Source organism: Hemitrygon akajei, chromosome 1 (genome assembly GCF_048418815.1).
Source record: "Hemitrygon akajei chromosome 1, sHemAka1.3, whole genome shotgun sequence".
Lineage (NCBI taxonomy): Eukaryota > Metazoa > Chordata > Chondrichthyes > Myliobatiformes > Dasyatidae > Hemitrygon > Hemitrygon akajei.
Genome location: NC_133124.1, coordinates 211535807 through 212112522, shown reverse-complemented (window position 1 = coordinate 212112522; position 576716 = coordinate 211535807). Strand labels below are relative to the sequence as shown.

Below are 576716 nucleotides of genomic sequence, written 5' to 3'. Positions count from 1 at the left end.
GACACGCTAGAAATCCTGCGACAGCGTTTAATAGCGACAGCCGGTGGTGGGGTTCGTGTGCGTCTTTTCCTTGCCTGGGATTGGCGACCTCACCACGAAAGAACGGCTTAGTTACAGGGGAGGCCACAAGTGAGCGTCCATTCCCCAACGAGACTCTGACGAATCGAACTCCTAAAGGTTGGAAAACCCCTCCGGGTAACTGTTTCATTTAATCTCTATCTCTCTCTCTTTAACAAAGTGCACCAACGCGACACCACAAAAGACGGCAGCTGGTGGAACTGCAGTGACCGCAAGAGACTTTCAGATATACAGCGGACAATATATACATTACCCCTAGACAACGATAGAGTTTATTTCTTATTGGTTATTACTATACCTGCGCTTTAGATTGAGTATTGACGACTTATGGTATCTGAATGTTTGTATTAACCTTACTTTTGTGCCCCTTTATAAATAAAAACGTTTGAAAATGGTAACATCAGACTTCAGCGGACCTCTCTATCTTTGCTGGTAAGTGATCCAGTTACGGGATACGTAACAATGTGGGAGCCTCGTCTCGAGATTTGAAACCAAAATTGGGAGGGCAGTGAATTGGGTTTGTAAGTCAAAATAAATAAATAAATAAATAAATTTGGATCTGGTACGCGGGTAGCCAGACGGGAAACCAGCAAAGATGGACGTGGATGAATTTATGAAAAACCCGACTGTAGAGGCGCTAGAGGCAGCCACCAAATCAGACTTGTTAAATTTGGCGAAGGGATTGGACCTCGCAGAAGTGAGGTCGTCCATGAAAAAGCGGGAGGTGCGAGGGGCCATAACTCGGTACTACATTGGGAAGAAAGTGTTCGAAGCTGAGGTCTTGGAAAATATCCCTGAAAAAGTACCAGCGAATGGAATGGATCAGCTAGAGTTGGAGAAATTAAGGTTGGAACATGAATTTAAAATGAAGCAGCTGGAAGCGGCTGAGAGAGAGAAAGAACAGGCTGAGAGAGAGAAAGAAAGGGCTGAGAAAGAAAGGGAGCAACATGAATTTAAAATGAAGCAGCTGGAAGCGGCTGAGAGAGAGAAAGAACGGGCTGAGAGAGAGAAAGAAAGGGACCAGGAGCTCCAACTAAAGGAGTTAGAGGTGGAAAAAGAGTGGGACCAAGCTGAAAAGCAAAGACAGCATGAAATTCAGCTAAAAGAGCTAGAAGTAGCCGAGAACGAGCTGAAAAGCAAAGAGAGTATGAGGAGAGACGAGAACAGAGGGAACATGACTTGGAGATGGAGAAGTTAAAGAAAGAGCAAAGAGATCTAGGGTTAGAACGAGAGGAGAGGTTTAATGTTAGTCGGGAGTTGAGGGTGGTACCTCCATTCGAAGAGTCGGATGTTGATAGTTATTTCTTGCTTTTTGAAAAGGTGGCAGTAAATCAAAAGTGGCCCAAAGAGCAGTGGGTGGCGTTGTTACAAAGTGTGTTAAAGGGGAAGGCACAATGAGCATATGCGGACTTGGCCATCGAGGAAGGGGAAGCGGAGAATTATGCCAAAGTAAAAGAGGCCATTCTCCAGAGTTATGAGCTAGTACCGGAAGTGTATAGACAAAGGTTCAGAAATTTATGGAAAGGGTGGAATCAAACGTATACCGAGCTAGCCTATGAAAAGGGTGTGCTCTTGGACCGTTGGTGCACCGCGGAACAGGTGGACGGGGATTATGGGCGTATCAGGGAGTTATTTCTGATTGAGGAATTAAAAGGGTGTGTTCCGGAGGAGATCCGGATGTATTTGAATGAGAAGGCGAATAAGTCCATCTCAGAAATTGCTAGGTTCGCAGATGAATATGCCCTAACCCACAGGATAAAGATTTCCTCGCCAAAAGGTTACCCGAGAGACTGTCGGAACAGTAGGGAAAGTCCGCTGGCTGAGGCAGAGGTCCCGCCGGGAGCTAGTGGTAAGGTTGAGGGGGAAAGGCCAGGCGGCCCGAGATTTCCGGGCTTGACCTGTTTTAATTGTGGGAAGGGAGGACATATTGCATCCAGGTGCTTTGCTCCGAGAAAGGAGCCAGAAAAAGGGAGAGCAGCGGTCCCTATCGGGTGTGCCGTGGTAATCAGTAAATCGACGAGAGAGCCCCGGGTAGACAGAGTACGAGAAGGGTCAGAGACCTGGCTGTCACCCGGAACCGTGTCCGTGAAGGGGGGAGACCCACCCATTCCCGTCTGAATCTGGCGAGACACCGGGGCAGAGCTGTCGTTGATCCGCCGTGAGATACTAGATTTCGGTCGGAGAAGGGGAATGGTCGCCGTGAAGGGGATAGGTACAAGAATAGAAATGGTGCCCCTACATCAGGTAATTATGGATTGTGAGCTGGTATCTGGACCCGTCGAAATAGGGGTGCCATCAGAATTCCCGAGAACTGACGCGGACGTCCTCCTCGGAAATGATTTAGCCGGGGGGCAGGTTTGGACACGGCTCAAACAGCCTGTGAGGATTGCAGCCCCGCCCCTCGCATCTCCAGTCTGTACCACAGGTGCGAGCATTCGCAGTCTGTCGAGAAAGGCAGCTGAGAAAGCGAGCAGTTTAAATCTGGCCAGTATTGATTTGGCCGAGACGGTCCTACCGACCCTGTACCACGGGGGTTCTGAGGGTGGTAAACCGAAGAGTAGTAAAGTGAAAGGGGTTAAGGGAGAGGAGCGAGATCTGCCCTTAGCGAAGAGAAAGGTCCTAGAGGTAGGAAATAAAGAGGAGAAATGGAACCAACTGTTAAAAGGTCCAGAGTTGGACATGGATGATCTGTCGGGGGTGGCAGCCCTGTTTGAAGAAGTTGAGAGTTATCAAGGTGTTCCCGAGAATGAGATGAAGGCAGTCCTAGATGAAAAGGATGCCATTACCTTGGAGAGGTCTGCTGGATTGGCAGACGAGGTTGTTTCAGCCCGCGGGGTTGAGTTTACTCCGGAAGGGAGTTGCCCAGAGAGGAATTGGGAGGATCAGGGGAAGTTAGAATTTGAAAAGGGTACGGGTATTGAAAGCCTGGAAGAGGCAGATGTCCCGTTTGAGTGTGTCCAAGATGTGGATGCACGTGGTACTGAACCTAGTAATGGAGCTCAGAAAAGACTCGATTTGTAGTTCCCAAATCGAATGAAGAAAATTTAAAGTTTAGATTGGTGTCAGAAGAAGCAACCAAGCTACAGAAATGAGGGCTTGGTAACGGTGCCTGTGCATCGATTACAGGTGGATTTGAAATGTAAAGGTGCCCCACACACTGTTGTTATTGAAGAGAGCGCTGTGAAAAGGCCGAAATTTAAATGCGGCCCGAGGGAAAGGTTCGAACTGAAACCCATCAGCCTGCATGGTCTTGACGAAAGGGTTAGCTACCTGTGTAACATTAAAGATTTGGGTGGAAATTCCCACGATGATTTAAGTTTGGGACACGGTGGTGAGAGAATAACCCTTATGGAATGGAAAGGTGGGAGAGTACCTCGCCGAATTACCCAGGTCCCCCACGTAGGAACTCACCGAAAAAGAGGTGACAGCTAATGGGGGCGCCATTTTTAAATAGAAAAACTGGCTGTATGGGATTTTGACAAAGCATATGAATAACAAAGACAACCCCCTTGGAACCCTGCCTGTTGAAATCTGATGCTACCAGCCTTTAGTCAGGGACAAGATGTTACCATATTAAAGGAAGTGACACTGTAATCATTAACTGTTTAGACGTTGAAAAATGTATGACGGTACAGCTCTGTAGTTAAAAGAAAAGCTTTTGTACTATGTTAAATCCTAAAACTCTGTAAGATTCTGTACCACTCCGTTTTAACCGCTGGTAAAAACGTTTTTAAGAGGGGAGGTGTTATGATCCCAGCCCCCTCCTTTGTGAGAATCGCCAGAGCCCTAATGAAGGGGGGGGTCAATGACCCAAGAGAAGAGAAAGATACGTGCGGTGTCCCTCGTTTCACGGCGAGGCAAAGCTGGTGACTGTGGTCATTGTCTCGTGGAGACACCTTTGTGAATTGGGAACTGTACTACGTGTATACCCTCAGGGCAACGTGGGTGGAGAGACGGAGAGAGATTGCATTATCCCAACCTGATTGATATCTGAGACCCCGTGAGTTCAGATAAAAGAGGGGTTGTAAAGACGGCCCCCCAGATGCACCAGAAGACACGCTAGAAATCCTGCGACAGCGTTTAATAGCGACAGCCGGTGGTGGGGTTCGTGTGCGTCTTTTCCTTGCCTGGGATTGGCGACCTCACCACGAAAGAACGGCTTAGTTACAGGGGAGGCCACAAGTGAGCGTCCATTCCCCAACGAGACTCTGACGAATCGAACTCCTAAAGGTTGGAAAACCCCGCCGGGTAACTGTTTCATTTAATCTCTATCTCTCTCTCTTTAACAAAGTGCACCAACGCGACACCACAAAAGACGGCAGCTGGTGGAACTGCAGTGACCGCAAGAGACTTTCAGATATACAGCGGACAATATATACATTACCCCTAGACAACGATAGAGTTTATTTCTTATTGGTTATTACTATACCTGCGCTTTAGATTGAGTATTGACGACTTATGGTATCTGAATGTTTGTATTAACCTTACTTTTGTGCCCCTTTATAAATAAAAACGTTTAAAAATAGTACCATCAGACTTCAGCGGACCTCTCTATCTTTGCTGGTAAGTGATCCAGTTATGGGATACATAACATTTGTTATTTGGAATTTATTATTTTGTGGCATTACAATGCAGACCTGAAATTTCTATATGTTACAAAAAAAATTCTATAGCTTACAAAAAATATTAGTGCAGGCATCTATTATTCTTCTTTTAAAAAAGGGCAAAGACCCAACAGAGTGTTCCTCGTACAGGCCGATCTCTCTGCTCAATGTTGATGTAAAGATCTTAGCTAAAGTGTTGGCTCATAGATTAGAAACCGTTATTCCCTCCATTATCTCTGATGGCCAAACAGGCTTTATTAAAAACCGTCTCCCTTTTTTTAACATTCGGCGTCTATTTAATATTTTATACTCAGTTCCAACTGGGACTCCTGAATGTGTTATCTCCCTTGATGCGGAGAAAGCATTTGATCGTATAGAGTGGAACTACCTTTTTGCAGTCTTAGAAAAATTTGACCTCGGCCAAAGTTTCATCTCTTGGATGAAGCTGTACCTGTGTCCTACTGCTTCTGTTCTAACTAATTTTCAGAAATCCCAAGTATTTAATCTCAAACGTGGCACCCGTCAGGGATGCCCCTTAAGTCCCTTTCTCTTTGATTTGGCTATAGAACCTCTCGCGATAGCATTTCAAAATTGTCCTGAATTGACCGGGATTTGGAGAAGGGGTGTTGAGCATAAAGTTTCTCTCTATGCTGATGACTTATTACTCTTTCTCTCAAATCCATCTACATCCTTACCTCTAATGCTTTCACTTCTTGACCAGTTCAGCCAGATCTCTGGCTATAAACTCAACTTACATAAGAGTGAACTTTTCCCAATTAATAAAGAAGCACAAGAACTAATATTTCGTGATCTCCCTTTTAAAGTAGTCCATAATCAATTTACTTATCTTGGAATTACAGTCACAAGGAAGTTTAAAGATCTCTTTCGTGAAAACTTTGTCAAACTTTCATATGCTATAAAACAGAGTCTGGTACAATGGTCACCTCTATCTATGTCCTTGGTAGGTCGTATTAATGTTGTTAAAATGTATGTTCTCCCCAAATTTTTATACTTATTTCAATCTATCCCAATTTTTATTCCTAAATCTTTTTTTGATTCCTTAGACTCTATTATTTTGTCATATCTGTGGCAGAATAAGCATTCTAGAATTAATAAAATCCACCTCTAAAAATCTAAAAAAGAGGGTGGCATGGCTTTACCTAACTTTCGCTTATATTACTGGGCAGCTAATATACGTTGTGCTGCCTTCTGGTCTTTCTTCCACGGTCAACCCAAGTGCCCTAACTGGGTGGCAATGGAGTTGAGCTCCACTAAAGAATTATCTATATCTGCACTTCTTGGCTCTGCACTCCCTAGCAGTCTGCCCAGATCAATAGCTAATCCTCTGGTTAGACACACTTTGCGTATATGGGCTCAGTTCAGGAAATGCTATGGTTTCCAGGGGTTTTCCGTTTCTAGCCCTGTCGCACATAATCACCTTTTTTTACCTACTACGTACGATTCAGCATTCCATGTTTGGTACAGGAAGGGCATTAGACATTTTGAAGATCTCTTCATTGATAATCACTTCGCTTCTTTTCAGCAGCTCTCCGTTAAGTTCAACCTGCCTAACGCTCACTTTTTCAGATATCTCCAAATCCGACACTTTACTGCTCCTTTAATTCCTAACTTTCCTGAAATGCCTGCGAAAAATGCTATGGACCTATTTCTTTCCATTAATCCACTAGGTAAAGGTTTAATATCAATTATCCGAGATAAACTAGCAGCCTTACGACGGGCCCCTGTGGATAAAATTAAAATGGCCTGGGAGCAGGATTTAAATATCTCCTTATCCAAGGAGAGCTGGGACTCAGTTCTCAAATCGGTTAACTCAACCTCCCTTTGTGCTCGCCATTGCCTTTTACAGTTTAAGATTGTTCATAGAGCCCATATGTCTAAATCTAAACTATCTCGATTCTACCCTGGCATTAGTCCGCTCTGTGATAAATGCAAGAGGGGCGTGGCCTCTCTCATCCATATGTACTGGTTCTGTCCTAGCTTGGAGAAATTCTGGAAAGATGTCTTCACTACATTATCGGGTATTCTGAATCAGCACCTAGAACCTAACCCCTTAATTGCTCTGTTCGGTTTTTGGGGCGAGGCAGATTTATGTCTGGGTCCAACCAAATGCCGAATACTATCCTTTGCCTCTCTCCTGGCGAGACGCTTGATCCTCCTTAGATGGAGAGATGTTGCCCCGCCCACTCATGCGCAATGGCTTAACGACTTTATGGCCTGCTTGGACCTCGAAAAAATTCATTATTCAGTTCTTAATTCGGACCTAAAGTTCCATAAGGTCTGGGGACCTTTTATCGAGTACTTTCATAACCTTCCTCTTGACTAGAGTTTTTTTTTTCTTATTTTTTTTCTCTTCTTTTCAGTCCCTTGCTTTCAGCTCCCTTTTTTTTCTGGTAGTAGGCATTATTATCCTCTGTTGCTAAGTGTACTCACAGTCTGGGAGTTTGACTGTCCGGATTTATACTCTTTATATTGTGTGGTGGTTGGTCTGGAGTTGTTGTTGTTTTTTTCTTGTGTTGTGGGGCTTGGGGAGGACACTAAGCTCACTTGTCTTTAATTTAGGTGCTTTTTTGTTAAATTCTCTTCCTTTGTAGCATATTGTTATTGTATGCTTAATCTTGCACTGTATTAATGCTCCTAATTGGGATTTGGGGTTTTTAATTTTGTAAAATGTTTTGAAAAACTAATAAAAAAATTAAATTAAAAAAAATATTAGTGCAGAAAATCATTAAATGTGATGTCAGAGGTGAAGTTATTCCTGAAATGGGTGTGGATCTTCAGGCTCCAGAATCTGGTGGTAGTAATGAGAAGAAATGCACTCCACGGATGGTGACGGTCCTTGGTGATAGGTCAAACATGAGGAAATCTGCAAATGCTGGAAATTCAAACAACACACACAAAATGCTGGTGGAACACAGCAGGCCAGGCAGCATCTATAGGGAAAAGCACTGTCGACGTTTCGGGCTGAGACCCTTCGTCGGGATTAACTGAAAGGAAAGATACTAAGAGATTTGAAAGTAGGAGGGGGAAATGCAAAATGATAGAAGACCGGAGGGGGTGGGATAAAGCTAAGAGCTGGAAAGGTGATTGGCAAAAGTGATACAGAGCTGGAGAAGGGAAAGGATGATGCATTCTTGAGGCACTGTATTGAAAAACACTGTGTAAACCTTGGTTAGGCCACTGGTGAGGACTTGTGTGCAGTTCCCTTCACTGCACTAGAAGAAAGTGAAAATTAAAACATAAAATCTGCAGAGGTGCAGGAATTAAAAACAGAAAATGTTGGAGAAACTCGACAGTTTAGGTGCCACCTATGTAAAGGGAAAGTTGATATTTAGATCAATTACCTTCCAGTGGAATTGGAAAGAGAAAATGAAAAAACAACTTCAGCTAGTGACACAAGAGAAGGCAGATGCTAGAATCTGGAACAACAAACTATCTGCTGGAGGAATGCAGGAGATCAAACATTAGTGTGCAGGGAGGGTTTTGTTGGGAGAACGTACATATATACAGTACATTCAAATTCATTTTCCTGTGGGCATACTCAGCAAATCTATAGAAAAGTAACTATAACAGGATCAATGAAAGATCAACCGGAGTGCAGAAGACAGCAAACTGTGCAAATGCAAATATAGATAGCAATAATTAACGGGAACATGAGATAAAGAGTCCTAGAAAGTGAGATTGTTGGTTGTGGGAACATTTTAATGATGGGACACGTGAAGTTGAGTGTCGTTCAAGAATCTGATGGTTGAGGGGTAGTAACTTTTCTTGAACCTGGTGATGCTAGACCTGAGGCTCTTGTTCTTTCTACCTGATGGCAGCAATGAGAGAAGACAGCATGACCTGGGCGGTGGGGGTCTCTGATGATGGATGCTGCTTTCCTACAAGTATTTCATGTACATGTGCTCAATGGTTGGGAGGGCTTTACCCATGATGTAATGGGCCAAATCCACTGCTTTTCATAATTTTCCATTCGAAGGCATTGGCGTTTCTATACCAGGCCGCGATGCAGCCAGTCAATATGCTCTTCAATACACATCTTTAGAAATTTAGACCATAAGAGTTAAGAGCAGAATTAGGCCATCTGGCCGATCAAGTCTGCTCTGCCACTCAATCATGGCTGATCTTTTTATTCTTCTCAACCCCAGTTCCCGGCCTTCTCCCCTAATCTTTGATGCCATGGCCAATCAAGAATCTATCAATCTCTGCCTTAAACACACCTAATGATCTGGCCTCTACAGCTGCATGTGGCAACAAATTCCACAAATTCACCCGGGTGCCCCTCTATCCTGGGGCTGTGCGCTCTTGTCCTAGACTCTCCCACAATGGGAAACATCCTTTCCACATCTACAGTGTAGGTCTTTCAACATTCAGAAGGTTTCAATGAGATTCCCCACCCCTCATTTTTCCCCATAAGAAAATGTCTAGAATTTATTATCTGGTCTCAGTAAATTGAATACGTCAGATTGGTGTCCACGAGCCAAAATTTGTCTCTTTTCATCTGGCCTTCTTCCCCAGATTTTTGCTTGCTTCCCACTCTGAAAATCGTTAATCACCCTCTTACGTAGATACACTGGTCAGCTGGATGGGAACTGGGAATGAATCCACATCACAAGCATCAACAATGAGGGCAGATAAAGGTCGAGACTGAAGCTTAGAGGAAACATCACCCACTCTTTTGTCATGCTTCCTCATTCCCACAGCAAGTGAACCGTGCTTGGCTAAGGCTATTCTGAAAAATGAGCAATCCTGCTCCATTTTCACACACTTCTCCATGGGCAGGCTGACCTACCTCTTTCCCACAGTTAAAGCACGCGCTGCCTGCCGCCCCTCCTCTCCACAGCTATAGCACACCCTTGGTCGCCCACAGTCCCGCCTGGAATGCCCCTCCAGAGGGGGGGGTCCCTACTCTCCTGGGGGTTTTCAGTCCTCCACCCAGCCACCACTATTGGGGACGCATAGGGACTTCGGGACTCAGCTATGATTCCGGCTTCCTTCAACTTGCACAAGTGCTGCCGCACATCCTCAACATCTACTGGGGCCAGCCGTCGGGATCTCTCTCGGAACGGGGTGTCCTCCATCACTCAGATGGTGTGGCGAGTGCTTTTGGAGCAGCCCACATCAAACTCGCCCCGAGAAAAAACAGCTTCCATCTTCAGCATCTTCTCCACTAGCCTGCGTTTCCACTCCGGCGACACAGGGGAATCCCCGAAGTTAAAGGCTTCAGCGATCAGCTCCCTTCGATGCTCCAACCCCTCCCCGTTAGGGGTCCTCACTGGTGTGCTAGACATTATCTGGAACAGATGTGCCAGCAGCATTCCCCTCTTAAAGGTGATTTCTCTTGCCATAGTGTCCCTGACACTTATAGCTATACGCCTCGCATGTACCACCCCTGGTCTCTGCACTTCGGGCCTCACCAGCGCCCCCGCCGGAAATCGTGTCTCCCCTTCAAGATCGTCCGGGGCGTCTACTAACAGGGCTTCGCCCGTCGGCACTCCGGGGAATCTGGGGTCCCCATCACGAGTGCTACCTCCCCTGGTCGGATTACCTTGGGCCTCGCCTGTGTACACCACACCGTCCCGCGTTTACACTCCGGGTCAGCCCTTGGGAGGCAACCCCTTCTTTGAACACCGCTCGAAACACTGGATGCACCGAGAGGGTCTCCAGAAAATGTTCCCCCCCTTTCTGCCAGGAGCCGTCGCACAACGGGGGAGTTAGTCCCCACCAGGAGGGCAGAACCACCGGTTTCCACCGGGTCAGGACACACCAACACCAACGTCTCAATAGCTTCAGACACTCCCACATCGCCCTCCAGAGAACTCTAATCTCACCGATAGGTACCCATTGTAAGGATAATCACCCTCGCTCACACCCCAAATCTGCAGGGCATCAAATGGGGTTACGGGCAAATGCTTTAGATATTGGTTGTAGAACAACCGGTACAATAACGTCACCTGCGATCCCGTATCAAGAACGGCTTTCGCGTAAACTCCCTCTATCCGTAGACACACACTGGCACGGGGTCCTACCAGCCCATCCGGAATAGAGGTGTGGGCACCCGGTGGTCCCCTGGCTGATCTCTCATCCAAGTACTAACCAGGCCTGAGCCTGCTTAGCTTCCGAGATCAGACGTTTTCAGGCTAGTATGGCCGTAGGCCCAAGCCCCTTTTCCGCCCCAACGCTCTCTCTTCCTCCCGCACCTCTCTAATCAGTTGCCCGAACGATGGAGGGGGGCCTTTCCCATCGGGGGATAGCCACACAACAGCTGAGTCAAAGGGTGACACAGTTTGGCGTATCCTTTCACGAATCGGCGGTAATACCCACAGAACCCCAAAAATGAGCGCAGAGCGCTCACTTTCTGGGGTCTCGGCCAGGTGGTCACGGCCTCTATCTTGGTTGGATCAGTAGCCACTCCCTTTTGCGAAATGATATGGCCAATGTAGCTAACCGACGACTTGCAGAACTGGCATTTGTCCAGGGAAAGCTTCAGCCCTTCTTCATTAAGCCGGCTTAACACCTTCAACAGCCTCTCCTCATCTAGTCTGGCTGGAGTCACTTAGAAATCAGGTGAGAAATGAGCCAGCAGACACCAGTTAGCTGCTAACTCTGGGAACATTATGGCTGAGCCCAGTGTTGACTTACAACATATAAAACATTTTTGCAGATGCAGTTTCTTTCATGCCCGCATTTACACAATCATGGGTACAGACTCACAAGAATTTAAGTTTAATTGCTTTTGAAATGACATGTCAATCTCACACAGAAACACACAGTCTGCATATACACACACTTATCCTGAATGTGTTTTGTGGTTATTGAGTTAGCCAAGGGCGTTTGACCTGCTTCTCCCACCTCGGCATTCACACGTCTGTACATTTATCTGCCCTTACAGATTTGTCATTATATGGGCTATTTCTCTCCCAACCACCCCCCTTCTCTCTCTCTCTACCTCTCCCTATCTCTCTTCATCTCCCCCCTGTCTCTACCTCTCTCACACACTCACATTTCCTCCCTCCCTTTTTCTTTCATGCACACAAATTTGTCAGTTTTAGATGTCATGCCAAATCTCTGCATCTTCTAAGGTCCAGGACAGGTCCTCTGAAAAACTAACACCCGGAATTTAAAGTTGCTAACCCTCCTCATCTCTGGTCCTCCGATGAGTGCTGGGTCATGGACCTCTGGTTTCCCTCTCAAGTCTATAATCAGTTCCACTTGTTGATGTTTCAGGTGGAGACCATGTAATACACTTTCTCAGTTTGCAACAGAACAGGCCTGTTTGTGCTGTGGTTTTCTATGACTAATAGATTCTGCAAATGCTGGAACTCCAGAGTGTTATGATCCCAGCCCCCTCCTTTCTGAGAATTGCCAGAGCCCTAGTGAAGGGAGGGGTCAATGACCCAAGAGAAGAGAGAGATACGTGCGGTGTCTCTCGTTTCACGGCGAGGCAAAGCTGGTGACTGTGGTCATTGTCTCGTGGAGACAACTTTGTGAATTGGGGACTGTACTACGTGTATACCCTCAGGGCAACGTGGGTGGAGAGATGGAGAGAGATTGCATCATCCCAACCTGATTGACATCTGAGACCCCGTGAGTTCAGATAAAAGAGGGGTTGTAAAGACGGCCCCCCAGACGCACCAGAAGACACGCTAGAAATCCTGCGACAGCGTTTAATAGCGACAGCCGGTGGTGGGGTTCGTGTGCATCTTTTCCTTGCCTGGGATTGGTGACCTCACCACGAAAGAACGGCTTAGTTACAGGGGAGGCCACAAGTGAGCGTCCATTCCCCAACGAGACTCCAACGAATCGAACTCCTAAAGGTTGGAAAACCCCGCCGGGTAACTGTTTCATTTAATCTCTATCTCTCTCTCTTTATCAAAGTGCACCAATGCGACACCATAAAAGACGGCAGCTGGTGGAACTACAGTGACCGCAAGAGACTTTCAGATATACAGCGGACAATATATACATTACCCCTAGACAACGATGGAGTTTATTTCTTATTGGTTATTACTCTACCTGCGCTTTAGATTGAGTATTGACGACTTATGGTATCTGAATGTTTGTATTAACCTTACTTTTGTGCCCCTTTATAAATAAAAACGTTTGAAAATGGTACCATCAGACTTCAGCGGACCTCTCTATCTTTGCTGGTAAGTGATCCAGTTACGGGATACATAACAACGTGGGAGCCTCGTCTCGAGATTTGAAACCAAAATTGGGAGGGCAGTGAATTGGGTTTGTAAGTCAAATAAATAAATAAATAAATTTGGATCTGGTACGCGGGTAGCCAGACGGGAAACCAGCAAAGATGGACGTGGATGAATTTATGAAAAACCCGACTGTAGAGGCGCTAGAGGCAGCCACCAAATCAGACTTGTTAAATTTGGCGAAGGGATTGGACCTCGCAGAAGTGAGGCCGTCCATGAAAAAGCTGGAGGTGCGAGGGGCCATAACTCAGTATTACATGGGGAAGAACGTGTTCAAAGCTGAGGTCTTGGAAAATATCCCTGAAAAAGTACCAGCGAGTGGAATGGATCAGCTAGAGTTGGAGAAATTAAGGTTGGAACATGAATTTAAAATGAAGCAGCTGGAAGCGGCTGAGAGAGAGAAAGAATGGGCGCTGAGAGAGAAAGAAAGGGACCAGGAGCTCCAACTAAAGGAGTTAGAGGTGGAAAAAGAGCGGGACCAAGCTGAAAAGCAAAGACAGCATGAAATTCAGCTAAAAGAGCTAGAAGTAGCCGAGAACGAGAGGGAACGAGCCAAGAACGAGCTGAAAAGCAAAGAGTATGAGGAGAGACGAGAACAGAGGGAACATGACTTGGAGATGGAGAAGTTAAAGAAAGAACAAAGAGATCTAGGGTTAGAACGAGAGGAGAGGTTTAATGTTAGTCGTGAGTTGAGGGTAGTACCTCCATTCGAAGAGTCGGATGTTGATAGTTATTTCTTGCTTTTTGAAAAGGTGGCAGTAAATCAAAAGTGGCCCAAAGAGCAGTGGGTGGCATTGTTACAAAGTGTGTTAAAGGGGAAGGCACAACGAGCATATGCGGCCTTGGCCGTCGAGGAAGGGGAAGCGGAGAATTATGCCAAAGTAAAAGAGGCCATTCTCCGGAGTTACGAGCTAGTACCGGAAGCGTATAGACAAAGGTTCAGAAATTTACGGAAAGGGTGGAATCAAACGTATACCGAGCTAGCCTATGAAAAGGGTGTGCTCTTGGACCGTTGGTGCACCGCGAAACAGGTGGACGGGGATTACGGACGTATCGGAGTTATTTCTGATTGAGGAATTAAAAGGGTGTGTTCCGGAGGAGATCCGGATGTATTTGAATGAGAAGCCGGATAAGTCCATCTCAGAAATTGCTAGGTTCGCAGATGAATATGCCCTAACCCACAGGATAAAGATTTCCTTGCCAAAAGGTTACCCGAGAGACTGTCGGAACAGTAGGGAAAGTCCGCCGGCTGAGGCAGAGGTCCCGCCGGGAGCTAGTGGTAAGGTTGAGGGGGAAAGGCCAGACGGCCCGAGATTTCCGGGCTTGACCTGTTTTAATTGTGGGAAGGGAGGACATATTGCATCCAGGTGCTTTGCTCCGAGAAAGGAGCCAGAAAAAGGGAGAGCAGCGGTCCCTGTCGGGTGTGCCGTGGTAATCAGTAAATCGACGAGAGAGCCCCGGGTAGAGAGTACGAGAAGGGTCAGAGACTTGGCTGTCACCCAGAACCGTGTCCGTGAAGGGGGGAGACCCACCCATTCCCGTCCGAATCTGGCGAGACACCGGGGCAGAGCTGTCGTTGATCCGCCGTGAGATACTAGATTTTGGTCGGAGAAGGGGAATGATCGCCGTGAAGAGGATAGGTACAAGAATAGAAATGGTGCCCCTACATCAGGTAATTATGGATTGTGAGCTGGTATCTGGACCCGTCGAAATAGGGGTGCCATCAGAATTCCCGAGAACTGACGCGGACGTCCTCCTCGGAAATGATTTAGCCGGGGGACAGGTTTGGACACGGCTCAAACAGCCTGTGAGGATTGCAGCCCCGCCCCTCGCATCTCCAGTCTGTACCACAGGCGCGAGCATTCGCAGCCTGTCGAGAAAGGCAGCTGAGAAAGCGAGCAGTTTAAATCTGGCCAGTGTTGATTTGGCCGAGACGGTCCTACCGACCCTGTACCACGAGGGTTCTGAGGGTGGTAAACCAAAGAGTAGTAAAGTGAAAGGGGTTAAGGGAGAGGAGCGAGATCTGCCCTTAGCGAAGAGAAAGGTCCTAGAGGTAGGAAATAAAGAGGAGAAATGGAACCAACTGTTAAAAGGTCCAGAGTTGGACATGGATGATCTGTCGGGGGTGGCAGCCCTGTTTGAAGAAGTTGAGAGTTATCAAGGTGTTCCCGAGAATGAGATGAAGGCAGTCCTAGATGAAAAGGATGCCATTACCTTGGAGAGGTCTGCTGGGTTGGCAGACGAGGTTGTTTCAGCCCACGGGGTTGAGTTTACTCCGGAAGGGAGTTGCCCAGAGAGGAACTGGGAGGATCAGGGGAAGTTAGAATTTGAAAAGGGTATGGGTATTGAAAGCCTGGAAGAGGCAGATGTCCCGTTTGAGTGTGTCCAAGATGTGGATGCACGTGGTACTGAACCTAGTAATGGAGCTCAGAAAAGGTCTGAGGTATTTGATTCAGTTGAAAAGGAATGCAGTCCCTGTGGGTCAGATGGACTGGGTTCAGTGAAGACAGGGTTAACCCTGGTAATTGGGGGAAGGGAGGGTTCCCAGGTGTTGGTACACGAAGGGGTAGTGAACCTTAAAGTGGAACTCGACCATGGGGGGATAAACATTATTATTGAAGGGAACGGGAAGTTTGTAGTTCCCAAATTGAATGAAGAAAATTTAAAGTTTAGATTGGTGTCAGAAGAAGCAACCAAGCTACAGAAACGAGGGCATCAATTACAGGTGGATTTGGAATGTAAAGGTGCCCCACACACTGTTGTTATTGAAGAGAGCGCTGTGAAAAGGCTGAGATTTAAATGCGGCCTGAGGGAAAGGTTTGAACTGAAACCCATCAGCCTGCATGGTCTTGACGAAAGGGTTAGCTACCTGTGTAACATTAAAGATTTGGGTGGAAATTCCCACGATGATTTAAGTTTGGGACACGGTGGTGAGAGAATAACCCTTATGGAATAGAAAGGCGGGAGAGTGCCCCTTTATAAATAAAAACGTTTAAAAATGGTACCATCAGACTTCAGCGGACCTCTCTATCTTTGCTGGTAAGTGATCCAGTTACGGGATACGTAACAGTACTTTTGTCAGTTAAATAAAGGTTCACTTGAATTAACATATCACAGATTTTTGTTTTTATTGTATTTTGGAAAATATCCCAACTTTTCTGGAAATGGGGTTTTTATATATATATATACACACACACACACACACACACAGCCCTGGTGTCATTGCATCAGGAAAATGATATACATCTGGTACCCCTTTGCAATATTTGCATTGGGAATAATGCAAGCCAAATTTCACCAGATTGATTCCTGGAGTGAGAGGTATGTAAGAAAATCACTTACAGGAATATCTAAAATGGCCAGCACGGTAGCATAGAGGTTAAGACAATGCTTTACAGTACCAGCAACACAGGTTCAATTCTCACCACTGCCAGTAAGGAGTTTGCACATTTTCCCTGTGACCGCATGGGTTTGCTCTCATAGGCCAAATTCATACCGGTTGATAAGTAAATTGCCCTGCGATTAGGCTAGGGTTAAATCGGGAGGGGGAGGTTTGCTGGGCAGTGCGGCTCCTGCATCTCAACAAATAAATAAGATGGTGACTGAGGATTGACAAAGCAGATTCTGGGGATGAGGTTTCCCCTTGGGTGGCATGACTGGTTCTCGTCTCAAAATTGGCCATCAGCAATTCAAAACAGATGAGAAATGTCTTCTTCAGACCACAAGTCTTTAAAAGAGGGCTGTGGAGGTCACTGAGAATATTGAATAAGGGATATGGAATTGGGCATGATGTGTATTAATATTTTCCAATACATCTCTCTTAGCTGCAGTAAAGGAACATAATTGACTTGGTGCGCGACCTCAGGGCCTGGATGGACTAACAGCAAACACCAGGAGCAGCCAAAAGCTCAGTTACTGGAAGGAGACCATTAGACAATGCAGAACCTAGTAGTGGCCTGATAATGCAGAATTCATTTCTTGCAATACAATTAGCACTTTTGATTCATAAACTGGGAGCTGGCCATATGCTGAGGATGGGATTCCCAGGAATGAGCATTGCTATCACTGAGTGCTGCTCTGGCTGGAACCTAAACGAAATCCTGCAATGATTCACCCATTGCTCAGTGTGAAGAGGCTGCCTGGGAAAACTGATGCTGGAGATGTAGTAGTCTTTGTGGTGTGAGGGATCTAAACTATTGCTGGTGACTACTTTACATGTTGAAATGGCTGGATTCTACAACCACTTTCTCCACTATTCAGTTCTACTTATTCAATTTAGAGATACAGTGTGGAGCAGGCCCTACCAGCCCAACAAGCCCCACTGCTGAGCAGCTCTATTTTAAAACTAGCTTAATCCTAGGACATTTTACAATGAACAATTAACCTATTAAACAGTATGACTTTGGACTGTGGGAGGAAACCAGAGCACCTGTGGAAACCCACATGGTAATGGGAAAAATGTACCAATTCCCTACAGCTGGTGCTGGAATTGAACTCCAAAGTTTTGAGCCGTGATAGCATCATACTAACTGCTACGCCACCAGTCTCCACCTCTGGCTACACAGCTCACCATGCCCCAATTTCTTTTTGGTAAGAAGTCAGATGTGATCACTGGCAATTGGGAATATGCAGTTAAACAGGAGGAGGAAATTAGTTTCCACCTCATCTGTCCTTTTGAATTTCCCACCAAGCCTCCTCCTCCTGTGCTGGATCCCTCTAGCCCTCAATTCATTGATCTTTTAATTAACAGCCTTCCAGGTATCAGAATTCGAGATTCACCAGCCTCTAAAGTCGTTATACAAACTATATTTCATGGTTCTCCCACCAAGGGTTGATCTTCAGGCATTTACACATTATACCTCCTTGGGATCTTAAAGGTTTCAATAATCTCTCATTCTTATAAGCTCTAAGAAGGCATCCAATTTTACAATAGGACAATTCTGATCCCCTAGTACTCCAGGAGCAACCATCACCACGTACATTTATTATAATAGTTTAAGCTCAAACACCATAGCAAAAGCATTTAAATGGGCGGTAAAGCTTGAGAGTGTTGATATATGGAGCAAAATTTCAAAGTTATAAAGTGATTGTTGTGGCTTTAATATATTCAGAACAGCCCTGGTCATAATGGTAACTAGAACAGGCTCAAAAGGATAAATAACCCATTGCCACCACCATTTAAAAATTAGTCCCTTAAGAAACCCTTAGGTTCCTCTATTTACTACTGCCAAATCAATCCCCAAATCCAAAATCACTTCCATGAGTGAATCTCCAAAATTTGCAAGCCCCCCTCCCCAAAGCAAGCACTAAATTTGTGCAGATAGTGTTGCCACACAAGCTGTGCCAGTTTCACCATGACAAAGTGCAGAAGATTCCCTGTGCAAACTTTTGCGTAGAACCATAACCAGTTCACTAGAGCAATTTTCCTTTTCACACCATGAACAGACATTGGCTATGCCAGAGTTCTGAAATTACACTTTATTATATTTACCATTAGAAATGTACAGTAAGTAATCTTTCACAGATGTTTGACAAAATGTGCACATTTCAGAAACTGCACATTGAAGTGCCAAAGGCAATGAATTTTACTTGTCAAACAATAGTAACCCAAAAAAGCACCTCTTGTAGAAAGGTACAAATATACAGTTCTCTTTTTAAAACTACATTGCTAACAATCAAAAAATGAATCAGGTTAAAATTCCAAGTGAACCAGACACATTAAAAAATTAACATAGCAACTGTTGGTAAAAACATTTGCTGAAATCCAAATGCTAAACACTGAAGAGTCCACTGAAACAACTGGATGGGTGACAGCTCATATCTCAACACCTGCTCAATTTGAACATTAGAGCATTCAAGGAAGTCACAACTGAATGAAAGCCCTGCAATGGAATGGGCCAGGAGCTGCCCCATCTCAACCCAACTGAGTACCATGACTGCATGACTAGAGGATAATGGAGACAAAAAGTAAACAGGATGACAAGAAAAAAAACCAAACTGAACATGGAACAATACCGGCCAATACAGTAAAAAATAAACTTCCAAAAAAAAAGTCATGTTTACTAAATGCTCATTATTGCAGCATTACAACACTGAGCAGATTAAACATTACAGTGGTTGAGCTTCTGGTGACTGCATGTAAAAAGACCACTGAACCTCACCACATATCAAATGGTACCAAAGTGTAAGATTGTATACAATCACACAACTTGCTCCATTTGAATTTTTAAATGATCCAAGTTGGATTTAAAGTAACAAAGCAAGTTCAAAAGAAGCTTTGCACTAGATGTTTACTTTGATTTGCCACATTTACTCAAGTCAAAATTTCAAAAATTTCTCCCTTTCACTATCAGGTCAAATACCCGATGCTTCAAATTATGTTACCCAATATTGGGCAATATTTCAAGATTTTTACACCAAAACCTGTAAAAAAATAAAAAGAACTGCAAAGTAGCTCTATTAGTAAAAATATTACTGCTTGGAAGAAAACAGTGCTGCTGCATTGGTCATTCATTATGTGGCAGTCCTAGGGTTCTTGAAGCTTCTGATTCATAGCCCAACCACTTAACAGTTTACATTCTCCATCCAGCCATGTTTGCGTCCACGTTACCCATTCCCATGGTCTGATTGCTGGAATATCCTCCTGCCACAGCACCATAGCCTGTAATTTAAACAGCAAATCTTGTTTTAAAAATATCAATTTCTTTGTCCATAATTGTCATACTTGTTCAGCTTGATTCACATAATGCCTGCAAAAGTACAGGGGTTATGAAATGTTCTGAAGTTAATTGTTTCATCCCTATTTAAGGTTTTATTAAAACTGGCAGCCAATAACTCCCCAAAGCAACCTTCAAGTCAGAACTTCACTTACCATATCCACGTGCATTTGCAGAATTTCCATAGCCCGCATAATTATTTCCCATGTTGCCATAGCTATTTCCCATACCCTGATCATTATGCCCATAGCCTCCTTGATTACCTGTCAGAAATAACAAGAAAAATACACCTGATTATCCTCACCCTATCTTCAGTAAAGAGCAATCACCATTTAGCTGCTGATATGCACACCATTTAAACAGCAATGTCCCTGCATAAAGTTATTCTATTTGTGAGTACAATTAACAAATGCAAAAAATATCAAGTATTAGCTTTCTCTACTGAAGTCTTTCAGCATACCATAAAACACAGGAACAGAATTAGGCCATTCAGTCCACCAAGTGTACTCCACCATGACTGACTTATTTTCCCGTGTATAGTCTAACATAGTGGTCACCAACCTTTTTAAGCCCAAGATCCCCTACCTCAGCCTCAGTGAAAGGCAAGATCGACCTACTAAATCATTTACTTCCAACTTGAGGCCCTTTATTTGGGCTAATTGTATTTTAATTACATAAGATACTTTTGTCAAATTCTCAAATTAATTCAAGAAAACACTAACTAGCATATCAAACAGGCCATAATAGCATCCAGCTCATCCAATAATGCCTTGCTGAAGTGCTTTTGCTCGAATCAGGTTTATCAGTTTGACCACCAGTGTCATTACATGAGAAAAGTCCACGACCTTCCCAGCCAAGGTCTGCTGATGAATCACACGGTGATAATCCAGGAAGTCGGGAAAATCAGGATCATTATGGCACAGTGCTATAAAAAACCAACGTGCACACCGCTCATAGTAATTGCCACCAGTTTATGAATGGGGATGTCATTTTCACAGACTTTTTAAAAAACTCATTGTAAATATCCTCACCTCTTGTTCTTATTGGAGTATAAAAGTTGCATTGTTTGCTGTGTAACCAAACTATGTAGTCAGCTTTGTGTTTGCTATTTGCTATGCATGTATCCAATTTAGTAGGAGAATGAAATCTTAAGAATGTGGAAGACAATGGTGTGTTAATGAGAGGTAGCTAAGAGATGTAGATTATAATGGTGTGTTAATGAGGTAGCTAAGAGATGTAGATTAAGTTAATGGGTAGAAACAATAGTGGCTGATGTACTTGTGATAAGCAACTGTAGACCGATATGCTAATGTAACTAAACCAGGAGATTGCTATAAAAAATGCTGTGTACAAGGATCGGTGGGCAATCAGCGACTAGCTCAATGACTGTCTCAGCTTTGATTTGCAAATTAAAGTTTAACCCTTCTTGAAGAATCTTCTGCGTCTCCTGGTCGTTTGTGGGCACGAGAAACCACGACATTCTCTCCTTTAAGTGCAAAAAAGTGAGCAAGTCCTCTGCTGTAAAATCCTGGAAAGCCATTCTGACAAATACACTAAGCTGAGCTGTTTGCATTACATCCAGGGATTCATTGAACTGTCGTGAAAAATATTCACAGAGACAAGTCCTTTAACACTTGTTGATCCACGTCCTCTGACCAGCATGTTTGATGGGCCTTCAACCCTGATTTCAGCTCCTCAACTTTCCTGGTATTGGTAAACTGTTACTGAGACACTAGTATAAGTTTCAGAGGTAAGCAAGCTAATGACACCACTGTTTTTGTTTCCCATTTCTTTTACATTTGGGGAATGCTGGAATTTAAAGGGGGAGAAGTGTTGTAATGTGAGCATTATAAAGTTAAGTTAATACCAATTAGGATCGTGGCAATTTAGCAATACTCCTGCTATGAAAAGCTGTTTGTTAAGAGAAATTGTTTCCAGGGTTGCGGAGTTTTCCTTAATGGGCTTTTCTGCCCGGTGTGCATTAGTGAAAACCTCTGTATGTGAATATCGTTCTATCGTCCTAGATAAAGTTGTTCCTTTTGGGCATGAAGATGTTGAGTGGTCCTTTTCCAAAGTAGAAGGTACTACATATTTCCATCAAAAGGTTTATCAGGCATAATGTATTTGTGTGTCTGGTTATTTATTTATTTCAGGATCTACTGGGAAAGTCTCAAAGATCAACCGGTCGGCGACCACTAGTCTAACATATGCTGTTGCATACAACACTGGACCCCTCCTTCTTGTCTCTTTGGAAACCAGTCATTGTAGCATTTTTCAAACCTGGTTTAAGTTAAACATGACAAACTAACTTTCTTAAACACCTCTACAACCAGTAAACCTTTAAAATGTATTGACCTTTCAATACATTTCAAGTTTACCACCTTTTATTTACATTGCCTCACGTCTTAATAAGCTGGTAAGGAAGGCGGGCTCTGTCGTGAGCAAAGTACTGGAGAGTTTAACATCGGTAGCTGAACGAAGGGCGCTGAGTAGGCTACGGTCAATTATGGAAAACTCTGAACATCCTCTACATAGCACCATCCAGAGACAGAGAAGCAGTTTCAGCGACAGATTACTATCGATGCAATGCTCCTCAGACAGGATGAAGAGGTCAATACTCCCCAATGCCATTAGGCTTTACAATTCAACCGCCAGGACTTAAGAACTTTTGAAAAGCTATTATTAATGCTTTTTGAGATAGTGATTTAGATGCATATCATATTTTTTTACTGAGTTAAGTATTGTATGTAATTAGTTTTGCTACAACAAGTGTATGGGACATTGGAAAAAAAGTTGAATTTCCCCATGGGGATGAATAAAGTATCTATCTATCTATCTATTTCACCACCTTTCAAGTTTACCAAGTGGCTCAGCACCTGGATCTCATTGTCCCTTTAAACTCATTGGTTTCAGTGTAAATTTATTCTACTGTAACAGCAGTATACAAGGGTAATATCAAAGTTTAGAAAATCTACCAACAGAGCACAACCCTGAGGGTGCTGGATTACTGTCTTTTACTTTTGTACTTTTACTGTCTGTCCTCTTAAAATTGACACCCTCAATTACTGAGATTGGTAATTTTACTTCAAAAATTTAATTTTTATTAGAAAGAATTAATTTGAAAACTATGACAGAAATCATTTAAGTTAAAAAGGAAGCTTGAGGACAATAATACCATTTTAATAGTCGACATTTCAGGCTGAGGCCATTCTTCAAGATCTGATGAAAGTTCTTGGCCCGAAATATCATTGTTTACTCCCTTTTATAGGCACTGCCTGCCTGACCTGTTGAGCTTCTCCAGCATTGTGTGTGGATTTCCAGCATCTGCAAAAACTCACGTTTATATTGGCCATGTCAATGAAATATACTTTAGCTATCATTTGTCATCTAAAGATTTAAGTATATTTGGTTAAAACCAGTAAAATAACTGTCCCATTCAAATCTGTGCCCAACAAATTCTAATGCTTTTCAAATTTTTTTGCGTGTTCCTGTGCTTGAAACCTGAAGGTATAGCAAGCACTGTGCCAGTTTACCACCCAGTGAAAAGAACTGACTGCCTCTAAATAATGTTAATAAGCTGACAATTTGAGAAAGTTGGCAGTGATCTCCAGACATCCATTTACTAATGTGCTAGTTGTCAGGACCACTTATCTAATGGACAGTTATTGAAAACCTTCACGTTTTACCAAATTAAGTTAAATGATGAAGTTAGAAATCAAGTCAAAACTGATAATCACCTCCATATTGATCCATACCCATATCACCCATTCTATGTGCTCCATAGCCACCAAAGCCACTTCCCATATTGGCAGTGGAGTCGAGGAAAAGCTCAATATATCGATGCTCTGAAAAAAAACAATAAATAATGCACAATTTCTCCTTACACAGCAGTTTCAGTATGAACAATGTAGTCAAAATTAATTAGCACAAATTTGAATATTAACATCTTACAATAGAGTATTAGAAAAGTTGCAGTGGACCAAATGCACAAAATAGAAACTAAAACTGAATCTACAAGGTACAGATTTTACAACCAAAGAACCTAAAATCAGATATGCAGCACTAGTCTAATTTTCATTAATAAACCTTAGATGACAGGTTATATAGATTAAAGGCTGCTGCTCCTCAAGATAGTATGTCCAAGTTGATGTTGATCACATTTAAGCACAATATACCTTTGATAATGTTTGATCAGATATGCACTTACAGAACTAGACAAATTACTCACGCATATGTGCTTTGTCTTTAGACATGGCTGCAACAGCATCTTCATGAGTAGCAAACTCAACATCAGCTTCTCCAGTCAGGCGCCCATCTGAGCCATATTCAAAGTTGATCTTTACAGGAATCAGTGGTGAAAAGAACTATTGGGAAATAGAAGTGATAATTGTCAACAAGTAATGGTTACTCCCACCCACGACAGAATATAATATAAATGGCGAGACTCTTGACGGTGTGGAGGATCTGAGCGATCTTGTTGACAGGACATTCAAAACTGCTGCACAGGTTGACAGTGTTAAGGCAGTGTATGATGTTTTGGCATTCATCAACTGTGGGATTGAGTTCAAGAGCTGTGAGGTAATGTTACAGTTCTTTAAGACCTTGGTCAGACCCCACTTGGAGTACTGTGTTCAGTTCTGGTCACCTCACAAGAAAGGTGTGGATACTATAAAGAGTGCAGAGAAGATTTACAAGGATGTTGCCTGGTTTGGAGGGCGTACCTTATGAGAATAATTTGAATGTACTTGGCCTTTTCTCCTTGGAGCAACAAAGGATGAGAATTGACCTGATCAAGGTGCATAAGAGGGGCATTGATAGTGTGGATAGCCAGAGTCTTTTTCCCAGGGCTGAAATGGTTAACATGAGGGGGCATAGCTTAAGGTGCTTGGAAACAGGTACCGAGGGGATGTCAAGGAAAAGTTTTTCACCAAGATAGTGGTGGGTGCGTGGAATGCACTGCCAGCAGCAGTGGTGGAAGCGGATACAATAGAGTCTGTTAAGAGCCTCTTAGATACGTACATGGAGCTTAGAAAAATAGAGGGCTATGCTCCAGGGAAATTCTAAGTAGTCTCCAGAATAGGTTACATGGTTGGCACAACATTATGGGCCGAAGGGCCTGTAATGTGCTGTAAATTTCAATGTTCTAAGTCAGTGATCCCCAACCACTGTTCTAAGTTAAAGGAGATCATTCTTACCATCAATGCTCAAGGAACTGGTGCCACCACCACTCCAAAGCACGTGCTGCCAGGCTGCATTGTTTCCCTGTGACCCAGTAGCACATGCTTTGCAGCTCTGGTGATTGGGGACCACTATTCTAAGTTAAAGGAAATCATTCTTATCACCAGTGCTCAAGGAACTGCCAGTTAACATTCTTAGCCAAGCATAAAACAATACAATACTTCAAAACTCAGCTTAAGAGCTGACCAATTTACATATCAGTGCTAGAGTCATGTTCTGGGTTGTGGTTGCTTGACATGACAAGGGCTTCCACCAAAATTCAGCTTGAGTTGTTTCAGATGAAAACTTAGTTTTAGTGCTTCTTTTCTACTTTTTTTGTTTAAAAAAGTCACAGGTGTATCTATTTGGGAAATAAAACACTCAGATAACAAAGGTAATGAGACTCTTCCTAATCATTTCAAATTTAGGTTAAATTTAGTGAGGAATACAATTCTCAAAATTCCACTTACATCAGCAACATCACTTTCTGTAGCTCTAAATGGTAATCCTCTCATGTGTACATAATGACCTGCACCATTCTGATAAAGTGGGCTAGCATCTCCTGCTCCACCATAACCACGGTTACCCATCCCTGTAAATTTTCAACATTAATAGAAACATGAGGGACTAAACTCAGGATGTAAAGCAAACAAATTTAACATATAATGCAACAAATTAAAAGTACAAATCAAATAATCAATTATACCCATGCAGGTCTCCAGAGAGGAGCATTTCCGTCATGCTACAGGGCCTGTACTGTGTTAATACTGTTTTAAATTTCTTTAAGACCCTTAGAGTAATGAACTAATTTATTCTTTGAAAGAACTTTTCATAAAGCCCAAAATTTAATAAAACAATGCAAGTTTCACTTTGGGCTAATCTAGTATGATGCAACTAGTAGAGCTGCTGCCATCGCATCACCCCCAGCTCCAGCAATCCTAACTTCCAGTGCCCTTTCTCATTCACTGCTTTGCTTTCACAATGCAAGGGCAAGCCAGTTGGTAGGTTCTTTGGCCAGTTGTAAATTGCCACTCTTATGGAGTAGTTGAAGATGGAGAATAACACAGGATTATAAATAATGGCTAGTGTGGGCTAAAAGACCTATTCCCATCTCATGATATATGTATAACTCCATATTCATATAACTTTATATAACTATATGCTTCAATGTACCTACTGGGGAAAAAAGCCAAACTGAGTTTCATACCTCTATCCATCATTCCAACTCCTCTCATATTGTGTCCAAATCCATCACGTCCATAACCATATCCATAAGCATAACCATCATTATAACCATAGTCCTCGAAATTGCCATAACCTAGAATAAAAGCTACATTTTACAATATGACCTAAAAATAAGTTGTGGAACTAAAAGTCCTTTAAGATATTACTGAAAACCTGTGAGTGGTGAAGACCCAATTAGAGAGCATCTTGTTTGCCTAGACATAAACAGCACATGAATTCTAGAGGCACAAGCTAACAGGAGTAAATTCACACAAAATGAAACTCAAGCTGATTGATAATTAACACAGCATTAATTTGTAACATACTAAATAAAAAAAATCACTTACCACCACCATATACAGAGCTCCGCCGTGTACGGTCATACATGTCTCCTCTCATCGGACCTGGACCACCATAGCCACTTCTTCCACCCATTGGTCTGTCATAGGGCCCTGGACGTTGTCCCATAAACCTTCTTGGAGGATCCTGATAAGTTCGAATCTCCCCTCTACTGCTTCTGAAGATTTCAATATACCTGAACAGCCACAATTAATATTATTAGCTTGGGGTTATGACATCTTAAAAACTGAGTTACAATGTTAATGGCACGACTGTGGATTTCTCTGGTGAAAAGAATCACAAAACTCCCATTGTTCATTTTTGGCTACGTTGCCCTAGCCCACTTTTAAATTGACAATAAATCACAACTACAAAATATTCTCAACGTGCACACTTAACATTAGAAAAAAAAATCTTGTCCCCAATTCAAGTGGATAGTCCTTGTCATTCTTCATTACAGAAACCATCTAGAATGTCGTACCAACATGGTTCAAGATAAAGTATACTTGACTCCCAGTTTGTGGCATTACTATATTTTCAGATTGTGTGTGATAAACTAATGACACTTAGCATTAGTTAACAGAAGTTATGAAATTTTTTAAAAGGTGCTCATCATTTACAACATTCAAGTGGAAATAAGAGATCTTGGAACATTCAAGATCAGTAACAGACTTGTTAATTAGATGGAAAGTGAAAACATGGTTAACTTTTCACCAGAGCAATCAATCTACTTTGTCTTAGCATGGTTAATATTTATATTGAATAAATACAATAGCCATAAAAATAGCTGATTTCCTTTAACAATAAATCTATTAGATTAAATGTCTGACTTGTTATAACACATTGGAACCAAGGGAGTGAATAGCTAAATTGAAAATTAGAGGTGGATTTAAGAGGCACGTGTGCTCTTAAAGACAGAAGAAGAAATCCACTCAAGGTTAATGAAAGTCACACAAGTGAAGGCCATTAAGCACTCTTCACCACTTAATATGATTATGGCTGCTCTGATGATTGTCCACTAGTGGTCGCCAACCCGTCAATTGCGTTCAACTAGTCGATCTTTGAGACTTTCCCAGTAGATCCCGAAAAAAAAAAAAAAATACACAAATACTGTTGAGAGATTGCTTCCAGGTTGCAGGGTTTTAGTTCCATTCTTTCTGCCCAGTGCGCATGCGTGTAGTGCACAGAGTGTACTTCAGTGGTCCCCAACCACTGGGCTGCGAGGAAACAATAGAGTCAGCTGCACCTTTCCTCATTCCATCACGCTCACTGTTGAACTTGAACCCATGCGAGGTCATCAGTTGCCTAAACGCAGAGACACCCTTGCGCTAGGGATCAATGGTTGGCCTCGAGCGGCCGGCGGTAAGTGCTGTCGCTACTGGCCTGGAGCGCTGCCTCTAAACCGATTTAACACACCAAATGTTCGTGGGGAATCCAGTGCTAAAATATTCGCAGACGACCTAATTAGTGTTTCGTAGGTATCAAAGCAGCTACCTCGCTGCAATCTACTGAAACAAACTTTTGTCGGCTGATAGATCCTATTGGGGGGTGGGGGGTGGGCACGCGTCCTGTTGCACTCCTCGCTTGGTCGCTCTCTCTCTCCAGATTGCGACCGCCGCGGCCCCGACATGGGGACCTCTGGCCTTGACCTTGTCCTCTCACCCAACCCACGACCAACCGCATCTGGCCAAGGTGGCAGGCGGGTGGGAAGCTGGAGTTTGGGCCCAGAGGCTGTCTAATGAGGCAATGAAGCCCTCAAAACTGCTTCAGCACCTTGACTCCAAGCACCCTGCACTTAAGAGACAAACCCATTGAGTTTTTTCAGCAGAATAAACGTGAGCAGCGCGGGACAGAAGCTAAGTGCTGAGAGCCGCGAAAACTAAATTGCAGAATAGACTGGACAGAAGGAATCTGCTTCGAGTATCACTGTATTCCAGTCTTGTTTAAACCCCCCCCCCAATCAGCCGGTCTGCAAGAATATTGTCAATATTAAACCAGTCTGTGGTGCAAAAAAAGGGTGGGCACCCCTGGTGTTTATACATTATTTCTACTTCTGGGTTGCAGGGTTTTACTTATGGTCTTTTCTGCCGCGGTGTGCATGCGTGTAACTAATTGATCTGGGGTCGATCTTGCCTTTTACTAAGGTAGAGGTAAGGGATCTTGGGCTTAAAAAGGTTGGTGACCACTATTGTCCACTTTACTAACCAACCCCAACAATCTTTAGTTCTGTGGTTCAACAAACTCTTGTTTTTGAATGTCTGTCTATAAACTGTTGGAAGCATTTCCCAAAGAATTTGTCGGCTTAGTGGTCCTTCCACCCCACCCCAAGACCATTCCAGCAAACCCTACATTGCCTCCTTGAGGTATTATCTTTATACCTATTGTGCTATGGCACCCAGAAATAACAAGACCACCTTGCATTCTTCTAAATGTGAGTGTACAGGCCAAGTTTACAGTTTTCCTCCTAAGACAACACCCTTTGTCTTGTGAATCAACCGAAATGAACCATCTTTTCCACTAAGTTCAAGGTAACTGCACCTGCAAGGACATAAAAGCTCACTGGCAATGCTTCCCTACTTTTGTTCTATATGGCCCTTGTGATAGACATTTCATGAATAAACAAGATGCACTTAAAACCAAAGAGAGCAAGTATATTCTCCAATGGTATTGTAGCCAATTTCAAATTGCAAGTCAGAAATCTGGGAGCAATTCATCAGCTGGACATTCAGAAAAAGTTGAAGTCAATTGATCTTAAGTTAAAAGGTCAGCATAACATCATGGGCTGAAGGGCCTGTACTGTGCTGAAATGCTCCATGTTCTAACACTACTCTCCATAGATGCATTGCAATATCAGCTACACTCAAACTGACGGTTGCAGGAAAGGCTGTTGTGTTGTTTCTAATAAGCCTCAACTGTTCAGAGTTCTACTCAAATTTTAAAAATCATTATGAAAATTTCACGTCCCTCTCTAAAAATATGAATGTTAATGTTGTGACCAATTTAGTTTGGCCACAAACAAACCAGGCCTAGCAACACAAATGTGATGAGACTCCCAAGTTGTGTTAAGCACCAAGTCAGACATTTTGCTTCAAACAAAGCTTAGTGCAAGGTTGCGAAGTACACATAAGGAAATGTGATGAATTTCATCAATTGGGCATTAGCACCGACGCTTAAGTACAAATTCAAAAACTGATTTCAATCCAATGAAACATTGCATTCTCCAGTTGAACTGAATGCAAATCAACAAGCTGTCTAGTCATCACCTTCCCATAGGTTAAATGATGACTAAAGCCTGCAGTGCTGTGCGTTTCATGCACTAAAATGAGAAAACAGAAGTTTTGCAATGTCATAATGGTTTGTAAATGTTACAAAAAATGTAATTTTATGTAATTTAGTTAATCCAAATGTAACAAAATTATTTAAAAATCAAATCAAATTTAAACCATCGAAATTTTAGTGTTCATATCTATGATAATCCTAAACTGTAGAGCCCTCTGGATCTCTGAAATTATACAAGTTTAATATTGAAAATTAAAAATACACAAGTATAAATTCTGGCAGATTACATTTACCATTAACTTTCAACTCTGAGGGACCTACAGTTTAGGACATCTTTACACAATTCAGAAAAATCAGTTGAGTCCCACTGTTTTCCAAAGGCATGTGGGTGGTTTCACTATTTTCTCTTCAAGAATGAATGAATTCTGTAACCTGAACAAGTGGGCTTAAAGACATATCAGCCACCCTTCCGTCCATCCCCACCTGTGCCCTATTCTTTCCTTGTGTTTCCCCAGTGCTTTTTCAGCTATCTCCTTTGATGCAAACTGCACGAAGGCTTCCCCCGTGCTTCTCCCCTGGTAGTCCACCGGCAATGTTATCCCATTTGGCACGATTTCCAACCCTTCAACCCAAGGACAAATACCCCACAAGGGGAACAATATTAAAAATTGAAACATTCCTACTCTTATACACATACTACAGCATATCAAATGGCGAGTACGGATATCAGAATTGACTAAAGAGGCAAGAGGCAGTATAATGCTGTTTAAATAAAGCAAAGATAAATACAGGATTCCAATTAAAAACAGGCATGCACAGAATGTGGATGTTTAATCTTACCCCAATAGAACATGGGACATGGTTTAATTTATATGCCTGCAAAGACACCGTCCTTGCAATACTCCAGCTGACTTTTAACATTACATTAACAAATGTTTGAGTAACCTAAACAACAAATAAAAGTTCATAAAAGAGGTGATTAATGTGTATTAAAAAAATAGGAAGAAAGAATACATCAAGTCCAGTATTTGTGTCACACTGCTACCAAGGCAATGGCATTCAGCTTGCACTGCAGCAGACTACTCTGCTGCTGGATGAAGTTCAAGGATTTCAATACGGTGAACGAATAGTAAATCAGGGTCGCGTGAGACGGAGTGAAACCTAAGTGGAGTTTCTGTACTCCTGCTCATAGTTGATTTTGGATTAAACAAAATCATTAACTAGACAATTTTATCTGGTTGTGAGCAATCAAATTCCAGTATTAGAGATTTGAAACTAGCTCACAATGACACCAATAGGTCAATGATACCCAACTGGAATGGACCTCAGAAATTAAACCATCACACATTAATTCCATACCGAGTAACTGAATTTTTTAATCATTTCAAAATTAAAGGCATCAAGGTTTGCTTCTTAGGGTTGTACAATAAACCCAATCCAGATCCATTTGCTTTACATAATCAGCATCATACAGATAGTGAATGCATTTACCAAGCAAACTGTGTCAAGATAAATTTAGCATGGTCTTTAAATACAAGTGTTCATTTATACTGTCAGCTGCAAGTTACTGAATGTGAAGAAACAAGAAGGATTAAACAAGCTACCAGCTCAATAATCATGTGACTTGACTACTGCCCCAACCATATTTACTTGCTCATCTAACTGATTTGCCTAGCATTTATTTAGGATTAAAATAATTTCAGTAAAATGTTTAACTGAACTAAACCACCCAACATCTTAAAATAACTGCATGGCAGCTTGTAGAAGCAATCAATCGCCTGCTGAGTCACCCAGCCCCAAAAAGCCAATTTGTCATTACCGGTCTCCGTTAAATCACCACTTCTATGCCACAATTCCTACTCTTACCACCCAGTTATCTATCTCTATGGTACTGCAAGTAGCGCTTTGCTATATCACACTGGTTGAAAATATTTACTGATCGTTTTGCACCTGAAATGTAACCACATGAGTAAAGAACCACCGACATGAAACTTAACTCACAATGGTTGGCACTTTCAGGAGGAGGAGGGGGAAAGAACAAAAGCTTTGCAACACTCCTGGAAGAACTTAGATAGTCCACCAGTTGTCAAAAATGTCTGACTAATACTACTTTTTGTTATTACTTCAGTCTGTTCATCCCGTAAAAATTCTTCACAGACAGTAACTGAGACATCAGCAGCAAAGTAAAATGTTACATTCTTTTCGAAAGGATAAGTTGTAAACCAAGAATCTAAGCTAAGAGAGAACCACTGTATAATCATCCCTTTTGAGCTTCCCCACTTTGGCACAAGCTTGAAGGGTTGAGGGAACATTCAATGCATCTCTGTAGCAGACAGCTAGAAGTGCATTATCCCAGTTTACATTTCCTCTGTTCAGAGTAAGTGCCCAACATTTGGTAGACACTTGCCCTACACTGGCAAAGCTGGGTTTGTAAATGCTCAGGACTGCAGACACACAACTGCATCTACTATCCTTCAGTGCAACTCTTTAGATTTCAAATTTTAGCACTACTGTACTGCCTGTACCAAGTGACCCAAACCTTAACTGGACTAACACTTGAGAAGGAATAGTTTAGAATAACAGCACCATGTTCAAATTATGGCTTGCATTGTAGTATTAATTCTAAACTACCAATGTTTATCAATATATAAAGTGGTACAAGCCTGAATTTGTTGGATGTAGTTGGTAAAGTGAAGTATAGAATTCTGCCCTGCAAAATACATTTAGGCAATGCTGTTGAAAAATTAACATAATGGGCATAGTTTTCTAAAGTATTCCTTCAATTAATATTAAGACACTATTGGCTCACAATACTGGACTCAAGGATTGATATTTCAGAAATCAGAACATCTTTAAATGGAGGCATGGAAAAGCAATGATTCAATTTTGTGATATTGGCCCCAATTACACCAAAGAAACTAAGTTACCATTTAGGCAATGAATCAAACCTATACTTCCAAAAATAACTTAATACTCCACTGTAAAATACAAATGTGCCTTAGAAACATGGTCCAATACTTCTTGCTGGAACTAAGCTAACTTGTGGGCTTTGTTCTACTATACATCCCAAATCTTGTTCTTTAGCCCACACATTTATGCCAATAGCATAAAACGTTGCCAAGACAACAAAAAGTGTCTTCTTTGTAAATCACTGCAATAAATTGTGAATTTTAGGAATCCTATTCAAATAAAAACCCTTGTGCCCAATATTATGTGCCACACTATGGAGTAAAGATGATAATGCTTCACTATCCCATCCCACCCCCCCTCCAAAACTGATACAACACTGAATAAGCCTTGTACATCTACACCAAACATTGATAATTATTGCACAGCTTATGAATAGCCATTTATGAACATTCCCAATCCTTTCCCATTAAAAAATCTGCTTTAACATTATGACATTTAAACCCCATGTCCAAACATACTGCGTTCCAATACTGGAGGAAATAAACAATAAGTACCTGTAAAAAACTGTAAAATTTCCTCTTTGCTGCATCCAAATGGTAAGCCTCTAAGGCGTACAGTTCCATCACTTGTTGATTCTGTCTGACATGGGTTAACGTGCTTTAGCACCCAGTCCATTTCGGTGGCTTTAGTCTCAAAGACTGCAAATACAAATTGAAATACTGAAATCTAAACAAATTATTCTTTGCAATGACAAGAACTATGTCTGAATCAACGATCCAAGCATTCCCATTTTAGTGTACATTACATTTGTCTAACAGACAGCAAATACATTTAGCATAGAAAATAAATCCTTACAAGTTTAAAATCTATCAAATATTTATGCATGATTTATAATGCTAAGATTCATCTGACAATGTTCAAACATTGATTTTTATCTATATTGAACAGCTCAAGACTAAAATCTATACTTGGAATTTTCCATTTCACCAACAATCCTTTCCTGCACCTGTGCCAAACAAGTTCAATGGGATCAAGTAAATATCACACTCCATCTACAGACAACTTTTATTACTCATCCCACCACCAGTGCAAAAGCTAATTCTATTGACATGTACACCCAAACTTGAATTGAACCTTACTTAATTTATGATTTCAATACCAGCTGCTTAAATGATCGAAACATTTGAATATTTTATTATAGAGGTGAGCAAGGGGCTAGCTAAAATCTAGGTTCTCTGAAGGTTAAATACAGATTGTATAATCATTCATAAGCCCTCCTCCCCACTAGACTCTGCAATAGGCATTTCCATTTTCAATTCTTTTGCAATGTATTGCAAATTAACTAATTATTCAATAAGCGTTCAGAACGTATGCCAAATCCTGAGGTACTCACAGGCCACAGTTGCAGTTGTTTTAACAGAAACATCTCAGGTTTCCAGCTGGGTCACTAATGTATGCAAGTACATGTATCATTTTCCTTTGTAATTAAATTCCATTACATATTCCCCCATATTTAAACAGCAGATAAATAGTATGATGCCTTTTTATAACAGCCAGCACCTCATCCACAATCACAAGGCACCAGTTACACAAACATGCGGAAATAGGAGATCTAGGCCTCATATGGAGCCAGTGATCATTAATGGAGAATGTGTGGAGCAGGTTAAGACCTACAAGTATCTGGGAGTACAGTTAGACGAGAAGCTAGACTGGACTGCCAACACAGATGCCTTGTGCAGGAAGGCACAGAGTCGACTGTACTTCCTTAGAAGGTTGGCATCATTCAACGTCTGTAGTGAGATGCTGAAGATGTTCTATAGGTCAGTTGTGGAGAGCGCCCTCTTCTTTGTGGTGGCGTGTTGGGGAGGAAGCATTAAGAAGAGGGACGCCTCACGTCTTAATAAGCTGGTAAGGAAGGCGGGCTCTGTCGTGGGCAAAGTACTGGAGAGTTTAACATCGGTAGCTGAGCGAAGGGCGCTGAGTAGGCTACGGTCAATTATGGATAACTCTGAACATCCTCTACATAGCACCATCCAGAGACAGAGAAGCAGTTTCAGCGACAGGTTACTATCGATGCAATGCTCCTCAGACAGGATGAAGAGGTCAATACTCCCCAATGCCATTAGGCTTTACAATTCTACCGCCAGGACTTAAGAACTTTTTAAAAGCTATTATTAATGCTTTTTGAGATAGTGATTTAGATGCATATAATAGTTTTTTACTGAGTTAAGTTTTGTATGTAATTAGTTATGCTACAACAAGTGTATGGGACATTGGAAAAAAAGTTGAATTTCCCCATGGGGATGAATAAAGTATCTATCTATCTATCTATCTAAAAAGAGAACATTAGATTAAAACAACAGGGTTTAAACAACATAGAAGCCTGTCGTCTAAATTAATCTTGATATATATGGACAATCATTCCACCGCGCCCCCCCCCCACGCAAAAAAAATTCTCCCAGCAGAATGAAAGGCATTGAGGCTAGAAATGGAGACATTATTCATCTAGCAGCCCCTTGGGCTGGAAAAGGTAAAGAAAGGAGGGGCAAGAGCTATCTTAAAGTAAGTTTTGGATTCAAACTAAATATGCAGAAACCACTGTAGGTCAAAGAGTATAGAAGGATGAACTGGATCTAGTGAAAGTTAGGAAAACGTCATGGAATTTAGAAAATGGGAGAACAGTCAGATCATTGAAATAAACAATAGTCCCACAGCACTCAAGTATTTACTGATGTGTCAAAACAGAAATATTGTTTCACTCATTACTTCATTAAGCACAAGGAATTCAGTAAATGAAACACTTGAGCTTAGGCTTTGGCAAGCCTTCAACTTAAGATAAGCTTACCTTCAATGTATCTATGCCCCATGCTTTCTCGATCTTTTGCAAGGGCACATTTTATATCATCCTTAGATTCTAGCTGAATGTAAGCTTCTCCACTTGGACGGCCTTCTCTCAAATAAGTGAAATGTATCCCAGCAGTTCCATTCAATATTTTGCAATCTGTAAACAATGAATTACAGGCTTGTGATTTTAGGAAAAGGCAACATGGAAACAAGATAAAACATCAAATAGCATTTGGAGTAAAAAAAATCAAAAGCAAAGGTCATTATGGAAATTCTGAATCTACACAAATATTGGTTATTAACCAGCCTGCTGGCCTCTAATACTGAATATAGTCATAATATACAACCAAAGGTTGCAGATAGTTGTAAAACGGAGAAAAATAAGACCACAAAACATAGGAGCAGAATTAGGCCATTCAGCCCAAGTCTGTTCTGCCATCCCATAATGGCTGACTTATTACTCCCTTCAACCCCATTCTCCTGCCTTCTCTCCAGAACCTTTGATGCCCTTGCTAAACAAGAACCCATTAACATCCTCCTTAAATATACCCAATAACTTGGCATCCACAGTTGTCTGTGGCAATGAATTGCACAGATTCATTAACCTCTAGCTAAAGAAATTCCTCATCACCACTACTCTAAGATATGTATTTCTATTCAGAAGCTGTGCCTTTAGGTCCTAGACTCCTCCACTACAGGAAACATCCTCTCTACGTCTACTCGATCCAGGCTTTTCAACATTCAACAGGTTTCAATGAGGACCCCCCTCCCCCCCCCAACAATTCTTACAGAATGCCAGCGAGTACAGGCTCAGAGCCATCAAATGCTCCTCATCCCCAGGTTCATTTCATGAACTTCCTCTGGATGGCAGCATACCCTTTCTTAGATATGGGACCAAAAGTGCTCACAATACTCCAAGTACACGCTGACCAATGCCTTATGAAGCCCAAAGTTTTACATCCTTGCTTTTATATTCTACTTTTCCCAAAATGAGTGCTAACATTGCATTTGCTTTCCTTACTATCGACTCAACCTGCAAGTTTATCTTCAGGGAATCTTGCATAAGAACTCCCAAGTCCTTCTGCACCTTTGACTGTCTCCGATTAGAAAACTGTCTACGCCTTTGTTCGTTCTACCAAAGTGCACAACCATATACTTCCCTATGCTATTGTTACGAATGTGGAGCAACTCTGATGGGCCGAAGGGTGCAAAGTCGCCCCCTCCTTTTTGAGAATCGCAAGATCGCTATTATTTCGGGTCTGATACCCAGGAAATGAGAGAGATACACATCATGTCAGTAATGAGAGAGAGACGCAGGATAACAGAAAAGGCAGTTGTTATAGACAACGCAGAATACACAAGGTAGTGGAATGTCTCCTAACAAAAGCGGAATGGAACCAGTGATTACTATTGTCTCTTGGAGAAGGAATTGTGTATTGAGTACTGCACTATTCATTGAAACCCCTCAGGGGACAGCCAGAGTGGTCTGGTTGAGGGATTGCATCATCCCAACCTGATTGACATCTGAGACCCCGTGAGCAAGGATAAAAGTCGGGTCTGGGGAACACCCCTCAGATGCACCAAGAGAAACGCTAGAAATCCAGTGACAGCGTTTTATAGCGAAAGCCGGTGAGAGCTCGTGTGTGTCCTCCCTTGCGTGGGTGGCGGGCTCATCACGGAAGAACGGTTTAGCTAAAGGAGAGGTCATACTTGAACGGCCACAACAACGTGACACCAACGGATCGAAATTATAAAGGAAGATTGGCAAAAACAATAGCGGTAACTGTTCCCATTCTTCTATCTCTCTCTCCAACAATGGCAACACAGCGACAAACAAACACCGCAGCCTGTGTGAACTGAAACAAACTTTATATTTCCATCGGACAATTCATTATCCCCTAGACAACGATAGAGCTTATTTCTTATTGATTATTATTATACCCGCACTTTTAGGTTTAGCATTGATGACATATATTATCTGTATATTTGCATTGATATTATTTTTTGTGTATTTTTACTAATAAATACTGTTAAAAATAGTATCACCAGACTCCAACGGACATCTCTATCTTTGCTGGTAAGTAACCCAGTTACGGGGTTCGTAACACTATATTCTATCAGCCACTTCTTTGCCCATTCTCCCAATCTGTCCGAACTTCTGCAGACTCCCAACTTCCTCAACACTATTTGCCCCTCCACCTTTGTATCATGCACAAACCTGACCACAAAGCCATCAATTCAATCTCTCATCATTGAGATGTGAAAAGCAGCAGCCCCAACAACTATCCCTGCAGAACTGCACTAGTCACTCACAGTCAACCAAAAAAAGGCCCCCTTTATTCCCACCCTTTCCCTCCTGCCAGTCAACCAACCTTCTATCCATCTCTTTCCTACAATACAATGGGCTCTGATCTTCTAAGGCAGTCTCACGTGCAGCATCTTGTCAAAGGCCTTCTGAAGATCCAAGAAATCAACATCCACTGACTCTCTCCTTTGTCTATCCTGCCTGTTATTTCCTCAAAGAATTCCAACAGATTTGTCAGGCAAGGTCTAAGGAAACGATGCTGACTTTCTGTCTCTAAGTAACCTCACTGTGTGCATACATCTACTGATACTTCTGGACACATCATCAGTGATGTTCCTGGAATCATCGGGTGTTTCAGCATCATACACCCTTCTCCAGGTGACCCAGCTGGGGCTGATCAGACCCCAGCTTGTGTCCAGATGGCTAGCTACACATGACTCCATGGCTCCCCCCTCTTGAGCCACAGCCATCTTGAGACCCTCTCTGCCGCATCGGTGGTACTGCAGATGGCTCTCCTCTTCCTCTCTCCCTCGATGACCAAACTGCTGTAGGCTCTGGCTAAGGAAGAGCCAAAACTTAATCCTTAATATTGGACTCCAACATCTTCCCAACCATTGAAATCAAACTAACTGACCTAAAATTTCCTTTCTTCTACATCTCTCCCTTTTTAAAGAGTGGAGTGACATTTGTAATTTTCCAGTCCACCAGAACCATTTCAATTATAATTACTGGCAAGTACGATTGGAAAAAAAGTCGATGGAAAAAAAATCAACTTGTAAGATAGGAGAAAATGGTTGGGCTACATAGAAATAAAGAGTGAGAATGGACTTGTTGAGAATGCAGAGCATCAGGTGTTTGACAGGCCATAAGGCCTCATCCAGTATTGGTCCAAAATCTCAGTATTACTGTCCAAATATATATTAAACATCCAATTAAAATTTTTGAGCAAACTTCAGATTCCAAAATTTCAATTGCTGAACTGTTAAGAATAAATTCACAAAACCTGAAAAGAATCGCAACACTTCATCTGCAGTGCAGGACCATGGAAGCCCACGAATTCTGACAATGTAATCTTCTTCCATTTGAATGCACGATTCTGATCAATTAAGAAACGTCTGGAGAAAAAAGGTTAAGTTATCAGGTCTGTAGCTGCACAATGTTTCTAAAAATCAAGATATTAAAAACTTTTTAAAAATGGCTTTAAAAATAGCCCTTTTCCAAAACAGTGTTCAAAGTTGAAAGTAATTTTTATTGCAACACACACAAAGCACTGGAGGAACTCAGGTCAAGACAGCATCAGACCAAAAGCATTCTTCAGGACTAAGAAAGGAGGAAGATGCCAGAATAAAAAGCTGGTGGGGAAGGGGAAGAGACTAGCTGGAAGATGATAGGTGAAGGCAGGTGAGTGGGGAAGGTCAAGGACTGAAGAATTTTATTATCAAAGTACCTGTGATTTACAACTCTGTGATTTATTTCCTGGTGGGAATACTTTAAAAAAAATCTATAGGAACAATTGAAATGCAAATAAAAACTCTGGAGAACCAAAGGCATTATAAACTGTCAAACTGAACAAGAAGATAACAACTTAATAGAATTTAAAAGAATCCATAAACACCTCGTGGCCTGACAAATAACACAAAATTTTAAGATGGCAAATGTTTACCAAGGTAAAAAGTTTGGGCCAAGATTAAACTGCTTTACTTCAGTTCCAGATTGTGCTGCAGAAACACAATTTTAATGCGTACAGCCAGTGTCTTAATATTTTTGATTTTAAAAAGGACTTCCATGCATGAGGAAGAATTTTTAAATGTAATGAAAATTCTAATTTAAAATTATGATTCTAAGTCCTAATGCGATCGCACAGATCTGCACATACAGAGCAACCAAATTCCTGGAACGAGTAAGGAAAGTGCGCCCAAGAGTTAGTTCCTATATTCATTCACAAGAACTAGGGTCGAATTAACTAACTTAGTCTAGAATCGCTAGACAGTTCCAAAGAACAACAAACGTGGGGGAAAAAATCGTCATCAGGTACTATCCCCAGAATCCGAGTCTCGGGTTTTAAATACATTCAAAAGTGGATTTGTAGATATTCCAGTGGAAAAGAGATTTAGAGTTAGCCAAATCGAGTTAAATATAATGGAGGGCCCAAACTACAGATCACTTGCAGGGCTAACACTGAAATCAAGTTTTAAAACAATCCTAAACACAGAACACGAACCAACCTGAATCTGTCCAATTGACTACGGACGATGACAGGCAGCGAAATAGTGGGGGAAACAGCTTTTAACGTGAGGGGTGATGCCACCCAGAATTAAAGATCGGATAGTTGTGATGCAACAGTAAGCGTTGCGGGGAAACGCAACAGCCTCAAGAAGTGGGAAAGCAGCCAAGTACTTATGTGTCATCATATAGAACCCTGAGATTCATTTATCTGTGGGAATATTCCGCAGATCTATAGAACAGCAATTATAACAGGATCAATGAGAGATCAGAGAGCACAAGACAACACAGTCCAAATGCAAACTTTAAATAAATAACATTAAATTACTGCTGCGGGTAACCAAACCGTGCCGCTTTTCTAGCTGGCGCCCTGGGGAAATGGCTGGACGCGGGAGGGGGAAAACTCGTCGAGGGAGCGAACCGTCCATTACACGGTGGCGCACCGCAAAATGGCGGCCGCGCCTCACAACACAGCGTCCGGGCCCTCGCCACATCCACGCCCCCCCCAGCCAGCCAGCCACCCACTCACCACCCTTCGCTCAGCCCGACCTTAACTTCAGCTGCTTTCTCTCCCTCCCCTCAGAATAAAAAACATGCTCGCCCCACCGCTTCGCGTCAGAAAAACAAACAACGGCCGGCCTGAAGCAGACAATTGAGAGAAAAGCTGAAAACAACACCCTACCTTTAGCGCGCAGCTCAACGTTTGCCCCACGCGCACAGCGTTCTTGCGTCATTACGTCGGAATGAACCCCTGTGCCGTAGTCAGTTACGGTTATTATTACGTTTTATTTATATATACATAAGACATATTCGGACTTTTATTTTAACTACATCTTTAGCTTAATATCTTTAGGCAAAGCTTTTGAAACAATTTACAATTTTCTTCCCAAATATTCTCTTCATCAAAACAGTCGCCACAGAGCACGCCTGATTGGGGAGCACGTTTTTGACGTTTCATGTCAAAGTGTCAATCAACAGATCTGTTTTTGCTTTAACCACTTGACAACTGTTTTTTAAAAAAAATTTCACTCCATTCTTGAAAAGGGAAAAAAAAGCACGCGGTAATAAACTCTCGTTCTGGGATTCTTGAGGGGAAAAAAGTATTTTTCTAAACCGGCTCCTTCTCCACCTCTTGCTATTGGCTAAAAGGACACCCCGCCCATTAGCTGCAGGGTATGCAGCTTCTGATTGGGTGCGTCGGGTGTCATTAAAAAGCCTTGATTTGCATAATAACTCGCTGTGGCAAGTTTCGCGAGATTCCGTGGCCTGTGGTGGGAGAGTTGGTCAAGTTTTTTTTGTTTCTGACGGGGAGGTTTTGCAGTTGACGCTTAAAGCTGCTTTTGGTCTCCTTAAAGTGGTTCGGATTGGAATGTCTGTGCCAGATATATTTTAACCCGTCTTTTCTGGTGATTTTGAGTGGCACAAACTAGAAGAAAATGAGCTTCCTTTTGTAAGTATCTGTAGGCAGCTGTGACTCAGGCTGGCTCCTCCATTCTTCCTGTTCCGCTGCAGAACTGTGGTAACTTTGGGCCTGTATCTCTCTCTCTGTCTTTCTCTTCTCGGGGTTTCTCTCTCCTTGCTGCCCTGAGTGAGGCTGCATCTCCTTCTGAGCGCCATACACCGGTTAATATCCTAATCTGTTGCTGCATTTGTCCCTTTGTTGATTAAACACTGTTTTACCTGGTAAAACTGAACTGGACTTCCCTATTTAAAACAAAAAAAACCTTGAGTTTTGGAGCTCTGTTCTACCTGATTCTAATTTCACTTCCCTTGACACCAATATTCATAGTTTGTGTTAATCGCAAATCTAAATTTATCTTTAAGTTTTGAACTCTGATGTCTCGGGTCCCAGTTTCCACTTCTCATGTTCAACAAATATTACTGATACTTTTTTTTATGTCCAGAAAATACACTTTGATTTTGACTTTTGGTATTCTGATCCCAATTTCACTTCTCAAGTTGAAGAAATGCTATTTACAGTTTGTTTTCAAGGGCGTTCGTTTAGCAATCTATGGTCGCAGTCTTATAGATAACAATTTGAAATGTATTTTGTTTCTATTTCAATTTTGCTGAAGATGGGAGAGCTACTTAGGAAGTATCACATTTGGTTTCTTCATTTATATTCTTATATTATGTGCATATTGATGATGTGTTTGTTAAGAGTTCACCCCCAAAATAATGTGGTTTCCAGCTGCAAGTGTCCATTTCTGCTTCGTACTGTATTAATACACTTCAAAATAAGTTGCCTTGGGTTTCAATCTTTGTTCTCTGCCATTTCTCCTTCCTGAAATTTACTCATCTTTGACTTTGATGTCCTTTGCCTATTACTAATATTTTGTCTGTTTGCATTTTCCTGAGACCAAGAGACTTCGGTACAGCATTCAGCCCATTGTGTCTGCTCCACCTTTCTATCGTGGCTGATTTATTATCCCTTTCAACCCCATTCTCCTGTGCCTACTCCCCATATCTTTTGACATCCTTACTTGTCAAGGACCTCCACTTTAAATTTACCCCAGTGACTTGGCCTCCATAGCTGTCTGTGGCAATGATTTCCACAGATTCACCCCTTCCCAGTTGTGAGTAGGTGATATGTGTGATTATAAAAATAATATTAAGTGCCTGGATTAGAGAGTCTGAATCATTAGGATAAGATGGACAAACTTGCATTGATTTCCCTGGAGCATCTGAAACTGAGAGGAGACCTAATACAATTTGAAAAATGAGTGAAATAGATGGACAATCAGAATCTTTACCTCAGGGTAGAAATGTCAAATGTCGGAGGGCAATGATTTAAGATGAGGGGGACGAGCAGGGCAAGTTTTTCTAAAACACAGTGGTGTTCAAGAGGCTGATGAGCAGGTTGGAGGAATGTGGATCATATACAGATTGATTTGGCATTGTGGTCGGCACAGACATTGTGGGCCGAAGGGCCTGTTCCGCACAGTTCTATGTTTGATGCTAATGAAGGGCAGATGATTCCATGCGGTACTTAGAATTGTAAATCCTAGCAAATATCTGTTAAAGTTTATAATAACAATTTTGAGATCCTGTTGAATCTAGAACTCAATTTTTTTTGGAATGTCAGAGTTTTGTTTAATGTATGTTTTTGTAGAGAAATACAACTGAGGTCTGGAAAATGGCTGACTCTGAATTATCTAGTATATGCCCAGTCCACTTTGTCATGACGACTCCTGACGATGAGAAATGCCTGAAACAACAGGCATGTTTTGAAGAAAAATGGGATACCCACTTTAAAGATATTGTGCTAAGCAGAGGATTATTTTTTCTGGTTTTGCAGAATGCTGTAGGCCACAGTTAACCCAGTTCAAATGAAGTCTCTTAAGCTGTAGTCTGCTGTCCTGTGGTTGAAGTTCATGCTTGACTATTTTTAAGCGTAGGGGATGTCAATGTGCGTATAACAACCACAGGGTTTTGGCAAACAGGAGATGAAGATGCTGGTGATATACACAATCAGTGGCCACTGAGTGTATGTTCATGGTCTTCTGCTGTTGTAGCCCATCCACTTCAAGGTTCGATGTGTTGTGCATTCAGAGATGCTCTTCTGCACACTGTTGTAATACGTGGTTATATGAGTTCTAGTCGCCATCCTGTCAGCTTGCACCAGTCTGGCCATTCTCTGACTTCTCTCATTGACGAGATGTCTTCGCTCACAGATCTGCTGTTCATTGGATGTTGTTTTTTGCATCAGTCTCTGTAAACTTTGGACTTGTGTGTAGAAAATCCCACAAGAGCAGCACTTTCTGGGGTACTTAAACTGGCATCTTCCTTCACATCAGTTGCAATGTGTTTGGACAAAAAATAGTGAGGTAGTGTTCATGGGTTTGAATTTTTATATATATTTTTATTGCAGGCCTTTCGAGCCATGCCACTCATCAATCCCAGATTTAACCCAACCCAATCATGGGATAATTTGCAATGACCAATGACCCTACCAACCAGTACGTCCTTGGGCTGTGGGAGGAAAGCTACGCAGTCATGGGGTACAAACTTCTCACAGACAGTGGTGGGAATTGACCGCAGGCCACTGGTACTGTAAAGTGTTGTGCTGCCCATGGTCCGTTCTGAAATCTGATGGCGGAGGGAAAGAAGCTATTCGAAATGTTGAGTGTGTGTCTTCAGGGGCCTACTTCTCTCTGATGATAGAAATGAGAAGAACACATGTCACAATTGGTTAGAGTCCTTAATGATGGATGCCACCTATTTGAGGAATTGTCTTTTGAAAGTTTTCTCAGTGGTAGGGAGTCTAGTGCCGATGATGGAAGATACTCAAGAATAATTGGATGGAGGTGATTTTCTGGGGAGCTGCAGCAGGAATTTGATATTGTTCACTTGTCAGTAAAAATCACCATTCCACTTCTGATCATTGATGATACTTGGGTTACCCTGAAGAAATGTTCTGAAGCAGAGACCCCTCACCTTCCCCCCCCCCCCCCCCCCACCACCACAACAACCTTACTTCTACAAAGCATTTCAGTAGCCAGTAAAGATTTTTTTCATAATTCTTTTTAACAAGGGCTCCCTGGTGCCACATTTGATATCAGGGACAGTGTAATAAGTTTAAGTTACTCAGGTTGTTAGGGTTAAGTTACTTGTGTTTTGAACATAATGTTTAATTTGCACTACATTCTAACTGATTTCAGGTATTTCAATTAATAAATGAAGTCAATATAGGGAGAGACTCTTGTTATTGAAATTCTTTAAATTATGCTGGGAATAATTAATTATGTCAGAGGACCTATCATTCACATCAACTTCAGGACTGACTAATTTACTGTCTCTGTTTTTCCTGTGTGTGTTGCTTTGATTTCTGGCATCTGCAGATTTTCTCGTCATCGTTTCTGTTTGGCTTTCTGGGTTGGGAATGAGATTTTATTTTCATTTTCCACGGCACATCATACATTATTTGTGTGTTCAGGAGTTACTGGATAGCAGGAACAGGACCCTGCTGTAGTTACGGTAGTTTCTTTTTCTGAGTTCTGATGGCCCCCTTCCACTGCTGCCTGTCTGAACTTGTACTCATTCCAAGCCGCTTCATTGACTCAGTTCATTCTTGCTAAAGGGGTTTTATTTGGTGAATGATGTGGTTTCAGCCTAATCCTATTCTTTCTAGGCTGTTCATGGTAAGGGTTTCCAGACTGGGGTCCACAGACCCCTCGGTTAATGGTAGGACTGCATGGCATTTTAAACAAGGCTGGGAGCCCCTGCTCTATGGATTTCTCCTGTGCATTGGTGGCCCTACTTGTGCTCTTTGCCTGCTCTCACCCTGTCTCCAAGCTGTAAGAAAATTGCTTCCAACCTCCAGCATTTCTTTTTTTCCTATTGTCTATACCTGATTATTAATCAAATTAACTGTGAGTCTCGAGACAGTCTCTTTGACTGGTTTGCCCTTTTAGTTTTCCAGTAAAGATTCTGGTTTGTTCATCTCAGGCACATCAATATGCCATAAATGCTGATTCTCTACTGGTAGTTGTGCATACTCAGTGGCCACTTTATTAGGTACAATAGAGGAACCCAGTGTGGTCTTCAGTTACAGTACCAATCTGCTTTGAGGTTTGACTTGCTGTGTATTCAAGGACACGCTATTGCACACCACTGTTGTAATGCATGGTTATTTGACTTACTGTTGCCTTCCTGTCAGTTTGAACCTGTCTGGCCATTCTCCTGACCCCTCTCATGTGTTTTTGCCCACAGAACTGCTGCTCACAGGATGTTTTTTTTCTCGCACCATTCTCTGTAATCTTTAGAAACTTGTGTGTGAAAGTTCAAGGACGTCAGTTTCTAAGATGTTCAAAACCACCCTGTCTGTCATCAACCTTCATTCCATTGTCAAAATCACTTAGATCACACTTCTTCCCTATTCTGATGTTTGGTCTGAACAACAACTGAACCTCTTGACTATGTCTGCTTGCTTTTATGCACTGAGTTGCTGCCACATGAATGGCTAATTAGATATTTGCATTAACAAGCAGTTGTACCTAATAAAGTGAACACTGAGTGTCTTATTCTTTGCTCAACTTGTCTGAGTACATTTTCTGGACTATAGCTCTTGTCCATTTTCTTCCTCTTCAGAACAAATCGATTTGTCTTTGCTTTCCATCCCCACTGCGCTCTGCTGTTTTGCTTCCTCTAGCATGGTGCTTGGTGAGCTGTTTTACCCTTTGCCCTTCCTTTTCCATTCTTTAAAGGTGATTATTTCCCTTGATCTCTGCTTCCATTGAAGTCTTCTGTTCCTGGGCATCATTGTATACTAGGAAAGGGGCTGTGCAACACAACCCTTGCCACTTGCCTTTCTACTGTCCAAGGTGCCTAACTTTTCTCCCCGGGGGGTGGAGGGGGGGACAGTCATTTGTTTGCACTACTTTCACTTTGTATCCAATATTTGCTGATCACAATGCTTTCTTCTCCACGTTTGAGATTGTGGAACTGCTCCATTGACTTGTACAGTAAGTGTGACTGAAGGTTCTGTTATCCGTGACTTTTAATTCTACATGTATCCATTAAAACCTATCGTCAGCAGTTTTTTACTTGCACCTTCTTGTAGATTAGGGTTTCCAACCTGGGGTCCATGGGTCCCTCGGTTAATGTAGGGGTCCATGGCGTTTTTAAAAGTTGGGAACCCCCTGCTGTAAATCTATCCTCACATTCCTTGCCTCAGTACTATCCACTTCCACATTGAACATTGTCCCTCTTGTTGTTGATTTATTTAGAGCAGGGTTCCCAACATATTTTATGCCATAGACCAATACCATTAATCGAGGGGGTCCATGGATCACAAGTTGAGAACCCCTGATTTGGAGATGCAGCATAGTAACAAGCCCACCTTGCCCTGTTCCGCCTACGTAACCGATTAACCACTAACCTGCACAAAATGCTGGTGTAACACAGCAGGCCAGGCAGCATCTATAGGGAGAAGTGCTGTCGACATTTTGGGCCGAGACCCTTCGTCAGGACTGCACCAGCATTTTGTGTGTGTTGTTTGAATTTCCAGCATCTGTAGATTTCCTCGTGTAACCACTAAGCTGAATGTCTTTGGCCCATGGGAGGAAATGGGAGCACCCTGAGGAAACCCTTGCGATCACGAGCAGTATGTATAAATTCCTCACTGACAGTGTGGAATTAATCTTGAGTCACTGGCATTGCAGCAGCATTCTAAACATGCTACACAAAATTAAAGTGTGTGACATCCCTCTTCTGTTTCTTCAGTCTTTGTACGAGGGGTGATTGATAAGTTCGTGGCCTGGGGTAGAAGGAGTCAATTTTAGAAAACCTAGCACATTTATTTTTCAACACAGTCCACTCCTACATTTACACACTTAGTCCAGCGGTCATGGAGCACACGGATCTTGGACCTCCAGAAAGTGTCCACAGCAGGGGTGATTGATAAGTTTGTGGCCTAAGGTAGAAAGAGATGTGTTGTACAGCTCTCGTTACATGCACATGCAGTTCAACTCTTTGAGTGATTAAGCAGAAAGTTTGAACTTAATAACTCATCTTCTAACTTAGGCCACGAACTTATCAATCACCCCTGCTGTGGACACTAAGTCCAAGATCCGTATGCTCCACGACCACTGGACTAAGTGTGTAACTGTAGAAGTGGACTATGTTGAAAAATAAATGTGCTAGGTTTTCTGAGTTTGACTCTTTCTACTGTAGGCCACAAACTTATCAATCACCTCTCGTATCTGCTTGAATCCAGTTAAATCTCTAACTCTCCCCAATTCTGTTGAAAGTGTATCAACTGATCTATGAATTCCTGGCTTTTAATTCCAAGTTCTCAGCATCTCTAGCACTGAATTCTCTACTTTTATCTCTTTTTACTTGCACCAATTACCTTGCTCTAATTGCCATTAGAAAATTCATTACTTAGTTGCCTTTTGCATTATTTTTAATCTTGCACATTTAGCAAAGGAAGGGCTATAATAGGAAAATGATGATGGCATCGCGGTTGCAAGCTTCTTTCTCTGCAAACAAACTTGCTGTGTATCCTCCTGTAGTCCTTGGTTGTTTCTTCATTACAGTTGATTTGCAAGAGTTGTTCTGCAGTTCCTGCTTCTTCCAGGCCTTTAAGCAACATAGTTTAATGTAATTTGAGGGGCCAACTGAAGACAGTTGTAAAGTTTACGTCATCCACGTTATAAAACATAGAACAATTGGTCACATGGGTGTGATTGGGTGGTGCAGGACGGAAGGGCTTGTTACCATGCTATATCTCTAAATAAATAAATAGAGGTTGTGCTGACCTTTTAATCTAAGATCAATCTAACCCTTCCCTCCTACATAAACAGAAAAATCTAAGATTATTTATTTAGAGATTCAACATGTTAACAGGCTCTTACATCCTGCACTGCCCAGTTATGTCCATGTGACTACCGTAGATTCCGGACTACAGAGCGCACCTGATTTTTAGCCGCTGGCACTAATTTTAGAAATAAAATCATTTTTTTAAATGTAAAGGCCGCACCGGATTTTAGGCCGCAGGTGTCCCACGTTGTAATATGAGATATTTACACAGAAAGATATTACACGTGAGGATTTTTTTAACTTTTAATTAAATCCATATGGTAACAAAAACAAATACATATTGCAAATGCTTTTTTTCGAACCGTGCCCGTACGCGGCTACTTTTAAATATACGTTGCGTATACTTCTTTACTGAACAACATTCCAATATCTCCTAACGACTGGTAAAAAATATATATACTGCAGCCTACCAGGAAAAGTTATTGATACCTTTAACTTAAAAGCAGATTTCGCTCGGATCCAAAGCCGCTCGCGGAATCCGCTCCCCCCTCCTTTCCGTTTCATCGCAAACGGCATTTAAAAGCAGAGTTCGCTCGGATCCAAAGCCGCTCGCGGAATCCGCTCCCCCCTCCTTTCCGTTTCATCGCAAACGGCATTTAAAAGCAGATTTCGCTCAGATCCAAAGCCGCTCCGCCGCTCGACCCCCTCCGTCCCGTTTCATCGCAAACGGCATTTTCCCACAAGACGCCGCGAAACCGGGTGTGTCGTCATAGCATCCCGCGATGTAGTACAGAAAACAAATATAGTTAAAACTAAGAGGGTAGGTAGCACAATGCTTCGAGTGTTTTCCATGTTGATGAGGGTGAGTACAAATGACTGATTTACAATAATTTAATTGTGAAAGTGCGCTTGATTTATCGTACAATTTCATTGGACCTCTGTGAACTACTCATCAATTTTATTGGTCTACTGTTACGAGGCAAAATGTTTACGAGGCGGCATGAAAAAAACTTTGCATTAGCCGCTCCGGATTATTGGCCGCAAAGTTCAAAGCTGTTCAAAATGTGGGAAAAAAGTAGCGGCTTAAAATCCGGAATCTACGGTAATTATTTTGTGTTCTGTGAAATGGATGATCAAGCTGTCAACAGATGGGGTCTCAAGTTGCATTAGAATACATAACTCTCCGTTTTATTTATCATTCATGTGCTTCAGAGTTTCCGCCTCTGCCACCACCCCTGGCAGCATGTTCCACACACCCATCACTTTTTTTTTAAAGAAAAGGTGCATCTGACATGAAGAAAGTTGCTCTCTGACACCTTATTCCCCCCCCCCCCCACCCCATAATTTCCTCCAATCACCTTTAAAATTGTGCTTTAGTGGATTTGCAGAGTGGTATGTTGCTGCCTATATCAGCAAGTCGTATAAGGGTTGTCGAACTGCATCTATTGAAAGTTTTTTTTCACTCCTTCTGCTTTTTGGAAATGCTATTATTTTTAATCAAGTTTTAAAATAGCTTTCGTAGCGCAATCTACGCACAGTTGTAGCAGTACTGCTTATTACAGGATGCCACCATCATTAAGTATGGTTTGTAGCCTTGTATCATCATGAATTTTCTGGCACATTTCTTAAACAAATCTTCATTCTTTTTCTAACAAGTTTGCATAGTGTTAAGGTTTGTCCTGCTGAAGGCCAAGACTCGGAGCTCACCAAGCCACGTGAACTGAACCAGTGAGGGTAAAAAAAGACACTATTATCAAAGCCCTTTTCTGAAGTGGTGTTCAACTTAATAAATCCCAGTGCAATTTCTGGCTCACGGCAGAAGTACTGGATGTCTTCAGTTTCTGATACTTTGGGTAGCAATTAAAGCTAGGGTGGTGTGGCAGGTAGTGCTGCTGACTATGTACTGTCTGTGATTGTGTGTTATCCCACCACTACCGGGGCTGTGGTTTCTATCCTTGTCCCACAGACACAGGTTAAATGACTACTGTAAATTGCCCCTAGTGTGAGCAAGTGACAAAACAGAGTTGATGGTCATGGGAGAGGGGATTAATTGTAAGGCAACAGGGAGCTGGGAATGGAACTAATGCGATTGCATTGCTAGAAGCTGATATGGATCCAGTGGGCAGAACGGCCTCCCACAGTGACATAAGTCAATATTGTACATGCACTGTGAAGAATTATGAAAGACGTATTGTTCAAGAACCTCAAACTCAAAGTAAATTTATTATCAAAGTGCATATATATCACTATATGCTACCTTGATATTCATTTTTTTGCAGGCATTAACAGTAGAACAAAAATACAATAGAATTAATGAAAAACTATACACATCTGACAAACAACCAATATGCAGAATGAAACAATGTGCAAGTACTCAAAAAAAAAACTGGGAACAAGTGTTGTATGGTCCTTGAAAGTGAGTCCATGGGTTGTGGTGAGTGAAGTTATCACCCATCAGGTTCAGGAGCCTGATGGGTGAAGTGTAATAACTGTACTTGAACCTGGTGGTGTGGGACCTAAAGTTCCTGTACCTCAGGCGTTCCTAGCCTTTTTATGCAATGGACCAATGCCATTAAGAATGTGGTCTGTGGACTCCAAGTTGGGGCTCCTGCTGTACTTTATTCCCGATGACAGCGGCGAGAAGACCCTGGATGGTGGTTTCTTGATGATGGGGGCTGTTTTCTTGTGGCAGAACTCCTTGTGGTTAAGCTCAATGGTGGTTTCTTTTTTATACTAATTTATTAACTTTAATAATTTTTCATTATACTTTTGAGTGATCTAAAATAACGAGTTGTAAAGCCAAATCTTTTCAGGGTAAAAACAAACTTTTAATTGAAAGCTCAAAGGCTTAGGAGATCACATATGCTGATAGAGGTGCCCTTAAGACCCAGGACTGTTTTGCTTTGATTGTAAGCGTGCTGTAGCTGGTGTCTGTCACAGTGCATCCATAAGCACTGATCACAGATTGTACACCTGCCTTCTTGAAGGGTTGGGGGTGGTGAGGATCTTAGAGATTAGCCTGCTGAATCTTATTTGCACCTCCTCCAGGAAGCATTTAAAATGGAGGTAGATAAGTACTTAATAATCAGGAGATGGAATGGTATAGAGAAATTTCCAGAAGGTGTTGATGCCAGCATAGATTAGACAAGATCTAATGTTCCTCTGTTCTTATTATGTGTTCGAGGGACCACATAAGACTGGGAATCATAGAGCACTACAGCATAAAACCAGACCTTTGGCCCACGTAATCAGTGCTGAACTATTATTCTGCCTCGTTGTATCAACGTGTACCTAGATCAAAGCCTCCATACCCCTCCCATCCATGTACTTATCCAAACTTCTCTTAAACGTTGCATCAAACCGGTATCCACCACCACTTCTGGCAGCTCGTTCCACACTCTAGTTGAAGCTCCTCATGTTTCCCTTAAACATTTCGCCTTAACCCATAATCTCTAGTGCTAGTCTCACCCAGCCTCAGTAAAAAAAAAGCCTTAAAGTCAATAGAGATTTTTAATTTAAAAAATCTGAGCAGGCCAATTTGCCTTTTGAGCCTCCTCTGCCATTCATAGCAGATCTTAAACCTCAGTACTATTTTCCTGCATTTCCCTGGTTTGCTTGGTCCCCTCGGTATAAACACATCTTCCAATCTCAAATTCCAATGAACACCAACAGCATCCGTAGCCCATGAGGTAGAGAATTCTAAGATTCATACCTACCAAGTGAAGAAATTTCTTTTCATCTCAGTCCTAAATGACTTCCTTCTTATGAAATTGTTTCCCCTAGTCCTGGACTCTTCTGCAAAGGAAACATCTCTGCCCCCAGTCTGTCAAGCATTATAAGAATTTTGTTTTGATAAGGTCTCTTCTCATTCTACTGAATTTTAAAGGACCTCATCCCAGTATACTTGATCACATCTCATCCAACAAACCCTGGAACCTACATTCCGCAAGTTTACCTGGGCGCTGTCCCACCGAGGCCCTGTACACTTTCAATGTCTTTCTTACTCCTGTATTCAAATCTTCTCTTGATGGCAACATATCTTTCACCTTGCCAGTCACTTGCCCTACCTCCATCTTGGCCTTAAGTTACGTGCAAGGGCATATATAGTCTCTTTGAATGTTGTCCCAATTACTTGGTGTTCAAAACTTTTCTATTCTGTTGTGTGCACTAAGGTCAATGACTTGTGTTTTTCCACCGTGTATTCCACCTGACATATCCTTATGCAATCACCCAGCTTTTCCCCATTAACAAACTTGAAAAGCCTGTGTAATTTGTACACTTCAGCTAGATTATGGATGGTGAATAGCTTGAGCCCAAGCACTGATCATTGAAATATTCCACCCTTCCTACCTGAGCAAGTTGCATTCATTCCCGTTCTTTGCTTTCTGTCTGATAAGCATTTTCAGTTAATGGCTCTGTTATCCCCCATTTCATGCGCTTTAAACTTCTTGACTAGCTTCCTCTCTGGGACTTCATCAAAAATTTCTGAAAATCTAAATACAACACATCCACTGGTTTTCCCCTTATCTATTCCACCAGTCATATCCTCATAGGTCCATTTGATTAGTCAAATGCAAATTTCATTTTGACTTTGCTCATTGCAACTAATCTTACTGAGATGTTATAGATTATAGAAAACCGGACAGTACAGCACAGTTAGTTTTGATACAAAGATGAATGGAGGGGCAGATAAGCTGAAGAAGGAGAATGAGTAAGAGAAGTGGCACTGTTGGGAAGTGTATGGTCATGCACTTTGATAGAAGGAATAAAAGCAGACTGTTTTCTAACCAGAGAGAGAATTCATCAATCTGAGGTGAAAAAAGACTTGAGAGCACTCATGCAGGGTTCCCTAAAGGTTACTTTGCAGAAAGTTGGTGGTGAAGGTGGAGGCGAATAGCTTCTTGATTAGTCAGGACTTGAAAGGTTACTGGGAGAAAAGGAGGGAGAATGGGGTTGAGAGGGTGGTGGGTCAGTCATGATGAAATGGCATAGCAGACTTGCTGGGCCAAATGGCCTAATTCTGCTCCTATGTCTAATGGTCTTGTACAAGCCTTTGACTCATGATGTTTTGCTGATCTTCTAATTGCTCTTAGAGTAGGTTTAATCTTTCCCTTCTACATTGCCCTCCATTTTTCTTTCATCCATGTGCCTATCCAAGAATCTCTTAAATCTACCTGATGCATCTGCCTCTACCACCACCCCAGCAGCAAGTTCCACAAAAATAAAGAAAGAAAAACCTACCAATGACATCCCACCCTCACATACGTTCCGCTAATCACCTTAAAATTATCTCTCTCCCCCCCCCCCCCGTATTAGCAATTTCTGCTCTGGGATAAAATGTTATAGTATAATACAGACAAACTCATTGATGGCAAACACGGAGTCCACCTGAGCTAATCCTGTGTGGCCCATATTCTTTTATCCATCTAATGATCTAAATCTCTTTGATATGTTATTACTGTGCATGCTTCAACCACTTCCTCTGGCAGTTTGTTCCATATCACACAGTCCTCTGTGTGAAGGAGTTGCAACTCTGGTCCATTTTAAATCTTCTCTCCCCCTCCCCCCCCCCCCCCCCCCCCCCACCACTTTAAACCTATTGAACTTTTGGTTCCCTTTCCCTCAATAAAAGGCAGTGTGACTCTGAATGCACATAGTCAGAGAACAATACATCATGGAAACAGGCCTTTCCTGTTCTGTACTTGTTTCCCTGTCCCTGGGGAGAAAATCCGTTTGCATTCACTCTATCTCTGCCCCCTCACAATTTTATAAACCCCTATAAGGTCACCCTTGGTCTCCTACTGCACTCCAAGGAATAAAGTCCTAGCCTGCCCATCTCCCGATAACCCATTGCCTTGAGTCCTGCCAACATTTTTGTAAATATTCATGGCAGCGTTTTTCATCTTTCCTCTAACCGGGTGATCAAAACTGTAATAGGTGTTATGTTATTACACCCTTTGTTGTGGATTCCAACTTTTTGCCTACTTTGACTAGTTTAGAGCCTAGAACAATACAGCACAGGAACAGACCTTTCAGCCCACAATGTTGTGCCAAATTAGCTAAAAAGTAAATCCAAAAATGAATCCCCATATCCCTCCATCTTCCTCATTCCTATTCCTATCTAAATGTCTCTTTTAAGCCTCTAATGTATTTGCTTCTACCACCATAGCAGGCAGTACATTCCAGGTAGCCACCAGTCAGTGTAAAAGAAACACACTTGCCTCTCATGTTCCCTTTGAGCCTCTCACCTTCAATGCATGCCCTTTGGTATTAGACATTTCTACCCTGGGGGAAAAAAGATACTCCCTTCCTACTCTCTCATTGCCTCTCATAATCTTGTAAATCTCTTATCAGGTCTCCCTTCAGCCTTAAATGCCCCCTAAACCTTTTATTGCCTCTGTGTGTGCCTGTATCTCTTTTTCTTAAATAGTGGGGTTATAATTATCACCTTCCATTTCTAAGGAACATATTATGAAATCTACAGAACTTTGGAAGATAATAACCAGAACATTGACTAAGTCAAAAGCCATTCCTTTCAAAACTTTGGGATGTAAACTATAGGGACCTTTGGCTAGAGTTAGAATTTCTAGGGATTACAGTTTGGGTCATTTCTTAATTCCACCAGTTTCTCATACTTGCCAGACCCTTAATCGAAGACCTCTGAGGACTGACATAAAATTTTACTTCCTTGAAGTGGTCTTCATTTGATCTCGCTAATCTCTTGCTTTTTGTGTAAAGTTTTCAGTCTGCTTTTATACTTTTTGCCACTATTTTGTCTTTTATCAATTTTTTTGTTCTTTTCTCGATTCTAAAATATTCCCATTCATCAACCGTGTTGTGTTTTTTTTTAGCAATTTTTGCAATTTAAAACACTGGTTTTAAAGTGTGGCATGTGGCCAAGTGGTTAAGGCATTGGACTAGCAATCTGAAGGTTGTGAGTTCGAGCCCTAGCTGAGGCAGAGTGTTGTGTCCTTCAGCAAGGCACTTAACCACACATTGCTCCAGTCCACCCGGCTGAAAATGGGTACCAGCAAAATGCTAATACAGTGGCGTCCTATCGGGGGGTGGGGGGAAGTCTCGTACTCTCAGTCGCTTCACGCCATGGAAACCGGCATAAGCACCATCCTGGTGAGCCTATAAGGCTCGGGACAGACTTTAACTGGTTTTAATACTTTGAATTTCTTTATTTAGTCATTGATGAATTGTTTCTCCCATTTGTGTTTTTTTTTGTCTTCGTATATATACATAAACAATTTTTGCATTGTTTCTTAACTGCCTGTCCACCATCACACTTTCCAATGTAGCTTGCCACTCAACTAGGGCCAAGGCTCTTCTCTTCCTTCATATTTGCCTTTGTTTATATTTGAACAGAATTTTATAGGAGCTCCTTTGAGAGTGTCCTGACAAGTTGCATCTCCATCTGGTATGGGCGCAGCAGGGCATCGGACCAGAAGTCCCTACAAAGGACTGTGAGGATCATAGTGGTCTCCTTACCTTCCATCGGGGATATTTATCAGGAGTGCTACTTATGCAGGACCCTTAGTATTATCAAGGTGCCTCCCTTCCATTCAGCATCTTCAGGAGAATCTGCATAAAAGCAAGAATGATCAGGATGGAAAACACTTTATTCCCTCAAGTCATCTAAACCTTACAATATTAAATTTATGCTCTTTATTTTGTTTACTTATGTGAAACTCACCTTTATCCTTGCTTTCCTCGGTTATTGTGTTTTATGTGTACTATTGTGCTTTTCACCCTGGTTCCGAGAAATGTCATTTGACGGTATGTATACATGTATATAATTCAATGACAATAAACTTGATTGTAGTGGAACCAGATGTTTTCAAATTCTACCACCTCTTTTCACTGCGTGAGAGCAAACGTACAATGCTAGCACGTGAGTGCCATTACAAAGAAGTCAATGCAGTGCTTTTGCTTTGTTGGAAATTTGTGCAGATTTGCATGGCCTCCAAAACATTAGCAAACTTCAATAGATGCAGTGGAGAATATCCTGACTGGTTGCATCATGGACTGGTCTGGAAATACCAATGCCCTTGAACAGAAAAGCTGACAAAGTAGTTGATAGCCCATTCCATCACTGATAAAGCCCCCTCCTCCAATAACGCACATCTACAAGGAGCACTGCCACAAAAAAGCAGCCGCCATCATCAAAGTCCCCCACTATACAGGCCATACTGTCTTCTCACTACTACCATCAGATAGAAGGTACATGACCTTGGGTCCCACACCAACAGGTTCAGGAACAGTTATTACCCTTCAAACATCAGGCTGCTGAACCATCATGGATAACCTCACCTCAACCTCTGGACTGATACCATAACCTGTGGACTCCACAACTTACTATTATTATTTTGTTTGTATTAGCACAATTTGTCACTTTTGCACATTGGTTGTTTGTCTGTGTGTAGTTTATTATTGATTCTATTGTATTTCTTTGGTCTACCATGAATGCCTGCAAGAAAATGAATCTTGGGATAGTACAATGGTGATGCGCGTACTTTGATAATAAATTTACTTTAAACTTTGAAGGCTGCTTTCAATGAACCCTTTTTCAAAGTGCGAAATGAGATCTTTTTCCCTAGGGGTCAGAGATTGAGGTGGAGGTTATTGTGAGTTTATGGGACTGGGGGTATATTCAACACGGTGGAGTTCAAAGAGGATGATGAAGTTCAGTTAAATTGAAGGAATAGGCTTCAAGCAGATATGTCTGGTTTTTTTTGCTCTCTATTTTGAATGTGCTGTGTATGTTTTGCACCATGACCCGAGAGGAACACTGTTTCGTTCAGCTGTGTTTGTGTATGGTTGAATTTGAACTTGAATTTGATCTGAATTTGAGGATGCTGGATTGGTGCTTGGTCAGGGGCAGTCTCCTATCAAATAAAGTAAACTGCGGAAGTATCAGAGCTATGAATATGCCTAGTGATTGTAGCTACTAGGAGCAATGTGGCCTAATGTTCCAGTATTGTAATGCACAGGTGACTGATTCTGAGAAGGCCTTGTTGATGGCTATCTTGTGAATGGAAATACTGCATCAAATTTCTGGAGTGGCTGGCTTCCTCCTGAAAGTGGTTGCAATTACACCACCCTCTAGAACAGGGGTTCCCAAACTTTGTTTTAAATGCTGTGGACCACACCGTTAACCCAGGGATCCCAGGTTGGGAACTTCTTCTCTAACGTAAGATTCTGCCGATGCTGGGAATCCAGACTAACACACACAGAATGCCAGAGGAACTCAGCAGGTCAGGCAACATCTATGGAGAGGAATAAAGAGCCAAATTTTCGCGGAGAGATCCTTCATCGGGACTGAAACGTCAACTCTTTATTTCTCTCCATAGATGCTGTCCAACCTGGTGAGTTCCGGCAGTATTTTCTGTGTATTGCCCTCTAGCAACAAGTATTTTAACACATTTTTCACTGTTTCCAAGTCCTTCACTCTTTCCTTCTTTCCTTCTGCTTCCCATTGGGCAACTTTCCTATCCATCTCCTGCATCAGGAATAACTTGTTCCAATTTCATTTCAGTGGGAATCGAAGTAATAGAACTTTCAAACCGAAAAAGAACATTCCAGAAGGTTCTCACCAGTATGAGTTGCTAAAGCACGCTGAAGCAACCCTGGGCAGTGGTAATCTTCGGCAGGCTGTTATGTTACCAGAAGGCGAGGATCTTAATGAATGGATTGCTGTCAATAGTAAGTTTGGCAAGTTTGTATTTTTTTTCTGTCTCCAACTCATCTACAGTAACATTACCTAGCTTGTGTGCCTAATTCTTTTGTACAGTAGTATATGTAACTGTACCATTGCAGATTATCTTCTCAGCTGCCAAGGCCCTAAGCTTTGGAATACTCTGCTGCCTGTATAATATTTAATGATATTGTCATGTTAGAGGCAATTGCAAGGCTACAGGAGAGTGGGACTGATGGGATTGTTCTGCTGGAAGCTGGTATGGATCCAGTGGGCAGAATGGCCTCCAGTGCCATAAGTTAAGATTGCAAATACAGTCTGAAGAAATGTGAACAAAGTATTGTTCATTTCTTTCTACATTATGAACTTTAATTTTTTTTGGCTTGTTCTTGAGTGTGCCCCAAATTACGAGTTGAAAACCCAGCTCTTTCCGGGATATTTTTTTTTATATAAGTGTACGGTTATTTGAAACATCGTGGGCTTAACCAGTTCACCTTTGCTGAGAGAATGGTTTAAAGACCCAGGACTGGTATGCTTTGATTGTAAGCCTGATATAGCTCTGGAATACTGTGCTGCCTGCACAGTATAATATTTCCGAAATGTGGACTGAGTGCCCAATGATTGATCAAGTATTCCTGATCAATTCTGGGGCAAATTCTGGATACAGTGTTTTAAAGACACTTGTACTTGTTTTCCTGGAAGAGCCCTTCTGCCCATCTTGTCCATGCAGACCATCTGTACTAAACACATTTACCACCATTTACTTGATTCATGGCCTTCTCTCCTAGCTTTCTGGGTGGCTTTGATTTTTTTCCCTCTGAGTGTTTGTACAACTTGTATTGAAATGTCTTGTTGAAACAAAGTGGAATATGGTTCTATCTTAAACTGGGCTTCCAAATTGTATTCCTTTTGGGCTTGTATCACTGAAAGCACCAAAAGTGTTACAGAAATGAGTGTTTTTCTTTTCCCCCCTCCGTTTTTGAGGGATTGGTGGGGGTGTAGAGGAGATTTGCCGGGATGCTGCCTGGTTTAGAGAGTATGGATTATGATCAGAGATTAAGGCTTTGCTCTTTGGAGAGAAGGAGGATGAGAGGAGACATGATAGAGGTGTACAAGATATTAAGAGGAATAGACAGAGTTGACAGCCAGTGCCTCTTCCCCAGGGCACCACTGCTCGGTACAAGAGGACATGGCTTTAAGGTAAGGGAGGGAAGTTCAAGGGGGATATTAGAGGAGGGTTTTTCGCTCAGAGAGTGGTTGGTGCATGGAATGCACTGCCTGAGTCAGTGGTGGAGGCAGATACACTAGTGAAGTTTAAGAGACTACTAGACAGGTATATGGAGGAATTTAGGGTGGAGGTTGTATGGGAGGCAGGGTTTGGGGGTCGGCGTGACATTGTGGGCCGAAGGGCCTGTGGTGTGCTGTACTGTTCTATGTTGTTCTATGTTTCTTTGTTCCCTTCCCCTTTGCTCCTCTGCCCGATGGTACAATAGTGTAGTAGTTAGCACTTTTCAACACCAGCAATTGGAAGGTTTGCGTTTGATTCCTGCTACCGTCTGTAAGGAGTTCGTACATTCTCCCTGTGATTGCGTTTCTTTCCTCCAGATTCTCTGGTTTTCTCCCACATCGCACAGAGATACGGGTCAGAGTTGGTAGGTTGTGGGCATTCTATGTTGGTGCTGGATGAATGGCAACACTTGTGGCTTCCCCCAGCACATCAATGATCCAAACAGTTGATTTCACTGTATGCTTCAATGTACAAGTGACAAATAAAGTTAATTTTATCTTAATCTTAATTTATAAAGCTAATCTTTCACTTTCATTCCCCCACAAAATAAAATACTGAATTATTTTGAAAGTATAAAATTGACATGTCTTGGAATTAGATGGTTAGTTTGCCAAACATGAGATTTAATTTTGGTGTTTAGATCCTTGTTACTTTAGGTAAAGTTTTATAACAATATGGGGAGCAGTTCCTGTGGTTGTTTTAAGCTGGAGGCTGCTGTTAACAGTACATTTCAAGTATTAGTTTAGTGACCTGAGGGTTAGTTATAGAAATGACATTGTTATTTCTTTTCAGCTGTGGACTTCTTCAACCAAATCAACATGTTATATGGAACAATAACAGAGTTTTGTACGGAGCAAAGCTGCGCTGTTATGTCAGCAGGACCAAGGTAGGCTGAAATGCTGTATATTTTACTATAAAAATTTTTATGAAGTTGCTGAATGACAAGACAAATGACCTAATGGGGAAATATTAAAAGATGTAAGTAAATTTATTAGTAAGGCGCATAGTATACATTACCATATGTTACCTTGAGAATCATTTTCTTGCAAGCTTTTACAGAAAAAAAGAGATAAATGTTCAAAATACGTTTATTATTAAAGTATGTATACTATACACATCCTTGAGATTCATCTCCTTACAATAGAACCCATTTTAAACAAACACACAATGAGCAGGGGTAAAAAAGCAAATCATGCAAACAATAAAAGTAAGCAAATAACATTCAGAACTGAAGTTTACGAAAGTGAGTCCACAACCACTAAGTCAGTTATCACTGCAGCCGATTCAGGAGCCCATTAATTGCAGGCCACAGCCTCAGTTCAGCGCAGAGACAAGTAAACCTTGTGGAGTAGTGAGCTGAAAATCAGCCCATCTCTCGCCTCCGGCCCCGACACCCTGACCTTCTCAATCTGGCCCAGCGTTTAAATCGGCCAAAGCTCGGGTCCTTTCTTGCTCTTGGTCCCAGGCCCTGCTGCTTTGATATGCCCTTGGGCCTAGGGCCTGTTGCCTCAATTTAGCCAGTATCTGAACTTTTCAATTCAGCCTGGTGCTTAAATCAGTCAAACCTCAAATTTTTTTCCTCTGACTCAGGCATGGGTTCTACTGCATCGAATTGCCTCCGAGTGCACTCCAACAATGGTCAAGCATTGGCTTATTCCCCTGCTGTCTCAATTCAGACTGTACACGCTATGCTACAACTGTCCTGCACCTTTGAGATTTCAGCTCACACCGCAGAAATGCCAGGTCATACAGGCAGTTCAAAAGTTTAACTCTGGAAGGGTAGTTACAGGCAATTGATTGCAGTGATCGAAGTACTATAGAGTCTGTGGAAAAACCACACAAAAGACTAGCAAGCCAATGTGCAAAAGAAACCAAATTGAGCAAGTTAAAAGAAAAATAATTAAAACTGAGAACATGAGTTGTCAGAGTCAAGTGATTCTGTAGGTTGTAGAATCAGTTCAGAGTTGTGGTCAGTGAAGTTGTCCACACTGAGGAGCCTGAGGGTTGAAGGGTAATGTGTATTCCTGAATCTGGTGTGTGGGACTTCAGGCTTTTGTAGCTCCTAACAAACAGTAGCAAGAAGAAAGCATGTACTGGATGATGGGAATCTTTGATCAATGCTACTTTCTTGTGGCAGCATTCCGTGTAAATATACTCAGTGCTGGGGAGTTTTGCATTGATGGACTGGGTTGTATCTATCACTTTCAGTAGTCTTTTCCAGTCCTGGGCGTTGGTGCTTCCATGCCAGGCTGTGATGCAACCAGTTAAGATGCTGTGCAACTATCGAGTTGGCATGCCAAATTGAGTTTGCAGTAAATGTTTTCCTGGAGTCAATGTAGTATAATTTCACTCGATGTTTGGTATGAGGGATTGAACTGTGAGGAATGTTAGTGTCATTGTTCTAAACTTGAGGAAATGTGACCAGTAAGCAATTTTATGGAAGCCTGGGGGATTTTGAATGCTGTGACGGGATGTGTGCAGAAAGCAACACGCGTGATGTTGGGTGAACTTGGCAAGCCGAGCAGCGTCTATGGAAAAGAGGATGGTCGACACTTCAGGCTGAGACCCTTTCGCAGGAGGAAAAGAGATGAGGAGTCAGAGTTAGGAGGTGGAGGGAGGGGAGGGAGAAACACAAGGTGATTGGTGAAACTGGTAATGGGGAATGGTAAAGAGTTGGGATGTTGACTGGTGAAAGGCATACAGTTCTGGAGAACAGAAAGCCCTGGAAGAAAGAAAAGGGAGGAGGAGCACCAGAGGGAGGCGGTGGGCAGGCAAGGAGATAAAGGGAGTGGGGAATGATGAAGAGGGAGGGGGCATTACTGGAAATTTAAGAAATTGGTGTTTGTTCATGTGCGGCGAGTCTGTTCCTTTCTAGCTGGAGAGTTCAGAGCTGAAAGGTCCTGATCTCCAGCTAAGAGGTTGGCCCTACAGATTGGGGCAGCACGGTAGCATAACCCTATTACAGTGCCATCAGCCCAGATTCATTTCCCAGTACTGTTTGTACGTCACCACATGGGTTTCCTTGGGGTGCTCTGGTTTCCTCCCACAGTTAGACGAGAAGCTAGACTGGACTGCCAACACAGATGCCTTGTGCAGGAAGGCACAGAGTCGACTGTACTTCCTTAGAAGGTTGGCGTCATTCAATGTCTGTAGTGAGATGCTGAAGATGTTCTATAGGTCAGTTGTGGAGAGCGCCCTCTTCTTTGTGGTGGCGTGTTGGGGAGGAAGCATTAAGAAGAGGGACGCCTCACGTCTTAATAAGCTGGTAAGGAAGGCGGGCTCTGTTGTGGGCAAAGTACTGGAGAGTTTAACATCGGTAGCTGAGCGAAGGGCGCTAAGTAGGCTACGGTCAATTATGGAAAACTCTGAACATCCTCTACATAGCACCATCCAGAGACAGAGAAGCAGTTTCAGCGACAGGTTACTGTCGATGCAATGCTCCTCAGACAGGATGAAGAGGTCAATACTCCCCAATGCCATTAGGCTTTACAATTCAACCGCCAGGACTTAAGAACTTTTTAAAAGCTATTATTAATGCTTTTTGAGATAGTGATTTAGATGCATATCATATTTTTACTGAGTTAAGTATTGTATGTAATTAGTTTTGCTACAACAAGTGTATGGGACATTGGAAAAAAGTTGAATTTCCCCATGGGGATGAATAAAGTATCTATCTATCTATCATTCCAAAGACACATGGGTCATCAGATGTAATAGTGTGGCACAGGTTCATTGGGCAGGAAAGTCCTCTTACTGTGCAGTTTGTCTAACTATAAATAAAGCACCAAAAAGCAGAAAACTTTATTTAGAGAATTGTTTGGAGTTTACTGTTTGAGAGCTGTGGCTGCTGGATTTCTGAATAATAAAAAAGGCAAAAATCAATACAATTCATTTGTTGTAGAAGTCACAGTGATCTTGAAGGTCTTGGATTAATTTGTTTGTTATTTGCAGTATCGTATGATGTAGGTGATCATTGTCTTTCCATGACCATGATTTTTCTATGGAAGTGGTTTGCCGTTGTCTCTTTCTGGGCAGTGTCTTTACAAGACAGGTGACCCCAGCCATTATCAATACTCTTGGTATCAGTGGTCGTATAACCAGGACTTGTGATGTGCACCAACTGCTCTTACGACCATCCACCACCAGCTTCCATGGCTTCACATGACCCTGATCAGAGGTGGGAAGTTGTGCTAAGCAGGTGCTACACCTTGTAGGGTGACCTACAAGCTAGCAGAGGGAAGGAGTGCCTTGCACTTTGGTAGAAATGTATCTCCGCCCCACCACCTGGTCTAGGATTAGCCTCAATACAATATAGCTGAGTGACCTGGAAGTGTGCGCTCAGTAAACAGTTTATTAGATGCCACCTATCAATAGTAAAGTGACCACTGAATGGATGTTTGTGGTCTCCTGCTGCAGTAGTTCATACACTCGAAGGTTCGATGTGTAGTGCATTCAGAGATGCTCTTTTGCAAGCCACTGTTGTAACGTAGTTATTTTTGAGTTGCTGTTGGCTTCCTGTCAGCTTGAACCAGTCTAGCAATTTTCCTGTGATGTTTCTCATTTATAAAGCATTTTTATCCACAGAACTGCCTCTCACTGGATTTTTTTTTTGCCTTCGTCACCATTCTCTGTACACTCCAGAAACTGCGGATCTCCTGGGATTTTCATGCACAACAGTTTCTGAGACACCAACAATCAATCCACATTCAAAGTCACTTAGATCACATTTCTTCCTCATTCTGATTTTTAGTCTGAACAACTGAACCTCTTGACCATGTCTGCATGGTTTTATGCATTGAGTTGCAGCCACACAATTTGACTGACTAGATATTTGCATTAATGAGCAGGTGTACATGTGGCTGTTGACTCTATTTTCTCTTGTGCTTACAGATATCTTTAGGAAACCCACAATTAAATGTGGGTAGAAATAATTGAAACGTTAAAGATTGATATTTCATTAGTTTTGAAAGGCTATTTAAAAAGAAAGTGCTAGAAATGCTTAGCTGAACGAGTAGCAGTCATTGAGAGAGAAACAGAGTTAACATTTCTGGTCAGTGATCCTTCAGCAGTTCTGAAATTCAGACACTTCACCGATGTTGCCTGACCTGTTGAGCATTCTTTACACTTTGCTCCAAGTTTCCAGCCTCTCCAGTTTCCTTTTTTTTGCTCTTTTATTCTGGTTGGTTTGTCATCAATGCATATAGGGCAGAAACTGCTCGGTGGTAATCAAGGGAACTACTAACAAAGTTTATTCTTGCATCTGAACTGAATTTGGAGTAATGAACACTAAAATTCTAAAGCAAGGAGTATTTTCTCCTTCAAATTTGATACTACAAGTTCCAATCCTAATTCAAAGTTTGAAGCCAATTTATTATCCATGTACTTGGTCATCCTGTGGTTCATTTTCTTGCAGAGATAGTCAATAAATCTAATAACTATAATAGCACCAATGGAAGAACGTACCAATAGGACAGATAACCAGTGTGCAAATACAAATAGAAATAATAGTAAATCAATAAGCAATAAATTATTCAGGACATGAGATGAAGAGTCCTTGAAAGTGAATTCATAGGTTGTGGGAACAATGTAGTGATATGGCAATGTAGCACTAGTATCCCCTTTTGGTTCAAGAGCCTGATGGTTGAGAGGTAGTAACTGTTCCTGAACCTGGTGGTGAGTCCTGAGGCTCCTGTACCACCTTCATGATGGCATCAGCGACAAGAGAGCATGACTTAGTTGGGGGGTTTTCTAATGATGGATGCTGCTTTTCTGCAACAGTGTTCCATGTAGATGTGCTCAATGGTGGGGAGGGTTTTGCCGGTGATGGACTGGGCCTTATCTATTACTTTTTGTAGGATTTTCAGTTCAAATGCATTGGTGTTTTTCTAGCAGGCTGTAATGCAGTCAGTCAATATACTCTCCACCACATACTTATAGAAGTTTGTCAAAGTTTTAAATGTTATGCCAAATCTTTACAAACCCTTAAGGGAGTAGAGGCGCTGCTGTGCTTTCTTCATAATTGCACTGAAATGACTTATCCATGCTCTTTACCTTTTTAAAAAAAATAACTTTGTCACATTTACATCAAAAATGTATAATTAAGTGCATTCACAAAGAAGAAAATCTGCAGATGCTGGAAATCCAAGCAACATGCAAAATGCTGGAGGAACTCAGCAGGCCAGGCAGCAACTATGGAAAAGAGTCGACATTTCGAGTAGAGACTGTTCATCAGGACTGGAGAGAAAAAGATGGAGTCAGAGTTAAAAGTGCGTTATTGTTTGAGAGGTGCTGGGCGCATCCCCAAGTGTAGCCATGCTGCTGGTGCCAGTATAGCATGCTCACGACTTACTAGCACTAACCTATACATCTTTTTGAAATGTGGGAGAAAACCCATGCAGTCACAGGAAGAACATACAAATTCCTTACAGACGGCGGTGAAAATTGAATCCCAATCTTTTGATTGCTGCTCCTATATTAGTGTCCCGCTAAACACCATGCTACCATGCTCTATCCACTGAATCACACCAGTAACATTCACAATGGCACAAATAAAATGTCAGTGTACGTCTTTTGAATTGTTGCCGAGTTTCCCTGCATGTAGGGATAACTGTAACTAATTTGGGAACTTGCATGTCCAGCTGTTTTAATTCTTGCTTTTGAATCAGTCTGAAACTATGGGTTCCACTGCTTTGTATGTGTGTGACATTCAACAGAAATAGGATGGCAGAGCAATTGATAGTTTTGGGTCAATGTATTGATTTGCTTTCTCTTGCCAACTCTGCTCTCTTTCCCCTTGTGCTAGTTGTTAAACTGTATTCAATTGGATTACGGCACTTTGGTTGTTTCACAATATTCTTCCCTTATCCTGTCGCTTCTGTACGATCAAATACTTTGGGGCCTGAGGCATGGGAAGGCGTGCCTTTGGGTTGAGAGGGTCTGAGATCAAAAGAGATGTGCTGAGCAAGTTTGTTTTTTTTACACAACTCCTGCAAGAGTGGGAGATCAGGGAGACTACCGGTGTCCCTGGTGACTTCACCTGTAGGAAGTCCACCCAGCTGAGTGAGGCTCCTGACTAACCACGTGAAGGAGCTGGCCACACTTAAGATCTTCTGTGACACTGAGAGCATCATAGACAAGAGTTTTATTAAGGTGGTCACAATACCATACCATCCAAGTCATACTCTCTTCTTGCTGGTGTCATTAGGAAGGGCGTATAGGAGCCTTGGGTTTCACACCACTACATTCAGGAGCAGTTATTACCCAAAAACCATTAGGCTCTTGAACCAACATTGATAACTTCACTCACCTCAGCTCTGAACTGATTCCACAGCCTTTGGATTCACTCTTCAGGATTCTACAACTCATGTTCTCAGTATTATTTATTTACTGTAAAATTTAATTTGCGCAGTTTCTTCTTTTGCACATTGGTTGTTCGTCAGTTTGTGTGTAATTTTCATTGATTCTGTTGTGTTTTTGTTCTAGTGTGAATGCTTGTAAGAAAATTAGTCTAGTGTAGTATATAGTCTCATATACGTACTTTGATAATAAAATTACTTCGAAAAGTGCAGGCTGCACATAGTTAGGGACCAGCAGTATGGGGAAGACAGTGCAGGATTCTCTGGGATGGGGTGCTGATCTTTCAGGGTACAACAACAGCCAGATCAGTGACACTGTGGCTGGCTCCAAGGCTCTGTAGGGAAGAGTAAGGTCAGGCAGAACAATAGGGATGTGATACTCAATAGTTAAGGAAACACACAGGAGTACTGTGACTGCAAAAGACGTTAGGATAGTCTGTTGCCTTCTAGGTGCCAGGGCTGAGGATATCTCAGAGTAGCGTAGAACATTTTGAAGAGGGAGGGTGAGGAGTAAGAGTTCGTGGTGCACATTGATACCAATGACATTGGTAGAAAGGAAGAGGGCTAGAATAGTGAATGTAAGGACTTAGGCTGGAAAAGCAGTCTCAAAGGTAGTAGTTGCAAGAATAGAACAGATGAACATGTGGCTGAGAAACTGATGTAGAGGGCAGAGTTGCAGATTCCTGGATCATAAGAACCTCTTCTGGGGCAAGAGTGACCAGAAGAATAGGTTGCACCTTAACCAATACCCTGGTTAGGTTCAATCATGCTGCTCAGGAGGGTTTAAATTAGTTCGGCCGGGGAGTGGGAAACAGCACAAGAACATAAGGAAATGGGAACAGGAGTAAGACATCTGGCCTGTTGAGCCTGCTCTACCATTCAATAAGATCATAGCTGATTTGGCCGTGGACTCATCTCCGCCTACCTGCCTTTCCCCCATAACCTTTAATTCCCCTACTGTGCAAAAATCTGCCCAATCTTGTCTTAAGTATAATTACTGAGGCGGCCTCCACTGCTTCATTGGGCAGAGAATGCCACAGATTCACCCCTCTGGGAAAAGCAGTTCCTCCTTATTTCCATTCTAAATCTACTCCCCTAAGTCTTGAGGCTATGTCCCCTAGTTCTAGTCTGATCCACCAGTGGAAACAACTTTCCTGCCTGTATCTTATCTATCCCTTTCATAATTTAGTATGTTACTAGAAGATCTCCTCTCATTCTTCTGAATTCCAGCAAGTACAGTCCCAGGCGACTCAATCTCTCCTCATAGTCTAACCCCCCTCATCTCTGAAATGAACCCAGTGAACCTCCTGTGCACCACCTCAAAGCAGTTATATCCTTCCTCCAGTAAGGAGATCAGAAATTCATGCAGTTCTCCAGGTGTGGCCTCACCAGTACCCCACATAGTTGTAGCATAACCTCCTCTTAAATTCAATCCCTCTAGCAATGAAGGCCAGCATTCTATTCGCTTTATTGAATAGCAGCATGTTGCAATTTTTACCATTTAAATAATTCGTTTTTTTCTTCCACATTTACCAACATTGTACTCCATCTACCAGACCTTTATTCACTGACTTAACCTGTCTATCTCTGTAGACTCTCCGTATCTTCTGCACAATTTGCTTTTCCATTCAATTTAGTATTATCAGCAAGCTGAGATACATGACACTCGGTCCCCTCCTCCAGATCATTAACATGTATCGTGAACAGTTGTGGGCCCAGCACCAACTCCTGTGGCAAACTGCTCACCTCTGGTTGCCAGTGTGTTATTTTCCACACACATTAAATTATAGCAACTTCTCTTTATTAAGGCAGAGAATATCTTGAACACATTTTGAACACAAACAGCAAGTCCAGTTTTTGCTGTAATGACTTTCAGAAGTCAGCCAGCTAAATCTCCATCCTCACAAGCTTCCAGGTCCAGCAGGTGGGTTCTCTGCAAAAATCGAGCCTAGAACCACATTGGATCTCTCTACAGTGTCAACCATGTTTCAGCATTCAGGATATGCAGGGAGTTTTAGGATGGATTGTTGACAGGGTTGTGACAGTGACAGCTAATTTGAAAGAGTAATACCTGAAGACAGCACGTTGGGCCCAGGAATCGCCTGCTCCCCAGTTTGTCAGCGTTCAACTGAGTAAACAGGAAGTGACCTTCCCAGATGTGGATCAAGGTGAGAGATGAAATGAAGCTTTGGGGAGCATTCCAGTGAAGTTGGCCATGTGGATGAGTTTGAAAAAGGAAGTAGTAGAATGAATGGTTTCTGTAACGGAAGTTGAGGTACATTTTTTTTAATAGAGGAGCATGTCTGGCTCAGTTGGTGGGGAGGATGTTTAAAGGAGGGGTTTTCTGCTTCATAATAAAATTGAGTTAGTTAAGTAGAAATGAAACAGGTGTACAGCAGGTAATACTGCTGCACCACTGCTCATCTCCTCACTAACTTTCAGTTCCCTTGTTCTGACCACCTCATTTTCACCGTGGATGTCCAGTGCCTATACTAGGTTCCCAACCTGCAGTCCACAAACCTCTCGGTTAGTGGTCAAGGTCCATGGCATACAAAAGGTTGGGAACCCCTGCTATACACTTTATCTCCCATCGAGAAGGCCTTAAAGCTGCCCACTTCCTTCTCAATAAAAGAATCAACTAGTTTCTCTCCACTGCCACCCTCCTCTGACTGGTAGAACTGGTCTTCACCTTTTTCCTTCGGCTCCTCCCACTTTCTCCAGATTTGAAGGGTAGCCATGGGCCCCGGCTATGCTTGCTTTTTGGTGGCTACGTAGAACAGTTCATGTTCCAAGCCTTCCCCGGTAGTGTTCTGATGACTACATTGGTGCTGCTTCATGCACCCATGCTGAGCTCGTTAGTTTCACCAACCTTGCCTCCAACTTCTAACCCGCTCTTAAATTCACTTGGTCCATTTCTGACACTTCCCTCCGCTTCTCGATTGCTCTGTTTCCATCTCTGAAGACAAACTGTTGGCTGATATCTTTTATAAACCACCTGATTCCCATGGTTATCTTGATTATAACTCTTCCCACCCTATCTCCTGTAAAATGCTATTTTTTTTCTCTGCTGTATCTGTTCCCGGGATATGGCTTTCCTTTCCAGGACGTCAGAGATATCCTACAAAGAGCAGGGTTTCTCTTCTATCACCATTGATGCTGCATTACCCGCGTCTCTTCCATTTGCCGAATGTCCCAATCAGTGATGGAGCTCCTCTTGTTCTCCACAATTTCACCATCTCCAAAGGAGTCTTGCCAACAAACATATCTTTACCTCTTTTTTTTTCCCCTCCCCCTCCCCCCCCCCCCCCCCCCTTACTTTGTGCAGGGATCACTCCCTCTATGATTCCCTTGTCCACTCGTCCCTCCCTACTAATCTCTCTCCTGGCGCTCATCTCCACAAGCAGCCAAAGTGCTACACCTGCCATGCATCTCCTCCCTCACCTTTTATTCAGTGCCTCAAACAGTCCTTCCAGTTGAAACAACACTTCACCTGCGGTTCTGCTGGGATTGACTGTTGTGTCCTGTGCTCCCGATGCGGCCTCTACATTGGTAAGACCCTTCGTAAATTGAGGGAAACCTTCATCGAGTACCTCCACTCCATCTGCCAAAAGTAGAACTTCCTGGTGGCCAATTTAGTTTCAATTCCCATCCTGTCACGTTGATTCATGGTCTCATCTTGTGCCACGATGAGGCTACCGTCAGGATGGAGGAACAGCACCTTGTATTCTGTCTGAGTAGCTTCCAACCCGATGGCATGAATATTGATTTCTCCTTCTCAGCTAGAGGGAATTCCCTACCCTCAGCTTCTCCTGTTCCCCACTCTGGCCTCTTAACTCTTACCTGCCCCTGGGTTCTCTTCCCCCCTCCCCAACCTCTTCCCTTTCTCCTATGGTCCACTCTCCTCTATCACTCTATCAGATTCCTTCCTCTCTTGCCCCATTACCTTTTCTACTCACCTGGTTTCACCTATAACCTGCTAGCTATCCTCCTTTACTTCCTCCTCCCTTTTTATTCTGACACCTTCCCCCTTCCTTTCCAGTCCTGAAGTAGGGTCTCTGCCTGAAGCGTTGACTGTTTAAGCATTTCCACAAATGCAACTTGACCTGCGGCGTTCCAGCATTTTGTGTGTACAGCATCAGTGACCCAGGTTTGGTCCTGACCTGAGTTCCTAAGGTGCTTGGGTTGCTAAAGATGCCCTGCTTGGTAGGGTAATTATTTGCTGTAAATCATCCCTCATGCAGGTAGTTGTTAGAATAATTGGTGTAGAATTGATGGGATTGTATTGAGAGCTGGAGTGGAATCAATTGGCTTCCTTCCATGTTGTTAGAAAATATAACAACATTTAAAATGGACTCGCAGTTCTAGCTAACTAATTATAGGTTACATCCTAAAAGTTAAACAGTTATTGTTATTTCGCTGCTAATGCATTGTTTTGCTTCCTTCCATTTCTGCCATTAAGATACGAATACCACTGGGCTGATGGCACAAACATTAAAAAGCCAATCAAGTGTTCTGCTCCAAAGTATATTGATTACCTTATGACATGGGTACAGGACCAGCTTGATGACGAGACCCTATTTCCTTCAAAAATAGGTAAGCCATTTTGATATCTGCTTTGGAATTTAATGGCGTGTATTGTAAATAAGATTATAACCTATTGTAGAACCTAAAATACTACAAGTACTCATTAGATCATACATTCTGTGGAGAGCGCGGTCACTTTTTTAATTGGATTTCTTTGTTTTGTGGTCTCCTGTAAGGGGACTGTAGCAGTTTCTTGAAAACAAACCAAAACCACTGAGCGGCAAAGCTGGGGTACTTGACAAATCAAAGAAGCTACATTCAATCATTTATTACGAAACCAGCAAATATGAACGATCTTGAAGCAATAAAAAAACTAATGAAACTAAATGAGCAATGTTACAGTCTGACTTGCAGTGTTAGCATTTGAATAGCATAACTAAGTGTTCTGATAGCATTCCAATGATTTCCCCATTAGCAGTCCACAAAAAAATCATTCTCTGTGGCTAAATCACTGTCCACTAGACTAAGCTAAACACTAATAAAATGAGAATATATAACTATCTTATTTGCTTCTACCACACCTCAACCCACGTGACAGATCACCTGTATAATGCACTTCAAACTACAATAGACAGAAAATGATACATGGCTCCTACAGAGATGAATCTCAAGGTTGTGTATAGTATACATACTTTGATAATAAATAAACTTTCAACTTTGAATTAACTAATAGTTTGGATTAGTGAATTGGGAAATAGTATTAAAATAATTACTAATACCAAGATGCAGAGAAAGTGGAGAGAGGAAGAGGACTGGAAGGCAACCGACATTGAATGACAGGAAGTGATATAGGAATTGGGAATAATGCATGTGTGGAATAATTGCATTAATTATTATACACGTGCTGTAATTGGAATAGGTAGAAGAGGTCAAGGCGTGAAGAGGAAGAAATCTTAACAGGATCTTAGTGGTGGTGGGGGCAGGTTTGGCAGGTTTTTAAAAACTCTTGGATAGGTGTGTGAATATGCAGAGAGGAGCATTTATGGACCATGTGAAGGCATGAAGGGATTGGGTGTCATTATTATTAGTTCAGAACAGTAGTAGGGTTCATCTGCTTTGTGTTGCAGCAGATCGAAACATAAGTTCAAAGTACATTTATTAAAGTATGTATACATTGTACAACTCTGAGATTAACCCCTTACGGGTAGTTGCTAAACAAAGAAACCCATGAGAACCCTTTTTTTTTTTTAAAAAAAGCCATCTTAAACATTTAATATGGAGAGAGAAGAAAACCAAATCATGCAAACATTAAAAGTAAGCATATGGCATTCATGACAAAAGTGAGTCCATAGACGTGAAGCCTGGATCAGGCCCCAGCTCAGCGCAAAGCCAATTAAGTGTTGCAGAGCCCTCAGATACAGCCCAAAACAGCCGGAGTAAGCCACAGCCTCCGCTCTCCACTGAGCGGAGTGAGCTCCATGGAGCTCAGAGCAGGCCACAGCATCAGCCTCGGTTCAGTGCTGAGCTGGGTAAACATTATGGAACAGCGAGCGGAACTCCCACCCCCAGCACCCTTCGTGTTCTACTCGTCTGGTCAAGCGTTTAAATTGTCCAAACTTCAGGTCATTCCTTGCACTAGGATCCAGGCCCTGTCGCGTCAGTATGCTCTGGGCTTGGCCCCCAGCTGCCACGTTGCAGCAACCTTGTGACTCAGCAGACTTCAAGAATTTTAGTTAAATCAGCATTAACATACTTTTGTTTCTAGCATTTGTATTTTCTTCTAAAGTAATTTACAGAGTGATTTCATCTCCCATTCTCACCATTGAGCCCAGCAAAAGAATGTGAGGTGCTGATTCCAGGACCTCTGGTGTGTGTTTATAGATCCTATGCCAGCTGCAAGCTCATTTGAATGTAAAATGTGCAGCAGTGAAGAGGAAATGTTAGCATATATTTAAAAAAAACTATTGAGTGATTTAGTTTTTATTGCTCAGTACTAGGACAGAAGCAAGGCTTTGCAGTCTCAAGGTTTCCTTGCTGATTCTGTGGGTATGACTTCCTCTAGCCCATCCATGTGCAACTCTGTAGGACCTGACAGAATGGGAATAGGATAGTCACGAACAACAGCTTTGTCGTTGCACATTTAGTAAGAAAAATGCAAATTTCAGTAAAATGTAACCCAGTATCTGCTTCTGTCTGCATTGATGCCAACTGACATGCTGGGTATTTTCAACTTTCTAATTACTTAAGCCCATTACCCCTAACGGGGGATAGGCTGCGACAGCAACCCGCCAGAGTACTCCATCTTAGGCCAGTCCTTCAAGTTGTCTGCAGGTCTAGCCCATCCTCAAAGATCCTTCCTCTCCCAGGGATGAGGTCTTCAGAGCTTCCTTGAGCTTTTGTGTAGCTCTTGGATTTTATGGGATGGGGTTGCTAGCTCCATACCCAACCCTCCTCCTTTAACAGCTGGGCTTGGGACTGTCCATGACAGAGTTAGCTTTTTAGTACCTGCCATGTTTCGCTCTAGATTTTAGCTGTTTAAAAGGTTGTTCTTGAGTTCTTTCTTTCTTTTTCAATCTTTTTATTAGTATTAAAAATATTATGAACAAAATACAGTTAATATATTAATAAAGGGATTACAAACATACAAATTCCCATTACATATGAAGGAATACATAAGCAATGAATACAGTATAAATAAGTTTTCCCAAAACATGAACCATATAGTATATATATGAACAAGGTAAATCTAGATATTTCATAATATATAATATATAAAAAAAAAAGAAAAAAGAAAAAAAAAATATATGCAAAGTTACTAACCTAATCTAATATCTAAGGAAAAAAAAGAAAGCAAAAAAAGAAAAAAAAACTAAAGAAAAAGAGAGAAAAAAAGGGCTGTTTATAGTATCTCACAAGAATACATAAACATCAATGTCGTCAACTCCGATCCTCTCAACATACATACAATTAAAGCTGAAAAAACCAATAAGCTTGGCAGAGGGCCATATTACATCATATGAAAATATTGAATAAATGGTCTCCATATCTTTTCAAATTTAATAGAAGTATCAAATACAGCACTTCTAATTTTTTCTAAATTTAGACATAACATAGTTTGAGAAAGCCAATGAAATACCGTGGGAGGATTAATTTCCTTCCAATTCAACAAAATAGATCTTCTAGCCATCAAAGTGAGAAAAGCAATCATTCGACAGGCGGAAGGAGATAAATGGAGTGAGTCCATCATCGGTAAACCAAAAATTGCGGTAATAGGATGGGGTTGTAAATCGATGTTCAGTACCGCAGAGATAATATCAAAAATATCTTTCCAATATTTTTTCAAAAGCGGACATGACCAAAACATATGAGTTAAAGACGCGATTTCTAATTGACATCTGTCACAAATAGGGTTTATATAAGAATAAAAATGAGCTAATTTATCCTTGGACATATGGGCCCTATGTACAACCTTAAATTGTATTAATGAATGTTTGGCACATATAGATGATGTATTAACTAATTGAAGAATTCTATCCCAATTCTCAATAGGAATAATAAGATTGAGCTCTCTTTCCCAATCATTTTTGGTCTTATCAAAGGGCACTGAACGTATCTTCATAATTATATTATAAAGTTTTGATATAAGCCCTTTTTGAAAAGGGTTTAATTCAAACAAACTCTCCAAAATATCTGAAGACACAAAATTTGGAAACGTAGGAAGTACCGTACTTAAAAAATGCCTAACCTGTAAGTATCTAAAAAAATGAAATCTAGGCAAATTATATTTATTAGATAATTGCTCAAAAGACATAAAACAGTTGTCCAAAAATAAGTCGGAAAATCTTAATAAACCCTTAGTTTTCCAAGCCGAAAAAGCTTGATCTATAATTGAGGGGTGGAAAAAACAATTAGATACAATAGGACTATTTAAAACGAATTGAGTCAACCCGAAAAATTTCCGAAATTGAAACCATATACGTAAGGTATATTTAACTATCGGGTTGTCAATTCGTTTCGGCAATTTAGAAAGAGCAAAAGGGAGAGATGTCCCTAAAATAGAACCCAGAGCATAACCTGATACCGATTTAGTTTCCAAACTCACCCAATGAGGGCCAAAAGGACCATCCCATTCTTTCAACCAACATAACAAATATCTAATATTAACTGCCCAATAATAAAATCTGAAGTTGGGTAATGCCAACCCACCTTCCTTCTTTGTCTTCTGTAAGTATGTTTTACCTAACCTGGGATTTTTATTCTGCCATATATATGAGGAAATTTTTGAATCCTTTTTAATCCTACCTATCAGAGATAAAGATAATGGTGACCACTTAGTAAACAAGCCTTTAATCTGATCAGTTAAGGGTAGAAAATTAAACCTAAATAATTCTTTATGGTTTTTTGTGATTTTAATCCCTAAGTAAGTAAAAGAATCATTAACTAATTTAAAAGGTAAATTACCATAGCTTGGGACCTGTCTATTCAAAGGAAACAATTCACTCTTATTAAGATTTAACTTATACCCAGAAAACTCACTAAATTGAGCCAACAATGATAAGACTGCTGGAATAGATTTCTCAGGGTTAGAGATGAATAATAATAAATCGTCTGCATATAAAGATACCTTATGAATATCTGTTCCACGATTAATACCCAAAATATCCTGTGATTCTCTGATGGCAATTGCCAAAGGTTCTAAAGCGATGTTAAATAGTAATGGACTAAGAGGACAACCTTGTCTAGTGCCCCGAAATAAACGAAAAAATGGAGATCTTTGATTATTAGTAAACACCGAGGCTACTGGAGTTTGATAAATCAGTTTAATCCAAGAAATAAAGGTCGGACTGAAATTAAACTTCTCCAGCACATAAAATAAGTAAGGCCATTCAACTCTATCAAATGCTTTCTCCGCATCTAATGAAATAACACATTCTGAAGTTCTATGTGAAGGAGTATAAACAATATTCAGTAATCTCCTAACATTGAAAAAAGAATAGCGATTTTTAATAAAACCGGTTTGGTCTTCCGAAATAATTTGGGGTAATACCTTCTCCAACCTGGAAGCCAGTAACTTGGAAAAGATCTTAGAATCCACATTCAATAAAGATATTGGTCTATAAGATGCACAGTCAGTAGGGTCTTTATCTTTCTTCAGTATTAAGGAAATGGAAGCTCTATAAAAAGATTGTGGCAAATTCCCCAATCTAATTGCTTCTTCAAAAACCTTGCATAGCCAAGGAGAGAGAGTAGCAGAAAAACATTTAAAAAATTCTACTGTATACCCATCTGGACCTGGTGCTTTCCCAGAATTCATTGAGGAAATAACCCCTTTAATTTCCGCATCTGTGAACGGAGTATCTAATACTGAAAGATCATCGGATGATAATTTTGGAAAATTCAATTTCCCAAGAAAATCACACATGGTATTATGATCCTGAGGGAATTCAGATTGATACAGGGAGGTATAAAAGTCTTGAAAAGACTTATTTATCTCATCGTGGTTAACTGTCAAATCCCCATTCTGCTGACGAACCTTAGTGATTTGACGTTTAACCCAAACATTCTTCAGCTGACTAGCTAACAGTTTTCCCGATTTATCACTATGTATATAGAAATCAGATCTGGTTTTCATTAATTGATTTTCAATCGGAGATGTAAGTAATAAACTATGTTCCATTTGGAGTTCAACCCTCTGTTTGTAAAGCTCCCTACTAGGAGTAGTCGAATATTTCTTGTCAATCTCTTTAATTTTATCAGCCAATAAAAGAGTTTCCTTCTTAATGCGTTTTCTCAGACCAACAGAGTAAGAGATAATCTGTCCACGTATATACGCTTTAAAGGTGTCCCAAAGTATTCCGCAAGAAATATCTTCCGTGGAATTAGTTGAAAAGAAGAAATCGATCTGCTCCTTCATAAATTTAATAAAGTCCGGCTCTTGCAACAAGGTAGAGTCAAATCGCCATTGTCTAGCACTTAAAGCTGTATCCGTAAAATTAATAGAAAGTTTTAATGGAGCATGGTCAGAAATAGCTATAATATCATAATTACAACCAATTACCGATGGAATAAAACAAGAGTCAATAAAAAAAATAATCAATTCTTGAATAGGAGTGATAAACATGTGAGAAAAAAGAAAACTCCTTATCATTAGGATGACGAAATCTCCAGATATCAAAAACTCCATTATCAGTCAAAAAGGAGTTAATACAAGTGGCCGACTTATTGGGTAAAGTCTGAATAGATGTAGATTTGTCCATCAAAGGATTTGGACAACAATTAAAGTCACCACCCATTATTAACTTATATTCATTTAAATTAGGTAAAGAAGTAAATAAGGACTTAAAAAAAAGTCAGGACAATCCACATTTGGAGCATAAACATTAACCATAGCAACCTTTTTATTACAAAGTAAACCCGTAATTAACAAAAATCTGCCATTCGGATCCGAAAGGATATCATGTTGAACAAATGCAATAGAGGAGTCAATAAAAATTGAAACTCCCTTAACTTTGGCATTCGAATTCGAATGATACTGTTGACCCCGCCAAGACCTAAAAAAGCGATATTTGTCGTCCTTCCTCACATGAGATTCTTGTACAAAAATGATATGAGCATTAAGTCTTTGGAATACTTTGAAAATCTTCTTTCGTTTAATCGGATGGTTTAAACCATTAGTATTCCAAGACACAAAGTTAATGGTTTGAGCCATGGTTCTAAAGTCATCCCTTTGGTATAGAAAGGGTTAACCATATTATAAACTCATGCACCCGGAAGAGGAACAAAAATAAAGAGCGGACCCGGAAGTGACGACATCGTAGACATATTTGTAGTTCAAGAACAGCCCGAGTGAAAAAACTAAAACAACTTGATAAAAGAAAAATAAAAAAGAAAAATAGACCAACCCCCACCCCCACATGAAAAAGAAAAAAAGCCAAAATATGGCTAGAAAAAGGAAAAAATGAGACTAATTCTACCCCCATATCAGCGGCAGACCACTCCGTATTTAAAGGATATATGAAAAAAAACCACCCCAACTTTAAGAATTATGATCGCAATACTAAAATCTGCGCTTCTTAATATGCTTAGTTGTAAAAAAAAAGAATATAATCACTAAAAGTTTATAGATCGGGTTATAACCCAAACAAATCAAGAAGTATTTAAACTATGATAAGCGATGCATTATAGGAAGAAGACGAAAAAAGAAACAATAATGCCATCTTAAACAAAACCAAGAATATTTTGCAAAAAACTACCATCTTGATAATAAAAAAAAAATTCCCTTCGAAAGGTTAAAAATATACCTTCAAGGGAACAAAAATAGTAGTCAAAAATATAGTATAGTGGTTAAAGTGTATGAGACAGAGTGATTAATATAACGAAAGCACACTTTAACTTAAATATGAAGTATAGGATAACCCTACACCAATAGCCAGAGACTAACCCTGGTTTAAGGAATCGAAAACCATCTTTCACGATCAGAATCACTCATTTAATGGAGAGTAGTGTCTATATCAGTAGGGAAGTTCTCCTCCAAATACTTTTTCGCTTCAAAAGTAGAAAGAAAAACCTGGCGAGGAGCGTTCGGCGGGGAGATCCTGAGCTTCGCCGGGTATAAGAGCGCAGGTTTTAGATTTTTCTCATAACATTCAGACATCAGAGGTTTAAAAAGAAGCCTTTTTTTCATAATTTCAGGACTAAAATCTTCCACCAAACGGAAATAGTAATTTTGAAATTTAATCATCCCAGCCCTCCGAGCCTCACGAATGAGTTGTTCTTTGTCGTGTACGTAGTGAAACCGGACAATTACCACCGGGGGTTTGGCTGAAGCACTCGATGAACGACTCCAAATTCTATGTGCTCGGTCAAGTACCGGGGGGTTCTCTGGAAAAACCGACGGAAACGCATCTTTTAAAAGTTGAGCAAAATATTTCGAAGGATCGCCTTTTTCTATGCCATCTGGGAGACCAAGTATGCGTAGGTTCTGTCTTCTGGACCGATTCTCCAAATCGACACTCTTGGCTTTAAGTGTTTCCACCAGTTTAATGGTCGAAATTAAATCCTGTTGCAATTTTTCAATTGTCAAATCTCGTTTCCGAGCTTCTTCTTGCAGAGACGCAATAAGAACTTGTTGCTGGTTAATTACTGAATCCGTCTTAACCATATAATCTTGAAAAGCCTTTATATCTTGTTTAAAAGCTTGATGTTGTTCATCAAATTTTCTATCCAAAACCTCCATAAGCAGTTCATAAGTTAACTCAGTGCGTTGCGGTTGAGCTTGCTTCTTTCCATTACCGTTCGGGTTACGCCCCGGTTCTCGTCCTTTGGATCTAAGAGCCATTTCTGTTTGCATATCTTCAAGAATTCACAATGAAATCTTAACGATAAGCCCGAGAAAGTAGCAAGAATCTTTTGGTGTAGGTAACAATAAGTTGAATAAGGGTGATCAAAGGTTAAAAAAAGTAAAGGTTATGGAGCGGATCTGAAACAGTACTCACTCCATGAGCGTCTCCCGCTGACCGTTCTTGAGTTCTGATGTCTCCTGAAATTGAAAATTTGCTTTTTTAAAAAAATGATTTCAAAAAAATGAGTCTAAAGGCTGTAAACTTTTTGATGGATTTTTGACTTGTTTTGTTTATTAATTTCAGGTGTACCCTTTCCTAAAAACTTCATGTCTGTGGCCAAGACCATTCTGAAACGGCTGTTCAGGGTCTATGCTCACATTTACCACCAGCATTTTGACTCTGTGATGCAGCTGCAGGAAGAGGCTCACCTCAACACCTCCTTCAAGCACTTCATCTTTTTTGTTCAGGTAAGATATTCTCTGTCGCTTGCAGGCACTTGGCAAAGCTACTTAAAGTTTTGCAATTTATTAATCTTTTTAAACCTCATTGATCTTTACATAGATGTACTTGGAGCCTAACTTCATCAGTGACACAAAAATATATTTTTGATTGAAGAACAATGTATGATTTCATTGTCCCGTACTTTTAGACACCTGGATTCTTTAGTCATAGTCATGGAGCCTTTCAGCACAAACGTCTTTGGCCATCTGGTATGTGCTGAACTATTATTCTGCCTAGTCCCATTGTCCCATGGTATGGATCCCATTGGCCATCCATACCTCTCATATATGTGCTTATGCAAATCCTCCTCCAATGTTGAATTCAAGCCTGTATCCACCACTTCCGCTGACAGCTCATTTCAAAGTTCAAAGTAAATTTATTATCAAATCAGGTATATGTCACCATATACTACCCTGAGATTAATTTTCTTGCAGACATTTGCAGGAAAATGAACTACAATAAATTTATGAAAAACTATACATAAAAATACTGACAAACATCCAGAGTGCAAAAATGAGCCAATTGTGCAAAGATATATATTTTTTAAAGTTGTTGAGTCCTTGAAAATGAGTCCATAGGTTGTGGAATCAGTTCAGAGTTGAGTGAAGTTGTGTATGCTGGTTCAGGAGCCTGATGTTGCAGAACTTTTTTTGAACCTGGTTCAAGAAAACTGGGTATTCCTTTCCCTCTTATGTTTATCGGAAATTTGTCAGTCTCCTTCTTTGAGTTTTTATACAATTTTTTTTTTGAAGGGAAGTGTCGTTGGCAACACTCCCAAGACACCACGTGTTATTCAAAGTTAACGATACTCATTATGTTGAGTGTCGTTTTAGTTTCCAATTATCTGGCATAATGTACAATTGCCATCTTGCTTGAGAAATGAGAAGTGGCATTTCCACTTTAGTGAATCCAAGAAAGGTCACAGAATTAAAGTAAAGCTGAAAAAGTTTAATCACCCTAACAGGTTTCTGTCCCCTTGAGGAGGTGCATCGTACTTTTACATTAAATTAACTGAGTTAAAGGAGCACTTAGAATTAATTAGTGGCTACGTCCTTTAAAAGCAAGACATTTATTTTGCAGTGTACAGCAGAACATAGCCAGAATTTCCAGATCTTAATTCACTTGCTGTTCATCTATCAATACTTTGGTCGTCTTAAAGGTGCATGCAATACTTCGGTAACACAGGAATGTGGTTTAGATGGTCGGGTTCCTGCTGCTGAACACCCTGTTGTTTGAGGCCTCTGTCAGTCAGGATCAATCACGGATAGGTATCGAGATGCACAAGCCTGGGCAGTGTGGCATGGAGAACAAGCTCCCCCTCTGATAAACCCAAAGGAACAGCGGAGACCAATACAGTTTAGAACCAGCAGCATCGCAGGAGTCGGCAGTCAGCGTTGAATTCAACGTAAACCTGCCTTAGGGACTTAAGCTCTGGATTTTTCCCTTGAGATTTACTCCTGAAGCGTTCCCCATGAGTGGGCTCGGCTGCACGGCAGCAGAGGTTTGAGATCAGAGTTTTTATTCTCTTAGGTGAGCTGACAAGCCCCATCTGCCCAAAGTAACTGGTTTTAAGGCGCCAGTAACCAGCCAATGCCCATTCTCCTGTCAGTAGAAATGCTTCTGCCAGGCTTGGTAGCTAAGCCACATGTGAAGGCCAGGAGTTGGACTTGGTTGTTGGAGGCTATTTGAGGTGCACACTATTGGGAGTATTTGATGGTAGTGGGAGCTTGTCCCCATTACCTGCCCCCAGCTATAACAACCTTAAGGAACCACAAAACCCTGTGCTTGAACATAATAAGGGAGCACCATGGAAGTTCTGTTTTAATTGGGGTGGACCGTTAAAGTAGCAGTTAGCATAATGCTATAGCAGTGCCAGCGTCCCAGGTTCAATTCCCGCTGCTATCTGTAAGGAGTTTGTATGTTCTCCCTGTGTCCTCATCGTTTCCTCTGGGTGCTCTGGTTTCCTCCCACATTACAAAGACATGCAGGTTAGTAGAGTAGAGCTACCAGGACTTGATGTTTCAATCCCAGTGATAAAGTCGGCACTCAATGTTGGCAGTGGCTTGGAGTGGTGACGAGGAGGGTAGCTACGTCATCGGGGTCATCAGGTGGGCACCCTCCTTCTTTGACGTTTTGTTGATAAGCCCACAACATCTCCAGAGGGCTCAACAGTGCCACCTGGCGTCCCAGATACATCCCCCCCCCCCTCAGTTCCGTACCCTCCTGACTTCATCTTGCAGCCCAGTTGTTGTCTTTCCTTTTAATCCAAATCCAATTGCTGCTTTCCTCTGCTGCATTTGACAAGAACTTGATTGCTTGTTGGAAGGAGACACCCCTCACCCCCACCTTCAATAGACTGGTCGTAGATGTAACAACAAGTCCCCTGCATCCCACTTCTACAGGGAAAATCTTGGTCTTCCAGCCGTTCTGAGCAGTTTCAGTTGCCAGTTCAGAGTACTTGGTCTTTTTCCCCTCATAAGTTTCTTCAACGCCATCTTCCCATGGTACTGCCAATTCCTTTTAAATCTTTTTATTAATTTTTAAGCAAACATAAATGAAACATGAATACAGAGAGCTTGAGAGTACATAGTTAATAGTTTAAATAGGCATTCAAATATATGATGATCAATATATATATAACCTCCCAAACTCATAGTATTTATGAACAAAAGAAATAAAAAAACAAACCCCCCCCCCCCCCCAAAAAAAGGGAAAAAAAACACTAACCAACATGGGCCATTGCATAATGTCAGATATATACAGTAGTGCCAATAACTCCGAACCTCCATCCAAATAATTAAGGATAATAAAAGTGAGGTTTAGGAAAAGACAATTTAACTCATATGAAAATGTTGAATAAATGGTCTCCAAATTTCTTCAAATTTAACTGAAGGATCAAAAACAACACTTCTAATTTTTTCTAAGCTCAAATAAGAGATAGTTTGAGAAAACCACTGAAATATAGTTGGAGGATTAATTTCTTTCCAATTCAATAGAATAGATCTTCTAGCCATTAATGTAACAAATGCAATCATCCGTTGAGATGAGGAGGATTAACGACTATTATCCGCCATTGGTAAACCGAAAATTGCAGTAATAGGATGCGGTTGGAAATTGATATTCAGAACTTTTGAAATAATACTGAAAATATCTTTCCAATAATTTTGCAAACAAGGGCAAGACCAAAACATGTGGGTCAATGAAGCTACTTCAGAATGCCATCTGTCACAGGTTGGATTAACATGAGAGTAAAATCGAGCAAGTTTATCCTTGGACATGTGAGCCCTATGTACAACCTTAAATTGTATTAGGGCATGTTTAGCACAAATAGAAGAGGAATTGACTAATTGTAAAATTTTCTCCCACTGCTCAGTGGGTATAAGACAATGAAGTTCTTTTTCCCATTCTTTCTTAATTTTTTCTGATACTTCTGACTGTATTTTCATGATCATGTTATAAATGACAGCTACTAAACCCTTTTGACAAGGATTCAGAGCTAAAATTCTTTCCGTAATGTCCAATGGACATAGTTTCGGAAAAGACTGTAACTCATTATACAAAAAATTTCTAACTTGCAAATATCTAAAAGAATGAGTTTTAGGTAAATTATATTTATTAGATAGCTGTTCAAAGGACATAAGGCTATCATCCAAAAACAGATCACGAAAACATGTTATACCTTTTGTTTTCCATAAAAGAAAAGCTTGATCCATAAAAGAGGGCCGAAAAAAAAGTTAAATATTATGGGGCTTGATAAAATGAACTTATTCAAACCAAAAAATTTACGAAATTGAAACCAAATTTGCAATGTATATTTGACTATAGGATTAGTTGTTTGTTTATTCAATTTAGATAAAGAAAAAGGAAGTGAAAATCCTAAAATTGAAAACAATGAAAAGTCTTGTACAGATTTACATTCCAAATTTACCCATTGTGGGCAAGCTGCTATAGTCGATTCTTGTGTCCAAAATATTAAATATCGTATATTAACTGCCCAATAGTAAAATCTCCTTCTTAGGCTTCTGTAAATATTTTTTGCCTAGTCTAGGATTTTTATTCTGCCACAGATAAGAAGATATTTTGGAGTCAATAATATCAAAAAAAGATTTAGGAATAAAAATTGGTAATGCTTGAAATAAGTATAAGAATTTGGGTAATACCATCATCTTAGTAGCATTAATTCGACCAACCAATGACAAAGATAATGGAGACCACCTGGTAGCAAGTTGCTTAATTTGGTCAATTAAAGGTAAAAAATTAACTTTAAATAAATCTTTGTTTTTTAGTAATTTTAATACCCAAATAAGTAAAATAATCTGCAACAACTTTAAATGGTACATGTTTATAAATTGGAACTTGCATATTTAATGGAAATAATTCGCTCTTATTAAAATTCAGTTTATAACCAGAAAAGTTACTAAACTGAGCAAGCAAGGACGAAATAGCAGGAATAGATCTCTCAGGGTCGGATATGTATAGTAACAAATCATCAGCATATAATGATAACTTATACGTCCCCTCCCCACGAGTAATACCCAAAATATTAGGTGATTCACGAATGGCTATAGCCAAAGGTTCCAAAGCAATGTCAAATAGTAAAGGACTTAAAGGACAGCCTTGCCTTGTACCACGGAATAACTGAAAAAAAATCTTTGATTATTGGTAAAGACCGAAGCCAAGGGTTTATATTATATTAATTTAATCCATGATATAAATTTTGAACTAAAATTAAAATGCTGCAATGTATTAAATAAATATGGCCATTCAACTCTATCAAATGCTTTTTCAGCATCTAAGGAAATGACACATTCTGGTAATCTGGGTGAAGGAGTATAAATAATATTAATTAATTTTCTAATGTTAAAAGATGAATAGCAGTTTTTAATAAATCCAGTCTGATCTTCAGAAATAATTCGAGGTAATATATTTTCTAATCTAGTAGCCAAAATTTTACTAAAAATCTTAAAATCCGTATTCAGCAAGGATATAGGCCGATAGGATGCACATTCAATAGGGTCTATCTTTTTTAAGAATTAAAGAAATAGAGGCTTCATAAAAAGATTGTGGCAATTTGCCTATAATTAACGCATCTTTAAAAATTTTACAAAGCCAAGGAGGAAGTATAGAGGAAAAGGATTTTTAAAATTCTGCAGTATAACCATCCGGACCAGGAGCTTTATCGGAATTCATTGAAAAAATAGCCTTTTTTATTTCATTTTCTGTAATAGGTGTATCTAGGAATACACTATCCTCTACTGTTAATTTTGGAATATTCAATTTTTAAAAAAATTCACCTATTATAGAAGAATCCTCAACAAATTCTGATTGATATAAGGAATTATAAAAATCTTGAAAGGCTTTATTTATCTCTTTATGGTCGATCGTTAGAGTGCCATCTTGTTTACGAATCCTAGTAATCTGTCGTTTAACCGAAGCAATTGTCAATTGATTAGCCAATAATTTACCAGACTTATCTCCATGTACATAAAACTGGGTTCTAGATTTAATTAACTGATTTTCAATCGAAGAGGATAATAACAAACTATGCTCCATTTGAAGTTCCACTCTTTCTTTATAAAGTTCTTTGCTGGGGGTCACTGAATAAATCTTATCAATTGCTTTGATTTTATCAACCAATGTTAATATTTTAGAATTAGTTCGTTTCCTAACTCCAGCAGAGTATGAAATACTCTGTCCACGAATAAATGCTTTAAAAATATCCCATAAAATTCCACTAGAGATCTCTGCTGTAGAATTTGTTGAGAAAAACAAATCAATTTGTTGTTTAATAAAATTAACAAAGTCTAAGTCCTGCAATAAAATAGAATTAAACCTCCAAGAATTAGCATTAATAGATGAATCCATTATCTTAATAGATAGCTTCAAAGGTGCATGGTCAGAAATGGTAATAGAGTCATATTTACAATCGATAACATCTGTAAGTAAATGGTGATCAATGAAAAAGTAATCAATTCTTGAATAATTATGATAAACATGAGAAAAGTATGAAAACTCTTTGTCATTGGGGTGTGAAAAATGCCAAATTTCAAAAATTGCTGAATTAGTCATAAAGGAATTAATAAGGGAGGCCGATTTATTCGGAAGAGCTTGGGTGGGCTTAGATCTATCCATCGAAGGGTTTAAACAACAGTTAAAATCCCCACCCATTATCAGCATGTACTGATTCAAATTGGGAAAGGATGTAAATAGACACTTAAAAAATTCAGGACAATCAGTGTTTGGAGCATAAACATTAACTAAAACAACTTCTGGATTAAAAAGTAGACCAGTAATAAGCAAAAATCTACCTTATGGGTCTGAAATTGTTTCATGGTGTATAAAGGAGGTTGAAGAATCTATAAAAATGGAAACGCCTCTTACTTTGGCTTGAGAATTCGAGTGATACTGTTGACCTTTCCAAAACCTAAAACAGCGTTGACTATCCACCTTCCTTACATGAGTCTCTTGTACAAAGATAACATTAGCATTCATTCTATGGACTACTTTGAATATTTTTTTCCATTTGATCGGATGATTTAAACCATTAGTATTCCAAGAAACAAAATTAATAGTCCTATCCATATTGACAATATTTATTACAATTAACACATAAGGTTTAAAAAAAAAAGATGAACTCATGAATCCGGAAGAGGGAAGTAAGTTCAAGGAGGAACCAGAAGTCATGACACTGCAACCATTTTTGTAGTTTCATATGAGCCCATGAAGTAAAACTAAGCATAAAGCAAGCAAAAAGAAAACTCCCCCTCCCTCCACCCTCAAAACCCCAGGAAAAAAGCCAAAAAGAGGCAAGCAAGCAATCTAACACTAAAATTACCCCCATGTCTCAAGATGGCAACTCAAACAAAAAAACAGTTGAATAAAAGATACAAACCACCCATATTATAAGAAAGGGTTGGTATAACAAAAATTAAAATATAAAATTAGTATTATATATATATATATATAAAACAAAAGGATTTAAAAAAAATTAAAACGATAAAACCCATAAATGGATAATATTGTATTAGTGTTTTAAAAGAAAGTCCTTAAACTTATTCAGACACATCAAAATGGATGTGACGTTCCAAGCACTAAGGTCTTTCGGGAAGAAGAAATGACATTTTATTTTTTTAAAAAATCTTAATATTTAAACGTTAAAAATATAAAAAAGTGTATACGAACTTAAAAAAAACCCTAATGAATTACTTTCAAAACTAACAGATTAATAATATGAAAAGAACAAACTCAGAATAAACCAAAAACGGACTTTTACCGTGTATAAGAAATACGTATAAGCCATCACGTAAAAAAGACATCATTTTATAAAAGATCCAAATCTATAAACTAATTATTACATTAGTCAACCCGTAGAAACAATAAAATGTTATTCTTCAAGGAATCTTTGAGCATCCGCTGGAGATTTGAACAGTCGATAAGTTCCATCTTTGAGAGTAACTCTCAAATGCGCTGTAAATAACAGCGCTTGCTTGTAGCCTTCCTGATGAATTTCCGACATAACTGATTTAAAAGTCATTCTTGCCCTTAAAACTTCGGGACTGTAGTCTTCCAGAATACGAGCAGCTTCTTCAAGAACTAAAATACTTGTTGTTTTTGTGAATCCAGTGTAAGTGCTTGAAGTTTTGCGTCAAATGTCTTTAAAATTTCATCGAACGTAGAAAGCTTTGCAGTTAATTTACTCTCCAGTTTTCCAAGTCTGTTGTCCATAAGATTCGCAATTGCTTCTAAAGTTATTGGTTCTTTCGTCTGTTTTGATTTCTTTGGTCTAGACATTTCAGCGAGTTGAAAATGATTCAAACAGTTGGAAAAAAAAATTTCATACGTTTAAACCCCTTTAGAATAGGTTAGTGTATTGAGAATTCAAGCTGTATTTAATATCTTTTCCTTACCTTACAAATAATCCTTGGGGTAGAAGTACAGAGGTGGGGATTACATGTTCATCTAATAATTCTCAATTTTTCTCCCATATTTCAGGAATTTAATCTGATTGACAGGAAAGAACTTGCTCCTCTTCAAGATCTAATTGAAAAACTTGGATCGAAAGACAGATGATTTCTCTCTTCTATTTTCCACATCAGCGTGATCTTAGTGCTTCTTTTTCTACCTTCAAGATCCCCATTTCTCTGCACATACACAGTATGACGTGTGATCATTGTGAGCATGCTCTGTGGAAAAATCCATAGTCTCTATTGTTGTTGAGTAGTACTATGATTTTTTTTGTGAATAACTTCAAAAATGCACGTTCAAAAGTTGTTGATTCTAGCCATACGTCACTGTTTTAGGGACCTTGCCTTTCAATGATATTTGAAAGGTTCAAGGTACACAAATATTGTATTTCATAAATGATATTGCAGTATTAGCTCTCTGCCCTTGGAAGCAATGAGTACATGCATACTCTGCATTTATCAAAATCAGACAGTGAAGCAAAGATATTTGGGAGAAGAGATTAATGCTGCATTAAATTTAATTAATTTGAATTCTTGGCTGATGGATTTGTAGTCTAGGTTTCCTGGTTGCACCTACCTCCAATTTTTTTTATATATACATATTAATTAGAGGGAAGATGGAAAACTAATGATTCTTGACCTAGAGCTAGAAACAAACTGGAACTTGTGCAGTTTGAATGTATGTTTTAAATGAGTTGGTTGGCAGTGTGACTGCGGGTTGCTCATGCTGCAAATAGGCAAGTTAATTGTAGACTAGTTAATTGTACACAGTCTCTAAATGTACTGTTTGAGTTTAAAAGACAGTAAATGGTTTTGTACTTTTATGTCCGTGTACACTTACTTCATGTTATGTGTTTGATTGGCCATTTTGAGTCACGTTTTTAGATGGTGAACCCTGTTAACATAAAGCCCTCGCTTTCTTACATGACTTTTTTTTTAAAACAGCTTAATCTTTGTTGTTCCGATTTGATCAATGCATCACCTTATGCAAGTTATTGGTTTGAAATTGATAGCAGATGTGTCTTTTGTTCAGTGAACAGTGTCACAATTTAATACAATACCACCTTGTTGAAGGCAAAGCACCACTAGTTAATCTCCCCACCTTCCCAAAGGAAAAAAAAGAACCCTATGGGTTATAGTGTTGAACTGTTAACCCACTGCCTACAATCAGCTGATGGCTGTATTGATCCACCTTGCTGTCTAAGCTTTCTTGCTGCTTTAGTTTATGGTGGCACATACTCCGGCTGATGAGGGTTTCCGGTCACCACTTTGTTTGGCTGTCTCGTATCTGCCGTCTTGGATTTCTAACACAGAGCATGTACAGTTGCATATTGTGAACACTGTGTTGCCTTTACTTCTAATGTTATTAGATGCACTTTGGGGACTGTGCCCAGTTGCCTTAACTAGACTACTTTTTTTCCCAAAACTTGGTTAGTCATGCTTTACTGTTGAAAGAAATGTTTTTAAAAGTTTTTACACATTGAGGTGAATAAAGGCAACTTTGCAGCATGTTGTAACTTTTTACTTGTGATTGCATTGTAGCAAATAGTTTTGGGGGAAAAGGGGAATAAAAAAAAACTAGCAATAATTAGCTTAAGATAAATGGCATTTTTTTATTCTAAGTAACATAGACTACTGAAAATGGCCACTTGTCAGATGTAAGGATCTTCATATTTTGCAGCAGACTCATAAGTAATTCTCTTGTGTGAGCAAGGGGGAAGTTTTTTGTTTTTTTGTTGTTTTGTGCAATGTTAAGCCTAGTGAAGGGGGAGGGGGAGGCAAGGAAATTTTTGGGATGAAATGTTTATCAGCCTGTTAATGTCAAGAAGCCTTTGACAGCTATCATGCATTTTCCTGGCAGATCCTCTTAATTGCATTCCCTGGATTATAAATGTTGATCAGATATCGTATTCATATTTTCACAAGGTAGATCTCCAGTTTGCATTTATCTCCACTATAGAGGGCTGTAATGATGCTCTTAAACAGCAGTTCCCAACCTTTTTTATGCCATGGACCAATACCATTAAGCAAGGGGTCCATGCACCCCTGGTTGGGAACCCCTGATCTAAAATAAGGGTAAGATTGGCACAGAATTTTGGCCAATCTGAAACAGAGTTGACTGCTACCAGAAGATAAAACCAGGATTGATGTTGGCAATGATGCTCTTGCAGTGAAGTAACCCAGAAATGCCTTTCAGGAGTAGTGACTGACTTCTCCAGGACTTCTGGTACAAGTCGGATTGATCTCGAGGAGAAAGCACATGTGGGAAAGTTGAACTGCTAACTTCAGAAACTGGGAACCAGTATCAGTTTTCATAGCACAGTGGATTCCTGTTAATTAGGACACATTGGGACTAGTACATTGTGGCCAATTAAATGGCTGCTACAATTAGCTGAAGTTTCATGGAAATAGTTAAAGGTATATATTTTTTTAAAAAGACGAACTGCCATATAACTGAGAAACAGTTGCTTTTAAACGAAATACAGAACAAATTAGCACACTACCAATACTTACTACAGTACTATAAAATTGTGTATTAGTTTTAAATTGTTAATGACAGGATTTCAGACAGTGTACACTGCAGTGTTCTTTTGATTGCCTGTGAATGAACAAAATCAAATCTTTTCTTGGCTCTGGAAAATTTTTTAAAGTCAAAATAGAAAACAAAACGATTGAAAATCGCTGGTTTTTGAATCGGCGCCCATCAGCCCAAATGGATAACATAACCCAAGCACATGCTACTGACGCTATTTTTAAAACTTCACATGGTGTAGCGTCTATTGGCAACACAAGTGCAGACGACTGATGCTAGTTAGAAACTGTTAGGCAACAGTCTCCTGTCCCAATTAAGTGGCATAATTAATCTCCCAAATAAACTAAGGGAATCCTGGCTATTTATTTGATAAGTATTTTTTAAGAGTTGTCCCAAATAAGTGGCTTCCCTGATTAACCAATGACCCAATTAACTGGAATCCACTGTATTTGGTTTCTAATGAAATTTGGGAGGTTTTATCATAAAACATGGGTTATCGGAATATCTGGGGGAGAGAACATTTAACAGTTCTTGTTGAGAGTATTTTGCTATGCCCCTCTGAGTTTCTTTTACTCGCCTGAGATATCTTGCAGAATGCAACACAATGAATTGACAGATTTTTGTGATGGAGATTACCAGATTCTGCTTTAGAAAATAACTAAGAAACGGACTTGTCCGCAGTTGAGAGAACAAGTCTTGTACTTTTTGAGATAAAATTTGAATTTTTTTTACTTTACAAATGTGGGCAATCCAAGATTGTATTTCTGACCCATGACCAAGATTCCCATGAGTTTTGAAGAGATTTCCACAGAGTATTCTTTTAACTCTTAAAACCTGAAGTTCTTGTCTTTCAGATCATGGGGTGGTGTATTTCTTATGCTAATATTTACATCTGAATTTGAAATACCATTGTTTTATGTTTTTGATATAAGATTTGATAATTGTCCTGTTAGAATTTTGGTACACTGTAATTTTTAAGACTTGCTTATCTCTTGGGAAGAGGGTAATTTTGTTAAAGAAGTTATGCACATCTGTTTGACCAGAGTTGCACTTACAGTATATAAGCCAAGGTTTGTTGCAAACTAAAGAACCAATAAATTTAAGTACAGCATATTCTAATTGTCATTTTATTACCTACTTGTGAATCAAAGGAGAAGTGTTCCAGTTTTGTCTTCGAAATGCTTTTTAAAATGATTTGTAGGGGAATAAATATCTCGCCTGAAGCTGGAGCACACTTGGTCTTCACACGTTAACTAACAAAGCTAGTCTGGTTTGCATGAGTTTAAGAAATCTGATAGATTATGAGTGTTGAAGCAAAGCAATCCAAATTTCTAGTTGTGACTTCAAAATACATTTTTAAGAATAATTCATAAGGAAATAAATATCTCTTAACATGTTAACTAGCACAGCTACAGTGGCTTGCACCAATTTAACAAATCTGTTAGATTTTGAGTCTTGAAGTAAGAAATCCAGACTTAACATCTCTGAAGTCTAATTACGCTAAATTTAAGCCAGAAACTGTTCAGTGTGGTATTGTCAAATCTGCACCAAAATGCATACTGCTTGATCCTCCCTGCAGGAAATGATGGGGATGTTATAATTTTAAATCAAACCCACTCTTTTAGAAAGGTTTCTGTTTAATGGTTTGGCATTTAGCCTGTGTAGCCATTTAAAGTTTTGCATTCCAAAGAAGGCAGGAATGAGAACTGCAAAATAACATTCTGTTACAGCAAAGTGTGTATTTAAATGTTAACTACCTGCCGGTAAATAATCAGATTAAAATAGACATCTTATTTTGTATAGTTTTTCCACCATCAGGTATGTCCATTTTAAGGTGGATTAACCTGTCTAATGCCCCTAAGTAAAGAAACACATCTTTTACAGTGTCACAGCCAAATATGAATAGGGAGCTGTGTTATCATGTGACCAGGCCTGCCACAAATGAATTCTGCAGATCTTCCAACACGTCATTCATGTATCAAGTGACCCTGTGGGCATGCCTTTTTCCAACTGATTTAAAATAGGAACAGTCCTGCTCTAAGGCATCCAGATACAGGAGGCAGGATGCGATCTGGCAACAATCCATGTTATGAAGGCTATGGCATGCATCTGTATGCGTAAAGGAACGCTTGGTCCTGGGCAGATAATTTGTCCATTTTTAAATGAAATTCAGACTTTCAGTAGGAAAGGATCAAGTTCGAGTTGCTTCCAAAAAAAATTACGCTTGTATGAAGCTGCACGTTGTGTCCAAGTTCTGTGGCTACTCTTTGAAAGTTGCCCAAATACTTCATGAACATGTCATTTGGCAATATATATGCTGAATCTAGAAGTTCTTCCAGCAGTAGTTTAAGATTGTGGCAAGGCTCCTAAATTCTCAAACTCAGTTGAAAGCCAACAATGTAGCTGGTTTTTCCCCCCTGTTCTGTTAATTTTTTTTCTTGCCTCTGCAAATTCTCAATTTATTTTTGTGTACACATGATGGAACATAAGTTGCATTTGAAATTATACAATTAGTGCAAATAAAGATGATTGAAGCCAATTGTTGTCTTATTCCAATGCTATTGTAAAGTAAAAAATACCTTTTTTCTTGTTTTTTTTTACTCTACAGTTTGGTCTAGCAGTCCTTTTTTTTTAAAGGAACAATGTAGTAACGGAGAAGGGTGTGCAGTAACATACACAATACTGGAGTATCTCAGCAGGTCAGACACTTCTATGGACAGAAATAAAGAGCTGAAGTTTCTGCTCGAGAGCCTTCAGGAAGGGTGGGGGAGTTGCATTTTCAGTTAGAATCTCCCCACCCACCACCCTCTCTGTTCCCCACTCTAACCTTTACAACTTCTCACCTACCTCTTTACTCAGCCCCCACCCCCTGCATCCCTTCCTCCTTCCCATTCTCTGGTGCTATCAGATTCTTTCCTCTCCAGCCCTTGACCTATCTCACCCACCTGGCTTCACCTATTACCTTCCAGCTATCCTCATTCCCCTCCCACCTTTTTATTCTGGTATCTTTCCCCTACCATCTCAGTCCTGAAGAAGGGCCTTGGCCCAAAACTTTGAGAATCAGAATCGGGTTTGTTATCACCGGCTGTCAGGAAATTTGTCAACTTAGCAACAGCAGTTCAATGCAATACATAATGCAGAAGGAATATAAAAAATAAGTAAATAAATTACAGTATATATATTGAATTGATTAAAAATCATGCAAAGAAACAAATATATTTTTTAAAGTGAGGTAGTGTTCAGGGGTTCAATGTCCATTTAGGAATCAGATGATAGAGGGGAAGAAGCTGTTAATGAGTTGCTGAGTGTGTGTGCCTTCGGGCTTCTGTACCTCCTACCTGATAGTAACAGTGAGAAAAGGGTGTGCCCTGGGTGTTGGAGGTCCTTAATAATGGACACTGCCTTTCTGAGACACCTCTTCCTGAAGATGTCCTGGGTACTTTGTAGGCTAGTACCCAAGATGGAGCCAACTAAATTTATAACCCTTGGCAGCTACTGTGCAGTACCCCCCCACCCCATAGCAGACAGTGTTGTAGCCAGTCAGAATGCTTTCCATGGTACATCTATAGAATTTTCTGAGTGTATTTGTTGACATACCAAATCTCTTCAAACTCCTAATGAAGTACAGTCACTATGTTGTCTTTATAACTGCATCAATATGTTGGGACCATGTCAGATCCTCAGAACCTATGCACTACCATAGATATTGTCTGACTTGCTGAGTTCCTCCAGAATTTGTTTCAAGTAGATCTATATACCAGCCAAGTTGGGCTTGTTGAAGTTTTAAGATTTTTTTCAGTTACTTATTGGAATTCCTGTAGGAACTGGGAGCGTTTGTGCTGCTTGTATACTCCTAAGGAAACCAGCTGCATTCTGGAACAAGGATTCTGGTTTCCACCTGCCACAATATTTCCCCAAACATTGAACTCAAGATGGTTGTCTTCTTTTGTCCTGCCATTCCTCATCTGAAGCTTGTCTCCAGAAGCTTGGGGGAAGTCGCTGCTTGTTTAGATTATTCTCTGGTAAGGGAACCAAATTTCCAATTTACTAGTGGACATCCTTTTTTTTTTGCTGAAGATTTTAAGACTTGATCGGTCTCTGCATTAGAAGTAAGCATAGTGGTTTTCTAATCTTCTTTCCTTTGGATAGGTATTTTTGTACAGCTGCAGTTCCAGAATTCCTTGTCCCACAGGTAGGTAGAAGGATGTTATATAGTAAGCAATAAATCTTATTGTGCATGACAATTGATAAATAATTTGATTATATAAATAATGTCCCAAAGGATAGTACAGATCTTGAATAAACTGAAGTGATAGAGTAGAACTTTGTGGTAGTAATCAAGGCAAAGAGATGACTGTTGTCCTGGTCTTTCCGAATATAGAAGCTAACAGTCTATTTAACAATGAAGGGTTGCAAATGGAGTTAAACACTAATTCATGTGATAGAAAGAATGTCATCAGCTTAAGGCAGGGGTTTCCAGCCTTTTTTAGGCCATGGAGCTTTGCCATTAATTACAGTTGCAAAACAAAGTTTGTGAACCCTATGCAATTACCTGGTTTTCTGCATTAATTACTCTGTGGTCTGATCCTCATCTAAGTAATAATAGACTAACGCCATCTGCTTAAACTAACAACACAAACATTGTACTTTTCATGTCTTTATTGAACTCATTTAATCATTCACAGTCCAGGCCGGAAAAAGTATGTGAACTCTTATGCTTATTAGCTGGTCGAACCTCTTTCAGCTGCAATAACCTCCACCAAATGTTTCATGCAACTGCTGATCAGACTTGCACAATGACGAGGAGGAATTTTAAACCATTCGTTTCTGTTTTAATTCATCAGTATTTCTGGGATACCTTGCATGAACAGGCATTGCACAGCATCTCAATTGGGTTAAGGTCTGGATCCTGACTTGGCCATTCCAAAACACAAATTTTCTTCTTTTTAAAATATTCTGTTGTTGATTTACTCTTGTCTTCTGCATTATTGTCTTGTATTATCCAACTTCTGTTAAGCTTCAGGTGACAGACCACTACCCCAACATTCTCCTGTAAAATGTCTTGATACAATTTTGATTTCATTGTCCCCTCAGTGATTGCAAGCTGTCCAGACCCTGAGGCAGCAAAGCAGCCCCAAACCACCATGCTTCACATTTGGAATGAGGTTTTGGTGTTACTGTGCAGTGCCCTTTTTCCTCCAAACATAACGGTGTATTGTGGCCAAAAATGTTCAACTTTTGTCTCATCTGTCTACAGATTATTGTCTCAGAAGTGTTGTGGAACATACTTTTTTTTTCTGCAAGTCTTTTCCTGTTACCCTTGGGGTCTTTTTCACCACTTACAGCATTTCACATTGCGCTTGTGGTGTGATCTTTGCAGGATGTTCACTCCTAGGGAGAGTAGCAACAGTATTGAGTTCCCTCCATTTGTAGACAATTTCTCTTACTGTGGACGGGTGATGAACTCCCAGGTCTGTAGAAATGTTTTTGTAGCCTTTTTCAGCTTCTTGCACCTCTATAATCCTAAGTTGTTTTGATTGAGGCATGGTGCAGCCAAATCTTTCTGGAGAAGAGTAACCTGACTTTGTGTGTCTTTTTTATAGGGCAGGGCATCTCTACCGCCCACACCTCCAATCTCATCTCATTGATTGGAACACCTGACTCCAAATAGCTTTTGTAGAAGGGTTCACATACGTTTTTTTGGAACCTAGACTGCATTTGTATAAATGGTGTACTCAGTATTGACGAGAGGCAGCTCTGGATAGAGTGGACAGCCAGAGACTTTATTCCAGGATGGCAATGGCTAATGCACAAGGGTGTAATTTTAAGTGATTAGGAGTATGGGATTAAGATATCAGAGGTAGATGCATCAGGAACATTTAAGAGACTCATAAGAAGCATATGGATAAAAGAAAAATGGAGATTATTTGGGAGGGAAGTGTTAGATTATCTTAGAGTAGGTTAAAAGGTCTGTATAGCATTGTGGTCTGGGGCCTGTGTTCTAACCACTAACCTAACTGAGGTAAAATTGTCTAGATGTCCTCAGCAAGACGAGGGAAGATGTCATCAACACTGCTGCCAAGCAACACTTACTCACCAATAACCTACTTACTGATGCTCAGCTTGGGTTTTGTCAGGAAAAATGGCTTGTTCCAAAATGGGTGAAAGTGCTTAAATTCAGAAGTGGAGGGGGGAGGGGGGTTGGTAAAGAATACCAAAGGATGCCTTGATGTTAAACTGAGTTAGAGTGTGGCATCAAGGTAAAATTAAAGTTGATAACCAAAGGCTAGAGTCATAACTAGTAGAAGTCATACCTCGTAGCCAGAGGGCAGTTTCCCACTCAAAAATTTTGGTGTTGGGGTTCCTCATAACAAAATTAAAGATGTACACTAGCTTAATTTGTCACATGTACATTGAAACATTTGGTGAAATGTGCTGTTTGTGTCGACGACCAACACAGTCTGAGGAAATGTGGGGGCAGCCCACAAGTGTCAGTGTTCTTCTGGTGCCAATATGGCATGTGCACACTTGCTATCCGTATGCCTTTGGAATGCAGGTGGGAGGACACACGCGGTCATGGGAGAAAGCACAAGCTCTTTGCAGCCAGTGGCGGGAATTGAATCTCAATCACTGGCATTGTGAAGTGCTCTGCTAACTGCTGCCCACCTTTCCTACTGTACAGTGTTGTAGTCACAGTCATCGTTGGCTGCTCCCAGCAGGAGTTTGGAAGTAGAAATCCATCCAGCTGCACAACAGATAATGCAACGGTTCATGCATATCCTGGTCAACACTTATGGGCAGCCAAATAAATACTGTGGCTACTCAGGTGGGTTTTCCACTGGCTGTGACTTGCTTCCAGAGCCTTTCCAAAAATAACAGGAGTGTGATGGAACAACCAGTTCCAACAGCATTCCAGACATTCAATGTCACACAGGTCAGAGCAGCCCAATCCATCGCCCTAAGCAGTCACTCCCATCTGCATCAGAGCTGCTGGATGCACTGCCACATAATGAGTTCCTTTGACAACGCCTTAAAGGTCAGGATCTCTATTAGTCTTCAAAGAAGAAGACATATAGAAATGCTGCAAGCTGCACGCCCCCACCCCCACCCCCATTCATACAGTGTCTTCACTCTCGAATATGCTGCATCAAAATATCTGGTGCAATTCACATCAGCCCCATGTGGGTATCGTCAAAAGTGCAAAGTAAATTTTATTATCAGCCTACGTACGTCACCATCTATAACCCCGGGTTTCATTTTCCTGTGTGTGTACTGAGCAAATCCATAAGACCATAAGACAAAGGAGCAGAAGTCGGCCATTTGGCCCATTGAGTCTGCTCCACCATTTCATCATGAGCTGATCCAATCTCCCCTTTAGTGCCACTCCCCCGCCTTCTCAACATAACCTTTGATGCCCTGACTACTCAGATACCTATCAATCTCTGCCTCAATCAATGACTTGGCCTCCACTGCCGCCCATGACAACAAATTCCATAGATTCACCACCCTCTGGCTAAAAAATTTTTTTCGCATCTCTGTTCTGAATGGGCGCCCTGCAATCCTCAAGTCATGTCCTCTCATACTAGACTCCCCCATCATGGGAAACAACTTTGCCACATCCACTCTGTCCATGCCTTTCAACATTTGAAATGTTTCTATGAGGTCCCCCCTTCATTCTTCTAAACTCCAAGGAGTACAGTCCAAGAGCAGTCAAACGTTCCTCATATGTTAACCCTCTCATTCCCGGAATCATTCTAGTGAACCTTCTCTGAACCCTCTCCAATGACAGCACATCCTTTCTTAAATAAGGAGCCCAAAACTGCACACAGTATTCCAAGTGAGGTCTTACCAGTGCCTTATAAAGCCTCAACATCACATCCCTGCTCCTATACTCTATTCCTCTAGAAATGAATGCCAATATTGCATTTGCCGCCTTCACCACCGACTCAACCTGGAGGTTAACCTTAAGGGTATCCTGCATGAGGACTCCCAAGTCCCGTTGCATCTCAGAACTTTGAATTCTTTCCGCATTTAAATAATAGTCTGCCTGTTTATTTCTTCTACGAAAGTGCATGACCATACACTTTCCGACATTGTAATTCATTTGTCACTACTTTGCCCATTCCCCCAATCTATCCAAGTCTCTATGCAGACTCTCTGTTTCCTCAGCACCACCAGCCCACCTATCTTTGTATCATCAGCAAACTTAGCCACAAAGCCATCTATTCCATAATCCAAATCGTTGACATGCAACGTAAAAAGAAGCGGCCCCAACACGGACCGCTGTGGAACACCACTAGCAACCGGCAGCCAACCAGAATGGGATCCCTTTATTCCCACTCTCTGTTTCCTGCCAATCAACCAACGCTCTATCCACGTATGTAACTCCCCTGCAATTCCATGGGCTCTTATCTTGTTTAGCAGCCTCATGTGCGGCACCTTGTCAAAGGCCTTTTGAAAATCCAAATGCACAACATCCGCTGTATGTGAAAAATCGATAGAATAATAACTATAATGAAAGATCAAGTAGAGCATAGAAGATGACAAACTGTGCAAATGCAAGTATAAATAAATAACGATTAAGAGTCTTTCACAAGATAATTGGTTGTAGGAACATTTCAGTGATGGGGCAAGTGAGTGTAGTTATCCCCTTTTGTTCAGGAGCTGATGGTTTAGAGGTAGTAACTGTTCTTGAACTTGGTGGTGAGTCCTGAGGCTCCACCAAAAGAACACTCATTCAAATAGACAGCTCACTACCACTTTTTCAAGGGCTTTCGCCTGGCATTCCTCGGCTTGTAAAAATAAAAGTATGTCAGGGCCTGGAGGCTGGAACCACGTCTGCAAATCACTGCGGACGTCATTAGGGAAGTCAAAATTCATCAGAGGCCTGTCCTGGACTTAAAAGACTCTGTTGACATGGGTCGGAGGGAAGAAAGGGGCTTAATTTGCTGTTGTTTCATTGCTTGTTGTGTTCTGTGTTGCTCTGCCAAGCGTTCCGAGCATGCTGCGTCAGTGCAGGAATGTGCGATGACGCTTGCAGGCTGACCCCAGTACACCCACAGGTGTGATGTTTGTTAACGCAAACGATGCACTTCATGGTATGTTTCAATGTACACAAAATAAACAAACTCGTCTTGAACACGTACGCAATAAAGACCTCAAGGCATTTTCATCTGTGACAGGTTGGCTAATAAACACTTGCAATAGACGCAAAGTAGGGGTTTTAAGTAACAAATTCTGGATACGTCTCTTCAAACCTTTCTGGATTTCATCTTTCATACACTGCTGTAGGATTTGATTAATTTGGCAAACTTACTCCTACAGGCAGGAAACTAACCTAAAAATGGATGAGATTTGTGACAAATCAATGAGCAAGTTGTTACTCGTTTCAGACTAATTTTGAAGCTGTATTAGTTCTGTATGAGAGGTCCACGGTTCTACACATCTGACACAACCATTTTTCCCCAATATTTCTCCCACTTTTAACGTCATTTGAAGATAATGCAGATGATTTCCAGCAGTGTTAGAAACTTTGTGCTGGTTATGTGGTTTGAAGATATTTATATTTTTTAGTTAGTTTTTTTTATATACCGGACACACTACAAACATGACTCATAGGTCTTTTCAATGATTGTTCAAGTAAATTAAATAAATTATTGTTCACCTCATCAGAGGAATATTACATTGAAAGGTTTCTCTCTCTCTGGGAAAGAAAACACAAGGAATATTCAAGAGTACCCACATGAAATAATTAATAAAAATATTAAATTTGTCAGAATATTGAGATATAATTAGATACAGACCTTATGGACAGATGCTGCTGTGCCTAGCCTCACTTTCTGGACATATGTAACAAAGCTTTCTTATGTTTTCATAATCATTGCATTTTTTAGTACGCTGTTCTTTATCTTCTTGTGTTTTATTTTGTAATGCATCGGATTTGGAGTAACTATTATTTCGTTCTCCATTACACCTGTGTACTGGAAATATTATTTCAGTCCAACTTTCCATTGTTGGAGTGGCCACCGTGTGAATGGGGCAATGTTAGAGTGGTCTGGCTTTGGCTCAACAGGCTTGGGTGAGAATAGGCTTAGTCAAGCACAGACATAGACTCCAAGAAAGATTATTGCAAACACTATTCCTCTGTTAGTACATAGCTGGTGTGCTAGGGTCCAGAACTAGTGGTATGTTCCTTGTGTGAAATGTGGGAACTTTAGGAGACCTCTAGTCCCACTAATACCTACATCTGCAGGAAGAGCACTAAGCTGCAGCTTCTTGGGGACTGTGTTAAGGAAGTAGAGCTGCAGATCGATGACCTTTGGCTCATAAGAGAGAATGAGAAGGTGATTGTTGTGCAGAGTTCCCTCAATAGTAAGTATATTGCTTTGGAAACTGTTGGGGTGGGGCGGGGGGAAATGAACTACAGGGGAGAAGCAGTTACATTGAGCCTGGCTCTGTAGATCAGAAGTGAAGGGCATTTATTGGCTGGGGGAACTGGAGATTCTCTGGATGAGAACAAGGTTCCTGGGTGGTTTGTTGCCTCCTGGATGCCAGAAACAGGGACATCTTGGATCGAGTCCACAGCACTCTTTAAGTGGAAGGGTGAGCAGCCAGAGGTAGTGGTACGTATTAATACCAATGACATGGGTAGGATGGGTGATGAGGTCCTACAAAGTGAGTGCAAGGAGTTAGGTGCTAAATTAAGGTGCAGGACCTCCAGGGCTGTGATCTCAGAATTGCTACTTATGCCATGTGTTAGCAAGGCCTGAAGTAGGAAGATCATACAATTTAACATGTGGAGGTGTTGGTGCAGGAGGGAGGGATTCAGATCTTTGGATTATTTGGGTCTATTTCAAAGAAGGTGGGGCCAATACCTGAACTAGAGGGAGAGTAATATCCTAGCAGGAAGGTTTGTTAATGTAGCGTAGTGGTGCTGGGGGTTGGGGAATAGGAACCAGAGGGCCAGAACAGATAGTGGAGTGGTTGTGGAGCAAGATGTTGTTAAGACTACACACAAAGTCAGAAATACAGTAAAAAGGTCGAGCATAGTGGGGCTAATGTTCTGAGCTGCATATATTTCAATGCAAGGTGTATTGTCAGAAAGATGGATGAACCATGCACATGGAATTATGACATTTTAGCCATTGTTGAGACTTGGTTGCAGCGGGAGCAGGATTGGCAGCTCAATGTTTTGTTGTTTTAGACGTGATAGTGTGGGAGGGATTAAAGGGTAGTGTTACTAGTCAGGGAAAATATCACAGCAGTGGTCAGTCAGGACAGACTGAAGAGCTCGTCTAGTGAGACTTTTTGGATAGAACCGAGGAATAAGAAAGGTATGACCATGTTAATGGGATTATATTATAGACCACCCAACTGTCAGTGGATTTAGATGAACAAATTTGTAGGGAGCCTGCAGACTGTTGCAAGAAATATAAGGTTGTGACAGGAGGTGATTTTAACTTTCCACTTTTTGACTGGGACACCCATACTATAAAAGGACTAGATGGGAAAGAATTTGTGAAATGTCTTCAGGAAAATTTCCTTAATTAGTACATAGAAGCCCCAACTAGATCTTTACTTAGGGAATCAGACAGGACAGGTGGCAGAAGTTTGTGTAGGGGAACACTTTGCATCGAGTTACCACAATGGCATTTGTTTCGAGGTAATTATGGAAAGGGGTAGGTCTAGTCCTCAGGTTGAGATTCTAAGTTGGAGAAAGGCCAATTTTGATGGTATCAGAAAGGATCTGGCAAGTGTGGATTGGGACATGTTGTTTTCTGGCAAAGGAGTACTTGACCAGTGGGAATCCTTCAGGTGGGAGTACAGAGTTTGTATGTTTCTGTCAGACTAAAAGTCAGTGATAACTGGTGTAGGGAACCTTGGTTTTCAAGAAGTGTTGAGGAAAAGGAGGTGTATAGCAGATATAGGCAGGCAGGAACAAATGAGGTACTTGAGGAGTATGATAATTGCAAAAGAAAGTTTAAGAAAGAAATCAGGAGGGCTAAAAAAGACATGACATTGCTCCAACAGACAAGATGAAGGAGAATCCTGAGGGATTCTAAATATATGTTAAGAGCAAAAAGATACCAAGGAACAAAATTAGCCCTTTGGAAGATCTGAATAGTAATATATGTGGGGAGCCAAAACAGGAGGAACTCTTAAATGGATTTTTTCCCTTGTGTTTACTTAGGAGATGGACACATTTTATGCGAGGTCGCGTACCTGATGCAGATTACTGAGGACGAGGTGTTTGCCGTTGTGAGGCAAATTAGGATGGATAAATCTAAAGGGCCTGATAAGGCGTTCCCATGGACCTTGTGGGAGGCAGAAATTGCAGGGGTCCAAGAAAAGATATTTGAAATATCCTTGGTCATGGGTGAGGTGCTGGAGGATTGGCTAATGTTGTCTTGTTGTTTAAGAATGGCTCTAAGAATAAGCCAGGAAATTGTAGGCCAGTGAGCCTGACATCAGTAGTGGGAAAGTTATTGGAAGGTATCTTAAGGGACCAGATATATGAGTATTTGCATAGACAGGGATAGATAAGGGATAGTCAATATGGTTTTATGCATGGCAAGTCACGTCTAACCAATCTTAGTTTTTCAAGGACGTTACCAGGGAAGTTGATGAAAGCAAGGCAGTAGATGTTGTCTGCATGGTCTTCAGCAAGGCCTTTGACATGTTCCTGCATGGGAAGTTGGTCAAGACAAAATGAGGTAGTAAATTGGATGAAGCCAGAGAGAGGTAGTAGATGGTTGCCTCTCTGCCTGGAGGCCTGTGACTAATGGTGTGCTGCAGGGATTGGTGTTGGGTTCTTTGTTGCTTGTCATCTATATCAACGATCTGGATGATAATGTGGTAATCTGAATCAGCAAATTTGCAGATGATGTCAAGATTGGGGGTGAAATGAAATTAAAATTTTATTTATTTCGGTCAGTACAAACACAACAAAAAGCATCATTTTCAACAATGATGGAAGTGAGGAAGACTATCAAAGCTTGCAGTGGGATCTGGACCAGCTGGGAAAATGGCAGATGGAATTTAATGCAGAGAGGTGTGAGGTTTTGCACTTCGGTAGGACCAACCAGGGTAGGTCTTACTCAATAAATGATAGGGCACTCAGAAATGTGGTAGAACAAAGAGATTTGGGAATACAGGTCCATATTTCACTGAAAGTGGTGTCACAGGTAGATTGTAAAGAAAACTTTAGTCACATTGGCCTTCATAAATCAATGCATTGAGTACAGGAGTTGGGATGCAGTGTTAAAGTTGTATAAGGCATTGGTGAGGCCTATTTTGGAGATGTGTGTGTACGTGGTTTAAGTCACTACCTACAGGAAGGGTGTATTTAAGATTGAGAAAATCTATACAGATGTTGCCGGGACTTAAAGACCTAAAGTATAGGGAAAGATTGAATATGTTAGGACCTTATTCCCGAGAATGTGTAAGATTGATGGGAGATTTGATAGAGGTGTATGAAATTATGAAGGGTATAGATAGGGTAAATGCCAGCAGGCTTCTTCTACTTAGGTTGGATGAGACTACAACTGGAGGTCATGGTTTAAGGGTGAAAGATGAAATGATTAAGGGGAACATGAGGGGGAACTTCTTCACTCAAAGGATAGTGAGAGTGTGGAACAAGCTGTCAGCACAAGTTTTGGATGCGGGGTCAATTTTAAGAGAAATTTGGATAGGTACATGGATGGGAGTGGCATGGAGGCTATGGTCCAGGTGCAGATTGATGGGAGTAGGCAGATTAAATGGTTCAGCATGGACTAGATAGGCTGAAGGGTCTGTTTTGTGCTGTATTTTTCTATGACTGCGACATTAGACTAGTGGTCCATGACTCTATGATATGAAGCAATCTTGAATTTTAAGTGTGTCACAAATGGGAATAAAAACCAGTGATTTGAGTGCAAAAAATAAATATAAAATTTATTAAAACACCCACAATATTTCGAAATGATCAGGAAGAATACATTTACAAGGAAGTTCTTGCAAACAACCTTTCTGTGTACAATACAATGCAATAAAATCAAAATTAATCCTGGTCTTCTTTTAATCAGTGCCTAATGATACAATTATGGACTGCTGAGTCAGACCTTTGAGGAAAAGTAAAAGGAAAAATAAAAAAAATCAACTCAAAATAAAACTTCCAGCAAAATATTTACTTGTATTAATATCTGCAGTAAAATGCTCAATGGTCCTATTCCATCTGCAGTTTGATGCTACTTTTCGCCCGTGAAGCTGCAAACTTTTATTTCAAGTTGTGAAGCTGATGACTTTTTAAACAAAAGAAAATAGTTTCAAGTATGGGTTACAAGCTAGCCTCTTGCCCGAGGAGCTTGCTACAAAGTTATGAATAACAATTCCTTTTTGTTTTTTCAGTTAAATCAACTCAAAAACAAATTGGAATAAAAGTTTCCTATATTGTTTTATTCTTTCATATGCCATCTTTTCTCTCCTGCACACCCCCCCCCCCCCGCTAAATTTCTTAAATACATCAGAAAATAAAAAAAGACAACAGGCTTTTAGAATATTATCCACTACAGCTTTGCCTTAACGTACAAAACTTTTTCCCACTTCTTGTGTTAATTAAAGCAACAAAAAAGCTTAGTTGTCACATTTACAACATGGATACAGATAATCTAATCCCAAAGTAAAATCCCTGGAAGATGGATGTTAAGAAATAAGCAGAGGTGGTTTCCTTGCTGTTAAAAATATCCCTGATGTCAGAATGTGAAAAATAAAATAAAATCAGGCCACACTATATTCTGTGATTCATAGGCAGCTGTTTAAATTAGCTTGGAATGGAATAGCATTATGATTTTTTTTTTGTTGTTGAACACCAAATCAAATAGAAAAAATGATTAAAATCAAGTGAGTTTACACCTTTAAAATGTACATTTTAAATCGAAGCACATCAAAGTGATTTTGTTTAGACTTTGCAAGATTTACAGCCAGTGGTTGTTGGATAAAGCTAAACTGCAGCATTCAAAGTTTTACTTATTTACAGCTACGAGCAGGTAAACTCAACATGAACAATTTGTAGCCTTGTTTTAAAGAGTTGTCTTCCATTTAGCAGGTGTGTATCAAATAATGAAATCTGCATCATGAAGTGTACACTCAGTAGCCACTTTAATTAGTACACCTGCTTGTCAATGTGAATATCCAATCAGCCAATCGTGTGGCATCACCTCAATGCATAAGAGCATGCAGACATCGTCAAGAGGTTCAGCTGCTGTTCAGCCCAAATATCAGAATGGGGATAAAATGTGATTTAACTAACTTTGACAGTGTTGGTGCCAGGCCGGAGAGTTTGAGAATCGCCTGGGATTTTCACGCATAATACTGTCTAGAGTTTACAGAGAACGGTGTGAAAAACAGAAAAAAATCTAGTGAGCAGCAGTTCTGTGGGTGAGTACTATTGTTAATGAGAGAGGTCAGAGGAGAATGACCAGACTGGTTTAAGCTGACAGGAAGGCAACAGTAACTCAAATAACAGTGTGCGTAGAAGAGTATCTCTGAAAGCACAACACATCGAACCTTTTAGTGGTTGGGCTTCAGCACACCGGGTTCCACTCCTCTATCTAATAAAGTGGCCACTGAGTGCAGGTATTAACCAAGGTGTAGTGAGTGTATGGAAGAATTTTATGAGCGAAAGCTGGAGGAATTTTTCCAAATGTTTTATCTATGTTGGATATTTTATTGAGAAGGTTATCAATATAAACAATTGAACTGAAGTTTCAGCTTAATTCCAAAACACTAGTTATTTTAGCTTCATTTTAAGGATAATTTTAGTTATGGGACCAAATTCAGTACAGGTTCCTGTCCATGAATTAAACTTGGTCCTATCTGAAACAAATGCTTGCTTGTAAACTAACACATTCTTGCAGTGTGCTGTGGTGATCTGCATAGTAGGGCTAATTTTTTTCCACATCGTCCTGCTCCACATCTCAGGCGGAAGATAAGCGGCCACTCTGAGTGTTTCTTTTTCGCTATTTTATCATGAACGTGGCACAGATAAAGATTTAGCAGACTGTTGAGATCAAAAACAAAATAGTTTACAGAATCAGACTGAGAGCAAAGTGCAAGAATGTTAGTTGTAGGTATCAAGGTCCATGATTGTGATGGGACCTGGAGTGAGATGGCCCTCGACAGCCCAAATGGGACATCGTTGAACAGTAAGTAAATCTCTGAAAGAGGCGCAGTTAAGTAAGTTTGTGAATTTCTAGTGTTGAGTCACTCTTTGCACTCTGCCCAGTTATGTTTGCTCCCTGCAGTAACCAACACTATACCTCCCAGTATGTACTGAATTACCACTAACCCCAATCAACTGGACATCTAATCAGTTCCACTCAGTACAAAGTTGAGTATATAACACGTTTCAATTCAGAACTCTTTCTAAAATCTCACTTTGGTTAGAAAATATTTTGTGTGCTTCACAGATGTTTGAATTTCAATTTCAATTTAATATCAGAGAATGTATACAGTATACAACCTGAAATTCTTACTTTTTGCAGAATTTAATTAGATTATCTTGAAACTCAAATGTCAAATAGAAGAACCTCTCTTCAAAAGCTGTAAATTGAACTAAAATGGTCACATGGGTAAGTATCCTGTTTACATAAACAATTTCATATTCATTTTTATATTATATTAAAGTTTAGTATCGCTATGCTTTAGTATTGCATTTTTAACAAATGGAATGTGGATTTGTTACCAATTGTTATAAACCATCCATGATTGAAAACAAAGGTTACAGATTATTGATCGCGTTTTTCTACCTTGCCAGTAGACAGATAAGTTACAAAAGATATATAAGCCCATTCACTAAAAAGGAAAAAAAGAGTAATTTCCTACTTACAGTATTATACAAAGTGTACAACACAGTCTTCCACTGCACAGCCATCTTTGCAAAATTCACTCAATAGTCACATGATTAATAGCTTTTTGTACTACAGAAAGGTTTGAAACATATTCACCGATTTTGATGCCACAATGTTCGGTAGTAGTCTTTGACTACTGGCAAACTATTGGGAATTTTCAATATTTCTCCACCCACCCTACCAAAACAAAACCAAGTATATACACCTTGTTGTAACATTATAGTTGACCGTAACCTCTGAAAAAGAGTAACTTGCTTTCACTTAGAGAGAAAGATTATAGAGCTCTTCCATCATGTGCACCTTATGAAATAACACAGTTTCTTTAAAACTATAAAGTCAGCATTTTACGAAGAGGGACTACATGTATACCACTCCCACATCAGCAGAAGAAGAGAAGCGGCACAAACGTGTTCAAAGGTGTGTTCCTTTTACAATATTAGCATTGCAGAGAGGTTTATATGCTTTTTAGAAAGTTGCTATGGAGCCAGAGCCTGAACAGGGTTAAGGAAGAAGTCCTGCCCAGAAGACACTGTCTCGCTCTGTTTGCATTTGACACCACAGATCTCAGTGTGTGATCAAAGTGTGCTTGGAAAATGCTTGGAGTCTCATAGGCTTAATACCTGCACTTTCTTCAAAGGCTTAGAAAGTACAGCCAGTAATGGCCTGTACATTCAGGTGACCCCATCTGTGAAAAGCTCTTTCCAAACAGAAGTGATATTTGAGCTGGACAGTATGTTAAACAACTAGTGCTGACCTAATCCTAGGTTTGCTTCAAACACCATAGAACATTTTTATAGTATTAAATACTGCTCCGTTTTGTAATTCACGGTATTAAATCCAGATATCACCATGTTAGCTATCATTTGGATTTCTTGGACTGCAACTGACAAAACCAAAATGCAGACATATCTCCTGTGTGTGCGTGTGTGTGTGTGTGTGTGTGTGTGTGTGTGTGTGTGTGTGTGTGTGTGTGTGTGTGTGTGTGTGTGTGTGTGTGTGTGTGTGTGTGTGTGTGTGTGTGTGTGTGCCCTTGCAAAATGTATGCTTCAATATTGTGTTGGCATAAAAACAAAGAGGTGGCAAAAAACCAAATAAGGGGTGGCAACCATCTCGCTCCCACTGCACACTTTGTTATTCCAAGCAAGATTGCTCTTACAGTGTCTAAATAATGTAAATAAAAATAAGTGGCTCCTATGCAGTGATGATGGAATATTTTACCCGTGATTTTTTAATACACACTCAGTGATCACTTTATTAGATACATTTGTACACCTGCTCATTAATGCAAATATCTAATCAGCCAATAATGTGGCAGCAACTCAAGGCATGCAGACAGGTCAAGAGGTTCAGTTGCTGTTCAGAGTAAATATCAGAATGGGGAAGAATTATGAATCTAAGTGATTTGCCTGTGCAATGATGATCGGTGCCAGACAGGGTGGTTTGAGTATCTCAGAAACTGCTGATCTCTTGGGATTTTCATGCACGACAGTCTCTAGAGTTTACAGAGAATGGTGCGAGAAACAAAAAAACAACATTCAGTGAGTAGCAGTTCTGTGGGTAAAAAAGCCTTCTTAATGAGAGAGATCAGAGGAGAATGGCCAGGCTGGTTAAAGCTGACAGGAAGGTGACAGTAACTCAAATAATCACATGTTACAACAGCGGAGTGAGGAAGAGCATCTCTGAACACACAACGTGTTGACCCTTGAAGTGCATGGACTACAGCTGCACAAGACCACCCTGGGCTCCACTCCTGTATCACATATGAAGTGGTCACTGAGTGTAGATTCTATGGGAATACCACAGAGTTAACATACTATTTTTTTTAAATCTGAAATTATCTACCTATCAAGAAATATACACGATCCTTCTCCTTTTAAAGAAGATAGATCTTGTCAAAGAGAGCTAAAATATTTAGTTATCAAAGCAAAGAAAGCATGCCCTGTATGAAGGTACATTAAAATTATCTCGTTAAACCCATGTTTCATGAAAGTCATGCTCATTTGCATTGTATTACAAGATTGCCCTAATGCTATAGATTTCTAAAGGAAATCCTGGATTTTAGGATGAGGAAGTCACCAAACAGAATCCAAATTTCTGTACAACCAAAACACAAGCATTTATTTAAAAAAATGGGGGCAAGATCACCTGACTGGACAAATCAAATAGCACCTCAAATAAAAAAAACAAAAGAAATATAAAAACAATTTGGAAGAAGTTTAAAACATACTTCATATTTACAAATACTGATATACAAAATAAAGTCACATGGATAAAGCATAAATTTATGCCAGCATTAAGCACAAGCATTGCAAAAAATTTTGCTGCAGAATGGGTAACAAACGCTAACATTTCCGTAATTAAAGAAACCAGAAAGGCCCTGTGAATCTGAACTGTCTTAAATCATTTTTTTTACCATAGAACGTTGCATCAAAAGACATATATTTAACACGCTTTCCCCTTAGCTGTCACATTTGAAGAGAAGAAATTTCAAAGTTAACTAAGTGTTAATATTTTAATTCCCCTTAGCTGTCACATTTGAAGAGAAGAAATTTCAAAGTTAACTAAGTGTTAATATTTTAATCCTATTGTGCGCACTCTGAGTGTCCACACTAGTGAATTTACATACATTCTATAGAAATATCTCTACAAAAGGTATGCAATAAAACTTGCTAAGAAACTAAATAGAGATGGTGTCATGTAATTGTCTAAGAGATGTATTCTCCTTTTCAATGAGAAATCATATTGCAATGTTGAAAATGAAGTTTCTCTACCCCTGAACCTAAATTTCTAATCTCTGTGTGGACACTGCAACTGGTTTAAGTTACAGTACTATTATATTGTAGCACCTTTCAGCAGGTCACATTATAATCTCTCCAAAATATTTTCACTGTATCACGCTAGGCTAAACAATGTACTGGGTTTTGTTCTTGCTGTGCATTCAAATATATTTTTTGGATGTCTATTGACAATGGTCAAGATGTTTCCAGACTTAACTGAGGTACAGGACTCAGTGAGTAGTACCAAGGCTCAAGAATAATGCCACTCTATCTCATCAGTGGAAGGCTAGTGAGTTTTCCACACTGGTACCAGCAATCTATCGCCATCAAAAGTTTGCTTGGACAATCCACAGATCAGAAGCTGTGGAATATTTTAGATTGATTACCTTTATAAAAACATAACTTAAATTTGAATCCAATTTATACTTAGACTTATATAAAATAGGGGATTAAGGTGGCCCTTACTTCTTTTGTGAATATATGTCTTTGTAAAGTACTGTATAGCTTATCCTTTGGAGAACAAAAAGAGCAACATATCAATGTGTAAAGATGAATTACAGTGCATTTATGCACACTATTTTCCAAAGCATTTTCTTGAACGAACTTTCCCCTTAGACCTACGTCATTGTGTAGGTAATTTTATTTGTTTAATTCTGATTGGCTCACAAAATTTGGTATATATTTTAAGATTCTCAAAATTGTGTTTAACATAATTTCGACAAGCAATTTATAACTTTTTGGTTTATTTATATATTTTGACAATATAAGTATCGTTGCTATTCACTGATGGGAAAATTGAGGCGGTTTTTTCTCCTCAATATGTTTTAATTTTCACAGTAAGGTGGATTTTAACCAGCAGCCTTCATTTTTAGTACAACTGACGTTGCATTTGCATGGAAACCTAAATCAGTGGCATTCACTGGGGAAACTCGTCAAAGACAGACTGGTTTGCTCAGAGCTTTTCAGATTTGGAAGCAAATACTATACTGCTTTAAATGTAACCAGCAAATACAAGTAGCACACGTGGTGCTCTTTAACCCTGTGATGAAACAGTGACAAAAGCTATCCTGCATGTAATTCAAGTTATGTCAGGCTGTTACAGTGAGTACAAATTGCTGGTATTTCACATTTAGTCATTTATTTTAGCACCTTTTAGTGTTGTTTGCATGTACAGAAACAATTCCTGAGGTATAGTTCCAGGAATTAAAGTTGCCTGTTTCTCAAGAGAGCAATCATACTGCACTCTTTAGTAATTGGGGAAATGTAATCTGGTAAACGTAAGCTTCTATGGCTTGGCCTGAGAGTGTGTTAGGGGTGAAGGGAAGAATCTATATTAATGTTGAAATAGTGCTGTAGAGAGAGAAAGGGACAGTACAGAATGCCAATTCAGTTAACTCTTTGAGTACACATTATCCTTTTGCCTACCAGGGCAGTCTTTATAAAATTTATGCAATAATATTATAAAGAGTGAAGACAGCTTTGTATCTCCAATAGTAGACCGTGGGACTGTCATCTGAGGATAACGTGTTTCAACTTTAGCTATTGAAAATTCACTTCAAGGTTACTAATTACTTAGAGTAGGAGCATTTTACCTGCAGGATTGAGGCATGCTGAGAGGACAGTTAGGGAGATAAATATATTCTCCTCATCCGAGTCGCAAAATTAAATGAAACGTGGACAACATGCGTTGTTTGCGCAGCAGAAGGGGAGAAGGAAGGAGAGGGATAATAAGTCAGCCATGGAGCAGATTCAGTGTGCCAAAAGGCCTAATTCTGCTCTTATGTTTAAAAAAAAAAGGCTAATTTTTTGGGGGATGGAAATAGCAGCTCACATTAAAGGAGTTTTATCTTATGTAGCTGAAACTAATCTTTCAATGTTCCACGTTATGAGTATGTAACGTCAATTAGTCTTGTACCCCTGACATTACGTGAAAAGTTTTAGAAATTCTCTTCTTAAAATTGTAAATGCTTATGACTACTGCAAATGGAGGAATTTTAACCTGTTCAGAAAACATACTCAATCCGTTAATCAAATGAGAGATCTGAGGTAGTTTTCTTCTAGTTTAATGATGGCATTGATGACTATATATACTTATAACTGATTTCTTAAGTGGTATGGAAACTATGAACTGCCAGTTTCTACTGTAAATACTTGTTTAGACTGGGGAAAGGGGACATCTAAAGGGTATCATAGACCAGTCTCTTACTTGAGGGTGAGCTTTATTTTGGGGAGCTGGTAAATCTTATCTCCAAGAGGACCACAACCTTGTTGTGGTTTGGAGGCTTGCGTGCCTCAATGACCTGGAGATCTATGTTGGTTGGAGTCAGGGCTTTATGCTTTGGCTCTTGGTAGGGTCACCCATGCCAAACAGGTCAAAGGGCAGAGGCCAGACTAAGAATGGTCCACCAGTCCTCCAGGTTCAGCCGGTGGTGGGGGGGGGGGGGGGGGGTGTCAGTCCAGGGCTAACAACCCTGACCATTAAAACAAAATTGTTACGGAGACAGCAATGAAGAATCCTTCTAAATCTGAGTGTGACGGTATTCCTGAGTCTCCACCCGGGACTTGCCTGACTAACAGTGTGAAAGCCGAGCTACTGACATGATGAGGGAAGCCCTAAACACCGCCAGAGATGAAGGACCTTCATTGCTGCCCCAAGTGCCAGCAGCATAACAGGCCGTAGAGAGAGTAAATCTTAAAATCGAATTGAATTTTTTGGATGGCTAGGTGTAAAATATTCAATAAAGGCACATGAAATTATTAAAGTAAAACCAACCAAAACTGGATAATTTACACTCCATTTTGTGGAACTCAGAGGACATAATATATTGAGAAATACAGGCCCTTCGGCCTATAGTCTGTACTGACTATCAAACACCTACTGTATATGTCCATTATATTTTCTTATTGGTACAATATTTTTTCAAAATTATACCTGTTTTAATTTTATTGAGATACAGGGGGAATAGGCCCTTCCAGCACTTTGAGCTGCACCTGCCAGCAACCCACTGATTTAACCCTCATCTAATCACGGGACAATTTAGAATGACCAATGAACCTACCAACTGGTACGCCTTCGGGCTGTGGGAGGAAACCGGAGCACCCGGAGGAAAGCCACGCAGTCACGGGTACAAACTCCTCACAGACAACAGCGGGAATTGAACCGTACTGTAAAGCGTTGTGTCAACCAGTACGCTATCACGTCGCCCCTTACTCTTGTTATCAGATTACACATGGACCACATTCTTTTTTAAAAAAAAAATCTTTCCTGTTGTCGGTGAAATATTATCCCATGGGCTGCATTAAAACAAAAATGAAAATGCCATTTCAAAACTGCACAGCCATCTCCTCACAGTTGCATTATCAGTTCAGTGGTGAACTTTTGGACAAAATATGAAGTGTTGTGATTTCCATGCAGGTAATTCAATACTCCATGTTAGAAACTGGAAGATTAAACAAAGCATGCATTGTACAATGGGAAATCAAGTAAACAACCACTTGTTTGAAGGCAGAACAATTTTAAGTCTGAATCATAAGCTGTTTTTTTTTGCGGCTGCTTTTTTTAAGAGATACAGGAGATTGGGTGAATGCCAGCTGATCTTCCTCTATTATAAAAGGCTATAAACTGATTTATACACCAAATTTTACAGCACGTGCATGCTTCAATGTGGCAAAATAAATGGTACTTTACGCCAAAGTTATGGCGTTTGATCAAAAACAAATGATTTCAATGATTCCCAAAGAATAATCCTCAACCTATTTCTGGGCTTAATCAGTGTAAGAACATGAGCTGAATTCAACACGACCATGATGGTTAATATTTCCTAAAGATGGTTGTGGGGGGGGGGGGGGGGAGGTTAAAGAACAGGGTACAGGAACATTGAGAAATATTTTGCTAAAAATTTTGCAGCTATTTACAGTAGTTCTCCCAATAATTATCTGTTAAATAAACTACTTCAAGTTGTCATTTTAAAATCAAGGTGAAAGTGCTTTAAAATGTTTTCTTTTCATATATTTACAGTTTAAAATTGGAGGATATAGAATGCAGGTAAAATATACAACCTGCTGTACTTTTTTATATCAATGTGTGGAAAAAAATATGAAGAATAGAAGGAAAAAATAAATCAACACTGTCACTTGAATCCCTGCACTCTGAAAGAGACACCTGAGTGGAGTTCCAATGACATGCTAATAAAAATAATAGGCCTATCTCCTAGACTGGTGGTGCATTGTCATTACAGTTAACCCTTCTTCGCTTATTAACTGGAAAACCTTGGAAGTTCACCAAATTTCAGACTGCAAGTGTTCAGCACTGAAATTCACCTGACCATACTCTGGATTTCCAGCCTGGGCAGAGTCCCTTGTGTTCAATGCAATCAGTTCAGGTGCTGACAAACACAAAGAGATTCTGCACCATGAAGGGTTTTGGCCCAAAACTGTTTATTCATTTCCGTAGATGTCGCCCGACCTGCTGAGTTCTGTTTCGTGTGAGAGTCTGGAAATCCAGAGAAGTACGCCAGTCGGGCAGCATCTCTGGAGAGGAATAAAGAGTCAAAGTTTTTGGGCCGTGACCCTTCATCAAGGCTGGGAAGGATGGGGGGGGGGGTGGGGGAAGCCAGAATAAGAAGGTGGGAGGGAAGGAGAAGGAGTACAAGATGGCAGGTGATAGGTGAAGTCAGGTGAGGGGGGAAGGTAGGTGGGTGCAGGATGGAGTGAGAAGCTGGGAGATGATAGGAATCTCATAGGGTATTGGAGAATGGTTCAGGTGTTGAGAATGGGTGGGGGGGGAGAAGGCTAATAAGAAAGTGGGGGGAAGAAGGGAAAGAGCGCAAGATGGCAGGTGAAGCCAGTTGAGGGGGAAGCTGGGTGGGAATGAAGTAAGAAGCTGGGAGCTGATAGGTGGAAAAGGTAAGGGGCTGAAGAAGGAAGAATCCCATTGGATTCTGAGAATGGAAAGAAGATGGGTTCAGGTGGTGAGCATATTTCAGCCTAAAACTGCAACATGATTTATTTTTATAGAGTCTGAAGGACATATTCTGGGAAATCCATTCTTAGATATCCAGAAATCTGCCATTTTAGGTTTGACTGTAATCACAATTCAAACGCTTAGTGAAATACAACTAGATGATTAGATCATAAAATAATTTCTGCTTTATCAAGGTACAGCAGGCATACTGTAAAATTCTCTTTTTTTTAAATGAAATGAGAAGAAAAAGGCAATGGAGGAGCACCAAGATGTTAATTGCCATTAATATCTACCTCTGAACGGCACAATGGGATTTTTTTTTACATTTAAGTGCATGTGCTTGATGTTTCGACCAGAAACACCAGGCTAATAAGGTTTAGAGCACCAACAGACAGGCCAGTGGTAATAGTTTACATTATGAAGTCACTGGGCTAAGGATTCTGTAAGCTGATTTTTACTGCCGTGACCAAAAATGAACTCTGTGCTGTAAACGTCTTTTTTAAAAAAGCACCAGTTTTCCTTTTTTTTTTAGTTTAGTTTCAGATGAAGTCTAACAGGTTGAGATGTTGATATCTGTCAGAATTAACTTGGCCCTGAAGAAGTAGTTGCTTCTCTACCAAATGATTATTTTTCTTTGAACAACAAATACAACAAAATGTGTACAATAAATACTATTTTTCTAATTTGACATAGAAAGTTTTCTTTTACCCTTCAGTAACGATGGGTAGCTATAAGTTCAAAAACATGTAGATATATAAATTAGATTACTAAAACCAGGAATTTTTTTTTAATCGTAATTAAAATTCTTTGCTCAGAGTGCAGATTTCGAGATGATTTGCACTTGAGTGGAATTCTCCCTCTACAGTATATTTGACAGAGGAAAGCACCGCATCCAGCAACAGAGACCGTTGCCGTAGTGAGGTAAAATGGCCGCCAAGTTGTACGTGTCTCAAATCCAACGGTTGTAGGGTCCTGTTACCTGGGTATAGGCGTATGAAGACACAGTGATAACAGTGTTTGTGGTAATGGTCAAAGCCTGGCGTGTGGGAAAGAAGTCTTTCTTACTGTGTTCAATGTCTGTAGTTGGCGCACTGCCCCATTTGCGCTTTTTCCCGAGGAGCTTGGAATTTACCAGGGGCAAGCCTAACCTCGCCGCTTCTTCCCGCCTTTGTTTTGCCCTTTCTGCGAGGACTTTCACCTTCGCTTCCCAGAGTGCTAAGCCGTGGTTCGGCTCATTTAAGTTCTTATGCTGGTAGAACACAAGAGATATTCGCGTGGGGTGACACCGGTTCGGTTTTTTCAGCGGAGTGGTGGCGTGAAGCTCTCTTCGGGCGCACTCGATCAAAATGGAGCCGTGAGCCGGAGCCACGGCAACCCCACCAATGTTCCCATCCAAGAAATTGTGCTCGCTGTCCGACCACACTTCCTCTTCCTCCTCCTTCACGTTTTCAGGAGGCAGGTCCTCCACACTGTCGTTCATACAGTAAGGGTCCCAGAGCTGTTCCTGTATTCCTGAGCCATCTAAAGCTGCCTTGTTCTCATTTAGTTTGTAAAGATCCCACTGTTTCCCTTCTGCACTTGCGCTGGAGAACACCGTACCGTTTTCGGCCCACACCTTCTCCCGCAGGTTACCGTTGCTGCTGCTCCTTTTGAACATTTCCCACTGGAGTTTGTCAGGGAGGCTGGAGCCAGGTATGGTTGACAGGTTGTTCTGCATTTTCATGGGCTCCCATAATCTGTCCTTAAGGTTAACATTCGATGAGATGGAAGGGGGAGTGATGGCTTCACCTGGTTTGTACGACTCCCACGGCGCCCCCTGGAGGTTCCCACTTTTCACGGGTGGTGTGCTCCTGGCATCGGTGTGCAAGTTCCACAGCTTTTCTTGTGCGTTTGACACGGGCGTCCCAGCCATATTCCTATTGGGTGTTATTGAGTTCCACCTTTCTTGAACGCTTGTGTTGGCTAACTTGGTGCTGTCGGTAGAATTGAACAGGCCCCAAGGCTTCTCGTGCCCAGTCGCTGCAGCTGACACCAAGCTACCATTCGGCTTAAACATATCCCACGATTTCCCTTGGTGGCCGAGGCCAGGCGGCGTTTGCGTGGCAGAGAAGGAATTGTTTACAGCGTGGGCGTTCACGGAAGCCTCGTGGCAAGATTGGGAATAGGGAGCAGGGTCTTCCGGCTCCTTCTTGATGTATCGGTTGATGCTGTTGGCATTTTGCGAGGCTCTTTTGACCTCCTCGGGTATGTGGCACGCCTGCTGGGACTGACTGGATGCTGCGGGCAGTGAGCCCTGAGGAGCCAGGCCCGCTCCCCCTTGAAACATCAGCTGATGGTTCTGCTTCGGCGTCACCTCTGTGCCCTGGTCGGAGCCATCGATCCTGTTATTTATGAGGGCAAGATTGAAATTTGAACACAGCTCCTGGACGTCTGGCTTCTTCTCAAACCTGCTTCCTGAGAAACTCCCTGGCCGTGAGTCATTACCGCCGTAGTTAAGGAATGATGGGGGGAATAATTGGTTGCTTGGATAACCATAATATCCATAGGGAAATGAGTAACGTGTGCGAAAATTACTAATGGCAGACAGGGCAGGCCTTGCATAGTAGGAATGATAAGGATAGGCGTTGCCCAGACCATACGCATTGGAGGGTCTGTAGTTACCAAGCACTGTGTAACTCTCCACGACAGAATTCCCGCTGTGCTTGTAGGAATTATAGTGATCCTGGGGTTCTATTTTGATTGAAGGTGTGAGGTGATGTTGGGGCGTTCCACTTGCCAAACTCACATCTGTGGAGACAAGAGAAGTTGAATCAGAAAGCTTTGCCTCAAAAGCTGAGTATTCCCTGATTCACAATGGCCGCGACTCTCTGCGTTACGTGGCTTTGACCTACAAAGCTAAGTTTCTTTCTCCCGGGATAAATGGCAAACCACCCGCACCGCGGAGGAATACAACATACGGTATTCACCCACCCTGATTTATTTAATCATTTGTTTGTTTGTTTATTTAGATACAACGCGATAACAGGCCCTACTGGCCCAACGAGCCCACGTGACCGATTAACCTACTAACCCGTACGTCTTATAATGCAGGAGGAAACTGCAGCGCCTGCAGGGGACCCACAGAGTCATGGGAAGGATCCTGCAAACTCCTTACAGACAGTTGTTGGGGGGGGGGGGGGGGGGAGAGAGAGGACCAGATCTTGTCGTGTGCCTCGGTGACCCGGACAGCTACGTTGACTGGAGTCAGGGCTTTGTGCTTTGCCTGTTGGTAAACAGGTCAAAGGCTTGCGGCTTGACTAAGAGTGGTCAACCGGTCCTGGGGTTCAGCTCAGCGCTAACAACCCTGACTGGTCAAACAAAATTGCTATGGAAACAGCAATGAAGAATCCTTCTATATGGTGAGAGGTGGAGGATCTTTATCACTGCCCTAAAAGCCAGCAGCATAACGGGCAGTAATCTCTGGCGCTATAAAGGCGTCATGCTAACCACTATACTACTGTGCTGCCCTGCAGTTGAAGCTGTTCCTTTTTTTCACATTCTAAATTTATTTAGTTGCTTGTATTTCAGTTCAATGTTTGAATTCTCAATAAGAAAGGCAGAAAAAGCAGCAAGTTGAAAGGTGACAGAAGGCCACAGCACACAGTGCTCTAAGCATGTCCTTAGAGTACTGGGGTTGGTATTATTGGAGTTAGGGTTGGTCTGCTATTGTCACATGGACCAGGATACAGTGAGAAGTTTACTGTCCATTCAGATCAAATCGTTACACAGTGCACTGAGCTAAAACAAGGTAAAGCGATAACGAGGCAAAATAAAGTGTAACAGGAACAGAGAGAGTGCAGTGCAGAAAGACAATAAAGTTCAGGTTCATAGCATAGAACATTACAGCACAGTACAGGCCCTTCGGCCCAACTCCAAGATCAATGTAACCCTTCCCTCCCACATAGCCCTCCATTTTTCTTTCATCTATGAGATCTCAGAGTCTCCCAAATGGCCCTAATGTACCTGCCTCTACCAATGCCCTGGCAGTGCGTTCACACACTTCGCACCCTCTGTATAAAAATCTTCCCTCTAATATCTCCCCTATACTTTCCTCCAATCACCTTAAATGATGTCCTCTCACATTACCCATTTCCATCTGGGGAAAAGGTTCCTGGATGTCCACTCAGTCTCATCAGCCTCCATCTAGTTCCTCCTCTGTTCCTAAGAGAGAAGTCCTAGCTTGTTCGACCGTTCCTCATAATACATGTTCTCTAGTCCAGATAGCATCCTGGTAAATCTTCTCTGCACCCTCTCTACAGCTTCCACATCTTTCCTATAATGAAGTGACCAGAACTGAGCACAATATTTCAAGTGTGATCTGACCAGTTTTATTTATTTATTAAGATTATAGCAGGGTAAAGGCCCTGAATAAGGCACCAAAAAATGGTCCACGGTCAAAGCTACTTATATCAAGTTTCTTCCCCATTCTGATGCTTGGTCTGAACAACAACTGAACCCCTTGACCGTGTCTGTGTGCTTTTATGCATTGAGTGGCTGTCACGTGATTGGCTGATGAGATAATTGCATTAACGAGCAGACGTGGCCACTGAGTGTACGTCGGTAGAAGATTAGAAGTTCTATGGAAAGTAAGAGAACGATGGTCAATCCTAAAGCGTACGTTTTTTAATTGTGTTTTTGCATCAGCAGAATGTGAGGTACGAGTACAAATTTTAATTATAAAAAAAGAAAAAGTGATTACCTTTGCTTTGTGGAGTGCTGCACTTGAGATTTTCTGCTTCCTGTTTCAGCTTCCCAGCCAGGAGTTTCTTCTCTTGGTTCCTCTGCTTCTCAGCGGCCCTCTTGGCTTCCAGCTTCTTCTGGCGTGCTGACTTGACCGGCTCGGGCAGCATTCTCACCTCCCTGGGAAAGGCGGTAAGCACCTCGATCGCCCCCACCTTGATCTTCTCGTTCTGGTTGTCCTCACTGCCGTGCTCGTCGGTCGTCGACACCTTGTAGAGGGGAAGCACGTGCAACTGCTCATCCTCTGGGGTTGTTCCAATCTGTCGATTGTCCTCCTTCGTCAGGGTGCAAACCTGGAAATAAAATACGCTAGCAGATTATTGATTGATTGATTGAGAAACAGCGCGGAATAGGCCCTTCCAGCCCCTTGAGCTGTGCCGCCCAGAAATCCCCTGATTTAACCCTAGCCTAATCACAGGATAATTTACAATTAACCTACCAACCGGTAGGTTTTTGGACTGTGGGAGGAAACTGGAGCACCCGGAGGAAACCCACATTGTTACGAGCAGAACGTACAACCTCCTTACAGCTAGTGGTGGGAATTGAACCCCAGGCGCTGGTACAGTAAAGCATTGTGCTAACCACTATGCTGCCATGCCACATTCTTGGAAAGATTTATGGTTAACGGTGCTTTTCTTTGTTGTCATTTAACTTGTCAGGTAGAGCACAGCAGTGTGACATTACCACTGAGTGTTGGTGTAAACTGATGGAGACAGGACTCACTTTGCAAGAAGCGTTTGATGTGAATGCTTCAGGTGTGACTGACGTTCCAAAGACAAGTCTCTAACCTGAAAAACTTAACTCTGTTTTTCTCTCTCCACAGATTCTGCCTGACCTGATGTGTGTTTTCAGCATTTTTCAAGTTGTCACTTTTATTGTCGTTTCGACCATAACTGCTGGTACAGTGCATAGTAAAAATGAGACTGTTTTTCAGGACCATGGTGTTACATGACATGGTACAAAAACTAGACTGAACTACGTAAAAAAAAAACACAGAGAAAGCTACACTAGACTACAGACCTACACAGGACTGTGTAAAGTGCACAAAAACAGTGCAGGCATTACGATAAATAATAAACAGGACAGTAGGGCAAGGTGTCAGTCCAGGCTCTGGGTATTGAGGAGTCTGATAGCTTGGGGGAAGAAACTGTTACATAGTCTGGTCGTGAGAGCATGAATGCTTCGGAGCCTTTTCCCAGACGGCAGGAGGGAGAAGAGTTTGTATGAGGGGTGCGTGGGGTCCTTCATAATGCTGTTTCCTTTGCGGATGCAGCGTGTAGTGTAAATGTCCGTGATGGCAGGAAGAGAGACCCTGATGATCTTCTCAGCTGACCTCACTATCCGCTGCAGGGTCTTGCAATCCGAGATGGTACAATTTCCGAACCAGGCAGTGATGCAGCTGCTCAGGATGCTCTCAGTACAACCCCTATAGAATGTGATGAGGATGGGGGGGTGGGAGATGGACTTTTCTCAGCCTTCGCAGAAAGTAGAGACCCTGCTGGGCTTTCTTTGCTATGGAGCTGGTGTTGAGGGACCAGGTGAGATTCTCCGCCAGGTGAACACCAAGAAATTTGGTGCTCTTTATGATTTTCTGCTTTTATTTCAGATAGCCAGCATCTGCACTTTTTAAAAATGTTCTGCAGTGTGTCCCGTTAACAAATTTGATTATCAGGAGAATTTTAAATTTAGAGATGCAGAGCAGCAACAGACCCTCCGGCCCGATGAGCTCGTGCCACCCAATTACACTACTGTGACTAATTAACCAATGAGATAGCTCTTATTCAATTAATGCAGTACAAAGAAGCTTCTAGAACTTTCCGGAATTATACTTTGTGTAACTACTAGAAGCATATTAAACCGTTATGTGCATATCAGACCTACTTAAAATACCAGCAGACAATTGTTAAACTAACAATTAAACAATTAAACAAAGAAAATAACAATTAAACAGTCTAATCTAAGAATTAAGGATTAAACAGTCAGATCCAATAACACTGAGGTTTTATTCTTGCACGGTCTGTTCCTCTCTCTCTCTTCACTGTTGTCTATACCTACTTGCCCGTGATGCTGCAACAAGGAATCTTTTCTAAAACTCTACCTCACCATACTTGTGCACACAAAAATAAACTCAAATTGATTTGACCAAGTGAGTTTAACTTACTAATATCACCGTATCATAGCACCTCAAGCTATTATTGCACTCTGACCTCAGACCCAAAACACTAAACTCAGAATCCAACGCCAAAACAACGACCTGACAAAATTCTGATTTTATTTCTCCCACCCACCCACCCCATTAATCTGTCGGGAAGAAACAGCCATTGCAGTACTGTTAGCCGCCACCATGTGGCAGTGTTGCATTATGAATAACAGTTGGAAGTCAGCCACCTCTCTGGGACCTGGTTTCACCTGGAATGAAGGTAAAATGTCACTGATTTGTACCATGCTCTTCTACTTTCAAGTAGAACTTCTAAAGTTCCCTTTCAAGGCTGTCTTTGTTTTTCTCTGCATCAGCGAGACAGATGTGACAAGCAGATAACGATGCAATATTTTTTCAATAACGATCTTTAAAGATTAGCTTTATTTGCCATTGACATTGAAACATACAGTGAAATGTGTCATTTGCACCAAGCCAAATCAATGAGGGTTGTGTTGGGCAAGTGTCGCCACACTTAAGGTGCCAACGTAGTGAGCCCACAACTCACTTACCCAAACCCCTACATCTTTGGAACGTGGGAGGAAATTGGAGTAGCTGGAGAAACCCATGAGGTCAGGGGGTGAACGTACAAACTCCTTACAGACAGTGGCAGGAACTGAGTTAGCGCCATAAAACGTTGCGCCAACCACGAGACTACCGTGCGGCCCCAGTTGCCTTTTCCAAGCAATTGCTAACAGGATTGCAAAAATCATCATCCTGTATTGCAGCTTCAACGTGTCGTTTGATGAAAATGTGATTCAGCTCATCCCTTCCAGAGTAGAGTGACTTTGGTTCCTTGCAGAGAACCCTCAGTAGTTTTCCACATGGGATAGTCCCATGTTTGACACTCAGCCATGCTAACACAACACTTTCAATAAAAGTGGTGACGAGGGTTCTGTAAATAACCTGGAATAACGAGTGCCTACATCAGTAGCAATAAAAAAAATACTGATGCATTCTCAAGACTTAGAGTCACGGGGTCATAGCGTGGAAATGGGCTTTTCAGCCCATTGCGTCCATGTTGACCCTCAACCTCTCATTTTGCACTAACATTTTGCATTTTATACTCATTTTGTTTATTCTCCACATATTCTCTTAAATTCCTCCCAGATTCAGACACTCACCAACATTGTTCTTTCATTACATGCTGTGTCATATGACATGGGCAATCACAGTCTTTCCGTGACCACGGTTGTTCTTGGCAACATTTTCTACAGAGTTGGTTTGCCATTGCCTTCTTCTGGGCAGTGTCTTTACAAGACGGGTGACCCCAGCCATTATCAATACTCTTCAGAGATTGTCCGCCTGGTGTCAGTGGTCGCATAACCAGGACTTGTGATATGCACCAGCTGCTCATACGACCGTTCACGTGACCCTGATTGTGGGGCTAAGCAGGGGCTACACCTTGCCCAAAGATAACCTGAAGGCTAGTGAAGGGAAGGAGTGCCTTACACCTCCTTTGGTAGAGATGTATCTCCACCTACCACCCAACTCACCTATGTGCAATTCACAGCAGTCAGTTAATCTACCAGCCTGCACATCTTTGGGATGTGGGAGGAACTCAGTGCATCCTGAGAACACAACATGGTCACAAGGAGAACGTGCAAACTCCGCTCGGACAGTGCCCAATCTGAGGATTAAACACAGGTCTCTAATACTGTGAGGTAGCAGTTCTACAATCGGCACCACTGCTCTGCCCTAATTCTTTAAAGAAATTAGATTATATATATATATATATAAAAAATAAGATATATATATATATATATATATATATATATATATATATATATATATATATATATATATATCTTGCTTATCTCTTTATCATTCTCCTTTGCAGCACTAATTTAAGACCATACATAACACATGGGAGCAAGATTAAGCCTTTTGACTCATCAAATCTACTCCGCCATTCCATCATGGCTAATTTACTAACTTCCTCAACCCCATTCTCCCTCCCCTTGTAACCTTCGGCAGCCTCACTAATCGAGACTTGGCCTCCACAGTTCAAAGTTCAAAGTAAAGTTATCCCCAAAGTACACTGTGTGTCACCCTGGGATTTATCCTCAAGTGGGCATGCATACTCAATAAATCCAGAATGGAATGATAACCGTAGCAGAATCAAGAATAGACCGCACCAAATGGACGTTCGACCAGTGTGAAAAGACAACAAACTGTGCAAATACAAAATGAAAGAAGGAATAATAATAAATAAATAAGCAGCAAGAATAACTTCTGTTGATCACTGCAACTCTCCTAATCACCAGCAGTTTTGGAAAGATGATTTTTACATTGATTTGAGGATAGGCATTAAATGTTGACTCTATCAGCAATTATTAAAAAAATTAATCTCTCCATCTTGCGGATTTCGAATTCCAAACACCGTTCAATTAAACAGGGTTGTATTTGGGCCCCGTATCTAAGAAAAAGATGTGCTGGCATCAGAGAGGGCTTACAGAAGATTTACAAGAATGATCCCAGGAATGAAAGGATTAATGCATGAGGAGTGTTTGAAGGGACCTGGCCCTGTATCATTGAAGATTAGAAGCATGATGGGGAATCTAATTGAAACCTAACAAATACTGAAAGGCCTCGATAGAGTGGATATGGAGAAGATGTTTCCTGTAGTGGGGGATGTTTCCTATATAGGACCAGAGGGCACAGCCTCAGAATAGACGGATGCCCATTTAAAGTAGTGATGAAGAGGAATTTCTTTAGCCAGATGATGGTGAATCTGTGGAATTCATTGAGGCTAAGTCATTGGGTATATTTAAAGTGGAGGTTGATATGTTTTTGATTAGTAAGCGGGTCAAACGATACAGGAAGAAGGCAGGAGAATGGGATTGAGAGGGAAAACAGATCAGCATGACTGAATGCTAGAGCAAATGGACCGAATAGCCTAATTCTACTCTTATGTGGAACTTTGGTTGATTGCTGAACTTGGCAAGATGTTTGCAGATGTTTTGGCTCCAAACAAGAAGCCATCATCAGTTGAACGTGCTCTTCTCAGAATGCCGATTTATCTTCTCCCCTGGGGTCCGAATGGATGCTGTTAAACGTCGTGATGTGGTTGGCTGGTTCAGAAGATGGTGAACAGTTTAGCAGTCGAAGATTCTGATTGGCTAGTTTCGAGGGAGGTCCACAGGAAGTGTTTGCTTTGCTGTCCAGATCCCGAGATTACTGGTGATTGGTTAATTGTTGACATCGTAGTTTGGCTTTTCTCTGTAGGGATTCATAAACTGGATCTACATCAGTGAGCTTGTTGGTGGATCCTTCTGTACAGAAACACACTTCGAGAAATTCTTGTTCTTGCTTGAGTCAAGACTCTGGCGGTGTCAGAAATGGTGTCGGTCTTTGTCTTCATGAGCTGATACTACTCTTATGGTTTATGGTCTTATGGTCATTCTGCAGACACCAGTTTGAAACTCCCCCAATTCCTTTAAAACAATCAGAATGATTTATACCCCATAACTCAAATTGATTTAAATGTGGGTCCAATTCCTTTACCCACCATGTTCCTGAGAACCGTTACAACTAAAATAAATACAGTAAGTGCTGGAAACTATCAGCAGGTTGAGCAGCATCTGCTGAAGAGTAACAGCCGCCATTTCAGTTCCGGCACCCTTCATCAGAATTTATTTCAGATTTCTGGCATCTGCCGGGTTTTTTTTTAACAGTTCTTATTGAGAGGGTACTATTGCAAAGCAAGTTTCTGACTGTGCTGGAAATTTAACTACTTATTTGATAGCATGAAATTCAAAGTTCTGCCGGAGGGATCTATGGATTAAGTACAGATTTGAGTGACGTGGTGATTTACGTACCACAGTGCAGCCGTTGTACATGTTGTGTTGGTCCTTATGAGCATGGGCACAGAAATCCATACACGCAGTTACTCCTGAAAATGGTTTCCCTTCCTTCTTCCCCAGTCGGCAGTCAGGGGCTAACTGTTCATTGGTAATCTGTGAAGACAATGAATTGCAGTTTTATTTATTACGAAACTGCCTTTATCTTTCATAGATCAGTGCTTACCTGTTACCTATTCCAGGGAGTATTAATAGACAAAAGATTCTAACCAGTCTGATAAATCAGCTGTCTCCGTGTGGAGTAATCATTTTCTATTTCTGTAAATAATCTTGAACAAGTTTAACATTAATGTCTTCATACATTTTGTTTTGACTGCAGTGTGGGATGACGATGCAGCAGAAGACTCAATCCTTTCCCGATTAATCTCAGTGAAATTATGAGTCTTAGAGCAGGGGTTCCCAACCTTCTTTAAGCCATGGACCTCTACTATTAACTGAAGGGTCTGTGGACTCCCAGGTTGGGCACCTCTGCTTCAGAATAAAATATTATTAAATTAAGCAAAAGTTTTCCACAATTGCTGAAGTTCCAGCAAAAATTCCAAGTTTCACTATTATGCCCTCAGGGGCCACTTTATTCCTGTACCTAATGAAGTGGCTGACTACATGTTCTGCAACTGCACCTATCTACTTAAAGACTCGGCGTGTTGTGCATTCACAACTGCTCTTCTGCACGCCACTGCTGTAATGCGTGGTTATTTGAATTATGGTCAGCTTGAACCAGTCTGGCCGTTCTCCTCTGACCTCTCTCATTAACAAGGTGTTTTTTGCCCACAGGACAGCTGCTTCCTAGATTTTTTTTGCCTGTTTTTCGCACCGTTCTCTGTAAACTCTAAAAGCTCTTATGCGTGAAAATCCCAGGAGGTCAGCAGTTTCTGAGAAACTCAAACTACCCTGCCTGGCGCCAATGATCACTCCAAGCCAAGGTCACTCAGATCACATTCTGTTGTTCGGTCTGAATAATAACTGAACCTCTTGACTATGTCTGCAAGAGGCCAATGCAATGATCATTGGCAGAGTCATGATGGTGAGCTGGGCTTCTGACCCGTTTGGACTCCTTCTGTTACTTCCCCCTTTCTTTCTCTTACACCTTCCTCCTCCATAGGGCAGCATGGTGGTGCAGCAGTTAACCATAAACACAGGAGCAGAATCGGGCCATTCGGCCCATCAAGTCTGTTCCGCAAAACGTAACGCTATTACAGCGGCAGTGATTCTGACCGCTGTTTGTAAGGAGTTTGTATCTTCTCTCCATGACTGCATGCAATTCCTCTTGGTGCTCCGATTTGCTCCCACATTCCAAAGACGTACGAGTTACAGTTAATAAGTAGGGCGCATGCCGTGTTGGCGTCGGAAGCACGGTGACGCTTGCGGGCTGCCCCCAGCTCACATTTGGACTGTGTTGGTCCACTGACGTAAAATAACGCATTTCACTGTACGTTTCGATGTTTATGTGATGAATAAGGGTAATCCTTCAATCTGATCCTCTATCCTTTCTTCTCTCACTGCCGAGGGGTTGCTGTATGGGTCTGATTGATAACTGGGTGCAGTCCGGCCCTTCTGCGTGTTACCTGGACGATCCACAGTGTGTAGGCTGGGGTGGTGTTGCACGGAGATGCCACAGGTCTGTTTGATAGGGTCAAGGAGAAAATGTGGCACCTGTTCCCATGTTGTTCTCTCGTTCGTCTTGCCCTCTGACTTGGCATGCTGACTGAAAGATAGAGGGCTGCTGCAAGATATAAACTCTCTGGCTTCTCCTTAAACTCCTCCATCACCGTGCACCACATAAAGAGCTGAACAGATACCTCCTTTTCATCTTATTCCATGCACTCCCCTCTCAGCAACTGCAATGGTGTCAGGGTGATTGGATATCTCATGTTCCGACCTCCCTCTCTTACTGGGCAAAGCAGCCTGCCATGTCATGCTACTAACCCCCGTTACTCCACAGAGGGCTGGGGTCGGCTCAAGCGGTTTCACCATTCTATTATAACCTGCCATTAACACCAGTGTATTGAAATGTCTGAAGCCAAGTCAAGTATATATATATCCGCGGGGGATTGGTTCCGAGACACCCCGCGGATACCAACAAACGCAGATGCTCAAGTCCCTTATTGAACCTGTCTCAGTGCGGTGGTCTTTAGGACCTGGCGGTACAGCTCTGAATCCGCAGTGTTTCGGTTCACGAAAATAATCACGATCCTGATTGAAAATAAGGTGGAAGTAATAAAGCGATTGGAAAGAGGTGAAACGCCATCGGTCATTGGAAAAGCGATAGGCTACTGTCGGTCAACGATCGGAACAATTTTAATGGAGCATGTGAAAGGCCCTGCCCCGATGAAAGCTACAATTATTACTAAGCAACGCAATGGTTTAATTATTGAAATACATATGTTTCTTAAGTGTTTTATTTGCATAGAAAGGTAAAATATGTACTATATACTAAGAAAAACGTTTGACTAACTGACGCTAAATAATACCGGATGTACCTGTTCCGACTTCAAATCCGACTTAAAGACTGACTCAGGAACGGAACTCATTCATAACCCCGGGGACTGCCTGTTCTTTTAAGTCATTTCTAGATTACTTATAATACCTAATACAATGTAAATGCTATGTAAATAGTTGTTATACTGTATTGTTTAGGGAATAATGACAAGAAAAAATAGTCTGTACATGCTCAAACAACAAGTGCTGGAGAGAGAACTTCCGGGTTTTCCCGATCCGCGGTTGGATGAATCTGCACATGCGAAATCCGCGGATAACAGTGTGTGTGTGTGTGTGTGTGTGTGTGTGTGTGTGTGTGTGTGTGTGTGTGTGTGTGTGTGTGTGTGTGTGTGTGTGTGTGTGTGTGTGTGTGTGTGTGTGTGTGTGTGTGTGTGTGTACCATTAAATAAGACAATATTTCTCCGAACCAGAGTGTCAAGCACAGTACAACACATAATGCACATATAACACACAATAACTTAGAAAATTCAGGATAAAATCTGCAGATAAATTCCACATAAACAAAGTAAAGCGCATAAATTAAGTATTGTATGGTACAGAACAGGTTAACCAGTGACACCTTGAATGTGTCACACATGTTTGTGGAGATCATGTAGACGTTCTACACAATGCGCAGTTGGATAATAATTAAAATAAAGGGATTTGCAATGGGAAATCTAAATAATAAACACTTTGAATAATAGACATTATTGTTTTAGCCATGCTTGGTTACAGTACAAGAGCCAACGAATCTCCCGTGTGTTGTACAACTTACCTGATTGCTGAAGGCTTGGGGTGCAAGCTGCTTGTAGAGTGGAGCGACTTCTGTGGCTAACGTTTGCAATCTATCCTTGAGTAAAGCTTCCTGAGGGGGAGAACAACAAATGCAATTAACACTGACTATCAGAGGTAGTGATCCCTCTTAATTTCATGTGAGAATTGATCACAGTGCAGAGTAACAGAATGAACAACAACACACACAAAATGCCGGAGGAACTCAGCAGGTCAGATAGCGTCTATGGAGGAGAATAAACTGTTAGGCTGCAACCCTTCATCAGGACAGAAAAGGAGGAAAAAGTTCAAAGCTCAAAGTAGGTTCATTATCAAAGTATGTACATGTTTCCATATACTACCTTGAAATTCATTTTTGTTCAGTAAAACAAAGAAATACAATAGGATCAATGAAAATTACACAGAAAGAAAGACTGACAGGCAACCAATGTGAAAAACAGGACAATGTGTGCAAATACAAAAATAATAATAATAATAAATAATAATATAATAATAATTATTATTATATCCATTATTAGAGATAGGCCAATCCATAATAACCATCCGGATATATTACAGGATAAACAAGGACAAACAACTTACTTAATAGATATAGCCATTCCAAACAACCATACCCTACAAAAATCAATAAATGAAAAGCACAAGAAATATACTTAATCAAAAGAGGAAATTGAAAGACTTTGGAACATGAACAGGGTATACATTGTATACAATAGTAATATCTACAACTGATATCATCCCATAGTCACTACACAATAGCATTAAACAATACGAGCTACACAACAACATTTATGTAAATCCTTAGAAAGCCACAATACTAAACAGCACAAGAATAGTCTGAAAGTTGTTAGTAATTGAGAAATGAGCTTGCTTGGTTATGCCCGTCCCTCAGGTTTACCAGCTTGAGCTCAGAAAAAAAAAATCAATAACAGATAGATAATTACTGAGAACATGAGTTATAGAGTCCTTGATAGTGAGCCAGTAGGTTGTGGAACCAGTTCAAAGTTACGGTGAGTGAAGTTATCCATGCTGGTTCAGGAGCCTGATGGCGAGAGGGTATTAACTGTTCCTGAATCTGTTGCATTGGGACCTTCTTCCCGATGGCAGCAGTGAGAAGACAGCATGGCCTGGATGGGGGGCATTCGACAAAGGATGCTTTTTTCCTGTGACATCACTCCTTTAGATGTGTTCAATGGTGGGGAGGCTTTTCCAGTGATAGACAAGGCTATATCCCCCAGTTTTGTACTCTTTTGTAGGAAGAATGAACATTTAGATTGATGACCAGAAACATTAACTTCTCATTTTCCCCAACGGATGCCGCCTGATCTGTTAGCCATTTTTATATTTTCTGCTTTTACATCTGATTTCCAGAATTAGTAGCAATTTTCTTTTGAATTGCAACATCCATTGCCAATAAATCTGCACCTGTTTCAGTAACTTTGTTCTGTGTCTCTTAATAAGAAGTGGAGTCTAATTCACTGCTACAGAGTGAAGCTTAAACCAAAAGGGGTAACTTCACTCAAATTCACTTGCCCTATCTTTGAAATGTTCCCATGACCAATAGACTCACTTTCAAAGACTCTTCATCTCATGTTCCTGATATTTATTGTTTATTTCTTTTTTTCTGTATTTGCAGAGTTTGTTGTCTTCTGATTGAATGCCCTAGTTGGGCAGTCTTTCAGTGATTCTGTCCTGGTTATTATTCTATAGATTTATTGAGTATGCCTACAAGAAAATGAATCTCAGGGTTGTACATGGTGATATACATGTACTTAGATAATAAATTTACTTTGAACTAAGATGAGACAAATTTCTACTCAAGTTTAGCTGAGATTTACATGGAATCTCACTGGGATGAATTGTGCCAATACTTGAATTGCTGAGAAGTAAGATTTCAAAGTAAAAACTACGGGTTTCATTAAATTCTCACCATATTCCTCAATTACATCCAATAAAATCATGGATACATTCAGAACTTGAAACATGAACAGCATAAAGCTGGTGCATTTACTGTTATCACTGTTATAACCTGTAGCTTTCATTTGCTTTCAATGTACTGATCTCTGGAAAAGGACACAGTTAATTAATTAACAAGGCAGGGGACTTTCTTTCTCATGTACCAAGGTACAGTGAAAAACTGTTCTGCATGTTATCCGGACAGATCACTTCATTGCATTGGTGTATTGAAGTAGCACAAGGGAAAAACAGTAACAATACAAAATGAAGAGTTACAGTTGTAGAGAAGGCGTAGTATAGACAGACAATAAGATACAACACCAGGGTGAGGTAAAATCTCAAGGCAGTATATGTACTTTGATAATGAAATCTTTGATTGTGAAATCAAAGCTCAAAGTAAATTTATTATCAGAGTACATATATGTGACCATATACAACCAAGAGATCCATTCTCCTGTGGCATACTCAACAATGTTGGCACGTGGCCAAGTGGTTAAGGCGTTGGTCTAGTGATCTGAAGGTCGCTTGTTCGAGCCTCAGCTAAGACAGCGTGTTAACCACATATTGCTCTGCGACGACACCAGTACCAAATTGTATCGGCCCTTGCCCTTCCCTTGGACAACATCGGTGGCGTGGAGAGGGGAGACGTGCAGCTTGGGCAACTGCTGGTCTCCCATACAAGCCTGCCCAGGCCTGCGCCCTGGAAACTTCCCAAGGCGCAAATCCATAGTCTCTTGAGAATAACAGATGCCTATTAATTCTATATTTCTCAACAAATCTACGAGTATTTGTTGATACTCATAGTATCTATAACAGGATCAATGAGAGATCGACCAGAGTGCAGAAGACAATAAACTGTGCAAATGCAAATTCTGTACAGATTAGGTTCGATAGTTTAATGACAAACAGGATAGCAAGCGTTCTTGAGTCCATTTTCGTTTGGTTATTTGTCCATCTCGTGTGTTTTTTGTTGATTCTATTGGGTTCCTTTGTATTTGCTGTGAATGCCCGCAAGATTATGAACCTCAGGGATGTATATGGTGACATATATGTACGTTAATACATATTAAAGTAAGCCCAAATAAAAGGATACATGTCAAAGTACATATGCATCTGTGAGTCTTTTTCATGCCGGTTCTGTATGGGGTGGGGGAGTGGAGTTGATGTCTTTCTCTTGTCAAATCCCATGGTCTTTGGGAACTTCACGGCTATCTGCAGTTGTACTGTACGTGCATACTTTGACAATAAAATGAACCTTTGAACTTATAATATTGATTTTGAATTTTCAATTATCTTATAATAGTGAGCTAGGAGCTGTCCTTGAGCCCAGTGGTGTATCCTTTCAGGCTTTTGTACCTCCTGCCCAGTGGAAGGGTGGGGAGGAGGGAGAATGTGCAGGGTGGGTGGGGTCGATGATTACGTTGGCTGCTTCACTGAGGCAGCGAGAAGTGGGGTGTCAGCTGAGCTACATCCACAACTCCCCTCAATTTCTTGCGGTCCTGGGCTGAGCAGTGCTCTGGTTACCCCCATACCTAATAAAGTGGCCACTTGAGTGTGTGTTCATGGTCTTCTGCTGCTGTAGCCCGTCCACTTCAAGTTTAACGTGTTGTGCATTCAGAGATGTTCTTCTGCACACCACTGTTGTAATGGGTGGTTATTGGAAATATTGTCCCATTTCTGTCAGCTGGAACCAGTCTGGCCATTCTCATCCGACGTCTCTCATTAATGGAATTGCCATTCACTGGATGTTTGTTTTGGGTTTTCACACCATTCTCTGTAAACTCTAGAGGCTGTTGTGTGTGAAAATCCCAGGAAATCAGAGGTTTCTGAGATACTCAAACCACCCCATCTGGCACCAACAATCATTCCACCGTCAGATTCACTTAGATCACGTTCCTTCCCCATTCAGATGTTTGGTCTGAACAACAACTGAACCTCTTGACGATGTCTACATGCTTTTATATATTGAGTTGCTGCCGCATGAATGGCTGATTAGATATTTGCATTAACGAGCAGGTGTACATGGGTACCTAATAAACTGACCACTGAGTGTTGACAACACTCTAAGTCTGGACTGAACAAAGGACACTGGCGCGGTGAGCTGCCCATTTCATCTCAGGTATCTCCATGGGTGAATTATGTTCACTAGTAGTTGGGGTTGATGTTAATCCTTCAACGAACATTAAACATTGGGTCTGTAAGCCCCTATGTTCCTATAGTGGGGTGTCTAAGACCAGAGGGTATAGCCTCAGAATACAAGAGTGTCTTTATCTGTGAATTTTCTTCAGCAGTTCTTCTTCTTCAGATCCCTTCTTCTCCCTTCACCGTTCCCACTTATCATTCCTCAGCTTCTCACTTCATCCACCCTCCTTTCCCCCTCACCTGACTTCACCTATCACGTGCCAGCCCGGACTCACTGCCCTCCCCCCCCACCTTCTTCTAAGGGAAGAAACATTTCCTTTCCAGTCCTGATAAAAAAAAATCTCGGCCCAAAAATGTTGATTATTTTTCTCCATAGATACTACTCTAGTATTTTATACAGTTTACTTTACTCTGGATTTCCGGCATCTGCAGAACCTCTTGTGTTTAATTTTGTTTCTTTTCTGTGTTTGTGCTTCTGATGACGCCCACACATCATTAGATCTGACCTCTACTGTCTGTACAGCAGCTGACCCACATTTTTTCTCCCAGATTAATTAATACATCTCACCCCTGTAGAAGACTCACTGAGGCAGTGGGATTGTTGGAATGATGATAAATGTCATAAACTTCAACAAAAAAAAAATCACACACCAAATTACTTTCCCCATCGTTCACTTAATTCTTTCTTCTGGACTGAAATGAACTGCACATGATGGAATTGATGGCTTTGTGGCCACGTTTGTACAAATATGGGTGGAAGGACAGGTAGTGTTGAGGAAGCAGGGAATCTGCAAAAGGACTTGGATAGATGGGGAGATTGGGAAAGGAAGTGGCACATGGAATACAGCTCCAGAAAGTATATAGTCATGCACTTCCATATAAGCAATAAAAGACTATTTTCTAAGCAGGGATAAAATCAGAAATCAGAGGTGCAAAGGGAATTGGGAGTCCTCATGAAGAATTCCCTAAAGGTTAACTTGCAGGTTGAGTCAGTGGGGAGAAAGGCAAACGCAATGTTCGCATTTATTTCGAGAGGTCTAGAATACAAGAACAAGGATGTGCTGCTGAGGCTTTATAAGGCACCAGTGAGGCCTCACCTTGAGTATTGTGAATAGTTTTGGGCCCCTCATCTTAAAAAAGATGTGCTGCCATTGGAGAGGGTTCAGAGGAGGTTCACAAGGATGATTCCAGGAATGAAAAGGTTATCATACGAGGAATGTTTGATGGCTCTGCTGGAATTCAGAAGGATGAGGGGGGGATCTCATTGAAACTTCTCGAATGTTGAAAGGCCTGGACAGGGTAGATGTGGAAAGGATGCTTCCCATGGTGGGAGAGTCTAGGACAAGGGGGCACAGCTTCAGGATAGAGGGTACCCTTTCAAAACAGAGATGCAGAGAAATTTCTTAAGCCAAAGCGTGGTGAATTTGTGGAATTTGTTGCCACGTGCAGTTATGAAGGCCAGGTCGTTGGGTATATTTAAGACTGAAATTGATAGGTTCTTGATTGGACAAGGCATCAAAGGTTACGTGGAGAAGGCTGGGAACTGGGGTTGAGGAGGAGAAAGAAAAGGATCAGCCATGATTGAATGGCGGACCGGACTCGATGGGCCAGATGGCCTAATTCTGCTCCTATGTCTTATGGTTTATGGTCTTATATCAAGGCAAGGATGGAATGCTGAGGTTTTATAAGGCATTGGTCAGACTGCACTTGGAGTATTGTCAACAGTTTAGGGTCCCTAATCTATGAATGACACTGGAGAGGGTCCACAATGATCTTGGGAATGAAAGGATTAACATATGAGGAACATTTGATGGTTCTGGACCTGTACTCGCTGGAGTTCAGAAGAAGGCGTTTCTCAGTGAAACCTATTGAATATTGAAAGGCTGAGGTACATATGGAGAAGATATTTCCTATAGTGGAGGGCACAGCCTCAGAATATAAGGATGCCCCTTTAGAACAAAAATGAGGAGGAATTTCTTTAGGTAGATGGTGGCAAATCTGTGGAATTCATTGCCACATGGCATGTGGAGGCCAAATCATTGGATATATTTAAAGTGGTTGCCTTGAAAAAGCAACCAGCATAATCAAAGACTTCTCACAACTTAATCATTCTCTCTTGTTCCAACTTCCACTGGGTAGAAGATACAAAAGCTTGAAACCGTACCGCCAGGCTCAAAGACAGCGACTATTATAAGAGTCTTAATCAATCAAGGTGAATTAGAGTTAGAGAGTCACAGAAAAGTACAACACCGAAACAGGCCCTTTGGACCATCTCGTCCATGCTGAGCCATTTAAACTGCCTACTCCCATCGACCTGCACTGGGACCACAGCCCTCCATACCCCAACCATTCATGTATCTATCCAGACTTTGCTTATGGTAAACTTTAAAAATCGAGCTCACATGCACCCTTGTGCTGGCAGCTCATCCCACACCCTCACAACCCTCTGAGTTCTCCTTAAGCTTTTCACCTTTCACCCTTAACCCATGACCTGTAGTTGTAGTTCCATGCAGCCTCAGTGGAAAAAGCCTGCTTGCATTTAGCCTGTCTATACCCCTCATGATTTTACCTACCTGTATCAAATCGGCTCTCAATGTTCTACGTTCCATTCTTGACCTTGGCATGGTGCTCGCACCTTATTTACCTACTTGTGTTGTATTTTCCCTGTAAACATAACACTATATATGGCATTTTGTTATTGTTTTCCTTGTGCTACCTTGCTGCACTGACGTTTGCTGATCTGTACAGATAACTAAGTTTTTCACTGTATCTTGGTATATGTGACAGTAACAAACCAAATAACAGTTAGTTGTGTGGGATTTGAGCCCATGGCCACCTGATTCACAATCAGTTGCTTGTTCGTTGAACCTGGTCTGACAATTCAGCCGTAGGTCAACACCAGAGATTCTGCAGATCCTGGAAATCCAGCATCAATGGAGAGGGATAAAGAGTTGGCGCCACAGAAAACTCGACTGCTCCGTCCGCAAAAGAGAGGATTTCCTGGTGGCCAGCCATTTTAGTTGCACACCTCATTCCCATTCTGAAATGGTCCGTGGCCTCCTTTACTGCCATGACGAGGCCACTCTCAGGTTGGACGAGCAACATCTCATATTCCGTTTGGGTAGCCTCCAGCCTAATGGCATGAACATTGATTTCTCGAACCTCCATTAATTTCAAAGCACCCCTTCCCTTTTCCATTCTCCATTCTAGCTCCAATCTTATCCCTTCTCTTCTCCTCATCCACCTATCACCTCCCTCTGGTAACTATTCTCCTTCTCTTTCTCCCACGGTCAACTCTCTTCTCCTGTTGGATTTCTTTTTCTTCGGCCCTTTACCTCTCCCACCTATCATATCCCCCCACCCACTTACCTTCTTCCACACCTGGCTTCACCTATCAACTGCCAGCTGGTACTCCTTATGCCCCCTCCCTCACCTTATTTTGGCTTCTTTCCCCTTCCTTGCCCATCCCAATGGAGGGTCTTGGCCCAAAACGCCGATTCTTCATGCTGCCTGACCTGCTGAGTTCCTCCGGCATTTTGTGTGTGCATTACTCTGACAATTTAGCTGGCCCCTCACTGGGTTCAGGGCTGATCCAGCAATACATGTACGAACAGTGGTAAGATGACACCAACCTCCTTTGGGTTGTCTCCCAACAGCCTGAACTTGCGAGGGTGCTTGCTGCGGGCATACTTGCAGCCATTGAAGTACATGCTCCAGGAACAGCCGAATGAGAAGGAGGCACCACAGGTCTCGGGATCCTTTCCTTGACATGCGCAAGTGCGGCTGAAATGAAAGCAGTAAATATCACACAGGTTGGAAGCTGTAGCGATATTGACCAGAGGACTTACACAGAATGACTACTACTGACACCATAAACACTGACTGAACTTTGATCAGCCTAAAGGGTTGATTATTCTGACAAATGGCACCAACATTTTAAAGTCTGCGTTAACCGCTATTATACAATGATGTAGGCTTTTAGAGTCATACAACAGCAAATCAGAATCAGGTTTATTAACACTTATGTCAGCTTTAGATACATCTCTACCAAAGGAGGTGTAAGGTGCTCCTTCCCTCCACGAGCCTGCAGGTCACCCTTGGGCAAGGTGTAGCACCTGCTTAGCAACCCCCCCACCGAATCAGGATCACGTGAAGCCATGGGAACAGGTGGTGGACAGTTGTATGAACAGCTGGACCACTGCCAGGCAGAAAATCTCCGAAGAATATTGATAATGGCTGGGATCACCTGTCTTGTAAAGACACTGCCCAGAAGAACGTAATGGTAAACCACTTCTGTGGAAAAATTTGCCGAGAGCAATCACGGTCGTGGATAGACCATGGTTGCCTAATGTCCTATGACAAGGCACATAATGATGATGGTGACGATATATCATGAAGTTTGTTGTTTTGTGACAGGAGTACAGTGCAAGACAGTGGTCTTAAGGTTGTCACAGCTGGGGGTGACAGTGGGGATAAGCTGCCACTACTTATAAAGTGTTACAAATAGCGTGCGTCTCTCACAGCCTCTGACAACCAAGTCCAATTCTTGGCCTTCACATGTGGCTTAGCTGCTAGGCCCGACAGAATTGTTTCTGCTGACAGGAGAAGGGGCACTGGCACCTCAAAACCAGTTGCTGCGTCAGGTGGGGCTCATCCGCGTTGGACGGCAGCCGGCATAGGAGAAGGAAAACTCTGATTTTAAGCCTCTGTTGCCTTGCGGCCATACCCACCCATGGGAAAGGCTTCAGGAGTAAACCCCAAGGAAGAAATCCGGAGCCAGGGTCCCTAAGGCAGTTTGATGTTGTTTACAACTTCACTCTGGCAACCTTTGCGATGACACTGGCGCCAAGCTGTATCGGAGCTTGCCCTTCCCTTGGACTACATCAGTGACATGGAGAGGGGGAGCCCACTGCATGGGCAACAGCTGGTTCTTCAAATCTTCCCACCTAGGCTTGTGCCCTGGAGAGGACACGGTCCACCAGAGGCGCAAACCCATGATCCCCTGGGATCGACGGCAGCCTACTACTACAGTGCAAGACAGAACAAATACTACAAGTTACAAATAAGCCAATAAATAGTAGATAGACAGACAGATGGACAGAGAGATAGGGCAATAGAGAAATAGCAAGTTAGTGTTCATGGGTTCATAGACAATTCAGAAGTCTGATGGTGGAGGGGAAGAAGCTGTTGCTAAAATGTTGAGTGTGGGTCTTTAGGCTCCTGAACTGCCTCCCTGATGGTAGTAATAAGAAGAGGGCGTGTCCCAGATGGGATGAGGAATGCTGATGGGATGAGGAATGAGGAATGAGGAAAGCGGCCTGCTTGAGGCATCACCTTTTGAAGATGTCCTTGAAGCTTGGGAGGCTGGTGCCCATGATGGAGGCAGCACAGTTCACAACTTCATGCAGCATGGCAATTTACCTACTGAAGTGCGCACCCTTGGGGCGTGGGCTGAAACTCACGTGGTCACAGGGAGAATGTGCAAACCCCACACGGACAGCACTGGAGGTCAGGATTGTTTTCTGGCACTGCAGGGCAACCAGCTCTACCAGCTGTGCTTTGGGTGCCAGTCGGTTGGCAAACCTGAGATTATCAGACTCACTGCCAGGTCCCATGTTGGCCTGCCCTACTTCCACTTGTCTGTTTTTGCACATAGACTGGTGTGCCCATAGACACACGTGAGTATAGATGCCAGTGCCCAATTCCTTATGGGATGGCTGACCATTCAAAAGGCATTGAGTCAAGAAAGCTTGCTCCATTTGGGACCCCTTCCAAGTGCACTGCATCGTGGCAGTGATCTTCAATGATCTGCCAGTTGGCACAGCCTTGAATTCAGATTTACTTATCACATATAGTGAAAAGTGTTGCTTGCATTAAAAAAACAAACCCAACCTAGGGATGTGCTGGGGGCGGTCGGTCCTCAAGTGTCCCCACACATTCTGGTGCCAACTGTAGCACACCCACACTGTTCAGCAGAACAATTCCTCCAACTCCAGGACAGGCCGCCAGTCTCCACATTTTGGCCACTGAGCTTCAATATGTGTGATCTCCAGGTCCATCGGCATTCTCAATGTGGAATTGCTCCCTGACCTTATACACGTGTACTCGATTTAAAGGCACTCCCACAGGAATATTTGGCATGTTGCAACACTGTTATTTAAGAGACACCTGATGCTGTGACCTCCAAGAGATCCACGACCTCGTCATACGATTTGGAAGCTTGCGTGCTTCATTGACCCAGAGCCCAATGTTGGTTGGAGTCAGGGTGACCCACGCCAAATAGGAGAAAGGGCAGAAGCCAGACTAACAGAGATCTGCCAGTCCTCCAGGTTCAGGAACTCAACTCAGGGCCAACAACCCTGACTGGTAAACAAAACCTGTCACAGAAACAGCACTGAAGAACCCTTCTACATCTGTGTGTGACAGTATTTCTGCGTCCGCACTCAGGTCTTGCGGGACTGACAGTAGTGAAAACCGAGCTACTGACACGGAAGCCCCGAACACCGCCAGAGATGGAGGACCTTCAATGCTGCCCTAAACGCCAGAGGCTACAGATTGAAGGTGTAATGAGTAGATAACATTACATCTAGGGCAGCGGGTTCCAAACTGGGTCCATGGACCCCTTGCTTAATGGTATTGGTCCAGGGCATAATAAAGTTTGGGAATCCCTGATCTAGGGCCTGTTACAACAGCTTCATCAGTGTGGTCTTCTGCTTGGTAAATTGGGGCTACTACAATACAGCCAGTGGATTAAGGACCCTCCATCACCCAAGTCATGCCTTGTTCTCATTGCTACCATCAGGAAGGAGGCTTCTTCTCAACTACCACACAATTTCTGAATGGACTTTGAATCCATGAACACTACCTCACTACTTTTTTATTTCTATTTTTGCACTACTTATTTAACTATTTTATATATATATATATATATATATTTACTGTAATTCATGCTTTTTTCAATTATTATGTATTGCGTTGTAGTGCTGTCGCAAGGACAACAAACTTCACGACGTATGCTGGTGATATTAAATCTGATTCTGATTCGAACTATAAGCCTCAGCCTACAATCACACCTGACTTCCTAATCTCTCAAGAGTTTCTCTTCTGACTGCAAAGATGTCTCTCAAAGTCTGTCACGGGCAATTTTCCTGCTGCAAGTAAATCCCAATTGGAAGCAGAACAGGTAGAACCAGAAATAACGCTCTGGAAGTTCAATCAAAACGGTTGAAGAACAACTAAAGCAGTTTCGTGAATAAACTCAAATCATAAGGTTGAAATGCCCAGGTTTTTCATATTTCCTTACAACATACAAGGTTATTTGGACCTATTGAGTCTGTACTGGCTCATAAAGCAATTCTACTTCATCACATGTTTCCACAGCAACCTATTCTCCTCTTACTCCCACCAACTCTCCCTAGATGTACCACCCACTTCCACACTAGGGGCGATTTACAGCAACCGATTAAACCACCAAGTCACTCGTCTTTGGGATGTAGAGGGAAATTAAAGTGCAAATCACGCACACATCACCAGAGACCAGATTACTGGAGCGGAGGTTTATAATGCTGTTTACATTGTAAATGAATGCAGCACCTATGCACATTTTATTCCATATTTGTAGCTTAAACTTCCATTTTATCTAATTCTTTATTCTTTGGAGAGGCTGCAGAAGAGGTTTAGCAGGATGCTGCCTGGTTTAGAGGGCGTGTGCTATCAGGAGAGGCTGGACAAACTTGGGTTGTTTTCTCTGGAGCGGCAGAGGCTGAGGGGAGATCTGAAGGAGGTTTATAAGATTATGAGAGGCATAGATAGAATGGACAGGGAGTATATGTTTCCCAGGGTAGAAATGTCTAACACTAGAGGGTTGCATTGAAGGTGAGAGGGGGTAGGTTCAAAGGGGATGTGAGGGGTAAGTTTTTTACTCAGAGAGCGGTGGATGCCTGGAATGCACTGCCCAGTATGGTGGTAGAGGCAAATACATTAGAGGCTTTTACGAGATGTTTGGATAGGCACATGGAAGGCGGAGGGATATGGATATGGTGTAGGTAGGCGGAATTAGATTTTGGGTGTTTTTGATTTGCTTTTTAGCTGGTTCAGCACAACATTGTGGGCCGAATGGCCTGTTCCTGTGCTGTACTGTTCTATGTTCTATGCTTATAATTGATGAATGTTGTTTATTGTTGCATGTCTCACCCTGACCAAAAACACCACAGCAAATTTCTAATACAGGTAAACGTAGATAGCGAATAATGTGGATCCTTAATTGAGAGATTCAGCCGCAGAGATGAGAAAGTGCTGGAAGGCGTGCAACTCAAGAAAAGTCAAGTGGAAAATGTAAGGTCATAAAACACAGACACGAGGAAGATGCTGGAAATCCAGAGCAACACACACAAAATGCTCGAGGAAGTCAACAAATCAGGCAGCATCTATGGAAATGACTAAACAGTCAACATTTCGGGTCCAGACCCTTCTTCAGGACTGAAAAGGAAGGGGGGAAGATGCCAGAATAAAAAGGTGGAGAGAGGGGAAGGGGGCTATCTGGAAGATAACAGGTGAAGCCAGGTAGGTGGGAAAGGTCAGGGGCTGGAGAAGAAGGAATCTGATGGGAGAGGAGAATCAATAATAGGGAACAGGGAAGGAGGAGGGGATCCAAGGGGAAATAATAGGCAAGTGAGAAGAGGTGAAAGGTCAGAGTGGGGAATGGGGGAAAGGGGAGGGGGAAATTTGTTCACCGGAAAGATATTCACACCATCAGGTTGGAGGCCATGCAGACTGAATATAAGATATTGTTCCTCCACCCTGAGGGTGGCTTCATCTTGGAACAGGAATGGGAACTGGAATCAGAATTAAACCGGTCACCAAAAAATCCCACTTGTGGCGGATGGTGCGGAGGCTGTATATGGTGAGATGTTTAGGAGGTAGAACCAGGCCAAGGGGCTTACAATGTGATAAATTTGGCTAATCAAATGGAACCATTTACAAGGTTGCCCAGCAACAATGTTGGAATCCACCAATCAGTTTGGAGCAAGATCTGTCCCAAGGAATAAACTGGATATATTGTTAATCTACGGTTCCCAGTGCTCTTGATGTAAATAAAGCTTTAACTGACAGAATTACAGAATTGGAGACCACTTGACACATCAAGTCAATACCAACAAACTTACTCGTCATTCAATCCACATCTTCGGCAGGTGGGGTTCCCATACTTCGTCAACGTCTCCGTGAGTTCATCGTACAGCTTGTCTCCCAGGGAACGAGGGATGCCTTCCCAAGCCAGGATCAGAATAATAACAACCGCGTTCTGACAGTGATGACCAGCTCGCTCACGCACGAGACACAGGACTTTCTCTTCTTCGCTTGCTCTTCGTATTATCTGTGCACATTTTAGGAAACCAGAGCCTTGGTAAGTATCTCAGAAGCAGCAGGAGAATACAGAACTCTTAAGTACTCATCACATTTGGACAGCAAACAGATAAAAGGGTTGAGGGGAGGAGTTCCCAACCTTTTTTATGCCATGGATCAATACCATCAAGCAAGGTATTGCTCACGAACTCGAGGTTGGGAATCCCTGGTTTAGAGAGACTGGGGTCCAACACAGGCAAATGGGACGAGTTTAGGTCGGTATCATTTTCAGCACGGTCAGTACTAATCTGCCTCTGACTCTTGCTTACAGGAACATAAAATTCTCTCCATCATTTCCTTCCCACTCTGTCACAATCACACAAGTTGCATAAGATGCTGGATTCACATTTGTAATATTAAAGTATTCGGAATTTAGAATATTTGCAGTATTTTCACCTTGCTCCACTCCTTTGCCTTTACCTCTTTTTTTATACTGGCTCTGTCTCCCCTTTTACATTCAGTCCAAATGAAGGGTTTTGACCCGAGTTGTCAGCAGTCCACCCCCTTCCAGAGGTGCTGCCTGACCTCCAATGCTTCGTGTGATGCTTTAGAATATTATGGTTATAGCATGCAAGAGAGATGTAAACAAGGTTGAAAGAGTTCAGAGAAAATTCACAATGATGTCGCCGGGACTGGAGGACCTGAGTTACAAAAGATTCAACAGGTTAGGACTTTATTCCCTGGAATGTGGAAGACTGAGAGGAGATTTGACAGAGGTGTACAAAATTGGGAGGGGTATAGATAGGGTAAATGTAAGCAGGCTTTTTTCCACTGAGGTTAGCGGGACTGCAACTAGAGTTAGGGTTAGGGTGAAAGGTGGAAAAGGTCGAGGGGAACATGAGGGGAAATTTCTTCACTCAGAGGATCATGGGAGTGTGGAACAAGCTATCAGCACAAGAGGTGAATGTGAGCTTGATTTCAAATCTAAGGGAAGTTTGGATAGGTACGTGGATGGTAGGGGTACGGACGGCTATGGTTCTGGTGCAGGTCAGTGGGAGTAGGCATTTTAAATGGTTTGGCATGGACTAGATGGGCCAAAGGGTCTGTTTCTGAGCTGGACCTTTTCTATGACTCTATTTGAAAGATGCTATTCCGCTGGAAAGAAGAGATTTACGAGAATGTTGCAGGATCTGATGGAATGAGTGATCGAGAGGGGCTGAGCAGGCTGGGACTTTATTCATAGGAGACAGGTGTGACACTACAAAGGTGTATACAAGCATGAGGAACATAGACAAGATCAATGCACACACTCTTTTCCAGGCTGGGCAATCAAAAACTGGAGAACAGGCAATAGGTTTGAGGGTAAGAGGAGAGAGATTTAATAGGAAACCCACCAGGTGGTCAGTATACAGAGTGAGCTGCCAGTGGAAGTAGTTGAGGCACATACAATAACAACGTTTAAAAGATACTTGTACAGGTACATGGATAGGAAAGATTTACAGGGAGGTAGGACAAAGGTGACAAGTGGGACCAGCCAAGATAGGCACCTTAGTCAGCAGGGATGGGTTGGGCTGAACAGCCTGGTATCAACTTTAATGCCAACTAAGCATACTATGTCATATGTGGGAGGGAAGGGTTGCTTTGATCTTGGAGTAGGCTAAGAGGATGATACAACATCTTGGGCTGTAGAACCTGCAATCTGCAGAACTATTCTGTGTGCCGTAATGAGGCTGATTTTCCAAGGGTCCTCCAGGAGAATCACAACCTTGTTGTGGTTTGGAGGCTTGCGTGGCCTCAGTGTCCCAGAGAACCATGTTGGCTGGACTCAGGGCTATGTGGTTTGGCTCGTGGTGGGGTCACCTATGCCAAACAGGCCAAACAGTAGAGGACAGACTAAGAGTGGTTCGAGGGTTTAGCACAGGGCTAACATCCTTGAATGGTCAAGCAAAACTGTTATGGAAACAGCAGTGAAGAATCCTTCTGCATGTGTGACAGTATTCCTGACTCTCCATCTGGGACTTGCATGGTTGACAGTAGTGAAAACTGAGGGAAAGCTACTGGCATGAGGAAGGAAGCCCTGACCACCGCCAGAGATAGAGGACCTTCGCTGCTGCCCTGAACGCCAGCAGCAAGGGTGGGCAACTGTAGTGCCTACATTGCAATAAACTCCATTGTGTGCAAAAGAGCTCTTCTCAAATTCTAATGGATATCTCATGCAATGAGGGGAATTCTACCCGAGGATCTCTGAACCATCAATACCATTGGTACTTCGATAACATCATCAACGAAATGTCTGGTAAAAGTGTCAGTAGGAGGATGTAGAAACTTTAGAAAGGGCACAGAGAATATTTACCAGGATGTTCCCTGGACTAGAGAGCATGTTTTATGAGGATACGTTGAGCAAGTGAAAGCTTTTCTCTCTGGACTGAAGGAGGATGGGAGGCAACTTCATAGAGGTTTATGAGATGATAAGAGGCATAGTTTGAGTGGATAGGAAGCAAGTGGACCCTATCGTATCCACCTCCACCATCGTCGCTGGCTGTCAGGGTCCGGTCCAGTCCGGAATCTGCGTTCCGGGTCTCGATCTGGTCCGAGTGCTCCGGACTCCGGGTCTTACAGCTGTCCCTCCCAGCCCCTTTCAGCCTGTTAAGATCATCCTGGATCAAGGAGGCACACCTGAGGCCAATTCGGCTGCAGGTGTTTATAAGGGGCCGTGGGACGGAGACTGGGTGGGTGGTTGTTTTGTTCTGCATCCTGTTAGCTCTGAAGCTGGTATGGGACATTGGAAAAAAGTTGAATTTCCCCATGGGGATGAATAAAGTATCTATCTATCTATCTAACTAGCTCGATACCTGGTTCGTCCACTCCTTGTCTGCTCAGAAGTCGGTTTAACCTGTTTTACCCGGTTCGTCATGCTTTTCCTGCTCCTCTCGGGTGCGCTGGCCCTGCCGTTCAGTCTTATTTGTCTTACCCGCGCTTTTGGTTGCCTTTACCAAAGTACCCGGTGGATCACTGTATTTCTGCTGCTTACCCTGGACCCAGCTTCCTACCCGTTGCCTGTCGGGTGGATCTGGCCGGACTGCCGCTGCCCGGCGGGGGTTCTGCCTTTTCCTCCTCTCATTTCCCAAGGGTTGTGCCCCGCACCTGCCCAGGTGTCCGCGACTGGCCCAGGCCTCTGGGCTTTCCGCCTGGGAGGCGGCCCTGCCCGGGATCCATGCGGCCCGCCATGAGGGATCGGCCTGCCTGCCTGCCCCGAGCTGTGGGATCGGCCTGCCTGCCCCGAGCTGCGGGATCCTCCTGCTTGCCTGCCTCGTCTGAACTCTTGGATCCAACCCCGCCTGCATTAACCCTTAAATGCCATGGCATCCCCATCCTGTCCTCCCCTAGTACTTCAGTGTCTGTGTCCATCCTGCCCCCGTTCCTGACACTGGCAGTCTATTCCACGCACTCAGCACTCACTGCGTAAAAAAACTTACCCCTGCCATCTCCTCCATACCTGCTTCCAAGCAACTTAAAACTGTGCCCTTTCATGTCAGCCCTTGGAAAAAGCCTCTGACTATCCACATGATCGATCCCTCTCATCATCTTATATACTCTCAAAGTGAAAAATGTTGGAAGTTTAAACATTAATTCAAATTTAACTCTTGCAAAAAATGCCATTCTTTCTTAACCATAAAACAATTTTTTTGCATTGTTAGATACTTGACAACTAATTACTGAAGTATTTGCAAAGTCATCAATTACTTCAAAATTATCTTTGTCCCTGATCTTTTCTTGTAACCTGAATTTTATTTTAAATGGGGAACTCATGTAACTTCTGCACTGAAAACAGATGCAGATAAAGAGAACTTCCTGTTTCAAGCAATGTCATATCACTTTTATTTGTAAGAAGACCATAAGACATAGGAGCAAAATTAGGCAATCCGCTCCCACCATTTGATCATGGCTGATATCCCTCTCAACTCCATTTTCCTGCCTTCTCCTTATATCCTTTGATGCCTTTGTTAATCAACAACCTATCAACCTCCGCTTTAAATGTACCCAATGTCTTGGCCTCCACAGACGTCTGCGTCAATGAATTCCACAGATTCACCACCCTCCGGCCACAGCAATTGCTCCTCATCCCTGTTCTAAAGGGACAACAGTCTCTTCTGAGGCTGTGTCCTCTGGTCCTACACTCCCCCATTAAAGGAAACATCCTCTCCATGTCCACTCTATCTCGGCATTTTAATGAAGCTTCTATAAGACTATTGAACGGTTCCCTGGTACAACAGGACAGACTCTTGACCTGACAATTTACCTCATTATGACCCTGCACCTTATTATATACCTGCACTGCTCTATCCCTGTTGCTCTAACACTTCATTCTGCACTGTCACTGTTCTATCTGATTCTACTTGATGACTACAAGACTGCACCTTCTAAACTTGTCCTCAATATATCGTTCTAAGAAACTCCCTTTTAAACTCTCTGAACCTGTGTCTTTTGTTTAACTTTGCCTGCAGCTCTCAGTTGTGAAATGCTCACTTTTCTGGATTCCAACACGGCCATAAAGTGCTGAGAGATAATATTTAACTCTTTATTGCCAGTTCGTCTGAAATCAGGATGGCGATAACTTGTATTTTTGAAACAATGCCACGGTAGTAAAAGGTTGTAGACTCAGAGTTTCAGTGATAGATGCAGGCCACTCGCTCCACTAGATCCATGCTAGCCTCCAAGCACTGAATTTTTACACTGATCCCATCCTGAACTATTCTATTCTTCCAACACTCCCATCTCAACTCATTCAACTATTCAAGAGCAGCTTCTTCCCCTCTGCCATCTGATTTTTAAATGGATATTAAACCCATGAACACTACCTCACTACTTTTTTATTCTCTTTTTGTACTACTTATTTTATTTAACTTAAATATATATATATATATATATATATACACTTCTTACTAATCTATAGATTTTATTATTATGCACTGCAATGCATTGCTGCTGCATTAACAACAAATTTCATGGCATATGCTGGTGATATATGTAGAAGGTTGAGGGGGGACTTGATAGAGGTATTTAAAATTATGAGGGGGATAGATCAAGTTGACGTGAATAGGCTTTTTCGATTTAAAGTAGAGAGTAGAGGGATAACACGAGGGGGAACTTCTTTACTCAGAGAGTGGTAGCTGTGTGGAACGAGCTTCCAGTAGAAGTGGTAGAGGCAGGTTCGATATTGTCATTTAAAAAAAAATTGGATAGGTATATGGACAGGAAAGGAATGGAGGGTTATGGACTGAGTGCAGGTCGGTGGGACTAGGTGAGAGTAAGTGTTCAGCACGGACTAGAAGGGCCTCAGGCTTCAAGTGGACAGGGCCTGGGAAATGAATATTCAAGGATATACATCTTATTGAAAGGACAGACTGACTGGCAGAGGGGATGGGGTGGCTCTGTTGGTGAGGAATGATATTCAGTCCCTTGCGAGGGGGGACATAGAATCAGGGGATGTAGAGTCAGTATGAATAAAACTGAGAAATTCTAAGGGTAGAAAGACCCTAATGGGAGTTATCTACAGGCCCCCAAACAGCAATCTGGATGTAGGGTGTAAGTTGAATGAAGAGTTAAAATTGGCATGTCGCAAAGGTAATGATACAGTTGTCATGGGGGATTTCAACATGCAGGTAGACTGGGAGAATCAGAATGGTCCTGGACCCCAAGAAAGGGAGTTTGTGGAGTGCCTCCGAGATGGATTCTTAGAACAGCTTGTACTGGAGCCTACCAGGGAGAAGGCAATTCTAGATTTAGTGTTGTGCAATGAACCGGATTTGATCAGGGACCTCGAGGTAAAGGAGGTAGTGACCATAATATGATATGTTTTAACCTACAATTTGAGAAGGAGAATGGAAAATTGGATGTGTCAGTATTACAGTTGAACAAAGGGAACTATGGAGCTATGAGGGAGGAGCTGGCCAAAGTTCAATGGAACAATACCCTAGCAGAGAAGACAGTGGAACAAAAATGGCAGGTATTTCTGGGAATAATGCAGAAGGTGTAGGATCGGTTCATTCCAAAGAGGAAGAAAGATCCTAAGGGGAGTAAGGGGCGGCCGTGGCTGACGAGGGAAGTAAAGGGCAGTATAAAAATAAAAGAGAAGAAGTATAACATAGCAAAGATGAGCGGGAAACCGGAGGACTGGGAAGCTTTTAAAGAGCAACAGAAGATAACAAAAAAGGCATTACTCCAAGAAAAAATGAGGTACGAAGGTAAACTAGCCAAGAATATAAAGGAGGATAGTAAAAGCTTCTTTAGGTATGTGAATAGCAAAAAAAGAGTTAAGACCAAAATTGGGCCATTGAAGACAGAAACGGGTGAATTTATTATGGGGAACAAGGAAATGGCAGATGAGTTGAACAGGTACTTTGGATCTGTCTTCACTAGGGAAGACACAAACAATCTCCCAGATGTAAGAGTGGCCAAAGGAACTAGGGTAAAGGATGAACTGAAGGAAATTTATATTAGACAAGAAACGGTGTTGGATAGACTGTTGAGTCTGAAGGCTGATAAGTCCCCGGGACCTGATGGTCTGCATCCCAGGGTACTTAAAGAGGTGGCTCTAGAAATCGTGGACGCATTGGTAATCATTTTCCAATGTTCTATAGATTCAGGAACAGTTCCTGCTGATTGGAGGGTGGCTAATGTTGTCCCACTTTTCAAGAAAGGAGGGAGAGAGAAAACAGGGAATTATAGACCGGTTAGCCTGACGTCAGTGGTGGGAAAGATGCTGGAGTCAATTATAAAAGAGGAAATTACGACACATTTGGATAGCAGTAGAAGGATCAGTCCGAGTCAGCATGGATTTATGAAGGGAAAATCATGCTTGACTAATCTTCTGGAGTTTTTTTGAGGATGTAACTATGAAAATGGACAAGGGAGAGCCAGTGGATGTAGTGTACCTGGACTTCCAGAAAACTTTTGATAAAGTCCCACATAGGAGATTAGTGGACAAAATTAGGGCACATGGTATTGGGGGCAGAGTACTGACATGAATTGAAAATTGGCTGGCTGACAGGAAACAAAGAGTAGCAATTAACGGGTCCCTTTCGGAATGGCAGGCTGTGACCAGTGGGGTACCGCAAGGTTCAGTGCTGGGACCGCAGCTGTTTACAATATACATTAATGATTTAGATGAAGGGATTAAAAGTAACATTAGCAAATTTGCTGATGACACAAAGCTGGGTGGCAGTGTGAAATGTCAGGAGGATGTTATGAGAATGCAGGGTGACTTGGACAGGTTGGGTGAGTGGGCAAATGTATGGCAGATGCAGTTTAATGTGGATAAATGTGAGGTTATCCACTTTGGTGGCAAGAACAGGAAGGCAGATTACTGAAGGAGATGTGATCTTCCTGATCCTTTTCACTTGCTCATCCAGGTGGTGACTCTCTAGGAAGTCGCACAGATGAGGGTGACTGTGCTGAGCAGGAAGCTTGTGCAGATGCGGCAGGCTCAGGATGAGGTTCTCCATCTGCAGAGCTCTCTGCTTTGCCTCTAGACCGTTCCACCACCCCTCCTGCTCTGGCTTCTTGATGTCCTCCAGCACATTCTGGCCTCCATGTGCACCCTGGAATTCCATCAGCCTCTCAGCGGATGTCTGTTCCTCATGGAATTGCTTCCTGAAGAACTTGGAAAAGTGAAGTAGTCCAACATCATTCCGCCCAAAGCCAGAGGTTATGGGGAGAGAAACACGGGAGGAATAGTGCTCCTTTTCAATCTGCTTGTTGACTGCATCCTCACAGTCCTTGTGGTAGTTTGCTTGGGAAGCCACGTTCAAAAGTGCACAACTACAACTCACTATCACTCAAAGAATCATCTTACCAACCCGCATTATAAATCGGAGCATCCAGAGGAAACTTGTGTGCTCACGTTGGGTGTATGTGCAAACTCCACACAGACAGTGCCCGTGGTCTAGATTGAACCTGGGTCTCTGGTGCTCTATTAATTTCTGGGACTGTGTTGCCCTAAAGGCTAGAGATGCAGCAGGGAGAATCGTGCTCTCCCGATTTCCCTTCCCTGAAGTCCACAATCAATACCGTGGTCTTGCTGACATTGAGTGCCAGGTTGTAGTTTCAACACCACTCAACCAGCTGATCTATCTCACTCCAGTATGCCTCCCAATCAGCATCTGAGATTCTGCCAGCAACAGTGGTGTCGTTGGCAGATTTATATATGACTTTTGCTACCTCCTGGCCCTAAAAAAGTGGTCACTCAGTGTATGTTCATGGTTTCTGGGGTTGTAGCCCATCCATTTCAATGCTTGATGTGTTGTGTGTTCAGAGATGCTCTTCCGCATACCGCTGTTGGAACACGTGGTTGTTTGAGTTACTGTCACTTTCCTATCAGCTTGAACCAGTTTGGCCATTCTCCTCTGACCTCTCTCATTAACAAGGCCCTTTCACCCACCACTCACTGAATATATTTTATTTTTCACACCATTCTCTGTAAACCCTACAGACTGTTGTGTGTGAAAACTCTAAGAGATCAGCAGTTTCTGAGACACTCAGACCACTGCATCTGGCACCGGTAAAATTACTTCTATCACATTTCTTCCCCATTCTGATGCTTGGTCTGAACAACAACTGAACCTCTTGACCATGTCTGCATGCTTTTATGCATTGAGTTGCTGCACATGATTAGCTGAGTAACTATTTGTATTAATGAGCAGAGGGACAGGTGTGCCTGATAAAGTGGCCACTGACTGTAGGTGCAGAATTAGGGCCATTCAGCCCATTGAGTCTGCTCCACCATTCCATCACGGCTGATTTATTATCCCCCCCCCCAAACCCCATTCTCCTATCTTCTCCCCGTAATGCTTGACACCCTTAGAACCTATCAACTTCTGCTTTAAATGCAGCCAATGATTTGGCTTCCACAGCCATCAATGTCAATGATTTCCACCAATTCACCACCATCTAGCTAAATAAATTCCTCCTCATCTCCGTTCTACAGAGACGTCTTTGTATTCTGAGGCTGTACCCTCTGGTCCTAGAATCCCCTATTATAAGAAACATGTCCTGTCTATCTAGGCCTTTCAATATCTGATAGGCTTCAATGAAATCTCCCTCATTCTTCTAAATTCCAGCGAATACAGGACCAGAGCCATCAAACGCTCCTTATACAATACCGTTTCAAAGTCTTAAACACTCTAGATTTTATATATGGTTTCAGATGGTATGGCCTGATCTCAACATCATCGAGGCTGTCTGGGATTACCGGAGAGACAGAGGCAAACAAGACAGTAGAAGTCTGTAGAAGAACTTTGGCAAGTTCTCTGAGATGCGTGGAACTACCTACCAGCCGATTTTTCTTACAGAACTAAACGACAGTGTATCTCAGAGCACTGATACAGTTTTAAAGACAAAGGGTGGTCACACCAAATATTAAAAACACATGAGATTCAACAGATGCTGAAAATCCAAAGCAACACACGCAAAAAGCTGGAGGAACTCAGAAGATCTGGCAGCATCTAAGGAAATGAATAAACAATCAACATCTCAGACCTAGACATCAAGACTGGAAAGGAAGGGGGAAGACATCAGAATAAAACTGAGGGGGAGGGAAATGAGGATAGTTAGAAGGTGATAGATGAAGCCAGGTGCATAAGAAAAGAAAATGGCTGGAGAGGAAGGAATCTGATAGGAGATAGAAAAAGACCATAGGAGAAAGGGAAGGAGGTGGGGCACCAGGGAGAGGTGATAGGCAGATGAAAAGAGGTAAGGGGCCAGAATGGGGAATAGAAGAAGGCTATTCAGAGAGAATATAAGGTGTAGCCTCTCTACCCTAAGGGTGGCCTCCTAGTGGTACAAGGGGGATGCCATGGATCAACATGTTGGAAATGGGAATGGGAATTAAAATATTTGGCCACCAGAAGTTCCGCTTTTGGCAGATAGTGCGAGGTGCTTGATGAAGTGGTCCCCCAATTTAAGATGGGTCTCACCAATGTACAGGAGGCTGAATAGGAAGTACCAGACACAATAGATGACCCCAGCTGATTTGCAGGTGGAGCGTTGCCTCACCTGGAAGGACTGTCTGGGGCCCTGAATGGAGGTGAATGGGCAGGTGTAGTACTTTGGCTGCTTGCAGGGATGAGCGCTGGAAGGGAGGTTAGTGGGGAGAGACAAATGGACACACCCGAAACTGATTTGATTTAGTCTGTTAACTGTTCACTGCCCTTTTGTAATAAATCTTTTGATACTTCGAAACTTCTCATTTCATTATCTTTGAAGGCATCTCAGCTTTACAGAGTTTTTTTTTACGTGTGCCCAAGACTTTTGCACAGCACTGTACATTAACCCTTTCATTCTCGGGATAATTTTCGTGATCCTTTTGTTATTGATCTACATTGATTAAACACTGGCAGGAATGTATCTGCAAGAATCTAGAATAAAGCAAGGTCGGATCAGGGAGCAAGAGTTATTAGCACTATACAAACTTGCGTTGTGTACATTTGGGCAGGAATCTAAAGGGTATGCAACAAGCTTCAGCCTCAGAAAGTCGTTTCATTGGAACCTCTGAGCAATATTAGTTGTGAAAGCAAAAGACACTTACCCACTTTGCAATTGGACATCCCTGGGAACTCTTGCCTTCTTTCCCTGTGTAAATGACCTTCTCAATTCTAACTGCTTTCCCTTTCTCCCCATACCTGAAAAAAAAGTCAAGGTTTCGTTAAAACAATTCGGAAGATTAATAGATTATCCTCTGGACAGGAAGTCATCTAGTTCTGCAAAGTGGCCTCTCTAATTGCAAAAAACCATCAGTGGATTCCAGAACAGTGGATCAGTGGCCATCTGAGATACTGCCTGCTTCAAGCAGGTTTCAATTAGACCGGTGCCCAAGAAGAAATTGGTAACCTGCCTCAATGGCTATCATCCAGTACATCCACTGTGATGGAGTGCTTTGAGAGGCTGGTGATGAAACGTATCAACTCCTGTCTGAGAAGTGATTTGGATCTGCTCCAACTTACATACCGTCACAACAGGTCAACAGCAGATACTCTTTCATCGGCTCTTCACACAGCTCTGGGACATCTGGACAGTGAAGGTATCAACATCAGGATGTTCTTCATTGACTACTGCTCAGCGTTTAACACTATCATCCCTCAAAAGTAATCAATAAATTGAGAACTAGGCCTCGATAGCTCCTTGTGGAACTGGATCCTCAATTTCCTCACTTGCAGATCCCAGTCAGTTCAGATCAACAACATCTTCTCTACACTCTCCATCAGCAGAGGTGCACCACAAGGCTGTGTGCTGAGCCCCCTGCTTGACTCGCTTCACACTTATGACTGTGAGGCTAAGCACTGCTCCAATGCCATATTTAAGTTTGCTGGCAACATCACTGTTAGTGGCTGAATCAAAGGTGGTGACAAAGCAGCAGAAAGGAGGGAGTTTGAAAATCTGTTTGAGTGATGTTCAACTAACAAATGTCAGCCAAGTGAAGGAGCTTATTATTGAGTACAGGAGGAAGAGATTGTGGGGGGGCACATGATCCAATCCTCATTCGGGGATCAGAGGTGGAGAGGGACATGGACTTTAAGTTCCTCAGAGGATCTGTCCTGGGACCGAAACTTAAGTGCCATTTCAAAGAAGGCTCCTCTTTCTTAGAGGTTTGCACAGATTTGGGATGTCATCTAATAGGATAACAAGCATCTCTAGATGCACAGTGGAGAGTACCCTGACTGGCTGCACCACGCAGTGGAATGGAAACACTGGAGAGCGGAAAAGCCTCCAAGAAGTAGCAGATACAGCCCAGTCCACCAGAGGAAAAGCCTTCCCAGCATGGAGCACGTCTACAAGGAACGGTGCACAAGAAAACAGCATTCGTCATCAAAGACCTTGACCATCAGGCTATGCTCTCTTCTCCCTGCTGCCATTGGGAAGAATGTAAAGAGCCTCAGGCCTCATACCACGAAGTTCAGGAACAGTTACTGCTGTACACTTCAACCTTCAGTCTCCTGAACCAGCATGGATAACTTCACTCAGCTCAACAATCAAACTGCTCATTGAACAGAACCGATGGACTCACTTTCGGGGACTCTGTAACTCATGTTCTCAGAATTATTTATTTATTATTATTATTATCATTATTTTTCATTTGCACAGTTTGTCAGCCTTTGCTTATGTTGTCGTTTTTCATTGATTCTATTGTATTTCCTTGTTCTATTGTGAATATCTGCGAGGAAAATTATCTCGGGGTAGTATGTGCACTTTGATAATACATTTCCTTTGAACTTTGAAGTTTTCAGTTATGGCTCTGAAAATAAACAAAATATGGTGTGGAGCAGAGGCCATTTAGCCCATCAAGCCTGAATCAGCAAGATCATAGCTGATCTTCAACACCATTCTCCTGCAATGTCCTCACATCCCCGATTCCATAATATCCAGAGGTTTATCCCTCTCTCTTTCAAACACAGTCACTGACGGAGGCTTGAAAGTTCTCTGAGAAGAAATTTCTGAAGATTTGCCACGCTCCGCACAATCTTTTTCCCCTGAAATTTCAATCCTAAATTCTCTCCTCCCCGATTATTTTGAGACTGTGTATCCCTATAGTTCCAGACTCCTCAACTATGGGAATCACTCTCCCAGTATCGACGTTCTAATATTACCTCTCATTTGTAGTATTAAAGATTTTAAATGATCATTTCTCCTGTCATCACTTTCTAAGCCTCATAATACCTGTGTGTAAATTTGGCCCAGTCTTTGGGTGTTTTGACTGTAGACTCTTGGCATAACTTTCCACAGTGCTAAGGGTATGTTTGAATACACTTGTTTCCCTCTCTTACTGCCTACAATAATTCTTGGGTGTCTCTTTTTGCCAAGGTCAGAAATGGTGTGGGGAATTGGACAGGTGCATTGAATAAAGACCCAAGCCATGTGACTGAAAAGTGATTTGACAGAGGTGAATCCTGTTTGCTGCCAGTTCTGAGTCAAAATGTACTAATGTTGAAATGTGATTGAACACTACCAACCGTGACTCTCCAGCGTGATCCCACTTGCAGGTTACTGGGGTGGTACCTCTTTGTGCTGTCTAGCTTGCGACTTAACTCTAAGCTCTCGGTTGCAAGTGAATTTTGATGCACTTAGGGAGTGACCAGAAGAGTCCCATTCCAGGCATGGAGCACACCCTTCATCTGCAGCAGAATTCTGAAGCACTGAAGCACTAATACATCATTTCCCCTCACACAGGTACCTTAACGCCTGCTTCATGATGCAGCGTGATTACAGCTGATCTCCCCAGGCTTCATCTCATCATTGCCAGATCCCCACAGCCCTCAATTCCATGATCTTTGAATAATGTATCTTTTTAAATAACCCCAATGATCCGGCCTCCACAATCTTGTGATTATGACTCAAACACGAGGAGATCTGCCGATGCTGGAAATTGCATTAGATGCTCATGATGAAGAAATGACAGCAAACTCCGTAGCAGGTAACTACCTCTAACAGTAACAAACTCACTACCGTAGGTAAAGGGGAAAGACAGGCTGAAAAAACAGCAAAGAAAAGAAGAACAAAGAACCTTGCCTCATGGTTGCCTTTATACTGAAAACCACCTTAAACCGGACAGATAAGAAAATTCTTTTGATAAGAACAGCCAGTGAGAGAGTTTGGTTTATGCTAGTGCGACACACTCACAGACAAAGTAACTGCAAAAAAAATATAACCAGCTATATTAAAAATTATTGGAAGTTTTCTCAACACTTACAAACAGGTAGAATATACAAACATATAAGCAAGCTTCAAGTTAAGTTACAAGAAAATTGACGATTTAGACCCTAATTCAACAGGTCTGGGTACTCTCCATACACGGTGCCCGACTTGCAGAGTTCCTTCAGCATTTTGTGTGGGTTGCTATGTAACTGTGTCCCCTTCTTCAAGATTCCCCCACTAATGGAAACAATCAAAAACAGACCCCTTGAGCCACCGACCAGATACACGCCAACGTTTTTGCCCATCTAACGGGTTACTGATGGGTGGTGAGGTGGAGATACGTCTCTACTGAAGGAGGTGTAAGTTATACCTTCTCTCCGCTAGCCTGAAGGTCACCCTTGGGCAAGGTGTAGCACCTGCTTTGCCCCTGATGAAGGTCAAGTGAAACCATGGGAGCAGGTGGTGGATGGTCCTATGAGCAGCTGGTGCATATCACAAGTCCTGGTTATGCGACCACTGACGCCAGACAATCTCTGAAGAGTATTGATAATGTCTGAGGTCACCACAAACCTCTCAAAACATCACATCACAGTGGATGTAAATGTTGCTGGATGATAGTCATTGAGACACTGGTATAATTGAATGCCGCTTAAAGCAGGTAGCTACCTCAGACTGCCGAAGTGAGAGGTTAAAGGTCTCGGTGAACACTCCAGCCAGTTGACTGGTCTTTAGCACTCGGCCAGGTACTCCATTTCGGCCTTATGCTTTCTGTGGGTTCACTCTCCCAAAGGAAGCTTATCACATATCAGCTTCAGAGACTGAAATCACAGGGTCACTGGGGGCTGTAGAAGTTTGTGAAGGTTCCTCCATGCTTTGACGGTTAAAGCAAGTGTAGAAGACATGGAGCTCATTGGGAATCAAAACGCTGTTGTCACCAATGTTGCTTGATTGCACCTTGTAGGAGGTGATAGCATTCAAGCCCTGCCATGGCTGTTTGGCATCCTTCAGTGATTCAAGTTTGGTCTGGAATTGCCACCTTACCCGTGAGGTGGTTTCTGGAGATCGTAACCTGACCTCTTGTAACTTTCTTGGTCGCCAGACTTGAATGCCTCTGATCTGGCCCTCAGCAGGTTGCAGATCTCATGGTTCATCCAGGGCCACACGGAATTACGGAAGACTCTGAATGATTTTGCGGGGCCACACCCGTGTACAGCTGTTTTAATAAAGTCCGTGACAACCATGGTGTGTTCATTTAGATCCACTGATGACCCTTTGAATATGGCCCAGTCCACCATCTCAAAGAAATCCCGTCGCCACTCCTCTTGTTACTCAGTTTATCTTTTATATTTCTTTTTCTCTATTTCCATGAAGCTTCGGCTAATTGTGCCAAAATGTACTGGTCCCCATGTGCCCCGATTAACGGGATTCCACTGTGGTCTTCGGCACACATACATAGCCAGGGTGCTTAAAACTTTTGCACAGTACTGCGGTAATTTTATGTATTGCCCTGGCCTGCTGACACAAAGAAAAACAAATTTCATGACATATGTGAGAGATGAGAAACCTGATTCTGATGTGGGTCTCTATTGTGGACTGAGAGTGGGAAGGAAGCAGGGAGAGGGGAATCATGGTTGGGAAAAGGGGAAGGGGAAAGAGAAAGAATGGGAAGCACCAGAGAGACATTCTGTAATGATCAATCAACCAATTGTTTGGAATCAAATGCCCTCGCCTGGAGTCTCAGGGCTGGGTGTGTCTGCGCCCCTGGCTGGCCACCTGTCCCACACCCCTCCTGTGGCATTCCACCCTCACCATTCCCAACATGCTTTGTCCCTACCAGATTTACAAACTTGCTCTCCACTCCATGTAGGCAAATACAGTACTATGCAAAAGTTTTGGGCACCCTCTATATATATATATATATATGTCTAAGACTTTTGTGCAGTACTGTATATATATTTCTTATTTTAATTTATAGATCTTTGATGTACTGCACAACACTGCTGCTGCAAAACAACATATTTCACGACATATGGCAGTGATATTAAACCTGATTCTGATTCTGACAAGGCATTTCACAAAATACAGGCACGCACGATCGGCCCCTCTTTCAAAACTCCTCAGTGCCTGGAATCAGTTAATCGCAGTAAAAGGACCTTTGCTAATTACTTTCCGGCACTCTTACAGGGATCTCAGAAGGGCAGAGCTTTATGTTGTTGGCTGGATTTTCACAAACAAAATCCTGACGGCACCCTGTAAAAATAAAGGCAGCAGCTCCTTTGCTCTGCTTGAGTCGGTCTCCTTGCACAGAACAGGCAGATAATCAGGGTAATATATTAGAATGCTCTGGGAGGCTACAGTGGACCAAGATGGGGAGCAATGGTGCGTACTCTAAAACACCTCAAAGCATGTTCCCATGCCCCGCTGCATAATCGCGGGTGACTGCACTTATAGAGTCTAAGCTAGCAAGCCCACCTCACATCAACAAACAGAGAGACTTGCAGACACAGCACCAATAAATTAAAAGTCTGATATGCTACAATGGAAGATTTTGCTCGCTTTGACATTCTCCGGCCCCTGTTCATACAATGCAAATTATTTCAGTGTGCAGCCATGCCAGGTGTAATCCACTTGCTTTGAATTGACATGTACCAGAAAACAAATTTTGCTCTGTCTGGGATATTGTGGTGTCAAGACAGTCTGTGGAGCAGCTATCAGACTGTTGCATGCAACCAGTGGCTACTTTAATAGGTACCCCCAGTGGCTAAAAATGTGGCTACTAAATGTACATTGAAGGTCTTCTGCTGCTGTAGCCCATCCACTTCAAGGTTCGGCATGTTGTGCATTCAGAGATGCTCTTTTGCACACCACCATTGTAACACGTGATTATTTGAGTTACTGTTGCTGTCCTGTCAGCTTGAACCAGTCTGGCCATTCTCCTCTGACCTCTCTCATTAACAAGGCATTTTCGCTCACTGGAAATTTGTGGTTCTTTGCGCCACTCTCTGTAAACCCTAGAGACTGCTGTGCATGAAAATCCCAAAAGAACAGCAGTCTCTGAGATATTCAAACCACCCCATTCGGCACCAACAATCATTCCACACCTCATTCCTACACTGACACAGGCACCATCCAATTGCATTTTCACATACCCTGCTGCTACCTAGAAGAGCTCCTCTGGCCAAGAGTCACTGTTGCTTTCTCATTTCCAGTCAGTACGTACAGATACTCTTGCACCTAGTTTCACTTTATGTACGTGCGATCAGTCTACGTACGTAAGCTGACGAATCCTGAAGAAGGGTCTCAGCCCAAAACGCCGACAGTTTACTCTTTTCCATAGATGCTGCCTGACCTACTGAGTTCCTCCAGCATTTTGTGTTTGTTGTTTTGGATTTCCAGCATCTGCAGATTTTCTTGTGCTTACATATACTGTATAAACTCATCTTTGTATATAAAGCCACCCTCAACAGTTACTCGTGCCCAGTTTGGTAGGGTTGCTTTTATATTTGTATTAACTATGTTTTTAATTCTGCATCGGATCCAGAGAAAAACAATCATTTTGTTCTCATTTACGCTCGTGTACTGAGGAATGACGGTAAGCGTTTTTGAATCTTGAATCTACCGTCATCTGAGATATCAGTTTCTGAAACTCTTTGCTTTCACCAGGAAGCCATCAGCGAATAAACGAGTTTGCCCCACTGCCGTGGCTGTGTATCGGTGCGTTGCACACTCCCAGCCCCAGCTATTGTGGCGGTCCACGGCCGGCAGTGCGAAGCAGTGACCGGAATCTGGCAGGGGGACCAGCTGCTTGTGCTCGTGCCTCGACGGGTTCAGGCCCCACTTTCACTCGCGAGGGCAGGGAAGCTCCCGGCGTGCGTGCCAACTGAGTCAAAGTTCAAAACCCTTGTCGGAATTAATCTCGATCGGTATGCAACATGCTGAAATTGGCAAGCCGCCCCTCCAAAGAGAGGCTTGGCTGCACGCAGTCTGTCACAACTGGGTTAAATCTGGAAGTTGTGGGGCCTCTATAGTGTGGATCCTTCCCGCGGACTTAACCATTGATCTGCTCCCACGTCCATGTGATCACATGCCGGGGGATTGTCTATCTCAGCAGTGCTTTACAGGCCCAAATTAATTCTACTCCATCCATCCAAGAATCTCTTTGACCCTCTGCCATCAGACAGGCGATACCATAGCATTAGGACAAGGACTGCTAGGATGGGAAACAGCTTCTTTCCCCAGGTTGTGAGGTTACTGAACTCCCCGCCACAACTCAGGTTTCATCACTTATGAAACACCAGTAGCATTATACTGTTTACTTTTTAAACTCATGCCATAAATGCACCTTATTATTTGTTAATTTAGTTACAAATAAATTCTCCGGGCTGCAAGTCTGCAATGTTTTGCTCCACTGTGTGATGAACTGAGGTGGCGGCTGTGGGCCTGATCGGGGATTCCTGCCTATGGACTCACTTTTGCTCTGAATGCTGTTGCTTGCTTTGAGGTGTATAAGACGATGAGAGGCACTGATCGTGTGGATAGTCGGAGGCTATCTATGTTTCTACTGTTTGCACAATGTGTGTTTTTTCTCTCTCTCTGCGCATTGGATGCTTGTTGTTTTTTTTAAAATGGGTAATTGTTTTGTGGCTGGCTGTAAGCAGATGAATCTCAAGGTTGTATAATTTATAGATATTTTGATAATAAACGTACTTTGAACTCCTGTGTATGAGAGACAGTATATGTACTGTGTTGTGCATCTTGGTTTCATTTGATGGTATACATGTGCACAGTTGAATGACAATAAACTTGAAATTGTACTAACTATAGGCAACTACACTTTACGGTATGTATACTGATGATTGTTTTGACAAGGAAGGAATGGGTTTGATATTTTCATTCAGAAAGTCTAGAGATGTCCACCTTCCACAGGGTGACAGCAGCTGATGAGCAGTGAGAATAGTGAGTGGTCATGGACTTTGATCCATACAGCATGGCCATGGCCCTTCAGCCCATCGTCACCATGCTGACCAAAATGCCCAACCAAGCTCATCCCATTTGCTGCATTTGGCTCCTAATCCCTCACCCTGTCCACTTACCTGTCCAAGTTCCAGGTCAAGTCAAGTCAAGTTTATTGTCATTTAACTATATACATGAGACAACGTTTCTCTGAACCAGGGTGTAAAGCACTGTAGTACACATAACATATAATAACTTATGAAAGTAAGGATGAAATCTACAGATGGATCACACTTAGATAAAGAAACTAAAGTGCAGAAATTAAATGTTGTGAGGTACAGAACAGATTAACCGGTTACACTTCGAATGCGATGCGGCAGGGAGTTCAGAAGCCTAATGGCCTGAAACTGTTTTGCCTCCTGACCATCCTTGTGTTTATGCATCAGAGTCTCCTGTCTGATGGTAGAAAGTCAAAGAAGATGCTGGATGGGTGGGTGATATCCTTGTTAATAATCAGGTCCCTGCATACTCTACGTTCCTGATAAATGTCCCTGATGGATGTCCACAGGTATGTCCTCTGGCAGCCTGTTCCATATATACTCACCACCCTCCGGGTGACAAATTTGCCTCTCAAATTCCCATTAAATTTCTCCCCTCTCACCTTCACCCTGCAGTTCTTAATTCCCCAAGCACAGCAGAAAGACTGTGCACAGTCATCCTATCCATCCCCCCCTCAAGATTTTACACACTTCTGTCAGGTCACCCTTCTTCTCCTCCGAAGTCCCAGCCTACTTAGTTTTCCTGTATACCTCAGCCTCTCGAGACCTGGCAACATCCTTATCGATCTTTTCTGCATTCTTTCCAGCTTAATGGAATCCTTCCTATAGCAGGGTGGCGAGACTGAACACTACATTCCAAACATGGCCTCAGCAACCTTACAGCATGAGACACAGAAGCAGAATTAGGTCATTCGGCCCATCGAGTCTGCTCTGCCATTCCATCATGGCTGATTTACTATCCCTCTCTACCCCATTCTCCTGGCTTCTCCCATTAACCTTTGACACCCTGATTAATCAAGAACCTATCAACCTCAGCTTTAAATATATCTAATGATGCAACCTCCACAGCCACCTATGGCAATGAATTCCGTAGATTTAACACTTTCTGGCTAAAGAAATACCTCCTCTCCTCTGTTCTAAAAGGGATGTCCTTGTATTCTGAGGCCATGCCCTCTGTCAAAGACTCTTCCACTATAGAAAGCATCCTCTCCACATCCACTCTATCTAGGCCTTTCAATATTCTATAGGTTTCAATGAAATCCCCCCTCATTCTTCTAAATACGAGAGTACAGGCTCAGAGCCATAAATGGTCCTCATACATTAACCCTTTCATTCCTGACATCCCACCTTCTATAATCATTGCCCCTCTCAATCAGTTATCAACTTTGCTCATTCTTCTCACTGTTGGGGGGTTAGGAAAGGGGTTCCCAGTCTTCAGTGTTCAAGGCATTCCAACTCAACATGCAATGATTCAGAAAGTGCCTGTGATTGTTCTTTTGAGCCCCCTTCCTCAAAGACTGATGGAAACGGGGTTGTTGAGTATTTTTAATGCAGAGATAGATTTGATTCTTGTTAAGGGGTGAAAGGTTGGACAGAAATGCAGAAACAAAGTTACAATCTAATCAACAGCACTCTAAGTAGTGAAGCAGGCTCAGGATTCCTGCTTCTCGTTCCCAAGTGTATAACTTAGCTGAATTAAATGCATTTGTCTTATCCAGTGACTGCCCATGGCATTTGTGACAACCTAATATCTTAAGTGGACTTTTTTTCCCTCACACTTCAAAGGAAATGTGACACCATCAGAAGCTATTTCATGATAAATATCACAAGTTGCGGCACAAAATTTACAGCCAGAATGTCGACTGTATGTCAAGAATGTAAGGAAGTTATTTTATTCAATTGCATGTCATTGCTTGTCAAACATCAAGCTGTGGTTTGAGCTTGGTATAGATTTAGCCTGGCCTTTTAAAGAGAACCGCTTCCTTTATTTTAACTCAGCATTCAATATGAAAGCAAATTTTTTTTCTCTCTCTTTCATATCAGTCATTCTCAAAGGGAGAGACTGTTAAAGGGCGACACTTCTTCTTTTGACATGTTGCATATATAACTAAGAAAGGGCACGGTTATGAACGCAAGCATGAGAAAATCTGCAGATGCTGGAAATCCAATGCAACACACACAAAATGCTGTAGGAACTCAGCGGGTCAGGCAGCATCTGTGGAAAAGAGTGAACAGTTGACGTTTCGGCCCCAGACCTTTCATCTGGACATCATTATACTAATAAAAAGGCAAACCTTTGGATCACTTTGGTAATTTTATAGGGAGTGAATTGGGCAGTACAGAGTGTAGTAGTTAGTGGAACCCTATCACTAGGTTGAATTCCTGCCGCTGTTTGTAAGGAGTTTGTCCATTCTCCCTGTGACTGTGTGGGTTTCCTTCAGGTGCTCTGGTTTCCTCCCATATTCCAAAGACATATGGATTAGTAGGGTAATTGGTCATATGGGTATAACTGGCCTGTAACTGTGCTGTATTTCAAAATAATAAACAACAATAGAACTGCAACATCATTTTGAATTAATTTCCAAGCCGACATAATTCCCTTGCTCTGTGGTCTAGTCTTGTTTTGAGTATCTGCGAGATGAGCCCAGAAGGGAACACTTGTAAATTGCCCCACCTCACCACCCTGTTTGAGAGGGATGGAGGAAATATTTAGCTGTGATCGACGCCATTAAAGATCACAGATGTGTATCATGATGCCGATTATTACAAGATCATGTGACAAATATGGTTAATCTTTAATCTGGAATAATTCGGAAGCAATTAGGAGGAAGTTTTACTGGAATAATCCAAGGAGTGGGCAAGTTGTCTTCTGACTTGAGGACTAGGCCTCAAGCTGCGGTGTTGCCACCCAGGAGAGAGGTGTCAGAGTCGGAGCCCTCCACCGGAGGTGGTGTGGGTGAGGCATCCAATCTGGAGTTGGTGCTGCCCCCAGTGTTCACTTGGCAGAAGACAAGTCGTATTGTGTTCGACTGCAGATGCCTACAATGCTCACGGTCTCAGGGTCTTTCTTTGTGTGACTGTATTTTACTGATAACTTATCTGTGTTTGCTCTCTTATATGTGCTATGTGTGCCTTGTGCTGTGTGTGTGACTGTTAGTATTGCGTTTTGTACCTTGGCCCCGGAGTAACGCTGTTTCGTTTGCCTGTATTTACGGGTATTCACGTATGGCTGAGTGATAATTAAACTTGAACTTGACTTCATACGGGTCAAGCTTCTACCCACAGGAGTTTAGAAGCATGAGAGGTGATGTAATTGAAGCAGAAAGGTCCAGAAGTATCTCATCACAGTGGACAAGCAGAAGTGCAGAAGGTATGGCAAAACTTCTGATGATACTTGCATCAAATCAACTGCAAAGCTTGGAATGTTCTGTCCACCACATATTTTACAGCAATATGTAAAGGCAGGAATAGAAGGGTATTTGGAACAAGCTGACAGAAGTGGTAACTAAACTGTTCAAAAGACATTTGGACAGTTATGTGGTTAGGAAAGGTTTTTTGGGGCGGCATAGCCAAAATTAGGCAAGTGGGGCTAACTCTTACACACATCTTGGCTAGCATGGAGAGTTGGACCGATCCTCCCAGATTCTATGAATGGCCTGCTTCATGCTGCTTCTCTCTTTGACTCTATTAACCCTGCCTGGAAGTGATTCTCAAATTTCCCAATTGCCCATCTGAGCTGGAGGTGGTCACAAAATGATTTATTCTGATCTAATCTGATTTTCAATCACTTCAATTAATGAATTAAACGTTACAGTGTGGAATAGGCCTATGCAGCCCTTTAAGCCGCCCTGACTAACTACGCACAGGACAATTTACAATGACCAATTATCCTAGCCAGTACACCTTCAGACTGTGGGAGGAAACCGGAGGACACGGGGAAAGCCACGCCCTCCACGGGGAAGACGTATAGAGACTCCATAGAGAAATACGCCGGAATTGAACTCCAATCTCCGGAAGCCCCAAGCTGTGATAACATCGCGCTGACCACTACGCTACCGTGGCGCCCACTTAGCCCTGAAAAGAATCATCAGGGTTAAGGCAAGTATGTTTACTTTTCCACTCACCTCTCCACATTCAGAGCAGCAAAGGGGAAGGACGTTGGATGTTGATGTTGGACATAACTAAAAGTTAAAGACTCCTTCTCAAATAGACAAACCGGTGTTTAAGGAAAAGCACTGAATTCACTTTCAGCTCTTTGAAACAGCTAAAGCAATTCTGAAATCTGAGAAATTCATAAACATAGGAAGAACGCAGAAACTCCAGAGAGGGTGCTGAGGAGGATGGCTAGGACGCTGACTGGATTCGGGAGCATGTTTTATGAGGATAGGATTTATGAGCTAGGGCTATTCTCTTTGGAGCAAAGGAGGATCATAGATGACTTTACAGAGGTATATAATGTGACAAGAGGCAAAGAGAGAGTGGACAGCCAGAGTCAGAAGGCAGAAATGCCTAATGCAAGGGGCATAATTTTAAGGCGACTGGAGAAAAGTATAGGAGGGATGTCAAAGGTAAGTTGTTTTACAGAGAGTGGTGGGCACATAGATGAAAGAAAAATGGATGGCTATAGGGGAGAGAAGGGTTAGATTGATCTTAGAGTAGGTTAAAAGGTTGGCACAAAACTGTGGGCCGAAGGGCCTGTACTGTCTTGTAAAGTTCTACGTTCTGTTTCTGTGCACAATGTGAATGAAATCAGGACAGTAAGACAATAGATGTAGCACAACAAATGGGTGCAGTTGGGCAGAATGGGTTTGTTAGGCCCCAAGAGCCTGTTAGAATGCCGTATCTCTGAATGAATAAATAAATAGATAGACAAATTGATAAATATATATATGAATAAATAACACAGAGCAGTACAGCACAGGAACAGGACCTTCAGCGTACAATATTGTGCCAGCTAAAATGCAAATCAAAAAACCTGAAAAACTAATCCCTCCTACCTTCACCATGTCCATATCCTTCCATCTTCCTTACATCCATGTGCCTATCTAAACAAAGCCTCTAATAAATTTGCCTCTTCCACCATACCAGGCAGCGTATTGCAGGAATCCACCACTCTCTGAGTAAAGAACTTACCCCTCACATCTCCTTTGAACCTACCCCCTCTCGTCTTCCATGCATGCTGTCTGTAACCGACACTTCTGCCCTGGGAAAAAGATACTCCCTGTCTCATCTATCTATGCCTCTCATAATTGTATAAATGCCTAACAGATCTCCCCTCCAGGTCTGCCGCTCCAGAGAAAATAACCCAAGTTTGCCCATCCTTTTGTGCTAGTACATGCCCCCTAAATTAGGCAACACCCTGGTAAACCTCTTCTGCCCCCTCCAAAGCCTCGCCATTCCTATAGTGGGGCGACCAGAACTGTATGCAATAATTCAACATTTTGTTGAAACCTTCTCACAGGCGAGGCTCCTCCTTCCAAGAGCAGAACAAGATGTGAGCGTGCTGGTCATGTGAAAGCAGCTATTTTCGGAGTGCCTGTCTTGTTCAAATACGGATCACCCCGGGCGGTGGTACTGGAGACTGAGTGATGCCGTTGCTGAGCTGAGGCCGCTAAGTGGCAGTGTCCCATGAAGGCACTCCAGCCGCAAAGCCAACCACAACTGGAACTGCTTTCACCCTCATCTGGGATAAAGTTCCACTTCTTTGAAGCTCTTTCTAGTAATACTGGCTTCCCACTGCTCACTTGCACTGCAGATCTGCCCTCAACTTGGATTCCAGAAATCCGAATAAATTTGCTCAGCTTGGAATGCTTGTCATTTAAATTGCAGAGGCTGGACCAGGGAAATCCATTGAGCAAAGTCTAACTCCCAGCCCTGGAGTCTGGAAAGAGTGCTGCTCTTCAAAACAATGCCACAAAACAAACAGATTGCAGAAGAAAAATGGTTGTGAGCTTTTGATAGCATAATCTGATGGATATTTTGAAACTGTGTTTATTTTATTGATTTGCTATTCCAGGTTATTGAAAGAAGCAAGATTAAGATGTTTTCTCTGGGGCGGCAGAAGCTGAGGTGAGATCTGGTTGAGGTTTAAAAGATGATGAGAGTGGCAGACGGTACCTGATCCCCAGGGTTGAAATGTCTAATACCAGAGGGCATGCATTGTAGATGAGAGGGGTAGGTTCAAGGGGTTGTGAGGAACGAGTTTTTTACTCAGAGAGTTGTGGATGTCTGGAATGCACTACCTGGTATGGTGGTAGAGGCAAATACATTAGAGGTATTTAACAGACGCTTGGATGGACATATGGATGTGAGGAAGATGAAGGGATAGGACATGGTGTAGGTATTTTAGTGTTTGGGTAAATTTATAGACAATAGACAATAGGTGCAGGAGTAGACCATTCGGCCCTTCGAGCCTGCACCGCCATTTTGAGATCATGGCTGATCAATTACTATCAATACCCGGTTCCTGCCTTGTCCCCATATCCCTTGATTCCCCTATCCATAAGATACCTATCTAGCTCCTTCTTGAAAGCATCCAGAGAATTGGCCTCCACTACCTTCCGAGGCAGTGCATTCCAGACCCCCACAACTCTCTGGGAGAAGAAGTTTTTCCTTAACTCTGTCCTAAATGACCTACCCCTTATTCTCAAACCATGCCCTCTGGTACTGGACTCTCCCAGCATCTGGAACATATTTCCTGCCTCTATCTTGTCCAATCCCTTAATAATCTTATATGTTTCAATCAGATCCCCTCTCAATCTCCTTAATTCCAGCGTGTACAAGCCCAGTCTCTCTAACCTCTCTGCATAAGACAGTCCAGACATCCCAGGAATTAACCTCGTGAATCTACGCTGCACTTCCTCTACAGCCAGGATGTCCTTCTTTAACCCTGGAGACCAAAACTCTACACAATACTCCAGGTGTGGTCTCACCAGGGCTCTGTACAAATGCAAGAGGATTTCCTTGCTCTTGTACTCAATTCCCTTTGTAATAAAGGCCAACATTCCATTAGCCTTCTTCACTGCCTGCTGCACTTGCTCATTCACCTTCAGTGACTGATGAACAAGGACTCCGAGATCTCTTTGTATTTCTCCCTTATCCAACTCTACACCGTTCAGATAATAATCTGCCTTCCTGTTCTTACTCCCAAAGTGGATAACCTCACACTTATTCACATTAAACGCCATCTGCCAAGTATCTGCCCACTCACCCAGCCTATCCAAGTCACCCTGAATTCTCCTAACATCCTCATCACATGTCACACTGCCACCCAGCTTAGTATCATCAGCAAATTTGCTGATGTTATTTTCTATGCCTTCATCCAAATCATTAACGTAAATGGTAAACAGCTGTGGTCCCAATACCGAGCCCTGTGGCACCCCACTAGTCGCCACCTGCCATTCTGAGAAACACCCATTCACCGCTACCCTTGTTTTCTATCTGCCAACCAGTTTTCTATCCATGTCAATGCCTTCCCCCTGATGCCCTGAGCTTTGATTTTACCCACCAATCTTCTATGTGGGACCTTATCAAATGCCTTCTGAAAATCGAGGTACACTACATCCACTGGATCTCCCCCGTCTAACTTCCTGGTTACATCCTCGAAAAACTCCAACAGATTAGTCAAGCATGATTTACCCTTGGTAAATCCATGCTGGCTCGGCCCAATCCTATCACTGCTATCTAGATATGCCACTATTTCATCCTTAATAATGGACTCTAGCATCTTTCCCACCACCGATGTCAGGCTGACAGGTCGATAGTTCTCTGTTTTCTCCCTCCCTCCTTTCTTAAAAAGTGGGATAACATTAGCCATTCTCCAATCCTCAGGGACTGATCCTGAATCTAAGGAACATTGGAAAATGATTACCAATGCATCCGCAATTTCCAGGGCCACCTCCTTTAGTACCCTAGGGTGCAGACCATCTGGACCTGGGGATTTGTCAGCCTTCAGTCCCATCAGTCTTCTCATCACCGTTTCCTTCCGAATGTCAATCTGTTTCATTTCCTCTGTTACTCTATGTCCTTGGCCCATCCATACATCTGGGAGATTACTTGTGTCTTCCTTAGTGAAAACAGATCTAAAGTACTCATTAAATTCTTCTGCCATTTCTCTGTTTCCCATAACAATTTCACCCAATTCATTCTTCAAGGGCCCAATGTTGTTCTTAACTATCTTCTTTCTCTTCATATACCTAAAAAAGCTTTTGCTATCTTCCTTTATATTCCTGGCTAGCTTGCGTTCGTACCTCATTTTTTCTCCCCGTATTGTCTTTTTAGTTAAGTTCTGTTGTTCCTTAAAAACTTCCCAATCATCTGTCCTCCCACTCACCTTAGCTCTGTCATATTTCCTTTTTTTTAATGCTATGCAATCTCTGACTTCCTTTGTCAACCACTGTGGCCCCTTTCCCCCCTTTGAATCCTTCCTTCTCTGGGGGATGAACTGATTTTGCACCTTGTGCATTATTCCCAAGAATACCTGCCATTGCTGTTCCACTGTCTTTTCTGCTAGGTTATCCGTCCAGTCAACTTTGGCCAGCTCCTCCCTAATGGCTCCATAGTTTCCCCTGTTCAACTGCAACACTGACACCTCCGATCTGCCATTATCCTTCTCAAATTGCAGATAAAAACTTATCATATTGTGATCACTACCTCCTAATGGCTCCTTTACTGCGAGATCGCTTATCAAATTCTGTTCATTACATAACACTAAATCCAGAATAGTCTTGTCCCTGGCCGGCTCCTGTACAAGCTGTTCCAAGAATGCATCCCGTAGGCACTCTACAAACTCCCTATCCTGTGGTCCAGCACCAACCTGATTCTCCCAGTTCACCTGCATGTTGAAATCCCCCATAACTACTGCGACATTACCTTTGCCACATGCCAATGTTAACTCCCTATTCAACTTGCACCCAATATCCATGCTACTGTTTGGTGGCCTGTAGACAACACCCATTTGGGTCCTTTTGCCCTTACTGTTCCTCAGTTCTATCCACACAGACTCTACTTCTCCTGACCCTATGTCCCCCCTTGCAAAGGACTGAATCTCATTCCTCACCAACAGGGCCACCCCACCCCCTCTGCCCACATTTCTGTCCCTATGATTGCATGTATACCCTTGTACATTCATTTCTCAGGTCTGATCTTCCTGCAGCCATGTCTCCATTATCCCAACAACATCATAGTTACCCATTCGCACCTGGGCTTCAAGCTCATCTGCCTTATTTCTGACACTTCGTGCATTCAGATATAGAGTTTTTAGCCCATTTCTCCGCTCTCTCTGTTTGAATCGCTGCCTATTGTGCTTAACCCAGCTCCCCGAACTCCCATCGGGCTATATGCCCCTAGAGTTTTGTTGTCCTTCCTACATTTACTTATTCTTGCAACACATTTAACTCCATGTTCCGTCAGACCATCCCTCTGTACACGAGTCCTCCTTATCACTTGTTCCGCCCCACCTTCCTCTACTACACACTTAATATTCCAGAACCGTGTAGTCCCCACCTGTCCTTTATTCTTCCTCTTGCTATCCTCTCTCACATTCTGGATCCCTGCCCCCACAAATTTAGTTTAAACCCCCCCAAGAAGCACTAGCAAACTTCCCTGCAAGAATGTTAGTACCGCTCCAGTTCAGGTGTAAACCGTCCCTTCGGAACAGATCCCACCTTCCCTGGAACAAAGCCCAATTATCTACAAACCTGAAGCCCTCCCTCTCAGCCACGTATTAATCTTTATAATCCTTCTGTTCCTTGCCTCACTCGCACGTGGCACAGGTAGCAATCCTGAGATTGTTACCCTGGAGGTCCTGCTCTTCAGCTTCGCACTTAACTCCCTGAACTCCCTACGCAGGACCCCCTCACTCATCCTACCCACGTCATTGGTCCCTACATGGATCATAAATTTGATTTGCTTTGAGCTAGTTCAGCACAACACTATGGGCTGAATGGCCTCTTCCTGTGCTGTACTGTTCCGTGTTCTTAAATAATTTCAAATTTTACTTTAAAAAGTTCTCTGATCACAGCGGCATGGAAAATTTCTTCTGCTGCTAAAAATAAATGGCTGAGCAATTGTTTTTCAGCAAAATTCCTCTTCTGTTTGTTTACTTGGATCTCGGCGTGTGATACAGCGTGGACTGCTCCCTACTTAAATGATAAAGGATTACCAAACATTTTTCTTCACAAAAATTTTGATCTTTCAACTGGCCGAATGCCAGTTGGCCACTGTTCAAGTCTAATCAGTGTTTCTTACACGTTTTGTGTGTAAGATCATAAGACACAGAAGTAGAATTTGGCACATTAAGTATGCTCTGATATTCCTCCATGGCTGATATATTATCCTTCCCAACCACATTCTCCTGCGTTCTTCTCATAAACTTTTACCCACTCCCAACTAATCAAGATCCTCTCAACCTCTGCTTTAAATATACCCAGTGACTTGGCCTCCACAGCCATCTATGGCAATGAATTCCACAGATTCACCACCATCTGGCTAAAGAAATTCCTCCTCATCTCTGTTCAAAAAGAACGTCCGTATATATTCTGAGACCCTCCCCCCCACCCACCACCCTAACTTTGAAAATATCTTCTCCATGTCTACTCTATCTGGACCTTTCAATATTTGATAGGTTTCAATGAGCTCTCTCCTCATTCTTCTGAACTCCAGCAAGTACAGGCCCAGAGCCATCAAACGCTCCACATGCATTAACTCTTTCATTCCTGGGATCATTCTCGTGAACCTCTTCTGGGCCCTCTCCTTAGATAAAGGATAGCATCTTAGTTGATAACCATCAGAACCCCCTATCCTTAAGCACAAGAAATTCTGTAGATGCTGGGAATCCAAAACAACACAAATGCTACAGGAACTCAGCAGGTCAGGCAGCATCTATGAAAATGAATAGACAGTCAATGGTTCGGGCTGAGATCCAATATCAGATATAAAATAACATTTCCCTTCTTGGCACAGCACCACAGACAGTACAGCCGCTGTGTCGGAGACCTGCACCGGTGTCGTATCTCTCTGTGGTAGGGGTTCCCATCCTAGGTCCATGACATAAAAAAGGTTTGGAACCCCTGCTTATGACTTTAGGTGGATTACAGAGTGTGATTCTTGTGTGCGCTCTCATCTGTGTGCTTTGTCCACCTTTCGAAATATTGAACAGTTCCATGAGACAAGGTTAACCGCAAACCGTTAAGCGTTTGTTTTCTTGTCTCCCAGCAGATCAGAGTTCCCAAACTATTTCAAAGTCATGGACCCCTACCATTAACCTAGGGGTCTGTGGCATCACCCTAGTATCCAAACATTTAGTGAAACACCTCACCTGTGCCTGACGGGAAATAATAAAGAAAATGGAAGTAGGTATTTGAAATGAGCACAATGAAATAAACACAAATGTGGTGAGAGGCTAGAGGATTGGGTGTGGAGGAGGGAGATTGGAGGAGGGGGTGGAGAGTTGGGGATGAAGGAGATTGGGTGGAAGAGAGGATTGGAGGAAGGGGTGGAGGAGAGGGGTATGAAGGAGATTGGGTGTGAAAATGGGGTTGGATAGTGGTTTGGTAGAATGATGAATAGAGGGAGGAGGTGGAGGGGTCCCAACTTTCCCAAAAGATGATTACTATCTCTGTACTGTTAAGATTCCTGAAGCAATTGTAAGCCCTAAGAAGCTTTTTAAACTTAATTGACACGTCTCGTTCATCAACCTTTTGGCATTGAGTTTGCTTTCCATTCTTCTGGATATCTTTGGAAAAGTGAGAGAACTCAGGCTCTTATTTACGTGTTTATCGGTAAAATAACTACCTTGGAAAAATAGGTATCATTGTTTTTGTTTTGCAGTGGGGAAAGGTACTGTTATTAGTTTGTTACTGTCACAAGTACCAATGTATGGTGAAAAGCGTAATGTGCATGTTTATGCATACCAATTCATTCCAGTGCATTGAGCTAGAATAAGGTAAAACAAAAACAATGCAGAATAAAGTACTTAAAGAGTGCAGTACAAGATCATAACAAGGTAGATTGTGAGGTCAAGACTCCATCTTATCATACAAGAGGTCCATTTAAGAGTCTGATAACAGTGGGGTAGATGCTGTCATTGAGCCTGGAGGTACGTGCTTTCAGGCTTTTGTATCTTCTGCCCAATGGAAGAGGGGAGAAGAGAGATGGGAGAGGGAAGTAGAGATTAGGGAGAGGGAAGATGAAAGATGGAAGAACGGAGAAGAGAGACGGGAGGGAAAGAAGAAGAGTTGATATGGATTTTAATGACAACATAAGGGAGGGGATTGACTGGGATGTTTTGGAGTAATAGGAGGCTTTCTGCTGCTTCTTCCTCCTTGCCAACATGCAACCTTACTGACATTAAAACAACTGCTACAAGTGTGCATCACAGGAAAGTTACCTTTAACGTCTCAAATGCAGGTGCCAGCAATCTGAAATGAAATCATCTTCCTCCATTGCTACAATATTTTCTTTGAATGTAGATACCACTTTCTTTTTCCTTTTCTATGTTTCCAGATTTCATGATAACCAGGAATACTCCTGTTCTGAGCTTTCACTTTGCTCTTTCCAGCGTACTAAAGCTCCATTTGGTGACTCCTATCTGTAGCTCATCGGGCTTATTGACTAATAAGCCTGCAGGCCAGCTCTCCCGTTGGCGCAGCCCTCCAGCGTTCACTTGGCTGGAATACAAAATGGATTGCCTTCACCTGCGGCTGACCCAGTGCGAGATGAGGAACTGCTGTGTGCTTGTTCTTGCAGAAATGTGACTCCAGAACAACATCCCAAGCACCGTTAATCTTCAGGGCATGCCACTCAGGGACTTGTGCTAATATTATTTTGTGACAGTCATAACTACACATGCTGTGTCCTGTAATTGAGCGTTATGTCCTGCGTTTTGCACTTTGGCTCTGGAGGAATGATGTTTCATTTGGCGGAATAAAGGTGCATGGTTGAATGACAATTAAACTTGAAACATTTAGATACACGCATTGCACATCTTCCTCGAGCATTTGCTTGAGTTACTGAACTATTCCCAGCTCATGGCTTGGTGACTCATAAATCGTTGTGAGTGGGTTCCCTCACCAATTTTCCAACTTGGCTTCCATCCACCCTCTGATCAAAAGACTGAGACTTGTTATCAACCTACCTTTCTTCCATTAGTTCTCTTATAGCGGCCACAGTTGGACCCGAACCAAGATGTGTGTAGTAAGGACCTTCATCTTTTTCTATGATTTGCTCTGTAATAGGAACAAAACATCAAATAAATCAACAATATTTATCAAGCTATCTCACGGCTAGGTACAATACCCAAACCAGATCATACCTTCAAAGATTTTATGTGTACTTAAATTATACAATTCAAATTAGTGGTGGTGGGGTCAATGTTCTTGGCATCAGCTCCCCATGTACTGGCTGAACTAACCAATCACCTGCCCAGGATGGAGATCTGCTTACATGCATTAACCACTGAGAATGAAGGTATCTCCAGTCACCATCCACACAATCTCACTTCAATGGTCACTCAATGAGTAGATTTTAAAGTAAACACTTCTACTACCCATAGTGCTTTCCCCTTAGATTCCTTCTTCACCTCTCCGGCCTATCCCCTCCCCCAGCCTTTGATCTTTCCTCTGATTGGTTTTCCACCCTCCCCCCACCTTCTTTACAGGGCCCCTGCCCCCTCCTTCTTCAGTCCTGATGAAGGGTCTCGGCCCGAATCATTGACTGCTCATTTCAACTGATGCTGCCCGACCTCCTGAGTTCATCCAGCTTGCTTGTATGTGTAGATTTTAAAGTCTTCTTTTTTGGCATTTTGGGATTAGATTACATTACATAGAACAGTATAGCACAGTACGGGCCTCTCAGTCCAAGATATTGTGCCAGATCTTTTATCTACTACAAGATCAGTCCAATCCTACCCTCTGGGTCTGTAAAACGTCCCTAATCTATCTTCCTCTATCACCTCTCCTGGCAGCACATTCCACACACCCACCACTCTGTGTTAGAAACCTACCTCTACCATTCCTCTTGGACTTTCCTCCCAACAAATTAAAGTTACAACCAGTAATATTGAATCATTTTTCTCAATAAATAAATTAACAAGCATTACATTTTTTCTGTTTATTTAATTGGGTTCTCTTTATCTAGTCTTAGGACTTTTGTGAAGATCCGATCACATTCAGGTCATACTTATGCAGAAATTCTATAGAGTTCACAAACTTTCTAGCACCACTGGATGAAACAGCAGACCTAGGGGGAGCTAACAGACAGGTGAGAAGAGGTAAGGCGCCAGAGAGGGGAATACAGGAAGAAGGGAGGGGGAGGGCAAAAACTTTTTATTACCGGAAAGAGAAATTGATATTCTGGAGGAACTCAGGAGTCCTGATGAAGGGTCTCAGCCCAAAACAGTGACTGTTTATTTCTCTCCATAGATGCTACCTGACTTGCTGAGTTCCTCCAGCGTTTTGTATGTGTTGCTCAAGATTTCCAGCACCTGCAGAATCTCTTGTGTATATCAAACAGGTATTTATAAACTGGAAAATATTAAGTTAGCACTATGCTTATAAATATTGACTTCACACTCACCATATCAGTCGGATCGGTATATTTGAAAACCCTGCCAGTAAAATGGAATGTATTGACATCAGTTTTTGGTGGGCAATATGGGACTCACGTTTGGTCGATAGGGCACGGATATACAGTTAGAAAAAGGAAGTGCTCTTGTGAGGATTGCACTTTTAACACTCTGACCTGACTTGTGCTCGAAGGGACCTGGATGTATTTCAATCTCCTGTTCAGCTAGCAGTGTCAACATCAAATAGTCCAAGACAAACCCATTGGGAAGCAGCTCCTTCAATTACTTTCCATACACCGTGGAATCTTTTCAAACGTTGACTAACGAATGCTCAGGAAGGGAAATTGAGAATTAGTAAAGGAAAACTAAGGTCGGACCTGATGAAAGTTCGAGGTAATTGCTTAATTGTTGTGCTCTTGTGATGATCGTGCAGGGTGAATGAACCATTAGGGGAAAGTACTGTTACTTGGGAAGTAAACACGAGGAAATCTGCAGATGCTGGAAATTCAAGCAGCACACACAAAATGCTGGTGGAACGCAGCAGGCCAGGCAGCATCTATAGGGAGAAGCACTGTTGATGTTTCGGGCTGAGACCCTTCGTCATGACTAACTGAAAGGAAAGATAGTAAGAGATTTGAAAGTAGGAGGGGAAGAGGAAAATGTGAAATGATAGGAGAAGACCGGAGGGGGTGGGGTGCAGCTGAGAGCCAGAAAGGTGATTGGCAAAAGGGAAACAGAGCTGGAGAAGGGAAAGGATCATGGGATGGAAGGCGTAGGGAGAAAGGAAGGTGGGGGGAGCACCAGAGGGAGATGGAGAACAGGCAGAGTGATGGGCAGAGAGAGAAAGAAAAAAAGGGAGGGGGGAGAAAACAAAAAAACCCCCAAAAATACTAAATATATCAGGGATGGGGTAAGAAGGGGAGGAGGGGCATTGACAGAAGTTAGAGAAGTTACTTGGGAAGTAAGGTGTTTCTTACTGAACTTGAGGGCAGGAGAGAAGGTTTTGAAAGATTTACCTCAGGAAACTGAAATACATCAGGCAGCAAAATGTGGAAAAGATGGGCTTAGTGTATTGAAAGAGAGGAAGACCATAAGACATAGGTGGAGAATTGGGCCATTTGGCCCATCGAGTCTGCTCTGCCATACCATCATGGATGATTTATTATCTATCTCCACACCATACTCCCACCTTCTCCCTGTAACCTTTGACACCTTAAGTAATCAAGAAGCTATCCACCTCCACTTTGTTCCTCTTCTCATTGTTAGCATCAAGAAGGAGGTACACACTCAATGATTCAGGAACAGCTTCAGATTTCTGAATGGACACTGAGCCCACGAACACAACCTCACTACTTTTTTATTTCCTATTTTTGCGCTACTTATTTAGTTTAATTATATGTACATACTTACTGTAATTCACCTGTTTTTCTCTCTCTATTATCATTGTACTGCTGATGCAAAGCTATCAAATCTCACCACATATGCCAGTGATATTGAACCCCATTCTGAAATATACCCAATGACTTGGCCTCCACCCTCTGGCAAAAGAAATTCCTCCTCATCTTCATTCTAGAGGCTGTGCCCTCTGGTCCTGGATTCCCCCACTATGGGGAACATCCTATCAATGTCCACTTCATCTAGGCCTTTCGACAGGTTTCAATGAGATTCAAAAAACACCACCCCTCATTTTTCTACACTCCAGCAAAAACAGGCCCGGAGCCATCAAGCACTCTCATTCTGTAATGTGTTCTTGCGTCTGGTGTAGTTACAATCATTGTCTGGATCCAAGCTGAACTTGAGATAGTAGGTGCTTTCCTAAAACTAATATGCTTGCCCTTCAGTTGAAGAGTAAACGCACACTAGTGCACTTTACATAATTTTCCTGGTACATTTTCTCTCTGTTGTCCACCAGCTGAAGAAGTAGGAGCAGGAGGAGGCCATCCAGCCCCATCCCCATTTCCCTACATTGAAGATATACATGCCTCGAATCCACTGCAGGTCTAAACTGCTCAGTGTGCTGCAGTGTCTTGAAAATGTATTCAGCCCCCCACAACTATTTTCATATTTTACTATCTCATTTTTTAAATTTAAAATACACTGAAGTAGGATTTTTAAGCTAATCTACAAAACATCATGTCAAATTTTTTAAAATTCCAAAATATACCAACAATTTATGAAAAAATTCAAAAACCAAAATTGTGAGGCTGAAAAAGTACTCATCCGCTTTGTAATTACTCTTCTAACTTTCCTCAGGTGCATTACTGTATATAACTTTACCAACTCACTCAATTTGTTGATGTAGAAGATTGGAGGATCAATAAATTCATGAGAATAAATGCCCTCTCTCCATAAGGCCCAACAGTATGGTAGGTTTTCAACAGACCAAACCAAAATGAAGACAAAAGAACATTCAGGGAAATGATAATGGAGAAGCACAAATCTGGGGAAGAGTACAGGACCATCTCAAAGGCACTGAACACACCTCAGAGCTCAGTGCAATGGGAAAATATGAAACCACAGCCACACTGCAAAGATCAGGCCCTCTCTCTAAACTTAGTTGCCGGAGAAGAATGGCACTTGTAATGCCAACAGTCACTTTGAGTGAACTGCAGAAGTCAGTGGCTGCAACTGGAGATGAATTCATGACTCCACACTCTCTGAGGCCCTGCACAAAAAAGGGTATTTATGGAAGAGTGGCAATGAAGCAGCACTAACTAAATAAAAGCATATCCTTGCCCGTGAGAATTTGCAAATGTCGCGTAGAAGATACTGTAAAGATGTGGATGAAGGTCTTATGGTTGTTTGAGACTAAAGCAGCACTTTATGGCCTCAACACAAAGTGGTTGGTGTGGTGGAAATCTAATATTGTGCATCCGCCAGGTAACACCATCTCTACTGTAAAGTATGGTGGAGGTAGCATCAGCTATGGGGATGCTTTTCAGCAGAAGGGATGAAATCTGGTCAGGATTGATGGGAAAATGAATGCTGCTGAATACAGAGATCCTGGATAAAAACCTGCTAGCCTCTGCTAGAAAGCTTAAACTGGGGCGGAAGCTCGTCATTCAACAAGACAACAACCCAAAGCACACTGCCAGAGCAACCACGGAGTGGCTTCAAATGAAGAAAATTTATGTCCTTGAGTGACTCAGTAAGACTCCTGATTGACTATCTCTGGCAAAACCTTAAGATCGCTGTTCACAACCGCTCTCCAACTAACCTGGCACAACTTGAGCAATTTAGCAAGGAGGAATGTGAAAGCTAATAAAGAATTATCCAAAAAGACTACTGGCTGTAATAGCTGCGACAGGTGGTTCAACTAAGCACTGAGCAAAGGGGGGGACTGACATTTCAGTTTTTGAATTTTTAGTTTTTGTGCTTTGCAATTTCCCTTGGTTTTTAGGCTCGACTATGAAAAAAGGAGCATGTGATTCGCAAATAGAAATTCTCTGTTAAATTGATCAAAATCCCTGGTTGTAATACTCATTTATGTGAACAAAGAGCTGGGGGCTGAACACTTTTACAAGACACAGTATGTATTAATATCAGTGCATTGTACATCCCATTAATTTATTCAAAGCCTCAAATGGAACAGATTTCAAACATAAAGCACAAAATGCTGGTGAGACTGTGTGATACATACATTCTGTGGGCACTTAATTACGTACTCCTGTACAACTGGCCATAAAGGCAAATATCTAATCAGCCAATTATGTGGCAGCAACTCAAGGCATAGAAGTATACAGATATGGTCAAGAAGTTCAGTTCTTGTTCAGAATGGGAAAGAAAAGTGATTAAAATGACTTTTTGACCAGGGAATGATAGTTGGTTTAAGTATCTCAGAAACGGTTTATCTCCTGGGATTTTCATGCACAACAGTCTCCAGAATTTACAGAGAATGGTGCGAGTGACAAAAAAGCAAGCAGCAGTTCTGTGGGCGAAAATGCCTTGTTGGTGAGAGAGGTCAGAGGAGAATGGCTAAACCGGTTTAAGGAGACAGTAACTCAAATAACCATGTGTTACAACACTGGTGTGCAGAGGAGCTTCTCTGAATGCACAACACGCCAAACCTTGAATTGGATGGGCTATAGCAGATGACCACCACTGTACACCCAGAGGCCACTTATAAAGAGTGCACATTCTACTGGCCAGAATGAACCTCCAGGCAAGCAACAATATTTTATGATATTTTTAACAGAGAGAAGAAAACACAGCAATTCAGAGGTATAAACTGTAGTACGCAAGGACCAACGTACCAGTGGCAAAAGTACCTGTTTGTTTCATTAACAAGATACATAGAGTCATAGAAAAATACAGCACAGAAACAGGCCCTTTGGTCCATCTAGTCCATGCCATTCCATTTAAACTGCCTTCTCCCGTTGACCTGCGCCAGGATCATAACCCTCCATACCCCCAATATCCATGTATCTATCCAAAGTCCTCTTAAACGTTGAAATGAGCTCGCATGCACCACTTGTGCCAGTAACTCGTACCACACACTCACAATCGTCTGAATGAAGAAGTCTCCCTTCAATCTTTTCACCTTTCACCCTTACTGAAGACCTCAAGCTGTAGTCCCACCCAACCCAGATGCCCTCTGCCTATCTGAATGGAATGCAGTCACTGTGACCTTAACCAGTCCTTGATATTACACTCAGCTGAGACTGTCAACAGGAAGCAGACAGAAACACATAGATTTCAGCATCAAACTGAATACAGTAAACATGCTGGAACAAACAGTAACTGCAAGTAGATTGATCTGTCCACAATTTGGCCACTGCTCCTGTTTTGACTGAGTACTTGTTTGCAGCTGACTCATCCTCACTCTTCAAAATTCACTTTGTTCTTGATTGAATCCAAAGTCCACAAACAAGGCTAAAATCTTGCCTGCTTCTTTTACTAAATTTAATGGCTTGTGTTCCGTGACTAACTTTGACCATTCCCAATTTGAGCACGTTTATACATCATCCAACATGCTGCAGGGTGGGAGTGTGTTAAGTCCAGGGACCACACATAAAATACTGGAACAACTCAACAGGTCAGGCAGCATCTATGGAGATGAATGAACAGTTGACCTTTCAGGCTGAGCTCCTTCGTCAGGATTGGAAACAAAGTGGGGAGCAGTCATTACAAGATGGTGGGGTGGGGAGGTGGATTGTCGGGGACTGTTGACTGTCATTGCTTCATCCCGCTGCTGCCACCCCCCCCCAAAACCCGTGTCCACATACTTTTCTTTGTTTCCCCTCTTCCACCTTCTTATTTCATCTTCTTTCCCTTTCCTTTACAGTCCTGATAACGGGTCTAAATCTGTAAAGCTGGCTATTTATTCCACTGCATAGATACTGCGAGACTTTCTGAGTTCAGCTAGCATCATGTGTATGTTACTCTGGAGGGTTTCATGACATTTTCTCCACTCTGCACTGAACTGAGGCTGAGGCTGTGGCCTGCTCCGGCTGCTTCGAGCTTTGGGTCTATGGACTCACTTTTGTTCTGAATGCTATTTGCTTACTTTTATAGTTTGCACAATTTGTTTTTTTTTTATCCTCTGCACATTGAGTATTCAATGGTCTTTTTAAAAATGGGTTCTTTTGGGTTTCTTTGTGTTGTGGCTGCCTAGAAGCAGACAAATCTCAAGGGTGTATAACACATATATATATATATATATATATATATGTATGTATGGCATCCATTAGACTCATGAGACCATGGACCTGTGCCTGGAAAGTCTTCTCCAGGGCACAGGCCTGGGCAGGGTTGTATGGGAGACCGGCAGTTGCCCAAGCTGCAGGTCTTCCCCTCTCCATGACACCGATGTTGTCCAAGGGAAGGGCAAAGGCCAATATAGCTTGGCAGCAGTGATGTCACAGGAGTTGCCGGAACGAGGTTGAAGGCAACATCGGACTGTCTTAGGGACTCCAGCTCCGGATTTGTCCTCAGGGTTTACTCCCAAAGCCTTTCCCATGAGTGGGTATGGCCGCACGGCAGCAGAGGTTTGAAATCAGAGTTTTCCCTCTCTTAGATGGACTGCCTTCCCAGGCTGACGAGCTCCATCAGTACATAATAAATGTACTTTGAATTTTGATTTGCAGGATCTCTGGTGTTTATGTGCCGAGCCGATTCCTGCTGCCCCTCAACTCTGCCTGGTCTGACTGAGTAATGACTGCTAAAGTCACTTCCATTTACTGAGACCCTGGTAATTATGAGAATGTACAGACTGGCTGCATCATGGCCTGGTTTGGAAACACTAATGCCTTTGAACAGAAAATCCTACAAAAGGTAGTGGATTCGGCCCAGTACATCACAGGTAACGCCCTCCCAACCATTGAGCGCATCTACATGAAACGTGCTGTAGGAAAGCAGAATCCATCATCAGAGACCCCCAACACCCGGGTCCTGCTCTCTTCTCGCTGCTGCCATCAGGTAGAAGGTACAAGATCCTCAGAACTTGCACCATCAGGTTCAAGAAAAGTTATTACTCCTCAACCATCAGGCTCTTGAACAAAGGGGATAATTACACTTACTTGCCCATCCTTTGAGATGTTCCCACAACCAATGATCTCACCTTAAGGACACTTTATCTTGTTATCTCATGTTCTTGTTATCGATATATTTGCATTTGCGCATTTTGTTGTCTTCTGCACTCTGGTTGATCTTTCATCGATCCTGTTACAGTTACTATTCTATAGATTTGCTGAGTGTGCCCACAGGAAAATTAATCTCAGGGTTGTATATGGTGACATATTTGTACTTCGATAATAAAATTTACTTAGAATTTAACTTTGAACTAACTGCACATGCTTGCCTGCCACAACAGACTGCAGAGTTAGAACCTACTGGCGGAGCTCAGTTTGTTGGGCCACATCTGCGGGAGGGAAGGAATTGTTGAAGTTTCGGGGATGAAACCGGATCAGCATTAGTCCTGATGCAGAGTTTCGATCCAAGACGTTGACAATTCCATCCCCCCTACAGATGCTGCTCGACCTGCTGAGCTCCTCCACCAGATTAGTTGCTACTCCAGATAGTCGTCTCTGCTTTAATATCAATGTTAGTTCAGTGGGTTCAAATATTCAAAGTACATTTATTATCAAAGTATAGATGCAAGTTACAACCCTGAGATCCGTCTTCCCCACGAAACAAAGGAAAAACCATGAAACCCGTCGAAAGAAAATCATCGAACCCCCATCTCCAGGCGCAAGGAACAAATCACGCAAACGGCAATGGTAAAAAAAAGCAAGCGGAAAACACAGAATATGAAATGCAAAACTGAAAGAGTCCAGACATATCTGTTTCAGCTCAGTATTCGTTATCTGTAGGCCGCCCCGATGCAAAGCCACCCGAAATAGCAACAAGAGAAAAGGAGCGACCAGAAACCAGAAACACATCATAGCGTGAACGACAGAGTCCGACCACAAACCAAGTAGATCAAACCAGGCCCAGATCCCAGGACTCTGGCAGCGTCGATTCGCTGCTTCATTCGGGAGCAGTGAGTGAGAGGGAAAGAGAAACCGTCACACCAGACACCTTTTTCTGGCAGCTGTGAGCGAAAGGGAGAGAGAGAGAGACTGTCACAGGCAGACACCTTCCTCTGGCAACCGCGAACAAGAAGCTGGTAGACGGAACTGAATACCCGCTAGCCCCCAACACTCGCTTGATAATTTCAATCTTCCGCAGTGCTTTAATCAGTGGGAAACGGAGTCGGTCACGATCTCATGCCCAGTCTCCAGGCTTCCTGGATTCTGGTTAATCAGGGCAGCTGCTTATTTGGGACAACTCTTAGAGAACAAAAACTAATCAAGAAACTAACTGGGATTCCCTTCACTTATTTAGGACAATATGCCGCTTAATTAAGACAGGAGGCCGTTGCTAAACAGTTTCTAACTAGCATCAGTCGCAATGCACTTGTGTGGTTGTTAGACACTGCACTGTACTTAGCATATGTCAGTGAAACCATATACCACCTTGGAGGCATTTACAGGCAAATTAAAAAAAAAATACAATGGGATTTATGAAAAACAGGCAGACAACCAATGTGCAAAAGAAGACAAATCGTGCAAATATAAAAAAACAATAATACTGAGAACGTGAGTTGTAGAGTCCCTGAAAGTGAGTTTCAGAATCAGAATCTCTTTATTGCCAGTGTGTGAAACGCACCAGAATTGATTGTGGATCGGTGCCAAGCATAGAACACAGGGCGATACCATAACAGACAATGCAAGAGCAACCACCAATTTACAATACAATGGTGCAAACAACCATGAGCGATCAACAATTAGCAGAATGGCCACATGCACCAACATCGATAATCAAACTTATATAAATGCGAACATATGAACAGACTCAATAATTATCAACAGAACAAGGAGAGCAGGAAGGAACATTTAACAGATGTTGTGCAGGGACAGCGAGGATATTACACCTGAGTGAGTCTTGTTGAGAAGGTGGACAGCTACAGGAAAGAAGCTTTGGCGATGACGTGTAGTCCTGGCGATGTAGCGCCTCCCTGATAGCAATTTGGTGAACAGGTGACTGCGAGGGTTTTCTTTGGTCTGGAGAGGGACAGGTCTTTTAATGTTGGTAGCAGGCGGCAAATGGTCTTCTCCACTGAGTGGACCACTGGCTGCAACCTGGACTTGGAGACGGAGGAGGCCGTGGAAAACCAAACGGCGACGGTGGTGGCCATGACACTCTCAAAGATGGCTGAGTGAAAATTTATCAGGGCACGCGCCGAGATGTTTGTGTAGGTTGTGGAATCAGTTTGGAGTTGAGGTGAGTGAAGTTATCCATGCTGGTTCAGGAGGCTGAAGTTTGCAGGATATAGCTTTTACCTGGTACTACGGGGAGTATCACATACAAAAGCAACTCACTGCAAAAACCACAGAGTTGTGGGCACATCTCGGCACATCACAGATTCCAGCCTCCCCTCCCATGAGTCTGTCCATCTATGCACTTTGACAGGAAGAATAAAGACGTAGACTATTTTCTGAGTTCAGAGAAGAGAAGTGCAAAGGGACTTGGGAATCCTATATGAGGTGACATACATGTACTCTGATAATAAAATTGACTTTGAACTTTGAACTTTAAAGGTTAACTTGGAGATTGAGGAAGGCAAGTGAGATGTTAGTGCTCCTTTCCAGATAGAACTTCGCAGGCCAAGTCAATGAGTGTATATAAGGCAAAGATTGATAGGTTTTTGATCGGTAAAGATATTAAGGACTAAGGGGAGAAGCTGAGAGAACGCTGAGAAAAAAAAAATCCATGATTGAATGGCAGAGCAGACTTGATGGGCTGAATGGCCTAATTCTGTTCTTATACCTTATGGTCTCTTGGTCTATGGAAAGACCACATCCAATAGCTTCTAGTCCAAAGAAAAATATCACCATTCATTCATCGTCAAAGGTTTTAAGTCCTCTGACTCCCTGCTTGACAGTGCTATGGCAGCACCTTCACAAGTGGCCCAAGAGGGTAATTTAGCAACTAAAGAAGGGCAGTAAATGATGGCCTTGCCATCAATGCTTATTGCCCTGAATAAATGTTCCTTCGGAAAACTAACACTTCTTATTGGCTCACTATTCAAAAATACTTACTTTTTTTTCCACAGTTCTTTCATCTCAAAATGGAAACTTCACATTTTCACATCATTCTCCATCTGCCACTTATTGCCCACTCATCTTGCCTGTCCCTGCTGTCATTTTTGATGACAGCTCTGCGTCCTCCTCGTGGGCTGCATTCCCACTTCACCCTCACGTCTACAGTAACCTGGAAATGTTACAGCCAGTCTCCATGTCAGAGTCATCTTGTAGATCTGGATTGGACACAGCTGAGGTGCAAGCATTAATCCAGGTGCTGGTTGGTTTAGGGCTTGGCTCCAAGTTATGATAACTCAGGGCTCCAGGTCAGATTATAATACGAGCCACCTCTGGGTTACAAATGCTCACCTCTGTATATGAATGAACACCCACAACATTATTAAACTCAAAAATTCAACATACTTTCACTCCTACAACTAGTTTCCTCTCTCTCTCTCCAATTATTAGTAAATCGGTCTTTCATATTAGTCTTACTGAGCTTTCGATGCCATTCATTACAATACTGTGGAGGTATGGTTGCCATGGTCACCATATCCTATTTTCATCTTCTCTAATTGCCAGCAGAACACACATCTGTTTACTTTGCCAGATAAGTCTATTCCTCCTGATTAAGTGTGTCGGCCTGAAACATCAACTTTTTATTCCTCTCCTTGGGTGCTGCCTGACCTGCTGGGTCCCTCCAGCATTTTGTGTGTGTTACTCTGGATTTCCAGCATCTACAGGATCTCTTGAGTCTATTTCTCCACAGCTTCAAGGACCACCATGGGAAAACGCGATCATCGGCTTTTAGATTAATCAGGCAGCCGCTTATTTGGGACAACCTATAAATAACAATAACTAAATCGAGAAAATAGCCAATAAGAGAAAATCTACAGGTGCTGGTTGCTGGGATCCCCTTCGATTACTTGGAATTTGCCAGACAACTTCAAACCAGCGCCCCGTGCACTTGCGTGGCCATTAGACATTGCACCACGCTTAGGGCAATCTGTTTTTAAATAGCATCAGTTGCGTGTGTTTGTGCTCAAAAAGCTGTGATTATGTCACAGATAGTTGGCGAGAGATAAGCAGCACGGCAAACTGGATCTGCTTTGCTCACTGCGGTTTCGAGCGTTCAGGCTTGGAGATGCCAGGAGCAGCCAGGACTGAATCTCCTTCGGCAACAAGTTAGGAATTACAAAAAAAAATTTGAAGATATTTACAACCGTTTCGAATGTTATAATAAAAAATGAAGATTTGGAAGACGCAATCATCCGAAGTATTACTGTATATGAAGGTATGCCTTTATCTGCAAAGATTTTGTTCATTTACAGTCAATCAAAAAAAAACACGGCAGAAGAATTCCCCTATCAGTAACTATTAGGAACTAAATCATAGTTTTATAGTACTGTAGTAGTATTGGTAGTGTTCTAATTTGTTCTGTATTTCATTTAAATACATAACTTGTTACATAGTTTGTCTTTTTTATATCTTTTAACTGTTTCCATGAAGCTCTGGCTAATTGGGGCAAAATGTTCTGCTCCAAATGTGTCCCAGTTAATCGGAATCCACTGTACATATTAAAAATTAAATTAAGTAAGTAATGTAAAAAAAAGAGCAAAAATAACGAGGTAGTGTTCACGGGTTAGTTCATTTCCCATTGGGAAGACATGGTGGAGGAGAAGAAGCTGATCCTAAAATGTTGAGAGTGTATCTTCAGACTGCTGTACCCCCTCTTTGATGGTAGTGATACGAAGAGAGCATGCCCTGGGGGATGGGTCCTTAATGATGGATGCTGCCTTTTTGAGGGACCACCTTATGAAGATGCCCTAGATACTGAGAAGGCTAATGCCCATGATGGAGATGGCAACCCTCCACAGCTTTGACCAATCCTGTACGTTGGTGCCTCCGCACCAGAGGATGCTGAATCTCTGGAATTCTCTATTCCGGAGGATCGCAGAGGCTGGATCATTGGGCAGTTAAGGAGAAAATAGATCAATTGTTGAAAGATCAGGGAAATGAGGGCTAAGGGGATTGGAAGCAGATGAGGCCTCATGGCCTATGGCCTATCCTCCTCCTGACTTCTGCTCTTATTGTTACACCTCCATCCTAATTCCACAACCCAACAATTTGTGTTGCAACTAAGTTTTTCATTATGTGTACTTGTGCAGAAGACAATAAGCTTGACTTTGATTTTTGGCCAGGTCTTACAGCAACTGTCATTGAGTTATACAGCAGGGCAGCAGGCCATTTGGCCCATTGTGTCTGCACTGCCCATTTACAATTTTCCTGGATTTATCCCATTTTTTGATTCTTCTCTCTTTCCCAACTTCTCCCAAATTCTACGCCTCACCTACACACTAGAGTCTATTTACAATGGACAATTATTCCGACCTACCAAGATGATCCAAAAGAGTTTAAAACTGATATCGAGTGAATAAATATTTTGCAATAATTAAAGGGAACCCAGTGTTATTTGCATTTTGTAGCAGCAATACCTTGCTAAACTGACTTCCTTAAAATGCTTGTGTCGACAAGATTGCCACCGCGGTTGAAAGTTAATGGAGAGTCAGTGTTTTTACTGATATTACTGCAGAAGTCTGGACAAGCAGGGTATAGGTTTGGTTTTTGATGCAAATTTCTTATGTTCCTGGCACTATTGTAGTTCATCTTTTCTATCGATCAATTTATCTGTGTATTTATTTAGATTAGACCCTTCCGGCCCCTTGAGCTGTGTCACAATTCCCTGATTTAATCCTAGCCTAATCATGGGACAACTTACAATGACCAACTAATCTACCAACTAGTATGTCTTTGGACTGAGGGAGAAAACCGGAGCACCAGGAGGAAACCCATGCAATCACAGGTAGAAAGAAAAAACACTTTGCAGGCAGCGTTGGGAATTGAACCCCAGTCACCTGTACCGTAAAGTGTTATGCTAACCACTACACTACTGTACCACATACAAAATGACTGTCCTACTGCATCAGTCTGATCAAAGTTCAAAATAAATTTATTCTCAAAGCATGTATATGTCACCAAATGCTACCCTGAGATTCATTTCCTTGCAGGCATTCACGGTAGAGCAAAGAGATATAATGGAATCAATGAGGACCTACAAAGACTGCCAACCAACGTTTTTGCAGAAGGACACAAATTGCGCAAATGCAACAAAAAAAAAAGCAAATAAATAATACTGAGAACTGAGAACATGAGTTGCAGGGTTGCCGTGACTTTCAGTGAAAACCAAAGATTAAAGCAATCGGTATGCCAAACACAAGAGGCCAGGGCAAAGACAAATGTTTCAGCTTAAATTTAGATCAACAAATTTAAATCAACAAAACAAATTTAGATCAACAAAACAAAGGCTAGAAATGGTCTGCCTTTCTCATGCATAGCACATTCAGCTGGTAAGGTGCTGCAGGGACAGAGAATACAGTCCGGCTGGAACTCTGCCACACGAGCAGACAGCAATCATTTACAACAAAGCAACGCGTCGCATTTAATTTAAGCATCTGACACTTTAGACACCGGGGAAGTGCTAAAATTGCAATTCTGTGCTTCTTGTATTCTTGGTCCCTTGTTACAACCCAGGGAAGGCAAATCTTACTCTGCACAAAAACCTAACCACAACAATACGACGAAAAAACAGAAATCTTCTTTCAACCCCCTGAAAAGGAAAATATGTACAGCTTTTTTTTCTCACCCCCCCTTCTTTAGCCACATTTGCTTTTTTTTTCCCCGCCAGGAGTATTTCATGCTCTGCTACTTCACAACTTCTGTCAGAGCACATAACTGCATTATATTGCCGCCAATCAGCTCGGCTTAAAAGGATTAGACAAGAGGCTTTGTAAAAAGTGTTAAAAAAAATCTAAAGTGGGCTTAGATTTTGGCACAGTCTTCACCCCAGATCAGTCGTCAACAATGTTCTACCGATCAGAGAGAGAAGCAGACAGAGAGAGAGAGAGAGACACAGACAGTCTAAGAATAAAAGAAAGAGAGAGAGACATTGTGAGAATAAGAGGAATATACAGACAAGGCAGATACAGTAACAGAGAGTGAGGAGAAATAGAGAGAGTGAGAAAAAGAGGGAAAGAGCAATACAGGGAGAGGGAGAGAGAATGAAAAACAGACAGACATATAGACAGAGTTACAGTGAGAGACAGGGAATGGGAAGGAGACAGAAACAGAGAGAAAGGCACAGAGATAGAGAGAGAATGTGAGTGTGAATAAGAGAGAGTGAGAATGTGAAAGAGGGTGAAAGACTGACACACAGACAGAGAGAATAAAGGAGAAGGACCATCCGAGAGGCAGGAAGAGAGAGACCGAACACCAGAGAATGAGAGAGTGAGTGGGTGAGGGTGGATGGGGGAGATGGAAGACAGACAGAGTGAGGGAAAGAGAGAGGGAGGCAGTGACACAAAGAGAGAGGCAGAGACAAACAGGTAGAGAGAGACAGCAGGTGAGAGGGAGACAGAATCAAAATCAGAATCAGAATGAGGTTTAGTATCACCTAAACGTTGTCTCATTTTTACTATGTACTGTACCAGCAGTTATGGTTGAAATGACAATAAAAGTGACTTGACTTGACTTGATCAGCATGTGTCATAAAATTAGTTTTTATATAGTAGCAGTACATTGCAATACATAATAATAAAAACTGTAAATTACAATAAGAACTATATAGAAGTTAAAAAAGTTAAATAATTAGTGCAAAAAAGAGGGAAAAAAAGTAATGAGGTAGTGTTCATGGGTTCAATGTCCATTCAGAAATCAGATGGCAGAGGGAAGAAGCTGTTCCTGAATCACTGAGTGTGTGCCTTCAGGGTCCTGTACCTCTTGATGATGGATGCTGCCTTTTTGAGGCATCACTCCTTGAAGATGTCCTAAATGCTGGGGAGTCTAGTGCCCATGATGAATCTGACTGAGTTCACAACTTCCTGCAGCTTATCTCGATCCTGCACAGTCGCCCACTCCCCCCACCCCTCCCCACACCGGACGGTGATGCAGCCGGTTAGAATGCTCGCCATGGTACATCTGTAGAAATTTGTGACTGTCTTTGGTGACATACCAGACCTCCTGAAACTCCTAGTGAAAACCTTCCAGACAAAGCAGACAAGCAAAAAAAAAAGGTTCGTGACCTAGAACATAGAACGTAGAACAGTACAACAGAGGAACAGGACCTTTGGGCCACAGTGTTGTGCCTAACCAGCTAAAAAGCAAATCAAACAATCCCTAAAAATGAATCCATCCTACCTACACCACGTCCATATCCCTCCATCTTCCTCAAATTCATGTGTCCATCTAAACTTCTCGTAAAAGCCTCTAATGTATTTGCCTCCACCACCATACCAGGCAGTGCATTCCAGGCATCCACCGCTCCCTGAGTAAAAAACTTACCCCTCACGTCCACTTTGATCCTATCCATCTCCCCCCCGCCCCCCAATCTTCAATGCATGCCCTCTGGTATCAGAAATTTCTAACCTGGGTGTAAGATATTCCTGTCTACTCTATCCCTGCCTCTCATAATTTTATAAACTTCTATCAGATCTCCCCTCTGCTTCCCCCACTCTAGGCAAAACAATCCAAGTTTATCCAGCCTCTCATGATAGCTCTGCCTCGAAACCAGGAAGCATCCTGGGAAGCTTTTTCTGCACCATCTCCTAACCCTCAACATTTTCCTATAGTGGGGCAACTAGAACAGTACGCAATACTCCAGATGTGGCTGAATCGAGTTCTATAAACTTGCAACATAACCTCCTGATTTTTAAACTCAATGCCTTGATTAATAAGAGTAAGTATTCCATAAGACCTGTTAACCAAAATTATGGACGTGTCTATTTACTTTCATGGAGCTATGAACTTGGATGCCAAGTTCTCTCTGCTCAGCAACACTGTTATGGGTCTTACCCTGAACAGTGTACTGTCTCCTTGATTTACCTTTCCAAGGTGCAGCACTTCACATTTAGCTGGGTACACATCTCACATATGTGAGTGATGATAAACCTAATCCTGATATGGGTCTCTGTTGTGGACTGAGAGTGGGAAGGGGACAGGGAGAGGGGAATCATGGTTGGGAAAAGGGGGAGGGAGTGGGAAGCACCAGAGAGATATTCTGTAATGATCAATAGACCAATTGTTTGGAATCAAATGACCTTGTCTGGTGTCTCGGGGCTGGGTTTGTCACCACCCCCCCCCCACCACTGCCCCGGCACTCCCTCCCTGTCACATGTCTCACATCCATCCCACGGCACTCTACCTTCACCGTCTTTGCTCCTACCAGATTTACAAACTCGCTCTCTGCTCCAGAATGACAAATTCAGTGCTGTGTAAAAGTCTTGGGCATCCTAGCCATATATATGTGGCTAAGACAGTTGCACAGTACTGCATAAAACGGACTGGAACTGTGACCAGTTATCAGGACTATGGACGGAGAAAGTGGCTCAGTGACAAGAACGCCCAGGAGAGTGACACATCTGAAACACACCTCCCGTCAGAGTGACTGCGTTTTAAAACTTGTCAGCATGGGCCGGCCACCACTGCACATGGAGCTATTCTGTAACCAATGTCAAACGAAACAAGATTTAAAACTCACCGACACAATCGCACGTTGGAAACTCTGACTGGGCTTTTTTTGAAGGGGTGTCCAGCAAACTTTTGGTCGGCGTATCCAAATACTTTAAAGGGGAATCCAAAAAGCCTCTGAGGGAAGGATTTAGAGGTGTGCTCTTTGTGGGGGTACCTTCTTCTGACTGAGCTTCCATGTTTTCTCCAGAGTAAACAGCTGACAGCACAGTAATAGCACCAGAGGATTCAACTTTCACGTGTTTTGAGGATCCGCTCCTAAAGGAATTATTAAAAGGTGATGTATTTTCCTGCACCTTGTTGACCATATCAGGTGTTTTGCACCCGGACTGCTCCTGAGAAGTATTTTGAGAAAGCGGCTTAAGACTCCTTTGTTCATAGTCCTGCGAGTGGTTGAGAGGTGAAGGATGAGGTCCCGCAGAGGATGTTCGGTTTCCATTGGTTTCGACCTGAGATGTTGGGTTGTTCTGGGCAGGAAGCTGGGTTTTCTGAGATGCGGAGTTGGACTCGAACTCGTCCTCAAACTGCTTCAAGATTTCCTCTATTTTGTCCTCAAAGGAATGAGGGCTATGCATGGGCATCTCGCCTGGTTGGAGCTGGAGAGGCACAGAGTCGGAATTTGCGTGAGTTTCCTTGTTCTCTGTCTGTTTAGTGGGGCTGCTCTTCACTGAAGAAAATTGAGGATATTTTCCAACGTGCTGGTTACACGGGAAGTGATCCGGCAGGAGGCTACCCATTTTCTGGGGAGTAGACGCCTCAAAGGAGGGAGGGTCTTGAGAAATGATATTATCTGCCTGTTTCCGGTGGGGAGCTTCGGATGCCGGGAGAAGTCCTGCCTGCATCGGGCATTCCTTAAGGAGCTGTTGTTGTGGATTTTCCGCAGATCCATAGTTACTGAGGGTCGTTCCCACTTGCTGATATCCCTCCGGCACCGGCTTCTGTTGAGGTAACGCCTGGCTCTGCAAACCTTGTTTTAGCTTGGCTTGCTGCATCTGCTGAAACTGATGCAGGGAGAGCTGCGGCTGGACGCCCGGCGGCGCTTCCTTGCGCGGCTTCTGAGCCGCCTGCAGCCGCCTCTTCTCCTGGGCGGCCTTCTTCTGCTTCTGCCGCTTGAGGTGCGGCTGGTGCTGCGACCACCACTTCGGCTGCCCCTGCAGGTGGTTCTGCATCTGCTCCTGCTCCTGGAAAAGGTTGCGCTTGTGGTGGAGGTGCTGCTGCAGCGCGGCCTGCGCCTTCTGATGCTTGCTCCTCTGATGCAACTGCTGCACGGACTGAAGGGACTGCTGCTCGGGGGACATCCTGTAGAACCCAGCTGGCAGGTTGGGGAACGGCATCGGCAAGTCCTGCTGCATCTTTGCCCCGGCGTCTTCGTGACCGATAACGCCGGGCATTTTAAACGGCGGCGCGGCGTACTTGCTGCCATTGCTGCTGTCCAGCAGCTGCTTTAACTCGCTCATTGGATCGTTCAGAGGGGTAATCGGCTGACTGGCGTTGCAGAGCTCAACACCGACCCCCTCGCCCCCGTGGGCGGGCGCTTCCTTGGCGTGTTTCATGGTAGGCGCTGAGTTCGAGAAGCTGTTAAATGGGACTTGTAACATCTTCATGGCTGGGACATAGTGCCCTTCACTCAGGGCTGGCTTCTTGAGGTGATCCCACAGAGCTTGCTCGTGCGGCGCGTAATCTGGGAACACCTGATGACCTGGGGGCGGCTGCTGGACAGCGGGATTCTGGGACGGGATCTGTTGCTCGGGGCGACGGTCTTCACGCAGTTCCTTCGCGGCATTGGGCAGGACGGGCAGCGTCACTTTATTCTCTTCGACGGAGCTTGATGAGGCGTCACCGATTTGCGAGGTACTGTTAATCTGCGGGGAGGCTTCCAAAAATGGCTGCGGCAGTGTGGACGACAGCTGCGTCAAGGCTTCGATGGCGATTGCCGTCTGCAGGCTAATGTTCTTCTCTTTCGCGATGGTCAAAGCATTCTGAGAGTACTGGGCGACGTCGGGGGAGTCGAAAATGAGTGCGTTCTCTAAACCGAGCAGGTGATTCTGTAAAGCACCATTCTCCACGGGCGTGTCACTGACTTTGTCGGAGAGTTCCGGAGTCCTGTTCTGCTCCACATTGATCACAGCTTTGATTTTTCTCTCAAGCCACTCCAGGCTATCCAGGCAGTCTGAGCTATTGCAACTGCAATTTGGCGGCTTCTTCCCGTGTTTTTTTGCAAGGCCCCACGCAGAAGTCAAAGTGCTCAAATCGTCATCGGGAGAGCAATCGTCATTCATCGGCGAGATCAACTGCATTCTTTCAAGGCTGTTGTTAACCTCTGGGTTACATTTCTCAGTCAAATTAATCTTTTGCAAAGGCTGAGGGCTTTGTGCTGGTGTATTATATAAAGGTAAACTCAATGGTGGTTCGGGGAATGCCACTAACTTCCTGTCATCGCCCAGTGCCACATTAACCCCACTGGTTGCCAAGTCTTCCTTGACATGGTTCCGAACTCCAGCTGTTTCCCAGTTGACGCTGCCATTGGTGTGTTGAGGGAGTGTCTGTTCTTCCATCCACTCAACCGAATCCACTGCAATAGTTTGTCTTTCTTGCCCACGCACTCCATTCACCAAGCTCGGCGCCATGTCTAACCTTAACCTGCTTTCTCCAACATGGTTGGTTGACCCCTCTTCCATTTGGCCTGTTCTGGGGCCATCCACTGTGCTCCCTTCTGAACCTGTCTACACAAGAAAAGAAGGAAAGATCGATTAGTTTATCATCATAGGCACAAGGGCGTATTAAAAATCTTTCTTCACCCAAAGCTCAGAGGCTAAAATGTACACAGTTGTTGCGATGTAAGCAAAAAATATTAGTGGATACAGAAGTACTTTATTCAACAAAAAAAAGAGTAAGCACTCAATGTTTCAAGCCGAGACCCTTCATCAGGACTGCATCAGGATCAGTAATCCAGATGAAGGATGTCGGCCTGAAGAGTCCACCGTTTACTCTTTTCCACAGATGCTGCCTGGCCTGCTGAGTTCCTCCAGCATTTTGTTTGTGTGGCTTTGAATTTCCAGCACCTGCAGATTTTCTCGTTTGTCAGACTTATTTCCAATACCTGTTGAGATGACGCCACATCCCAGCTTAGCAGTGAGGTAAAGCCAAGACGGCTGCAACGACTGTGTTCAGGCTGAGTGTTGCGTGAACTCTGTTGAAGTAACTCATTAAACACACTCAGCCATCTTGAACCCCACTCCGATGCTAATTTAACTTAGTCTCCCAAAACGTCTAAAAAAAATGGATGTGGATGAAAAATACGTAGAGCACTATAGCATAGAAACAGGCCCTTCAGTCCAAGCCAAACTGTTATTTTGCCTAGTCCCATTGACCTGCACCTCCATACCTCTCCTATCCAGCTTCTTTTATATGTTGAAATTGAACCTGCATCCACCATTTTCACTGGCAGTTCGTTCCACGTTCTCACTGCCGTCTAAGTGAAGAAGTTCTCCCTCAGGTTTCCCTTAAATCTATAATCTATATTCCCTCATCTCTATAAAACTCTGGTTAGGCCGCACTTGGAGTACTGCGTCCAGTTCTGGTCGCCTCACTATAGGAAAGATGTGGAAGCATTGGAAAGGCCACAGAGGAGATTTACCAGGATTTACCAGATTTACCTGGTTTAGCGAGTGTGCATTATGATCAGAGATTAAGGGAGCTAGGGCTTTACTCTCTGGAGAGAAGGAGGATGAGAGGAGACATGATTTAGAGGTGTACAAGATATTAAGAGGAATAGATAGAGTGGACAGCAAGCGCCTCTTCCCCAGGGCACCACTGCTCAGTACAAGAGGACATGGCTTTAAGGTAAGGGGTGGAAAGTTCAAGGGGGCTATTAGAGGAAGATTTTTTAATCAGAGAGTGGTTGGTGTGTGGAATGCACTGCCTGAGTCAGTGGTGGAGGCAGATACACTAGTGACATTTAAGAGACTACTAGACAGGTATATGGAGGAATTTAAGGTGGGGAGATATATGGGAGGTAGGGTTTAAGGGTCGGCACAACATTGTGGGCCAAATGGCCTGTACTGTGCTGTACTGTTCTATGTTCTAAATATTTCAACTTTCACCCTCAACCAACGGACCTCTAGTACTAGTCTCATCCAACCTCAGTGGAAAAAGTCTGCTTGCATTTATCCTATCTATACTGTCCCCATAATTTTGGATAACTCTATCAAATCTCCCCTCATTCTCCTACGCTCTAGGGAACAAAGTCAGATTTACTTATCATATGTACATCGAAACTTGTAGTGAATTGTGTCGTTTGCATTGACAGCCAACAGCCATGGACGGGGGCTGCCGACAAGTGTCACTATACACTTCAGCGCCAGCATAGCATATCCCCAATGCTCGGCAGAAAAACACAGAACACAACAAAAACAATAGCAGAACAAATCTATTCATCCCTCCCTCCCACCCATGCACATACACAGTCCCCAGGACAAGCTGCCTTCTTTGGCCTCCAACCACCAGCGGACTGTTGGATTCGCAGACATAACCTATTCAAACTTCCCCTATAACTCACGTCAAGTTCGGGTGGAATTTTTAAAGCATTCAATAATGTGAAATTGGGGAGCCGTTTTGACGATCTGCACTCTTCTCAATAAGAAAGCTTCAGTGCAATCATGCAGAGCTATTTGGTCATTGTAATGTTCTGGCAGTTCCAGACTGTGAACAAAAACGTTCTCAGGAGCCAGTGGAGGTCAGCGTAACGCTGTGCTTGGGCGTTCTATGCATTAGTCATGCAGAGGTTGGGAATCACTTCCTGCTGCAGTCAGTCGTCGCTGAGGAATAAAAATAGCCCGTGGAGCCCGCAATTGTTCTTGGCTGGAGGGGACGCGTTTAATGATTGTTTGGTCAGCCAGTCGGCTGCCTCTTGGAAAGAGAACATAGAACATTACAGCATCCTACAGACCATTCGGCCCACGATGTTGTGCCCACTCTTAACCTACTCTACAATCTATCTAACCCTTCCCTCCCACACAGCCCTCCATTTTTCTATCATCCATGTACCTACCTAAGAGTTAACAAATTTCACAACATATGCTGGTGATATTAAACCTGATTTGAATTTGAATTCATATGCCTACCTAAGAGTTTCTTAAATGTCCCTAATGAATCGGTTCTACCACCAACTTTGGCAGGGTGTTCCAAGCGCCCGCCAGTCTCCCTGTAAAAAAAAACTTACTTCTGACGTCCTTTATACTTTCCTCCAATTACTTTAAAATTATACCCCTTTGTATTAGCTATTTCCACCCTGGGAAAAAAGTCTCTCATTGCTTCTTATCATCTTGTACACCTCATCCTCCTTTGCGCCAGAGAGGAATGCCCTGGCTCACGCAATCCGTCCGCATAAGACTTGCTCTCTAATCCCAGTCAACATCCTGGTAAATCTCCTCTGCACCCTCTCCAAAGCTTCCACATCCTTCCTATAATGAGGCGACCAGAACCGAACACAATACTCAAAGGTACAATTTAATGTCTGAGAAATGTATACAATCTACATCCTGAAATGCTTTTCTCCCCCCAGTGTGGTCTAACCAGGATTTGATAGAATTGCAGCTTTATGTAGGCAAAGTTAAAGAGAAGGCCCAAAAGAAAAGGGTAGCTTTGTAATCCATAGTGATCTGGAGGTTTGATTTGATGATGCTGAGAAATGATATTACGATAACAATGCCTTGGTCACTTGTTTCTGCCACATCCAATTTCTGCTGCGTCGGAGGCTTCTGTATTTTCTTCACGTGACACAGAAGGAAGCCACCTGGCCCACTGAGTTTCTGCTGGCTCTCAAAGATACCTGGGGTAAACATGCTAAACAGCTCGCCTCTCCTAAGACGGGGCATGAGAAGACTACTCGAGAGAGAAAAGCCCAGGCTCGCTCAACCTAACAAATTATTACCGTGCAGGATTTATGAAGCAGCTTTCGACCAAAACCAACGCAAAAGTTAAAATCCAGAGGCAGCCAAGATGGAACTTACGACAAATTTCATTTGAAGTGGATGAGCACATGCGTGTCCTCAGGCAGATCTGCCGGTACACCCACAAAGTGCACGTGTTGCTCGTATATAGAGATTGCAGCAACCGTAGCGCATTGATGTGTCACCAACGCTTCCACTTTGGAGCTTGTCGTTCCAACTCCTGCCCACCTTATATGACACACAGCAGCGAGGAGCACCTCTCTAACCCACAACACCATACAAAGTTATTTAAAGGAATTGTAAACCACCTCCAGATGTTGACTCATTGCTCTGGAAGTATAATTGTCTGAGGTTTTCCGCAGAGTTTTCAGTTACGGGGAGCACGGTCATATTTTGAAGTGTTTGTAGATTTGGCCAATTGGGCCATGCAAGGATAAACCAGCCTCCCACTATTTAAAACACATTGCGACTGGGGATTGCATAGGGCTGGACAGGCTGCAGAGGAGGGGGAGAGGGAGATAGCCTCTTGGAAAGAGGCAATATTAAACTGGAACTCCACCAGGAGTGATTCCCCACCCTCAACGTGCGGGGTACAGTGAAAGGGAGGTGTTCACCTCAGTGAGAAGAGAACCCGTCACCTGGCACCGATCCAGGGCAGCACCAGTCACCACCTTCTTTAGGGCAGCTGCTGGTGAGACTGGGGCAGCAACTACTTCCTCAGAGTCGGCCATGGGCAGCGTTAACAGTGGCAAGACAGCGGCCCTTGAAAGCTTATTCTTGTGGGCTCCTTCAAGATTGCTGGTGGGTGTGTCCAGATCACCGTCCACTCTGCACAAAGCCGGCTCTCTACGTCTTCACTCTTGGTGTTGGTGGGAGATCTTGGCCTGAAATGTTGACTATTCCCCTCTGCCTGATCTGCTGAGTTCCACTAGCATTGTGCGGGTGTGTGTGGGTGTGTGTACATGTGCACGTTCCTGTGCGTGTGTGCGTGTAAGCGTGTGTTCCCTGAATTTTTGTTCTTTCTACCCAAAGTGTCACAGTGGCCTTCAGGAAGACGGCAGGTTTCTCTAGAGAACAGGGACCATGACAACCAAAGGGATTTCCACTCCAGCGCTCCCTGGGTCTGTAACCACAGCCAGCGGCTGGGGGCAACACTTGATACCGTGTATGATGCTAGACTTCTGCAACACTGTTACTGGTTACCTGTGGGTGACATACAGTAAGGCCACAGACCATAAGATATAGGAGCAGAATTAGGCTGTTCAGCCCATCTCTGCATCAGATTTCTGATTGGTCCATGAACACACCGGTTAAATTATTTTTTTATATATAGTAATATTGTGGCAGGGTGGAAATACATCTCTACTAAAGGGAGGTGTAATGCTCCCCTTCCCTCTGCTAGCCTGCAGGTCACCCTTGGGCAAGGTGTAGCACCCGCTTAGCCCACCCGATCAGGGTCATGGGGGCAGGTGGTGGATGCTCGTACGAGCAGCTGGTGCATATCACAAGTCCTGGTTATGCGACCACTGACACCAGGCAGACAATCTCTGAAGAGTATTAATCATGGCTGGGGTCACCCATCTTGTAAAGACACTAACCAGAAGAAGGCAATGGCAAACCACTTACGTGGAAAAATTTGCCAAGAACAATCGTGGAGGTGGAAGGACCATGATCACCCATGTTATACCACACGGAACATACTGATGATGACGATAATATCATAGTATTTCATTTAGAGATACAGTACAGTCACAGTAGATCTTGCTCTATACTGCTACCACAAAACAACAAGCATCGTGACATAATATGAGTCCATGGGGAAGACAGATCTCAGTTTGAATACTGCATACATGCTTTGATAATGATCGTACTTTGAATCTTTGATTATTTGAGAGGTTAGGTAGATTGGAAGGAAGTACAGGAGGGATGTCAGAGGTAGTTTTTGTTTACACAGTAAGCTGTGGGTATGCTATGGTGGCACCAGAATGTATGGTAACACTTGCGGGCTGCCCCCAGCACATCCTTAGGTAGTGTTGGTTGTTAACGCAAACAAAACATTTCACACTGTATGTTTCGATGCATGTGTGACAAATAACTCTGAATCTGAGACTGGGGTGATCAAATCCACTACTTTACCCAGGTGGAAAGGGCAAATACTTAAAGCCCGTGTTCAACAATTTCAGGAACAGCTGTTTCAGCTCAGCCATCAGACGTGTGCACAGTCACTGCGCCCATAAACACTACCTCATTATTCTTTTTTTTTTGCATGATTTATTTATTTATGTAAAAATTGTGCCAATCAGGTGAACATTACTGCACTCTCTCGAATGTGATCACATCCCTCCTTCGTTAGGGAGTCCACAATTTTCCTGACGAGGACCCTCTATAATTCCGAAGACATCTTTACTCACGTGGTTATGTTTTTGCGCAGTAAAGGCCAATGGGCTTTTGCCTCCCCAACAGTGTCTATGGAGGGAACTCGGCAGATGCCGCTTTTGGTTGCAAACCTTCATCTGGGCTGTGGAGGGACCTGGCTGGAAATGTCGGGTATCCATTTCTCTCCAGAGTCACTGCCTGACCTGCTGAATTCTGCCAACAGCTTGTGAGTTGCTCCCAATCTTTGCCCTGATGGGTTACCATCATAGACAAAGAGGTTAGCCATTCAGGACTACACGACTATGAGGAGAAACTTATTCCCTGAGACAAGAGTAAGCCTCTGAAATTCTCCACCTCGATTACTGTAGAGGCTTGGTCACTGAGTATATTCAAGGAGTATAGAAGGAAAATGGTGCTGACTAGGTCAGCCATGACCTAACTGAAAAGTAAAGCACACACGATGGGCCAAATGGCCTAGATTTGCCTCTATTTCTCAGGTTCTTTATTAATTACTAGAAACACTGGCCAATGGACATGGCCAGAGAACTCAAATTTATAGTTCTCGTTTAAGTTTTGTGAATCAGCACATGCCTTGAAGCGTGCTTTGAACTAAGAAGAACCATTCAAGTTGTTAATGTCTTGCTAAAGCCCGAAGCAATTAATTCCTTTTTTGCTGTTTGACCACAATATAAATTATTTACCTGGATTAATGAACACATTCATTTATTTCACATACTGTATATTTTAAGAGGTTCCTTAAGGTTGTTATAGCTGGGGGTGGTAATGGGGAGAAGCTCCCACCCTATTAAATGGTCCCAACGGCGTGCGTCTCAAATAGCCTCCGACAACCAAGTCCAGCTCCTGGCCTTGACATATAGCTTAGCTACTAAGCCCGGTAGAACCATTTCTACCAACAGGAGAAGGGGCAAAGGTGTGTTCCTGACACCTTAAAACCAGTCCATTTGGGAGGCCGATGAAACTTTTAAGAATCAGACATTTCAAGAACTACCCAAGTTACAACAGTAAAATTACATAAATTATTCGACGCACCCCTCATACAATCTCTTCTCCCTCCTGCTGTCTGGGAAAAGGCACCGAAGCATTCGGGCCCTCACGACCAGACTATGTAAAAGTTTCTTCCCCCAAGCTATCAGACTCCTCAATAACCAGAGGCTGGACTGACATCTCACTGCCCTATTGCCCTGTTTATTATTTATTGTAATGCCTGCACTATTTTGTGCACTTTATGCAGTCCTGGGTAGGTCTGTAGTCTAGTGTAGTTGTTTTTTTCTCTGTTTTTTTTTACGTAGTTCAGTCTAGTTTTTGTACTGTGTCATGTAACACCATGGTCCTGAAAAACGTTGTCTCATTTTTACTGTGTACTGTACCAGCAGTTATGGTTGAAATGACAATAAAAGTGACCTGACTTGACTTGACTTATCATAGTATGTATATGTCACTATATACTACCCTGAGATTCATTTTCCTATGGGCATTCACAGTGGAACAAAGGAAATACAATAGTGTCAATGAAAATCTTCGCAGAAACCAAGACTGATAGGCAACCAATGTGCAAAAGCAGACAAACTGTGCAAATACAAAATTAAATGTAAATAAGTAAATAAATAATATTGAGAACACGAGTTGTACCGTCCATGAAAGTGAGACCATAGTTTGTTGTCCACACGTTGTAGTTTGTGCAAAATTATAAATTTTGCTGAGCCAGGACTCATATTACAGTAGTGACTTCAGTAAGTTTGCTTTTCTGCAGAATAGCAAGTGTTTAGAGCTTCCCAGATAACACCCAACCATTATATCCTGCTGATAATTTTTTTCTCTGGTTGAACACAATTGCTACTTCAAGCATAAATACAAGTCCTGACCCACTGTTTTTCTATGAATTTGCAAACTAATGGCTTCTAAAATCAATCTCACTTTTAAAAACACAAACACAGTACTTCTAAAAGCAAAAATACAGCAATTTTAAAGCCTATTATGTGTTGGAAGTCAGATTTATTGCTTATGGATTTTTAACCCATCCACGAAATAAAACATATTCTGAATGTAGAAGTCCCTTTATAATGAAGTTATTATTAGTGTTTTACTTTGTTCTATCTCAGTGCACTGTGTAATGATTTGATCTGTATGAACAGTGAGCTTTTCATTATATATTGGTATAATAATAAACCAATTCTAATACCTGATATAGGTATGTGGCCTTCTACACCTTGGCAATTCGAGTACATGTCTGGATATTTGTTAATCATCAGAAGATTTCCAGCACATGCAGTTTCTTTGTGCTAATGTTACTTTAGTGACTGTATGTGCTTTTGTACGTAAGTGCGCTGTGACTGTATGCACCTTGGCCCCTGAGACGCTGAGACCCCTGAGAAGAAGGCAATGTCAAACCATGTCCATAGAAAAACTTGTCCAAAACAATCATGGTCATAGAAAGACAATGCTCATTTACGTCATACAACACAGCACTAAGAGAATGAATGAGCAATTATTATTATTATTACTTTCCCCTTTTTTTTATTTGTACCGTTAGTTGTCTTTTGCACACTGGCTGTCTGCCTTGTTGGTGCGGTGTTTCATGGATTCTAATACAGCTATTGGATTTATTGATTATGCTTGCGTGAAAGTGAATCGCAGTGTTGTATATGGTGACATATATGTACTTTGATAATAGATTTACTTTGAACATTGAACTTTATATTAGTAATTTTAAAAAGGAAAAATTGGCCAGGCTCTTCAGCTGCAATTGCTTAGCTCTATCAAAATGCTGGCATAGACAAGATAGGGTGAATGATCTTCCTGTGTGCCGTAAGACTCATGAGATAAGTGTATCTGCACAGTAAGCAGAACTGTTTGCATCACACTTAGTTAAAGGAACAGTACACAAAGACTGGAAGTGCTGCAAACTTCCTTAAATGCATTTACTCAGAGGATCTGAATATTACTGGCAAAGCCAGCATTTACTGTCCATCCCTGCTTGCCCTGATTTGAGCAGCTGGTTAAGAATCACCTGTTCCAGTGTGTCTGAGAAGCTGGTTATGTGACCATTGACGCCAGGCAGACAATCTCTGAAGAGTATTGATAATGGTTGGGGTCACCCGTCTTGTAAAGACACTGCCCAGAAGAAGGCACTGGTAAACCACTTCTGTAGAAAAAATCTGCCAAGAACATTCATAATTGCCCACACGTCATACGGCATGGCACATAATGATGATAGTGTGTCTAGAGACAGACCAAATCATGATCTGATGAATGTTCTCAGCCCAAATTTTGGCTGTTTACTTCCCTCCACAGATGCTGCCTGACCTGCTGAGTTCCTCCAGCATTTTCTGTGTGTTGCTCATGTAAAGATGGTAGAATTACTGCCTCTATAGGACGTAGGGTCCAATGGTTTTTTATGACCATCCAGCAGCTTCAATGGCTGTTACTGAAGCGTGGGAGCAGTGTGGGAGTGTAGCAGTTAACGTAACGCTATTTCAGCTTCAGAGATCACTGATTGGGGTTCAATTCCCGACACTGTCTGTAAGGAGCTGTACATTTTCCCCTTAACCCCTTCAACTGCTCTGATTTCCTCCCGCATTCCAAAGAAGTACGGTTTAAGGTTTCTAAGCTATGTTGACACCAAAGCTGTAGCGACACCCAGCACATTGTATTTGACTCCGAGCAATGCATTCCTGTATGCTTCGATGTACATGTGACAAATAAAGCTAATCTTTTAAAAGCTTTGAATCTGCTCTTGTAAATTCACTGTATATTTAATTACTTCTTTTAGTAGTTGGCATGGACATGTATGGGCTGAAGAACATACTGTAGATCTCAGCGCCACTACTTGAATTCACATTGTCCAGCTGGATTGTAATCTTGCAATCTCATCTCTTTGTTTCTATCATCCAGATCCCATGTAGTTCAACTACTGAACTACTACCCTAGTGGAAATGGCATTACTGTACCTATTTAAAAACATTTTCACATTTTATCAATTCCATTTGTTCCACTCGGTGGACATGAATAAAATTCTATCTGGGTAGCCTTCAACCTTGTGGCATGAATATCGATTTTGCCTTCCAGTAAATAAATCCCCCCCAACTTCCTCTATTCCCCACTCTGTCCTTTCACTTCTTCCCACCTGCCTATCACCTCCCACTGGGTCCCTTCCTCCTTTCCTTTCTCCTATGGTCCTCTGATATCAGAATCCTTCTTCTCCGGCTCTTTCTTCACCTTTTCCACCCACCTGGCTTCACCTATCACCTTCCAGCTCACTTCATTCCCCTCCCCCCATGTTTTTATTCTGACATCTGCCCCCTTCCTTCCTGGTCCTGAGAAGGGTCTCGGCCAGAAACTTCAGTGTGTGTGTGAGTGTGTGTGTGTGTGTGTGTGTGTGTGAGTGTGTGTGTGTGTGTGTGTGTGTGTGTGTGAGTGTGTGTGTGTGTGTGTGTGTGTGTGTGTGAGTGTGTGTGTGTGTGTGAGTGTGTGTGTGTGTGTGTGTGTGTGTGTGTGTGTGTGTGTGTGTGTGTGTGTGAGTGTGTGTGTGTGTGTGTGTGTGTGTGTGAGTGTGTGTGTGTGTGTGTGTGTGTGTGAGTGTGTGTGTGTGTGTGTGTGTGTGTATGCGCGCGCTGCCTTTGGATTTCTAGTATCTGCAGACTTTCTTGTGTTTAAAATCATCACAACTTAAAGTACATTTATTATCAACGTACGTATACTATTCACAACCTTGAGATTTGTCTCCTTGCAGGCAGGCACAAAACAAAGAAGCTCAATAGAACCCATTATAAAAAGGACCGTCAACACCCAATGTGCAAAAAAACCCCAGATTGTGCAAACAATAAACCGTAAGCAAATAAAGTTCACAACAGCTACGAAGCCAGTCAACACTGCAGCCAGTCGGGAACCATTAGTTGGAGACCACAGCCTCAGTTCAGTGCAGAGACGAGTAAGCCTCGCAGAGCAGCGAGCGGAGCACCAGCCTGTCCCTCGCCTCTGGTCCCAACCTTTTCAATCTGGCCTGGCACTTAAATTGCCATAAGTGTCCAAGCAAATGCTCAAATTGCAAAATAAACGAATACAATATCACTGAATTAAAATCAGTAACGCTGTTTACCAACATGTAACAGCACGGAAACAGGCTATCTCGGCCCTTCTAGTCCGTGCCGAACACTTACTCACACCTAGTCCCACCGACCCGTACTCAGCCCATAACCCTCCATTCCTTTCCTGTCCATATACCTATCCAATTTTACTTTAAATGACAATACCGAACCTGCCTCTACCACTTCTACTGGAAGCTCGTTCCACACAGCTACCACTCTCTGAGTAAAGAAATTCCCCCTCATGTTACCCTTAAACTTTTGCCCCCTAACTCTCAACTCATGTCCTCTTGTTTGAATCTCCTCTACTCTCAATGGAAAAAGCCTATCTATGTCAACTCTATCTATCCCCCTCATAATTTTAAATACCTCTATCAAGTCCCCCCTCAACCTTCTATGCTCCAAAGAATAAAGACCTAACTTGTTCAACCTTTCCCTGTAACTTAGGTGCTGAAACCCAGGTAACATTCTAGTAAATCTCCTTTGTACTCTCTCTAATTTGTTGACATAGAATTCTACATTGACCGACTTCGTTTAAATATCATCACGGTGGGACTCTGATCATTAAATGGCATTTTACAGGTGTTTAACCAGCTGATTTTCTAAACTAGAGTAAGCACACAACATGCTGGAGGAACTCAGCATTTCAGGCAGCATCGATGGAAATGAATGAACAGCTGACACTTTGGGCCGATACCCTTTATCAGGACTGGAAAGGAAGGGGGAAATCAGAATAAGGTGGGGGGGAGGGGAAGGAGTACGAGCTAGAAGGTGATAGGTGAAGCCAGGTGGGTGGGGGGGGGGGAATAAACTAAGAAGCTGGGAGGTGATAGGTGGAAAAGGTGGAAGACTGGAGAAGGAATCCGATTGGAGAAGAGAGTGGACCATGGGAGAAAGGGAAGGAGGAGGGGCACCTGGGGAGTTAATAGGCAGCTGAGAAGAAGGGGTAAGAGGAGAACCAGAGTGGAGAATTGATGAAGAGGGAAGGGGGAGGGGCAAATTAAATACCAGAATTTGTAGAAATCGACATTCATGCCATCAGGTTGGAGGCTACCCAGATGGAACACAAAGTGTTGTTCCTCCAACCTGAGAGTGGCCTCATTGTGGCAGTAGAGGACGCCATGGACCGACATGTTGGAATGGGAATGGGGACTAGAACTAAAATGGGTAGCCACTGGAAACGCCTGCTTTTTGCAGGTGGAGGAAAGGTACTCACCAAAGCAGTCCACCAAGTTAGTGTCTGGTCTCATCAACGTACAGGGAGCACTGAACACAGCAGACGACCCCAACACATTTGCAGGTAAAGCATTAAACTAATTTTCTAAACTAACATATGTTATGTTTGAGGAACTCAGCAGGCTTGTCCTGAAGATGGGTCTCGGCCTGAAACATCAACTGTTCATTCATTTTCACAGATGCTGACCTGTTGAGTTCCTCCAGCATTTTGTGTGTGTTGGGCTGGATCTCCAGCACCTGCAGAATCTCCTGGGTGTATGTGCTGCTTGTTTATACCACAACACACTTATATTTACATAAAATATATAAAATTATGACAGCCGTAGACAGATAGTCATAATTGTTTTCCTAGGGTGGAAATGTCAAATTCCAGAGGACACAGTTTTAAGGTGAGAGAGGGAATGCCTAATGTAGACATGCAAGGTAATTTTATTTTACACAGGTTCCCAAGGTGTTTGGCTGGCGGGGTGGAGATAGTCTCAACCAAAGGAGGTGTAAGGCACTCCTTCCCTCCGCTAGCCTGCAGGTCATCCTGTAGCACCTGTTTTTTCTGTCTGCCAGAGAAAGCAGGATCTCCCAGTGGCCACACATTTTAATTCTACGTCCCATTCCCATTCTGATATGTCTATCCATGGCCTCCTGTACTGTCAAGATGAAGCCACACTCAGGCTGGAGGAACAACACCTTATATACCAGCTGGGTAGCCTCCAACCTGATGGCATGAACATCGACTTCTCTAACTTCCGATGATGCCCCTCCTCCCCTTCTTACCCCATCCCTGATTTATTTATTCCCCCCTTCTTTTTTTCTCTCTTTCTGCCCATCACTCTGCCAGTTCTCCATCTCCCTCTGGTGCTCCTTTCTTTCTCCTGAGGCCTCCCGTCCCATGATCCTTTCCCTTCTCCAGCTCTGTATCACTTTTGCCAATCACCTTTCCAGCTCTTAGCTTCATCCCACCCCCTCCGGTCTTCTCCTACCATTTCGCATTTTCCCCTCCCCCCACTACTTTCAAATCTCTTACTATCTTTCCTTTCGGTTAGTCCTGACGAAGGGTCTCGGCCCGAAACGTCGACAGCGCTTCTCCCTATAGATGCTGCCTGGCCTGCTGTGTTCCACCAGCATTTTGTGTGTGTTGCTTGAATTTCCAGCATCTGCAGATTTCCTCGTGTTTGCCTTCTCTGTTTGTTGTTGCTTCCAGCTTTGGGGGGGGGGGGGGGGGGACACCCGACTGATGGCTGGGGCGTCTTGAGAATGGGGTGCCTGTTTGTGGCGGCACATGCTCGGTGCTGGCTCAGCGGATGCTGTTCATTGGGGGATGGGGAAGAGCACTGGCTCCTGGAAAATGATTGACTTTGTTGCTCAGTGTCACTGTGACAAATGTATTTGTGGACATTTGTGATCGTGAAGATAGAAGTGAATTGCTGTGTTTTGTTCAGGCTCACGGCAACAACTCCTGCTGCATTCCAAAGAACGGACAATCCCACTTCTACAGTAAGGAGATCCTTAAAGGCTCGTTTTGGTGTAGGTGGGAGAGGGAGGGAGGGTGTGGTGAGGCATATTATTTCAGAGTGATGTCTTGAAGCTGTAGCCCTAAAGGTATTTTCTCTTTTGTTATTTTGCCATTTTTGTTGCACTGTAAACATAATTGCACTGAATGTGCTATTGCGCCCCGTCATTTGACCTATAAAGTCCACACCTTCATAAGGGCACATGACTCTCACCAAAACCCACTGTGTGACACCCTCACACCTACTGCTGACACACACTGGGAGCGCGTGTAGCTCACTGGCTTCAACTTTACAGAAGCAGAATTCTGTTTCACAATATTTAAAGATCAAGTTTAGCTGTATTTGTCACATGTACAGTGGCTGAATGCCCACGTCCGTGTGGTGTCCCACTGATTCTGTTATGGTTTTCATTTGATTATGGATTTATTGAGTATGCCTGCCCTGCAAGAAAATGACTCTCGGGGTTGTATATGGTAACGTATATGTACTTTGATAATAAATTTACTTTGAATTTTTTTTAGGATGGACATATGGTAGCTAAATGAACTTTTTTTTACACGGAAACACAGTGAGATGCTTGATTTGTGTCAATGACCGGCACCTCCGAGGATGTGCTGGGGGCAGCCTGCAAGTGTTGCCATGCCTCTGGTGCCAACCTAGCATGCCCACATCTTACTAACCCCAACTTGTTGTTGCGGTTGTTCCTCTTCGCGCCTCGTGGCGCATCGGGTGGCAACCTTGCTGTTTCTTTAGTACTCGTCTGCTTTTCACAAGGCCAAGCTGCTGGCTCATCGCTCGAACAGGCAAGAAGCTGGCCAGATCTGGACCCGGGACCATTTGCTTTAAAGTCCAGTGCCATTACACCAGCAGCCAGCCTAACCCTAATTTGTCCATCTTTGGTGCCTAGCAGGAAGCCGGAGCACCCGGAGGAAACCCACGCAGTCACGCAACGTCTTGGTTGCTTGCAAAGCCAGTTTAAAATTGAAAACAGTCAGAAGGTTGCAGAACATGGGCTGGAAAACTTCTGAGGGATAAGCATGGACGAAGTAGGGGGGTTTGAACTGACCCTGTTGCAATTCCTTTGATTTCCTACCTGTTCGAACCTGCCTTTTCAGAATCAGGTTTAATATCACTGACATATGTCATCAGATTTGTTGTTTTGAGGCAGAAGTATGGTGCAATACATTAAAAAAAGAACAATTAGTTACAAAAGAAATATAAATTTTTAAAATTAAATTAGTAAATAAAGAAAGCAAAAATAGTGAGGTACTATTTTCTGGATCTGCTTTTTATCCAAAAGAAATGGTTAATTTACAGTAATGATGGTTAGGACATTTAGGGGGAAGGAAGCAGATGGGAGCCCTTGCTATAGAAAGCAGAAGACTTGGAAATAATCATTTGTCATGAAAAGGTTAGTCCATTGTCGTGCTAATAGGTTGGTTCATTGTCCATTCAGAAATCTGATGGCAGAGGGGAAGAAGCTGTTCCTAAAACATTGAGTGTGGGTCTTCAGGCTCCTGCACCTCCTCTCTGATGGTAGTGATGGGAAGAGGGCATATCCTGAGTGACAGAGGTCCTTAATGATGAAATTCGCCTTTTTTGAGCTATCAACTTCTGAAAGTCAGTAAAGCCAGAGAACTGATTGTGGAGTTCAGAATGGGTAAGACGAGTCCTCGTAGAGGAATCAGAAGTGGAAAGAGTGAGCAATTTCAAGTTTTTGGATGTCAACATCTCTGAGGATCTCTCCTAGGTCCACCATATTGATGCAGCTAGAAAGAAGACGCAACAGCAGCTATACTGGAATGTCACCAAAGACACTCGCAAATTTCGACAGATGTACCGTGGAGAGTGTTCTAACCGGCTACATCACTGTCTGGTTTGGGGGTGTTGGGGGGGGAGGGTACTGCACAGGATTAAAATAAACTCAGTCAAGTCCATCATGGCCACTAGCCTCCAGAGTGTCAAGGACATCTTCAAGGAACGATGCCTCAGAAAAGACAGCATCCATCATTAAGGACCCCCATCACCCAGGACATGCATTGTTCTCATTGTTACCACCAGGAAGGAGGTGCAGAAGCCTGAAGGCACACACTCAGTGACTCAGGAACAGCTTCTTCCCTTCTGCCATCCGATTTCAGAATGGACACTGAATCCATGAACAGTGCATCAATACTTCTTTACTTTTTATTTTCTACTACCTACATATTTAATTTAACTATATATATAAGACAACAAATTTCACAACATATGCCGGTGATATTAAACCTGATGCTGATTCTAATACCAATTCTGAAGACGTTCTCGATGCTGGAGAGGTTTGCGGCCAGCGTGGACCTTTTCATGACAAATGATGATTTCCAAGTCTTCTGCTTTCTATAGCAAGGGCTCCCATCTGCTTCCTTCCCCCTAAATGTCCTAACCATCATTACTGTAAATTAACCATTTCTTTTGGATAAAAAGCAGATCCAGAGAATCAACAAGAACTTGGTTGTTCCTGCTTTTGCCTGCTGCTTCCAAACGCTTTCCCAACCTCTGCATCTGGGACATTCGAAACTGTTGCATCATCCTCCCCTACTTCCCTAATCTGTAGAAATGAGAAGCTGAACCCACCCATTCTCTGTTAAGATATACACTCAGTGGCCACTTTATTAGGTACTGCTCGTTAATGCAAATATCTAGCCAATCAAGTGGCAGCCTGTCAATGCATAAAAGCATGCAGACATGGTCAGGAGGTTCAGTTGTTATTCAGACCAAACATCAGAATGGGGAAGAAATGAGATCTTAGTGACTTTGATCATGGAATGATTGTTGGTGCCAGACGGGGTGGTTTGCGTATCTCAGAAACTGCTGATCTCCTGGGATTTTCATGCACAACAGTCTCTGGGGTTGACAGAAAATGGTGTGAAAATTTATTAAAAATCCAGTGGCAGTTCTGTAGGCAAAAGCACCTTGTTAGTGAGAGGTCAGAGGAGAATGGCCAGGTTGGTTCAAGCTGACAGAATCAGAATCAGGTTCAATATTTCCAAGAAATTCTGAAATTTGTTAACTTAGCAGCAGCAGTACAATGCAATACATAATATATCAAAAGTCAATCAATTATGGTAAATATATATGTATGTATGTGTACATGTTTGTGCGTGTGTGTGTGTGTGCATGTGTGTGTGTTACATAGTTAAATATATTGCAAAAACAGAAAGAGAATGTGAGAAGTAAGGTACTGTTCACGGGTTCAATGTCCATTCAGAAATCGGATGGTAGAGGAGAGGAAGCTGTTCCTGAATCGCTCAGTGTGTGCCTTCCGGCTTCTGCACCTCCGTCCGGATGGTAACAATGAGTAGAGGGCATGACCTCAGTGGTGGGGGTCCTTAATAATGGTTGCCGCCTTTTTAAGGCACCGCTCCTTGAAGGTGTCTTGGATACTGCTTAAGCTAGTACCCATGATGGGGATGACTAATTTTACACCTTTCTGTAGCTTCTTTCGATCCTGTGCAGTAGCCCCCCCACCCCCACCCATACCAGACAGTGATGCAGCCTGACAGGAAGGTGGCAGTAACTCAAATAATTACACGTTGTAACAGGTGTGCAGAACAGCATCTCTGAACGCACAACACATTGAACCTTGAAGTGGATGAGCTTCACTGGTTCCACTAATACAGTGGCCACTGGGTGTATGTATAGTTTATAGGTTGGTGCTAATGTCAGAAAACCAGGAATTATAAATCAGAGAGCTCAGAGCCTTCTTGTTGAAGTCATGACCATCAATGATGGAGTGATTACACTTGAGGTGATCAACAGTTAAAAGTTTAACAAACTTCTACAGATGTGTGGTGGAGAGTATATTTACTAGTTGCATCACAGCCTGGTATAGAAACACCAAAGCCCTTGAACAGAAAATCCTACAGAAACAAATGGATATGGCCCGGTCCATCAGAGGTAAAGCCCTCTCAACCACTGAGCACATCTACATGAAATGCTGTCGTAGGAAAGCATCATCCATCAAGCACCACCCAGGTCTTACTCTCTTCCCGCTGCTGCCATCAAGATGAAGGGACAAGAGCCTCAGGACTCACACCATCAGGTTCAAGAACAGTTGCTACTCCTCAACCATCAAGATCTTGAACCAGAGGGGATAACTTCACCCAATGGACTCATTTTCAAGGACTCTTTATCTCATGTTCTCAATATTTCTTTCTTCCTTCCTTTCTTCCCTCCTTCCATTTGTATTTGCACAGCTTGTTGTCTCCTGCACTCTGGTTGAGTGCTCTAGTTGGGCAGTCTTTCATTCTGAAATCATTATTACTCTTTAGATTTATTGAGTATGCCCACAAGAAAATGACTCTCAGGATTGTATATATGTATATATTGTATATATGGTGACATATATGTACTTTGATAATAAAATTTACTTTGAACTTTGAACTTAATGATCCCAGAGGGTTATAGGGCTAAAACAGAGAGTGAAGAATGGAGGGATTTGAAAACAGAAATTTTGACAAGGTATTTCTTAAGCAGGAGCTAGTGACAAAGACCCTCCTGTCACCATCCTTTCAACCAACCCTTGTTTTCGCTCATCTTACCACTTCCATGTTCATTCTACTGGGCATCTTTGAATACTGAGAAAAAGCGCAATCTGCCAGTGGCCATCCATTGCAATTGCACTTCTCATTCCCATTCTGACATGTCACACTATGGCCTCCTCCACTGCTGCGATGAGACCACACTGAGGTTGGAGGAGCAGCACCTTATATTCTGTCTGGGAAGCTTCCAACCAGATAACCTAAACATCGATTTCTCAAACTTCCAGTAATTGTCCCCTGCCTTCTTCATCACCATTCCTGTTTCCCCCTCTCTCCTATCTCCCGACCAGCCCATCACCTTGCTCTGGTGCTCCTCCTCCTTCCCGTTCTTCCGTAATCTTCTACCCTCTCCTATCAGATTCCCCCTTCTCCAGCCCCTTTACCTTTTTAACCAGTCAACTTCCAGCTCTTTACCTCACCCTCTCCCGGTTCCACCTATCACCTGCCACCTTGTACTTCTTCCTCCACTCCCCCCACCTTCTTGCTCTGACCTGATCTTTTTGCCGCAGTCCAGATGAAGAGTCTTAGCCTGAAACATTGACTGTTTATTCTTTTCCATAGATGCTGCCTGACCTGCTGATTTCCTCCAGCATTTTGTGTGTTTTGCCTTGGATTTCCAACATCTACAGATTTTCTCATGTTTGCTTTTCATTACTGCATCCTGCTTGCATTTTTCCATCACTTCAACGCATCCAGAATGAACTTCAGACATGATCCATTTCTTCTGAAAGAAACACTTTCTCTGAGTTTAGTGCAGACCCAGATCGTACCCCTTCATTAGCCGTTTGCAACAGAAATGACTCAACCAAAAGGTGAGAAAGAGAGATAAGAGAAAGATTTGTCATACAGTGAAATGTGTCATTTGTGTCAACAACCAACACAGTCCGACACTTCCCATGCCAACATAGCATGCCCACAACTCGCTAACAGTGGTTTTTTGGAATGTGGGAGGAAACCAGAACATCCAGAGGAAACCCACAAAGGTTGGGAAGAATGCACAACCTCCTTACAGGCAGGAGCGGGAATTGAACCCCGAATGGTGAGCACTGCCACCGTAAAGCATTGCACTAACCACTCTGCTATCGTGCCGCCCCGCTACACTTCCCCTCTCCACCTACTATTACTTTGGAGGAAGAATATATCAAATATATTGTAAGAAATGCTCATTGTGCCATTTCATTTTCAACCACCGATTGAGCTTCGAAACTGGACTGTAGAAGTCATTGGTTTTTGTAATTATGCATCATAATTCAAAGAAAATGTTTGAAAAGTTGGAATGAGAATGCCTCACCTATTTCAGTTCCTTTATCAAGGATCCTGACACATCCTTTCTGTGAAATAATGTTGAAGAGCTTCAGAAGTTTCAGTCATGCCACTTACAGTGAAACAGCGTGCTTAGCAATCATGCTTACAAGATATCTCATCTGATGCAAACAGTGCACAGACTCGGAGGAAAGAGAATTCTTTGGCCCTTGTGCACTATGTGCAGCTTTACTGCAGACTTGATGAATTGTAGTTACTCTGGGCGCTATGTAGAATCCTTGTCACTTTGGAGTCCATAAGGCCATAAGCTATAGGAGCAGAATTAGTCCATTTGGCCCATCGAGTCTTCACCATTTCATCATGGCCGATCCATTTTCTCCCTCAGCCCCAATCTCCTGCCTTCTCCCCATATCCTTCATGCCCTGACTAATCAAGAATCTATCAGCCTCTGCCTTAAATATACCCAATGAGTTGACTTATACAACTGCCAGTGGCAATGAATTCCACAGATTCACCACTCTCTGGTGAAGAGTGTTTCATCTACTTATGCAGAGTGTACCCGGATATGGAGACACAAGACGCAAGGAGCAAAAAAAAACAAACTTAGCCTGACCTGCTGAGTTCCTTCAGTTTCGTTCTTTTGGTCACAGATATTATATTAGCCATTGCACCCATCTCCATTCCCTCCCCCCACTCCATCGCTGCACCATCCCTTGCTCTGGGGGTATCTCCCTCTGGATGCTGTATCACCTACTTCTGTCTCAAAAGTCTCTCAATTTTTCTGCCCGTGTCCAGATCCCTGGCGAGATACCATCCCATTTCAATAACAACTGATCAATTCCACACCTCCAGCTAAACACCCCTGCCACATTTGTTTGATGTGATATTTTATTTCCTTATTTTACTTCAGGTGGAACATTTCAAAAGCCATGAGACAGCCACACTTTTTTTTTGCTCTGGGATCTCTTCAGATCAAAAAAATATTTTGCTGTCAATAGTCCCATCACCCAGCCTCCCCGTCCATTGACAATGACTTGCTCGTAGGCAGTAGAATATGCAAAGCACAGCCACTCATTGTAACATACCAGCACTTGCTGCCAAGGGCAGTGAGTCGTAGCAGGGCTCTCTGATAAAGAGAATCGCATATTGTGTGCACTACAGTATGCACGGCCATTGTGAATCACTGGACAGCACCGGATCTCAGATTGCTGGACAGCACTGAGTCTTGGATCACTGAATAGCACTGGTCCATTGGACAACACTGGATCCTGGACTGTTAAAATAGCCGAGGATCACTGGACAATGCAGGTTGACTGAACAGCATGGCTACTGAATTGCTAATCTGCACTGGATATCTAACAGCACTGGATATCTAGAGTTCTTTGGGCAGCACTGATTCTTGAATTGCCACATGACACTGATTCACTGTAAAGCGCTGGATCACTGAATAAAAGGCTTCTTGGACAACACTTGTTCCTGATTAACACGATAGCATTAGATCGCTATCGTAATCACATTGGATCACCAGATTACTGTACAAGGTTTCCCTGTACACTACCAGGTCATGAATTGCAAGGTAGCATTGGATCACTGGACACAGGATCACTGATAGTCTGCACTGGGAACCAGGTCTCTCTTCCCCAAGAAGTGCTAAAGTTAACCCAATACACACAGCGCTCCAGCACTGTGAAACGTGGGATGTGATTGATTCAGTAAATAATGCAATCAGTGATTCCGTGAATTGCCGCCAACGTCAACATTAGCAGAGTAACACACATCGCTTGGTAGCACATGACAATCATGTTGTACAACCAGTTTCAGAAATCGAGTCCTTCTTGTACATGAAGCTTGGGGCATTGGGGTTCCTCCGTTTTAACGTGGTAATGTAATTCACATTGACACTCAACTACTTTTCATCTGACATCAGTCAAATGTGAACCTGTTCAGCTTGTTTTCCCACCTCTGCTATGGACTTCCACTCCTGAGGAATTTAGTCAAATTAGGGTTTTAGTTTTGGTGTTATGAAACTGATCTTCCATACTTCACCATAAAAGTCTTTAAGGAGTCTATTCCCACTGCTTTCAGGAATATTCACAGGCTCTGGGCCGGGGTGTGTGTGATAAAACTGTCTCTGTCTTATTTGGATGGCACTGTCTCTGTTTCTGCCATTTTTTTATTTTCAAGTCCTGACAGTCAACCCCATGATCAGCGAGTCCTAGGGTCTAGGCCCGATGGCCAAACTCACAACCCCATGATCAGCGAGTCCTAGGGTCTAGGCCCGATGGCCGAACTCACAACCCCATGATCAGCGAGTCCTAGGGTCTAGGCCCGATGGCCGAACTCACAACCCCATGATCAGCGAGTCCTAGGGTCTAGGCCCGATGGCCGAACTCGCTGTTTGTTTTCATGCACATGTGACAGATAAATCTGAATCTGAACCTGCATCTGAATCCTAGATCTAAATCCTCCCACACAAGGAAACATCTCCACGTTCGCCTTGTCAAATCCCCTCGGGAAATTATGTTTCCATTTGCAACTCTCAAAACACCAGCAAATACAAGCCTGGCCTGTCCAACCTTTACCAAGTCAAAATCAAAATAAATTTATTATCAAAGTATGTGTACACTCAGTGGCTACTTTATGAGATGCACCTGCTCATTAATGCAAATATTTAATCAGCCAGTCATGAGGCAGTCACTCAATGCATGCATTCATGGTCAAAATGTTCAGTTGTTGTTCAGGCCGAACATCAGAATGGGGAAGAAATGTGATCTAAGTGATTTTGACCGTGGAATGATTGTTGGTGCCAGACGTGGAGGTTTGAGTATCTCAGAAATTGCTGCTCTCCTGGGATTTTCACGCACAACAGTCTCTAGAGTTTACAGAGAATGGTGCGAGAAACAAAAAAAAAAATCCAGTGAGTGGCAGTTCTGTGGATGAAAATGCCTTGTTAACGAGAGGGGTGAGAGGAGAATGGCCAGACTGGTTCAAACTGACAGAAAGGCTGAACCAGAAGTAACTCAAATAACCCTGCGTTAGAACAGTGGTGTACAGGAGACCGTATGTGAAAGCACAACATGCCGAAGCTTGAAGTAGATGGGCTGCAGCAGCAGGACCACGAACGTGCACTCAGTGACCACTTTATGAGATATAGGAGATATCTAATAAAGTGGCCACTGAGTATACATTGCCATTTACTACCTTCAGATCCAATTTTCTTGCAGGCATTTAATGAAAAACAGTGAAATACAGTGAATGCAATGGAATTTATGATTAACTTTACATAAATCAAGACTGACGAACAATCATTGTGCAAAAGAACAGCCTCATCTTCGCCCTTATAAGACAACCCACCCATCCCAGGTATTGGTGTAAAGAGCCTTCTCTGAACTGCTTGGAACTTCAAAGTTCAAGGTGTGTTTATTATTAAAATATGTATACACTATGCAGCTTTGAAATTCGTCCCCTTACAGGCAGCCACAAGACAAGAAACCCAAAAGAACCCATAAGGAAAATCCAACAAACTCCAACGTGTAGAGAGAGAGAAAAATAAAAACAAATCATGGTCGGAGAACCATTCCAGCCCATTGAATACGGGCATCAATACTGGATACTGTGTTCCAGATGTGGTGTCAACAACACCTGCTGTAAATGAGGCAGAACTTCCCTGAGCTTCTATTCAATTTCCCCCAAAATAACGCTCTTTCCACTTCCCACTCTACTTCTCTTTATATCTAACATCTCTCCTCTCCAATGCGCTGGCGCAGGGTTCTGACCTGAAATGCCAAGAATTCCTCTTCTCCTGTAGATACTGCTTGGCCCGCTGAGCTCTTCCACCACACTGTTCGTCACTCCAGATTCAACATCTACAGTCTCTCACGTCTCTATAATATTTTGTTAGCTCTCCCTATTCCTTGCTACATCTGCATACAAGCCTTTTGTCATTCATGCATCAGGGCAGCCAGATGTGACTCTGCACCCCAGAGCTTTACCATCTCCCACAACTTGGATATTATACAGTAAACACAAGCAAGTCTGCAAATGCTGGAAATCCAAAGCAACACACACAAAATGCTGCAGGAACTCAGCCAGTCAGACAGCATCTATGGAAAAGAAAATATGGCCGTCATTTTGTGCCGAGACCCCTCTTCGGGACTTGTATGATAATATGCCTGCTTTATATTTTTCCTGCCAAAATGAGCATTTCTGAATCAGAATCATAATCAGGTTTATTATCACTGACATATAAAAGCAAGAATGTAATGTTGAAGCTTTACAAAGTGCTGGTGAGGCCTCGCTTGGAGTATTGTAAGCACTTTTGGACCCCTTATTTAAGAAAGGATATTTTGACATTGGAGAGGGTTCAAAGGAGGTTCATGAAAATGATTCTGGGATTGAAAGGCTTGTCATATGAGGTGTATTTGATAGCTCTAGGCCTCTATTCACTGGACTGAAACCTACCGAACCTTGAGAGGCCTCAATACAATGGACGTGGAGAAGATGATTCTTATTGTAGGAGGGTCTACGACCAGAGGATACAGCCTCAGAGTAGGGGGGCATCCTTTTAGAATGGAGGGGAGGAGGAATTTCTTTAGTCAAAAGTGGTGAATTTGTGGACTTGGTTGCCAAGTCAGCTGTTTGAGGCTGAGTTATTGAGTATATTTAAGGCAGAGGTTCAATCAGAGGCTTGATTAGTCAGGGCATGAAGGGATATGGGGAGAAGACAGGAGATTGGTGCTGAAAGGGAAATTGTAACAGGATGAAATGACAGAGCAGACTTGATGGGCCAAATGGCCTAATTCTTCTTCTAAGTCTTATGATCTTATGGTCATGAAATTTGTTGTTCTGTGGGTTATACAGTGCAATACATGAACACTTACTATAACAAATATAAAAAATTAAGAAGTAGTGGAAAATGAGCAAAATAATGAGATTGTGTTAATGGGTTCACGGACTGTTCAGAAATCTGATAGCGGAGGGGAAGAAGCTGTTCGGAAAACGTTGAGTGTGTGTCTTCAGGCTCCTGTATCTCCTCCCTGATGGTAGCAATGAGAAGAAGGTCCTTAGTGATGGATGCCACCACCTCAAGGCATTGGCTTTTGAAGGTGTCCTCGATGGTGGGGAAGCTAGTGCCCATGATGGAGATGGCTGAGCTTACAACCCTCAGCAGCATTTCCCGATCCCGTGCAGTGGCCCCGCCATTACCAGACAGTGATGCAACCAGGAAACTTACTCCCACTATCTCAATCATTCTTTACCTCTCAGTCCATAGCAATGAAGCAGATTGGCTGATCATTGTTACAACAGATTGGAATTTTTCAAATTTTATTTTCGGTTCCATCCGAGAGTGTGTTTCAGTTCTTGTCAGATCTTGGCCAGATCGGGTATTTCCAATTAATAGAAAAACTTCAGAAAAGAGATACACTTCTGTTTGGTCTCTACAAAATACAAACAACTGCAAATCTGAAACCATAACAACATGGGCACATTGAAAATCAGTTTGGTGACACTAGGGGCACCCAGAGGAGGGGCACAAAGTGAGACGTTGACAGTCCATTTCCCCCCTGCGGATGCTACCTGATTTACTGAGTTCCTCAAACAATTTGAATTTGTAAACTCAGCCAACTCTGTCATGGGCACTGGCCTCCCCACCGTCGAGAACATCTTCAAACGGCAATTCCTCAAAAAGGTGGCATCCATCATTAAGAACACTCCCACCTAGGACATGCCCTCTTCTTATTGCTACCATCAAGGAGGAGGTACGTGACTCCAGCCATTATCAATACTCTTGAGAGACTGTCTGCCTGGTGTCAGTGGTCACATAACCAGGACTTGTGATATGCACCAGCTGCTCATACGACCACCCACCACCTACTCCCATGGTTTCACGTGACCCTGATCAAGGGCTAAGCAGGTGCTACACCTTGTGCAAGGGTGACCTGCAGGCTAGCAGAGGGAAGGAACACCTTACACCTCCTTTGGTAAAGACATATCTCCACCTGCCACACAAACATTGCAATACATAGTAATAAAATTTACAAATTACAATAAATACTGTATATATTTTTTTTTCACCCCATGAGTGGTATGTATGTGTATTTTTCCCTCAATCTTTTTTTAATTGATTTTTATGCATTTTCTACAACACTACAAACAAAAAAAAACCCCAAAAACAAAATAGGAAATTAGTACAGTGCAAGATGAACATACAATAGTAATATAATACAAAATAAAATAATTGAAAAAGCACCCAAGTTTAAGTCGTGCAAAGTTAGTGTCCACCACCAACCCCACAAAAAAAACTCCAGACCAACCAAAACAAAATGTAGAAAATATAAATCAGAACATTCAAACCCCCAAAACTGTAAATACAATTGAAAACAGAAGATAATAATGCCTACTACCCAAAAAAAAGCTGAAGGCAAGGGACTGAAAAAAAACTTAATTAAAAGGAAAGTTATGAAAATACTCAATAAAAGGTCCCCAGACCTTATGAAACTTTATATCCTAATTAAGAATTGAATAATGAATTTTTTCAAGGTCTAAACAGGACATGATATCGTTAAGCCATTGAGTGTGCGTGGGTGGGGCAACATCTCTCCATCTAAGAAGAATTAGACATCCAGCCAGAAGAGAAGCAAAAGATAATATTTGACATTTAGTCGAACTCAAGCGTATATCTGTCTCACCCAAGAAACCAAACAGAGCAATTAAAGGGTTAGGTTCTAAGTGGCAATTCAAAATACAGGATAAGGTTATAAAAACATCTCTCCAAAATTTCTCTAGACTAGGACAGGTCCAATACATATGACTAAGAGAAGCCTCGCCACTTTTGCATTTATCACAAAGAGGACTAATATTAGGATAAAATCAAGATAGTTTAGATTCGGACATATGGCCCCTATGAACAATCTTAAACTGTAAAAGGCAATGGTGAGCACAAAGAGAAGTTGAATTAACCGATTTGAGAATCGAGTCCCAAACCTCATCAGATAAAGGGATATTTAAGTCATGCTCCCAAGCCATTCTGACTTTATCCACAGGAGCATGCCGTAAGGATACTAATTTATCTCGAATAAAAGATATTAAGCCTTTACCCAATGGATTAATAGAAAGAAATAAGTCCATAGCATTTTTCTCGGGCATTTCAGGGAAGTTGGGAAATAAAGGATTGATAAAGTGTCTAATTTGGAGATATCTAAAGAAATGGGCATTAGGTAGATTGAACTTAGCAGAGAGCTGTTGAAAGGATGCAAAGCGATTATCGATAAAAAGATCTTCAAAATACCTAATGCCCTTTCTATACCAATCATAAAGTGTTGAATCATACATAGTAGGTAGAAAAAGATGATTATGTAACATAGGACTAAAAGGGAAAAACCATAAAAGCCATAAAATTTCCTAAACTGGGCCCATATTCGCAAAGTCTGTCTAACAAGAGGATTAACAATTAGTCTAGACAAACTACTAGGGAGTGCAGAACCAAGAAGTGCAGAAATAGATAAATCTTTAGTGGAATTCAGCTCCATTGCTACCCAATTAGGGCGATCAGACTGGCTATGAAAAAAAGACCAGAAGATAAAACAACGAATGTTAGCTGCCCAGTAGTATAGACAAAAATTAGGTAAGGCCATGCCACCCTCTTTTTTAGATTTTTGAAGATAAACTTTAATTCTAGAACGCTTACTCTTCCACAGACAGGACAAAATAATAGTCTAAGGAATCAAAAAAGGTTTTAGAAATGAAAATTGGAATAGATTGAAATAAATATAAAAATTTAGGGAGAACATACATTTAATGAGGCATGTATTATTCTTTTATTAAAAAAGGGCAAAGATCCAACAGAGTGTTCCTCATACAGGCTGATTTATTTGCTTAATGTTGATGTTAAAATTTTGGCCGAAGTTTTGGCTCATAGATTAGAAACTGTTATACCCTCAATTATTTCTGATGATCAAACTGGTTTTATTAAAAATCGTCTTCCTTTTTTTAATATACAGCATTTATTCAATATTTTATATTCACCTTCAACTGGGACTCCTGAATGCGTTATCTCTCTCGATGCGGAGAAAGCATTTGATCGTATAGAGTGGAACTACCTCTTTGCAGTTTTAGAAAAATTTGACCTCGGTCAAAGTTTTATCTCTTGGATCAAATTGCTATATTTATGTCCTACCGCCTCTGTCTTGACTAATTCTCAGCAATCCCAGTTGTTTAACCTTAAACGTGGCACCCGTCAAGGATGCCCCTTAAGTCCCTTTCTTTCTGATTTGGCTGTAGAGCCTCTGGCGATTGCATTTCGAAACTGTCCTGAATTGATGGGGATCTGGAGGGGGGGTGTTGAGCATAAGGTTTCTCTTTATGCTGATGATCTATTACTTTTTCTTTCAAATTCGTCCACATCCTTACCTCCAATGTTTTCACTTCTTGATCAATTTAAGCCAGTTTTCTGGCTATAAACTTAATTTACATAAGAGTGAACTTTTCCCAATTAATAAAGAAGCACAAGTATTAGTATTTCGTGACCTCCCCTTTAAAGTAGTTGATAATCAATTTACCTACCTTGGTATTACAGTTACAAGGAAGTTTAAAGATCTTTTTCGTGAAAATTTTGCCAATCTTTTGTACTCTACAAAACAGAGTTTGTCACAATGGTCACCTCTATCTATGTCCTTGGTAGGTCGTAATAATGTTATTAAAATGTATGTTCCCTCAATCTTGGGTTCTCTACCAGAGGCCTGGGAGCTTGAAGGTTTGGCACAGTATCCCTAGTAGTGCACTCTTCTGGACCGAGATCTCAGACTTTGTTCCCGGGATTTGTTGGAGCCACTTTCGCAATTCAGGTGCTCCAAGTGCTCCTATCACCACCGGGATTACGCTGGCTTTAACATTCCACAGATATACATTATATACAGCATATATATAAATTAAATAAGTAGTGCAAAAAAAGAGGGAAAATCGCACGGAAGCATCCATTGTCCGTTCAGAAATCAGATGCCAGAGGGGAAGATGCCGTTCCTGAAATGTTGAGTGGTGCCTTCAGGTTCCTGAACCTCCTCCTTGAGAATAGGGCACGTCCCAGGTGTTGGGAGCCCTTAATGATGATACCGTCAATGTGAGGCACTGCCTTTTGAAGGTGTCCTGGATGCTGGGGAGGACAGTGTCTATGATGAAGCTGACTGAGTTTACAACTTTCTGCAGCTTTTTCTGATCCTGTGCAGTGGGCGATGCAGCCACTAAGAATGCTCTCCATAGTACTTCTGTAGAAATTTGCAAGTGCTTTTGGTGACATACCAATTCTCCTCAAACTCCTAATGAAATACAGCCATGGTCATGCCTTCTTTGTAACTGTAGGCCCAGGATAGATCCTCAGAGATGCTGACACCCAGGAACCTGAAACTGCTCATCCTTTCCATTTCTGAAGCCTCAATGAGGACTGCTACAGTAAGTTGAGGGGTTACGGTTGTTGTTTTCTAGTCTGTGGGAATCATTGTAGAATCCATGAAGTTTTTGGACGATGACACTCTCTCCTTGTCCATCTCCTTCAAACCCCAGAATACAGGTCAACAGCTCCTGTAGATGTACTATCTTTCTGTTCCATTAAAAGATTGGCACAAGACTACGGGCTGAAGGGCCTGTACCGTGTTATACTGTTCTACGTTCTGTGTAAGTTGGAAAGTCAGTGGTATGGTGGCCTTGACTGGAAATCCATTGGTGCAGGAAAAGGGATGTTTAGCTGCAACTGTATAGGGCTTCGAATACCTGCACAACTGCTGTAGAGTGTGAGGGAATGGAGCTGAAGGATTTACACTGGGAACTGGAGGCAGCACGTTAGCGTAGTGGGTAGCACAACACTGTACAGTATCAGTACTGTGGGTTCAATTCCCGCCACTGTCTACAAGGAGTTTGTATGTTCTCCCTGTGACCATGTGGGTTTCCCCTGGCTGCTCCAGTGTCCACCCACAGTACCAGTTGGTAGGTTAACTGACCACTGTAAACTGGGCAGTGCTGTTTAAAGGGCTGGAAGAGTCAATTCACGCAGCATCTAACCAACTAACTAACTAACTAACTTAATTAACTGATTGATTGATTAATTTCCCTTCACTTTCTGCTGGTCTGCATATTTTACACTCTGGTTACAATCTTAGGTCAGCACACTCATTCCTGTAGTGTAGTGATTAATTACTATTAGCGGAGTAATTGGGGATGCTACAGACAACATGCATATATATACTCTCCCCTCCCACCCCAACCCACACACACGCCAAATATTCTGTGCCAGGTGCAGCTCCAACAACTTTTATACCATCCTTGTCAAAGTCAAAGTACATTCATTATCAACGTGTGTATATGTCACCGTATACAACCCTGAGATTTGTTTTCTTCCAGGTATTCACAGTCAAACAAAGAAATACAATAGAAGCCATGAAAAACTACACACACACAAGGACTGACAAACAATCAATGTGCAAAAGATGACAAACTGTGCAAATAAAAAAAAATCGATGGATAGATACATACATACACACTGAATACCTAGAATTTAAGTTGTAAAGTCCTTGAAAGTTAGTTGTGGAATCACTTCACAGTTCAGATGAGTGAAGGTCAGTGCTACCAACTCAGCACAAAGCAATGCAAATCATCCTCCACTTTAAACGTTCCCTTCCTCCACCGTGCCGGCACCTTCGATGAAGTCACACAGGCAAAGCAATTTGGTGTCCTCCAAATTTCAAATATGAAAATATATACATAAAAACTGACAAGCAATCAAAGTGCAAAAGGAGACAAATTATGCAAATAAAAAAATAACACTGAACGAGTTGTAGGATCCTTGAAAGTCACAGGCAGGATGACTTGGAAATCCAAGCATTCACATCATGGGAAGTAAGCGACAGGCACCAAGTATTCCAGAAGGAATATTCTACTCTCAGTGAGGAAGAATCAGAAATAGGAGAGGCTTACTTGCTGTTATATCCCAACTTGGTTGGATCATAGAAGAAGAATTTCTTGAGATTTTATCACTTCATTATCAAGAGAGAAGAAGTACTGGCCTTAAAAAGAGTCCAATCAATACTCATTCTAAAAAGATGGGGGGGGGGGAAAATCAGGGCTTTGAGCACAGGAATTGGGGTATTACGTTAAAATTGTGTACGGTATTCATGAAGCCACATTTGAAGTATTTTGTGCATTTCTGGTCACCTAGCTACAGGAAAGTTCAAAAGTTCAAAGGTCAAAGTACATTTATTATCAAAGTATGTAAACAATATACAACCTTAAGCTTTGTCTCCTTACAGGCAGCCACAGTAAGACCAATGAGTGCAGAGAAAATTTATAAGGATGTGGATGGGGCTGGGGAAAGGTTAGGCCTTTATTCCCTGGAGCTCTGGAGAGTGAGAGAAGATCTTCTTATAGAGGTATATAACATTCTGAGGGGTTCCGCTTGAAATTAGATATTCATCAGATGATTAGCTTTAAAAAAGTAAAGCTAATCTTTGTAAAACATGAAAAAACTGGCTTTATCACATGTACATTGAAGCATCGAAACAGTGAAATGCGTTGTCTGTGTCAACAACCAACACAGCCTGAGGAAGAGCTGGGGGCAGCCCACAAGTGTTGCTATGCTTCCGGCACCAACATAGCATGTCTACAACGTATTAACCCTAATGCATACAGTACATCTCTGGAAAGTGGGAATTCCTTACAGATTTCCTTGCGGGAATTGATTCAGATTTACTTGGCACATGTACGTCCAAAGATACAGAGAAAATCTGCAGGTGCTGGAAATCCAAGCAACACAAAATGCTGGAGGAACTCAGCAGGCCGGGCAGCATCTATGCTCCAACATGTGTCATAATGGCAGTCAGTTCGCTGAGATCAATAAGATCTCTGAGGAGCTAACCTGGTCCCAACATACTGATGTGGTCACAAAGAAGGCAAGACAGCGGCTATACTTTATTAGGAGTTTGAAAAGATTTGGCATGTCAACAAATACACTCAAAAACGTCTATAGTTGTACCGTGGAGAGCATTCTGACCGGCTGCATCACTGTCTGGTATGGAGGGCCTACCGCACAGGACCGAAAGAGGCTGCAGAAGATTGTAAATCTAGTCAGCTACATCTTGGGTACTAGCCTACAAAGTACCCAGGACATCTTCAGGAAGCAGTGTATCAGAAAGGCAGCGTCCATTATTAAAGACCTCCAGCACCCAGGGCATGCTCTTTTCTCACTGTTACCATGAGGTCAGAGGTACGGAAGCCTGAAGACACACACTCAGCAATTCAGGAACAGCTTCTTCCCCTCTGCCATCCAATTCCTAAATGGACATTGAAGCTTTGGACACTGCCTCACTTTTTTTTAAATACACAGTATTTCTGTTTTTGCACATTTTTTAATAATCTATTCAGTATATGTAATTGTTATACTTGTTTATTTATTATGTTTTATTTTATTTATTACTATTATTATATATTACTATTGTTATTTTTTTTCTCTCTACTAGACTATGTATTGCATTGAACTAGTACTGCTAAGTTATCAAATTTCACGTCACATACTGGTGATAATAAACCTGATTCTGATTCTGAGATTTATTTTATTTTAAAAGTAGTATATTGTACTACACAAACGTCAGCAATGAGAGTCTGTCTAGTGTTAAACATACACTCAGTGGACACTTTATTAGGTACACATGGACGCCTACTCGTTAGTGTAAATAATCAGCCAATCACGTGGCAGCAACTCAATGCATGAAAACGTGCAGACATGGTTAAGAGGTTCAGTTGTTGCTCAAACCAAACATCAGAACAGGGAAGGAATGTGAATCAAGTGACTTTGACCGTGGTGTGATTGTTGGTGCCAGACAGGGTGGCTTGAGTATCTCAGAAACTGCAGATCTCCTGGGATTTTCATGCATAACGGTCCCCAGAGTTTATAGAGAATGGTGCGGAAAGCAAAAGCAAAGTCCAGTGAGTGGGGGTTCTGTGGGTGAAAACACATTGCCAATGAGAGAGGTCAGACCAGTTCAAGCTGATAGGAAGGTAGCAGTAACTCAAATAGTGGTGTACAGAAGAGCATCTTTGAATGCATGACACATTGAACCTTGTAGAGGATGGATTACAGCGGCAGAAGACCACATCAGTTTTCTGGGCTAACAGTACCATAGAGGTGTTACTGATTTAATTCACTAGCTAATGGTCTTTCACAAATTCAAATCTTGCAGTGGATTTAAATAGTTAATTTAATAACCTATGTCATGTTAAAGTTGTATAAGTCATTGGAGAGGCTGTGTTTGGAGTATTATGTACATTTTAGGTCAGGAATGATTTCAAGAAGGCTTGAAGGAGCACAGAGTAAAATTACAAGGTGTTGCTGGGACTTGAGGACGTGAATTATAAGGAAATGTTGAATAGATTAGGACTTTATTCGCTGGAGCGTAGGAGAATGAAGGGAGATCTTATAAAGGTATACAAAATTATGAGGGGTACAAGGAGGGTGAATACTTGTGGTTTTTTCACCTCACGTCGTGTGAGACTAGAACCAGAGGTTAATAATGATAGGTGAAATATTTAAGGGGAACCTGATGGCAAACTTCTTCACTGAGCATGTGGAACGAGCTGCCAGCATAAGTGGTAGACATGGGTTCAATTGTAACATTTAAGAGAAATTTGGATGGGTACATTCAGCCCAACAAATTAGTGATAACCATCAAGCCTCAATTTACACCAATTCCACACTAGCTCTAATTCATTCTTCACACATTCCCATTTATTCACCACGTTAGGATGTCACTAGTCTCCCACACATTAATAACAAAGAGTCCACATTCAATACGTTAGGATTATATCAATCACACACACACACTGGTGACAATTTACAGTTAGGATTCTATGTTTTGCACATTAGGATGTCACAAGTCGCCCACGCATTAGTGACAAGGATTCCATGTTCCACACGTGTGGATTACACCAGTCTCCCACACGCTGGTGACAATTTACTGTTAGGATACCATGTTCTGCACGTTAGGATGTCACCAGTCACCCACACACTGGGGATAGTTTACAGGGGCTAATCGGAATCAGAACCTGGTTTATTATCGCTGCCTTATATGACAAGATGTTTGCTGTTTTGCAGCAGCAGTACAGCGCAAAGACAAAAAAATTGCAATGAATTATAAAATAAACAAATAGTGCAAAACAAAATTAAGTAATAATGAGGTTCCTGGACTGTTCAGAGATCTAATAGCAGAGGAGAAGAGCCTCTGAACCAATATGCCGTTGGGTAGTGGGAGTGAACTGGAACTCCTGGGGAAAATGCACGTGGTCACAGGGAAAACATGCAATCTCCGCACAGACAGCATCCGAGCTCAAGATTCAACCGGAGTCTCTTAAGTTGTGAACCGTCAGCTTACCCAGCCTCACTACCTTCACGCATTTCTTCTTCACTCAGAGGGTGATGTGAGAGTGGAACGAGCTGCCAGTGGAAGTGGTAGATGTGGGTTCATTTCTACCACTTAAGGGAAGTTTGGATAGGCACATTGTTGAGAGGGGTATGGAGGGCTATGGTCCAGGTACAGGTAGATGGGACTAGGTAGACCAGATAGGCATGGACTAGATGGGCCAAAGGGCCTACTTCTGTGTTGGTTCACTCTGTTTTAATGCAACAATGCTTTCCATAGTCCGTATTTCATTCCATTTTTCATTGCAGCATAACTTTTCTGACTGGTACACTATGAACTAGCTCAGTTACAGCTTGTCACTGGACATTAACACTGGTTTAAAAATCAGAGTGCCAAGGTGTATAGAGGATAAGAGGCGAAATTCTTTTCACCCAGCGGGTGGTGTGGATCTGTGAATGAAGTCCTTGAGTGGGTAGTGGAGACAGCGACTCCCAACATTTGAGAAGTATGAGATTGGAAGATTAAAAGCAGATTATCAGATTAAAAGCAGACCTGCACATGGTGGATCTAATGATGGTATGTCTCTAATGACCAACATTCCCTCTAATCTTTTTCACAGCTGCATGGACCAACCATTGCTCCGAGCAGGATTGTTTTCCACACAGCCTGAAAACTGCGCAGCACTTTAAATGATTTTTTTTTTAGTAATATACATACTATGAATACTTAGAACGAAAACAGAAAAACCACATACTTTTGATTTTATTTATTAGTTAAAGGATGTAATGAAATATAGTACAACAAAGAAAATCCTCCATATTTCGTAAACTTTGAAACTTAGACTGTATCAGCGTTCAGCAGGCCGGCAGTTTATGAGCAATGAGCTACCGACTTCCATTCTGTGTTTATTTTTACAATTTGTAACAGGGTTGTAACTTGCAACAATGACAATGGAAGTATGTTGAAACACTAAAATGTTTCAAAGTAAAGGTTGCTGTACGTTTATTATTTAGAAAATCTAGTGATTATATTCATGAACACATAATTAATTACAGGATATTTCACAATTATATTAACATAATTTCAAAATTTTGTTAACATTATATCAAAGAAGTTTTCAGCCGCACGGCAACAAAGGATATGTGCATAGGGGCGTTTCAGTTACTGTGCGCCTGCACAGCCATTCAGCTTAGAGGGAGCAGTGCTAATGGTTGTACATTCCCAAGGCTTGGATGTGAAGCTGCAGACATTCTATAGAACAGGGAGTTCCCCCTGACCCACTGATCCACACAGCCACATTATTAACATGTGCTTCCTTCGCATCAGTCTATGCCAAGAACATGAATTCATGAAACATTATTGCTGGAGCTCAGCTCATGAAACTGTGCGGAAATGTGTGGAAGATTAAACCCCGTGGCCAAAAAAACATATGCAACAGTTATATCATCAGAGAATAACTTCAATGATTACACAGTGCCAGAATTCATGAATGGATTGATTCGGAGTATTGATGAAACAGTCACTCCAGCCAGCACTTCTATGAGGATCAAAACATGGATGGATTTATGCCTTCCACCCCTTTGAGATTATTCAGATATAGCCTTCAAAGCTATTCTGCTTAATAATGTCATTATTAGTAATCTTAATTTATGGTCACACAAAAACTTCTTATGTCTTTACAATACTTCCTCCAAGAGGACCACAACCTTGTCGTTGGGTTTGGAGGTTTGCGTGCCTCAATGACCCGGAGAGCTGGTTTGGCTGGAGTCAGGGCTTTATGCCTTGGCTCTTGGGAGGGTCACCCGTTCTAGACACATCAAAGGGTAGAGGTCAGACTAAGAGTGGTCCACTGGTCCTCCAGGTTCAGGGGTTCAGCTCAGGGCTAACAACCCTGACTGGTAAAACTGTCACGGAAACAGCAATGAAGAATCCTTCTTCATCTGAGTGTGACAGAATTCCTGAGCCACCACCCAGACCCTACGTGACTGACAGCACTGAAAATGTGAAGGAAACTCCTGACATGATGAAGGAAGCCCTGGTCACCACCAGATATGGAGGACCTTCACTGCTGCTCTAAATACCAGCTGCGTAACTGGCAAAAGAGAAAAGAAAGGCAACCAGTATTTCTCAATACATCTGTTCAGTAGATTGTTATGAAGTGCATCTCCTGTCTGAACTTTCCTGTTGGTTGTACAAGTCAAGGTTTGAGGATGGAGATAGCAATCACAACCCAATTAACACAGGTGATTTGATAAATGTGTATAAGATTACAAGTGGCATAGATATAATGGACAGCCAGCAGCTTTTACCCAGGGCAGAAATGGCTCGTAAGAGAGAACATAATTTTAAGATGTCTGGAGGAAAGTACAGGGGGAATGTTGGAGGTAGGTCTTTTTACACAGAGTGGAAGGTGTGTAAAATATACCGCCAGGGGTCATAGACTTAAGAGTCCCTTAGACAGACACATGGACGAATGAAAAATGGAGGACTATGTGGGAAGGAAGCTTGATCTAGGTTATCAAGGATCTAGGTTATTAATCTAGGAAGATTGATCTAGGTTAAAGGTCAGCAAGACATTGTGAACTGAAAGGCCTGTTTTATGCTGTACTGTTCGATTTCCTGTACAACGTACTGCACAGGTCTGGTCCAAACACTGTCCACACTGGGTTTAACCTTAACTGAAAAGTTTGATTGTAAGGCACTGCCCTTTCTTCCAGTGTTGCACACTTGAACATTGATTTAACCTTGAGTAAATTACATTTGCTGCCACTTTAAGTTTGATTACATAAATCATGAAATTCATTTTGTATTTCCTGTTATCCAACCTGAACGTGATTTCTGCACCAGGGTTGAGGGCATGCCATTGTTCCCTTTGTAACGTCCCTTTAGCAGGTTTGCAAGTGAATTAGGCCCTTGTCTCCATCATTAGGAGTTCCTGGATAATCACCTTAACCCCAATGACCACTTCAATCACCAGATGCAAGGTTTTGACCTGAAAGGTCATCAGTTCCACTCCTCCCACAGGTGCTGCTCGACACACTGAGTTCCTCCAGCAGATTGTTTGTTCGTCCATATTCCAGCCTCTGCCTTCTCCTGTATCTCCAGATGCTCAAGTAGGCAAGGCGTAAGAGAATGCGGTGCTAATGAGGACAAGTCGGATTATTGAAGATGGCCAAAAAAACAATTGACAAGGATATGATGGGCCGAAAGGCCTTTTCCAATGTAGTTCCACTCTGTGTCTAGCATTGGCAGTCTTGAAGCTACCAGTTTGTTGTCCTGGGGTTCAACTAAATGAGAAACATCCAAGAGCCCAGGCAGATCCTCACTACACTGAAAACCTAAACCCCACCCCTTCACTGATCTGTTCCCTCCTACTCTTCGCTGAGGTACATCTGGTCCCTCCGCCCTCCTCAGCACAGCTCTGTGTCCTGTCAATGGCCTGCTGCAACCTACAACAACCTCCTACAACTCCACTAAGCTTTGTGTCATCTGCAACAGTACTAACGCACCCTCATCAGAGTCATTTATAAACATCACAAAGAACAGGGAGGGTCCCAGGGTCACAGGTATCCCTGTGGAATACCACCAACTCCAGGAAGAATGTGTTCCATTTACAACCACTCTCTATCTTCCATGGGTGAGCCAATTCTGAATTTGCACAGCCAAGTTTCCCCATATCCCATGCCTCCTGACTCCTTAAATGAGCGTATCACAGGGAACCATATCAAATGCATTACTAAAAGCCACATACACCAGATCCACTGCTCCATCTTCATCAACGTGCTTTGTCGCACCCTTGAAGAGTTCAATCAGGCTCGTGAGGTCCCTCACGAGTCTTCCCCATCCCTACCCAGCTCAAATGTCGAGCAGCTGCAAGTCCTGGACCAACTAGCCTTATCCCACCTGCATGGTCCATCACTGATCCCCTCTCAACCCTGCTACGGACCCAAGTGGTCCGCGCCTGCCCAGCCTCCAGGAGAGGAGAGCTGGCTGCCAAGCTTACCAGCAGGCATCTTTGAGGGGTAGCTCAGATTCGATGGGCCAAGTGGCTACCTTTTATGTCACGAGAAGGATGTGACGGAAACCATCGCAATATCATTTCTAGGATATGAGTCAGCAAACCAAACCTCCAGACACAGATACCCTTTCTTTTGGATTTTTTTCTTCAACTTTACCAACAGCTATGCCGACATAATGTTGCAGTTCTATAAGAACCTGGTTAGACCACACTGGGAATATTGTATTCAATTCTGGTCGCCTCATCATCGGAAGGACGTAGAAGCTTTAGGAGAGGAGATTTACCGCGATGCTGCCAGGATTAGAGAGCATGTCTTATGAGGACAGGTTGAGTGAACGACGGCTTTTCTCTCTGGAGTGAAGGAGGAAACCACCCTCTATTAGTGACAGGTAACTCAATAGAGGTGTACAAGATGATAAGAAGCACAAGTGGACAGTCACAGACTTTTCCCATGGAGAATATCTTAATACGGGGGGGGGGGAGGGGGGAGGGAATAATTTTAAGGTGATTGGAGGAATGTATGGGGGGGATGTCAGAGTTGGTATTTTACATAGTAGAATGCACTGCCAAGGGTGGTGGTTGAGGCAGATTATTTTAGCGGCATTTAAGAATCTCTTACACAGGCTCATGAATGATAGAAAAATAGAGGGTTATCCAGGAGGGATTGATCCTGGAGCAGGACTCACACCTGCAGGTTCAAGTACAGTTACTACCCCACAACCATCAGGCCCTTGAACAAAAGGGGAGAACTACACTCACTTGCCCATCCAATGAGATGTTCCCACAACTAATGGCCTCACTTTAAGGACCACCTATCTTGTTATCTCATGCTGTCGTTATTTATTGCTGTTTATTTATATTTGCATTTGTGCAGTTTGTTGTTTTCTGCACTCTGGTTTATCTTTCACTCATCCTGTTACAGGTTACTATTCTATAGATCTGTTGAGTGTGCCCGCAGGAAAATTAATCTCAGGGTTGTATGTGGTGACATATACATATTTTGATAATAAATTTACTTTGAACTTTGAAAAGTATTGGCACAACATCACGGCTGAAGGGGCTGTATATCACTATGATGTTGTGTGTTCAAACAGTACAAGTTTTTCCCTGGAAAGAGCTTTGCAGATAGAGAGAAGGTAAAGAAGCAAAATTCTACACAAAACTTGTGCAAAGTCAGTTCCGAAATTAGCAGTATAATTTGGGGGGGAAAACTTCGCAGGAATTCACTGCAGAAATGGACCTGTACCAAGAATTGAAATTCGTACCAGAAAGAGTTTTCAGTTTCTTGTATCACCGGCATGGACAAAAAAAGAATCTATTTTCACGTGCGCTCAACAATTCATTTTTTTTTTGCCTCTTGCATATTTGTCCACAGCTTTAACTACCTGCAGTTAAGTAATGACTTTAAGTCTCAGGTTAACCTGTCCAGGAGAAATTTATTACTGATTAATAGAATGCGGTTTATTCATTGATGATGCGTGGGTCTCTGTGTACTCCAGCTGTTGGTGAAAAGTTTGTCTAAGACAAAATTGTACAACAGAACTCAGTATTTCAAACACAATGAATTTCAGATGTCAGATCTGGAGGGCTGTGGAGGCTGGGTCACTGTGTTCATGAAAAACACATGTCTATTGATTTCTGGATGTTAAAGCCTTGGAAAATGAGACCATAAATCCATACTACATTGGAGGAGAATTAGTCCAGTCTGCCCATTGAGTCTGCTCTGCCATTTGAACATAGCTGATTTATTTTCCCTCTCAACTACATTCTTCTACCTTCTCCCCATATCCTTAGATGGCCTTATTAACTAAGTACTTATCAACCTCCATATTAAATAACCCAACGATTTGTGGCAATGAATTCCTCTGGCTAAAGCAGTTCCTCCTCATCTCTGTTTTAAAGGGGCATCCTTCTATTCTGAGGCTGTGCCCTTTGGTCCAAGATTTTCCCAATACTGGAAACATCTTCTGCAAATCCACTCTATCTAAACCTTTCAGTACTCGGTAGGTTTCACTGAGATCCCCCCTCGGAAGAGAGCATGGCCTGGATGGTGGGGCCCTTGATGATGAATGCAGCTTTCTTGCGGCAGCAATCCTTGTAGATGTGCTCAACGGTTGGCAAGGCTTTGCCTATGATGGACTGGCCTGTATCTACCACTTTTAGTAGGCTTTTCTATCTGGATGTTGGACTTTTCATACCAGTCCGTAGCAGCCAAGATACTCAAAAACTGTGCACATATAGAAGTTTGTCAAAGCTTTATATGACATGGCAAATCTTCAAAGATTCAAAGTCCATTTATTATCAAAGTATGTGTGCAGTACACAACCCTGAGATTTGTCTTCCCACAGTCAGCCACAAAACAAAGGAAAGCAAAGAAAACCATGGAACCCAAAGAGAAACATCAACCTCCCCCATGCAAAAAAAACAAATCACACAAATAACAGCAAAAAAGAACAAAACAACACATAATATTAAACACAAAATTGATATAGTCCAAGAAAATTGCATCAAATATGATGGCAGAATATAGTATTAATGGTAAGACTCTTGGTAGTGTGGAGGATCAGAGGGATCTTGGGGTCCGAGTCCATAGGACGCTCAAAGCAGCTGCGCAGGTTGACTCTGTGGTTAAGAAGGCATAAGGTGCATTGGCCTTCATTAATCGTGGAGTTGAATTTAGGAGCCGAGAGGTAATGTTGCAGCTATATAGGACCCTGGTCAGACCCGACTTGAGTGAACTCGGCCTTTTCTCCTTGGAGCGACGGAGGATGAGAGGTGACTTGATAGAGGTGTACAGGATGATGAGAGGCATTGATCGTGTGGATAGTCAAAGGCTTTTTCCCAGGGCTGAAATGGTTGCCACAAGAGGACACAGGTTTAAAGTGCTGGGGATTAGGTACAGAGGAGATGTCAGGGGTAAGTATTTTACTCAGAGAGTGTTGAGTGCGTGGAATGGGCTGCGGGCAATGGTGGTGGAGGCAGATACGATAGGGTCTTTTAAGAGACTTTTGGATAGGTACATGGAGCTTAGAAAAATAGAGGGCTATGGGTAAGCCTAGTAATTTCTAAGGTAGGGACATGTTCGGCACAACTTTGTGGGCTGAAGGGCCTGTATTGTGCTGTAGGTTTTCCATGTTTCTATGTTTCTACAAAATAGCAACAAAAATAGGAGTGTACAGAAGCTTCTAAGAAAGTAGTGGTACTCTCACGCCTTCTTTGTAATTAATTATCTTCCACAACTCCCAGGGTGGGTAGTATCGAACAAGGCCAACTATAGGCACACTTAAGTGGAACTAGGTCCCTGCAACTGTGCGAATCATGCTGATGTCCACAAGTGAATACCTGTCCTCATTTTCCAAACAGCATCAGCAGACTCAAAAAAGGTTGCAAACACTGTTCAATCCCTTTGTGGAGAATGGAAACACCACAACCATCTGATGTCCTGACGAAGAGTCTTGGGCCGAAACGTCGGCTCTTTAATCCCCTCATAGACGCTGCCTGACCTGCTGAGCTCCTCCAGCATTTTGTGTCGGTTGCATCTGATGTCTAGGTAAACATTCAGTGAAGGGAGGGGGTAAAGATTACTTCTAACGTGGCACAGAGGGGAAGAAGTGAAAGGAATTTCTGTCCGAGGGTACCATGGGTGGTTTACATTTGGATAAGATAGCCTTTGAACCACGTTAACTATGTTATTTCTGGCTTCACAGTGACACCATCGGCTCTAATCCAAATTCCCTTCTCTTCATAATTTTACTTAATATTTTTAAAATCTTACCCAATTTGATTACGTGCCACACTGATACCCCTTCAACATCCATTGATATTATAAGGCCATAAGATATAGGAGCAGAATTAGGCCATTCAGCCCACTGAGTCTGCTCTGCCATTTCATCATGGATGATCCAATTTTGCACTCAGCCTTCTCCCTGCATCCCTTCATTCCCAGACCAGTCAAGAATCTATCAACCTCTGCCTTAAATATACACAAAGACTTGGCCTCCACAGCTGCCTGTGGCCAAGAATTCCACAGATTCACCACTCTCTGGGTGAAGAAATTCCTCCTCATCTCCATTCTAAAAAATACGCCCCTCTATTCTGTGTCCTCTGGTTTTAGACTCACCCACCATAGGAAACCTCCTTTCCACATCCACTCTATCAAGGCCTTTCACCATTCAATAGGTTTCAATGAGATCACCCCTCATTCTTCTGAATTCTAGTGAATACCAGCCAAGAGCCATCAAACACTCTTCATATGACAAGCCATTCAATCCTGGAATCATTTGCTTGAACCCTCTCCAGTGTCAGCACATCCTTTCTCAGACAAGGGGAACAAAAATGCTCACAATGCTCCAAGTGAGGTCTTACCAATGCTTTAAAAAGTCTCAACATTACATTATTGCTTTTATATTCTAGTCCTCATAATGTTATTTTGTACAAAAAATATTTGAATAATTATTCTATATTGATGGTCTCTGTGCCACAGATCCTTTCTCCCATATCAACATCTAATTCTTTTTTTTCCTCATTTTTCCACTTACGCCTCTCCATACATGTAATAACAAATTTTATAGTATCTAATCCAGACTCTATCCTCTCACCTCTAATATAATTCTTTTAGGTAGATCCTTTTGTGAATTCTGTACCACTCCAGTAACCTTCCTATAAAGAGGTATCCTCCAGGGCATATCTTCCCTCTTTTCATTGTCACCATCAGGGAGGAGGTACAGAAGCCTGAAGGCACACTTCCAACGATTCAGGAACAGCTTCTTTCCCTCTGCCATCTGATTTCTGAGTGGACGTTGACCCATGAACACCACCTCACCACTTTTGTACTTCCTGTTCTATGCACTGCTTATTTAATTTAACTATTTTATTGGACTGCTGCCACAAAGTTAACAAATTTCACGACATACGCTGGTGATAATAAACATGATTCTGATTCCTCCAGCTGCTCTGTGTTCAGCACCTTACTGTGTGTGTGAGACCATTGGACTTCACTGATTATTCCCTTCCACAGGCGCTGCCTGACCTGCTGAGTTCCTCCAGGCCTTTGAATGTGCTCCTTGAGATTTCTAGCATCTGCAGAATCTCATGTTCACACCTATAAAGCTGCCTTTAAATACTTCTTCACCTGTATTCTTCAACTCTCTTTTTCCATTCCCCATTTTGGCTCCCCTCTTACCTGTTCTCTTCTCCTCACCTGCCCGTCACCTCCCCCTGCCCTGCCCACTCCTCCGTCCTTTTCTCCCATGGTCCGCTGTTCTATCCTGTCAGGTTTCTTCTCCTTCAGCCTTTACTTCTTCACCTCCCAGCTTCTTAATTCATTTCCCCCTCCTTCGCCTGTTTTGTTTTGTAATTCCAAAATGTTAAACTGATTGAAGGTAAACAAATGTAGCCAGAAATAGTTTTGCTTTAAGCCACGCACGCACGTGTAACGTGGTGCCGTGATGACGTATGCCATTCACTTACTTTTACATATAACCCATAACGAACTATTAAACAACAAAAATTCTTAATCAAACATTATACTTACAATGTTGCTTAAATCTTACTGAAATATTAAATACACACCATCACCTATTCCCCCTACCTGATTTCATCTATCTCCCTCCAGCTTGACCTCCTTCACTTCCCCTCTCCCACTCACCTTCTTACGGTGGCTCCTTCCCCTTTCCTTTCCAGTCCTGGTGGAGGGTCTTGGCCAGAAGTGTTGACTGATTACTCCCCTCCACAGGCGCAGCCTGACCTGCTCAGTTCCTGCAGACCTTTTCAGTGTGATCCTCAAGCTTTTCCAGCATCTGCAGAATGTCAGCCTTCAACTATGCTTTCTGACAACCACTGGGAGATTCAGCAATAAATGTATTTTTTTTTCCTCAGTGAATATACTAACTGACTCTTAAGCAAGCTAGAAGAAAGATGTAATCTGTGCGTCGCACAGTACCACCTCTTGTACCGAATGAACTCTCCTGTGCTTTTTTACTGATAGTCAAACCCTCTTATTGACTGTTAGTTCTGGCCCCACCCTGTACAAAGCAAATATTTTACACCTATGAGGAGCAGGAGCTCCAATTGTGGTCTTTGGACCACATGCAGTAGTGTCTTCCCAACGAATACGATTCCAAACTATTTGAAACTACTCCAGCTTATTCTTTAGTTGCCTGTGTACAAATCTATGTTCAAAATATATGTGGATTTCAATCCAAAGTCAAAGGAAATTTATAATCAAAGTGCATATATGTCACCATCTACTTATTTAAGATTAATTTTTATTTATTTTTGGAGGTACAGTGTGGACAGGCTGTTCTGACCCTTCGAGCTGTGCTGCCCAGCAATTCCCCAATTTAACCCTAGCTTAATCACAGGATAACTTACAATAACCAACTAACCTACCAAACGGTATGTCTTTGGACTGTGGAAGGAAACCCCTTACAGGCAGCGTCGGGAATTGAACCCCAGTCGCTGGTACTGTAAAGCACTGTGCTGACCGCTATGCTACCATGCAGGCATTGAGAGGAAAATCAAGAAAAACAATAGGATTTATGAAAAACTAGACATAAATAAAGACTGAAAACAACTAATGTGAAAAAAGACAAATTATGCTAATAAAAAAAACCAAGTTGCAGGGTTTTTGAAAGTAAATCTGTAGGCTGTGGAATCAGTTCAGTGTTGAGGTGAGTGAAGTTATCCACGCGGGTTCAGAAGCCTACTTAGTCTTACCAGCTCAGCACAAAACAGTGCATTTGGTTGACAACTCATCCACTACTTTACACATTCCCTCTCTCCACCGTGCCTGCACCTTCGCTGAAATCACCGGCAGGATGACTCGGAAATCCAAGTACTCACATAACGGGAAGTGATCGACATGCACCAAAGTTTTCCAGAAGGAATGCTGTTGTCTGAACAAGATTCACAAACAGGAGACAATCTGCAGATGCTGGAAATCACAGCAATAGACCCAAGATGCTGGAGGAACTCGGCAGGCCAGGCAGCATCTATGGAAAAGAGTGAACAGTCAACATTTCGGGCCGAGACTCCTTCATCAGGACTGGAAAAAAGGTGAGAAATCAGAGTAAGAAGGTGGGGGGAGGGAAGCTTTTCGATGAAGGGTTTCGGCCCAAAATATTGACTGTTTACTCTCTTCCATAGATGCTGCCTGGCCTGCCGAGTTCCTCCAGCATCTTGTGTGTGTTGCAAGGAAGAATCACAAATGGAGAGGCCTAGTGGTTCGCACAGCACTTTGTAGTACAGGTGACCCAGGGTCATTTCCCAACACTGTCTGGAAGGAGTTTATACGTTCTCCCTGTGACCACGTGTGTTTCCTCCAGGTGCTCCAGTTTCCTCCCACAGTCCAAAGATGTCCCAGTTCAGATTCAGATTCAGATTCAGTTTATCGTCATTTAAAAACCACAAATGCAATGCAGTTAAAAAATGAGCCTACGTTGCTCCAGAATGATATCACAAAAACACACGACAAAACAGACTACACCAGAAAATCCACGTAACGTTTGGCAATCCCCAATCCAGAGTCCGGAGAGGCTGCTGCATATTAATATCGTGCTACCGTCTCTGACTGATAGTTAACTGTTGATCGGTTAATTGGTAAATTGTCCTGAGATTTGGCTAGGGTTAAATTGTGAGTTGCTGAGTGGCGCGGTTTGATTGGTCAGTAGGGCCTATTCCACACTGTATCTCAATAAACAAGTTTTATTTCCTATTATATAACTTGGTTGGATCACACATGGAGAATTTATGATGGACTGGGCTTTATCAGTACTTACTTCCAACTACTTCATTTAATTTAGAACACTACCACACAGGCCCTTTAGCCCACAATGTAGTGCCAACCTTTTAACTTATTCTAAGATCATTCTAATCCTTCTTATCAGGATGCTGCCTGGTTTAGAGGGCATGTGCTATCACAAGAACCTGGATAAACTTGGGCTGTTTTCTCTGGAGCAACAAAGGCCAAAGGGAAATCATATAGAGGTTTATAAGATTATGGGAGGCCCAGACAGAGCGGACAGGGAGTACCAGTTCCCCAGGGTTGAAATGTCTAATACCAGAGGACGTGCACTGAAGGTGAGAGGGGGTAGGTTCAAGGGGGATGTGAGGGGTAGGTTTGTTTTTATTCAGAGAGTCGTGGATGCCTGGAATGCACTGCCTGGTGGAGGCAAATCCATTAGAGGGTCTCAAGAGATGTTTGGATAGGCACATAGATGTAAGGAAGATGGAGGGATATGAACATTGAGCAGATAGGAGGGATTAGTGATCAGGTGTCTTTGATTTGCTTTTTAGCTGGTTCAGCACAGCATTGCGGGCTGAATGGCCTATTCCTGTGCTGTACTGTTCCATGTCCTATGTCTTACAGAGCCCTTTATATTTCAATGATCCATGAGCCATGTACTGTATTTTCAGTCAATTCCCAATTCCCTATACTTGGTAGTGTGGAGGAGCAGAGGGATCTGGGGGTACATGTCCACAGATCCCTGAAAGTTGCCTCACAGGTAGATAGGGTAGTTAAGAAAGCTTATGGGGTATTAGCTTTCATAAGTCAAGGGATAGAGTTTAAGAGACGCGATGTAATCATGCAGCTCTATAAAACTCTAGTTAGGCCACATTTGGAGTACTGTGTCCAGTTTTGGTCGCCTCACTATAGGAAGGATGTGGAAGCATTGGAAAGGGTACAGAGGAGATTTACCAGGATGCTGCCTGGTTTAGAGAGTATGGATTATGATCAGAGATTAAGGGAGCTAGGGCTTTACTCTTTGGAGAGAAGGAGGATGAGAGGAGACATGATTTAGAGGTGTACAAGATATTAAGAGGAATAGACAGAGTGGACAGCCAGCGCCTCTTCCCCAGGGCACCACTGCTCAATACAAGAGGATATGGCTTTAAGGTAAGGAGAGGGAAGTTCAAGGGGGATATTAGAGGAAGGTTTTTCACTCAGAGAGTGGTTGGTGCATGGAATGCACTGTCTGAGTCAGTGGTGGAGGCAGATACACTAGTGAAGTTTAAGAGACTACTAGACAGGTATATGGAGAAATTTAAGGTGGGGGGGTTATATGTGAGGCAGGGTTTGAGGGTCAGCACAACATTGTGGGTTGAAGGGCCTGTAATGTGCTGTACAATTCTATGTTCTATGTTTTATGTATCAGAAGGCCACATGGTCCTCTGAGTCAATGCCAATTCTCAGAGCATTTGCACTCATTTTCTCTGTAGCCTATTCTCTTCACACTCCTATCAGAATCTCCCACACATTTGCATACTGGGAAGAACTTACAGTCACCAACTAACCAAATGGCTCACCGAGTTCCACCAGCAGATTGTGTAATAGAGTGCTGTCTGTTTGCTTGGTTGAGCAATTTCAAGTTGCTGGGTGTCAACATCTCTGAGGATCTATCCTGGACCCAATGTATCGATGCGGCTACAAAGAAGGCAAGACAGCGGCTATACTTCATTAGGAGTTTGAGGAGATTTGGCTGACACCAAAGATTCGCAAATTTCTACAGATTACAGTGGAGAGTATTCTAACATTTAGACATTCTAAATGTCTAGTATGAGGGACGGGAGTACCGCACAGATTTCGAAATAAGCTGCAGAGAGTTGTGAACTTAGTCAGATTCATCATGGACACCAGGCTCCATAGTATCCAGGACGTCTTCAAGAAGCGATGCTTCAGAAAGGCTGTGTCTCTCATTAAGGAGCCCCGTCATCCAGGTCATGCCTTGTTCTCATGGCTGCCATCAGGAAGGAGGTACAGGAGCCTGAAGACACACACTCAACGATTCAGGAACAGCTTCTTCCCCTCTGCCATCTGATTTCTGAATGGACACTGAACCCTTGAACACTACATCACAACTTCTGTATTTCTGTTTTTGCACAACTTCGGTTTTTCTGTTACTTACTTAACTATTTAATATATACAAATATACTTACCGTAATTAACATTTTTCTCTATTATTATGTATCGCATTGTACTGCTGCCACAAAGGCACCAAATTTCACGACATACGCTGGTGCCATTAAACCTGATTCTAATTGCGGCTCCGGCAATGCAGGGACACAGGAATCTATCTGGCTGACCACAGTACTGGGAAACTGGTGCACGTTGATGGAGTGGTCACGGTGAGAAGGTGCAAACTCCATATGGACAGCACCTGATATCGGCATTGAACCCACGGCACTAGAGCAGTGAGTCAGTGGCTCTACTCAATTCTGAGTTGCAGGCTTGGGTATGAAGTAATCCTGGCACCCCTATGTCTCTCCACTATCTGCGAGGTACACATCAGGAGTTTGATAGAGCACCAGAGACCCAAGAAACTGCAGTGGTAGGAATCTAGAGCAATCTGTGCCTCAAAGAGGACCTCAACTTGTCATATGGTTTGGAGGCTCCCATGTGTCAATGACTCAGAGATCTATGTTGGCTGGAGACAGGGCCTTGTGCTTTGGCTCTTGGTAGGGTCACCCATGCCTAACAGGTCAAAGGGCAGAGGCCAGACTAAGAGTGGTCCGCCACTCCTCCAGGTTTGAGGGGTTCAGCTCAGGGCCAACAACCCTGACTGGTCAAACAAAACTGTTATGGAAACAGCAATGAAGAATCGGTGCTCCCGGTGCGGCCTCCTCTACATCGGCGAGACCCGACGCAGATTGGGGGACCATATCATCAAGCACCTACGCTCCATCCGTCACAATAAACAGGACCTCCCAGTTGCCACCCACTTCAACTCTGCCTCTCATTCCCATCTAGATATATCCATACATGGCCTCCTCTACTGCCATAATGAGGCCAAACTCAGGTTGGAGGAGCAACACCCCATCTACCATCTGGGTAGCCTCCAGCCTGGTGGTATGAACATTGAATTCTCCAATTTCCGGTAATTCCCTCCCCCTCCCCCTTCATCTATCCCAGGTCCCTCTCGCCCCTTTCAACTTTCTGCTTCTTTATCTCTACAGTTCTTTCATGCTTATCTCCTCCCCCTCCCCCCTTTATCTTTCCTCTGATTGGTTTTCCACCTGGCGCCTCTAGGCCCTACCCCCTCCCCTATCTCTATTACTGGGCTTCGGCCCTCTCTTCCCCCCCCCCATTCCTGATGAAGGGTCTCGGCCCGAAACGTTGGCTACTCTTTTCTCACGGATGCTGCCTGACCTGCTGAGTTCTTCCAGCGTTGTGTACGTATTCTCAGCAATGAAGAATCCTTCTACATGGGAGTGTGATGGGGTTCCTGAGTCTTCACCTGGGACTTGCCTGACTCACAGTAGTGACAACCAAGAGGACACTACTGACATGATGAAAGAAGCCCTGAACACTGCCAGGGGTGGAGGACCTTCAATGCTACCCTAAATGCCAGAGGCATAATGGGTAGTAAGTAATCTGTTAGAGGAACCTGGTAGTTCGAGCCGCTTGACCCATGGAGTTCCACTGACAGACTGCATAATGGAGTATCGGCCAGTTTCTCGGCTGAGTGCGATTCCAACAATGGAAAGTCACAGGATTCCCAGCCTCCACAGTTAAAACTCCCTGCCTCCAGCAGCCACACGATGGGTGCAGTATATACCATCTTCAAAATCATGCAGAAGGCATCGCAGGGCCTCTGCTTTCTTAGAGGTTAGTGCAGATACGGCACATCATCTAAAATGTCTATAGATCCACAGGGGAGGGTACCTATCCTGACTTGTTGCATCACATCTAGTATGGAAGCACCAACATGAAGTCTACAGGAAGAGACGGATACAGCCCGGTCCATCAGAGGCAAAGCCCTCCTCACCACTCAGCACATTTACAAAAAGCATTGCCACAGGAAAGCAGCATCCACCATCAAAGACCCCTACCATCCATGCCTTACTCTCTTCTTGCTACCACCATTGGGCAGGAGTGACAGCAGCCTTATGAACCACACTACCAGCATCAGGGACAGTTATTGCCCTACAACCGCCAGGCTCCTGAACTGGCATGGGTAATTCACACTCCTCGATGCTGAACACATTCCATGATCCATAGACTAATTTTTAGGGAGTCTCTAACTCATGTTCTCAGTATTATTTTCGTTTTCATTTGCCCTATTTGTCCTCTTTGGCACATTGTTTGTCAGTATTCGTAAATTCTATTATATTTCTTTGTTTGCCTGTAAATGCCTGCAAGAAAATGAATCTCAAGGCAGCAGATGGTGTCATATATGTACCCTGATAATAAAGTTACTTTGACGATGTTCATACACCATGAGAAAAGCTCTTTCCGCTCTCTTAATCCACAATGATCATTGAGCACCCATTGACACAAATCCCATCTCTTGTTCTCTCCTCCTTCCCAACAACCTGCCATTCTATCACTCACCAACACAAGAGGCAACGACCGAGTTAAATCGCCGACCTGCTGGTCTTTGGGATGTGGGGAGAAGCTTGAGCATCTGGGGGAAACCCATGCGGGTCGCCGGGAGAACATGCAAACTCCACACAGACAGCATCAGAGGCCAAGACTGAAGCCAGATTGCTGGAGCGGCTCAGTCAACAGCTTCGTTGATCTTTTATAATTTAACTAAGAGACTCTTAGAAAGATGGGTGGCAGAAAAATCGAGGGCTATCTATGAAGAAGGGGTAAAATTGATAGAACATAGAACACAGAACAGTACACCACAGCAACAGGCCCTTTGGCCCACAATGTTGTGCTGAACCAGTTAATAAGCAAATTAAAACACTCAAATGCTAATCCCTCCTACCTAACAATGTCCATACCCCTCCATCTTCCTCACATCCATATGCCTATCTAAACATCTCTTAAAAGCCTCTAAGGTATTTGCCTCCAGCATCATACCAGGCAGCGCATTCCAGGCATCCATCACTCTCTCAGTAAAAAACTTACCCCTCACATCCCGCTTGAACCTACACCCCCACCCCCCCCCCCCCCACCTTCAATGCATGCCCTCTGGTATTAGACATCTCAATCCTGGGAAACAGATACTCCCTGTCTACTTTATCTGCAGTATGCCTCTCATAATCTTGTAAACCTCTGTCAGATCTCCTCTCAGCCTCCGACGCTGCAGAGAAAACAACCCAAGTTTGTCCAGCCTCTCATGATAGTTCACGCCCTCTAAACAAGGCAGCATCCTGGTGAACCTCCTCAGCACCCTCTCCAGAGGCTCGACATCCTTCCTGTAGTGGGGCGGCCAGAACTGTATGCAGTACTCCAGATGTGGCCTAACCATATTTCTATAAAGTTGCAACGTAACCTCCTGACCTTTGAACTCAATGCCTTGACTAACAACAGCATTGCATAAGCCTTCTTAGCCACCTTATTGGCCTTAGATCTTAGAGCAGCTTAAAAGGTTGACACACATTGCGGGCCAAAGGGCCTGGACTGTGTTGTAGTGTGCTAATTTCTGTAACTCCCCCCAGCTTGCTTCTGAATTAGGGATTGCCTACCTTTAAGTGTGGTCATTATTTGACATCCGTATTTTGTAGAATAAAGGTAGAATGGTGTTCTTGTTCTCCCCACCGTAGTGGTTAGCACATAACTTTACAGCGGCAGCAACTACTGATCAGGGTTCAATTCCCGCCACTGCCTATATATGGGCTGTACCTCAGGAAACACAGTGTGGTGGGATTTCTGAATTGGATGTGCCTATTTTTTGGAATCCTCTTCACCCACATTAGGAACCAAGTCATGAGGCACACTAAATGGACCACGTGCCCCACGGGCACCACCATTCACAGTGCTATAAACGGGCTTTCAAATTCTGCACCCCATTGTGAATAGAAGTGGCACTTCTTTTCAGCAAGAGGTTAAAAGACTGGCTTCTTTGGGCCGTCATGTATCGTGGCGGTTAGCGTGTCCCTTTACAATGCCAGCTGTAAGATCCCTGCCACTGTCTGTAAGGAGTTTGTATGTTCTCCCCCGTGACTGTGTCGGATTCCTCCGGGTGCTCCGGTTTCCTCCCACGATCCTAAGACCGAAGGTTAGGGTGAGTGAGTTGTGGACATGCTATGTTGGTACTGGAAGCGTGGCGACACTTGCAGGCCACCTCGCGTAATCCTCGTTGATTTGAATTGACACAAACAACGCATTTTGCTGCATGTTTCAATGTTTCAACGCACGTGTGACAAATAAAGCTAATTTTTAATCTTTGTTCTTTTTTAATGAGATAGATACTGTCCTACATCTTACAGATAAAATTAATCACCCAAATAAATTGCACGTGTTATCCTGAAAAGACTGTATCAATCAATTCCTCCAGACCCATAGGCATCTCGGTCTGTGGCCCTCTCTACTGCTGTGATGAAGTCACACTTGGGTTGGAGGAGCAACACTTTATATTCCGTCAAGGTACCCTCCAACCTGAAGGCATGAACGTTGATTTATCGAGCTTCCGGTCATCACCCCCCCCCCCCTTCCCCATTCCTGTTTCCCCCTCTCAACCTGTGCATCACCCCCCTCTGGTGCTCTTCCCCCTTCCTTTTCTTCCATGGTCTTCCGTCCTCTCCCATCAGATTCCCCCTCCTCCAGCCTTTTATCTCTTTCACCAATCGTCTTTACTACACACCTCCCTCTTCCCCGGTTTCACTAATTACCTGCCACCTTGAACTTCTTCCTCCCCTCCCTCTACCTTTTCACTCTGAATTCTTCCCCCTTCCATTCCAATCCTGAAGAAGTTAAGAAGGGTCCCAGCCTGAAACATTATCTACCTACTCTTTTCCTTAAATGCTGCCTGACCTGCTGAGTTCCTCCAACATTATTTGTGTGTTGCTTTGGAAATTATTTATGATTCCTTTTGAGTTAGAAGCCACAGCAATTTAACATCCAGTGGATAATCTTTGATAAATTATTGAATTTCAATGCTATGACTCTACATTTTATTTATTTCCTTTTCCCTTGATGGAATTTGATATCAAACTGGTTTGGAATTTCATAAAATAATAATTAGATGTATCCTATTGATATGCAAGTACTGCAGAAGGAAATTAAGTTTGCCAAATCTACAAATCTCTGTTAAGTTTGCTGGGCAGATAAGTTCTTTGTCTCCCCAAACTACAAAAGTTTACTCAGACAAAAATACAGGAAATACAAACATCGGGTATTTACAGGACAGTCAACAAATTCAAATTAAAATATGATTATTGTGGTTCCCTGGGGGCAGGGGTGACTGTCCCCAGAAATCTCCCACTATACCCATGGTGACCACATGCTCCCTCTCCAAGGACACCCAAATATGGATGTCACCCTGGAAGAGGGGCAGGCAGAGCTCTCAACTGCCCTTTGCCTGGACCTGTGAATGGCCATTTTGGCTAGGCCAGGGAGCAAGCCCCCCCCCCCCCCCGTAGTTCCTCCAGGCAACCCGCACCCCGCACCCCCTCCCATACTGGGTCCCCGTATATCAGGAACATGGGGCTGAGTGCAACCAAAACTCGAGGAGCATCCCTTTCAGATATTCAAATGGGAGATTCAACCTCGCACACTCCATATAAACACGGTCCACTGACTCCTCCCGGCCACAGAATGGACAAGTGGACAGGGGAGCCAGTAAAAACCTGTTGCACTGCACTGTCCCAACACCTTCAACCCCAGGTCCCCAAACCTGAAGCTTAAACTTAAATCTCTAAAAGTCCTTTAACTTGCATTGATATTACAAGGATAGAATTCAGACTTTCTCAGGCCACTACAATACCCTTCAAAGCACTTCCTTCCTTTATTTTTGTATTGGTTGTGATGATGCGTCGAATGTCCCTGAAGATTACATCAAGGGAAAGCTGCCGCCAAAAGGGTCCAAAAAGGATCCTAAATACTATGAATGCTTGAAACATTAGTCCACAACAAAGTTATGAACTTGGCGATTTCATGGCAGGTTCTAAAGTATCCGGGGCATTTAAGGATTATTGTAAGCTAAGGCAGGCATTGACTCAATACAGAAAAGGCAAAGCATTATTAGTGTGATACTCCTGTCAAAAATGATTCAGCGCGTAAACCACTCACCTCTGAGTCAGACGGTTAAGGCTTCTCAGAGATTTGAGCTCAACAGCTCAGGCGCAGATTCCAAAGCAGCTCTGGAGAAATCAGAGCGCCACTCAGGTTAACCCAAGGACCTCATAGGTGGCCTTCCTCTCACAGTAGAACAGGGGAGATCTCTTCACTGTCCCTGCCAATATTAACCCCTCAATAAACTCACCAGAAACAAATGAGCTGATCACTATCAATGTGGTGTTTGTGGGGACCGGCTGTTCACAAGCTGAGTGCTGCCTTTCCTATGCGGTTACGCCTCAAAAGCACCTCCAACCTGGAACGACCTGGCTCCGTGGAAGGTGCTATGCAAATGCAGTTTGGCCTTCGCCACAGCTGGAATACATCCAGATGACCGAAGGCTGCTTAACGGTGGAATAAAAAAAAAATTTCAATTTGACAGAAATTGGTAGAAGCTGGACCCTGTTTTTGAAGGTGCAAATCCGATGGCAAAGTGCCAAGTTTGTTAGTTTGGTTGCACCCCTACTAGCCTGACATACCCCACATTCAACAAGCGAATTTGTCAGGCATCCAGCTGGCCATCTACAATGTATTAAAGACCCTTGTGTACATAATAAGCAGCCTGAAGTTTGAGACACCAGGCGCGGATACAGCATGGCACCTAAACGGTAGGAAACAATTCTAATATTTTAAGTTCACCTGGAAGGCATCTCCAACCCTCATTCTACCAGCTCCTCGGGATGTCACAGAGGCCAGTTGCCAATAGGCCTGAGCTGTGATGCTCCAAAATATTCGGGTCGCCCTTGAAGGTGACCTAAGGCATCCTACCTGAAACTACTCAACCTAAAGTCCAAGTTCAGACCAGCCTTGTTCTCCATAGCGTCGCTAACTGTGGTTCCCTAAACAATCCACAAATAACATCCAGTCGGTGTGCTGTATGTAGATAAGGCAGTGAATGCCTGTTTATCTTGGCTCAGCTTTTTACTCAGAGAAGGGAAATCACCATCTTGGTGGAATAAACTTATTTTTACTCTCTCAGCGACCTGGGAAAAACAGCTGCTTCTCCATAGTAGCCGTGTTTGGCATTCCTTTTAGGACATCTTTCATATATGTGGCGAGTAGTTCCATCATCCTTCCCAAAATGAGTGGCTAAGGGCGGTTGAAATGGAAACACCGCCTAAACTCCAAGCACCAGCTTGTAGGAACAGAAAGGAAGCTATGGTGCAGATAGAAAATCCCTACGATTTATTTCTCGTGGGGACAAAAATCACATCATTTTTGAATGGATTAATGGCATAAAAAGTATCAGTGGAGGCTTTCTCCGACCTAATCTCCATATTGTGTCTCTGTCAACAGCCTTGGGAACAGATGAATGCCGGGGCTTCTGCTTCCCGAACAAAGGACTCAATGCAGCCGTGTTGCGGACGACAGCAGAGGTCCCCGTTGGCTTGTCCCATTTTTGCCTGTATTGCCACCTTCTTTTTCCATCTGACTAAGCACAAGTCTGGCTAGGCTCTCGCTGCCTTCCTCGGCATCCAGCGATTAGCAGGCAACAGAAAGCCACTCCTGTGCCTTTGACAATGGGAGCGCGTCAGGTTTCTGACAACCTCTGCAGCGGCTTCAGGAAGAAGCATCTCCTGCTAGCATCAGTATCCTTGGACAAAACTATTATTGTGCATCCGTGCCCCCGGGCAAATCAGGGTAAGATTCTCGCTTCTCCAATCTTTGATATTAAGTGTGTTGAACAGATGACCATCTCGGTTCCTTTGTCTTGTTAGATTACTGCACAAGGCTGTGCATAAACACATAACTCCCTCGGCTTCATCTCCTGAGGTAAAATGGGCTAAAACTACATTCACTTTGCCTTTTCTTAGCAAACAGCAAACTCTTTGCAGATATTACACAGGGTTAATGGTCAGGGAATTATTTCAATAATTGAGCAAATAAAAATTCTTTCAGCTGTTATGCACTTCTAACAAGCCGGGGTTGCTATAATTGGCAACATACATCAACCTGCAGGCTTGAACATGGCTGTGTCTTATTCCAGAAAAGTTAATAAAATTGCGATGTCTTTTAGCTCTGACAGACTTCAGAGGAGTTAAAAATGCACCAAGGGCATGCATCATTAGTTGCACCCCAGAAGGTCAACAAAACTATCAGATATTTAAAAAACCGTGCTAAGTTGGACCTACAAACGGGTCAGAAGAAGTCCACATTCCTAAGACATTTCCCTTTAAAAGCAACTCTGTATTCCGCAAAGGCTGAGCAGCAGAAAATGTTTCAGGCGACATTCAGAGAAAAAGAGACTTCAAACTCCACATTAAACAGTGCACGAGCATTTAAAGGGCTGCTTCGGGAGGCTAAACACGGCAAATTAAAGCTGTGACAGACAGAAGCAAACAGCACTCAACATGGCAAGTATTTAAATCTTCTGTGGTTTCAGTGAAAGCAACCCTGGAACAGGTTTTAGCACTAATTTTCCATTTCCGGCACAGAGAGAGGCTGTACGAGCACTATCCTAATAAAAGGCAAGTAACAGCATACTTACATATTACAAGTCCACAAAAAAAGGATTACAAAATGAAGGATTGAAAGGAAGCTGAACCATGTAGAGTTCCTGGGTAAACGTGATACCACAACTGAGAGTATAAAGCAGGAAGCAGTGATATGGTTACTTATTCAGCCTACATACACTTCCCCCCACCCCCATCCTAACAGCTGTAGGGGCCATTATCCCTGTCACACAACGCACGTACATAGTCCAAACAAAAACTGCTTCTCGGAGCGATCAAACCTGCGTGTGATAGAAATAAAAGAGGGGGGGGAGAATAAAAATCCATGTTTTGTTAACTCCGTGTGGCTGGCCAAACAGAATTGTTTTTAACCGGCGCTATCGCCTTTTGAAAGCGGGGAGTGTTTTTTTTCTCTCTCTCTCCCCCTCTCCTCGCTCTGCAATTTGCATCTTGAAGCACTTGTGTTTGCTTTGATTGAGGATTACTAAAACCCTCGGTAAAAAAAAAGGCGTGTTTAAAAGGCCTGTGAATACGAAATAGAGGCTCTACCCCCTTTGGAAAGAAAACTGGTTCCTCCCTGTGGGAACCAGTAGGTGTGTTGCTATGACTGTGCCTAGCTGATATCGTTCCGTAGTCACTGACGTGACGAGATGGACAAAAATCCCATTTGAAAAAAAAGGAGCTTGTCAGTGGTCCCTGTGATGTAATCTCTGAATGCTTAACAGCTGATGCCAAAGGAATCTACCCAAGATGCCTCACATTAATGTACTGTCTCGCTGCCAATCACAAGCCTTGGCATGCTTGACAACCACATGGGTTTTCGCCTCTTGCTTTCTATGATGAAAAATTCTGGCTTTTCAGTAAAGAGGTCCGCCGCGTGCATTTCCCAAATTGTCGTTAGGTTTTTTAGTTCCTGGCTGTCCTAAAAAAGCGACGAGTGAGAACTGACCCAATTGTCGCACTGTAGTTCGGTCCAAAAGCACATCTGCCACGTTAACTCTTTCCAGCCAGAAGTGAGTGCCAGTGAGTGCTTGCAAAGCATCGATCGCTGGGGGAGCACTGACTGCTTGCTACGTGGTAATACTGGGGTCCATCCAGCATGCAGTGGGCGGAAGAGCCATTTTCAAAGAGAATATAGCTTTGTGACACCTCCCTGCATCACTAAGTCGTTGAGAAGTGAGAAAAGAACTCAGCAAATAGCTTCTTTCCAGCAACCCCAAGTTCTCCCCATAACTCCCACTGAGACAAACCTTTGGCAATCTTTACGGATTCCCCGGGAGGCGAAAGAAATTAATCCTGCTCCCATCAACCCTTACCAAATTTTTAATGCATCATAGAAAGCATTCTGTCTGGAAGCATAAGAGCTTCTTGGTTCGGCAACTGCTCTGCACAAGGCCTCAAGGGACTGCCGAGAGTTGTGGACACACCTCAGCACATCACAGGAGCCAGCCTCCCCTCTATGGTTTCTCGCTGCCTCAGTGTAGCGGACAGCATAATCAAAGACCCCACCCACCTGGGGCATTCCTTCTTCTCCCCTCTTCCATCAGGCAGAAGATACAAAAGCCTGAAAGCACATACCACCAGGCTCAAGGACAGTTTCTACCCCACTGTTACCAATCTCTTGAATGGACCTCTTGCATGGTCCCGACCACACAATCTACCTGTGGTATGATCTATGATCTATCTATGATCCTGCACTGTATCGTTTACCTGCACTGCACTTCCTCTGTAGCTTTTACGCTTTATTCTGCATTGTCACTTATAGGAGCCCTGTGTAATGGTTTGATCTGTATGAAAGGTACACGATATGCTTTTCACTGTTGGACGTGACAATAATGAACCAATACCAATGCTCTATACATCGTGCTACAGCTTCAAGTGTTAGCAGCACTCAGGAGTTTGGTCATTTTTTATTGTGCGGCCTCTAAATTCATTCTCGCCCCACTGTGGAAGCACCTTCAACACACGGGCTGCGTTGCCCGCTTAACCAAAGGCAGTCCGTGTGGGACAATGGGTGCTGGGGCTTGCCATCAACAAGTAAAGGTGAGGACAGGGGAAACATACCTATCCTTGTTCACCCGGGGAGAAAAGCAGGTGGGAGTAGAGGTGTGGGAAATAGAGGCAGAGATCCTTAATGAACACCTCCAACTGATTCCATGACCAGATGAGCAAATATGAAACCACTGCAGAAGTATTCATACTTGGGACAGAATTTAATGCGATACATTTATTGGGCCACACTCCTGTATAACACCATAAAAGACAGCTGCAGTTTCAAGATTAAGAGATCTTAGAGTCATAGAGCACTACAGCACAGAAACAGGCCCTTCAGCCCACCTAGTCCATGCTGAACTGTTATTCTGACTAGTCTCGTTAACCTACACCTGGACCATGGCCTTCCTTACCCCTCCGATCCACGTACTTATCCAAAGTTCTCTTAAATGCTGCAATCGAACCTGCATCCAACACTTTCCCTGGCAGCTTGTTCCATACTCGCACCATCCTCTGAGTGAAGAAGTTCCCCCTCAGGTTCCCCTTAAATATTTCAGCTTTCACCCTTAAACCACGACCTCTAACTCTGGTCTCACCCAAACTCAATGGAGAAAAGCCTTCTTGCATTTATCTTACCTGTACTTTTCATAATTTTGTGTCCCTCAATCAAAATCTCAACTCTTTCTCCAACACTCCGGAGAACGGTCTTAACCTAGTCAACCTCAGGTCCCTGGTTCCCAGCAACATCCTTGTAAGTGTTCTCTGTAAACGTTGAATCTCAGTGATATCCTTCCTGCAGGCAGGTGACCAGGCCCGAGACCCTCCACCAGGACCCTCCAGATGGGACAAAAAGCCAGAATGCAAGGGTGGGTGGAGAGGTAGAAGTGCAGGCTAGCAGGTAATAGCTGAGACCAGTTGAGAGGGAAAGTAGGTGGGTGGGGGGAGGAGGGGTAATGAAGTGAGAAGCTGGAAAAATTAAAGGGTTAAAGAAGAAGTGATCTGATAGGAGAGGAGCATAGACTGTGGGAGAAAAGGAAAGAGGAGGGGCACCACAGGGAAATGATAAGCAGGTGAGGAGAAGCAGTAAGAGGAGAGCCAGACGGGGAATGGGAAACAGAGAGAAAGGGGAAGAGGGCGAAGTTACCAGAAATTATTGAAATCAATGTTCATACTGTCAGGTTGCAGGCTACCCAGACAGAATATGAGGTCTTGCTTAAAAGGTGAGGCTAAACCTGTTATCCTGAAAAAAAACATATGAACTCTGTACTGTCAATATTTTGCTTTTGAAGGTGTGTACCAGTTTTTCCATGTTATCCAGTCTGTTATGCAAAACAAAAATGTTGCAATTTGCGTTATCTTTCCACTTGCTAAACCACATATATGAGAAAGAAAACAGCCTCCTCAAAATGCTTCTGTGAAATTTCTGTGGCCAGTGCAGGTACGCTTGCGTTCCATGAGGCAATGTTGAAAGTTACAGATAAGTATGTAATCTATGACATTCGGTATGCCTGGCAAATCTCCTTTCCAAAGCAAAGACTGGAACTTACACCCTCAGGAAAAATATTAACAGCGACAACCAGCACTGGCTTACCTGTGAATTATTCAGATGTTTTAACTCCCTGTAATCATGTTGACCAATTTGTTCTATTTGGATAGTCTAGCCTCTGCCCCATAGTCTAACAATACAATACGCACACTGCTGTTAACTGCCCCCAGTAGCCCAACTGGTTTCACCCTGTCAGGGGTATTTCCTTGGTTCTACCCATCTGGCCCTCCATCGCCAACCCCCAACTCCATCCCACAAATGCCAACCTTCTCAGAGTCAGGGTGCGACGTTTGTTATGACAGTAGCACAATGCAGGACACTATTGTTTTCTAATGAGCGGCACAGAAAGTGGGCGAGTGAAAGTTTCTCAAAGGGAATATCCCATCCTAACTGGTTTTCTCGTTCCCAATTCTGACAAGAGGTCCTGGACCCAAAATGCCTGCTGCCTACTCCCCTTTCCACAGGTGCTGCCTGACCTACTCATCCAGCAACCCTTTGCCCTTCGCCCCATTTGGGTGTTTTATTTATTTATTGGGATACAGTGTGGAATAGCCCCTCCGGCCCTTTGAGCCACGCCACCCAGCAATCCCCCAATTTAACCCTAGTCTAATCACAGGGCAATTTACAACGGACAAATAACCAACCAATTGGTAGGTCCTTGCACTGTGGGAGGAAGCTGGAGCGCCCGGAGGAAACCCACGGGGTCTCGGGGAAAACAGACAAGCTCCTTACAGGCAGCGGCGGGAATTGAACCTGGGTCGCCTGCACTGTAAAGCGTTCCGCCAACCGGGCCACCCTAGAGTGGGAATTCACCAATGGCAGAGCTCTGACTGGGAAAACGATCACATCTTTCAAATTGATTTTCAGAGGGACATTATCCCTCTTTACTTTCTGCTGACCTCTGTAGCTGGCTCTGAACACCACCTACTGAGAAAGCACTTGTACAAAGTGTTGTCAGCCCAAATGCTTGTACAGCTACTGTTTGAGGCTTGCCCACGCGACCTGACCTGTAACATTAACTCTGTTTCTCTCTCCACAGATGCTGATTGGCTAGCTGAGTTTTGCCAACAGTTTCCTGTTTTTATTTCAGTATTGCTACATCTGCAGTTAGTTGGTTTTCAACTACATGGCTGTAGCCTCATTATTGTCATCCAGATCTGTCGCAATTTGACGGTCATAGTCTCAAAGTCAAAGAAAGTTTATAAATAAAGTTTGTTTCTGTCACCATGTATTGTTACTATCCCTCTCCGCTGTTTTTTACGAGGCTGAATTGCTAGCTTAACGCTGAACCCAGCACAGATGGAAAGTGTGCAAAGGAACTGGCCGGATTCGAACCCAGGACCACTCATCTCAAACCCTGGTGCTGATGCCACTACACCACCAACCGGCTAACCATATATAGATAGAGTTTAATTTGCTTGCAGGGATTTACAGGAAAATAGAGAAATGCAATTGGAATTTATGTAACAAGCTATGCATAAGCAAAATGATAAACAACTAATGTACAGGGGAAGACAAATTGTAAATAAATAGATAGTGGGGCGGTGTGGTAACGCAATACGATTACAGCCCGGGGCGTCAGAGTTCAAGACGTCAATTCTGGTGCTGTCTGTAAGGAGTTCATACATTCTCCCCATGATGGCATGGGCTTTCCCAGGTGTTCCAGTTTCACCCCACAGTCCAAACACGTACCAGTTGCTAGGTTAATAGTTCATTGGGAATTGTCCTGTGATTAGACTAAGGTTAAAACAGGGGATTGCTGGGCAGCATGGTTCACTGGGCTGAAAGGGTTCTGCGCCGTGTCTCTAAATAAATACAGTAGATTACAGTTAATTGGCCATCAATTAATCAAGGCAGCCACTTATTTAGGATAATTTTTAAGGAACATAGCCAGGAATCCATCCATGTATTTGGCACACTAAGTTGCTTAATTGGGACAGGAGACTGCTGCTGAACAGATTCTAACTAGCCTCAGTCGTGTGTACTTGTGTGGCTGTCAGACATTACTCTGTGCTTAGAATAAAAAAGTTTTTAAATAGCATCAGCTGCACGTGCTCGTGTTCAAAAAGCAGTGATAGTTGTCGTTGACAGTTGGTGAGAAGCACGCGGAAGACAATTCAGAACTGTTTTGCTCACCGCAGTTTCAAGCATTCAGGCTTGGAGTTGTGAGAAACAGCCAGGAGTGAAAATGAAATGATTTCACTACTTCAACAAGTTAGGACCTATGAAGAATTGGAAGTTTTCGACAATCATCCTGAACCTTACAAGGACAATGAAGATTTGGAGGATGCAATCATCAAAAGCATTGTATGAAGGAAGTCTATTATCTGCACCAGGAGTCTACACTGATTTTGTTAATTTACAGTACATCCAAAAAAAAACAGCAGCACACACTGAATAAACTCCTCTGTTGATAACTATTAGGGAACTAATACACTGTTTTATAATACTGTGGTAGTATTGATTATGTTCCAATTTGTTCTCTATTTCATTTAAATACATAATTTCTTCCTCGGTTAAATGTTAGTTTGTCTTTTTTAAACCTTTTTAACTATTTCCATGAAACTTCGGCTAATAGGGGCAACTGCTAATTGGGCCAAAATGTACTGGTTCCGAGGTGTCCCAATTAACCAGAATCCATTGTAAATAAATAGTAAAAAGATAGATAGATAGTATTGAGAATATTCATGGTAGAGTCCTTAAAAGTGAGTCTGTAGGTTGTGGAATCAGTTCAGTTTTGAGATGAGTGAAGTGACACTGGTTTAGGAAACTGATTGCTGAAGGGTAATAACTAGTCCTGAACCCAGAGGTATGGAACCTAATGCTTCTCTACCTCTTGCAATAGGTCGAGCACATCCTCAGTACATTATTATCAGAATAATGCTAAACTGCACTACATATTTACTCTACACCATGCACTCTCTGGGAGGCATCAACTGATCATCAACTATGTGACCAACAGTTGCTTAGCCTCCCAACAGTCGAAACCAAGGCAGACAAGGGTGCAGTACTCCCTTGGGCACAGCCTGGGGGAACGGGCTTCTTCTTTGGAACTGCATCAATGTCGCTGCTTTCATGCAAATGGCAAGGAAGAGTTTCAAAGTGGACAGAGGTGTTTTTCAACATCTACTTGAGTCCGCGATTCACTTCTGAATGTATAATTCAGCTTAGTCTAATGTTACCAGCCTTTAGATAGATAGATAGATAGATAGATAGATAGATAGATAGATAGATAGATAGATAGATAGATACTTTATTCATCCCCATGGGGAAATTCAACTTTTTTCCAATGTCCCATACACTTGTTGTAGCAAAACTAATTACATACAATACTTAACTCAGTAAAAAATATGATATGCATCTAAATCACTATCTCAAAAAGCATTAATAATAGCTTTTAAAAAGTTCTTAAGTCCTGGCGGTTGAATTGTAAAGCCTAATGGCATTGGGGAGTATTGACCTCTTCATCCTGTCTGAGGAGCATTGCATCGATAGTAACCTGTCGCTGAAACTGCTTCTCTGTCTCTGGATGGTGCTATGTAGAGGATGTTCAGAGTTATCCATAATTGACAGTAGCCTACTCAGCGATCTACCTCAAGGATCTGCTGCACAATGAGGAAAAGCAAAACCAGCCTCACTGCTGGTAAGTGAACAGCCAGAATGCTGATACTCGTGATAACTCTGATGAACATCAGAAACTATGCATGTGGTTGGACACTCACTCCCTTAGATGGAATGATTGTAATGTAACTGTTGAGTTGAGTAATTACACTCAGTGGCTACTTTATCGAGTTACCCTGTACCTCCTGTGATGGCTGCATCACCGTCTGGGGTGGGGGCTACTGCACAAGATCAAAATAAGCTGCAGAAAGTTAGTCAACTCCATCAGGGACACTAGCCTCTCCAGCATCCAGGTCATCTTCCAGGAGTGATGCTTAAAAACGTGCTGACCATCATTAAGGGCCCCCATCACCAAGGACACCCGTTCTCATTGCTTCCATCAGGGAGGAGGTACAGAAGCCTGAAGGCACACACTCAGCGATTCAGGAATAGCTTCTTCCCCTCCATCATCAGATTTCTGAATGGACAATGAACCAACCCATGAACACCATCTCACTAGTTTTACTTTTGTTCTTGCTTTCTGCACTATTTAATATATCTATCTATATGTGTGTGTGTGTGTGTGTGTGTGTGTGTGTGTGTGTGTGTGTGTGTGTGTGTGTGTGTGTGTGTATGTGTGTATAGACACACACACGTACTTCTTACTGTAATTTACAGTTTTTATTATGTATTGTAATGTACCACTGCAGCGTAACAAATTTCACGACATATGCCAATGATATTAAACCTGATTCTTTCTGATTCCTGTTCGTGGTTTCTGCTGTTGTAGCCCACCCGTTTCAAGGTTTGACGTGCTGCGCATTCAGAGATACTCTTCTGCACACTACTGCTGTAACATGTGGTTATTTGAGTTACTGTCTTCTTCCTGTCAACTTGAACCAGTCTGACCATTCTCCTCTGACCTCTCAGATTGATGAGGTGGTTTCGCCCACAGAACTGCCGCTCACTCGATGCCTTCTGTTTTGAGTTGAGAACTGCGCTCATACAATGTCTTTTGTTTTGAGTTCAGTAACTATGATCCAGTCAGCACACACAATTGACTTTCAATAGCATCACTTATTCTAAGCGTCACGACTGGTATAGCAGAAAGAGGGGATACAGCAACAAAAATCAAGTGCCAAAGACCACAAACCTAGAACCAGAATTAGGCCTTTCGGCCCACTGAGCCTCCTCCTACATTCCATCATGGCTGATTTATTATCTGCTTCAACCCCATTCTCCTTCCTTTCCCCCTGTAACCTTTGATGACCTTACTAATCAAGAACTTATCAACCTCCGCTTTAAATATACCGCAAGGCTTGGCCGCCACAGCTGTCCGTGGCAATGAAATTCACAGATTCACCATCCCTCTGGCTAAATAAACTTCTCCTCGTCTCTGTTCTAAACGGATCTCCCCCTCTTCTGAGGCTGTGCTGCCCTCTAGTCCTAGACTCTCCCACTATGGGAAGTATCCTCTCCAAGTCCACTCTATCAAGGCCTTTCGATATTTTTAAAAGTGGGGATCTCACAGCAACCTTATTTTACTAAACTCCACCAAACACTCCTCATACTTTAACACTTTCATTCCTGGGATTATTTTTGTCTGCCCTCTTGACTTCCACCAATGCCAGCAGATTCTTTGTTAGATAAGGGGCCCAAAAAACCTGCTCACCATGTTCCAAGTGAGGTCTGATGTTGCGTTTCCAAGCCTCAGCATCTGGAAGGTGGAAATGTCCCATCAGGGTGGGGTAGGTCAGTCTGGGAAGTAGGCAGCTCCACCAGACCTCCCTCATCTTCATCCAATTTTAGGAGTGACTGTGCACAACCTCCTACACTGAACATAAGAATTTATTTATTTGGAGATACAGCTCAGAACAGGCCCTTCCAGTCCAACAAGCTGCACCACCCAGCAGCCCATGATTCCGTCCTGGCCTCTGAAAACTGCCAAGTGTGCCAACAGAAATATTTTAATGCAGGTTGTTCTGCCTATCAAACCCTCTCGTGTTTTTTTGTGAAATCCCACTTCCCCATTTTCTCCCTGGTGCCTTTGCCAAGTATCACAAAGTAGTACTACAAAGTTCCAATGGACCCTTTAATCCTCTCCATAATCATTAAACTTGTCCTCACATTTGATTCACAGGAGATAATTTGTCATTAGTCTAACATAATCCCTGAATAATTCTGTCATCCCCACCCCAGAGTGACTCACAGACAGCCCCCATCGCCCTGGGTTAAAGAAAACAAAGGAATACGGCACTATTGGAGGTTGCTTCCTTTGGATAAGATGTTAACCAACGCCTGCCTCAGTAAACCAGCCACCCACCCACCTCGGGCATATTCTCTCCTCCCCGCTTCCACTACGCAGAAGATACAAAAGTCTGAAAGAACATACAGCCAGGCTCAAGGACAGCTTCCACCCCACCCATTATCCGATTCTTGTAGGATAAAAAGTACTCTCGACCTCACGATCTACCTCATTATGATCTTCCACGTTGCCGTTCGCCGGCACTGCACTTTCTCCGTAGCTGTCACACTTTAATCTGCATTATTACTGTTTCAGCTCACTCTACCTTGATGCACCGTGCAACAATCTGATCTGTGTGCTGGCTGAGCCTATCTCCGTGCATGTGACAAAAACAATTCCAACTCCATGTTCCATCTGCCCTCTCAGGAAGGGATGAATAAACTATTTGACAAAGAGAGAGATTTTCCCAGCATCCTCACCAACACATTTCCCTCAACATCATTAACACCACTATTTGTTGACTATCTTATATAACAACCCTATAGGAGATGGAACTCCCAATACTAAAATAAGGATTAACTTCAAAGCTGCAAGATCCAACTGGGCACCATATAAACAGAAATACACTCAATGGCTACTCTACCAGGTACGCCTGTACACCAGCCTGTTAGATAGATAGATAGATAGATAGATAGATACTTTATTCATCCCCATGGGGAAATTCAACTTTTTTCCAATGTCCCATACACTTGTTGTAGCAAAACTAATTACATACAATACTTAACTCAGTAAAAAATATGATATGCATCTAAATCACTATCTCAAAAAGCATTAATAACAGCTTTTAAAAAGTTCTTAAGTCCTGGCGGTAGAATTGTAAAGCCTAATGGCATTGGGGAGTATTGACCTCTTCATCCTGTCTGAGGAGCATTGCATCGATAGTAATCTGTCGCTGAAACTGCTTCTCTGTCTCTGGATGGTGCTATATAGAGGATGTTCAGAGTTATCCATAATTGACCGTAGCCTACTCAGCGCCCTTCGCTCAGCTACCAATGTTAAACTCTCCAGTACTTTGCCCACGACAGAGCCCGCCTTCCTTACCAGCTTATTAAGACGTGAGGCGTCCCTCTTCTTAATGCTTCCTCCCCAACATGCCACCACAAAGAAGAGGGCGCTCTCCACAACTGACCTATAGAACATCTTCAGCATCTCACTACAGACATTGAATGACGCCAACCTTCTAAGGAAGTACAGTCGACTCTGTGCCTTCCTGCACAAGGCATCTGTGTTGGCAGTCCAGTCTAGCTTCTCGTCTAACTGTACTCCCAGATACTTGTAGGTCTTAACCTACAATGCAAGTATCTAATCAGCCAGTCATTTGGCAGCAACACAGTGCATATCAGCAAGCAGACGTGATCAAAATGTTCAGCGGTTGTTCAGACCAAACATCAGAATGGGGAAGAAATGTGATCTCAGTGATATTGACCGTGAAATTATTGTTGGTGCCAGACGGGGAGGTTTGAGTATCCCAGAAGCTGCTGATCTCCTGGGATTTTCACACACAACAGTCTCTACAGTTTACAGAGACTGATGTGAAAAACAAAGTAAAACATCCAGTGAGTGGTAGTTCCGTGGGCAAAAATGTATTGTTAATGAGAGAGGTCAGAGGTGAAAGGCCAGACTGGTTCAAGCTGACGGGAAGGTGACAGTAACCTAAACAACTTAATAAAGTACCTAATAAAGTTGCCAGTGAGTCAACCTCTTCCATCTTCACTCCAGCAAAAAGATATCCATTACCAACCGTTCAATTTTCATAACCAATTTCCCTCATCCCGTGCAAATCTACAATTTACCACAAGTTGTTTAATCATTTTTACATGGACCCTCAGTGGAAAAAATGCAAGAAGTTTATGAATGGACTGTAACTGAGATGTCTGCACAATCTCCTTGAGGGATATTCTTCAGAATCAGGATCAACTTTAATACCACCGGTACGTAAAACAGTAGTGCACAAAAAATGTAGTGAGATGGTGTTCATGGATTAAATGTCCGTTCAGAAGCCTGAAGGCAGAGGGGAAAAAGCTGTTCCTGAATCGACGACTGTGTGTTTTCAGGGTCCTGATGGTCGTAATGAGAAGAGGACATGTCCTGGGAAGGGGGTCCTTAATGATGGACGCCTCCTTTTTAAGGCATCGTTCCTTGAAGATGCCCTGGATACTTCGGAGGCTAGTGGCCATGATGGAGCTGACTTGAGTTCACAACTTTCTGCAGCTTTGTTCAATCCTGTGCAGTAGTCCCCCCCCACCCACACACACACACACACACACACACTACCCCCATACCACACTGTTTAATATCAAAACTTTCTCACTGAACCTCTTTTGACATCATGCACAAGGCTGCACAAGTCTTTTCTTTACTGCAACAACTTTGAGAAGACGGTTCCATGATATTTTCCTTCGGTTAGAATGTCTGCAGATGATAAGATTTCATCACAGCCAACAAGTTATTGATAGTAACCATACAGTTGGTTTTAATCCGCTGATTCACTGCCAGAAGTTTTCCTTTAACTGCTGTATTCGGCCTTTACTTCCATTCACTGTTTGAAATGATGTGATTCCTAGTCTGACCGTTTATGTGCTGCCCCAGGTGGGTCATTTTTATTTAGTTTATTTGTGTTTAGACCAGGGATTTCTACCCTGGGGTCCATGAACCCCTTGTTTAATGGTATTGGTCCATGGCATAAAAAATGCTAGGAACCCATGATTTAGAGATACAGCACCTTGGCCCGTTGAGCCTGCGCAGCCAAATTACACCATTTGACCAACTAACCGTCCAACCTGTAAGACTGTGGGTGGAAACCAGAGCACCCGGAGGAGACTGACACAGTCACGGGGAGAACGTACAAACTCTTTACAGTCAGTGGCCAGTAGCGGAACTGAAGCAGGGTCACTGGAGCTGTAACAATGCAGGCTAACCACGCCACCCACTTTGTAGCATTGCTGCCTCTGTTCTGAGAAGAATCGAGTGTGAATCCTCTAGCATGAAGAAAGACGGCAATGCAATCAGACACCAAGTGCTAGCGTTTCTAATCCCCTCCTCAAATTCATCTGCCCTTCCACTGTTACAGAGATAGCACAAAGGAAACAGGCACTTTCACCCATCCAGTCCATGCTAACCCTTTGCGTTAATCCTACATTGATCCTTTTCCTTCTTCCTGTCTCTACCCCACCATATTAAGACCAGGAACAATTTACAGTGGCCAGTTAACTGGCAAATTGGTTTATATTGAAAGTTTTGCATGCCATTCAAAGATTCAAAGTATGCATGCAGTATACAACCCTGCAATTTGATTTCCCCACAGACAGCCACAAAACAAAGAAACAACATGGAACCCACTCAAGGAAAAACCTCAACCACAACCCCCCCCATACGCAAAAAAAAATGCATGAACGGAAACAGAAAAAAACAAGTGAGAAACACAGAATATTAAAAACACAAGATCGAAAGAGCCCAGACACATTCAGTTTAGTTCAGTGTTCGGTATCGGCAGGCTGCCCCAATCAAAACTGCCCAAAATAGCAACAAAAAAAAGGAGCTATTTTCACAGAGATAATTTCATCACCGCGTGGATTTCCTCCAGGTGCTCTGCTTTCTGCCCACAGTCCGAAGACGTACGGACTGGCCAGTTGATTGGTCATTGTAAACTGTCCCGTGATGAAGCGAGGATTGAATCAGGGGGTTGCTGGGTGGTGCGGTTCGAAGGGCCGGAAGGGCCTTTTCTGCACTGTATCTCTTTTAAAATAAATTTTTTTAAAAAATCAATCCTTCAGCCTTCCCAATCACTGCGACCTCCACTGGCCTACTTGACTGAACTGGATCATCTAGCCACACGACTCAGTCACCCACCATTCTGAGCCTTTAGCCTACAATGTGGAGCACACTAATTAGCAACTGTTCAGTCGACAAACTTCACCCCAACTCTCCAATCACAAGTACCTGAATGAGGAGTCTTGGAGTCATACAGAAACAGGCCCTATGGCCCATCAGATGTGTGCTAACCATCAATATCCACTTGCACTCACCTTCCTCAAGTCCTAGGGTGGCCTGTGGGAGGTGTAAGACAAGCCTTCCCTCTGCTAACCTGCAGGTCACCCTTGGGTCACCCTTTAGCACCTGCTTAGACCCCTCTCCCCACTTCCCCGATCAGGGTCACATGAAGCAATATGAGAAGCTGGTGCAGGCAGACAATCTCTGCAGAGTACTGATAATGGCTGGGTTCACCCGTCTTGTAAAGACACAACCCGGAAGGAGGCAATGGCAAACCACTTCTGTAGAAAAATTTGCCCAGAGCAGTCATGGTCATAGACCTCGTCATACAACACGGCACAGAACGAACAAACAAACTCAAATCGTGCAGTTTTGTTCTCAACACAACCTCCTGATCCCATCACTCACCAAAACTAGTTTACAGTGTGATTAGTCAGCCATGGTAGCATAATGCCTTTCAACACCAGTGTTCAGGGTTCAATTCCACCGCCATCCTTAAGAAAGTTGTACAACCTCCCCGTGACCGTGTGAGATCCCTCCGGTTTTCTCCTGCCTTCCAAAGACATATGGATCAGTAAAGGTTAGTAAGTTGTAATCATTCTATAATGGTGTCGGAACAAGGAGACAGTTGCGGGCTGCCCTCAGTCCGTATTCTGACTGTGTTGGTCACGGATGCAAATGACACATCTCACTGTGTATCTTGCTGTTTTTATGTACATGTGACAAATGAAGCCAAGGACACCACTTTAACTGGGACAGCGTGGGGGATCTGGTGCAGGCAAACACAGAGCAAGCACAAGAATTTTCAGAAGCATGGTTGCCTTCTGATAACTCTACAAATGAGCACATCGAAACCGGCACCCTCTACGAACCCCTAAGAGCCAAAAACAAGAGCGAATAGAATTCAGTGGCCAACTTAGGGGGTAGCCAATCAGGACTGAGGCAAGCGAGCAGGGGCCAAAATAAATGCGAGCATCAACGACTGCAAAGCAATCGCTAGGCTTGGCGAAACTCGCGACACCAAATAAAACTTTACCTTAATCTTTACCAACCCGAACGTCTTTGGGAGGAAACTGGAAACCCAGAGGAATCCCACACCATCATCGGAGGAAAGCACGGTGGGGACGTCAGAGGTAAGTTTGTTTCTCACAGAGAGTGCTGGGGCGGTGCTTTTGCTGGATACATTAAGGACACTCAAGAAGCTCTAAGATAGGTACATGGATGATAGAAAAATGGAGGGGTCTTTGAGAGGGAAGGATTAGATTGATCTTGGAGTAGGTTAACAGGTCGGCACAACGTTGTAGGGCGAAGGGCCCGGACTGTGCTCTACTGTAACATGTTCAATCACAAAGGCAGCACGGAAAGTCCGAATTGAACCTGGATCTCTGGTGCTGTGAGGCAGAAACTCAACTGGCTGTGCCACTATGTTGCCCACAAGTAATATTGAAGTTGCCATAGTAACTTCTGTTATCACAGTAACAGATAGTTTCCCTATTGTTTCAAAAACCAATAGTTAACAGATTGCAAGTCTTGCAATGTGAAGGTCACTTCTTTCTTAAAGGAACATTGAACAATCATATTTGAAGTTCCAAATCAAAAATGTAAGAGATTCAGCAGATGCTGGGTCTCGGCCCAAAACGGTGACTCTTTATTCCCCTCCATAGATGCTGCATGACCAGTTGTGCTCCTCCTGCACTTTGTGTGTGTTGCTCTGGATTTCCAGAATCTATAGTATCTCCTGTATTGCCCATCTGATTAGTCCTGCATCAAACACCACCGGGATCTTTTTCACTCAGGAACACAGCAGGAGATGTTACTAATAAATCCTATTGGCGTCACACACACAAACACACAAAATGCCGGAGGAACTCAGCAGGTCAGGTAGTGTCTACGGGGAAGAATAAGCACAAGAAGTTCTGCAAATGCTGGAAATCCAAAGTAACACACACAAAATGCTGGAGGGAGCATCCATGGAAAGAAATTACTGATGAATGGTCTCGGCCCAAAAACTTCAGCTCTTTATTCATCTGCATAGATTACACCTGACCTGCTAAGTTCCTCCAATGTTTTGTGTGCTACTCTGGAAATTCAGCTCCTCTTGTGCTTATACACTGACGTCAAGTTTTCAAAATCGTCACAAACTGAACCTTATATTCACTTCCCTTGCATACACCAGCTAATGTTGTTTAATTATTTATGTACTAAAAGCCTGCTTTCATCTCCTGTAACAAAGTATCTCGAAAATGTATCGTGTTGTTTGTTTTATTGCTTATAGATAACAGAGATGAAAGGCGTATCCAGCAGGTACAAAGCTGTCTGCCGGTTCTGCAAAGCAGAGAGACCTCATTTTACCCCTGCACACTCATCTAAGGCCATAAGACTTAGGAACAGAATTAGGCCATTCAGCCCATCGAGTGTGGAGGGCAAGTGCTATCACAAGAGGCAGGATAAACTTGAGTTGTTTCCTCCGGAGCATCGGATACTGAGAGATCAGAAAGAGGTTTACAAGATCATGAGAGGCGTCGATAGGCAGGGAGTAACTGTTTCCCGGGGTTGAAATGTCTGATATCAGAGGGCATGCACTGAAGGTGAGAGGGGGTAGGTTCAAAGGGGATGTGAGGGGTAAGTTTTTTATTCAGAGTGTGGTGCACTGTCTTGTACAGTGGTAGAGGCAAATACATTAGACTTTTACGAGATGTTTGGATAGGCACATGGTTGTGAGGAGGATGGAGGGATATAGACATAGTGTAGGTAAGAGGATGTTTTTGATTTGCTTTTTAGCTGGTTCAGCACAACATTGTGGGCTGAATGGCCTGTTCCTGTGCTGTACTCTTCCATGCTCTACACGTCTGCTCCATGGTACTGGCAAACCCAGATCATCTACATTGGTTCTGAGCCAAGATGCCTCTTCTCCAAAGAAAGCAGCACGCTGTAGTCCTGATCTTACTGGAGGTAATTTCTTTACTTGCTGGCGTTTGGAGGAATGAGGGACAATCTCACTGAAACCTACCAAATATTGAAAAGCTGAGATAGAGTGGACATGGAGATGTTGTTTCCTACAGTCAGGGAGTCTAGGACCAGCGGGCGCATCCTCAGATTACAGGGATGTCCCTTTAGAACAGAGATGAGGAGGAATCAATTTGTTTATTAATTGATTGATTAATTAATTGATTGGTTAATTGATTGATTGAGATACAACACAGAATAGGGCCATCTGGCTCGTCGAGCCAAGTCACCCAGCAATCCCCTCATACAACCCTAGCCTAATCACCGGACAATTTACAATGATCAATTATCCTACCAACCAGTACGCCTTTGGACTGTGGAAGGAAACTGGAACACCCAGAGGAAACCCTCGCAGTCACAGGGAGAATGTATAAACTCCTCACAGGTAGCCAGGGAGTGATGAATCCGTGGAATTCATTGCTACAGAAGGCTGTGGAGGCCAAGTCACTGGGTATATTCGAAGCGGAGGGTAATAGGTCCTTGATTAATAGGCCGACAAAGGTTACACGGGGAAAAGCAGGAGGGGGCTGAGAGGGATAATAAATCAGCCATGAAGGAATGGTGCAACAGACTCTATGGAGAGAACGGGCTAATTCTTCTCCTGAGTCTTATGGTCTTAAGATTATTCCCCTTGAACAGAGGCTGAGGACTTGGTCCAACTGAACTAACTTGCTGTCAATCTTGACTGATCCTTTAGAGGGGAAAAATATATTGGATGATGTCTCACGTCTCCAGCTGGCTGAGTTCATGCTGGATGAGACACCAGGCCACCCACTCACACTTGGTTATTGTACGCAAAAAATAGCTTGCTGGAATTGAAAGAGGGAGTAATGAGAGGTGTGGGCAGAGGGGTGGGTGTCAATGACAGAATGCACCATCGGAGCAGATCATCGGCAGTTTATGAGGCATTGCGCCCGCAAGCCCAAGTGGCAATACTTCAAAGGTCAAAGTAACTTATTATGTCACCATGTCCTACTCAGAGATTCATTTTCTTGCAAGCATTCACAGTAGATACGAAGAAATACAATAGAGTCAATGAAAAACTACACAAAGACAAAGATACACAACCAAAATGCAAAAGAAGACAAACTGTGCAAATACAAAAATAATAATAAGAAGAAATAAATAATATTGAGAACATGAGTTGTAGAGTCCTTGAAAGGGAGTCCATAGGCCATGGAATCAGTTCATTGCTGAGCCAAGTCCAGTTATCCACGCTGGTTCAGGAGCCTGGTAGTGTCCTTCACCTCGTCAAAGACACGAGGAGCGGAGGGAATAGGTTCTCCACGTCACAGCACTGCTTTAACTCAACAGGAAAGGTAGCAGGTCCCTGGAAGGAGGTGCAAGCGAATGGGCCTCGCCGGAGATTGGCAGTTGGAGGGGGGTGGGGTGGTGGAGGGGATCTCTGCGTCGGAGGTTTTTGGCTGCAGACAGACTCAGTCCGAGTGGTGCAGTCAACGGTAACCAAGACAGAAGAGTCTATCACCAGATTAGATAGAGTGATCAGGTGGCTGGGTAGAGATACGTCTTTGCCAAAGGAGACATAAAGCATTCCTTCCCTCTGCTAGCCTGCGGTTCAGCCGTGGCACAGTGTAGCACCTACTTTGCACCTCCCCCAACCAATCAGGGTCATGGGAAGCCATGGGAGCAGGTGCTGGATGGTCGTATGAGCAGCTGGTGCACATCACAAGTCCTGGTTTTACGACCACTGACACCAGGCAGACAATCTCTGAAGAGTATTGATAATGGCTGGGGTCACCAGACTTGTAAAGACACTGCCCAGAAGAAGGCAATGGCAAACCACTTCTGTAGAAACATTTGCCAAGAACTATCATGGTCATGGAAAGACCGTGATCACCCACGTCATATGACACAGCATGTAATGATGATGTCATATGACTTGGCATGAAGATGAGGAGATAGAGTGGACATGGACAGGACACTTCCAACATTGGGAGAGCCTTGAACCAGAGGGCACAGCCTCAGAATACAAGGACATCCCTTTAGAACAGAGAAGGGAAGGAATTTCTTTAGCTGAAGTGTGGCAAATCTGTGGAATTCATTGCCACAGACAGCTGTGGAGTCCAGGCCATTGTGTATATTTAAAGCAGAGTTTGATAGATTATTGATTAGTCAGGGCATCAAAGGTTATGGGGAGAAGGCAGAAAAATGGGGTTAAATAAATAAGCCATGATAGAAGTACAGAAGGGCTGAACTACTGAGCTGCCTAATTCTGCTCCTATGTCCGATGGGCATAGATAGGATTAAACATGGGTCACCTGCTTTCCAAAACCAGCTGAGAGCTTTGTGCTTACTAGATGCTCTTTTAACTCTTGTAAAACAATACCCATAGGTCAAAAGGCCTATCCCTGTGCTGTAATGTTCTATGGTTCTATTTATTTGGCTAAAATTTCTGCTGCAATCAACTCCTGCACCTCTCTTCCGGCATCGTTCCACACCAGAGAACGCTGTGTACTTGTTACGATTACCTTTGAGGCAAAACACCCAGCGCTGGGCAGAACTTCCTGCAGAAACCTGGAATCTGGGCGGAGCTATGCCCTGGCTGTGTCCTCACATAACCGCAGCAGAAATGCAAAGCAAAGTCATCGTCACTCCTTCCATATCAGCTGGCTGTATCTACATAATCAGAGCCTGGCAGAGGAGCGGTAAACACTGAGAAAAGTAAACTGTCTTCCTTTACACAGTGACCTGGCTTTTAGCTGCAGTGTCCTGCATTGGAACTTGTTTTTTAAGCTGGTTCCGATTTCAAATTATAAGATTCAGCATTCAAGATTGTTTACTGTCATTCTTCAGTACAAAAGTGTAAAGAACACAATGATTGTTAACCCAGATCTAGGAGTACAAAATGAAACATCCTTTTGCAGCAGGTTCCCAATTAAGGCCCCATCAGGTTCCCATCAAAGGAGAGGGAGAGAGATCGAGATAGAGAGAGATAGGTTTATCCAAACCATTTTGAATTGATTCTACCTTTGTGAATAATTCTGAAGTCACAATTATGGCGCCCAGCTGATTACACTCTGCATCGTGGGCTGAGGGGAACGTGTTTAACAATGAAACTGTAAAGAGGGAGGAGGATGTAACAAACCTTCAAGAGGATGCAGCTCATCGGAGTGAGTGGGTAAGAACAGCAACGGTTCAAGTTTGGAGATGCAAGGTTGTTTATTATTCTTCAGTCTTCAACTCCACTCTGTGACGTGGTCAATTGTGGTCTTTCCGAGACCTCGATTGTTCTTGGCAAATTTTTCTGCTGAAGAGCTTTGCCATTGCCTTCTTCTGGGCAGTGTCTTTACAAGATGGCTGACTCTATACTCTTCATAGATTGTCTGCCTGGTGTCAGTGGTCGCATAACCAGGACTTGTGATATGAACCAGCTGTTCATACGACCATCCACCACCTGCTCCCAAGGCCTCACGTGACCCTGATCGGGGGCTAATCAGGTGCTACACCTTGCCCGAGGGTGATCTGCAGGCTAGTGGAGGGAAAGAGCACCTTACACCTCCTTTGGTAGAGACGTGTCCCCACCCCGCCAGTCTTATTCTTCAATACACAGTGTGGTAAAGGAGAACAAAACGAGTGTTTCTCCAGATCCATTTCAGCACTAAGAAACCCAATAAGCATAAAGAACACAATAAACATCAATTTAAAAGCAGTCCTATAAAAGAGAATACACTGAGTGTGGCTGTGTATACATAAGATTAGCTTATGTACATAACCTGAATGTATGCACATAAAGTGATGCTAGGTGCAGGATTATCGATACTTAAGGTCACTCTGACAGGGAATGGTAAAGCAGGGGCTCCTAACCTTTTTTTATGCCATGGACGCCGACCATTAAATGAGGGGTTGAGAACCCCTGTACAGTCAGAAAGTGACTCTTGTCAAGATAAACTCTTCCAGGTAGCAGCCGGGCATGTGAAAGCACAGCAGGATACCTATCACCTTCTAGCTACCCTCCTTCCCCTCCCAACAACTTTTTATTTGGGTGTCTCCCCCTCCCTTTCCAGTCCTGAAGAAGGAACGTGGCTCGAAGCGTTACCTGTTTATCCTTCTCCATAGATGCTGCCTGACCTGCTGAGTTCCTCCGGCACTTTGCGGGTGCTGCATTGGGTTTCCAGCACCTGCGGACTTCTGTGCGTTTGTGACAGGTCAGTGACCGCGTCAGCCTCAGCGGACGGTAAACACGAAGCGGCGGTAGGGAGCTGAGGGGCCACAGCGGGCAGTGGGTGATGTGTGGCAGGGTGGGTTAGTGAGTGGGGGTGGTGATTGGCCTGGCGGTTTGAGGGGGGACGTAACTTTTCGGGTCTGGTGGCCCTGGCGTAGATGCTGCGCAGCCTCTTCCCTGATGGGAATAGGACAAACTATCCGTGAATAGGGTGGGTGGGATACGACATGATATTGCCGGCCTTTCTTCTGGCGCCTTTCTGTACCCACGTCCTTGACAGCAGGGAGGCAGGTGATACACTGGACAATTTTAACTACCTGCTATGGAGCCCTTCTGGCTGCTGCGGTGCAGTTCTACACCACACAATGATACAGCATGTGGTACGAAAACAAACTGATGCACTTTGTCCTGGTTTACTACAGTCATACCGAAGCGTTTCATTCAAGTTCAGCACAATCAACTTCCTCTAATCATTAACCATTTTCCAGACTGGTCTCCCCTTACAGATTCCTCTCACTGCAGAGAACTGTTCCCTCTCAAGGAGTCCACATGCACACATCGTGCAAAGGAACTTAAACTGTGCACAAAAGGTTGTCACCCTCTCCCTCATCGGCATGTTAAGCATATTTTACAACCGTATGCGATCACACGTCCTCTTCCAGTTTCTGACGCGGACGGTGTTGACAACGCGGAGTCTGCGATGATTTGTCTGCAGATTTTACAACGGGCTTATTCATACTGTTTTTATTGAAGAAATTACGCAGCGCACACAAGTTGTTGTCACAGGACAAGATCTTTGTGCACGTTGGTCATTGCATATTTGAGGGGACGCAGCCGCAGGGTGAGAGACACACACTGCCTCCCGACTGGTTGCATCATGGTCTGGTACAGGAATGTAAGAAAGGCTGCTGAGAGGAGTGGACTCAGCCCAATACACCACGGACACATCCCTCCCATGAGTAACCACAGGACACACTGCCTCAAGAAGGCAACATCCATGCCCTTGAATGAAAAATCCTACAAAAAAGTACTGGATACAGCCCAGTGCATCAGGGCTAGAGCCCTCCCCACCATTGAGCACATCTACATGTAAACCAGTCACAGGAAAGCAGCATCCATTATCAGGGACACCTCCCCCCCACCACCCAGGACGTGTTCTCTTCTCACTGCTGCCATCATGAAGAAGGTATAAAAGCCTCAGGACTCACACCACCGGGATCAGGAACAGTTACTACCCCTCAACCATCTCTCAAAGGGAATAACTTCACTTGTCCCATCATCAAAATGTTCCCACAACTAATGGACTCACTTTCAAGGACTCTTCTTCTGATGCTCTCGATATTTATTGCTTATTTATTTATTATTGTTATTTCTTTTTTTTTAATTAAACGCAAAATTTCCCGGTGCAGGTCAATGGGAGTAGGCAGCTTAAATGGTTTTGGTATGGACCAGATGGGCTGAAGGGCCTGTTTCTTTGCTGTACTTTTCTGAGAGTCTATGACTATTTACACGGTTTGTTGCTTTATGCACTCTGGTTAAACATCCTACCACAGTCCCTTATCCGAAACCCTTGGGCCCAGTTGCATTTTGGAATTCAGAATTTTTCTGGTTTCAGAGTCCCTCCTTATTGGTTCTGGGACTCCCCGTGGATACCAAAAAACACATATGCTCAAGTCCCTGATTTAATCTGTCTCAGTGTGGGTGGACTTTAGGACCCGGCGGAGCTCCGGACCTATGCACATCCTCCCGTATACTTTAAATCATCTCTAGATTACTTATAATACCTATAAATGCTATGTAAGTAGTTGTTATACTGTATTGTTTAGGGAATAATGACAACAAAAAACTTTAATTTCCAACAAAAACATTCAATAAAACATAAAAATATACAGCTAAAAACGAACCAAATCAAACACGTGGTAAATGACTTATTGGAGTAAATGTAGAACATCACTGTCACTATAAAACTTCAGTAACTTGTCTTTCTGTTTCTTTAAATCATATACAGTGGTAGTTCCGACACCATATTTTTCAGTAAGTCGCCACACAGACACACCACGATCAAGCTTCTGCAATAACTCCACTTTCTGCGTTATTGATAATGATAGATGCTTCCTTCTCTTTTTCTCATTGTTACCCATAGGGGTATCTGCAGCTCTTTTTGACATTTTCACAGTGAAATTAAACACAAAGTCAACAGTGAACACAACATATCAGCGAACAGCAAATGCACGTGTTATCAGTACAAGCGCTGAGCCACAACTGACGTCTGGCAGCCTCTGCTAGTGCTACCATGTCACACCTGAGTGACGTCAGCTGTCGGCGAAAAAACTTCAGTTTTCGGAGACTTTCGGATTTCAGAATTTCAGATAAGGGATTGTGGACCTGTAGTTGGGCGATCTTTCGTTGATTCTGTTATGGTCACTATTCTATAGATTTACTGAGTAGGCCCACGGGAAAATGAATCTCAGGGTTGTACATGGTGACATATATGTACTTTGAAATTAAATATACCTTAAACTTTGATCTACCATCAAAGATCTATCTTGGCCATTTAATATATTTTGCAGCTTCTGCTGGGGGAGGAGCAACTCACAAGGCCCACTTTGGCTGTGCCATGACAAATTTGATCATTTCGCACTAAAATGGAATTTTTTTGTTTAGTTCTTGTAAAAATTGCGTATAATTTTAATTTATGTTTCACTTGTGACATCACTAATCTGATGCTATGTGGCTGGGATGCTGTTGCAAATAAGATTTTCATCATTCCTGTGCTCACGTGGTCTTGTTCACATTGCAATAAACTCAACACTGATCCATCTTTGCTTTCTCCCTTGCTGCCGAGGAGATCACGGAATCAAACAAATGTAGGGGAGTAATAAAGGTGTATACCTTTCTCAACAAATGCCTCCGGCAGATCCTCCGCCTCAAGTGGTACGACAGAGTGTCAAACCTAGACCTATGGAAGAGAGCAAACCAAGAGCCCATTGTATTCCAGATAAGGAGGAGGAAGTGGAGATGGGTCGGTCACACCTTGAGGAAGAGCCAGTCGAATGTCACTCGACGATCACTCGAATGGAATCCACAAGGGAAGAGAAGAAGAGGTCGCCCAAAGCAAACCTGGAGGCGTAGGCTCTTGGATGAACTGAAAGCCGCCGGCCAAACTTGGGAGACTGCAAAAACATCTGCTAGAGATCGCAGGAAGTGGAGGTCTTTTGTCGAGGCCCTATGTTCCATAAGGAGCGCAAAGGATTAAAGAAGAAGAGAAGAATAGAGGTGTATGCAATCAGAGGAGCAGAGGAAAGTGTCTTTTTCTCAGCGTTAGGGAATCAAGAACAAGAGGGCATTGGCTTAAGGTGACAGGAATGATCCAATAGGGTGCGCAGGGGCAATGTTTTCACACAAAAGGTAGTGAGTTTATGGAATGAGATGCCAGAGGATGTGAATGAGGCAGGTACAATACGGTGCCAAAGTCTGAGGCACATACTGTATATATAGAGACAGAGAGAGCTGGGGTGCCAAAGACTATTACACAGTATCGCATCTATCAATGTGGAGTGGAGAGCGAGTTTGTGAATCTGGTGGGAGCAAAGGATGTTGGGAATGGTGAGGATGGGGTACTGCAGGAGGGGTGTAGGACAGGTGGCAGGGAAGGTGTGCTGGGGCAGGGCAGCATGAGTACAGACACACCCAACCCTGAGACACCAGGCAAGGTCATTTCATTCCAAACAACTGGTTTATTGGTAATTACAGAATGTCTCTCTGGTGCTTCCTGCTCTGTCCTCTTCTTTCCCTTTTTTTCCCATTCTCAGTCCACAGCAGAGACCCATATCAGAATCATGAAATTTGTCTTTTTTTTTCTTGTGGCAGAAAGCGCAATACATAAGATTACTACAATACTGTGCAAGGTGTAGCACCAGCTTAGCCCCCGATCAGAGTCACGTGAAGCCATGGGAGCAGGTGGTGGACGGTCGTATGAGCAGCTGGTGCATATCACAAATCCTGGTTATGTGACCACTGATGCCAGGCAGACAATCTCTGAAGAGTATCGATAATGGCTGGGGTGACCCGTCTTGTAAAGACACTGCCCAGAAGAAGGCAATGGCATACTTCTGTTGAAAAGTTTGCCAAGAACAATTATGATCATGGGAGAAAGATGATTGCCTATGTCATATGACACAGCATACAATGAATGAACAATTGCTCCATGAAAGGAGGTCATGGAGGCCCTCACAGGAATTGTGACTGGGTGTTGGGTTAACTTCCAACACTACATCCATAAATCTGCACCTCACATTTCTTCAAGGGGTCATCCAGGTGAGTTCATTTGTGGGAAAAGTTTCGGGCCCTATCATCGTCCAGGCACTGAGTTTCAGATCCCATAAATCATTGAGTGAAGAACCTTCGCTCCACTCCCCTGTAAATAACTCCTCAATATATTTTTTAACTAATTAATGTAAAATCAAGAACATTTATTTTTTGAAATACAACGCAGAACTGGCCCTTCTGGCCATTTGAGAGTCACCACCAAGCAATCCCCTGATTTAGCTCTAGCCTAATCACGGGACAATTTACAACACCCAATTAACCTATCAACCGGTTTGTCTTTGGACTGTGGGAGGAAACCAGAGCACCCGGAGGAAACCCACGTGGTCCCGGGGAGAACGTACAAACTCCTTACGAGCAGCGGTGGGAATTGAACCCAGGTTGCTGGTACTGTAAAGCATTATGCTGCCCTATCTTTAATTTTCTGAACATGTCTGCCTCAGCACCACTCAGTATTTTGTTTTATCACATTACATGTTCTCATGACTCAAAGCTTTTTACTTCACTATTTCATCTTGCTTGGCTGAGTCAAATTTTCTCTTCACTTCATCCGTAATCAGCAATCGTGTTAAAACTCTGATAGATTTTCTCTTCCCAGGACAGAAATATCAAATACTAGAAGGCATAGCTTTAAGGTGCAAGGGCAAAAGTTCACAGAAATGAGTGGGCTAAGTTTTTCCCCCCACAAATTAATAGGTGCTTGGAATCCGCTACCATGGGTAGTCGTAGTAGCAGTTGACGAGGCATTTCAACGGACACATGGCCGCTGGGAAATAGACCACGTGCACTTTAATTTGACATCTTAGAGCCATAGAGTCTTAGAAAAGTATAGCACAGAAGCAGGCCCTTTGGCCCATCTAATTCATGTCAAACCATTTAATCTGCCTACTCCTATTGACCCACACCAGGACCATAGCCCTCCATACCCCTATCACCCAATCTTCTCTTAAGCATTGAAGTCAAGCCCTGGCAGCTCGTTCCACACTCTCATGACCCTACGAGTGAAGAAGTTTCCCCTCATGTTCCCCCTTTCACCTTTCACCTTTAACCCATGACCTCTGGTTGCAGTCCCATCCAACCTCAGTGGAAAAAGCCTGCTTGCATTTACCCTATCAATACCCCTCATGATTTTGTATACCTCTATCAAATGTCCCCTCAAGCTTCTAAGTCCCAATTGCACAGACACTGTGAACGATATAGGAATATTGATTTGAAGCGCAGATTCAATCCTAGCCTGATTTACAATGGCCAATTAACTTACCAACCAGTACGTCTTTGGAATGTGGGAGGAAACCAGAGCACCAGGAGGAAACCCACGTGGTCGCGAGAAGAACGTACAAACTCCTTACAATTGAACCAGGGTCACTGATACTGTAGAGTGTGGTGCTAACCACTATGCTATTGTGCCGCCTAATGTTGTCAGTGTGATCTTGGTATGACAACCTGAACGTAAAAACTGAGCTGAGGCACAGATTGGTTCCTCACACACGTCTTTTGCTTGTTCACTGAATGTGGATGGTGCTGGCAATGCCAGCATTTATCGCCCATCCCTATTTGCCCCTGAACTGAGGAGGCAGGTAAGAATCAGTTTCTCTGGTGGAACAAACAGTCATGGGTGAGCAAAACTGAGTAGGGAAGACATCTCTCCGACCCTGAAGGCAGAAGTGAACTACGATTGGCTTTCACAGCATCAGCTTTTGATTGGAAGACTATCAAACAAAACACAGAGTACAGCACTGGAATAGGCCCTTCAGCAAACGATAGCTAATGCCAAATTAAACCAAACGCTTCTGCCCATACTTGATTCATCGCCCTCCATTCACAGAACATCGAACAGTACCCGTCAGCTCACGATGTTGTGCCACCCTTCTGACCTACTCCAAGAGCAATCTGACCTGCCCTTCCATTCATAGAAAACAGAACAGTACAGACTGTTGGGCACACAATGTTGTGCCAACCTTTTGACCTCTTCCAAGATCAATCAAACCTTCCCTCACACATAGCCCTGCATTTATCTTTCATGCATTTGCCTATATAAGAGTCTTTTAAATGTCCTTAATGTATCTGCCTTCAGCATTATCACTGGCAGAGTGCTCCACACACCCACCGCTCTCTGCGTAAAAGAGAAACCCCACCCCCATACTCTCCATCAATCACATTAAAATTATGCCCCTGTGGTATCAGCCATTTCCACCCTGAGAAAAAGGTGCCAGCTGTCAACCTAATCTGTGCCTCTTGTCATTTTATATACCTGATGAAGGGTCTCAGCCCGAAATGTCGATTGTTTACTCGTTTCCACTGATGCTGCCTGGCCTGCTAAGTTCCTCCAACATTTTGTGTGTGTTGCTTTGGATTTCTAGCTGGCTAGCTGTGAAGGAGCTACTCTATTGATGTTCTACGTGATGAGGTCAAATTCCTTGTAGACTTGAATTTAAAAAATGACTCCATGATAATATAATAAAATATAAGTACATATTTTAACGTCACAATATAATAAGGATACACCTTGTGCTTTTATTTCTTTTAGGGACCACAACGTATTACGGAGGCTAAGCACAGGGAAGGCTGCTCAAGTACTTCACGGTTCTCCCTGAAATGAGTTTTTGAAGGGTGGGATGTCTGCTTTTCCAACTATCACCTCCCAGCTTCTCACTTCATTCCCCCTCCCCCACCCCCTCATCTGGCTTCACCTTCCACCAACCATCTTGTACTTCTTCCCCTCCATCCCACCTAATGCCCTTTTCCTTTCCTGTCCTGACGAAGAGTCTTGGCCTGAAACATTGACTATTTATTTCCCTCCATAGATCCTGTCCGACCTGCTGAGTTCCTCCAGCACTTTGTGTGCGTTACTCTGGATTTCCAGCATCTACAGAATTTCTTGTGGCTATGAGAAGCTTCATAATTCTGGCTGCTCATCCAGTAACGTGGTCAGTATGGATGAGTTGGGCCGAAGGGCCTGTTTCCTGGCTGAATTACTGCCTTCTGCAGTCTACATAATGTTGATGGCTTTTTCTGAGTGAACTATTGCTTCTGAAAGCAATACGAGTATCAGCAATTTTTTAAAGCAAGGATGACATTTAAAGACCAATGCTATGAAGCTTTCATAATGCAGAAATAAGACTAAAACATTTCAGGCTTGCGGTAAGAACAAGATATGAGAGGAATTCAGTAGATTCGGAAGCATCTGTAGAGGAAAATAAATAGTCAATGTTTTGGGTCAAACTCTTTATTTTGACAGAAAGGCAAAGGGATGTAGCTGGTATTAAGCTGTGGAGAGAAGGTGTGCAGCAAGAACAGGCAGGTGATAGGTCGATCCAGGTGAGCAGGCCATCCAAGAGGACAATAGCCTTGTCATGGTTTGGAGGCTTGCATACCTCAATGACCCATGGAGCTATGTTGGCTGGAGTTAGGGCTCTTGGTGGGGTCACCCATGCCAAACAGCTCAAAGGCTAGAGAAGAGATGACGAGTGGTCCACCAGTCCTCCAGGTTCGGGTGTTCAGCTCAGGGCTAACAACCCTGACTGGTAAAACAAAGTTGTTATGGAAACTGCCATGAAGTCTCCTTCTGCATCTGGGTGTGATGGTATTCCTGAGTCTCCACCTGGGACTTGCATGACTGACAGTGGTGAAAACCGAGAGGAAGCTACTGACGTGATGAAGGAAGCCCTGAACTCCGCCAGAGATGGTGGACCTTCACTGCTGCCCTATACCCCAGAAGTGTAATAGGCAGTAAGTCGGTGAACAGGCGGAGGGACGGGCAGACGGAGGAAGGGGCAGTTGGAGTAGCACCAGAGGCTGGGAGGTGACAAGAGGAAGTGGCAAAAAGCTGCAGATAATGGAGAGGAAGGTGGACCAAGAGATCAAACAAGGTTGGAGGGGAGGACGGATGGGAATAGCAGAGGGGAAGGGGCAATAGGACCTAGTGGGAGGAGGCTGTGGGTGATGGGCAGATGGAGAGGGTGGAGGAGAGCAAAGAAACAGTGTAATGGGGGGGGGGGGGGTTGCTGAGCTGGGTATAGAAAGAAATGGACAGATCACGAGGATATAGAAAAGTTCATCGGGTAAGCCGGAGGCTGAATGCACTGATAATTAATAAACACAAACAAAACATAAGGAATCATAAACAACATGAGATTCTCAGGAAGCTGGAAACCCAGATTAACACACACGCACACAAAATGGTGCAGGAACTCAGCAAGTCAGGCAGCATCTATGAAGTGGAATAAGCAGTCAAGGTTATGGGACAAGACCCTTCATCAGGGCTCCTGATATAAGGAATCATGGCCAGTGTGATTAATTTTGGGCACTAGCCTACAAGGTACCCAGGGCATCTTCAGCAGTGTCCATTATTAAGGACCTCCAGCACCCAGGGCATGCCCTTTTCTCACTGTTACCATCAGGGAGGAGGTACAGAAGCCTGAAGGCACACACTCAGCAATTCAGGATCAGCTTCTTCCCCTCTGCCATCCAATTCCTAAATGGGCATGGAACCCTTGAACACTACCTCACCTTTTTTATATATTATTTCAGTTTTTTCATGATCTCTATTCTATTCAATATACATATACTGTAATTGACTCGCCTATTTATTTTTTTTCTTCTTTCTTCTATATCACGTATTGCATTGAGCTGCTGCTGCTAAGTTAACAAATTTCACGACACGTGCCGGTGATAATAAACCTGATTCTGAATTTATTTCACCGGTGTGGAGATCATTTTGCTTCAAAAATTACAAAGAATTGGCTACTTGATATTTCTGTATTCTTGCAAGAAACCATAAGACAAAGGAGTAGCACTCGGCTATTCGGCCTATCAAGTCTGTTCCACTGACTGCGTTATTATTTCTCTCAAAATCTAGGACCAGAGGGCACAGGCTCTCTGTGAAGGCCATCCCTTAGGAACAGAGATGAGGCAGAATTTCTTTAACCATGGGGTGGTGAATCTGTAGAATTCATTGTCACAGATGACTGTGGAGGCCAGGACATTAGGTATATTTATAGCAAAGATTGTTAAGTTCTTGTTTAGAAAGGGCACCAAAGATTATGTGGGGAAGGCAGGAGAATGGGGTTGAGAGGGATAACAAATCAGCCATGATGGACTAGCAGATTAGGCTCAATGGGCCAAATGGCATAATTCTGCTCCTCTGGCTTATGGTTTTATGATCAGACTTCCAGCTATTTTAAATGTGTGGTTCATTCACTATATACCTCCCATGTGTTAACAATGTATCTGAATTGGTTAATAATGTGTTTGGTTGTAAATTTCCTGCTTCTCCCCACAGGATGGATCTAAAATCAACCCCAAATACTTGTAACCAGACAAAAGACTGGGTAGTTTTAAACCATTTCTGGCTTAATATTATCCCAATTTAATGAGAGTTTGAAAACTCTTAAAAAAAATAAAACACAGTATTAAACTTACTTGCTGTATTTTAGGGTACAGAATCGATTACTCACTCATAAGCAGCCATTTTCTGGCTAATTTCTGCCACCATTTCTTGTTTCACAATTAATTTAAAAAATACAGAAGTTTAATAAAAATAAGAAATGTTTCACCTGCTCTATTTTACAAATTAAGAACTGGAGTTTCTTCACTGGTTTAGAGACACATTGCAAAAACTGGAAAGTATGATCTCACTTAAGTATTTGTGAAACTTTTCTTGTAAATTATAACTTAATTTACAACCTTTTTATCTGAGAACCTTTCTCTTTATGTTTAAATAGCAATTCGCTACACAGTGTAAAATTTCTATGAACGACTATCTGTTTATAATTAAGACTGAATTACATCCTACACATAAGCAGTTGGTTGTAAAACAAAGATAATTTTACTAAATAATTTATAACTATGAAAATATACTTCTGATAGCTTTCCACCTGAGATAAAACAACTTCAAAGTATCGGTTTGTACTCTATTACTGAAAAATGAGAAATCAAGTTAAAACCAGCAGTTATTAGAAGCATTCTAAGCAAAATTAAAATACAATATGTTATCCACAAATTGAAACACTTACCCAGAGGCATGAGAGAAAGGGTTGAAAAGACTGACTTGGCTGGAAGGGTCTCCGATACATGAGGGTTTCTGATCCCGCAAGCAATGATTTACTGACAACTACACTTTCTAGATATCCAACCGAAAATTATGCTGCCACTGGTATCAATGGTTTTCATAAAGACTTGGAACTCATGAGACTAGCAAAGATGAAAAAGGAAGTGGCAGTATCTGTATGATGTAGCGAACACCAGTAATCATAAACTAGTTTCTATTCATTCCTGTAGAACATTCAATTTTCCAATAATGATCTTCATCTAGTGTTCTTTTGAAACGTGCTATCACAATACATGATTCAGAATTTCAGATTTCTGGCTTCTATCCTTGTTACTGTAAACCTTCTGGGTATGAACAGTAAAGACATTACCACGTGCTCCATCACAGTCTGTGACTCATCTCAATTGCCCCTAATTACAGAACAGAAAATGAAGGGGTGGTCTTCCTCCTTCGATACATTTATGCTTACACCATGCACGCAGGCTAGCGACCATTCCAAACTCACACCAGTGACTTCAATTTGTAATTGGCTGAGAACATCTAACTACTGTTGAAAGACTCAAGCGTAGACTGTGTCATTGTCAGCGATTTCCTCTCAGCGTAGTATAGGGTGTTGCAGGCAGAAAAGGGAATTCCCCCCACAAAGCTAAGACCAACCCCTGGGTGCAGTATGTGGCAAAACGCACGCAGCTGTACTTGAGACTCAGTGTCTCCATCCATCACTTACAGTCAGGAGCTGAAATGTTTCCTATCTAACCTCAAGTTGCAAGCTGCAATATTTATTAAGAATGGCCACACCTTCCACCTATTGCGTAGGCTGGTGTGTGTTACTAAGCAGAGTGGGGCAGAGTCTCAGCGGCCATCAGAGAGAAAAAACAAGCTTCTTTTCCAAGTTGACCAACAGCCACAGAAGATCATTCAGAATGGTCCCTGCCCTTACTGAAGTCCAGGTACACAGAGTGCAAACACAACAGTTGTGTTCATGACTGGCCATACAGCAGTCCACTATTGTGAACTAAGGGTTAACAATATTAAATTTATTTGTCACATGTACATCAAAACACACAGTAAAATGCACTGCTTAATTCAATGAGGATGTGCTGCAGACAGCCCTCAAGATCCAGCCCTGAGTGAGTGCGTTGCCTCATGAAGGAAGGTTTTCTAGGCAAAAATTGGTATCTACTTCAAAGAAAGAGAGGGTCATGATTGAAGCATTAGTGATACCAAGGAGCCTTAACTGTATGTCTCCTATTATGGGAGGATCTAGAACTAGGGGATCACTGTTTAAAAACAAGGGGTCACCCTTTATTGAAACTATACAAATTAGTCCATCAGGCACGTTGGTCATTTTAGACAGAGGTGAGGTGAAATTTTTTTTTCAGGGTTTTGAGAGTCTTCGGAACTTTAACAGTGTAAGACGTGGTAGCAGAATTAGGCCATTCAGCCCATCAAGTCTGTTCGTCAATCAAGGCTGATTTATTTTACCTCACAACCCCATTCCCCTGGCTTCTTCATCTTCAATGGGCAGGAGAGGCAGAGCTTATGAATATCTTTTAAGGGCAGAATTGGATTGGTGAGCAAGGGGATAAAGGGACAATAATGAAAAGGTGAGGTTACAATCAAAGCATCTGTGGTAGAGCAACCTTGAGGGGCTTCTGTTCCTGTTTTGAATATTTATAGAGGTACAGCACGGTAACAGGCCCCTGCAGGCCAATGAGCCCAAACCGCCCAATTACATCCAGGTGACCAATTAACCTACTGACCCGCACATCTTTGGAATATGGGAGGAAATCAGAGCACCTGGAGGAAACCCACAGAGTGACACGGAGAAGGTACAAACTTCTTACAGGCAGCAGCGGGAATTGAGCCCGCTGTAAAGCGTTACCTTCACCGCTGCACTAAGGTGACACCCTTGTGCAGAGACATTAATCCACCCTACAAACCCACAAACTAGTAACTGCGCTATTTCCTGCCCCTCAGGTAGTTGCTCTGCTCTAATACAGCAGGGGAATCCCTCTAACCCCACTGATACCTGGCTTCAGCTATCACTCAATTAACCAACATACACCCAAAATGCCGCTGAATTTCGGCTTCTCTGAGATTCTGTTTCTTGGAGGTTCTGCCTCGCTGAGCGGAATCTTCTCGGACAGTCTGCGCCTCCTTCTGTGAGATCACACGCACAAACTGCTGGGCGAACTCATCAAGTCAGGAGGCATCAATGGAGGGGATCAAGCAGACGTGTCAGGCCAGGACCCTCCATCAGTGTCTGTTTCTCAAGATTTAGAGCAGCTACAGAACTTCTCCTGCCCAAAATGCAGTTGTGTCCCAAGTAACAATGGGTTACCTGGGAAGCAGCCGTATCTTGGACATAAGAGATCCCAATATGCTGAGGGAGAGGAGTGAGGGATGCTTTCCCTTTGCCACTAGTTTCCTCTCTGTTAAAATGATACATCCTATTCAGTAATGTTTCCTGCCACAAAAACCTCTGCTTTCTATGTAGGCCGAAGAGAGCTGGACTATGCATTATCGATGCTCACAGCATTCTGCAGATGCGCAGTAGAGGGCTGTATCACGGCGCGGTACGGAAACTGCACTGTGGCAGACAGGAAGGCTCTGCAACGGGCAGTCAAAACTGCCCAATGCGTCACTGGCACCAGCCCAGCCGCCATCAAGGACATAGATACAGAAAGTTTCCAGCAAGAACATGCAGGATCCCACTCACTCTGCTCATAGACTGTTTGTCCCACTCCCATCAGGGAGGAGACATCATTTTGTGTACTGTACATACAATAAAATTATAGTTCTCCAATGTATTTATATTATTGCTTTCTTTGTGGAATGAGCTTCCTGTAGAAGTAGTAGGGGCCAGTTCAGTTGTGTCATTTAAGGTAAAATTGGATAGGTATATGGACAGGAAAGGAGTGGAGGGTTATGGGCTGAGTGCGGGTAGGTGGGACTAGGTGAGATTAAGAGTTCGGCACAGACTAGGAGGGCCGGAATGGCCTGTTTCCGTGCTGTGATTGTTATATGGTTTAACTTATTGTGTCTTTTTGTGCTGCATCGGATCCGAAGTAACAATTATTAGAGTCACAGAAAAGTACAGCACAGAAACAGGCCCTTTGGCCTATCTAGTCTGTGCCGAAACAGTAAACTCCCTCCTCCCATCAACCATAGCCCTCCATACTGGGATCTTGAATCTTGAAATTCCCAAGAAGAACTTTCAGAGTGCACCTTGTTACTTCCATCGGGAAGGAGGTATAGGAGCCTTGGGTCGCACACCACCAGGTTTAGGATTAGTTATTACACTATAACCATCAGGCTCCTGAACCAGCGTAGATAACTTCCCCACCTCAACACTGAACTGATTCCACAACCCACAGACTCACCTTCGAGCACTCTACAGCTCAAGTTCTCAATGTTATTTATTTACTGTTTTTATTATTTCCACGATTTGTCTTCATTTGCACATTGTCAGTCTTGGTTATTTACAGATTTTCACAACTTCTCCTATAAACGTCTGCAAGAAAACAAACCTCAAGATAGTAGGTGGTACTTTGATAATAAACTTACTTTGGACTATGGAACTCAAAGCAATTTTAAAGTGACTCTGTCATAATGGCTCAGATCAATGGCTCACCCCAGCTGTGTAGGATGGACTGAGTAACAGCGATATCAAATGATTAGATCTTAAGATGAATTTGCTGCCTGTCAGAAGGAGCTGTAAGTTCTCCAGCACACCGCAGTGCCATAAATTTGCTTTTATTCCCCTCTTTATGTAGTGTCCGCTGGAGAAAATCTTGCCCCCTGACCTGATATTACAAGCTTCTCAGAATCTTATCAGCAAATGACAGACCAGTTGTGTAACCTATAACTTGATCTAACACCGTTTTCCCCAGATAGTCAGACACATTTGGGCTGATGAAGGCCTTTTGTTTCTTGAATGATTATCTGTTATCCAGTTCTTTCAGGACACCAAGGACCGGAAGCCCGTGGAGTTCCATCTGCACATCGTGTGGTGCTCTCTACAAACACGGTCAAGACATCTTCGGCACGCAGCTGTGCACTGGAACAAGATTCAGGGAGGCCATTTATCTGGACAACAGCGTCCCACAAAAAGAAGCTTGTAGAAATGTTAAGCAACAGACACAAAAATGCTGGGGGAGCTCCGGGTGAGGCAACATCTATAGAAATGAATAAACAGTCAACTTTTCGGGCTGAGACCCTTCTTCAGGACCCAGGAGGAAGGAGGAAGATGTTTGAATTAGGAGGTGAGGGAGGGGAAGAAGGCTAGCTGGAAGGTGATAGGTGAAACCGGGTGAGTAGGAAGGCTCCGTGGCCAGAGAAAAAAGGAGTCTGATAGTGGAGAAGAGTGGACCATAGGAGAAAGGGAAGGAGAGGACCGGGGGTGGGGGGGGAGTGATAGGTGACAAGAGGTAAAAGGCCAAAGTGGGGAACAGAAGAAAGGGGGGGGTTTGTTTACCAGAAAGAGAAATCGATACTCACGCGATCAGCTAGCTTTCTGTGTCACCGCAGGCTAGCAGTTAGTGTAACATTATTACAGTTCCAGTGATCCGGGTTCACTCTCAGAATCAGATTTATTATCGCCGGCATGTGTTGTGAAATTTGTTAATTCTGTAAGGAGCTTGTACGTTCTGCGCGTGTCAGCGTGGGTGCTCTGGTTTCCTCTCACGTTCCAAAGACGTACGGGTCAGCAAGTTAATTGGTCACCTGGATGTAATTGGGCGGTTTGGGTTCATTGGCCTGCAGGGGCCTGTTACCGTGCTGTACCTCTATAAATATTCAAAACAGGAGCCCCTCAAGGTTGCTCTGCCACAGATGCTTTGATTGTAACCTCACCTTTTCATTATTGTCCCTTGCTTTTTAAGTACCAATCCAATTCTGCCCTTAAACGATATTCATACGCTCTGCCTCTACTGTCCATTGACAATGAAGAAGGCAGGAGAATGGGGTTGTGAGGTAAAATAAATCAGCCACGATTGAGTGGCGAGCAGACGCGATGGGCCGAATGGCCTAATTCTGCTCCCATGTCTTATGCTCTTAAAATTCCAGACTTGCAAAACTCTTCGAAAAATAATTTCAACTCAACCCTGTCTAAAATGACTGATGGGCCAAGTGGCCTAATTCTGTTCCCATATGGTATCGTTTCTAAAATGGATGACTCCTTGTTTTTAAACCGTGACCCTCAAGTTCTAGATCCTCCCACAGGAGGAAACAAGTTCTCCACATCCCATTAAGACTCCTTGGTATCACTCATGCTTCAATCATGTCTTTCTTTCTCGTCTAAGTAGATATCAAGTCTTGCCTAGAAAACCTGTTATCATAAGTCAACACACTCACTCAAAGTATTAGACAAGAATCTCTGAACCCAAGAGATTCAGCAGATACTGGAAATCCAGAGTAATACACACAAAATGCTGGAGGAACAGCATCCATGGAAATGAATAAACAGATAACATTTCGAAGCAAGACCATTCATCAGGACTGGAACGGAAGGGGGAAGAAGGCAGGAGAGGGAGGTGGGGGAGGGGTAGGAGTACAAGATAGCAAGTGATAGGTGAAGCCAGGTGAGGGGGAAAGGTAGATGAAGTGAGAAACTGGGAGGTGATAGGTGGAAGAGGTAAAGGACTGAAGAAGGAGGAATCTGATAGGGCAGGAGAGTGGACCATGGGAGAAAGGATAGGAGGATGGGCACCAGAGGGAGGTGGTGGGCAGGTGGGAAGAGAGAGGTAAGAGGGGGACCAGAACGAGGATGCAAAAAGAACCAAGAGGAAGGGAAAGAAATTACCAGAAGTTAGAGAAATTGTTGCTCATGCTGTCAGGCTGGAGGCCGCCGGGACAGAATAAGAGGTCTTGCTCCTCTTTCTTCGCTGAACTTCTTCCAAAGCACTAGTATCCCGACATAAATAAGGAGATCTAATACTCCAGGTGGTCTCAGCAGTGCCCTATATGCAGACTTGTCCTTGAAATTGGTGAATCACCAACCTAGGAACACCTCTCTATGGCCTAAATCTGCAGTGGCAGAGTGCATAATCCGTCTGTGTTCCATGTGGATGGTCAATATGATTGGCATTTCCTGCTTCAGGCCCCCACAATGGGAGCTTGCACAGCAGGGCCGCAGCAGCACAGCCAATCTGCATGCAAAATCCGCCTCATGTTGCAGCTGCCAGGTTCTAATGCAAAAGAGCTTCTTAAAGTGATGGAGCTGACCCAAGCTGTTGCCTGGCCACAATGAAAGACGACAAGACATGGCGTAGTTATACCATAACACTTAACACTGCTGACTGTAAGAAATTTGTACATTCTCACTGTGTGGGTTTTCTCCAGGTGTTCTGGTTCCCTCCGACTTTCCAAAGACGTATGGGTAAGGGGTTGTAAGTTGTGGGCATGCCATGTCTGCACTGGAAATATGGCGAAAATTACAGACTATCCTCAGCACATCCCCAGAAGGTGTTGGTCGCCAACGCAAAACAAGGCATTTCAATGTATGTTTTGACATACATGTGACAAACAAAACTTATCTTTAATCTTTCGTCGATAGATTCTTCCCTGATGGACCAGGACCTCTGAGCATTTCACAGGACAGAGTCTCGCCTCTCCTCTCCTTGGTTGTCTACCAGACCTGATCCTGGTGGCTCCCGGCCACCATCTCACACAGTGTGATCCCTTTTCCACCTTGCTCACAAAAATATCTTCCTAAGTTCTGAAGCACCTTAGGATGTCCTGAAACTGTGGGAGTCACAACAGAAATACCAGTCTTTCCACTGTGCTGATTTGTGAGGATGTTGTCAGGACAGGCAGGACTGAGTTATGGAGAGAGATTGAGCAGGTTGGAACTTAGTCCCTGCAGTGTAGGAGACTGAAAGGTGATCTTTCAAAGGTGCATAGCATCACGAGGGGCACAGATAAGATGAATGCACATAGCCTTTTCCGTGGACTTAGGGAATCAGGAAGTAGAGGACATAGGCCTAGGGTAACAGGGAAAGATTTAATACAAACCTGAGGGGCAATCTTTTCAGATTGAAGGTGGCTTGCACATGGAATAGTTGTTAGAAGAAGAGCAGGTACCGTACTGTGGTCAAGTCTTTGGCACCCTAGATTTTTTATATGGTTTCAGATGGTATGGCCTCCACAGAGCTCTGATCTCAACATCATCGAGGCTGTCTGGGATTACCCAGAGTGACAGAAGCAAGTGAGACAGCCAAAGTCTGCAGAAAAATTATGGCAAGTTCTCCAAATTTCCTTATAAAACTGCATGACAGTGTACCTAAGAGGACTAATGTAGTTTTAAATGCAAAGGGTGGTCACACCAAATATTGATATGATTTAGTTTTTTTTTACTGTTTACTGCTCTTTATAGTAATTTTTTGATATTTAGAAACTTTTCATTTCATAATTTTTGAAAATATCGTCGCTTCACAGCGATTCCCCTATTTAATCCTAGCCTAATCACAGGACAATTTACAATGACCAATTAACCTTTCAACCAGTACTTCTTGGAACTGTGGGAGGAAACTGGAGGACCCGGAGGAAACCCATGCAGTCACAGGGAGTACATGCAAACTCCTTACAGAAAGCGGTGGGAATAGCACTGTACATTAACAACATTTAAAAGGCTCTTACTCAGATACATGAATAGGAAAGCAGGGGTGTCAAACTCATTTTAGGTCACGGGCCGGATTGAGCAAAATGCAGCTTCATGCAGGCCGGATCAGTCGGACGCGTGCGAACGCAGCTTTCGTTGCCTCCGTTTTTTCAGCCTGCTCTCATGTGTCTCAGTCTCTGCTATAACTACAAAGTGTTTCACTTTACAAATTCCGTTTCTTATGAAGAAGACTGCCGAGCAAGACTGCCGAATAAACACTAAAAACCCTGAAAACCTGGTACCTGAATAAACTCAGCATTAGCCATATCATACGCCATAGGCGCTTCGATTACTGGGGCCAGCTTTAATAGTAATTAGATATTATCTCGCGGGCCAAAGATAATTCCACCGCGGGCCGGATTTGGCCCGCGGGCCTTGAGTTTGACATATATGGTTTAGAGGGATATGGGCAAATGCCAGCAAACGGGGCTAGCTTATATGGGAAGCTTGTTTGGAATGGACGAGTTGGACCAAAGGGCTTGTTTTTGTTTTGTATGATCCTATGACTCTGCAGCTGAATTGCATAATACACACCCGCCCCCTCTGCAATTCTCACGTTTGGTTGCAATACCAAATTTCACCCTGTTGTGCTTTCATATATGCCCAAATTTCTTTAACTCTGCTTCCTTGCATGAAACAGCATCTGAATCACAGAGAGATGCAACAAAGAAACTGGCCCTTAAGCCTACCAAGACTGTTTCTTTGTGTGCAATCTTTGTTTGAGTGTAGTTTTTAATTCATTGATCCTATTGTATCTCTCTCTTCTACTGCAAATGCCTGCAAGAAAATAAATCTCAGGGTTGTATGTGGTGACTATGCGTACTTTGATACTAAATTTACTTTGAACTTAGAAGTCTGCGTTGACCACCGTGCACACAATTTTCCACTAATTCTACTTTAATCCATTTTATTCTCCCATCAGCCCATCCCCCTCTAGATCCCACTGTTAGGGCGTATTCTGGAGTAGGGTATATAGCAAGTATTAATTTCACTAGCAACCAATCTTTACACATGAACATGGATTGTAGTTTAAAGTTAAAACGCAGCCCTGAACAACAGTATCTCTGGAACTCTTGACTGGAGTTGATTGCAAACCAGGCAATGCTGATTAACATTCATTTTGGGTGTCTGGAGTGTGGATGCGAAGACAGAGGTGAGTAAAAAAACCCACATGTAATTCAAAGGAAGCACTGTAGATACATTGTAACTCTAGAATTGACCTGCTGTTACCTTTGACCTTTAGCATTTAAAAATGTCAAGTACTTTTAGGTCGTGAGGCCTCTTCCTCCAAGACTTCCTCAATATGATGCTTACTGCTCGTTTTTGTTGAATAAAACACTTCTACATTCACTAGCTTCAGTGTCTCTCTGGTGACTTTGTTCACATTACAACAGCCCCACCCAACTTCGCACCAGGGGCAATCTGAACAGGCCAGTTAAATTTACCAAGCCACTGATTTTTGAAGCTGGGAGGAAATGAACTCTGGACACGAGAGCTGTGAGGTAACAGTTCTACTAACTTAACCATCAACACGAGCGATTCTGCAGATGCTGCAAAGGAACACACACAAAATGCATAAAATGTGTGACGAGGCATGGCTCAAAGGCCATCTCTCAACTTGCCGATGACACAACTATTGCTGCAGAATTTCAGACAGTGACGAGAGGGCGTACATGAGCAAAACATATCAGCTAGATGAGTGGTGTCGCAGCAACAATCTTGCACTCAACATCAACAAGACCAAAGAACTGATTGAGGATTTCAGGAAGGTTAAGATGAGGGAACACACACCAGTCCTCAGAAGTGGAAAGAGGAAGCAATTTCAAGTACCTGGTGTCAATATCTCTGATGATCTAACCTGGATCAATGCAGCTACAAAGAAGGTAAGACAGTGGCTATATTTTATGGGGAGTTTGAAGAGATTTGGTATGTCACCAGACACTTGTAAGTTCCTACAGATGTACCATGGAGAGCATTCTAACTGGTTGCATCACCATCTGGTATGAGGGGGGAAGGGTGGGGGGAACTACTGCACAGGATCAAAATAAGCTGCAGAAAGTTGTAAGCTTAGTCGGCTCCATCATGGCCACTAGCCTCCCCAGCATCCAGGATATCTTCAAGGAGTGATGCCTCAAAAAAGGTGGCATCCATCAGTAAGGACCCCCATCACCCAGGTTCTGCCTTGATCTTATTTCTACCATCAGGAAAGAGGTATACATTATATGATTCAGGAACAGCTTCTTCCCTTCTGTCATCCAATTTCTGAATGGGCATTGAACTGAAGAGCACTACCTCACTACTTTTTTTATTTTTGATTTTGCTGATTTACTGTACTGATTTAATTTATTATATTATATATTGCATTGTACTGCTATTGCAAAGACAACAATAGGCATCCGTTAGTCTCATAAGACCATGGATTTGTGCCTTGGAAGGTTTCCAGGGCGCAGGCCTGGGCAGGGTTGTATGGGAGACCAGCAGTTGCCCAAGCTGCAAGCTGCTTCCCCTCTCCATGCCTCGCCAAGGGAAGGGCATTAGGACCCAACTGGTGTCGTCACAGAGTAACGTGTTGTTAAGAGCCTTGCTCAAGGACACAACACGCCCCCCTCAGCTGAGGCTCGAACCAGTGACCTTCAGGTCATTAGACCAATGCCTTATCCACTAGGCCACGCGCCAACACAAATTTCATGACATCTGCTGGTGGTATTAAACCTGATTCTGATTCTGACGCTGGAGGAGCTTAGCATCTATGTAAAGGAATAAAGAGTCAACATTTTGGACTGAGACCCTTCTTCAGATCTGAAATGTTGACCGTTAATTCCTTTCCGGATATGCTGACCTGTCTTGCTGAATTTCCCCAGCATTTTGTGTGTGCCATTCACTGAACCAATGTGCTGCCCCAGCAGTAGCCCAACGGCATATAACAAGATCAAATATTGTTTGAAAACTTAAAGAAAATTGTAAACGAAAACAAAAAAGACTTTATAATTTCATTCTAAATGCTGCCTTTTCTTGTTCCATCTACTTGAGGGAACAGAAGGTCACCAAATAATAAAAGTGAATCATTGAGACAAAGTGGCCATTGTTCCAAAAGCGATTCTAAAATGACTTTTAACCACGTGATGCAAGGTCCAAGTGCAGAAAGGAGGGCTGTGATTTTTGATTGCTTTCAAGCACTGGGTGAGTACAAGGGTCTGAAAATACTTTGGTGCTGAAAACATTCGCAGAATAGCTGATCCTTGGACTCCTGTCCGAGAGCAGACAGTACTCGGGACGTGATGCTGGTTCAACGCAATGGGCACAATGGAATCAGGGACCTCGGAACCGGTGCAGGATCAGCTTACGTACAGCTTGCGGGTACAAATGAGCTTTTGGAAGACTGGCGGGATGGATTCGCCGGCTGCTGAGGGGCAGAGGGCACCTTCTGCCAGGTGGGAGCTCGGTTTGCCACTGCAGTCCCACCCTGCCAACTGCCCAGGTTAGGAGCAGTTCAGAGGAGGCAAACCTTGCTGTAAACTGGGATGGACATGAAACTGTACAATAAACCTCTCGTCGCTCTGCTGCCGGGCCTGCCCAAGTGGTCATCCACGGGTCCAGGCAGTGGGCAGTGGAGAGTCCTGCCAATCAAAGTTTATGCCTGTGCCCATAAAGAAGGAGCACGTGGCATCCATGGTTACACTGGGACCTTTCTGGATCAGCAGGCGCCGAAGGGGCTTGAGTGTGTCCTGGATTGAGATGACCAGGTGGTAACTTAAAGCTGTTGACTCTAAAGTTTGGGCCTTGGTCCCACAACACCAGGAACAGTTATTACCCATCTAGCTCCTGAACCAGCATGAGTAACTTTCAATACTGAACTGATTCCACAACCAATGGACTCGACAACTCATGTTCTCAGTATTATTTACTTATTATTCTTGGTATTTGCATGGTTCGTCTTCTTTAGTATACTGGTTGTTTGTCAGTCTTTGATAGTAGTTTTTCAATTATTCTACTGTATTTCTTTGTTCTGCAATGAATGTAAGCAAGCAAATAAATCTCGGGGTAGTATCTGATGGCCTATACATACTTTGATAATAAACTTACTTTGAAGTTTGAGCTTCAGTGGAATATTGTTGTAGCAATGTGATGCTGTAATCATTGAGTCATTCTCCTTTGATAGGAACTGCATAAAATTGATGATCTACTCTAAGCTGTACATGAAACATGACCCTGCCTCTGTGATCATCCACTATGAAAAGAGCTTATAAAGTAGAAAGTGGAACACTCAGGTCACATTGAGGTGCCTGTGCCAGCGGGGTGGGGCTGATGAGGATACAGACATCAGGAGAGAATTTTTCACAGTTGGGTTCCAAGAGCTTGCAGAAGCAGGAATGTGAACCGACACACACTCAGCAGGTCAGGCAGCATCTGTGGCAGGAAAAGGCCAGTTGACTTTTCAGGTCGAGACCCTTCACCTGGCCTGGAAAGGAAGATTCCCACCACCTTTTTACACTGGCTTCCTGCTCTTTTTTTCCCAGACCAAATATGTTTGTTTATTTATTTGTTAAGATGAAGCACAGAACAGGCCCTTTGAGACACACTGCCCCAACAACGCCCCCCCCCCCACCCACCAATTCAACCCAAGGGCAATTTACCAATTAACCTACTAACCAATATGTCCTTGGATGGTGGGAGGAAACCAGAGCACCCGGAGAAAATCCCCACATTCCATAGAGAGGGCATACAGACGCTTTACAGATGACGTCGGAATTGAACTCCAAACTCCGACACCCCGAGCTGTAATCACGCCGTGCCCAGTGGGGCACAGTGAAGGGTTCCTACCTGAATCGTCAGCTGCCCATTTCCCTCCAGAGGTCCGCCAGACCCACTGAGATCATCGGGAGGACCCCGGGGAAGTAGGGAGGTCACCTCCAAAAAGATGGGAATTTTAAGGCCATCCTGGCTGCCGGATTCACGCTTGGCTGCTAAGATATGATCAAATCCCTTCAGTGGGGTGGGAGTCAATCGAATGCTGGGAGCACAGTGTAGCAGCTTCACAGTCAGTGCAACACCTTGCAGCAGTATCGATTAGGATTCAATTCCCTCCACTGTCTGCAAACTCTTTCCTCCAGGTGCTTCTCTTTCCTCCCACATTCCAAAGACACACGGGTTAGGGTTAGTAGACTGTGGGCTTTATGGTGATACTTGCCGGCTACCCCCAACCATGTTGGTTGTTGATGCAAATGATGCAATTCATCGTACTGTACGTTTCGATGTACATATGACAAATAAAGATAATCTTTATCTTTAAGTATTGCAATTAATCTTGCATCTACCATTTCCACTGGGAGCTCATTCACACTTGCAACCCCCTCAGATTTCCCTGTAAATATTTCATCCTAAACTATGGGTTCTCAATTGAGTCTCATCCAACATGAAGGGAAAAAGCCCTTCAGATCTGGTCCATTGAACATCTTCCCACACAGCTCGCCCACCATCCCTGGGTCCTGGGTTCACCGAACCTCTTGTGGCTGTGGCCTTAAATCTGAAGATGATGCCTTTGGTCGGATGACACACAGTGCAGTAATCAGCCACATCCGTCTGTTACCTGTAAAGCTCAAGAATTCCTGGCATTGAATGAAAATCCATAAAACCACAGTTGCTGGAAGTCTGAGGTAAAATGAGAAAATGCAGGAAACACTCAACAGATCGGGCAGCATCTGCTGAGAGAGAAACAGTTAAAATGTCATGTTTGAGACCCTGTGTCAGAACTGAGAAACAAAGGAGAAGTTGTCTTATAAGAAATGGTTGAGCAGGTTGGATTATGAAGGAATGAGAAGCGTGTAAGATTCCAGGGGTGTTATTCAGGTTAGACACTAAGAGGTTATTTCTTGTGGGGTCAGTACTAGTGGACATAGTTGGGGGAGGATCTTATTGAAACCTACCGGATATTGGAAGTCTAGATAGTGGGGGGGCATGCAAAAGGTATTTTCAGTGGGAGAGTTTAGGACCAGAGGCCTCAAAATAGAAGGACATCCATTTAGAACAGAGAGGCGGAGGAATTTCTTTAGCCTGGGGTGGTGAACCTGTGGAATTCATTGCCACAGACAATGAAGGGCAAGTCATTAGGTGTATTTAAAGCAGAGGCTGATAGGTATTTGGTGAGGAATGCTGACAAAGCAGGAGAATGGGGTTGAGAGGCATAATGACTGAATGGCATTGCAAACTATTTATTTATTTATCTATCTAGTAAGTTAGTTAGTGGTACAGAGCATGGTAGGCCCTCCCAGCCCTTTGAGCCACACCGTGCAACCCCTGATAAACACAATTAACCCTAACGTAATCACAGGACAATTTACAATGGCCAATTGTAAGACCGGCACTGGAAATGAACTCTGAACTCCGGAATGCACTGAGCTGTAATAGCTGCAATAGCTAACCGTTACGCTACTGCGGCACCTATGTATAATGACGTTGTGAAATTGAGAAAGGCTAATCCTTTTGACAACCTATCCCTCCACACTTACCCTGCCACTGAAAACCAACTTGGCAAAGGGTGTCAGGCTTGGAACATCGACTCTGCCTCTCTCTTCACAGATGCCGCCTGACCTGCCAAGCGTTTCCCGCTCTTCACTCCTGCCACGAATGTGCAGCCTGGTCAGGCAGCTTTCATGCCTTCCAATGCACACCGAGTAAGGCAGTCTGCAGTCCTGCGTGGGCTGCGCTGTACACAGGAACCGAGATCGTCTGTCATTAAGCCTCAGAACAGTTGGGGCTCAGTTAACCCTCTGATCACACCACAGTTCACTGCCAAATGCACTTCATATGACACCTCAGTATCACTGCCCATCGCCACCTGCAGAAGAGCTGCTCCCAGAGCGGTACAAAACAATTTTGACTTGTAGATCTTTAGGGCTGTGGCATCTTTTGTGAGGACCAGATGTTAAAGTACTCTGTGCAGCTCTGAGCTAAACCAGGAGAAGATTAAAACATTTAAAAGTCAGTCAGGTGGGTACATGGACAGGAAAGGTTTAGAGCAGGGGTTCCCAACCTGGGGTCCATGGGCCCTTTTCTTAAAGGTATTGGTCCATTGCATGAAAACAGCTGGGAACTCCTGATTTAGAGCGATACAGGTTAACCACAAGCAAAGGCACACACAAAGGAATGGAAGGACTCAGCGGGTCAGGCAGTATCTCCAGAAGGAAATGAAGAGAAGGCATTTTGGTTTGAAACCCTTCATCAGGAAGGGGTGCAGAAAGAGGGCTCCCCCTGAAGAATCCCTCACCCGAAAACCTAAAAAGATTTTGGGACACCCTGTGCAGATGCAGCACACGTAAACTGCTGGAGGAGCTCAGCAGGTCAGGCAGCATCTATGGAGAGGAATTAAACAGTCGACGTTTTGGGCTGAGTCCCTTCATGTGGACACACAGCCACCCCAAAGCACCATCGGTACCTCTCTCCATAGATGCTGCCTGGCCAGTTGAGGATTCGAGCTGTATTCATTTTGAGTTGCTACATAATCTGTAGGTGTGCCTGTTCCCTGCAGTCTGGGTAGCTTACTGAATTTTATAGCATATATTTTGAATTTGGGGAAGTTTTTGGCAGAAACTGAACAGTATCAGTGATGGTGGGTGAGAGAGCCAGTTCTCCCCTGGGGCAAATGTGACTCATCTGCCACCATTGCCCATTTGTTCTGAGTTTCCAGTCCAGTTCAGCAGCCTAAGTGACCTGCTATCCACAGCCAAGCATCATACAGGTCAGCCGACAGAAATGTTAATATGTGTATACTGTATATTTCTTTCTCTCTCTCCCCCTCCTCAGTCTTTCTCACTCCACTCTTTAAGAAGGGAGCAAATCAGAAGATAGAAAATTATGATAGAAAATTATGGAGTATTGTGTACAGTTCTGGTCACCGAATTATAGGAAAGATGTCAACAAAATAGAGACAGTACAGAGAAGATTTACAAGAATGTTAACTGGGTTTCAGCACCTAAGTTACAGGGAAAGGTTGAACAAGTTAGGTCTTTATTCTTTGGAGCGTAGAAGGTTGAGGGGGGACTTGATAGAGGTATTTAAAATAATGAGGGGGATAGATCGAGTTGACGTGGATAGGCTTTTTCCATTGAGAGTAGGGGGGATTCAAACAAGAGGACATGATTTGAGAGTTAGGGGGCAAAAGTTTAAGGGTAACACAAGGGGAAATTTCTTTACTCAGAGAGTGGTAGCTGTATGGAATGAGCTTCCAGTAGAAGTGGTAGAGGCAGGTTCGGTATTGTCATTTAAGGTAAAATTGAATAGGTATATGGCAGGAAAGGAATGGAGGGTTATGGGCTGAGTGCAGTTCGGTGGGACTAGGTGAGTGTAAGCGTCGGCATGGACTAGAAGGGCCGAGATGGCCTGTTTCCGTGCTGTAATTGTTATATGGTTATATGGTTATAAGCCAGTTAGCTTGACTTCAGTGGTTGGCAAGTGTTGGAGATATTGGAGTTTTAGTGTATTTGATAAAATAGGCCAAAGTCACCGTGGTTTCCTTTAGGAGAAATCCTGCCTGACAAATCTGTTGGAATTCTTTGGGGTAATAACAGGCAGGATAGACAAAAGAATCAATGGATGTTGTTTACTTGGAATTTCAGAAGGCCTTTGACAAGGTGCCACACATGAGGCTGCTTAACAAGATACAAATAGAGATTGGTTGACAGGCAAGAGGCAAAGAGTAGGAATAAAGGGGAACTTTTCTGGTTGAAGGCCAATGTGTCGCAGGGGGTCGGTGTTGAGACCGCTTCCTTTCACGTTATATGTCAATGATTTCAATGAAGGAATAGATAGTTTTGTGGCCAAGTGTGCAAACAACATGAAAGTAGGTGGAGGGGCAAGAAGCGAAGCAGGGAGTCTGCAGAAATACTTGGGACAAATTGGGAGAAAGGGCAAAGAGGCAGATGGAATATAGTGCAGGGAAATGTATGGTCATGCACTTTGGTTGAAGGAATAAAGGGAGAGAAAATTCAATAATCAGCCATGCAAAGGGATTTAGGAGCCCTTGTTCAGGATTCCCTGAAAGTTAACTTGCAGATTGAATCGGTGGAAGGGAAGGCAAATACAATATTAGAATACATTTTGAGATGATTAAAATAGAAAAGCAAGAATGTAATGCTGAGGCTTTATAAAGCATTGGCCAGGCCACACTTGGAGTATTGTGAGCAGTTTGGGGCCCTTGTCTGAGAAAAGTTGTGCTGCCATTGGAGACGGTCCAGAAGAGGTTCCCGAGAATGATTTCAGGAACAAAAGGGTTATTATATAAGGAGCATTTGATGGGTCTGGTTCTGTACTCGCTGGAGTTTAGAATGAGGGAGGACCTCACTGAAACCTATCAAATAATGTGTGTGTGTGGGGTGGATGTTTCCTATAGTGGGTGAGTCTAGGACCAGAGAACACAGCTTCAAAAGAGGAACATCTATTTAGAATAGAGATGAGGAGGAATTTCTTTGCCAGAAGGTAGTGATTTGTGAAAGTCGGTGAGTATATTTAAAGAAGATTCTTGATTAGTAAGGGTGTCAAAGGTTATGGGGAGAAGGCAGGAGAACGGGGTTCAGAAGGATTATAAATCAGCCCCGATGGAGGAGAAAACATGGTGGCCCAATTCTGCTTCTGTATCTTATAGACCCTCTCACACACACTTTTGCAAATTCTCTCGCATTCTGTCACATTCTCTTCTACATAATCACTTTCACTCTCTGCGTCTGTCTCCCTCACTGACTCATTTTCTCTCTCACACACTCTCTCTGATGAAAATGTCCTGGTGAAGGGTGAAGCCGTCCTCAGGAAGGAAAGGGCTGGTCAACTTTCAGAAGGCAACTGGCCCTTCTGAAAGCCCCTGCCCTGAATCCCATATCCTGAGAAGCCTCCTGCCCCTCATGTCTTCTGTATCCCCCACCCAAGTGCCCCCTTCCTGAGATTCACAACCTGAAACACCCTGCTCCAAAGATCAATCTTCTCTATTCCCAATGCTCAGCCTCACAACCCTGACAGCCCTACTCCCCCTCCCTTCCTCAGCACTCTGTTCTGAGATTCCAGTCCCAACCTCCCATCCTGAAACCCTGATCCCAATCTCCTGTCCAGGGGAGATTTGACAGAGGTGTTCCAAATTTTGAGGTTTATAGATAGGGTGAATTCAAACAGGCTTTTTCCTAGATGTCACAGATTAAGGGTGAAAGGCGAAATATTTCAAGGGAGCCCTCTTCACTCAGAGGATGGTGAGAGCGTGGAACGAGCCGCCAGCGGAAGCGGTGGATGTGGGTTTGACTGCAACACTGAAGAGAAGTTTGGATAGGGATAAGGATGGGAGGTTACGGAGGGATACGGATGGGAGGTTATGGAGGGATACGGATGGGAGGTTACAGAGGGATACAGATGGGAGGTTACGGAGGGATATGGATGGGTGCAGGTGGGTGGAACCAGGCAGAATAACAGTTTGGAAGGCCCAAGGTCCCGATTCTGTGTTGTGGTGCTCTGTGACACCCACCCAAGCCTTGTGCCTCTCCTTCCCCCTCTCTCACTCTGTACCAGGAGTGGTCTACGGATCCAGGGCATCCCAGGAGCCTGCGGCAAGCGCGGCGTCCGGGATAAAGGGTACGGACGGTGAAGCCAACCTGGACCGTCCACAGGGTGTACCGCTCCCAACAGCGCTGCTTCACTGCAGGGAAGGCGCTCAAACCCTCCCCACCGGCAAAGCCCTCTCCGCCACTGAGCACATCTACAAGGAGCGCAGCCACAAGAAAGCAGCCTCCGTCGTCAAGGACCCTCGCCATGCAAGCCTGAGGGAAACAGAACGGGGGGGGGGACCTGGACAGAGGTGGGGGGGGGAGTGGATGAGGGATAACAGAACAGCGGGGACCTGGACAGAGGTGGGGGGGGGGGGGGAGTGGATGAGGGATAACAGAACAGCGGGGACCTGGACAGAGGTGGGGGGGGGGGGGGAGTGGATGAGGGATAACAGAACAGGGGGGACCTGGACAGAGGTGGGGGGGGGGAGTGGATGAGGGATAACAGAACAGGGGGGGGACCTGGACAGAGGTGGGGGGGGGGGGGGGGAGTGGATGAGGGATAACAGAACAGGGGGGACCTGGACAGAGGTGGGGGGGGAGTGGATGAGGGATAACAGAACGGGGGGGGGGGACCTGGACAGAGGTGGGGGGGGAGTGGATGAGGGATAACAGAACAGGGGGGACCTGGGACAGAGGTGGGGGGGGAGTGGATGAGGGATAACAGAACAGGGGGGACCTGGACAGAGGTGGGGGGGGAGTGGATGAGGGATAACAGAACAGGGGGGACCTGGACAGAGGTGGGGGGGGAGTGGATGAGGGATAACAGAACAGGGGGGACCTGGACAGAGGTGGGGGGGGAGTGGATGAGGGATAACAGAACAGCGGGGACCTGGACAGAGGTGGGGGGGGAGTGGATGAGGGATAACAGAACAGGGGGGGGGACCTGGACAGAGGTGGGGGGGGAGTGGATGAGGGATAACAGAACAGGGGGGACCTGGACAGAGGTGGGGGGGAGTGGATGAGGGATAACAGAACAGGGGGGGGGACCTGGACAGAGGTGGGGGGGAGTGGATGAGGGATAACAGAACAGGGGGGACCTGGACAGAGGTGGGGGGGGAGTGGATGAGGGATAACAGAACAGGGGGGACCTGGACAGAGGTGGGGGGGGAGTGGATGAGGGATAACAGAACAGGGGGGACCTGGACAGAGGTGGGGGGGGAGTGGATGAGGGATAACAGAACAGGGGGGACCTGGACAGAGGTGGGGGGGGAGTGGATGAGGGATAACAGAACAGGGGGGGGGACCTGGACAGAGGTGGGGGGGGGGAGTGGATGAGGGATAACAGAACAGGGGGACCTGGACAGAGGTGGGGGGGGAGTGGATGAGGGATAACAGAACAGGGGGGGGGACCTGGACAGAGGTGGGGGGGGAGTGGATGAGGGATAACAGAACAGGGGGGACCTGGACAGAGGTGGGGGGGGGAGTGGATGAGGGATAACAGAACAGGGGGGACCTGGACTGAGGTGGGGGGGGGGGGGAGTGGATGAGGGATAACAGGAGGGGATAGTTCAGACTAAATGTATTATCATAGTACGTAAATGTCACCATTACTAACTAGATTGCCATTAATCTTCTTGCAGGCATGCACATTAGAGCAGAGAAATACAATAGGATCAATGAAAAATGAAACACAAAAGACTGACAAACAGCCAATGCTGAAAAGAAGTCAAACTGCGTAAATAAAAATGGATAAATAAACATTAGGACAAGGAGTTCAGGACAGAGAAGCTATCGTGGTGCCTGTGAGACCGCGCACGATGCACATTGTGGATGAGTGCCCTGCTGTGCAATAAGACTCAATAAAAACATGATGTGTGTGTTCCCTCCGAGGTGATTCACTGCAAATGCCTGGAACAGAGCAGCGCTGGAACAGAAATAAACCTCGTTTATTTTCCCTCGTTATCTCAGCCTGACCCACCTTGAGACAGGGCTGACTGATGACGAACTCTACGAAATGTCTTTGAACATAAACAACTGAACTTTTCATCGCTGGTCTGCCGGGAGAATATTAAGTGGAACAAAGGTATTACAGCATTCTCAATCTTCCGGCAGAGAATTCTGAACAGCTTGCAGTGGAGGGGGAGGATGGTGTGGGTGCATGACACACCATAACGTCAGCTGAGTCTGACGCGGAATTGACCCTGAATTCGCTCTGACTGGATACAATGACAGAGTCCCCAGAGGATGACATCACACCACGTGCTGATGCCATAATGACCGAACCTATACTCAGTGGCCACTTTATTAGGGACACGTGTACATCTGCTCGTTAATGCAAATATCTCATCAGCCAATCAAGCGACAGCAGCTCAGTGCATAAAAGCATGCAGACATGGTCAGTTGTTGCGACCAAACATCAGAATGGGGAAGAAATGTGATCTAAGTGACTCTGACTGTGGAATGACCACTAGCGCCAGACGGGGTGGTTTAAGTTTCTCAGAAACTGCTGATCTCCTGGAATTTTCACACACGACAGTCTCTACAGTTTACAGAGAATGGTGCAAGAAACAAAAATCATCCAGTGAGTGGCAGTTCTGTGGGCAAAAATGTCTTGTTGATGAGAGAGGTCAGAGGAGAATGGTTCAAGCTGACAGGAAGGTGACAGTAACTTAAATAGCCATGCATTGCGACAGTGACGTGCAGAGCAGCATCTTCGAACACACAATGTGTCAAAGCTGGAAGTGGATGGGCTGCAGCAGCAGAAGATGACAAATATACATCCAGTGGCCACTTTAGTAGGTACAGGAGATAGCTCGTAAAGTGACCAATAAGTGTATGGATTCATTTACGAGCTGCTCACCTCTCGAAACCAAAAGTTAAAGGTCTGGGGACACTTTCTTTCTTGAAGATATTACACCTTCCTTAAAGAGACTGAAATACACTGTGCTGTGCCTGTCACTGCCCAAACATTACTGTACAAAAGTCTTCACACAGTACCACTTTCACAAAAAGAAACTATTTTCATGACACATGATGATGAACCTGATTCTGATATGGGTCTCTATTGTGGACGGAGTGTAGGAAGGGGGCAGGGAGAGGGGAATCATGGTTGGGAAAAGGGGAAGGGAGAGGGGAGAGAGAAGGAAACATCAGAGAGACATTCTGTAATGATCAATAAACCAGTTGTTAGGAATCAAATGACCTTGCCTTATGTCCCAGGGCTGGGAGTGTCTGCAGCCGATCATCCCCACCCCTGGTGCTCCTTCTCTGCCACCTGTCCCGCACCCCTCCCACAGCGCTCCACCCTTGCCACTCCCAGCACCCTTTACTCCTGCCAGATTTACAAACTCACTCTCCACTCCACGTTGACAAATACAGTACTGTGCAAATGCCTTAGGCACCCTAGCAATGTATATGCACAGGCCTAAGACTTTTGCACAGTACTGTATGACATTAGCAGATTTGTATACAACTCGCAAAAGGTGGATGGAGGTAATCCAAACAGAAATTAAAGTCTCCGCCAAAACACCGACTGTTCATTATAGATACTGCCGAGTTCCTCCAGCATTTTGTGTGTGTGTTCCTCTGGATTTCCAGCATCTGGAGAATCTCTTGTGTTAACAAATTAACACCGACCCTTTATTTTCACGGTGAATGCCATTTAACAAAATGGGGAAATGTACCATCTCACTATGATCCGACACTGGTTTTAATGAAGATAAAGACAATACAAAGAACTTCGAATGAACGCTGTGAAGATGTTGCTGGACCTCCACCTGCTCCTTTCTCAATTGCCAACTCCATTTAAGGGAAAGCAGGAGAACAGGAGGCAGAATAGCTTATCCTGCCTCGGGATGGCTTGGCAGCTCACAGGCTGAAGTCCTCTCCCATGGTGCTGGAGACCTGTGCTCACTACCTGTTTATCCACTTCCATATGCCGAGCACCCCATGCAATTGATCTCTGAGTTGACGATCCACTGCAGAGTGCGCACTCAGCATTACAGGGGGTGCGGGGGAGGTCGTCTTCTACGCAAGGCATAACAACACTGGCTTAAAATAAAACCAACCAAGAAGATGCGGACCTGGTGCTATTAAAATCCTTGATATCAGCCTTTGGCACAGTGTGCTTCCCTGTACTGAAATACATGCATGACAAATTCTATTTTTGTGACATAACCACGTATTTTGCTCTGTAAAGCTAGAAGAAGAATGCTAACAATTTGCAACTTATTAACAAAATATGGAAGTTAGAGCACAGGAAAAGGCCCACAGTGCCTACACTGTCTAGTATGGGGATGGGGGTTGCGGGGGGGGGGTGCTATTGCACAGGATCAAAGTTGTAAAATTAGCCAGCTCCATCATGAGCATCCGAGTCATCTTCAAGGGGTGATGCCTCAGGAGGGCAGCGTCCATCATTACGGACCCCCATCACCCAGGACGTGCCCCCTTCTCATTGTTACCATTAAGGAGGTGGTAGAGGAGCCTGAAGGCACACACTCAGCGCTTTCTTTCTTTCTTTACTTGCACAGTTTACTGTCTTTGCACTCTGGTTGAAAGCCCTAGTTGGGCAATCTTTCATTGATTCTGTTATGGTTATTACTCTATTGTGGATTAATTGAGTATGCCTGCAAGAAAATAAATCTCAGGGTTGTATATGATGACATATACATACTTCGATCATAAATTTACTTTGAAATTTGCAGCCTATAAAAGGAAATAACTCTTCAAACACGTATGACTGCCCACTTAGCTTGAAAGCACGCCTTGTTTGAATCTAACACAAGAAGAAACATGACAACATCAATGTCCTTTGGATCCAAATGTTCAAATAATATAATAAGGCTGAGTGAACTCGGCCTTTTCTCCTTGGAGCGACGGAGGATGAGAGGTGACCTGATAGAGGTGTATAAGATGATGAGAGGCATTGATCGTGTGGATAGCTAGAGGCTTTCTCCCAGGGCTGAAATGGTTGCCACAAGAGGACACAGGTTTAAGGTGCTGGGGAGTAGATACAGTGGAGATGTCAGGGGCAATTTTTTGACTCAGAGAATGATGAGTGCATTGAATGGGCTGCTGGCAACGGTGGTGGAGGCGGATACGATAGGGTCTTTTAAGAAACTTTTGGATAGGTACATGGAGCTTAGAAAAATAGAGGGCTATGGGTAAGCCTAGTAATTTCTAAGGCAGAGACATGTTCAGCACAACTTTATTGTGCTGTAGGTTTTCTATGTTTCTCTGTTTCTAATATCACCCCTCCCCCCAACTTATCCTTAATTCCAAAAAACACAAACCCAGTTTCTTTGGACAACCTTCTCATCCCAGTATCTTTTGAACTGTTTCCAGTGCTACCTATACCCTATCTTCAATAAAGGGACTAAGCTTGTCACAGCCAAGAAATACCTTAAATCTAGAAACACCTTAAACTTTAAAAAAACACAAAGGGAGAAATCACGTAGCAAATGTGTTGAATTGGTGTTACGGCTACCCTGGATGCACAACCCAGCAAGATTTGCAAGTGAGAGTTTCGGAGTTAAATTGGAAAGTATTGTGTGTGTGTGTGTGGGGGGAGTGTCTGCGGGGGAGGAGACAGTATCACTGAGTATAAAGATGTGCTAATCTGTATATAAAGAAAACCTCTAAAAGCAGTGCAAAGTTCCCAGGATCAAAAAACCGTCAGGAAGGGAGGAATGCTGAGAAAACGTGATGCTAGAAAATATTCAAATCCATACAAAAACGGTGACTATTAGAAATACATATATGGGTCGCCTAACTACGAGAGAGATTATTTTTAGATTCTTTTGATTCCTTCAGATAATGCTGGTCAAGTCTGCACGACCTCATCTCAAAAGTGTTAACGTTTGCTAAAAGTCACATTCTCACAGAAATCTTGAAACAGGATAATTTTTGAATAAAATTTCACTGAAAATTATGACTTTTTTTTCCTCACCAAGTGGTCAATTAATTCTGAAATAAGACAGAGCTATGGGTCCTTACAAACCAGCACTTAATTCTGGCGTTTACTGGAGCTCAAGATTAGACCCAGGAGGTGTTTAAAACCTTGATGCAATGCAATCCCCTGCTAAGCAGCTATTTATAAACACTACCCCACCCCTATGGGGAGGAAATGGTTTGGTTATTTTTAATCGCACTGGAAGCTCACAAAACCAGAGTTAACTTAGTTATTTATTGTGCTGAGACAGGATTATGCTGACGGTCAGATAGGTAGAAGGAAACTGAGATAGCTAGCTGGAGAATTTCCTGCAGCTGCCTCAGGGCTGGGCATATTCCAACCAGCACCTGGCACGGTGTGGTGAGATGGCTGGAGGATGCTGGCTGAGGGAGATCAGAGTCCACACAACGGAAGAATTTGAGGCAGGAGGTGGCCGCACAGTCTTCTGAGCCTGCTCTGCCATTCATCAAGGTCATCTACCTCCTCAGTCCATTTCCCGGCACCATTCCCGTGCAATTCCCTCAACACCCAGAACTCTATCCATCTCTGTCAGAATCAGGTTTAATAACACTGGCACATGTCATGATATTTGCTGTCGTCGTTAAATTCACTAGCATATGCCGTGAACTAAGACCATTAGATATAGGAGCAGAATGAGGCCATTTGGCCCATCAAGTCTGCTCCACCATTCCATCACAGCTCATCTACAATCCCTCTCAACCCAATTTCCTGGCTTCTTCTCACAACCTTTGAGGCCCTTACTAATCAAGAACCTGCCCATCTCCCTGTGCTGGGGCTGCAGGCCTCTGTTTGTGTGTAAGAGGGTGGGTGGCTGGCTGGGAGGGAGGAAGGGGGCTTGTTTTGTCATTGTTATTGTCATTGTTGTTTGTGCTGTTCTGCTGGAGGTCGTGGGCAACACTTGTGGACTGCACCCCAGCACCCCAGCACGTCCTTAGATTGCGTTGGTTGTTAATGCAAACAACGCGTTTCACTGTATGTTTCCATGTCTCAGGTCCCATCCTGACCTCCGGTGCTGGCTGAGTGGCGTTTACACGTTCTCCCCGTGGCCTGTTGGGTTCTTCTGCAGGTGCTCTGGTTTCTTCCCAAATCCCACAAAATATGCAATATTGGTGGGTTAACTGTAAGTCGTCGCGAGTACGTGAAGGCATTGTAGAATTGGAGGGGCAAGGGAGCTGACGGGGGAAAATAAAGTGGGTTTTCGGTGAAAACTAGAGTTAAGATTGGATCAGCCATGATCTTGTTGAATGGCGGAGCAGGCTTGAGGGGCCGATTGGCCTATTCCTGCTCCTATCTCATGTTCTCTTATGTTTCGGCAGGATTAGTGTGAAACAAATCTGAGCACTGGATGGTCAACACAGACCCGTTGGGCCAAAGGGCTTTTTTCTGTGCTGTGTCTCTCTATGACTCTGTTATGGAAGTCACCAAAATCCTCTTACTAAGATTCTAGTAGGTCATTAAAAGGTCACTAGTAATGGGGAATCACCTAGATATAACATGCAATGTACAAGGCAAGAGACAAGAACAAACATCAATATTTCATGATTAATAATATGATTCATTGTTTTCTGAATATGTCCGAGAGGTAGGTAGACTCCCACCGTTTCCTTTCTCAGCACATCACCAGATGACACACAGTTATCTGTGCCTTTTCACTAGCCCAGGGTTTCCCCTACCACACCAACCCCCAACTCCTTTACATATACACTCAGTGGCCTCTGTATTAGATACCATCCGTATTAATAATAATAAGTACTTTATTCATCCCGAGTGGGAAACTACACTGTACCTAACCAGTGTAAGTTTACTCAGTGTATGCTTGTGGCGTTCTGCTGCTGTGGCCCTTCAACATGCTGTGTGTTTGTAGATGCTCATCTGCACACCACTGTAGTAACACGCGATTATCTGAGCTACAGGAGTTGTCGTCTTCCTGTCAGCTTGAGCCAGTCCGGCCATTCTCCCCCGACCTCTCTCATTAACAAGGCGTTTTCACCCACAGAACTGCTGCTCGCTACGCTTTTCACACTGTTCTTTGTAAACCCCCGAGCAGGGGTCCCAACCTGAGGCCTGCGGATCCCTCAGTCAACGGGAAGCCTCCATTTAAAAAAAGGTTAGGAACCCCTGCTCTAGAGACTGCTGTGTGTGAAAATCCCAGGAGATCAGCAGGCTCTGAGACTCTCCAACAACCCAGTCTGGCACCAACAATCATTCCACAGTCAAAGTCACTTGCATCACATTTCTTCCCCATTTGAATGTTTGGTCTGAACAGCAACTGAACTTCTTGAGCGTGTCTGCACCTTTCGGAAACCACTACGGCGAGCACCCGTGTTCCTTCTGCCAGAAAAAGAGGGACAACCCTACAGCCCCCCATTTTAACTCCACTTCCCATTCCCATTCTGACTTGTCCATCCTCTACAGCTGCGATGAGGCCACTCTCAGGTTGGAGGAACAACACCTTATATTCCATCTGGGCAGCCTCCAACCTGATGGCATGAACATTGATTTCTCAAACTTCTAGTAATGCCCCCCCCCCCCCAACCTTCTCTGTGCCCTATTCCCATTTTCCTCTCTCACTTTATCTCCTTACCTGCCCATCGCCTCCCTCTGGTGCTCCTCCCCCACTTTTTCTTTCTTCCATAGCCTCCTGTCCTCTGGTATTAGATTCCCCCTTCTCCAGCCCTGAATCTCTTTCACCAATCAACTTCCCAGCTCTTTACTTCACCCCTCCGAAGCTCCAGTTTCACCGATCACCTTGTGTTTCTCCGTCCCCTCCCCCCCCCCCCGCCCTTTTACTCTGACTCCTCATCTTTTTCCTCCAGACCCGACGAAGCACCTCGGCCCGAAACGTCGACTGGCCTCTTCTCCACAGATGCTGCCTGGCCTGCTGAGTCCCTCCAGCGCTTTCTGTGTGTTACTTGGACTTCCAGCACCTGCAGATGCTCGCGAGTTTATGCTGCCACGTGATTGGCTGACTGGGCACTTGTATTAACGAGGTGTACGGGTGTACCGATGACGGTGGTCTGAGCATAGCCAGCCACTTCCAACCATTGTGCAAGTTGCTGACTCAACTCTCTGCTGTCCGCCTCAGAACCCCAATAACTTTATGTACCCATGGAGCACAACCTGCATTGGCCGACAATCAACTCCTACTTATATTCATTCCTTTACTAGCATGTGGCCTCCCGCACCTTGGGGTTTCCGTTGCTCATTTAGAATCAGTACGTCATAAGAATTCTGAGAATCTCTGCCTCCACCGCCCACTCAGGCCAGTGTGGTAAAGCAGGCAGCATGCCTTCAATATCTATAAAAACCATTTAATAATAATAATTAGATATTAGGACAATTATAATACTACCTCAGCAACAGACCACCTCTTGCACTACCATGGGCTTGGCTCTGGTTGTGTTTTTTTTAATTAATCCGTCATTCTTCAGAGTCACTTTCTTCACTGTCTTGCATAATTCATGAACAAACTGGAATCAGGTTTATCATCACTGATATATGTTGTGAAATTTTTGGTGGCATCAGTACGGAGCAATCCATAAAATCATCATCATTAAGTGCCATGTCCTATGACGTGGGCGATCACGGTCTTTCAATGACCATGACTGTTCTTGGCAAATTGTTCTACAGAACTGGTTTCCTGTTGCCTTCTTCTGGGCAGTGTCTTTACAAATCAATACTCCTCAGAGATTGTCTGCCTGGCATCAACAGTCAGATAACCAGGACCTGTGATGTGCACCGGCTGCTTATGAGACCATCCACCACCTTCTCCCATGGCTTCACCTGACCCTGATCGGGGGGGTGGGGGGAGCTAAGCAGGTGCTACACCTTGCCCAAGGGTGACCTGCTGGCCAGCAGAGGGAACACCGCCTTTGGTCGAGATGCATCTCCACCCCAACACCCGATAAATAAAATAATACTCTAAGTTATAGCAAGAAATCCACAGAAAACACATCAGTAGTGCAAAAAGAGAGTAAAAATAGTAAGTTATAGTTCATGGGTTCATGGTCCGTTCAGAAATCTGGTGGCAGAGGGAGGAAACTTTTCCAAAAATGTTGATAGCGCATCTTCACACTCTACTTCCTTAAAGTTTGCAAAGATTTGGTATGACATGTGAAACTTTGATGAACTTCTATAGATCTGTGTTGGAGTGTACATTGGCTGGTTGCATCACAGCCTGCTATGGAAACACCAGTGCCTTTGAACAGGAAAAGGCAGTGGATGCAGCCCAGTCCAATCACACGAAAAGACCCTCCCTTGACTGAGCACATCAACATGAAACGCTATCGCAGGAAAGCAGCACCCATCATCAAGGAACCCACCACCCAACCATGCTCTCTTCTCATTGCTGCAGTCAGTAAGAAGGTACAGGAGCCTCAGGACTCATGCCACCAGGATCAGTAACAGTTATTACCCCTCAACCATCAGGCTCCTGAAACTTCCACTCAACTTCAATCACACATCACTGAACTGTTCCCACCACCTATGGACTCACTTTCAAGGACTCTTCATCGCTTGGTCTTGATATTTATTGCTTATTTATTTATTTATTATTATTTTTGTATTTGCACAGTTTATTGCCTGTTGCAAATTGGCTCTCTGTCCTGTTGGTGCAGTCTTTCATTGATTCTGTTTCATTTCTTGGATTTACTGCGTATACCACAAGAAAATGAATCTCAGGGTTGTAAATGGTGACACATATGTACTTTGATAATTAATTTACTTTGAACTTTGAAGTTCATCACGCTGATAGGTTTATTTTTATTTATCTAGTCCTGTTAGTCATGCATAATTAATGTTAATTTATGTTTATGTAATTGATGCTCATCATGTTTGTAATGTGCTGTGCTGCTACAGCAAAAGAAGCTCATTTTCATGGTCTTTATATCCTGAGCATGTATGCTCATGACAATGAACTTGAAACTTGAATCAACTGACATCATAGTGATTCTAGGATGTGGTTTCTCAGAGATTTGCCTTGGTCTTGTTCCCCTGCCCCTCCAAAGTAGGTACTCATGGTAATTAATAAGTCCCAGGCTCGTTAACATCAAATGTCTGGATTTGCATAAATTCCTTCAGCACTGAGGCTACATCCACGCTAGACCGGATAATTTTGAAAACGCCGGTTTCGCGTAAAAACAATAGGCATCCACATTATGCATTTTTGAAAATATCTCTATCCACACTGAAACGGAGATTTCGGCGAATCTCCTCCTCCTGCGCATGCGCAGGACACATCTACCGAAAACAAGCGACGTGTTTGGTGTCGAATCTCGCCGTGAAAGACTTGAGGCACGTTTGTCCAGTTACAGACTAGAAAAACTTAAAATGACGGACAGCTGTTGGCTCTCGCGCAGGAGAACTTAAAACTAAAAAAAAACAAATACTGGAGCGTACGGCGGCAACCGACAGGGAGTTCACGGACAGATTGACCCGACTGACAACGAACATTGAAAAACTAACTAACTCTATTGCATTAATAAAGCACCTTGTTAAATGTATAAAACCTTGGAACAGGGCCTGATGCTTTTTGGGACTGGGCCTAATAGCTTAAGGACCGAGTCTGATGGTTTAGGAACTGGGTCCGATGGTTCTGATGGAACTGGACCTCATGCTTGCGTTAAACAGGAGAATGCTAACCCCTGCACTAGAGGTCGAGACAAAAGAGGCGTGGCATTCTAAACAAACTATGCGGTTGCTCCTCAGGAACGAGCTGTTATGGCAAGCACTTGTAACAATCGTACAATTCTTTTTTTAAGAAAACAGCTGACCATTTCCTGTGTTTAATTGTTGGCTGTAAATTATTCACACAGAAGGCAACGCAAGTGGATTTCCATAACACCAAAAGCCCATGCTTCTCATTCATGAGTGCCTTATCGGCAGAGACTGAAATACAGTGAGGTTTAAGTTACCGTAAAGTTGCAAAGCTAGCTGCACACTAGTTGCAAACTTTTACTAACTGTTCCAAAATTCCAGAATTGTGCATTATAACCATATAACAATTACAGCACGGAAACAGGCCATCTCGGCCCTACTAGTCCGTGCCGACGCTTACACTCACCTAGACACACTGGCCTGCACTCAGCACATAACCCTCCATTCCTTTCCTGTCCATATACCTATCCAACTTTACTTTAAATGACAATATCGAACCTGCCTCTACCACTTCAACTGGAAGCTCATTCCACACAGCTACCACTCTCTAAAGAAATTTCCCCTCGTGTTACCCTTAAACTTTTGCCTCCTAACTCTCAAATCATGTCCTCTTGTTTGAATCTCCCCTACTCTCAATGGAAAAAGCCTATCCACGTCAGCTCGATCTATCCCCCTCATTATTTTAAATGCTTCTATCAAGTCCCCCCTCAACCTTCTACGCTCCAAAGAATAAAGACCTAACTTGTTCAGCCTTTCCCTGTAACTTAGGTGCTGAAACCCAGGTAACATTCTAGTAAATCTTCTCTGTACTCTATTTTGTTGTTATCTTTCCTTTGACTGGTCCGATGGTAGTGGGTTATCGTTGATATTTCCATTCCTGACCTCCATGTTCCGTAGACAGTGCATTTGCTCTTGCACTTGCTTAGGGAGTATACAAACAAACTGGCCTTTATCATTAGTTTCCTTAAGCATTCCTTTTTTTAATGTGTAGAAGTATGTATTGCCCATTGCAAATGCCCTCAGGAAGGTCATGGAGAACTGTCCTTCTGGACCACTGCACTCCGCCATATAAAATTAAATTAAATAAGTACTGCAAAAAGCAGAAGAAAAAGCAGTGAGGTAGTGTTCATGGGTTCATTTTCATTCAGATATCAGATGGCAGAGGAAGAAGCTGTTCCCGAATCGTTGAGTGTGTGCCTTCTGTACCTCCTTCTTGATGGTAACGATGAGAAGAGGGCATGTCCTGGGTGAGAGGGTATCCTTAATGATGGATACCACATGTCTGAGGCTTCGCTCCTTGAAGATGACCCGGATGCTGGAAAGGCCAGTGCTGACAGAGTTTACAACTTTCTGCAGCTTTTTTTTCCATCCTGTGTTGTGTCCTCTCCTCTATACCAGATGGTGATGCAGCCAGTCAGAATGGGAAGAAGAAATGACAATGCATTTCCAATGCATGAGACTTGGGAGAGAACCTACAGTGGGACGTCCCTGTGGTAATTGGTGGTGGGGGGTGGGTGGGTCCCGGTCTTAGGAAAGCCTGGCCTGAGGTGTGAAAAATTCTTTAGGCAATGTAACAAAGATTGAAAGTAAGAACAGTTTTATTTGTCACATGTAAATAAAAGCATACAGTGAAATGTGTCTTTTGTATCAAATCAAATCAGCAAGGATTGAGCTGGACAGTCCACAAGTGTCACCACACTTCCAGCACCAACGCAGCACGCCCACAACTTATTAACCCTAGCCTGTATGTCTTTAAAATGTGGGAGGAAACTGGAGCACCTGGAGGAATCGCACGCAGTCACAGGGAGAATGTATAAACTCCTTACAGACAGTGGCGGGGATCTTACAGCTGGCATTATAAAGGGATGCGCTAACCGCTACGATACGTGGCAGCCGAAAGAAGCCAGTCTTTTAACCTTTCGCTGAAAAGAAGTGCCGCTTCTCATTCACAACGGGGTGCAGAATTTGAAACCCGTTTATAGCACCGTGAATGGTGGTGCCAGTTGGGACGGTGAGGCACGTCGCTCATATAGTTTGCCTCATGACATGGTTCCTAATGTGGGTGAAGAGGATTCCAAAATTAGGCTCATTCAATTCAGAAACCCTACCACACCTTGTTTCCTGAGGCACAGCCCGATATGTACACTGTATATATTTATATACTGAAAAGCATTGTGCTAACCACTACGCTACTGCACCACCCATGTTTATTTACTGACTGATCAATTTAGATACATTGCAGAAAAGGCCCTTCGAACCCTTCGAGCTGTGTCACCCAGCAATCCCCCCATTTAATCCTGGTCTAATCACAGGACAACTTACCAGTCGGTACGTCTTTGGACTGAGGGAGGAAACCGGAGCACCCGGAGGAAACCCACGCAGTCACGGGGAGAACGTACAAACTCCTTACAGGCAGCAGCGGGAATTGAACTACCGTAGATTCCGGACTACAGAGCGCACCTGATTAAAAGCCGCTGGCTCTAATTTTAGAAATAAAATCAATTTTTTAATTGTAAAGGCCGCACCGGATTTTAGGCCGCACCGGATTTCAGGCCGCACCGGATTTTCGGCCGCAGGTGTCCCACGTTGTAATATGAGATATTTACACAGAAAGATATTACACGTGAGGATTTTTTAACTTTTAATTAAATCCATATGGTAACAAAAACAAATACATATTGCAAATGCTTTTTTTCGAACCGTGCCCGTAACGCGGCTACTTTTAAATACGTTGCGTATACTTCTTTACTGAACAACATTCCAATATCTCCTAACGACTGGTAAAAAATATATATACTACAGTCTACCAGGAAAAGTTATTGATCACCTTTAACTTAAAAGCAGCGTTCGCTCAGATCCAAAGCCGCTCGCGTAATGCGCTCCCTCCCTCCGTCCCGTTTCATCGCAAACCGGCATTTTCCCACAAGACACCGCGAAACCGGGTGTGACGTCATAGCATCCCGCGATGTAGTACAGAAAACAAATATAGTTAAAACTCTTCTAACTTTAACTAGAAAATGAATTACTAAGCGAAAATATTATAAACTAAGTAACTGCCATAAGGCAGCACAATGCTTCGAGTGTTTTCCATGTTGATGAGGGTGAGTACAAATGACTGATTTACAATAATTTAATTGTGAAAGTGCGCTTGATTTATCGTACAATTTCATTGGACCTCTGTGAACTACTCATCAATTTTATTGGTCTACTGTTATGAGGCAAAATGTTTACGAGGCGGCATGAAAAAAATAATGTATTAGCCGCTCTGGATTATTGGCCGCAAAGTTCAAAGCTGTTCAAAATGTGGGAAAAAAGTAGCGGCTTAAAATCCGGAATCTACGGTATTTTCTAATTATGATTTATAATTTAAATTTTTATTATATTTACTTCGATTTGTACTTCAGGGAGCACAAAGCGCAGTAACAAATATCACTGTGATGATTGTATGCTCTAGTATCAATTGTTCGGTGACAATAAAGTAAAGGTTGATGGAACAAGGCAGAATAACAGTCCTTCATGGACTAGACTGCCGAAATGTTATTCTGCTCTATCAATGTACGATTCTAGTGGGGAGAATAAAGGACACTGCGTGAAGATAACTTCTACTGATGTATCAGATATCCAGCCGAGGCAACATAGTATCTACAACTGTCAGTGGAATGCTATTACAGCGCCAGTGATCAGGGTCCAATTCCACCGCTGTCTGTGACTGCACGGGTTTCCTCCCGCATTCCAAAGACGTGAGATAGTAGGATCATTGGTCACATTGCAATTGGGTGGCGCGGACTCGTTGGGAGGCCTGTTGCCGCGCTGTACCTCCCAATGAAAACAATTATCCGCTATATTGAGACTTGCAGCTGCAAGTCTTTGAGCTCAACGGACTCGGTGCATGCTTCACGGCTGCTGTGTGCTCTGCTGCATTCTTGCCAGCAATGCACCGAGCAATGGTGCCAAAATGCTGGGATGAAGTGGCCACTGAGTGTACAGATTCTGTGCAATCCCATTGTTTAAGCGGACACATTCACTTGACGTACATTTCTTCCACACTGAACAAATTAAAATATTTCTATTGCAAAATACCTCAAATCACTGCTGAATAAGAAAGACCATAAGACAGACCTAGGAGCAGAACTAAGCCATTCGGCCCATCGAGTCTGCTCCGCCATTCCATCATGGCTGATTTATTTTCCCTCTCAACCCATTTGACTGCCTTCTTAATTGGTCATTTTAAATTGTCCCATGATTAAGTTAAAGTTCATCAGGTTTGTTGCGGGTTGCCCAGCATAGCTCAAAGGGCAGAAGGGCCTACTTCACGCCTTATCTCTAAATAATAAGTAAATAGTTTGCTGGTAAATTAGCCCTCTGAACCTCACTCTTCTGCCTTCTCCCCATAACCTTTGACACTCTTACTCATCAAATACCTATCAACCCCTATTGTGGGCCGAAGGGCCTTTATTGTGCTGTAGGCTTTTCTAACTTCCGCTTTTAAATAGGACCCAAGTACTTGGACTCCACTGCTGTCTGTGGCGATGAATTCCACAAACTCACCACCCTCCGGATAAAGAAATTCCTCCTCACCTCCGTTCTATTGGGATGTCCTTGTATTCTGAGGCTGCGCCCTCTGGTCCAAGAAACACCTTTTACACATCCAGTCCGTCTACATGACCATGTAAAAGACCTGGGCACGTGTATACAATATAGCTAGGGTGCCTAAGACATGCGCACAGTACAGTACTGCATTTGTCAGTACTCAAGGCTAACGAAATTGTTATGGAAACAGCCATGAAGAATCCTATATCTGAGTGGCCAATGACAGCCAGAGATGGAAGACCTTCATTGCTGCCCTAAATGTCAGTGGCATAATGGGCAGTAAGTAAGTATTTGTCAATGTGGAGTGGAGAGCGAGTTTGTAAATCTGGCGGGAGCAGAGATCGTTGTGAATGGAGAGGAGGGAGTGCTGTGGCAGAGATGTGGGACAGGCAACTGAGAAGGAATGCTAGGGGTGAGGGTGGCGCAGATGCAGACACACCCAGCCCTGAGACACCAGGCGCCGTCTGATTCCAAAAAATTGGTTTATTGATCATTACAGAATGTCTCTCTCTGGTTCTTTCCACTCCCTCCCCTCTCCCTTTCCCTGTCCCCAACCATGATTCCCCTCTTCATTTCCCCTTCCCACTCTCTAAAGTCTTAGGCGCCCTAGACACGTGCTTACTTTTGCACAGTACCGTAGGTCGAGGAAGTTTGCAGGCAGGATTACCAGTTATTCTTGAAGCATACATGCTTGAAAAGTGAACGTGGCATAAATAATCCTCAATGTTACAGAAGTTATTGAATAATGACTTTCACGTTAACAATTACCTCAGCACTTAGAGTCAGAGAGGCATTCAGCATAGAAAACAGATCCACACTGTCCAAGTTGCCCTACTGAGCTGGTACTGTTCGGTCCATATCTCTCTAAACCAGCGGCTCCCAAACTTTTTTATGCCATGGACTCCTATCATTAACCATGGGGTCTAGGAACCCCTGATTAGGATCCCCTGCTCTAAACCTTTCCTGCCATGTATCTGTCCAAATGTCTTTTGAAGATTGTAGCTGCACCCGTCTTAACCCTCTGGCAGTTCATGCCACACACCCACCTTCTAAGCCTGTCCCTCTGATACCCTTGAAATTTTTGTGTTTGCAGGATTTCCTCAGAATCCCGCACCTTTCTTCCTGGGCTTTCCAACAAATCCAACCCTACCACTTTTCAAATTTCCCTTCTGCACCTTGTCCCTTGATACAACCTGAAAGCACAAATTGGTAACGTCCAGCTCCACCTTGCTGATTTCCCCTACCACTTGCTGATAGAATACGTGAATACAGAGAATATCAAAGCTGCCATCCTTGTTCCACAAGGTAAACTCAACTGCTTGGCTTTGCTAATCCCAAGACGCGGTAGCGTAGTGGTTAGCGCAACACTTCGTAGTACCTGTGACTCGGGTTCAATTCCCACCGCTAAGTGTAAGGAGTTTGTATGTTCTCCTCATGACTGTGTGCATTTCCTCCAAGTGCTCTGGTTTTCTCCCACAGTCCAAAGACGTGTCGATTGGTAGGGTAATTGGTCATTGTAAATTGTCCTGTGTTTAGGCTCTGATTAAATCGGGGAATTGCTGGGCGGCATGGCTCGAAGGCTGGGAAGCCCTGTTCTGAGCTGTATCTCAATAAACAAATAAAAAGACTTCATAATTCCTAACATTTTCTGGTTGCCTGCCAATTGGCAGCCTCCCGTAATCTTCAGCTAAAGCCACCACTCTTACCATCAAACATCTCACCTTCGCTGGCCTGCGCAAGTACCCTTTAGAGTTTCTGCATATTTAAAACTCCTCCATTGCCTCATTCCTCATTGCCTTTCCAGCCTCCTCTGCCCCTAAACACAAGAGGTTCTGCAGATGCTGGAAATCCAGAATAACACACACAAAATGCTGGAGGAACTCGGCAGGTCAGGCAGCATCTATGAAGAGGAATGAACAGTCAATGTTTCGGGCAGAGACCTTTCATCAGGACTGGAAAGGGAGGAGGGAAGAAGACAGAATAAGAAGGGAGAGGGGGAGGGAAGGGAGGTAGTATGATAGGTGAAGCCAGGTGAGGAGGAAGGTAGGTGGGTGTGGAAGGAGGAATGAAATAAGAAAATGGGAGGTGATAGGTGGAAAAGGTAAAGAGGGCTGAAGAAAGAGTTATCTGATAGGAGAGGAGAAAGGAATAAAGGGAAGGAGGAGGGCACCAAAGTGAGGAGATAGGCAGGTGAGCAGAGAAGGGGAGCCTGTCTGGAGAATGGAAAGAGAGAGAAGGATGAGGAAGTTACCAGAAGTTGGGGAAATCAATGTTCTTGTCATCAGGTTAGACACTACCCAGACGGAATATGAAGTGTTGCTCCTCCAGCCTGAGAATGGCCTAATCGTTGCAGACATAGACTGCCATGTCAGAATGGGAATGGGGCGCTGAATTAAAATGGTTGGCCGCTGGGAAATCCTGCCTCTTGTGGACAGCGCGAAGGTGCTCAACAAAGTGGTCCCCCAATATACGTCGGGTCCTCTGGCCTACCGGACATCTTTGCCCTGCTGATGTTAGACACAGGTTCCCTTATCCAAAGCTCCAGAATTTCTTTCCCACCCCTCCCTGTCCTCCCATAACACACTGCTTCAGACCTATGACCTTTGAGAGATCTTAGCTCAGCTTCCCGATCTCTCTTTATGAGGTGCATGGTTAAAACTAACAGGGAATTGACTGCAGTGAAGCAACTTGAATTATTTTACTGAAGACAAGACCCTCCTGAGATGTTTACTAGTGTCTATATTTACAGATTGCTACACCAAATGGTTCAATTTAATATCAGGAAAATGTATACAATATACAACCTGAAATTCTTACTCTTCACAGACATCCACAGAAACCCCAAAGTATGAATGATAGAAACATCAGAACCCCAAAGCCTCCCTACTCCATCCCACGCACAAGCACCAGCAGAGGCATTGACCCTCCCCCTACCTCTCCCTCACTCGCACCAGCAGAGGCACCAACCCACCCCCTCCCATTCCCCCACCATGCAAGCAACAGCAAAAAAATCCCCAGAGACACTGATCTAGAGTCCATCAAAAACCACAGTCCATAACCCAGCACTTGGGTATCTCAGACAGATTTTTCTCTCTCCCTTCCCATCGAGGGAGAGAAGGGTCACTCCTGCAACACCAAGAGCGGGAGACTAGCCACTCGCTGTTCCGATGTTACAATCATCCAGATTAAACAACTCCAAAGTAATTCCACACGTATAAAAGGCACAATGTGCAGTCTCTAACCCACGGTTTAGAAACAGTCCAATTCATGACAACATTACTGACTTTTGTGAGCGTTTTCATAATTATTGAGCATCTCAAGACTATTCACAACGTCAAGTTGTTGTAACTATGGTAACAATTAAAGCTGCTTTAAAATGTTACAACATTTATGCTAATCCTTCACACCCAGTAAGATTAAATCCTGTTAATAGTGTGCAGTTCAGAATGGATCTCTGGTCATTGGACCATGAGTCTAGGATGAAGGAACAATTCTAATTTGATTTGCTGCTTTAAGGGAGTAAAGTCTTTGATGTCGCTTCAATTGCTTCATCAATTGAAATAAAGCGACTTTGTAGCATTCGCTTCAGCGTTCAAATCTCTTCACACAATGCCAGATAAGGAAACAGAATTTTTAAAAATACAGAAATGTCGAGCAGTTCTCAGGCTTTAAATCTGAACAATCTGAATCAACTGTGCGTGAACTTGAAAGCTGAGAATTTAGTTAAATGGTATATAAAACTAATGGTAAATATAGAACCATTCTCTTCAAAGACAGGATGCTTAATAACATTTGCCATCTGTTCCTTGATGGCAGTCAGTAACATCAATAGAGTGTAGGGTCCGTGACATCATTTGATCACTTCTCAAGTGCAGGATTTGGATAATACCTCCAGACACAAAATATAGTCACTCACACAGACACACCACACACAGAAATAACACACAAGCATGCACATGCACACACACTTACAGATACACACATACGATAAGCATACACCCATACAGCGTATGGTACATACAGTCATGTGGTCTAGTTCTGGTCACTTTTTTTTTCATATGACTTTGGGCAATTCTTGAATTGGAGCGGCCTGCAGATAATGAACACTGAGCTGAACTGAAATGTGCCTTTTGATTTTGGGTTCTATATTCTGTGTTTTTGCTCTTTATTTTGTTGCCATTTGTATGACTTTTTTGTGCGGAGAGATTTGATATTTTTCTTTGAACAGGTTAGTTCCATGGTTCTTCTTCGTTTCATGACTGTCCGTGGGGAAGACGAATTTCAAGGTTGTATACTACATATATACTTTGATAATAAATGTACTTTAATTCTTGAATATATATACAGTACACACACACACACACACGGAGGACACAGAGGCAAAATCACATACAAGCGCACACACAAATGCAGATAAACACAAAGTTCACACAAATCCACGACACAGGACAGACACAAAAAGCACATGCATGCACACACACACACACACACACACACACACATACAGATAGACACACAAGTCATACATACGTGTGTCTAGAAAAAGTATTCAGTTCCCACAACTATTTTCACATTTTCCTGTCTCATTTTCAAAATTTAAAATATATTGAAGTAGGATTTTGTGAGCTAATCTACAAAACAGGTGCATCATATCAAATTGAAAGGAAAATTCCAAAATCTAAGAGTTACTAAGAATTAAAAACCAAAATTGCAAGGCTGAACAAGTATTTAACCCCTTTGTAATTACTACACTACCTTTCCTCTGTATATTACCTTACCAACACACCCAATTTGTTGATGTAGAAAATTGGAGGGTCATCTGTTTCTATGAATTCATAAGAATACTGCAAGTACCCCCCTTTCTCAAAGGCACTGTACATATCTCGCAGCTCAGAGTAGCTCAAGTTCAAAGTTCAAAGTTCAAAGTAAATTTACTATCAAACTACATATACAACATGTCAGCATATACAACCCTGAGATTCATCTTCCAGCAAGCATTCCATCGTGAAAAAGTGGAAAAGGTATTAAACCATAACCACAGTTCCTAAGTCAGGCCGCTCCTTGAAACCCACTCACCGGAGAAGAGTGGCACTTGTGAGGCAGAAGCTACTGTGACACCAACAGCCACCTTCAGGGAACTGCAGAAGTCAAGAGTGGCTGCAATGAGAGATGAGGTTCATGGCTCCACAATCTCAAAGAGTGCTGGGTTTCTTCGGCATTTTGTGTGTGTTGCTCTGAATTTCCAGCATCTGCAGACTTCCTCGTGTTTTCAATTCCCACCGCTGCCTGTAAGGAGTCTGTACGCTCTGTCCATGATTTCCTCTGGTTGCTCCAGTTTCCTCCCGCATTTCAAAGACGTACGGTCAGGGTCAGTAAGTTGAGGGCCTGCCAAGATGGTACCAGAGGTGTGGTGACACTTCCAGGACATCTTCAAGCAGCGATGCCTCAAAAAGGTGGCGTCAATCATTAAGGCCCCCCATCATCAGGGCAGCCCCCTTCTCATTGTTATCATCAGGGGAGGAGGTACAGAACCACGAAGACACTCAGCAATTCAGGAACAGCTTCTTCCTCTCTGCCATCCAATTTCTGAATGGACATTAACACTACCTCACAATTTTGTTTTGCACTACTTATTTAATTTAACTTATATATTATTAAATATATATATATGTTTTTTCAAGTCAAGTCAACTTTTATTGTCATTTCGACTATAACTGCTGGTACAATGCATAGTAAAGATGAGACAACATTTTTCAGGACCATGGTGTTACATGACACAGTACAAAAAACTAGACTGAACTACGTAATAAAATATATATATATATATAGATACAGTAAGTTAGTTTTTATTACTACGTATTGCAATGTACTGCTGCTGCATATCAACACATTTCCCAACACATGCCAGTGACATTAAACCTAATTCTGGCACCTGCGGACTACCCCCAGCACAATCCTCACTGATCTGATTTGATCCAGACAACACCATTCACTGGAGGTTTGGACGTACAAGTTGAGGAATCAGACAATCTCTCATTCAGTATCAGCCAGTGCCACCACTGAGACCAGTCACTTCCACCTCCAGCCGTCGTTCCCCCTTGGTCGCCGGATCCGCCGATACAGGCCGACTCTCCGCACACCCGCCTGGACAAACACCTTCCCTGCCACCAGAAAACTAAGGTCACCCAAAGGTCATCTGTGCATGAGTCAAATTTTGGCACTGAGGCCCAGATACCGAGTGATGCTCAGCTCTCCCTCTTACACAGACCCTGTATTAAACACCACACTTACAAGCTATCACACTCATCCTCCTTATCACCTTCACCCCTCCCTACCACTGTAACTTCCTCGAGCCTATACACAACTCCATATCTCAATGAGCCCCCTTCCTTCCTCCCGGTCACTACACCCCTCCTTATCTCTATAACCTCTGCTTCAGAACTTACACTACCACCTACTCTGTGAGAATGTAGTCACAATTTCCCTCCATTTCTGTATAACCTCCTCCAGTCTGTACATCCTTCCACCCTTCCCTAACTCAACAGCCTCCCCTCCAGAACCTTCACTGTTCTCAATTTCTGTAACACTCTCTTGGACCCCTACATCCTGTTTCTGTAGTCCCAATGCAAACCAGTACACACCATTCGCTCCACCATTCCTAGCAGTCCCAGCACCCCACTCTGTATGACTAACACATTGGCCCCTACATCCCTCCCTGTCTCTATAACACTCCAGTCCCCACATCCCTCCCTGTATCTGTAACACAATAGTCCTCACATCCCTCTCTCTCTCTAAAAATCCAGCCCTGACATACCTCCTTATCTCTGCAACCTCTTCCAACTCTCTATCTGTCTGAGAACTCTTTGTTCAATTCTGGCAACAGAATCATCCTGATTGTAGCAGAGTGCTGCATTGCCTTCAGTTGTGATGGACTCAAGACTCAAAATTCCCTCCCCAACATCCTTCCATCTCTCAGTCTTTCTTACTTAAAGCCACTGCTTAAAAACTAGCTCTTAGTCAGTGCTCTACTGTCCAGTCAAGCATCTGATTTAGCCTGACCATGCTCCAGCTAAGTAGCTGGGGGCATTTCACTCTGTTACAGACACTTAAATTGAAATCATTCCCACTGTGTGAAATATATTCAACCTGGTATCAACTCTACCTGAACTGAAGACTTAAGTACTAATGTCTTGGCCAATGAGACGACGATCAGAATGTTAAATTGCCTAGGTGGATTCAAGAAGCGTTGTTACTGCTCTGAAAACCAAAACAACAGAACTACTAACTAGCGTGCTCCACTAATAACCTGGTAGTTGGCGGCACACAATCAGCTTTGTCCAAGGTAGTTCAACATCTAACCATTCAGATAATGTAGCAGAATTGCCAGTCTTCAATATCAAAGCTTACAGCACCCTATCCTTGAGAACATAAAATAGAGAATGGTACAGGTTCTCAGCCTGCAAAGTTTTGTCAATTTTAACATACTCCAACATCAATCCAACCCTTCCCTCCCACATAGCCCACATCCATTTGCCTATTTAAGAGTCTCTTAATCTGCCTAATGCAATGGACTCTACCACTACCCTTAGCAGCGTATTCACTCTCTGTGTCAAAGAATTCATATTTGCCTTATGTCCTCTTGTATCAGCTGTTTCTGCCCTGGCTGTCCACTCTATCAATGCCTCTTATCATCTGTATACACCTCTCAGCATCCTTGGCTCCAAAGACAAAGATCCTCACTCATTCCACTTGTCCCTGTCAGGCACGTTCTTTAATCCAGGCGACATCCTGGTGCTTCTCCACTGCACCCTCTCTAAAGCACCCACATCCTTGCCATAATGAGGAAATCAGAACAGAAAACAATACTCCAAGTGTGGTCCAACCAGAGCTTTGTAGAACCGCAACATTATCTCATGGCTCTTGAACTCAGTCCCCTGACTAATGAAGACCAAGCCAACTATCAACTTGTGCAGCAACTTTGAGGAATCTATGGATGTGGACCCCAGGATCTCCCTGTGCCTCTACACTGCTGAGAATCCCGCCATTAATCTTGTACTCTGCCTTCCAGTTCTCTTTTCTGGATTGAACAGCATCTGCCTCTTGCCAGCCCAGTTGTGCATCCTATCAATGCCCTGTTGCAACCTACGACAACCTTCTACATGATATACGACGCCACCAACTTTAACATTAGTCTCTCTGGAATGCCTGTGACACTAACGTACAACAAGCTACAAGACATATAGAGAGATACAGCACAGAAACAGGCCCTTCAGCCCAATGAGTCCATTCTAACCAGTAACCTAATGTGGCTTGCTCCCTCTGCATCCCCATCCACTCCCCCTAGATTCCACCACGCACCACCAAACACAAGAGATTCTTAGGTGCTGGAAATACACTCCAAATGTGGGACGAACTCAAAGTTGTTGTTCAGTTGAGTCCAACTCTTCGTGACCACAGGGTTTTCATGGCAAGGTAAGGATTGCCAGGCCTTTTTTCTGCACAGATACTGCTGCTGCCCAGGTTGGGACCCGGCTGGGTTTGAACTCGGGACCATCTGCCCTGAAGTCCAGTGTTGATGCCACTACACCACCAGCCGGCCTCAGCAAGTCAGGCAGCATCAATGGAGAAGAATAAGAGTTGAGACCCTTCAGCAGGTGTAAAGGGTCCTCTTTATTCCTCTCCATAGATGCTGCCTAATCTGCTGAGTATCTCCAGCATCTTGTGTGTGTTCTTCTACCACACGCTTACACATTAGGGGGAACTTACTACAACCAATTAACCTATCAACCTGCACATCGTTGGGATGTGAGCAAGAAACCAGAGAAAACCGGCACTGAAAAGATCTTGCTCAAGGCAGTTCCTCTGTAGGAACCAATACTTAGAAGTGTCCTCCCAGAATAATGTTTGCAAATTTGATTTCCTCTTTCACAGTCTTTGAATTGCATCACTATTTTTCCAGTAAAGAGTGCAGGGAGCCGAAGAGAGAAAACGGACTTTTATTTAGTTAGAACACTTCATGATCTTGGGAATTCTCAAGGCGCTTTGTAAGCAAGTAATGATTTTTCAAGCATTGTCACCATTGCAAATACTCTGTAGTCCTTTCTTGGCATTACGTTGTGTCACACTACGATTCTCCCGAATGGGACAGATTCAGGCAGATCTACCTGTTTAGAACTGGACATCCTATGTGTAGTCAGCAGCAGTAGAATGTACAATCGGCAGCCTACTGGCCAAGTACATCCTTCGTTTGGTATTTGTGGTCAGGGCAGGAGATCAAACCTTGAGCATTCAGCATTCAGCAGGCCTACAACTGAAACGGTAAACCAGCAAAGCTGAAAGGCAGCACACTATCGGCTAATCAGTGCAGGACAGATTGAAATTTAAAGGCAAATGAACTCTTCTTGGCCTTCCAGCCAGGTACAGGTATCAATTATAACCGATGTTTCAATGACAAACTCTGCTATCTGCATCCGGGATGATGGCTGGGCACGTCTTGTATTTATACCCCCATAGTCCGTGCCTCCTGATTGATTAGTCCAATTAAGTTTCCACTCTCCCACCTTTTTTTTACAATCGAATTCCAGTTGTTACTTAGAGCAACACTTGTCCAGAGATCATCATATTCAGGTCTATCCGTTATCTATGCCGGGAAAGCACTACCCAAGAGTATATTCTTTAGTGATAACCTTATATTTGTGGCCCAAATTTTTGAATTCTCTCACAGGCAAAAGTATCTACATACTGTCAACCCTATCAACTTCACCACTGATTTTTTTAAAAACCTTTGACAGGGAATTCTCTTAAACATTCTCATTGACTGTTTAAAATAGAACATCCGAATTTAATCAGGCTTTTGGTTTGAGTTTCAAGCTGAAAGTTTAAAATTATTCGCATAATGGAATAGAAACAAATTTCTAACCTAAGATCTTTATTCAGTCTGCATACCTCCTGTATCTAAAAAAAAGTGCCACTGATGTTTTTCCTCTGACCTCTCTCAATTACAAGCAACACACACAAAATGCTGGAGGAACACAGCAGGCCAGGCAACATCTATGGAAAAGAGTACAATCCAAGTTTCGGGCCCTCGGTTCTGAGATACTCAAACCATTCAGTCAGACACTAACAATCATTCCATGGTAAACATCACTTGGATCACATTTCTTCCCCATTCTGATGCTTGGTCTGAACCTCTTGACAGTGGTTAAGGGAGATTCAGACGGAATTGGATGTATTGGTATAGATGCAGCCTCAGAGTCTGAGATGCCCAGATTCCAATATACTGGAAGCTGTCAGGGTGGTGTTTGCACATTCTCCCTGTGATTCCCTCTAGGTGCTCCAGTTTTCTGCTACATCCTAAAGTTTGGTAGGTTAATTGATTACTGTAAATTGCCCCCAATGTGGGGATGAGTGGTAAATCTGGGGGAAGGAGGGGGGATGAAGAGAACGAGAAGAGCATAAATACAAAAATTAATGCAGGATTAGTTTAAATGTATGACTGGGGGTCAGTGTGGTCTCAATGGGCTGAAGGGCAGTTATGGTGCTATATCTCGCTATGTCCCTGTTACAGGGTATCCCAACCTTTATTATGCCATGGACCAATGCCATTAATCAAGGGTCTGTGGACCTCACTTTGAAAACCCCCAGTGTATGATGTCGGATGTATCAATGTCCATGTGGTAAATACTCAGGAATTCAGCAGTTTGGCCAAAATTCCATGTTTCAAAGCTCCGGTCTTCTACAACCCTAAAGATCTCCTTTGAATAAATATGCTAAACATTGCTCATAAGAAGTGTAGCTGTATTTGGTAATTAATAGTCCATTCCTTCTTGGAAATAGAAATCACACGGATGTGAAGATGAGATCCATTTAACGGAAGGAGCTGGGAGAGGAAGTGGTTGTGGCAAGTACAAAGTACTTTAACAACATTTAAAAGTAATTGGATAGGTACTGTACATGGTTAGAAAAGGGATATGGACAAAACACGGGCATATAGCATTAGCCTAGATGGTAATCTTGGTCAGTCTGGGCTCACTGGGCCAAAGGGCCCGTATCCATGCTGTATGTCTCCATGACTCTACACAGCTATTCAACCAGACAATGGACTGATTCCTGTAAAGACAGCATTGAAATCTGAACAAAGATTGAGTCAATTAAACTTATATAGTATTTACTCAAGTTTAGAAGATTGTGTGGAGATCTCAGACAAAATTCCAACAGGGATGGATGGATTTGATGCCATCCAATTCTGGAAAGCTGTCCCCAATGCCCAGATAGTCCAGGACCACTAATTACAGGCTAAGGGGAAGGGAGTGAGTCAAAGATGAGGGTACTTCTCCTAGAAAGTGATGAGCCACAGAATGCAGTTGAAGTCAGGCCATGAATATACACTTGGTAATCATTTTATTAGGTACACCTGTACACCTACTCATTAATGCAAATTTCTAATTAGCTAGTTATGTGGCAGCAACTCAATGCAAACATGGTCAAGAGGTTCAGTTGATGTTCTGACCAAACATCAGAATGGGGAAGAAATGTGATCTAAGTGACTTTCACTGTGGAATGATTGTTGGTGCCAGACAGGGTGGTTTGAGTATCTCAGAAAATGCTGATCTCCTGGGATTTTCATGTGCAACGTCTCTAGAGCAGGGGTTTCCAACCTTTTTTTATGCCGTGGACCAGTACCATTAACCAAGGGGTCCATGGACCCCAGTTTGGAAACTCCTCACCCCTCCTCACCACCCTAGAATTTACAGAGAATGGTCCGGTGAGCGGCAGTTCCATGGGTGAAAATATCTTGATGAGAGAGGTCAGAGGAGAATGGCCAGACTGATTCAAGCTGTCAGGAAGGCAACAGTAACTCAAATAAGCACATGTCACAACACTGCTGCACAGAAGAGCATCTCAAACAACATGTCTAACCCTGAAGTGGATAGACTACAGCAGCAGAAGACTACAAAACGTACAACCAGCGGCCGCTTCAATTAGGTACAGGAAGTACCGAACAGAAGTGGCCACCGAGTGTATTGAAAGAAGAGTAGGATACCTTTCTCAGAGCTGATGGGATCAGGGGATATGGGGAGGGGGGAAAGTACAAAGGAGTGCTGAATTTGGATGAACAGCCGTGATCAGACAAAAAAGCAGGGCAGGCTCACAGGGTCAAATTCTCCTATTTCCTACGTTTCCATGAAACTGTTCTACAGCCCTTCCTATCACTCATTTATTAGTCACTTTTGGCAACAGTACCTGTAAACAATGTCTGTTTTAAAACATGTACTGACTGCACTGCAATAAAATAGATAATTTAGATAGCGATATTTGTACAGAATTAAATAGATGAAGATAACAGTTGTTCTCCTACAAGGACCACAGGGGGTCATCTTGGTGTCTCATCTGGCAGAAGCTTTCAAGAAGATAGAACTCAGCCTCCACATTTCTATATATAAAGATCTGGCAGTGAGAAAGATCGTTCCAAAGCCAAGACAGAGGGGAAACTCTTCATCGAAACTTGGGGGAAGAGAAGAGGAAAGTCTTACAAAGGTGTACTTAGTACAAAAAAATGAAAAGGAAAACTGTCACAATAATAGGTTTGAGCGTAGCATTTGACTCAAACCTAATACTTAGTTCTGAAGAAGGGTGTCGGCCCAAAACTTCGACTGTTTACTCATTTCCATAGATGCTGCCTGACCTGTTGAGTTCTGTCAGGTGTGTGTGTGTGTTGTTTTGGGTTTCCAACATCTGCAGACTTTCTCATCTATGGGAGGAATATTGTGAGATACTGGGCACAGTCCTTTGCTGCAGATGACATAGGCATGGGCCAAGTGGACAGTTGGAGACTTTTCCCCAGTGCAGAAATGGTTAATTACAAGGGGACATCATTATAAGATGATTGATAGATAGTATCGGAAGGAGAATGTCAGAGGCAAGTTCTTGTGCAAGTTCAATGTGTGGAACACACTGCCAGAGGTGGTGGTAGAGGCATTTACATGAGGGGCATTTAAGAAACTCTTAGATAGGGAGAAAGATGATAGAAAACAGAGGGTTATGTAGAAGAGAAAGGCTAAATCGATCTTAGAGTAGGTTAAAAGGTCAGCACAACATTCTGGGCTGAATGGCCTGTACCATGCTGTAATTTTCTATGTTCTATGATGTATCTACCACTTACTCCCATTTAATATTAACGTGCCCCAGAACTTTGCTCCAAAATAGATCTTCAACTGCAATTTTCTCCCAACTTTCTCCTTCGTGAAAGTTATTTATTGAAACCCTCGCTCAGGTCTTCTGACAGGTCACACTGATTGTTCCTTTGGTTGCTAATGAGCGTCACTCTATTTCTGAATATATTCATCAAATGCCTTAGGATTTTCCTCAATCTTATCTGCCATTTATATTTTGTAGTCCTTCTTTTCTCCCTTAATTTCTACACACTCTGTGTTCCTGAAGAGCCTCCCCAATATTCAGTGGGCTAGAACCGTCATCTTTCAATTTTCACTGGAAGGGCTATTTATCTACAGTTGTTGGATTTGACATTAGGTTTTAATGGCTTGGCTGCAGTCTCCCATCACTGCAGGGGTTGGATATGCACAGGACAAAGAAGCAAGCAGGCTAAATCATTATGGACCCTAATCACCCAGCAAATCATAAACACAAGGGATTCTGCAAATGCTGGATATTCAGAGTAACGCATACAAAACGCTGGAGGAACTCAGGTGGTAGTAAAGGCAGAAACATAATGGGCATTAAAGGAACTCTTAGACAGACACATGGATGATTGAAAATTTGAAGGTTATGTGGAAGGAAAGTGTCTGCTCCAAATCTTGGAGTAGATTAAAAGATCAGCATAACAGGGCCCAGAGGACTTGTACTGAGCTGTAATATTCTATGTTCTAAATGACACCAATGAAACAAGGTCTGTCCTGGGATAGGAGCACCTACAAATAGTTCGGTGAGAAACTTGCTGAGCTCCGAGACATTCAGGAATAAAGAAAAATTGAAAGAATTGATGGATCTGTTGAAAAACTAACCCAGGGCAAAGCAAGTTAGTGCAAAGGTTGAAGATTGATTTAACAATTTTTTTTAAAAAAACCTACGAAAGTAGAGACTGAATATGCAGCTGAATGTGATTATGAAACTGCCACGATGGCAATGCCAACCAGTGGTGTAGTGGCATCCACACCGGACTTTGAGGTGAGTGGTCCCAAGGTTCGAATCCGGCCAGCTCTTTGCACGCTTTCCATCCGTGCTGGGTTCAGTGTCAAGCTAACAACTAGGCTTCATTTTTTAAAAAAAACAGACAAATGCTAAAGAAATGGCAAAGTTATTGACTTATTTATTTATTAGTATTATTATTTCTTCTTCTTCTTCTTCTTCTATATTATGTATTGCATTGAACCGCTGCTGCTAAGTTAACAAATTTCACGACGCATGCCGGTGATAATAAACCTGGTTCAGATTCTGAAGTTGCCGCCCAATGACCCAGAAGGCGTGCAGAGTAATAACAACAACAAACTGTCTCAGATGTTGAGGGGACGGGATTGTATGTAAAGTAACTGATGACTATATTGGAATGCTGCTGTTATAACAGATGAATCTGACATACGGGTACACATTGAAGATTACCCAAGCAGTGTGTAATCATCAAGTACAATCATGCAGGACTTACAGGTAGAACCGAACGTTCCAGTGTGCAAGCAGACAAATAGTAGAATAGCTCAAAGTTCAAAGTGAGTTTTATTATCAGAGCATGTCAACCCTGAGATTTATTTTCCTCTATAGAAATAGTAACCATAACAGAATCAATGAAAGATCAACCAGAGTGCAGAAGACAACAAACTGTGCAAATGCAAATATAAATAAATAGCCATAAATAACGATTAATAAATCGTTACCCAATACTCCACCGAAGCAAATTGAGATGATCACCATCCTAAAGAAATAAAGGCTCTTAACTCTGAAGGGGGGAGATGAGGTAACTGGATGCTGGCTTAGGCAAGAAAAATGATTTATAAAGTCAAGCTGGAAGGAATAAGTATAAAGTTAATCAAATGCAATACAAGTTAAAATCTCCTAATTGCCGCATAAAGAAACCAAATGAAGACTGATGCAAAGGCAGTGCTTACGTTGTTTAATGAAAAAGGGACTAACAAATCAGAAGTAAAACCACCAACTGCTCTCATAAATCTATACTCTAGTGGCCACTTTATGAGGTACAGGAGTGGTCATGGTGTGATCTTCTGCTGTTGTAGCCCATCCACTTCAAGGTCGAACATGTAATGCATTCAGAGATGCTCTTCTGCACATCACTGTTGTAGTGTCCAATAATAGAGGGTATGCATTTAAGGTGAGAGGTGGTAATTTCAAAGGAGATATGAAGGGCAAGATTTGCCAGTCAATGGATGTTTTTTTTTTGTTTTTTGCACCATCCTCTATAAACTCTAGAGACCGTTGTGCGTAAAAATCCCAGGAGATCAAACGACCCCATCTGTTATCAACAGTCATTCCAGTCAAAGTCACCTAGATCACATTTCAACCCCATTCTGATGTTTGGACAAAACAATAACAGACTGTTTCGTCAACTATTTATTCATTTCTATAGATGCTGCCTGACCTGCTGAGTTCCTCCAGAATTTTGTGTGTTTTGGACTGAACCTCTTGACCATGATGTGAAGAGGAGCAGCTCTGGACATACATGTTGAACCTTGAATTGGATGGGCTGCAGAAGGCCATATTGGGTTGAAAGGTGTACCTAATAAAGTGTTCAACCAAGTGTATATTGACCATATTAAGTGTTAAGATACCTCTCCATAAACTGGGAACAGTTCAGAGCAAATATTTTACCCGACATATTGAAGGAATTTAATCATACCAAACTTTAATGACATCCAGCAAAAGCGGTCATGTCTTTTAACTCCCAGACTTCCCGCCAGAGTACTTTACATGTCTAACAGTTCTATATGTATCACGCTGCAAGTCGGTGCAGAAGGAATCAATTAACTCCCTTCACAAAGTCCGTGTAGATTTCAGCTTGAGGACTATAAATCACTGGGGGCACATGTTGAGTACAGCTTTAAGGATAATTGAGAAGCAGAACATTGTATACACCAAAGTACGAGCTGCCCTGCCCAGGTATACATTAGTTACAGAAGCTGAAGTCCAGATTTGAAACAGCTTGCTACCAAATGTCAGAACTTCTGCAATAGAGTCTCTACACTCTTCTCACTCTCACAGTTTGATACCCCAGACACAGCAAGACAAGTGATGTTGGCACATCTGTGTCAGCATGGCACGTTGGTAGATGCCACTTTGAAAACAACGAGGATGCTTCAAGGATCTGAAGACATAAGCAACACAGACTACACAATATGGAGTTTAACCCCCCTTGTTTAATACTCAATATGAATATTGAAACAGGAGCAGGAGTGGGTCGAACCTGTCCTCCCCATGGCTGATCCAACTTTGGCCTCACTTCCACATTCCTACCTGTTCCCCAAGACCCTGGATTCCTCTTTAGACAAATAAAATAAAATCACACGTTCACTGTTTACTCAGGTAGAGAATTCTAAAGATTCACAACCCTTGCTCTTCATTCTTTGTCAGAGTTATACAGCACCAAAACACGCTCTTCAGTTCTATTTATCCATGCTGATGAGGTTGTCTATCTGAGCTAGACCCACTTGGCCTGTATGTGACCTATATCTTTCTGTGATTTAGAACATACAATAGTACAACACAGTGTAAGCTTTTCGGCCCATGATGTTGCCCTGACATTTTAACATACTCTAACATGAATCTAACCCTTCCCTTCTAGGTAGCCCTCCGTTTTTCAAACATCCATTATCTAGGAGCTACTTAAAAGCCACTAACATATCTGCCTCTACCATCACCCTGAATGGTGTAAAGAACTTATCTCTGACACCCTGTCCCCTACTTCCCTCCAATCACCTTAAAGTTATGCCCCTTATATTAGCCATTTCTGCCTTAGAAAAAAGTCTCTGGCTCTCCACTCTATCTATGCCTCTTATCATCTTGTACACCTCTACCAAGTCACCTATCATCCTTCTTCACTCCAAAGAGAAAATCAGCATCCACCATCAAGGACCTTCTCCACCCAGATCATGTTCCCTTCTCGTTGCTGCCATCAGGCAGAAGGTACAAGAGACTTAGGACTTGCACCCCCAGGTTCAGGAACAGTTACAATCCTTCAACCATAACAGCTCTTGAACTTCATTCAACTTTACTTACCCCGCCGTTGAAGTGTTCCCACAACCATTTGGCTCACTTTCAAGGGCTCTTTATCTCATGTTCTCGATATTTATTGCTATTTATTTATATTTGCATTTGCACAGTTTATGGTCTTCTGCACTCTGGCTGAACATCTGGGTAATCTTTCACTGATTCTGTTACAGTTACTATTCTATAGATTTGCTGAGTATACCATAAGGAAATAAATCTCAGGGTTGTATATGGTGACATATACTGTATGTATTATGATAATAACATTTACTTTGAACTTTGAAAAGCCCCAGCTCACTCTAGTCCTGGTAGCATCCTGGTAAATTTCCTCCGCACCCTCTCTGAAGCTCCCATACTTTTCCTAAAATGAGGTGACCAGAACTGAACTTTTCCCTCTAAACCAGTGGTTCCCAACGTGGGGCGTATGCCCCACAGGGGGGTAATTTGATTTTTAAGGGGGGCAATTCGAGAATGAGTTATTAACAGTGAATTTTTTCTAGTAAGTCTGTGTGAGTATGAGTGTGTGTGTGCGAGTTAATACATATGTGTATATACAGTATGCATACATAAAAATACTTGTGTGTGTGTGTGTACATGTGTAATTGCGTATGTACTGTATATATAGTGTATCACCATCATTACAACCATCAAATGGCTTTCATAATTAAATTAATGAATTGACTGATGTAGGAAGGAACGAATGAACAAGTCCAAACGCGTAAGAAACTCGTACGAGGTCGCGCCAATGCTGCTTTTTGCAGTAGCTTTCGGTTCTTGGTGGTGTGAAGGTGTGTACATTGCGTCATCTCTTTTAAACGGTGTATCTGTCTTTGTATGCTGTAGAAACGAATCGGCATTGTTTTATTTATTTATTATTATTATTATTTTAATATCACTTAATGTTCTTTTTTTTACAATTGCTTAGTAATTTCTTCCTCAGAACTTTAACAGTCCTTTGGTTCTTTTATTTTTCTCTTTCATGAATGCCATGTTCTTTGGAAGATTGTTTAAACCAAGTTAATGGTCTTTTAGGCTTCCTCCAGGTGAATAGGAGTTCACTTTTTGAATAATAAGAATTATATATCACCACAGGGGGCATCAGGATTTTAGAGGTGATTAGGTGGGGCATGGCCAAAAAAAGGTTGGGAACCACTGCTCTAAACCTTTGCTATCCATTTACATGTCGAAAATTCTTCTAAACATTGCAATTGTACCCATTTCAACAGCATTTCTGGCAGTCATCCCATTCCATACACCCACCACCATCTGTGTGAAAAAGATGCCTCACAAGTCCCTTATAACTATTTTTCCTGGCGCCTTAAAACCACGACCTCTTGTCTAATTCTGCACACTATCCCCAAGCACAAGGTTTTGCCCAAGAGGGGGAAACATTCACTCAGCATTTCCCCCCTCAGAATCTTGGAAGTTACAATGAGATCACTTCTCTCATTCCACAGACGATGACCTCCACGTGTTCAACTTCTCTCCATCCTGGAAGCATAGTGATCAGCACAACGCTTTACAGCACAGGCGACCAGGGTTCAATTCCCGTCCCTGCCTGTAAGGAGTTTGGACGTTCCTCCTGTGACCGCGTGGGTTTCCGCCAGGTGCTCCGGCTTCCTCCCACAGTCCAAAGACGTACTGTTTAGTCTGTTAATTGGTCATTGTACATTATCCCCTGATTAGGCTAGGATTAAATCTGAGTGTTGTTGGGCTTGAAAGGCTTGAAGGGGCCGGAAGGGCCTATTCCATGCTATGTGGCTCTGTAAATAAATAAACAGAAATCTATTAACTCCTTCATCCCAGTGAAGCTTCACCACACCGCAGAGGAAAGGAGGGTTCCTGGCCGGAGTGGGAAGGCGGGAGGCAGCATTGATCTAATGTAAAGTAGCTGTCAGCTCTGATAACATCACAATACGCACTACATAACCTTCGGCAATGAACTTACTCAGAGTTCAGTCAACGGGAGAGGGATGAGGATTAGCACAAAATAGGGGTTTTGTGATAGCACAATTTTGATGGGCCAAGTGGCCTGTCTTCATGCCTTACTTCCCTAAATGCCTGATGAAATCACGGAGCACTCTACTCAAAGCCGTCTCAGGGACTCCTGCCAATGCTTGCATGCTGGGGGGATATTTTTATTTTCTTTAGTAAGTCAGCTTAATATTACTAAAGCATCCCTGTAACCTCTTCCCATCCTGACCTAGGAGAGGCCTGGGCCCCCAAAGTTGGCTTCAACAGGATTGGCAATGGGACAAGGTGAAAGGACATTAAAGTTTATTCCCCAAGCCCTTCCCCAAGGAGGTAACACTGGGTTAGGGGCAATAGAGTCACAGGACACAGAAACAGGGCCTTCTGACCACACAAGAGATTCTGCGGATGCTGAAAATCTTTAGCAACACACACACAAAATTCAGGAGGAACTCAGCAGGTCAGACAGCATCTATGGAAGGGAATAAACAGTCGATGTTTCAGGCCAGGACCCTTCATCGTGACTCTTCATTTCCCTCCACAGATTCCGCCTGACCTGCAGAGTCCCTCCAGCATTTCTTGTTTGTCCTTTGATTTCATATATTTTAGTTTTATTTGCAGATACAGCACAGAATGGGCCTTTCCAGCCCAACGAACTCCACCACAAAGCAATCCACCTACTTAACACCAGCCTAATCACAGGACTTTAAGGTTCCTTAAGGTTGTTATAGTCGGGGGTGGTAATGGGGACAAGCTCCCACTACCTATTAAATGCTCCCGAAGGTGCGCACCTCAAATAGCCCCTGACAACCATGTCTGGCTCTTGGCCTTCACGTGTGGCTTAGCTACTAAGCCTGCTGGAACCATTGCTACTGACAGAAGGGGCAAAGACAGGTTACTGGTGCCTTAAACCCAGTTGCAGATGTGGCTCTTCAGCCATAGTTGGCAGCTCGTCTAGAGGGAAAACTCTGATCTTAAACTTCCACGGTGGCCTCCTCTACACTGATGAGATCCGTCGTGAATTGGGGGGACCGCTACGTAGGCCACCTCCGCTCCATCCGCCAAAAGCGGAACTCCTGGTGGTCAAACATTTTGATTTCCATTCCAACATGTCCGTCCACGGCCTCTGCTTGTGCTGAGATGAGGCCATCTTCAGTGTAGAGGATCAACACCTTGTATTCCATACGGGTAGCCTCCAACCTGATGCCATGAATATTGATTTCTCCTTCCATTTAAAAAAGAATCCCTTCCCCCGTCCTCTTCTTCTACTCTCCACTCTGGCCTCTTACCTCTTCTTACCTGCCTATCACCTACCCCTGGGTTCCCTCCTCCAATGGGTCTCTCTCGTCTCCTATCAGATTCCTTTACCTCCAGCCCTTTATCTTTCCCTGGCTTCACCTATCACCTTCCAGCTATCCCCTGTCCCCTTCCCCCCCACCTCTTTATTCTGGTATCTTCCCCCTTCCTCCTCAGTCCTGAAGAAGGGTCTCAGCCCAAGAAGTTGACTGTTCACACTTTTCCACAGATGCTGCCTGACCTGCTGAGTTCCTCCAGCATTTTTTGCGCGTCGCTTTGCATTTCCAGCATCTGCAGAATTTCTCGTGTTTACTAAATGCTAAGTCTTTGCAGCATTACGTGACTTATATTGTAAATTTTGCTTAGGTTAAGGGATAATAAATGGCCGAAGCGTCTTCCTTCCACATTGTCAGTAAATAAAGGTCATCGAGAATTAAGAACAACCATCGAATCACACCACACTGTGTGAAGCTCATCAACGCCTCTACTTCCTCAGGGTTGATTCCTGCCACTGCCTGTGAGGAGTTTGTACGTGCTCCCTGTGACCGTGTGGATTTCCTCCGGGTGCTCCGGTTTCCTCCCACAGCCCTATGACATTCTGGTTAGTAGGTTAATTGGTCATTGTAAATTGCCCCGTGATTAGGCTAAGGTGAAATCGGGGGGTTGCTGGATTACGTATCTCAGTAAATAAACAAAAATAAAGAAATATGCATGTCCTACTGCAGGACAGTCAATTATATCACTAGGTAGGACTAAAATGTCCACAATTGACAAATCAAAGATCAAAACTCCAGTCACAGAACATTACAGCACAGAAACAGGCCCTTCAGCCCATCTAGTCTGTGCCAAACTACTATTCTGCCTCATCCCATCGACCTGCACCGAGACCATCACCCTCCACACTCCTCCCATCCGTGTACTTATCCAAACTTCTCTTAAATGCTGAAATCGAACCTGCATCAACCATTTCTGGTGGCAGCTCACACCACCTTCTAAGTGCAGAAGTTCCCCCTCATGTTCCCCGGAATATTTCACCCTTCACCCTTAACTCATGACCTCTCACCCATTTTCAGTCAAAAAAGCCTGCTTGCATTTAGCCTATCTATACCACTCCATCAAATCTCCCCCTCGTTTTCCTATGCTCCAGGGAATAATGCCCTAACATATTCAACCTTTCCCTACAACATGGTAGTGTAGTGGTTAGCACAATGGTTTACAGTGCCAGCGACATGGGTTCAATTCCCACCACTGCCTGTAAGGAGTCTGTGCATTCTCCCCGTGACCATGTGGGTTTCCTCCGGGTGCTCAGGTTTCCTCCCGCAATCCAAAGACGTACCAGCAGGTAGATTAATTGGTCATTGTAAATTGTCCTGTGATTAGGCCAGAGCTATATCAGGGGTTGCTGGGCAGCACAGCTCAGAGGGCTGGAAGGGCCTAGTTCGCTCCGTATCTAAACAAATTACTCAGTTCTTCAAGTCCCGGCAACGACCTTCTGATCCAGTGATCACACATTCTGTACAAGCCATTGACTAAAATCTAACTCTGCTTCTGGAACTATAGAATTGGGGTGCTTCAACTTCACAAAGGTTTGCAGTCCAATTCTTACCAGATTTTATTCAGTGCTCCTGACTGCCTCATTGCCAATTGTGACATTCTGATGGTCAAATATGTAAATACATCTTCAGCTGGATGCGTGCCCGGAGGAGGCTTGAGGGACCACTGGTGCAAGAGGGGTCAGATTGAAAAGGGGAGGGTTTTCCAAGGTCACACTGCCCTTCTTCATGGGCGAAAATCCTGTCAGCTATTCCAAAGACGTACCGGTTAGTAGGGCAATTGCTAGGGTTAAATAGGAGGGTTGCTGGGCGGTGTGGCTCGTTGGGCTGGAAGGGTCTCTATTTCTAAATAAATAAATACAATGGAGAACCTGCAGAGACTGGAATTCTGAAATAAAAAGAAAAAAAGAAACACAGGAAAGACTCAGCAGGTCAGACAGTGCCCATGGAGAAAGAATCGGAGACAACGATGAAGATCCCTCACCTCCCTTTATGTCTCCGAGTCTAATTTTAAGGTTGTTTCCAGTGGTTTTGGACTCTTTCAGCATTTAAAGTTTGAAGTAAATCTTATCATCAAAGTACATATACTATATACCTCCATGTACAACCCGAGATTCATTTTCCTGCGTGCATACTCAGCAAATCTATAGAATAGTAACTATAACAGGATCAATGAAAGATCAACCAGAGTGCAGAAGACAAACTGTGCAAATGCAAATATAGATAAGTAGCAATAAATAACGAGAACAAGAAATAACAAGATAAAGAGTCCTTAAAGTGAGTTCATTGGTTGTGGGAACATCTCAATGGATAATCTCTTTAAATCACCTCAGCTGGTTTACTTCTTTTATAATTTGGGGAACATTTCCCGTCAATGTAAACAGCCCCCTTCAAAGTTCAAAGTAAAGTTATTGTCAAAGTAAATATATGTCATCATATACTACTCTGAGATTCATTTCCCTGCAGGCATTCACAGTAGAACAAAGACATAAAATAGAAACAGTGGAAATCTATACGCAAGGAGAGGCCAACAATCAAAAGAAGACAAAATGTGCAAATAAAAATAACACTAAAGGGGTTGTCAATCTTTTTTATGGCATGGACTGAAATGATTAAGTAAGGCATCCATGGACCCCTGGTTGGGAATTCCTGATCTAATGGATATGACCCTTCATATTTGCCAAGACCAAATATTCATCAATTGAATGGTATGACACACAATACCGACATTCAGATCTTTGCTTTAAACCAGACATTCCCAACTAGGGCTCCATGGACCCCTTGTTTAATGATATTGGTCCCCCCCCCTCTGCCAGAAGAAATTCTGAATCACCTCACTTTTAAATGACCACACCCCATATCCCCCCCAATCTTGTAATTAACTTTCTCTGCTAACAAACTCATACCTACACTCAGTGGTCACTTTATTAGGTACACCTGCACACCAGCTCGTTAGTGCAAATTTCTAATCAGCCAATCGTGTGGCAGCAACTCAGTGCATAAAAGCATGCAGACATGGTCAAGAGGTTCAGTTGTTGTTCAGACCGAACAACAGAATGGGGAAGGAATGTGATCTAAGTGACTTTGACCGTGGAATGACTGTTGGTGCCAGGTGGGATGGTTTGAGTATCTCAGAAACTGCTGATCTCCTGGGATTTTCATGCACATCAGTCTCTAGAGTTTACAGAGAATGGCGTGAAAAGCAAAACAAACATCCAGTGAGCGGCAGTTCCAAGGGTGAAAGCTCATTGTTAATGGGGAGAATGGCCAGACTGGTTCAAGCTGACAGGAATACCAGTGGTGTGTAGAAGAGCATCTCCGAATGCACAACTCATCAAACCCTGAAATGGATGGACTACAGCAGCAGAAGATCACAAACACTCACTGGTCACTTTATTAGGTACAGGAGGTAACGAATAAAGTGGCCATTGAGTGTATATTAACTGGCGGATTGAAATACATGGTCATAGTGTGCTGTGAAGCGTATACTATTTTCTTTGTTGGACATCAATAGGTTTAACCCAATAAATCCTTTCTGAGATGAACTCCTGATATGTTTGGCGAACAGTGTACTATGTAATCCTTCTGTGTGCTGTTTGTATTGTGGCTCTTAGACAGAATTGGGACTTACACCACAATCTGATTACAAAAGGACTGAAATTAGTCTTGATCTACTTTTTATTTAGGGTTACAGTGAGGAACAGGCACAACAACACGACAAGCCAGTCCACCCAGCAACATACCTATTTAATCCCAGCCTAATCACAGGACAATTTACAGTGTCCAATTAACCTATTAACTGATAGGTCTTTAGACTGCTGGAGGAAACCCAAGCATTCACAAAGTGGAATGTACAAACTCCTCACAAACAACGTCAGGACTGAACTCCAAGCTCTGACGCCGGAGCTGTAATGATGCCACGCTAACTGTTTATGCTACTGGGGTGTCTTTAATATACATGGCATCCTATAACGTGTAGGGTGGGGTGGGGATTCCAAGAAGAAGTATTGTCATGTGGATGAAATAATGGTCAGAGTGATATCATCTTAAGTTTCCAGGGTTAAAAACTAAGTCAGGTTTAGTGAGGGGCACATTTACCTTTCTTGTGTACAGCAGGGAACTTTTCAAAGTTCAAAGTAAATTTATTATCAAAGTGTATAAGATGATGAGAGGCATTGATTGTGTCAGAGGCTTTTTCCCAGGGCTGAAATGGTTGCCACAAGAGGATACAGGTATAAGGTGCTGGGGAGTAGGTACAGAGGAGATGTCGAGGGTAAGTTTTTTACTCAGAGAGTGGTGAGTGCGTGGAATGGGCTGCCGGCAACGGTGGTGGAGATGGATACGACAGGGTCTTTTAAGAGACTTTTGGATAGATACATTGAGCTTAGAAAAATAGAGGACTATGGGTAACTCTAGTAATTTCTAAGGTAGGGACATGTTCGGCACAACTTTGTGGGCTAAAGGGCCTGTATTGTGCTGTAGGTTTTCCATGTTTCTATGTTTCTACATAAATGTCACCATATACAGTACTGTGCAAAGTCTTAGGCACATATACATATATAGCTAGGGTGCCCAAGACCTTTGCACAGAACTGCAGTAATTTTATGTTTTGCACTGTACTGCTGACGCGAAAAAAAAAACAAATTTCATCTGACATATGTGAGTGACGATAAACCTGACTCTGATGTGGGCCTCCATTGTGGTTGAGAGTGGGAAGGGTGCATGGAGAGGGGAGGGAGCAGGAAGAACCAGGGGGACATTCTGTAATGATCAACAAGCCAATTGTTTGGAATCAAATTACCTTGCCCGTTGTCTGAGGGCTGGGTGCGTCTGCACCCACACCAGCCCAACCCACTCCTTCTCTACCACCTGTCCCACACCCTTCCCGCTGCGCTCCACCCTCGCCATTTATTTCAGGCATATTCAGTAAGTCCAAGAACCATAACAGAATTAATGAAAGACCACACCCAACAGGGCAGACAAACAACCAATGTACTTTCAACTCATTCAAGTCTTTTCACTTTGCTGAACCTATTTCATTCTCTCTCTCCCTGCCTAATACAACACAATCAGGCTTTGCCAAACTTAATCTGTGGCCAAACCACGCATTCTTCAACTGAATCAGAAGTAGGTTTATTATTACTGACGTAAGTCATAAAATTTGCTGATTTTCAGCAGCAGTACAGCAGCAATACATTAAAAATACACAACAAAATACAATGAATATGTAAATATAAAGATATAAGTCTATAGCCGTTTATATATTTAAATACATCGTGCAAAAAGAGAGCAAAATTCCTGAGGTAGTGTTTTTGGGTTCACTGGCCGTTCAGAAATCTGGTGGCGGAGGGGAAGGAGCTGTTCCTAAGACGCTGAGTGTGTGACAATCAAAGCTGAGAATGGAACAGACTTTGATCCGGAAAATAAGAACGTTCACTCTCCAATTTTCACCTTTTAATTTTCAGCTTCACCTTAGGCTTAACCTTGCAAAACCATTCATTGACAAGGCACACCTGTTGGAGAAGGTCTGCCATCAGATACACATTTCCAAGAAGGAATGGATTTCAAATGGGACGCATCAGATGCATGTCAAAGCTACTCTCTTTACTGGGGTGGGGGGGGGGGAGAATAATTGTGCCAATGGTGAATTATGATCCTCATTCTGACCAGCAGAAGCATAATGCACCTCCTGTTCGAATCCTGTAGTACATTCGCTTATATGATGACTCACGGGTGACGTGTGCAGGAGTAGTGTTTGTAAACCTCAGAGCCATGTGCTTGCAGCCAGCATGATTGCCAAATATGCCTGCCAAACAGCTCGCATGCCATCCGCTAACCTTTCCACGGGGCCCCCTGCACCACGTGAGTGTCAGAGCTAAATATCATTACAGTACAAGCTCCATAATCCAAGAACCACTTCCGTGCGGGTGGCTGCCAGCCCTCCTGCCTATTCGTGCCATTTGGATATAGTCCTGTAGCTCTGGAAAGGAGCTGCAAAGGAGTTTGGCGGGTGCGGGAAAGAGGATGACTTCAGTTTAAAAAGCAGCAAAAACTCGGCTTACAAGTAATCGCTTCAATTAATTGTTGTGGGATGTTTTATGGAAAATACCTCTTGCCCCTATTGCAGGCTGCAGGTGCAAGTTGTAAATTCACACTCTCGCCAGAGTTTATCTAGGCAATGCCACTAAATAACCGGCCGTCACTTCAACCTCACCATTTCACACCTCAGTTTTTACAGACTGCCAGTAGCGAGGAAGCGGAAAGAATGCAGGGGAAAGACAACCAAGCCAATATCACTTCTGGACAACTTTTTGGTTAAGTGTGCATTACTTTGCATACAAAGCTTCCCCCCCCCCAAAAAAAAAGTATTGACTCTTAATTTAACAGTGCCCTTCCCTTGGGGGCATGGGTCAAAGCAGAACCAAGCCTTGGAAATTCTAATGGGTTTCGCTTCCCAGTCAGTCACGGGCTAACACAAGTAAGAGAACAACCAAGTGCTGACTCATCAAATTAAGAGGCCTGTCAGTCTGGCTGTCAACGCCTAAATGGTCTGCACTGTAAAACAATTCAGCTAATTAATGCAAATCACCGTCCACAGTTGCCGCAAAAAATTCCAGCTGGTGCAGTTTTGAAGTCCTTGCACAAAAGGAGGAAAGCAACAATTGGAATGTGCATGCATTGGGGACACAGCAAAAGGATTCAGCCTCATCGTAACAAAGTCCTCCCCCACCCCCCCATACAACCCCCTTATTACAATTACATGAGAAAAAAACCGTCTGTTAACTCTTTAAGCTCAGATGGAAGCTGGCGTTCCCTTAAACAGGAGAACGGACTCCCAGTATCTCACTCCAACATCCAAGCTTACACTCCCCAGCACACTACGTTCTGAAAGTTTTGATGGGTTAACATTTAACCACAACGTTGCCCGGAAACCCAAATGCATCAGCTGTAAGGGGGAGCAAATAAGATTCAACATTCAGAGGGCGGACAGATTGTTAAAGCAAATCTTGGCCCCTTTTTCCACACGGAAGAAAATCAGGATCAGTGATAGATGATGTGAAATCTGTTGTTTTGCAGCACTGAGCCTTAAAGGCACAAAATCAAACAGAGCTGTGGGAAAGCCATCTGAAAAACTAGTCCAAAATGCCACAAGATAACAGCACATACTTTGTGGGATTATAGTTGGAAATTTCAAATTTGTTCATCTGCATATTGTTGGAGTGTTGCCGTGCCTTTTTCCTTTGCAGATACTTTGCTTACATTTTCACGGCAGTTCTTGTATACGTTCTGATGCAGTAACAACATCAAATGGGAGCATATGTGGTTTGGAACTCCTTTTGTTCATGCATAATTACCCTGGGCGATAGTATGCTACCCTACACAATTATTACCTACCAAAGAAAAGACCTACATATTCCTGAGTTGCTTGATCAATGTGCACTTGGGCTCAATGGAATGTGTTTCAACCCCTTCATCACAAAAAGAATACAACACGACAACCAGGAGTGCTCATCAGAAATTAAAGATCTTTTTTTTTCTCTCTCTGCCTCCCCTGTTTTTTTTTCCCACACACACTTTCCCCAGGAAGCAGAGTACTCTTCATCCTCTTAATGTGGAAAAAAAAATACTTCACGGGAGAGAGTGAAGCTTTGACAAAAAAAAAACAGTTCATTTACCTTTTCAACCAGTTCCTGCTTTTGTCTTTGGGCCTTTGTGTTGTCCTTGCTCCCCACCTGCAGGGAAAAATAGAATCAAACAAATAAAAAAAAAATCAATTAATGAATGCGACAGTGAAGTCAGTCCCCAACGAGACCCCACCACTGAACATTGCCATAAAATTGAACTTGACAAATGGTTACTGAGCTAAGAGATACATTTGTAATTAAGAATGATGAATAATCTATTTTTAAAATTGGTGTTTTAGTGAATAATTAGCAGCCTATTAATACATCTAGAAGAAATGGACACATAACATGGCACACAAGTCTTTTAAAAAAAAATTAGCCTTCAAAAGCTTCTTTGGAAATATACCTACTCTACACCTTCTATTTTCCAACACTTCTCTGAAACAGTTTCTGATTTCTCCATCAGAAGCAGACATTACAGGCAGCCATCTTGCCTCCGTCTCTTTGAGCTATGTTACAGGCACTGTGGTACATTAGATTTTTTTCTCAGTCAGACTCGAGCATCATTATCATATTTCTGAGCTCCATCAAAACCCTCTCTCCCCCCCCTCCCACCACCGACCAAACCAGCAGCAGCACAGACTTAAAATGTGACATGCAAGTCCGGACTCAGCCAGAACAACCAATCGGCAGATACTCCCGGAGAAGGAGAGTGGAGGGAGGGCGGCTTATGTTAGCTACTTGTCAATTGTCTTCCTCATTCAGGCTTCCTAAATAACACCACTCCTATGTGGTATCTATGCAAACAGGCAGCAGGAGAGCGAGTGGTAAACTGTGGAGTGGAGTAGCAGATGGACGACTCAGTACGTCTGCAGTCAGAGCAGCTGACAGAATCTTCCTTCCTGCTTGTATGTGAAACAACTTCATATGTAACTGTGTCGTCGTGTGTGTGTGTCTGTGTGTCTGTGTGCACGCAAGTCTGTTATCTCTATGCGCTCCTGAACCCGCGTGGATAACTTCGCTCACCTCAACACTGAACTGATTCCACAACCTACAGACTCACCCTCAAGGATTCTACGGCTCATGTCCTCAGAGTCATTTATTACTTATTTTTGTCTGTACATTTTGCCTTCTCTCGCTTGGCAGGGGTAGTTGTTCACTGATTCCATTCTGCTTCTTTACTCTAATGTGAATGCCTGCAAGAAAAGGATGGCACGGTGGCGCTGCGGTCAACACAACGCTTCACAGTGCAGGCGACCCGGGTTCAGTTCCCGACGCTGCCTGTAAGCAGCGTGCACGTTCTCCCCGTGACCGCGTGGGTTTCCTCCCGGTGCTCCGGTTTCCTCCCACAGTCCAAAGGCGAACCAGTTGGTAGATTAAACGGTCGTTGTAAATTGTCCCGTGATTAGGCTAGAGTTAAATTGGGGGATTGCCGGTCGGTGCAGTTTGAAGGGATGGAAGAGCCTATTTCACTCTGTATCTCAATAAAATAGAAATGGATCTCAAAGTAATAAAGTGTGGCATATATACACACACTTTGCTATACAATTTAGAACTTTTGAACTTTGTGCCTACATGTACTCTATGTGTGGGTGTTTCTGTGTATCTCTGCATGTATCAGGTGTGTGTGTGTGTGTGTGTGTGTGTGTGTGTGTGTGTGTGTGTGTGTGTGTGTGTGTGTGTGTGTGTGTGTGTGTGTGTGTCTGTGAGTGTGTGTGTGTGTGTGTGTGTGTGTGTGTGTCTGTGTGTCTGTGTGTGTGTGTGTGTGTGTGTATCTGTGTTTGTGTGTGTGTGTGTGTGTGTATCTGTGTGTGTGTGGCTGTGTGTCTCTGTGTGTGTCTGTGTGTGTGAGTGAGTGTGTGTGTATCTGTGTGTGTGTGTGTGTGTGTGTATCTGTGTGTGTGTGTGTGTGTGTGGCTGTGTGTGTGTGTGTATCTGTGTGTGTGTGTGTGTGTGTGTGTATCTGTGTCTGTGTGTGTATCTGTGTCTGTGTGTGTGTGTCTGTGTGTGAGTGTGTGTGTATCTCTGTGTGTGTGTCTGTGTGTGTGTGTGTGTGTGTATCTGTGTGTGTGTGTGTATCTGTGTCTGTGTGTGTGTGTGTCTGTGAGAGACTGCGCGGTGGGGTGAGGTAAAGCGTATGCCCGGCACACAAGAACTGTGCTGGAGCTGCCCAGTTTGGCCGCACTTTACAACAGCTGCGGTCGGGGCGGCTTCACGTGCTGGACACAGACTGCTGTCCTGGGTCAGTCAGGGGTCAAATTTGCAGCAACAGGATTCACAGCAGTGCATTGCTACCCCCCCCCCCCCACCCCCACCTTCAACCGCCCTCGTGTGGCCGCAGTGAAGCCCTACACAGAAGCCAATCCCTGTCGCGCCTCAACTTTGTACCCGAGCTGGTGTTTTCCTCTGAGGCAAAGCGACTCCTTCTGCCCTCTGGCTACCCCTTCCGGCTGGGACTGTGCCTTCCTGCCCGTTTTCATTCTGGGTCTGCAGCATCTGATCATACTAACTGCCCTGATGGCATCCCCTTCCCTCCTCCATCAACTCCTGCACTCCTCCAAAATCTCTCCCACCTCCTGTAGCTCCACCACCATGCTTTGGCCTCCTCCCTGGAATTTGCTCCCAAATCCCAAAGGCTTTCCTACAGTTACTTTTTATCCTTTGCCCTCAAAGTTTCTCCCCACTTCCCCCAAATTCAGGCAGCTTGCTCCCGCCTGGACGTTATCCACCAAACTCTCTCAGATCCCGCAAACTGATGGTCACTGCTTTCCGCCACTTCCCGCCAGGTCCCCACGTGCTTCCTCCTCCCTCTTTCCTATTCCCATCGCCGGCCGCCTTCTCCTCGCATTTTTCCATCTTCAGCTCACCACTGCATGCTCAGGATATTCCCTCCATGGGCGGGTTTGTGACGGAGGGGCAGGGAGCAACATCCTACCCATCCGCGTCTATCCATGCCTAGCAACATGATGGTGCACCCTGGGTCGCTGGAGCTGGGTCGCATAGCAACATGGCGGTGCACCCTGGTCACATGGCAACACAGTGGTGACCACAATCTCAGAGCTCCAGTGACCCAGCTTCAATCCTGAATTGGGAGACCTACTGGAGATTATATTGTAGATCCTATAATAGCAGGTTCCTAAAGGTTAACTTGCAGGCTGAGTCTGAGGTAAGGAAGGCAAACGCAATGGTTGCATTCATTTCAAGAGCATTAAAGTTTATTTACCTATACTTTTCCTTGCACTTTTTGTGTTCTTGTGCACACTGGTTGCTTGACAGTCTTTGTGTATAGCTTTTCATAAATTCTATTGTATTTCTTTATTTTCCTGTAAGTGTCTTCAAGAAATCAAATCTCAAGATAATATAGGGTGAGATATACACACTTTGATAATACATTTACTTTAACCTTTGACTAGAATATAAAAGCAAGGATGAGACTCTTGAGGCTTTATAAGGTATTGGTCAGATGCATTTGGAATATTGTGAGCAGTTTTGGGTCTCCGATGTAACTGAGCGGGATGTGCTGCCATTGGAGAGGGTTCAGAGGAGATTTTCCAAGAATGATCCAGGGGATGAAAGGGTTAATGTATGAAGTGTGGTTGATGACTCTGTGCCTGTACTTGATGGAGTTTCTAAAAATGGGGGAGGGGGATCTCAATGAAACGTATTGAATATTGAAAGGCCTAGATAGAGTGGACCTGGGGAGAATGTTTCCCATAGTGGGGGAGCCTAATATATCAGCCATGATGGAATGGCAGAGCAGACTCAATGGGCTGAATGGCCTAATTCTGCTCCTATGTCTTATGGTCTTATCCTTGGTGATTTTTAGCGCTCTCCATGCCAGTAAGCCAATCACTCTGTGGTTAAAGAATCTCCAACATATTACTTTTATTATTTATTTAGATACAGCACAGAGTAGGCCCTTCCCACCGTTCCAGCCACGCTGCCCAGCAACCGCCAGTATAAACCCGGCCTAATCATGGGACATTTTACAACGACCAACCGGTACATCTTTGGAATGTGGGGGGAAACCAGAGCACCCGGAGGAAACCCACGCATTAACAAAGGGGGGGGGGGGTCGAACAAACTAGAAACAGCAGCAAGAATTGTGAATGGGTCACTGGTACTGTAAAGCATTGTTCTAACCACTACACTACCATGTCACCTTGGTATAACTGGTACCAAGGCTGTCAAATGATGTGAAATTCTTCTGCCGCTATTTAACACCCTCAGTATTGGAGTCGGGACGTTATGTGAGACGTGGATGAGCTTGCGCTGAAGATATTTTAAACATAAGAGGTGCTGCAGATGCTGGAAATCCAGAGCAACACAAGGACAAAATGCTGAAGGAACTCTGAAGTTAGGCATCATATATCGAGGCAAGAAACAGTCAACATTGCGACCATTTTGGATTATCCCGTTGGAGGGGAAAATGCCACCAACCTTGAAGGAGTGCAAAGAAGATCCTTGCCAGGACTTGAGGGCTTGAGTTATAGGGAGAGGTTGGGCAGACTTGATTGGATTTTATTCCTTGGAGTGAAGGAGACTGAGAGGTGACCTCAGAGAGGTGTAAAAATTCTTTTTCCCAGGGAAGCGGAATCAAAACAAGGGTCGCAGGTTTAAGCTGAGAGGAGAAACTATAAGGACTTAAGAGGCAACTTCATGCAGAGGGTGAATCGCATACAGTACTGTGCAGAAGTCTTAGGCACATATACTGTAGGGTGCCCACGAATTTCCCACTGTACTGCTTCCACAGTACAGTGGGAAATTCATAATTGTTCATGAATTATGAAAAAAAAGTGGGAAATTGTTCATGAAATCATAAACAATTTCATGATATATGTGAGTGATGATAAACCTGATTCTGATATGGGTCTCTGTGGGGGACCGAGAGTGGGAAGGGGGGGTAGGGAAAGTGGAATCAAGGTTGGGAAAAGGGAAAGGGCGAAGGGGCGGTGCAGGAAGCACCAGAGAGAAGTTCTGTAATGATCAATAAGCCAGTTGTTTGGATTCAGATGACCTTGCCTGGTGTCTCAGGGCTGGGAGTTCCTGTACCAGTGCCAACCCCCACCCCGAGGACTCCTTCTCTGCCACCTGTCCCACACCCCTCCCGTGTAGTGCTCCATCCTCGCCATTCCCAACATCCTTTGTTCCTACCAGATTTACAAACTCGCTCTCCGCTCCGCGTTGATAAATACAGTATAGTGCAATAGCCTTAGGCACCCAAGCTATATATGCCTGTGACTCTTGTGCAGTACTGTATGAAATATACTGGCAGACAAAGTGACTGAGGCAAGTTTGAAGAAAGCAATATTTAAAATACGTTTGGGCAGGTGCATGAATAGCAGCATATGGGCCTGTCATGTAATGACGCAGAAAAACAAATTCTCACCTTCATATCAACTAGACTAGGTTACTGCAATACTGGCCTTCCAAAGCAATCTATTGACAAACTTCAACTCATTCAGAACGCCACTGCTAAACTTTTAACTAAAACCAGGATGAGTGAATATATCAGCCCTGTCCTAACTATTCTGCTTTGGCTTCCTGTATCTTTTAGAATTGTTTTTAAAGTTCAGTTGCTTGATTTTAAAGCCCTCGATTGTCCAGGACCGGAGTTCATCACAAAATCATATTCGTTTTATAATCCTGCTCGAGTTCTTAGGTCTTCTTCCATCGGTCTCTTAAACTGAAACAACCTCGTTCGAAAGGAAACTGGCAGGTCAGCTTTTTGAACTACTTTCCTAAATTGTGGAATTCAATACCTGAAACTATAAGGGATGCAGACTCAAGTCAACACTTTTAAACACCAGCTCAAAACCTGTTTATTAATCTTGCTTTTAACTAATGTAATTTTGTCTTTTGTTTTCATGTTCACACTTTATCCCATTGTAAAACGCTTCAAGCTACATCATTAGTATGTAAAATGCTTTACAAATAAGTTGTTATTGTGACGCCTCCATTGGTTGGGGTTGACCATGGATCTTATATCCCAGCTATCTACGTAGTCAACAAGCAAGCCAGGGCAGTGCAATATGGAGAGTCAGCTGTTGCCCATGTAATAGGCTCCACCTCTCCATGAATTTGAGCAGCTAAAGGAATGGCAGAGACCGATATAGTATGGCCACCAGCAGCATCACAGGAGTTGCCGGTCAGTGTTGAACTCAACGTAGGACTGCCTGAGGGACTCCAGCTCTGGATTTTTCCCTCGGGGTTTACTCCTGAAGCCCTCGCCACGAGTGGGTTTAGACGCAAGGCAGTGGGGTTTGAGATCAGAATTTCCTTCTTCTAGATGAGCCTGAAAGTTATTTTTATGCTAATACCAGGGAATCTGCTGGCATTTACTGGTATTGATCAGTAGTGCCCGCCTCCCCTTCCTTCCGTTCACTGGTAGGTTTGGAACTGGAGCACACAGGTTCCGTATGGGTGCTTATTCAGTGACTAAATTCAAATTCAATGTAAATTTATAATCTAAGTACATGTATGTCACCATGTACGATATAACCCTGAGATTTGTTTTCTTGTGGGCATACTCAATAAATCCAATAGCAATACTAGAATCAATGAAAGTCTGCGCCAACAGGGCAAAAGACAACCAACTGAGCAAACACAAAAAGAAAGAAAAAAAATGATGATGATTATTACCAAAATACATAATAAAAGACCAACTAATTCAAGATGATAAATGTAGAAAATTCCAGGAAAAAAAACCAGAAACAATCCAACACATCACAGGATCCTGTAGCGGTTTAACTCAATCTGATTACGTACACTGGCACAATCAGGTGGCAAACATCATTCACAAAAACCTTGCTTCAAAATACAAATTCATAAAGGAAGTCACACCTTACTATAAATACAAGCCTGGTCCAGTTTTACAGTCAAATTACCACAAATCAAAAGAGGAAATTGAAAGACTTTGGAACACGAACAGGGTATACATTGTCCCAATAGTAATATCTACAACTGGTATCATCCCAAAGGCACTACACAATAGCATTAAACAGTTTGGGCTACACAGCAATATTTATATAAATCTTCAGAAAGCCACAATACTAAACACCACGTGAATAGTTCAATAGTTCCCAGCAATTGAAAAATGAGCGTGCTTGGCTATGCCCGTACCTGAGGTTTTACCAGCTTGAGCTGAGGAAAAATAATTGATAATAATGATAATAATATTTATTATTATCAATATATCCAGAAACAATAATTGCAAACACATTACAGGATCCTGCAGCAGTTTAACTCAATCTGATTACTTACAAAGGCACAATCAAGTGGGAAACATCATTCACCAAAATCTTACTTTAAAATACAAATGCATAAAAGAATTCATAGCTTACTATAAATACAATCTAATCCAGTTTTAGAGTCAGAGTGCCACAGATTATATTACAACTGCTCACAGATAGGACAATCCATAATAATCATCCAGATATAACACAGGATAAACAAACAAGAACTATTTACTTTAGCCATTCCAAACACACATAACATACAGAAATCAATAGGATTCAAGATTCAAAGATTAAAAGCATATTTATTATCAACGAATGTATAAATTGTACAACTTGAAATTTGACTGCTTGCAGGCAGCCATGGAGCAAGAAACTTGAAACACCCAAGTTTTAAAAAGACCAAAAATCACCACGCAGAGAAAGAGAGAGAGAGATAAAAACACACATATCATGGAAACAATGGAAGCAAGCCAAAGCAACCTGCACTAGACCGGGTCCCCAGATCCACTCTCAGAGTAGCCGAAGTAGGCCCAAGCCTCGGTCCCCAGCTTTCACACTAGTAGCTGGCTCAGTTCACATTCTTGGGACAGCGAGCGAAATCAGCCTGACCCTCGCCTCTGTACCCGACACTCATGCTTCCAGTCTATCTGTGCCGGTGTTTAAATTATGCAAGCACTGAGTAGTGCCACATACTAGGACCTGGATCCCAGTGCCCCAGTATGCCTGGGCTGCCGTGCCCAAAGCCATTCTCGATCTCACCAAATAAGATCGGCACTTGGAGCGATCCAAACTCACACCCTGGTTGGGTGGACGACATCGAAACTCTTCCATATCGACTCCTCTCCTAATCACTCACTCCACCTCCAGTAGCGATACGAGCTCTGCCTACTTCGCTGGTGGCTGGAAAACCTTGCACCCCGCAATGCCCAGCGCAGCTCATCCCCTGAACCAGCCTCACCTCCACCCACCTCCTCAATGTCTGCAGTGATAGTTCACCATAATTTGCACAATAAGTGAAATTAAAAGAGGAAATTGAAAGACTTTGGAACATGAACAGGGTAGATACATCATCCCAATGGTAATATCTGCAACTGGTATCGTCCCAAAGGCACTACACAACAGCATTAAACAATTAGGCCTACACAGTGATATCTACGTAAATTTTCAGAAATCCACAATACTAAACACCACTAGAATAGGCTGAAAATTCCTAGCAATTGAGAAATGAATGTGCTTGCCCACACCTGTACCTCAGGTTTTAGCAGCTTGATCTGAGAGAGAAAATAAATAAATAAATAAATAAGCAATCAATCAATATCGACAATATGAGCTGAGGAACCCTTGAAAGTGAGCCCACAGGTGTGGGAACGGTTTGGTGATGGGACAAGTGAAGTTGAGTGAAGTTATCCCCTTTGGTTCAGAAGCTTGAGGGCTGAGGTGTAATAACTGCTTTTGAACCTACTGGTGTGAGTCCAGAGCCTCCTGTACCTCCTTCCTGATAACAGTAGTGAAAAGAGAGGATAACCCGGGTGTTGGGGGTCCCTGATGATGGATGCTGCTTTCCTGCGACAGCGTTTCATGTAGATATGCTCAATGGTGGGGAGGGTTTTACCCACGACGTGCAGGACTACATCCACTACTCTTTGTAAGATTTTTCATTCAACGGCAATAGGTGCTTCCATACCAGGCAGTGATGCAGCCAGTCAATATACTCTTCACCACACATCTACAGAAGTTTGTCAAAGTTTTAGTTGTCATGCTGAATCTTCGCAAGCTTCTGAGGAAGTAGAGGCGCTGCTGTAACCCTCAACCCAACTGCAGCCTCCCTGTGAAGCTCAGCTTTTTAGTAAGTCCCAACATCTGATGGGGATATCAACATACACCATGTTGCAAATAGCATTCCTTTGTGACAAGAAATTCCTATATATCTTGGTATAAACTGCTCTTGAAGGGATAATTCAGATAAAGAATGGGACAGCAGGAATGTGAGGCTGAATGGCCTCTTCCTGCATTTACTTCATATGTTCTTATTGAGTCCTAGAGAGGGATAGAGTGTGGAAATAGCACACAAATCCCACTCTGCCTACCAAACACCCATTTTTATACTGATTTTAATCATAAACTATTCTATTCTCCCCATATTCCCAAAAACTTCCCCCTCATCTACACACTGAGGGACAATTTAGAACTAACCCACCAACCTGCACGGGTTTGGAATGTGGGAGAAAACCGGAGCACCCTGAGGAAACCCACGTGGTCACATGGAGAGTGAGCAAACATGGAAGCTTGGGTTCAACGTCAAACATTCCCAAACCTCCACAGGTGTCAACAGCCAAGGGCTTATTGAACATTCTGACCACCCCCCCCCCCCCCCCCCCCCCCCACCACAAGGGTATTTAGTCGCGGACACCACCGGTGAATTTGAGGGAACTGAATGATTTGCAGTTCTCTTTGACGTTGTGCATTTTAACCATGGCTCCGTAATTGTCACCCAGGCAACAGAACCAAAGGGTTTGATTAGTCATTGTAACCTGCAGCTGAATCAAGGCTGTGTTAACATTCGAGATATTCCTGCTTACGGTGATAGAACAGATCCTAGAGAAGGACACGCAACCCTGGGAGAGGATGAGGGTTCATTACTCGGAAAGCACCATTCATCATCAAGGACCACACCATCCTTGCCTTACACTCTTCTCATTACCACTATCAGGAAGTATGTACAGAAGCCTTGAGTCCTGCATCACCAGATTCAAGAACAGCCATTACTCTTCAACCTTCAGGCTCTTGAACCAGCATAACTTCACTCACCACAACTCCAAACTGATTCCACACCCACGGACTCACTTTCAAGGATTCAAAGTTCAAACTAATATATTAGCAAAGTATATACAAAGTACAAAGTCACCATACCTGAGATTCTCTTGTAGGTACACTCATTAAATCTATAGAATATAGATGAAAGAACGCACTAACTCGGGCATTCAACCAATGTGCAAATACAAAAATAAATAAATAAACAAGCAAGCAAGCAATAAATGTCAAGAACATGAGATGAAGAGTCCTTGAAAGTGTGTCCATTATGTAGGAACAGGTCAATGATGGGTCAAGTGAAGTTGAGTGAAGTTATCCCCTTTTGTTTAAGAGCCTGATGGTTCAGGGGTAATAACTGTTCCTGAACCTGGAGGCATGCATCCTGAGGCTCCCGTATCTTCTTCCTGATGGCAGCAGTGAGAAGAGAGCAGGTTCTCGGTGGTGGGGGTCCCTGATGATGGAAGCTGCTTTCCTGGGACAGCGTTTCATGTAGATGTGCTGAATGGTGGGAGGGCTTTACCCATGATGGACTCTACAACTCATGTTCTCTGCATTTTTATTTACTTATTTGTATTTATTATTATTTATGTATTATTATTGTTATTATTTGTGTTTTATGTGTATTTGCACAGTTTGTCTTCTGTTGCACATTGGTTGTCTGTCAGTCTCTGTATATAGCTTCTCATTGACTCTACTGTATTTCTTTGTTCTACTGTGAATGTCTGCAAAAAAAGTGAATCTCAGGGTAGTAGATGGTCATATGTATGTACTTTGATACTAAATTTACTTTGAACTTTGGTTGGTAAGCCAGCTGGTGCACTGTAGAAGAACCTCCTACCATAATGATGTTGAAATTTCCTTGATGTCAGTTGCAGGAGAATCCCATGTCAGGAATGTTCCAGGAGGCTACATTCCTGCAGGTTGTGCATGTAGTTAATGTAGCAAAGAGGGCTTTCTGTTCTCAAGTAGGATTCCCAAGTGTTATTTTGCTCAGATCGCAAGTCCTCTTCTTCTAAGGCGGGGTCCCCAACCTGTAGACCACGGACCCCTTGCTGAATGGTATTGGTCCTTGGCAATAAATAGATCGGGAACCCTGTTCTGTGGTATTCCCGTTCTGAAGAGTTCCAGGGTGACACAGAAGCAGTACCTTGCTCTTTGTCCAAAGTGTGTCCAGTCAGTGCCACCCCAGTGAGGACGCTCGGTCTGACATGGATTCTGTTCCAGCCTTTTGAATGTATTGGCTTCTCCGAGGTTTGAATGTCTCCACCTGGAGTGCTCGCTGTAGAAAGCCTTTTCCACCCAGGTGACTCAGAGCCAAGTGCGTCTGCACCCACACCCCCACCCGCCCCCAACCCCGGCATTCCTTCTCCGCCACCTGGGTGGTGAGGCACTCCTACCTCGCCATTCTCAAAATCCTTTGCTCCCTCCAAGTTTACTTAGGCTATATATATATGTGCCTAAGACTTTTGCAAAGTACTGCATAGGCATCGCCATTTCAACCAACAATCTAACAGTAAGGTTCAAAGTACACTTATTATCGAAGTATAGGACTCTGAGATTCACCTTCTCATGTTGCCAATGTAAAGAGTTAGAGATGCACATCACACAGCTGGGGGAGCTGCTGCCTCATAGCACCAGAGATCCCGCTTCAGTCCTGGCATCGGGTCCTCGCTTCAAGTGCGCTCCGTGACTGCGGGAGTTTCTCCCAAATGCTCCAGTTTCCTCCCACAACTTCATCTCTCCTGTAAGTTGCTGAGCAGCAGAATTGGTTTGGAGAAGCTGTGAGGCAGCCGTCCCAGTGAGGGCGCTCGGTTCTGCCCCGGATTTTGCCCCAGCGCTTTGCAAGTACTGGCGGTGTGTGAGAGAAGATGTGACCGGAGGCGAACTGGGATTACTGGGACTGTCTTCAGATCTGATGTAAATTCACATGTCAAATGGCTTTCAACGGGTCTGCAAGAAACTATGAATAATAAAAAGAATTTCTTGCCGTTTGTGGTTTTTGACATATGTCTTGTTACTTTTGTTTTAAGTAATCTTTTTATATCTTGCCTTCCCACAGCACCGTGATTCAAAATGTCACCACTTCAGTTTATGACTAGCATGCTGACACTGCAGTGTTGACTCACTGTAACGCTGGTGTGGGGTTGCTGGTTCATCTCTGATGCTTGTCTCCAGGCAACAGCAAATGCCACTGTGATAACATGATGTCAATTTTTCAATGTCCACGCCACCAAATTCCAACTAACGACAGATGTAGAAGATCACAAGTCCGATCGGAGCCAAGATGCCACAGGACTGATTTCCTGTGTAAAACAGGGAGATACCTGAATAGATATTTCTTCATCTCACAAAGCCTGAAATCTGTCAGATAAAGATCTCCAATCCCTCTAGATCTTTGTGCATTGAATTAATGATGCCTGTGAGTGGAATTAATATCATCATCGTCATGTGCCATGCTGTATGGCGTGGGTGATCGTGGTCTTTCCATGACCATGACTGTTCTCGGCAAATGTTTCTACAGAAGTGGTTTGCCACTGCCTTCTTGTGGGCAGTGGCTTTACAAGACAGGCGCCCCAGCCATTATCAATACTCTCCAGAGATTGTCTGCCTGGTGTCAGTGGTTGCATAACCAGGGCTTGTGATATGCACCAGCTGTTTGTACGACCGTCCACCACCTGCTCCCGTGACTTCACGTGACACCGACTGGGTGGCGCTAAGTAGGGACTACACTTTGCCCAAGAGTGACCCGCAGGCTAGCGGTGGGAAGGAGCATCTCACACTTCCACTGGTAGAGTCGAATCGCCACCCCACCACCCAGAATTAATAACAGCAGGTAAGAAAATAGGAGATTGATTAACTAATTCATAGAAAATGACACACAAGAGACCTAGAAATGCAGGTGAGCAACATGCACAAGCAAGTGGGTGTATTGGCCATGGAGTCAGAGAGTCAGTCAGGATGGAAACAGGCCAACTGGTCCATGGCAACCAAATGCCTTTCTAAGCTAGTCCCATATGCCTGCATTTCAAAGTCAAAGTAAATTTTATTATCAAAGTATGTCAGCATATACAACCCTGAGATCCATTTACTTGTGGGCATACTCAGCAAATCTATAGGATAGTAACTGTAACAGGATCAATGAAAGATCAACCAGAGTGCAGAAGGCAACAAACTGTAAATGCAAATATAAGTAGCAATAAATAATGAGAACATGAAATAATGAGATTAGAAGTCCTTAAAGTGAGATCATTCATTTCCCCCCTCCACCCCATTCTCCCACCTACTCCCCATAACCTTTGATACTCTTACTAATCAAGAAATCATCAACCTCTGCTTTGAATATACCCAATGACTAGGCCTCCACAGCTGCCTGCGGCAATGATTCACCACAGATTCACCACCCATTTAATTCCCCTCACCTTCTCATCAGTTCCCCATAGATTCCACCATTCTCTTTTTGGGCAATCTACAATGGCTAATCAACCTACGAACCCGCCATCGTTTGGGACGTGGGGAGAAATGGAGCACCCAGAGGAAACCCTTTATCTAACTCAAAAGACCAAGTGGAGTTCTCGTCACCTGCACAAGTACATGCATGAATAGACGCAATGACAAACTTAACTGCAGCAAAAACCACGGGCACACAGCACCGGATCTAAAACATTCACCACTAAAACATAAACACGCACTGAACACAATTTTTACAAGAAAGTTCTGAAGAGGACACTTTAGTGTAAAGAGATCAAAGTGGTGGTAGGGTTGCTAAGAGCTGTCACATGGGCAACACTCTCTGTCAAAAGCTCATCTGCTTCCTCTGGAGGCTAAAGAAATTTGACATGTCCTTGTCGACGCTTACCATTTTATCAATGCACCAGAATCAAAAACAGGTTTAATATCACTGGCATATGTCATGAAATTTCTTGTTTTTGCGGCAGCAGTACATTGCATTACATAATAAAAACAGTGAATTACAGTAAGATACATTGATGTAGCACTTAAATTATTTATATATATATACATTACATTAAATAAATAGTGCAAAAAAAAGTAGGGAGGTAGCATTCTTGGGTTCAATGTCCATTCAGAAATCGGATGGCAGAGGGGGAGAAGCTGTCCCTGAATCACTGAGAGTGTGCCTTCAGGCTTCTGTACCTTCTTCCTGATGGTAGCAATGAGAAGAGGGCGTGTCCTGGGTGATGGGGTTCCTTAATGATGGATGCTGTCTTTTCTGAGGCATCGCTCCTTAAAGATGTCCTGGACACTGGGGAGGCTCGTGCCCACGACGGAGATGGCTTAAGTTTACAACCCTCTGCAGTTTACTTTGATCCTGTGCAGTAGCATTCCCCTCCCCCCCCCATACCAGACGGTGATGCAGCCAGTTAGAATGCTTTCCACAGTACATCTGTAGAAATTTGTAAGTGTCTTTGGCGACATATCAAATCTCCTCAAACTCCTAATGAAATATAGCCGCTCTCATGCCTTCTTTGTAGCTTCATCGATATGTTGGGCCCAGGATAAATTGTCAGAGATTCTGGTCCCGCCCGGTATGGCAACTGCTCTAAATGTGGCCAGAAAAAACCACAGAGAGATGTGGACACGACTCAGCACGTCCTGGAACCCAGCAACCCCTCCATTGACTGGGTCTACATTTCCTGTTGGTTCAGCAAAGCAGCCCTCATGAAAAAGATGCCACCATATCGAAGATTCTCTCCTCTCCCACCAGGCAAAAGATACAAAAGCTAGAAAGCACATACCACCAGCTTCAAGGACAGTTTCTACCCCACTGTTGCTAGACTTTTCAGTGGTTCCCTAACTCACATCTAACTTGTTATGATCATTTCCTTAATGTCGGCCTACACTGCACTTTCTCGGTATCTGTTACACTTTATTCTACATTCTGCAACCACGAGAAAGTCTGCAGATGCTGGAAATGCAAAGCAACAGATACGAAATGCTGGAGGAACTCAGCAGGTCAGGCAGCATCCATGGAAATGAATAAACAGTCAAAGTTTTGGGCCGAGACCCTTCTTCAGAAAGGAATTTGATAGGAGAGGAGAGTGGACCATATTTGAAAGGGAAGGGAAAGGGGACCCAGGGAGAGGTGATAGGCAAGTGAGATGAAGTAGAAGGCTGGAGTGGGGAATTGAAGAAGAGGGGGGGTGGAGGGAATTTTTTTTTAGCAGAAGGTGAAATTGATATTCATGTCATCAGGTTGGAGGCTACCTAGATGGAATACAGTGGTGCTAGAAAGTTTGTGAACCCTGAAATTTTTCTTTATTTCTACATAAATATGACCTAAAATGTGATCAGATCTTCAAGTTAAGTCCTAAAACTAGACAATTATACTTATTCATTTATTTATTGAGAATAATGATCTGATCTTACATGTATTTGTTGGGAACAGTATGTGAATCTTTGCTTTCAGTATGTGGTGTGATCCCTTGTACAGCAACAACTTCAACCAAATGTTTCCGGTAACCATTGGTCACTCCTGGACATCAGCTTGGAGGAATTTTAGGCCATTCCTCCTTACAAAACTGCTTCAACTCTGGGATGTTGGTGGGTTTCCTTGCATGAACTGCTTGCTTCAGGTCCTTCCACAACATTTCTACAGGATTAACGTCAGTACTTTGACTCTGCCATTCCAAAACATGAATTTTCTTCTTTTTAAACCATTCTGTTGTTGATTTATTCTTGTCTTTTGGGTCATTGTCTTGCTGCATTATCCAACTTCTTTCTACTAAGCCTCAGGTAACTGGCTGCTACCCTGACATTCTCCTGTAAAACGTTTTGATACAATTTTGAATTCATTGTTCCCTCAATGATTGGAAACTGTCCAGGCCTTGATGAATCAAAGCAGCCCCAAACCATGATGCTCCTTTCACCGCACTGCACAGTTGGGATGAAGTTTTAGTGTTGGTGTGCAGTGCCCTTTTCCCTCCAAACATAGCAATGTGCACTTCTGCCAAAGAGTTCAACTTCTATCTCATCTGATCACAGAATATTGTCCCAGAAGCATTGTAAAACATCCAGATGATCTCTTGAAAACTTGAGACATGCAGGATTTTTTTTTTTTGGAGAGCAGTGGTTTCCCCTGTGGTGTCCTTCCATGAACACCATTCCTGTTCAGTGTTTTTCTTATAGTGGACACATGAAATGAGACTTTAGCAAGTTCTAGACATTTCTGCAGGTCTTTTCCTGTTACCCTTGCGTTCTTTTTCCACCTCCTTCAGCCTTGCATGTTGTGCTCTTGGTGTGATCTTTGCAAGATGCCCACTCTTAGGGAGAATAGCAACAGTACTGAATCTCCTCCATTTGTAGACAATTTCTCTTACTGTGGACTGATGAACACTCAGGTCTTTAGAAATGCATTTGTAGCCTTTTCCAGCTTCATGGATCTCTAAAATTCTTCTAAGGTCCTCTAAAAGTTGTTTTGATCGAGGCATGGTGCACATAAACAGATCTTTCTTGAGAACAGCAGACTCTGTCAGTAACCTGACTTTGCCTGCCTTTTTTTTTAATAGGGGAAGGCATCTCTACAAGTGACACCTCCGATCTCACCTCATTTGCAGTTGATACTAAATTGTTGATAAAGCAAATTGTGCAGAAGATTCAGAGAGTCTGCAGAGAGATATAGATAGGTTGAGTGAGTGGGCAAGGGTCTGGCAGATGGAGTACAATGTTAGTAAACGCAAGGTCATCCGCTTTGGAAGGAAAAATAAAAGAACAGATTGTTATTTAAATGGCAAAAAAAAATTGCAGCACGCTGCTGTGCAGAGGGACTTGGGAGTGCTCGTGCATGAATCGCAAAAGGTCGGTTTGCAGGTGCGGCAGGCCGTAAAGAAGGCAAATGGAATGTTGGCCTTCATTCCTAGAGGGATTGAATTTAAGCGCACGGAGGTTATGCTGCAATTGTCCAGGGCACTGGTGAGGTCCCACCTGGAGTATTGCATGTAGTTCTGGTCTCCTTACTTGAGGAAGGATATACTGGCTTTGGAGGTGGTGCAGAGGAGGTTCACCAGGTTGATTCCAGAGATGAGGGGGTTAGACTATGAGGAGAGATTAAGTCATCTGGGACTGTACTTGCTGGAATTCAGAAGAATGAGAGGAGATCTTATAGAAGCAAATAAAATTATGAAAGAGATAGATAAGATAGAGGCAGGAAAGTAGTTTCCACTGATAGGTGAGACCAGAACTAGGGGGCATATCCTCAAGATTCGGGGGAATAGATTTAGGACGGAGATGAGGAGGAACTGCTTTTCCCAGAGAGTGCTGAAACTGTGAAATTCTTTGCCCAATGAAGCAATGGAGGATACCTCAGTAAAACTATTTTAGACAAGGTTGGAAAGATTTTTGCATAGTAGGGGAACTAAAGGGTTATGGGGAAAAGGCAGGTAGGTGGAGATGAGTCCATGGCCAGATCAGCCATGATTTTATTGAATGGCAGAGCAGGCTCGACAGGCCAGATGGCTAACTCCTGCTCCTATTTCTTATATTCTTATGTTCATTTATTGGAACACCTGACTCCAAATTACTTTTGTGGAAGGAATTACCCCAGAGGTGCTCACACCTTCTCCAACAAATAATGTAATATTGGATCATTTTTCTTAATAAATAAATGAACAGGTATAATGCTTTTTGTGTTATTTACTTAATTGGGTTCTCTTTATCTCGTTGCACGACTTATGCAACGATCTGATCACATTTTAGGTCACACTTATGCAGAAATAGACAACAATCTACAGGGTTCACAAATGTTCTAGCACCACTGTATAAGGTGTTGCTCCTCCAACCTGAGGGTGGCTTCATCTTGGCACAATAGGCTACGCACCGACATGTCAGAATGGGAACTGGAATCTGAACTAAGATGCTTGGCCACCAGGAAGTCCCACTTTTGGCAGATGGAGCGGAGGTGCTCGACGAAGCGGTCCCCCAATTTATGCCGGGTCTCACCAATGCAGAGGAGGCCACATCGGGAGCACCGGACACAACAGACGACCCCAGCACATTCGCAGGTGTTGCTTCTACTGCTAGGACTGCTTGGGGCCCTGAATGGAGTCGAGAGAGGAGGCGTATGGGCAGGGGTAGCACTTGGGTCACTTGCAGGGTTAAATGCCAGGAGGGAGATTAGTGGGGAGGGACGAATAGACAAGGGGATCTGCATTCTGTTTTTGTTTTACCTTGTACTACCTCAAGGCACAGTGGAAAGAATTGATCTGTATGAAGAATATACAAGACCTAGATGCATGTGACAATAATAAACCAATTCCTATTCCATCCCAGATCCTGACACTCTGAAATGGTAGCTCTATGCACTGTGTCACTGTCCCACTAAATCTCTTTTCAACATCTCTTTATGCCCATATCACAGGTTATCAGTTACCACTCTGACAAAGGTAAACTCAAACAATGTATCCTTCCTAACTAAACATTCCCTTGAACAAAGGATTTGTTGTTGCATTAGAGATTTCTCACTGATTCCCAACCCCAATGCAAACACAAGGACCCACCCTCATTAATATTCATTCAAGTGTTTAATCATCAGGCACTATTGGGCTAATTTAAATCTCCATAATCATGCATCATTATCACCTTAATTTCTTCTGACCTTATTCACACTTAATAGCATTATGGCAGTAAACTTTGCATTCTTAACAATGCAAACACTTACACTTGTTTACTGTGATACTAGGACTGTAATGCTCTACTCAGTCATTTTATTGCACAGACTTTCGAGGTTAGCTCCTGCAAATCAGAACTAGGATGCAGCTTAGAGCTATAGCACCTTAGGCTACATCCACACTAGACCGGATAATTTTGAAAACGCCGGTTTCGTGTAAAAACGATAGGCGTCCACACTATGCGTTTTAAAAAATATCTCTGTCCACATTAAAACCGATATTTCGGCGAATCTCCTCCTACTGTGCACACGCAGGACACATCTACCGAAAACAGGCAACATGTTTGGTGTCAAATCTCGCCATGAAAGACTTGCTGCGCGTTTGTTCAGATACAGACTAGAAAAACTTAAATGACGGACAGCTGTTGGCTCTCGCGCAGGAGGACTTAAAAGTTTAAAAAAACTAACACTGAAGCGTATGGAGGCAACCGACAGGGAGTTCACGGACAGTATGACCTGGCTGACAATGAACATTGGAAAAACTGACGAACTCTGTTGCATTAATAAAGCTCCTTGTTAAATGTATAAAACAGGTTCTGCATCAGTGTTATCTTGTATTTCCATACAATGTTACATTAGGCTGTTACACATCTACTGTCAGAGAAGTACTTGCATAAATAGGTAAACCACCTTCATACGAGCAAGGAAGAAAACAGGCCAAAGTGAGTATATTTATTTATTCAATAAGTTATGGGTCAAAGTACTTGGTGAGTACATTTCTAACTCTTCTGGCTTCAGTCTTGTTGCCATCTGTTCTGAAATTGTTAGGTTGCGTTCAAGAAAACAATGAAATGGCGCGCTGCCGTCACCATCTGTTCCGGCACGTCATGACCGCGTTTTTAGATTTCTCCGGTTACCCCGTCCACACTGCTCTGGCCAAGCGGCGTTTTCAAAATTACACACCCTGGAGAGCGTTTCTGAAAATCTCCGGTTTTGGGGGATGAAAACGCCGTTTCAGTGTGGACGGAGGGTAAAAACGAAGAGAAAAAGCTTCGGTTACGGATTTATCCGGTGTAGTGTGGACGTAGCCTTGGAGTGATATGACCCGGAGGCAGGCCCTTTGGCCTAAATGGTCACAGCTGACCAACGTGCTCCATCCAACCTAATTCCAGTTATCATGCCACTAGGCCAATAAAATTCTAAAACTTTCTAGCCTCCTGGAAAATGCCGGAAATTCCCAAGCAACACATAACAAAATGCTGCCCTTCTTTCCTTTCTTGGTTTCGTGGCTATCGGGAGAAGAAGAATTTCAAAGTTGTATACTTGGATAAGAAATGAACCTATGAACAAAATTCTGGTGGAACTCAGCAGGTCAAGCAGCATCAATGGAGGGAAATAAATAGTTGATAATTTGGACTGAAATCTGATTTCCAGTGTCTTCAGTGTGTTATTTAACTATTTAATAGAGATATATATACTTACTGTAATTCACATTTTCTCTATTATTATGTATTGCATTGTACTGCTGCAAAAACAACAAATTTCATAACATACACCGACAATACTAAACCTAATTCTGATTCTTGTGCCATGAATTCAATGCAAAAATGCTGGCATTTACTCTAAGTAAGTCCAGAGTTTAAAACTCATTTATTATCAAAGTTTGGATATGTCACCACATGCTACCCTGAAATTTATTTTCTTGCAGGCATTCACAGCAGAACAAAGAAATACAATGGAACCAATTTAAAAAGTACACACAGAGACTGACAACCAAAGTGCAAAAGAAGACAAACTGTGCAAATACAAAAGAAACAAATAATAATCAGAATAATAATGATAAATAAGTAATAAATAATAGTTGTAAGAGTCCTTGAAAGCGAGTCCAACGGCTGTGAAGTCAGTTCAGTGTTGAGGTGAGCGAAGTTGTCCACACTGGTTCAGAGGCCTGATGGTCGAAGAGTAGTAATTGTGCCTGAACCTGGTGGTGAGGGACCTCCTGTACCTCCTTCCCAATGGCAGCAGTGAGAAAATGGCCCGGATGGTGGATGGATGTTGCTTTCTTGTGGCAGTGCTCCTCATAGATGTACTCAACGGTGGGGCGGGCTTTGCTTGTGATGGTCTGGGCTGTGCACGCGTTGTCTTGTAAGCTTTTCAGTTCATGGGCACTGGCGTTTCCATGATGCAGCCCGATAGGATTCTCTCCACTGTGCTTCGGGAGAAGTCTGTCAGAGTTCTGGACGACATGCCGAATCTGCACAAACTTCTAAGTAAGTAAACCTGCTGCCGTGCCTTCTTTGTAATGGCGCTGACATGCTGGCCCCAGGACAGATCCTCTGATACGATAAATGATTACTTAATGAAAAGTTGGTGCCAAGAAGAGCAGACTGCCTTATGAAAGGGAAAGCCAAAAGATGTTCTGGTGATTAGATTAAAGTATCCCAACTGTGGGTAGCTGATGGGAATATCAGGGGTGTTGATGTGGGATCAGGTTATAGGGAAATAAGTGGGGAAATGGAAATATTAGATAGATCTGAATGCTCTCCTTTTGTGTCACAAGAAAATGCGGAAATACATAAATGTGGATCTAGCTTTCCAAGTTCTGCTGATGATTTCCTGGTTACATTCCAATTTTGGATTCGATGTGGAGTCCAGGGGCAAAGGGCGAGGTTCCTGCCCTCCCACGGTGGCTGTGCCAGGAGGATTTGCCAGGAAGAATCCATTTTGAATGGAGAGGAATGGCTGCAGAGGTGAAGGGTAAGTATTTCAATCCCTTATCACTGTAACTTGTCCCGTCATGATTGTGCTAGGATTAAATCAGGGGATTGCCGGGCAGTACAGCATGAAGGATCGTAAGGACTTACTCTGTACAATATAACAGTTCACTTAACATTACACCACAAAACACATTCTACAAGGACTGAGCTACCCTTATGGGGCAGCACAGTAGCACAGCACTACTACAGCACAAGCAATCACCAGTCGGAGTTCAATTTCCACTGCTGCCCATAAGGAGTTTGTACATTGTCTCGTGACCGTGTGGGTTTGCTACAGGTCCTTCCCACATTTCAAAGATATATATTTAGGGTTAATAAGTTGTCAGAGGCTATGCGAAGAGGGTAGGAGGATGGGGTTGAGAGGGACAGCAGAGCAGACTTGGGCCAAATGGCCTAACTCTGTTCCTATGGGTCTTGTGGTTTTATAGTCTTCTGGGCATGCTACGTTGACACCAGAAAAGCCGCAACACTTGCGCACAGTCCTTGATGATTTGATTTGACACAAATGAAGCATTTCACTGCATGTGTCGACATGCGTATGACAAATAAAGCTAATTCTTTCTCATCTCCTTTTCCAACACGCATTAGTGTGCAAGGTAACAGAGGAAATCCAAGCACCTTCCACTCCATCCGCCAAGAGCAGAACTTCCCGGTGGCCGAACATGTTAACATGTTAATGTTGTAGCATGTCAATCCGTGGCCTCCTCTTATGCCAGGAAGAAGCCATCCTCAAGGAGAAGGAACAACATCGTATATTCTACCTGGGTAGTCTCTAACGTGATGACATGACTTTTCCTTTTGGTACAAAAATATTCCTCCCCGTCCCCTCTTTTCTCTATTCCCGACTCTGGCCTTTTACTTCTTCTCACCTGCCTATCACTTCCCCCGCGTCTCCTCCTCCTTCCTTACCTCCTCTGTTGTACGCACCTCTCTGATCAGATTCTTTCTCCTCCAGCCCTTTACCTTTCCCAGCCACTTGGCTTCGTCTAGCCTCCTACCCCTCCCCCAACCATTTTATTCTGGCGTCTTCCTTTCCGGTCCTGAAGGAGCGACTCGGACCGAAATGTCGACTGTTCATTCATTTCATGGCTGTTTCCTGACCTGCTGCCTTCCTCCAGCATTTTGTGTGTGTTGTTGTAGAGAAAAATCAGTTTTAAAATGTCAATTGTTATTGATCAGAAAGTGATTATTTCAGCCACTGAAACAAATGCAAAAAGTAAACTTATTTTTAAATATCCTCAGCCCTGATCTTCATTTCACAACTTCCAACCTTTCAATAAATGCCCCAGAGCTCCTACAGTCAATGAACTGTCTAAGCTCTGGATGTGAAGAGAGCATCAAGTGATTGAAAATTGGTCATTGTAATTGGTTTATTGCTGTCATGTGCACTAAGATACAGTGAAAGGCTTCCCTTGCATACAGTTCATACAGGCCAAATCATTACAGTACACTGGGCTAGAAGAAGGGGAAACAGTAACAATTCAGAATAAAGTGTAACAGCAACAAAGAAAGGGCAGTGCGTAAACGATAAGGTGCAAGATCATAACAACATAGATTGAGAGGTCAAAAATCCTTCTATTGTACAAGGGAACTTTTTAATAGAAACATAGAAAACCTACAGCACAATACAGGTCCTTCAGCCCACAAAGTTGTGCCTTAGAAATTACTAGAGTTACCTATAGCCCTCTATTTTCCTAAGCTCCATGTATCTATCCAAAAGTCTCTTAAAAGACCCTATCGTATCCGCCTCCACCACCATTGCCGGCAGCCCATTCCACGTACTCACCACTCTCTGAGTAAAAAACTTACCCCTGACATCTCCTCTGTACCTACTCCCCAGCACCTTAAACCTGTGCCCTCTTGTGGCAACCATTTCAGCCCTGGGAAAAAGCCTCTGACTATCCACACGATCAATGCCTCTCATCATCTTATACATCTCTTATCAGGTCACCTCTCATCCTCCATCGCTCCAAGGAGAAAAGGCCAAGTTCACTCAACCTGTTTTCATAAGGCATGCTCCCCAATCCAGGCAACATCCTTGTAAATCTCCTCCGCACCCTTTCTGTGGTTTCCACATCCTTCCTGTAGTGAGGTGACCAGAACTGAGCACAGTACTCCAAGCGGGGTCTGACCAGGGGCCTATATAGTCTTATAACAATGGGGTAAGTTTTCTTGAGGCTGGTGTTACATGCTTTCATGCCTTTGTATCTTCTGCCCCCATGGGAAAGGGGAGAAGTCCAAGGTGAGTGGGGACTGTGATTATGCTGGCTGCTTAACTGAGGCAGTGAGAAGTGTTGACAAAGTCCATGGGGGGGGGGGGGGGGGATGGTTTTTGTGGTGTGCTGAGCTGTGTCCACGAGCTTCTGCAGTTTCTTGTGGTCACGTGCAGAGTGTTTGCTGTGCCTAGCCATGATGCATTCAGATAGGATTCTTTCTATGGTCAACACACACAAAATGCTGGTGGAACACAGCAGGCCAGGCAGCATCGATAGGAAGAAGCACTGTCGACGTTTCAGACTGAGACCCTTCATCAGGACTTCCTATAGATGCTGCCTGGCCTGATGTGTTCCACCAACATTTTGTGTGTGTTGTTTGAATTTCCAGCATCTGCAGATTTCCTTGTGTTTGTTCTTTCTATGGTGCTTTGTTAAAGATTGGTAAAGGTTGACGGAAACATGCTAAATTTTTTAGCCTCCTGAGGAAGTTGGTGAGCTTGTTCGTCCGTGATTTCTCAATTAGTGGTAAGACAGAGGATAGGGAAGCTTTTAAAATCCTATAGAGCGAAACTAAAAGAATCATTAGGAGGGAAAAGATGAAATATGAAAGCAAGCTATATCAAAGTGGATAGTGAAAGCTTTTTCAAGTATGGAAAAAATAAAGGAGAGATGAGAGTGGGTATAGGACCACTAGGAAATGAGGCTGGAGAAATAATAATGGGGGACAAGGAGATGGCAGATGAACTAAATGAGTAGTTTGCATCAGTCTTCACTGTGGAAGACACTAGCATTGTTTCAGATGTTGAAGGGTGTGAGGGAAGAGAAGAGAGTACAGTTATTATTACAAGGGAGAAGGTGCTCAAAAAGCTTAAAGACCTAAGAGTACATAAGTCACCCAGACCAGATGAACGGCACCCTAGGGTTCTGAAAGAGATAGGGGTAGAGATTGTGGACGCAACAGTAGTGATCTTTCAAAAATATTTGGACTCTGGCATGGTGCCAGAGGACTAGAAATTGCAAATATCACTCCACTCTTTAAGAAAGGAGGAAGGCATGGTAGGGGAAATGTTTGCATAGTAAGTTATGGGGGGAAGGTCAGGTAGGTGGAGATGAGTCCATGGCCAGATCAACTACGATCTTATTGAATGGCAGAACAGGCTCGACGAGCCAGATGGCCTACTCCTCCTCCTATTTCTTATGTTATTATGTAATGGAAATTATAGACCAGTTAGCTTGGTCTCAGTAGTTGGGAAGATGCTGGAGTCGATTTTTATGGATGAGGTTATGGAGTACTTGGTGACAGAAGACAAGATACTAGAAAGTCAGCATGGTTTCCTTAAGGGAAAGTCTCACCTGACACACATGTTAGGATTCTTTGAGGAGACTACACGTAGGATAGATAAAGGGGATGCAGTGGATGTTGTATATTTGGACTTACAGAAGGCCTTTGACAAAGTGCCACACATGAGACTGCTTATCAAGTAAAGAACCTATGGTATTACAGGAAAGTTACTGGCATTGGCTGATTGGTAGGAGGCAGCGAGTGGGAATAAAATAATCTTTTTCTGGTTGGTTTCCGATGACTAGTGGTGTTCCGCAGGGGTCAGTGTTGGGATTGCTTATTTTTATGCTGTCAAATAATGATTTAGATAATGGAATAGATGGCTTTGTTGTCACGTTTGCAGATGATACGGAGATTGGTGTAGGGGCAGGTAGTGTTCAGGAATCTAGGAGGCTGCAGAAGGATTTAGACAGATTAGGAGAATGGGCAAGAAAGTGACAAATTAAATACAATGTTGGAAAATGCATGGTCAAACACTTTGGAAATAAATAGAAATAAATGTGCAGACTATTACCAAAAATCTGAGATGCAAAGGGACTTGTGAGTCTTTGTGCAGAACACCCTAAAGGTTAGCTTGCAGGTTGAGTCAATGGTGAGGAAGGCACATGCAACGTTCGCATTCATTTCAAGAGGTCTACGAGACGAGAGTAGGGGTGTGTTGCTGAGGCTTTATAAGGTACTGGTGACGCCTCACCTTGGGTATTGTGAACAGTTTTGGGCACCCATCTTAGAAAAGATGTGTTGACATTGGAGAGTGTCCGGAGGAGGCTCAGAAGGATTAATCAAGGAATGAGAGAGATATCATACAAGGAGCATTTGATGGCTCTGGGTCTGTACTCGCTAGAATTTAGAAGGATTGGGGGCGGGGGAGATCTTATTGAAATCTTTCGAATGTTGACAGGCCAAGACAGAGTAGATGTGGAACGGATGTTTCCCATGGTGGAGGAATCTAGGACAAGAGAGAAAAGCCTCAAGATAGAGGAGCGTCCATTTCAAACAGAGAATTGTAGAAATTTCTTTAGCCAAAGGGTGGTAACTTTGCAGAAATTATTAACACGGGCATCTGTGGAGGCCAGGTTGTTGGGCGTATTTAAGGTAGAGCTTGAGAGGTTTTTGAATGGAAACTGCATCAAAGGTTACAGGGAGAAGGCCAGGAAGTGGGGCTGAGAAGGGGAATAAAGAATAAAGAATTAGCTAAGATGAAATAGCGGAGCAGACTTGATGTACTACATCAAATGGCCTACAGTATGTCTTATGGTCTTATGTCCTTATGGGTATGGGGAGAAGGCAGGAGATTGGGGCTGAGAGGTAAAATAGATCAGACATGATGAAATGGCAGAGAAGAATTAATGGGCCAAATGGCCTAATTATACTCCCATGTCTTATGTTCTTATGGCTAATGGGGTGCTTAATGACGAGTAGGGTACCCATAGACTAACGTGTCAAGAGCAATGGCAGAAAGGGATGTACTTTGGGAAGACCATTAGCAGCTCAATGACCATACAAAAATTGGATGGCAGCGGTAAAGAAGCTGTTCCTGAATTGTTGAGTGTGTGCCTTCAGCCTCCTGTACCTCCTCCCTGACGGTAGCAATGGGAACAAGGCATGACCAGGTTGATTAGGGTCCTTATTCATGGATGCCTCTCTTTTGAGGCATCGCTCCTTGAAGATGTCCTGGATTCGACAGAGGCTAGTGCCATGATGGAGCTGCAGAATCTTGTACGTTTGTCAAAGACCTTTCTTTTGTCCTCTCTCCACCCTCCCTATTGCAGCTCTGCTGCCTCACCCCGTTCTAATGAAAGGGCATTGGTCAGAAACCCATTCTCGTTTCTCTTTCTGTGTTTACTCCATTTCTTCAGCACAGCTCCAGAACGAAGCTCGATTAACACACAACTCACTCTAACTTTCAGTCTTCCAGCCCAACGAGCCCACGCTGCAGGACTACACCATGTGAGCAATTTAATTATTTATTGAGATAACCGCACTAGTCTTTCCTGCCGCGCTGCACAGCAATCCCTTGAATTAACCCCAGCCTAATCACGGCATAATTTATAATGACCAATTAACCTACTAACTGGTACATCTTTGGAACGTGGAAGGAAACCAAAACCCCCAGAAGAAACTCATGCAGTCACAGAGAGAACATACAAACTCCTTACAGACAGTGACAGGAACTGAACCCCATCATTGGTACTGTAAAGCATTGTGCTAACCACAATACTACTGTGCCGCTAAGCCATGTGGCTTTGGAACATGCACAGGACTCGGAGCACCCAGAGTTAACCCAACAGTCAGAGGAAAGAAGTACAAACTCGTACTGACAGTGGCACGAACGGTATCTGAGCTGTTCTTGCTGTAAAAGCATGACACTATGATTTCCCTAATCAAAACTGTAGCCAAATAGTAACCACAGAGAGAGAGAAAAAACAACTTAAAAAACAATAATATTGCCAGGGCCCAATGCTCAGAGCTACACCCAGTGGCCACCTTATTAGTTACCTCCTGTTCGTGGTCTTCTGCTGCTGTAGCCCATCCACTTCAAGGCGTTATGTGTTCAGAGGTGTTCTGCACACGACTGTTGTAAAGCGTGGCTCTCTGAGTTACTGTCACCTTCAGTTTAAACCAGTTTGGCCATTCTTCACAAGACACAGTAGCAGAATTAGGCCATCCAGCCCATCAAGTGTGCCCCGCCATTTCATCATGGCTGATCCATTTCCATCTCAACCCCTTTATCTTGCCTTCTCCCTGTAACCTTTCACGTCTTGACTAATCAAGAACCTATCAGCCTCAGTCTTAAATATACCCAATGATTTGGCCTCCACAGCCCCTGTGGCAATGAATTCCACAGATTCACCACCTTCTGGCTACAGAAATTTTTTTTTCCAACTTCAATCATTAACAAGGGAGTTTCATCCACAGAATTGTGCTCACTAGATTTTTGGATTTTTTTTTAAACTCTAGAGACTGCTGCCGGTGAAAATCCCAGGAGATCAGCAGTTTCTGAGATACTCAAACCACCCTGTCTGGCACCAACAATCATTCCACGGTCAAAGTCACTTAGATCACACTTCTTCCCCATTCTGATGGTTGGTCTGAAAAACAAATGAACCTCGTGACAGTGTCTATTCGCTTTTACTCATTCAATTGCTGCCACGTGATTGGCTGATCAGATATTTGCAATAATGTATAGGATTTAATAGGAACCTGACAGGCAACTTCTTCACTCAGAGATATACATATATCAAATAAGCTGCCAGAAGAAGTGGTTGAAGCAGGTAAAATAATCACATTTAAAAGATACTTGGATGGGTAAAGGGATAGAAAGGGTTTAGATCAGGGGTTCCCAATCTTTTCTATGCCACGGACCAATAGGATATGGGCCAAAAGCAGGCCAATAGAACCAGCTTAGATTGGCATCTTGGCTAGTATTGATAAGCTGGGCTGAAGGACCTGACTTTGACTCTATTTAAACACAGTTGAACCCCTAGAATTTTAAATGAACGCCTGTGCGTATTTTTCGATATGCACTATCCTGAAGAAGGGTCTCCCCCCAAAGCGTGGACTGTCTCTTCCTTTCTACAGATGTACACAGAATGCTGAGGGAACTCAGTAGGCCAGGCAGTATGTGTGGAAAAGTCGATGTTTCCGGCCGAGACCCTTCATCAGGACTGGAGAAAAAGAAAGGAGTGGGGGGGGGGGGGCGGCGAAGTGTCGGTGCAGCAGAGATCACGGAGGGGGAGCAGTGAGACAGGGTTTCACTGACTCCTGTCAAAGGGAAGATTTAATCTTCTTCAGAATAGGCATCCCTGGAAGAGACTTTGCAGTGTAGTAGTCCAATCACAAACTCCTCCAACCTCTCGCGATGAGGCCTCACTCAGGTTGGAGGAGCAACGCCTAATATTCCGGCTGGGTAGCCGCCAACCTGATGGCATGAGCATCGATTTCTCTAACATCTGGTAATGCCCTCTCCCCTCTTTACCATTCCCATTCCCATTTCCCTCTCTTACCCATCTCCTTACCTACCCATCACCTCCCTCTGGTGCTCCTCTCCTCCCTCTTCATTCTTCCATGGGCTTCTGCGCTCTCCTATCAGACTCCCACTTCTCCAGCCCTGTATCTCTTTCACCAATCAACTTCTCAGCTCTTTACTTCACCCCTCCCCCCCGATTCCACCTATCGCCTCGTGTTTCTTCCTCCCCTCCCCTCATCTTCCTACTCTGCCTCCTCATCTTTTACCTCCAGTCCTGATGAAGGGTCTCAGACCAAAACGTTGACTGTACTCATTTCCATAGGGGCTGCCTGGCCCCAAATTATATTTACTGCAAGTCACAGTTTACTTTAAATATTATCATGTAGTAGTGCATTGTACTGCTGCCGCAAATTTAACATTTGCCGATGATATTAAACCTGATTCTGATTTAAGGGCAAAGACCCCTTGTCAGAATTGGGAAGAAGGGAAACGAAGCTCGTTTATTTGCCGGGAGGGGGAATGGAAACTGTACATATTTTAGAATCACAATCAGTTAAATTGTCAGATGTAAAACCAAAACATTTTCAGGCCTTTGAAAGTGTTTAAAAGGTATCGCAAACAAAATCCATATGTCAGTAACAAGCCAATGAAGTGGTATCTCTGGGAATAACCAACCAATATTTTCTTTAGGCCAGATGGAATACTCTGTGGTGGTTTCAAAGGGGATGCCTTTCCCCCTGAAAGTGTTATGTTCACAGCTCGCTGTAAAGACTTCATGCCACCTATCTGTGAATTATTCTGACTGGATTTACCAACATGCACTCCTTGCAGATCGTGATGGTAGATGGACTGTGGAGAAGTAGGCGAATGAAACGAACAAACCTTCATACACAAAGGCTGTGGGTGGCCTGTGTCACGTCTAACAATTGAATACCACTTCGACAAAACAAATCAGCCATATGCAATGGATTTATTGAAACCAGATTTTTTTTTTAACAAATTTAATTTCCCTGGTGGTCATTTTCATGACAACATCACACGCCAAGTCTGTGTCAGATTTTTTTCGGGAGTTTTGTGATCACTTGGAGTGATTTATTGTAAACAGTTCTGAATATGAGGTGGGGAAAGAACATTAATTCAAAAACTACAACAATCACAATACTGGAAAAAGGGATCTTGCAGATAATGTTGAATGAGTAACATAGGTGCAAGAAAATCCCCTGGAAAATCAAAGCAACACACACACAAAATGCTAGAGGAACCAGGCAGGTCAGGCAGCATCTGTGGAATAGAGTGAGCAGTCGACGTTTCCAGTTGAGACTCTTCCTCAGGACTGAGAAGGAAGGGGAAGGACGGCAGAATAAAAAAAGTTGGGGGGGTGGGGTAGGGGTAGCTGTAAGGTGACACTCGAAGCCAGGTGAATGGGAAAAGGTCAGGGGCTAGAGAAGAAAAGTTCTGAAAGGATAGGAGCGGATATTAGGAGAAAGGGAAGAAGCATGGAAGCTAAGGGGAAGTAATAGGCAGGTGAGAAGAAGTGGAAGGGCAGAGTGGGGAATAGAGGAAGGAGGCAGGGGCTGTTTGTTCACCAGAAGGAGAAGTCAATATTCATGCCGTCAGGTTGGAGGGTACCTGGTTGGAATATAAGGTGTTGCTCTTCCACCCTGAGGGTGGCCTCATGTTGACACAAGGAGGTGCCAAGTAACAGAGGTGATGTGTTTGGTAAGTTTGAGGATTACACTGACTTTGGTGATGTGGAGGACAGTGAAGCTGGTACACAAAAGGTTCTGCAGATGCTGGGAATCTGGAGCAACGCACACAAAATACCGGAGGAAAATGAACAGTTGACTTGGTCCAGTCCTGATGAAGGGTCTCAGCTGGAAGACATCTCTCCCTAGATGCTGCCTTGACCTGCTGAGTTCCCTACCATTCCGTGACTGTGGTGATGTAAGTAGTCCAGGGTTATAGAGTCATGGAACATAAACAAGCCCTTCAGCCCATCTAGTCTGTGCTGAACTATCATTCAACCTAGTCCCATCAACCTGCACCTGGGCCGTAGCCCTCTATACCCCTCCCATCCATGCAATTATCCAAATTTCTTGTAAAAGTTGAAATGAAACCACACTCACCGCTCTGGGTGAAGAAGATACCCCTCAATTTCACTTTTCATTCTTAACTCTTGACCTCTAGTCGTAGTCCCACCCAACCCCAGTGGAAAAAGCCTGTTTGCATTTACCCTATCTAGAACCCTCATAATTTTGTATACTTCTATCAAATCTCCCCTCACTCTCCTACACTCTGGGGACAACGTCCTAACCTATTCAGCCTTTCCCTATCACTCAGGTCCTCACATCCCAGCAACATCCTTGTTAAATTTCTCTGTACTCTTTCAATCTTATTGATATCTTTCCTGTAGGGAGGTGACCAAAACTGCACACAATGCTCCAAATTAGGTTTCACCAATGTCTTATACAGCTCCAACGTGACATCCCAATTCCTGTACAAAATACTTTGATTTATGAAGGCCAATCTGCCAAAAGCTCTCTTTATGGCCTTTCTACCTGTGACGCCACTTTCAAGGTAAGATAGGTCTGCATTGCCAGACCCCTCTGTTCTAACATACCCCTCAATGCCCTACCATCCACCGTCTAAGTTCTACCCTGGTGTGTTCACCCAAAGTGCAACACCTTACACTTGTCTGCATTAAATTCCATCCGCCATTTTTCAGCCACAACAGGATCTGGACGGACTGAGGAAGTTTGCCAAAGAATGGCAGTTGTAATTCTGTACAAGTATGAAGGGATTACTTTTAGACGTTAGAATAAGGCAGGGAGTATTGTAGAACGTTGAGACATAATGGTACAAGTACAGTATTGCTAGGGTGCCTACGACTTTTGCTCAGTACTGTAATAATTTTATGAATTGCACTGTTCAGCTGTTGCAAAAAAAAACAAATTTCATGACATATGTGAGTGATGATAAACCTGATTCTGATATGGGTCTCTATTGCGGACCGAGAGTGGGAAGGGGGCAGGGAGAGGGGAATCATGGTCGGGAAAAAGGGGGAAGGGAGAAGGGAAGGAGCAGGGAACACCAGGGAGACATTCTGCAGTGATCAATAAACCAATTGTTTGGAATCAAATTATCTTGCCCGGTGTCTCAAGACTTTTGCAAGTGCTGTATATCACTTTCAGCACTTAAAATAATGTTAACACAGTAATATTAACAGATTTAAAAAAGTATTCTGTAGATGGACAATTTGACATAAAATGTATAGATGATATATGATTAAATATACCACTGTATAATGCTACTGGCACTGTCATGAATTATTGTACTGTGTGGTAGCAGGGTGTTCAGAAGTCGTACGGTTGGGGGAAGAATCTATTACCCAGCCTAGCGGTCCTTAAACTCATACTGTGGTACCTTCGGCCTAATGCTAGGAGGTCAAAGAGATTGTAGGCCACATGGGAGGGGCCAGTGCTATTATTCTATGAGGCTGTGGTGGCCAGTGCTATCATGTTTGCTGTTGTGTGCTGGGGCAGCAGGCTGAGGGTAGCAGACACCAACAGAATCAACAAACTCATTCGTAAGGCCAGTGATGTTGTCAGGGTGGAACTGGACTCTCTGACGGTGGTGTCTGAAAAGAGGATGCTGTCCAAGTTGCATGCCATCTTGGACAATGACTCCCATCCACTCTATAATGTACTGGTTAGGCACAGGAGTACATTCAGCCAGAGACTCATTCCACCGAGATGCAACACTGAGTGTCATAGGAAGTCATTCCTCCCTGCGGCAATCAAACTTTACAACTCCTCCCTCAGAGTGTCAGACACCCTGAGCCAATAGGCTGGTCCTGGATTTATTTCCACTTGGCATGTTTAACTTATTATTTAATTATTTATAGTTTTATATTGCTATATTTCTTCACTATTCTTGGTTGGTAAGGCTGTAACAAAACTCTATTTCCCTCGGGATCAATAACGTATGTCTGTCTGTCTGTCTGTTCTTGACAATGCTGAGGGGGGTCTGTGAACCCAGCACTTCTGACATATGTCCTGTATGTGGTGGGGAGAAAGACCCCAATGATTCTCTCAGCAGTCCTCACAATCTGATTCAGGGGCTTGCAATTCCCATACCCAGCAGTGGTACAGCTGGGCAGGATGCTCTCAATGCAACTCCAGCCTCAGTCTCCTCAGAAACTGGAGGTGCTGCTGTGCTTTCCTGGCTAAGGAGGGACCAGGCGAGATGATCCATGATGTGCGCTCCTAGAAACTCCAAAAATACTAATCAACATTAACCCCATATCTTATTCTCTTATTCTCCCCAAACACTCATCAACTCTGCACCCTCAGTAGAAATTTAAAACAGCTGATTAACCTACAACCCAGATGTCTTTGAGATGTGGGAGGAAACCAGAGCACCTGGAGGAAACCCATGTGGTCACAGGGAAAGCGTGCTCCCCACAGACAGCATCCAGGGCCAGGTTTCAACCCGCGCCTCTGATTCAAAGCTCAAAATGTTCAAAGTAAATTTATTACTAAAGCACGTGTATGTCACCATATACATCTTGAGATTTGCCTTCTTCTAGGCACTCACAGGAAAAGAAAGAATTACAGTAGAATTTATAAAAACTATAAATAACAAAGAATGATATCAGGTTTAATATGGCATATGTCGTGAAACTTGTTATACAGCAGTAGTACATTGCAATATATAATAAATACTGTATATTAGTTTATAAATATATATATACACACATCTTCAAGTTGTGATGCCTATAAATATATACATATATATATATATATATATATAAAAACACTACATCATTACCTTTTTGCACTTTTTTAAAACTATTATATTCTCTATATATTTATAAAAGAGTTAACTTAAGTAATTAGTGCAATAAAAGTAGTTAGGAAGCATTCATGGGTTCAGTGTCCATTCAGAAATCTGATGGCAGAGGGGTAGAAGCTGTTCCTGAATCACTGAGTGTGTGCCTTCAGGCTTCTGTACCTCCATCCTGATGGTAGCAACGAGAACAAGGCATGACCTGGGTGATGGGAGTCCATAATGAAGGATGCCACCTTTCTGAGGCATCACAACTTGAAGATGTCCTGGATGCTACGGAGGTTAGTGCCCTTGATGGAGTTGATTGTGTTCACAACTTTCTGCAGCTTCTTTCTATCCTGTGCAATAGCTCCACCCCCCCCACCCCCCCACCACCCCACTAACCCCGTATGAGGTGTGCCAGACCAAACAACCAATGTGCCAAAGTTCAAAGTAAAATTTATCATCAGTGTACATACATGTCACCACATGCAATCCTGCAAATAATAAGAAAAAAAGTAAATAAATAATACTGAGTTGTGGAGTCCTTGAAAGTCAGCCTATTAATTGTGGAATCAGTTCAGCGTCCAGGTGAGTGAAGTTATCCCTGCCATTTCAGAAGCCCCACACACAAAATGCTGGAGGAACTCAGCAGGCCTGGGAGCGTCTATGCAAAAGATGTGGCCTAGCCTGCTGCACCCATGGTCCTAAAGAAGGGTCTCGGCCCAAAACATCGACTGTATTCTTTTCCACAGATGCTACCTGACCCGCTGAGTTCCTCCAGCATTTTGTGTGTGCTGCGTTGGATTTCCAGCATCTGCAGATCTTCTCGTGCCAGTTCAGGAGCCTGAAGGCTGTAGGGTAGTAACTGTTCCTGAACCTGGTAGTGTGGGACCTAAGAAAGTACCTCCTTCCCGATGGCAGCAGCGAGAAGACAGCATGTTCTGGATGGTGGAGCCCTTGATGATGTGATTAAGCTGTTGTGCTTAATGCCTGTGATGGACTCGGCTGTATCCAATACTTCTCATACACAATTCTATTCCTGGGCACTGGTAGTAGATGATAGTAGATTGATAGTAGATGATCAGCCATGATCTCAGAATGGCGGTGCAGGCTCAAAGGGCCGAATGGTCTACTTCTGCACCTATTGTCTATTGTCTATTGGGGTTTCCATACTGGGCTGTGATACAACCAGTCAGGATGCTCTCCACTGTACGTCAGTAGAAGGTTTTAGATGCAGTGAGGCAGTGGTTCTACCAGTGGGACAGCACCGCCCTTGTTAAAGCGTTCAGCAAACTGCTTACATGGAACAGCTCCCAGGCCACAGCACAATGTGACAGTCCAGGAACGTGACAGCACCACAAACCACAGCCTCCTCTCTCGACGGCTTCCTCTTAAGTGCGCTGCTCCCTCACAGCCGCGCCGCTCAGCCGAACAGGCAGAGCAAGACCTACACTCTCCGTCCTCCAACAGAGGCTGCTGATGAGCTACCGTCGAAACTACAGAAACCCTGCTCAGACTGCATTCAGCTACTCTAGCTCCCGTGCAACGCGGGGGAAGCGAAGCTCATGTCTGTAAACATCGGCCGCCAGAACAGTCAGAAAATGACCATCCACTCAGCTTTTTACCTACAAGTGAAAGAGTCGTTGAATACTTTCTACCAACAAATGTACAGTAAATTGAGTGCACGTGCACAATAAGTTGTATTGAGATCACCTTTTCAGCAAAGGCGCATCTTAGGGGGTTCCTGACTCAACATCATTACAATCAGTCACATCAAGACTGCTCCCTAGCGCCTTCTGTTTCACCTTCCGGGCAGAATTACATTCCCTCCTCCGTGTTTTTCCTTTGGGGTTTGGAGTTCGGCTGTACAAACTTCCCCTCCTGTTTGCCTTATCTGGCAGCTCACTTAACAATCTCTGAAACGCTTTCAGTTATCTCAGAGCCCAATTTCTGTGCCTGGGAAATGTGAATCAGTAAACGCCCCTAGAAATAATTGAAACGTTACAGCAAATTTATTTTTTTTTTCAGAAACTGACATAGATTTTGCTTTCTGGAAACATGAGGTTTAGTTTTTCAAATCCCGAGCATATGCACGGGAATTATTTATGGTTTTTGAGTATTACGCACAGAAGGAAATGTATTAAACTCTTGCTGCCTATGTTGTTAAGTTGTTGCTATGTTCCGAGGATATTGCCCACACTATCCATCAGCAATGGTATGAGCGGAGGTACGATGTTAAGAGTGGTTCTCTGCAACTGCTAGAGGTGCTTTGAAATTTCATCGTGTGTGAGAGGGATGGGGGGGGAGAGAGGGGGGGAAGAGAGAGGTGGGGAGAGAGAGAGAGAGAGAAAGAAGGTTAGGGGGTTGAGGGGCAGGAGAGAAGGGGAGAGGGGAGGGGGAGAGTGGGGAAGGGGAGGGTGGGAGACGCGAGAAGGTGGAGAGTGGGTGAGGGAGGGAGGAGGGAAGAGGGGGAGGGAGAGGGGAAGGTTCAGGGGGAAAGGGACCAAGGAGCAAAGGACGAGGGAAAGGGAGACGTAGAGAGAGATGGGTAGGAAGAGGGAGAGAGAAGGGAAAAGAGAAAAAGGGTGGTAGAAGAAGAGAGTGAGAGAAAGAGGAGAGGGAGTAAGGGAGAGAGGGGAGGGGTCAAGAGGGAGGTAAAGGAAGAGATAAAGAGAGAGAGAACAAAAGAAAGAGAGAGAAAGAGAGAGAGAAGGGGAGAGAGGGAAAGAGAGAGAAAGAAATAGAGAATAAGAGAGAATGTGCAAAGGTTGAGGTATGTTAGCATGGATTGAGACAGTTTAGTGCAAGAGGCGGACAGGTGGACAGATGTTTCTTGTTCCCAAAGGTCAGGAATCGCTCCAGACAGATGCACAGAAGGCAGAAGGAACGAGCAGCAATACCACTGGTCTCTGCTGTTAACTCTGGTTAGTCCCTGAGATCAGAGTACAGTTTTTATGGATGTTTTGCATGAAATCAAACAAACACGGCTTCAAGTGCACATCACACAGGAAGCCCCAGATTTTCCACTGCCATCTAATTAGCTCGCTGAGACCAGAGGTTAAGAAAATATTTCTTTAAACACTGAGGAAACCTATTTGTTCGGCCCAAAGAAAACTTAACAGTAACGCATCAGATTCTGAACTCTGCAATTTACATGATTGTGGTTGTCCTTGCCTTTAAGTTCATGTCCAGAAGAAAACATCTTTGCAATGAAAATGTCACTTCTATGGTGGATGAAAACCAAACCTAATAAAGTCTTCCTCTGAACCAGCATATCTGGGGTCAGCTTATGGATGCATCTACAAAGAAGGCACAACAGTGGCTACATTTCATTAGTTTGAGGAGATTTGGAATGACACTTGCAAGTTTCTACAGATATACCGTGGAGAGTGTTCTAACTGGCTGCATCACAGCCTGGTGTGGGGGGAGGTGGTGGTGTGGAATACTACTGCACCGGTTCGGGAAAAAACTGCAGAGAGTTGTTACAACAACACACACAAAATGCTGGTGGAACACAGCAGGCCAGGCAGCATCTATAAGGAGAAGCACTGTCGACATTTCAAGCCGAGCCCCTTCGTCAGGACTAACTGAAAGGAAAGATAGTAAGAGATTTGAAAGTAGTGAGGGGAGGGGGAAATGTGAAATGATAGGAGAAGACCAGAGGGGGTGGGGTGAAGTTAAGAGCTGGAAAGGTGATTGGTGAAAGTGATACAGAGCTGGAGAAGGGAAAGGATCATGGGACGGGAGGCCTCGGGAGAAAGAAAGGGGAAGGGGAGCACCAGAGGGAGATGGAGAACAGGCAGAGTGATGGGCAGAGAGAGAGAAAAAAACAAACAACTAAATATGTCAGACATGGGTTAAGAAGGGGAGGAGGGGCATTAACGGAAGTTAGAGAAGTTAATGTTCATGCCTTCAGGTTGGAGGCTACCCAGCCGGTATATAAGGTGATAATTTAGTCAGCTCCACCATGGGCACTAGTCTCTGTAGAATTCAGGACATCTTCAAGGAGCTAAACCTCAAAGAAGTGGCGTCAATCATTGAGGACCCCCATCACCCAGGTCATGCCTTGTTCTCATTGCTACCATCAGGAAGGAGGCATTGGAGCCTGAAAGCACACACTCAGTGATTCAGGAACAACTTTTTCCCCTCTGGCATCCGATTTCTGAATGGACAATGAACCCATGAATACTGCCTTACTGCTGTTTAAAATTTCTATTTTTGCACTATTTAATTCATGTGTACATGCTTCCTGCAATTCAATTTTCTCGCTATTATCATCTATTGCGTTGCACTGCTGCCTCGAAGTTAGCAAATTTCACGACTTACGGAGGTGATATTAAACCTGATTCTGATCTTTTGCCCGTCACAAGTCAATCAGTTCCAAAGGTGTAGCATGACTAAACATGTTAGCCATGCCTCGGGCATGATTTACGGAGATTGGTTCTGACGGGAAGAGGGTTGGGAGTTGGTTTATTACTGCCACTTGTAACCGAGGCCAAGTGAAAAGCTTGTCCTGCGTCAACAGATCAGTGCATCGAGGTAGAACAAGGTAAAACAGTAACAGAATGCAGAATAAAGTGTAAAAAAGTGCGGTGCAGGCAATAATGTGTAAGATCATAATGAGAAAACTGTGAGGCCAAGAGTCTGTCTTACCATACTCATCACCACTAACATCATCATTGTTATGTGCCATGTTGTATGATGTGGGTGATCATGGTCTTTCCATGACCATGTGTTCTTGACAAATTTTTCTTCAGAAGTGGTTTGTCACTGCCTTCTCTGGGCAATTACAAGACAGGTGGCCCCAGCCATTACCAATGATCTTCAGAGGTGGTTTGCCTGGGGTCAGTGGTCGCATAACCAGGACTCTTCATGTGACCCTGATTCGGTGGTGGGGGGGGGGGGGGGCTAAGCTAGTGCCACACCTTGTCCACGAGTGACACGCAGGCTAGCAGAGGGAAGCAGCACCTTCCACCTCCTTTGGTAGAGACATATGTTCATCCTGCCACCCTTATTGTACATACCCTTTATGTACTACTTTATGTTTACAGCATGCCTGTAAATGTGTTGGCACGTGGCCTAGTGGATAAGGCATCAGTCTGGTGATCTGAAGGTCACTGGTTCGAGCCTCAGCTGAGGCAGCGTGTCTGTGTCCTTGAGTAAGGCACTTAACAACACATTGCTCTGCGACGACACTGGTGCCAAGCTGCTTGGGTCCTAGTGCCCTTCCCTTGGACAACATTGGTGGCGTGGAGAGGGGAGACTTGCAGCTTGGGCAACTGCCGGTCTCCCATACAACCCTGCCCAGGCCTGCGCCCTGGAAAAACCTTCCAAGGCGCAAATCCATGGTCTCACGAGACTAACGGAGGCCTATAATGCTAGTAAACCTCTCCTCAGTTTCCCTATTTCCTTTCCTGAAATATCTTGCTAACCAGAGAAGTGAATCACATTATTTTGCAGTATAGAGCAGTGGGTTGTTGTTAATCCTCTTCACGCCTTGTGGGCGCATGGGGTGGCAGACTTGCCATTTATTTAGCATTCTGTCTGGTTTTTACAAGGCAGGGCTGTGAGCTCAATGCTCAGCCCAGCACAGATAGAAAGTGTGCAAGGAGTTGGCCGGATTCGAAGCTGGGATCACGCGCCCTGAAGTCCGGTGCGGATGCCACTACACCACCGGTCGGCGACCAGTGGGCTGACACAAGCACTAATGGTCCACACAAGTCTCCCTCACCCCATTTTGCTCAAATGTGATGTTAGCATTCATTTCAAGAGGACTGGACTATAAAAGCAAGGATGTAATGTTAAGGTTTCATAAAGCACTGGTGAGGCCTCATTTGGCATATCGTGAACAATTTTGGGCCCCTTTTCTTAGAAAGGATGTGCTAACACTGAGAGGGTTCAAAGGAGCTTCATGAAAATAATTCCAGGATTGAACAGCTTGTCATATGTAGAGCATTTGATAGCTCTGGACCTGTTCTAACTGGAATTCAGAAGAATGAGGGGTGACCTATCAAATGTTGAAAGGCCTTAATATAGTGGATGTGGAGAGGATGTTTCCTATGGTGGGAGAGTCTAGGACCAGAGGACACAGCCTCAGAATAGAGGGGCGTCCTTTTAGAATGAAGATGATGAGGAACTTCTTTAGCCAGAGAGTGGTGAATCTGTGGAATTCATTGCCACAGGCAACTGTGGAGGCCGAGTCTTTATGTATATTTAAGGCAGGGGCTGATAGATTCTTGATTGGCCAGGGCATGAAGGGATACTACATCACTGAATCATGGCCGAAGGATGGTTGTAGTTGGGAGCTAAATGCTCAAGGTTGGTTATTGTATCGGAGGGATAGAAAGGTAGGCAAAGGGGGTGGTGTGGCTCTGCTGGTGAAGAAATGGCATCAAATCAATAGAAAAATGTTACATAGGACCAGAAGCTGTTGAATCGCTGTGAGTTGAGTTGAGGAACTACAAGGGTAATTGGACCCTGATGGCAGTTATATACAGACCCCCACCAGCAGCTGGGATGTGGACCACAGATTACAGCAGGAAAAAGAAAAGGCATGTCAAAAGCACAATGTAATGATAGTCATGGGAGATTTTACCATGCAGGTCGATTGGGTAATGGATCTGATGAGAGTGAGTTCCTTGAATGCCTAAGAGATGGCTTTTTAGAGCAGTTTGTCACTGAGCCTACTTGGGGAACAGCTGTACTGGATTGGGTGTTATGTAATGAACTGGAGGTGATTAGGGAGGTTAATGTAAAGGAACCCTTAAGAGGCAGTGATCATAATATGATTGAGTTCAACTTGAAATCTGATAGGGAGAAAGTGAAGTCTGACATAGCAGTATTTCAGTGGCGTAAAGGAAATTACTGTGGCTTGAGAGAGGAGTTGGCCAAAGTAACTTGGAAGGAGATGCTGGCAGGGATGACAGCAGAGCAGCAATGGTGTGAGTTTCTGGGAGAAATGAGGAGACTGCAGGATAGATGAATTCCAAAAATGAAGAAAAACTCAAATGGCAAAATAGTACAACCACGGCTGACAAGCAAAGTCAAAGCTAATGTAAAAGCAAAAGAGAAGGCATACAACAAAACAAAAATTAGTTGGAAGACAGAGGATTGGGAAGCTTTTGAAACCCTGCAGAGAGCAACTAAAAGAATCATTAGGAGGGAAAAAATGAAGTATGAAAGCAAGCTGGCAAAAAATATCAAAGTGCGTAGTAAAAAACTTCTTTAAGTATGTAAAAGATTAAAAAAAGAGATGAGGGTGGATAAAGGACCTCTAGAAAATGAGGCTGGAGAAATAATAATGGAAGACAAGGCGATGGCAGATGAACTAAATGAGTATTTTGCATCAGTCTTCACTGTGGAAGACACTAACTGTGTGCCAGATGTTGAAGGGTGTGAGGGAAGAGAAGAGAGTGCAGTTGCTTTTACAAGGGAGAAGATGCTCAAAAAGCTTAAAGACCGAAGAGTACATGAGTCACCCGGATGAGATGAACTGCACCCCAGGGTTATGAAAGAGGTAGTGGTACAGATTGTGGAGGTATTAGAGTAATGATCTTTCAAAAATCACTAGACTCTGGCATGGTACCAGAGGACTGGAAAATTGCAGATGTCACTCCACTCTTTAAGAAAGGAAGAAGGCAGCAGAAAGGAAATTAGAGACCAGTTAGCCTGACCTCAATGGTTGGGAAGATGTTGGAGTCAATTGTTAAGAATGAGGTTATGAAGTACTTGGTGACACAAGACAAGACAGGACAAAGTCAGCATGATTCCCTTAAGGGAAAATCTTGCCTGATAAACATGTTGAAATTCTTTGAGATTACACATAGGATAGATAAAGTTGATGCAGTGGATGTTGTGTATTTGGGCTGCCAAAAGGCCTTTGACAAGGTGCCACACATGAGGCTGCTTAGCAAGTTAAGAGGGCATGGTATTACAGGAAAGTTATTGGCATGGTTAAAGCATTGGCTGATTGCTAGGAGGCAGAGAGAAGGAATAAAAGGATCCTTTTTCTGGTTGGCTGCCAGTGACTAGTGGTGTTCTGCAGGGGTCGGTGTGTGGACCACTTATTTTTATGCTGTGTATCAATGACTTAGATGATGGAATAGATGGCTTTGTTGCCAAGTTTGCAGATGATATGAAGATTGCTGGATGGGCAGGCAATGTTGTGGAACCAGGTAAGCTGCAGAAGGACTTTGACAGATAAGGAGAACGAGCAAAAAAGTGGCAGATGAAATACAGTGTTGGAAAATGCATGGTCATGCACTTTGATAGTAGAAATAAAGGTGCAGACTATTTTCTAAACAGGGAGAAAATCCAAAAGTCTTAAGATGCAAAGGGACTTGGGAGTCCTTGCGCAGAACACCCTAAAGGTTAACTTGCAGGATGACTCAGTGGTGAGGAAGGCAAATGCAATGTTAGCATTCTTTTCAAGAGGTCTACAATACAGGAGTAGGGATGTGTCGCTGAGGGCTTTATAAAGCATCGCTAAGTCCTCACCTTGAGTTTTGGGCTCCTCATTTAAGAAATGATGTGCTGGAATTGGAGACGGTTCAGAGGAGGTTCACAAGGATGATTCCAGAAATGGAAGGTTTACCATACAAGGAACATTTGATGGCTCTGGGTCGGTACTCGTTGGAATTTAGAAGGATGAGGGGAGATCTCATTGAAACCTTTTGAATGTTGAAAGGCCTGGACAGAGTAGATATGGAAAGGATGTTTTCCATGGTGGGGGAGTTTAGGACAAGAGGTCACAGCCTCAGAATAGAGGGGCATCCATTCAAAGCAGAAATGTGGAGAAATTTCTTCAGCCGGAGGTTTGGGGAATTTGTGGAATTTAATACCACAGGCAGAGGTGTCGTTGGGTGTATTTAAGGTAGAGTTTGATATGTTCTTGGCTGGATTTGGCATCAAAGGTTATGGGGAGAAAGCCGGGGAGTAGGGCTGAGGACAAAAAAAGATAGGCTATGATTGTATGGTGGAGCAGACTCGATGGGCCAAATGGCCCAATTCCGCCCCTATGTCTTATGATCTTATGGGAACAGGGAGAATGCAGGAGATTGGAGCTGAGAGGGAAATAGATCAGACATGGTAAAATGGCAGAGCATACTCGGTGGGCCAAATGGCCTAAATCTATTCCTATATCTTATGGTCTTGTGCTCAAATCCATCCACATTTCTGCTGACAATATGCTATTGGATGAAATTGATACTGACATTCACAGTAACAGTGTCTTTCTTCAAAGTAATAAAGTTCCCAAAATATACTGTATAAGATCAAATCTCACTGTAACAGACTTTCTTTACAGAGTGAAAACCACAAGCATATCTGAACTTGTGAACATCCCTTCTTCTCTTTATAAATTACAACCTGATTAGCAAAAAATAACCTACTTTGTTAATATATTTATCCGAGCATAATTGAATTTTTCATGCCTTCTGTGGATAAATAGAACCACAAATTCCACCCCCACTGAATACCAATCATTGCACCGTTCAAACATATTAAATAGTTGTGTAATTTTGATGTTCAGCTAAGATGTGAAAAATGACCTGAAGCTGAAATAACAAAGTACAGGGTAAGCTGATGCATCTGACGAAGGAAGTAGAGGGATATAGTGAGGAAATGTGAGGGGTGGAGCTGTTTCAAGGACTCTGTAGTTTGATGTTTTATATTTTGTGTGCTTTTATCATTCATTTTTTGCCATTTGTGCGAATTGGTTTTTTTTTTGCCCATTGGGTGTTTGATGTTTTCTTTGAACAGGTTCCATGGTGTTCCTTTGTTTTCTGGCTGTCTGTGAGAAGACAAATTTCAGGTTTGTATACTGCATGCATACACTGATAATAAATGTACTTTGAACTTTTTCTTGTCATATTGAACTGTTACCTCCCTTCCCTTAATGTCTCAACTGTATCAGAAGCCATCGCTGTCAACATGACCAAATAGTCAGTCTTAAATAAGATGGAAGGTTATGAGCTGAAATCTCTCTCCACAGATGCCAAGTATTTCCATCATTCTTGATATTTATTGTATTTTTGTCTTTGGTTCCTCAGACTCTCCCATTAACTCATTCAGGATGTGTAGTTTGCTTGTTCATTATGTGCCGTGCCATATGACATGGGCAATCATGGTCCTCCCTTGACCATAATTGTTCTTGACAAATTGTCACCATCATCATTATGCACTGTGGCGTGTGATGTAGGTGATCATAATTGAATGACCATGATTATTCTCGGCAAATTTTTCTGCAGAAGTGGTTTGCCGTTGCCTTCTTCTGGGCAGTGCCTTCACAAGACGGGTGACCACAGCCATTATCAACACTCTTCAGAGATTGTCTGCCTGGCGTCAGTGGTCGCATAACCAGGACTTGTGATACGCACCGGCTGCTCATACGACCATCCACCACCTGCTCCCATGACTTCATGTGACCCTGATCAGGGGGCTAAGCAGGTGCTACACCTTGGCCAAAGGTGACTTGCAGGCTAGCGGAGGGAAGGTGTGCCCTACACCTCCTTTGCATAGTTACAATTGCAAAGTAAACTAACACAACAGCCAGCTGAAATTAGGCAGCACAAATGACCCAGATGTACCACGAAGCCACCAGACACTGCAGATGCTGGAATCGGCAGCAACATACCAAGTTCTGGAAGAACTCAGCAGGGCAGGCAACATCTATGGATGGGAATGGACAGTCAACGTTTCGGGTCAAGACCCTTCAGCTGGACAGCTAGTAAGTACACAAATGTATACATTGCCAGGTGTACATCTTTCCTACTTTTAGGTGAAGGATATGTTGGTTAGGCATCACAGAAGTTCACCTGCTCCTCTAGTGTTTGGTGTTCCACAACGCTCAGTGTTGGGGCCACTTCTTTTCATGCTCTATAGTAGGTCAGTGATTTGGGGACACTGAACTGATGGCTTTGTGGCCAGGTTTGCAAATGATACGAAGATAGGTAGAGGGACAGGTAGTGTTGAGGAAGCAGGGAATCTGCAGAAGGGCTTGAACAGATGAGGAGAATGGGCAAAGAAGTGGCTAATGGAATATAGTGCAGGGAAGTGTACGGTCATGCATTCTGGTAGGAGGAATAAAGGTGTGGACAGTTTTCTAAACATGAAGGAAGTTCAGAAATCAGAGGGGTCTTTGACAATGCCGGACAATGCAGCACTTCTGATATACAGGTATGTCCTAGGTGCATGTGCAAAAGAAGAACAGTAGAGTCCTTGAAAGTGAATCTGAAGGTTCTGGAATCAGTTCAGTGTTGAGGGTAGTGAAGTTACCCACACTGGTTCAGGAGCCTGACGGTTGTAGGGTGACAAATGTTCATGAACATGGTGGTGTGTGACATAAGGATCCTATACTTCCTGCCCGAAGGTAGCAGTGAGAAAAGAGCATGGCCTGGATGATGGGGGTTAATCCTTTTAAAGATAATCTTTTCTGAATTACTTTCACAACTACTCCAATATCCTACATCCTAGGTCCAATACCCTAGCAGGCAGGTTTAATAGAGCTGTTAGGGAGGGTTTAAACTAATTTGGCAAGGGGATGGGAACTGGGGAACAGAAGCTGATAGAACTGGGGAAGGGGAAAACAGAAATAAATCAAAGATAGTGTGCAACAGAGATGACAGAAAGGATAGGCAGGAGATGAGGCATAATCACAGCCAGTGGGATGAGTTACCAGGCAATAGAGGTGTGGTGCAGTTAAAACAGAAAGCAACAAATACTGGACTGAAAGTGTTGTATTCAAATGCACGCAGCATAAGAAGTAAACTAGACAATCTTGAAATTCAGCTACAGATTGGCAAGTATGATGTTGTAGACATCCCTGAAACTTGGCTAAAGGACGGCTGCCATTGGGAGTTGAATGTCCAAGGATATACAGTGTTTCGGAAAGATAGGCTAGTAGGCAGAGGGGGTGGTGTGTATGAGAAATAATATTAAATCATTAGACAGGGAATTCATAAGATCGGAAGGTGTAGAGTCTCTGGGTTGAGTTAAGAAATGACAAGGGTAAAAGGACCCTAATGGCAGTTGTATACAGGCCTCCAAACAGCAGCCGGGATGTGGATTACAAATTACAGCAGGAGATGGAAAAGAGGTGTCAGAAGGGCAATGTCATGATTATTGTTGGGGATTTTAACATGAAAGTGGATTGGGAAAACCAGGCCAGCAATGGACCTCGAGAGAGAGAATTTGTAGAATGTCTAAGGCATAGCTTTTTAGAACAGCTTGTTGTTGAGTCCACTAGGGGATCGGCTGTACTGGATTGGGTGTTGTGCAATGATCCGGAGGTGATCAGAGAGCTTAAGGTTAAGGAACCCTTAAGGCTGATTTATACTTGTGCATTGCATCGACACCGTAGGTACCCGCGTGACCTACGCCGTACCTACGTCATAGGGTGACGCATACCTCCCCAAAAGAGTAACTCACGCGTCACGGCAACGCAGACCGCAACAACTGTGATTGGTCCGCTTGGTAGCATCGCATTTCCTCCTACACATTTCCAGTTGCTTCTTCCCTGCCATGTCTGTAGGCTGTGCGTACACCAATGCGAAATAGATGAACCACATTGTCAGATCTACCTGCCGACATGCGAAAATGCTTGAAATGCATTTCCTCGTCCATGTCTCTCACGAGGAAACTCAACACAGTGGCATAGAAACCCCACCGCCCGCTAGCATTTTGGCGCACACCAACACACGCTCACTATGGCGTAGAGCGAAGCAAAAGTGAAAATCAGGGCTACGGTGTAGCCCGTACGCACAACTATAAATCAGCCTTTAGGGAACAGTGATCACAATATGATCGAGTTCACTTTGAAATTTGAGAAGGAGAAACTAAATTCCAATGTGTTGGTATTTCAGTGGAATAAAGGAAATTACAATGGCATGAGAGGGGAACTGGCCAAGGTTGACTGGAAAGGGACACCAGAGCAGAGCAGCAATGGCTGGAGTTTCTGTGAAAAATGAGGAAAGTGCAAGACAGATACATTCCAAATAAGAAATTTTTGAATGGAAGAAGGACACTACCGTGGCGTACAAGGAAGCCAAAGCTAGTGGGAAGATAGAGGATTGCGAAGCTTTTAAAAACTTGCAGAAGGAAACTAAGAAGGTCATTAGGAAGGAATAGATGAATTATGAAAGGAAACTGGCAACTCATATCAAAGAAACTACTAAAAAATTTTAAGTATATAAAGGGTAAAAGAGAGTTGAAGGTAGATATAGGACCAACAAAAAATGACGCTGGAGATATTGTAATGAGAGATGAAGAGAAGGCAGAGGAACTGAATGCATATATTGTATCTGTCTTCATAGTGGAAGACATCTGCAATATATTAAAGAGTATCAGGGAAGTGAAGTATGTGCAGTGAAATTTATGACTGAAAAGGTGCTCAGGAAACTTAATGGTCTGAGGGTGGATAAATCTCCTGGACCTCGTGGAATTCACTCTTGGATTCTGAAGGAAGTAGCTGGAGAGATTGCGGAGGCATTAACAATGATCTTTCAAGAATCGATGGATTCTGGCATTGTACCAGATGACTGGAAAATTGCAAATGTTACTCCGCTATTTAAGAAGGGTAGGAGGCAGCAGAAAGGAAACTGTTAGCCTGACATCAGTGGTTGGGAAGTTGTTGGAATCCATTGTTAAGGATGAGATTTTGGAATACCTAGAGGCACATGACAAGATAGGCCAAAGGCAGCATGGTTTCCTGAAAGGAAAATCCTGCCTGACTAATCTATTGCATTTTTTTGAGGAAATTACAAGCTGGGTAGAAAAAGGAGATGTAGTAGGTGTGGTGTACTTGGATTTTCAGAAGGCCTTTGACAAGGTGCTGCACATGAGGCTGCTTAGCAAGATAAGAGCCCATGGAATTACAGGGGAATTACTAGCATGGGTGGAGCATTGGCTGATCAGCAGAAAACAGAGATTGGGAATACAGGGATCCTATTCTGGCTGGCTGCCGGTTCCAGTGGAGTTCCTCAGGGGTCGGTGTTGGAATGCTATACTTTTTACGATGTATGTCAATGATTTGGACTATTGGGTTAATGGATTTGGGGCTAAATTTGCCGATGATACAAACATAGGTGGAGGAGTGGGTCGTGTTGAGAAAACAGAGAGCCTGCAGAGAGACTTAGATAGTTTCGGGGAATGGTCATAAAAGTGGCAAATGAAATACAATGTTAGAAAGTGTATGGTCATGCACTTTGGTGGAAGAAATAAACAGGCAGGCTAATATTTAGATGGGGAGAGAATGCAAGATACCCTAAAGGTTAACCTCCTCGTTAAGTCGGAGGTGAAGAAAGTGAATGCAATGTTGGCATTCATTTCTAGAGGTATAGAATATAAGATGTAATGTTGAGGCTCTATAAGGCACTTGTAAGACCACACTTAAGAGTACTGTGTGCAGTTTTGGGCTCCATATTTTAGAAAGGATATACTGACATTGGAGAAGGTTCAGAGAATATTCACAAGAATGATTCCAGGAATGTCCGGCAGCTCCTGAACGGTATTCGCTGGAGTTCAGGAGAACGAGGGGGCATCTCATAGAAACATTCCGAATGTTAAAACGCCTGAACAGATTAGTTATGGCCAAGTTACTTCCCATGGTAGGGGAGTCTAGGACAAGAGGGCACGACTTCAGGATTAAAGGACGTCCACTTAGAACAGAGATGCGGATAAATTACTTTTAGTCAGAGGGTGGTAAATCTGTGGAATTTGTTGCCATGAGCGGCTGTGGAGGCCAAGTTATTGGGTGCATTTAAGGCCGAGATGGATAGAGTCTTGATTAGCCAGGCCATCAAAGGGTGGGGAGAAGGCAGGGGAGTGGGGATGACTGGAAGAATTGGATCAGCCCATGATTGAATGGTGGAGCAGACTTGATGGGCCGAATGGCCTACTTCTGCTCCTATATCTTATGGTCTTACTCGTTTAGTTCCCAATCTACCACACATTTGTAGTTCGCTTTCTTCACCATTAGGAATTGCTTTCAGATTTTAGCATTTCTATATACTTTTAAACATAAAGAGAGAGATTAGTACATTGTGTAAACACTATTTTTGTGACTGTATGTACTACTGTAGCTAGATGTGCCGTGTGTGACTGTATGTGCTGTGTTTGCACCTTGTCCCAGAGGAATACTGTGTTGTTTAGTTGTATACATCTGTATAGTTGAATGATAATTAAACTTGATTTGGTTTGGCGTATGAATATTGAAGCTTACAGTGAAATGCATTGTTTGCGTCAAATCAAATCAGTGAGGATTGTACTGGGCAGCCTGCAAATGCTGCCATCTTCCCAGCGCCATCATACTGCATCCACAATTCACTAACTCTAACCTTTGGAGTTGTGAAGGAAATCAAAACACCCAGGAAAAAACCCACACTCCTGAAAGGCAGTGGCAAGCACTTTCAAGTTCCTGGGTATCAAGATCTCCGAGGACCTAACCTGGTCCCAACGTATCGATGCAGTTATAAAGAAGGCAAGACAGTGACTATACTTCATTAGGAGTTCGAAAAGATTTGGTATGTCAACAAAAACACTCAAAAACTTCTATGTGGAGAGTATTCTGACAGGATGCATCACTGTCTGGTATGAGAAGGCTCCTTCACAAGACCAAAAGAAGCTGCAGAAGATTGTAAATTTAGTCGGCTCCACCTTGGGTACTAGCCTACAAAGTACCCAGGACATCTTCAAGGAGCAGTGTCTCAGAAAGGCAGCGTCCGTTATCAAGGACATCCAGCACCCAGGGCATGCCCTTTTCTCACTGTTACCATCAGGTAGGAGGTACAGAAGCCTGAAGGCACACACTCAGCAATTCAGGAACAGCTTCTTCCCCTCTGCCATTCGATTCCTAAGAGGACACTGATCCCATGGACACTACCTCACTTTTTAAATATATATTATTTCTGTTTTTGCACAATTTTTAATCTATTCTCATTATATTGTAACTGATTTACTTATTTATTGTTATATATTATGTATTGCATTGAACTGCTGCTAAGTTAACAAATTTCACAACACATGCCGGTGATAATAAATCTGATTCTGATTCTGATCTGAGAACTGAACCCATTCTTACAGATGGCGCCGTATTGCTAACTGACATGCTGTTATACTACCCAGATCATCGGTTAATTCCTACACAACACTAGATCTAAACCATTCTGGAAAACCACAATTTACTAGATTAATTCATTCACTGTGTAATTTGAAATAATTTGTCAGTCAGCATACACGCTCAGTGGCTACTTTATTAGGTACCTACTGCATCTACACCCATGGTCTTCTGCTGCTGTAGTCCATCCACTTGAAGGTTTGACATGCTGTGGAGTTAGCGATGCTCTTCTGCACACCACTGTTGTAAAGTGTGGTTATTTGAGTTACTATTGCCTTCCTGTCAAGCCTGAACCAGTCTGGCCATTCTCCTCTAACTGCTCTCATTTTCACCCACAGAGCTGTTGTTTTCTGGATTTTTTTGTTGCTCTTTGCATCATTCTGTGTAAACTCTAGAGACTGTTGTGGGTGAAAATCCCAGGGAGATCGGCAGTTCTGAGATACTCAAACCTCCCCATCTGGCACCAACAACCATTCGACGCTCAAAGTCACTTAGATCATATTACTTCTGCATTCTGATGTCTGATCTGAACAACAACTGAACCTCTTGACCATGTCTGCATGCTTTTATGCATTGAGTTGATGCCACATGATTGGCTGATGAGATATTTGCATTAATGAGCAGGTGTTCAGGTGCCACAGAATATACATTAAAGTTACACCATTCATTTCTAGATGTAACATCCTGCGGTCTGTGTGGATGCCCACAGAGGACATTTACTACAGTAGCAGGACTGGGGAACTCACAATACAAGGAGTTTATTTTCACTTCCTGCTCAACTTGTTTGTTAATATTGCCCGATGGGGAGGAACACCGATTAAAATAAGTAGCATTGTCACCAGCAACAAAGATGACATCAAAACTCACAGCAGACAGGACCCACCCTTGCCTCCAACTTTGGTTTTAGGATTTACAGAGCAGAACAACCGAAACTCCACAGATCTAAAAGCTGCTTCCCTTCAGAGTGCATGAACACACTGGAAGCTATAGCAGGAAATCTCATAGTGGATTAAACACACTGTAAATTCTTGAATTTCAAAATACATTGCTAGTGTTTCAGACATTAATCTGTTGGGCAATGGGGAAAATCATTTGTGACAAGTAGACTCTCCACGTCTTTGCCCGTGATGCCTCATGAGTGCATAATGCAGGTGACAATTACTTACTGTAAGCCCTGAAAGTGGGCATCAGTCCTGAATGCCTGCAGAAGGCTTCCATCTGCTTCTGAAGACGTCTGACATCTAGTCCTGAAGAAGAGTCTTGGCCCAAAATGTCAACTGTTTATTCACTTGCATATATGCCTCCTGACCTGCTGGGGGTTCCACCAGCAGTTTGTTTGTGCTCTATCTACATACTGCCCTGGGAGGAGGGGAGGTGGAATTTCGACCATCTTGAAACACACGAGTAAGGCAAAATTCAGTGTATGAAGCCTACTTGCATTTCTATAGACTGGATAAGTTTCTTATAGAACGTTCCAAAGCGTCTCATAGCTCTTGAAATGCAGTTACTGCTGCCATGGGGGAAATGGGAAACCTTCAGCAAATTACCCACAAAAGAGTCTTTTAGTGATGGATAAACGTTGTTGAGAGAGATCGTAAGATCCTAAGAAAGAGGAGTCTGAAGAGATTTGGTCTGTCAACAAATACGCTCAAAAACTTCTATAGATGTACCATGGAGAACATTCTGACAGGCTGCATCACTGTCTGGTTTTTGCGGGGGGGGGGGGGGGGGGAGGGGACGCTACTGCACAGGACTGAAAGAAGCTGCAGAGAATTGTAAATTTAGTCGGCTCCATCTTGGGTACTAGTCTACAAAGTACCCAGGACATCTTCAAGGAGCAGTGTCTCAGAAAGGCAGTGTCCATTATTAAGGACCTCCAGCACCCAGCGCACGCCCTTTTCTCACTGTTACCATCAGGTAAGAGGTACAGAAACCTGAAGGCACACACTCAGCAATTCAGGAACAGCTTCTTCCCCTCTGCCATCCGATTCCTAAATGGACATTGAACCCTTGGACATACCTCAATTTTTAAAATATATTATTACTGTTTTTTTTGCACAATTTTTAATCTATTCAATATACATATACTGTCATCGATTTGCTTATTTATTTACCTTTTTTTGCTATATTATATATCGCATTGAACCGCTGCTGCTAAGTTAACAAATTTCACGACGCATGCCGGTGATAATAAACCTGGTTCTGATTCTGAAACTCTGCTCAGAAGGACCGTATCGAGATGCTACAGAAGGAATGAATGCAGAAGATAGCATTACAGTTACAGAGAAAATGCAGTACAGGTAGATAAATAAAGAACCAGAAGGCAGAACTAAAAGGGCACAGGTGTGGGGTAACTCCTAGGGTAAAGATAAGAGTAAATATGTGTGAGGAAGAGCACTCAGTAAACGCACTCCTTAGCACACACACACACACACACACACACACACACACACACACTCACAGACAGACAGACACACACACACACACTCACACACACACACTCATACACACACACACACTCACAGACACACACACACTCACACACACACACACACTCACAGACACACACACTCACTCACACACTCACACACACACACTCACAGACACACACACTCACACACACTCACACACACTCACAGACACACACACACTCACACACACACACTCACAGACACACACACACTCACACACACACACACACACACTCACAGACACACACACTCACACACACTCACAGACACACACACACTCACTCACACACACACTCACAGACACACACACACACACACACACACACACACTCACACACACACACACTCACAGACACACACACACACTCAGACACACACACACACACACACACACTCACAGACACACACACTCACAGACACTCACACACACACACACAGACACACACACACACACACACACACACACACACTCACAGACACTCACACACACACACACACACACACACACACACACACGGCAGAACATTAGTAATGCGGATGTGTAAATGTGTATCAGCTGTGTGTATCCCGTATTTAAGGTACATACTTGTATTTATTTAGTAATATGATTGTAGCTACATTGTGGGATGCATCATATTCTAATTAACTCAGTGGGTAATTAAAGACAGTATGTCCTGGTGCCTAACAAACAGGCTCTTCGCCCTCAGTGAGAGAGATGGGGCTGCTAGGAATTTACACTGGACAAAAATATTACGGAGATATTACCGTGTTTTCTGATAGATATCTGTTTTGCTAATATTGACAGTTTTGACTATTTTCACAAATTTTTGATGCACCTAATAAGCATCCTTGCACTAAAGTGCTAAGTGACACCAGCCATTTTTTCCTTGGGCCATAACCCACGTTAGCAAACAGTGCGCCATTACACTCTGACGCTTCATAAACAGAAAAGAACATCTAGCAGAGAGACGGAGGACTGGATGGCATAAGCCATGGAATACAATCGAAGAACGACTTGGAGAGGGTCCAGCGAAGGTTCACGAGAAGGATCCCAGAAATTAAAGGGTTAACACGTGAGGAGCATTTGCTGGCTTTGGTCTTGTGCCTCTGGTGTTAAGAAGATTGAGAGAGGAATCTCAATGGAACCTACTGAATACTGAAAGGCCTTGACCGAGTGAACATGGAGAGGACGTTTCCTCTCGTAGAAGAGACACTATCTCAGAATTGAGGGATGTCCCTTTAGAACAGAGATGAGGAGCAAGTTCTTTAGCCAGAGGGCAGTGAACCTGCGGAATTCATTGCCACAAATGGCTGTGGTGGCTAAGTCATTGAGTATATTTAAAATAGAGGCTGATAGGTTCTTGATTAGTAAGAACATCACAGGTTATGGCGAAAAGGGAAGGGAATGGGATTGAGAGGGAAAATAGCTCAGCCATGATTGAATGGCAGAGCAGACACAAAGGGCCAATTGGCCGAATTCTGTTCCTATGTCTTATGTTCATATATAACTTACAAAGAGCAATTCAATATTTCTTTGCACCATCTCCCACCATTACTAATACATTGGGCAAAGGCAAATCTTCCAACTATTTTCCTTAGTTAAGTAACAAGCTACGAGTTTTTTTTCCCAGTGAAATCTCTCCTTGCTACTAAATCTATATTTTCGTACTACCTCATCCAGCTGTGGTATCCTATTTCTTTACCCGTTTCTGGGCCCCTCTCTTCATTCTGTAATTCCAGTCAAAACCATGAGTACTTTTTGCAGTTCAGCCAACACTATTTCACTGGTCAGTCTGACCAAAAATCCAGGTCCTTAAAGGCAAGGAGCTTTACCATTAGAGTGATACTCTGTCCAATCTGCTCACCAGACTCTGATCAGGACATCATATGCTGAATTTCCTTTAAATTCAGCAAGGATCACCAGCAACAGGCTTCCCACTATCAAGGACATATATAGAGATAGGTGCCAGAAAAGAGCTAGAACTATCATGAAGGATCCCACCCACCCTGCTTATAGGCTGTTTGCCCCACTCCCATCAACAAAGAGACTACGTAGTATCCACCCCAGGACTACCAGACTGAAAATGAGTTACTTTCTCCAAGCAGTAAGGCTGATCAATACCTGAACCTGCTAAACCACCACCACCACTACGTTATCATTTCCCGTCAGAGTCACCTTATGTACAGACACTCCCGTGCCTAGTGTCACTTCATGTACATAAAAATCAATCTATGTACATAGGCTATCTTATGTATTTACATTCATTGTGTTCCTTATCTTGATGCTTCATCAGATCTGGAGTAACAATTATTCCGTCCTCCTTTACACTTGTGTACCGAAAATGAGATTAAACAATCTTGAATCTTGAAACAAGAGACTTTAAGACCACACCAAGGTGTCACTTGCTCATTCCAGTACATTTCTACAGCACCAGTGTGAGTTCCACATTCAAAGTTCAAAGGTCAAACTAAATGTATCATCAAAGTACATTTATGTCACCATATGCAACCCTGAGATTCATGTCCTTGCAGGCATTCACAGTAGAGCAAAGAAAATACAATAAAATCAATGAAAAACTACACACCAAGACTGGCGAGCATCCAATGTTCAAGAGAAGACAAACTTCAAATGCAAAAAAACAACACAAATAATAATAAATAAATAATACTGAGAACATGAGTTGCAGAGTCTTTGAAAGTGAGCCTATAGGTTGTGGTTGTTCAATGTTGAGGTGAGTGAAGTTATTCATGGCAGTCCAGGAGCCTGATGGTTGAAGGGAAATAACTGTTCCTGAACCTGATGGTGTGGGATCGAAGGCTCCTGTACCTCCTTCCCATTGATAGTAGGGAGAAGACAGCATGGCCTGCATTGGTGAGGGACCTTGATGATGGATGCAATGCTCCTTGTAGATCCGCTCAATGGTGAGGAGAGCTTTGCCTATGATGGACCGGGCTGTTTCCGCTACTTTCTGTAAGCTTTTCCATTCTCGGGCATGTGTCAGAAACAACTGGGAAGGGCAGGGGAAGTCAGGTAAATCTTAAAGAGATACTCATGTCCTACACTTCAAACAACGACCTCAAACTTGGGGAGTGCGGCGTAGGGAGATATTGCTTTGAAACTTGAGAGTCCAGGAAAGAATATCCATCATATAAATCTCCATTCCACCACACAGAGCTACTAATTTGAAACACTCTTTAGGACATAAGAAACCAACAAAACTCTATGCCCCAGAGGTTCCAGGTGGTTGCTCTTAAAGTACAGTTAATCTGAAATCAGTTAACGTAACACAAGAGATCACAGAATAGAACAGCACAGCATAATACTGGCCCTTCAGCCCACAATGTTGTGCCGACCCTTTAACCTACTCTACGATCAATCTAACCTTTCCCTCCTACACAACCCTCCATTTTTTTCATCCATGTGCCTATCTAAGAGTATCTTAATTGCCCCTAATGCCTCTGCCTCTACCAATCCCAGAAGTACCCTTCAGCCATTTACTACTCTTTGTGCAAAAAAAACTATCTCTGACATCTCTCCTACATTTTTCTCAACTCACTTTAAAACGATGTCCTCCAGTATGAGCCAATGCTGCCTCGGGAAAACATCCCTGTCTGTCCACTCTATCTATGCCTGTTATCATCTTGTACCCCTCTCATCCCTCTTTGCTCCAGAGAGAAAAGCCCTCGCTCACTCAACCTTTCCTCATAAGGCATGCTCTCTAATCTAGGCAGCTTCCATGTAAACCTTTTCTGCCCTTTCTTGAAAGATTACACACATAATGAGGCCACCAGAACAGACCAGATCACCGGGATTCAAGCACAAACTCTGCCCTCAGCAAAGATCAAGCTTCTGTGTGCATCCAGTGTTTAAGAAACACGTACGACACAACAGAGCAGTTGGTAGCCCTGTAGCCTCAAGGCTCCAGTAACCTAGGTTCAGTCCTGACCTCTGATGCTGCCTGTGTCGAGCTTGCATGTTCTGCCTGTGGTATAACAGTTCTCTCCTAATGTTGGGAGGTGGATTGGTCACTATGAATTGCCCCAGATGGGTCAAATCTAGGAGAAATGGTTGGGAATCTGGTGACAGCAAAAATCAAATTTGTAAACACCAGGAAATCTGCAGATGCTGGATATTCAAGCAACACACACAAAATGCTGGTGGAACACAGCAGGCCAGGCACCATATATAGGAAGAAGTACAGTCAACATTTCGGGCTCAGACCCTTTGTCAGGACTAACTGAAAGAAAAGTCTTTCAGTTAGTCCTGACGAAGGGTCTTGGCCCAAAACATCGACTGTACTTCTTCCTATAAAATCAAATTTGGATGGGATTAGCATAAGAAGGTATTCAATGGGTGACATAAACTTGATGGGCTGAAGGGCCTGGTTTTCAATATGATTCTGCAAATCTCACCCTACCCAAAAAGCTCTGGTTAGGCCACATCTTGAGCGCTGTATACAGTCTGGTCGCCCCACTATAGGAAGGATGTTGAGGCTTTGGAAAGGGTGCAGAAGAGGTTTGCCAGGATGCTGCCTGGTTTAGAGGGCATGCGCTGTCACTGAAGGCTGGATTAACTTGGGTTGTTTTCTCTGGAGCGGTGGAGGCTGAGGGCAGGTCTGACAGAGGTTTACAAGAGAGGCATGGATAGAGCAGACAGGTAATATCTGTTTCCCAAGGCAGAAATGTCTAATAGCAGAAGGCAGGCTTTGAAGGTGAGAGGGAGTAGGTTCAAAGGAGGTGTGAGGTGTAAGTTTTTTACTCAGGGTGGTGGATGCTGAGAATGCGATGCCTGGTGTGGTGGTGGAAGCAAATGCATTCGAGGCTTTTAAAGAGACATTTGGATAGGCACATGGATGTAAGGAAGATGGAGGGATACAGACATAGTGTAGGTAGCAGGCATTAGTATTTGTGTGTTTCTGATTTGCTTTTTAGCTGGTTCAGTACAATATTGTGGGCCGAATGGCCTATTCCTGTGCTGTACTGTTCTATGTTCTATAAAGGCCAAGTCCCAGTATAAAGAGTATAGCTGCCAAGCTTTTGACAGTTACTGACTGGGGGGACTTTATTTCGCATCCCAACAGACATATTTCTACACTTATCAGCACCTGCAGTTTGAACTTGCAGGGTGCACCAAGGTCATGACAGGGTTCCATTCCTCTGAATTGACCATAACCCAAACTGGGCACAAGTCAGAAATGCGGCCATGAACCAAGTTCTCATCTGGCAAAAGATAGCTGCCTTACGAGAGGGACGGATTTTCCCATACCTGGCAAATCCACTGCACCATTACATATGAACAGGCTCAACCCAATTCAGAAGAATCAGGTTTCATATCAATGGCATATGTCGTGAAATCTGTTGTCTTTGTGACAGCAGTACAATGCAATACATAATAATAGAGGAAAAACTCTGAATTACAGTAAATAAATATTTATATTAGTTAAATAAGTCATGCAAAAATAAAAATTTTAAAAAGCGAGGTCGTGTTCATAGGTTCAATGTCCATTCAGAAATTGGATGGTGGAGGGGAAGAAGCTGTTCCTGAATCATTGAGTGTGTGCCTTCGGGTTCCTGTACCTCCTTCATAATGGTAACAATGAGAAGAAGGCGTGTCCTGAGTGATGGGCGTCCTTAATGATAGATGTCGCCTTTTTGAGACATAGCTCCTTGAAGATGCCCTGGATGCTACAGAGGCTAGTGCTCACGATGGAGCTGATAAGTCTGCAATTCTCATTTTTGTGTATTATAACCTGTACTAAGGAACTTACTGTTGTACTCCAGTGTAGCCAGAAAAGTTAAACAGTCAAATTCACACTATAGAAAACTATTCCATAGGTCACATCCATTCATCTGGGAATTCAGGACTGTGCTAATTCTGCTACCTGACTGAAAATTTAAAGTAAATATATCATCAAATATCACCTTGTTATCATGTTACCATATACCGCCTTCCTAGCAGCCGTTCACAATGGGAAAAAGAAATACATTAGAATTGACAAAAAATATACATAAACAGACATAGACTGACAGTCAATGTGCGATCTGTGGATTAGCCACACCAACACTCATCCAAAGCAGTTTCTGTTTAACTTACAAAGTCATCTGCAATTGCTTAAAAATAGATATACCCCCAATGATGGACTTAGGGGAAAATTTTTGGGAAGGGTGGGGATTTCAGCTGCGCTAATTAAACTGCACATCAATTTAATTCACTTGAACATAAGGAATCTATTGTAAAGCCAAACTATTTTTATTCAAAAATTGATGTTCCATGGCTTCATCCTATTACACTGTTTCACAACAGATTTTGCGCTCAAATGGATTTGAGCAAAATCTGCTCAAAAATAAATACCTCACATCAGGCTCGGGTTTCAGCACAGTTTGATGAAGCAAGAGTTTCAGACTATAACTCTACAATACAAAAATAGTTGAAAAATAATGTTATAAAATTGTTAATTAGCAAATATACTGGTTATTTGCTAATAAATGATGGGCCCAGTCAGCTCCGTCGTGGCTATTGGCCTACCCAGCATTAAGGACATTTTCAAGGAGCAATGCCTCAAAAAGGCAGCATCCATTATTAAGGACCCCCATCACCCAGACCATGCTCAGTTCTCATTGTCACCATCAGGAAGGAGGTACAGAAGCCTAAAGGCACACACTCAAAAATTCAGGAACAGCTTCTTCCCCTCTGCCCTCAGATGGACATTGAACCCACGAGCACCTCCTCACTATTTTTTGTGCACTACTTATTTAATCTTATATAATGCACTGCATTATACTGCTGCCACACAACAAATTCCTCAACATATGCCAGTAATATTAAACCTGATTCTGATTTTGATTCTGGATATACTATAATTAGATATATTGACTGCCACGAATGAGATACCAGATCACTGATTTCAACCTCCTCAAGTCATAGAATTCATAACCACAAGAGATTTTGCAGGTGCTGCAAATCCAGAATAGCACACACAAAATGCTGGAGGAACTCAGCAGTCCAGACAGCATCTACGGAGAGGAACAAACAGTCGACATTTCAGGCCAAGACCCTTCATCAGGACTGGAAATGAAGGGAGCAGAGGCCAGAATAAGAAGTTTGGGTGGTGGAGGAGAGGAAGGAGTACAAATTGGCAGGTGATTTGTGAGACCAGGTGAAAGGGAAGGTGGGGGAGGGTTAATGAAGTAAGGAGCTGTGAGGTGATAGGTGGAAGAGGTAGAAGGCTGAAGAACAAAGAATCTGATAGGAGAGGAGAGTAGGCCATGGCAGAAAGGATAGGAGGAGGAACACCAAAGGGTGAGAGGGTAACCAGAATGGGGAATGGAAAAGGAGAGAACAGGCAGAGTAGAGAAATTACTAGTTGCTGGAGAAATCGATGTTCATGGCATTGGGTTGGAGGCTACCTAGACGGTATATGACGTGTTGCTCCTCCAACCTGAGAGTGACCTCATTGTGCTCTTGGCCCAAAATGTCAACTGTTTATTCCTCTCCATAGTTTGGCCTCATCATGGCAGTAGAGGAAGCCATGGACCCACATGTCAGAATAGGAATGGAAGTCAATTGAAGTGGGTAGCCATTGGGAAATCCCACCTTTTAGATTGAATGGAGGAACAGAATCGATGAGCTGAATAGCCTAATTCTGTTCCTATAGCTTGTGGTCAATACAAGATGACCAACCATTAGCACAGGGTGGCACATCGGCAAGGGAAGAAAACACCACCACTTCATCCCTTATGTCACTTCCTGTGCCAAAGAAGGCATGTGTACAGATTGACCACATCGAATTCAGAAGCTGCTTAAGTTGTGTTTCCCATCAACTACAACTGAACCACTGCAACGTGAAGCAGCAAACTGTATTGAACTGCCTGAAGTTGTGCTTCTAACATAAATTGTCAAATGTATGCACAATGGCCAAAGTTTCAGATTTTTAATGAATAATTGCAAATATTTTAATTTAATTGGCACATATTTACTTCATGGTAGTTTAAGCCATGATATTAAACCTGATTCTGATGGTAAAATTCTAAGTGGAGGCCAGTGTATTTTAGGCTTAGCACAACATTATATCACAAGGTACAAGAGACTGCAGATGCCGGGATCTGGAGCAACAAAAACCAAACAGCTGGAGCAACTCAGCGGGTCAGTCAGCATCTGCGGAGGCAACAGGATGCACCAGTCCTGATATAGGGTCTCAATCCAAAATGCTGACTACTGCTTTATATTTACTGACGCTGCCTGACCTGCTGAGTTCCTCCAGCATCTTATTTGCTTTGCTTGCATTTCCATGCAATTGCTCCTTGGAAGGTGAATGAGCTCTCTCCCAAATTAAAGGAAAATCCTGTGAAGGATCAGAGTGTCCCAGTATTCTACTGTTTCAGGCCACAACTCCCATTCCTCCGAAACAGAAAACCAATCACTTTTAAAAGTCCCAGAGTTAGCAACCACGCCTTTTCCAGCTTTGCATGATTCTCCTCTGAGAAATGTTGTTTTTAAGTATCGACAGTACGTCCACCTGCCACCTCTGACCTAGATAAAAACTGGTGGAACCGGTTCAGACACAATGGGCTGATTCACCCCATTGTATATGAGGAGGGCCCTCCAGTTCAATTTTTTTAAATTATTTAGAGATACAGCCATACAACAGGTCTTTCTGGTCCAACAAGGCTGCGCCAATTGCACCCATGTGACCAATTAATCTACTAACCTCTATGTTGAAAGAAATCAGAGCACCCAAAGAAAGTCCACACAGTCATGAGCAGAACATATAAACTTCTTGCAGATGGCAGCAGGAATTGAACCCGGGTCACCGGTGTTGAAATAGCGTTATGCTAACCGCTAGGTGATTGTCACTCAACTTCTGCCCGCAGCCTTGAGAGTTTTTCTTCTCAGGTAGTTATCAAACTCCTCTTGAAAATTATTATTGAGTTTTCTTGTGGAACAAATGAACATCTATCTTTGCAAAACACACTCTGGGAAATAACTGGTAGAAGAATTTACCAGCTCTTTTCTTTGAGTCTTAATGCTGAGTATCCGAGACAAAAGGGACCTCCAACAATGGAATCTGGAGCAACGTACAAGAAGCTGGAAAAAGTCAACAGGTCAGACAGCCTCTGTAGAGAGAAATGGTCTGTCGATGTTTCGGATCGAGACCCTTTTATCTGGACATAGAACATAGAGCAGTACAGCACAGGAACAGGCCATTCGGCCCACAATGTTGTGCCGAGCCAGCTAAAAATCAAATCAAAAACACCCAAACACTAATCCCTCCTACCTACACAATGTTCATACTCCTCTACTTTCCTCAAATTCATGTGCCTATCTAAACGTCTCTTAAAGCCTCTAATGTATTTGCCTCTACCACCATACCAGGCAGTGCATTCCAGGCATCCTCCACTCAGTAAAAAGCTCACCCCTCACATCCCCCTTGAAACTAACCCCTCTCACCTTCAATGCATGGCCTCTGGTATTAGACATTTCAACCCCGGGGAACAGATCTTCCTTGTCTAATCTATCTGTGCCTCTCATACTCTGTCAGATCTCCCCTCAGCTTCCGCCACTCCACAGAAGACAGCCTAAATTAATCCAGCTTCTTGTGATAGCACACACGCCCTCTAATCCACGCGGCATCCTGCTGAACCTCTTCAGCACCCTCTCCAAAGCCTCAATATTGTTTCTATAGTGAGGCGACCAGAATTGTATGCAGTACTGCCGATGTAGCCTAACCAGTTTTATAAAGTCGCAACATAACCTCTTGACTTTTGAACTCAATGCCTCGAGCAAGTGCAAGTAAGTATTCTCAACCAACTTACTGACTCATGCAGCCACTTTCAAGAGTTATGAACTTGAATCCCAAGATCTCTCTGCTCAGCAACGCTGTTAAGGATTTTGCCTTTAACAGTGTCCTACCTTCGTGCCCTTCATCTCAACCTGAAACATCAATTGTTCATTTCCAACCACATCCCTACTATCCAGGGCATGCTTTGGTGCCAAAGGAGCATTTCATTGTACATCTCAATGTAAATATGACAGTTAATGCTAACTTAATATTTTCAAACCTCCGAGAGAACCTCGACCTTGCTGTGGTTTGAGGCTTGCGTGCCTCAATGACCTGGAGAACTACACTGGATGGAGTCAGGGCTTTATGCTTTGGCTCTTGGTAGGGTCACCAATGTCAAACAGGTCAAAGGGTAGAGGCCAGACGAAGAGTGGTCAACCAGTCCTCCAGGTTCGGGGCTCAACTCAAGGCTAACAGCCCTGACTGGTAAAACAAAGCAGCAATGAAGAATCCTTCTAAATCTGAGTGCTTGGGTATTCCCGAGTCTCCACCCAGGATTTACTTGCGTGACTGACAGCAGTGAAAGCCGAATTACTGACACAAAGAAGGGAGCCCTGCACACCGCCGAAGGTGGTGGACCTTCACTGCTGCCCTAAATGCCAGCGCCGCAACGGGCAGTAAGAAAGTAAGTGAGTAATTGTTTCAAAAGGTCAGGGGGCTGAGGAACGGGTGCTGAAGAAGGGTTGGAGTATGGGGTAGAGCACCCAACGATCATCGTGAACTATAGAGCAGGTTTAAGGGACAAGCCTACACCTATTTGCTTACAGTTAAGAAAGCACATTGGGCTCATCCAAAACAGCACACACAAAACACTGGAGGAACTCAGCAGGCCAGGCAGCATCTACAGAAAATAGTAAATTTCGACATTTCAGGCTGAGACCTTCATAGAACATAGAACAATACAACGGAGTACAGGCCCTTCGGCCCACAATGCTGTGCCATCCCTTAAACCCTGCCTCCCATATAACCCTCCACCTTAAATTCCTCCATATACCTGTCTAGTAGTCTCTTAAATTTCACTAGCATATCTGCCTCCACCACTGACTCAGGCAGTGCATTCCATGCACCAACCACTGAGTAAAAAATCTTCCTCTAATATCCCCCTTGAACTTTCCACCCCTTACCTTAAAGCCATGTCTTCTTGTACTGAGCAGTGGTGCCCTGGGGAAGAGGCGCTGGCTGTCCACTCTATCTATTCCTCTTAATATCTTGTATACTGAATGCACAACGGACTATATTAATTTTTGTGTGGATGCGGTTGTTCCTGTTAGAACTGTTCGCTGCTATCCCAATAATAAGCCCTGGATCACTAGTCACATCAAAGGCCTCCTAAACCAGAAGAAGAGGGCCTTTAAAGATGGTGATCGGTTGGAGCTTAAAAGAGTTCAGAAGGAACTCAGAGTACAGATAAGGGGGGCAAAGGAGCAGTATAGGAGAAAGTTAGAACAAAAGCTGCAGGAAAAAAGCATGAAGGAGGTGTGGGATGGGATGAAGATCATCACCGGATGTGGTGCAAAGCGGGGGGCAAACATAAGTGGAGATGTGGAGAAAGCGAACCAGCTGAACAACTTCTTCAATAGGTTCGACAGCACAATCTCACCCTCACTGCAGAACTCCACACCAGGCTTACTTCCCTCACAGGAAAATATCCACTCACAGGAGACCTGGCCCACGCCCAGGTTTACGGCTGCACAGGTGGAAGGTCAACTGAGGAAGATCTGTACCAGCAAGGCGGCTGGACCGGATGGAGTTTCCCCACGATTACTGAGGGCCTGTGCGACTGAACTGGGAGAACCACTACAGCGCATCTTCAACATGAGTCTAGATCAGAGAAGAGTACCAAGACAGTGGAAAACATCTTGTATTGTCCCGGTACCGAAGAAACCACAACCAAAGGAGTTGAATGACTTCAGACCTGTTGCCTTGACGTCGCACGTGATGAAGACCATGGAGCGGCTGATAATACAGAATCTGAGGCCACAAACCAGGCACGCCCGGGATCCGCTTCAGTTTGCGTATAAGGAGAAGGTGGGAGTGGAGGATGCTATCACGTATTTGCTGCACAAATCACTCTCTCACCTAGATGGGGTCAGTTGTGCTGTGAGGATTACATTCCTTGACTTCTCTAGTGCCTTTAACACCATCCAGCCCAAGATCTTAAAGCACAAACTAACGGAGATGGGAGTAGACTCTCACATGGTGGATTGGATAGTGGACTACTTGACAGATAGACCTCAGTATGTGCGGTTGGGAGACTGTAGGTCTGACACAGTGGTCAGCAGCACAGGAGCGCCACAGGGAACCGTACTCTCTCCGGTCCTGTTCACCCTGTACACATCTGACTTCCAATATAACTCGGAGTCCTGCCATGTGCAGAAGTTCGCTGATGACACGGCCATAGTGGGGTGTGTCAGGAATGGACAGGAGGAGGAGTATAGGAAACTGATACAGGACTTTGTGATATGGTGCAACTCAAACTACCTGCGTCTCAATGTCACCAAGACCAAGGAGATGGTGGTGGACTTTAGGAGATCTAGGCCTCATATGGAGCCAGTGATCATTAATGGAGAATGTGTGGAGCAGGTTAAGACCTACAAGTATCTGGGAGTACAGTTGGACGAGAAGCTAGACTGGACTGCCAACACAGATGCCTTGTGCAGGAAGGCACAGAGTCGACTGTACTTCCTTAGAAGGTTGGCGTCATTCAATGTCTGCAGTGAGATGCTGAAGATGTTCTATAGGTCAGTTGTTGAGAGCGCCCTCTTCTTTGTGGTGGCGTGTTGGGGAGGAAGCATTAAGAAGAAGGACGCCTCACGTTTTAATAAGCTGATAAGGAAGGCGGGCTCTGTCGTGGGCAAAGTACTGGAGAGTTTAACATCGGTAGCTGAGCGAAGGGCGCTGAGTAGGCTACGGTCAATTATGGAAAACCCTGAACATCCTCTACATAGCACCATCCAGAGACAGAGAAGCAGTTTCAGCGACAGGTTACTGTCGATGCAATGCTCCTCAGACAGGATGAAGAGGTCAATACTCCCCAATGCCATTAGGCTTTACAATTCAACTGCCAGGACTTAAGAACTTTTTTTTAAAGCTATTATTAATGCTTTTTGAGTTAGTGATTTAGATGCATATCATATTATTACTGAGTTAAGTATTGTATGTAATGAGTTTTTGCTACAACAAGTGTATGGGACATTGGAAAAAAAGTTGAATTTCCCCATGGGGATGAATAAAGTATCTATCTATCTATCTATCTATCTACCTCTATCATGTCTCCTCTCATCTTCCTTCTCTCCAGAGAGTAAAGCCCTAGCTCCCTTAATCTCTGATCATAATGCACACTCGCTAAATCAGTCTTCATCAGGACTGGAAAGAAAGAGAGAAATCAGAGTAAGAGAGGGAAGGAAAGGAATAAATAAAAGGTTGTAGGTGATAGGAGAAACCAGGAGAGGTCGAGGGTGGAAGTAAAGGGCTGGGAAGTTCATTGGTAAAAGAGATAAAGGGCTAGAGAAGGGGGAGTGTGATAGGAGAAGACAGAGACCATGGGAGAATGAGAAAGGGGAGTTGATGGGCAGGTGAGGCGATACAGTGAAAGAGGGAAACAAGAATGGGGAATAGTGAGGTGGGGGGGGAACTACCGGAAGCTTGAGAAATCGATGTTCACCCCATCAGGTTGGAGGCTACTCAGGATGGAATATAAGGTGTTGCTCCTCCATCCTAAGTGTGGGCTTTATCTACTTCATACACAAGAGAATATGCTTTAAGTTGGAGCTTTACTGTGATAGGGGCATGAAAGGAAAGAACAGGTTTGGGGAGGCATCAGGTATGCGGAGATAGGTGCGGGTGTCTCTATATAAAACATCTGATATCGATATGCAGGAATCTGATTGTGCTGGAAGAGGAAATGCAATCAAGTTTGGGAACTGTCTAAATAATGAGTTAATCATCAAAGACCACTGTTTAATCTGAATATATGTCATTACCATGGAAACACAGAGTCAAAAGGAACCATATGTTAAAAGGAACAGACAGACGTTACACTGATCATTATAAGGGATCTCAGTTTGTGCTGTAAATCCAAAACATTGGAAGCCCGTGCTCTGATGTGGTAAACCTGACAGACAATGGGTTTCCAGCTCCAGTAAGGATTGCACTGCTGATATTAGGATCAGAGTCATAGACGAGTACACCACAGAAACAGGCCCTTTGGCCCATCTAGTCCATGCTGAAACCATTTAAACCGCCTACTCCCATTCGACCTACACTGGGACCTTAGCCCTCCATACCCCTACCATCCATGTACCTATCCAAACTTCTCTTAAACGTTGAAATCGAGCTTGTGTGCACTACTTTATGCTGGCAGCTCGTTCCACACTCCCACTACCCTCTGAGTGAAGAATTTTTCCCTCATATTCCCCTTAAACTTTTCGCTTTTCGCCCTTAACCCATGACCTCTGATCATTGTGGAAAAAGCATGCTTGCCTTTATCCTATCTACCCCTCATAATTTTGCACACCTCAATCAAATCTCCCCTCAATCTTTCTATGTTCTAAGGAATGAAGTCCTAACCTGTACAATTTTTCTTAATAACTCAGGATCCTCCAGACCCAGCAAAATACTTTTGAAAATTTGCTTTGTACTCTTTCCATCATTTTTACACCTTTCCTGCAGGTAGGTGATCAAAACCGCACATGATTCTCCAAATTCAGCCTCACCAAGGTCTTACGTAACTTCAGCATAACATCCATTTCCTGTACTCAATACTTGGATCCATGAAGGCCAATGTGCCAAAGCTTTCTTTATGACCCTATCTGCCTGTGATGGCACTTTCAACGAATATTTGTAGCGCACATTACTGTAGCAGTTAGTGCAACACTTCGCAGTGCCAGTGATTGCCAATCAGGGTTTCATTCCTGCCGCCACCTGTAAGGAGTTTGTACATTCTCCCCATTACCAACTTGGTTTCGTCCCACAGTCCAAAGTTGTGGGCATGCTATGTTTCCGCCAGGAGCATGACAACACTTGCAGGCTGCCCCCGCCACAATCCTCACTGTGTTGGTCATTGACGCAAATAACACATTCATTCTACACACACAAAATGCAAGAGGAACTCAGCAGGTCAGGCAGCATCTATGGAAATGAACAAACAGTCAACATTTCGGGCCAAGATCCTTCTTTAGTAGTAGAAAGGAAGGGGGAGGACTCCAGATACTTTTCACTCAATGTTTCGATCTACATGCAACAAATAAATCTTTACATTCAATCCCATCTGGACTATTGTTTACTTGTTCAAAGTTCAAAGTATGTATACTTCATCCAACCTTGACATTCATCTCCTTTCAGGCAGCCACGAAACAATGAATCCAAACAGAACCCATTAAAAGCAAAAGAAGGCCATCAAACACGCAGTGTGCAGAGTCAGAGACATAAAAACAAACTGAGCAAATGATAAAAGCAGCAAACAGTACTCAGAACTGACGTTCACAACACCGGACATCGCTGCAGTCTGGTGTTTCCTTCGCTCTTGGAATCTGGTTTTGCCACTTCATTATGGCCAGTACCCAAACTTTTCAATTCAGATCAACTCTTAAATTAATCAAACCTCAGATCTCTCCTCACCTCAGCTACATCTAATTGCCCAACCTTTCCAATTTCTAATCACAGCCAAAATCTTAGTAAAACCAGAGCAGAAGGTTTTACTGCTTCTGCAGGCAGAAGGCAGTGGAGGCCAGTTCTCTGGATGCTTTCAAGAAAGAGTTAGATAGAGCTCTTAAAGATAGTGGAGTCAAGGGATATGGGGAGAAGGCAGGAACGGGGTACTGATTGTGGATGAGCAACCATGATAACATTGAATGGCGGTACAGGCTCGAAGGGCCGAATGGCCTACTCCTGCACCTATTATCTATTGTCTTATTGTCTATAAGACTCAGGAGCAAAATTAGGCTTCTTGGCCTATCGCGACTGCTCCGTCATTCCATCATGGCTGACAAAGAAGGAAACATTAATTCAACACTCTCCTCTTTTATATTTAAGATCTTTCTTATTGACCAAATATTCTAAACCGCTGATGAATATCGAGAGAATATTTTACCTGGAAAAGGCATCAATTAGATTTCAGAAGTTACACAAGATTGAAATATACTGTATAGCTTGCAGAATGTAAAATCTGAAGCACAAATAAATTTAATAGCTGTGATTCATTTGCTGAACCGAAGTAAAATGTTCATAATTGCTGCATGCCCTGTTTGACAGGTTTTTTAAAAATGAGATCCAGCGCAGAATAGGGCTTTCCGGCCATTCGAACCAAGTCACCCAGCAACACCCAATTTAATCTGAGGTAATCACAAGACAATTTACATGGTGACGGAGACAGCGTACAAACTTCTTACAGGCAACGGCGGGAAATGAACCCAGGTCACCTGTACTGCAAAGAGTCACACTACTGGGCTGTACATTTATACGTTTTACATCGACTCAATCGCTGCTCTTCAGATCCCGTCATCGCAATTTTTAAAGCAAAATTTTTACTATTTTATAGAATTTGATGGACAGGCTGAAAAGTTCTGACTTAACACTTACGCTTTGGGCTATTGAAATATCAATCTCACTTCCCTGACCAGCATCGAAAGCAGTGATAGGCGTTGAGATTCGGTTGTTCGTCACTTAAAAATTATTCAACGACAACTGAACTCAGAGCTTGAAGAGAAGGAGTTAAACTCACTTATTTTTAGGTTTTGAAAGAAAGAATTTAACTTGGCTTCAGTTGTTAAGTTTTAAAGTTTCAGCAATTTATCTGAAATAAACAAAAAAAAAACACATAATACTTCCATGTTCCCAGTGACTCTCACCAGATAGATACACCATTGGGAACATGCTATCCAGTTGAATTATAACTTGGCCTGGTGACTGCTCTTCCCAAGACTGCAGTTGTGAGCGCAGTCCAGTCCATCACAAAAAACAAGCCTCCCCTCTGTCTGCACCTCCCACCGCCTCAGGAAAGCGGCCAACATAATCAAAGACCCCACCCACCCTGGTCATTTTCTCTTCTCCCCCCCCTCAGGCAAAAGCTACAAAATCTTGAGAACATTTTGCACCAAGCTCAAAGACAACATCTACTCTGCTGTTATAAGACTCTTAAACAGAACTCATATATGATAAAGACAAGTCAAGGTCTCCCATACTACCACATTACAGCGCCCACACCTTAAATGTCTACCTGCACTGCACTCTCTCTGTAACTGCAACACTATATTCCACATTCTGCATTTTTTTTGTCCGTTTGTACGACCTCATTGTACTTAATTACAGAATGCACACAAACAAAGCTTTTCATTGTATCTCGGTGCATCTGACAACAATGAACCAATTACCGGTAATACTATAAAGGACGGGTTGACACAGTAATATAGTGGGGCTTCTGCTGTCTCGCAGATTCCCCGGACAAGTCTGATCCTGACTGTGGGTGCTCTCTGTGTGGAGTCTGCAAGTTCTCCCTGTGACCAGGTGGATGCTGCCCGTATTCTCTGTTGTCAGAGTCAGACTCAGAATCGGGTTTACTATCAAGTCAAGTTTATTGTCATTTCGACCATAAACTGCTGGTACAGTACATAGTAAAAACGAAACAACGTTCCTCCAGGACCCTGGTGCTACATGAGACAACACAAAAACTACACTAGACTATGTGAGGCAGCACAAGGCTACACTAGACTACGTAAAACAACATTAAAACTGCACAGGACTACATAAAGTGCACAAAACAGTGCAGGGCAGTACAATAATTAATAAACAAGACAATAGGCACAGTAGAGGACAAATTACAATATAATAATAAATGATGTAGATGTCAGTCTAGACTCTGGGTATTGAGGAGTCTGATAGCTCGGGGGAAGAAACTGTTGCACAGTCTGGTCGTGACAGCCCAAATGCTCGGTACCTTTTGCTAGATGGCAGGAGGGAGAAGTTTGTGTGAGGGGTGTGTGGGGTCCTTCACAATGCTGTTAGCTTTGCGGGTGCAGCGTGTAGTGTAAATGTCTGTAATAGCAGGAAGAGAGATCCCAATGATCTTCTCAGTTGACCTCACTATCCGCTGCAGGGTCCTGCGATCTGAGACGGTGCAATTCCCGAACCAGGCAGTGATGCAGCTGCTCAGAATGCTCTCAATACAACCCCTGTAGAATGTGGTGAGGATGGGGGGTGGGATATGTCATGAAATTTGTTAATTTTATGACAGCAGTACAATGCAATACATGATAAATAAATATAGAGAAAAAACTGAACTACAGTAAGTATATGCAGCATGTCTATTAAATAGCTAAGTTTTAATAAGTAGTGCAAACAAACAGAAACAAAAAAGTAGTGAGGTCGTGTTCACAGGTTCAATGTCCATTTAGAACTCGGATAGCAGAGAGGAACCACCTGTTCCTGAATTGCTGAGTGTGTGCCTTCATGCTTCCATACCTCCTTCCTGATGGTAGCAATGAGAAGAGGGCATATCTTGGGTGGTGGCGGTCCTTAATGGTGGATGTCACCGTCCTAAACTGCCGCTCCTTTAAGAGGTTTTGGATACTACAGAGGCTAGTGCCCATGACGGATCGAACTAATCTTACAACTTCCTGCAACTTACTTTGATCTTGTGCGGTAGCCTCCTTCCATTTCAGATGGTGATGCAGCCGGTCAGAATGCTCTCCACGGTACATTTGTAGAAGTTTTCGAGTGTTTTAGGTGACAAACCATACCTCCTCAAATCTCTAATGAAATACACATGCTGTCTTGCCTTCATTATAGCTGCATCAGTACATTGCGTCCAGGTTAAGTCCTCAGGGATACTGACACCCAGAAACTTGATATCGTTCACTCTCTACACTTCTGATCCCTCTGCGAGGAATGGTTCGGGATCCCTCATCTTACCCTTTCCGAAATGCACAATCGGCTGTTTGACCCCTCACTGAAGCTGAGTGTAAGGTTGTCGCTGTGACACCACTCAACTGGTCTATCTCGCTCCTGTATGCCCTTTCGTCATCGTCTGAAATTCTGCCAACAATGGGTGTGTCCTCCCACAATAGAAAAGTGGAAGCCTATGTGGGAGGGAAGGATTAGATTAATCTTGGAGTAGGTTAGAAAGGCAGCACGATATTGTGGGCCAAAGGGGCTGTACTGTAATATTCTATGTTCTTCAGTGCTGTGCAAAAGTCGTCAGAATCTGAAATTTTTTTATATCAGGGGTTTAATGGTAGGGGTTCATGGTATAAAAGGATTGAGAACTTCTGTTTTATATGGTTTCAGAAGAAATGATTTCAATATCATCGAGGCTGTCTGGGATTACCTGGAGGGACACAAGCAAGCAAGACAGCCAAGGTCTGCAGAAGAACTGTGGCAAATTCTCCAAGATGCTTGGAACAAACTACCAGCCAATTTTCCTACAAAACTGCACTGCAGTGTACCTAAGAGAATTGATGCAGCTTTAAAGGCAAAGGGTGGTCACACCAAACTACAATTTGATTTAGTTTTTAACTGTTCATTGCCCCTTATAGCAATTTTTAAAAAATATTTAGAAACATTTCATTTCATTATATTTGAAACCATCTTTGCTTTACGGAATTTTTTTGCATCTGCCCAAGACTTTTGTACAGTACTGTATATTCTGGTAGGATGGTGACACATTCGGTCACAGTGACTTCTACAGGGTCAACAAAGGGTGCAGCTGTCCGTTTTAAATGTACTTTTCGTGATCTCATGATTCTGCTCGACATCAAGAACTTAAGAGTACTGTAGGTCTACCCCAGCAGCAAGCTGCCCGTTGGCAAAGACAGTGAAGGAGCTGGACTTGGTGGCAGACCGTGCTGCTGCTTGTGTCAGAGAGGCTTCAGAGGAGTCGGGGCATGAAGGAGGTATGCAGCCTCATAGCAAGTGACCGACTTTGTCACTTTTCTTGTGATCACAAGACCCTTCCGGACATGGGAACGTGGAATGCTGCAAGCCGATTCATTAATTTATTGGTGTACAGCGGTGGGGGAGGGGGGGGCGTCGAGGGAGCTGTGTGGCCTCGGTCACAGCGAGGGCTTGACCTCGAGCCATGTGGCTGCCTGTTTACAGCCACCGGGGGAGAGGTACTGAAGCCGGTGCACTCCACTGGGGTCGGTGTGGCACAGCGTCCAGGCTGGAGTTGGTCTGGCAACCCACCCATAGTATTTGCTTGGCAGAGAACAAGTTGTATCGTGGTCAGCTACAGATTTCTGTGGCATTCATGGACTCAGGGTCTGGACTTTTTTTTTTGGGTGGCATATTTTAGTGATATCTTACAAGCTCTTACTGTCTTGTAAGAGCTATGTGTGCTTTGTGCTGTGTGTGGCCATTGGTACTACGTTTTGCACCTTAGCCCCAGAGTAATGTTGTCCGTTTGGCTGTGTTCATGCATGGTTGAATGAGAATTAAACTTGAACTGAATATTCTCTCCCAAAGATGTGCCGGTTGGTAGGAGAATAAGGGAGAAGTTAATGGACAGGTAAACGTTACAGGGAAATAAGGAGGTGAGTAGAAATGATCTGGAAGCTAGCACAGACTTGATGGGCTGAACTACCTCCTATATCATCAAAATATGAGAAGATCCACTAAATTCTTAAACTAATGGTAAAAATAATGCAATATTAAAATATTGCTGATATTACATGGGTCAAGGCATCAGATCACAGCCAAAGTGGTTACTCATATAATGATGTTATTGGCTTAGCAGCAATAATTACATACTACATCAGGAGATTGTAACTTGTCATATATTGGTCACAGTATCTGTGATGCCCTCCCTAATGACTGGCATACACAGTGCCCAGGATTCTCTGAAGTCTAAACTGATGCTTTCTTCATGAAACTTTATGCCTTTCTTATGCTTTGGATACCAACCTGCTGTACAAAGTCAAACGAGTTGCTACATGCCAAAATGTTATCATAATTTGTGTGATGACTGTTTTCCCAAGATAGGACTGAGATGCAGTCTCTGTTCAGGTCGTGGCACAGACGTTGTTTTCTTTAAGGCTCATAGGCATGATTTTGGGGTTAAAGGATAGGTTAGAGTTTAGGGGCATGGATCTGGGGGTAATTAGAGGACAGATCAGAGTGTAAGCCTACACTCCACACACACACAATGGCCACTGGAAAGGGTGAGGAAGAGGACATTCAGGGTCATGTTATCAGTGAGACAGGAGTTTAAAGCCTAGTTTTCAGGGTCCGGCATTCGAAGCCTGGTGCTTGGACCCTCATCCAGGCTCATCATCTGTGAGCCCTGGGTTGATACTGAAGGTCAAAGATCTGAAGGCCGATCGGAGGTCAAGATTGAAGCCTGAGAGGCCAACTGGAAGTCTAGAAGCTAAGACCCAATGGCCAGAGCCTGGGACTGTGACTCTCTGTGAGTCCGCTGGGGAAGTCATGGCCCGGTGCCTGCAAATCCACGAATCTGCTGTAGGCCAGAGGCTGAAGAGAACGGCCTGTCCTGGGGTTAAATGGCTGTGTATGTGCGCAGGTGGGAGGAGGAAAGGGACATTTTCACTATTATTACTTTACTGCTTGGTATGTTACACATTGTTCGACCAAGCATCGTGGGCATACTATGTTGGTGCTGAAATGTATGGCGATACTCGCAGGACTTGGGTGTGCTGGTTGTTCATGAATGTGACATGTTTCACTCTTTTTCAATGTACATGGGATAAATAAATCTGGATCTGCACTGGATACTTCCTGTTGATTATTGTTCAGACCAAACATCAGAACATGGAAGGAATGTGATCTGAGTGACTTCTGACCATGGAATGATTGTTTGGTGCCAGATGGGGTGGTTTGAGTATCTCAGAAACTACTGATCACTCACACAACGGTCTCTAGAGTTTACTGAGAATGGTGTGAGAAACAAAAAGAACATCCAGCGAGCAGCAGCTCTATGGGCACAAGCGCCTTGTTAATTAGAGCGATCAGAGGAGAATGGCCAAACTGGTTCAAACGGGCAGGACATCAACGGTGACTTAAGTAACCTCAAGAGCATTTCTGAATGTGCACATTGAACTTTGAAGTGGAAGGGCTACAGCAGCAGAAAACCACAAACACACACTCAGAGGCCACTTCATTAGGTACCTCCTTTATCTAATAATGTGACCACTGAGTTAACAGTATTACAGTTACAGAGAAAGTGCAGAGCCGGTAAGTAATAAGGTTCAAGGCCATGATGTGGCAGATTGTGAAGTCAAGAATCCATCTTACCATATAAGAAGTCCAGTCCTTGTCAAAGGCAAAACAATATATTTAATGATTTGAATATAGGAAAAATTATTCAATTACTTGACTTTTAGGAACAACTTTCTCCCCACGGTCTCAGGTTTCGCAACAGTCCATGAACTCTATTCGTTGCTGGTCTTTGCAGTTGATTTATTTTGTAACATAATAATTTTTATGTCCAGCACTGTACTGCTGTTGCAAGACAATAAATTTCACAACATATATACACCTGATTCTGATTTAATTCCCCCAATGGAATATTAGTCCAGTAATTCCCTACAAAAAGACTCACACAGCTGAGGGAACTGTGACACAAATGAGTCATTGTAAAACAAACTGAGGCATTTTTACTCTTTCCATCAAGTACCAGGGTGGCTCGGTGCATAGTGGTTAGCACAAGGCTTTACAGTGCCAGCAACCCAGGTTCAACTCCCAATGCCGACTGTAAGAAGTCTGCACGTTTGTGTGGGTTTCCTCCAGGCGCTTCGGTTTCCTCCCACAGTCCAAAGACATGCCGGTTGGTAGGTTAATTGATCACAGTAAATTATCCTGTGATTAGGCTAGGGTTGTTTGGGGGGGATGCTAGGCAGCATGGATCGAAGGGCTGGGAGGGCTTCAATCAATCAATCAACCAAATGATGTCAAGTATTGCTGAGATCTTCCATGTAGAACACAAAGCAAGGCATTTGAAAATTTTGAAGTACCCTTTGTGAATAAACATTTAACTAACCCATTATAAACTTTTCTCCTGGGAAAACCTTTGATATATTTTCAAGGCTCAAATGGTGTTATTGGTTCTAGTTTCACATTCAGTGTGTAATTCATCAAAAGGGAATGAACCTCTTGCACAAATAACCAATGCATTTAATTCACTTTTTTTTACCTCTGCCAAGAAACACTCATCCAGAGAGAAATCTAGAAAGTCTTTACATGCTGTGAGCATATGCTACATTCTACCCCAGATACGTAAGCCTAATTCTCCAAATCCTACTATTTTAACAAGTGTTCCTTCAGCCCTTCTGCTGTTCATGCCTGTCCACTCTGAGAGGCTTTAAGCCCTACTTCAAAAGTTGAAGGTACCATTTGCTGAGGTTTTCTTCTGAATGTTTTGCAAAAAGAGAACTTGCATTTATATAGTGCCTTACATGACGCACTAAAGTGCTTTCCAGCTAGTGAGGTACTTTAGATGCAGAGCTACTGTTCCACACTTCAGCCACTTTATTAGGTATACCTGCTCGTTAATGCAAATATCTATTCAGCCAATCATGTGGCAGCAACTCAATGTATAAAAGCATGCAGACATGGTCAAGAGGTTCAGTTGTGTTTAAAAAAACCCATCAGAATGGGGAAGAAATGTGATCAAAGTGACTCTGACTATTGAATGATTGTTGGTGCCAGATGGGGTGGCTTGAGTATGTCACAAACTGGAGCTCTACTGAGAATTTCCACACCAACTGTCTCTAGAGTTTACAGAGAATAGTGAGGAAAACAAAAACAAAAATTCAGAGAGTGGCAGTTCTGTGGGTGAAAACGCTTTGTTAATGAGGGAGGTCAGAGGAGAATGGCCAGACTGGTTTGAGCTGACAGGAAGGCGACAGGAACTCAAATAACCACAAGTTAGGACAGTGGTGTGTTGAAGAGCATCTCTGAATGCAAAACTCATCGAACCTTGAAGTGAATGAGCTACAACAGTAGAAGACCATGAACATACAGTCACTGGCCACTTTATGAGGTACCCAATGAAGTGGCCACTGAGTGTAAATTAATGGAAAAATACATCAAAATAACGTAGTGGTGGTAGAGTTTGAAGATAGGTCATGATCTCATTCAATGGTCAACTCCTCTATATCCATGTCCCTTGAGAACGTCTTTTGGGAAAGTGTTTAACAGAAATTGTCGTGAAGCTCCAGATCGTTTAACATTTCTTTAAAATGTGTTAATTATTTTGCACTGTTGCTACAAAAGATACTGAAAGGAAATACAGGTATTGAAATGTTTCAAAGCTCTCGGAAGTGAAGCTCCCGTCAGTCCAGTCTTACCTCCATAAGCAGCCCCGGTTTCTTCTTCAGCTCCTCGCATTTTCTCTGCTTGCAGATCTGATGGCCCGTCTTGCGGTTCCTGCAGTTACTACACTCCCCGCAGTTGTCCTTTCTCTTACAAGGGTGGCAGACTCCACAGCGTTTGCGCTTCTTCTTCTGATAGAGGCACGGCTCGGCCGCGCCCCGGAGCGTGGAAGGCATCCTCGCCGCCTCCGCCTCCAAGTCCTCGTAACTGGACTTGGAATAATCGTCGGTCGGTTGTGGCTGGTCTTCGGACCCTGCGCCGTCCTCAGGGAAGTCCTTGGATTTTGCCTTGATCTCCGTCTTCTCCGCCTGCTTTACCTTCCTCATCGTTGCTTTCTTGGCTTTGGGGAAAACGAAGGCGATAGAAGCGGTGGAGGACTTCTTGGCGGACTTATTCTTTGCCTTTGAATTCTGGGCGTCGCCAGCTAACACTCTGGCCGGCTTGTTGAGCGCCGGGCCCTCAGTTTTGGTTAGGAAAGAGTGTAGGACCAACTGGGTCAGCGACGCCGAGGTGTTCCCAGCCGGCGAGGAGCTTCCTCCATTCAACTGATGGTCCAGGTTTCTCCCCGTTCGTGGGCTGCTGGTGCGCAGCGAGCGTCGTTCGTCTTCTCCCAGCCACTGCTGGTCTTTCTCTTCTCTCAATGCGCCGTCAAGGGATTCCGTAGGGTTTAGCATGTTCAAGCATCGTCTTCAACAGCCCAGGATGAGTATGCGTGCTTCAGCGGAGGGAGGTGGTTCTGTCACGTCCTTCACTGACTTTGGGAACCATGGCTACCTCCACCGTGACCAAGAGCGTCATCTGATTCGGGTCGGAAGCTCTGAAACAAAAAGCGAAGTTCAAAACATTAGCCGAAGTTGAGACAAGTAAACATTCGCCCATGTTTCCCACTCCCGCCCGAGTTTCACCTTCTGGCGGTTGGGGAATGCTGAAAGGATTCGGGAGTCTCTTCTCCCCACTTCCCAAGCGATTCCCCCAACTTACTCCTGGTTTCCAAACGCGTGGAGAGGTCCGTTGCCGCACCTCGAACAGGCAGATTGCGCAGTGGCGCAGCTTTGGAGTGGGAGAGGACGATGTCAATCCCCGTGACCAAGTGTGCTGCCGTTTCGGGCGAGATAGATGACACCACAGTAGATAAACTGTCCCTAGTGTGTAACCAGCCTCCTCTGTCTATACCTCTCGCTACGTCTGTAGAACAACCAACATAACTGGGTTCTCTTCTCCCCTCTCCCAGCGGGCAGAAAATACAAACGCCCAGCAACACACACACACAGTGCTGGAAGAACTCAGCAGGTCAGGCAGCATCTGTGGAAAAGAATAAACAAACAGTGGACCCTGCAGCAGGACTGGAAAAAAGGATGAGAAGTTAGAAGAAGAAGTACAAGGTGGTAGATGATAGGTGAAACCCAGAGAGGGGGAGGGGGGAAGTAATGAGCTGGGAAGCTGATAGGTGAAAGAGATAAAGGGCTGGAGTAGTTGGGGGGGGGGGGAGATCTGATAGGAGAGGGTAGAAGACCATGGAAGACAGGGAAGGGGAAGGAGCACCAGAGGGAGGTGACGGGCAGGTAAGGCGATGAGGTGAAGAGGGAGACAGGAATGGGATTAGTGAGGGGGGGGGCAATTACTGGAAGTTTGAGAAATTTTGAAAGAAAAGCCTGAAAGCATGTGTTAGCAGGACAGCTTCTACCCCACGGTTATAAGATACCCCACGGTTATAATAATTCCCCAATTCAATAAGGCGGACTCCTGACCTCATTCTACTTCATTCTGACCTTATAGTTTCCCTGCACTGCACTCTCTACACTTTATTCTGCGTTGTCCTGAAGAAAGGTTTCCACGCAAAACATCAACAGTTTATTCCTTCCTATGGATGCTGCCTGACCCGATGAGTTCCTCCAGCATTTTGTGTGCGTTGCTCTGGATCTCCAGCATCTGCAGATTCTCTCGAGTCTGTTATTGTTTTATCTTGTTCTACCGCAGTGCCTGGTACAATGATTTGATCTGTATGGACAGTGTGCAAGACAAGTTTTCCACTGTATCTCAGTACAGGTGACAATAATAAGCCAATTCCAGTTCCACTCCAGGTGTTGGTAGGAGAGAGAGGAGAAGGATTTGTTTTAACTGGGAGTTCCCCCCCCCCCCCCCCGGGGTCCACGGACCACTCGTTTAATGGTAAGGCTCCATGGTATAAAGGACATTGGGAACCTCTGCTCTAATCAATGAATAGTGCTGGTCCTAAGGGCCCCTCAAACAGAGGGATAAAATAAGAGTAGCTTCCCCTGAGACCAATAACCTGCAGGGTTTTTGCCCTTGAAGCATCACACTTCAAACTCCCAACATCAGGGAGAAAACATCATGGAAAAGGTTTTGTGACCCAGCAGGGAGGGGGCCATTTAGTCCACCAGGACCCCTGTTCTACACAAGAGCCAACCTTACTACTAGCCTCTTGGCATGTGTTTCCTCCCCCGCCCCCACCCCGTCACTTCTCGACACTCATCCAGCTCCCCAGTGAATCCAACCCCCACAGAAGATCCCAACCAGTCATAGAACATAGAAATCTACAGGCCTTCGGCCCACATTGTGCCAACCATGTAACCTACTCTAGAAACGGCCTAGAAGTTCCCTAGTGCATAGCCCTCCATTTTTCGAAGCTCCATGTACCTATCTAAGAGTCTGTTAAAAGACCCAATTGTATCTACTCCTCTGGTCCAGGGGCCCTTCCTTCTGTGTTCCCTAGTCTATGTTACATGACCTTCAATGTCTCTGTGAGCTCCTTACAACCCTTCCTGTCTAAGGAGGTCTATCCCACTTCTGCAGTCCACCCACTTAATCATGGGTGTGTTTTCTCACATGCCTATTTTTTTTCTTTCTCGCTATTTTGAATGCGCGTGTATGTTTTTGCGCCTTGGCCCCAGGGGAACGCTGTCTCATTCAGCTGTATTCATGTACGGTTGAATGACAATTAAACTTGATTTGATCTGTTTGGATTGATTTCATGAAAGGCATATGTGATAAAGTGGATGGTAACAGCCTTTTCCCCAAGGCAGGGAAAACCAAAACTGCCGGACATAGGTTTAGGGTGAGAGGGGACCGGAAGGGAAACTCTTTCACTCATATGGTGGTGAATATATCATTCAGATTTAATTTTCACATGAACGTCGAGATATACAGTGTTAACAACCTCAGGATGTACCGGGGGCAGCATACAGATGTTGCCACACATTCCAGCACCAACATAGCATACCCACAATGCTCGGCAGAACAACACAGAACATGACAAGCAACAAACTATCTCCTTTCCTCCTTCCCACGCACCCACATAGACAGTCCTCCAACTCCAGGCCAGGCCTCCAGTCCCCAGGCTTCGGCCACATGAAACAAGCTGCCAGAAGTGGCTGAGGGATGTCCAACAGCACCATACAAGAAGCACATGAACAGGTTCATGGAGGGGCAAGGCTTGGAGGTTTACAGGGCACTTGGTGGAGAATGTGGGATCGGAATGGACTGGCAGGGCCAAAGAGGCTGTGTCATAGAATCACTCTATGATTCTATAATAACCCTGGAATCATGTTGGGGAATCTCTCCTGCACCATTTGCTAAAGCCCTCACATCCTTCTTAAAGTGTGTATCAGTGCTCCAGCTACGGCTGTACCTGTGTTTCATGAAGGTTTTCTCTGGAGTGCTGGGGGCTGAATGGAGATCTGATAGAGGTTTACAAGGTTATGAGAGGCACAGATAGAGTGGACAGAGAGTATCTGTTTCCCAAGGGTGAAATCTCTAATGCGAGAGGGCAGGCATTGAAGATGATAGACGGTAGGTTCAAGGGGGATGTGAGGGGTAAGTTTCTTACTCAGATAGTGGTGAGTAACTGGAATCGATGTTCCCTCTAAGGTGTGCGTGTGTGTGCACGCACATCTTTTGCAAGTAGCGCACAAAGGAATTTAAACTGCACACAAAAGGTTGTCACGCTCTACCTCGTTGGCGCGTTAAGTGTATTTCATGATTGTATGCAATCACACTTCCTTTTCTGGTTTCTGATGTGGACGGTGTTGACAGCATGGAGTTTGCGATGATTTGTCTGCAGATTTTAGAACTGGCTTATTTATACTGTTTTTACTGAAGAAATTATTTTGTGCACACATAAGACCATAAGACTATAAGATATAGGAGCGGAAGGAGGCCATTTGGCCCATCGAGTCTTCTCCGCCATTCAGTCATGGGTTGATCCAATTCTTCCAGTCATCCTCACTCCCCTGCTTTCTCCCCATACCCTTTGATGACCTGGCTAATCAAGAACCTATCTATCTCTACCTTAAATGCACCCAATGACCTGGCATCCACAGCCTCTTGTGGCAACAAATTCCACAGATTTACCACCTTCAGACTAAAGTAATTTCTCCACAGCTTTGTTCTAAGTGGATGTCTCTCAATCCTGAAGCCGTGCCCTCTCCATGGGAAATAACTTTACCACATCTAATCTGTTCAGGCTTTGAAACATTCAAAATGTTTCTATCACATCCCCTCTCATTCTCCTGAACTCCAGGGAATACAGCCCAAGAGCTGCCTGATGTTCCTCATACAGTAACCCTTTCATTTCTGGAATCATTCTCGTGAATCTTCTCTGAATCCTCTCCAATGTCAGTATGTCCTTTCTAAAATAAGGAGCCCAAAACTGCACACAATACTCCAAGTGTGGTCTCACAAGTACCTTATAGACCCTCAACATCACATCCCTGCCCTTGTATTCTATACCTCTAGAAATGAATGCCAACATTGCATTCGCCTTCTTCACCACCGACTTAACCAGGAGGTTAACCTTTAGGGTATCCTGCACAAGGACTCCAAAGTCCCTTTGCATTTCTGCATTTTGAATTTTCTCCACATCTAAATAATAATCTGCCTGTTTATTTCTTCCACCAAAGTGCATGACCATACACTTTCCAACATTGTATTTCATTTGCCACTTCTTTGCCCATTGCCCTAAACTATCTAAGTCTTTCTGCAGGCTCACTGTTTCTTCAACACTACCTGCTCCTCCACCTATCTTTGTATCATTGGCCAATTTAGCCACAAATCCTTTAATACCATAGTCCAAATCATTGACATATACCTAAAAAGCAGCAGTCCCAACACCGACCCCTGTGGAACTCCACTGGTAACCGGCAGCCAGCCAGAATAGGATCCCTTTATTCCCACTCTCTGTTTTCTGCTGATCAGCCAATGCTCCACCATGCTAGTAACTTCCCTGTAATTCCATGGGCTCTTATCTTGCTAAGCAACCTCATGTGCAGCACCTTGTCAAAGGCCTTCTGAAAATCCAAGTACACCATATCTTCTGTATCTCCTTTGTCTGCCCTGCTTGTAACTTCCTCAAAAAATTGCAGTAGATTTGTCAGGCAGGATTTTCCTTTCAGGAAACCATGCTGGCTTTGGCCTATCTTGTCACGTGCCTCCAGGTACTCTGTAATCTCATTCCTAACAATCGATTCCAACAACTTCCCAACCATTGATGTCAGGCTAACAGGTCTATTGTTTCCTTTCTGCTGCCTCCAACCCCTCTTAAGTAGTGGAGTAACATGCTGTTGTCACTGGGCAAAAAATCACACAGCACGAGATTTGTGCTCACTCTGGTCATTACAAATTAGAGGGTACATTGCCTGAAATGTGCTGCCTGGTATGGTGGTAGATGCAAATACATTAGAGGCTTTTAAGATAGGCACATAGTTGTAGGGATATGGACATGGTAGAGGTAGGAGAGATTAGCATTTGAATGATTTTGATTTGCTTTTTAGCAGGTTTGGCACAACATTGTGGGTCAAATGGCCTGTTCGTGTGCTGAACTGGTCTATGACTACCTTACATTTCTACTCCAGGCCTCTATTTATTTAACATACTCCCTCCCACACGTGCCTTTTGATATATGATGTGTTTTCTTACCATTAACCTGCACCAAGGTAAATTATAGTGATCAATTAACCAGCTTTGGGATATGGGATGGAACCAGAGCTCCAGGGTGAAAGTGCGAACTCCACATAGACAACATTGGAGACCAGGAGGAACCACAATGCAGTGGTTATGTCCAAGTACTGGAAGTACTGATTTCAGATTGTCTAGATTCAATAAAGATTTTTTAACCTCACTGAAAGCAGTATCCATCATCAAGGACACTCCCAATATCCAAGCAATGCTCTCCTCTCGCTACTACCATGGGACAAGAAGTACAGAAGCCTTAGAACCCACACCACCAGGTTCAGGAAGTTATTACCTTTCAACCATCAGGCTCCTGAACCAGCGTGGATAATACCATTCAACTGAACACTGACCTGTTTCCACGACCTATAAACTCACTTTCAAGGACACTGCAACTCATGTTCTCTATATTTTCTTTTTTATTTGCACAAAGTACTTCTGCACTTTGATTGTTTGTCAGTCTACTTATGTACAGTTTCATAAATTCTATTGTATTTCATTGTTTTTCTGTAAATGTCTGGCATAAGATGAAGCTCAGGAGAGTGCATGGTGACATACTGTCAGTGGCCACTTTTTTTAGATACACCTGCCCATTAATGCAAATATCTAATCAGCCAATCACGTGGCAGCCACTCAATGCATTAAAGCATGCAGACATGGTCAGGGGGTTCAGTTGTTGTTCAGACCAAACAACAGAATGGGGAAGGAATGTGATCTACGTTAATTTTGACCCTGGACTGATTGTTGGTGCCAGACAGGGTCATTTCAGTATCTCAGAAACTGCTGATCTCTGGGGACTTTCTCACACAGCGGATTCTAGAGCTTGCAGAGGATGGTGTGAAAAGCAAAACAAAACTTCCAGGGAGCAGCAGTTCTGTGGCTGAAAATGCCTTGTTAGTGAGAGAGGTCAGAGGAGAATGTCCAGACTGGTTCAAGCTGTAACTCAAATAACCACCCATTACAACAATGGTGTGCAAAAGAGCATCTATGAATGCACAGCATATCGAACCTTGAAACAGTAATGGAAGATGACTTATTCCACTCCTGTAGCTAATAAAGTCGCCACTGAGTGTATTCGCATTAGAGGGGGATTAGCAACTTGGGAGCCAGAGTCATATGAGGACTGGGGAAACATTGACAACTCCTACATGATTGTGGAGGCCAAGGCATTGGGTACATTTAAAGTGGAGGTTGGATAGGTTCTTGATTATTCAGGGCATCAAAGGTCACAGGGAAAAGACAGGAGAATGGGGGTTGAGAGGGATCATAAATCAGCCATGATAGGATAGTAGAGCAGACTTGATGGGCTGAATGGCCTAACTCTGCTCCTATGTCTTATGGTAGGTTGATGCATAAAATGTGTATTAAGTATAGAAATCTGCACATCATGGGTATATATTGTGGAATGGACACAGTATGGGTCAGAATCAGGTTTAATATCACTGGAATATGACATTAAGTTTGTTGACTGCAGCAGAACTACAATGCAATATTTAATAATAGAAAAAAACTTAATTACAGTAAGTATGTATATAATTGTTAAATTAAATAAGTAATGCAAAAATAGAAATTTAAAAATAGAGGGAGTGTTCATGATTTCAATGTGCATTCAGGTATCGGATAGCAGAGGGGAAGAAGCTGTTCCTGAATTGTTGAGTGTGTGCCTTCAGGTTCCTGTACCTCATTCCTGATGCTAGCATTGAGAACAAGGCATGACCTGGGTGATGGGTGTCCTTAATGACGGACACCAACTTTTTTGAGGCACCACTCCTTGAAAGTGTCCTAGATGCTGGGGAGGCTAGTGGCCATGAGTTCACAACTTTCTGCAGCTTATTTCGATCCTGCACAGTCGCCACTCCCCCCACCCCTCCCCACACCAGATGGTGATGCAGCCGGTTAGAGCACTCTCTATGGTACATCTGTAGAGATTTGTGAGTGTCTTTGGTGGCATACCAAATCTCCTCAAACTCCTAATGAAGTGTAGCTGCTGTAGTGCCTTCTTTGTAACTGCATCGATACACTGGGTCCAGGTTAGATCCTCAGAGATATTGACACCCAGAACTTGAAATTGTTCACTCTCTCCACTTCTGATCCCTCTATGAGGGCTGGTGTATGGAATGTCAACCTGTACTGGGTATATTACATGACCATGATCACATTATGACAATACATTTTCTAATGAGATATAAAATAGACAAAAGCTGAGGAGAGAGGACAATCCACACAAGGAAACAGGAGACAAGGCAGCTCACAGAACGTGAGCTTGTGCGAGACTGTACACAGTCCAGCAACGGTATAGGGTGGGGGAATGCACACACTTGGAATATGCCAATGTACACAAAATGATTATGTGGTTTGGCACAAGTGAGTTAACAGAATAGCAAAGTCCATTAGATGAGTAGAAGTTAGAACCTTGTACTCTACAAGTTTATGGTATGTTGAACAGAAGTTACAAAGGCTTGAGAATATGTACCACCAGCTTCCATCCCGCTGGTATCGGACTTTGCATACAAGTCAAATTTATTTTAATCTAACTATATACATGCATACCATCAAACAAGACAACGTTTCTCCAAACCAGGGCATAACTTAGAAAAGTAAAAATAAAGTCTACAGATTAATTATGCATAAGTAAACAAAGTAAAGGGCAAAATTAAATACTGTAAGGTACAGATCAAATTAACCGGTGACACGGCGAATGAGATGCGGTGGAGAGCTCCTAAGTCTAATGACCCGAGGGAAGAAACTGTTTCCCATCCAGACCGTTCTACACTAAAAGATGAACTCATGATTTCCCAATCTACCTCCTAATGGCGCTTCCACCTTATACTCTTTCACCTGCAATGCACATTCTCTGTATCTGCAACATATATTGTGCATACTGTTTTCTTTTGACTATCTTGATGTACTTATGTATGGCATGACCTGTCTGGATGGAATGCTAAAGAAAAGCTTCTCACCGTATCAGTACATGTGACAATAATAAACCAATACCAATATACCAAGTATGCATAGCAGCACAGCACAGTGGCAGATATGTGTAAAGTCACAGACAGAGCACAGAAACAGCCTTTCAACCTGACTTCCTGAGTTTCTCCAGCATTTTGTGTGTGTTGCTCAGGATTTCCAGCACCTGCAGAAACTTTTCATTTTTTCTTAAGATGTTTGAGGAGGCTTGATACGTCGGCAAATTTCCACGGATGTATTGTGGAGAGCATTCTAGCTAGTTGCATTATGCCTTCTATGGAGGCACCAATGCATAGGTTTGAAATAAGTTGCAGAGAGCTGTAAACTCAGCCAGCTCCATCATGGGAACTAGCCTGCCCACATCATCAATATGCAATGTCTGAAGAAGCGGCAGCCACCATTAAGGGCTCTCACCATCCAGGACATGCTCTGTAATCATTGCCTCCATCAGGAGGTGGTACGGGACCCTGAAGACCCACACTCAATGCTTTAGGAACAGCTTCTTCCCCTCTGCCACACACACACACACACACACACACACACACACACACACACACACACACACACACACACACACACACACACACACACACACACACACACACACACACACACACTCACACACACACACACACACACACACACTACTTAGGGCAGCAGTGAAGGTCCTCCATCTCAGAAAGAACTTAAGGGCTTCCTTCATCATGCCAGTCACTTCCTCTCAGTTTTCACTACTGTCAGATACACAATTCCTGGGTGTAGACGCAGGAATCCTTCGCACTCAGATGCAGAAGGAGTCAGGCTTGTTAACCCTGAGCTGAACCCCTGAACCTGGAGGACCGCAGGGCCAGTTTTAGTCCGGCCTCTACGTTTTGACCTGTTTGGCATGGGTGACCCTGACTCCAACCAACCAAAGCCCTGACTCCAACCAACATAGTCCTCCCTGTCACTGAGGCACACAGGCCTCCAAATGCAATGACAAGGTTGGGTCCTCTTGGAGGATTGGACTACATTACTGCTGCAGAACTACAAATTTCATGACATTAGTCAGTGATAATAAACCTGATTCTGATCTCTTGTGTTCATCTCCTTCCAATATGTCTATGTTAACCATAATAATACCCATCTACACAAACATCATTTGCCAGCAGTTTTTGAGTTGGCAGTTCCTCTAAACACTTCTTCACTGTGTGAGTACTTGTTTCTATCACCCACTACATCAGTGCTTGCAATAAATGGCACCCAAACATAACATAAAGACAGCCTACACTCAGTGACCATTTTATTTGGCAGACCTGCTCTGTACACCTGCTCATTAATGCTAATCGGCCAATCATGTGGCGGCAACTCAGAGCATAAAAGCATGCAGGCACAGTCAAGAGGTTCAGTTGTGGTTCAGACCAAACATCAGAATGGGGATGAAATGCAATCTAAGTGACTTTGATGGTGGAATGATGGTTGGTGCCAGATGGGGTAGTTTGAGTATCTTAGAAACTGCTGATCTAGGATTGCTCCTAGGATTTTTATGCACAACAGTCTCTAGAACTGGGGTTCTCAACCTGGGGTCCACTGACCCCTCGGCTTATGGTAGGGCTCCATGGCTGGGAACACCTACTCTGGAGTTTGCAGAAAATGGTGAAATTTTTTTTTAAAAACCATCCAGTGACCAGCAGTTCTATGAGCAAAAACGCCTTATTAATGAGAGAGGGCAGAGGAGAATAGCCAGACTGGAACGCAACAGTTCGCGCAGGAGGCACGACACGTTAAACCTTAAAGTAGATGCACTTCTCTACAGCAGCAGAAGATCAGGAGCAATGACCCGGGTACAGGAGGTACCAAATAAAGTGGCCACTGAGTTTCTGACCATTTACTTAAGTTGACCACAAGACGCACGTCTGCAACGTACGAGGCCGGGCAGTAAATACAACTGAGCTGAAGGCAGTCCGATTACGCTGTGTGAAGAGAGAGAACAGGGCAATCAATGTGAGCAGAGGGGCTTCCAATGCACTTTCTACCTGGATCTCTTCAACACATGTCTATCTCTTACAAAAGTACAGGCAGCAATATTTCCGAGTAAAACTTTGGACCATGGTCTCCTTTGTTCTATTTTATGAACCCCCCCCCCCCACCCACACACCCACTCATTCTCCCTATTTCGGGGCTGCTGTACACGGTTCAGTGTCCAACTTGAAGTGGGAACTGTTGTTACCCCCGAATGAAATGTCGGTTCCAGTTCACTAGAAGTAGAAGCAGATGTCAGAAACAACGTGAGGCGGGGAGCATTCTGTCGGCAAAAGCGTGAAGGGCTTCAGGGGCAGCAACACTTGGAGACCTCGGTCTACAGTGTGCTGAGAGGGGAGAGCGCGCTCGCCTTTGTCAATTCCCCTCCAACTAACCGATTGCGTGGGAGTGCTGGCGCGGAGCAAACTATTTTAGAGCGGCTGCAGGAAGCTGCCGGATTGTGGACCCGGGAACAATTCCTCCTCGGGACTGCGTTATGAAATCCCTGGGGGTAGAGAGCCAGTAGCTTTCTCCAAACTCTTGCAGCCTTAAGCCCCGGTGCAGTATGTGTGCGCGCCCACGCGCGCCTCTGACTGAGTCTGCCGTCTTTGTTCCCGAACCAGTCACTCAGGGCTGACAACCCCCTCCTCCGTCTCACCGTCCAGCGCCGGCCTTATTAAAATATTCACTTACTGATTCATGTACCTCACTTACAATCAGTTTAATAACCCCTCTCTCTTGCACACACACTTTGCGCAAACTCCCAACAGTCGAAACAACCCCCTCTCCCTCATAACTAACAATGGTTCTGTAACAAAGCCAGTTAGTCCAAGAACAGATGTGCAGCCAGCCCTGTTAAAACGCCGAAGCCCCCGCCACCCCTTCCCCCGTCTCCCTCGACTTCAGGAGGAATAACGAGAACGGAATAGTTGCACCCCCTCACTCTTGTCTCCCACTTTGCGGGACAGAGTTGCCGAAAAAAAAGTTGCTGCGCTCTCTTATAGCCCCAATCTCAGCACGTGGCTGACGGGGGAAGAAAAGCTTTTAGCCAAGTGCCAAACTTTAAAAGTACGTTCAAACAAATTCGTGGCGCACAGTTCCAACATAACCGAGTCACAACGCCAACGTTAAACGCGACAAGCCCCAACACACACACAGAGAACGGGGAGCCACCGCCAAACACCGGCTGCCATTGAGCGTGAAACAATAGAATGGAATTGCAAATTTAATCGCAAAGGCCCGCGGTGCGAAGACTCCGTGACTTAAAAGAATAGTCCACAATACACACATTAAGGTTCAACAACTAAATCCACTTTTGTTCTGCCGCCGCGTTTACTGCTCTTTGACAATTTCGCGCTTCTGACACCCATCTGTTTCACTGAATTTCACACCCGCTTTTGTTGTGGTGTGAGATTCGCTTTGAAGAAATCGGCGTGGATATTTTTGTTAACCGCGTTCTATGTTAGGGGATGCGAACTGCGATGTGGAGAAACCAACGCACGCTACTAGGCGGGAGGACAAGACAAGAAAAGTCCACTTACCGACTGCCTTTGTGTGATTGTATATGTGTGTGTGTGTGTGCGTGTTTGAGGAGTCAAATCACATTATTTCCCCCTTTGCAAAAAGAAAAGTGCAAGTGACGATTTTGGAAAGTCTGGTCAGGAGAAAGGATGAAAGAGCTCCCAGTAACGTGCTGCACGTCGCAAGTGTCAGCCACAAAGGAAGCGCCGGGACTGGGTGATTAAAGGGAAACAGTTTAGTGCAGAACTCGCTCACTCTCCTCGGCCCAGCTCTCGCAGCCCGGACCAAAGGGGGTTAATGGATAAGACCCGTCGCTTGGAAACTGTGAAACGGAACAGATTGCTGACTGGGGAGGGGGGGGGGGGGGGAGAATCATTTACTACAGGGCTTCCTGATTAGTGAGGGGAGACCTTTTCCTTCAGACCGCGGCAACGGCCCCACAATACAGATCCATGGAGCAGCCCGTAAACTTTTTTTTCAATGCACGCGTGTCAAACACTCCCCACGTTGTTCCCCTACGGTTGTCCTCCACTAATGCCCCTCTGCAGAAGCGTTTCACTGTAAATGTAAACTTAAATGCAATAATTCACACCACCCCCCCCCCCACCACCCCTTCCCCGGCACGGAAAGACGGATTCGTAATTCTTGGAATAGTTCTGGGAAAATGTACGTTAAGCTGGAGCCTGAAACGTGACTGAAGCGGGAAAATACTCTGGAAGAGCGTTCACTTCAGGTTCCCTGTTTGCTTATTCGGTAACTGATGAGAAGCAAGCGCGGTTTCCTCCCTACCAAATTCTTTTTTTTTTCGAAGAACCCTCAGTCTGCTGACATAATTTTAACTCACGTGTACCCCTCCCAGGCGATAAACATGTTTTTTTAATATTTTTTTGGTAACAAAATCTAGTTCGGAAATCTAAGCGGTATTAAATCCGGTCATATTTTGGGCCTGGCAAAACTATTTTTATCCCTCGCGGTTACAAGCAAACGAAAAACTGCTGTCTTTAAATAATTGATTTTTACAATCGAGTATGATTAGTGTTAACCCCCCCCCCCCCAGTTTATTGCTTCATTCGCAGGTGGGCGTCCAACAATTGACAACAAAACCGAACACAAAAAAAAATCACGCGAATTTATTTATTTATTTAAACTTTGTTTTAAAGACAATATAATGTTTCGAACAGCGTGGATTATAAACGCTGGTCCACTCAATGCAGCGCGAAAACCCCCCCAGTTTATTTAACTTTCGATGAAGTATGATTTGGGAGATTAGTGAAAACCGCGCCTGAAGAGTAAGGCGCTGTTCCCAGCGTATTTTTTTTTTGCAATCTCATGAGAATTCCTCATATGAGGCTTGTCTCAGATTGATCAGGCTGGGTTGTAATAATTATCCAACCCACCCCCCTCGCTACAGCGAATACCGACCCGACTCCACAGCGTCCGGGGAACCTTATCAGGGTTTTTTTTAAAAATTAAATCCATCTGCGCGCCCAGTCCTAAATACATACATTAATACATATTGCTACAAGAGATGAGGTTGGACTTGCATGACAATAACATGGTTTCGGTTGCCAATATAACCGTGTTCAGTCTCAGCAAACAAAGGCTATAGGAAGAGTCTGCACAAGCAGCTCTGGTGTTTGTAGGAAGGGAGGGGGTGGTAAGGGGGAGGGGTGGGAGAGGAGGAGGGGACTCTTTGGATTTCCTTTTGGTTCCAGGCAAACCTCAGTATATATTTTCACACACTCAGATACGGAAATATATGTACATGTAATATATATATATATATACACACACTCAGTTTGTGTAAGCACACTCTTAACTATCCTGACACACATACATAAAGCCAAACACATTACACAAAATCACACACGCAACCGACCAGCACTACAAGCACGCTCACAATACACACACGCAAACAACCAGATATACATTCGCAAAGAGACATGCGTAACGCAAGCGCGCGCCGCATGAAACGCAGACTTGCGAGCATGCCACCTGCATGCATACACACACACACCACACGCCCATTTAAAACACATCGCTACGCAATCACACACACATTGTACCGACGCACACGAAACACAGGCATAGAGTCTATAACAGAAACAGAAACAGGCCCTTCGGCCCGTCTAGTCCATGGCAAAACCATTTAAGCTGCCTACTCGCAACGACCTAGACCAGGACCATCGCCCTCCATACTCCTACTATCCATGTACCTATCCAAAGTTCTCTTAAACATTGAAATGGAGCTTGCATGCACAGCTTGTGCAGTCAGCTCATTCCACACTCTGAGTGAAGAAGTTTCCCCTCATGTTCCCCTTCTCACTTCTCATCCTTATCCCATGTCCTCTGGTCGTAGTCCCACCTAACCTCAGTGGAAAAAAGCCTGCTTGCATTTACTCTATCTATACATCTCATAATTTTGATTACCTATATTAAATCTCCTCTCAATCTTTTACACTCTAAAGAATACAATCCTAATTTACTCAACCTTTCCTTAAAACTCAGGCCCTCCAGCCCCAGCAACCTCCACTTTCCAGGTACACCTTTGCCAGAAAGTAGCCTGTCCCACTCCACACTTGCCAGATCATTCCTGATACCATCAGAATTGGCCTTTCTCCAACTCAGAATCTCACCCTACAGAGCAGATCTATCTTTTTGCATATTTACTTTGAAACCAATGGTATTGTGGTCGCCAGATGCAAAGTGTTCCCCTACAAAAACTTCTGTCACCTGCCATCTCGTTGCTTCATAGCAGACCCAGTATGTCACGCTCTCTCAAACTAATGTATTCACAGCTTCCAAGATGCACACCTATACAAAGTCACATTAACAAATACACACTACCAACAACTGCACACAGTACACATGAAAACATAATATCAAATACAAACATGCACGAGAGAAGCACTACATGAGTATTAAATACACACACACACACACACACACACACACACACACACACACACACACACACACACACACACACACACACACACACACACACACACACACACACACACACACACACACACACATATATATATATATATATATAGTGGATTCTGGTTAATTGGGACACATTGGGACCAGTATATTTTGCCCCAGTTAAGTAGCTGCTACGACTGGCTAAAGTTTCATTGAAATAGTTAAAAGGTATAAAAAAGACAACCTATTGTTTAACTGAGTATCAGTTCATGTATGTAAATGAAATACAGAACACCTGAAATGCATATACACAAACAACCAGATATACTTCCACAAAACCAAATACAAACACATCCACCAGCACACAATGTAATCACAACACCACACAGCTTGATCGGAGAGCTCTAGGGCTGCACGGTAGGGTAGCAGCTAGCATAATGATCAACTTTGCCAACGATTGGGGTTCAATTCCTGCTGCTTTCTATGAGGAGTTTGCACATCCTCCCTACAACCATGTGTGTTTCCTCAGGGTGCTCCAGTTTCCTCCCATATTGCAAAGACGTACCCGCCCCTTAATAAGGAAGGATGTGCCGACATTGGAGAGGGTTCAAAGGAGGTCAACAAAAACGATTCTCGAATTGAGAGGCTTATCATTTGAGAAGTGATTGATGGCTCTGGGCCTCTACTCACTGGAATTCAGAAGAATGAGGGGGGGATCTCATTGAAACTTACTGAATGTTGAAAGGCCATGATAGGGTGGATGTAGACAGGATGTTTCCTATGGTGGGGGGAGTCTAGGACCAGAGAGCACAACCTCAGAATGGAGGGACATCATTTTAATCCTTTTAATCACAGGAATACAAATCATGCAATAATTATGTCTCAATATTATGGCTAGTTAAAGAATAATAATATGAACAAATTTAGCAAAGCAACCCGTACCTGAGCAAATTCACTATGAGGACTTCATCCACATGTTAAGCAAACGGCTGAGTGCCAGGGGCCTGGCGGAAAGGGATACCAGCTGCTTCTGGCCATGTGTCCGATGTCCGCAGACTTGAGGTGGCTGAGTGTGATAACGTGCTCACGTCTAATTCTTGTTCTCACACCCCTTTCTGAACACAATCTCTGCCGATTGACAAACCTGACGGTGGAAGGTCCGGCTGTTGCCTCCAAGGAGTTTGAATGCTCTCACCGTGACCACATGGTTTCCTCCCACAGTCCAAAGACATACTGGTTGGTAGGTTAATAGGTCACTGCAAATTGACCCAGGATTAGGCTCAAATTAAATCAGGGGATTGCTGGGTGGCGTGGCTTGAAGGGCCTACTCTGTGCTGTATCCCAGTAAGTAAATATATAAACTTCCCCACCTCTCTCACTGAAAGTGATAAGAGGCATATGAATGAAATTAATTTATTTCGGTCAGTACAAACATGACGAAAAGCATCATTTACAATGAGGATTTCATAACGATGATTTCATAGGACAAAATTACAACAAAAAAACATAGATATTCTTTAAAACAGACCGAAAGGATGTAGGTTGAAGCTGCAGCTTATTACGCCCACCCCTCTTACTTATACAACAACATATTTGGCATCTATCATCACACCAAAAACAAAAAAAATCATAATCTTTTAACACAAAATCCAATTCCAAATATCATTTATTTACATTACTCCCATTCATTTAAATCACGTACTTTATACTTGTTCATTAAATAATTTTTAAATAATTTTTTAAACTTTTTAAGTGTAGTGCATGTTATAAAATTCTCACTACAACTGTTCCATAGATTCACCCCTCTGACTGAAATACAATGATTTTTTACATTTGTTCTTATCCTTTGTTTTTGAAATATACAAGTTCCTCTCAATCATGTTGACTTTCTCTCATTTTAAACAACCTTTGGATACTTTGTGGTAGCTGTCCATTTTTTACACATTAAAATACACATAATTTGTATTATTTTAATAGTAAAATTAGATCAAGAGACAACCAGAGACTTCTCCCCAGGGCTGAAGTAGCTAATAGTAAAGGGCATAATTTTAAGGTGACTGGAGGAAAGTATGGGGGGGGGATGTTAGATGTAAGTTTTTTACATGGAGTCTGGTGGGTACACCCTGCCAGTGGTGTGGTAGAGGCAGATACATTAAGGACATTCAAGAACTCTTAATAGGCACATGGATGCTAGAAAAACAGAGGATCAAAGGTTAGATTGATCCTAGAGTAGGTTAATGGTTGGCATAACATTGTAGGCTGGGGGTATATTCTCTGTAATCTTCTGTGTTCTGTATTCTATGTTTAACACTTTTGTTTCTCTTTTCAGTGAAGACATTGAGGATGAAATCAACCGCTGCTCAGACACTGTGAATATTTGCAAGAAAATAAATTTCAGAGTGTTATATTGAATTTTCGGTATATTGTCATTTAGAAACCACAACTGCAATGCAGTTAAAAAATGAAACAACGTTCCTCCAGAATGATATCACAAAAGCACACGACAAAACAGACTACACCAGAGAATCCACATAACGTTTGGCAATCCCCAAATCCAGAGTCCGGAGAGGCTGCTGCGTATTAATATCGTGCTACTGTCTTAGCGCATTCCCCGGAAAGGAGCTCCAAATCCACCAGACAAAACATGACTACCCAGACACACTAAGTCAGGAGACCAACTCTACCACCCAACAAACCAAAAACTAAAGCTACAAGACCTACACAAAACTACATAGTTACAACATATAGTTACAACAGTGCAAACAATACCATAATTGATAAAAAACAGACCATGGTGACATATGTCACCATGACATATATATATATATATATATATATATATATATATATGCAAAACAGATATGGTGACATATATGTACGCACTTTGATCATAAATTTATTTTGAACTTTGAACTGACAGGTAAAGCAGTCCTAGTGAGTCATTGGTCAAGATTGGTTAGCTGTGGTGATCTAGTGAAGGTGGAGAAGGAGGAGGGGGCAACTCCAAACCTGCCCCCAAGGATGGCAGGTTAGTCTCAGTGGATTGAGTGTTCAGTGTCAGCTGGCAGCAAGCGCAGGCTGTGCCCGCAATATTGCCAGATAATGAAGGAAGCATCGGATAGGAGAGAAAGGGGAGATTCTCTGGGGTTAGCTGTAGAGATTTCCAGACATCTCCAGCTCTGCCACCTGCTCTTCGGCGCAGCCCTGCACCATCATCACGTGAGCATTGGGCTGGAGGCCCATCTGTGGTAGGGACGCAGTAGGGGAGGAGGCCATGCTCTGGTGACCTTGCCCAGGGAGCCAAGTATGGGCAGAACGATTAGGTTAGACCGTAAGTCAATAAGATATAAGAGCAGAAATAGGCTTTTGGCCTATTGGGTCTGCTCTATCAATCCATCATGGCTAATTTATTATCCTTCTTAACCCTATTCTCCATCCTGCTCCCCAAAACCTTTGATAATGGGTTAGGTGGTACTGGGAGTGGGGCATTTGCCATCAATATCTCTTGAAAGCTGTACTTCCTGGAGGTGAGACCTCTTTCTCTTCATGAACAGGCTGGAATTCCATCATTCCAATCATTCGCAGAATCCTGGGAAACCCAATCTTGGAAACTGTTTGCTTCCCATGGGCCTCCATCAAGTAGTGAAATACTCCAGCTGGAATCTGAGGCACCATTGACAGCCCACTGTGGTTCAGAGTCTTGGGCTCTCTGCCACAGTCATTGTCAAAATCAGATGAGGCCAGATGTGGCTTGAGGCTCCACCCCCTGCAAGAAACAATTATTTATTTATTTACTGAGGTAAAGCGTGGAATAGGCCCTCTGGCCCTTCAAGCCGTGCCGCCCAGCAACACCTAGCCTAATCACAGGACAATTTGCTGTTGTCCGGAGAACTGGTCCTTCCTGGCCAGAGGCATCCTTCATTCCTTCCTTCCTTCGTCAATTAACCTCCTTGGACTGTAGGAGGAAACCGGAGCACCCGGAGGAAGCACACACGATCACGAGGAGAATGCACAAACCCCTTATGGACAGCGGTGGGAATTGAACCCGGATCGCCGGCACTGTAAAGTGTTGTGTTAACCACTACACTATGGTGCCGCCCCCTCATCCAGATCCTCTGAACGGTGGAGACAAAGCTGTTGTCCAGAGAACTCTTTGGTTGCTGGCCCTTTCTGGCTAGAGGCATTTTTCAGTTTTCCTCCCTGTTTCATGGACCAGGTGGCCTTGCCCTTGGGGTCATCTCCTCTTGCTTACGATCACTCTGAGCGGACTACACAACCAAAATAGAATGGTGTGGTTGAGTTGAAACAGAAACCACCACCTCCCCTGCCAATGTCTATTTCATTGCTGGTGACCTGCTCTGATTCAGATTCAGATATACAATGAAATGCACCATTTGCATCAACAACCAATGTAACCACACATGTGCTGGGGGGTTGCCGGCAATCATTGCCACATATTCTGGCACCAGTATAGCATGCCCACCACGCTTGGCAGAACAATATAGAATTGACCAAGTGGCAAAGCGACAACAGCAAAAGAAGACCCATTCGTCCCTCCCACACACTTACACATCCTCTAACCCCAGGACAGGCCATCTTTTTTGGTCTCCAGCCTCAAGAGGGCTTATAGATCCACAGACGTTGCACCTTCAACTTCGGCCTTAGACATGAAAGGCTAAGGGGGAACAAAGGCCCAGAACATGCAAAGAACGAAGATAGTGAAAACTGTTACTGAATTTAAGCACAGCTGAATGGTTCACTGGGGATTCAGAGGGCAACGTCGAGTCAATCCCATTAGTCTGGGTCAGAAGTCACGCAAAGGCCAGACTGCAAGAGGGTAGATTTTCTCTGTCACAAGGCAGATGGGTTTTCCTAACACTCGAGTAAGCCTGGGGTCAGTGTTTGTGAAACCAGACTTTTAATTCCAGATGTATTTAATCTCATGTATTTCAATACCCCAGCTGCCAAGACTGTGCTTGTACAGGTCTCTGAATGATTTAATTTAGGCCTTCGGGCGATGCATCCGGTGAACTGACCACGATACCGAATGCACATATAATGATGAACAATCACTGCAGGGACAATAATGGCAACAAATTGCATACATAGCACACTCTTATCATGGAAGAACCAAAGACATTTTCCTATGTTTAGTTAAACAGTGACAAAATTTCAGCAATTAAACCATGGTAGCGTAGCGGTCAGTGTGACACAACGACTAGTGATCCAGGTTCAGTTCTGCTGCTGTCCTTAAGGAGCTCGTACATTCTCCCCCTGACCACGTGGGTCTCTTCTGGCTGCTGCTGTTCCCTCCCACATTCCAAAGTCACTTACTCGGCCACATGGGTGCAAATGGATAGCGCAGGCTCATTGCTACCGCACTGTGTCACTCCACAAAGATAAATAAATTACATTCCCTTTAAAGTTATTGATTCTTTTAGATATCTAGGTGTTATAATTACTAAAAAATATAAGGATCTTTATCAAGCTAATTTTGTTCCCTTAGTGGACTTTATGAAGTATTCCTTTAGTAGATGGAGTCCACTTACATTTACACTTGTTGGTCGTATTCATATAGTTAAAATGATGATTTTACTAACATTTTTATATTTATTTCAGAATATTTCTTTTTTTTGACTAAGAAGTTTTTTGATAGGATTGATTCTATTATTCTATCTTTTATTTGGAATAATAAAAGACCAAGAATTAGTAAATGTCATTTACAAAAGTTGAAAAAGGATGGAGGTCTTTCTTTGCCCAATCTAAGAATGTATTACTGGGCTGTTAATTTGCGATACATGTCCTTTTGGTTATATTGGGTTGATAGGGATGATCAGCCAATTTGGGTAGACCTGGAACTGAGAGCTGTGAAACAGTTTTATTTAACCTCGTTATTGGGAGTTGTTTTACTTATACAATTAGCTAAAGTTGCTAATTTAAACCTATATCCGGTGATTAAGCACTCTTTACAAATTTGGCTCCAGTTCTGCAACTTTTTTAATCTTAAAAAATTTAAACTTTGTAGTTTAATTTATCATAATTACTTTTTTAATCCTTTGAGTGATCCAATTTTTTTACTTTGGAAAAATAAAGGTATTAATTCTTTTTTGGATTTATTTAAAGAAGGCAAATTGATGTCTTTTGAACAAATAGTCGATAAATATTCTCCCTCATATTCACACTTTTTACAATACCTTCAAGTTAGACATTTTTTACAAAAATATTTAAGTAATTTTCCTTACATATTGGAGGCTGACCTGTTAGATACTATTATGAGTATGAACTCTTCGATGAAGGGTTCTATTGGAAGAATTTATAATTTATTATTACAGTGGGATAAGCGTCCTTTATTTAAGATTAAACAGGATTGGAAAAAGGAACTCAATTTGACTTTTATATGGGAGGACTGGACACGGATTCTGAAGCTGGTTAACTCTTCTTCGATCTGTGCTAGTCATTTACTGATTCAATTTAAAATTGTGCATCGTTACCATTTGATGAAGGAGAGACTTTCTAAAATATTTCCCAATGTTGATAGTTATTGTGATAGATGTAAAACTGAGATAGCTACATTGACACCTATGTTCTGGTTATGTTCTATACTGGAACAGTTCTGGAAGTCAGTCTTCTCGACAATTTCTAAAGCACTCAGAATTAACCTACAACCTAATAAATTGGCTGCGCTTTTTGGAATAATTCCTCAAAATATCCATGGTATTTCTGTGTCTGACCAACATGTTATTGCATTTGTTACATTGATAGCTAGGAGGGCCATTTTGTTGAAGTGGAAGGATATATCAGCTCCTACTTTGTCACAATGGTTCTCTCAAGTGATGCTGTGTCTTAGTTTGGAGAAAATTAGAAGTCGAAACTTTGAACTTTTATTTGACTTTGAAAAAAGGTGGGGCTCATTTGCTGGCTATTATCATTTGAGCTAATTGATAGATCTTCTCCATGATCTAATTGTAAATTTTTTGATATATTTTTCTTTCTTGCTGGCGGTTTGATGTTTATTTTTAGAAGCTTTTTGTATGACGCATGGCTCCGGGGTTGTACCCCTAATGGGTTTTTTCCCACTTTTTTTCTTAGTAGGGTTTATTTATTCACTAAATTTTCAATCTTTAAGATAATTTTTTTTCCTCGAGGCATTGTAAGTGTTGTTACTTCGATGTACTTGTGTTATTTTTGAATAATATAATAATAATAAAAAGATTTGAAAATAAATAAATAAATTACAAAACTTCTCCATGTACAAGGCGTTGGCGAGGTCACCGGCTGAGGGGGAAACCTGATAGAGGCTGTAAAATTATGAGAGACATAGACAGGGTGGACAGCCAGAGACTTTCTCCCAACATCTAAATGTTGAATTCTAGGGAGCATAGCTTTAAGGTGAGCTAGTGCAGGTAGTCTAAAGGGGACGTATGAGGTAGGTGCCTAGAATTTATTTATTTATTAAGATACAGCACAGAATAGGCCAGTTCTGGCACCTGGAGCCACACCGTCCAGCAATCCCCTAGTGTAATCCTAGCCAATTTACAACGACCAATTAACCTTCCAGCCGGTATGTCTTTGGACTGTGGGAGGAAACCGGAGCTCCCGGATGAGACGCATGAGATCACGGGGAGAATGTACAAACTCTTTTCAGGCGAGAATGTACTGCTAAGGGTGGCTCTGGAAGCAGATACAAGGGGCTTTGAGATAGAAATATGAATGTTAAGACTCTTGGATCTAAGTGCCCTTTAAGCACCTCCATCACCATCTCTGCTGCACATTCCAGGCACTCTACGTATAAAAGAACATGCCCCGCACATCTCCTTTGAACTTCCCTCCTTTCATATAACCATATAACAATTACAGCACGGAAACAGGCCATCTCGGCCCTTCTAGTCTGTGCCGAAAGCTTACTCTCACCTAGTCCCACCGACCTGCACTCAGCCCTTAACCCTCCATTCCTTTCCTGTCCATATACCTATCCAATTTTTTTTTAAATGACAAAATCGAACCTGCCTCTACCACTTTTACTAGAAGCTCGTTCCACACAGCTACCACTCTCTGAGTAAAGAAGTTCCCCTCATGTTGCCCCTAAACTTTTGCCCCTTAAGACTCAACTCATGTCCTCTTGTTTGAGTCTCCCCTACCCTCAATGGAAAAAGCCACGTCAATTCTATCTATCCCCTTCATAATCTTAAATACCTCTATCGTCCCCCCTCAACCTTCTATGTTCCAGAGAATGAAGACCTAACTTGTTCGTCCTTTCCCTGTAACTTAGGTGCTGAAACCCAGGTAACATTCTAGTAAATCTCCTCCATACTCTCTCTATTTTGTTGACATCTTTCCTATAATTCAGTGACCAGAACTGTACACAATACTCCAAATAAAATGCTTGCCCTCTAGAATTAGAGGAGAAAGATAGATACCAGTTGTCTACCCTATTTCTTTACCCAGAGGGTGGTGAATCTGTTGATTCATTGCCTCAGATGGCCGTACAGGCTAAATCATTGAGTATATTTAAAGTGGACACTGATAGGTTCTTAATTAGTAAGTGTGACAAAGTTTATAGGGAGAAGGCAAGAGAATGGGGTTGAGAGGGAAAATGATCAGCTATGATTGAATGGTAGGGCAGATCCAATGGGCTGAATGCTCCTTAAGTTCTTATGGTCTTATTCTTTTGTCCGATACTTCGCTGGCTTTTAAAGCAGCAACGAAGGTCCTCCATCTCTGGTGGTTTTCACAGCTTCCTTCATCATGTCAGTAGCTTCCTCCTGGTTTACTGTCAGTCATACAAGTCCCAGGTGGAGACTCAGGAATACCGTTGCTCACAGATGTAGAAGAATTCTTCCTTGCTGCTTCCATAACAATTTTGTTTTACCAGTCAGGGTTGTTAGCCCTGAGCTGAACCCTCGAATCTGGAGGACCGGTGGACCACTCTTAGCTGCCCTCTACACTCTGAACTGTTTGGCGTGGGTGACCCTACCAAGAGTCAAACCATAAAGCTCTGACTCCAGCCAGCATCAGGTCATTGAGGCACACAGATGTCCAAACCCTACAACAAAATCGTGGTCCTCTTGGAGGTTATGGTCTTTTAATCTCATAAATCTCTATCACAGCTCCACTCGGCCTCCTCCACTCCAGAGAAAGCAACCCAAGTTTGTCAGACCTCTAAGGAAGGGGGAGGAGACTGAAGAACCTACAGTTACAGACAGCAGCCGAGGTTTGGATCAAATTCAAATCCGAGGAATTATTGTGCAGTATCTCTGTAGCAGCTAAGCCTAAAATAGGACAATCTAATATGAGATAATTCCTTGTTCTTTAGCCAAAGGGTAGTGAACTTGTAGAAGTCATTGCCATGAGCAGCTGTGGAGACATTGATAGGTTCTTGATTAGTCAGGGTGTCAAAGGTCATGTGGAGAAGGGAGGAGAATGGGGTTGAGAGAGAGAATACATCAACTATGATGCAATGGCAGAGCAGAGCTGATGGGCCGAATGGCCTAATTCTGCTCCTATGTCTAATGATCTAACAGTATAGCACAGGAACAGGCTCTTCAATCCACAATGTTATTCTAAACCAAATACACAAAAGTTCAATGTGAAATTAAGAGGTTTACCAATGTAATGCTTCAATGGACCACACATAACTTTCTGTCAGAATTCCACAAGATGGGGAGCACATCAAACATCACCTGATGAGCCAGAGCCAAACTAGCAATAGTTCTGACCAGAAGGACAGCAAATTGTCAGAGTTTTATCTGAATAAAGGACGACTTTATATTAAACAATCTGATGAATTTCTGAACCCACTGAGGTAAGGTTAGTTAGGCCTAAGTTAGGCCTTACAAAGTCTCTCGTCATGGGAAATGGAAACACGTAAGGCCGGCCAACAGGGTTTTGGTGAAGCTGTGTAGGCCGATCCCCTGTACAGTGGATACAATGGATTACAGTGACATTGATGGACTCCAACCATACCATCGAGTTTGGATGATGGAGACGAGAAGTCAGCAGTGGCCTGCGCTCCACTGGGAGCTAAGGGCCCAAGATGAAGAAGAAAGTAAGTTAGGCTGCTAAGAAGTTCCATTACCCCGGCCTCCTCTTTCCTGGAAGCATTGTATTGACTTTTTAGCATTTCCTTTTAGCTCTTGTCAGGGAGCTCGCCGGCAGAAGGGGACCCAAGTGTGGAGGAACAGCAGATTCTGTGGCAGCGACCACTGGCAATAACTCAACCCAGGAGCGGAGGAACAGCAGACCCCCATGTAGAGAGGTTAGACATAAGAATACCAACAGAGCATCAGAGACACGGCTGGATTACACCAGAAGACAAAAATCATTCTCCAAAAGCTCAAGGACTCGGCTGAAGCACTAAACAAGAGTCCCCTTTTAAATAATTATAGAATGTGGGAAACCCGTGCCAGTTACAATTAACTAGACAAGATTAAACAGATAGTACCAGGGCTTAATGGCTCTAGTTAACAACTGGTAAATGCAGGTGCTTGAGAAACCCTGAAGCCCAGTGCTCTACAACAAGCCACAGAGAGCTGCTGAGCTCGTGACAACTCTTCCTACTGTCATGGCACCTTCCTGTTGGACTTGGCACCATTCTGTTGTTAGGCCCTCATCACTCTATGTATTATAGTCATATCTGTTCTCACCACACACATACTGCTCACTGTCCATGAATTGATCTGATCTGAAAGGCAAACACAAGTCAGAATATTGGGGAACCCCCCCCCCCACCCCCTTTACGCCATTGTTATTCATTCCTTTATCCATGATCATTATTGTTCTTGGCAATTCTTTCTACAGAAATGGTTTGCCATTGCATTCCTCTGGGCAGTGTCTTTACAAAACGGGTGACCCCCCCGGCCATTATCAATACTCCAGAGATTGCTTGGTGGTTGCACAACTAGGACTTGTGATATGCTCATGTGACCATCCACCACCTGCACCCACGGCTTCACGCGACCCTGATCAGGGTGCTACATCTTGCCTGAGGGTGACCTACAGGCTACAGGAGGGAAGGAGTGCCTTGCACCTCCTTTGGTAGAGACATATCCCCATCTCCCCACCTTGAGGGGAAGTTATGGATGCGATAGAGCAGGAATAAGCCCACTGCGATGAGCTGCCCGAGAAAATGGAAGAAAGCAGATACAATCACATCGAGCAGGCATTTGGAAAGGGGCTTGGGTAGGGAATACAGTACACAGATACATATAATGAGCTCTTCCAGCCCGCGCAGGGAGCCAGGTTTCTACAGCACTTGTATTTGTTATGTGTTGCTTTAATGAGAGTCAATAATCCCTGGTGCTTTCTGTTCAATCTTGTTAAGTTCATTTTGACTGGCACCGGTTTCCCAAGTGGACACCCAATTAGTGCTCATCGCAGGGTCCGAACTTTGAGAATGTTACATCTCGCGGTGTTGCTCAGCCGAGCCACTGATATTTTGTTGTTACTGTACTCTTATCAATAAACCCTGGTCGCCGTCTCTGCAAGGGAGTCTGTCTTCCCTCTGCACTTGGATTCAGTCCTTGCCAGCCTTGCAAGCAAGTGGGACTCCAAGATCCACTCTGTTAAAAATCTTGCCAGTAATCCTGTACTCTGCTTTCAAGTCTGGCCTTCAGAAGAGAATCGCTTCCCACTTATCCGGATTGAACTCCATCTGCCACTTCTCAGCCCAGCTCTGCATCCTATCATGGAGAAAAGATACCAAAGGCGGGCTCAGTACGATTGCCCACATAAAGCCAAGAGCCAGGAATGTTGGTATGATGTCGTTCTGAATGGTTTCTATTGAACAAATTGTTTATTTATTCTTTATGATCTCTTGTAGTTATTTTTTTGTGTCTTGCTGCTAGACAACAACAAATTTCATGACAGATATCAGGGACACCTCCAAGAGGACCACAACCTCGCTGTGGTTTGGAGGCTTGCGTACCTCAATGACAGGGAGCTACGCTGGCTGGAGTCAGGGCTTTACGCTTTCATTCCTGGTAGGGTCAGCCAATGCCAAATAGGTCAAAGGCTACAGGCCAGACTAAGAATGATCCACTGGTCCTCCAGGTTCAGGGGGTTCAACTCAGGGTTATCGACCCTGACTAGTCAAAACAAACTGCTACAGAAACAGCAATGAAGAATCCTTCTACATCTGAGTGCGACGGTATTCCTGAGTCTCCACCCGGGACTTGCACGACTGACAGTCGTGACAACTTGGCATCGTACCGCAGAAGCAGAAATGAAAATTCAAAGTAAAATTTACTATCAGAATACACACATGAAACCACGTACAACCCTGAGATTCTTTTTCCTGCGGGCATACTTAGCAAATCTATGGATCAGTAACTCTAAACAGGATCGATGAATGACAAACTGTGCAAATGCAAGTATAGATAAATAGCAATAAATAACACGATAAAGAGTCTTTAAGTGAGACCATCAGTTGTGGGAACACTGGAAATAGAATGAGTGTAGTTATCCCCTTTTGTTCAAGGTCCTGATGGTTGAGGGGTAGTAACCCATCTTGAATCTGGTACTGTGAGTCCTGAGACACATGGCTCTTGAAGTACTTGTACCTATAGCAGCAGAGAGAAAAGAGCATAGCCTGGGTGGTGAGGATATTTAATGATGGATGCTTCTTTTCTACAGCGACATTTCATGTAGATGCGCTCAATGGTTGGGAGGGCTTTACTGATGTACTGGAGTGAACTCACTAACTTTCGGAGGATTTTCCGTTCAAAGGCATCGGTGTTGCCATACCAGACCATAATGCAGCCAGTCAGTGCACTTCCTACCACACATCTAAGGAGTTTGCCAAGATTTTTCATGAGGACCATGCCTGGGGCACAATAGAGAAGATAGCCAAGGACAGACAGAGATGGAAGACCTTCATTGCTGCTCTAAACGCCAGTGGCATAACAGACAGTAAGTAAGTATATCAGTGGTAATAACCCTGCTTTCTCAGGAAAACATCCTATTTCTTGTCCAGGCCACATTCATTTAAAGCATTTCAGTGCAACTTTAAATTCAGCTTCCAACTTTTAAAGGTATTTTATCTCACTCATAACTCTGTTGCCTGGGTCCACACACCCAGTTAGAGTATAAAAGTTAGTATATGAGCTGACAAGAAGTCATCTGAGGTCATCTTCTTTGGTAAACCGTGCGCCGTGTGCAGAGATCCGGCCCCAGTGACACATTGATTGGAGCAGATACTGGTCATGTGTCAGAGTTACAGCAGGCTGTTAGGGAAATGTGTAAAATTTAAAGGGATAGGGTCAGAATTTAACTCCAGGCTTTGTTCGGCAAATCACACACAGGCACGCAGAACACCAGCTTAGCATTAAGCCATAAAAATTAAAAATCCTCTTCTATCCAGGAATTGCAAAGATGTGGAAAGGGTGTATGATCGGGCAATGTTCACTGTTCAGAGGTTCAACTGGTGTCAAGTTTTTTTACGTTTTACAGGAGCCTAAACACACACATTCAACGATTCAGGAACAGCCACCCCTCTTGCATCTGATTTCAGAATGGACATTGGACCCATAAACAGTACCTCACTACTTTTTTTTCTTTTTTTGCACTACTTATTTAATTTAACTATATATATGTATATTCCTGTAATTCACAGGTTTTATTATGTATTGCTGCTGCAAAAACAACAAACTTCATGACATATGCTGGTGATATTAAACCTGTTTCTGATTCTGCTTCAAAGTGAGGTCAGATTGCACCTTCCCCTAGCTTGGCCACTGTGTGTGTACTCTGCTGTTGTCTAGGCTGACTGCTGTTGTATAAGTCGCCTGTTGTATGAGACGACTGTTGTCATATAAGTCGACTCCTGTTGTATCGAGCAAGCTTATTGTTAGGAATCCAATAAGACATGTGGCGAAAAGAAACTAAGGCGAGTCTGACAGGAAATGATGAAGTAATGGTGGTGGGGTGAGGTGTTGTTCAGCCATACTCCTTGGGGAAAGAAGCTGTTTTTGCGTCTGATGGTCCTGGTTTGGATGCTACGTAGCCTTCACCCTGATGGGAGTGGGACAAACAGGCCATGAGCAGGGTGGGTGGGATCCTTTGTGATATTGCTGGTCTTTTTCTGGCACCTTTCTGTATATATGTCTTTGAAGGCAGGTAGGCTGCTGCCTGTGATGCGTTGTGCAATTTTGACTACCCTCTATAGAGCTTTCCTATCTGTACCTTGGAGTGATGCAGCTTGTTAGAATGCGCTCCGCTGCACATCTGTAGAAAGGTCGGTGACCTGCACAACCTTAACCCTTCCTCATCCATAAAACCACTTTGTGCGCTAACAAGGGCTTGTCTTTGACTGGGTCTGTTATTTCTTTCACTAGGTTTTGCTTTTGCAGACTTTACTTTTGCTGCATGGTGTTATTTTATGTATAATTTATATCCTACGAGTTGCGTGTGATGCTGCAGCAAGTTTTTAGTTATATCTGTACTTCACTGTAATTATGCGCATGACAGTTAAGCTGACTTGACTCTTGTGCTCAAATCTTCTCGCAATAAAGACAACGTGCCACTGGTAACACACACACAAATGCAGAAGGAACCCAGCAGGCCAGGCACCATCAATGGAGAGGAATAAAGTGTCGACTTTTCGGGAAAGGTCTTGGCCCTAAACGTTGATTCCACATTCCTTTCCATTGTTGCTACCTCCTCTACTGATTTTCTCCAGAACTTTGTGTGGGCTACTCTGGAGTTTCAGTTTCCCCCTTCCTCTATTCCCCACTCTGACCTTTTGCTTCTCCGTGGCCCTCCTATCCTTCCAATGGTCCACTCTCCTCGCCTATCAGATCCTTTCTCCTCCAAGCCCTTGACCTTTCCCACCCACTTGGATTCACCTATCACATCCCAGCTATCCTCCTTCCCCTCCCTCCCACAACTTTTCATTCCAACATCTTCCCTCTTCCTTTACAGTCCTGAGGAGAGGTTGGCTGTTCTCTTTTACTGGCCTGCTGAGTTCCTCCAGCAGTTTGTGTGTGTTGCCCAGCATCTGCAGACTTTCTCATGTTCGTGTTCTGTAGAACCTCTTGTGTTTACAACATACCACTTGCCTTCCTAATTGCCCGCCGCACCTGTATGTCAGCTTTCAAGGACGTCTGCACAAGGATTCCCCGCTACTTTTGCACGAATAACATTTCCCAGCCCCTCACTGTTTAAACAATACTCTGCCTTTTTTGCTTATGCGTGTTAAAATTGCTGATTTAACAGTTTTCCACATTCAGTCCAATGTTCACTTACAAATAGTGTTGCTTTCTATTAATTCTGGATATGCTTTTTTATCAAATAGGGGACATATTAGGGGTATGTATGTAGGCCTTCGTTAGGATCAATAGACCTTGGAAAATTTCCAGGGTGCAAACCTGGGCAAGGTTTGTTTTTTACAGAAGACTAGCAGTCGCCCAAGCTGCAAGTCTCCCCTCTCCATGCTACCAATGTTGTCCAAGGGAAGGGCATTAGGACCCATACAGCTTGGCACTGCTGTTGTCGCAGAGCAATGTGTGGTTAAGTGCCTTGCTCAAGGACACACATGCAGCCTCAGCCAAGGCTCGAACTAGTGACCTTCAGATAACTAGACGAATGCCCTAACCACTTGGCCATGTGCGTTAGGGGAAGTAAGGGTTAGATTAATCTTCGAGAAGGTTAAAAAGTCCACACAACATCTTGGTCAAAGGTCCTGTACTGTGCATTGTCCTAAGTTCTATCTTCCCTATAGATCGGCTGCTTCGGCATGCTAATATTGATTTTTGCTCAGCCGAACTTGGAGGGCAAGGTAGGGACATGACAAAGTAGGAGGAAGCCTGTTGCAATGAACTGCCTGTGAAGATGGCAGAAACAGAAACGATTTAACAGTCGCTCACTCGCCTCGGCACTGAACCGTGGGCTCACTTTCGGGGACGCTACAGTTCACGTCCCATGCGTTTTTGCTCACATTTCATCGCACATTTGGGCAATTTGATCAAGGTGCTTCAGCACTGAACTGTCTCTGCGGATGTGGCCTGCGACCACTGGCGTAGTGTTGAACTGGCTCCGTGGCTGTGGCTTGACTTTCAGAGACTCTGAGGTTAATATTCTGTGAGTTGATTGTTTACTTCTTAAATGTTTGCTCCATTTGTGATTTTTTTTCCCGCACTCGAGGATCTTGACAGTCATTGTTGTGTGGGCTTTTTAAGAATGGGTTCTGTTCTGTGTCTTTGTTTTGTGGCTGTCCGGTAGAAGATGAATCTCAAGTTTGTATACAACATTCATACTTTGGTAATAAATGTACTTTGAACTTTGATTTTGCATGCTGATTGGATAGGAATGGAGTTGTTTGATAAGAGACTAATACAAGCAAATAGGGATAAATTAGATATACATCAAGGACGAGGTGGGCAGAAGGTTTCTCTGCTGCCGAGCTCTATATTAGGACTTCATCTTCTGTTGCATAGAAGATTGAGGGGAGATTTGATAGAGGTATGCAAAATTATGAGCGGTAAATGCAAGAGATTGTGTGAGACTAGAAATAGAGGTCATAGATTATGGGTGAAAAGGAGAAATATTTCAGAAATTCCTGAGATGGAACTTCGTCACTTGTCGGATGGTGGGAGCGTGGAACGAGCTGCCAGGAGAAGTGGTGGATGTGGGTTTGATTTCAACATTTAAGAGAAGTTTGAGTAAGTACTTGCATGGGAAGGGTATGGAGGGCTGTGGTCCAGGTGCAGATCAATGGGAGTAGGCAGAACAGCTGTTTGGCATGGAGTAGATGGGCTGAACGGCTTTTTTTCCGTGCTGTAGCACCCTCTGACTCTGAGTCCGGGCAAATGCCTTGCATCCTCAGACAGTTGCACCTATTTCTATCAAGTGCTCGTAACGCAGAGTAGCCGACTCCTGCACCCCACTCCACCACCACACTCCGTATCGTATCTCTCCCGTGAAGCTTGGCAGATGCTCCACATATTGAACGCAGTATGAGGCTTATGTAATCACTGACACCTCACAGTTGCTGGCAGCAACACCTAGACATTTTAATTAGTTTTCCGAGCGGGGATGTCACTGCAAACAAAGGCCTTGACTGTCCTGCACAGTTTCAGAGAAATTAGCATCAGTGCATATAGATTGGTATGCAGGCCAGACAGGGGAAGGGCAGTAGTGAGTGAGAGGGGCTTTTTTGACAATTGGGCTGCTGCATGTTTAATGGATCTCTATTCTGGATTTATTTAATTGTTTTAAATCCGATTCCCCTCCCACTAAACCTTTGATTCTGGAACACTAGTCCAGGCCTTCAAATCCAGTTACACTACCCGCACAGTCATAGGCTGGCCTGGGTTACTAACCACTATCCTATGGGTTCTCCTGCATATAAGCGAGCTCCTGTAATGTTATTAATTCAAAGGTCCAATCTATGTACATATGCTCAGGGTTAGCCGCCATATCGCTCTACCCAGTTTCTTATATCAGTGATGAACACTCAGTGGCCACTTTATTAGGTACACCTGCTCATTAAAGCAAATATCTAATCAGCCAATCACGTGGCTGCAACTCAATGCATAAAGGCATACAAACATGGTCAAGAGGTTCAGTTGTTGTTCAGGCCAAATGTCAGAATGTGATCCAAGTGACTCTGACTGCTGCATGATTGTTGGTACCAAACGAGGTGGTTTGAGTATCTCAGAGAGCACTTATCTCCTGGGATTTTCACGCACAACAGTCTCCGGAGTTTACAGAGAAACAAAAAGCAAAAAAAAAAAGCAAAAACGACGATGGATTTGCCTGACCTACCTAACAAAAAAAGGATGGATTTGCCTAATCAATGGATGCTGCCTCACCTGTGAGTTCCTCCAGCGTTTTGTGTGTGTTGCTCTGGATTTCCAGCATCTGCAGAAACTCTTGTGCTTAGAACTAATTTCCCATTTCTTCCTCCAATTTTAGTAATTGTTGTTTCTCATCAGTCTACTGTTCTTTTGATGCCATTCATTACAACGCAGAGGAATAGTCATGTTTCCAGTTACTTTGGTGCACCTTCCAACCTGCAGACAACATCCTCTATAAAATCCGTTCGGTAACTAAGTGGTGGTGGTCCTACATGTAATAAAATGACAAGAAACCTGTGCCGGAGAGTTCTTAAAGTTGCAGTGAGGCAGTCCCACTCTCTCGACCTCAGAAGTCCGGGTCCAGTGGTACGAGGAAGCGTCACAAACTGGGGTCTTCCTTGGTTGTAGTGGATGACCCTGATATCTTCTGTGCCTTGTCGTGGCCTTGACTCTCCATGGAGCACTGCAGTACCACCTTCCTGTCTGTCAGATCTCACTGTAGATCGCATCCACCCGGTCTGCCGGAGCTGACTTCGCATGTTGGGACAGGTATGTCCCTACTTCACAAAAGTATGAGGCCTGGTTTAGCCCGCCTGTCGAAGCGGCGTACCGGGGGCTGTGGCCGCTGTCCCATGCAACTTGGAGCCACGGGTGAGAGCTGAGTGTCCGGTGGGGACCTAAGGTGAGTGAGCTGCCCCGAAGTGGACACAACAAGCCCCTCCACCAGAGGTGCTACCCCCGTACTCGGGTAACGAAGTGCAGCCTGACTTTAAACACCAAGCTGAAAAGCTTTTGTTTTTGGCTGCAATCTGGATTGAGTCGGAGAAAGTTGTATCTCCCCAGCAGAGTCTTATAGTTCCATTAGGGAATTGTAAAGCACTGTTGAGCATTTTTGAATGCACGTTCATCACACAGACGGCAGAGGATGATACAGAGTTGATAGAGGTTTAACACCATCCAGCCCAAGATCTTAAGGCACAAACTAACGGAGATGGGAGTAGACTCTCACATGGTGGATTGGATAGTGGACTACTTGACAGATAGACCTCAATATGTGCGGTTGGAAGACTGTAGGTCTGACACGGTGGTCAGCAGCACAGGAGCGCCGCAGGGAACCGTACTCTCTCCGGTCCTGTTCACCCTGTACACATCAGACTTCCAATATAACTCGGAGTCCTGCCATGTGCAGAAGTTCGCTGATGACACGGCCATAGTGGGGTGTGTCAGGAATGGACAGGAGGAGGAGTATAGGAAACTGATACAGGACTTTGTGATATGGTGCAACTCAAACTACCTGTGTCTCAATATCACCAAGACCAAGGAGATGGTGGTGGACTTTAGGAGATCATTAATGGAGAATGTGTGGAGCAGGTTAAGACCTACAAGTATCTGGGAGTACAGTTAGACGAGAAGCTAGACTGGACTGCCAACACAGATGCCTTGTGCAGGAAGGCACAGAGTAGACTGTACTTCCTTAGAAGGTTGGCGTCATTCAATGTCTGTAGTGAGATGCTGAAGATGTTCTATAGGTCAGTTGTGGAGAGCGCCCTCTTCTTTGTGGTGGCGTGTTGGGGAGGAAGCATTAAGAAGAGGGACGCCTCACGTCTTAATAAGCTGGTAAGGAAGGCGGGCTCTGTCGTGGGCAAAGTACTGGAGAGTTTAACATCGGTAGCTGAGCGAAGGGCGCTGAGTAGGCTACAGTCAATTATGGAAAACTCTGAACATCCTCTACATAGCACCATCCAGAGACAGAGAAGCAGTTTCAGCGACAGGTTACTATTGATGCAATGCTCCTCAGACAGGATGAAGAGGTCAATACTCCCCAATGCCATTAGGCTTTACAATTCAACCGCCAGGACTTAAGAACTTTTTAAAAGCTATTATTAATGCTTTTTGAGATAGTGATTTAGATGCATATCATATTTTTTACTGAGTTAAGTATTGTATGTAATTAGTTTTGCTACAACAAGTGTATGGGACATTGGAAAAAAGTTGAATTTCCCCATGGGGATGAATAAAGTATCTATCTATCTATCTATCTATCTATCAGATAGCTCGCCACCGTCTCCTATAGGGGAGATCAGAGATGGGCAAAAAATACTTCCAAAATGCTGAAGGAGCTCAGCAATTCAGCCAGCGTCTATGGAGAGAGAATAAACAGCCTGCATTTCGAGACGAAGCGTTGACTGTTGATTCTTTTCCATAGATGCTGCCCGACTTGCTGAGTTCCTCCAGCGTTTTGTGTGTTGTTCAAGGTTTCCAGCATCTGGAGAATCCCTTGGCAGGACTGGAGGGGAAAAAAAAGCTGAGTAGATTTAAAAGGTGGGGGGTAAGGGAGAGAGAAATAGAAGGTGACCTTCCCCACCACCACCTCTTAAATCTACACCTATCACCTAGTGTTTTTCTCTCCCCACCCCCCACCTTTTAAATCTACTCCTCAGTTTTTTTTATCCAGTCCTGCCGAAGGCTCTTGGCCTGAAACGTCGACTGTACTCTTTTCCACAGATGCTGCCTGGCCTGTTGAGTTCTTCCAGCATTTTGTGTGTGTTGCTTGGATTTCCAGCATCTGCAGGTTTTCTGCTGTTTCTGCAGAATTCCTTGTGTTTACACTAAATACTTTCTTTGCCTGCGATACCTGATTCCATAAAAAAGATTTTTAATAAAAGGTTTTATTGCTCTTCTCAAGAATGGATCATAATTCACTTTTGGGGCTATTGTCTTTTTAGATGAGCAAAATGTTAACTTTATACACTCAAAACGCCAGCTAGCAGCCATAAATTGCTCTTAAATATACATTTTCCTGCCAGTGCTTGACTCCTGTGAGTGGGAATGTCTTCAAGCTGAGCCACATGTTCTTTCTTTGTGGTTAGTGAGTGTCCGTTTGAACCAACAACAGCCCTAGCGTAACGTCAGTCACTAAACACGCCACTCGCTCTCCAAGGACATCTAATTTATGACCTACACACTTTGGTTTGAGAGCATACTCTCTCGGAAAATGTGCTTCCTTTATGGGTTTGAAAGATAACATTATAATGAAGGACCCACAATGACTTAAGGACAGCAGTTTACACACACTCACGCATGTGCACACACACATCATCATTTAATTTCTGACAGAACACAATTCTTCATGCTACTGATGGGACACTCAAAGAATTAATCGCCTCGGGTGTTACTGTTAACCATTGAAGCACACACTACATTAAAGCTATCATGTCTATAATTTCCAGCTGGTCTTTGTACATAGGCTAGAAATTGCACTATCATCTACAACAAAGAAAGACATCAAACCAACATTCCCAAATCTTGGCTTTATATGGACAATCATACTGACTTCTTCTTCAGTACATTTTATTCATGACGGGATGCAGAGCTGGGCCGAGAAGTGGCAGGTGCAGTTCAAGTGGCATTGAGTTCAAAAAGTCAAGAGGTTATGTTGCAACTTTATAGGCCACATCTGGAGTGTTGCCTACAGTTCTGGCCAGCCCACTACAGGAAGGACGTTGAAACTTTGGAGAGGGTGCAAAAGAGGTTTACAAGGATTCTGCCTCATTCAGTGGGCATGTGCTATCCTGTGAGGCTGGACGAACTTGGGTTACTTTCTTTGGAGCAGTGGAGGCTGAGGGGAGATCTGATAGAGTTTTATATGATACGAGAAGCAGCGAGAGAGTAGACGGGGAGTATCATTTGCCCAGGATTGAAATGGCTGAAACTGGAGGGCATGCATTGAAGGTGATGGGGGGGGGGGGGGGGGGGTAGGTTCAAAGGGGACATGAGGAGTAAGTTTTTTACTCAGAGAGTGGTGGATGCCTGGAATGCACTACCTGGGGTGGTGTTAGAGGCAAATACGTTAGAAGCTTTTAGGAGATGTTTTGATAGGCACAAGAATATGTGGAAGATGGAGGGATATGGACAAGATGGATTAGCTTTTGGGTTTTTTTGATTTACTTTTTAACTGGTTTGGCCCAACATTGTGGGTTGAAAGGCCCATTCCTGTGCTCTACTGTTCTATGTTCTATTACTCACTCTGGAAAGTTGAACTTAAAGGCAGAATACAGGGTTACTGACAGGATTCTAACAGAGGGATCATGGGGTCCATGTCCACAGATCCCCCAGAGTCGCAGTGCATGGTGATAGGGTGTTTAAGAAGGCATATCACAAGCACACAGATTCTTCAGATGCTAGAAGTCCAAAGCAACACACACAAAATGCTGGAGGAACTCAACAGGTTGGGCAAATTCTACGGAGAGAAATAGACAGTCGATGTTTCGGGCTGAGACCTGATTGAGTCCTGATGAAAGGGGATAGGAAGAATGTAGAAACTTTAGAGAGGGTATGGAGATCTACCAGGATTCTGTCTGGATTAGAGAGCATATCCTATGATGATAGATTGAGTGAGCTGGGGCTTTTCTCTTTGGAGCGAAGGAGAATGGGAGGTGAATTAATAGAAGCGGACAGCGAGAGACTATTCCCTAGCGTGTAAGTAGCTAATATGCCAGGGCATAACTTTAAGGTGTTTGGAAGAAAGTATGGGGGGATTTTTTTACACAGTTAATGGGACATGCTCTTAGGGGTGGTGGTAGAAGCAGATGTGCTAGGGTTCCCTTTCTATTCTCCTTATAAGCACACTAGGGTTATTTTCATAATTTTTATAAATTCACTTGCTGACTTTTCATCAGAGCTAGTTCCGTACAATCAAGCTTCGATTTTATACTTACTTATTGCAATTTTGGTTAACGCGTCCAAAAAAAAGGTGACCTGTTTAATTTGGTGTATGACTTACCTTCTGCTTTCCCCCTTTGCCTCATCACTTTCAGTCCCATGTTGCTTATACACTCACTGTTTTTGTTTCCTGTAGTACATTTAGACTCACTAGGTTCATTGGAAAATTTATTACTCTTCTGGGTAACATCTTTAAAAAAAGGCAAACTACACCTTTTTCAGGGTATCCTAAGGTGTGATGAAAGGTCTCGGCCCGAATTGTCGGCTGTTTACTCTTCTCCGTAGATGCTGCCTGCCCTGCTGAGTTCCTCCAGCATTTTGTGTCTGCTATATAATATCCGATTTTGAGTTAACTTAGGGCGGTGAGCAGTAAAATTTTGGCTCAGTTATCCTGAAAATCAGACTGCTCAGCACAATGCTTTGAGGAGATTGGATTAGCTGAGTTCTACTGTATTTGATCACTTCTGAAACTTCGCTGATCCAAGAAAAATCCCACCTTTCTCTGATTCCGCTGACCAAATTCCCTTGTCCATGGCCATCTGGATAACGTCTGCTGAAGGCTGTTAAGAGCTTGCAATCATTCTGAATTGCGCACAGTACCTGACAACCTGGAGGTTTCATTTAAAGAGTATGAACTATTTCCACACTTGATGTTACTGGTGGAAAGCGAAGAAAAGATTCCCAGCTTCGACACATAGTTTTTCCTTTCCCTGGGTCAGCTGGTGTAGACTTGGCATCGAGTTATAACACAATGACTGAGACGCATGCCTTGTGATGCCTTTGGCTTTGCCCACTGTCCCTGGCCGGCATATTCACAACCTTGGTCTGTCCACACCCTACATCCACCTCAGGCGTCGATGGACAAACACCATACGACTATTATACAGGGCAAGCTCAACGGTACTGCACTGAAACAAAGAATTCAGTTTGATGATTTAGCAGCAGGTGTGAGGAACCTATGACGTGTGTGACCCGAGATGGCATGGACAAAAAAAAGTTGTGGGCTTGTGGAAGAGAAGTGCTACTCCTCAACTCTTTAAATCCCACCCATAATAAGAAGGTACATAATGATTATCTTTACTGTCAAATAAAGTAGCAACTGATCTTTTTTTACAACCTGAAACCAGTGAAATGTTTTTGCAGGAGATGTCTCACAGTGGCTTGGCACTAGGAACATATGACATTGGATCATATAACCATATAACAATCACAGCACAGAAACAGGCCATTCCGGCCCTCCTAGTCCATGCCGAACTCTTAATCTCACCTAGTCCCACCTACCCGCACTCAGCCCATAACCCTCCACTCCTTTCCTGTCCATATACCTATCCAATTTTACCTTAAATGACACAACTGAACTGGCCTCTACTACTTCTACAGGAAGCTCATTCCACACAGCTATCACCCTCTGAGTAAAGAAATAACCCCTCGTGTTTCCCTTAAACTTTTGCCCCCTAACTCTCAAATCATGCCCTCTCATTTGAATCTCCCCTACTCTCAATGGAAACAGCCTATTCACGTCAACTCTATCTATCCCTCTCAAAATTTTAAATACCTCGATCAAATCCCCCCTCAACCTTCTACGCTCCAATGAATAGAGACCTAACTTGTTCAACCTTTCTCTGTAACTTAAGTGCTGAAACCCAGGTAACATCTTAGTAAATCGTCTCTGCACTCTCTCTAATTTATTGATATCTTTCCTATAATTCGGTGACCAGAACTGTACACAATATTCCAAATTTGGCCTTACCAATGCCTTGTACAATTTTAACATTACATCCCAACTTCTGTACTCAATGCTCTGATTTATAAAGGCCAGCGTTCCAAAAGCCTTCTTCACCACCCTATCTACATGAGACTCCACCTTCAGGGAACTATGCACTGTTATTCCTAGATCTCTCTGTTCCACTGCATTCCTCAATGCCCTACCATTTACCTTGTATGTTCTATTTGGATTATTCCTGCCAAAATGTAGAACCTCACACTTCTCAGCATCATACCTTTTAAAATCCTTCACACTTGTATTTGGATAGTAAATGGTCACAATAACAATACTATTTAGAAATGAAGCTATTTTTCAATTGGCTCTTTAGAAGATTAATATTAATAATTTTGAATTAATTTCTAAAATGTATCTTTGTTATACTTTTATTAATAGCAATGCAACAAATATGCATAAATACCAGGACTCATCCTTTTTCCTTAACAAAATCCATAATTATTGTTACTAATTCATTAATCCATGATAATCTCTGCTCAAAATTACCATGGGACACAGAAAAACCTTTCTGGAAGATTATCACCCATTTTGGTACATGGTCTTAAAAACGTTTGGCAGCCCGGATTCCTTAGAAAGAGATTTTGCCTGTTCCCTGACGGGCTGAAAGGCCTGTCTCTGTTCTGTATGACTCCAGCCGACGCGAAACCACAGCAAATTGGGACTGGAACCAAATGGATCCCACAGTCTCTTCCTCCCGCTTCTCCATCATTATTTGTAAATGGATTTGATATTGCATCACTTTTAATTTGCTTAGCAACTGCACACTTTTAGTTTTTTGAAAAGTGAATGAAGAAATCATTCTCGCGAACCTCCTCTGGACCATCTCCAATGCCAGCACATCTTCCCTCAGATAAGGAGCCCAGAACTACTCACAATACTCCATGTGTGGTCTTACCAATGCTTTATAAATCCTCAGCAATATATTCTCGCCTTCTCAAAATGAACACAAAAATTGCATTTGCCTTCCTTTCCACTGACTCAACCTGCAAGTTAACCTTTAAGGAATCCTGCATGAGTACTTCCAAGATCCTCTGCACCTCTGATTTTTGAGTTTTATCTCCATTTTAAAAAGGTCTACGCCTTTATTCGTTATACCAAAGTGTAAGATCATACACTTCCCTAGACTATATTCCATCTGCCACTTCTTTGCCCATTTTCCTAACCTATCTAAGTCCTTCTGCAGACTTCCTACTTCCTCAGTAAGGACACCATAGTAGCAGAGCGATTGGTGGGGCGATGTTACTGCTTGGGGCGTCTGTATTCAGAGTTCAATTCCGGTGTCGTATGTAAAGAGTTCGTACGTCCTCCCTGTGGAATGTGCAGGTTTTCCCCGGGGGCTCCGGTTTCCTCTCGCAGTCCAAAGACATACCGGGTTGGTTAATTGGTCATTGTAAATTGTCTTGTGATTAGGGTAGGGTTAAACCAGGGTTGCTGGGAGATTCTGGGGTGGTGTGGCTGGAAGGGCCTATTCAACGCTGGGTTGGTGGGTTGGTAGGTAGGTAGGTAGGTAGGTAGATAAATCAATCAATTAGATACATCATATTTGATGTTACTTGACTCATTGATTCTGGGAATCTTTTGGACTGGTGGATGCACCTTGTTAGACACGGCTTTCTCTCAATCCAGTTTGGTTCCTGTCTGGGTAAGAGACAAGTATCCAAGTTTCGTATTTCTTTATCGTGTAAACATCAAAACATATAGTAAAATGCACTGTTTGCGTTAACAACCAACACAGTCCGCAAGAATTATCACTACAGCCCTGGAAGAATGCAATTGGCGTCTTCAAGTTAACCTCTTGATGGAGCTGTTGGGCAGGGCAATGCCCAGTAGTACTCACCGGATGGTTTCGGGCTCTGTCACCATATTGTATCGTCACCCACTCTGGGCTTTCTCTCTTCTCCCCTCAGGCAGTAGATACAAAAGCCTGAAAGCACGTACCACCAGGTTCAAGGACAGTCTCTGTGTTGGCTGTCAGAAGTCTATTGAATGGTTCCCTAATGCAATAACCTGGATTCCTGACCACACAACCTACCTGGTCATGGGCTCGCACCTCATCGTCCACATGCACGGTTCTTTCTGTGTGACTGCAGTCTGCACTCTGTAATTGCTTTTCACTTGTACCACCTTAATGTAATGTTGTGATGAGATGGTTTGTGTGACCGGCACCCAGAACAAATATTTTCAATGCCACATGGTGCATGTGACAGCTTACCATTCCCACTGTATGGAGCTTCCGCAGAAGTAGGAACTGGAGAGGACCGTAAGATATAGGTGCAGAATTAGGCCTTTTGCCCACTGAGTCTGCTTTGCCATTTCACCATAGCTGATCTATTTTACCTCTCAGCCTAATCTCTTGCCTTCTCCGTGTAGCCCTACATCCCCTGACTAATCAAGAATCTATCAACCTCTGCCTTAAATACCCAATGACTTGGCCTCCACAGCTGCCCTTGGCAATGAGTTACACAGATTCACCTCCCTCTGGCTAAAGAAATTCCTCCTCATCTTTGCTCTAAAAGGTCGTCCCTCTATTCTAAGGTTGCGTCCTCTGGTCTTAGACTCCCCCACCATAGGAAACACAAGAAGGCTTCAACTAGCAAGAAAAATAGGCTCCCCTCCACATCTGCCCCCTTTTTCAGTGGATGCTCTGTGGGAGTGGGTGGGGAGGGGGCAGGTACATCTCTACCAAAGCAGGTGTAAGGCATTCTTTATCTCAACTCTCCTGCAGGTCACCCTTGGGCAAGGTGTAGCACCTGCTTGGCACCACACCGCCAGTCCCTACTTATCAGGGTCATGGGAAGGCATGGGAGCAGGTGGTGGATGGTCACATGATCAGCTGGTGCATACCATAAGCCCTGGTTATGCCACTACTGATGCCAGCCTGACAATAATAATGGCTAGGGTCACCCGTCCTGTAAAGATACTGCTCAGAATAAGGCAATGACAAAACAACTTCTAATGAAAAATTGGCCAACAACAATCATGGTCGCCCACATCATACAACACAGCGTTATACTAACGACCTGGATGTGGGGGTAGGAGGGTGGGTTGGCAAGTTTGCAGACGACGCAAAGGTTGGTGGTGTTGTGGACAGTGTAGAGGATTGACGGAGATTGCAGAGAGACATTGATAGGATGCAGAAGTGGGCTGAGAAGCGGCAGATGGAGTTCAACCGGGAGAAGTGTGAGGTGGTACACTTTGGAAGGGCAAACTCCAAGGCAGAGTACAAAGTAAATGGCAGGATACTTGATAGTGTGGAGGAGCAGAGGGATCTGGGGGTACATGTCCACAGATCCCTGAAAGTTGCCTCACAGGTAGTTAGGGTAGTTAAGAAAGTTTATGGGGTGTTAGCTTTCATAAGTCGAGGGATAGAATTTAAGAGTCACGAGGTAATGATGCAGCTCTATAAAACTCTGGTTAGGCCACACTTGGAGTACTGTGTCCAGTTCTGGTTACCTCACTATAGGAAGGATGTGGAAGCATTGGAAAGGGTACAGAGGAGATTTACCAGGATGCTGCCTTAAATGCATTATGATCAGAGATTAAGGGAGCTAGGGCTTTACTCTTTGGAGAGGAGGAGGATGAGAGGAGACATGATAGAGTTATACAAGATATTAAGAGGAATAAATAGAGTGGACAGCCAGCGCCTCTTCCCCAGGGCACCACTGCTCAATACAAGAGGATATGGCTTTAAGGTAAGGGGAGGGAAGTTCAAGGGGGATATTAGAGGAAGGTTTTTCACTCAGAGAGTGGTTGGTGCGTGGAATGCCGTAACTGAGTCAGTGGTGGAGGCAGATACACTTGTGAAATTTAAGAGAATACTAGACAGGTATATGGAGGAATTTAAGGTGGAGGGTTATATCGGAGACAGGGTTTAAGGGTTGGCACAACATTGTGGGCCGAAGGGCCTGTACTGTGCTGTACTATTCTAGGTTCTATTTTCTATGTAAAATGTTCAGCAGGTCAAGCAGCATCTCTGAAGCAGGAAACAAAGCTGTCATTTCAGATCTAAGAACAGTGCCATTCTAATCTTTCTGCTTCGTATTCCATCCGTACAATTGCACTTGACCTCTGCACATCCAGGCACAAGAGGTAGTGCAGATGCTGGAAATCTAGAACAATACACACAACGTGCTGGAAGAGCTCAGCAGGTCAGGCAGCATCCATGGATGGGAATAAACAGTTGACATTTCAGGCCAAGATGGATGGAGGTCCAATGAAGGGTCTCAGCCTGAAATGTCCAGTGTTTGTTCCCATCCACAGATGCTGCCTGACCTGCTGAGTTCCTCTAGCATTTTGTGTGAGTTACAGTCATTGACAGGATTGTGAATCTGCACTATGAGTTAATCATAGAAAGTTTATTGTCAGTTTTGGAGACAGTTACAAAGCAGGACATGATGATCTATACTTTTCCTTAATCCAGTAGTATTTTCTAGCCTACACGAGGAAATCAAACAACATACACAAAATACTGGTGGAACACAGCAGGCCAGGCAGCATCTTAGGGAGAAGCGCTGTCGACATTTTGGGCCGAGACCCTTCGTCAAGACTAACCGAAAGGAAAGATAGTAAGAGATTTGAAAGTAGTGAGGGGAGGGGGAAATGCGAAATGATAGGAGAAGACCGGAGGGGGTGGGGTGAAGCTAAGAGCTGGAAAGGTGATTGGTGAAAGTGATACAGAGCTGGAGAAGGGAAAGGATCATGGGACGGGAGGCCTCAGGAGAAAGAAAGGAGGGGGGGAAGCACCAGAGGGAGATGGAGAACAGGCAAACAACTAAATATGTCAGGGATGGGGTAAGAAGGGGAGGAGGGGCATTAACGGAAGTTAGAGAAGTCAATGTTTATGCCATCAGGTTGGAGGCTACCCAGCCGGTATATAAGGTGTTGTTCCTCCAACCTGAGTTTGGATTCATTTTGACAATAGAGGAGGCCATGGATAGACATATCAGAATGGGAATGGGACATGGAATTAAAATGTGTGGCCACTGGGAGATCCTGCTTTTCCTGGCGGACCGAGCGTAGGTGTTCAGTGAAACGGTCTCCCAGTCTGCGTCGGGTCTCACCAATATATAAAAGGCCACACCGGGAGCACCGGACGCAGTATACCACACCAGCCGACTCACAGGTGAAGTGTCGCCTCACCTGGAAGGACTGTCTGGGGCCCTGAATGTTGGTGAGGGAGGAAGTGTAAGGGCAGGTGTAGCACTTGTTCCGTTTACAAGGATAGGTGCCAGGAGGGAGATCGGTGGGAAGGGATGGGGGGGACGAGTGGACAAGGGAGTCGCGTAGGGAGCGAGCCCTGCAAAAAGCAGAAAGAGGAGAGGAGGGAAAAATGTGTTTGGTAGTGGGATCCCATTGGAGGTGGCGGAAGTTACGGAGAATTATACGTTGGACCTGGAGGCTGGTGGGGTGGTAGGTAAGGACAAGGGGAACCCTATCCCGAGTGGGGTGGTGGGTGGATGGGGTGAGGGCAGATGTGCGGGAAATGGGAGAGATGCGTTTGAGAGCAGAGTTGATGGTGGACGAAGGGAAGCCCCTTTGTTTAAAAAAGGGAAGACATCTCCTTCGTCCTGGAATGAAAAGCCTCATCCTGAAAACAGATGCAGCGGAGACGGAGGAATTGTGAGAAGGGAATAGCCTTTTTGCAAGAGACAGGGTGGGAAGAGGAATAGTCCTCTTTTTCTAGCCTACTTTCAGTTTATCTAGGAATACGTACACAACGCTGGAAGAACTCAGCAGGTCAGGCAGCATCCGTGAGAAAAGAGTAGCCAACGTTTCGGGCCGAGACCCTTCATCAGGAATGGGGGAGGGGAAGAGAGGGCCGAAGCCCAGTAATAGAGATAGGGGAGGGGGTAGGGCCTAGAGGCGCCAGGTGGAAAACCAATCAGAGGAAAGATAAAGGGGGGAGGGGAAGGGGATAAGCATGAAAGAACTGTAGAGATAAAGAAGCAGAAAGTTGAAAGGGGACAGAGGCAGAGAGGGACCTGGGAAAAGGGAAGGGGGTTGGGAATTACCGAAAATTGGAGAATTCAAAGTTCATACCACCAGGCTGGAGGCTATCCAGACGGTAGATGAGGTGTTGCTCCTCCAACCTGAGTTTGGCCTCATCATGGCAGTAGAGGAGGCCATGTATGGACATATCTAGATGGGAATGAGAGGCAGAGTTGAAGTGGGTGGCAACCGGGAGGTCCTGTCTATTGTGACGAACGGAGTGTAGGTGCTGGACGAAGCGGTCCCCCAATCTGCGTCGGGTCTCGCCGATGTAGAGGAGGCCGCACCGGGAGCACCGGATGCAATAGACGACCCCAGCAGACTCGCAGGTGAAGTGTTGCCTCACCTGGAAGGACTGTCTGGGGCCCGGAATGGTGGTAAGGGGGGGAGGTGTGGGGGCAGGCGTAGCATTTGCCCCTGCAGGGATAAGTGCCAGGTGGGAGTTCTGTGGGAAGGGACGTGTGGACCAGGTAGTCGCGGAGGGAACGATCCCTGCGAAAAGCTGAGAGGGGTAGGGAGGGAAAGATGTGAGCTTATCTAATCTGACCTGTGTGCTCAAAGCACATTCTAAACAGCCATCTGTAACACTGCACAACATGCAACCAATCGCTAAGACTGTGTGATACACATTCTTCTTTAAAGAGGAATGGAATGTATATCATTACAACAAAAGGGAACATTAAGAGCTACTATGAAGGGGTCTTGATAGTGACAGTACTGATACACGTCTGCTGGTATTGGTTAACTTTGAGCTCCGCATGTGTGCAGGGCTTAAGGATTACAAGGTAGAATGGGGAGAGGACACTAGACAGGCTCTGGTGCAGGACCTGAGGTACAATACAAAGGAACATTATGAAGATCCTGAAGGTCACTTGTGGGTTACTGAGGTTCCTGCTGGCAGCAACTATAAATTAAATATAAAGAGATCTTGAGAATGCAAATTGCATTGAATGAAGTGGATCATCATAAACTTTATTGCTCTAACACTGTAAATTTGAGAGGGAAAAAGAAGGATAAAGAGTTATGAGGAACTACCAAATGATGTTAACTCAAAACTTATGTATAGGCTATTAGGAAAGTATTATAAATATTAGAAAACATCAATCCCGGTTACTACTTGTTTTATCTAGTTATGGATTTCTATGGCAACTCGGTCACACCGTCATGGAAAGGGCTGGATGGGAAACATGCCACAGTTTAAATATTTTCTTCTCTCCTTGCCCCACCAGCCAAAATGTAACAACAGATGAGAAAATCAGAAACAAAACGTGTCAAATAACGTGACAGGGTTATCAGTGATCTTGTGAACCGTTGAGAAATTGTTACTGTCCGGTTTCCGTAGAAGGTACTATTGGTGACTTGCAAGAATCTAGTCCTGCACAGCCTTCTCTCAGACATAGGCGTCTCTCCCCGGCTGTGCACCAACACGCTAGCTAAACCTTTTCTTGTCCTGAGTGACGTTGCTGCAAAGAATGCACAGCGTGTTTCAATTCCCCAGCTTCAGTGTATTCGCAAAGTCCTTGACCTGGAAGAAGAGAAAAAATGACTTCGTTATCATCGAAGGACATATTTTAAGTTCGCAAACTCACCTACTGGAGCAGATAACACCAATACAACACCAGCTAGAACTATGACAGTTCTGGAGAGCTGTTGCATTAATGTAATCAGTCATTACCTTGTCCCTGCTGTAACACTTTGCAGCTACGGACAGAGGAATTCTGTGGAGAATTGTGTTGTCAATACATAACCGCCCGTTTAGCCGGCTGGTGCTTAGGACAGCAATGAAGATCCTCCATCTGCCCTTGGCCACCCAGATGTAGAAGGATTCTTCACTGCTGTTTCCATAACAACTTTGTTTTACGAGTCGGAGTTGTCGGCCCTGAGCTGAACCCCCGAACCTGGAGGAGCAGTGGACCACTCTTAGTCCGGCCTCTACCCTTTGACCTGTTTGGCATAAAGGCCTGACTCCTGGTCATTGAGGCATGCAAGCTCCCAAACGACAATAAGGTTGTGGGCTTCTCGGAGGTTGTATGTGTCATACACTCAGTAACTTCAGGAGTTGCAACACAGAGCTGATAACTGGTAAACAGTCCCTTCTGCCAATCTACCTGCACTACGTCCAAATCCTTCTGTGCCTTGTCTATTTTATGCGCCTGCCTGGATTTAGATCCAGTTCCTACGTTTAAGAATCATAAACACAGGAGATTCTTCAGATGCTGGAAACCGAAAGCAACACACACAAAATGCTGGAGGAACTCAGCAGCATCGATGGGACTGTTTATTCCTCTCCATAGATGCTGCTGAGTTCCTCCAGCATTTTGTGTGTGTGTGTGTGTGTTGCTCTGGGTTTCTAGCACCTGCAGAATCTCTGGTGTTTTTCTGATTCTTAAATGTAGTAATTATATCTATTTCCTCTAGCTCCCATGGCAGGACGTTCCAGCTCAACCACTCACTGCGTTAAAAAAAATATTTTCTCCACTGACTCCCTTTAAAATTTCTCTCTCTCAACTATGCCCTCCTGTTTCCGATACACCTCTACCCTGGGAAAAAAAATTTGATGATCCACCCCATCTATGCCTCCTATTATCTTAGACACCACTATCAAAGTTCAAATTAAATTCATCATCAAAGTACATATATGTCACCATATATAACCTCAAGATTCATTTTCTTGCAGGCATACTCAATAAATGTACAGAATAGTGACCATAAGCGAATCAATGAATGCCCAACTTGGGCGTTCAACCCGAGTGCAGAAGACAACAAACTGTGCAAGTACTAAAAGGGCCACGAATAATTAATAAATAAGCAATAAATGGTGAGGACATTAGATGAGAATGAGTCCAGTGATTGTGGGAACATTTCAGTGATGGGGCGAGTGAAGTTGAGTGAAGTTATCCCCTTTGGTTCAATGGTTGGGTTTAATGATGATCTCCTCACCTTCGAGGAGATCGTAAAAGATAGTGCCTCGAGAAGGCAGCATCCATTATTGAGGACACTCACTATCTATTTGCCACTTCCTCTGACGATGAAGTTGAGTGAAGTTATCCCCTTTGGTTCACGGGTCAGATGGCTGAGGGGTAATAACTCTTCCTGAACCTTGCAGTGAGTGTTCTAAAGCCCCTGTACCTTCTTCCTGATGGCAACAACGACCTGGGTGGTGGGGTTCCCTAATGATGAACGCTGCCTTCCTACGACAGTGTTTCAGGTAGATGTGTATCAGGTCAGCCCCTAGCCTTTCTTGCCTCAAGAAATACAAGCCCAGCCTATCCAATCTCCCAACACCCACCCCCACCATAACTAAAATCCCCCAAGCCGGCGTAATAACATCCTTCCAGAACCTCACACAATACCCCAAGTGTTGCCTAGCCAGTATTTTGAACATAACATCCTAACTCTTTTATTCTATGCCCCAGCCTAGGAGGAGAAGCATGTCAGATGTTTTCTTTATCACCAGTGCTGCCACGTTCAGGAAACAATGGCCTTAAGGTCTCTCTCAGCATTCCTTAGAGCCATAGAAAAGTTCAAGTGACTGACAAAGCATGTCCATATATAGCTAGGGTGCCTAAGACTTTTGCACAGTGCTGTAGTATTTTAAGCATTGCACTGTACTGCTGCCGCAAAAATAAAACAAATTTCATGACATGTGTGAGTAATTATCAACCTGATTCTGATATGGGTCTCTATCGTGGACTAAGGGTGGCAACAGGAGGAGGAGCTTAGGAGGATTAATGGCACCTAACGGCGATTCCTTTGCTTGCACCTTCGGAAACGGCTCTATTTCCATCTTTAATATCTCTGCTCTTCCCTTTCAGGGTTCCTTTTGAAGACCCTGATCTGGAGTTACACGCTGACTGCCGTTCTTTGCGGGAATGGTTTCACGACTGGCCGTTACTCGGCACGCCAAGGGCTCGGCCTAAGAACTCCGTTCGCCTTTGGAGGGTCGAGATCTCGTGGCTCCGGAGACGTGGCGCCGTGGGAGATGGAAGATCTCTGGCTGCGTGCAGAGCTCGGGAAAAGCGACGCAACGGACTTTTAACATCGTAAACCAGCGAGTTGTTTGTTATGTCCTCCCTCTCGCTGTAAAACGGAGACACCTCGTTCTCCCTTATTAGGGGGAGAGAGAGAGAGCCTGTGGTATGTGAACAAGTAGTCTTTGGGGTAACTGTAAGTCTGTGTCTTTGCTCATGTTTGAGTGCTCGGTGGCGGGTGCCAATGCTTTTTTTTGCTGATGGGGGAAGGGGATTGTTGCTTGCTGCCACTTCTGTGTGTGGGGGGGGGGAGCTGGGGGGTTCTTTGAGGTTCTAACATTTAACTGTCATTCGTTCTTTGGGGGCACTCCTCTGTTTTTCGTGGATGGTTGTGAAGAAAAAGCATTTCAGGATGTATATTGTATACATTTCTCTGACATTAAATATACCTTTGAAGGGGGCAGGGACAGGAGAATCTTGGTTGGGAAGAGGGGGAAGGAGAGGGGAGAGGAGTGGGAAGCACCAGAGAGACATTGCGTAATGATGAATAAGCCAACTGTTTGGAATCACATGACCTTGTCTGGTGTCTCCATGGTGGGTGTGTCTTGCACTTGCACCACCCCCAACCCTGCCACCTACCCCATGATCCTCCCACGGTGCTCCGCCTTCACCATTCCCAACGCCCTTTGCCCCCACCAGATTTACAAATTAGCTCTCCGCTAATTCAGAACTGTGACAAAGTCTTAAGACACCTGAGACATATACAGTATGCGCCAAAGACTTTGGCACAGTTCTGTATATATATCACCGTATACTACATCGAGATTCATTTTCCTGCAAAGCAAAGAAGTCCAATAGAATTTATGAAAACTTATAAATAACAAAGACTGACAAGTAACCAAAGTGCAAAAGAAGACAAGATAGTGCAAATAATTAAAAAGCGGTTTAAAAATAAATGAATAATACTGAGAACATGAGTTGTAGAGTCTTTGAAAGGGAGTTCCAAGGTTGTTTGCAGAGCTGAATGTGCAGTGAAGGGAAAAGAGAGCAAAGGCACAAAGCGAGAGCACCTGTTTGAGAAGCGCTTCTTGTCGTGTTTTATCATTCTCAAACTCCTCATTAACGTCCAATACCAACACTGGAACGGTCTTCAGATGCTCAAAGTGGAGTCTGGTGGAAACAAAGGAAGCTTGAGTTTAATCTCTATCCAAATTAAACCAAGAGGTTCCGCAGATGCTGGAAATACAGAGCAACACACACACGAAGTGCTGGTGGGTCAGGCAGCATCTATGGTGAGGAGCATACCAGTCCCGATGAAGAGTCTTGGCCTGGAACATTGACTGTTTATTCCGCTCCATAGATGCTACCTGAGCTGCTGAGTTCCTCCAGCATTTTGTGAGTGTGTCCACATAAAATCCGTGTTTTTCTTCCAAAAACCACTGTGCACTTTCACGCTTTCTGTTCATTCCCAGATGCACACAGTTTGAAAGAACTAGAATATAAAAGCAAGGATGTAATGCCGGGGCTTTTTAAATCATTGGGTCAGACCACACTTGGAATACAGTGAGAAGTTTGGAGGCCTTTCTGAGGAAGGACGTGCTGGCATCGGATAGGGTCCAGAGGACATTCACAGGAATGATTCTGGGAAAGAAAGATTCCCAGAATCTTTCCGTATGAGGAGTGTTTGAAGGCTCTGGACCTATACCCACTGCAGTTTAGAATAATGAGGAGGGGGGGGGGGGTGATCTCATTGAAACCTACCGACTATTGAAAAGCCTAACTAAGGGGGTTCCCAATTTTTTTTACGCCATGGACCAATTCCATTAAGCAAGGGGTCTGTGGATAGCGTGGACATGGGGAAGATGTTTCCTATGGTGGGGGAATCAAATCCAGAGGGCACAGCCTCAGAGTAAAGGGATGTCCCTTTAGAATAGAGATGAGGAGGAATTTCTTTAGACAATAGGTGGTGAATCTGTGGTGTTCATTGCCACAGATGGCTGTGCAGGCCAAGTCATTGGATGTTGGATGTTGATAGGTTCTTGATTAGTCTGGGCGTCAATGCTTACAGGCAGAAGGCAGGAGAATGGGGTTGAGAAGGATAGTAAATCAGCGATGATGGAATGGCAGAGCAGACTTGATGGGCCAAATGGCCTAATGTGGCTCCAATCAATGTCTTATGATCACATGACCAACTCAAGATGGATACATTATGGGCAATATTCCTTGCCTTCCTTCTCCTGTGGGGAGCTGCATCTTCTCAGATTGCATTTTATGGTTGACAGCATGGGTGACATTTAGGACTGAGGCACAAGATGCAAAATGAGTTGGGTCGCCATGCAGGAAGGCAGGATGAACTAACCAGAAAGATCTACTGGAGGCAGGAATTAAAACGTATCGGAAATGTAGGAGCCAATTCCTCTTAAATAATTTGCGGCATAAATAGTAGACCTCACAAAAAAGTTTAGAAATGAACAAAATACCTGCTGAATGCTGAAAGGCCTAGACAGAGTGGACATGCAGAGGATGTTTCCAACAGCAGGAGAGTCTAGGTCTGGAGGGCGCTACCTCAGAATACAAGGAGATTCCTTTAGAGCAGAGATGAGGAGGAATTTCGTTAACCAGAGGGTTATGAATCTGTGGAATTCATTGCCACAGGTGGCTATGGAGGCCAAGTCACTGGGTATATTTAAAAAAGAGGTTGACAGGTACTTAATTAATAGGGTGTCAAAGGTTATGGGTGAAGGCAAGAGAATGGGGCTGACAGCAAAAATAAATCAGCATGGTGGAATGGTGGAGCAGACTTGATGGGCCAAATGGCCTAATTGGCTCCTACGTGCTGTGGTCTGAAATCAATATTCAGGGAAAGGTAGCGGGCTTAATGCTGGTTACGTCTAGTACACTGGGGCTCAGTCTGTTTTTGGTAGTGACACTTCCTTTTCTTGTGATGTGCAGAACTAATTATAGCTTCTAAACGAGGTCAGGTGAAATTCTACCTTTGCTGCAGAAACGTGCATACAATCAGGTAATGTTTGCGCACTGCACAGGTGAAACTCCCGCATAAAATGCACAGGTGCTGGAGGGCGAGGCTCTGCCGCACAGCAGTCAGCTGTGGTGGCCACGCCAGCTCAGGAAGGCTGTCGGTGGGGGGGGGGGGGGGGGCACGCCCTTGCTCGGTGACCTGGAAAACCCGGCAGGAATCCCTGAGCAGTCTCGAGGAGTGGAGTAGCTGTGGACAGAGCCAGACGCCAATTCTTTCGTACGTGGCTGGTCATTTTATCAACTCCTAGAGGTAGCTGTATCCAACTACCCCCCCACCTGGGAGATTTGTAAAACACAAATGCAGTTGCTGGACTTCTGAAATAACACAGAAAATACTCTGAACCATAACATTAACTCTGCTTCTTTATTCACAAATGCTGCCCGACCTGCTGAGTATTTCTAACATTCACGCATCTCATTTTAAAAAAACTAAGATACAAGGTGGAGTAGACCCTCTGGCCCTCCAGACCGCCCCACCCAGCAATACCCCAATTCAATCCTAGCCTAAACACAGGACAATTTACAATGACCAATTCACCTACCAACCAGTACGTCTTTAGAGGAAACCAGAGCACCCAGAGGAAACCCACGCGGTCACAGGGAGCACGTACAAATTCCTTACGGGTAATAGCGGGAATCGAACCTGGGTGCCCTGTACTGCAAAGCATCGTGGTAACCACTACGCCACCTCAGAAACAGGCCCTTCAGCCCATCCTATCTGCGCTGGCCAAGAAACTACCTATATAATCCACACACCAGTACTTGGATCATCGCCTGTCCTAGAGTCAGCCATAGAGCCATAGATACATAGTTTCCGGTTTAATGTCTGTGAATACTTCACAGATATTTAATCCACAATGTTTACTCCACTATGTGCTGAACCGAGGCTGTGAGCCTGCTCCAGCTTCTCCAAGCTTTGTGTCTGAAGACTCGCTTTCATTCTAAATGCCATTTGCTCACTTTTAATGCTGGCGTGATTTGTTTTCTTCCCCTCACTCTGCACATGTGAGCATTTGTCAGTCTTTTTTTTTAATGGCTTCTTGTTCTGTACGGAGGCAACCCTCATGGTATACATACTTTGATGGAAAATGTACTCTGAACTTTTTGATCTCTGTTTCGAGGCTGTTAGACACATGAGTACGCAGGAAATGGTGAGATATGGATCATGTGCAGGCAGAGGAGATTTAATTCAATTTGGCCGCGTGTTTGGCACAGATAATGTGGGGGCAAAGGGCCTTTTCCTGTGCTTTACTGATCTGTGATCTATGTTTAGTTCAGAAATACAAAGAATGAGATATTAGGTGGTTACGGAGTTTCAGGAGTACTCCTAGTTTGTGGATAACAATCACTGTGTTGGACTGAAACAGGACCATAATCATTAAGTTCTGTCTCGCAGAGGAAGATTGAAACTTCGCATCCCTGCAAACTGGCAGATCAGAAGGGATGACAGTGGTGCACAAGTGGGGTTGTATTATTGATTAAAGAGACTGTTTTAGTAGTGGGAATAATGATTTGGCTGAGATGGTGGAGACAGTCTGTTATACAGTCTATAAAGTATGTATACATTATCACTTGGCTGGTTAAAAACCGTAAGCCACCTAGTGGTGGGAATGTGATGGAGAAATTATGGAGATGCTGGGGACTACACAGATATTTCTCTAAATGTAGATTGGGAAAGTAACAGGGTAAAAGGACAAAGTTGAAGAAACTCATAGAATGTAGTGTATACTAAAGAATTCTTCAAACGGCATGTTGAGCATCCTAGACACAAAGAGGTACTACAGATGCCGGAAATCTGGAGCAGACACACAATGTGCTGGAGGAACTCAGCAGGTCAGGCAGCATCTATATTCCCATCACAGACACTGCCTGACCTGCAGACCTCCTCCAGCACATCATGCGCACTGCAGTTGAACATCCTTGTCTTCATCTTTCCTCTGTTGGACTCGAGTATAAAAATCAAATTTTTCTTGCAGTTTAACTTTTTCTGTGCTTGCTTATAATTTTTATTTAATCACTTATATGTGTGTATTGTTTAGTGAAATTTTGGTAATTATAATATAGCTGATTCTGTATTTTTCTAAATGTTTCTCTGCAGTTGTTGTCATTTTAATGAACCTGACGATTTTATAGGTTAATTCTTATCAACGAAATGCCTTTTATCTGTCTGACTTGCTTAAGACAACCGGTTTCTCTTTCTTGGTTCTCTCCCTTCCTTACAGCAGAGTACACTGGTAGACACAGATTCTGCAGATGCTGGAAATCCCAAGCAACACACACAAAACGCTGGAGGAGCTCAGCAGGTCAGGCAGCATCGATGGAAAGGAATAAACAATCGATGTCTCGGTCCGAGACCCTTCGTCAGGACTGGAAAGGAAGGGGGAAGATGCCAGAATATACAGGTGGGGGGAGGATAAGGAGGATAGCTATAATGTGATGGGTGAGGCCAGGTGGTTGGGAAAGGTAAAGGGCTGGAGAGAAAAGAAGCTGATAGGAGAGGACAATGGACCATATGAGAAAGGGAAGGAGGAGAGGTACCGGGGGAAGGTGATAGACAGGCGATGAAAAGAGGCCAGAGTGGGGAATGGTATGCTGATTACTGTTATTTTTATGTTATGAGTACCTGATAAAACAACCATAACCAGCAAGTTTTAAAACTCAGTCTTAAAACTTCTGAAGAACCTCTGGATGAAAACATCTCCAGATCCAACTGATTTGTTAAAGATCCAGATTCAACTGATTTGTTAAAATCTTTCAAGCATTTCTGGGTGAAAATAACCAACGGAAGTCCCAAACTTTTCAGAATATGGTGTTACACACTGATTCACTAAAGACCAGAAATACAGTGCCCTGTGTGGAAAGAAAGCGCTGTCCTGAGTAAAGATCTAACTCCTGAAAAATCAGCCAGCTTTACACTGATAACTCGGATCTGAGAGGGACACTGTCAATGTGGGCCTGATGGCTCTGAATAGTGACCATGGCAACCTTGATCAAGTGTGCCTCACACAACAGCATTCTGCCCTCTCTGTTCAATGCTGGCTCGACAAAGGCCAACCCCCTTTCATCAGCAGCTTTCGAGTACTTAGCCAGCTCAAGCCATAGCGTCAAGATTTCTGCCCCGCTGGAAAGAAGAGCAGCCTATGCTGAAGACAGAGCAGTGAGCTTCCATTGTTATGAACTGGGATTTGGAAAGGACATCAAATACATTTGGACAAGTACATAGAAAAGAGAGATTTAGAGGAAGGGTTCTCAACCTGGGGTCAACAGGCCCCTTAGTTAATGGCTTAAAAAAGGTTTGGAACCCCGGACTTAGAGGGATGTGGGCAAATGGGACCAGCATGAATGGGCATCTTGGTCAATATAGGCCGGTTGGGCCAAAGGTCCTGTTTACATGTTGGAGGATTCAATGAGTCTAAGGAAAGGTGACAAGCAGCAATCCTAGACTCACTAGAATTAATTAAGGAAAAAGGAAGAGAGCATCTGACATTGTAATTCACAACGAAAACAGAAAATGTTGTGGAACACTCAGCAGGCCGGGCAGCATCAAGATTCAGGGGAGCAGGTTTAGGATGGAGATGAAGAGAAACTACATTTCTCACAGAGTTGTGAATCTTTGGATTTCTCTGCACAGGGAACCAGTAGACACTACAGCCATTTACGACTCAGTTAGATAGATTTTTGCACTGCAGGGGAATTAAGGGTTATGGGGAAAAGGCAGGTAGGTCCACGGCCAGATCAGCTATGATCTTACTGAGCAGGTTCGATGGACCAGTTGGCCCACAGCCTACTCCTGTTCCTATTTTTTAATGTTCTTATGACCTTATATTCAATTTCTTTGATCCCCCTTTGCCAGAATTCGCAATCTGCCTTAAATGTGCGCTCCAAGGTCAGCAGAATTCTGAGGTCTTGCACTCACTCAGTGGACTTGTTCACCAGCCAGTTCTCGTGCTGAGAATGGAGCTTCTCCAGATAATCCAGCTGCACGTTCTTCTCCTCAGCTCTCCCCCTTCGCTGAAGTCTTCCTAAACATTTCTGCAGGGAAATGAAGAGCGGAAATTGCAAACCTTTCAGGCGGGGGGGTTTTGCCACATCCAAACACCACCAAGATCTGACAGTAAACCGGAGCCACTTACCTTAGGGGATGCCCGAAGATAGATGATTCCTTCCAGAGCAATTCGAACGCCAAACTGATTGAGGAGAAAAGTATGCCAGTCCTGATAGATAGCCCATTCCGTTGCATTCAAGCAACCCAGTTCATAAAGACTGGAAGCAAATACGTACCTGTAAAAAAAGGGGTCAAATATTGAGAGTTTTGCCCAATGGCTACTGGTTTATTATTGTCACATGTACCAAGATACTGTGAAAAGCTTTTGCTTACATGCCATCCAGATCAACCTAATCATGAGTACTTGGATGCCGAGTCAATGGGTATACTTAAAGAAGAGGTTGATACGTTCTTGACTAGTAAGGGCACCAAAGGTTACAGGGAGAAGTCAGAAGAATGGGGTTGGAGAGGGATAGTAAATCAGCCAAAATGGAATGGCAGAGCAGACTTATAATTAACACACGCAAAATGCTGGAGGAACTTGGCAGGCCAGGCAGCATCAAAGGAAAAGAGTAAACAGTCAGCGAGAGTCTTCTTCGGTACTGGTCAGCTGTTTCCTCTTTTCCATCGATGCTGCCCGTCCTGCTGAGCCCCTCCAGCATTTTATGGGTGTCGCTTTGATTTCCAGCATCTGCAGGTTTTCTCTCGTTAGTGAGTCTTGTGCGTAGTGCAAAAACAGAATGCAAACTATAGTTACGGAGAAAGTGCAGTGCAGGCAGGCAAATACAGTACGAGGGCCAGAGTGAGGTAGGCTGAGCAATCAGGAGTTCAACAACAGCAGGGTAAGTTCAAAGTTTAAAGTAGTTTTATTATCAAAGTATGTATATGTCAGCAAATAGTACGCTGAGATTCATTTTCTTGCAGGCATTCACAGCGGAACAAGGAAATACAGAGGAACCAATAAAAAACTACGCAAAGACCAACAAACAATGTGCAAAAAAAGACAAACTGTGCAAATACAAAAGAAGCCCAAATAATAATAAATAATTAAGTGTAACCCCCCTGGGTCACCTCAGGCTCGCTCAGCTCGTTCTCGTCTAGGGGGAGCAGCCTTCGGCCCCGCCAAACTGGGTAATCAGCTGGTGTGGATGCTGTGTGATGTCCCTGCCTCGCCAAAGAACAGACAGGACACCATATGCGATTAAATGATTACAGTTTATAAAGATTACTATAACTAAGTAATTAATAACAATACAGTATACATGAAGGAAAAGAAAATAAAGAAAAGGCGCCAAACTTATCAAAGTCCAAACCACTTTGTGCACAACCGTTGGAGTTCAATTACTGAAGTCTTCTGGCCACCATTCAATCCCCTCCGAACTCCTCAACTCGCAGCTCAAGACCACCCGAAGTGGTCAACCAAGCACATCTATCGTCGTCTCCTCTCCAAGGTACCTCCTGGCCTTGGACCCCTGCTTGGGGTCCGTTCCTTGCCCAGTTTACAGCATCGCGTCCTCTCTCTCTCACCCCCTCGCGCCGATCTCCCCAAAAGCCCGCCAACAATAGCTTACAGACTTAGAAGAAAGAACACCATTAATCCAAATTGGTTAACAAAGGAATACAATTCTCGTTATCAGTAAATTTTAACCCAAACAAGCTTCCAGCACTCTCTCGCAACAAAGAAGCATTCCTACTTTTAACAAAACAAAGAAGCCATTTTGATTAACGTACACAGTAACAAAGAAAAAGAAGAAACCCCCTTTACATAAGTAAGTAAAATCTACCTTTGAGCCTGGTGGTGCTGGTTTAGAAACTTTATTATAGGGGGGGTTCTGGTGACGTCATCGTCGAGAATGGCAGCTTAAGTCACTGGCTCCTCCGGAAAAACGCGTATTAAGCCCTGTTATTCCATCAAAGATAATATTTTTCAAAAAATATTTGAACTGAAAAGAGGGGCAAGAATGGGGAAAAGGAACGGAAATAAAAAAAGCGACACTGAGGAGCCTGTGTCCGAGAGGAGTGCAGCGAGCGGCTCTCCGACCCGACCGCGTGCGAGCGAGGTGGCTACTGGGCCTCATTCAGGCGAAGCGGCGAACATCTTTGAAATCCTGAAAGAAATAATGGAGGTCCAGAAAGAAATAAAGCAGCAGCTCCAGGATATTAAGGCAGAGCTCGCCAGCGTTAATCAAAAAATAGCGGTGGCAGAGACTCGAATCGAGAAGGTGGAAGATCGCATTCAAAACGTGGAACAGATACTGAGCAAGACAATAAAAATATTACATCACCAAGAAGATAAACTGCTTGATCTGGAGGGAAGATCACGGCAGAAAAATATCAGAATCTACAATGTTCCTGAAGGAGCGGAGGGCTCGTCTATGACAGAGTTTGTCGAAAAGCTACTGCGGGACGCGCTGGATATTCCCTCGGTTATGAAGCTGGAAATCGAGAGGACGCACCGCGCGCTGGTTCCGAAACCTACCCAGGACAGAAAGCCACGCTCTATAATAATTAAATTCCTTCGGTACAGCACCAAGACGCAGATTCTACAAAGGGCCAGGGGTAAGAAGAGAGTGTTTTCCGACGATAAATTAATATATTTCGACCAAGATTACCACCCCCCGCGGTCCTGCAGAAACGCAAAGAATACTCTGAAGTAAAGTGAGTACTAAAGCAAAATAAGATTAGATTTCAGACTCCGTACCCTGCTAAACTTCAAGTGTTTTATGACAACGGGACGCGGTTGTACCATACCAGACGGTGGAAGAGGCGACTACAGACATGAAGGCCAGAGGTTTGCCCGTCAGTGTCACCAAAACGAGGGAAAGCCTGGCTGAGGAACTGTCCCGCTCCGCTTGGGAAATAGTGCGAGAATCGAGAAGGCAGGAGACAGGAGGAGGCCGAGATAAATATATCAGGAAGAGACCGGGAGTTTCCCAAAGACAGTCCTCACTCCCTTCAGAAGAGCCATAAGGTTTAGCTAACTTTAAAAATCTTGAGAAGCTAAATGAAAGCAAAAGTACACGGTGATATACCTATCTCAAGAAATACTTATTATAATGTGGATTTTATATTACTTAGTTGTTATTCTTTATTCGCTCACTTACTCCTTTTTCCCCACCAAAATGAGAATATATATATATATATATATATATGTATGTAATGTGTGTGTGTATATATAGGAGGAGTACACAGGGAAATCTTTTCTGTGTAATGGATTTGTTCACTGACTTTTATGAATACTGCATTGGGGGCCCTCAAATCACAAGTAGGAAGGGGTTATCCCCCAAAGCTAGACATTTCCTCTAGCTCAATGCAGGGTCATCTACTAGAGACCTCAGCCTTGGAATCACACGTTCGTTGCCATTTTTGTTATTATCTGCGTTTCTTGGTTCGTATTTGTTCAGGGAGTAGATCGATTAAGTTTTATTCTAATTTCAATGGTGCATTGACAGATAAATACAGATGGCTACGGACAAGGTAAAATTCATTTCTTTTAATGTTAATGGGCTATTAAATCCAATCAAACATAAGAGAATTTTATCCAATATGGAACAATTTGATTCATACTGGGAAAAATGGTTTAACTAAATAATGCCTTATAGGCCTGACTTTATTCTTACAAATCAGTGAATCTGTTGTAAAAACAAAAGATCACTCCCTACTTGTACATAGTTTTTCCCTTTTGCTTGTTCTTTCTCTCCACTCTTTTCTATAAGTGTGTACCTCAGATAAATACTTTGTGGAGATTTGTGATATATATGATTATATGATATATATGTACAATGTCTGAAATACATCTTACGGAAATGTTTGTTTGATGATGAACTTCAATAAAAAAAATAAATTACAAAAAGAAACTTTATTATAGGAAGGATGTGAAAGCTTTAGAGAAGGTACAGAGGAGATTTACCAGGATGCTGACACAACACTGGAAGAACTCAGTAGGTTCTTTGATCCACAGCATCTGCAGTTGTATTTCTGTATTTTACCAGGATGCTGCCTGGATTAGAGAGCATGTCTTATGAGGATAGGGTCAGTGAGCTAGGGTTTTCTCTTTGGAGTGAAGGAAGATGAGAAGTGATTTGATAAAGGTGTAGAAGATTATGAGGCATATTTAGAGTGGACAGCCAGAGACTTTTCCCCAGGGCGGAAATGGCTAATACGTGAGGGCACAGTTCTAAGATGGCTGGAGCAAAGTATGGAGGGAATATAAGAGACAGTTTTTATTTTTACACAGAGAGCATTAGGTGTGTAAAACGTGTTGCCAAAGGTGGTGTAGCAGCAGATATATTAGGGACTAGTACATAGACACATGGACGAAAGAAAAATGGAGGCTATGGAGAAGAGAGGAGTTAGGTTGATCTTAGAGAAGATTAAAAGGTTGGTAGAAAGTTGTGGGCAGAATGGCTGGAACCACGTTCTCTGATGTAAGGGGCTTTGCTGAGGCGGTGGGAAGTGTAGACATAGTCCGTGGAGGGAAGGCTGGACTTCGCGACGGATTGGGCCGCATTCCCAACTGTCTGCCATTTGTTGCAGTCCCGGGCAGAGCAGTTGCCATGCTGAAGTATGGCGCTCTCCGCAGTGGAACAACCGGTATTTCAAGTTCTTCCAAGAGGCTTCTGCAAATTTGTAGTTAAATTCTGATAAAGGTTCAGCCACCTTTATAACAGCAGGCTAGTGATTCTAAAAAAAAAACTGGCTGGGGAGTAGGTTGCAGCAGTGAAGATTTTGTCAAAGTTCAATGGCTTTATGGTTCAGTTGTAAGGGTTCTGAGTCAGATTTATTTATTACACGTACATTGAAAGATACAGTGAAATGTGTCACGTAATAATAATCAACACAGCCAATAACGTGCCTGCCCTGAAAATAGTCTGTGTATGCATTCGGGCACCAACAGAGGGTGCCCACAATGCTCAGCACAACATGTCAGCCGTTGATCCCAGGGGATCATGGGTTTGCGCCTCTGGTGGACTGTGTCCTCTCCAGGGCACAAGCCTGGGTGGGAAGATTTGAAGAACCAGCTGTTGCCCATGCAGTGGGCTCCCCCTCTCCATATCACTGATGTAGTCCAAGGGCAGGGCAAGCTCCGATACAGCTTGGCACCAGTGTCATCGCAGAGGTTGCCAGACTGAAGTTGTAAACAACATCAAACTGCCTTAGTGACCCTGGCTCCGGATTTCTTCCACGGGGTTTACTCCCGAAGCCTTTCCTATGGGTGGGTATGGCCACAAGGTAACAGAGGTTTAATTTCGGAGTTCTCCTTCTGCTAGGTGGGCTGCCGTCCAAGGCGGACGAGCCCCACCTGGCCGAATCGGCACAACACAGAACATCCCAAGCAACAAAACAACAACAGTGAAACAAGCCCTGTATCTTCCTGCCTCCCTCTACCCATGCACATACACAGCCCTCTAATCCCAGGACAGGATTCCTTTGGGTTCCAGCCTTCAGCGGATTCATAGATACTGGGCCGGATTACCCCAGCAAGACTCACAGAGATTTGCAGACTCCAGCTATTGGGCATCAACTTCTGGGTTTCTGATTGACCTTCGGGTTTCAATCCTGACCTTTGATCTACGATCTGGAACTCCCATCAGCCTTCAGGCTTTGATCTAGAACTCCGATCAACCTTTGGGCTTTGATCTAGAACTCCGATCAACCTTCAAGCTTCGATCTTCAGTATAAATCCAGTACTTGCAGATAATAATGAATGAGGGCCCAAATGCCAGTCTCATCAATGGCGTTAGTTCATTATGTGACGTGGGCGATCATGGTCTTTCCATGCCCACGACTGCTCTGGGCAACTTCTTCTACAGAAGTAGTTTGCCATTCCCTTCTCCTGGGCAGTGTCTTTACCCGAAGGGTGACCCCAGCCATTTTCGGTACTCTTTAGCGAGTCTGCCTGGCATCAGTGGTCGCATAACCAGGGCATGGTACGTACCAGCTGCTCAGACGACCATCCCCCACCTGCTCCCATGGTTTCACGTGACCCTGCTTGGGGGTGGGGGGGGGGGGGCAGTGCTAAGCAGGTGCTTACACCTTGCCCAAAGGTGACCTGAAGTCTAGCAGAGGGAAGGAGTGCCTTTCACCTCGTCTCTCCTCCACCCTACCAATGATAAATCCCCCCAAAACTAGATCTCAAACTCTAGTCTTGTCGATGATGAGACCGAAAACATCTTCACCAGTCTGCTGGCCCTAACAGTGCCCTCACTGCTGGCCTTCGAACGTGAAAAAGAGTTTAGTCTCCAGCCTGTCCTCAAATCTCCCCGACATCCCTGTCCCTAAACCCCAACTGACCCATAACTCCCCTCTCTGCCCCAAAAACCATACCTACGAACCTAAAGAATACCTGAAAAAAATCTGCCTGAGCTGCAACCCCAACAAAGACCACAGCTTGGCACCATCTTGAGTCACAAGGGTTCAGAGTCAGTCACCTAACTGTGAGAGCTCACTTCAGCTGGGGGAGCAGTGGGGTTCCTGTCTGTGGCCTCAGTTAGAAGAGAGGAAAACAAGTCAACCGCAATTCATCCCCACAGCCATCGGGTTATTGGACTGACCTGAAAACCCTAACGCTCTGTGGACCATACATCTTTTTCTCTCTTTCAACTTACACTAATGTCATTATGTATATTTTGTGGTGTAAGTAATGTATAATTTATGTTAATTTAACTTAAGTTGTGTTAATTTATCATAAATTATGTTAATATGTTATGTGCTATGTTGCTGGTACAAAAAGCAATATTTATGACATTCACACCCTGTGCATGTATGTCTATGAACAGCACAATAAAGGCCCTTTGGCCCACAATGTTATGCCAACTTCTTAACCTACTATAAGATCGATATAACCCTTCCCTCCTATATAGCCCTCCGTTTCTCTATGATCTGTGTGCCTATCTAAGGGTTTCTTAAATGTCCCAAATGTATCTGCCTCTGCCACCACCACTGACAGGGCACCCACCACTCTCTGTGTAAAAAGCTTACCTCTGACATCCCCCTATACTTCCCTCCAATCACCTCAAAATTATGCCTCTTCATTTTAGTCCTATCTGCCCTGGGGGAAAAAAGTCTCCGGCTACACACACGATCTATGCCTCTAATCATCTTCTCAAAGATTGAAAGTGCATTTATTATCAAAAGTATGTATGCAGCAGACGACCCTGAAATCTGTCTTCCTCACAGACAGCCACGGAACAAAGAAAACCATCAACCACCCCCTAATGCGCAAATAAACAACTCGTGCAACGGAAATGCCAAGCGAAGAACACAAAATGGAAAACCCAAAATTGAAAGAGTCCAGGCATATTCTACAGCTCAGTCAAGTCACCTCTCTCCGCTCCAAGTTGAAAAGCCCTAGTTCACTCAACCTATCCTCAGAAAACATGCTCTGAAATCCAGACAGCGTTCAGGTAAATCTCCTCTGCACATTCTCTAAAGCTTCCAGTAAGAAGAGGACCTGAACTCACAACGAACCTGACATTGAATCTCATTTAATACACAAATGAAGACAAACCAGAGGATACACTGAACTGTGGATAGAATGGTTTCCTAATTAAATCTCTTTTCGCTCCATCAGAACAATAAACTCAGCAGAACTCAGTGGTCAGGGAGATTATCTATTGTGACAAAAGGATGGTTGATGTTTCAGGTCAAGACCCTGTGTCAGGACTATGCGTGCGGAGAGAAGATAGCCAGGGTAAAGAGGTGTGATAAGGGGGGATCCAGGTGAGGAGGAGGACGATGGGCAGATGGAGCCAGTTGAACAGGAGACGGGACCAAAAGACACAGGTGCAGAATTAGGACATTTGGCCCAATGAGTCTGCTCTGCCATTCCATCAATTATCCCTCTCAACCCCCTTCTCCTGCTTTCTCCCTGTAAGCTTTGACACCCCTACTAATCGAGAATCTATCAAACACCAAAATATACCCAGTGACTTGGCCTCCACAGCCACCTGTGGCAATGAATTCCACAGATTCATAACCCTCTGGCTAAAGAAATTCCTCCTCATCTCTGTTCTGAAGGGACGTCCTTGTATTCTGAAGTTGTGCCCTCTGGTCCTAGACTCCCCCACTATAGGTCCAAGTCCACTCTATCCAGACCTTTCAAGATTTGATAGGCTCCAATGAGATCCCTGTGTCATTCTTCTAAACTCCGGTGAGTACAGGCCCAGAGGCATGAACGCTCCTCATTCCCGGAATAATTCTTGTGAATCGCTTCTGAACCTTCTCCAGTCAAAGGTTGGGGAGGGATAACTGGGGGCCACAGAGGGGATATAAACGGGGACAAGAGAGGGCTGCAGATTCAGAAATCTGTCAAGTAGGTGAGATGGTAGGTGGAGTAAAATGAAGGAATTTATGTTGGACGTTTGGAACCAGTGGTGGGGGGGGGGGGGGGAATGGTGATGAGATAGAGACCCCAAGAAAGTGGGAATCAGGTGGGGTGGGGGGTAGAGGCTGGACATAAGGGGAGGGGGTGTAAGAAAACATGGATAGATCAGGAAAGAAAGGAACACAGAGGTACCCAAAATTGGAAAATTCATCTTTTATATTCCTGGGTTGTAGACCACCCATCTGGATTATAAGACCTTGTTCCACTTCTGACCTCGCCCTAGCAGTGGAAAAGGACAAGGAGGGACAGACTGGTGTGGAAAAGGGACTTCCAACCAAATCAGGATGACCATTGTGGATATCTGCAGTCTCTTGTATTCCTGTTTCCTTTCCACTGGTAACATTTATCATCAAAGATCCCTACCATTTAGGCCATGCCACCATGTCACTCTGTGATCATGAGTAATAATTAAGGCTGTTGATCGATATAATAGAAGTGGCGGTAAGAAGGGACAAAGAAAAACCTGAAGATTGTACCACAGTAGAATATCACCACCTAATCATATATTTGTGCTGAACATTGTTGGTGCCGAAACGTGTGGCAACACTTGCGGGCTGCCCCCAGCACACACTCGGGTGTGTCAGCCGTTAACGTAAGCAACACATTTCGCTGTAAGTTTCAATGCACATCATGAGTCTGAATCTGAACGTTCTTGTGGTAACCATCAGGCAGATGTACAGGAGCCTGAAGTCCTACACCACAAGGTTCAGGAACAGCTACTTCCTTTCAATCAGCACGGACAATATGCTGGAGGAACTCAGCAGGCCAGGTAGCATCTATAGAGAGGAATAAAGAGTCAGCGTTTCAGACTCGTGAACGCTGCTTATCTGTTGCCATGTGCCTGTTATGTTGCCGCAAGTAAGTTTTCCACTTGCACAAGTGTAGATGGCAACAAACTCAACTTAAACTCTGAACTGTTAAACAACTGGTGCTGCAGAGTCGTGCTTCCTTACATGAGCAAGGAACTTCATCGTTAAGTGGCGTGTCATATGACATGGGCGATGATCGTCTCATGACCATGGAAGTGGAGGGAAGGAGCACCTCACACCTCCTCTGGTAGAGATGTATTCACACCCTGTTACTCAGTGAGAATGTCAGGGTCAAAATTGGTTATAATTTAAGTTTCGCCCTTCACTGTGATGTGTCCTGAAGGACCTTGGCCCAAAACATTGACTACTTATTCTTCTCAATGGATGCCGCCTGACCCCCAGCATATTGCTTGTGTTCCTCTGCAGATCCTCCCGTGTTGACGGATACCAGAGTCAGTTACTTCTATGGCGCGTGGTTACCTGTCACTGTAGACGGATCGCTCAAATATCTGCGTGGGCTCCGTTGCCTTCAGGAGCCTGGGCGACAACGGTGCCAGGTGGGTCTTGATGCGACTCATGCAGGAGTGTGACTGGAAGGTGTAGGACCACCGCTGGGGGTCCTGATACAGCATCTGAAGCAGGTTGCCAACGCTCTTCTGCCCAGCCACATCCTGGGGAAATAACAAACCACCAGCATTAGAATGAGATCTCTGCAGATGCTGGAAACCCTGAGGAAAACCGAATCAAATCAAGTTTAGTTGTCATTCGAACCATATATAGGTATAGCCAAATAAGACAGCGATCTTCTGGGGCCAAGGTGCAGAAACATACACACACACATTCAAAATAACGAGAAAGGAAAAAGCAGAACATAGTCATCACAAAGTACACTGCAGATGCTGTGGTCAAATAACACGTACAAATAAGCTGGATGAACTCAGCAGGTCGGGCAGCATCCGTTGAAAGGAGCAGTCAACGTTTCCGGCCGAGTCCTGACGAAGGGTCTCGGCCCGAAACGCTGACTGCTCCTTTCAACGGATGCTGCCCGACCTGCTCAGTTCATCCAGCTTATTTGTACGTGTTAATAGAACATAGTCACGTAAGTAGCTGCCTGGGGTGTCATAAGAGCTGAGAGGCGGTTCAGAGTTGGCCCGTTGAACATATACAAAATGTTGGAGGAATTTAGCAGGTCAGAAGCATCTATGGAGCAGAATAAACAGTCAATGTTTTGGGCCCAGACCCTTCATCAGGACTGGAAAAGAAGGGGGAAGGAATGCAAGCTAGAAGTTGATAGCCAAGTGGTCTATCAGGCCAGTGCAGTTTACTCAAAATGCTGGAGGGGCTCAGCAGGTCGGGCAGCCTCTATGGAGAGGAACAAAGATTCGACGTTTTGGGCCATGAACCTTCATGAAGACTCTCCTTAGATGCTGCCTAACCTACTGAGTTCCTTCAACATTTTGCGTGCGTTGCTCTGAATATTCAACATCTGCAGAAGCCCTCGTGTTTATGATTTGCTGGGTGGGTAGGGTTGATTTTGTCTGCCTGCTTTTTTGTCCTGGACATTTACAACCCCTGCAGTGACGTGAGATTGCAGTCAAGCCCTTAAAACCTAATGTCAAACCCAACAACTGTAAATAAGCAGCCCTTCTGGTGAAGCATGAAAGATGACGGATCGAGCCCACTGAATATTGGGGAGGCACTTCAGGAACACAGAGTGTGTAGAAATAAAGGGAGAAAAGATGGCCAAAGCAGTTAAATGGCAGATAAGATTAAGGAGAAACCCAAGGCATTTTTGAGTATATTCAGAGCAAAGGGTTAAGCAGAGACAGAGTGGCTTGCATTAGGAGCCAAAAGAATAATCAGTGTGAGCTGTCAGAAGATGTGAGCAAGGGTTTCAATAAACAAAGGAGAAAGCTGGAGAAAATTGCAGTTGAAGAGTTATTTTGGAGCAAAGTAGTTCTGGGGCAAGTTCATATTAAATTGGCGTAAGTAGTAGCTACACCAGAGAACATAGAAAATTACAGCATGGGACAGGCCATTCAGCCCACAACATTGCACTGACCTTTTAACCTACTAATTGAGACTGCAATCAAGCTGTTAAAACCCAATGTCAAATCCAACAACCGTAGATAAATAGCCCTTCCAGTGAAACTTGAAAGATGACCGATTTTTGCCCACTGAATATTGGGGAGGCTCTTCAGGGACACAGAGTTTGTAGAAATTAAGGGAGAAAAGAGGGCATTAGGGACACTCTTAGATCAATCTAACCTTTCTCTTCTACATAACCCTTTGTTTTTCTGTCATCCACCTGCCTATCTAAATATCTCTTAAATGTCCCAAAATGTGTCTGTCACTACCACTACCCCGGCAGGGCATTTCATGCATTCACCAATCTCTATGCACAAAACTCATCTCTGACATTCCCCCTATCACCTTGAATGAATAAATGAATGAATGAGATTGATTTATTTCGGTCAGTACAAACATAACAAAAAGCATCATTTACAATGATGATTTCATAACGATGATTTCATAGGACAAAATTACAACAAAAAACATAGATATTCTTTAAAACAGACCGGAAGGATGTAGGCTGAAGCTGCAGCTTATTACGCCCACCCCTCTTACTTATACAACAACATATTTGGCATCTATCATCACATCAAAAACAAAAAAATTCATAATCTTTTAACACAAAATCCAATTCCAAATATCATTTATTTACATTACTCCCATTCATTTTAAATCATGTATTTTATATTTGTTCATTAAATAATTTTTAAATGTTTTTTTAAACTTAAGTGTAGTGCATGTTTTTAAATTCTCACTACAACTGTTCCATAGATTCACCCCTCTGACTGAAATACAATGATCTTTTACATTTGTTCTTATCCTTTGTTTTTGAAATATACAAGTTCCTCTCAAATCATGTAGACTTTCTCTCATTTTAAACAACCTTTGGATACTTTGTGGTAGCTGTCCTTCTATCTGCTACTCCTTCCACCTTCTTATTCCGGCTCCTTCCCCCTTCCAGTAGACAATAGGTGCAGGAGTAGGCCATTTGGCCCTTTGAGCCAGCACCGCCATTCAATGTGATCATGGCTGATCATCCACAATCAGTACCCCGTTCCTGCCTTCTCCCCATATCCTTTGACTCCGTTATCTTTAAGAGCTCTATCTAACTCTTTCTTGAAAGCATCCAGAGAATTGGCCTCCACTGCCTTTTGAGGCAGAGCATTCCATAGATCCACAGCTCTCTGGGTGAAAAAGTTTTTCCTCAACTCTGTTCTAAATGGCCTACTCCTTATTCTTAAACTGTGGCCTCTGGTTCTGGACTCCCCCAACATCGGGAACATGTTTCCTGCCGTGAGCGTGTCCAACCCGTTAATAATCTTACATGTCCAGACCTGATGAAAGGTTTCAGCCCAAAACGTTGAACGTTTCTTCCTCTCCATTGATGCTGCCCGACCTGCTGAGTTCCACCGGCATTTTGTGTGTGTAAATCTGTATCAACGAGTTAGTTTCTTTTTCACCCAGAGTGTGATTGAGTTGCGGCAGGCACTGCTCAAGAGGGTGGCGGAGGAGGTGGCTGAAACTCTCACACCGAAGCAGTTCCTGAACAAACAATGGAATCACACGGCCGATTACAGACCAAGTACTGGGAACTTGCCTCCCAAAGTCCAACCCTATGTCCTCGTCATGAGAGATGGAAACGGGTAAGGCCGGCCAACAGAACTTTGGGGAAGCTGTGTAGGCCGATCCCCTGTACAGTGGATACAATGGATTACAGAAACATTGAAGAACTCCAACCGTACCATCGACTTTGGACAATGAAGACGGGAGGTCAGCGATGGCCTCCACTGGGAGCTAAGGATCCAAGTAAGAATTAAGTACTGGGAAATTGGATTAGGTTCTAGATGGTTTTGCAGCCTCTAACCTCAGTTTATTTTATTTTCATTTAGAGATGTAGCACAATAGCAGGCTCCCTCAGCCCCATTGAGTCTGTACTGCCAAAGTACGGCCGTGTGACCAATTAACCCATGTCTTTGGGATGTGGGGCCAGCTGGTGGCGTAGTGGCATCAGCGCCGGACTTCAGAGCGAAGGCTCCTGAGTTCGAATCCAGCCGGCTCCCTTGCACGCTTTCCATCCGTGCTGGGTTGAGCGTCGAGCCAGCGACTCGGCCTCGTAAAAATAAGAAAGCTTGCTAAAAAAAAAATGCTGTCATGACGGCTTCCCGATGACTCCACTCGGAGTTAAGGGCTTTCTTCTTCTTCTTTTGCCCCAGATCACCTGGAGCAAACACACACGGTCACGTCAAGAACATTCAAGCTCTTTACGGACAGCAGCAGCTCCCATGGTCCAAACAAGTTCTAGTTGGTAGGTAAACTGGTCATTGTAAATCGTCCCGCGATTAGGCTAGGGTTAAACCAGGAGTTCTTGGCAGTGCAGATCGAAGGGTCAGAAGGGCTAGTTCCATGCTGTTTCTCAATAAGTATATAAAAGCATTCACAGCGTTTACAGCACAATAATTGTAACCAAGGTTAATGCAAAGAGTTGGGTCCCAGTCTGCAGTTGTTTCACTAACCAATAGCATTTCATGATTCAAGATCCAAATTTATCACGTGTACTTCTGTGAAATGCTTCATTTACGTTAACAACCAACTCACCCGAGGGTGTGCTGGAGCAGTCCACAAGTGTCACCACCTATTCCAGCACCAACGCAGCATGCACAGCATTCGAGAAAGCAAAACATCGGGGCTAATCATAGCTCATCCCCATTCCCCCTCGCCCAGTCCCCACAAACTTTAAAATGGATTCTACGCTTCCGGAAGACCCTTTTCAAACATGACCTCGGACATCTCTCCAATGAGTCTTGTTTCAAGACACTAGAGATTCTGCAGATGCTGGAAATCTGGAGCAACACACACAAAATGCTGGAGGAAATCAGCAGGTCAGGCGGCATCTACGGAAATGAATAAACAGTTGATGTTTGGGGCCTTCATCTTGTCTCAAACTCTTCTGTTCCAAGGACAGCAACCCCCAGTTCTCCAGCCAATATTTGTCACTAAAATTGCTCATTTCTGGAGCCCGTCTCATGAACTAGTCTGACTGATAAGCCTCAGGACACTCCAGCAATCTCGACAACACTCACCTTGTTGTTGCTGGTCGTGGAAATATTACACCACTTCGCGATGGGCTCTGGAACCACCTCCCATTCGCTATTCACCTGCTGCAATAATCTCGCGAATGTGGATTTTCCAACAGCTAAATCAAAGCGGAAAACATGGTTCAGTTTAAAAGCAATATTCAAAATATGGTTAATAGGTTTAGTCTACACTTGATTTTGGTGTTGTAGCAGCTAGCTTTGCTATCTCATAGCTCCACATACCCAGGTTCAATCCTTGAAGTTGCATGTCTTCCCTGTGACCGTTTAAGTTTCCCCTGCATTCCCAAGGTTTCCTCCCACTTCCCAAAGACAGGCTAGTAGTGTTGGAAACCCACTGTTTTTCAAAAATTTTTTTTTATAAGATTTGTACTTTTTAACAAATTCATGTATCCCCACTCATTGGAAGCTAAACTAACGGTTTACCACCTTTCTCATTTTCATTGGCTAAGTATTAGCACATTATCCACATGATGTAATTGTTTTAATTATGTAGCCTATTAACTAGTTGATCTTTACCTCAGGAATCTTATCTATAAAAGTGATGGATTTTTCAGAGGTTCCATCTTGGCTTCTTTGTTCCTTTGTCTCCACATCCATTCAACTCTTAGCATCGTTTCTCAGCTCTTTATTTAGCTTGCTTAGTACTTGTATGTTTGTTTGCATTTTAAAATAAAATTAAATCGTCAAATTAAGACTACTCATCATCCCTGACTCCTGGAAGAACCCGAAGGATCAGAAAATAAACAGAGATCCAACAGTAGGTAAAATGGCCACTGTAAATTTCCCCAAGTGTAGAATCAATGGGAACTTAGTGAATCTGCAAGACAGGTTAATTGCAAGGCTACAGGGGAATGAGATTATTCCACTGGGAACGAGCATGGATGAGATGGGCCAAATTTTTTTTTATTAAACAAAATATACTTTATTCAAAAATAAAATGATATACAATAACCATTCAATGACTTTCAATTCTTTACAGTTGTTTCCATTACTGTCTTTACATTTTCAAAATTCAAAATTTTCGCCACCCACGTGGTACTTTGTTCTTTCATATTCACATTCGGGGGGTATACCCCCAACCCCCCTACCCCTCAACTCCCGCGGGAGAAGAACCCTAGACTGTGGTCCTTCCCCACCGGGCCCTTGCGGTGGCTGCACCGAGTTTGAGTGCGTCCCTCAGCACGTACTCCTGCAGCCGAGAATGTGCCAGTCGGCAGCATTCCCCCACGGACATCTCCGCGAGCTGGTAGACCATCAAGTTTCGGGCCGACCAAAGAGCGTCTTTGACCAAGTTGATGATCTGCCAGCAGCACCGGATGTTGGTCTCCGTGTGTGTCCCCGGGAACAGCCCGTAGATCAGAGAGTCCTCTGTCACACGGCCAAATGGCACCCATGTGGTCACAGGGAGAACGTAGAAACTCAAACCCCCATCGGTGAACATTGGTGCAGTAAAGAGATCACCTAACTGCTACCATACCAGCAGTGTGATACGGTAGCTGAAAACTTCACTCGGTTTGAGTTCCTTAAATCTGAATTTGAGTTATCATTTATTTAATAGGATGTGAACATTTTTCAGCTGACTACGTGGTTCCAAGTTCCAGGGCAGACCTGCATCAGAGTGGGAACTGGATGGCGAAGGGGCAGGTAATCGGAAGTTCAGTCAGTGGTGAAGTTGTCATCAATAGACATGATGGCACCATTAAAGTGGAGAATGGACGTGTCCGTATCGGAAGCAGGTTGGGAGGCAACAGAGTCAAAATCGCCTGGACAGTCTGTGGGCGGGTAGTGAATATTGGTCATAGCAACCAGAAAATGCTAGAGGAACTCAGCAGGTCAGGCAGCACCTATAGGAATGAATCCCAATGAAAGGTTTTAGTCCAAAACTGTTCAAACCCCTCCACAGGCACGACTTGTCCTGCTGAGTTACTCCCCCATTTTGTGGGTGTTATAGGCACCTGCAGAATCTCTTGTGGCTATGTTCTGGATATCAGTCACCACCTCCATCTCCGGCAATAGGTTAGGGAAGTCAAGTAAAGAAGAAAAGTCAGAGAAGGTGCCACTGTAAATGAAAGTAGCCCGTCCACAAAGAGGAGCAGAACCAGCACTAATCATTTATTTATTGAGCCACAGTGCGGAATAGGCCCTTCTGGCCCATTTGAGCCGTGCTGTCCTGCAATCCCCCAATTTAACCCTAGCCTAATCACGGGACAATTTACCTACCAACATGTGGGAGGAAGGCGGGATGCCTGGAGGGAACCCACGCGGTTCACACGAGGCAATGGCGGGGATTGAACCCGGGTCGCTGGCACTGTAGAGCGTTGTGCTAACCACTACGCCACAGTGCCGCTCTACTGTCATCAACGTATCAGAACAGAGATGAGAAGAGGGGGGCCTGAGTGGGGTTGACAGACACCGACCGTTCCACGAGTCCCACGAAGAGGCAGGAAGGCTTGGAGTCGGGGGAGAACGGTGTCGGCCGAGGACTTAATTCCGTTCACATGTGAAGTGCTGAGGTGCCAACCTTCCTTCTCAGTTCACACAGGTTACTTTTGAAATCTTACCCAAAGACTTCAATGAGCTCCTTTTGTCATTCACAGTGATCAGTCCTAATGGAGCTCGTATAAATCTGTTGCATAACACCCAATACTGGTGGAAAAGACTTCACATCTTTAAATATTAGCATGGCTTACCATGCACCACTCCCCTCTGTGTAAAGAACTTACCTCTGACATCCTCCCTATAATCACCTTAAAGTTATGACCCCCTTATATTAGCCATTTCCCCTCTGGAAAACAAGGTCTCTAGCAATCCATTCTATCTATACCTCATCATCTTGTTCTATAAGTCACCTCTCATCCTCCTTTACTCCAAAGAGAAAAGTCCTAGATCACTCAGCTTATGTATAAGACACATCAACACACACCAAATGCTGGAGGAACTCAGAAAGCCAGACAGCATCTATGGAAAAGAGTAGGGTCGACGTTTCAGGCTGAGACCCTTCTGCATCTGTAGATTTCCTCTTGTTTGTATAAGATGTGCTCTCGTTAAGGCAACATCCTGGTAAATCTCCTCTGAACTCTCTCTGAAACCTCCACATTCTTCCTATAATGAGGTGACTGGAACTGAACACAGCATTTAAGTATTGCTCACCCACTGAGAGATCTGTGACCTGACCCAGTTTGTTACCTAATACTAGATCCAGTATGGCAGTGCCCCTAGTCGGCCTGTCAACATACTATGACAGGAATCCATTCTGGACACACTTAACAAACTCTGCCCTATCTAAACCATTGGAACTAATCAGGTGCCAATCAATATTAGGGAAGTTAAAGTCACCCATGATAACAACCCTGTTATTTTTGTACCTTTCCAAAATCTGCCTCCCAGTCTGCTGTGAAATCAAACAGTTGACTTTTCAGGCCGAGACCCTTATTCAGGACTGGAAAGGAAGGGGGCAGAAGCCAGAATCAGAAGGTGGGAGGAGGGGAAGGAGTACAAGCTAGAAGGTGATAGGTGAGACCAGATGAGAAGGAAGGAAGGGAGGGGAGTGATTGAAGTGAGAGGCTGGGAGGTGATAGGTGAAACAACAGATAACATAATTGTTAAGCAAACTTTAAGGATCTGGTCTCAATTTAGAAAATCTTTTGGTTTATCGAATTTTTCATTATCATCTCCCATTCTCCTTAATTATTTTTTTATCCCTTCCATGACTGATAAAGTCTTTAAAGATTGGGATGAATTAGGTATTAAGTGTTTTTGGGACCTGTTTATCTCAGGATCTCTTGCTTCATTTGACCAATTGTCAAATAGATTTGCACTCCCAAAATCACATTTTTACAGATATCTTCAAATTAGAGATTTTCTACGTTTCCAATTAGCTACTTTTCCTATAGGTCCTGATAAAAATTTACTGGATGATCTTTTAAATTTAAAACCTTTTGTTGATGGTATCTATAACTTGTTGATTGATTCGAGACAAGACTTTTTAGATAAAATAAAAAAAGCTTGGGAGGATGACCTAAATTGTCAGATTTCTGATGATCAATGGAATAAAATTCTTAAACGGGTTAATAAATCATCTTTCTGTGCTCGTCATTCTCTTCTACAATTTAAAGTGGTTCATAGAGCTTACATTTCTAAACAGAAGCTGTCCAGTTTTTATCCGAACGTTTCTCCACTTTGTAATAAATGCAACTCTGCTAATGCCTCTTTAATTCATATGTTTTGGTTTTGCCCTAAAATTGAAAAGTTTTGGTGGGAAGTATTTCATACCTTCTCTCAACTTTTTAGGGTCCAATTTGACCCAAATCCCCTTACTGCCTTGTTTGGTATTATTGCAAATGAAGATATAACTTTAAATACTCCTAACCTACAGGTTTCAGTTTTTACCTCTCTTTTAGCAAGAAAAGAAATCTTGCTTAAATGGAAGGAGTCTACCCCTCCTACACATCTTCAATGGCTACGTGATATTATGTCGTATTTAAATTTAGAAAAGATCTGCTGCTCAGCCTTAAATTTGAAACAATCTTTTTATGATATTTGGGGACCTTTCCTAAATTACTTTTCCAATTTATAAAGTTTAACAGTGCACAGACTTTTATGTATATTTTTATCTTCTCTTCTTAAGTGAATATGTTTTTTTTTCTAATTATCCATTGTCATCCATCAGCTTTTTTCTTTGGTAGTTGGTAGGGGGTTGACTTTTTTTATATAAAAAATTTCTTTTATGATGTATGACCTATCTTTAAATTTTTGATTACAGAGTGGTATACCTTTAGGTGTTATGCTATAACATTTTGATCAATTTTATTACAATATATGAATGTACACAAGTTATATTGAGATGTATGTATGTGTTGCACTCTGTAAATCTTTTTTTTCTTCTGAATAAAAATATTGTAAAAAGAAAGAGAGGGAAGGAAGGGAGGGGAGTGATTGAAGTGAGAGGCTGGGAGGTGATAGGTGAGACCAGGTGAGAGGGAAGGAAGGGAGGGGAGTGATTGAAGTGAGAGGCTGGGAGGTGATAGGTGAGACCAGGTGAGAGGGAAGGAAGAGAGGGGAGTGATTGAAATGAGAGTCTGGAAGGTGATAGGTGAGACCAGGTGAGAGGGAAGGAAGGGAGGGGAGTGATTGAAGTGAGAGGCTGGGCGGTGATAGGTGAGACCAGGTGAGAGGGAAGGAAGGGAGGGGAGGGATTGAAGTGAGAAACTGGGAGGTGATAGGTGAGACCAGGTGAGAGGGAAGGAAGGGAGGGAAGTGATTGAAGTGAGAGGCTGGGAGGTGATAGGTGAGACCAGGTGAGAGGGAAGGAAGGGAGGGGAGTGATTGAAGTGAGAGGCTGGGAGGTGATAGGTGAGACCAGGTGAGAGGGAAGGAAGGGAGGGGAGGGATTGAAGTGAGAAACTGGGAGGTGATAGGTGAGACCAGGTGAGAGGGAAGGAAGGGAGGGAAGTGATTGAAGTGAGAGGCTGGGAGGTGATAGGTGAGACCAGGTGAGAGGGAAGGAAGGGAGGGGAGTGATTGAAGTGAGAGGCTGGGAGGTGATAGGTGAGACCAGGTGAGAGGGAAGGAAGGGAGGGGAGGGATTGAAGTGAGAAACTGGGAGGTGATAGGTGAGACCAGGTGAGAGGGAAGGAAGGGAGGGGAGTGATTGAAGTGAGAGGCTGGGCGGTGATAGGTGAGACCAGGTGAGAGGGAAGGAAGGGAGGGGAGTGATTGAAGTGAGAAACTGGGAGGTGATAGGTGAGACCAGGTGAGAGGGAAGGAAGGGAGGGGAGTGATTGAAGTGAGAGGCTGGGAGGTGATAGGTGAGACCAGGTGAGAGGGAAGGAAGGGAGGGGAGTGATTGAAGTGAGAGGCTGGGAGGTGATAGGTGAGACCAGGTGAGAGGGAAGGAAGGGAGGGGAGTGATTGAAGTGAGAGGCTGGGCGGTGATAGGTGAGACCAGGTGAGAGGGAAGGAAGGGAGGGGAGGGATTGAAGTGAGAAACTGGGAGGTGATAGGTGAGACCAGGTGAGAGGGAAGGAAGGGAGGGGAGTGATTGAAGTGAGAGGCTGGGAGGTGATAGGTGAGACCAGGTGAGAGGGAAGGAAGGGAGGGAAGTGATTGAAGTGAGAGGCTGGGAGGTGATAGGTGAGACCTGGTGAGAGGGAAGGAAGGGAGGGGAGTGATTGAAGTGAGAGGCTGGGAGGTGATAGGTGAGACCAGGTGAGAGGGAAGGAAGGGAGGGAAGTGATTGAAGTGAGAGGCTGGGAGGTGATAGGTGAGACCAGGTGAGAGGGAAGGAAGGGAGGGGAGTGATTGAAGTGAGAGGCTGGGAGGTGATAGGTGAGACCAGGTGAGAGGGAAGGAAGGGAGGGGAGGGATTGAAGTGAGAAACTGGGAGGTGATAGGTGAGACCAGGTGAGAGGGAAGGAAGGGAGGGGAGTGATTGAAGTGAGAGGCTGGGCGGTGATAGGTGAGACCAGGTGAGAGGGAAGGAAGGGAGGGGAGTGATTGAAGTGAGAAACTGGGAGGTGATAGGTGAGACCAGGTGAGAGGGAAGGAAGGGAGGGGAGTGATTGAAGTGAGAGGCTGGGAGGTGATAGGTGAGACCAGGTGAGAGGGAAGGAAGGGAGGGGAGTGATTGAAGTGAGAGGCTGGGAGGTGATAGGTGAGACCAGGTGAGAGGGAAGGAAGGGAGGGGAGTGATTGAAGTGAGAGGCTGGGCGGTGATAGGTGAGACCAGGTGAGAGGGAAGGAAGGGAGGGGAGGGATTGAAGTGAGAAACTGGGAGGTGATAGGTGAGACCAGGTGAGAGGGAAGGAAGGGAGGGGAGTGATTGAAGTGAGAGGCTGGGAGGTGATAGGTGAGACCAGGTGAGAGGGAAGGAAGGGAGGGAAGTGATTGAAGTGAGAGGCTGGGAGGTGATAGGTGAGACCTGGTGAGAGGGAAGGAAGGGAGGGGAGTGATTGAAGTGAGAGGCTGGGAGGTGATAGGTGAGACCAGGTGAGAGGGAAGGAAGGGAGGGGAGTGATTGAAGTGAGAGGCTGGGAGGTGATAGGTGAGACCAGGTGAGAGGGAAGGAAGGGAGGGGAGTGATTGAAGTGAGAGGCTGGGAGGTGATAGGTGAGACCAGGTGAGAGGGAAGGAAGGGAGGGGAGTGATTGAAGTGAGAAACTGGGCGGTAATAGGTGAGGGGGAAGGAGGGAAGAGGAGGGATTGAAGTGAGAAGCTTTGAGGCGATAGGTGAGGGGGAAGGAGGGGTGGGGAGCGATTTAAGTGAGAAGCTGGGAGATGATAGGTGAGACCAGGTGAGAGGGAAGAAGGGTAGGGGAGCGATTGAAGTGAGAAGCTGGGAGGCGATAGGTGGAAGAGGTATTGACGTTTTGTTTCTTTGGCATTTCCCGTTGTTCCTCTACAGCATTCTATAGCCACCCATTTGCAGACTGGCCTGTGTCTTGTCTTGTTGCACCTTCCCAAACACAGTATCTCTCAGGATTAAATTCCAATTGCCTCTCTTATGACCATCAACATCCTGTAGTTTAAAACATTCTCCTCAGCTGTAGAGACAAGTTTTGTACGGAAAGTGCTAGAAAACATTCAGTGGTTCAACCAACAACAGTGGTGAGAGAAATAAACATTTCAGGTCAGACTAAAATAATGGATCTAATAAAAGAGTCATTAACCCAAGATGTTAAATGTTTCTCTCTCCACAGGTGATGCCTGACCAACGTAATGCTATCAGCACTTTCAGCTTTTATTTCAGATTTTTAGCATCTGCAGTCGTTCGATTTTTGAGTTTTACATCGTCTAAAAACCTTTGTTGTGTCACAATGCCTCATATCTACTGTGATGAAGTGCTTTGAGAGGTGGGTGATGAAACATTTCAACTCCTGCCGGAGAAGAGACTTGGATCTGCTCCAGTTTGCAACATGTTCACAGCAGATGCCACCTCACAGGCCCCTCACTCAACCCTGGCTGTCAGGCAGCCTCTCAAGGGGGTGAGCCCTCACAAGGTGGCAGGGCCTGATGGAGTACCAGGTAAGGCTCTGAAAACCTGTGCCAACCAACTGGCGGGGGTACTCAAAGACATTTTCAATCTCTCATTGCAACAGTTCCAAGTTCCCACCTGCTTCAAAAAGGCAACAATCGTACCAGTGCCCAAGAAGAGCTGTGTGAGCTCCCTTCACAACTATCATCCAGTAGAACTCATATCGATGGTGATGGAAAGCTTTGAGAGATTGGTCATGGCTAGAATCAACTCCAGCCTCAGCAAGAGCCTTGACCCACTGCAATTTGCCTATCGTCACAGCAGACACAATCTTAATTGCTCTCCACGGGGCCACGGATCACCTACTCGCTTCACACTTATGACTGTGCGGCTGAACCCAGCTCCAATGCCATGTTCAACCTTGCTGACAACATCACTGTCGTAGGCCAAATCAAAGGTGGTGACGAATCAGCCTACAGAAGCAGACTGAAAGTCTGTCGCAGTGGTGCTACAATAAGAACCTCTTCTTCAATGTCAGCAGGACCAAAGGGCTGATTATTAACTTCAGGAAGAGGAAACCATAAGTTAACGAGCCAGTCCTCATCAGAGGATCGGAGGTGGAAGGGGAAAGCAACTTTAAATTCCTCAGTTGGTCAGAAACGACCAGGGGTGAAAATGAAATGATTTCACTACTTTAACAAGTTAGGAGCTACAAAGAATTTGAAGGTTTCAACAATTATCTTGAATGTTACGATAAAAACGAAGATTTGGAGGATGCAATTGTTGAACAAACAGTATAAAGTCAGTCCAATATCTGCACTAGGTGTCTGCACTGATCTTGTTAATTTACAGTCAATTAAAAGAACATGGCAGTGTACACTGGAATGAATTTTTACATCGATAACGATTAGGAGCTAATACACAATTCTGTAGTACTGTAGTAATTGGTAGTGTTCTAATTTGTTCTGTATTTCATTTAAATGCATAACTTTTACTCAGTTTGTCTTATTTTTAAATACCTTTTTAACTATTTCCATGAAACTTCAGCTAACTGGGCAGCCACAATTGGGCCAAAATATACTGGTCCCGATGTGTCCCAATTAACCAGAATCCACTGTGTTTGCAGAGGATCCGACTGAACTATAATATGCAAAGATTTACAACTATGGAGAGACAAGGAAGAAGATTTTGGAATTGAGCACTTTACACTTTAGAAGAATTTCGGTAAGAATCTCAATATTTGAGATTTGAGTTTCCCCAAGAAGTAGCACTGCATTTTTCAGCCAAATGTATTTACAAACTGTTTTGACTCATTCTCTCTTTAAACGATAATGAAACATTTACGATTTCAAGTTATTGCTTAGAAATTGGATTGCAGCTTGCTTGGTGCATCGCATGGATATTTCAAGAGCTAACACTGAGCACAAGAACGTAAGAGATAGTAGGGTTATTAGTCCATTCGGCCTCTTTGTACTTGGTCTGCCAATCAGTAGGATTGACCTACTTCCCATCCCTCAAATATCCTTTAATGTGCATTTTAATTTGGGAGCGTATCAATGATCCCAGCACATCCATCCACTGACTCTGTCTACAACTCCTGCTGCCTTCGGAAAGTGGCCAACTCGATCAAGGACTGCTCACACACTTGTCATTCTTTCTTCTCCCCTCCCCCTCCTTCTCTATAACTGTTTCAACACTTAGCTTATGAATGGTCCATTCTCTGATAAGTGATGAAGTCCAGATCTCTCAATCCACCTCAAAGTCAAAGTACATTTATTATTGAAGTATGTATACTGCTGTACATACCACCGTGAGGTACGTCTCCTTATAGGCAGCCACACATCAAAGAAGCCCAGTGTAACCCATTTTAACAAAAGGCCATCAAGCACCCAACGGGCAGAAGAAAAAACAAATTATGCAAGCAACTGCAATTCACAGAAGTGAGACATTTGCCATGAAGTCGGTCTTAGTTCAGCGCAGAGATGAGTAAACCTTGTGGAGCAACAGCTGAACCGACCCGTCTCTCGCCTCTGGCTCTGACACCCCGACCTTTTCAATCTGGCCCAGTCTCTTTGTTGCCCTCGCACTTTTATGTCTACCTACACTGCACTTTCTCAGTAACTGCAACACCGTATCTATGTTCCAAACATGAGGAAATCTGCAGATGCTGGAAATTCAAGCAACACACACAAAATGCTGGTGGAACACAGCAGGCCAGGCAGCATCTATGGAGGGGAATAAACCAACAACATAACCAGCTAAGACCTTCCATCAGGACTGGAAAGGAAGCCAAAGCAAGAAGGTGGGGAGAGTGGAAGCTGGCAGGTGAGAGGTGAGGGGTTGAGATCACAGTTCAAAGAGTGAGAGAGCAGCAGAGATCCCAAAGGGGGAGTAGTGAGAGTGGGTCTCACTGAACCTCCGTCCAAGAGAAGATTTAAACAACTTCTGGGTGGTCATATCTCAGAGACATAGGACATAGAAATCTACAGCACATTACATGCCCTTCAGCCCCAATGTTGTGCCAACTTTCATGTAACCTACTTTAGAAACTGCCTAGAATTACCTTACTGCATAGCCCTCTATTTTTCTAAGCTCCATGTACCTATCTAAGAGTCTTGTTAAAAAGCCCTATTGTATCCACCTCTACCACCTTCACTGGCAGTGCATTCCACTCACCCACCACTCTCTGTGTGAAAAACTTACCCCTGACATCCCCTCGGTACCTATTTCCAAGCATCTTAAAACTACGCCCCCTCATGTTGGCCATTTCAGCCCTGGGAAAAAGCCTCTGGCTATCCACACGATCAATTCCTCTTATCACCTTATACACCTCTATCAGGTCACCTCTCATCCTTCATTGCTCCAAGGAGAAAAGGCTGAGATCACTCAACCTATTCTCATAAGGCATGCTCCCCAATCCAGGCAACATCCTTGTAAATCTCCTCTGCACTCTCTCTATAGTATCCACATCCTTCCTGTAGTGAGGTGACCAGAACTGAACACAGTCCTCCAAGCGGGGTCTAAGGTCGTAAATAGCTTTAACATTACCTCTCGGCTCTTGAACTCAACCCCACGGTCGATGAAGGCCATCACACCATACGCCTTCTTAACAACACTGTCAACCTGCACAGCAGCTGCGAGTGTCCTATGGACACAGACCTCAAGATCTCCCAGATCCTCCACACTGCCAAGAGCCTTACCATTAATATTATATTCCGTCTTCAAATTGGCCCTGCCAAAATGACTATCCACAACACCCCCAACTTTTCTGTCATCAGCAAACTTACTAACCCACCCTTCTACTTCCGCATCCAGGTCATTTATAAAAATCACAAAGAGAAGGGGTCGCAGAACAGATCCCTGTGGAACACCACTGGTGACCATCCTCCATGCAGAATACAAACCGTCCACAACTACCCTTTGCCTTCTGTGGGCAAACCAATTCTGGATCCTCAAAGCAAGGTCTCCTTGGATCCCATGCCTCCTTATTTTCTGAAGGAGCCTTGCATGGGGAACTTTATCAAATGTCTCACTGAGATCCATATACACTGCATCCACTGCTCTACTGTCATCAATGTGTTTTGTCACATCCTCAAAGAATTCAGACTTGTAAGGCACGATCTGCCCTTGACAAAGCCATGTGACTATCCCTAATCAGATTATGCCTCTCCAAATGCTCATAAATCCTGCCTCTCAGGATTTTCTCCAACAACTTGCCCAGCACTAGTTTATAATTCCTAGGTTATCTCTACTCCCTTTTTTGAACAAGGGGACAACAAACGCGTCTTTTCAACCCTCCGGTATTTCTCCCGTCCCTATTGATGATGCAAAGATCATCGCCAGAGGTTTAGCAATCTCCTCCCTAGCTTCCCACAGTAGCCTGGGTTATAGTCCCAGTCCGGTCCCGGAGAGTTATCTAACACCTTTCAAAAGCGCCAGCACATCCTCTTTCATAATCTCTATATGCTCAAGCGTTTCAGTCCGCTGCAAGTCATCCCCACAATTGCCAAAGACCTTTTCACTGGTGAATACCGAAGCAAATCAGATTCTAGTTTCACAGTGGAGCAGCAAATCGAATTCTGCAGATGCTGGAAATCTTGAGCAACTGTTTAATCCCCTCTATTGACGCTGCCTGACTTGCTGAGATCATCTATGTTGCCTTATCGGTTGGATCTTACACCTCATTTGCCCACGAACCACGCGCGTTAAGCGTTCCAATCCCTGCCTCGCCCCTAAGTTTGCCGACGTTATCACTTTACCGATGTTTCCTTCCACCGATATCCTGGTAACCGCCGGTCCCCCGGCCGAGCCAGCGCTGGACAGGAACCGCGACCGCTCCGCTTCGGTGGTCATCGCCGCTGGGTGAAGTCCGCGCCGGGAAGCGGCAGCTCCGCACGCCGGCGGATCGCCGAGACAAAGGGTGCGTGTGAGCAGCGAGCGCCCGCGTACCGCTCTGCTGGACACAGGACGAGATGGGACCCCGAGGAAAACGGCTGCTCTGAAGCCGACGGTGGCTGCAGCCATTGCCAGCTATAGGGCTTGCATGGTACTACAGGGACACAGCTCGGCGCACACCGTGCGTCCTCACAGCGGATTCCGACAATCAATTCCGGGTTAACTCCGCCAGCCCCGTTGCAGTAGCGGAATCCACTGACACAGTCACTGTCCTACTGTTTTTACCGGCCGTGCTGCTAGCTAGAAATGTTCCTCTGGCCAAAAGCCACTTTGTCACTTCCCTATCAGAGTCACCCACTGTCCTCGCTAGATAAACTCCTCCTCGCCTCTGTTCTACAGTAAATAGATGTCCCTCTATTCTGAGGGTGTACACTCTGGTCCTAGACTTCCGCACTATAGGAAACATTCTCTCCACAGCCACTCTATTTCGGCCTTTTCAATATTTAATAGGATTCAATGAGACCCCCCTCCCCCCACTCATTCTTCTAAATTCCAGCGAGAACAAATATGATATATGAGATCCACCTATCAGGATCAGGTTTAATATCTCCGCCGTATGTCATGAAACTTGTTAACTTTCGGGCAGTAATACAATGGATGCACGATGATATAGGAAAATCAATCTCTCTCTCTCTCTCTCTCTCTCTCTCTCTCTCTCTCTCTCTCTCCCTCTCCCTCTCCCTCTCCCTCTCCCTCTCCCTCTCCCTCTCCCTCTCCCTCTCCCTCTCCCTCTCCCTCTCCCTCTCCCTCTCCCTCCCTCCCCCTCCCCCTCCCTCTCCCTCTCCCTCTCCCTCTCCCTCTCCCTCTCCTCCCCCCCCATCTATATATATATATATATTTAAATAAGTACTGTAGTGCAAGATCAGAAATAAAAGCAGTGATGTAGTGTTCATGGTTCAATGGCCATTCCGAAATCAGATGGCAGAGGGGAGGAAGCTGTTCCTGAACCGTTGAGTGTGTGCCTTTAGGCTTCTGTACCTCCTCCATGATGGTGACAATAAGAAGAGGACATGTCCTGGGTGACTGGGGTCCTCAATGATAGATAGATAGATAGATACTTTATTCATCCCCATGGGGAAATTCAACTTTTTTTCCAATGTCCCATACACTTGTTGTAGCAAAACTAATTACATACAATACTTAACTCAGTAAAAAATATGATATGCATCTAAATCACTATCTCAAAAAGCATTAATAATAGCTTTTAAAAAGTTCTTAAGTCCTGGCGGTAGAATTGTAAAGCCTAATGGCATTGGGGAGTATTGACCTCTTCATCCTGTCTGAGGAGCATTGCATCGATAGTAACCTGTCGCTGAAACTGCTTCTCTGTCTCTGGATGGTGCTATGTAGAGGATGTTCAGAGTTTTCCATAATTGACCGTAGCCTACTCAGGACAGAAAGGACACTGCCTTTCTGAGGTACCACTCCTTGAGGATGTCTTGGATACCAGGGAGGCATATGTTAACCCTTTCACTCCCGTGGACCTCCTGTGGACCCTCTCCAATGGCAGCACATCTTTTCTGAGATAAGAGACCCCAAGTCGCTCACAATACTGTACATGCAGCCAGTCTATGGGTATACCACCACACTCAACAGCAACACACACACACACAAAATGCTGGAGAAACTCAAAGGGTCAGGCAGTATCAAAGGAGGGGAATAAAGAGTCGTCATTTCAAGCCGAGACCCTTCTTCGGAACTGTACGTCGTGTTTTATAGGATTGTTTTTATAACTTATTTTTAATATTTCTTATGCTGCATTGATTTCGGAGTCACAATCGTTTCATTTTCCGTTACACTCATGTACTGAAGAATAAGATCATACCACATAGAAGTAGAATTAGGCCATTCGGCCCATCAAGTCTGTTCCACCATTCCATCTTGGCTTATTTAAAAACACGAGGAAGTCTACATCCGCTGGGAATCTAAAGCAATAGCCACAAAATGCAGGATGAACTTAGCAGGTCAGGCAGCGTCTATGGAAATGAATAAACAGTTGATGTTTCAGGCCCAGACCCTTTTTCAGGACTGAAAAGCAAGGAGGAAGACAGCAGAATAAAAAAGTAGGAATTATTATCTCTCTCAATCCCATTCTCCTGCCTTCTCCCTTTGACACCCTGACTAATCGGAAACCTATCAACTTCTGCTTTAAATATTGACCTCCATCTGTGGCAATGAATTCCACAAATTCACTACCCTTGCTAAAGAAATTCCTCCTCATCTCTGTTCTAAATCGACATCCCTCTATTCTGAGGCCGTGCCCTCTGATCCTAGACACACCCACTATAGGAAACATTCTCGCCACATCCACTCTATCTAGGGTTTTCAATATTCAATAGGCTTCAATGAGATCTCTTACCTTCTAAACTCCAGCAAGTACAGGCCTAGAGCCATCAAAAGCTCCTCATATGTTAACCCTTCCATTCTCGCCACCGGCAGCCAACCAGAAAAAAGCCCCCTTTATTTCCACGCTTTACCTCCTCCCAGGGTACCAATCTGCTAGCCATGCTAGTATCTTTCCTGTAATACCATGGGCTCTCATCTTGTTAAGCAGCCTCATGTGTGGCTCCTTGTCGAAGGTCCCCTGAATACCCAAGGAAACAACATCCACTGACTCTCTGTCTATCCCGCATGTTGTATCCTCAGAGAATTCCAACGGATTTATCAGGCAAGATTCCCCCATAAGGAAACCATGGTGACTTTGGCCTATTTATCACGTGCTTGTTCAAGTGCCCCAAAAGCTCAACCTTAATAATGACCTCCAACAACTTTCCTGCCACTGAAATCCGGCTAACCGGCCTATAATTTCCTTTCATCTGCCTCCCTCTCTTCTTAAAGAGTGGAGTGACATTTGCAATTTTCCAGTCCTCCGGGACCATTCCAGAATCCAGTGCCTTCTAATGCCTTCACAATCTCTTCAGCCACCTCTTTCAGGACCTTGGGCTGTCGTCCATCTGGCCCCTCAGTGATGCATTCATCTGCCAAATCATCCTATTCTTGCCCTCACTGGTGTGTGGTACAGGCGGCAGTCCAGATATTACTACCTTGGAGGTCCTTCTTTTCAGTTTCCTACCCAGCTCCCTATATTCTCTCTTCAGGATCTCCTCCCACTTCCTACTAATGTCTTCGGTACCAGTATGTACCACGACTTGTGGCTGCTGACCCTTCCCTTTAGAATGCTATGGACCCGATTTAAGATGTCTCTGACCCTGGCACCTGGGAGGCAAAGTACCATCTGAGTGTTTTTTCACACCCACAGAGTCTGTTCCTCTAACTATAGAATCCCCTATTACTACTACACTTTCCTTCTCTTCCTGTCCCCTTCTCTTCTCCACAGCACCAGAGACCAGGTCACTGTGGCTTCCCCTGGTAGGTCACTTCCCCACCACCCCAACAGCGTCCAAAGTGGTATATGTATTATTGAGGGGAATAGCCACAGGGGAACTCTGCACTGCCTGCCTACTCCCTTTCCCCTTCCTGACAGTCACCCAGGTACCTGCCTCCTGCGACTTAGGGGTGACTACTGTACCTCCCTGGAGCCATCTGTCACCTCCCCGTTCTCTCGTATGAGCTGAAGGTCATTGAGCTGCATCTCCAGCTCCTTAACCCACTCCCTAAGGAGCTGCAGTTCGATGTACTTTGTGTAGATGTAGACATCAGTGAGACTGGAGCTCTCTCAGAATTCGCACATCTCACACAAAAAAAACATACCACTAACTCTGCATGGATTCTCAGCACAATAACAATAAGCAATCTTTATTCAGTTGGTTATTATCACATGTACTGAGGTGTCTCTATAGTGAACAGATTGCATATCGTTCATACAGTTCAGTTACAGAGTAATTGAACAGTACAGAATCAGGCTCTTTGGCCCATCTATTAATCTGTCTACTCCCATCGACCTGCACCGGGACCATCGCCCTCCCATCTATGTACCTATCCAAATTTCTCTTAAATGTTGAAATCAAACCCACATCCACCATTTGCAATGGCAGCTCGTTCCATGCTCTGTGAAGTACTTCCCCCTCCTGTGCCGAGTCCCCTTAAACATTTCACCTGTCTCCCTTAACCCACAGCCTCTCATTCATTTAAGAAGAAGTTGGTCGTTTGCTTCCACCCGTCCCAATCTGCTTATCTCCCTCTGTGAGAAACAAGTCCAGCGGACTTGTCTGTTGCTGCAGATTCCGGCATCTGCAGTCTCTTGTGTCTCCTGTTTGTGAAAGGGAATCGGAATTGGTTTCTTCTTGTCGCACAGTGAAAAGCTTTTCTTGTATACTGTTCATGCATATCAATCCATTACAGGGTGCGTTGAGCTAGTAGCATTGCGATCACTCAAGCTGAGTATGATGTTCTCCAAAGGGGTTATCCCATTAGTGGAGAATGCCTGTGGGTTACTTTGTTTAACATGGGGAGGCTGATGCAATGGGGCAGCCACCACACGACCCTTGACGGATCGGAGTCAGGATCCAGTGTTCCTGGGGACCAGTCACTGCTGCAGCCGCCTTCTGCCTTCCCAGCCATTGCGATGTGTCGTAATCTTCCTCCTGCTCCACCCTGGACGTTTTGGTTGGATCGCTCTTTGTCTGGTTCCTCCCTCTTGGCCAGCCTCCAGGCACATCGTTCTTGGGATCTCGGGAACTCACGAGCATCTCCACCGCGACAAGGTGACTATCCGCGGAGAAGTCAGGGCGATGCCACAGTGGTTCAGTGGCTAGCGTGACACTTCACGGCGCTGGCGACCCGGGTTCAATTGCTGCTGCTGTCTGTAAGGAGTTTGGTGTTTTCCCTGTGGCCGCGTGGGTTTCCCCCATGTGCTTCAGTTTCCTCCCACGTTCCAAAGAGGTACAGGTTAGTGGGCCAACTGGTCACATGGGTGCAATCGGGCAGAGTGGGCTCATTGGGTGCGAAGGGCTGGGGCGGTGTCTCTAAATAAATAAAACATAAATAAGGTTGAAGTAGTACAAGCTAAAACGGTAATACCGAAAAAAGTGTCACAGCTACAGAGGAAGTGCAGCGCAGGTGGACAATAAAGGCCAGGAATCAGCAGACAGTCCCTTTGTCCTCCTGGTGTGTCTTTGCTGACCAGTGCAGAAGGGACCACGTTTGTGATCACCAATTGCAGTATACTAACTAGGATGTGGTGAATAGTTTGTTGAATGCAGCTGTTTCAGTTCCATTTTCAGCAAAGTTTCTTCTTGTTTCTCTCTCCTCCATCTGTTAGATCCCTTCGGTCTTCTCCTTATACCTTTCCCAGACACTCGTATCAGCCTGCAAACTCCCTCCATAGGCACCTGAACCCCTATACCATTGATCTTCTCCCGGGTTCCATCCCGTCTCAGCCATTCACTCCTCTTCTTCTATCCATCCCATTCTTGCCTGTTCTCCAACCTTCCCTGGTTAATATCTGATTAATATTATTGATTAATATGATTAATATGCCATTGTATTTAGTATAGACATCAGAAAGTCCGCAGATGCTGGAAATCCACAGCAACACACACAAAATGCTGGAAGAACTCAGCAGGTCAGGTTGCATCTATGGAAATGAATAAACAGTTGATGTTTTGGGCCAAGACCTTTCAAGTCCTGCTGGTGTTCAGGGCAACAATGAAGGTCCTCCATCGCTGATGGTATTCAGGGCTTCCTTCATCATGTCAGTAGCTTCCTTTTGGTTTACACTACTGTCCATCATGCAGGTCTTGGGTGGAGACTCAGGAATACCATCACACTCATATGTAGAAGAATTCTCCATTGTTGTTTCTGTAACAATTATGTTTTACCAGTCAGGGTTGTTAGCCTTGAGCTGAACCCCCAAACCTGGAGGACTGGTGGACCACTGTTAGTCTGGCCTTTACCTTTTGACTTGTTTAGCATGGGTCACCCTACCAAGAGCCAAAGCATAAAGCCCCAACTCCTTGCAGCATAGCCCTCCAGGTCATTGAAGCACGCAACCCTCCAAACCACAGCAAAACTGTAGTCTTATTGAAGGTATGCCTGTACACCCACTTGTTAGTGCAAATATCTAATCAGCCAATCATATGGCAGCAATTCAATGCATAAAAGCATGCAGAAGTGGTGAGGAGGTTTAGTTGTTGTTCAGACTAAACATCAAAACAGGGAAGAAATGTGATCTATGTGACTTAGACTGTAGAATGATTGTTGGTGCCAGACAGGGTGGTTTGAGTATCTCAGAAATGACCAACCTCTTAAGATTTCATGTACAACAGTCTCTAGAGTTTACAGAGAATGGAGCAAAAAACAAGCATCATCCAGCAAGTGGCAATTCTGTAGGCATAAACACCTTGTTAAGGTGAAAGATCAGTGGAGAACGTCCAGACTGGTTCGAACGGACAGAAGCTGGCAGTAACCCAAATAACCACACGTTACTGCAGTGGGGTGCAGAAGAGCATCTCTGAATGCACAACATATTGAACCTTGAAGTGGACGGGGTGCAGCGGCAGAAGACCATGAACATACATTCAGTAGCCACTTTATTAGTAGAGCAGCTTCCTTAAAGTTACTGAGTATATATTAGTCTATAAAAAATAAATAATGATTTACTTTGACTAAAGGTTACTTCAGGTCTGTCCAGTTTATTCCTAACCACCAGCTGTATGCATGCCATCATTATTCGTGGTCGGTTATCTCTTCAAAGAGGCAAACAGGAATTTGCATCCTGGCTCAGAATACGGAATACCATTCAAAGTGTTGAAGAATAAGTAAACTTTCAAAAGCAGGGTGCAGCCTGGTAGCAGAACGCTATTACAGCACCGCTGACCCGGATTCACATCACTGCTGTCTGGAAGGAGTTCGTATGTTCTCCCCATGACCTCTTGAGTTTCCTGTGGATTCTTCTACGGGAGAGTAGGTTAATTGGTCACAGGGGAGGCGCGTGCTCTTCTAGCAGCAGGACCCTGGTACCATGCTGTATTTCTAAATACAATGTATAAATAAATAAGTATTACATCTAAGTGAGTGAGATCCATTTCGGAAAGGATTGGTCGCAATCCTGCTACTCCTTTCCCAGGGGCAGTGACCGGAAGGACTGCACCTTCTCAAAGGCAACAAGAAATGGGCAATAAATGTTGGTCTTGACAGGGAAAAGTCCTGCAGGCTGTGTCCTTTCTTCTGTAAATGTCTGAGGAAGCACAATACTTAGTCTTTTCATCTTTATAACTGGAGGTTGAGTTGTTAATAATAGACACACTGAAACTGGAGGGTCAGTGCAATTGGTCTCTTTAAGAACCAGTCAATATTTTCCCTTCCCACATTCACAATGCTTCTGATAATTTTGAAGGAACTGCTTGTCGACCAGGAGACTCAAAACCAAGTTCTTGTTTCTTTGAAACAGAAGTAGACATGTTATGTCACTGCACCCTCTGGTGGAACATAGATGTCTGATCATGTGGCTTGAGGGAAGCAACAGGAGGACCTTTGGTGAATGATTAAATCACCTAGAAATTAGATCACCTGGCCCAGAAAAGAAAACTGGCTATACTGATTCCACACACACAGGATCCACCTGTCCATTCTGCAGGCGGGAGGAGTCAGTGTATCATGCTTACATGGAGTGTGAGAGGTTGCAGCCCCTGTTTGAGTTTCTGAAGGGGCTGATGATCAGGTTCCAGCTGCACTTTAGCCCTGCGCTCCTCGTATACGGGCACCCAGTTCGGAAGGAGGCGGGTCGTGGTCTCCTGGTGGGCTTGCTCCTAGCCCTGGCCAAGATGGCCATTCACGGGTCTAGGCGGCAGGAAGTGGGGGCTCTGCCGGGGCCGACTGCCTGCCCCTTTTCCGAGGATGTATTCATGCCTGGCCGTCTCTGGGAAGGGAACGCATGGTTGCAATGGGCACACTGGAGGACTGCTGGGAGGGGTAGGACCCCCAGGGTATTGACTGATATATAGAGGGTAGTATCATAATTTAACCTGAATGTACGCACTGTCTTGTAAATACTGAACGTCTGTACCTTGCATGATTGTTACTTAAATAAACTTTTATAGTTTTGTGAAAAAAACACATACAGGACTTTGAAGATTCAAATTTATTTATCACGTGCATAATTATATTGTGCAGTGAAATGTGTCATTTGCATTAACAACCAACACACCCAAGAGAGTGCTGGGGGCAGCCTGCGAGTGTCACCACACATAGCATACCCACAATGCTCAGCAGAAGAACACAGAGCACGACAAGCAACAGCAAAGACAAGCCTCGTTTCTCTCTCCAACTCAATCACATACCCCGTCCTCCAACCCCAGGGCAGGCCGTCCTCAGCCTCCAGCAGGCTTGGACTTGCAGATGTTAGGCCCTAGACTTCTCCAGCGGACTCGCAAAGATCACCTCTGGAGCAACGCGCATGCAGTCATGTTCACTGGGATTGAGGATGACTTTATTTCAGTCCAGTTTGCCGGGATCTGAGTAGATGAATGAGGCAAATATGAGAACCACAGAGCAGGTGTCCGACAGGACAGGAATGTGGCGCTCCACTTTCTACCCTGAGCTTCCATGTTCCTGAGCAACAGACCCGAGGTTATCAATACCATCCCAATTGCTCTTTCGTTGACTTGAGTGGTCATGGACCAGAGATTCCCAGGAGCCAGTCGGTATATTGAGCATATCCTTGGATCTTCCCTCACTGCAGAGCTTGGAATAGTGTGTGTTATAGATCGGTTAAGTGAGTGGGCAAGAGTCTGGCAGATGGAGTACAATGTTGGTAAATGCGAGGTCATCCACTTTGGAAGGAAAAATGGAAGATCAGTTTGGTATTTAAATGGTAAAAGATTGCTGCACACTGCTGTGCAGAAGGACTTGGGAATGCTTGTGTATGAATCACAAATGGTTGGTTTGGAGGTGCAGCAGGCTGTCAAGAAGGCAAATAGAATGTTGGCCTTCATTGCTAGAGGGATTGAATTTAAGAGCAGGGAGGTTATGCTGCAACTGTACAGGGTACTGGTAAGGCCGCGTCTAGAGTACTGCATGCAGTTCTGGTCTCCTGACTTGAGGAAGGATGTACTGGCTTTGGAGGTGGTGCAGAGGAGATTCACCAGGTTGGTTCCAGAGTTGTAGGGATTAGACTATGAAGAGAGATTGAGTCACCTGGGACTGGACTCACTGGAATTCAGAAGGATGACAGGAGATCTTATAGAAACATATAAAATTATGGAAGGGATAGACAAGATAGAGGCAGGAACGTTGTTTCCACTGGTAGGTGAGACTAGAACTAGGTGACATAGCCTCAAGATTCAAGGGAGGAGATTTAGGATGGAGATGAGGAGGAACTGCTTTTCTCAGAGAGTGGTGAATCTGTGGAATTCTCTGCCCAGTGAAGCAGTGGAAGCTACCTCAGTAAATATATTTAAGACTAGGTTGGAAAGATTTTTGCATAGTAGGGGAATTAAAAGTTATGGGGAAAAGGCAGGTAGGTGGAGACAAGTCCATGGTCAGATCAGCCATGATCTTATTGAATGGCAGAGCAGGCTTGATGGGCCAGATGGCCGACTCTTGCTGCTATTTCTTATGTTCTTTCAGGAGTCCGGTATTGGGTTTGCAAGGACATGGCCTGCCCGCTGAAGCTAACTGCCCTGGCATTGCTGGAAACGCAAGAGGCTGGTTAAAAGAGAAAGATGAGTTTCCTCTATCGTGTATGTCAAAACATGAAAACATAGTGAAATGCATTATTTGCATCAATGACCAGTCTGGGGATGTGCTGGGGGTAGCCCACCAGTGTCGCCACACTTCCAATGCTAACATAGCATGCCCACAAATTTCATCCCTAACAGGTACATCTTCGGACTGTGGGAGGAAACCCACGGGTTCACGGAGAACGTACAAACTCCTTACAGTGGTGGGAATTGAAACCTGATCAATGGTGCGGTAATAGCGTGATGCTAACCACTCATTCATTATTTGCTGCATTGCATGATGTGGGCAGTCATGGTCTTGACAATGATCGTTCTTGGCTTGCCATCGTCTTCTTCTGGACAGTGTCTTTACGAGACAGGCGACCCCAGCCATTATCAAAACTCTTCAGGGATTGTCTGCCTGGTGTCGGTGGTCGCATAACCAGGACTTGTGATAAGCAGCAGCTGCTCGTACGACCATCCACCACCCGCTCCCATGGCTTCACCTGACCCTGATCAAGGTTGGGGGGTGCTAAGCAAGGGCTACACCTCGCCCTAGGGTGATCTGCAGGCTAGTGGAAGGAAGGAGCGCCTTACAACTCCTTTTGTAGAGATGCATCTCCATCCCATCACCCAGTACTAAGCATTGCACTACCCAATTGCTGCAAATACCAGTATTTGAAATCTGCTGGGGGGGGGGGGGGGGGAAGACCAGGCCAATTGAGGTGTGTATGTGTGTGTGTCGGGCAGAATTATTAATCATTAATGTTTTGGGTCAACATCCCATATCTGGACCCTTGTGTTCCACCCGAAACGTTAACAGATCCTTTCCCTTCCACAGATGCTCCTCGACCCTCTGAATTACATGGGAGTAGAATTAGGCCATTTGGCCCATTGAGTCTGTTCCACCATTTCATCATGGCTGATCCATTTCACTCTTAACCCTAATTTCCTGCCTTCTCCCTGTAACCTTTCATGTATGCCCGATTAATCAAGAACCTATCAACCTCTGCCTTAAATACACCCAATGACTTGGCCTCCACAGCTGTCTGTGGCAACGAATTCCACAGATCCACCTCCCTCTGGCTAAAGAAGTTCCTCCTCATCTCCATTCTAAATGGACGTCTCTTTAATCTGAAGCTGAGCCCTCTTGTCCCAGACTACCCACTTTTGGAAACATCCGCTCCACATCCACACTATCTTGGCCTTTCAACATTCAATAGTTTTCTATGAGGTCTCTCACCATTCTTCTGAATTCCAGTGAGTGCAGGCCCAGAGCCATCAAACACTCCTCATATGATAAACCTTTCATTCTCATGAACGTCCTCTGAACAGTCTCCAACTTCAGCACACCCTTTCTTAGATCAGGGACACAAAATTGCTCACAATAGTCCAAGTGGGGCTTCATAAAGCCTCAGAGGAGCGTGACTATGGGCTTTTTATCCTTTAAGAGAAGTTGGAGGGGTTTGCATTGACAACGTTGGTGATACTACACCTTTGAAACGTCTGTTGTAGGGCGTTCAGTTCTCAGAAGCACGGGGGTGGGCAGGCATCATTGATGATGGGAAGAGACCGCCACAGGCAAAGCCCCACCACATAATTGAGCACATCTACAAGGAGCGTTGCCACAAGGAAGCAGCATTCATCATCAAGGGCCCCCACCATCCAGGCTACAGTCTCTTCTCGTTACTCCATTGGGAAGGAGGTACATGAACTTTAGATCACCAGTTGCAGGAACAGATATTACCCTACAAGCATCAGGTTTCTGAACCAGCGAGGATAACTTCACTCACTTCAACACTGAACTGATTTCACAACCTGAGGACTCATTTTCAAGGATACTGCAACTCATGTCCTTAATATTATTTGTCTACTTTTTAAGTTATTTGCATGATCTGTTGTCTTTTGCACATTGGTTATTTGTTAGACTTTGTTATTCATAGTTTTTGATAAATTCTAGTGTATACATTTCACTTTCCTGTAAATGCCTATAAAATAAATCTGAACAACACACACAAAATGGTGGATGAACTCAGCCGGCCAGGCAGCATCTATGTAAAAGAGTACAGTCGACACTTCAGGCCGAGAGTCTTCAGCAGGACTCTTCAGAAGGGTCTCGGCCCGAAATGTCGACTGTATTCTTTTCCATCGATGCTGCCTGACCTGATGAGCTCCTCCAGTATTTTGTGTGTGTTGCTTGGATTTCCAGCATCCACAGATTTTCTCTTGTCTCAAAATAAACCTGAAGGTAGTTTATGGGAACATATACATACTTGGATAATAAATTTACTTTGAACTTTGAGTGGGAATATGGTATTGAACAACAAAGGATGGAAGGGCCAAATAGCCTGTCCCTCCTATTTTAACAATATTTCCAAGTTGAATTTAATGTGCCGCATTTGTGATAGAAGGAACGTGGAGAGCTTTGCACAAATTGCCACTTGTGCCAGCCACAGACAGCCTAGGGACAGGATAGCATGGAAAAATTCATCCAGGTCATGGGGATGTAAAGGATGTTCACGGCAAACCCACACATGAACTCCAGGTGGACTCTCCAATCCAAGCCCAACCTTGGGATGCCTGTGGTGCAGTGTGAGGGAGTGGCAGTGCCTCCATTGAGAGATTCTGCAGATGTTGGAAAGTATTAGATATTTCAGCCTTGGGAAGGGAAAGGATACAGGCTGTCTACTCCATCTTTGCCAATCACAATCTTATACACTCCTAGTAGGTCTCCCCTTAGCCTCTGCCACTTGAGAGAAAACTTCAGTCCTGATGAAGGGTTTCGGCTCAAAATGTTGTCTTCCCCTCCATAGATGTTGCCTGAACTGCTGAATTCCTCTGGCATTTCGTGCCTGTTGCTCCTAATTTCCAACACCTACACAATCTCGTGTTTCAGAGAAAACAACAAGTTTGTTCAACCTCCTGATAGCACATACCCTCTAATCTGGGCAGCATCCTGGTAAACCTCTTCAGTGCAAGACGTAGTGAAGAGCTTGGGATTTGTGTGTCATTCTGGCACATCATGCCATATGTAATTACACCGGGTTGGTAAAATGTAAATGGAATGCAAGGTACACCAAATAGGAGAAAGTCTGCAGATGCTGGAAATGCAAAGCAACACATACACACACACACAAAATGCAGGAGAAACTCAGCAGGTCAGGCAGCATCTATGGAAACGAATGAACAGCTGACCTTTCAGGCTGAGACTTTCTTTAGGTTATAATGCTGCAGCTACAGAGAAGGTGTAGTGCAGGTAGACGGAAGCACACAAAATCCTTGCTACCACATCAAAACTGACAGCTGGCTGCGCTTCCACCCACAGCTTTACCAGCTGTCGAGCTGTGAGGGAATTAAAAGTATCTCCATGCCATTTGAATCTATGCACACGGATCAGCGGGATCCGTGTTAGGGTTTGGCCAATCTACGAATGGCAAACCTGCCAGACTACTGCATACATCCAGGATTCCGGGGAAAACATCATTGAGAAGGAGAAGCTAATAGAAACACAAAATCTCACTGGCACTTCGCCATAACAAAGTTTTACTTTATTTAACGCTAAACATTAATGAACAGGCTTCCCATGCAAGGTTGCCCTGCTCCGGTAACAGTTCATACTCTATTAACAACTTCCGATAAGTGTACAGTAAAGATAATTCTTTTAAATATATCCAAACAATAAATTAAGATGCTGTACCACCCGCAAGGGGCAAGTCAGGTATTGCACACACAAATAACTCAGTTTCATCTCAACAGCAAATTAACATGGTAAACCCTGCTTACTTCACTAATGAGACTTTGGAGAGGAATCCGCTTTCTGTGGTCAGCAGTTTACCCTTGGAAATATTTCAGGTCACCTGCATTGCAGTCGAACTCAAAACATCTCAGAATGTTAGGTCATAAAGAAATCTAGAGAAGAATGTACCACTTGGCCCAATGGAGCAGATTCAAAAGCTTCAATCGTTTCACAAAGCAACATGCGGACAAGAAAAGGCCCCCTCTCTCTTTTAGGGTGAAGAATAGAGCAGGGGCTCCCCGTTGGGACCGATCGGCTAACGGTAGGGGTCCATGGCATAAAAAAGGTCGGGAACCCCTGGGCTAGAGGCACATAATTAAAACCACAGTGGTCACTCTCAGCTCTATCATTTGCCTGATCACAGGTGAATGACATTTAAGGTGCTTCTGTAATTAAGTCATTTCTTGGACCATACACTACACCTTCATCCAGGGATTCCCAACCTTTTTTTATGCCATGAACCAATACCATCAAGCAAGGGGTCCATGGAACCCCTGCCTTAATCAGATGCTCGTGAAATGAAATACAGAAATTCCGGCTGTATATTTTGGGTTTGTTATATTTGGAATAGCAACAAATAGTTTATTCACAGTCTTGTACTTTCCAGGAAGATCCTGCCAAATCCCAAGCTTCGTTGACTTATTTGTTAAAACACAACACTTTTCTCACAGCCACCCCACTGGTGGCTACAGAATAGCGGGCATTACATTAACATTAAATAGAGTACAACGCAACACAAAGTTGCAACACCAAACCTTAACAAATGCAGCACAAATGCAGGAGTTTGGGTAAACTTTAAGCAACAAGGTATCAGTGCTTCCCATACAGATCTGTTCACCTGATAAAGTGTAGCAAATATTCAGCTTAGGAATTGTTGCTTCTGAGCGCGGACAAGGATTGAAAATTATACCTCATTGGCAAGAGTTTATCTCGTCCTGATGGGGTATTGCAACATACACACTCAGCTTTACAACCGGCCTGCGAAAAGGTTAGAAACCAAGCGGGCCAAAAGAATGACTTCACCGCTACATTGCGATGTCCACATTCAGGAAGGTTCCAGCAGTTACTGATGTCTCATTTCTAATTCAGCGTTTGCAGGTCAGAATAGGCGGGAGAGGTGCCCAGGTCATTTCTCTCAGGGGTAATTCACTCGACAGAGGGGCATTTATTGTTGTCTGGTGAACAGCAAGTGCTGCTCGATGACTGGGAAGCTAGGATTACATTGTGATTCACCAAAAAGAAAAACCCACTACACATGATGCACTTTGAAATAAAAACAGAAGGCGGCTGGGGTGGTTCAGCGGGCAGGGGCAGAACGTGAGGAGAATTTTGAGTTCAAGTTCAGGCCATTTATCAGAATAGAGGAGAACTTATTCACTTGTTATTTCACTCTCCACAGATGCTGCCCGACCTGCTGAGCATTTCCCAGCATCTTCTGTTTTTATCTTACATCAACTAAGAAAAATATCCTGTGGAAATCAAGTGTCCTTATAACAGCATAAAACTAAATTAGCACCCTTGTAAACCCTCGAGCACATTGAAATAGTGACAAAGTTAAAGTACTATGCCACTACTACTCAGCCCACACACAAAGTTGGGGGACGTGCGGTGTAGTTGTTTGTTCCAGAATTTCTTTTCTACTCTGGCAACATAAACACATTAACACACAAATTTTTCAGCTTTTGCGAGGCTACTGCCTGTTAGAATGTGAGTTAAAGGCAGACTTCCCGCTATATAGTGTGCAGAAGAAACTGATGTTAAACTTTACCATGGACAGCATGCATCGTGGTTGCAGCTACGCCCACTTCAGCGCCTCCATCAACGATTTGCGTAACTGAGTGACGGGAAATGGAGGATGGCAGCTGCTGCTCCAGAGGGCATCGAGTCCCAGGTATCGCCAACTTGACTTCGAGGTCTATAACCTCTGGTTCATACCAACAATATTGATGGTTAAACCTGTGCTGGATTCTTTGGAAGTGCAGCTAACCACCAAGGTGGTTCTATTGATACACAAGAAACAGTAATAAAGGAAGAAAAAAAGGTAACCCCAACTGGGAAGCAGGCAGGCAGGGAACAAAACTCTCACGGCTGTCGGAAGCAAGTGCCTTAGGAAAATCCACTATGTGCGGACTTGGAATTTGCCGGCTTTCGTCATGTACTTGATGCCCTTGAATGGCTTGTACTTCTCTCCGTACATGTCCAGTCGGTTCACCTTCAGACCTGAAATAAAGGGCAGCACAGGATTTTGTCAGCGGGCCCCCGCAAATCACAGGAGATAGAAACCAAATGGTATCTTACAGACCTTGAAAGGGCTAGGGAGACTGGAAAAGTAGGTACTCTGCTCGAAGATGCTTCACTTTGAAATGGCCACCCTCAACGGAACTGGCATCCCACTTACAGTTGTGCCCAGAGGTCAGAACAGTAGTGCTTGAGAAATCAAAATGTTAACGGTTAAAAGTGGTGTTCTGCACTCGGAGCTGTATCGAAGGATCCTACTTTCCAACTGATTCTAAATAAAAGCTAGGCAGTGATGCAGAAAACCTTCCTTTAGTTAAAAAAAAAAATGAAGTACAATTGATCAAGCACAAGAGGTTCTGCAGATGCTGGAAATCTAGAGGAACAAACACAAAATGCTGGAGGAACTCAGTAGACCGGGCAGCAACTATGGAGGGGAATAAAGAGTCGGCGTATCCCTTCCTCATAACCCAACTCAATTTTATTTATTGAGATTCATGCCTCTGTTGATCGGACAGGAGCCTTTCATATTATTAAGTGCCCTTCTACTCTAGACAGTCCCAAAGGAAAGACATTATCCCAATTCTAATAAGAAGCACCAGTTCCTTCCTCTCAGAAGGTAAAAGAAAATGAACTAGTTTGACAGAGCCTTGTTTTATAGATACAGACCTTCCAACCCATCATATCCATGCCATTAATCCCCTACATATATATTCCCATTTACTGACACATAGTCAAAGGCATTGTATACCATGTACATTCTTCGTAAATGCTGTGAGAGCCTTTACCTCCACTACCCCCTCAGCAAGTATGTTTGAGACTCCAACCACTCTCCTGGTGAAGAAACCCCTGAACCTCCTACTGCAAACCAATGCCCCCTAATTTTAAATACCTCCCCTATGGGGCTACCCTCTCCTATATTCAATGCAATCAGCTTATAAGCCCATACAAAATTAATTTCCTCCAAGAGAACCACAACTTTGTCGAGGGGTTTGGAGGCTTGTGTGCCTCAATGACCCGGAGAGCTATGTTGGCTGGAGTATGGGCTTTATGCTTTGTCTCTTGGTAGGGTCACCCATGCCAAACAGGTCAAAGGGTAGAGGTCAGACTAAGAGTGGTCCACTGGTCCTCCAGGTTCGGGGGTTCAGGTCAGGGCTAACAACCCTGACTGGTCAAACAAAATAGTTACGGAAACAACAAAGAAGAATCCTTCTACAACTGAGTGTGACGGTATTCCTGAGCCTCCACCCAGGATCTGCATGGCTGCCAGTAGTGAAAACCGAGAGAAAGCTTCTGATATGATGAAGGATGCCCTGAACACCACCAGAGATGGAGGACCTTCATCACTACCCTAAACGCCAGCGACGTAACGGGGCAGTAAGTACAAATTGATTTCTATCATCAGGAAATCTTTCTGGAGCTTTAAGCAAGTTTTGTTCTTGGGCATCATGAGTGTAAACAGTCTACTCAAGAAAAGAGAGCCAGGGATCTTTACGCCATGAGCTATTTGCGTTAGATGGAGATGTTTAATGGAGTTCTGAAACCATCATTAATCATCATTTAATCATTAGTAACCCAGCAGCCTACCACTGGCCAGCCGTTAACCCTTTCATGTGGGTGCTCAGCAAAGTCGCTTAATGATTGAAGAAGTTTTCGCTGGTTAGGAAAAAAACTGGGGCTTAGTTCGGAGTCATCAAGCACCCTCACTCTCTCCGTAACAAGCAGGATTTCCCAGTGGCCAACCACTGGCCACTCCCACTACGACATGTCGGTCCATGACTTCCTCTACTGCCATAATGAGGCCACTATCAGATTGGAGCAACACCTCATATTCCATCTGGGTAGCCTCCAACCTGGCCATGAACACCGATTTCTTCAACCTCTTGTAATTTTTCCCTCCCCCCCTTCTCACCTGCCTATCACCTTCCCTTTTGGCCGTGGTCCACACTCTCCTCTCCTATCAGATTCCTTCTTCAGACTTTTCCACCTATCACGTCCTAGTTGCTCACTTCATTCTCCCCCTCCCTTAGCCACACTTCTCCCCCCTCACCTGGTTTCACCTATGGCCTTCCATTTTGAACTCCTACCCCTTTAAACACCTTATTCTGGTCTCACCTCAGAATGTCGACCGTTTATTCCTCTCCATAGATGCTGCCTGATCCGCTAAGCTCCTCCAGCATTTTGTGCACGTGTTACCCTGGGGGAGTGCTCTGTTGTCAGGAGGGCAGTTCTGCAGGACACTGATGTGCCTACTGGGGCAGTGCCAAGAAGAGGCCGCCCAGTCAGTGGGACAGTACTCAAGAAGTATAAACAACAATCAAGAATTAAGAATTTAGCCAGAGGGTGTTGAATCCATGGAATTCATTGCCACAGATAGCCTTGGAGGGCAAGCCACTGGGTACATTTAAAGCAGAGATTGACACGTTCTTGATTAGAAAGGGTGTTAAAGGTTACAGGAAGAAGGCAGGAGAACGGGGCTGAGAGGGGTAATAAATCAGCCACGATAGAATGGCAGAGCAGACTTGTTGGGACAAATTCCCTAATCCTACTCCTATGTGTCATGGTCTAGGATGATCAAGTTAAGGGTCAACATGTGGTACTCTGCCATCTTATATTTCTCTCCTTTTTACCCCAGACTGTTAAAGCAAATCGTCCAATTTCAACAAAAGGCTGACCCACCAGACAGCAGGAAGCAAGCTTTGCACTGTTGGAACTGTCATCTGGGCACTGAGCTGAGGGCGCTAATTTTAGGACAGCGGTTCCCAGACTTTTTTTTAGGCCATGGACCCTTACCATTAACGGAGGGGTACATGTTTTAGGAGGCTGTAAAGGATCCTATGCAAAACTTTTAAAAAGTGAGGGGGCTATCCCACTCCCTGGTGATATTTATCCCTCACCCTTCTTTTAAAAAAACATAACTTGGCAATCATCCTTTTGTGTTCTGTGAATATTTTTTAAAGTTAGTGTCCATAAAATCGTAGTCATACAGCACTGAAACAGACCCTTCTGCCCACTGAGTCAATACTGGCCATTAGGCACCCACTTGCACTATTCCTACATCAGTCCCTCCTTTTATTTATTTAGAGATGCAGCATAGCAACAGGCCTTTCTGTCCCTTACCACCCAATTTCATTCATGTAACCAATTAACCCTCTCACCCATACATTTTTGGAATGTGGGAGGAAACCTGAGCATGCGAGCTTGATTTCAACGTGTAAGAGATTTGGTCAGGTACTGTACATTGATGGTAGACGTATTGGGGGTTATAGTCCCAGCGCAGGTTGATGAGACTAGGCAGCTTAAATGGTTCGGCATGGACTAGATGGGCCAAAAGGCCAGTTTATGTGCTGTACTTTTCTATGATTCTATAATTCACCAGAGGAAACACTGAACACTCTTTAAAGACAGTGGGGGGGAATTGAACCCAAGTCGCTGGTGCTGTAGTCGTGGTATGCAAACCTCTACGGTACCGTGCCTCCCACTACTCTACCCTCATGCTCATCAATACCCCTCACTAGGGACAAGAAAACCTTCCAGACTGCATATTATTGGAATTTAGAAGGATTGTAGAGCACTTAGAGGAAAGTGGAGAGGTCACGGGGAAAACATGCAGACTCCACACAGACAGCAAGACCCTGCTGATACCATTACCAACCAGCCTCGGAAATCTCCACTATACTTTTCCCATCTCCTTAAACTACAGCAGCATTCTGCTGGTGGCAAAGCATCAGGAAAGGAAGTGGAAGAAGCTAGTTAAATACAAATGTCTTGCTTGCCCTCTCTTCTCGTAGCTACCACTGAGCAGGAGGTACAGTAGCCTGATGTCCCATGAACTGATATTCCCAAACCTAATCCTACCTCATCAACGGAATGCTACAGGCCATTTCTTGCACCACCCCGTGGACTTGGCTTGAATTGAGGTTTACTATTATGTGCAGTTCTGATCACTTACCTACAGAAAAGATATTCATAAGATTGAAAGAGTACAGGGAAAACTTACACAGACATTGCTGGGGCTTGAGGAGCCCAAGTTATAGGGAACAATTGAATGGATTGGGATTTTTATCCACCAGAGCGTAGGAAAATGAGGGGAGATTTGATGGAGATATGAAAAATTTTGAGGAATATGGATAGGATAAATGCAAGCAGGTTGAGTGAGACTAGAACTAGAAGTCATAGGTTAAGGGTGAAAGTTAAAATAGTTAAGAGGTACCTGAGGGGGAGCTACTTCACTCAGAATGTGAAACAAGCAGGTGAACAAGACGAGGTTCAAGAAGTTTGGGTAAGTACATGTATGGGGTGGGGGTGGGTCTGGTGTGCTATGGTCCTGGTGTGGGTCGATGGGACTCGGCAGAGTAACAGGGCATCATGGTAGCGTAGCCGTTAGCGCAACACTATTACTGCTCGAGGCAGAGTTCAAAGTTCAATTCCGATGCTATCTGTAAGTAGTCTTCAGGGTCCTTTCCGTAAGCACACTCTGGTTTCCTCCGAGTGCTCCAGTTTCCTTCCACATTCCCAAGACATACCAGTTAGTAGGTTAACTGGTCATTGCAAGTTGCCCTCCGATTAGGCTAGGGGTAAATAGATGTGTTGCTGGGTGGTGTGGCTCATTGGGCCAGAAGGGCCTGTTCTGTATCTCTAAATAAACAAACAGTCCAGTACAGACTAGATGGGCCAAAGGGCCCATTTCACTGCAGTAGCACTCTGTAACTTTATGCCTTGTTTTCTTCACTGTCTTGTATAATGTATATTCTGTGCCTGTGATGCTGATACTAGTGAGTGTCTCTTTGTATCTATACCTCACCGTACTGGTGCACGTGACAACAAATTCAGCTCAATTTGAACGTGTTACAAGCCAGGACGAGTCAACCCTGCTGGGTTGGGTGTACCTGATATGGCCAACTGTTGGATCTTGAACTGGACGTTAATGTTGGGGTTCTCGTCAGGTTTGGGCGACCCTGCCTGCAAGCTCATGGAACCCTTCAGACTGGGCAGCTTCTGGGGATTGATCTTCCCAATATCCCACGTCAGCACCTGCAACATTTCAGGGGAAAGAAAATCTACCGTTAGGTGCAAAAGGACTCAGATCAGTAACGCAAACACATTACTGACAATGTATTGGATCTCCTGTGGTAGACGCAAGTAGAGACAGCATTCACGTGACCTACTTTTAGCATTTATTCGGGCAGGTGGGGCTCATCAGCCTAGGAGAAGGAAAACTCTGATTTTAAGCCTCTGTTGCCTTGCGGCCATACCCACCCATGGGAAAGGCTTCAGGAGTAAACCCCGAGGAAGAAATCCGGAGCCAGGGTCCCTAAGGCAGTTTGATGTTGTTTACAACTTCACTCTGGCAACCTCTGCGATGACACTGGTGCCGAGCTGTATTGGTGCTTGCCCTTCCCTTGGACTACATCAGCGACGTGGAGAGGGGGAGCCCACGGCATGGGCAAAAAGCCAGTTCTTCAAATCTTCCCACCCAGGCTTGCACCCTGGAGAGGACACAGTCCACCCAGAGGTGCAAACCCATGATCCCCTGGGATTTACGGCTGCCTTCTACAATTCCGAAATCAGATTTAATTAATTTTACCACCACGCTTATAGTCACATAAGACAAGCTTTTCGGCCCAACTTATCCACACTGACTAAAATTCCTCATTTTTTTCTTTACAGCTGCACTGGCTAACCATTGCTCTAAGCAGGAAATTTTGGCATGGCATCTAAAACGTGTGGCGTTTTAAACAGCGTCCACGATCAGTGGGCCGGTCCTTTATGAACAATGAGCTCCCGACTTCCATTCTGTGTTTTCAATGTTCCAATCTGTAACAAAGTTGTGACTTGAAACATTGAACGTAAATACTCTGAAGCTCTAAAATGTTTCCAAATAAAAAGGTTGTGGTATGTTTAGCATTTAGAAAATTTACAGATTATATTTATGAGAACATAATTACAGGGTATTTCACAATTGTATTAACATAGATTTCAAAATTACACGAACATTATGTAAAAGAAACTTCCACTGGATGGCAACAAAGGCACGTGCGCAGGAGCAATGCAGTTACTGTGCGACCGCACACTCACGCAACTTAGAGGGAACAGTGATGCTGACTACGGTCAAAGTCAAAGTAAACTTATTATCAAAGTATGTATATGTCACCATATACTACCCTGAAAATCATCGTCATGTAGGCATTTACAGGAAGATAAAGAACTATACATTAAAAAAAAAGACCCGACAGACACAAGACAAATTATGCAAATACAACGAATACTGAGAACGTGTTGCAGAGTCCTTAGAAGTGAGTTTGTAGGTTGCAGAGTCAGTTCAGAGTTGAGGTGAGTGAAGTTATCCACACTGGTTCAGGAGACCGATGGTTGTAGGGTCCCTTCAAAGCTAATCCCCTCTGCCTGCGTTCGGCCTGTAGCCCTCTAAAATTTTCCTCCTACCCATATATCAATCCAAAATGGACCAAGCAGGGTCCAAAGAATTGCAGGGGAGAGGCCCTTAATGTTAAGGTCATAGCAGTCACCTGGAAGCAAACCAAACCACTGAGAGACTGAGTACGGGAGCTGACACGCTTCCAGAATAACGAGGTTCCATGTCGGGGAAAGTTTGATCCATTGTTACAAAACCAGCAGAGACAAATGACCTCATAGCGATGTTAGAAATAATGAAATAATAAAATAAGCAAAACAAGTGTAACTAAAAAAAGTTAGTTGCTAGCAAAAAAAAAAAGATTCCCTGGTTGTCTCTAACTCTCAACAAGACTAACCAACGAAGAGAGAGTGTGTGACTATACTCATTGCTTCTACCACATCCCAAATTAAACGTACGACACAAAATATAATAGAGAGAGACAGAAAATAGATACATGGTTCCTACGAAGGTCGTCTGTATATAGAAAGGGCTGAACATACTCAAGAGGACAGGCAGTATATGTGGAAATGGAACCGAATCAACATTTCAGGTTGGTGACTTTTCTTTACCTTGGTGACGGGGTCAAAGTTGTAGTTCCCTTGCGTGGAGGTGAGATTGACATTCAGTACCACCTTCGGCAGCTGGCTGGTCACAATAGTCCCCTCCAACATCTTTCCCATCGTCTGCTTTGGCCCGATGGTGATCTCGAATCGCCCTGTGGAGCTGCCATCCCGGAAGTTGATGTTGTGTTTGACGTAGACGGGGATGGCCACCAGACTGCAAGGCAGAGTGAAGGATTTTTGTACAAGGCTTTCTGGTTGCATTTACTAAAATTCACACACAGTTGCTATCAAAGGCAGCACTTATTGCTATGCCCCAACTGTCCCCGACTTGCTGGACCATTTCAGGGGAGAACGCGATCAGGGTTCGATTCCTACCTCTGTCTGTAAGGAGTTTACACATTCTCCCCGTGTGCTTTTCCTCCGGATGCTCTGGTGTCCTCCCACACTCTAAAGATGAATGGCTAGGGTTAGTGAGTTGTGGACGTGCCAACATAGCCCGGCCACAATTCGCTATGTTGGCACTGGAAGCATGGCAACACTTTCAGGCTGATCAGCACAACCCTTGCTGATTTAATTTGATGCAAATAATTCATTTCACTGTATGTTTCAATGTACATGTGGTAAATAAAGCTAATCTTTCTCTCTTTCTAAATCAAACCTCCAAGAGGACCACAACCTTTGGAGGCTTGCATATCTCAATGACCTGGAGAACCATGTTAGCTTCTCTCCTTCCTCTCCGGTCCTGGTGAAAGGTCAACTGTTTACCCTTTTCCACAGATGCTGCCTGGCCTGCTGAGTTCCTCCAGCATTTTGTGTGTTTGTGTGTGTGTTGCTTTGAACTTCCAGCATCTGCAGATTTTCTTGGGTTTACGTTGGCCGGAGTTGGGGTCTTGTGCTTTGACTCTTGGTAGGATCACCCATGCCAAAAAGGCCCTCCTCTCCCCCCCCCCCCCCCCACCATCTACCCCAGAGATGCTGCTCGACCTGCTGAGTTCCTCCAGCAGATTATTCATTGTTTTTTGTTTTAAATCCCTTTGCCCTACTTTCCTGCAAGAGCAGCACAACCTTGTTGTGGCTTGGAGGCTTGCGTGTGCCTCAATGACCCGGAGAGCGATGTTGGCTGGAGCCGGGGGTTTACGCTTTGGCTCTTGGTCGAGTTATCCATGCCAAACAGGTCAAAGGGTAGAGGTCAGACTAAGAGTGGCCCTCTGGTCCTCCAGGTTCAGGGGTTCAGCTCAGGGCTAATTTTTCTACAAAAAAAATTGTTATGGAAACACAATAAAGGACCCTATATCTGGGTGTGACAGCATTCCTGAGAGTCCACTCGGGATTTTCACGACTGAGAAGATGGCCAAGGACCGGCACAGATGAAGGACCTTCATTGCTGCCTTAAACACCAGTGGCATAACCAGCAGTAACTAACTTCTTACTTTTTAAATCAAGAGTCAACCACGTTGTGTGGGTCTGAGTAAGGAGGAGTGGACAGGTCCTCTGCTGGCGACCACTGATGAACCAGGTCAGTTTTTACAACACCCCAATTGGTTTCGGATCATTAATGCTAACATCAAACTAAATCCAACAGCTAATCGGGTTTCTAGGGGGCGGAGGCTCCACGTAAGCATGCCTGGGGAGCAGGGAAATATTACAGGGAGGTCCTGTGTTCAATAGATACGGGCCCACCCTCAGCGGCACCGCGGCCAAATGCTACCGCAGTGCCAATGACACGGGTTCAATTCTCCACTTCTGTAAGGAGTTTGTGCGTTCTTCCTGTGACCTCTCCTCCAGGCGCTCCTGTTTCCTACCACATTCCTAAGACGTGCAGAATAGAAGGTAAATTGGCCACATGGGTGTAATCGGGCAGTCAGGCTCCTTGGGCCAGAAGAGCCTAGTGAATTTCTAAATGAAGTCTTAATAGCTTGCAAATATAATATATACAGACAGTTCTCCGGTGGAAACAGGGTTCCACTCCTGATAATTGTTCGTAACTCAAACCATCTGTAAGTCAGAAATGGAGGGAGAGGGAGAGGGAGAGGGAGAGGGAGAGGGAGAGGGAGAGGGAGAGGGAGAGGGAGAGGGAGAGGGAGAGGGAGAGGGAGAGGGAGAGGGAGAGGGAGAGGGAGAGGGAGAGGGAGAGGGAGAGGGAGAGGGAGAGGGAGAGGGAGAGGGAGAGGGAGAGGGAGAGGGAGAGGGAGAGGGAGAGTGTGAGTGAGTTGAGAGAAGATTCACGAGGATGATTCCTGGAATGCAGGGACTAACATATGAGGAGTGTTTGTCGGCTCTTGGATTGTGTTCATTAAAGAGTACAGAAGAATGAGAGGGGATCTCATAGAAACATTTTGAATGTTGAAAAGGTTGGACAGAGTAGATGTGGAAAGGCTGTTTCCCTTGGTGGGTGAGTCCAGGACAAGAGGTCACAGCCTTAGAATTAGAGGGTACCCATTTAAAACAGAGATGAGGAGAAATTTTTTTAGCTAGAGGATCGTGGATTTATGGAATTCGTTGCCACATACAGCTGTGGAGCCCCAATCATTGAGAGTTTTTAAAAGGAGGAGATTGACAGGTATCTAATTAGTCAGGGTATCAAGGGATATGGGAAAAAAGCCGGAAATTGGAACTAGACGGGAGAATAGTTTAGCTCATAGTGGAGTGGTGGAGCAGACTCGATGGGCCGAATGGCCTATTTCTGCTCCTTTGTCTTGTGATCTTGTGAATAGAAACTGCGACGACAGGAGAGCGAGTCGGCAAGGGAAGAGCAGCTGCCAACAAGCCTCACTGAGTGAGGGAGTGAGTCAGGTGTTTGGGGGGGGGGGGGGGTGGGCATGAATGCTCATGGAAATGCCCCGTTCCCACCCAGCAGAAGATGTTTGCAGGCATGCACCAGCAGGGAAGTCCATCCCCATCCCAACCCGTCAGTCTCCAAAACACCTGATCATGCGTACGGGCTTGTCCATAGTCAGGTGACCATTACCTGTATGGTGACTACCAAACCAGCAAGACTGACCAACAGGGGGCAGTCAGCCGCAGATCTTTACTGCCAAGGTTACTGCAGATTGCGGAAACTTGCATCTATTTCTGTCCAACCCCAGCACAACTTCCACAATATAGAAAGTGCCTTCGGTTTGTTCAATAATTTACAGTGCGGGAGTTTTCTGACTTGTTCTTAGTGGATTCAACACGTTAGAACTCAGCATCTCTAATCTGAATAACTTCATTTCTAAATTTGAATCACATCATAAAAAATAAATAATATCAAGGGGAGATGTCAAAAGTCAAATGAGCCAACACGAGAGATAAGCTCAGCAGATATTTTACACAGAGAGATGGGTAGGGGATAAGTCAACCCAAATATAAATTTCCTAAATATGTTCCAGATTTTGATATTCTGGTGACTGACTGGTTTACTGGCCGCTGGTCTTTAGGGCAGTAATGAAGGCCTTTCATCTCTGGTGGTGCTCAGGGCTTCCTCCAACATGTCAGCAGCTTCCTCTACTGTCAGTTATGCAAGTCCCTGGTGGAGACTTGGATGCAGAAGGATTCTTCATTGCTGCTTCCTCGCAATTTAATTTTAGCTGTCAGGGTTGTCAGCCCTGAGCTGAACCCCCGAGCCAGGAGGACCGGCGGACCACTCTTAGTCTGGCCTCTACCCGTTGGCTCTTAGTAGGGTCACCCATCCCAGATAGTAACCTATCAAATCTCCCTGCAAGCTCTCCAGTACAAATGAGGTTGAGATTATTTAGAGATAAAGCACAGTAGCAGGCCCTTCCAGATTTACAAACCACACTGCCCACTTTCACCCATGTGACTAATTAACCCACCAACCTCTAATGTCTTTGGAATGTGGGAGGAAACCAGAGCACCCGGAGGAAACCCTCAAGGCCATAGGAAGAATATAGAAACACCTTACCAGACAGTGGTGGAATTGAACCCTGGTTGCTGGCAATGTAACAGTGTTACGCTAGCCACAATGCTACAGTGTCCTTCCTACTGAGAGAGAAGATCTAACAAACAGCAAAGCAGGCAAGAGCAGCCAAATGGCTTTCTCCAGTTTCTGTTGCGATTTTGAGATTACCCACAGGTGAATTTCCAAACTCGGTCCAGGAGTAACATGGGAGTCCACAGCTGCAAGGGAAGGTTGCACAGGAGCACCAATCTTGGTTCTTCTACCCCTCCACGCCAGCCACATGCCACTTACTTCTGGGAACTGACGTGGTAGGACAGGAGCCGGAAATTCCCATCTGGCGGTATGAAAGAAAGGATTCGCTCCGACTCCCACCTCTTGAAACGGACGCAGGGGTGGAAACTGACGTCGTCCAATAGCCGAGGATTCTGAAATTGTAACCAAATGCAAAGGTCCAATCAGAATCTTATGTACACCACTACTTCCATCCACAAGAGGTCAACACTCATTGTTGGAATCCACTGCATCTCACCCATGGGTGAAGGGACCAATTATAATATATCCAAGTGTGCTGATAATATTGGATAGCTTTTGTGTTGTAAGGAGGCAAAGAGAATTCAAGAGGATATACACATTTCCATTGATTGAATTTAATTTTTCTTTAATTCTATTTAGCTGTTCATTGATTCTATTGTATTTCTTTGTTCTACTGTGAATGCCTGCAAACACGAATATCGGGGAGTAATATGGTGATATATATGCCACTTTATTAGTTCTACCTGATCGCCCAAGTAAATATCAAAACAATTCAATGCACTAAAGTATGCAGACATGGTCAAGAGGTTCAGTTGTTGTTTAGACTAAACATAAGAATGGGGAAGAAATGTGATCTAGGTGTCTTTGGCTGTGGAACGATTACTGGTGCCAGATGTTGTGGTTTGAATATCTCAGAAACTGCTGATCTGGTGGCATTTTCATAGCAATAGTCTCTAGAATTTACAGAGAATGGCGCAAAAAACAAACAAAAAAAAATCCAGTGAGTGGCAGTTCTGCGGGCAAAAACGCCTAATTAATGAAAGAGATCAGAGGAGAATGGTCAGACTGGTTCAGGCTGACAAGAAGGCGATAGTAACTGAAATAACCACGCTTTACAACAGTGGTGTGCAGAAGAGCCTCTCCGAATGCACATGTTGAAACTTTAAGCGGATAGGTAACAGCAGCAGAAGACCACACCAGGTTTAGCCTGCTCCATCTTGGGTACTAGCCTACAAAGTACCCAGGACATCTTCAAGGAGCGGTGTCTCAGAAAGGCAGTGTCCATTATTAAGGATCTCCAGCACCCAGGGCATGCCCTTTTCTCACTGTTACCATCAGATAGGAGGTACAGAAGCCTGAAGGCACACACTCAGCGATTCAGGAACAGCTTCTTCCCCTCTGCCATCCGATTTCTAAATGGGCATTGAACCTGCGAACACGACCTCACTTTTTTAATTATTTCTGTTTTTTGCATGATTTTTAATCTATTAAATATACATATACTGTAATTGATTTACTTATTATTTTATGTTTTCCTTTTTCTCTCTTATGTATTGCATTGATCTGCTGCTAAGTTAACAAATTTCACGACACTTGCCTGAGATAATAAACCTGATTCTGATTCTGAGGTTCCACTCCTGTAAAGTCACCATTGGATGTACATAGTTTGATAATCAATTTACTTTGAACTTTAAGTGAACGAGCAAGGAAATGGCAGATAGAATGTAATGTGGAAATGTATGAAGGTATCTGCTTTGGTAGGAAAAATTAAAGACAAGTATTTTCAAAAATGATGGGAGATTAGAAAGCTGGTGTCTAGAGGTATTGAGGTGCCTTAGTAAAAATACTTACAGTTAATGGGTAGGTAAAACGACCAACTAGAAAGGCCAACAGTATGTGGACCACAATGAAAGGATTTCAATTCAAGAAAAAAAATCATACTGCAATGATGTAGGTAAGACCTTAGTGAGACCACATCTAGACAATAGGTTTAGGAACAGCTTTTTCCCCTTTGCCATCAGATTACTGAATGGACAATGAACCAACCCATGAACACTACACCATTTCTGCACTAATTAGTTAAAAAAAACACACTTTTTCTCTCTCTCCCCCCGGTGTGTATGTGTATTTTCCCCTCAATCTTGGGTCCTCTACCAGAGGCCTGGGAGCTGAGGGTTCAGTGCAGGATCCTTACTGTTCCTAGTATTGCGCTCTTCTGGACCGAGATCTCAGATATCGTTCCTGGGATTTGTTGGAGCCACTCTCCCAGTCCAGGTGTCACAGCCCCAAGGGCTCCTATCACCATCGGGATTACTCTGGCTTTAACCTTCCACATCCTTTCTATCTGCTCTTTCAAGCCCTGGTATTTCTCCAGCTTCTCATATTCTTTCTTCCTGATGTCACTGTCATTCGGGATTGCCACATCTAATACTGTTGCTTTCTTCTGATCCTTGTCCAGTATTACCATGTCTGGTTGGTTGGCCAGTACCTGCTTATCGATCTGTATTTGGAAGTCCCACAGGATCTTAGCTCTGTCATTTTCCACTAAGTTTTTGGGTGTTTCCCATTCGAACTTGGGAGTGTCCAATCCATACTCAGCGCAGATGTTCCTTTGTGCCGTTTAGTGTATGCTGCCTCTGCCTGCACCTTGGATCTTGTCTGATGTGACAAACTCCAGCTTCTGTTGCTTGTGCTTAGTGCCTGTTCTCGTGCAGCCATGAGCAGCGCCTCTATACTGTCTCGCAGCCCTGCCATTTCCAGCCATTGGCAGGACTTTCTTAGGTCAGCCGCCTCTGATATCAGGTGATGGTACATCCCGTGCAGTGGCTTGTGGTTCTGCGTCATACAATTCCACCTCCACATCCCCTGCCTGCTGGCTGAGGTATTCTCCTAGCAGGTCGTCCTTAGGGGCCATCTTCCTGAGATACGCATGGATGGTTCACATTTCTTTCAGGACTCTGGCCTTGACACTTCCAAGTCCCCATCCTCCTTTATTCTGGTGGGTGTACAGTTGCTTGACGTTGGATTTTGGATGGAATCCTCCATGTATTGTTAGTAGCTTCCGGGTCTTGATGTCAGCGGCTTCCAGTTTGCTCCTTGGCCAGCACACTATTACGGCTGGGTATCTGATGTCTGGTAGGGTAAATGTGTTGATGGCACTGATTTTGTTCTTCCCATTCAGCTGGCTCTTTAGGACCTGTCTCACTCTCTGGAGGTACTTGGATGTTGCAGTCTTCCTTGTGCCCACATTATGGCTTCCGTGCGCCTGCAGGATCCCCGGGTATTTGCAGCTGTCCTGTGTATCGGGTATGAGGCCTTCAGGTAACTCAACTCCTTCAGCCTTGATGAGTTTGTCTCTTTTCACTACCACCCAGCTGCACTTTTCCAGTCCAAATGACTTCTCGATGTCTCTACTGTACACCCTTGTCAGCTGGATTAGAGAGTCAAAGTCTCTTTCATCTCTGGCATACAGCCTGATGTCGTCCATGTACAGGAGGTGGCTGATGGTCACTCCACTCTCTGAGATGATCTGGTTGAAGGATTTTCAAGCCTATGCAGAACAGAGTGCATCACCCTGGTATATACCACATCTGATGGCCATTTGTGCTATTGGCTTAGAGTTAACTTCTAGCACTGTCCTCCAACGGCCTATTGAGTTTTTGATGAAGGTCTCCAGTGTCTGGTTGACCTTGTACAGACACAGGCCTTCCAGGATTGACGTGCGGGGCACTGAATCTGGTAGTCGATCCAGGCTGTGCTTAGGTTGGTCTGCCTGGTCTTGGAGTCTCGCAGGACTGCTTTGTCTAGCAGTACTTGGTGCTTGGTTCCATTACCAGCTCCCCCCCGAGCAGGGGTCAAGGATTTACACACATGGTCCTTCAGCTTGGTGGCTATGGTGCCTGATAGGAGCTTCCATGTTGTTGACAGGCATTTTATAGGCCGGCAGTCTGATGGTGTTGCTCCTTTGTGAGGTGCCTTCATTATGAGCATTGTCCCTCCTGGAGTTAGTCAGTCAGGGTGGGGGCCTGCTTCAAGCAGCTGGTTTATGTGAGCTGCCAACCGTGTACGTAATGCTCAGAAAGTCGGCAGATGCTGGAAATGTGAGCAACACACATAAACCCCAGTGCTTTGTATGTGTATGTAATGCTATTAGTTTCTTCATCCAATAGGCGTGGATCAAGTCAGGCCCTGGTGGTGTCGAATTCTTCATACTTGCTGCCTGTTGCTGGACACCTCCTGCTGTGATGCTGACTGGTTCTTCCTCTGGGAGATTGTACAGGCTTGCTTATGGGTCTTTCAGCCACCGGGCACCGGTGCTATGTGATGCTTCCTTCTCCCATATACTCTTCCAGTACTCCTCTGTTGCTGTTCGGTTCAGGGACTGGCATGTTTTTGCTCTGGAACCGTGCAAATACTTTTCCTGGTTCTTGGAAGAAGAGTGCGTTTATTCACTTGGCCTCTGCATCTTTAGTGTACTTTGTAGGCCGGTAGCCAGAGCCGTCAACTGTTCCCTGGCAGTTCCCAGGGCTTCGAATATGGACCTATCTCTATGCTTCCTCAGCAGCCGAGATGAGTCCGTGGTCTTTCCACTGTCTGCAGCTCAGTTAATCTGCTGACTTCCACCCTTGTGGTTCTCAACTTGGCTTCCAATCATTATCTCCGAGGGGCCTATAACAGTACTCTCTGCTGTTTTTCCACTTTATAGCCCAGCTGCCGCCAATGCATATTTTAGGTTATTGGTCTCAGTCATGTTGGAGGTTACAATTGTGAGTAGTGCTTCATTGGCTGTCTGATGGAATTTTATCACGGAGTCTGGGGAGCCTAGTGCATTGAGGCAGTCGCCAATTTAGCTGATTGCAGCAGCCAGCGTCGATATGCCCCGAGGTGAGGGTCGAACTTGCATTTCTCGTGTACAACGTGATGCCGTTGCCTTTGCGCCACCTGCGAGCTGTGAAGGTGGGGTTTGAACTGGTGTTCCCCGATCGGCTCGGTTCTGCGGTGATGTTGCCGTGCCGCATTGTGATCACGTGCCTTCCAATTCAAGATGTGACAGCAATCCTCTATTGACAATGTTTGATCGTTGGGTAACCAGTTGCTTTCCGGTGACTGTGGGCAACAGTCTTCGCGCTTGCTGCATCCTCTTTCCTGTGGGTTGCTGTTAAAGTAGCATTCCATTAATTCCATGTTGTCCGGTCTCGTCCATTTATGCTGTGTTCTGGTACCAATTTCTCACCAGATGGTCCCGGTACCTCAACCATTGGTGTGGACCTTATTTATCCAGGCAACATCTGAGCTGGCATGACTCTTCTTGTTCTTGTCACTCTCATCTGGAGGTTTTTGTGGGCAGATGTAGTGTAAGCACAAGGGGTCCAGCCCAATACCCCTAATGGGCTGCCACAACTGGGACCTGAACCTCGGACTCCCGAGTACGTACATGTACACACACACACAGCTGCTGCAAGTAAAAAAAAAAGCATATTTCATGATGTGTGAGTGATGATAAACCTGATTCAGGAGCACCTGAGAGACATTCTGTAATGATCAATAAACCAACTGTATGTGGAATCAAATGTCCTTACCTTGTGTCTAAGGGCTGGGTGTGTCTGCTTCCGCTCCACCCCCCCCCCCCCCAATCGCCCCCTGGCACTCCTTCTCTGCCACCTGTCCCACACTCCTCCCGTGGCACTCCACCCTCACCATTCCCAACATCCTTTGTTCCCACTAGACTTACAAACATTCTCTCGGCTCCACATTGACAAAATAAATAAAAAACACACACACACACGTCTTACTGTAATTATTTTTTTAATGCAATACTATCTCAAAACAAAAAATGTCAGTGTGATATTAAGCATTATTCTGCGAATATCATATATTGGCCTGATCTCCTATACTGCAAAGATGCAAGGGTTGGTTGATTAATTGGTCACATGGGTGTAATTAGACAGAACTGCATCATTTGGTCAGAAGGATTTGTTACCCTGCTGAATCTCTAAAAAATTAAAATGTGCTATTAAGGTTCAACCAAATGAAGGGATGGAGGGTGGAAGCACACCTCAAAAGGACCAGCTGGGTAGCCTCCAACCTGATGGCATGAACATTGACTTCTCTAACTTGTTAATGCCCTTCCTCCCCTTCTTACCCCATCCCTGACATATTTAGCTGTTTGCCTGTTCTCCATCTCCCTCTGCTGCTCTCCCCCCTTTCTTTCTCCCGAGGCCTCCCGTCCCATGATCCTTTCCCTTCTCCAGCTCTGTATCACTTTCGCCAATCACCTTTCCAGCTCTTAGCTTCATCTTACCCCCTCCGGTCTTCTCCTATCATTTCGCATTTCCCTCTCCCCCCACTACTTTCAAATCTCTTACAGTCTTTCCTTTCAGTTAGTCCTGACGAAGGGTCTTGGCCCGAAACGTCGACAGTGCTTTTGCCTATAGATGCTGCCTGGCCTGCTGTGTTCCACCAGCATTTTGTGTGTGTTGTTGTAAGAATATTGGGTCTGTAGTCTCTAAACATCCGAAAAACAAGAAGTGCTCTCATTGAAATGTGTAAAATACTTACAGAAGCTGCCTTGGCAGTTTTTCCTTTGGCTGAGATATCTAAAACCAGGGCTCACAAAATAGAGGGTCAGTTTGGAGAAAATTAGAAGTCGAACCTTTGAACCCATGTTTGATTTTGAGAAAAGATGGGTTCATTTGCTCGTTACTACCATTTGAGTTAATTGATAGATTTCCTCCACGATCTAATTGTAAATTTTGGTATTTTTTTTTGCTGGTGGTTTGATGCTTATCTTCAGAAGCTTTTTGTATGAAATCTGTTTCCATCCAAGGGGTCAGTGTGGACATGGTGGAGGATTACAAATACCTGGGGATACGAATGGACAATAAACTGGACTGGTCAAAGAACACTGAGGCTGTCTACAAGAAGGGTCAGAGCCGTCTTTATTTCCTGAGGAGACTGAGGTCCTTTAACATCTGCCGGACAACGCTGAGGATGTTCTATGAGGCTGTGGTGGCCAGTGTTATCATGTTTACTGTTGTGTGCTGGGGCAGCAGGCTGAGGGTAGCAGACACCAACAGAATCAACAAACTCATTTGTAAGGCCAGTGATGTTGTGGGGGTGGAACTGGACTCTCTGACGGTGGTGTCTGAAAAGAGGATGCTGTCCAAGTTGCATGCCATTTTGGACAATGACTCCCATCCACTCCATAATGTACTGGTTAGGCACAGGAGTACATTCAGCCAGAGACTCATTCCACCGAGATGTAACACTGAGTGTCATAGGAAGTCATTCCTACCTGTGGCCATCAAACTTTACAACTCCTCCCTCGGAGTGTCAGACACCCTGTGCCAATAGGCTGGTCCTGGACTTATTTCCACTTGGCATGATTAACTTATTATTATTTGATTATTTATGGTTTCATATTGCTATATTTCTTCATTATTCTTGGTTGGTGCAGCTGTAACGAAACCCAATTTCCCCTTGGGATCAATAAAGTATGTCTGTCTGTATGACGCATGGCTCTGGGGTTGAACACCTGATGGGTTTTCTTCCCCCCTCTCTTTTCTTTGCTTTAGTAGGCTTTTTTTTCTTTTTTTTTTAAGTGTCACCATACTTTTCAATTTTTAAAACATTGTTTTTTTTTCCTTTGAGACATTGTAAGTCTTACCTACTTCGATGTACTCTTGTTATTTTGACTAATAATAATAAGGATTTGAAAAGAATAAAGGGTCAGTTGTTCAATAGAAATAAAATTATTAAGTATGCAGACGGAAGGCTACATGAGCCACGAGTAAACAGGACACAAATAGAATGAAATATTTTATCAGCCCGTACGTGGACCAAGAAGACGTACCATGAATGAGAGGGTGAGATCTGGCATTCCAGTTAGCTTCACACAGGCATCAATAACGCCCTGTATCTCAGCAAATACCGTTGAACCTGCGGAGAATAAGGAGCACCTTTAGCACAGTTAGAGCTGCTAGACGGGCTAGGCAGACAACAACTCAGATCAGGATCCCTTCCGCACAAGCGGGTGCAATCAGAGCAGCGTACCCAAAATGTTGGTGGGAGCTCTGCAACTTCCAGCAGTGCAGGACCTCACACACAAAGTGCCGGAGGAGCTCGGTAGGTCGGGCTGAATCTATGGAGAGGAATTAACAGTCAACATTTTGAATTGAGGCCCTTCATCAGGATAATTCCTGATATTTCCTTACGATTTCATAACTCCCGAGGAAGGTTCATGGCCTGAGAACGTCGACTGTTTATTCCTCTCCACTGACCTGCCGAGTTTCTCCAGCACTCTCTAGGATTTCCAGCTCAAAAAGACAATCTCTGTTTCTGATCTGCTAAATCTCTTCTGTTTGGGAGTGAGCAGAGCAACTTACACATTTAAGGAGGAACTAAAGATCTTCCAAGTCTCTCTCACTGTTTTGGAGACCAAGGTTTGTGATGCAGTGTGCAAATACCACACCTTGCTTACACGCACGGTGGTCAGGAGGAGGTATGAGTGAGTGAGGAAGAAAAGCCGGCAGGAAGTGGTGTGGGGGAAGAAAAACAGATGGAATACATGCAAGATCTGGCAGTTTTATTGCAAGAGAGACCGAGTTTCTGGGCCTGAGAAGATGAGTCCACTACTGAGTGCAGTTTTGGTCTCGCTGGTACAGACCATCCACAGGTTACAAACACCCCACTTATATCCATACCCTACATACTAACAAGCTCCCAAATTATTAAATTCAAAAGTTTGATGTACATACAGAACTAGTCCGCCCTCTCCATTTTAAGTTATTATTCTTTCTTATCAATCTAGCATTTTTTTCCGTGCCATTCATTACAATGGGGCAGCACGGTAGTGCAGTGGTTAGCACTTTGCTTTCCAGTACCACCGACCCAGGTTCAATTCCCGCCGCTGTCTGTAGGGAGTTTGTACTGTCTCCCAGCGACCGTGAGGGTTTCCTCCGGGTGCTCTGGTTTTCTCCCACAGTCGGAGGACGTACAGGTTGGTAGGTTAATTGGTCATTGTAAATTGTCCTGTGATTAGACTAGGATTAAATCGTGGGATTGCTGGGCGGCATGGCTCAAAGGGCCTATTCTGCACTGTATCACAAAAAAAATCAATAAATAAATCCGAGGAGTGTTGTCCCTACCTCCTTGTGTTTACCATATGGAGTGATTTTTGCATGTTTTCTGAGTTACCGTCAAAATCGACTTATGAACATCTGTAAAAACAGAATCCATTCGTTCGCAAAGCAACAGCCAATACTCTTTCCTTAATGCAGAGAACACATGCAAGATTGAAGACTGGGATGAAGCATTTTGTCCTTCAATGAGACCTCAAGTCCAAGCTCTGTGAAGTTTAGAAGAATATCTCATGGCAGATGCAGAAACACTGTTTTCTCACAATGCAGTATCTCCGGCCATGGGCTAAAATGCTGTCCATTAGCTATTTAGGGCAAAGATGAGAATTTGTTTTTAGGTGTTGGAATCCTTAACCTCAGAGGACTGTAGATGGCAGGTTGCTGGGGATAATAGTCAAGGCCGAGAATAAAATTCACCCAGCAGGAGAGGGGAGTGAACCAGGCATGGTATGAAAAGTGGATAGGCTAGAAAGGCAGAATGGCCCACCCTAGCTTCTAGCTCTCCTGTCCATCATCTTGGTTTTCTTGTACAGCTGATGTCAGACAGTCAAATGGCATAATGGGCAAGTTTTGGGAGCTATTTCCTTCTAAGACCATAAGACACAAAAGCAGAATTAGGCCTTTCACCCCAGCAAGCCTGCTCTGCCACTTGATCATGGCTAATTTAATTTCCCTCTCAGGATGGCAGGGTCGTGTATCAGTTAGCGCAACACTTCACAGCACCAGCTCCCCGATTGGGCTTCGATTCCCGCTGTTGTCCATAAGGAGCTTGCATGTTCTCCCGCGACCATGTAGATTTCCTCCAGGTGCTCTGGTTTCCTCCCACATTCCAAAGATGCACGGGTCAGGATTATGAGTTGTGGACATGCTATATTGGTGCCGGAAGTGTGGTGACACTTGTGGGGTGCCCAGCACAATCCTCACCGGCTTGATTTGAAGCAAACAACACAGTTCACTCTATGTTTTGATGTACATGTGACAAATAAAACTAAACAAAATTTTCAACCCCATTCCCGTCTTCTTCCCATAATTTTTTGATGCCCTTATCAAATCAAGAACCTATCAGTCTCATCTTTAACTATACCAAATGACTTGGCCTCCACCACAATCTGTGGCAATGAATTACATAGATTCACCACCCATTAGTGAAAGAAAGTCCTCTCCCTCTCTGCTCTAAAGGGATGGACATCAGTATTTTTCTAATCCTTAGAGTTATTCCGGGGATCAATAATGGCGAGGATCTTAACGATCGTTTCTTTCAAAGCTTAAACAAACATTCAGATTCTAAACAAGCTAAGCGAAGAGCTGAGAGGCAAAGCAGAGATTCCAATAAAAGCAAAGATGAAGGCGAAGATAAAGAAAAGATGGAGTCTCTGAAAAAAACCCATCACCTTCATAATCAAGCCAAGAGAAATTCCTTAGACAAGAATGAACCAATCAATGGTTGCACAATTACATCATGTGGTTAATGTGCTGACACTTAGCCAATGAACAATGAGAAAGATGAAAACTATCATATACTGTGAAAAATACATGAGCTTGTTAAAAAGTGCAATGATTAAACTAAAACTTTAGTCTTACACTAATTCATCTTACAAAAATTACTTTATAAAAAAAAATAGTAGATTCCAACACCCTCTTTCCTCAAGGACAAGACAAAAGAACAGCCAGTGTGATAATGTCTCAGGGGTAATATGTCCTTTGGGTTTTATCACACAATACACACCCATCAAACCTGGGAGGTTATCCAATGGATCCACAAGCAATCTGTTAGAGAAATGCAATTGGTCGAGCAGAAACCGTTGGGGGGAAGAACTGTCAATGTTTTGGGGTCTAAATCCTGTATCAAGACTAAGTGTGGAGAGGGGAGACTATCAGTATAAAGAGAAGGGGCAGGGAAGACTTGGGACCAATGAGTGACGGGTAGAGGATGATGGGACGATAGACAAGGGGAGGGAGGGTTACAGAGGAAGGTGGGTGATGGATTGAAGCAGTCAAACAGGCAGTTAGAGCCGTCTGAGGGGAGGGAGAAAGAAGGCAGAGACAGAGGGTGATGAGCTGGAACACAAAGGGAGTCTGATGCTGGAACCTGTTTACAAAAGGAAGGTGATAACAGGAGCCATTAGGGGAGGGGGGGGGGGGGTGAGGGCCAGGCAAGACCAAAACCATGACTCAAGGTTCAAGATTAGTTATCATATGTACATTGAGAGAGAGTGAAATGCGCCACTTGTATTAACAACCAACACAACTGAAGAATGTGCTGGGGGCCGCCCACAGGTGTCGCCACACATTCTGGCGCCAACACAGCAGGCCCACAATGCCCAGCAGAACACAATAAGCAACAAAACAACAACAGCAAAACAAGCCTCGTTCCTCTCGGGTGGGGGAGGGTAGGGTGGGGCCAGTGCTGAAATGGATGAGTGGTGGGTGGATAGTTGGAGGAGGTGAAAATGGGTGGAGGGCTGGAAGCAGCTTTGGGAAAGGGGGCTAAAATGGCAGAGCAGGAGGGGAAATCACAAGAGAGGCTGAGGTTGTCCAACAGGACTGGGTGTTCCCTATGTACCTCCGAATCCATGGCAGAGTTCAGCTGTGACATCGTTATCTGCGTAGCACAGGCCTCTGTATTTTACCCCTCAGCAAACCGGAGACGTCCTGCACACAACTGCCTCCTGATTCAACTTCACAGCCACCCAACAGCACTCATATTCAGAGCAACACAATAACTGGGCTAACGCCCCCAGCACGGAGAAGGAGAATGTGGGTAAAACAGTCGGCACACGATGAAAGCATCAGCAGATGGTCCCAGCCAGCCTCAGCCAGGTACAGAGAGCCGGCAGCCAGGTACGAGGCTGGAACGTGACCAAGGCGAGGAAGTGCACGTGGGACCGATAGACTGGGTTACTGGCTCAGCTTACTGAGCTGGGAAAACTATAGATGAGATGGTAGTAACTGCAAATGATTAAAAAAAAAAGAACAAAACGATAGAGTAACAGAGAGCTCAAAGCATTGCATTTACTGGAGTTGAGTATGATGCTCTCCCAAGAAGTTATTGCCTTAATGCAGTATGCCTGTGCCTGACTTTGTTAAACAAATGGATTCTGATGCTGGGCAGCCACCACACGGTGCTTTGTTTTGATCTTATCACCAAGGGTGATCTCACCATCAGGGAAGCTCCAGATACTATTGCTCTTGGGATTTCAGGAACTCGCAAGCCTCTCCACCAGGACACAATGATGAGTGTCAGATGGGGGGGGGGGGGAGAAGGGGAGGAAACAGGCCTGAGACAGAAAACAAGCCCTTCAGCCCACTGAGTCCAAGCTAACTATCAACCATCACTGACGATAAATCTACACCTATCCAATTTTTATTCTCCCCACGTTCCATTGAACTTCCCTTGAATTCCACCACTCACTCTCACACTACAGATTATTATATATAATATATATTACATATAAGATTATTAAGGGATTGGACAAGCTAGAGGCAGGAAACATGTTCCCGATGTTGGGGGAGTCCAGAACCAGAGGCCACAGTTTAAGAATAAGGGGTAGGCCGTTTAGAACAGAGTTGAGGAAAAACATTTTCACCCAGAGAGCTGTGGATCTATGGAATGCTCTGCCTCAGAAGGCAGTGGAGGCCAATTCTCTGGATGCTTTCAAGAAAGAGTTAGATAGAGCTCTTAAAGATAGCGGAGTCAAGGGATATGGGGAGAAGGCAGGAATGGGGTACTGATTGTGGATGATCAGCCATGATGACATTAAATGGTGGTGCTGGCTCGAAGGGCTGAATGGCCTACTCCTGCACCTATTGTCTATTATACAGACAGTTTACACTGCCCACCCCTCATGTGGGAGAGAACAGCGGGGGAGGCCCACGGGAGAGAACAGGCAGGGTGCCCATGGGAGAGGGGAGTAGTTTAAACGCAGGGACCAAACGGTGCAGCACATGCAAACTCCAGAGGTCAGCTGTGGTGCGACATAGCCATGATGTTCCTGGATGCACCAGCATTTCACGGAAGGTTGAACACTCGGTGGCAGAAGTCCTCACCTCAGTCACTGCCAGTGTGTGATAAAGTGCTGCTTCCCGAGCCACCCAGTCCTTCGGATCTGCAGCCCCGGAGAGAGCTTGCCTGGTCTCCAGCCCCAGTGAGAGTACCCCTCAACCATACCTGATTTGTCAATGATGGCGTCGATCTCTTCAACCACATCGAAGTAGGCCTCATTGTTCGCGTATCTCACGCCGGTGCGTCGCCAAGGCACCACAGAGAGCTGTCCCGTAGGCAGATGGTCCCCAACATTCGTACTGCCTACAATCACAGCAGGGAAAGATTGAAGCCAGATGTTACCAGGAAAACATTTATAAACGGAGAATATCCTGATGCCGAGCAGTAGCTTTTCCAGTGTACATTACTTGGACGAGGCAATAGTTTATTACATTTTGTGATCTGAGAATTATATGGTGCAGTAAAAGGCCATTCTGCCCACTCTCTCCTGCTAAGGGGAATAGATCAATCCCATTAATTTTACCAATTCTATTACAGCTTCATACAACAAGCCCTGCAGCAAATGAAGAGAGTTACATCCATAGAAGCTGCTTAACAGCTCACTCTCCCTGAAAGTAATTACAGCTGAAATTCGGAGCACGAGCTGGTTATATCACTGTCCGATATGGAAGCACCACTGCACAGGATCGGAAGAAGCTGCAGGCTGTCGTAAACTTAACCATCGTGGCACTAACCTCCCCGCCATTCCAAAGGCGATGCCTCCAGAAGGCTGCTGCTTTCATGGAGGACTCGCACCACCAAGAGCGTGCCCTGTTCTAATTGCTACCATCAGAGAGGAGGAAGAACAGCCTGAAGATTTTAAGAACAGATTCTAAGGATAGATTCTTCTCTGCGCACCCCCCCCCCACCATCAGATTTCTGAATGCACAATGAACCCATGTACAGGTGCCCCGATAAATCAAATTTCATGACATATGCTACATCAGTGACAATAAACCTGATTCTGACATCAGCATTTACACCGTACCACGTTAAGATCTTACATCACCTCTCATTCTCCTAAACTCCAATGAGGACAAACAAGCTCCTGGGTGTCAATACCTCGGAGGATCATACCTCGGCCTGGCGCATCAATGCAGATACAAAGGCACAACAGGGGCTATATTTCATTGGGAGTTTGAGGAGATTTGGTATGTCACCCAAAACACCCGCAGATTTCTATAGATGTACCATGGAGAGCATTCTAACTGGCTGCATCACCGTCTGGTATGGGGGGGGAGGGGGGGGCTACTGCACAGGATCGAAGCAAGCCGCTGAGAGTTGTAAACTTAGTCGACACCATCCTGGCCACTAGCCTCCGTAGTATCCAGGACATCCTCAAAAAGGCATCATCCATCATTAAGGACTCCCATCACCCAGGGCGTGCCCTCTTCTCATTGTTAGCATCAGGGAGATGGTACAGGAGCCTGAAGGCACACACTGAATGATTCTGGAACAGCTTCTTCCCCTCTGCCATCTGATTTCTGAATGGACATTGAACCATGAACACTATCTCATTACTTTTTTAAAATTTCTATTTTTGCACTACTTATTTAATTTAACTATTACACACACACTATAGTTCACATTTTTTCCTGTTATTATGTATTGCAATGTACTGCTGCCACAAAGTTAACAAATTTCCACAGATACGCTGACCCGATTCATTTCTAGGAAATGCTGAAGAACTACACAAGATGAAGCCAACTGGAGACCTGCCCCTGGAAGCCAATGGACTGGCAGAGGTTTTCCTGACTGAAAGTACAGCAGACGAGACACAACAGAGGCTTTAAGCTGCAGCTGAACCAAACAACTGCAATGTGGAGCTGGCCGCTTCAAGCATTAACTTTACACCACCAGATTGTCATGAGCCAGAGCTCAGAGGCAACACTGGCCTCATTGACAAAGATCTTGTCTGGCTTTTGGACTGCTGGCAAATTGCTAAGTTCAATTTAATTTACAAGCTGCTAAAAGAGGTCCACTGGTCAAAAACAAGACACATTCGCAATCTCAGTATAGCCACGCAGATTACGCCTGAATAACTCATTTTTCTGTCGCTGATCTCGTTACATGAAGACCAAGGACACCACTCTAACTGGGAGACTCTGGAGGTTCTGGTGAAGGCAAACACGAAGCACACATGAGAATAATTTTTTTTAAATTTTTTTTTTTTTAAAAGCAGCATGGTCTCTTCTGACAACTCCGTAAATAAACATGTTGAAACAAACACCATCTATGAACACCTACGAGCCAAAGGAACACGAGCCAATAGAATTCAAAGGTCAAGTGAAGGGGTAGCCAATCAGGACTGAGGCAAGCAAATGGGGAGGGGTTATATTAACGTGAACACTCCCGGAGAGTAACACACTGAGGACGTCTCCTCAATTGCTGATGAAACATCCGCAAGCTATTTGCCAAGCTCAGTGAACACTGCAACATCAAATGCATTTTACTATTCGCCTGCATTTACAGGGATGGCTGATATCACTAGCTACATGGGCAATATTTCAGAAAGTTACAGTAACCCCCTAGTTATATTCAAGTTCAAGTTTATTGTCATTCAACCAAACACATGTTCAACTTGGCCCCAGAGCAACGATGTTTCATTTAGCTCAATGGCTGGTGCCAGGGTCATGGGCAAGGTTTAATCGACACGGTTTGTGGTTGGACTCTGTAGTTCATGTTATGATGTGCTTCTAGTTACTCGTCTTTTTAATACTGTACCTATTTTGTATGATTTTGATCGGGGCGGATTGGTTCTGCGGCCTGCAGTCAGTGAACGATACAACGCTAAATTGAACTGAACTGAACATTCCTGGACTGTCTCTGTGACTCTGTGGCTTGATGTTTAATAGCCTGTGTTTTTCACTCATTTTGTGGCCATTTGCGCGATTTGTTCTTTTCTTTCGTGCGTTGGATGTTTGATGATTTTCTTTTAACGGGTTGCATGGTGTTCCTTTGTTTCGTGGCCGTCTGCGGGAAGGCGAATCCCGGGGTTGTATACTGCACACATACCCTGATAATAAATGTACTTTGAATCTCTGAAATATCATTCCTCTGGGGGCAAAGGTTCAAAACACTGTAACATATAGTCACACAAAGGAGATAGAGTTACAATCCAGCGTAGACGGTCACAAAACAATATTAACACAACTCCCTGAGTGGCATGGCCTGAAGGCTGCTTTAAAGTGCGAGACTCATGTAAGACAGTAAATGTTACTAATATTATAAAACAAGCCATCATATAACTATGTGAACCAACAGCAATAAAAGATGTGAAGTGACGAGTACCGGATGAGTGTGTCTGTGAGTTGGGGGTGGGGGCAATCAGACAGGGGTGGTAATAAGTCAAACAGCCCGAGGGAAGAAACTGTTACCCAGCCTGGCAGTGGTGGATCCCAGGTGTGGGCTGTGGAAAACTCAGGGAATCACTGTAGCTTCAAACGCAGTAAAATATAGCTCACAGGAGGTTAAAAATAAACTGGTGCGCAGAGAAGGCAAAGTATCTTGAGTGCAGAGCAGGGAAGCAAGGCAGAGGGGATAAGACAAGATGCAGGGGGTGGCAAAGTAGCTTGGCGGTCAGTGTAACACTATCACAGCACGAGTGACCGGGGTTCAGTTCCAAGGCTGGCTGCAAGTTGGATCAGACAGGATGAAGAGGTCAATACTCCCCAATGCCATTAGGCTTTACAATTCTACCGCCAGGACTTAAGAACTTTTTAAAAGCTATTATTAATGCTTTTTGAGACGGTGATTTAGATGCATATCATATTTTTTTACTGAGTTAAGTATTGTATGTAATTAGTTTTGCTACAACAAGTGTATGGGACATTGGAAAAAAAGTTGAATTTCCCCATGGGGATGAATAAAGTATCTATCTATCTATCTATCTAAGTTGCTTGTAGATTCTTCAGAAAGGGCAAGACGAAGGAACAGGAGGAATCAGAAATGGAGAGAGCGAGCAATTTCAAGTTCTTGGGTGTCAATATCTCTGAGGATTTAACCTGGACCCAACATATCAATGCAGTCACAAAGGCCGCACAACAGCAGCTATATTTCATGAGGAGTTTGAGGAGGTTTGGTATGTCGCGAACGACATTCGCAAATTTCTACAGATGTACTGTGGAGATTTTAAACTGTCTACCTCACCACCTGGTATGGGGGTGGGGGTGGGGGTGCTACTGAACAGGATTGAATCAAGCTGCAGAGAGTTGTAATCTCCATCACGGGCACTAGCGTCCGTAGTATCCAGGACATCTTCAATGTGTGAGGGCTCAAAAAGGCAGTGTCCATCATTAAGGACCCCCATCACCAGGACATGCCCTCGTCTCATTACTACCATGAGGAAGGAGGTACAGGAGTCTGAAGGCACACACTCAACGATTCAGGAACAACTTCTTCCCCTCTGCCATCTGATATCTAAATTGACATTGAACCCACGAACACTACCTCACTATTTTTTTTTAAAATTTCTATGCTTGCACCATTTATTTAACTAAAATATATATACATATGATGTAATTCAGAGTCTTTTCCTCTGTTATTATGTATTGCATTGTACTGCTGCCACAAAGACAAGAAGTTTCACAACATATGCCGGTGATATTAAACCTGATTCTGACTCCTGGTGCTCTCACATTCCTAAGATGTACAGGTTAGTAGGTTAATTTGTCATTTGGCCAGAAGGGCTGGCTATTGTTCTGTACCTCCAAATAAAAATAAAATAGCTTCAAGGAGAAATAGTTAAAGAGGTTTGGAGGAATAATTAATTATTTGAGAGCTAATTAGCTAAGATTAGCTAGTTGCTCTCTCAGCAATTGACAAGCATTGTAGCATGTTCAGAGATCAAATGGCTGCCTAACCCAGCTGTAGATAGAATCTCAAGCAGGCTGAGGACACTTAACATAACAGGGAGAGCATCGGTGTTGAACTGCAGTTACAATACGTACCAGTGATGGTGTTCACCACAGTGCGGAGAATTGTGGGAGGCCTGATCAGCTCCTTCAAGATGTTAGATTCTGTCGCCAGTGGAAATCCATTGTCCAACATCTCCTCAAGCACCTCATACACAACCACAACATTGTCTTTGATGGCTACTTCTGAGCAGCTCCCGAAGTAGTCCTGTGAGGGACAATCAAAAAATATAATTTACATGAAACACAATGTTGTATAAAAATACCACAATCTTACACCAAACCATGACCAATCACATACACCCAGCCAACACTTTATTAGGTACCTCCCGAACCTAATAACGTGGCCAGTGTATGTTTACGGTCTTCTGTTGCCCATCCACTTCCTCAAGTTCTGGCGTGTTTTTCATTCAGAGATGCTCTTCCGCACACCACTGTTGCAATGTGTGGCTATTTGAATTACTGTCACCTTCCTGTCAGCTTGAATCAGCCTGACCATTCTCCTCTGATCTCTCTCATTAGCACCATTTTTGCCCACAGAACTGTCTGTAAGCAGTTTGCACTTTCTCCCCATGACTGCGTGGGTTTCCTCCAGGTGCTCTGGTTTCCTCCTACAGTACAAAGATGTAGGGGTTAGTGGGTTAATTGGTCACATGGGTGTGATTGGGTGTCCTGGGCTCATTGGGCCGGGAGGGCCTGTTACCGTGCTGTATCTTTAAATAAAATAAATTTTAAAAATGAAAAGTGTGCGCATGCAAATGGAAGAAAATTCATCGAGGGGAAGACAAAAATAGTTTAAAAGCACGTGTCCGAGCAGCAGAGAAACCACCTTTACAAAAGGGTTACTTCATAAAGGTAATCTAGTTTCCAAATGAAATCAATCAGCCCAGAGCAAAGGTCAGCGCCACAGAAAATTAATTCCGCTAGTTCCTCATGCCTCTTTACCTCGAGCTCGTGGGATCCTGTTACAGGACACAAAGCCCTTGGCATTAATATTGAAAGAGCAAGGATCAGATTGCTTTTCAGAGCCCTGCCTCAGCTTGTGTAATTTAAAGGTGACACAAGAGACGGAACATGCTGGCTGGGATTGCCGCCCACTAGGGGTGAGGGGAGCGGAGTTGGTTGAAGTACAGAGTGGATGTCAGGGGAAAGCTCCTGGTTAGGAAGGATGTTAAGGCTTTGGAGAGGGCGCTCAAGAGGTTTACCAGGATGCCGCCTGGTTTAGAGGGCGTGTGCTATCATGAGAGGCTGGACAAACTTGGGTTGTTTTCTCTGGAGTGCCGGAGGCCGAGTGGAGATCTGATAGATGCTTATAAGATTATCAGAGACACAGACAGAGGAGACAGAGCGTATCTGTTACCCAGGGTAGAATTGTCTAATACCAGAGGGCATGCTTTGTAGGTAAGAGGGGGTAGGTTCAAGGGGGATGCGAGGAGTAAGATTTTTTACTCAGAATGGTGGATGCCTGGAATGCACTGCCTGATACGGTGGTAGAGGCAAATACATTAGAGGCTTTTAAGGCAAGTTTGGATAGGCACATGAATATGAGGAAGATGGAGGGATGAGGACATTTTGTAGGTAGGTGGGATTAGTTTTTGATTTACTTTTTAGCTGATTCAGCACAACATTGAGGGTCAAATGGCATGTTCTTGTGCTGTATATTGTTTTATGAGAGTTTAAAAAATTTTTTCACTAAGAGTGATGGCAGGCATGGTGGTAGAGGCAAATACATTAAAGACATTTAAGAAACTCTTAGATAGGCACGTGGATGATAGAAAAAAAACAGAGAACTTTGTGGGAGGGAAGGGTTAGATTGATCTTAGAGTAGGTTAATAGGTTGGCACAACATTGTGGGCCGAAGGGCCTGTACTCTGCTGTAATGCTCCATGTTATATTAAGATGATGCTAACTGGTGATGATAAAGGTCAAGAGAAGGTCAATGGTCCGAAGGGTGCCCATCTTTCTTCTGTATTCACTAACTGGATGTTGGTGTTCCAGATCACACCAACATTTATTGCCCCTCTTATATTTACCCTTCTCCCTCCCATATTTACCCTTAAAAGTGATGGCCTGGTTTGAACTAGGACAGAGAGTATTGTAGAGGCAACGGAGCAACAGTGGGTCTTAGAACACAGCCCAATGAATCCGTATTGACATTATTCTCCGGCCACACGAGTGAATCTGCAGATGCTGGAAATAAATAAAAACACCCCTGATGAAGGGTTTCGGCCCAAAACGTCGTCACTACCTCCTCCCATAGATGCTGTCTGGCCTGCTGAGTTCTGCCAGCATTTTGTGTTTTTATGACCTTATTCTCCACCTAGTTCGTCCAGTATCCCTGCAGGCACATCCCCTCTGTTCCTAACACAAAGCCAGAGTTAAACACAGAAAAACTTAGCCTGGAAAGGAATCAAAAGGAACGATAAGAGAAGGGGAAATGCAGAGAACACCACTGACTCAGGAAAAGTATCAACCGAATAACTAAATCAGTACTTGAGGAATTCTGAGATTACTTCAAGATTTCAGCAGGGATAAGCTTGCTAGCATCACGTGAAGCAAACATATCAATTACAGCTTTTCTACAATGTGGGTCAGGAGTCACATAGAGACTGAAGCAGCTATATCACAGGAAATTTCATTCCTGAACATGCTAAAGTCAAAATATATTTATTGCCAATAATGCTACCATATACAACTTAAGGCACATTTGTTCGTCAATGGTACTGCGAGGTGGTCTGTGCTGTTCCATCGTGTGTGACGGATCACAGAAGGACTAATGTTCGAGTGGTTGCTCTCCTCGATGCTGTCCGGGGATGTCACTGGAATTCTGTGCTTTATGGATTGGACTGTCAGCTGTAGTTCATACTCCACTCTTTCAGTTCCAAGTCTTTTTTTTTTTGCACTCTGTGTTTTTGCCCATTCTTTCTCATTGCTGACTGACAGGTTGGGGGTTTGGGATCTGCTGTCCCTGTTGCCGTTTTCCACGCCGAGTGATCAGTTAGTCTTTTTTTGTGTGAGGGAGGGCGTTGGGGTTTGATGTTCTTCCCGCTGCTTTCTGTGTTGAACAACTTGCTAGCTTTCTCGTGCAAGGGAGGGGGTTGGAGGTTTGCAAGATTTGGATGTAGGGGTGGGGTGATATTGAAGTCTTTCTTTTATATGCCTTCTGTGGTTTTCTTCGTTTCGTGGCAGTCTGAAGAAGATGAATCTGTGTTGTCTGCTGCATACACACCTGGATAATAAATGAACCTTTGAGGTAGGGAATGTGTATTGGATGAATATTTCAGACTCTGGATTGTTAACTACAACTTTCTGGTCACATGTCACAGGAATAATGCTGTTGCACTGGACACAAGGTGGTGGTGGCATCCGTCGGTCTCGAGAGACCATGGATCTGCGCCTGGAGTTTCCAGGGCGCAGGCCAGGGCAGGGTTGTATGGGAGACCGGCAGTTGCCCAAGCTGCAGGCCTTCCCCTCTCCACGCCACCGATGTTGTCCAAGGGATGGGCACTAGGACCCAAGCAGCTTGGCACCGGTGATGTCGCAGAGCAATGTGTTGTTAAGTGCCTTGCTCAAGGACACAAACATGCTGCCTCAGCTGAGGCTCGAACCAGTGACCTTCAGGTTACTAGTCTGATGCTTTGCCCGCTAGGCCATGCGCCAACACAGGGTACAGTAGGATTTTACAAGAGAGTTGCAGGAATGGGAAAAAAACATCTCCAAGGAAAGGCTAGAAAGGCAGGATTGTTTTTGGCAGTAGAAGGAGCAAGGGGGTAATTTAACTGGAGTAGAGTATTATGTGGGGTCCAATCTAATGGAAGGGACACATTTCCCCACTGTAGATGGGGACAAAAAGCAAGGACCAATAATTTTTAAGGACAGAGCAGAGGTGAGTAAATCTGCTTTCCACCCAGAGGGTTGGGAACTGACTGCCCGAGGAATGGAAGAGGTATGTGGAATTGAGTGTAGTCATGTTTGCTGTGGTGAAGAGAACATCATTTGTGTGGGGGGGGGGGGGGGGGAGAAGAGAGACAGATCGGATAGTGTGGGCTTTTTTTCGTGAGGTGGAGGCGAGGCTCGGGAGACCTGAGAAAGTTATGTAAAATTTTGGGAAGCATAGGCAAGAGAAGACAGAATATCCCACATTAGGGGTCACAAGTACAAGAGGGAGCAGGATTACAGAGATGACAGTCAGAGGAAACTGAGACCCTCATCATACTTAAAGAATATATGGACCCCAGGATGAAGATGGGTTTGGCTGGGGGGCTCTTTATTAATTGGTACTCATTCCATTGTCAAAGCAGCTTTGATACATCTTTTTTTTTGTGATTTCAGTCAAATGACAAGCCAGTGTACATATTAAATAGTAAAGACCCCACCAGATTTCTCACTTGACATTTTGAGTCATGTCACCTCTGTAAATTCTCAATTCTTGGAGCAATTGGTGAGCTAAGCCAGTTTCTAATCTTGGGACTAAGATCTAATGATGCCCTCTCCCTAACTGGTAAAGACGGCCCACTGATCATAATCCTGCACACAGCCACACGAGAACAAACTCTAAACCGACAAAACGATCACTTACCCCCCTAAACCAGCTGTCTTCGCCAGCCACCACTTACTCTCAGCTGAGCAGAGGGCTACTCGGAGACACCAGTACCATTTGTATAAGTGGCACTGGAGATGGGCATCATTCCAGGTCTCTACCCACCACACACTTGCCATCAATCTCTAACAAGAATTCCCCGCTCTCAACTACTCCAGCAGTTCTTTGACCTGTCTCCTCAAAGCCAGACTCTCCAGAGAAGCTCATGCCAAGACTGTTAGGATTGTGGGCCAACACAGTTAAGCTTCAACTGTTTTATGAGCAGCCTTGAATCAAAGTCAGATTTAATATCAACTGCCTATGTCGTGAAATTTGTTAACTTTGTGGCAGCAGTATAATGCAATACACAATAAACATACAGAAAAAAAATGAAGAGATTTAGATACATTTTAAACCAAGGGTTCCCAACCCTTTTTTATATGACGGACCAATACCATTATGCAAGGGGTCCGTGGACCCCCAGATTGGAAATCCCTGCTTTATACTTAGATTCTGCTTGCTTGTACTCACTGCAGGGAAGGGGTGAGTGAACGGACACAGTGACTCAATCAGAATTATACTGGAACCATTTTCAAACTAAGGATAGGAGATCCCAGTGACTATCCAAAAGCAGTTTTGTACAAAGCGCCAGTTATTCTCTACACCTCAACTCAGACCCCCTCGGTTAAAGGTAGGCGCTGACGAATCTCAGCAAATTTTGGCTGGTGGCCGATGAAACAAGAAAAACAACTAAACACTTCGTTAATCACTCTTTGTTCTGGTAAGCCAGCATCATAACTTCCCTCTGGACTTGGGAGGCAACTTGACTTGGCAGAGCCGAGGCGAGGAAGTGGGCCTGTCACCGAGAGCAAGGAAGACCCGAAGTTCGACCGATTTAAAGTGCTGAGCCAAATCGGAAAAGCTGGGAACAGGCTGACTTGAGGCAGCAGGAACCAGGCCCCAGAGCGCATTAAAGCCACTGAACCCGAGGTTTGGATGACTTAAACGCCGGGCCAGTTTGAAAATGTCAGGGTATCGGGGCCGGAGGCAAAAGACAGCCCAGTTCAGTTCACTGCTTGGCTCTGTGCTGAGCTAAGAGTGTATGGACAGGACTCTCTGGACTCGAGTTCAGAATGTTACTTGCTTGTGTTCACTGTTTGTATGATTTGTTATTTCCTCCCTCTGCACATTGTGCGTTCAATGGACTTTTTGAAATTTTTTGGGGGGTTCTTTATTCCATGACTAGGAATCTCAAGGCTGTATAATATTTTGATTATTAATGTACTTTGAACTTTGGCATAAAAGGAGGCTGGGAACCCCTGCTGTACATCAAGATGCAGTGAGTTTTTGAATACAGAAAAATGCCTTTCATTTGCACGCCCCTCACTTTAGTGGGGCGTTGTGCAGCGTAACAGAAAAGTAGACAAAATAAGTGGCAGTGTGCGCTAATGCAGTCTTCTCACTTCAGCTGGAAGTGCTTAAAGATGACATCACATGACAAGTTGTGATTCCAAAAACTGGCACATGAGGGATCAGCTGGGGAGGCCAACAATGGCTTTTTATATCAGCAGCGATGGGAGAACTCAATGCCAGCATTGCCTGCAAACCACAAACTATATCATGTACTTCACATTAATTACTGATCTCAAGACTCCTATTTTCAGCCCTATGGTTCAAAAGCCACACTGTCTTTGACTAAACAAGAGCACTGTTTCTCGTCCTCATCGTTTGTCTTTCCGTAGAGATTATGGTATCCCAGGACAGATTTCCCTTTCCTCTCCTACCACACACTGTACAAACACCAATTCCTGGCATTCGGTCTTGCCAGCTGGCTTCGAGGAACATTCACAGATGCCGCGTGTAGTCCCATTCTGGAAGTCTTCCAGCACCTTCAACACACAGAGACAGATCACAAAAACATCAGCAGCAGCTTGTACGTCCCTAATCTGATGTTCCAAAACATGTGATAAGCCCTGACAGGCCGATTTAGAACTACCTGTCACTCTGGGTCATTTCGTAACTGCATTGTTTTAAGTGCTTAGGCGATAATCCAATTCAGAGATCTGGAAGCCAAAATGGGACAGACAGAGGAAGGAACAAACAGTGAAAATCAGCATTAAACTCTGGAGGTTTTGATGCTTCAGTAATAGAAACATACAGTGCAAAACAGACCATTTGTCCCACTTCATCCATGCTATCCCACTATCCTTCTATACTAATCTCATTTACTCTTGGACTGAAGTCTGCTTTTCTGAATCCAAAGTAAACACATATCCTTCAGTCACTGTACAGTGGTGCTAGAAAGTTAGTGAACCCTTTAAAATTTTCTTTATTTCTGTATAAATATGAACTAAAGTGTGACCAGATCTTCATGCAAGTCCCAAAACTAAAGAGAACCCAATTAAATAAACAACACAAAAACATTATACTTGTTCATTTATCTATTGAGAAAAGAAAATCCAATATTACATGTATTTGTTGGAAAAAGAATGCAAACCTCTCAGATTGCCAGTTCATTTAAAAGGCAGATTAGAGTCAGGTGTTTCAATCAAAGGGGTGACAATCAGGCATGAGTGTGGGAAACCCTGCCCTATTTAAAGAACATAAACCTGGGTCTTCACCACACAGGTTTTTGGAAGTGTGCCATGCCTCGATCAAAGGAGATTTCTGGGGACCTCAGAAAAAAAGCTGTTGATGCTCTCACCAGGCTGGAAATGGATGCAAAACTATTCTAAAGAGTTTGGTCTTCACCAGTCCTCAGTCAGGCAGATGGTGTACAAATGGAGGTAATTCAACACAGTTGTTGCTCTCCCCAGGAGTAAACAAAAATCACTCCAAGAACAAGACAATGTAATATTCCAGAAGGTCACTAAGAACCCCAGGGTAACATCTAAGGAGCTACTGGCCTCTCTGGCATTGGCTAATGTCAGTGTTCATGTGTCTACCATCAGGCAGACACTGAACAACAATGGTGTGCATGGCAGGATTGCGAGGAGAATGTCCCTACTCTCCAAGAAGAACTTTGCTGCCCTTCTAAAATTTGCTCAAGACCTCGTGGGTAAGCCAGAAGGCTATTGGAAGAATGTTCTGTGGATGGATGAGTCCAAAATAGAATTACCTGGCTTAAATGAGAAGCGCTGTTTGGCGAAAAGTAAACGCTGCATTCCAGCACAAGAACCTCATTCCATCTGTGAAACATGGTGGTAGTATCATGGCTTGGGTCTGCTTTGCTGCCTCAGGACCAGAACGACTTGCCATCATTGATGGAACTATGAATTTGGAATTGTGCCACCAAGTTCTACAATGTAAGGGTATCTGCCCGTGAACTGAAGCTTAAGAGAAAGTGGAGCAAGACAACGGACCCTAAACACACAAGTCAGTCGACCAAAGAATGGTTAAAGCAGAAGAAATTTCACGTTTTGGAATGCCCGAGTTAATCCTGTAGAAATGTTGTGGAAGGACCTGAAGCAAGCAGTTCATGCAAGGAAACCCACCAACATCCCAGTGCTGAAGCAGTTTGGTAAGGAGGAATGGCCTAATATTCCTCTAAGCTGATGTGCAAGACTGATCAACAATGACCAGGAATGTTTGGTTGAAGTTGTTACTGTACAAGGCAGTCACACCAGTTACTGAAAGCAAAGGTTCACATACTTTTTCCAACAAATACATGTAATATTGGATTATTTTTCTCAATAAATAAATGAATAAGTATAATGGTTTTGTGTTATTATTTAATAGGGTGCTCTTTATCTAGTTTTAGGTCATATTTATGCAGAAATAGAGAAAATTCTAAAGGATTCACAAACTTTCTAGCAACACTGTAACTGCTCCAATGGATGCAGAAGTTGGGGGGGGGGGGGGAGAATATAACTTGTCTGATGGTCATATTTACATAGAAAACACAGAAAACCTAAAGCACAATACAGGCCCTTCGGCCCACAAAGTTGTGCCGAACATGTCCTTATCTGAAAAATTACTAGGCTTACCTATAGCCCTCTATTTTTCTAAGCTCCATGTAATTATCCAAAAATCTCTTAAAAGACCCTTTCATATTCGCCTCCACCACTGTTGCCGGCAGCCCATTCCACGCACTCACCACTCTGAGTAAAAAACTTACCCCTGATATCTCCTTAAACCTGCACCTTAAACCTGTGTCCTCTTGTGGCAACCATTTCAGCCCTGGGAAAAAGCCTCTGACTATTCACGCGATCAATGAATCTCATCATCTTATACACCTCTATCAGGTCACCTCTCATCCTTCATTGCTCCAAGGAGAAAAGGCCGAGATCACTCAACCTATTCTCATAAAGCATGCTCCCCAATCCAGGCAACATCCTTGTAAATCTCCTCTGCACCATTTCTATGGCTTCCACATCCTTCCTGTAGTGAGGCGACCAGAATTGAGCACAGTACTCCAAGTGGGGTCTGACCAGGGTCATATATAGCTGCAACATTATCTCTCGGCTCCTAAATTCAATTCTATGATTGATGAAGGCCAATACACCATATGCCTTCTTAACCACAGAGTCAACCTGCGCAGCAGCTTTGAGTGTTCTATGGACTCGGACCCCAAGATCCCTCTGATCCTCCACACTGCCAAGAGTCTTACCATTAATACCATATTCTGCCATCATATTTGACCTACCAAAATGAACCACCTCACACTTATCTGGGTTGAACTCCATCTGCCACTTCTCGGCCAAGTTTTGCATCCTATCTATGTCCCGCTGTAACCTCTAACAGCCCTCCACACTATCCACAACACCTCCAACCTTTGTGTCATCAGCAAACTTACTAACCCATCCCTCCACTTCCTCATCCAGGTCACTTATAAACATCACAAAGAGTAAGGGTCCCGGAACAGATCCCTGAGGCATTCCACTGATCACCAACCTCCAGGCAGAATATGACCCATCTACAACCACTCTTTGCCTTCTGTGGGCAAGTCAGTTCTGGATCCACAAAGCAATGTCCCCTTGGATCTCACGCCTCCTTACTTTCTCAATAAGCCTTGCATGGGGTACCTTATCAAATGCCTTGCTGAAATCCATGTACACTACATCTACTGCTCTTCCTTCAATGTGTTTAGTCACATCCTTAAAAAATTCAATCAGGCTCATAAGGCAGGACCTGCCCTTGACAAAGCCATGCTGACTATTCCTAATCATATTTTACCTCTCCAAATGTTCATAAATCCTGCCTCTCAGGACCTTCCCCATCAAGTTACCAACCACTGAGATAAGACTCACTGGTCTATAATTTCCTGAACTATCTCTACTCCCTTTCTTGAATAAAGGAACAATATCGGCAACCCTCCAATCCTCCGGAATCTCTCCCGTCCCCATTGATGATGCAAAGATCATTGCCAGAGGCTCAGCAATCTCCTCCCTCGCCTCTCACAGTAGCCTGGGGTACATCGCATCTGGTCCTGGCCACTTATCCAACTTGATGCTTTCCAAAAGCTCCAGCACATCCTCTTTCTTATTATCTACATGTTCAAGCTTTTGAGTCTGCTGCAAGTCATCACTACAATCACCAAGGTCCTTTTCCATAGTGAATACTGAAGTAAAGTATTCATTCAGTACCTCTGCTGTTTCCTCCGGTTCCATACACACTTTCCCACTGTCACACTTGATAGGTCCTATTCTTTCACCTCTTATCCTCTTGCTCTTCACATACTTGTAGTATGCCTTGGGGTTTTCCCTAATCCTGCTCGCCAAGGCCTTCTCTTGGCCCCTTCTGGTTCTCCTAATTTCCTTCTTAAGCTCCTTCCTAGTAGCCTTATAATCTTCTAGATCTCTAACATTACCTAGCTCTCTGAACCTTTTGTAAGCTTCTCTTTTCTTCTTGACTAGATTTAATCACAGCCTTGATACACCATGGTTCCTGTACCCTACCATAACTTCCCTGTCTCATTGGAACATACCTATACAGAACTCCACACAAATATCCTCTGAACATTTGCCACATTTCTTCCACACTTTTCCCTGAGAACATCTGTTTCCAATTTAGGCTTCTAATTTCCTGCCTGATAGCCTCATGATTCCCCTTACTCCAATAATCGTTTGATTGTTCATTGGAACAAGAAATTAAAGAGAAAAGAAACCAGCATGAAAGGAGTTCTTCAGAACATAAAAATATACAGATGCAGTTAATGGGTTTAAATTTCTACTGAGATATTAAAACCGGCAATGCAGCACCAAGCGCTGGATAATGTGATAATCAGACAAAGGGTGGTGCAGTTGCACCATAAGATGTAGGAGTGGGTTTAGGCCATTTGGCCCATCGAGTCTGCTCCGCCATTTCATTATGGCTGATCCATTTCCCTCTCAGCCCCAGTCTGTTGCCTTTTCCACGTATCCCTTCATGCCCTGACTAATTAAGAATCTATCCTAAATATAGATCTGCCCTAAATATACCCAATGATTTGGACTCCACAGCCGCCTGGTACAATGAATTCCACAGCTTCACCGCTCTGGCTAAAGAAATTCCTCCTCATCCCCATTCTAAATGGATGTCCCTCTATTCAGAGGCTGCATCCTCTAGTCTTAGGGCTCTCCTACCACAGGAAGCATCCTCTCCGCACCCACTCTATCGAGGCCTTGCAACATTCAATACATTGCAATGAGATTTCACCCCCTCCCCCACCATTCTTCTGAATTCTAGTGCATACAGGCCCAGAGTCATGAGACAGACATACTTTATTGATCCCGAGGGAAATAGGGTTTCGTTACAGTTGCACCAACCAAGAATAGTGTACAAATATAGCAATATAAAACCATAAATAATTAAATAATAAGTAAATTATACCGTGGAAATAAGTTCAGGACCAGCCTATTGGCTCAGGGTATCTGACACACCGAGGGAGCCGTTGTAAATGTTCCTCATATGGTAAGCCTTACAATCCTGGAATTATTTTCGTGAACCCTCTCTATTGTCAGCACATCCTTTCTTAGACAAGGGGCCCAAAACTGCTCACAATGCTTCAAGTGAGGGCTCACCAGTGCCTTATAAAGTCTCAAGTTGTGTCGTGCACAAGCTTGTTGTGGGTTGTAATGGGACATTGACAGGATACAAAGTTGGGTTGAGGATATGGCAGATCAACCTGGAAAAGTGTGAAGGTCGCATTTGAAGGCAGAATGAGGGCTAAAGGCAGGATTTGTAGGAACAGAGGGATCTTAGGGGGTCCATATCCCCAGATCCCTCAAAGTTGATAAATTTGTTAAGAAGCCATCATCAGTCAGGGGATTGAGTTCAAGAGCAACGAGGTAATATTGAGCTCTACAAAACCCTGGTTAGACCACCCTTGGAGTTTTGTGTTCAGTTCCGATTGCCTCATTATTGGAAGGATGTGGAAGCTTTAGAGAAGGCACAGAGGAGATTTACCAGGATGCTGCCTAAATTAGAGAGCATGTCTTCTGAAGAAAGAGTGATTGAACTAGGGTTTTTCTCTTTGGAGCAGAGGATGATAAGAGACTTGATAGAGGGGTACAAGATGATAAGAGGCACAGATAAGCAGATAACCAGAGATTCTTTTTCCCCCTCAGGGCCAAAATGGTTAAAACGAGGGGGCATAATTTGAAGATGATTGGGGGAAAGTATTGGGAGGGGAATGTCAGAGGCAAGTTTATTTGACACAGAGTGGTGGGTGTGTGGTATGGTGGCAGAGATAGATACATTATAGGCATTTCAGAAACTCTTAGATGGACACATGGATAGAAAAAAGTAGGGCTATATAGGATGGAAGAGCTAGATTGAACCTAGAGGTTAAAAGGTCGACATCACGGCTGGGGTCTCCTGTCTCCAAAGACACCACATACTATACCATCATGTTCAACGACAATATCTATCCCACTGTTTTAAGTCTCTCCAATAGACCCCCCCCCAACACTCTAAACCAGGGGTTCCCAATTGTTTTAATGCTATGGACCACTACCATTAATCGAGAAGTCCGTGGACCCCAGGGTGGGTATAGCTGCTCTAAAAGATCTCGCAATCTATTTAATCAATTTATTTGTCTACACGCACCACACTTTTTCAGTAATTGTAATATTACATTCTGAACTTTTTCCCCTTTCATACCACCTTAGCACACCTACGCAAGGAAATATCTATCCAATGGAATGAAAACACAAGCTTTTCACAGTATTGCAATAATAGTAACAATGATAATCCAGTTACCAATTAGCCTTGATTAATCTCAAACCACAGCCATGTGACTGTTGGCTGCCTACTGTTCTGATTTGGGACACCAAGGCTTTAAATTTAAGGATATCAGAGATGGCAGTGCCCCTCGGAGAAAGACTCTGCTCTTTTACCCCTTGCTCTCTCCACCAGCACCTCATTTATTTAGTTTCAGAAATACCAATAAACTGCAGACGATGGAAACCTGAAACAAAAACAGTAACTGTAGCAAGCACTCAGCAGTTCAAGCAGCAGCTGAGGGGAGAGAATCAGATATATCATTTCAGGTCAGTGACCTTTTGCCAGAAACTTTAACTTGTTTAGGATCTCTAGTCTTCCGCGCTACAGTTCTGATCAAAAGAATTGACTTCATTACAAAGCTGGTTTCTCAGGCAGTAGCAATATTTTCTGTATACCTTGCTCACCTTTAGAGTTCAGACAAAAACCAGGAGTAGATTAATTTATATTTAAAACTGTGAAGAATAGTTTGATAAATTGCTTCCCACGTGATGGGTCTTAACAGAAGCATACTCATGAGCTTCTCTCGTTTCCTCCACACGTCCACAGGATCACACAGATGTATTGTCTTAGTTCCACTTTTCCTGAACTAACCCCATATCGACAGTTGCCAGTTATGAACTAGTTCCCTTTTTACAGAAAAAAAGGACTTCCACAAGTCAATTTTGTCCACGAGTTGGAAAATACACAAAAAACCCCCACTTGATACAGTAATCATACCACCACAGTGTGGTAATGAGTGGCAGAAAAAGTACACATGACTGAGAACAAAGAATAATTATTACAAGGACACATACACACACGCAAAACTAGTTGTGCTGTTTGTAGGAACAACACAAATACATAGTCCAAATTTTTGTATTTAGTAATATTATGGGAGTTCACAGCTCAGGTATCTGTATGCATTGATTCTCGTAAAATTAGATTCAGGTTTAATATCACCGGCACACATCGTGAAGTTTGTTAGCTTTGCGGCAGCAGTACAATGCAATACACGATAATAGAGAGAAAATCAAAACTGTGAATTACAGTAATATATATTATTAAAATTAAATAGCAGTGCAAAACCCCCCCCCCCCCAAAAAAAATAGGTACTGCTCATGGGTTCAACGTCCATTCAGATATCAGACGGCAGAGGGAAAGAAGCAGTTTCTGAATCGCTGACAGTGTGCCTTCAGGCTTCTGTACCTCCTCCCTGACGGTAGCAATGAGAAGAGGGCATGTCCTGGGTGGTGGCGGTCCTTAATGATGGATGACACCTTGTATTAAATTCAAAATTTATTATCAATATCCATCTTGACCAAAGTCAACAACTGAACTTCCACTGTCCATTCGTTGGATGCAGAAATCGCTCTTCATTTCCGTCCTGTCCTCAATCAGTGATCCCTTATTCTGAGCTTATAAACCCCTGATTTAGTGATACAGCATGGTGTAGGCCCTCAAGCCCATAACCCTAGTCTAATCTCGCAACAATTTACAGTGACCAATTAACCTAGCCGGTACCTCTTTGGACTTTGAAACTGGAACACCCAGGGAAAACCCACGCATTCCACGGGAGGACGTACAGAGACTCCTTACAGAGTGGCACCGGAACTGAACTCCTCCCATGCTCCAAAGGTGTAGGGAGAGTGAACTGTGGGCATGCTATGCTGTGACCAGAAAGGTGGCAACTCTTGCAGGCTGCCCAAAACAGTCCTCACTGATTTGATTTTGACACAAACGATGTACGTGTAAAAAAACAAACCATAAAGCTATTCTTTTATAACCTTTATCTTTCAGCACCTCCAGTTCCACAATTCATGAGGGGAGACAACCTTCAATTCATTTTCCAGCAATCATTTGCAAAAAGGAATCAATTACAGATGCCTCTAAGTAAAAATCCTGGGGGAGGGGTGTTCTGCAAAAAAACTGTCACAGCAAATTCTGGCTGCTGCTGAACTATGAGAACCCAAGCCAGGACTGAATGTCAGCCCATTTCTGGATACACCAGTTCACTTCACAGCACCTTTGAAGGGCAGCGTGGGTCATTTCGGAGCCCACCAGCACAGAATTGTAGCAATCTTTTACTTGATAAATTGGTTTATTATTGCCACATGTACCAAGGTACAGTGAAAATAAACCTTTGTTTTGCTTGCTGTCCATACAGATCATTTCATCGCAGTGCACTGAGGGACAACAATGACAGAATGCAGAGTAAGTGTGATAGTTACAGAGGAGACAAAGTGCAAGTTCCTAACGAGGTAAATTGTGAAGTTACGTCCATCTTAGGGATCATTCAACACTGGGCAAGATTCTGCTTCCCGATTTCTTTTAGTTCGATCTTACAGATTCTTGGGCTGTTGATCATGAAAGTCAACATGAAATTTCCCTATCATGTGCCATTTTTTAAAACAGCTATATTTGTCATTTCAATTGATACTTCATGTCAGAGTACAAGGGGTGATTGATAAGTTTGTGGCCTAAGGTAGAAGGAGTCAATTTTAGAAAACCTAGCACATTTTTTTCCCCAACATAGTCCCCTCCTACATTTACACACTTAGTCCAGCGGTCATGGAGCATACGGATCTTGGACCTCCAGAAAGTGTCCACAGCAGCGGTGATTGAGAAGTTTGTGGCCTAAGGTAGAAGGAGATGAGTTATACAGCTCTCGTTACATGCACATGCAGTTCAATTCTATGAGTGATTATGCAAAAAGTTTGAAGTTAATAACTCATCTCCTTCTATCTCGCACTATTCTCTGTAAGTCCAAGAGACTGCTGTGCCTGTCCAAAAATCCCAGGAGATCAACAGATTCTGAAAAACCCCCATCTGGCACCAACAATCACTCCACGGTCAGAGTCACTTTGATCACATTTCTTTCCCATTTAATGTTTGCTCTGAACACCAACTGAACCTCTTGACCACGTCTATATGCTTTTACACACAGGTCCTCAATCATGTGGGGTCCCATGATTGGCTGATTAGGTCTATGCATTAATGAACAGGCGTACCCATGTACCTAATAAAGTGGCCACTGAATGACAATAAACCGGATTCTGATTCTCCCTGTGACAGTGTGGGTTAGCTCCCTCCCACATCCCAAAGGTGAACAGGTTGGCAGATTAAATGGCCGCTGCAACTTGCCCGTAGTGTGCAGTGGGAACGTGGTGAGAATATCCGTAAGTGGGGATAGTAGCAATGGCTTGTTCGGAGTTGCAAGGAAAAAGATGACAGCAACCTGGAGCTGCGGCTGTAGACTCACTCACTCTCAAGTGAATGTAGAATCCTATCAATACTACACTTGCCTGCATCAGCCTCCACTCTTCTGGGAAAGTCCTTGAAGTGCTTGCGTGCGAATGTGCACCTGCATGGGTGTGTGGGGTTAAATATTCAAAATAAATTTATCATCAAATAGCTTATATGTCACCATATACAACCCTGAGGTTCATTTTCTGGAAGCTTCCACAGTAGAGCAAAGAATTACAATAGAATCAAAGATTACAGGGAGAAGCCATGATGGAATGGCAGAGCAGAGTTAATTGAACAGGCTGAAAGGCCTGATTCTGCTGCTATGTCTCTCAGTGAAACACATAAGGTCTGACAACCAACCAATGCGCAAAAGACAAACACTGCAAATACAAAATAAGCATATAATAAAAAATAAATCTGAGACTCTGCGGGTGTAGAGTCCTCAAAAGACAGTCGTAGGTTGTGCAATCAGTTCAGTGTTGAAGTGAGTGAAGTTATCCACACTGGTACAGGAGTCTGATGGCTGTAGGGTAATAACTGTTCCTGAACCTGGCAATGTGGGGCCCAAGGCTCCTGTACCCCCTTCCCAATGGTTACAGGGAGAAAGGGCGCTCGGCCTGGATGGTGGGGGATTGGCAAAGGACCAGAAAAATCCAGATCTTTACAAGCTAAGCAATGTTCAGACCATTCGCGGCAAGACCCTTTCCCGGGGGAGTGTGCGACCAATCTGAGGGGGAGGGGGCAGGTCCCTCTTGGTCGAGGCAGACTCCCAATGGGGCAGATCCCTCACGGTGAGACCCTTTCCGGGGGGGGGGGGGGCGGGGGCTGCGTTGGGAGTAGATCCCTCCCTCGCGATTGAGACAGATTGCCAATGGGGCAGATCCCTCACGGTGAGACCCTTTCGCGGGAGAGGGGCCAGATCTTTCACAGTGAGGGCCTTTCCCAGGAGAGGGGGGGGGTCAGATCATTCATAGTGAGACCCCACTCCGGGGGAGGGGGGCAGATTCAAGGTCAAGGCCGATCCCCGGAGGGCAAGGCAGCACCGACCTGAAGCGTGTCCACCACCCGGTGCAGGAACTCGATGACGAAGAGCGGCGGCACTTCACTCTGGATGACGGCCACGAAGAAGATGCGGTCCCGGTACACGCTGATGAGGAAGTGGTGCGGGGTGGGGATGACGGGCGGCACATTCTCCGCCTCGCTCGCCTTCTCCTGCGCCTCGAAGAAGTAGTCGCAGACCGAGCGGCTCACCGCGCTCTTCCAGTGCTTCTCCAGGAAGATGTCGCCCGCCGCGTTGATCAGGAACAGGCTGTGGATCATGGCTCGTCCTCGGCCCCAGCTCCGCTCCGCTCCGGAACCTCCAGCAGCGGCCTCCCTCCGCCTATTGGCTCAATCCGCCGGCGGCGCCCCGCCCCTTTCACCCCCTATTGGAGGACCGCCTTCAGCTCCCGCCTCCTTCCCCCGCGCTGATTGGCCCCGAGTCTGTGTATCCATTCGGTGTAGCGGATCCGGGCGTCGCCTCTGTCGGAGTTTGAAGTTTATTGTCATTGAAACAGCTGGACTGGGTAGAAATACCACGAGAGTTAGTTTTTATGCCTCAGCAATACGCGGCGAGCATAAATCAACACTAATATAACTTAGTCACATCTACAGAACAAGATAAACGTAAGGTCAAAGTTGCTGGGGGAGCGCCAGGGGGGCTACCCAGCCCAGGGTGCGGTGCCCGCGGCTCTCAGTCACACCCTATACATCGCAAACGTGACCTGCAGTTTTCCGGCGCTTCGTCATGGCAAGGGAACGTGGACACAGCCCTCTTCACACGAGACATTGCTTCAAGAAGGTGGCATCTTATCGGTGATAATCAGGTTCATTATCACTGACACGTGAAATGTCAAGTCAAGTCACTTTTATTGTCATTTCGACCATAACTGCTGGTACAGTACACAGTAAAAATGAGACAACGATCTTCAGGACCATGGTGTTACTTGACACAGTACAACATCTAGACTGAACTACTTAAAACAAAACACGGAGAGAAAAAAAATGAGTTATTTTGCGGCAGCAATGCAGAGCAGTACATAACAAATTACTTTTAAGTTACAATAAGAAACATTTTTAAAAGATGGGTAGTGCAAAAAGAGAGCAAATTAGTGGGGTAGTGTTTATGGTTTCAGAAAACTGATGTCGGAGGGTAAGTACTATTGAGTGTGGGTCTTTAGACTTCTGTACCTCCTCTGTAATGAGGAGAGGGCATGTCCTTCGTGACGGATGCCGCCTTCTTGCGACACTGCCTTTTGAAAATGTACTCAGAAGGGGAAGCTCATGCCCAAGATGGAGCTGGCTAAATCTACAACCACCTGCAGCTTTTTTTCCCCGATTCTGTGCATTGACGCCTCAGTGACAGACAGTGATGCAAGCTCACAGCGTGGGTTCTCCTTGGTACATCTGTAGGAATTTGCAAGTCTTTGGTGACCTGCATTAGCAACAGAACACTATGGATCACTACTTGTAGTGTTTTGCAAACACGAGGAAATAGATAGATAGATAGATACTTTATTCATCCCCATGGGGAAATTCAACTTTTTTCCAATGTCCCATACACTTGTTGTAGCATAACTAATTACATACAATACTTAACTCAGTAAAAAAATATGATATGCATCTAAATCACTATCTCAAAAAGCATTAATAATAGCTTTTAAAAAGTTCTTAAGTCCTGGCGGTAGAATTGTAAAGCCTAATGGCATTGGGGAGTATTGACCTCTTCATCCTGTCTGAGGAGCATTGCATTGATAGTAACCTGTCGCTGAAACTGCTTCTTTGTCTCTGGATGGTGCTATGTAGAGGATGTTCAGAGTTATCCATAATTGACCGTAGCCTACTCAGCGCCCTTCGCTCAGCTACCGATGTTAAACTCTCCAGTACTTTGCCCACAACAGAGCCCGCCTTCCTTACCAGCTTATTAAGACGTGAGGCGTCCCTCTTCTTAATGCTTCCTCCCCAACATGCCACCACAAAGAAGAGGGCGCTCTCCACAACTGACCTATAGAATATCTTCAGCATCTCACTACAGACATTGAATGACGCCAACCTTCTAAGGAAGTACAGTCGACTCTGTGCCTTCCTGCACAAGGCATCTGTGTTGGCAGTCCAGTCTAGCTGTCCAGTCAATCGGCAGATGCTGGAAATTCAAACCGCAACACACACTAAATGCTGGTGGAACACAGCAGGCTAGGCAGCGTCTATAGGGAGAAGCGCTGTCGACGTTTCGGATCGGCCTGAAATCTTCTCCCTATAGATGCTGCCTAGCCTGCTGTGTTCTACCAGCATTTAGTGTGTGTTGTAGTGTTTTGACTGCCTCGTTTTTCTGTGCACACTAACACGTTAATTTCTGCTACCTTGCATAGTGTATCTATAATCTGTATTCTGTATGTTCTCCAAGCATTCGGTAGTGTGCAAAATTCTTAGGCACATTAAGGTGACTTAAGACTTTTGCACAGTGCTGTAGTAATTTTATGTATTGAACTGTACTACAGCTGTAAAATAAAATCATGCTAAATGTGAGTGCTGATAGACCTGATTGGGATTTGCATGTCACCAAAGACTTGCAAATTTCTACCGATGTACCAGGGAGAACGTTATGGGTTCTTGCATCACTGTCTGTTGTTGAGGCATCTCTCTTGTGAACTGAGAGGGGAATCATTGTTGGGGAAAAGGTGCAGGGAGAGGGGTGGGGGTGGGAAGTACCAGAGAGACATTCTGTAATGGTCAATAATACCTGAGTATCATGAGCAGGTTTGGGCCTCTTCGAAAGGTTGTGCTGAAACTGGAGAGGGTCCAAAGGAGGTTCACGAGAATGATTCTAGGATTGAATGGCTTGTCATATGAAGAGCGTTTGATGGCTCTGGGCCTGTACTCACTAGAATTCAGAAGAATGAGAGGTGACCTCATTGAAACCTGTCGAATGGTGAAAGACCTTGATAGAGTGGTTGTGTCCTATGGAGGGGGAGTCTAAGACCAGAGGACACAGCCTCAGAATAGAGGGGCATCCTTTTAGAATGGAGGAGGAGGGATTTCTTTAGCCAGAGAGTGGTGAATCTGTGGAATTCTTTACCATAGGCAGCTGTGGAGGCCAATTCCTAATGTACAGTATATTTAAGGCAGAGGGTTGATAGATTCTTGTTTGGTCAGAGAGTGAAGGGATACGGGAGAAGGCAGGAAATTGGAGCTGAGACGAAAATTGGATCAGCCATGATGAAATGGCAGGGGGAGACTTGATGGGCCAAATGGCCTAATTCTGCTCCTATATCTTATGATCTTAAAGCAATTGTTTGGAATCAAATGACCATGCCTGGAGTCTCGTGGCTGTGTGTACCTGCACGCGCGCCACCCTCACCCGCCCCTGGCACTCCTCTACCACCTGTCCCACACACCTCCCGCGGAGCATCACCCTCGCCATTTCCAATACCCTTTGTTTCTGCCAGACTTACAAACTTGCCCTTCACTCCACGGTGACAAATGCAGTACTGTGCAAGAGCCTTTGTCACCCTCATTGTAGATGTGCCAAGACTTATGCAAGTTCTGTACATGACTGTCATGTTGCTGCAAGCAAATTGCTTCTGGTATGTCACCGTACGGTCCTTGTGCACAGGGCAATAAACTCAACTTGTGTGCTCTTCCTCAAACAGTAGTGGAAGCAGAATCTTATTATTTTTAAAGACAAAATTAGATAGATGTATCAATCAAGGGTTATTGTAAGGAAAAGTTTATGGGGCAAAGAGAATGCAACAGGATCGGCTCTGTATAGACCTGAGGCATAGGTCGGGCATGACATCCAAAAACTTTGAAAACTTCTCAAGCTGCCCAGTGAAAGTATCCGAACTGGCGTGGTCTGAACAGAAAAGGCTACGGATAGTGGCGGATACAGCCCGGCCCATCACCGGTTTCCTCCCACATTTCAAACGGGCACAGGATGCTAAGTTTAATTTGCCACGGTAAATTGCCCCAGTTGTGTGATCGCGGGGTAGAATCTGGGGGTGGGGTGGAATTACTGTCGGAATAGAATGGCTGGGTGGGTGGGCATAGTCTTAATGGGCATAATGGCCTTCCTCTCTGTCAAAAGGAAATGGGAATATACATTCAGAGCCACTTAATTAGGTACCTCCGACACCTTATAAAATGACCACTGAGTGTGCGTTCGTAGCCCATCCACTTCAAGGTTCAATGCATTGTGTGTTCAGAGATGCTCTTCTGCACTCCGCTGCTGTAACGTGTGGTTATTAGAGTTACTGTCGCCTTCCCGTCAGCTCGAACCAGTCTGGCCATTCTCCTCTGAGCTCTCTCATTATCAAGGCAAACACGAGGAAATCTGCAGATGCTGGAAATTCAAGCAACACACACAAGATGCTGGTGGAACGCAGCAGGCCAGGCAGCATCTATAGGGAGAAGCGCTGTCGACGTTTCGGGCCGAGACCCTTCGTCAGGACGGGTCTCTTACTATCAAGGTGCTTTTGCTCACAGAACTGCTGCTCACGTGACTACTTTTGTCTTTCGCACCATTCTCTGTAGACTCTAGAGAGGGAGTTCCCCACCCGGGGTCCACATACCCCTTGGTTAATGGTAGGGGTCCCTAGCATAAAAAAGGTTGGGAACCCCGGCTCTAGAAACTGTTAAGTGTGAAAATCCCAGGAGATCAACAGATTCTGAAATAGTCAAACCAGCCGGCACCAACGATCAGTCAAAGTCACTTAGATCACATTTCTTCCCCCTATACTGATGTTTGATCTGAACAACCACTGAACCTCTTGACCATGTCTGCATGCTTTTATGCATTGAGTGACTGCCACGTGATTGGCTGATTAGATATTTTATTTGATTTAATGAGCTGATGGACAGGTGTACCTAATAAAGTGGCCACTGAGCATATAAAACAAAAGATAATCAGCATTTTCAGGTTTGCAAAATGGAAATATGAGCAACTCACTCAGTCATCTTTAGTGTTAACTCCTCTGAAGCTGAAACAGATAGGACCCAAGGGGTGCTTGAGGAGCGAGTGTTCGGCCTTGTGTGAAATTCTACAACTAGGGATCTCTGTTCAAAACATTGGGTTGCTGTTTTATGACTGAAATCAGTCTTTTTCTCGTGAGCCTTGGAGGCATTGAAGGTGTCTGCAGAATCCTGTGCATTAAAGTACCCAGCACACAAAATGGCGGAGGAACTCAGCAGGTCAGGCAGCGTCTGTGGAGAGGAGTAGAGAGTCGGTTGTTTCAGGCCGAGACCCTTCATCAGGACTGGAAAGGAAGGGAGAAGAAGCCAGTTTAAGAGGGTGAGGGGAGGGGAACGAGTACAAGCTAGAAGATGACAGGTGAAGCCAGGTGAGAGGGAAGGTGGGTGGGTGGGGGAGAGCGGAATGCAGTGAGAAGCTGAGAGATGACAGAATCAGAATCAGGTTTATTATCACTGGCATGTGTCATGACATTTCTTAGCTGAGCAGCAGCTGTTTAAAGCAATACATAATAAAGAGGGAAAATAAATAAATAGCAGAAGGTAAAGGGCTTAAGAAGAAAGAATCTGATTGGAGAGAGAGTAGATCACGGGAGACAGGGAGGGAGGAGGGGCACCAGAGGGAGGTGAGGAGAAGGGACGGGGTAAGATGGAGACAGAGTTAATGCAATTCCCTTATGGTTTACCTGCCTAAATGTTGTTTAAGCTTAGTATTTGTACACATCTCTACCGTTCCCTCTGGCAGCTTGCTGCATCTACCCACCCCCTTCTGTGTGGAAGAAGTTGCCCCTCAGACCCCCAAAGTCAACTGTCTATTTCTCCCCATAGATGCTGCCTGACCCATTGAGTTCCTCCAGCATTTTGTGTGTTTTTCTACGCCTAACAACTCTCATTTCTCTCTGCTTTAGGTTCCCTTTGTTTCTCGTTTTGCACACGTCAGGACACTCCTTTGGGTATTCATTTGTTCCTTTGGTCAGGCACTGCGTACAGTAAATAATTTTCTCCTCAGCTCCACCTTCCCTCTTGTTCTCTCTGGCTCCGCCTAAAGTACAAAGTAAATTCATTACCCGAGTATGTACACGTCACCATATGCTACCCTGAGATTCATTTTCTTGTGGGCATTCACTGTAGGTACGAAACAAATTTGAACCAAAGACAAACAGTATGCAAAAGAACGCAAACCATGCAAATACACAAAAATCAAACAATAATGACAATTAAGTAAGTTACAAGTAATACTGAGAGTATGAATTGTAGACTCCTTGGTAGTGAGTCCATAGGTGAAAATAGTCAACTAATAATCAGAGGCATCTGGAGGACTCTGGCGCCCCCTTGTGATCAGAGAGAAGCATGACACCCCACCATCAGATCTCTGAATGCTCCACAAAACCATGAACTCACAATTCTGCTCTCTTTTTATTTGAGTTACTGTCAGCTTGAACTAATCTGGCCAGACTCCTCCGACCTCTCTCATTAACAACATTTTTTTGATTCGTGCCTGGCTCCCACTACTGTAGGGAGGAGTGTGAGCGCCATCCCTTTTCAGTAGATGCCAATCCTGGAAGCACAAGGCAATACAGTCTTAAGATCCTTCTGTGTCACCACTCCCAGTATGCAGATCAATGGAAAGGAGGAATTGCTTTTGATAAGGGATTACACTACTGTCGTATACACCCAGTGGCCACTTTATTACGTATCTCCTGTACCTAATAAAGTGGCCGCTGAGTGTATGTTTGTGGTCCATCCATGTCAAGGTTTGACAAGTTCAGACTTCAGAGATGCTCTTACACACTCCACTGTTGTAGCACACGGTTCTTTGTGTTACTGTTGCCTTCCCGTCAGCTTGAACCAGTTTGGCCGTTTTCCTGACACCTCTCTTTAGCAAGCTGTTTTCACGCACTGAACTGCTGCTCACTGGGTTTTTGTTTGTTTGTTATAGTTCTAGAGACTGTTGTGTGTGAAAATCCCAGTCGATCAGCAGTTTCTGAGATACTCCGATCACCCCATCTGGCACCAATGATCATTCCATGATCAAAGTCACATTTCATCCCCATTCTGCTGTTTGGTCTGAAGAACGACTGGAACTCTTGGCCATGCCTGCATGCTTTTATGCATTGAGTTGCTGCCACGTGCCTGGGCTACAGCCGCAGAAGACCATGAACATACACTAGGAGGCCACGTTTTCAGATACAGGAGGTTCCTAATAAAACGGGCATTGAGCGTATGTGCTCTGGAAGCACGAGGCCCCAGTCACTGATACCCGTATGTTGGTGACCCAGGATATTTAATGGACAAAAAGTCAAAGTAAAATTTACTTTTGAAGTATGTAGATGTTACCATATGTACTCAGGTGCCCTGAATGGAGGTCAGGGAGGAGATGTATGGGCAGTGTAGCACTTAGAATGCTTACGGGGATAAATACCAAGAGGGAGTCTCTACTATTGACGCTGCCCTCATCTGCATCTCCTCCATTTCCCGAGCATCTGCACTCACCCTATCTGCCCGCCATCATAATAGTGATAGAGTCCCTCTTGTCCTGACCATAAGACCATAATATATAAGAGCAGAATTAGGCCATTTAGCCCATTGAGTATTGTCCGCCTTTTCATCATGGCTGATCTCCTTCCCTCCTGCCTTCTCCCTGTATGCCATCATGCCCTGACCAATCAAGAATCTATCAACTTGTGCCTTAAGTACACAGTACATAAAGACGGTCTCCATGGCTGCCCGTGGCAAAGAATTCCACAGATTCACCACTCTCTGGCTAAAGAAATTCCTCCTCATCTCCATTCTTAAAGGATGCTCCTTTATTCTGAGGCTATATCCTCTAGTCTTAGACTCTCCTATCATAGGAAACACCCTCTCCACATTCACTCAATCAAGGCCTTTCACCATTTGACAGGGTTCAATGAGGTCACCCCTCATTCTTCTGAATTCTAGTGAATACAGGCCCAGAGCCATCAAATGCTTTTCATATGACAAGCCATTCAATCCTAGAATCATTCTTGTGAACCTCCTTTGAACACCCTCCAGTTTCAGTGCATCCTTTCTAAGGTAAGGGGCCCAAAACTGCTCACAATACGCCAAGTGAGGCCTCCCCGGTGCCTTATAAAGTGCTTACCTGTCGAAGACTTTACCCTGATTTATTGTATTTTACTGTAAAACAATTTTGCAACCATTTACTGTTGGAGACTTTACTCTGTTATGGAGCGGAGATAAAGATACAGACCTCAGTTTAAGGTTAACCCTTTAATACGTGATCACGGGCAACCATTGTGTTGTGACTCCACCAATGTCAGGTTACATTTTTAAACTTATACAGTAAATTTTGGGCAATAGCCAACAGCTTTTGGTCAGCGATTTCAGGAAGCACTTTTTAGGTATCAGCAAGTTACCAGTGTAACAGTGTAGAATTACACGTTTACAGTCAGTTCCTTTATTAGCTAGACAGTCTCGGACAAAGGTTAACAATACCTCATCACTGGCATGATCTATATCTAGCTATTGTTAGCTCATACAAGCAAGACAGCGTCCATATCTTACCCTGTCATCCTCATGACCCAAGTCTTGAGCAATACGTAGCTAGTCGAGCTTGACAACAAAATTTAGAATCATAGAAATCTACAGCCCATTTCAGGCCCTTCGGCCCACAATGTTGTGCCAACCATGCATCCTACTCTATAAACTGCCTAGAATTACCCTACCGCATAGCCCTCTATTTTTCTAAGCTCCATATACCTATCTAATAGTCTCTTAAAAGACCCTATTGTGCCCGCCTCTACCACCTTTGCTGGCAGTGCATTCCACACACCCACCACTCTCTGTGTGAAAAACTTACCTTTGACACCTTAAAACTGTGCCCTCTCATGTTAGCCATTACAGCCCTGGGAAAAAGCCCCCGGCTATCCCGACGACCTATGTCTCTCGTCATCTTATACATCTATATCAGGTCACCTCTCATCCTCCGTCACTCCAAGGAGAAAAGACAAAATTCACTCAACCTTTTCTCAGAAGACATGCTCTCCGATCCAGGCAGCATCCCTGTAAATCTCCCCTGCACTCTCTTTTTATAGAATCCACATCCTTCCTGTAGTGAGGTGACCAGAACTGAACACAGTACTCCAAGTGGGGTCTAACTAAGGTCTTGTGTAGCTTTAACATTACCTCACGGCTCTTGAACTCAGTCCCATGGTTGATGAATGCCAACACACGATACACCTTCTTAACAACACTGTCAACCTGCACAGCAGCTTCAAGTGTCCTATGGACCCTAAGATCTCTCTGATCCTCCACACTGCCAAGAGTCTTACCATTAATACTATATTCTGTCTTCAAATTTGACCTCCTGAAATGAACCACTTCACACTTATCTGGGTTGAACTCCATCTGCCAATTAACTCAAAATTTAATTGTCTTCTTAATTTTCTTCCACACCACCCCATCAGCTTCCACATCCAACGTTATCCTCTGCAACGTCTGCCATCTCCACTAAACATATCTTTACCTCCTCCCCCTGCCTTCCACAGGGATTGCTCCTTCCACAGTTTCCTTATCCATTCATCCCTCCCAACTAATCTTCCTCCAGGCACTTATCCCTGCAAACAGCCTAAGAGCTACACCTGCCCTTCACCTCCTCCCTCACCTCCATTCAGGGCCCCAAACAGTCCTTCCAGGTGAAGCCTGTAAATCTGCTGGGTTTGTCTATGGTGCCTGGTGTCTGGTTAGAGCCGTCATGAATTGGGGGTCTGCTTCATTGAGCACCTCTGCTCCATCTGCTAAAAGCAGAACTTCCTGGTGGCAAAACATTTTAATTCTGATCTCCATTCCCTTTCTGACATGTCAGTCCAAGGCCTCCTCTTGTGCCAAGATGAGGCCAAACTCAGGATGGAGGAGCAACATCTCATATTCCGTCTGTGTAGCCTCCAACCTGATGGCATGAATATCAATTTCTCCTTCCAGTTAAAAAAAATCCCTCCCCTCTTCCTCTATTCCCCTCTCTTGCCTTTTACCTCTTCTCACCTGCCTTATCACATTTCCCGGAGTCCCTCTTCTCCTTCCCTTTCTCCTTTGGTTCACTCTCTTGTCCTATCAGATTTCTTCTTCACCAACCCATGACCTTTCACACCCACCTGGCTTCACCTATCACCTTTGTGCTATCCTTCTTCTCCTCTCCCCACTTTTTATTCTGGCATCTTCTTCCTTCCATCTCAGCCCTGAAGAACGGTCTTGGCCCGAAACGTCGACTGTTTATTCATTCCCATAGATGATGCCTGACCTGCGGAGTTCCTCCAGTAATTAGTGAAAATAGTACATATATTGTTTGGTTTATCATTCTTTGTTTAAATAATCATTATGACATGTGTGTAAAAGTACGTGAATGGCATACATTATCACGCCACCACGTCATAAGCGAGCACCTCACTAAAAGTAGAAATGAAGAATACCCGTTTGTCCTGGTCTCCCCGTGTTTTTCTTTCAATTAGTTTTATATTTGGGAGTTACAAAACATATCAGTAGTGAC

General features: G+C 43.8%; 5 protein-coding genes and 1 long non-coding RNA gene across 16 annotated transcripts; 2 read left to right on the top strand and 4 right to left on the bottom strand.

Annotated features, from left to right (window-relative positions):
• Window positions 1–18370: 18370 nt before the first annotated feature.
• LOC140735212 (heterogeneous nuclear ribonucleoprotein H-like) lies at window positions 18371–40749 on the bottom strand. 5 transcript variants are annotated; one of them, XM_073059995.1, is made up of 13 exons: window positions 40571–40618; window positions 39967–40196; window positions 38745–38856; window positions 35438–35593; window positions 33147–33290; window positions 30166–30304; window positions 26412–26599; window positions 26048–26158; window positions 25311–25432; window positions 23852–23987; window positions 23361–23468; window positions 19779–19886; window positions 18371–19568 (listed from the first exon to the last, which is right to left on the bottom strand). In XM_073059995.1, the coding sequence occupies exons 3-13, from the start codon at window positions 38821–38823 to the stop codon at window positions 19480–19482; spliced, it is 1380 nt and encodes a 459-aa protein (XP_072916096.1). In that variant the 5' UTR covers window positions 38824–38856; window positions 39967–40196; window positions 40571–40618; the 3' UTR covers window positions 18371–19479. The 5 variants fall into 5 exon arrangements, with proteins under 5 accessions (XP_072916096.1, XP_072916104.1, XP_072916114.1 ...); XM_073060003.1 differs by lacking the exon at window positions 40571–40618 and adding an exon at window positions 39189–39242 and having other exon boundaries at window positions 39967–40277; XM_073060013.1 differs by lacking the exons at window positions 39967–40196; window positions 40571–40618 and adding an exon at window positions 40647–40749.
• Window positions 40750–41214: 465 nt separating this feature from the next.
• On the top strand, window positions 41215–91546 carry LOC140735200 (MOB kinase activator 1A). Its single transcript, XM_073059985.1, has 6 exons — window positions 41215–41414; window positions 57768–57934; window positions 60007–60100; window positions 71029–71162; window positions 79739–79902; window positions 87929–91546. The coding sequence occupies exons 1-6, from the start codon at window positions 41401–41403 to the stop codon at window positions 88004–88006; spliced, it is 651 nt and encodes a 216-aa protein (XP_072916086.1). The 5' UTR covers window positions 41215–41400; the 3' UTR covers window positions 88007–91546.
• A 12798-nt stretch (window positions 91547–104344) lies between these two features.
• On the bottom strand, window positions 104345–433743 carry tet3 (tet methylcytosine dioxygenase 3). 7 transcript variants are annotated; one of them, XM_073059934.1, is made up of 12 exons: window positions 433494–433743; window positions 420993–421834; window positions 344522–344578; window positions 192025–194737; window positions 174442–174532; window positions 153194–153287; window positions 142431–142639; window positions 136899–137049; window positions 129152–129241; window positions 125857–125994; window positions 119798–120131; window positions 104345–117846 (listed from the first exon to the last, which is right to left on the bottom strand). In XM_073059934.1, exons 2-12 carry the CDS (start codon window positions 421689–421691, stop codon window positions 116009–116011), a joined length of 6414 nt encoding a protein of 2137 aa, XP_072916035.1. In that variant the 5' UTR covers window positions 421692–421834; window positions 433494–433743; the 3' UTR covers window positions 104345–116008. The 7 variants fall into 7 exon arrangements, with proteins under 7 accessions (XP_072916035.1, XP_072916070.1, XP_072916057.1 ...); XM_073059969.1 differs by lacking the exons at window positions 420993–421834; window positions 433494–433743 and adding an exon at window positions 347694–347710; XM_073059956.1 differs by lacking the exons at window positions 420993–421834; window positions 433494–433743 and adding an exon at window positions 345114–345147.
• On the top strand, window positions 249008–271496 carry LOC140735194 (uncharacterized). Its single transcript, XR_012100721.1, has 3 exons — window positions 249008–249055; window positions 249744–250088; window positions 271417–271496. It is a non-coding gene; the product is annotated as an uncharacterized lncRNA (long non-coding RNA).
• A 31286-nt stretch (window positions 433744–465029) lies between the features above and the next one.
• Window positions 465030–504659, bottom strand: LOC140735135 (deoxycytidine kinase 2-like). Its single transcript, XM_073059928.1, has 7 exons — window positions 504333–504659; window positions 492087–492199; window positions 487414–487604; window positions 477827–477974; window positions 477610–477725; window positions 471725–471824; window positions 465030–468208 (listed from the first exon to the last, which is right to left on the bottom strand). Exons 1-7 carry the CDS (start codon window positions 504595–504597, stop codon window positions 468170–468172), a joined length of 972 nt encoding a protein of 323 aa, XP_072916029.1. The 5' UTR covers window positions 504598–504659; the 3' UTR covers window positions 465030–468169.
• A 13015-nt stretch (window positions 504660–517674) lies between these two features.
• On the bottom strand, window positions 517675–566579 carry LOC140735126 (AP-3 complex subunit mu-2). Its single transcript, XM_073059922.1, has 8 exons — window positions 566240–566579; window positions 549220–549391; window positions 544397–544534; window positions 538944–539029; window positions 531350–531483; window positions 527164–527371; window positions 525069–525213; window positions 517675–520164 (listed from the first exon to the last, which is right to left on the bottom strand). The coding sequence occupies exons 1-8, from the start codon at window positions 566510–566512 to the stop codon at window positions 520064–520066; spliced, it is 1257 nt and encodes a 418-aa protein (XP_072916023.1). The 5' UTR covers window positions 566513–566579; the 3' UTR covers window positions 517675–520063.
• Between the last annotated feature and the right edge of the window lie 10137 nt (window positions 566580–576716).

Coding starts and splice junctions, on each gene's coding strand:
- LOC140735212 (XM_073060013.1), bottom strand. CDS start 38,823: ATGGAAGAAGATTACATTGTCAGAATTCGTGGGCTTCCATGGTCCTGC. Junction 26,600..30,165: donor AAGGAAAGAATAGGGCACAG/GTGGGGATGGAC, acceptor GTGGCTGTTCAG/GTATATTGAAATCTTCAGAA. Junction 19,887..23,360: donor GGGTATGGATCAATATGGAG/GTGATTATCAGT, acceptor TATTTCTGACAG/GTAATCAAGGAGGCTATGGG.
- LOC140735200 (XM_073059985.1), top strand. Junction 71,163..79,738: donor CCTATTTCCTTCAAAAATAG/GTAAGCCATTTT, acceptor TATTAATTTCAG/GTGTACCCTTTCCTAAAAAC. Junction 79,903..87,928: donor ACTTCATCTTTTTTGTTCAG/GTAAGATATTCT, acceptor CCCATATTTCAG/GAATTTAATCTGATTGACAG.
- tet3 (XM_073059934.1), bottom strand. CDS start 421,691: ATGCTAAACCCTACGGAATCCCTTGACGGCGCATTGAGAGAAGAGAAA. Junction 137,050..142,430: donor AGATGTGGATTGAATGACGA/GTAAGTTTGTTG, acceptor CTTTCATTTCAG/CCGCACTTGCGCATGTCAAG. Junction 125,995..129,151: donor CCCAAGCCTTCAGCAATCAG/GTAAGTTGTACA, acceptor TTGTCTTCACAG/ATTACCAATGAACAGTTAGC.
- LOC140735135 (XM_073059928.1), bottom strand. CDS start 504,597: ATGGCTGCAGCCACCGTCGGCTTCAGAGCAGCCGTTTTCCTCGGGGTC. Junction 492,200..504,332: donor ATCGGTGGAAGGAAACATCG/GTAAAGTGATAA, acceptor GCTTTGATTTAG/CTGTTGGAAAATCCACATTC. Junction 487,605..492,086: donor CCACGACCAGCAACAACAAG/GTGAGTGTTGTC, acceptor TTATTTCCCCAG/GATGTGGCTGGGCAGAAGAG.
- LOC140735126 (XM_073059922.1), bottom strand. CDS start 566,512: ATGATCCACAGCCTGTTCCTGATCAACGCGGCGGGCGACATCTTCCTG. Junction 549,392..566,239: donor GGGTGGTGGACACGCTTCAG/GTCGGTGCTGCC, acceptor TGTCCCTCACAG/GACTACTTCGGGAGCTGCTC. Junction 520,165..525,068: donor CCAACAGTTGGCCATATCAG/GTACACCCAACC, acceptor CCTTTATTTCAG/GTCTGAAGGTGAACCGACTG.